This window comes from Ceratotherium simum, chromosome 27 (assembly GCF_057802395.1).
Source record: "Ceratotherium simum simum isolate JZ-2026a chromosome 27, ASM5780239v1, whole genome shotgun sequence".
NCBI lineage: Eukaryota > Metazoa > Chordata > Mammalia > Perissodactyla > Rhinocerotidae > Ceratotherium > Ceratotherium simum.
Genome location: NC_141926.1, coordinates 395857 through 964859, shown reverse-complemented (window position 1 = coordinate 964859; position 569003 = coordinate 395857). Strand labels below are relative to the sequence as shown.

The 569003-nt window shown below is 47.9% G+C and overlaps 11 protein-coding genes across 44 annotated transcripts in view; 5 read left to right on the top strand and 6 right to left on the bottom strand.

Annotated features, from left to right (window-relative positions):
• The window catches only part of COL6A2 (collagen type VI alpha 2 chain), a 34532-nt gene extending 992 nt beyond the window's left edge, over nt 1-33540 (top strand). Inside the window, exons 2-28 of one of the 2 annotated variants that reach the window (XM_004429676.3) lie at nt 14701-14840; nt 14992-15590; nt 15857-15877; nt 16645-16710; nt 18433-18486; nt 18577-18621; nt 18924-18950; nt 19185-19211; nt 19316-19360; nt 20100-20153; nt 20473-20535; nt 21217-21279; nt 21533-21622; nt 22277-22339; nt 22910-22972; nt 23175-23237; nt 23591-23653; nt 23918-23968; nt 24330-24365; nt 24661-24723; nt 24842-24904; nt 25071-25106; nt 25342-25387; nt 25642-25794; nt 26026-26478; nt 26626-26664; nt 32077-33540. In XM_004429676.3, coding sequence (XP_004429733.1) covers nt 14729-14840; nt 14992-15590; nt 15857-15877; nt 16645-16710; nt 18433-18486; nt 18577-18621; nt 18924-18950; nt 19185-19211; nt 19316-19360; nt 20100-20153; nt 20473-20535; nt 21217-21279; nt 21533-21622; nt 22277-22339; nt 22910-22972; nt 23175-23237; nt 23591-23653; nt 23918-23968; nt 24330-24365; nt 24661-24723; nt 24842-24904; nt 25071-25106; nt 25342-25387; nt 25642-25794; nt 26026-26478; nt 26626-26664; nt 32077-32675 — 3057 coding nt within the window. In that variant the 5' untranslated portion in view covers nt 14701-14728 and the 3' untranslated portion in view covers nt 32676-33540. Of the gene's footprint in view, nt 1-14700; nt 14841-14991; nt 15591-15856; nt 15878-16644; nt 16711-18432; nt 18487-18576; nt 18622-18923; nt 18951-19184; nt 19212-19315; nt 19361-20099; nt 20154-20472; nt 20536-21216; nt 21280-21532; nt 21623-22276; nt 22340-22909; nt 22973-23174; nt 23238-23590; nt 23654-23917; nt 23969-24329; nt 24366-24660; nt 24724-24841; nt 24905-25070; nt 25107-25341; nt 25388-25641; nt 25795-26025; nt 26479-26625; nt 26665-29675; nt 31508-32076 lie in introns of those variants that run through there. The other variant, XM_004429677.3, reaches the window with a different exon arrangement.
• Nucleotides 33541-41184: 7644 nt separating this feature from the next.
• Nucleotides 41185-59200, bottom strand: FTCD (formimidoyltransferase cyclodeaminase). The gene is made up of 14 exons (XM_004429678.3): nt 59147-59200; nt 58236-58419; nt 57236-57364; nt 56251-56339; nt 55932-56111; nt 54601-54738; nt 54248-54379; nt 48937-48998; nt 48314-48443; nt 47992-48153; nt 44507-44550; nt 44146-44284; nt 42660-42755; nt 41185-41477 (listed from the first exon to the last, which is right to left on the bottom strand). The coding sequence occupies exons 1-14, from the start codon at nt 59198-59200 to the stop codon at nt 41391-41393; spliced, it is 1626 nt and encodes a 541-aa protein (XP_004429735.1). The 3' UTR covers nt 41185-41390.
• A 2154-nt stretch (nt 59201-61354) lies between these two features.
• On the bottom strand, nt 61355-78673 carry SPATC1L (spermatogenesis and centriole associated 1 like). 2 transcript variants are annotated; one of them, XM_004429679.3, is made up of 4 exons: nt 78391-78607; nt 70457-70807; nt 63021-63172; nt 61355-61956 (listed from the first exon to the last, which is right to left on the bottom strand). In XM_004429679.3, exons 1-4 carry the CDS (start codon nt 78590-78592, stop codon nt 61630-61632), a joined length of 1032 nt encoding a protein of 343 aa, XP_004429736.1. In that variant the 5' UTR covers nt 78593-78607; the 3' UTR covers nt 61355-61629. The 2 variants fall into 2 exon arrangements, with proteins under 2 accessions (XP_004429736.1, XP_087274356.1); XM_087418230.1 differs by having other exon boundaries at nt 61357-61956; nt 63021-63238; nt 70439-70807; nt 78391-78673.
• A 6171-nt stretch (nt 78674-84844) lies between these two features.
• On the bottom strand, nt 84845-115972 carry LSS (lanosterol synthase). Of its 4 annotated transcripts, XM_087417896.1 has the most exons (22): nt 115887-115969; nt 115323-115491; nt 114432-114570; nt 112001-112109; nt 110877-110998; nt 109053-109149; nt 106908-107043; nt 106450-106558; nt 105659-105777; nt 104140-104237; nt 103511-103538; nt 101849-101905; nt 101137-101208; nt 100772-100822; nt 99951-100100; nt 99048-99144; nt 98130-98235; nt 90457-90522; nt 89866-89946; nt 89114-89284; nt 88013-88091; nt 84845-87360 (listed from the first exon to the last, which is right to left on the bottom strand). In XM_087417896.1, exons 1-22 carry the CDS (start codon nt 115898-115900, stop codon nt 87229-87231), a joined length of 2202 nt encoding a protein of 733 aa, XP_087274022.1. In that variant the 5' UTR covers nt 115901-115969; the 3' UTR covers nt 84845-87228. The 4 variants fall into 4 exon arrangements, with proteins under 4 accessions (XP_087274022.1, XP_087274024.1, XP_087274023.1 ...); XM_087417898.1 differs by lacking the exons at nt 112001-112109; nt 114432-114570 and having other exon boundaries at nt 115887-115972; XM_087417897.1 differs by lacking the exons at nt 110877-110998; nt 112001-112109.
• Nucleotides 115973-121355: 5383 nt separating this feature from the next.
• On the bottom strand, nt 121356-170589 carry MCM3AP (minichromosome maintenance complex component 3 associated protein). Of its 2 annotated transcripts, none has more exons than XM_087417894.1 (29): nt 170466-170589; nt 168487-169806; nt 168018-168241; nt 165104-165182; nt 164697-164841; nt 163280-163470; nt 161019-161158; nt 159396-159593; nt 158750-159018; nt 157117-157279; nt 154702-154862; nt 153612-153853; nt 153098-153309; nt 151796-151896; nt 147237-147368; nt 146729-146842; nt 145278-145430; nt 143775-143969; nt 141481-141549; nt 141265-141399; nt 139372-139525; nt 133351-133609; nt 133043-133140; nt 131848-132238; nt 130525-130782; nt 129923-130052; nt 127367-127573; nt 124872-125022; nt 121356-123532 (listed from the first exon to the last, which is right to left on the bottom strand). In XM_087417894.1, the coding sequence occupies exons 2-29, from the start codon at nt 169697-169699 to the stop codon at nt 123374-123376; spliced, it is 5943 nt and encodes a 1980-aa protein (XP_087274020.1). In that variant the 5' UTR covers nt 169700-169806; nt 170466-170589; the 3' UTR covers nt 121356-123373. The 2 variants fall into 2 exon arrangements, with proteins under 2 accessions (XP_087274020.1, XP_087274021.1); XM_087417895.1 differs by lacking the exon at nt 170466-170589 and adding an exon at nt 170220-170409.
• A 72-nt stretch (nt 170590-170661) lies between these two features.
• On the top strand, nt 170662-176183 carry YBEY (ybeY metalloendoribonuclease). Of its 3 annotated transcripts, none has more exons than XR_015548697.1 (6): nt 170662-170744; nt 171235-171489; nt 172498-172626; nt 173965-174033; nt 174719-175039; nt 175239-175319. XR_015548697.1 is itself a non-coding variant. In XM_004429728.3 (5 exons), exons 2-5 carry the CDS (start codon nt 171280-171282, stop codon nt 175323-175325), a joined length of 495 nt encoding a protein of 164 aa, XP_004429785.2. In that variant the 5' UTR covers nt 170664-170744; nt 171235-171279; the 3' UTR covers nt 175326-176183. The 3 variants fall into 3 exon arrangements, 1 of the variants encoding a protein (XP_004429785.2); XR_015548698.1 differs by lacking the exon at nt 170662-170744 and adding an exon at nt 170942-171112; XM_004429728.3 differs by lacking the exon at nt 174719-175039 and having other exon boundaries at nt 170664-170744; nt 175239-176183.
• A 5061-nt stretch (nt 176184-181244) lies between these two features.
• Nucleotides 181245-193270, bottom strand: C27H21orf58 (chromosome 27 C21orf58 homolog). The gene is made up of 8 exons (XM_087418229.1): nt 193048-193270; nt 191786-191846; nt 190333-190406; nt 189311-189475; nt 186525-186636; nt 182593-182732; nt 181961-182196; nt 181245-181516 (listed from the first exon to the last, which is right to left on the bottom strand). The coding sequence occupies exons 1-8, from the start codon at nt 193105-193107 to the stop codon at nt 181471-181473; spliced, it is 894 nt and encodes a 297-aa protein (XP_087274355.1). The 5' UTR covers nt 193108-193270; the 3' UTR covers nt 181245-181470.
• Nucleotides 193271-198838: 5568 nt separating this feature from the next.
• On the top strand, nt 198839-349879 carry PCNT (pericentrin). Of its 11 annotated transcripts, none has more exons than XM_087417884.1 (49): nt 198839-198958; nt 201625-201825; nt 210073-210168; nt 218279-218404; nt 220177-220432; nt 222478-222533; nt 223889-224063; nt 224625-224761; nt 226996-227107; nt 228837-229080; nt 229830-229917; nt 235926-236082; nt 237149-237366; nt 243083-243552; nt 245025-245586; nt 252824-252979; nt 257812-257958; nt 267322-267473; nt 269649-269809; nt 270050-270288; nt 272380-272542; nt 273119-273331; nt 280060-280289; nt 280959-281075; nt 281177-281197; nt 282020-282226; nt 285123-285293; nt 285525-285677; nt 287048-287140; nt 297393-298328; nt 299420-299611; nt 307960-308685; nt 309529-309631; nt 312944-313092; nt 317793-317963; nt 318911-319084; nt 319884-320079; nt 321494-321716; nt 322059-322209; nt 322909-323358; nt 327666-327874; nt 328759-328861; nt 329959-330132; nt 342153-342272; nt 343425-343657; nt 345329-345405; nt 346793-346928; nt 348820-348947; nt 349432-349879. In XM_087417884.1, exons 1-49 carry the CDS (start codon nt 198902-198904, stop codon nt 349473-349475), a joined length of 9873 nt encoding a protein of 3290 aa, XP_087274010.1. In that variant the 5' UTR covers nt 198839-198901; the 3' UTR covers nt 349476-349879. The 11 variants fall into 11 exon arrangements, with proteins under 11 accessions (XP_087274010.1, XP_087274017.1, XP_087274012.1 ...); XM_087417891.1 differs by having other exon boundaries at nt 252821-252979; nt 297393-298145; XM_087417886.1 differs by having other exon boundaries at nt 252821-252979; nt 297393-298298.
• A 12297-nt stretch (nt 349880-362176) lies between these two features.
• DIP2A (DIP2 acetate--CoA ligase A) lies at nt 362177-488003 on the top strand. Of its 11 annotated transcripts, XM_087417877.1 has the most exons (39): nt 362351-362453; nt 371029-371270; nt 396776-396847; nt 403310-403429; nt 408153-408272; nt 409716-409925; nt 413442-413573; nt 424079-424198; nt 425230-425427; nt 433358-433449; nt 437552-437662; nt 438941-439064; nt 439446-439555; nt 440024-440126; nt 441680-441744; nt 441992-442085; nt 443334-443453; nt 445475-445589; nt 447159-447298; nt 450325-450461; nt 450988-451068; nt 451570-451697; nt 454438-454552; nt 460896-461097; nt 462022-462131; nt 462218-462298; nt 465380-465503; nt 471942-472063; nt 472206-472317; nt 473578-473690; nt 474164-474294; nt 477038-477206; nt 477767-477937; nt 479925-479986; nt 480775-480832; nt 482771-482845; nt 484448-484622; nt 485223-485346; nt 485987-488003. In XM_087417877.1, the coding sequence occupies exons 2-39, from the start codon at nt 371216-371218 to the stop codon at nt 486237-486239; spliced, it is 4644 nt and encodes a 1547-aa protein (XP_087274003.1). In that variant the 5' UTR covers nt 362351-362453; nt 371029-371215; the 3' UTR covers nt 486240-488003. The 11 variants fall into 11 exon arrangements, with proteins under 11 accessions (XP_087274002.1, XP_087274005.1, XP_087274008.1 ...); XM_087417876.1 differs by lacking the exon at nt 371029-371270 and having other exon boundaries at nt 362177-362453; nt 437552-437644; XM_087417874.1 differs by lacking the exon at nt 371029-371270 and having other exon boundaries at nt 362178-362453; nt 413445-413573.
• Nucleotides 488004-504190: 16187 nt separating this feature from the next.
• S100B (S100 calcium binding protein B) lies at nt 504191-507146 on the bottom strand. The gene is made up of 2 exons (XM_004429682.3): nt 507009-507146; nt 504191-504331 (listed from the first exon to the last, which is right to left on the bottom strand). The coding sequence occupies exons 1-2, from the start codon at nt 507144-507146 to the stop codon at nt 504191-504193; spliced, it is 279 nt and encodes a 92-aa protein (XP_004429739.1).
• Nucleotides 507147-530144: 22998 nt separating this feature from the next.
• PRMT2 (protein arginine methyltransferase 2) lies at nt 530145-562223 on the top strand. Of its 6 annotated transcripts, XM_087417868.1 has the most exons (12): nt 530197-530293; nt 531779-531886; nt 532233-532331; nt 537000-537110; nt 538053-538235; nt 542831-542992; nt 543991-544155; nt 554611-554786; nt 557871-558000; nt 558900-559036; nt 560696-560867; nt 561605-562223. In XM_087417868.1, the coding sequence occupies exons 3-12, from the start codon at nt 532293-532295 to the stop codon at nt 561635-561637; spliced, it is 1308 nt and encodes a 435-aa protein (XP_087273994.1). In that variant the 5' UTR covers nt 530197-530293; nt 531779-531886; nt 532233-532292; the 3' UTR covers nt 561638-562223. The 6 variants fall into 6 exon arrangements, with proteins under 6 accessions (XP_004429741.1, XP_014642398.1, XP_087273996.1 ...); XM_004429684.3 differs by lacking the exon at nt 531779-531886 and having other exon boundaries at nt 530145-530293; nt 537003-537110; XM_014786912.2 differs by lacking the exon at nt 531779-531886 and having other exon boundaries at nt 530145-530293.
• Nucleotides 562224-569003: the final 6780 nt, after the last annotated feature.

Here is a 569003-nt window from a genome sequence, read left to right as displayed (position 1 = left end):
CCCACTCCTCTGAGGCTGGAGGTGCCCCACCGGACAGCTTCTCCCCAAAGTCTGCCCGGGGAGACCAAGCAGGGGGCGCAGGGAGTGAGAGGGGAGCCCAGGTTGGACATGCCTGTGGACACTCCCCTGCTGGGCCCCCCACACCGGTCCAGGATTCCTCACTGGGCAGTAGCAGAGCCCTGGGGGCCCAGCACCCTCGGTGGGGCGGGGGGGGGGGGGCGGTGGTGTCAACTGCTGAGAGGTCTCTGCTGAAACCAAACACAAAACACAAACCCGGCAGGTCAGCTGTGCCGCGGTCCCGCCCGGTGCCCACCAGAGGATCCTCCCCTGCACCCAGGCAGGAAGCCGCCGGCTCCTGCGCCCACACCCCCGGTCTCCCCCACTGTCCCCAAGGAAAGGGTCTTCACTTTTAGATGGATACCCAAAAAGGAGGCTTCAGACCCCCAGATTTTCCTGGGGTTTTTTTCCAATGAAGCAGTTCTGGCCTGGAGTCCATCTTACATTTGCTTAACAACAGAAAAGGCATTTGGGGTTTATTCCAGCCTCGTCTCACCAAGGCCAGGAGGGGGACAGGCACTGGGCTCTGAGGAGGCGAGTTGCCTGCCTGCCTTCCTTGTTCCGAGGCAGGAGCGTGGGGCCGGGAGTGGGTCTGAGCCCAAGGGCCTAGGTGACGCTGAGTCTCCTGGGCCAGACTAGAGGGGCTGGGCCACCAGGGTGCACAGCCGGGTGGGCATAGGGGCCAGCTGTGTCCCCTCGGTGGGACAAGGGTCTCTATGGGCCACCAGGCCACCCTGGCTGCTGTGAAGCTGCCACCCTGTGCTGTTGCAGGTCACCTGGGAGACTATGAAGACTGCAGCAGGTCGGGGGGGGCAGATATTGGGCACACCTGCAAGGAAGCCACTGGAAAGGCAACATCCAGGGGGAAGGTCGGGCTCATGCCAGTGGGCCACCTGGTCACGTGGAGCACAGGCCCTTGCACTGGGCAGCACACATCCATGCCCAGCAGCAACTCTGCATGGCAGGCGAGCGAGGGCAGCTCCGCTGTGGAGGACCCAGCTGAGGTCCCCTGGGTGTCATGGGGAGCCACGGGGGCAGGGACACAGCTACCTGGGATGGGCCAGGACCACTGGAGACCCTGTGTAATGGCCAGTGCCCAGGACAAGGAGCTGGGGCTGGAGGCTCTTCCTGGGGCCTCAGCAAAGGGTGGGCGTCGGGCGAGCCCATCCTCCTCTCCAGCCCCTGTTTTCTCATCCGTAGAAGGAGGTCAGGCTTAACACCATCACCCTTTTTACCTGCCAGGCTGCCAGGGGTCTCCAGGTGCACAGAGTGTAGGTAAACCATGTTTGCAGTCACAGAATGCTTTATAATGCTGGAAAATCTAGCTCTTGTGATTTTAAGAAAGACACAAGTAGTCTGCTTATTTCCTTTTAAGCACAGCCCCACGTTTCAATGGGTTGGTGCCTCCTGCGGCTTTTTTTCCCATGTTTATGCAAAGCTGGGGGGACCTGGTATGGGGCACACCTGCAAAGAAGCAGAGCTCCCTGGGGCTTGGGCCATATTATAAAGCAACATTCTCCACAGACTGTACGCAGACCCACCCAGGAGACCTAAACACATCAGCACCCGACGCCACACCACTGGTCAGCCTCACGTGATGAACTGGTGGAGGGCGGGGCTCCCAGCTGGGAGGGGCCCTGCCTTGGGGAGAGCAGAGTCTGGGTGAAGAAGTCTGAGAGGTGTTGAGGCTCTTGAGCCTGTGTCGGACACCCACCAGAGAGGAGGAGAAGGACCCTGGTGCTCTGCACAGTGGGCAGCAGCCTTGTCTTTTTTCTTGTTTCCCATTTTCGTAGATGAGGAACGGTGCCTGTTGGTGTGTCTGCATGTCCCTGGTTTACGCAGGACAACATTTTAACCACTGACCATTCGTAGTGTGGCTGTGACTTGCCTGGTTAGGATTTCCCCACGTTCCCAATGGGTACTCATTTTTTAGTGATTTGTAAGAGCTTTTTCCCCCTGAATTTTAAAAATTGTGATAAAATACACATAACATAAAATTTATCATCTCAACTATTTTTAGCTGTACAGTTCAGTGGTGTTAAGTACATTCACGTTGTACAGCCATCTCCACCAACTCTGGAATTCTTTTCATCTTACAGAACTGAAATTCTATAGCTATTAAACATTAATTCCCCATTCCCTTCTTCCCCCGACCTTTGGTAACCACCATTCTATCTTCTGTCTCTATGATTTTTGAGATACTCTAAGTATCTCATATAATTGGAATCATGTAGTATTTGTCCTTTTCTGACTGGCTTATTTCACTTAGCATAATATCTTCAAGGTTCATACATGTTGTAGAAGTGTCAGAATCTCCTTCCTTTTTAAGGCTGAATAATATTCCATTGTATGGATACACCACATTTGTTTATCCATTCATCGGTTGGTGGACACTTGGGTTGCTTCTACATTTTAGCTATTGTTAGTAATGCTACAGTGAACATGAGTGTACAAAATACTCTTTGAGATCCTGCTTTCAATTCTTTTGAGTATATACCTAGAAGTGGACTTGCTAGATCATACGGTAATTCTATCCATACAGTTTTCCACAATGGCTGCACCATTTTACAGTGTACAAACGTTCCAGTTTCTCCACATCCTCTCCAACACTTTTTACTTTATGTTTTTTTTTTTATATAGTAGCCATCCTCATGGGTGTGAGGTGGTATCTCATTGTAGTTTTGATTTGCATTTCCCTAATGATTAGTTATGTTGAGCATCTTTTCATATGCTTATTGACCATTTGTATATCTTCTTTGAAGAAATGTCTATTCAAGTCCTTTGCCCATTTTGGAATCAGGTTGTTTGGTTTTTGGTTGCTGAGTGTTAGGAGGTCTCTATATATTCTGGATATCAATCCCTTATCAAATATATGATTTGCAAATATTTTCTCCTATTCTGTATGTTGCCTTTTGACTCTGTGGATAGTGTCTTTTGATGCACAAATTTTTCAATGTTCCTGAAGCCCAATTCACGTATTTTTTTCTTTAGTTGCTTGTGCTTTTGGTGTCATATCCAAGAAATCATTGCCAAATCCAATGTCCTGAAGCTTTTGCCTTGTGTTTTATAGATCTGAGTCTTGAACTACTTTGAATTCATTTTTGTGTGTGGTGTTAAGTAAGGGTCCAACTTCATTCTTTTGCATGTGGATATCCAGTTTTCCCAACACCATTTGTTGAAAAGACTGTCTTTTCTTCCATTGAATGGTCATGACACTCTTGTTGAAAATTATTTAACTCCATGCAACGGTTTATTTCTGGACTCCCTATCCTATTCCATTGGTCTATATGTTTGTCTTTATGCCAATACGACACTCTTTTGATTCCTGTAGCTTTGTAATGAGTTTTGAAATCAGGAGGAGTGATTACTCCAGCTTTGTTCTTCTTTTGTAGGATTGTTTATACTATTCAGGGTCTCTTGAGATTCCTTATGAATTTTAGAATGAGTTTTTCTATTTCTGCAAAAGTCATCATTGGGATTTTGATAGCAATTACATTAAATCTATAAATCACTTTGGATAGTATTGACATCTTAATATTAAGTCTTTCAACTCATGAACATGAAATGTCCTTCCATTTATATCTTTTTCAATTTCTCTTGGAAATATTCTGTAGTTTTCAGTGAATAAGTCTTTCATCTCATTGTAAAGGTAATTCCTAAGTATTTTATTCTTTTTGATGCTAATGTAAATGAAATTATTTTCCTAATTTCCTTTTGGGATTGTTCCTTGTCGGTATATAGAAATGCAACTGATTTTTGTGTGTTGACTTTGTATCCTGCTGCTTTGCTGAATTCGTTTATTCTAACAGTTTCTTTTGGTGGAATCTTTAGAGTTTTCTACATATAAGATTACATCATCTGTGAACAGAGATCATTTTACTTCTTCCTTTCTAATTTAATGCCTTTTATTTCTTTTTCTTGCCTAATTGCTCTGGCTGGGACTTCCAATACTATGTTGAATAAAAGTGGTGAAAGTTGGCATCTTTGCTTTGTTCCTGATCTTAGAGGAAAAGCTTTCAGTGTCTCACCATTGAGTATGATGTTTGCTGTGGTTTTTTCATATATGGCTTTTATTATGTTGAGGTAGTTTCCTTCTATTCCTAGTTTGCTGAGTGTGTTTATTATGAAAGGGTGTTGAATATTATCAAAAGATTTTTCTACACCAATTGAGATGATCATGTGGGTTTTTTCCTTCATTCTGCTAATGTAGTGTATTACACTGATCAATTTTCTTATGTTGAACCATCCTTGCATTCCAGGAATAATAGCCACTTGGTCATGGTGTTTAATCTTTTTAATGTTCTGTTGAATTCTGTTTGCTAATATTTTGTTGAGGATTTTTGCATCGATGTTCATAAGGGATAGTGGTTTGTAGTTTTCTTTTCTTGTAGTGTCTTTGTCTGGCTTTGGTATGAGGGTAATTCTGGCCTCAGAGAATGAGTTATGGAGTGTTCCCTTCTCTTCAATTTTTAAGAAAAGTTTGAGAAGTATTGGTGTTAGTTCTTCTTTAAATGTTTGGTAGAATTCACTAGAGAAGCCATCAGGTCCAGGGCTTTTCTTTGTCAGGAGATTTTTGATTACTGATTCAATCTCCTTACTAGTTTAGGTCTATTCAGAGTTTCTATTTCTTCATGGCTTGGTCTTTGTAGGTTTCGTGTTTCTAGGGATTTGCCCATTTCTTCTAGGATATCCAATTTTTTGGCATACAATTGCTCATAGTACTCTCTTATAATCCTTTTAGTTTCTGCAGAATTGGTAGTGATGTCCCCACTTTCATTTCTGATTTTAGTAATTTGAGTCTTAGTCCATCTATCTAAAGGTTTATCAATGTTGTTGATATTTTCAAAGAACCAACTTTTGGTTTCATCGATTTTTCTCTATTGATTTTTGTATTATCTATTTCATTTATCTCTGCTCTAATCTTTTTTATTTCCCTCCTTCTGCTAGCTTTGGGTTTAATTTGTTCTTCTTTCTCTAATTCCTTAAGTTGTAAAGTTAGGTTGTTGATTTGAGATCTTTCTTTTTTCTTTTTCTTAATGTAAATGTTTATAGCTATAAATTTCCTCTTTAGCACTGCTTTCACTGTGTCACATAAGTTTTGGTATGTTGTGTTTTCATTTTCATTAGTCTCTGAGTATTTTATAATTTCCCTTGTTATTTCTTCTTTGATCTATTAGTTGTTTAAGAGTGAGTTGTTTAATTCCCAGAATTTTGTGAACTTTCCAGTCTTCCTTCTGTTATGGACTTCTAACATCATCCTATTGTAGTCAGAGGAGATACTTTGTATAATATTTTCTTTTTAAATCTATTGAGGCTGCCACTGTTGTTACACTTCCCCCCATTGTTGCAAGCTCCTCCCTCTCTGGCTGAAGTGACTTCCAGAGGATTTAAAGGAATGGCATCCACCCCCTTTCATTTTTCTTTTTTTTTCTCCTTTTGGGAGCCATACATTGAAGACTAGCACATTCAAAAGCAACTGTATATACAAAGGAAATTAAAAAGTCACTGCACATGCCCAGAGGAAGGTTCAGGCTCAGAAAAGACCTGAGAAGACCTTAAGTTTCCATCTCAGGCTGATCCTTGGCACAGAGACAGCCTACAACAATCAAAAAACAAAGAAACAAAAAAGAAAAAAAACAGCAAACCCTATAGAAAGGGAAGAATCTGATTTCCAGAGTTATCACATTATTAGATTCAAATGTCCAGTTTTCAACAAAAAAAAAAATCACAAAGCATACTAAGAAACAGGAAAGTATAGCCCATTCAAAGGAAAAAACATAAACCAAAAGAAAATGTCCTTGAGAAAGATCTGGTGGTAGATCTACTAGACAAAGACTTTAACATAACCATGTTAAAGATGCTTAAAGAACTAAAGGAAGGCATGGAGAAAGTCAAGAAAACAGTGTATGAACAACATGGAAATATCAATAAAGAGAAAACCTAAATAGAACCCAAAAAAAAATAATGGAGCTGAAAAGTACAGTAACTAAAATGAAAAATTAATTAGAGGAATTCAAAGGCAGATTTGAGCAGAGAGAAAAAAATCAGCAAAGTTGAAGATAGGACAATAGAAATTATTGAGTCTGAGGAACAGAGAGAAAAAAGATTAAAGAAAAGTGAACAGAACCTAAAGAACCTGCATACATGTTGTGGGAGTCCCAGAAGGACAAGAGAGAGAAAAAGAGCAGGGAAAATATTGGAAGAAATAATGGCTGGAAACTTCCCAAATTTGATGAATCACGTGAATATAAACATCCAAGAAGCTCAGTGAACTCCGAGTAGGATGAACTCAAAGAGACTCACACTGAGAAGCATTATAATCTGTCTATAACAAAGAGAATTTTGAAACCAGCAAGAAAGAAGTGACTCATCTTATCCAAGGAATCCTCAGTAAGATTATCTGCAGATTTCTCCTCAGAAACTTTGGAGGCCAGAGACAGTGGGATGGTATATTCAAAGTGCTAAAAGAAAAAAACTGTCACCCAAGAATCCTATACCCAGCAAAATTGTCCTCCAAAAGTGTAGACAAAGTTAAAACATTCCCAGATAAACAAAAGCTGAAAGAGCCTGTGACCACCACACCCGCCCTGCAAGATTGCTCAGGGAGTCCTGCAGGGTGAAGTGAAAGATAATCACGTGGGTAATTATAAAAGCTAGTATTATTATGACAATGATGTGTAACCCCACTTTTTTCCCTACGTGATTTAAGGGACTAATACATTAAAAATAATATTTGTTTATGTTTTTGGACACACAATGTATAAAGATGTAATTTTCTGACACCAGTAACTGAAAGGGACCAGGATGGACCTTTTAAAGGAGTAGAGTTTTAGTATATTATTGAAATACAGCTGGTATAAATTCAAATTAGAGTGTTATACCTTTAGGATGTTAAATGTAATCCCCATAGTAATCATAAAGAAAATGTCTAAAGAATATACATGAAAAGAAATGAGGAAGGGATGTAAACATTTTACTACAAAAATCAACTGAACACAAAAGAAGACAGGAATGCAGGAAATGAAGAACAAAAAAGCTGTAAAGCATACAGAAAACAAATTTTAAAATGACAGAAGTACATCTCTCTTTATCAGTAGTTACTTTAAATGTAAATGGATTAAATTATCCAATCAAAAGACTGAGGTTGGAAGAATGGATTTAAAAAAAACTGATCTAACTATATGCTGTCTACAAGACATTCATTTTAGATCCAAAGACACAAATAGTTTGAAAATGAAAAGATGGAAAAGGTTTTTCCATGCAAATAGTAACCAAAAGAGTGCAGGGGTGACTATACTATATCAGATAAAATGGAGTTTAAATCAAAAACAATTATAAGAGACAAAGAAGGACATTATATATTAATAAAAGGTTCAAGGGGCACAGCGGTTAAGTTCATGCACTCCGCCCAGGGTTTGCAGGTTCGGATCCTGGGCATAGACTGACGCACTGCTTATCAAAGCCATGCTGTGGCAGCGTCCCATATAAAGTAGAAGAAGACGGGGACAGATGTTAGCTCAGGGCCGGTCTTCCTCAGCAGAAAAGAGGAGGATTGGCAATGGATGTTAGCTCAGGGCTGACCTTCCTCAAAAAAATAAATGAATAAAATAAAAAATAAAAGGTTTAATACAGAGAAAAGATATAACAATTATGAACACTTACACAGCCGATAACAGGCCATCAAAATTTTTAAACCCTAAGAACATGAAATCTTGACCACGTGTTGGGAAGCCTGTTGCCTGGCTCTTGGTCTGTTTCTACTCTTCTCCTGTGGTTTTTCCTGTAACGATGGTCATCTGTGGGAGCCAGTTATCGAGAGTGTGGACTAGCAACCGTGCTGCCTGGGTTTGCACCTCAGCTATTAGCTGAGCACTTTGGACAAGTTACCTGTGCTTGGTCTCAGTTTCCTCATCTATGAAGGGGGATTATAACAATACCAATGCCCAAGAACTGTTGTGAATGCTAAGTGAAAAGATGTGAAGAGATGACTGGTGCAGAGTAAATCACGGAAGATATTTCGTTGTCTTATCATCCTTTCTCTTTTCTTAAAGACTTTTTGGTCCGTGTTTTGCACTCAGATACTTACTTCTCCTGGAATTTGTTCAGGTGCACTGCGTGAGGTAGGATTACCTTTAATTCCAGTCACATCGTGAGCCCTTGTCCAAGCCCCTTTCACTGCTCTGAAAGGCTACCATCTTGTTCCCTGAGTTCTTGTAGGTTGTTCTGCCCATTGCTGTGGGGTCTCTTGGCCCATTCCAGCACCAAAACCACAAATGCTTAATTGCTGTCATTTTATTGTGTCATTTTCACTTGATAGTGCAAGTTTCCCTATCACTCTTTGTTATTTTTCTCAGCTACTGTTACTTATACTTCCAGGTGAATCTTAGACTCATTTTGTCAACATTTCATTTTGTCAAGACATACCAGCAAAAAAGAAAAAATTTTTCTTGGAGATCTTAATCTACATTTTTAATCTACATTCAATTGTAGATTCAATTAGAAATAACTGATATTCTTAAATATGTTTGTCATCCAAAAACAAGGTTTGGCTCTGCAATGTGTTCCTCAGAAAGTTTTTGAGCTTTTTTCCATAAGTCCTGCACATTCTTACATTCTTACTAAGTTTATTCCTTGGACTTATGTTGTTTTTCTTGCTAGTGTAAATAGTATTTTTTCATTACATTTTCTAATTGGTTGCTGATAGAAGAAAATCAGTACCTTTTTGTATGTATTTTTCTTATAACTGTCTCACTGAATTCTCTCTCTATCTCTCTCTTTCTCTGTCTCTTCCTCCCCTAAACTTTGTTCAGTTAATTTTATTGGGATTTCTAGGTAGACAATCCCATCTTTTCTTTAATAAGGACAGTTTCATCTCTTCCTTTCCAAGATTTATACTTTGTTTCATTTTACTGCCTTATTGCATTGGCCTCCAACATAACACTGAATGACAGAGTGAGAGCAACATTCTGCCTTTTTTTTTTTTTTTTTTTTTTTGGTCTCTAATGGGCATTCATCAAGTGCAGGAGTTTTTAATCCAGGGTCAGGTGAGTAGATGGACTCCATGAATTCATGAAGGATATGATTTTTTTGTATATGAATATCTGTGCCTTTGTGTAAAGTGAAATAGTCCAGATTCTTAAAGGGGTCCATGACCCACAAAGATAAGAACCATTAGTTTAGTTTTTTGTGTAAAACATAATATTGGCTGTTGATTTGAAATTTATATCCTTTATAATGTTAATCCAACTCCTAAGTTTTTTATAAGGTTTTGCCTTGTCTATTTTGTCTGGTTTTTTTTTAAATCAGAAATGGATGTTTGGGGGCTCTATTAAAGCAGCTACAAGATTTTCTCTTTTTATGTTAATGTGACTTATGTTAATATATTTCCTAGTGTTCCATCATTGTATTTTTAACTAACTTCACCTAGTTCTGGTATAGTAGTTCTTAATATGCTACTGGATTTTATTTCCTAGTATCAAATCCTATAAGTTAGGATTTTTACAACTGTTTTCAAAAGTGGGATTTATCTATAGAGTTCCTTTTAGGGATTTCTTTTATCAAGTTTTGGTCTCAGGTTTTGCCAAGTTTAAAAGTGAATTGAGGCCGGCCCTGTGGCTTGGTGGTTAAGTGCGTGCGCTGCAATGCTGGTGGCCTGGGTTCGGATCCTGGGTGCGCATCGAGGCACCACTTCTCCGTCCATCCTGAGGCCGAGTCCCACATACAGCAACTAGAAGGATGTGCAGCTATGACATACAACTATCTACTGGGGCTTTGGGGGGAAAAAAATAAAATAAATAAAATCTTAAAAAAAAAAAAAAAAAAAGCTTTAAAAGTGAATTGAGGGGCCAGCCCCGTGGCTTAGCGGTTAAGTGCGTGCGCTCTGCTACTGGCGGCCCGGGTTCGGATCCCAAGAGCACACCGACACACTGCTTGTCCGGCCATGCTGAGGCAGCATCCCGCATATAGCAACTAGGAGGATGTGCAACTATGACATACAACTATCTACTGGGGCTTTGGAGAGAAAAAGGGAAAAAAAAAAAAAAGGAGGAGGATTGGCAATAGATGTTAGCTTAGGGCCGGTCTTCCTCAGCAAAAAGAGGAGGATTGGCATGGATGTTAGCTCAGGGCTGATCTTCCTCACACACACAAAAAAAAGTGAATTGAAAAGAAAGTTATCTCTTTATGTTCTGAACCAGGTTAAATAGCAGAGAAGTCAGTGTCCTTGAAGATGTGCAAGAGCCCACCCAAAAGCTGCCTGGGCCAGAGCCTTTGGGGGACATAGTTCCTTCGAGTGTTTCCATTCCCTCTCGGGCAGAGTCCAGCCAGTGCCTCACCCCCTCTTGGGACCTTGCCCAGAAAACAGGCTTTCACATTTAGTAGCATAGAGCAGTACTTGGTATGCTCTTAAAAGCAAACAATGACAAACTTCATCTATCCTTATAGTATTTTACTCATTCTTAAATTTGTATATTTCTATATTTCTGCTTCATCTTTTTTTTGTGTGTGTGTGAGGAAGATCAGCCCTGAACTAACATCCATGCCAATCCTCCTCTTTTTGCTGAGGAAGACCGGCTCTGAGCTAACATCTACTGCCAATCCTCCTCCTTTCTTCCCCCCCACCAAAGCCCCAGTAGATGGTTGTATGTCACAGCTGCACACCCTTCTAGTTGCTGTGTGTGGGACGCAGCCTCAGCATGGCTGTAGAAGCGGTGCCTCAGTGCGCGCCCGGGATCCGAACCCGGGCCGCCAGTAGCGGAGCACACGCACTTAACCACTAAGCCACGGGGCCGGCCCTACTTCATGTTTTATTATTCTTTATTAGACTTGCTAAAAACTTTTCTATTTTATTGGCCTCTACAAAGAACCAGCTCTTAGATATATTTACTATTCTACTCTGGGTATTTTCTTAATCAATTAGTTTATTTTTTATTATTTGCCCTCTCTTGCTTTGCTGAAATTCATTTTGTTGTTAATTTTTTTGTCCCTAGTTTCTTCAACTACATGCCTAATTTGTTACACCAGTTTCTTATTTTATAAACTAAAGCATCTAAGGCTACATATTTTCCTCTGATTATAGCTTTGGCCTTCTCATATTTTTTTTTTTATGTGCAACATTGTCATTGTCACTAATACCTACATAGTGTTTATGAGAGAGTGTTTAAATTCCCGAGTGCTGTGATTTTTTTTTCTGTGTCTTATTAGTGACGGGTTTTGCATTGTAACTCAGAGAATTTGATCTGTATAATTTCTATTTTTTTTTAATTAAAGCTTTCCTTGTGGCCTCCTCTAGGATTGAATTGTGTAAAATTTTAAAAAAGAATGTATATTCCGTATTTGTAGATTTCAAAGACACAGATATATATGTGTTTATATTTATATATATATAATATGTGTGTGTATTTTATGCACATTATCCAAATTCTTTGTTTAGAAAAACATATTTCCTACTTGTTACTGTCAAAGATTTATAAAAGGTGACATTCAGATCCTCCATTTTTTTTGTTCAGGCAATCTGTCAATGACTAAAAGAGATAAGTTAAAGTCTTCCACTATGATTGCAGTTTGTCAGTTTTCTTCGATTTTTCACAGGTTTTGCTTTTATATAATTTTACATTATGAAATTCAATACACAAAGATTTATAACTGGACTTCAGCTTTTGTTTTCATTTTGGTTCCATCCCTCATCCTCTGCCTTAAATTCTGCTTCATCTCATACAACACTGCCACTCTCTCCCGTCCATTCGCATCCACCCCTCCCCACGCCATTTCCTTTGCTCCATCTGTGATGTCCTATTTAAAATGTGACTCTCATAAACCTCATTGAATTGGGTTTCATTTTTTGACCCAATTTAGGAATGTTTGTCTTTAATAGGAGAATTTAGACCATTCACATTTATTGTCACAACTGTTCTGTGTGATATTTCTGGCATTTAATTTTATGTTTCCTGGCTCTTCTTTTTTCCTTTATTTTCTATATTTTACTGTATTTCTCAAGTTTCGTTGCCTTTTAAATTTATTTTCATTCATTTCTCTGCAGAAATTCCTTGCATAATTATTTTAGGGATGGCAGGTAGGTGGCATAGGTCTGAGTCCATTTACATCTGAGACTGTCATCCTTGTACATGGAAGATAAGTTGGCTGGGGTGACATCCTTGGGTCATTTTATTTTCTTCTCAAAATTCTGAAGTTCTTGTCTTTTTATTTCCTGTCTACAATATTATGGAGAAAAAGTTTGATGCCTCTGTTAGTTATCTATTGCTGTATAATAAATTACCTCAAAACTTAGTGATTTAAAACAGTAAGCATTTACCTTCTCATAATTTATGCAGGTCAGGAATTCAGGAGTGGCTTAGCTGGGTGGTTCTAGCTCAGGGTCCCCATGAGGTGCAGTCAAGATTTTGTCCCTGGTCACGGTCATTTGGAGACTTGACTGGGCTGGAGGATCTGCTCCAAGACGGCCCACTCACCTCTGTTGGCTGGAGGCCTCAGTTCCTTCCCACGTGGCTTCTGCAAAGACTGCTTGAGTGTCTTCATGTTGTGGGGAGCAAGCCAAGAGAGAGCCAGGGTGTCCTTTATGTCCTCATCTTGGAAGTCACACACCATCACTTCCACACTATTCTGTTGGTCATACAGGCCAGAGACGATTCAGTGTGTGAGGGGACTTCATAAGAGCATGAATACCAGGAGGCAAGAATAATTGGGGGCAGCCTTGGAGGCTGCCTACCACAATGCCAAAGTGACTCTTTCCTTTAGGTGTTTCCTGTATTTTTTTTTTTTTTACTTTTGTGTTTTTCCTCTGTGTAGATATTTTTAGAATTTTTTACTATATTTGAGAGTCAGATTTTCCACCAGGACACGTTATTTATGCAGACCTCTTTTAATTTATTGTGTGTGTGTGCGCGCGCACAGAGAGCAGTGCCAAGCTGGGCGCAGTCTCCCTGGCCCCTTGGTCCCCTCCTCTCCAACCTGGAGCAGAAAGGACAGGGTGGGACCCACGGGATCTCTCCCCCATGGGGGCAGCAGGGTGAGGGGTAGTGGAGGACAGCTATGCCCACATTCCGGTGCTCAACCCTGAGCCGCCCCACCCCAGCCCCCCAACCAAGGTTCCACTGTGGCGGACACCAGTTGTTGATGGCTCTGACAGTTACATCCCAACTCCCTATTGGCTTCTTGGCTCTGCAAGGTCCCTGGGCTGCCTCTCACCCCACCTTCTGGGCCTCCACCTCAACCGTGTGTTGCTCCCAGCCCTCCCTGAACGAGCCTTCCCTCGGCCAGGAGCTCCTCTTCCTCTGGCCAGTTCCCCCAGTCTGGGCATATCAATCACCTCTTGCAGGAAGCCATCTTGGATTCCCTGGTGCTCCCACTGGGCTTGCTTTGATCTCAGCAACTGTTGCCACCCTGCAGGGCCACGGCCTCTTGACTTGACCATGACCCCATGTTGGGGGAAGCAGTGCCAGGTGCTGTTCACCCCTAACTACGCCAGGACAAGCCCCTCTCACTTTAAACTCAGATGTAGTAACACCTGCCGCCCCAAATCCACCTCCTCTCACAATGAGAGGGTCCCACAGTGCTGATGGTCGTCAGCAGGAAAACTGCACCAAGTGCCCCCGATGCCCGCCAGGCCCACCTCTGGCCCCAGCCTGTCAGGGCCAGCCGCCAGCACTCCCCACCAGCAGGCCTCGAGTCCCCAGGGGCCGCGTCTTCCACAGGGTCTGCCCTCTGTTCTGGGGGCTGAGGGGCAGTGGGAGGTTTGTGCGAACCAGGTTGTGGGGTTGCCCCCAGAGCAGCCAGGTGACGAACTCCTTTCCCAACTTCCCACAGAGGGTCCCTCTTCTTCTCTCTCCTGGTCCCCAGAGCCTGGCCAGCCTGCCCGCCCACGCCTCACATCCTCTCCCTGTCTTCTGGTCACAGGGTGGGCCTGGGCGCAGAGGGCAGCAAGTGACCGGGAAACCTCAGACCCCATAGAGACGTGCCTGGGCACAGCGACTCGCTCTGGGGAAGGTTCCCCTCACCCTGTGCAGCTGTCCCCATGTCCCCCAACAAACTGGACCCTGGCGCCCACTGCCTGATGGCCCCCCAGGCCTGTCTGCATGGCAGCCCCCACACTCCACCCCCCAGGCCATTCCACCTACTGGGTCTGCGTGGGGTCAGTTGGAGGGCCCATCCCACCCCAGTCTGGGCCTCTCTCTCCCCTCCCCTGATGCCCCTCCTCCCAGTCACCCCCAGCTGACCCCTCTGCCCTGCTCACCCTTTTGTGGTCACCGATGCCGATCACTGGCGTTTCAGTTCCCTCGAATGCGCCGGTCTGCCTCGTGCACCCAGGCTCCGCAACCTCCGGGAACCTGCAAATCCCACCCAGAATCCAGCCCAAAGCTTGCAGTCCCTGCACCCAGGAAATGCTTGTGGCCCCCACCCAGGGCAGGGGGCGAGGGCACCTCCCTGAGCCCAGGTGCTGGCAACAACCTGGGCCACTACCCCTGCCTCATTGGGGAGTGAGGGCAGCGCCCCGCAGTCCAGCTGACTCTCTGTGCGTGCCGCCCCGCCCCCCCACTCCGTCGGGGAGGAGAGCTCCAGGGACAAGGAGAGGCACGGTCACGCGTGTGGTGGGGCGATGTCTGCAGCGGTCGCTCCTCCCTGTTGCAGGACTGGGGGGCGCACGGGTGCTGCCAAGATGCTCCGAGGCGCCTGCTCCGCCCTCCTGCTCTGGGGCCTCCTGGGGACCCTCCACGCCCAGCAGCAGGTCATCGCACCTGACAACTCGGAGAGAAACAGTAACTGCCCAGGTACTGGCGTGTGGGCTGGGGCCGGTGTGGGGAGCAGTGGGGCCAGGTGAGGTCTGGGCTGGGTGGGGCGGAGCCCAGGGCCACCCACGCGCGCGGGGCCTCGGGACGGGACTTACGGCGCAGGCGCCGTGACTGGCCCCGTGTCCCCCAGAGAAGACCGACTGCCCCATCAACGTGTACTTCGTGCTGGACACCTCGGAGAGCGTCACCATGCAGTCCCCCACGGACAGCCTGCTCTACCACATGCAGCAGTTCGTGCCGCAGTTCATCAGCCAGCTGCAGGACGAGCTCTACCTGAGCCAGGTGGCCCTGAGCTGGCGCTACGGCGGCCTGCACTTCTCCGACCAGGTGGAGGTGTTCAGCCCTCCGGGCAGCGACCGGGCCTCCTTCACCAAGAGCCTGCAGGGCATCCGCTCCTTCCGCCGCGGCACCTTCACCGACTGCGCGCTCGCCAACATGACCCAGGAGGTCCGGCAGCACGGGGGCAAGGGCGTGGTCCACTTCGCCGTGGTCATCACCGACGGCCACGTCACCGGCAGCCCCTGCGGGGGCATCAAGCTGCAGGCCGAGAGGGCCCGCGAGGAGGGCATCCGGCTCTTCGCCGTGGCCCCCAACCGGAACCTGAACGAGCCGGGCCTGCGGGAGATCGCCAGCACGCCCCTCGAGCTGTACCGCAGCAACTACGCCACCATGCGGCCCGACTCCACCGAGATCGACCAGGACACCATCAACCGCATCATCAGGGTCATGGTGAGCTCCGCGGCCGCCAGGCGGAGGCAGAGCCCCGGGCGTCGGGGATGGGGCGGTCCCGAGCCTGGGATCCGCTCACCCGCATGGCCGTGGCCAGTCCACCGCTCCAGGCCTCAGTTTACCCCACTGTGAGTGAGGCCACGGAGCGGGGAAAGCCCGGGCAGGGTCCCATCCCACTCCAGGGTGCCGCGTCCCCCCCAAACGCAGAGCTGCAATGGATCTCCAGCTCCCGGCTAACCAGGGTTTCTCTCTCTGTCTTTTTGCAGAAACACGAAGCCTATGGAGAGGTGAGGGGCACTTGCCAGCCCTGCCAGCCCTGCCCTGGTCCTACCTCTGGGCCTCAGAGGCACTGACCCAGCAAAGATGATCACATGGCGCCTCCTCAGCTCCCTGGCGCTCCCAGGGAGCAAGGGAGGGAGACCCCTCTGCCTCGTGTTGGGCCTGAGACTCTTGAGTTTGGACAAAGGGCTCCTGGCCAAAACCAGGCTGTTTAAAGCCAGGAGGTCAGCATTAGGGTCATCCGCTGAGCACACGCCAAGTAGACGAGGATGGAGGTGGAGGGTCACCCTCCAGGCTGACAGGCTCTGTCCACCTGAGCCAGGCCAGGAGGAGAAGGCAGCAGCCAGTGGGGTGCCTAGCTCGGGGACCTGTAGCTCCAGGCCCCTGACATGCACCCGTCCCTGCGCGTCCCCAGAACCAGCCCATACCCGGGAAGGGTGCACCCCACTTAGCTGGGTGCCTACATACATGCCCTTCCCTAGAACAGCCGCTCACAACACAGCTGAAGACACAGGCACTGGAGATGCTGGCCGGCAGCTGTGTGAGCCCTTCTGCCATCAGTCACTGCTCAACCCTGCCCCCTTTTCCACACCTGACTGGAGCGCTGTGTAGACCCCCGAGCCTGTGCGTGGTGGGCACCTCCTGAGTCTGCTCCTTCACCCAGCCCCACACTCAGGTGGCCCACTGCCCAGCAGGCTGCAGGCCTGCGCAGCTGCCCCCCAACCTGGGCCTTGTCGTGCTGGCCTCACGCACTGCCACCTGCTTCTCGTTTCAGTGCTACAAGGTGAGCTGTCTGGAGATCCCCGGGCCCCCTGGCCCCAAGGGCTACCGCGGACAGAAGGTAAGATGCCCAGACCACCATGGGGCCCCCACCGCTGGGATGCCCCTGACCTGTAAAGATCTGAATAGAGGGCCAACTGCATCTCGAGTGAGCTCAACACTTCCGACCCTGGAGGAGCTAAAATTCGATTTTTATCCGCTTCCTCCTACATTTTGAGAGAAGTAGGAACACTTTTTTCTATTATTGAGATTTGCCATTAAAATACTTGTGAAATAGGGGCCAGCCTGGTGGCGTAGTGGTTAAGTTCACGTGCTCTGGTTCGGCGGCCTTGGGTTCATGGGTTCAGATCCCAGGCACGGATTTACACACCGCTTATCAAGCCATGCTGTGGCAGCATCCCACATACAAAACACAGGAAGGTGGGCACAGATGTTAGCTCAGGGCCACTCTTTCTTCCTCGCCAAAAAAAAAAAAATACTTGTGAGGTAAGCAAGCTGCTCGTGTACGTAGACAAAACGTGACACGTGACTCCTGGGGTGTGACTGCAGGCCCACACAAGCACCCACTGCTGTCGCTCACCAAATAAGCGGGTTTTCAGGGTCTGGTTGGCCCTGTATTTCCCAGCAACAGAAGTGTATAAAACGGAATTCACTACCAGAGCATCGGAAACACCAGTAATTCATGTCAGAAATTACAAAGAAAGGCAGAGGAGGGGAAAGAAGCCTCTGAGGAGATGAGACACGGGGTTTGAAAGACAGTCCAGAGAAGGTCGTTACCAAGTAGGTTCGTGTTTTCTTCTTCCTAAATTTGGAAGAGAGCTGCCTAGACCAGTAGGCTCTAGACACACATCTGCCAGGCCTCTGGCCAAACGCTCCCACTGCCTCCCTGGCCTCTCCAGTTCTGGGGGCAGTGCCACGCACCACAGCCTGGGAATGAATTTGCCACTGGAGGCAGCTTTGGCCACCACAGCAGGGCGGTGACTGATGGGTCCTCATGGGGGGGGTCACTGGAAGCTGCCACAGGGATGACCGTAGTTAGCATCTGAGGGGCAGCGAGTGTGGCAGTGGACACACAGGGACCCCCAAAACAGGGCCCAGCAGTTCAGAAGCCTCTGCCCGCCACCTGCTTCCTGTGTTCTGTCTACCTTCCTTTCCTCTTCCTGGCTCTCCAACCCTCCTCTCCTTCCTCCTCTCTCCTCTGACCCCCCTCACCTCCTCCCCTCTTCTCTGCCCCTCTTTGCACTGAAATTAGAAGTATATTAATAAATAGATGCATTTACTTACTAAAGTTCTACGTTATATAGTAAAAACTTTAATTCCAAGAAGTATAACCTTTCAAGAGTTTTTTAAAGCACTGATACGTGCAGGTTAGTGAGTGGCCCCCAGGTCCAGAGGAATTGACATCAGGGTGTGAGGTGTGGGTGCGGCCCAGGCCGGGTGCTGCTGCAGGGAGGCCACTGCGGGCCTGTGTGGGCACCCCCACCCCCGGGGCTGCTCCGGCCGCATCTTGCAGGGTGGCTTCTCAGAAAGCTGTTGGTCAGGGCTCATAGAAACAGGGTCAAAACTGGCCCTGGCCTGACAGAGGCCACAATTCTCAGTGGCAGCTGACCCGACTCTGTGCCATCCCGATGTGATATCATCGCCTGGGTGGGACCAGCGACCTTGACCACGCTGCCCCCAGAACTGTCACTCTTCCACCTCCAGGAGCCAGTGACAGGGTCCCTGGAAGCCCACCCCACCCCTTTCTGCCTCGGTTTACCCTTTCTCTGTCATCTGCTTTTAGGGCGCCAAGGGCAACATGGGTGAACCTGGAGAACCTGGACAGAAGGGACGACAGGTGAGTGTTCTCCGCCCCCCCACCCCGTCCGTCGGCCCCTGTCCCCGGGTCCCCTGGGATTATACCCACGGCTGTATTCTTCTTCCACAGGGAGATCCAGGCATCGAAGGCCCCATTGGATTCCCAGGACCCAAGGCAAGTTGCTGCCCTCCCCGCCCCGTGGCTGGGGACGTGGGACTGGCCAAGGGCTGCCTGGCTTCAGGTGGACTGGCCAACGAGTCAGGATGTGTCCAGCCCAGCCCACCCTCCCCACCACTGACCCAAGGACATGAAGCGCCTCAGTATTTTGAACATCGTCCCCAAACCAAGTGTCTGGCCTGAGCCCTGGTCACACCTGTCACCTGAGACTGGCGACACCTGCTCTTCTTCCCTGGGCCCACAGGGTCCAGGTGCACACGCCCCATAGTAATGCTGCTTTTCTTCCCTCCCAATCTCAGGGTGTTCCTGGCTTCAAAGGAGAGAAGGTAAGATTCCCTCCCACGGCCACCACAGGAGCCGCGGCCCCAGGCCCCTCAGCAGCGTCATTAGCGAGCCTGTGGTCCCTGCTGGGGACACAAGACGCAGCTTGCCCCCATGGGGGCCTTGTTCTGGGCTCCTTGTGGCCCTGTGTGTGGTCTGAGGGCAGACTCGGGCGCCTGGGGCAGCAGGGTCTGTGATGCTGAGTTGCCAAGCTAACGCCTGCCTTTCCTCCTGCACAGGGTGAATTTGGAGCCGACGGGAGGAAGGTAAGCCTGGTGGGAGGGCTAGGCGGGCAGGCGCCCCCACTTCCTGCTGCTCTAAAGGGATGACCATCAGGGCTAATGGAGTCCCCTCTTCCTTCTCCCTCCAGGGCGCCCCCGGCCTGGCCGGCAAGAACGGGACAGATGGACAGAAGGTAGAGTGCCTCGGGCTCTGTCCCCGGGGCTGGACTGGGGAGCGCGTTGGCAGCAGTCCTCATGTTGAGGGAATGAGCAGAACCTCCTCAAGACTCGCAAGTCCTTCCTTGGGGCTGGCCTGTGGGCCCCACTGGCCACTGCCCTAACTTGTGGCTTGGGCAGCCCCAGTTTGCACCTGTCCAGTGGACGCAGGACAAATAAAAACATTGCGAGAGCAGGAGTGAACGTGTGCTTCTAAAAACCAAAGCCCAGCCTTGCGGGAACTTCCCAGCCTGTCCTGCAGAACCCGCAGATCTGGTCTACTGGCAGTTCACATGTCACACTTGCACACACATACACATATCACACACGCACACACGTCACACATGCACACACATCACATGTGCACACGTCATGAGTGAGTGCACATACATCACACATGCACACAGATGCACACACATCACACGTACACAGTTGCATGCGCATCACACATGCATACACACATACATCACCCATACACACGCACGTCAGGGAGGGGCACTCTGGACACTTGTGCTCCGGTCCCTGTCCTGGAACTCACTCCTGCCTCTGCAGAGCTGCCACCACACAGTCGAGCCGTTGACACATGTTCGCACAGCTGTGTCCGTTGCGTGTAGCCTGGCATGGACTGCGCCTGCCGTTTGCACCTCTGTCATCGGCATGTGGGCTGTCCTCTGAATGCCCCTCTGACGCATCTTCTGCTCCCCTCTCCTCCTTCAGGGCAAGCTGGGGCGCATTGGACCTCCTGGCTGCAAGGGAGACCCCGGGGATCGGGTAAGCGTGGCTTTGCGGTCCTCATCCACTAAACCCCGAGCTCTGGGAGACGCCGGGCGCCAGGCGGGGTGGGGGCTTCTGGGTCAGGTCGAGGGCGGCTGCTTCCCAGAGTCGTGATGGGCTCTGCATGCGGGTGGCTTGTCTGGTCGTCCTGCCCAGCTCGGTGGGTCCTGGCAGCCGAGACCCAGGTGGAGCATCCAGTCCGGAAGATGGGGCGCTGGTCTGCCTCCCCCACATCAGCCGGCCCTGGGCTTAGGGGAGAAGCCCAGGCACCGCTCTCGGCAGGAGCCCCCGACAACCCCTCGCCCTTCTCTCGCAGGGACCCGATGGGTACACAGGGGAGGCAGGCAGCCCCGGGGTGCAAGGAGATCAAGGCGCCAAGGTAGGCAGCCTGGCCAATGCAGCGGGCTGGCAGAGCAGATGGGGTCGCCACTGCCCGCAGCCATCTCTCCACAGCAGCGCCGGCCTCTGGGGGTCACCTGGGCTGAGAAGCCCAGCGGGGAGGGGCCTGTCTCTGAAAACGGGGAGAGGGCCGTGGGGGGTCCTGCCCCAGGGGGATCATGGGGTGCCCTTGCCCAGGGCTTCACCAGCTCACGTCCACCTTGGGACCGTGTGTCCCAGCTCAGGAAGCTCTGCAGTGCCCGAATGGCCACAGCGACAAGTTCACCCTGCTGCCAGCCCTCTCGGGGCCTCCCTGTGGAAGGCTCTCAGGCGCCTGTGGGGGTTCTGCCCTCTTAGGCCACCTGGCCTGTCACTTTGTCCCTGCCTGCATCCCCTCCCTTCCCCCAAGAAGCCCTGTCCTCAGACAGGGGCTGTCCCATCAATTCACCTGAGCAACTGCACGGGGGCCCTTCCCCGAGGAGCACTCGGGAGTGATGCATGCTCGGCTCACCGGCTGGTGCCAGGTCGCATCAGCAGCCGCCGCCGGCACGTGGCGTCCCGCAGGCTCTGCGGACGGGGCGGGGCGGGGGGCGGGGGGGAGCTTGTGCCCTCAGCCCCGCAGCGTCCTGCCCCCCTGTCAGCATCCGAAGGACACGAGGCTGATTTCACCAAATCCTTCCAGGGGGACCCCGGCCGCCCAGGACGCAGAGGGCCCCCGGGAGAAGACGGGGCCAAAGGAAGCAAGGTAAGTGTGCTTGCTTGCCCACCAGCAGTGCCTTCTGGGCCCACGGACGTGGGTGCCGGCCCTGTGCCCTGAGCACACCGCCCGCCTCTCCGTCCCCGCTGCCAGAAGACCAGGGCACCCCACGTGCCAAGGCGACCACAGTCCCACCAGACGACAGCAGGCCCGAGTCCAGGAGTGGCTGGGCCGTTCCCTCTGGGCCTCGTGCAGGTGTGGCCAGGCCACCTGCCGTGGCTGAACGGCTCCCTCTCTGCAGGGCTATCAAGGCAACAATGGATCTCCAGGAAGTCCCGGTGTGAAGGGAGCCAAGGGCGGGCCTGGGCCCCGAGGACCCAAAGGCGAGCCCGTGAGTCCACCCACAGCCCCCACTGCTCACACAGCCCCGGGGTCCGGGGCCCCTCCCGCAGGACCGCCCCAGCACGCGCCTCTGGGCCTCTCTGAGCCCAACATCCTCCGGCTTCTCCGAATGGGCCCCTGCGTCCCCCATGCAGCCGACACGAGGAAGGGCCACTGATGAGTGCTGGCCGGGCTCAGCCATACCCCTGCTGGAGACTCAGCACCCATGATGTGGCCCAGAGTCCCCATCTTGCCCCCCCAGCAGGTGCACACTCTGTGGGTCCCGCACGACATCCCCAGGTGTCCTGCCATGGGGGGAGGGGGCCCAGTGCCAGGGCTGATCCTCAGAGGGCACACCCCGAGGCCTGGCTTGGCCTGGAAGTGAACCAGTGACCTCGCTGACAGCCGGTCCCAGCCGGGTCCCAATCACATCAGCTGAAACGCCGCCTCGACCCCAACTTACAGGCTGACCAGGGACCCCTCCCGAGGTTTCCTAAATCCTTGGCTGGGACAAAGCCGACCCCGCAGAGGAGGGCGTCTAGGCTGAGGCCCTCTGGAGGGGCCCCCAGACCCCAGAGCCAGAGTCCTCATGGGGCTGGCAGAGCGTGGGGTCCCCGTGTGGCCCCACCATCAGGGACCCCACCCACATGCCCGTTCTCTGCAGGGACGCAGGGGAGACCCCGGAACCAAAGGCAGCCCGGGCAGCGATGGCCCCAAAGGTGAGAAGGTGAGTGTCCTCGTGGGGGAGCCGCGGGGCGCCACTAGCGTGTCTGTGTCTCCACTGGGGTCTCACCATGGTGCCAAAAGGGCCCCAGTGACAAGAGACAGCCACCACCCCCCAGGGTCCACCCAGAACAAAAGCGACCCCCAGGGCCATCAGGGGGCATTTCCTGGGAGGTTTCCTAAAGCAGGAGGCAGACAGGCCATCCCCACCCGTGTTCCCTGCTGGGGTTTCTGGGCAGAGTGTGGCCAGTTCCACGAGTGCCATGCACAGCTTTGAAGGCTGTGCACTGCTCCACCCCACAGCACCCCATCGCAGACACACATGCTCCTGTAGCTGGTGTGGGGTGCCTTTGTCTTTGTGGCAAAATCCTAGGGCTGCCAGTTCCCTGTGAGATTTGGGTGAAGGGCTCGAAGGAGGGGCTTCTTCCTGGGAGAAGTGAGGTGGTCCCTGCTGTGCTGTGCGAGGCCATGCAGCAGGGCTGTGGCTGTTCCAATGGGGTCCTCCTCCTGGGAGCTAAGTGACCCCCCCCCACCTCCCCTGGAACACACTCACTAACCAGGCCTTTCCTCACAGGGGGACCCTGGCCCTGAGGGGCCCCGGGGCCTGGCCGGAGAGGTTGGCAGCAAAGGAGCCAAGGTAAGTGGGCCAGCGGGCAGGAGGGGCTGCACCTGGGACCCCTGTCCTCCCCTGCAGACCTTGCCAGGGGCCACTGTGGTCAGGGCTGAGGACCCAGGCCAAGCCAAGGACCTCCTGGAGGGCAGCAGACCCCCGGACCCTGCTGACGCCCACAGTGATTGACAGCGGGGTCTCTGAGGTGTCTCGTCCCCTTTCTCTCCAGGGAGATCGTGGCTTGCCTGGACCCAGAGGACCCCAGGGGGCTCTCGGGGAGCCCGGGAACCAGGTCAGTGGCAGGACCCCTGGGAGAGCCCCTTGGCTCTGGGGCCCAGGCCCCTCACTGTCTTTTGACCCCACCATCCCCCCCACCCTCCCTTGCCATTTTGGTCCCCCTGTCCTCGTGCAGGATGCTGTCCCCATGCAAAGTTGGGCAGCGGGACAGGGGCAAGGGCCCTGTGCACTGAGGGGTCCAGCTTTACCAGGTGGGGGATGGCGAGGGACAGCAGGTGTGGGGCCTGGGAGCCAGTCAGTGACCATCAGGACACCGGCCCCCACAGGGCAGCAAGGGAAGGTGGTGGTCAGAGCTGGACACAGTCAGTCCCTGTCTGTGCCGACTCCCCACTTTCCCTCTGACCTCAGGGATCTCGGGGAGACCCCGGTGACGCTGGTCCCCGTGGAGACTCGGGACAGCCTGGCCCCAAGGTATGCCCCCTCCCCACCCCTGAGGCTGTCCTCGGCTCTAGAGTGAGGCTGCCTGGAGTGCCAGGCCTGGCCCTGTGGCATGGGAGGACGTCGGGGGCCAGGCGGCCCCCATGTTCCCACCCTGGGGGTGGCTTGTCCTTCCCAAGCCCGGGCCCGGCACGCAGCTCCTCCCCAGGGGCCCAGCCCCTCCGCCCTCCATCCATGCTACTGACTTGGTCTCTTCCTTTCCCACTGGACTCTCCCTGACCACTGCCCATTCTCCAGGGAGACCCCGGCAGGCCTGGATTCAGCTACCCGGGACCCCGAGGAGCACCCGTAAGTCCCGCGTGGCCAGGGACTCAGGGGAGGGGGTGGGCATTGTGGGGAGGGCCCTGAAGGTTCCCCCTTGTTCCCACGAAGGCCTCCTCCTGGGGGCAGGGCGACGGTGAGGAGGGGGCACGGGGCCAACCGTCGGGTGCTGGGGCAGGTCCCTGAGAACCGTCTCAGATGCAGCACAGGCGGCATGGTGTTGGCCGCAGCATGTGCAGCTCTGCACAGACTGTAACCACAGACACCGCCTGTGAGGGAAGGACGGGGCCGAGACAACCCAGGCCCCGGGGGAGGGAGCCCCCTGTCGGGACGGGAGTGCGGTGGCCGCACCTGAGCCCCCTGAACCCCAACCTGTGCTTGCTTCCAGGGAGACAAAGGCGAGCCCGGCCCTCCTGGCCCTGAGGTATGTAGGGGGCCCCACTCCCGCGCCCGCATGCCTGCCCTCGCCTTCCCTCCCAACCCGGGCTGAGCTCTGGGTGGGAGAGGCCGCACACTGGTCTCTCAACCTGAGATCCGTGGCTCCAGTGCCCGAGAGGGCTGCCATCTGACCCACCCGGCGGGACCACCAGACACAGGTCCTTCCTGATGGGGCCATACTCGTGTCTGGCAGAATCACCGGGAGTCTGGGGTGGGGGAGCAGCACAAAGCCCCCAAAAGACACCCCTTCCCCCGGGCTAACTTGTGTGTCTGTGTCTCAGGGGGGCAGAGGCGACTTCGGCGTGAAAGGAGCCCCGGGGATGAAAGGCCAGAAGGGCGAGCCTGTGAGTACCCTCATCACCCTGCGGTCAGGGGGCTCTGGCCTGAGAGCGGGCAGGGGGCCCAGGGCCGTGTGCAGGAGCTCGATGTCCACTGGAGCCCACCTACCTCTTCCCTCTGCAGGCAGATCCTGGTCCCCCCGGTGAGCCAGGCCCTCGGGGGCCGAGAGGAGCCCCAGGACCCGAGGTAGGTCAGTCGCCGGTCCCTTTGGCCCTCCGGCCTCAGCCCTGGGCCAGCCGGGCCGACACGCACCCCGAACCTCTGGGCTCTGCCGGTGCTGGGACACGGGGCCAATGTGCGGGGTCTGGGCCCTGACAGCGGTCGCCTCTCACTGTCATCCTTCCTCCTCCAGGGAGAGCCCGGACCCCCCGGAGACCCCGGCCTCACGGTAGGTGGTAGTCGGGGTGGAATCAGTGTCCTCCTCCCTCCTAAAGTGGAAAAGCAAGGGCAGCAGGGATGAGGTCAGCAGGGGTGAGGTCAGAGGGCAAGGTCAGCAGGGGCAAGGCCAGAGGGTGAGGTCACTGGGGTGAGGTCAGCAGGGGCCCTCAGACTCCTGCAAAAGCACCTCCTCGGCTTATCACGAGCTTGCTGTCTGGGCCGGGGCTGACCCCGCTGTGTTGCAGGAATGTGACGTCATGACCTATGTGAGGGAGACCTGTGGGTGCTGCGGTGAGTCTCAGCCCCTCGTGACCCCCATGTGGTTGGTGGTGGAGCTGGGCCACCATGGGGCCAGGACACTGTGTCCTTGGGGGCTCTTGTCCAGGGGTCAGGGTCATCATCTGGGTCCCACCCTCCCCCTCAGGGTCACTCTTTCCCACTGTGCACCTGGCTGTGCGTCCCTGGGGTCTGGGGGTGTCTCCCGGGGCCTGGGGTCAAGACACGCCCCCACTCGCCCCCACGCTGACCCCGAGCCTGGCCCACAGACTGTGAGAAGCGCTGCGGCGCCCTGGACGTGGTGTTCGTCATCGACAGCTCTGAGAGCATCGGCTACACCAACTTCACGCTGGAGAAGAACTTCGTCATCAACGTGGTTAACAGGCTGGGCGCCATCGCCAAGGACCCCAAGTCAGAGACAGGTCAGCTGCGCCCGCGGCTGGGGGGGGCCGGGGGCTGGCGTGGCAGGGAGGCGTCAGGCCCTGTTCGTGACAACAGGGGGTCGGGCAGGACACCCCAAGATCCAGCCACAGAAATTCCAGGACAGGGTCTCAGCTTTGCCAAGGTCCCCAAGGCCCCATATGAGGGTGGCGAGCCGTGTGGGGTCGTGACGGGGAGGGGCCAGGCCCTCACGACTGCTGTGGCCGGCACAGGGACCCGCGTGGGCGTCGTGCAGTACAGCCACGAGGGCACCTTCGAGGCCATCCAGCTGGACGACGAGCGCATCGACTCGCTGTCCAGTTTCAAGGAGGCCGTCAAGAACCTCGAGTGGATCGCGGGCGGGACCTGGACGCCCTCGGCCCTCAAGTTCGCCTACAACCAGCTCATTAAGGAGAGCCGGCGCCAGAAGACCCGCGTGTTCGCCGTGGTCATCACGGACGGCCGCCACGACCCCCGGGACGATGACCTCAACCTGCGGGCGCTCTGCAACCACGATGTCACGGTGACGGCCATCGGCATCGGCGATATGTTCCACGAGCGGCACGAAAGCGAGAACCTCTACTCCATCGCCTGCGACAAGCCGCAGCAGGTCCGCAACATGACGCTCTTCTCCGACCTGGTGGCCGAGAAGTTCATCGACGACATGGAAGACGTCCTGTGCCCGGGTAAGCAGCCACGCCCCCTTGCCTGCGCAGCCCTGGTCCTGGCGGTGGGGGGGGGCAGGGTGCTGGGCGTCTGAGGGCGGCTGAGGGAGCCCAGCCCTGCCCTGGCCAGCAGAGGCTGACAGGACCCCGCCTCTTCCTCTCCTCTAGACCCTCAGATCGTGTGCCCGGACCTTCCCTGCCAGACAGGTAACGCGGGCGCCACAGGCCCCCAGACTCCAGCAGCCGGGGCCAGGGGAGGAGGGGCCTGTGCAGGGGCCCAGGAAGGGGGGCCTCTCCCGAGCGACACACCCTCAGACTCCCGTCTCAGCCCAGACCAGCCAGTCTCCACCCCAGGACCCCAGCACATCTGAGGAGGGGGAGCCCTTCACTGTCCCCACCCCCCTGTCACATGTGGAGACAGGGTGCTGCCCTCTTGGCGCTGCTCTGGGCTCTCGGGCCACTGGTCTCGAATGCAGATGCTCGGCCTGGTCAGCTGAGGTGCTCGGGCCTTGTGGTCCCCACCGCCCGGGAGGGACAGACACTGGAGGGCTGCCCGACTCCCACAGGCTGGAGCCCTGGATCCAGTCAATGAAACGGCTGATTGAAAAGCGTCCGGGAGGTGAACGCCGACGGGCACACAGTAACCGGCTGACGCGCCTGCTTCTACCCCTGACGGCGCGGGCTTCTCTGGGAGCAGACCCAGCTTGCCCGGAGGGCCCATGCCTCCCGCCAGACGAGGTTGCACTTGTATGCGAGGCTGGAGCACAGGGGTGCACAGAGCCTGTCCTTGAGGGGACCCCCAGGGGCTGAGAAGGGGCAGGACGGGGTCATCCACACTCTACTGGGCAGCACAGTGACTGGGGCCATGGAGCCCACGCAAGTGCCCTGGGGGCACCAGGAGCAAGCCCCCTCGGCAAGCCTTGACCCCACCTGCCCGGGTCCTGCAGCCAGGGGACCCTCCAGCTGGGACATGGGCACCAGGTCTGTTTCCTCCCAGGAGCGTTGAGGCAGGGACCCCAGAGCTGGCTGTGGGAGGCGAGGCCGCCGTGAAGGGGGACAGGGCCCAGCTGTGTTGGCAGGTCCAACAGAGGATGCAGACAGGAAACCGTGGGCCGCGGAGCATCCACATCTGCCCGTGAAGCCAGCGTTTCCTGGGCTCACGTGTAGGCTCCTCCGGGGCATCAGGTGGGCTCCTGGGCAGGTTCAAAGGCATGAGGTGACTGAGGAGAAGAGCCGTGGGGAGTCGGGGCAGGGTCCCCACATTTGTGCTGATGGGGAACTTCCAAGGAAATGCTCGTCGAGGTTCTATCACGACCACGCTACGGCCGTCGGCGAGCTGTGGGGTTCCCATGGGAGACGGCCTGGGGTCCCCAGAGTCAGCTAGGGACTGCTGTGTGTGGTGCCCGGAGCCACTGGAAACCCAAGGTGCTGGCCTGAGAGCATCAGCCCTGGGCTGCAGCCGCCCTGCCAGGCGCGGGTCCTCCCGGGGTGGGGTCCCAGGGTCAACTGGCCCCTCAAGGGCAGGAACCAGACCAGCCCCTGGTGCCAGGGCCCAGGAGGGCCCTGTGCCCTGCCCCGTCCCTGATGTTAGCAGGAAAGTTGCGAGTCTCTCACTGCTGGGCGTGACATCAGCTGAGGCTGTTTGTGGAGGCTCCTTGTCAAGTCGGGGACCGTTCCCTCCATCCCTGGTTCATGAGAGTGATTATTGTGAGTGTGGGACCTTGTCACACGCTTTCTCTGCATCCGTTGGTGCGACCGTGTGGCGTTTCATTGTTAGCCTGTTGACGTGATGGATTCCGTTAGCTGATTTTCAGATGGGGAACCAGCCTGCAGACCCAGGATAAGTCCACTTGGTTGTGGTGTGTACGTTTTTTATGTGTTGTTGGATTCCATTTGCTAATATTTTGCTGAAGGTGTTTGCATCGATGTTCACGAGAGCCCTTGGGCTGTGGTATCTTTCTTGTGAGGCCTTGGTCTGGTTTTGGTGTTAGAGTAACGCTGGCCCCCGGGGCCCGCAGGACCCGACAGGGAAAGGGAGCAGCCCCCCTGGAGACCCTCCCCACCTTCTCCTAAATCGTCCTCCTTTAAAATGACTAGAAATTTCCCAGCAAATTAGATGCTGTGCCCAGAGGGGGAGGAAGCAGGCGTCACTATAGAAACCATCGCCTTGACATGCGTGGACCTGGCATTTCGGGGCTGCAAATAGGTCGCTGGGTGGACACTGCCAGCTCTGCTGTGGCCCTTACCTTCTGGGCCAAATGGCCCTGTCCACCCGGAGCCCCAGCCACGCCTGGGCTTGGACCAGGCCAGGGGGCGGCTCGGTTGTGCCAGAACCACAGAGCGTCAAAGAGAAACAGATCGTATGCATGGATAGGTCCTGCAGCAGGGAGGATCCGGGGTGAGCTGAGCTCGGCTTCTCCAGAGGAAGGCAGGAGACTGAAGGCCAGTGCTGAAGGGAGGGCACTGAGGGCACTGGGGGCCGTGGGGCCAGCCCCCTGGGTTGCTGACTGCACTTGCCCAGGGGAGAGAGAAGCTTCTCACCTTCAGGACAGGAGGCGGTGGTGCAGTCGGAGCACGGCGCCCACGGAGTTGGGCCCTGACCTCCCGCGTGTCCCCCAACGGGGACTGGGAGAGGGAGTGTCTATACTCAGAGTTGCTCCCAGGCCCCGGAGGAGACAGTCTGGGCGGTGGAGGAGTCGCGTCTCAAGGGCAGAGAAGAAGTGATAGTGGCAAGCTAACGTCCCTGCTCTGAGGGGTCCAGGGCCACCTGCCGACACCAGGCTTGGGCTGGAACAAACAGGAAATTCTCCTGGCAGTGCTGAGCATTTTAAGGGGCACTGGGGTCATCGCGGGCACTTGGCCATGAGCTGTCAGCAGCCGCACTGGTGTCTGGTCGATCTCACTGCGGCTGTTTGGCCATCAGTCCTGTGGTTCCCAAGGCTCATGGCGACCCACAGGCGCTTCCGCTCCCCGGCTCCTCGGCAATGCGCTCTGCCGCTGGCTCCCCCGGCCCCTGCTCAGCTCTGGCGCCCCGTGCCTTCGTTGGGGGCCGTGCTTCCCTGCCTCCTCGCCGACCCCACGCTGAGCTAATCCTCCTTCCTCGCTTTGGTCCTAACTCGCCTCCGAGGAGAGAGGCGCCTTGCTCTTGGCCGAGGAGGGCGCCGGAGGCCCGCTCACGTGGACCAAGGCCCTGATGGCCTTCTCTGGATGCCCCGCAGATGGACCGTGGCCCGGCGGCGAGTCCCCGGTCACCTTCCTCCGCACAGAAGAGGGCCCGGACAACTCCTTCCCCAAGACCATCCCCCTGATCCAACAGTTGCTAAACTCCACGGAGTTCACGCAGGACCCGGCCGCCTACTCCCGGCTGGTGGCCGTGCTGGTGTACACTGCCGAGCGGGCCAAGTTCGCCACGGGAAATGAGCGGCAGGACTGGATGGAGCTGTTCATTGACACCTTCAAGCTGGTGCACAAAGACATTGTGGGGGACCCCGAGACTGCTCTGGCGCTCTGCTGAAGCGCAGGCCGCCTGTGTGCAGAGATGGCCAGAAGTGCCCCCACCCAGCTGTGTTAGCTCCCTGGGGCTGCCCACTGTACATGGGGGGCTCAGGGCAGCATGGATCTGTCTTCTCCGTCTGGGGCCGGAAGTCCAAAGTCTAGGTGTCACAGGGCCATGCTCCGTCTGGGGCTCTGGGGAGGCTCTTCCTCCTCTCCCGGCTCCTACCTCTGCTCCGTGTCACGTGGCCTCCCCGCTCCTGTAGCCTGATGTCTCTGCCTCTCTTGTAAGGACACTTGCGGAGGCATTTAAGGCCCGCCAGGTAACCCAGGATAGTCTCCCCACGTCAAGGTCTGTGATTTGATCCCATCCGCAGAGTCCTTTTTTGCCATACAAGGTTGATTTCACAGGCTCCAGGATTAGGACGTGGTGCCTTTTGGGGGGCCCTTATTTAGCCAAAAAGGGAAAGGGAAGAGCAGAGCCTAGTAAACAACCGCACAACTCCCAACTTAACCTCCCACCTCTGTGCCCGCCGTCACTGTGCATTGTCGTCGGCCTCCCGGTGATGCATTGAGGAAAACTCCCCCAGACCAGCTGCCCCCGCGCGTCCGTCTCTGCTCCTGGGGACCTGGAAGTCCAGGGGCACCTAGAGAACTTGCGAGACGTTTTCTGCAAGTTCCAGCTGCTGAATGTAAAGCAGAAGCTGCTCTTCGTCTGCACTTCCGCCCAGATAAGCTACATCATTAATAAGCTCCTTAGAGACAAATCTCTGCCAGAAACGCCCGCTCCCTCTGCCGGCCGCCCAGCACCCGGGGAGTGTCCTTCAGATGCTGTGAGCACCTCGTAAACATTCTATAAAGGCTGAGAAACCAAGATCGTGGATGCGTTGCTCTGGTCGAGTGTGGTGCTGGGGTGACTTGCTGCTGGCTGGGGCTGGACCGTAGCCGTCGCTGCGCAGGTGGCCACCCGGAAGCCGGGTCCTGGGCTCAGGCCCTAGTTGTGGTGCTGCACCTCAGGATCTCCTTCCCAGTGGGATCCCCGCGCTCCTGGGGGTTGGCACACCTGGGCTGTGACCAGAGGCCTCTGCACCCACGTCCAGGAGTGGGGCCTGTGGGGCTGAGGAGCTGGAGACAAGCAGGGAGAGCAGCCCCATCCCTACCCATCCCCAGTGGTGATTAGAGTTGAGGTCTTGGGCAAGGCCACAAGGCAGGGCCTGGCTGTGTGGCCGTGCTGGGTGGGCTGTGTCCCAGCCCGTGGTCGCATGAGTGTGGAGAGCTGGTTTTCAGGCTGGGCCGTGGCATCCATGTTCCCCAGAGGCCCAGCCTCAGCCCTGGCTGCAGCCTCACCCCCACGCTGTCTGGCATGTTCAGGGCTGGTGACCACCAGATGGGGACAGGGGTCTCCTCAGGTGACAGGGAGTCACCTGGGCTGCCGCAGGGGTCTGGCCATACCTGTGCCACTGCCCACCAAAGCCTTGTCCAGTTGGAGTGGACGTGGGCTCCTCTTTCCGATGCTCCGAGGCCAGTGAGATGTGGCCCAGCCAGTGCTCTGGGACAGGGAAAGTGAGGGAGTCACAGCCGGAGGTGGGTCCTTGCGTCTGGGGGTCTTCAGGGCTGGGGGTCTTCATGAGGTCTTTTTACACAAGTACAAATTGATGACAGCCCCCTGCCCCTCTCTCCCAACCCCACTTCCCACAGATCGTGGCCCTTTTGGGGGTATCCAGTTCTTGGGCTTTATGGACCCCTTCCCACCCACAAGGGCCTGAGGAGGCCACTGGGCAGAGATGGTGCTTGGATGGTGGAAACGGGCCCCTCAGCCCTTGGCTTTGGGGTGGTTTCCTGCTGGGATGGTTATGTGTCTGAGGAGATGGGGTGGGATGCTGGACCCCTGCCCAGCATGGGTGATTTTGGGTGCAGACCCTCCCAAGCCCCAGTGTCCATGTGGCTCCGGTGAGCAAGGGTTGCATAAAGAGACGGAGCACAGCAAATGGCCAGAGTGGGCTTGGCCAGAGCGGAGTCTGGCCTGGGCCGTGTGTGGCCACAGAGGGGCGCGGCCAGGGAGGGGCCAGGGCAGGGCCGTGGGGGCCTCACCTGGATCGCCCCGCCCACCACCCCGTTTGCCCCCAGAGCTGTACGTGGCCCAGTGCACGCAGCGGCCGGTGGACATCGTCTTCCTGCTGGACGGCTCCGAGCGGCTGGGCGAGCAGAACTTCCACAAGGCGCGGCGCTTCGTGGAAGAGGTGTCCCGGAGGCTGACACTGGCGCGCAGGGACGACGACCCGCTCAACGCGCGCGTGGCGCTGCTGCAGTTCGGGGGCCCGGGCGAGCAGCAGGTGGCCTTCCCGCTGACCTTCAACCTGACGGCCATCCAGGAAGCGCTGGCCGGCGCGCGCTACCTCAACTCCTTCTCGCACGTGGGCTCGGGCATCGTGCACGCCATCAACTACGTGGTGCAGGGCGCGCGGGCAGGGGCGCGCCGCCACGCCGAGCTGGGCTTCGTGTTCCTCACGGACGGCGTCACGGGCAACGACAGCCTGGAGGAGGCGGTGCACTCCATGCGCAAGCAGAACGTGGTGCCCACCGTGGTGGCCGTGGGCGGCGACGTGGACGCGGACGTGCTCTCCAAGATCAGCCTGGGCGACACGGCCGCCATCTTCCGAGAGAAGGACTATGACAGCCTGGCGCAGCCCGGCTTCTTCGACAGGTTCATCCGCTGGATCTGCTAGTCCCCCGGACCCCAGACCCCGCCTCGTGCCCTCCGCCCCACCCTGGCCCTTTAGTTCCCCCGCACCCGCGGGCGCCGTCCTCCTGTCCGTGGTGCTGCTCAGACCCACCCAGAGGTCCTGCGCGCTGCGTGCGGCCTCGGTCTCTCCATGTGTGGTGTGAAGTCAGGAGGACCTCGCCCACCCCCAGCTGCTCCCAGGGATCCCGCAGCCCTGAGCCCGAGCCCACGGCCCCTCCTCTCTGTCTCCCACTCCCTGCGTTCCACGCCATTCACGGACCTCAGAAACTTCCCAGAGCCACTCCAGCGGCCAGCGCTCCAGACCTGCATCCACAGGCCCCTTGTCCCCTTGGCCTCCCTCAGCCCAGCCTCATCCCAGGACTCGCATCCACCCCTCCAGCCCCTCCAGCAGCTCTCTGAGCCTGCCCCCTCCCAGCCCTACTCTTGGGTCTCCCCTTCACCTCTGGGGTTAACCTGCCCCAGGTCAGACAGCTGTGCCAGCAGGCTCAGCATGTCCGTGTGTGCACACACCCCAATCCAATAAAGGCTTTGAACCCCCTCCTGCTCCCCAGTTCTATGTGTCTGTGCCCACCAGGGACCCCCTCAGGGCAGCCAGTGGGACGCTCAGCCCGTTCCTATGCCCACCAGGCTTCACCATACCCCCAGGGCCCCATCCCCCCCACTTGCCCTGTGCATGCAGTGGTGCCCGGCCTGGCCTCCTCTCTTAGGGGCAGGTGCTGCCTCCAGGCGCTGGCCACCCACACCATCTCCAAGTGCACAGACTGGACACCTCAAGCGTGGAATCCACCCTGTCTGGTCGGCTTTGGGCTGAAAAGGATACTGCTTGATCGATGAAGTCTCTCTCTATCCCCAAACCAGAGCCAACGTGCTTTAAGAATGTTTGTTGGTTTGTATGAAAATATTCTGTGGACAGATAGATAGATTCTTTTTTGCTCTGGCAACTTCAGTGACCTTCTGTTCAGACCCCCGGGTCTGAAGCTCGCCCTCTGGGAAGTGCCGTATTAAACCACTGGTTCCCGCAGGCAGATGCTCTGCTCCTGTTGTTACTCTGTGCTAGGGCTGCCACAGCCGAGTGGCTTGAACCACAGAGATTGCTTGTCTCGTGGTCTGGAGGCCAGAGGTCTGAGACCAGGTGTCGGCAGGCCCGGGCTCCTGTCGGAGGCTCTAGGGGAGGATCTGTTCCAGGCTCTCTCCAGCTCCTGATGGTTCCTTTGACTTCTCAGCATTACTCGATCTTCTCGAGGCGTTCTCCCTGTGCATGTCCGTGTCCACATTTCCCCTTCTTACAAGGACACCAGTCACTACAGGTTAGGGCCCACCGTACCCCAGTCTGACCTCATCTCAACTAATTCCATCTGCAAGGACTCTATTTCCAAATAAGGTCACATTCTGAGGTACTGGGGGCTAGGACTTCAACATGTGAATTTGGAGGACACAATCAGCCCAGAACATGCTGACACCTTGCTCATCCCCTTTTGGGGATGATGAACTCATTTTGCGGTATTTCCAGCTCTCTTGACATCTGCCTACACAGCCTGCAGCTGGAGGGCAGGGCTTCAAACCAGTGTTTTCTCTTCCCCTGCCTCCATTTCCCCTCGCCCCAAAGAACCTACAAAGTGCCAGCAAGAGAAAGAGAAGAGGCCTCAGACAGCAGCGCTTGCCTGTGAACTTCCTGGGGTCGGGGTGGGGGAGGCAGAGGCCCCTCCCTCCACACACCCCGAGTTCTGCCCACTGAGCCCTGCCCAGGTCCACCTCTGCAAGGGAAAGGACGTCCCTCTCTGTGACACCGGCCCCTGTGTGTTCAGCTCTGACCCTCAGGAGGCGAGAACATCTGTCCCTTTCGAAGGGACTTATGAGATGGATAAGCAGGTGGGTGGGGCTCTTTGAGGGTGGAGGCCAGCTCCGAGACCCTCAGAGTGCTCGCCACACTGGTATCCGAAGAGTTCTCTGCTGGGGGCCCCAAACTCCCCCAAGGGCAAGGGTGCCAACCCCCTCTCGGGGCTGCCCTCTGAGCCCACATGTCTGAGGTCCAGCCCCAGCAGGCCCCACCTCCCCAGCCCTCAGCTCCTCGGAGGGACCCTCAGACACACTGCCTGCCATGTGTGATGTTTGAGTTAGGATTCTGTGACGGTTTCATACAGGACCTTTCACTCCATACACACTGGACACCCTCAGAGCCTCTACCATGGCCCAGTTGGTTGGGCCCCCTGCTCTGCCTACTCATCCCCACTGGGTCCCGCTCGGACATGTTTCCTGTCCCCTGAGAGAAGTGGACATGAGTGAAGGAGACTCAGCAAAGATTAACCCAGATGGGCTTGCCTGGGGCAAAGGTCACAGAAGGAAGTCAGGGCAGACAAGGCACACAGCAGAGTGGCCACAGAACCCACCCAGGAAAGCGAGGGGTGCCAACCACGAGGCATCACCAGCATATAGTGTCCAGGAGTGGAGGTCCCAGGTCCCTGTGAGAGCCCAGGGAAGTCCCCAGGTCTCAAAAGTGTGCACAAGGCCATGGGTCCCCTTACCCAGGAACAAGACACTTACTCTGTGACCTCTGAGACACAGTGTACAAGGTGGTCCCTTGGCCTGAGTGGATGTCATGCCTGTCAGTCCCACTCCCAGCAGGAAGGACAGATCAGACCAGAGTGATCCAGGTCCTCAGAGTCTCAGTGAGGGGCGTGGACCAGCCATGCTCCCATTTCTCAGAGTGGCACAGCCCCTCACTAACGTCCCCACACTAATGTCTCCTCACCAGGGTTCCCTCACCAATGTGCCCACACCGACATCCCCTCACCAGCGTCCTCCCACTAACGTGCCCTAACTAATGTCCGTACATAACATCCCCTTACCAACGTCCCCTCACCCACACTAATGTCCCCACACTAATGCCCACATTAAATGTCCCCTCCCTAACATCCCCCAACAGCATTTCCACACAAACATCCCCTCACTGATGACCCTCACAAACGTCACCATTCTAACGTCCCCACACTAACGTCCCACATTAACCTTCCCTCATTAACATCCCATCACAAAAGTCCCCTCACCAACACCCCACACAAATGTCATCTCACCACTATGCCCTTATAAACATCCCCACACCAATATTCCCTCACTAACATCCCTCACTAACGTCCCCTCAATAACATCCTCTCACCTATGTCCCTTAGTAACAACCTGTCACCAACATCCCTCACCAATGTCCCCTCACTAAATTCTCATCACCAATATCCCCACATTAACATCCCCTCACCATTACTCCCTCACTAATGCCCCCTCAATAACATTCACTCACCAATATCCCCTCACTAATATCCCCAACTAACGTCGTCTCACTAGTATAGTCTCACTAACGTCTCTCACAAATGTCCCCTCAACAATTCCCTCACCAACATCCCCACAGCAACATGCCCACACCAACAGCCCTCACAAACATTGCTCTACCAATGCGCCCTCACAATGTCCCCCACGAACATTCTTCACCAAAGTCTCCACACCAATATCCTCTCACTGTCATTCCCTCAATAATTTTCACTGACTAATGTCCCCTCATTAACGTCTCTTCACCCATGTCCCTTCACTAAGATCACCACACTAACATCACTTCACCAACATCCCCATACTAATGTCCCCTTAACAAAATCCCCCACAATGTCCCCTCACAAACTTCTCCACACTCATGTCCCCTTCCTAACATCCCCCCAATTATGTCCCCTCAAAATCATTCCCTCAATAACGTCCATTGCCAACCTCCCTCACAAACATCACCTCACAAACTGGCCCTCACAAATGTCCCCACAATAAGGTCCCCTCACCAAAGTCCCCTCTCCTACACCCCTTCACCAACATCCCTCATACACATCCCCTCACCAACATGCTCTCACTAATAACCCAAGGCTAATGCCCACCTCCTGACCCACGAAATGGAAGGGGGAATGTAGGATACTCCCAGGCCCATCCCGTCAAAGCGGGTCCCAAATGACAGCCAGACCATCCAACTCCTCTGTGCTCCTGACGTAAGGGCCATCTCCCTTCCCCGGCCCCAGGACTCACCTCCTGGTAGCGGTGGACAACCCAGTGCTCAACACGCTGGGTCATATCCCACAGCAGGCTCCTCCAGGGAGGCCTGACACTCGGGCAGACCCCTGCCGTGCCGCCTGACAGCTATGCAGGGCCGCATGGGGGCTCCTGCTCCCTGCATCTGGGAGAGCCCATGTCCTCCGTGGTCACCGAGGAGAAGGGGGACGAGGAGGCCCCCTGGGCACACACTCAGGACCAGAGGCTCAGGGCTAGGCCGACCTTCGGCCCCACGAGCACTCCCCAAACCACTTGGACTCTGGGGAGCCAGACCCAGCTCCGCTCAGCGGCCTTCTCTGCACCTGTGTCTGCAGCCCCGACCCACGGATGGCACCCCCACAGAAAATTCCCAGGAGGAGACAAGGTGGAGAGAGCTGAGCAGGAGCTTATCCTCAGGGCAGCAGGGCCCGCAGTGAGGGGACAGCTGTGGGGCGCGTGGCCTCACAGGCCCCTCACATGCTGGGTGGTGGGGGTCAGCCGAGCTGCCAGCCCTGGAGGGCAGTTCCTCAGAAAGAGCCGGCACCGCCGGGCAGGGCACTGCCCCAGCTGAGTTTTCCTGTTGGTGGTGTGACTTGGCCTCTGCTCTCCTTTGCCCGGGTGGTTTCCCTTCCATTCAGCCTCCTTTCCTCACGCCCGTCCCTGGAGAGGCCACAGGGTCATGAGGCCACAGAGGCCACAGAGCGCCCAGCAGCTCTCCCACAGCGGCTCCCAGTCCCCACAGCCACCTGCCTCCTAGAGGCTCACCTGACCTCAAGGGCCAAAGAAGCTGCCATCCTCCCTGCCCCGAAAAGCTCACCTGCTTGCACCCCTGGACCAGGGCTGGCGGCCGGCAGGGAAGGGTCCATGGTCTTCCCAGGCCCCCGGGAGGAGATGTTACCGTAAACAATGACACCTACCCAGTCCCTGAGACCATGAGTGATGAGGGAAGGGGGCCCAGTGCTGGCCCAGCCTTGGTCACAAGGAGTGGGACAGATCCAGCTCACAGTGGCCTGGGTCCAGTGTGGGTCTCCAGAGGCACTGGGACAAGAGGAAGGAGGTGAAGACGCCAGCTGGACGCCTCCTGGGGTCGCTGAGCAGAGCCCGTAGAGCCTGTGCCAACGCTCGGGTCGCAGCCCAGCTCCGACCTGAAACCGTGCCGAGCCTCAGCCTCTCCACCCATAAAGCCCAGGGTGGGGGGCGGCTGATGGGGAGCTGAGGCCAAGCCTGTGGGATGAACCCAAGCGAGGCACATGCCCTGGATCGGGGAGGCCCTTGATTAGAGTCAGCTCCTCTAGCCAGGGTCGGCAGCACACGGTGTGTCAACTCCTCATTTCCTGAGACCCCTCTGCTCCCAGTGTGACCCCCACTGGCCTGCTCGATCAGCAGGGGCAAGGGAGACCCTGGGTGTGTTTCGTATGAAGTAGTACTCCATCATGCGTTTGTTGCCAGCAAATTCAAGCCACAAGGGAAGAAATACAGCCAAGGTACTGGTGACCCTCCCCCTGCAGACCCTCCCCCAGAGTCACCACGGCTGGGAACCCCCAGGAGCTTTCCTTGCATTTGCGCACACGCACGTACACGTGCTCACACACATGCACACGTGCATGCAGACAAGCAGACTCACCACACACGTGCACACACTGGCTCTCTCCAGGGTGCGCCAGCCTGTTCAGTTTGATTTGTAGGAGCTTTTTATGTTGGTCAATGATAACTCTTTGCCTGTTACAGGGGTTGGATTTTGTCTCCTTCCAATAGGATTCTTGTCATTTCCCTGGGTTAGGATGTCTTTTACCAGAAACAAGTGTTTAAGGTATTTGGGGTCTCCCCTTGCTTAAGAAGGATGTACTCTCGAAATTATTTTCTTTTAATATCCTATATTGTTGTCTAGTAAGTACATTCATACTTTTTGTTTTTTACGTGTAAGTAACCATCTGGAAAGAATTTGAGGGTGTGGGGCCACAGCAGGCGCAGCTGAGGCAGGAGATGCCCCCAGAAGGAGCTGGAGGCTGGTGGGTGTCAGGACTTAGTCTCGTGCTCAATAGAGACACAGGCACATGAAATGACCCCAGAAAAGGAGGTAGAGCATCAATGACGTGAAAAGACGGCCGGCCAACCTCAGAGAGAACAAAAGACGTGAAGCCACAGGACGCTCACCTTCCACCTCTCAGGGCAAAGGCCCCAATTTGACAACATGCTGTTGGGAAGCGTATCAGTCAGCGACTGCTCTGTAATGACCAGCCACACAGTCTCACGGATGGATGGACAGTTAGCATTTATTCCACTCATGGACCAACCGGGGCAGCTCCACTTAAAACTCTGGGGATCGTCTCAGTCCCGACTCACACCGTGGGGCTGTGGTCAGTGGGGAGGCTCCACGCCCTGTGCGTCCATTCTGGGGCTCAGGCCGATGGCAGCAGGCGCTCAGCAAAGGTGTTCTGGGGGTGGAGGTCAGAAGCCCCCAGAGGGGCAAGCAGAGACAAGTGAGCCTCCCACGGCAGGGCAGGCACTGCGTGCTGTCCCTTCAGCCCACATCCCATCAGCCAATGTGAGTCGTGTGGCTGAGCCCAATGTCTACAAGCCGGGGACACACTCCACCTTCAGTGCTGAGAACTGGGACGTGGGGGACATGGGGGGACATGGGGCACGCAGCAGCACAGCAGCTGGGAAGGCGACGCTGCACGACTCAGCAGTTCCAACAACCGTGTGAGCCTCACACAGGACTTCAGCAATGCCAGAACCAGACACGACCCACGCGTGCACCAGCAGGTATAAACAAAGCACTTTCCCTGCAGGGAGCACGCGGTCACCCCACACCCCAAGGAGGACGGGGACTCGCACAAGGAGGATGGGGACTCGCACAGACGGTGCTGAGGGAGGCAGCCAGACACCAGGCGGGGAGCGTGCGAGCCCTTCATTTAAAAGTCAGCTAACAGAGAACACTGAACCCTTGTGCCTGGTGGCTCTACAGGAAAGCAGGGGTGCGGTCGCCATGGGGCAGGGTTGTGGGGGTCAGAGGTCAGGAGGATTCCATGATGGGGAGATGGCCTCCTAGGACACACTTTGTCACAAATCGTTGAGCTATCAGTCACTGTTTTGAGCACCTTTCTGAATGTGTCTTATATTTCACAGTGAAACGGTTAAGAAAATACAGGGAAAAGTACAACATATGGTAAATCGGAGTCTCGAAACACTGAGACATGGGTCTCAGGCCACCTCATGCAGTAGAAATGCAATTCAGCGTATAACCTGCTCTATTTGTGGAGTGAAGGAGGAATTAAGAGTTTATATCCACACGTGTTTGTGTCACATAAACAAACACTACAGGGCACAAAAGAGGGGGTTCAGTGATTTCAGGAAGAGGGTACGACGGGGGCCTGGTGGGACCGGGTGGCGAGGCTTCTCCACAGGACTCGCTGCATTATCCTGGGCTTGTACTGCATCCCAGCATGGCCTATTTGAGAAGACGAAACGGAAACCTCCACCTGCAGCTGGTGGTGACTGGTTCCCCCACAGCAGAGCCAACCCTCGCTCACTCATGGCTCGAAGCTGGGCCTCCCCAGGTGTCCCCCACCAGGGTCGGACCACTGCAGCCCACACCCCACTGCACACCTCCTGCCCTTCTCTCCTGGGAGTCCCCATCCAGGACCCCGTGGCCCTGCCTCCGTCACGGCCATCACGCTTGGCTTGGTGGCACCTGGACCTGGGGCTGCCCGGGGCGGGGCTCGGTCTCCACTTGCTGCCCCAGCCCTGGGGCTATCACCAACACCCTCCACCCCCATCCCTCCCGCCCAGGCCCTCCAGGGGGATGTGGCAGAAGGCAGAGGGGCCGTGGCCAGGAGATAGGAGAGCCACCCCCCGGGGACCCCCATCATCAGGCCTCAGCCCCCTGAGCTTCCACTGGGAGAGAAGTCAGGGCCTGGCACACGGCACCCACCCTTCCCAAGACCCTGGGTCCAAGGCTTCACCCCCTCCCAGCCAGGACATGGGAACTTGGCCCAAGTGTCCCTGTCACCTCCCAGGAACTCTCGGCTCACCTGCTCCTCCTCATCCTCGCCTACCCCGCGAGTAACTGGGACCCGGCCACCCCCCTTCCCCACCTCCCCCAGATGCTGGCCCACCGCTTCCCTACCCATCAGGGAGTGCATCCCAGGATGTGAGGGGAGGAGCCCTGCTGTCCCCGTGGGGATTTCTGTCCCATGCATGACCCAGAGGCCACCTTGCTCCAGGCACCCTGCGCTGAGTGACCTGTGGCCAGGCTCAGGCCCTGGTGGCATCTCACACATCTGTGGGACCCTGGAGCCGGTGTGTCACCTTGCACTGCGCCCCTACTTCCTCCAACCCCGTCTCCCCACACTCACTCATCACAGGGTCCCCCATCCCTGCACACTCATCTCGGCCCTTCCCTCAACCCCAAACACACAACCAGGCACTGGCGTGTCATGACTTTACTGGAGGCCACAGGTGACAGAGGGTGACACCACCAACCCCAGATAAGCTCCCACCCAGTCCCCACACCCACCCCTCTGGGCCCCATGGGGACCGAGTTCAGAGGCTGCCCTGTCCGATCAGCGAGGCTGGACCCTATCGAGAAGGAAGAGGGGGTCGCTGAGGGGCGCAGAGTCCTGCAAGGCTGCCCGCCCAGCCGTCACTCCTGCCGGGCCTCCAGGCGGTCCAGTACCAGTGTCACCTGGGTCTTGGCTTCCTGCAGGAGGCTGGAGATGCGCTGGTGGACCTGATGGACGCAAGGGCGTGCTCATCACCCTGCACCTGCCACCAGAACCCTCTGGCCCTGCCCCCTCCCTGCACCCTCTCTGGCCATGCTCCCTGGCCTGTCCATTCTGGGGTGATCCTGAGCACCTGACCTGGGGACCCCCAGCTCCTCATGGGACCCTCAGTGGGGATGGGAGAGGCCCCTCTGTCCTGAGATGTGGGGACAGCCAGGCCCCAGGCCCTCACTCTCCTGGTCTTCCTACTTTAGCCTCGACTGCCAAGGGCAGGGCTGCGTCCCGAGGCCCAGAGGGGCTCACGTGGCCTGTCCTTTAACTCGCCCATGTGGTGTCCACGTGGTGGACAGTGACTTCCCTGGGTGGCCAAGCTCAGCCTGGCTAAAGCAGGCAGGTGGGGAGAAGGCCACGGTGCCCCCCTTTTGAGCCATGAAATCGCTTTTTAAAGATTATCACAAAATCACAGCGACCAATCGGTGACGGTGGGGCTGGGGCCAGGGGAGCGGAGGTCACTGCTAACGGGTGCAGGGTCTCCTTCGGAGTGATGAGAGTGTTCCAGAACTTGATGGAGGTGGTGGTCACACAACATCATAAATGTGTAAACGCCCTGAATTGTACACTTTAAGACGGTGAATCCTATGTTCTGTGTGAACTTTACAACAGTAACAACGATAAGGAGACTATCACGAGTGCTGAAGCTAAGACAATTTCGTGGGTGGCAACTGTTCTTTGAGGCCTGTGTTGCAGGTCCTATGGTCCAGCCCTCCTGGGGGACCCCAGCCCTGGGCAGCCCCATCGGGCAGGTGGGCGAGGTGGGCAGGCCGGGGTGGCCAGGCTGCAGCTCCATCAAGGGCACAGGGGCTCTGATCCCCACAGCTCCCCGGTCCCCAGACAGGACTGGCCCAGGCCCAGCCAGAGCCCCACGGGAGGGGAAGAGGGGGTGCCGACTGGTGCCTGGGCCACCTGCCTCCACAGAAACCCCGAGAGAGGACAACGGCCGTCCCCCAATGCCTGTGGTCCACAGGCCAGGCCTTGTCCACCCACAGGACGCAGGAGGAACGTCTCATCAGATGGACACTTCCCTCGAGGACCTGCTGGCCGGGGCCCCGGACCCACATCTGCAAACCACGGCCCTGAAGGCCATCTCCAGTCCCCTCTGCGGGCCCGGCCCCCATGCGCCTCCTGCTCACCTGGTCCTTAAACGCGTCATCGGTGATGTCCTTCAGGTTGATGAGCACGTTGAAATACGCACCAAACACGCCTGTCTCCAGGGCTTTGGCTGCCACCTGCAACAGCGCCAGGGCAAGGCTGGTCATCAGTGACTGGGCGGAGGGTGGGCTCACCCTGCCCACCCCCGGCACAGGGCCACAGCCTGGGGCCTCACGCCTCATCCCTAACGACAGCAAACCGAGCGGCCTGAGAGTCCCTATGAGGCGGCCCATCCAAGGAGGCCCTGGCCGCGCCCCACAGAGAGGAGTGGGCCCTGGCCTGATCCCACCCAGAGGCAGAGTTAACAACCACGGCCCGATTTCCTCCACGTTCAAGCTTAGAAAACAGGCCGCTCTCATCTGAGCATGGCACAGTCTGAGCGCACCAGCTTCAGGCCGGGCTGGGGACTACGCGTCTAAGTCACAGCCCAGCCTTGTGCCTGCAGGCCACAAGGGTCGGCGGGGGCAGGTCTTGGAATCTCCTGAGCCTGGCTTCCCGGGCATGAAGGTGACTGGAGACGAATTGAGGGCGGCGGCCAGTCACTCAGGCAGGGTGAGCATCTGCACGGTCGTCTGGGGCCAGGAGACCCATCACTGGACAGGAGCCTGGCCCTCCCTGGGGGGTTCTTAGGCCCCCCAGGCCATGAAGCGTCCAAAGGCCCACCCTCAGCTGACCACTCAACAGCCAGGCTTGAATCTGGCTGGCCTCGGCCTCCCTGACCCACGCTCGGAACGCAGCCTTTGTGTGGCCCTGGCCAGAGCTGGCCACAGGTGGGGTCCTGAACAATGAGTGAGCACAAGTGTATTAGACGTTCACAGGACCCCACGGGGCCAAGGAGATGGTCCAAGCACAGGCTGGGGCCCAAGGAGGAACCTGGGATGGCAGGAACCTCGGCCTTTGTGGCAGGTGGCTTCCGGAACATTCTCGACAACTCACAAATGACTGCCTCCCCAGGAAAGAAGGGGACACTTCTCTGGGGCCTCAGGACAAGACACTGAGAACAGGTGTCTTTTTTGTAAAACCCTGTCAACCGTGGGGCCTCAGGACGGGCTGCAAAGAGCAGAGCCTGCTCTGATGTTCCTGGTCCCGCGCCCTCCTCGCACGGGCTGTGGACAGGGCGATGTTGCAGGCCTGTGAGCTGCCTTCAGGGTTTTCTAGAACAAGCAGGCAATGAGAAGGGGGGAGGGAGAGGGGACAAGTCGCTAGGAGGAAGCCATGCGTAGGCGTGGACTATGGAGACACATTTGAGTCTCTGCCTCTCTGCCATGCAACCTGGAACAAGATCCTTAATTCCTCATCTTAAAACGGGCTAAACAAGCTGACCCCACTGCACGAGACTGGCCGAGACCACCCTGTGAAGTGCTCAAGTCCAGGCCTGGCTCAGTAAATGCCCAGTAAACAGCTGTGGTTGCCCAAGGACCCCCAACGTGCTTCCCCCACAGCAGGAGGCCAGGCCCCCTCTCGTACCTGCAGGTCCGACCGGCAGGCCAGGTTCCCACACAGGGCCAGCTCCTGCAGCGCCGGCCACAGAGAGGCCACCGTCTCCGCCAGAGCCAGGGGCACGGCCACCGCCCGCCTCAGCCCCTCCTGCAGGGCGGCCGAGCGCCTGAAACCGTGGGGGGTCGATGGTCAGAGCCCCAGGGCACCCAGGGATGGCCGACCCGCCGGACAGCTACTCTCTGAGCGGTTAATCAGGGGACACAATAGAGGAGACAGTCTTTCAACACGAACACTCCCCAGAGGGAGGAGTAAATGGGGCTAAGGTCCTTTCAAGGAACCAGGTGTCCACGGTTGGGGGCACCACCCCCGCGGCCACTGCTGCACTCACCTGTCCCTGTCCTCAGGGGTGTTCTTGGGCAGCTTCATGGCTTCCTGCCAGGACAAAGCACAGAAACGTGTGGGGTGAGCAGCGGGCGTCTCCCACGGCCACACGGAGAGCCTGGGCGGGGTGAGGGCCAGCCTCGTGACAGCACCCACGTCACCACCCCGGGAGCCGGCATTTCCACAGGGCACAGACGCACTTTGGGGACAGTGCTTCTGTGGGGTTCCACAGTTTAAAGTCTTTGGCATTGGGCCCCAGCAGAGGAGGGCGACCCGGTTCAGGGACCCCACATTGGGTGCTAAGAGACTGGAGAAGAGGGGGCGGTGCCCTCAGGGGCAGAGGGGTCCGTGAGTCCTCCAGCCCAGCCCTTCCTACAGCACCCACCAGTCACTGCTTGTGCATTAACACAGGCCACTGCGTGACCCCCCAGAGTCTAGGAGCAAAAGGTTCAGCCCCTCCTCCATTCCCGACCCAGTCTTCCTCCAGGAGTGGCCACGTCGGGATTTGTCCTCTCTGCACAATGAGCTCGCTCTCCTTGGATTGGCCACTGGTGGGTCCGGTCTCCCCTCGTCCGCACGCCCCTGTGCTGTGAGCACGGCCGTGTCCGGGCTCTCCTGTCACACCCAGCGTCGAGCCCTGCCCACCCGCAGGATTTCTGGATGGGTCTGAGGGCACAGCTGGGTGGGGACTGTGGCCAGTCAAGTCCTGTATATTTGGCCAAATCTCTGCTCAAAAGTTGCTACCAGTCGACCCTTCCCTCAGCCACGCATGAGAGCAAATGACCCCAGACCTGACCAGAACCAGATTCTGTCGTCCTGATAACTGTGGTCGATGCACAAAAGGTCCCAACTGTCCCTGGAGACTGGCCTGTCATCCGTCTCCACGACCACACATCGCTATCCAGGTGTCCGCCTTGGGGACCTGGATCAGGTCTCACACACGTGGACGTTAACCCCTGGCTGTCATCTGGCTGCAGGAAGCTTTGAGTAGCCAGACCTGGGTGTTTTGGAGTCTCCCCGGGGCAGAACTTTGCTGATCTCAGTCAAGTCCACCTTTCATGGCCACATCTGTGTCCAGCTGAGAGGCCTGCCCACCAGAGTTAGAGCTGTTTTCTAATTTATTGTGAGGTTTGTTTTGGGGGGAGGTACACAGCCAGCTTTTTATCCCACGTGGAAATTATTTATGTATTTGGGGCAAGGAAAGGATGTTTTCTTAATTTTTTCTCAAGTCCTTCTTCTTGCTGCTCTCAGGGAACATAACCAACACGGTACTGACCCCCTCGCGTCCACGTGCAATTGTCCACCAGGCATCCCTCACGCTCACACTGTATTCTAGGTTTTCTCTCAGCCACACATCTTTGCTGATTGCTTTCCTTTTCCTTTCATGCCTTTTGATTAGATTTCCATTTTCTACTCCCTCTCCAGTTGTTTTCTGTTTATTCATCTCATTTCTCATCTCCAGTAGGTAGCCACACTTTTTTAATATTTGTATTTAAACTGATGTTTCTCCTTAAACACCTCTCAACATCTGAAGTTCATCAGACCATAAAAGTCTAGAAAGCACCATGGGAGAAGTTCAATACGCTTGGCCTGGGGGCCATTTAACCATGACATGAAACCCAGACAAGAGCAGATGAAAGACTGAATATTCGGCAACAAAAACACAAAGCTCTTATTGTCAGAAACCAGCAAAGTCAGATGACAAAGAGCAAACTGGGGCAGTGCACAGACCGTTCCCAAGTTCACAAAAAGGTCCTGGTCAGCAGTAAGGAAAAGCCCTGAGAGTGACCTGGGAGAAAGGACACGAACCGTGTGACACGTGTGAGGACGGCCCCACCCAGCTCACAGTGGGAAGCACACGCCAGGACAGCGCCGCCGTGACCACGTCTGATGGCTGAGAGACAAGACGTGCAGATTCGCGCACGGAGGCTCCTTCCATGCAACCTCCACAGGGCCCACGTGGCGGCCTCCTTCGAAATGAGAAACGCACCCACCTCGGGCTGCAAGTCCTTCTAGGAGTCTCTCTGCAGACTGCCCACCGCATGCCCAGCGATGGACACCAGGGGTGTCCACCCTGCAGTGTCCCAAGTACAGACTGGAAATGGCCTAAATCCCCAGCCAGGCTGGTCGAAGACGCCACAACCCTGCATCCACGGAACACTGGGCAGCCAGGGCGGGGTCTCCATGCGCCAATGTAGAAAGATCCAACAGAACGTCAAGTGAAGAATGCAAGAGGCAAAACAGAATACGCCTGTCGCCATTTGTGTACGAAAGGAGAGAAAAGGAAAATCGAATGTACACAAATATCTGCAAGTATCTCAGGCAGCTCTGGAGCCCACACTGGCCGGGGCGGACTGGGGCGGGGCGCTGCGGGAGGCGGGCATTGGGACTGCTCTCGGCTGCCCTTCTGCCGGAGAGTCCTGACCCTCCTGAAGGTTTTGCCTATTTTAAAAAGCAAATGAGTGAAATTCACATTTAAAAACACAAATGGAATAAGGTGATCAGTACTTCTACCTTCCTCCTGGGGACATGAACTTTACCCAGCATTCACTTTGGGGGCACACAGCCCACACGCACGTTCCCCGGAGGTCACGTGGAAATCTGAGCCCTGGCCCCTGTCCTGAGCCCTGTCTTCACACCCAGTCTTGCCCGCAAGGCAGCCGTGTCCTGAAGCCTCTGGGGGGTGAGTCTGTGGCGCTCACACCTTCCGGGGGGTCGTCCTCACTGGCCAGCCAAGTCTGAGCTCCGTCTTTCCCGCCTCTCCTGGGTCCCCTCTGTCATGAACTGCTGTCCGACATGCTGGGGGATTCCCAACCTTGAACTCGTGGCTCTGACCCTCTCACGGGTTCTCCAGCGTTGCCCTGGGTTCTGAGCGCTGTCCCTTCCCTGTCGCCCGCCTGACGCCCGGCCCCTCTGAGATGAGCGTTCTGGAGCAAACCCGCCGTGTGATGGTGAAGACGTCCCGGCTCTCCACAGGGGCATTTTTGTCTTGTGGCTGAAATGTCTTCTCTGATCTCTCTGAGACAGTTAATCACCAGCTTCTGTTCTTTCAAGATTTCTGCTGTCTGCCCTTCCTGGGATTCGAGCTCTACTTTGGGGACCTTCCTCTGGCGATGGCAGATGTGGGTGCCAGCCCATCTCAGGGCTCAGGGGGCAGCTGGGTAGGGGGACGCTGAGCCTGGGCTGACCCCCAGAGGTGCCCTTCTCTCCCTCCCACCCCACCCCTGCCACAGCATAGATACCAGCATAGGGGCAAGCCTGTGCCAAACCCTCAAACCCGCTGGACTCAGCCTTGCCCAAGCAGGAGAGGGAGGGGCCCCCAGCGGCCAGACCACTGTCCCTCTCTCCAGCCACTGCTGGTCTCCAGACACCTGAGCTTGCAGCAGCCCCCTGCCCTCCCTGCTGGTTCTCTGTGACTCTGCCCCACCTGGTCCACTGACCCCACTCGCGCTCAGGGCCACCTCCATGGCCCTGCAGCCCCTCTGCTCTCACCAGGCAGGCCTGGAAGGCACGGGCGTCAGCGTCCACCAGCGTGGTCAGCTCAGCCAAGGCCGCATGGAAGGGTGGGATCAGGCGCCGCATGGTCGAGTCCAGGGGCTCGAACTGGCGCCGCCCATAGGTCATCAGGCCAGCCATGGAGGCCAGCGCAGCGCCCTATGGATAGAGAGGCCAGCTGCATGAGACGGGACCCCAGGCCCACATCCCTGTCCCTGTCCCCGCCCGTGTCCCTGCCCCCACTCCATCCCTGTCCTCACCCCTGTTCCTGCCCCTGTCCTCACCCCTGGCCCTCACCCAACCCCCAGTCCCCACTCACCATGGCCGCACTGGCTGCTGCCACGGAGCCACCCCCTGGGGCTGCTGAGCGGGCGCCCACCTCACGGATGAAGGTGCGCAGGGGCTTGTCCACCAGGCTCTGCTCAGGCCCGCCATCAGGGACCAAGTACCTGTGGGGAGCAGATGACTCGGTGAGGCCTGGGAGGGGAGGGGAGGGCAGGGAATGGGGGACGGGGTCCTGGGTCATGCCAAGACAGACACAAGGATTGGGGTCCTGGGTTATACCAGGATGGGGATGGGTCCTAGGTGTTTCAGGGATGGGGACGGGGTCCTAGGTCATTACTCCCAGGCTGTGAGGGTGGGGCTGGTTCAGAGCCAGGTCCCTGACTCCAGGCCACCCCCCACGCCCCACTCTCACCAACACGGGGGAGGGGACATGGTCCCAGTTTGCAGAGCAGCTGCAGCCTGGGTGGGGCTCTGGGACACCCAGGAGCCCCCGTGAGGACAGAGCGGGACCTTGTTGGGGCCTCACTGCATCCCCCCAATGAGCCCCCAGCCCCATGCCTGGCACAGGCACCCTGCTGTTTGCTGATAAATAAGTGACCAAGCAGAAGGCTCTGAAAGGACTGAGGCAGGTCTCCATGTGGAGGGGCTGCTGCTCACTCTATGATCCGCTCCTTAGGGTTAAAGGGTGACAAGGAGTCCAGGCCCAGCCGGCTGACCACCTAGAAAGGAGGGGCTGGTGAGGACAAGTCACAGGGCCCATCCCCCACACATGAGGAAGGCTACCGACTGGTCAGGGTCCTGCCTCAGCTCACGGTGGCCTCCCTGCCCTGATCCTTTGTGTGGGGAGCCAGGCAGGGTTATAGCTGACTGCACTCCCTGCCCACTACGAACCCCACTGACCCCTGGCTCCCTGTCCAAGCTGGCCCCTGTGGGAAAGCCCCCGCCCAGAGAGCAGCCTGTGCAGCCTTCCTGACACAGCTGCCCACCCGTGTTACCCCACAGGGAAACTGAGGCCCAGAGAAAGGAGGTGTCCACTGGTGATCCCTCAGTGAACTGACCCTCATTCTAAGCCACATGGGCCCTTCTCATTTGTCCCACAGGCGACACCACATGCATGAGGCCATTGCTGAAAGGGCCACAAAATCTGCCTCTTTGGACAAGATTTTAATTCCTCAGGTGTCAGTGTCTCACTGGTTCTTAAAGTCCATGAGCTGCCTGATTCACCTGAACATAAGACTTGTTATATGAGGAACAGTGAATTTTACCTAAATTCAAAATAAAGTTGGAACAATCCCCACTTAAGATTAGAATTCTTCCCACCAAAAAACATTCAAGACACTTCATGGGGCTATATGCCAGCACACAGTTTCAGCCCATTCTGAGCCAAACAGGCCAACATTTTCTACAACATATAGAAAGTGACAGGTGCTGCTCGAGACAAACAAGCCCGTGGGGCCCCGGGGTGTCGTGAGGTCTCCCCACAAACATGGAAACAGAAAGCGCCTCCTGAGAGTTGGCCTGTAGAGTCAGCAGGCAACATGGCAGAGCCCTCCTGGTGCAGAAAACCTCAGAAAGATAAACAGAATTCTTTAAATGGATTTAAATGTTTAGCTAAGCTGGTGGGAAGTAAAGGAGATCACTCAAGGTGAGAAACAACCAGAAGGTGAACCACAGAGGCCTGCCCATCCTGAAGTAGGGGAGAGCTCCAGCCCTCAACAGTGGGGTCCGACTGGAGACCCCTGAAAGAGGACATCTCCAAGGATGAATAAGAGAAGAACCACCCGCTGGAGGAAATAATTGGGATACTTCCCAGTCTCTGCCTTCCTTTGGTGAAGCAGGAAAAAAGCCTTTCCTGGGAATTCTGACCACAAGCCACCCTGATGGGGATATGGGCCACGGTTCCCATAGAACTCTCTACCTGTGTGCATCCAAAGAAGAGACTCAGTCCAACATGGTCCCACGTGGTAACACCCCCAAGCACCTGACAAAGGCCAACAAAAACTCTAAACCCAGGTGTCCAAGAATTACCACAGATAAAATGCCAAAGAATACACACACACAATCAAAACTCACACAACACAGGAAGAAGCAAGTCTCCTTGAGAAAGAGTCAGCAGACGCAACAATCTGCAAAATCAGACGCTCAAAGGCTGCTGACATCAGAACTTCCAGATAAAGAATATAAGATAATATGTTTAAAAAATAGAAAAGAGCATCAAACACTGGGAGAGGTGAAAGCGTTTTCTTACAAAGGATGAAATTAGAAAATCATCAATGGCTGCTAAAACTTGTGGCTGGAATTTCAAGAGGAATGGGGTGTTTACATATTCTTAAAGTACCTCTCCACAGAGTGCTTATTGCAAAAGGAGAAGCAGAAAGATTGCAGTGAACAACCCCAGGTGGGAGACACCTCCTTGTCAAGGGATCCATGTCACCACTCGGGGATAAACGGGCAGTGCAGGGCTCCCGACCCGACGCTCAGGACACCGCATCACTTCTGTGCTGCTCCTGCCAAAAACACCCAACCACATCTAGTCATGAGAAACGTGAGACCAGGACGCAGGGCGGGACACTGTACAAAACCAACAGCCTGCACTCAAAAAGCATGCCCAGGTCGAGGGAGGACAAGGAAGACGGGAACTGTTCCAGATCAAAGGTGATAATAGACATGACAGCTAAATGCACTGTGTCATCTGGATTGTTCCTGGATTGGAGGATATATAGCTGTAATGGAAATTATTGGGACATTGACACAATTTGATTATGGTCCATAGATTGGATCCTAGAATTGTATTAATGTTGAATTTCTTGATTTTGGTCATTGTACTGTGGTTGTGTAAGAGAATGTCCCTGTTCTTAAGAAATACACCCTAAATAAATCAGGGGCTAAAGGGCCACAAGGTCTTCGGCTACTGTCGAATGGTCCCGAAAAGAACAACGTGATGATGCACGAATACAGAGAGAATGTTCGAGCAAACGGGCAACATGCCAACACTTGGTAGATCTGGAGAGTTCCAGGTTCTCGCACTGTTCCTGCACCTCTTCTGTGAGTAGGAAACGATATCCAAACAAAAAGTTACCTAAAATTTGTAACATCTAGAAAGACAACAGTCCTGGCCATAAAGCATGTCAGTGACTTAGAAGCCAGGTTTGAGAAAACTACAGTAACTATAAGGGGAAAGAAATGGAAAGAAAGTAGAGAAAAGACAGGATATATAGAAGACACAAAATGCTACTGCAATGAAATCAGTGTCTCTAAAGTAAAAGAACCATGTAACTGGGTCAAAAATACAACAGAAGAAAATATTCCTGAAACTAAACAAGAATGGAATCTGTAAATCACAAAAGCACGACGTAGAACAATCAACACCAAGACACATACGGCAGAGTCACTGAATTTCAAGGATAAAGAAGGAATTCTTCAGGCACCATAAAGAACAAGCCACCTGGGGTGAGGGACAACCATGGGGCCTTAGACACCCCCCCCCCCGACTGTGTGACATTTATTCCAGAAGATAGTAAAGATGTTTGCAACACTCTCAGGGACAAACAAGTGACTTGGAATTCTGGCTGCCCAACTGTCTTCCAAGAATAAACTCACAGAAAGACATTCCCAAACATGCTAGAACCCACAGAATAAAGCCCCCATGACCTTTCTTTAAAAATCTGCTTGATTGTGAAATCCAGACAAACAGACCAGCAAGGAGGCTGCATGAAAGGACAGAGGCGCATAAGGGCCTCACTGACATAACGTGGAGCTAAGATAAATATCTGTGAATATATAATATATTTAATATTTGTGGATATGGTTACAAAAGGTAAATGTTATAAATTTGACAATGTAAAAATAACACCACAATTTAAACATGGAGCAGAGACGAGTGCTCACAGAAGTGCATTAATTTTCATTTTTCTTCACCAAGAGTTACAGACATTGTCTAACAGTGATAAAGAGCTAAGGGATTAAGTATATTACTTAAACTTAAAAATTTAACCACCTAGAACTCATAGATTCAGCAAGATAGCAGGATGCAAAGTCAACACACAGAAGTCAGTTGCATTTCTATATATCAACAATGAACAATCTGAAAAAGAAATTACAAAAACAATTCCATTTACAATAGCATCAAAAAGAATAAAATACTTAGGAATTAATTAACTTAACAAAGGAGGTGAAAGACCAGTACAAGGAAGCTACGAATCATTGCTGCAAGAATTTAAGGGAGACATAAATAAATGGAAACGCATCCCATGCTCATGGATTGGAAGACTTAACACTGCTGAGATGACAATACTACCCAAAGCAATCCACAGAATCAGTGCAGTCAGTGTCAGAATCCTAGTGACCATTTTTGCAGAAACAGTAAAACCCATCCTGGACGGTGCTGATGGCTGCACAACATTGTGAATGTATTTAATACCACTGAACTGTACACTATGGTTAAGATGGCAAATTTTATGTTATGTGTATTTTACCACAATAAAAAAAATGAAAAAAAATTAACCACCAAAAGAACTCCCCCTAAAAAAATACTATAACTCTAAAAAATCAGGAAATGAGAAGGAGATGATGAGAGTAAATCCTGTGTATTTATTTTCTCATTTTCATAGAAGGCAGTCAGTGTACTGATAAAAATTGATAAATCAAATTGATAAATTAGAAAATTTGGATAATTTTTAAAATAAAAAAGTAGAGGTAAATATATTAGGTTATTGATCAGAAATTTTCACATGTTGAGGTATATGGGTCAGCTATTCTGGTTTAAACCTGATCCAGCTTGAACTAAAGAAGCCTGATTTATAGCCTATCAAACATACATTGTACATCTGCTGTAACCATTAGAGTAAAGAATGCATTAAACATCATCTTAAAGTAAAAGAATGCACTCCTTGAAGACAAGGATGCATACTTCCCCTCCTAGGAGGCCAGAATCCTCAACCCCCGTTATCAGTGCTCCTAAAGATAAGTTTCCTCTCCTGCCGCCAGGGTCAGGAGGACCGGCTAATCTGCAACTGAGTATCTCTTGGAAACTTTGATGAAGATGTATCTGGGGTGTGTTTGATGTATGTTCTGTGTTCTAAGGTATAAAACTGTACTGAAAACCGTGCTTCTCCTGAGCAATTTCTTCCTTTGTGAAGGCTGCTCTCCAGGATTATAGTCCTCACCCTGGCTCATGTAAAACTCACCGTCTCTCTTCTATATATACAGTGGTTATTGGCTAATACGTCAACATTATAAAGGTAATCACCTAAATACCTAAAAACTAGACTAACTCTGCCACGTAACCAGAAGGAAACCACACCCACACCCCACATGCCTGAAAATAGGACAAAGGAAGTCTAGAGGTGTCTGCTCAGTCGGCAGATACTCAGGGATCAACTCCACACCAGAAGATGACGCTGTCAGAGAAATCCAGTCATGCGCTCATTGTCAGAAAGGCCCTCAAAACAAAATGACCCAGAGGCCAGAGCCACAGAACAGCAAAGTACATGCACCCAGAGCAGGCCTTGCAGCCCTGATGAATTCCAGGCCAAGGTGTCATGTGGGACAAATAATCATCTATCAGTAAGGGAGGTAGATTCACACACCCAAATCCAGACGTGCAAGGGGCACAGAGGGCGTGACAGGGGAGGTGCACGTCCCTCAGAGCCACATGCCCCAAGACAGACCCCAGAAGGGAAGAAGGAAGCTGTGTGTACTCTCTTCTCCACACAATTTTTACAAGATTGAACATATTTTAGGTCACAAAGAAAACCTCAATAGTGTCCCCAAAATGAAAATAGTATGATCCCATCTTCTAAGCATGGACAACAGAACAAAAAAGGAGGAGTGAGGCCTGGCCCGCAGATGGGGCTCTGGGCATGGGTGTGGGGGCCTCCAGCTGTGGGTGTGGGGGCCTGCTCCCTGGAGCATGGAGCCCGCTCCCGCCTCCCTGCCAGCCCGACTCCTCACGTGGAGCCCAGCCCACCAGCCTGATCCGGTGCTCCTCCTCCAGGACAAAGAGGTTCTCCTTCTCACAGTAGAAGGCGGCGGCATCCAGGAGGGCCTTCAGAGGCACTAGGCCCACCAGCTGCGAACCCACCACCGGAAGGCTCAGCTCCTACAGAGACCAGGCATCATTAACACCTGCGGGGGTGGGCTTGAGAACACCCTAGAGGGTGATGGGGACACCGGCCCTGCTCATCTGCACAGATCCCCACCCCAGACAGAAAGGGACACCTGCCCTCCTCACCTGGACAGTCCCCCCCAGCCAGCAGGAGACACCTACCCTTGTCATCTGGACGGACCCCCTAGCCGGCAGGGGACACCTGCCCTGCTCACCTGGGCTTCTCTGCAGGTCTCCTCATAGACCGTGTGCAGCCCCGTGACCTCAAAGTCCAAGAGGTTTGTGGATACCTGAGCCAGGTTCTTCTCATCCAGGTACCAGCCAATGCCCTGAACCTTTTTCAGGAGTCCTGGCTGCAAAGGAAAAGCCTTTCCCAGCCTGGGCCCTGCGCAGCCTGTCCTGGCACCCTGCACAGAGAGCACCTGCCCCTGCGTCCCCCCGCTGGCCTGAGGCTCCCTTCCTCCCCAGATGCCTGGAAGAGGGGGACCATAGAGGGTCAGCCAGCACGCTGGCCGGCCGTGGCCTGCAGAGTGTGTCTCTGGTGTGGCGCTCCCTGGATGGCCTGTCAGCGTGTGGCTCTCCTGCTCGCTCTCCGGCTCTCTCATCTGAGCCACTGGGGTGGGGCCCACCCACCACAGGGAAACTGAGGCCCCAAAGGGTGAGGCACCTTAATGCCCACCCCTTACAGTCACCAAGCTCAGGCCAGGCCCTGCCTCCCAGCCAGCGTCCACCCACACCCACGTCCTGGGAGCCAGCCCAGGGCCGCGCCACCCAACTCCAAACTCCTGCACTCGGTACCTTCCTCCCATCCCACCCCTCACCCCAGGGGCCGGCTCTCAGCCCCTTGCTCCTTGGGGTGACTCAGTCCGCCTGAGAAGGGACCTCTGACCTCCGACTGACTCCAGCAGGACCGTGAAGAAGGAGTGGGGGTTCGCTGTGCTTTTGTGTTGTGCTTACAGACAACTGGGTCTGCGGAGTGGGAATCAGCTACCTGGCGGGACCCAGGTCCCGGGGTGGGGGAGTGGTGCTGACAGGTGGGCAGGGCGTCGCCCGCCACCTCCTTCCCCAGGTGTCTCTCTGTCTACCTGAGTCCAATTTCGGACTTTCTGCAGGAGTGACGCTCAAACTAGGTGACAGCTGCTGTGGCAGACTTGGCGGATCAGGACTCCTGGGGATACCTGGGTGTACCTGGGAGTATGGGGGGGGACCTTGGAATAGCTGGGGGTACCTAGGGATACCTGGGGGTGTGTGGGGGCACCTGGGGGCACCTGGGGCTCAGAAGCACCTGTTTTCCCATCAGTATGAAAATGCTGCAATATTATAACAACAGGTATAGTCCTGCCTGCTTCCATGGAAATGTCCTTTAAAGACATGCTCCCCAACTTTAAACCCTGGAGCCCCGACCCTGCCCAGCCCTGCGTGGTATGGACACTGAGGCTGGACTCGTCAGCGGGTCCACGCCACGGCCCGCCCGGCCTCTGACTCTCTCCCTCCTGCCCCTGGGGATTCCGCGGGGACAGTGGGCCGCGAGCCCGGCTCCGCTCACCTGGCGCTTCCCACGGCCCTGCTCCCGCAGGTTGAGGGCGATGCGGTGCGCCTGCTCCTTGGTGCTGAGCAGGTTGATGTTGAACGCGATGAGGAACCTCCGCGCCCCTGTGACAGTGGCCCCCCAGCTGGGGACGAAGGAGCTGGGGCCAAAGTCTGGCGCCCACTCAGCCTGTTTGAGCTGTGGGGAGACTCACCCTAGGGTGGGGTGTCCCCCACGGGAGGTGGTGCCCCTGGGGCTGGGGAGGGAGAAGGAGGAGGGCACCCACCCCTGCAGGGTCCACTCCCAGACCTGCCCACCCTCTGTTGGGACACGGCACCTTCTCAGCGAGGGCCTCGTACTCCCCGGCCCGGATGGCCGGCAGGGACTGGCGACTGGCCGTCCGCGCTGCCTCGCCGTAGAGGTACACTGCAAGGGGGGATGGACTGATCAGGCCCTCGGCCGGTGTGCAGTCCAGAACCCCCATTGCCGGAGGAGAAATGAGGCAGGCCGATCTCGCCACCCTCACCCTGGGAGCAGCCCTCCCACGGCTCCCGTCTCACAGGGAGCACCCCTTTTGCTCTGCCTCGTGGGATGGGTGTGGGCGGTCACTCATGGACACTCATGATGGGCCAGGACCCCTCCTCTGCTGCTCCCCCTGCACAGAACCCCGAAAAAGCCATCACCACAATTACAAGAGTTAGGAGTGGACGTGCAGGATGGAGGGATGTTCACATTTCTTCCCACAGTGTATTTTCATTGTACGATAAATATGATCACAAATCAAGGAACACAGAGAAAAGAAAACAAAACTCCCCACAAACTTCTAACACGTCCACAACCACTGGGCACCTAGGCAGGGTCACCTCCAGTCTATGTGTGGGCCTACGCTGCGCGGGGCTGGATTTGGCGCCCGTGCTCTTGTGTCCTGTCCTGTGCTGGGCAGGCACTTTGTCTCCAGCTCATCTCCATCAGTCCCACGGCATGTTCCTGACTCGGTTAACTCCCCAAAGTGGAATTACGCTACTGGGAGGCACAGGCTTTTTCGGGCTCTCAGTCCATCTTGCTAAATCACTTTACAAAGCAATGCGTGCGAGCCCCACTGCTCCCTGACCCGGGGCGCGGCCTCGCGGTTCCTATTTGCGTTTATCTCATTGCGGACGGAGCGGATATTTCCCTGCGCATCAGTTCGCTCCTGGTAGATTTTTTGTAATAACCAGCATTTGTAAGGAGTCAAGAGCAGAGACCGTGAGGGACACCCTGCTGGTGATGGGAACTCACGTGGAGTGAGGAGGGACAGGGGCGCCCCTCCTGGGGGCACTCACCTGGCACTCCCAGCTCCTCCGCCAGCCGCTGGCCGAAGGCCTGGGCACAGAGCACACACTCGTCCATGGAGACATCCCTCACCGGGATGAAGGGGCACACGTCCAGGGCGCCCATCCGCGGGTGCTCCCCTGCAGAAAGAAGGGGGCTGAGGAAGGGGAGGCTCAGGGGTGGGCGTGGGCCCCATGGGCTCCCGCAGACCCCCGCCCTCTCCAGCCCCAACCTGCACCCCATCCACACACCCCGCTGTTCACGCTGACCACAGAGGGCCGGGGAGAGGAAGCAGGCCCCAGTGTTTTGCCATCTTTGTGGTAAAACCCTCCCTCTCCTAAAAGCCACAAAGATAACTTTCCGAGTGAGCCTGGCCAGGCTGCAAGGCCGTCTTGACCCAGCTCCAGCCGCCCAGCCCTCCCTCCCCTGGTCGCTGCGGGTCCGTGTGTCCTTCTCATAACCTGAGTCCCCCTGCTGTGGGTCAGCAGTCCCCACAAGATGGCAAGCCTCCTCCAGCCTCCCGTCTCTCCCATCCTCGGCTCCTCGCTTTGAGATAAGCCTCCTCTCTCTTCACCAGATGGGATCACTTAGAAATTTGCTCCTCGTGGACCTGGCCTCCCCCGCTGTGAGCCTGTGAGCGGCCCGAGACCCTGCCCTTTTGACGAGCTCCCTGTGTGTCCAGCAACCTTTGACCCTGCCTGTCCCAGTGAATCTGCTTGGTTTTGTGGGTTGTTGACAGGCTAGTTTCCAGCAGAGCGGTGTCTTTGCCTCCCCCTCCAGGGCCTGCTCAGAGTGTGAGCCTCACTGCCAGCGGCTCTCAAGGACCCCCTGAAACGTGGATGGGGGCCATCACGCACCTTCGCCTGGCACAGCACATTCCATGGGCTGCACCTGAGACCCCTCTGAGGACTCTAGGGTCCCCTGGGGAGAAGCCTGCTGGGCTGTCAGCCCCCACACCCTGCGCCGTGCCCTGTGGGCAGAAGGGCAGGCCCGACGCTCAGGACCCCTCACCTTTGTGCCTGCTCATGTCGATGAGCCTGGAGGCGGCTCGGGCGGCATTAAGGGCCCCCTCAACCACGTCCTCGGGCCGCCCCACAAAGGTGTAGACAGTGCGGTTGGTGGAGGGGCCAGCGTCTACGTCCAGCAGCACGCAGCCTGGGGTCTGTGCCACGGCTTGGGAGATGGCGTCGATCACCTGAGGACAAAGCCCTCCCACGCCTCAGTTTCCCCACTTGGAAGAGGGAACAGGAGCTTCAAGGGGGCCATGCCGCTCCTGTCCCCCCAAACACGGGCCTGAGGAGCTGGTGCTGAGCATTTGGGACTCCCCAAAGAGTGGGAGCCCGGGGGACCCACAGCCAGGCCACAGTTGCCAAGGAGGGGGCAACTGGAGACACCCTCCAGGGGAAACTGAGGCAGGAAGCAGACCCAGGGGGAGGGGCTGCTGGGGCTCAGACAAGGTGACCTACAGGCCAAGGTCAGAGGGTCAGGGCCCAGCCTCCCAAGCGGCCTCCAATGGGAGCTTCTGCATCGGGGAGGAGAATGAAGGGCCCAGAACCTTCTGAGGCAGCAGGATGGCCCAGGTTTGGGAGCAGGGGCTCAAGGCCCAACTGCTCGGTGGCCCTTGGTGGCCTGGCCCAACTCTCAGTCTCCTCAGGGGAGCACGGGGGTGATAACAGCTCCTGCCTCACCAGGCGCGGGGAGGGGAGGCGTAACCACGCGGGACCCTCAAACCCGGCAAGGACCCCAGCCTGACTGCCCACCCCCTGCCCCTTCCTCCCCCGGTCCGTCACCTCTAAGGCCCCCATGCCCACAAGGCACATCCCTTTTGAGAGAAGGTGACCCCCAACTGCACACCAAACAGCCCCCTTCTCCTTGCTCTGAGCCCCTTGCGCTGCCCCCAGCTGGCACCCCGGGTGCCTCACCTCCTGGTTGTTCCCCTCTGAGAAGTTGGGGACACACTCCACCAGCCGGGACATGGTCAGGACGCTCCTCTCACACGGCAGCCGAGGGAAGGAGGGACGCAGGGACGGCGCTCTCCAGTGCCCGGCGGGGCCCTCCCCTCGGCCAGGCTGCTTATTAACCACCAGTCCCTGCAGGAGGGATAGCCAAGGTCCCTGTGCAAATAGGAGCAGACCCCGGAGGGGCAGAAACAGGAGCAGACCCCGGAGGGGCAGAAACACGACCCCTGACCACGGCGGAGGGGGGCTGGCTCCACCAGCTGGGGGTGGGCTCCCCTGAGAAAGCATCTGTGACCTGGACCCTCAGTGGGGACAAGTCCTCACCAAGCTGTGGCCAGGTCAGCCTGGGATCCAATGCCAGCTGGGCCCAGGGCCACCTGATGGCCATCTGTGTGATCTTCCAGAGTGACCCTCTGAGTGACCCTGGTGTCATGGGCGAGGCCCCAGCACTGGACCTGGCTCTGGGCAGAGGTTGGCCCAGCTGGTCAGCAGGAGAGTGGTGGTGGTGTGTGCAGGTGTGTGGGATGGGGCCCACACACCTCGCCAGCTGCTGGCTGCTGCTCCCCAGGGCCGTAGGCTCCCCACGGAGGGCCGCATGCCCCAGGTCAGCAGCACAGCACACTGTGCACAGAGGGCCGGGCGCCTCTCGAAGTTCTTAATGATTTTTGAGCAGACGGGCATTTCCTATTTGCAAATACCCACCGACCTCGTCATCCCAGCAGCACATGGACACCCACAGGCCCCTCCCCAGAGCAGGCTGCACCCCATCTGTCGTCCTCCTGGACACAGGTGCCCTGCACAGCTTTTGGGGCAATCAGCATCTGAGGCTACTTCACCCCGTGGCAGTGTGGGGGTGACCACAGGGCCTGGGCAAGGAGATGCCTGGGTCTCAGATCCCAGCCATATGGCCTTGGGACCCCACCCCTCCAGCAGCCACCCCTGGGGCGGCCAGAAGAGCCACAGGCCACCAGAGGCCGGGGGCAGGCCGGTCCTCACCAGCTACGGCTCCCCTGTGTGAACACGGGGGACCGTGGGTGACAGATGTACCACCTCCGGGTCCCACGAGGGCATGCGGGAGCCTCAACAGCACTGGGCAGATGGCAAAGGCCCAGCAAGGGCAGCTCTCCAAACCCACGCCCGACGCCGAGTCTCACACAGAGAGAGCCTGCAGCCCGGGGGGCGCCAGGAAGTGCCCGCCAGCCCCCCCTCTGCTAGACAGGCCTGGTGCCGCATTTGTGCACCCCACAGAGGCCCTCGAGGTCACGGGGAGCCCCTCAGCTGGGGGTTGGTGTCCAGCGGCTGGGAGGGGGAGACCAAGTCAGTTATGGACTGAATTGTGTCCCCAAAACGTATGTTGAAGCCCTGACCCCAGCACCTCAGAATGTGACTGTATGGGGAAATAGAGTCTTTAAAGGGGTGATTAAGTAAACTGAGGTCCTAAGGGTGGACCCTAATCCAGTCTGACTGGTGTCCTTGTGAGCGGAGGAGATGAGGACACAGACACACACAGAGGGACGGCCATGAGAGGACACAGGGAGAAGACGCCGTCTACATACCAAGGAGACAGGCCTCAGCGGAGCCAACCCTCCCACACCTGGGCCCAGGGCCACCTGATGGCCCTTCCAGGTGAAGCCAAGCCCCAGAAGGTGCCAGCGCTGGGCCCTGGACCTGACCACAGGGCCCAGGAAGTCACCTGTCCTCTAGACTTCAGAAGAGGCAGGGACTGGAAGGTTCCAGTGGGCAGGGGGGTACGGTGCGTGTGTGCATTGAATCATCTCCCAGATAAACTGGCTTCCCCGGGGAACCTATACAGGGGCACGGGCCCACTCGGTCTAATGGTCTGCTGTCACCATCTTGAGATTCCTAAGTTTTGAATAAGGGCCTGCATTTTCATTTTGCACGGGGTCCTGCAGATTCTGTAGCCATCCTGTGTGCACCCAAATCCTTGCCTCAGGCTCTGCGTTTGGGGAGACCCAAACTGGGTCAGGACCTGCTGGCCCTTTCAAGGGGAGGAACTAAGACCTCAGAGGATGGTGGCGGGGAAGGTCCTCGAGGTTGGGGGTCTGTGGGCCTTGCCTGAGCCACAGCCCCTCCCCCTCCAGGCTCTGTCCAGGCTTCATCCCACAAACACCTGCGGCCCAGCAGTGACCAAGGCGCTCTCCATGCCCTCAAAGAGCCAAAGGTAAAGGCAGACAAGTCAACAGATGATTTTAATAAAGTGCGACAGTACCACACGGGTGTGGGCGCAGTGGGGCTGTGGGCACCTGCAGGTGCCCGGCCCGGTCCGTGACAGGTGCCTGCTCCAGCGCCGGGCGCCTGCCTGCGGCCCTGGGTGCTCCCTCAGGACATGGCCCTTGCCCCCGGCCGGAGGGGACGCACAGGAGGCACGGTGGCCCCCGGGTTTGGAACAAACACGTTTATTGCAGGGAGGGCGTGCGGGTGCGGGCTCACCAGGCGAAGAGCGGCCGGCTGTCCTCCTTGGAGAGTTCGCACAGGCAGTTGAGCAGCAGCAGCGAGTCACCCAGGAACTTGGGGGGCACGATGTCGATGACCAGCTTGCGCAGGGCGGCGGGGCTGCTGTGCAGCGGGTTGGCGCGCAGGTCGGGCCGCTGCTTCAGGATGCCGTAGGTGTTGATGAGGAACTCGCTGAACACGGGGTGCACCTCGCGGTTGTAGCCCAGCTTCTCCAGGCGCGCCGTCAGCGTCAGGTAGCGGTGCGTCAGCTCGCGCAGCTTCTTCTCGTCCACGGAGCCGTCCAGGGACTTGATGGACGTCTGGGGGCACAGCGCAGGGGGCAGGTGGGGCCGGGCTGCATCGCCCGGCCATGGGAGGCCGAGGCCGAGACCCGGGGCCAGGGGGGACAGTGACCAGATTTTCAGGAATGAAGCTGCGTAGATGGGAAGCTGAGGCCCAGAGCCAAGCCCCCGACCCCGACCGAGCCAAGTCTCCCAGCCCCCTCCAATGACACTGTCAGGGACAGGAGCAGGGAGCTCCATCCCTGGCACGGAGGAGGAACCTGCCTGCCAGCACCGAGCATCAAAGCGCTCTGTGCCCCAGGGGCCACTCGAGACAGTCCCAGGGCGCAAAGCAGACGGTGCGAACAGAGGTGCTCATGGCAGAGGCTCATCACACTCCACGGCACGTGTGCCTCGGACACCCCGCAGCCACACCAGGCCTACAGCTGTGAGCACCATGGGTGACAGGGGAGCGAGGGGACCCTCTCCCTGGGCAGTGGGGGGGTTCTGGGGCAGTGAGGGGACCTGGGCAGTGAGGGGTCCTGGGGCAGGGAGTGGACAGAGGACAGGGAGGGGACCTGGGGCAAGGAAGGGACTCCAGGAATGGGGGGGGACCCAGGGAAGGGAGGGGACCCCAGGGCAGGGAGAGGACTCGGGGCAGGAAGGGGGATCCTGGGGCAGGGAGGGGACCCCAGGGAAGGGACCCAGGGCAGGGAAGAGACCCCAGGCAGGGAGGGGACTCAGGGTAGGGAGGGGACCCCGGGGCAGGGAGAGGACAGAGGGCAGGGAGGGGACCTGGGGTAAGGAAGGGAGTCCAGGAATGGGGGGACCCAGGGAAGGGAGGGGACCCCAGGGCAGGGAGAGGACTCGGGGCAGGAAGGGGGATCCTGGGGCAGGGTGGGGACCCCAGGGAAGGGACTCAGGGCAGGGAAGAGACCCCAGGCAGGGAGGGGACTCAGGGTGGGGAGGGGACCTGGGGAAAGGAGGGGACTCCGGGAACAGGGGAGACTCCGGGCAAGAAGGGGATCCCGGGGCAGGGAGGGGACCCCAGGGCAGGGGAGGTGACCGGAGACAGGGAGGGGACCCCGGGCAGGGAGGCACACCTGCTTGATCTTCTCTGGGATGTTGGACACAGTGAAGCCGTAGAGCCGGGTCACCCCCGGGAACACGAAGGCCAGGATGCGCCGGTCCAGCTGAAAGGCGATCTCCCCGACGATGCGCCCGTCCTTCTCGGTGCTGGCGAAGCTCTGGATCTCTGCGGGGAGTGGGGTCGGTGAGTCAGGCCAGGGTCGGGACACGGAGGTCAAGGGCCGCCCGGCCCCTCCTGCCTGCGCTCCAGGATCCACTTTAGGGAAAGGACGACCTAAATGCGCCGCTGTGGGTTTGGGGCGAAGGCTCTGGGGCCCCTGGCAGGCCTTCCCTAAGGCCCTGGTCATGATCGAGGTGTGGGGGCACCCTTCTCCCCCGCGCCCACTGTGGGGTGAACACAAAGTTAAAAGAAAACTGCACTTTCTATTCCCAAACGGGATAGACCTTTCCTCTCCTCCCTTTTCTTAGTGTTCTCTGAGGAACCTGTGATCCTAAGTCATTTCTCTGTCCCTTTGAGATGGATGTAAACGTTGTAAAATCCTGTTTCACAGCCCAGGATTGCTTTCCTCATCCCCCTGTCAGCAGGGAGTCTGCCCAGGCACCAGGGTCAAGGTGTGACCCCCTGCTTGTCACAGAGGCCCCACCCCCACAACCAGGTGGAGTCATGTGGGCTGGGTGGGTCCCCCACCTGCAGGCAGGTACCCGTCAACCTGGGAACACGTGTGTGATGCATGTAACTGGACAGCCTGCCCAGCTACGCAGAAGGAGAGATTCTGTTGTCTTGGCAATTTCTGCATCACGGCCACTTCACGTTTACTTGATAAGAAAACTTTCTTCCCCACGATCATGGGGAGGATTGCTGGGTTGGCAGGAGATTCCATTTAACTATTTCCCCAACGTTACCCAGGCACATCGACCACCCTTCCTTCCAAAACCTGCTTCCAAATCTCCCGAGGAGCCTCTGCTGCCATCCTAGTCATTCAGGAAACAACTGTCAATACCCTCCAAAGCCGGTGTACTCTGAACCACGCTACCGACTGTGACTGTCAGAGGCACCAGAAACTGAGAGACAGCAGAGCGAGGAAAGGTGCTTGTGGCCAGGCCGCCATGCCAACCGGGATGCCCCCCGAGAGCAGGGCTCTGGGCACCCGTGTCCCGCCCCTGCAGCTCCACAGGCCCGTCACCCCCACCATCTGCTGTGTCACCCTGAGAATGCCCATTTCTAAAGCCTTCCCTAAAGCCCCTGTGACCTTTCCAGACCTGACCATGGTCCAAACCCCCCAACAGTGTCGGCCGGGTGCAGCCCTGCTCAGTCCGTCCAGCAGGCAGGCAGTGCATGAACGGGAGGGGTGCTCTGTGTGGAGAGCCGGCTCCCAGGTCCTGCTGCCCACAACACCTGTGCCCACTGACGGGGCTCAGGCCCCCGACACCCAGGACACCCCACACGTGGAAAGGTGGGCTCTGAGTCCCACCCTTGCTGGCGGTGCTCTGTGGCCTTGGGGAGTCGCCGAGCTGTCTGAGACCAGCCCAGGAGAACTCCCTGTGCGGCCATCTGTGCAGCCGTGCTCCAGAACCAGCTCTGCCTGCGACCTCGAGCAGTTGTCCACTCTCCCGTAGCCGCATCCTGTGACTGTGCCATGTAACCACTCATCCCGGTGTCCCACCCATCACTGCTGTAGGAACCTGATGGCCACTCCTAGCACATAACGGCCAGTCAGCACGGGCCTATCAAGCCCAGGTGCCAGGCCCCCTCCATTCTGGACGGGCTGCTGCGTGGACACAGGGAACAGGCCAGGTGTGCCTGTCCCTCCACATGCTCGGCCATGCCTGTGCAGGCACTGAGCGGGGAGCGTCCAGGGACGAGGTGCATTCCGGACAGTCCAGGTCTCAGGGCAGGTGGGCTCTGCAGGTGGGCTCTGCAGGAGGCAGTGGGGCAAGGGAGAGGCCGCAGGGGTGTGGACGCCCCAGGCAGGGGGCCCACCTGAGCCACATGACCCAGAACCACAAGAAGGCCATAGGGTTGCAGGGCCCTGGGGTCGCACGGTCACAGGTGGGGAAGCAGGAGATGAGCTGGGGCAGAGGGCCAGGCTTCTGAGGGCCGAGGAGAAATGCTGGGGTGGCCCGTGGAAATGGGAGCCACAGAGGGTGTCGAGAAAGTGACCTGGTGGTCGCTCAGGCAGCTGGAGCCTCAGAACAGGCGACAGCTTCCAACGAGCCTTGGGACCTCGGGGTTAAACCAGCAAGGGAGGTTCCTAGTCGGCGTGATGGGAGCTGGAGCCTCAGAGGTATCGGTGAGGCAAGCCAGCAACCGACTGCGCTGAGGTCATGCGGACCTGGCAGCGCCTGCATCTGTTTCCTCCCTCCAGGAGCATTTTCCGGTCCTTCCGTGACTTGATTCATCCTCACAATGACCCTTCGAGGGGGCATTAGACCCCACTTACGGACAAAGGAACTGAGCCTTAGGGGACACTGCTTCCTCAATCACTCCTAAATTTTTTTGTTGAGACATAATTCACATACTATAAAATTCACTCTCTTAAAGAATGCAATTTAGCAGTTTTTACTATATTCAAAGAACTGTGCAACCATCTCCACAATCTAACTCCAAAACATTTTCATCAACAAAAAGAAAAAACCTGTACCCGTTAGCAGCCACTCACAAACCCCCTCCTCCCAACCCCAGCCCCTACAACCACTAATCCCCTGTCTGTCCCTATGGATTTATCTATTCTGAACATTTCATATAAGTGGAATCATACAGTTTGTGATCTTTTGTGTCTGGCTTTCACTCAGCATATTTTCGAGGTCCATCCATATTGTAACGTGTATCAGAACTTCATTCCTATTTATGGCTGAATACTATTCCATTGCATGGATGGACTACATTCTGCTTATCCATTCACCTGCTGACAGGCATTTGGGCTGTTCCCACTTTTTGGCTGTTATGAATAATGCTGCTATGAACATTCATATAAAAATTTTTGTGTGGACAAATGTTTTCAGTTCTTTCGGATGTACACCTAGGAACGGAATTGCTGGGACACATGCTAACTCTACGTTTAACTTTCTGAGGCACGCCCAGACCGTTCCCACAGTGGCAGTGCACGCGTGTTCCACTTTCTCCACGTCCTCGCCAACATGTGTTATTGTCCATGTTTTTCATTCCAGCCACGGGTGTGAGGTGAGTCTCACTGTGGTTTTCATTTGCACTTTGCTGATGACTGATGATACTGAGCATCTTTTCACATGCTTATTGGCCCTTTGTATATTTCCCTTGGGAAAATATCTATTCAAGTTCTTCGCCCATTTTTAATTGAATTGTTTGCCTTTTTACTGTTGAGTTGTAAGAGTTCTTTATACATTCTGGATTCTATTCCCTTATCAGAGTCATGATTTACAAATATTTTCTCCCATTCTGTGGGTTGACTTTTCACCTTCTTGAAAGGCGTTCCTTTGAAATACAAAATTCTTACTTTTGATAAAGTCCAATGTTATCTGCTTTTTCTTTTGTTGCTCATGCTTTTAGTGTCACATCCAAGAATCTATTGCCAAATCCAAGGTCATAAGATTTATCTCTATGTTTTCTTCTAAGAGTTTTATGGTTTTAGCTCTTTTAGGTCTTTTAAGTCTTCAATCCATTTTGAGTTAATTTTCATATGTGGTGTAAGGTCCGACTTCATTCTCTGCAGGGGGATAGCCACTTGTCCCAGCACCATTTCTTGAAAAGACTATTCGCTTTCCATTGAATTGTCTTGGTACATTTGTCGAACACCAAACCCATAAATTCACGTGTGTATTTTGGACTCAATTCTATTTCATCGAGCTGTACATCTGTCCTAATGACTACCACACAGTCTTGATTTCTATAGCTTTATAGTAAGTTTTGAAACCGAGAAGCGTGAGTCCTCCAATCTGGTTCTCCTTTTTCAAGATTGTTTTGCCTATTCGGGGTCCCTAGCATTTCCATCTGAATTTTAGAATCAACTTGTCAATTTCTGCAAAGCAGCCAGCTGGGATTTTGATAGGTATTGTGTTGAAACTTTTAGATCTATTTGGGGAGTTTGCCATCTTAAGGATACTAAGTCTTCTAATCCATGAACACAAGATGTTTTTCCATTTATTTACGTCTTCTTTAACTTCTTTCTACAGTGTTTTGTAGTTTCCAGTGTACTCCTTCCCTAAGCACTGTGCAAGGCTACAGAAGGTACCCAGGAATTAATACACTGCACAGAAGCAAGTTAGGGCAGATGAGGGTCATGGAGCAGCAGGGTGCAAACTCCCCCTTCTATAGTAATACATTCCTCTCATCAGGGAATCAGTTTCTCTCCCCATCCCCCGCAAAGCATAAATTAGGTAGAAGAGACAAGTTCCACCTGAGATATTCTAGAAATCATTTCTAGTCCAAACTGGGCCTTCCAAGATCCAGCCAAAAACCTATTCTTCAAAGAAAAAAGTCAATAAAATTGATAAACCTCTAGCCAGACTTATTAGGGAAAAAGAGAAAGAAGACAAAAATTAACACTATCAGAAATTAGAGATGGCAGATCCTACAGACATTAAAAGGATAATAACATAATATTAGGAACAACTTTATGCCAATAAATTTGACAACTTAGATGAAATGGGCCAATTCCTTAAAAGACACAAAACTCACTTCTGTGTGTGAACTACCAAAGCTCACCCAAGAAGAAATAGATCATTTGAATAGCCTTATGTCAACTAAGGAAACAATCTTTGGCGGGGAAACATTCCTACAAAGAAAACTCAAGGCTTAGGCGGTTTCAGTGCTGAATTTTACCAAACATCTAAGGAATAAATAATACCAATTTTATACAAACTCTTCTAGATAATTAAAGACGATGGAACACTTTCTACCTCATTCACTGAAGACAACATTAACCTGATATCAAAACCAGAAAATGACATTACAAGAAAACTGTAGACTAATATCCCTCACAGACAGCAAAAATTATTAATAAAAATTTAGCAAATTAAATCCAATAATACAAAAATGTATAATACGTAATGACCAAGTAGAGTTTATCTCAGGAATGCAAGGTTGGTTTACAGTTCAAAAATAAATCAAGGTAATTTACCATATTAACAGACTACAAATGAAAACTAAATGCTCATCTTGATAGATGCAGGAAAAGCATTCAACAAAATCCAACATCCATTCATGATAACTTTAAGCAAACTAGGAATTAAAGGGAACCTCTTCAACCTAATGAAGGGCATCTACAAAAACCTTCACTAACATCATACTTAATGGTGAGAGACTGAATGCTTTCTCCCTACATCAAGAAAAGACAAGAATCCCTACTGTTACCATTTCTATTCAACATTGTTCCAGAGGTTCTAGCCAATGCAATAAGACAAGAAAAGGAAACAAAAGGCATACACATTTGAAATGAAAAAATAAAGTTGTCTCTATTCACAAATGACATGATCATCTATCCTAAGGAATCTACATACAAAGCCACTAGAACAAATAAGTGAATTGAGTAAGTTTGCCAAATGCAAGGTTGCATTTGTCAGGGTTCTCCAGAGAAACAGAAACAGAACCAATAGGGTGTGTATATGTGTGTGTGTGTGTTTATTATAAAGAACTGGCTCATGTGATTATGGAGACTGACCAGTCCCAAGATCTGCAGGGTGAGTCAGTAAGCTGGAGGCCCAAGAGAGCTGATGATGTAGTTCCACTCCTGAGTTCAAAGGTCTGAGAACCAAAAAAACCAATGTTGGGTTCCCCTCTGAGGGCTGGCAGGGTTGAGACCCAAAAACAGCTGATGTTTCAGTTGGAGTCCAAAGGCAGTCTGGCAGGAGGAATTCTCTCTTCCTCAGGAGATGGTCAGCCGTTTTGTCCTATTCAGGCCCTCAACTGATCAGATGAGGCCCACCCAAACTAAGGAGGGCAATCTGCTTTACTCAGTCTATTAATTTAAATATTAAACTCATTCAAAAGCAGCCTCAAGGAAATACCCAGAATAATGTTTGACCAAATATCTGGGCACCTCATGGCCCAGTCAAGTTGACAAACAAAATTAACCATCATAGGAGTCAATACACAAAAATAAATTGTGTTATTATACACTAGAAACAAACAATCAGAAATTGAATTGTTAAAAACAATACTATTTATTATAGCATCAAAAATATAAAATACTAAGGCGTAAATTCAACAAAATTGAGCAAGATCTATACATAGAAAACTATAAAACATTGCTAAGAGATATTTTTAAAGACCTAAATAAATGGAGAGCTATTTAAGTGTTCACAGATCTGAAGATTCAATATAGTTAAGGTGTCATTTCTCTGAAAATTGATCTAATTAAGCTGTAGAACCAGGACAACCTCACTCAAAACCCCAACAATCTTTTTTGTAGAAATGGACAAAGTTGATTCTAAAATTCATGTGGAAACGCAAAGGACCTAGAATAGCCAGAACAACCTTGAAAAGGAGAACAAAGTTGAAGAACCTCATTTGCTGCCTTGTTATAAAGCTACCATAATTGAGACAATGTGTGTGGGAATCAACACAGATGCGGATAAATAGGACAGCATGGAGAATCTAGAAGTACATTCATACATATGTGGACAATTGGTTTTTGACAAAGTGTCCAGGCAATTCAGTGGGAAAAGGATAATCTCCTCAAACACTGGCACTGGCAGAAGTGGATATCTAATGCAAACCTCATACCCTCTACAAAAATTAACCCGAAATTGATCAGAAATGTAAATGTAAAACCTAAAACTATAAAAAACTATACAACTTCTAAAGGAACACATTGGAAACAATCTTTGTGACCTTGAGTTTTGCAAAGATTTCTTAAATAGGACACAAAAAGCATAAACTATATAAAAGAAAAAATCAATAAACTAGACTTCATTACATAGTTTGCGCTTCAAAAAACACTGTTATGAAAATGGAAAAGCCACAGAATTGGAGATCATATTTGCAAAACATATAACTAAAAAAGGACTTGCATCCAGAATACATAAAGAACTCTTACAACTTGATCTTAGGAAGATAAGCAACTCAATTTTTTTTTTTTTATAATTTTATTTATTTATTTATTTTTCCCCCAAAGCCCCAGTAGACAGCTGTTTGTCATAGGTGCACATTCTTCTAGTTGCTGTATGTGGGACGCAGCCTCAGCATGGCTGGAGAAGCAGTGCGTCTGTGCGCGCCTGGGATCCGAACCCAGGCCACCTGCATCAGAGCGCACACACTTAACCGCTAAGCCACGGGGCCGGCCCTCAATTTTTTTTTTAATGGGCAACAGATTTGAACAGACACAGCCCAGGACCCTGGCCTCCCAGCCTCACTCTGCTCCCTCTGTGTGGCTGGATGGAGAAGTTCTGCCCAGCAGGGCCACCCAAACCTGCCCTCCTCTACTGCCGGCCACCCACCCCGTGCCTGCCCCAGTGCCCCTTGCCTGGCGGTTACCGTTCAGGTAGTAGCTCCTCCTGGTCCTGTCCCCGCAGGGCAGGCTGCTCTCCGAGAAGCACACCTTCTTGGGCCGTACCATCTCCCTGGGCTCCAGCAGGGCCTTGTCCACCAGCGGGTCCTGCAAGGGGCTCAGGAGCGAGGACAGCTTCCTGTCAGTGCCACGGGGTGCACGCAGCTCCGGGGGGCTGAGGAAAGCCTTGAAGGGCGCCTGGGAGGAGGTGGCACAGCCGGGGGAGGTGTCATCTTCGCTGGAGAGGGGCGCATGCGAGCACAGCAGATCCTCTAGGGAGGAGGTCTGCAGCTGGGAGGGCGCTTCAGGGACACTGGCAAACCTTCCAAAATCTGCAACTGCGACAGGGAGGAAAGGGACAAGAAGTCAGTCTGCTGTTCCTAAAACACCTCCGAGAAATGTAGAGAACACTCAAGAACACTCGCAGGCCCACCCAAGGCTCTGACACCTGCCCGCACTCCCCCCTGCTTCAGAGCCCTCCCCTTCCCCCGGAGAAGGTGATGGATGCGGGTGCAGCAGCCGTGTGCGCCATCCCCTGTTCAAGGAAGCTATCAGCCTTGGGGTTATGGGCACAGTGAGTGTGCGTCCCCGCACACACTTCCCACCCATCTGTGCATCCACGCACAATATAATCGACAGTGACTTTTATATGCTTTTTACATTTTAAATAAATGAGATCATCCTCTCCATGTTTTATTCTGCAACATACCTTTTTGCTGCAGCGTTATCTTTTTTGAGATTTACCCATGTTCATTCACTTGGTAGCTGCGTGGTTCATTTAATCATTTCTTGGCACATGTGTGCATGCATGTGCACGCACACATGCACACACAGCAATTTATTTATCCATTGCCCTATTGATGCACGTGGGGCTGTTTCCAGGTTTCCTTATAAAAGCAACGCTGTCATCGGCATCCCTTGATGCCTCCTTGCTCACAGCAGTACCTTCTGCTGTCCACACCTGGGCTCAGGTGTGTGCATGTTTAACTTTCCTTGCTTTCTACGACAGCGGTGGCAGTTCCCTGCCTGCCAGCGGCCTCCGACACCACACTCGTATCAGGCCTCAGTATTTGTAGACCAGGCTGACGACGACACATGGCTTTTCCCTAATCCCTGGGACGGCAAACGTCTTTCCCTGTGTTCATTGGCTTCTCGGGTTTCCATTCTGTGAATTACCTGTGCCTTTTCTGTGCTCATTTTTCTGGTTGGGTAGTCTTTTAAAATTATTTCTGGTAGTTCCTTTTGTATTCTGCATACAAATTCCTAGTTGATAAAATGTGTTGCTTATATTTAAATCTTTTTTATGGTGACTCTTGTCATGCAGAATTTTTAAAATTTTAATGTGAATTTAACTTATCGATTCTTTTGTGGTTTACGAAATCCTTTTCTACCCTCATGTCATGAATTTGCTTTCCTAGCAATAAGGCAAATATATATTTGAGAAAGTGTTTTTTAAGAGCTATATTGAAAAACTGTATCCTAAAATGTGCCTACTCAGGAGCCAACTTATCCCCCTCCAGCAATGCTTTCCCAGAAAAAACCTTCATGAGAAGGAGAGGCAGCACTGTGTGTCCTGCCCCACCTGCCCACATGGCCAGCACAGTCTGTTGGTGGCCCCGCTCAGGGCCTCACAGCCTCCCACCCCAGCCAACCACATGGCCCAGAAACTGTCCACAGAACACCTTTCCAGAATTCACCACACTTGAGGCATCAAAAAGCCCCCAGGGCCGGCCTGGTGGTGTAGCAGTTAAGTTCACGCGCTCTGCTTTGGCTGCCTGGGGTTCACAGGTTCGGATCCCAGGCGCAGACTGACGCACCGCTTGTCAGGCCATGCTGTGGTGGCATCCCACATAAAGTAGAGGAAGATGGGCACAAATGTTAGCCCAGGGCCAGTCTTCCTCAGCAAAAAAGAGGAGGATTAGCAGCAGATGTTAGCTCAGGGCTAATCCTCCTCACCAAAAAAAAAAAAAGGAAAAAAAATGTCCCCAGGCTTGGGTTCCTCCTCTGGCTGGCCAGAGGAGGCTGGAGCCCTGTGCTCAGGACACAAACATTCGGGGAAGGTGGCTGTCCCAGCAGCAGGGCGAGGCCGACAGCCCACGTCAGGGAGTTGGGGACCTGTCGCCTGTTTTAAAGGGGTTTTTGTGGTGGTCAGGAGGGTATGGGCTTCACTTTCAGCTTCTATTTGGTGAATTGTGATCCCCTCTGTTACCCCCAAGCCTTCAATAAAGTTGTGTTAAACATTAAAAAAAAAATTTTTAATCCTCCATCAAGTCCAAAAAGTAGGTATATTTTCAGGCCACATTATAATAAAACTATAAATGAATAACAAGAGTCAATAGAAAACCCTGTCTCCTCAGAATTAAAAGCATTCTCCTAAGTAATGATCAGATCAAGGAAGAAATAAAAATAAGAAAAAATGATTATTGAGAAATAACGAAAATCAGAACACTATATATTAAGATATCAGTACATTTAAAACTGTAGTTAGAGTGAAATTAGTAACTTAAATCCTTTAATTACTTTTTTAAAATCACCAAAAAATTAAATATTCAAATCAAGATCTGAGGAGGAACTCTTAAGGAAAGCAAAAGTTATAAAACAATGAAAATGACAGCAGAACTGGAAGGGAAACAGCTCTCTGGAAAGTCAATAAGATAGCAAAACTGGAAAGCTACATTAAAGAAACAGAAAACATCAAGGAATAAAGTTGAAAATGAGAAAAGTGATATAAGAATGACTAGGAAGGGGCCGGCCCCGTGGCACAAGCGGTTAAGTGCGTGAGCTCTGCTGCGGCGGCCCGGGGTTCGCTGGTTCAGATCCCAGGCGCGCACTGACGCACCGCTTGTCAAGCCATGCTGTGGCAGCGTCCCATATAAAGCAGAGGAAGATGGGCATGGATGTTAGTCCAGGGCCAGTCTTCCTCAGCAAAAAAAAAAGAGGAGGAAGAGGAGGATTGCCAGATGTTAGCTCAGGGCCGATCTTCCTCACACACACAAAAGAATGACTAGAAAGAACACAGTTACATTATAAAAGACTATTATATACAACCATATATTAATTGAAAATCTCAACGAAAGGAGAACTCTTCTGGGAAGTTATTTTTAAATGACTCAATAAGAAGTAGAAAATCTAAACGGACCAATAAGCAAGAAGAAAAATCCAGAAGTTAGAAAACAACTATGCTGCAAAGGACTGCAGGCCTGGGTGAGTTCTTTCAAGTTCCTGGACAATTCATAATCCCTATGTGTTGGGCCGGCCCCATGGCTTAGCAGTTAAGTGCATGTGCTCCGCTGCTGGCGGCCCGGGTTCGGATCCCGGGCGCGCACCGACGCACTGCTTCTCTGGCCATGCTGAGGCCGTGTCCCACATACAGCAACTAGAAGGATGTGCAGCTATGACATACAACTATCTACTGGGGCTTTGGGGGAAGAAAATAAATAAATAAAATCATAATCCCTATGTGACGTAAGTGAGGGTAGAACCCGGAAACCTGAGAAGATGCTTGATTAAGGTCATGAATCTGTCACAGCTCTGATATCAGATCCTTGCGATGTAACCACAGCCAGAAAACCGCAGCCCAGACTCAGCAGGAGCAGAGCCCAGAAAGCCTGGGCGAAGCCACCTCCAGAGCAGCCACAGCCCGAGCCGGAGCCACAGGGTCTCTCAGTGGAGGTGCAACAAGACCCCGAAGACCAGCCACGGAAGCAGCCGAGGTCACCTCCACCAATGCCGAAACAAGGTCACCAAAATTTAACAAAATGGGCCATTTCTCAATTTTTTTCTTCTTTAAAAGTAAGGCCTGGGCCGGCCCTGTGGCTTAGCAGTTAAATGCGCGCGCTCCGCTACTGGTGGCCCAGGTTCGGATCCCGGGCGCGCACCGACGCACAGCTTCTCCGGCCATGCCGAGGCCGCGTCCCACATACAGCAACTAGAAGGATGTGCAGCTATGACATACAACTATCTACTGGGGCTTTAGGGAAAAAAGGGGGGAGGATTGGCAATAGATGTTAGCTCAGAGCCCGTCTTCCTCAGCAAAAAGAGGAGGATTAGCACGGATGTTAGCTCAGGGCTGATCTTCCTCACAAAAAAAAAAAAAATGTAAGGCCTGGAAGGACTCTTCCTCAGCACCCAGCCTGCATGTCCCCCACCCCTGGGCAGGCAGGGCCATCACTGCCCACTGCCTACCAAGAAGACAGGGGGCAGGTGCCGAAGCCAGGGGTCTGAGAATTCTCAGGAATAAAGACGAGAGTAACAAGTACATGCACTGTCGATCTCATTTAAAACGCTCACTTGTAAACGATGCACTCGCAGACAGAAAGCATGGGAGAATACAAACGGCTTATGAAGTGGCCAGATATAGGACAGAGGATGGATATTTACAAATCAACAGCTTTCGAAACACATCAACACTGAGGGCTCTAAAATACAATGGAAAAGAAATCTCATCTGTAACTGGAACAAATAACATAAAGTGCTCCAGGAATAAACTTATTAATAAATGTGAAAGATTTATATGTGGGATAGCTAAAGAGACTTGAAGAAACTGGGAGCAAAAATAGGTTAATATAGCTGCAATGGATGTAATCATCCCCTGGGTGTAGGGAAGAATAAACAGATAAAAACACCATAGAAAAATGTAAGAAAAAGAAATAAGGCGAAAAAAAATTACAGCTGCTTTCTGAGTCAGAGATTCTACTTTTAGGAAACACATGCTAAGGAAATAACCCTAAACATAAAATTCTTTTTGCTGTGTTATTTACCTCACGGTAAGAAAGAACTGTGATTTCAAACATGAGGTGAAGAGTTCATTAAATTGTAGTTCATCTGATTTTTGGAGTATCACACAACCATTTAAAAACATATTTATAACAACACAGAAACAACCGTATCGTGATGTTCAAGGGAAAGAGGCAGAGAGTCGTCCATAGAGAAGACCAAACTCTGCTTACAACCATCGGATCCTCCACCCAGAACAACAAGGAGCCCCCAGCACTGAGGGTCCTGGTCTGTGATGCGCCCGGCGATGTGTGGGGACCAGACCATCTGCAGGGAAGTGGCAGAGAGGCCCCAGAAGGGACAGGGCCAGGAGGGCAGAAGGGGAGCCTGCTGCTCCCTCTGGTCCCTTTGAAAATACATCACATGCTCGAAAACCCAAGGGAAGGCAGCAGCCCCAGAAGACCCTGGCAGGAGGCCTCGCTCATCCTTCCGCAGGAACAGACACGGCTGTTTCCTGATGCTGGATGTTGGGAAGGTGCCAGGAGGCACCCTGCTCCACTGTTGGCAGAGTGTAGAGGCCACAGTTTTTTACGGGGCATTTGGGGTTTGGAGAACATTTACCAGTGACTGTGTAAACATTTCAACTGCACACAGCCATCGACCCAAGGATTTCCCGGCAGTCACCCTGCAGAGGTCACAGAGGCACATGTGAGGCCGTCTGTGGTCACAGAGAGAGGGAAGGGCGCTGCCTGTCGTGAGGTCCAGGCTGAAGGAGTGGTGGGGAACCCACATGGCACAGTCTGCTCTCTGCGGTAAAGCGTGTTCCGTGATCTACAGAAGAGGACCGATGGGCAACAATGGTGAGGTGGACGGTCAGGGCAGCATCAAAGTGGAGAAGACCTGCATCCCGCTTAGGTAAACCAAACAGATCCCTAGATACACACATGAACGGCCGGCCACCAGAAATTTCAGAGAGAAACCCAAGAAGATGTTGACCGTGGCTGCCTTTGGGGGTGGGGCCGGGAGCGCGGCTCAGCCTTAAATGTTATGTACTCCTGGGGCATTTGTAAGTTTACCGTGAGCACATGCTGTTGAATAAGAAAAACAGTTTTTAAAGTACATCCTGTCTTGAAGGCAGACGCTAAGGGACGGTGGGCAACGTGAGCCGTTGCTGTGCGGTGGCTCCCGTTTACAGACTTCTGCAGCTTGTGCAAGAACTCCTGCTGGTTCTCCAAACTCCAGTCCCAAGGCCAAGGCTTCACCCTCTGCAGGAGGCTGAGGGTTGGGGCCAGGCCTGAACGCAGCATCCCAGAGCCCCAGGGAAGGGGGGTGGCCCTGAGGATGGCTGGGGCCCATGCTGACCTCGGCCCACACCCTGCAGCTGGGACTCCGAGGCCTCTTGGTGGAAGGCTTGGTGGCCTTGGGCTGCAGCTCCTCCTAAGACCGATGTCCGGCAAGATCTGGGCTTGCCCACAGGCAGGGGGTGCAGACCACAATCCGGGAGACTCAGCCCCAAGTCAGACTCTGACAAGGGTCCCTCTAGGAACAGCCCAGCCTGAGCAAGGTCCACCTTTCAGACCAGGCGCAGCAGCGAGTTGAGGGAGGGCCCCGCCCTGACTCAATTCTTGGGATGAAGGACAACAAAGGAGAATAAGGCACGTGACTCTTGGCAGCTGTCACAGTGCCGTTGTCACATGCTACTTGGGGACAAGTGCCTCTTGCAGCCACTGCACAACATCCCCAGTGGCCTGAGAAGGCAGCACTGACCCTTTGCAGTATCTCACACCTGGGACACAGCACCGTGAGGCCAGGCCCTCCTCAGCAAGCATCCAGTGACAAGCGTGTGCCTTGGCCGCTGGTGGGAGCTCAGGACATGGGGCCTCCAGCTGCCCGGGTCCTGGGGACTCAGGTTTCCCTGGCTGCCCCTTCTGGCATGTCACTCTCCTCTTCCTGCCATCCCCCCATGAGGACCCCCTGCTTGTCCGAGCTCCCTCTTCAAGGTCCCCCTTGAGGTTGAAGGTGTCGAGATGACAGGAAGGACCCTGGCACCCTGGGGGCACGCTCGCTCACAGGTTTGTGCCCATGAGCTCCATGCAGGGGCTAGAGAGTGACAGCCACCTCCCACGTGTGCCTTCCACACTGGCCGTGCTTGCTCAGAGGCGGTGGCAGGCGTTCACATGGACTCTGGGAAGTGACCACACCCAACGCAGGTCCCAGCAGCCAGTCTCTGGAGCATCCCAGGCATCCCACTGGTCAATCGGCAGCAGCTTTGGAAAGAGCCTCAACAACGGAAAAACATTTCACAGCCCGGTCGAGGGGCTCCTCCTTCCAGATGGCAGGTCCGCAGGGCATTGGCGAGGGCTTCCACTCCACCACCGCGATCACACAGGCTGCCGTGTTTAGGGGCCACTGAGCTCGCTTGGTCACAGGGCTCCTCGGGCAGCACCGGAGCAGAGGTTCCATCCACTGTCCACATCCATACCACTCAAAGACCAAGGTCATGCCCATCAACTGTGCCCTAAGTCATACTTTCCAGGTATGAAAAGAGAACATTTTCACGAGAATGTTTAAAACAGAACCAACTACTTTGTAGAAAGTAGTCAAAGCCTATTTTTTCTGTAAAAAGTCATAGAATGTTGGAGTGGATACTACATGGTGAGCTGGATCACGGCTCCACGCTCACTTCTTCCCAAGGCAGGGGCCTCGGCAGGGCCGCCCACCGTGGGTGGCTGCTTGACCTACTTTGGTTGATGGCGTGTGAGCAGGTGAGACACAGCAGAGGCTCAAAGCTAGTGCCGTTGGCACATCTGCTCCCACCGGGAGACAAGCTTGCCCAGGCCAGCCCGCTGATCCCAGGAGAAGAGAGACGCGTGCAGCAGAGCAAGCTGCCCAGCCGGCCCGGCCTAGCTGGGCTGACCTGGGTGGACCTGGAGACCTGGGAGATTACGTGCGTCCTGTTTTAACCACGGTGGCAGCACCTCTGTGGCTGTCACTGATGGACACACCCACCAGCTCAAGTGGCTGACCACCCCCCCACCCCATTTTCGAGGCGTGGACTTCGAGGCCCAGAGAGAAGGGCCTTCCCTGAGGGCGCAGAGCAGAATGGGCACCTCGCTCTCGGTCTACTCAGACCCAAGGGAACGGAAGGGTGCCCGGGACCCCTGGTCTGCCAGCAGGGCCCTGCCACCCTGGCCTGCAGCCTCACCTGCACTGGTGGGGGAACAGTCCTCAGGGTAGGCGGGCGCCTTGGGGAGGAGGAGGTCGCGGCTCCCGCGGCTGCAGCTCTCCTGGCAGCTCTCGCTGAGCAGGCGCCGCAGCATCTGGTTCTCCTTCATGAGGCGCACCTGCTTCTTCAGGTCTGCGTTCTCGCTCATCAGCCTGTTCATCAGCTGGCTCCCCTCAGCCATGGCCACGTCCTCGGTGCTCACGTGTGGGCCCGTGGCCCCATGGAGGTGGAAATCCAGAGCCACGGAGGCTCCAGGAACAGCCCAAGAGCCCGGAGTTCCACGGCCTCCCGGCCTTCCGCGGCCTTGTGATGTCGCCCTTAAAGAGGCGGCGCCCTGGCCCCGCGACCCCCAGCTTCCCCACCCCACAGACGCCTCTGGGCCGCACCCACCAGGCAGATGCAGAGAAGGCGGAGAAGATGCCAAGTGTGGGTGCCGAGGGGAAGACAAGGAGGGGATGTGAGGAGTGCGGACAGTACAAATTCTAGATGGGTGCCTGAGACGCTCACGTGGAGGGCTGCCCAGCAGAGGGAACGGCACATGACAAGGCCCAAGACAGGAATGTTCCAGCACGTTCTAGGAACAGCCAGAACACTGGGCTGAAGGAGGTGTCGGCCACGCTGTGTGGAGTTGCAGGCTTAGTGGGGACTCTGCCTTTACTCTGAGCAACTCGTGGAGCTGCCCCCCGGGGTGCCATCGGCCCTCCCGCCACGAGGGAGGCTTCCCAACTCCATGGGGCCAGCAGGGCTCTCAGAGGCTGGCAGGTTGGGTCCCCCAGAACCCGGGCAGGTGTCTGGGGTGAAGACATTTATCAGGGCACGCCCCTGGCACACACACTTGAGGAAGGAGGGAGCCGTGGGGGCAGAGGGAGACAAGCTCAGGAGGGCTCCGCAGGGACTGGCAGTTAGCCGCCTGCTGAGCGCACTCCCCTCATGAAAAGGGTCCCAGCATTTCAGCGCCCCCAAACGGACTGCGAGCGCTGAGTATCTGGGACACTGACCATGCCTGGACCCAACCAAAGACCCCCTGGACCAGGGCACGAGGGCCGTCAGGACCAATCACCCACAGACCTGTGGCCCCCAGAGTCCCACCCAAGTGCGGATTTCAGTCCTCGGTCAGTGTGACCACCATGCACCCCACCCCAACTCCCCGCTCTTCCAACTGACCACTCAGCAAGGAAAACAAACTCAGTGCTGTTTCCTGGCTCTGACGGTCTTGGTTTTGCTTTTTGGCAGCCGTGAAGCAAGAGATGGGTCATCTCCTGATCCTTGTGAGAAGGGACGTAGTCCAAAACTGGAACCAGCATGTCCTTAATCCCTTTCAGCCCCAATGCCTGGGGCTACCCTACTCAGCAGCAAGGGGACCGGGGTGCAGGCGGTGGGTAGAGGTGGCTCCAGACAGAACAAAGCCTTCGCTTCCCCCAGACTGCCCAGACAGTGTAATGTCACTTCTAGGAGTCAGCTCTGACCCCGGCTCTGTGGAGAAAGAGGATTTGTAAATCCCAAACAGACCAGCGTCTGGACCCGCAGGCTCTCACATCAGACAAGGACAGCAGGAACGTGGGCAGTGCCCACTGAGGAAGGGTGTGCAGGGGCTTCCAGGACCGAGGCCAAATGCCCCCACCCCCAGACTCCTGAGGACAAGGCCAGTGGGCATGTGAGTGGCTCCCCTCCACTGGCTCCTCCCATCGCATTTAAAATGCCATTTCTTTCCCACCCCAAGAAAACCCTCTCAACATCATATCCCCTCCAGCCAATGGCCTATCAGCATTCTGCCAGTTTTCTGATCATGATGCACTGTCCTTCTAATACATCACCAGATTCAACTCGCTAATATTTTTAAGTTTTTTCTGTGTTCATGAGGGAAACTGATCTGCATCTCCTTCTCTTGTAATGTCGTGGTCTGGTTTTGCTATCAAGGTCATATTGACATTATAATATGAGTTGCAAAGTGTTCCCTCCTCTATTTTCTGGGTGTGTTTGTTAGATTGTCATTTCTTTCTTAAAATGTTTGATAAAATTCACCAGTGAAGCCATCTGGGCCTAGTTTTCTCCTGGGTAGGGTTTTTAATTTCTAATTCAGTTTCTTGGATAGATATCAGGCTATTTAAATTTTCCATTTCTTCTTGTATCCATCTAGATAACAACTGTGTCTTTCAAGGAATTTGTCCATGTCATCTCAGTTGTGCAATACTGGCATTCAGTAGTTCATGACATTTCCTTTTTAGCCCCTCTGCCTCTGAGGACAAATAGATCCAGCCAAGGCAGAAAACCAAAATGTGAAAGTGGAGAAACAGCATTAGGTTTTTGCAGCAGGATTGTAAAGCAAGCAGGGCAAGTGGGAGCAGTGTGATCTAGAGCAAGACAGTAGGCTCAGCAGGGCAGGCTGGACCATGTCTGCAGGATCTGTAGTGATGTATCCTTTTTTTATTCCTGATGGAATAAAAAAGGTTGTTTTCTCTTATCTGATCAGACTAGAGGCTGGTTAACTTTCTCAAAGCATCACCTTTTGGATTCACTGATCTTCTCTATTATTTTCTATAACATTGACATCTACTCTTGTATCTAGTATTTCCTTCCTTCTACAGACTCTGATTTTAAGATGCTTAAGGGGGACACTTAGATCACTGATTTTAACCTAATTTACAGCATTCAAATATAAGCCTGCAAACATTTCTCTAAGCACTGCTTTAGTACAATCCACAAATCTTGATATGCCATGTTTTTAGTTTCACTCAGCTTGAAATGTTTTCTAACTTCCCTTGTGCTTCCACTTTTGAACATAGATTATTTAGAAGTGCTTTGTTTCATTTCCAAACATTTGGGATTTTCTAAATCTCTTTTTGTTACTGATTTCTAATTTAATTCCATTGTGGTCAGAGAATACACTCTGCATGGTTTCAACCCTTTTGAATTTCTTGAGACTCATCTCATGAGCCAGCATGTGGTCTACCTTAGTGAATGGTCCACGAGCCCTTGGGAAAAATGTTAGGTGAAGTGTTCTATAAAAGCCAGTTACCTCGAGTTGGTTGAAGAGTTTGTGTCTACAGTTGCTGAGAAAAGTGTTGAAATCTCCCACTTGATTGTGCATTTGTCTAATTCTCTCTTCAGATCCAACCAGTTTTTGCTTCATGTATTTTGAAGCTCTGTTATTAGGTGCATGTACATTTAGGATTGCTGTTTTCTTGATGAACTGACACTCTTGTCGTTACTAAGTCCCTTTATTTCTGGTACTATTCCTTTTCCTGAAATCCACCTTGATGTTAATACAGCACTTTTGCTTTCCTATTAGTGTTTTTGTTATACATTTTTCTAAACTTTTACTTTTATCCTCTCTATATCTTTATACTTAAAATTTCTTAGGGGCCAGCCCCGTGGTGCAAGTGGTTAAGTGTGCACGCTCCACTGCAGCAGCCCAGGGTTCACCGGTTCGGATCCCGGGTGTGCACCGACGCACCACTTGTCAAACCATGCTGTGGCGGCATCCCACATAAAGTGGAGGAAGATGGGCATGGATGTTAGCCAAGGGCCAGTCTTCCTCAGCAAAAAAAAAAAAGAGAGAGAGAGAAGGATTGGGAGATGTTAGCTCAGGGCCAATCTTCCTTACAAAAAAAAAAATTTTTCTTATGGACAACATAGATGGCTCATACTTTTTCATCCAATGTGACAATCTCTGCCTTTTAACTGGAGTGCTTAGCCTTTTACAGTTAATAAGATTATTTAAATGGTTGATGTATTAGTCTTCTAGGGCTGCCATAACAAAACAGCAAAGACTGGGTAGCTTAAACAACAGAAATTTAATTTCTCACAGTTCTGGAATCTAGAAGTCCAAGATCCAAGTGTTGGCAGGGTTGCTTTCTCCTGAGGCTCTCTCCTTGGCTTACAGACGGCTGCCTTTACCCTGGGTCCTCACATGGCCTTTTCTGTGTGTGTGTGCACTCCCGATGTGTCTCTCTCCTCATAAGGACACCAGTCCTATCTGATTAGAGCCCCATCCTCATGAACTCATTTAATCTTAATTATCTTATTAAAGGCCCTATATCCAGATGCAGTCACATATGAACGTGGGGAACAAATTGCAGACCATAAGTAAGAGTTGGGTTTTAGTCTATTCTCTTATTTGTTTTCCATGTGTCCCATCTGCTCTTTGTTATTTTCCTGCCTTCTTTTGGATTATCGTACCTCCTGTATTAGTTTACTAGATATACTTCTTTTTTAATTCAGTGGTTTACTCTAGGGTTTACAATGGGTTCATTTATCACAGTCTACCTCTAGATAACATCCCACTTCATATATGAGGCAAGAACCTCACAGCAGTGAACCCCCATCCTCCAACATCCTTTCTGTTATTGTTGTCATAGCTTTTACTTCTCCTTATGTTAAAACACCATTACTATTCTTCCTTTTAAAAGTTATATTTTGAAGAAATTCCTTTAAATGAAGAATGAAAAGCCTTGAACATTTACCACATACTTACCGTTTCTGGTGCTCTTCATTCTTCGGTGAAGACCGGGGTTTCCATCTGGTATCACTTTCCTTCAATCTAAACAACTTAACATTTCTTGTAGGGCAAGGCTGCTGGAGAATTCCCCCAGCTTCAGTCTGTCTGGAAGAGGTCCACTTTGCCTTCATTTTTGTTTTCTGTGAATATGAAATTTTAAGTTGACCAGCTTTTCCTTTCAACCCTTTAAGATGCCCTTCCACTGTCTTACGGCTTGCGTTGCTCCTGAGGAGTCAGCATCATCCTTATCTTTGTTCGCCCGTTTGTAACGTGTCTGGTTTTCTGCCTGTTTTTAAGACTCTTATTGATCGTAGGTTTTCATCGGTTTGATTATGATGTGCTTTGGAGTGGGTTCTGCTTCTGGTTTTTTGGTCTGTGTGATTATTCTGCCTCTGTCTGCTGGGCCTCACAGATCTGTGGGCCCACACATTTCACATTTGGAACATTTCAACCCTGATTACGTGTTTCCGCCTCCGTCCTTCCCTTTTCTGGGGCTCCAATTATACGTGCGTTAGACCAGCCAGTAGGATCCAACAGGCCACTGAGGCTCTGTCCTTAAATCTCCTGGCGACCCACAGGCCATTTCAATACTCACCTATTCCTGGATGGACCAAGGGCAGGCCCTGCTCCTCCATCTTCCGGAGAACCACAGCGGCATCAAGAACACGGGGCCTCAGGCTCACTGCATCTCACACCCATAAAAGGCCTGGCTGTGGGGTAGCTGTCTGAGGCTGCCTAAAGCCACGTAAACTAGCTGTTCCCCACTTGTCTCGAGCTTGGGTCTCAGACACCCCCTGGGGCATCACTGTCCCCCAAGGAAGGCTGGAAATCATCTGCTATCAACAATAGTCATCATAAACTAACAGTTATTTTCACTAAAGAAAATAAGTAACTCTGAAGTTATCCATGTCACCATCATCCTCTTGAGTGTGTAAAGCGGGTCTTCAAGAAATTCCAAGTGAAAATGCCAGGCATGAAGGTCACACGTCCTTGAGAGGAGCCCAAGGTCAAGAACTGCAGCCCCAGCGCTCCCAGTAAATTTACCCAGCTCTCCAGAACCACATCCTCAGCTACCTGCGAGGGTTGTTCTCGTGGATTCTGCTGTGACCAGACACCCTGTGGAGAGGTGCTGTGAGCAACAGCCCAGACGCCCCCTTTCTTATGAGACCTAGCCCCACAATCAGTGAGACACGCATCTCCGAAGCTGCAGGGGTTTTTGTCTTACTCTGAGTGTTCCCCTCCAGCTGACTCCCAGAAAGCTGAGCACTAAATGTGGAGCCAGCAACAGCAAATTGATCGGACCCCCAGCATGTGTCTCATGTGCTGACATCCCTCCCCATCCCATCTGACTCTCCAGCCCTTATTTCCCTTTGCCTTGCGTTTCTAAATTTAATTCTTTTTTTTTTTTGTGAGGAAGATTAGCCCTGAGCTAACATCCGTGCCAATCCTCCTCTTTTTACTGAGGAAGATTGGCCCTGAGCTAACATCCATGCCAATCTTCCTCTTTTTGCTGAGGAAGATTGGACCTGAGCTAACATCCGTGCTAATCCTCCTCTTTTTGCTGAGGAAGACGGGGTCTGAGCTAACATCTATTGCCAATCCTCCTCCTTTTTTTCCCCAAAGCCCCAGTAGATAGTTGTATGTCATAGTTGCACATCTTTCTAGTTGCTGTATGTGGGACGCAGCCTCAGCATGGCCAGAGAAGCGGTGCGTTGGTGCACGCCTGGAATCCAAACCCAGGCCGCCAGTAGCGGAGCAGGTGCACTTAACCGCTAAGCCACGGAGCCAGCCACTAATTCCTTCTTGAGACAAAGTGAATTACAAATAAAAACTTACATTGCAGATGGAGGTAAAAATGAATCAAGCTGACCAATTAGCCTATAATTATTATAATAGTTGCTGAGAGATGAGAGAAAGGAAGCAACAGTAGGCGGCTTTAATTTTAAAACATTTTTAATGCCTAAATAAAATTTAAACCTATTTAGCAATATTGATTATGTTCAGTAAGGAAAAGTATTTTCTTAGAGATAAGTTTCCACTGTGAGTTAAGCATTTCCAGTTAGAGAATTCCTCAAAGGGTCAGGTCTGAAGTTCACATCATGGTGAATACAGAAAACCTAATACAGCTCCAGAGAAAATTTCTCATAATATTCAAAATCTGTTCGCAATAAGCAGAAGTAAAATAATTTCAATTTTCACCCAGGATAGGGAACGTGATTTTTAACCAGGTTGAGGCAAATATTTTCCCCTGAAATAACTAGAGATGCATCCTGCTTATCTTCAAGTAGCTACTCTAGTTCCCTGAAACTGAGGAGGTGAGGTCCAGCGTCCAACATGGTGCCCAAGTGACAGTCCCAGAAAACCCCAGATCCAAGACTGATCCCAGGATGAGACAACACAGGTGGGCCACGATTTTGCCTAACGGAATCAACCATCTGTTTACTAGGTAGCTGGTCAAATATGTGACTTCTAATGTCATTTGCAGTATAAAAGCAAATTTTCATTTCTTTTCTGGAAAATTTACGTTTTGTCCAGTGATCTGGTCATGCCTGGAGGCCTTCCAGGGGAAGTGGCCATTGCAAGGAGCAGACGTGGTAAATCACCATCTGTGCTGCTGCTGCCCCAGCTGGGGGAGCACGTGGCCAAGAGAAGTGTGAGAGCAAACCGGCAGACTTCAAAGGGATCCCAACACGGTTCCTTTAGCCAAAATAAGCCCAGTTTAAAAACGTCTGGGGAAAAGTGCTGATGTTCAACAGGTACCCACTGAACACCCGCTACATGCCACAGAGTGTGGCAGTCAGCGGAGCTGGGGGCCTGCCTGTGTGTACACGTGACCCGGCAATGCAGGGCTCAGAGCGGACGGCAGCACTACCCTGGGACAGGAGGTCAGTGGAGGAACAGCTCAGGCAAAGGCCCCGAAGCAGGCAAGCCCCAGGCAGAGTCAGGGACAGCACCCAGGAGGCCCCATGGTGCAAAGCCTCAGTGTGGGCCCTGAAGGATCTGGGCAGGGAATGACGGAGCAGAAGGGCATCAAGGCGTCCCTCTGGCTGTCTGAGGGAGGACGGTCAGCCAGGGGCTGCTGCCAGTCCAGGAGGTGACAAAGAACAGCCAACGGAGGGGGCTCCAGGGTGGGTGAGAAGCAGGGTGGGGCTCCAGGAGCAAGGCCAGGCCTGGCTTTTCTTCTCATCAAAGCTCCTGGTGACTCCTCACAGCCACACTCCCAGGGGAGCCCTGAGCATGTGAGCCACTCGTCCTTGTGGGTCAAAGGCAAATACAGAACCTGGATTTTCCCTCCTGAGCCCAAAGATCGTGCACATCAAGCCAGACAATTTTAGAAGCCAGAGGGGAATTCAGAGGTTTACCACCCAAGAGGTATCACCCCAGAAATCTGGCCCTCACTTGAGCTGATATCACAGACTAGGGCATGAGGGTCAGCGCAGCTGTGAGCGTGCCCTGGGGCGTCACACCTGCCTAGCTGGCTGCAGTGGCCAGTGAGTGACAGGCACACAGCAGTGCCCCACAGTGGTAACCACCGAACTGCTAAGGACCCCTCATCCTTTGTTATGCTTGGCCTCCCACATGCATTTCTGTCATGACAAGATGACTATAAACTCAGGAGGTAGGGATGCTGGCGCCCCACAACTGGCTGAACTGTGAGGCAGCGTGGGCAAGCTCGAGCTCTGGGGCAGGGTTGGAGTGCCATGTCTAGCTCCCCTCTGTGCAGACACAGGACAGTGAGCAAGTCTGGTCCCCGTTCCTTGCCGAGCCCTGGGTGGCCAGGTGAACAGGGAAGCCCAGCCTCTCCCCACCAGGCTGTTCAGGGAAGCTGTCATGTCGCCCAGCCCAACAGACAGAAAACACAGGAAGAGCTGGCCTGGGGGCAAGCTCAGCCCAGAACCAGCACTAGGCAGGACGCAGACGAGGCCCAACTGCTCCTCTCCCCAGAACTCAGTTACTGGTCAAGAAAGCCTTGCCAGCCCAGCGCCCACGGTGAGGACACACACACCTTCTCCAGTGTCTCTTCATCTTCTTCCTTTCCTCACCTGAGCCCAACGAGCTAGCCTCAGAATTAACCCTAAGCTGAAAATCAAGTCTAAAGCCACCAACCCCACCCCTGTCGCAGGCTGGGTCCGAGGCCTCACTCCTGTGAAAGTGGACAGTGAGGGGCACTGGACTGCTGGGTAGGGCAATGGGGAGCTCCTGTGGCCCAGCCGAGACGCCTGACCTTGCCTGGAACTTGCATGACGGCTGCCGCTCAGCAGCCCCACTGGACGCCTGTGCCTGCCACCGCCCCCAGCCAGGTGCTCACAGGTGTGCTCTCAAGGGTGGCCAGCGAGGCCACTCTCAGGGTACAGGCGAGAGAAGCGGCCAAGGACCCAGATGGGGAAGACGTTCCTGTAGCTCGTGTAGTGGATGGCACAGGACTTGTTGAAGACCCCGTTCATGTTGTCCTGAAAGCACACAGGGAAATAAACACAAAGGCTCCACCAGGCGGCTGAGGGGCTCCCTGAACCAAGACCCTGGCTGGAGGGCTGGCCGGCTAGTGAGACCTCAGGGCGGGAGAGCCTCAGCAGGCGGTCCTCCTGCCCCGCCTCAGTCACAGCGCCACCATCCCAGCCCTCAGACGTGGGCCCGCAGCAAACCCTCCAGCCTGGGTCCCCAGCCCCTCAGAGCCACATCAACCCCAGTTTTGTCCAAGGGGAGAGGGTCAGCCTCACGTGACCCTGTGCCCTCATGCCCCCATGGATAGGCGGAGGCCACCTCCCACACTTCTGTCCAGGGAGGGGCCATGAGGCAGAGCTCAAAGGCGTCCTGGCCAGTGGGCTTCTCCCCATCCAGCTCTTCCCCAGCACCACCAGCCTTGCCCCAAGCCAGTGCTTCACGTGCAAACAGCTCAGGACTTGGGGACCTGACCACCCGTCACAGATTTGCTTCCAACACAGGCCACTGGCTGGTGGTGGTTATGAATCTTGAACCCCCAAAGCTAAAACCTTGTCCACGAGCACCCCGTGAGGGACACAGGGGCAGGGTGCAGACGTGAAAACACTTGTGCAAAGGGAGGTCAGTGCTGGGCTTTATGCTCCTCAGACCCCCATGGCATACCTGGGGCCAGTCGCCGTTGGGGAGCTGTTTCCTAAGCAGACTCCTGACCCCTCTCTCCAGGGCTGCTACTCCAGGATGCCTGGGGGAAGAGGGGGCACTGAACACACCCATCACCTCTCTGGGCGAGACCACCTCTGGCTGCAGGCAAATTTGCATTCTCACCCTCACGCAGCCACACAGGAGGACACAGATGGGAAACACTGTGTGATGATGAACGAACCCAAAGTGACACGTGCTGGGAACATGAGCACACCCAGGCCCTCACTGCACATCTTCTTCCCAGACACGCTGAGAGGGGAAAATGTGGCAAGTGCAGGTGAGCAGGCCAAGTGGGCAGCCCCACGAATGTGGCTGGGTGAGGGGCCCCCCCCTGCTGAGAGCTGCCCCAGCGGCCCTGCCACAAGGTTCTGCTCTTCTGCTCCCCCCCAGAAAGAAGAGGCCAAGTCTCGTGTCCACCCAACCCACTGGTCCTCGGGGCCCTCTGAGGGTCACAAAAGCCACGCGTGCTAATCCTCAATCACTCTGGCAAGGGATGAGACACCGGAAGGATCAAGGGTTCAGGACAGAGCAGGACCAGGCTTGGCTGTGGGAGGCAGACTGGGGGCTGGTCCCTGACACCCCTACCCTGGGGGTCCCCCACAGACTCTGCTCCAGCTCACACGGACCTGCCTAGCTTTGAGGGGGTTTTAGGAAGATTCTCCAAACGGCCCCAAACCCAACAGGGCAGCACAGACTGGGACACTGTGCCCTTATGTCTGTGTCTGTCTGTGTGTGCGTGAGCTGGGGACATGCAGCTACAGGGGTGCACTGCGACCTCTGAGGCAGCTGCAGATGCTGCAACACCTCACACCATTTACCACCTCGTCTCCCTGCTGTCACTGTGGTGTCAGCCTCTTCTAAAAGGTGAGCCTCTTGGCAGCACCTGCTTGTTGAGACAGACCTCCCACCCCGCCCCAGGAACCTGTGGGTGCAGCCCTGCAGGCCTCGCCTCCTCCCACTCCTGCACTCAGAGCTCAGCTGCCCGCACCCCACCAGAGCGCCAGGCTCAGTGTCCTGTCTTCACCCGACCCCACGGCTCAGGAACTGTCTCATCGCCCCCACCTGACAGCCATCAGCCCCATTAGGGCCCAGCACGTGTTGTGGATCTGGGACTGGGCACTCTGCACATAACACCGCTGCTCACAGGATTCGAAGTCCTCCCCCCAGCCTCCGTCCTCCATCTGCTGGGACAGCAGGAAGTCGCAGGCCCGGGAGATCTCCACACAGGCAGCCCTGCAGAGACCAGGGAGACAGGAGATGCTATCACACTGGGGAGCGTCCTGGGCCCCCTGGATTCTCACCCTGGCCAGGCCTCCTTGGGGTCAAGGGGAGGGGTGCGTGGCGGGGAGCCTGTACTCCAGGCCCTCCCCACCATGTGACATGAAGGCAACAGAGACACCGGCCTCCCAGGGTGGTTGGGAAGATAAAGGAAAGATAAAGTTGTAGCTGCAGCCGGCCTCACTGAGGTGACCACCCCCCTAAACATCCAGCCAGCAATGCTAGAGCCTGGTGAGGTGGCTGGAGACGGCTCAGACCTGAGGCCTCCTCCCTTCTCTCAGCACAAGTCAGGAAGCTTCGGACAGCAGCAAGGCACCTCCTCAAGCCAAGCATCTTTAATACACTTGGGTGCTAACGGCTCACGAGCCGGGAAAAATCTTCCTTTCAACCTGGTGACTCATACGTTTTCTGGAATACTGATCTTAGCTACTGTTTAAAAACACCCCCAAATCAAACATCAAAGAAAGAAACACCCCCAGTAGAGTGTCATACTGGGAAAACCCCCACCCCACCAGGGGGCAAATGCCTGCACTCACCCATCTCGATAGGTCTGCCCCATGCAGGCAAAAGCTTCCAGCCCAAACCACGTGCCGTAGGTGAAGCACACCCCCCAGGAGCTGGAGGGAGACAGGAGGAAACAGAGCCTCAGCCATCCAGTTCTCGTCAGGACGGGCATGTACAACGCTGGGCTTGCGGGAGCACCCTCCAGCACTGGGGCGTGCTGTGGTTATGTTCAAGAAACACATCCACACGGCCTCAGCAAGCCTCACCAACTCTAGTGTCTTAGCTTTAAGGCCACATAAGACAGACCTGCCCAACCTGGCCCTCAGGGGACAGCTCCATTTGCTGGAACCACCATGCAGATAAGAACTGACCCAAACCCAGAGCAAGGAGGTGAACGAGCACAGATCCAATAATAAGGCATCGGGCACGCAGCCCTCGGCCAGACTACTTTTAGCAACATGCTGGGCAATGACCACAGGGTGAAGGCCAGCCATTCAACGAGGAACAAGCCCACCAACTCACTTCCAGAGAGTCCTGGTGTAGCAGAAGCACACAACTGAACATCACACGAGCAGAGAAACCTCCCGATCCCAACGTGTCTGCACCCACAAGAGCTCACTCACCCTTCCCAGGAGCCGTCAGCCCTCTGCTGCTGCCGACAGAACTCCAGGCCCTGCTCGAGGGTCTCCCTGCAACACGAGAGGATGGCCCCCTGAATATTCCGGCAAAACAGCCATTTACCTGTCCCAATTTTACCCATTCTGCTGTCTCACAAGAATGAGCATGGTCTCCCTTACAAAAATACGTAAAAATCAAAAGTTCAGAGAGGAGATACAAGGGTCAAAGCAGAAGCAATTACAGGACACAGGAGGGGAAAAGCACATGGGCAGCTACAGAAACGCAAGAGGAAACATCTCAGGGTGAACCACGTCAGAGGCGGTTACAAACAGGACCAATATCAGTGAACAGTGTCAGTGACACAGACTTGAGTAAATCATGTAAAACGAAATTTAAAAAAGAAATAAAAATTACAGAGAAAATGATAAATTTAGAGGACAAAGAAGATCCATAAGTGTGACTGGTACTTCTGAAGAATCCCTGTTCTCTGAACAAGCTGGAGGGAAGGTACCAACACAGCCTGGAAGGGGACCCCCAGGGCCCCTGCGCCTTCAGGTGCTCACCCGTGTCACTCTCCCCTTGAGTGAGGGCAGCGTCTGTGACTTGTTTCTAACCAACAGATGACCGCAAAGTTGACGGTGGTCACGTCTTCGACTATGTCACGTGAGAAATCTAGTTCCCCTCTTGCTAGCAGACGCCCTGCCTTGAGTCTCTCCCTTGCTGGCTTTCGTGACGCCGCCACAGAGAGAGGCCACACGGGAAGAAACTAAGGGTGGCCTCCAGCCAGCAGCACCGAGACAGGGCCCTGAGGCTGACAATCTGCAAGGAGTGGAAACCTGCCGACAACCACATGGGCTTAGAGCAGACCCTTCCTTAGCTGCTGCGCAGACGAGACCCCCGTCCTGGCCGGCATCTTGACTGCAGCCTGGTGAGATCCTGAAGCAGAGCACTCAGCTAAGCCGTGCCTGGATTCCTGACTCACAGAAACTGTGAGGCCGTCAATGTGTGCTGTTGCAAGCCACCAAGTTTATCGTAATATCATCCCTCAGCAACAGACAACTCATACCAGAGTTGAAAGGACAAGTAAGTAACATCAGCAAGAAAGAAGTGACATGACTATAGGTTCAGTGGAAATTGAAAAGTAAGAGAAAATAAGAAAACTCAGACAAAATGTACCGATTACTAAGAAAATCAACTTTTCAATACTGCCTCAAGGAGAAATAGCCTGAATAGTCCTATAACTACTAAAGATACGAGTCAAAAAATGTAACCTTTGCCAAGAAAAAGAACACCAGGCCCAGGAGTGTTATAAGCGAATTCTACTAAATTATCAAGAATAATCATTCTAATCTTACACAAACTCTTCTAGGGAATAGAGAGAGGAAGGAACACTCCACAGTTCATTCTAGGAACCCAACATAAGCTTTTCAACAAACCAGATAAAAATGACACAGGAAAGTAAAATTTTCAGGCTATTCATTAATGGACACAGATGCAAAATTCTAACTACGTGTTGAGAAACCGAGTATAGTAGAGATATACCAATACCAATACCAAGTTAAGTTTATGCCAGAAACGCAAAGGTGTTTTAACATGAGGAAAATCTACAATAATCATCTATAACATTAACAGATAAACAAGATAAATATATAATCATCTCAACAGAGGTAGGAAAATCATTTGCTAAAATACAACACTCATTCACAATGGAGGGAAAAAACAACTTCAAAAATTAGGAAGAGAAAAGAACTTGGTTAACCTAAAAAGGGTTAACTACCAAAAACCTACAGTAAATATCATTCTTAATGGAGAGATATTAGAAGCATTCCCCTTTAAAATCAGGAAATGCGACAAAGATGCCACCATCACCCCTTCTGCTAAGCAGAATACTGTAGGTCTTAGGGCAGTAAAACAAGAAAACAAACTACAGGCCTCCCTCCCAGGGGTCGAGGGAAGGGGAAGGACGCATGAGCAGGGCACGGAGCATTCCGAGAGCAGTGAACTATTCCATATGTCTTTTTTTTTTAAATTATCTGCTGTACCGGGAGGGAAACTGGAATTCTTTTTTATTTTTTTTAGCTGGGAAAGATTTTCCCTGAGCTAACATCTGTTGCCAATCTTCCTCTTTTTTTCCTCCCCAAAGCCCCAGTACATAGTTGTATCTTCTAGTTGTATGTCCTTCTAGTTCTTCTGTGTGAGCCGCCACCACAACCTGGGTACTAACAAACAAGCAGCGTGGTTCTGCACCCAGAAACCAAACCCAGACTGCCCAAGTGGAGCGTGCCGAACTTTAACTGCTAGGCCATCAGGGCTGGCTCCTATTCTGTGATAGAGGAACAACAGACACATGTCGTCATAGGTCTGTCAAAACCCCCGGGGTGTACAACACAAAGAGTGAACCTAAATGTAAACTACAGTCTTCGGGTGATAGGATTGTATCAATGCTCGCTCATCAATTGTAAAAAAACACACCAAAGTCATCAAGAAGCTAATAATAGGGTAATGGCGTGGGGGAAGGAGTGGGTAAACAGGAACTCTCTTCTCCATTTTTCTGTTAACCTAAAACTGCTCTGTAAGATAAAGTATATTAATTTTTTAAGTTTAGCAAATTGTCTAGCTATAAGATCAATATCAAAATCAATTACAGAGAATTCTGGGACAGTGGCGGAGCAGGATGCACTGGAATCCGTCTCCCCACCTGGACAACCCCACTGGCAGAATCTGTCTGATGTAACTATTTTGGAACTCCAGTCTGTTGAAGGCTTGCAACTTCCAGGCGAAGACTTGGAGGGCAAATTGCAGTCAATTTGGGTCAATTTCAGCTCTTAGCAGAGGAGTAGCTACCCAACCCCCACCCCCACCACGGACAGACAACTGTGCACGTGTTCCTGGAGCAGCCTGCACACAGCTTGCAGGACCTAGGGTGGGCAAAAGGACCCTGTCCTCCAGATACTGGGGCTCTGTACTCTGTCTACCGCTTCTGATCACAGAGGTGCAGAAAAGAGGCCAGAGGCCAAGGCTGCAGCACCTCCTTCCATTATTGCAAGCCCCTCCCCTTCCGGCTGAAGTGACTTCCAGGGAAATTTTAAATCCTGTTAATAGCAGCATTATTCACAATAGCTAAAATGTGGAAGCAACCCAAGTGTCCATCAACAGATGAATGGATAAGCAAAGTGTGGTATATACATACAATGGAATATTATTCAGCCTTAAAAAGGAAGGAAATTCTGCAATATGCTACAACATGGATGAACCTTGAGGACATTATGCTAAGTGAAATAAGCCAGTCACAAAAGGACAAACACTGTATGATTCACTTATATGAGGTGCCTAGAGGAGTCAAATTCAGAGACAGAAAGTAGATGGTGGTTGCCAGGAGCGGGAGGAGGGTAGAATGAGGAGTTAATGTTAACAGGTACAGAGTTTCAGTTTTGAAAAGAGTTATGGGGATGTGTGGTGGTGATGGTTGCACAACCATGTGAGTGTATTTAATACCACTGAACTGTACACTTAAAAATGGTTAAGATGGTAAATTTTATGTTATGCATATTTTAACACAATAAAATAGAAAAAATCAATAGCATAAGAATGCATGAGTCCACACAAATGAATAAGTAAAAGTAAATAAATAAAAAGAGGCAAAGGAAAAGCTCTCAGTAGAACACCATCTAATACATACGGAAGGACAGTTTGCAACCATCATATGAATAATTGATTCAGGCAAGAATCATCATCAGATGCTAAAACCAAGGGGCAGAAGATTGATGAGAAACAGGATATTTACATAATCCAAAACTTCCTCCCCACAAAGAAAAAAACAGTAACTTTCTAGCAGAGAAAACAACTAGTCATCACCTTAACCAAGGGACCACAGTTGACTGTGCTTTCTGACGTGATGCACGAGAGGTCCCCACCACGTCTGTGATTCTCCTGACAAACCACATCATTTCCGAACCTGACTGTAATCATGAAGAAACACCAGAAAAACACACATTGAGGGGCCAGCCCGGTGGCGCAGTGGTTAAGTTCACGTGCTCCGCTTCAGCGGCCCAGGGTTCACAGGTTCAGATCCTGGGCATGGCGCATCAAGCCATGCTGTGGTAGCATCCCATATACAAAATAGAAAAAGATGGGCACAGATGTTAGCTCAGAGCTAATCTTCCTCTTTCTCAGCAAAAAGAACAGGAGTAGCAATGGATATTAGCTCAGGACTAATCTTCCTCACTAAAAAAAAAAAAAAAAGGAAAAAAAAAAACCCACACATTGAGGACATTCTACAAAATAACTTGTCATATGCTTCAAAAATGTCAGTTATCAAACACAAGGAAAGACTAAAGAATTGTTTCAGGTTAAAAAAGACTAACACATGACAATTAAATGCAATGACCCTGGATTAGATCTTGAGGAAAAATTTTGCTATAAAAGACATCATTGGGACAACGAGGACAATTTAAATAAGGTTCGCAGATTAAATAATGGTATTATATCAATGTTAATACTGTGACTCATATTTATATAAGAAAATATCTTTGTTAAGAAATACTAAAGTATTTCGGGATTAAGGTACATCACATTTGCAACTTACTCTCATGTGGTTCAAGAAAAAATATATATGGAAAGGAATATGATGAAGCAAATACAGTAAAATGTTAACAACGGAAGAATCTAGGTAACAGGTGAACAGGAGTGCTTTTAACTACTTTTGTAACTTTCCTGTTAAGTTTGAAATTAAGGGAGAATTTCAAGTCAATGTAGTAAAAATGGAATATTCCATATACACAGTGTTAGAGTAACTGGCTACCTCAAACTATATCTCAAAAACTTTCCTAGATAAATTAAAATTTTTAACATAATAAATTAGACTACTTTATTTAAAAATTAAAAACTTATGTTCAAACTCTCTAAAGAGATAAAAAAGCAAAGTAATTGGGCAAAAATATCTGTAACATAAGATACAGAACTATTACTGTGCTTAAATACGTAAGTCAAAAAGAAAAATCATCCTAGCAACAAAATTGGAAAGGGTATGAATGCAAATTCATATATGAAAGAAACAGAAACGACCTATAAACACCTAGAAAGAATACTGTAGCTCAGCAGTCTCCAAAGAGATGCAAATGAGTTAAGTCCACCAGGAAACTATCATTATTCAGCTTCCAAAGCAGTGATTCTCACATGATAACAACAGTTACTCTGTGCTCATCACGTGCCACACACTCTCCCCATGCTTTTGTGGTCTTGACCCTCCCAGCTCCACAGGGCCATCTAGGCCCCCATTCAGCAGGGGAAGACCCCCAGAGAGGTGAAGTGACTGGGCCAGGATCACACAGCCAGGAAGGGGCAGAATCAGGGGGGTCCACCCAGACAGGCTGAACCCAAGCCCATGTGGCTCTCCGGGAATAATAATGGTCCCGAACAAAGATTTGACAACAGGATACTGGTTAAGGTTAAAACGGGGAAAAGCTGGAAATAACAATGAAAATTTAGAAATAACCAAAAGGCTACTGGGTAAGTAAAATGATGAAATTCCGGCAACCATCACAACTCATGTTGGAGAATGCTAAATGACACGGGAAGTTACCTGCTTGCAGAAACCTCACCAGTTATGTAAAAGACACAGCCCAGGAACAGTCGCAGCAGAGTGATCACACGGTAACAACACACTCTCCTTAGGGGTTACAGGGGATGACTTGCTTTCTTCTTTGCACTTTTCTGTGTTTTCCAAGTCTCCTTCAAAGAGCATGCTTTACTTTTATTATAATTCTTAAAAAGATGATGTATTAAGAAGAAAGGTCAATTTTGTGAGGGTCTCACTAAGGACAAGTTGTGCCCAGAAGAAAGGACTACAGATCAACTACAGCACAGCACGTGGCCGGGGGCCGGCCAGGCCTGGGTAACAAAAGGAAGACTCGACACAGTGCCCCCTTGTGGCTGCACCACCTGCTAGAACAGAAGGAAACCAGCAAAAACACAACTAGAAAATCCTCCAATTCTTTTGGAAATAAAACAACATACTCCTAAATAACTCATGGGCCAGAAAAGAATTCACAATAGAACTGGAAAATAATTTAATTCAATGATATATCAAAACTTATTTATAGATTTAAGTGCACATTTAGAAAGAAAGCCTGAAAATCATTTACGTAGGTATCCACTTAAGTTAGAAAAAGAAATAAAGTAGAAAAAAATCAAGAGCAAAAATAGATGAAACAAAAAATAAACACATTAAAAAAGCAAATAAACGTATACCAGATAGAATCAAAGACTAAAAGATGGTTTCTTCAAAAAGATTACTAAGACTGATGAACTACGAGTGGGGAACAGACTCAAGTCGCCACTGTCAGGAAGGAAAATGAAGACAGACGCACAGCCATTCAAGATGACACTGAACAGCTCTGTGCCAATCAATACAAAATAGAGTTGAAATGGAAAAATCCCCAAAACTGACACAAAAAGAAATAGAAGAAAATCTACAGTCGTGTAACTAGTAAAGAAATTGAACTCCTGATTAAAAATTAAAAACTTTTCTTCAAAGAACACTCCAGGCGCAGCTGGATTCTCCAGTGAATTTTCCTAAGCACTTAAGGCAGAAATAGCATAAATCTCACAAACTCTTCTAGAGAATACAAAAAGAAAATATTTCCAACTCATCTCATGAGTCCAGCATGACCTTCCACAGGAGACCTTGATAAGGACGTTATAAGAAAGGAAAGTTACAAACCGGTTTCTCTTATAACCACAGTTGTAAAAATCCTCAACAAAATACTTCTCAAATTGAATCCAATGATATACAAAAAGGGACATACATCATGACCAAGCTGAGTCTATACCAGGTTTACCACGAAACAAGGGAATCACACCAGGATGAAGGAGAATCTACGAAAACTGCACAGGAGTACACCCCATAACACAGCAAACCCACTCCTAAGTCCACATCCCACAAGAAATCGGTACCTCTGTGCCCCAAAAGACAAGCACATGAGTGTTCACAGCAGGACGATTCACAAGAGCCCACTGAGAGGCCCCCCAGGACACACAACAAGTGTGTAGATACAGTGTGGCAGCTGCATCCACAGACGGGCTGACAGCATCGAGAGTGAAGTGCCTCCACCAGCTGCCTGCTCAGCCTCACGAGCACGAGGTCAGCCTCAAGAGCACGAGGTCGAGCGACGGAGGTCACACCCATGAGGTCCACTGTGGGATTCCACTTGTGCAGGATCCAAGCGGCCCCCGGAGAACCAGGAGGCGAGCTTCTGGTAACATGTGTTTGCCTGACAAGGTCACAGAGGTGTGTCCACGTCATGCCGCCTCATCCAGTGCCACGCACAGGATGTGTGCACTTCTCTGTGCGAGCACCAGACGTCAACAGGAAAGGTTTCTTTAACAACTACTGTTTATCTGGACACAGGTGGGGTTGGGGGTATATGTCTTATTTTTAACATTAAGATGTGAAAAATTATTTGATTTTGTGTTACAACTGTGCTACCTGAGCCCCAGTACACATATTTGATACACCTCAGGGATTCAAGAGCATAAGTGAGTTTTACTCCAAGAGTCCCCTTGTTGCGAGGGACCTCCCACCCCAGCACCCTAAGTTAGAGAACAACCTGCTCTGGACCACGGTTGGCAGCGTCTGAGCTCAGGACCCTGAGCTGGTGGCCCCCTTTGCCATCCCTACCTGATCTCCTCGGGCCTGTGGTCCGGAAAGTGCTTGTGGAAAACTTTCAGCGCCTGCATCACGGCCGAGGTGCACTCCACATACGTGTAGTCGATCATGATGTCCCCTGGGAAAGGGAAGGAAGGATCGAGGTGCGTGAGCTTCACCTTGGCTGCCACATTTGGCAATTCAGGCCAAACAGTGATGAACAAGAGAGCCGGAACGTGCAGAGGCTATATGACAGATTGAGAGCCTGACCATCTTCCAGAGGAAGCCAGGAAGGCACCACTAGCACTGGCCCAGGCAACACGGCCACCAGGTGGGAGGGCGGCACTGACGTGGGTGACCTGCAGACCCATCTGTGCCATGGGACAGCAAGGCCACAGCTGGGAGGTGAGGGGCGCACAGCAGAGCTGCACCCCACCCCAAAAAGCCCTCCACTGGAACATGTTTGACAGCTATAGGAGCAAGATAAATGGAGACCCAGAAGAAGGGGTCCAAGGGCATGCAAAGGTAGACCAGGGTAAAGAACCTGCCCTTGCAGACCAAAGCACGACACAGCGCAGAGGACACATGGCCAGTAGGTCCCCCTGACACCTCCCTGCGAGGTGCCCTAGGCTCCGTGAGGAGCGCTCAGAAGACAGGGCGGCCCCCACAGAGGACAGAGCAGGAGCCAGCCCAGGCCCAGGCCCGAGAGCTGGGTGTTACTCCCACCGAATCCTCCACCAACTGCAGCTTTTCCATCCACAACCAGGAAACACTACACCACTCTTGGAGGTTGAGGAGGACAGAACACTCCTTAAAGGATCTGCCATCAGCAGCCAGGGCCTTTGTTGGCACTGCCCCCGCCAGGGGAAAGAACTCAGGGCTCTGGTTGGCAAATCTACCTCAGGGCACACAGGCCCTGGGTTTGTCCGCCACACACTGCGGACTACTCACCGAAGACCTCCGAGGGGTTCAGCAGCTCCAGCAAGCGCCCCCCACGCTTGGTCTCGTAGGTGGCAAACCCTCCATCGGGATTTCTCATGTTCAGCAACTAAAACCAAAGACAGAACATCCAGAGAAGTGAGCATGTGTGGGACCCCACAGGCTGTGGAGCTTTCCAGAAGCACCCCAAGGCTAAGAATCAATGGGGCAGGAATGGGGAACAGGGAGCTGGTTTTTACATTAAGCCAAGACCCTCAGGGGCTCAGAATAGTGGGCTGCAACCTTTATCGATCGGTACTCCATGAGTGACCATCTGGTAACACACCCCACAAGTGCGTGCTTACCCATTTATAAATCATCTAAGTACTGTCGAACTATATGATCTCCGTTATAAAACAGTCACAAAAACTGGAAGTGCTAAAAGGATGTTGCACAAAAACAAACCGAAATTCTCATCTTTTCTTCAGGCAGCCAGTGAAGACTGCCAGATCTCCCTGGGGAGGCCCGTGGAGAGCGACTGCATCTGTGAGCCTTCAGAACCGGAGAGAAAACTCGGGGCTGCAGCAGCCACCCCTTGGTCAGGGTCTATCCAGGGCCCCCCCGACCCCTGGGGCTGGGCCCAGGACGCCAGCTTGCACACCCATCAGGGGAGCACAGGGCTGTGCACACACCCAGAAAGGGGCCCCTGCTGGCCCAGCACAGTTCACAGTTCTCCAAACAGGTGCCATCAGAGGATGGGCCCCCTCCGCCCGGCTTGGAATGTTTGCCCAGACAGAACCCTTGGGCAGTGGAGGCAAGTGCACACCTCCCATGCAGCACTAATGGGACCTGAGGGTTTGTGGTGGGGTGGCTGGGATTTCTGCATGACAGCACCCTCAGCACCCAGGACCAGAGCCCCATGCCCAGCAGCCTCACCACAGCAACAGCATCAAAGAGCTGCTCTCGTGGGACATGCTTGGTGACAAAGGAACACTCTTCCTGCAGGAGAAGGATGGACTTCAAGGCCTCAGCTGTGCAGTCAGCAACGATCCAGCCACAATCCACCGTGCTGAAGGGGAAGCCACCCTGGAAGATGCGGGAGCTGTGACTGCCAGGGCTGAGGGCCAAGCCCATACCCTAGTCTTCGGGTCCACCCGAGGCCACGGCACCTTCCTCACTCGTGCAGAGCCACAGCTCAGGCAGAGGCCCATCCACCATGACGGTATGGCCGCAGCCCCAAGCCACACACATACGGACAGGCCTCCAGTTTCCAGCACAAGGACCCCCACAGGACTACAGCCTCTACCCATCACTGCCTTCAGACTCCACTGTAGGGCGGGCACCAGAAACATCCGCAGGCCCCCTCCCAACCCACCGTGAGAATGCAGCCACAGCTGTGTCCACGCCCTCACACACAACGGAGGAGAAACTGCCATTTCCTCCCTCTGCCCGCCCCTGACATTCTAGTTCACATTCTGATAGCTAATTCAACACCTGTACGTGCTGCTGTCTGACAGTGTCTCTGAGGCACGGACACCTTTGTGCACACAGCGTGTGATGTGGTGGCACGCAGAAACCCCATATGCCTCAGCTACCCCATTTGTACACAATTCCTTGGTCAGGGATATCTTAAGGGTGTTGGTGGGATCCCACACCGTGTGTCTATCAGAGCAGAGAGCCCCAAGAAGCTGAGGGAAGAGCCCCCCTCGAAGGCAAGGCCCAGCCAACCAGGGGTGGGTGGGGTCAGCCCGTGGTACCTTGTTCATCTGGCGGTAGTACTTCTGGTAGTTGGGCGGGCTGTCTGGGATCTGGGCAGCATCCAAGGGGCACATGTGGAAAGTAAGAGAAGGGAATACGTCACCACTGTACACAGACACCAGCGCAGGGAAGGACCAGCACAGCAGGACGGGGGCACCCAGTGCTGCTACCCTCTTGCCCACCATCAGTGCCAGAAGGGACCCTCGAGGCATCACCCACACAGCTCACCACCCAGAGCCTCCACCCACTGCGAGGGAAACACTACCAGGGCTCACCCTGAGCTGGAGAGGGCAGGGCGAGGGGGCAGCCCTGCCAGTAGGAGGGCTCCCCACGGCCCCCAGGCACAGGCCAGACTCAGCCTCACCTGTGAGATACGGAGAAACTCATGTGCCTTCTGCAGGCAGGACAAAAACTCGGGCCGATGTTGTGCACCTGCCTGAAAGAGAGAACAGAGGCTGAGCCGCTCACTGGCACAAGCCTACACGGGGGAACTGGTTCCCAGACTATCCTGGCTACGTCTTGCCACCACTGGGAACCAGGAGCAAACCCACCCAAGTCTCGGGGTGCTTGGGTTTCTGCCCACAAGTCCGAAAGACATGATGGAGAAATGAAGCGAGCAGAAGACCGCACCACACCTGCCCCAACCAGCACCCAGAGGTACCCGCCCGTCTAAGGCAGGCACTCATGGAACCCAGACCCCTTTCCAGGGCTCTCCAGAATTCCAGCAACCCCATTCTCACCAGCATACAAACATGCTCCTGTTTCTCTCTAGTATGCGCTCAGAAGTATTTGTAACAAGCAGTTGAGAAGAGCCTGGAGCCCACTCCCACTTCTAGAAACCCCCACTGCCATGTCTCCTCAGGAACAGCCCTCATGAGGCTTCCTGCTCCTGAAGCCTTCAAGCCAGCCCACCACCCAGAGCTGCTGGTGGGACCACTGCCTTGGTGGGACCATCGCCAGAGGCCTCAGGTAAGCACAGAGTCAGGGTCAGCAGTGCCAAGTCTGTGCTGGGTGCAGGGGTGAACACACCGGAAGGTCTGCTGGAGGCTGAAGAACCAGGAGACAGAGCCACGTACCTCCAGCATCGCCTGGATGGCAAATGCCGTGTCCCAGACCTGGGAGCCGTTGGTGCCCTGCATGGAAAGGATGAGCCATTACAGAAGCTGCTGCAGCGTCCTCCCACCCACCCACCGCCTCCTGGGATCTGACAGGAGCCTGGGGCACCGAGGAGGGGTTAAGGGGCTCCCTCCAGCTCCTGAAAAGAGGTGGGAGCCCAGGTGACTCCTGACCCCAGGCTCTGGGCTCTGTGCACTCCTCAAAGCCTGCGAGGGCCTGAGAAGGGCTGGTCCTACAGATGGACACAGGTCAGAGAGTCCCACCTGCCTGCACTGGGCCACCAGCCAGGACAGGACTCTCTCAGGGCACATCTAGGATTTGGATGACCACCACCTGTGGCCTCCACTGGCCCACCCACCCGATGACAGCCTCACGCCCCACAGTGGTGACCACCCCCAACTTCCGAGGATGCCCAGAGGTGGTGGGGCCTGGCTGAGGCCTTGACAGGGCTGGGAAGGCCCCCCTCAAATCCCACCCTGGGAGCCTGGTTCACTGGTCGACACTCTGGTCGCACCAGAAGCCAAACCCCAGTGAGGCAGAGCTGGACAGTGACAGACACGCAGATAGTGGGGATGGGGCCCAGACCACCCAGCAGCACTAAGGGGCACCAGACATCACGGCCTTGCGGGACCACGTGTGGGAAGAACACACTGCACAAAGACAGCCACCCGGCCAAAAGAAACCTGAAACGGATCAAGTCTCAGGGTCTAACCACCAGTTTGCAGAAAATACGGGGCGCAAAAGAAGCAGCTAGGTCAGGTCCAGGCGGACACTTGAGGGAAGGAAGGGTGCTCAGTATCCCACTGGGCCTGCCCCAAAGGGCCCAGTTGCCTGTGTGACCCAAGGACATTGCTGGAGGCTCTGCATTTCCACACTGAGCCAGGCGGGTGACAGCAGACAAACCCCCGTGGGGTGGCCCTACGGCTTCCAGGCTCACTGCCCCCAGGGCCCCTGCAGCCAGGAATGCCCTGTGATCTGGCACCCCCACCCCCAGGTTCATGCACAGGAAATAAGCCGGGGTGGGGGGTGACAGTGCCAGAACATCATCTCCAATATCAGAACGCTGGGAATCAGCCAAACAGTGCAAAGTCGTGGAGAAGGAGCACGTGGGACTGCGTCTCAGAACCAGCGGATGCCAGTCACAGGCCCTTACAGGCGGGAGGCCCTGCACGTGCTCAGCTGGAGGGCCACAAGGGCACACGTTCTCCCCCTACCCGAAGCCTCCTGCTCCCCTGCTCTCTGCTAGACAGACGCGGTGTGCGAGCCCCGCGGTCAACCGTCCTGCAGCAGAACTGGGCTGGCCCACTGAGAACTGCGTGTGACACTTGTCCCCTCCTGACCTGCAGCTCTGAACTGCTTTGGTTTACAGACTGCTCTGCTCCCACAGGGTAGCTACAGACCCTCAGCTCTCCCACGACCCCTTGGGGGCTTCTCGGCATCCCGGCCAGATGGCACACACCCAGGAAATGCCCAAGGGTATCCCCTCAGGTGCAGGACTGAGGGGACTTGCAGCCACCCACCACACACAGCCAGAACTCATCAGGAGTGATCTTTGAATCTTAAATCCAAAAGGCAGGAATGGTAGTAATGGAAGCAAGCACCTGTGGCCCTGCTGCACTTACCTGCATTTTCATACCATCAAGGCCCAGCCTGTGAGGATGAGAAAAGCCCAGGTCAGGGAGCAATGGGCAAGGAGCTGTAAGTCAGGCGGCCCTCCACAGCCCACACCCAAGACAGCAGCCTGCTCACTGCCATGGGTGCATCGCATGGCTTCCCTGAGCTCACATTCGACAGGGGTGACACAAGGAGGCTCCACCGCGGCTACCAGAGGGAAGAGGGCCTCCCTCAAACACAGGACTCCCTGCCGTGGGCCACACTGGGCCACACCTGCCCTCCGTGGTCCCTGTGTAACAGGAGCCCCACTTCTGGGGCACAATCCATGACTTACCAGCTCTCTTTGTCAACAGGCCTTCCTGACATTCACCTGAACCTGCCCCCGTCCACCCACAGGCTTCCTAGTTGTACCTTCCGGAACCACCCGAAGTTTCTGCTAGGTGGCAAATCTTTTAATTCAAAGCAACCTTCATCAGCTTCCAGAAACCCTAAAACTCCTGGTTCTAAGCATTACTCAAGACACCACGGCACCCTCGCCAAGAGAGGCCCCCATGCGTGTCTGCACTCAGCTCTCAGCCACGTCTGTTAGGGACCATGCTTGACGCCAACCAGCCAGGCCCTTCCCTGTTGCACTCACCAGAGGTAATCACAAATCCTAGAGACGTGCTCCTGAAAAACAGGGGAGGCTGGCCCGTCCACATACCAGCGCACGAGCATGTTGATGGTTTTTGAGATCTGCAGGAGACACGGGCCTGTCAGGGCTCTGCCCAGACCTGCAGCACCCTCTCAGGTGGGAGGGCTGCAGCTCGACCCCACTGAGGCCCCAGTACCGCCTTGCTCCGGGCCAGATGCCTTCTGCTCTAACCCGCATTTCCCGAGCACTCACTGCTTCCAGGCCCCGAGAGCAAGAGACCTAGCCACAGTCAAGCCCCAGGAAACAGTCTCTCTCTGAGGGAGGCAGGAGGGGGCCAAGGCGCCTGCACACAAGGAGAAGGCGGGGCGGTCCACAAGAGGCAACGTGACCTGAGCCAGCTGGTAACCGAGCAGAACCGCCATGAGGGTCATGGGCACGGCTGGAGGCCCCCGGGGGGCATGTGGAGTGTGGCACGTCCTGAACTGCCTTAGCTAACTCTGGGGTCTGAGGGGATAGGACCATCTGAGGAACCCAGGAGAGATGTGGGGACAAGCCCTGTGTGGCAGGGACTGCTACTCAGAGCAGAAGGCACTAAAAGCCTATATCTTCTATTTTGAGATCTCTGAAGTCAAGATCCAAAAACCGCATTTCTAACAAGTCAGACATGCTTTATGAAGCGTTAAGTTGAAGTCCCCACGGAACCATGTTGCTGCTAAAAAGAAAACAACTGGCTACTCCGTGAGACATCAGGGTTTACCACTCACTGGGTCATGAGACCCAGAAAACACCAAGAGGCACGGCTGGGAGTGGGGCTCGGTGACACTGCGCCAACTGGGTTCACCCAAAGAACCTGTGGGCTGATCCAGCATGGCACGGAGGCTGTGGTCATGGCCCACTCGGGGGCTTACGATAACTCTGCCTCCTGCATAGTGGCACCACAGCTATGAGCCGGCCTCCCCCACCCTGCGCCAGTCAGTGTGTGTCTGGCCACTGGGACACACTGCCCTGCATGTGTGTCCACCCCTGGCCTCTGCTGGGCCTCATGGCCCCACAAGGCAAAGCCAAGTCAGGAGTCCAGAAGCTCAGAAGTGAGAGTTCCCAGTCACCAGACTTGCAGGAACCAGAAATGGAACCCATGCACCCCTGGCACTCTAACCCCAATAAGAGAAGGACAGATGGTGGGTTACGAGGGGTCGGGAAGGGGAGAGCATCCAGGCAGGAAAAGCACCCCTCCCCACTGGGGAAAGGTCTCGGGAAGTGGTCTCAAGGAGCAGCCTCCAGACATACCAGGTGATGGGGGTGGGAGGAGGGATAAGCACGGGGCAGGGATGAGATCGGGGGGCCACATCCCAAATAAAGGTCTGCCAGGCTCTGGTGGGAGACCCCGCCTCTGGAGAGACCCCTACTCCCAGCTCCACGGAGACTGGCCTCCGGGCCTCCCATCCGGGTCCTCGCTCCACCCAGGAGCTGCAGGAGGGTGCCCACCCCGGACCCAGACACCCAGTGGGCAGCGGGCACTGACCGGGCCAATGCTGATGCACTTGGTGAAGCGGTCGTCAGCCGCAATGTGCTCGTACAGCTTCTGGACGGCCCGCTGCCGCAGGCTGGCACTGTGGTGGCACTCGTACAGGTTGAGGATCACTGCAGGGTCAAGGGTGTCAGGGGCGTGAGGCACAGACAGCAGGTCCTGGCATGAGCTCGGCCCAAGCACGGACCTGATGGCAAGGCGCCCCGCACAGTATCTGGGCCCTTCCTCCCTCCGTCCTCCATCGCCCCTCACTGCACCCATGCAGCCTGCTCCTCCCCAACATCCTGGTGTGCTATCCTGCCCTGGCCCTGCAGTGGTGTTCAGGGTGGTCTCCAGGGAGTGGAAACCCAGCCTGGTTGCTTCTCATCATTGACCAGGGCAGGGACCCAGCTCCCACCCGAGGGCCCGGCACAGAGGTGCCCAGTGCCCATCTGTGGAATGAGTGAGTGAACGAACGAACAAATGAGTGAGGGATCACAGCTGCTTCCACACACGGCACCCTGTGCTGGCCTCAAAGGGGAGGCTGCACAGCTCTGAGCAGCCATGGTTCCCACAGGGAGACAGGCGTGGACTGGGCCTCATGGGGTCCTTCCCCTTCCCTCCCCCACGGAAGGAATGACGGGCCCCTCCAAGGCCCTGAGCTCAGAATCCTCTTGTCTGGGAGCCCAAGCCCCAGGCTTACCCAAAGGGCAAGGACAGGGCAGGTCGCTGGACATGAGGCGTGCACGGCCAGCCCTCCCTGGTCACCACAGGACCCAAATGACAGGCCCTCAGGAAGCACCCACCATACACCACGCGGAGCAGCCAGCTGTGCGGCGTGTACAGCTCGTCAGGGGCCACGCTGTTCCTGTGTGCCGGCCAGTCGATGCTGGCATAGTCCTCCACGTAGAGCTCCTGCAGGGCAGCAGTGCCTCAGCCCGGTCTGCCTACAGCTGGTCTCCTCCCTCTGCCTCTCCTCCTTCCCAAGGGCATGCCCGAATGAACATCCTGCACCCCAACCCCATCTCAGGGCCTGCTTCCTGGGGACACACTGTGGGCCAGGACTCTGCTCACTGGTGCCCTGCGTCCCTCAAAGACACTGGAAGATAGCCGCAGCTCATCCTGCCGCACAAGCCCCCCTGCAGTGACGGGACAGAGCAGTGGAGACTCCACCCTAACTCCAGGGGGCTCAGCTCTGCGGGTCCCAGGCGTGCAGGCCTGTGCAGTCGGACTGAAGGGTGACTCGAGGCCCAGGGTTGCTCACCTGGCGGAGGCTCTGGACCAGCGGGTCCTCCTCAGCGCTCAGCCGGATGGCATAGCAGTAGCTCATGGGCAGGTAAACCTGCCGACAGTGGCACCAGAGCGTGGAGGGATGTGCAGGTGCCCAGTCAGGAAACAGCCTAGGGGGACAGCATATCAGGAGGCAACCCCCAGCATCTGCATTGCCACCACTGCAGCTCCAGGCCCTTCTAAGCACGGATACAGGGTGGACGGCTATCCCTGGACCAAGTCGGCACAGATACCAGCACTTCACAGCCGTGCTCCCGTGGGGTGCGGTCAAACCCTCCCAGGGGCACTCCGCGGAGAGCCGACAACTCCTCCTCCTGATTCAGCCAGACGCGTCCCAAAACCAGGAGACCTAGCTCCTAAACGTTCAGGAATGTCTGTGGGTTTCTCAGTTGTGACACACAGACCGCAGTAACATAAAATGTTAATAACGGGGAAACGGGGCAGGGGTCTACAGGAACGCTCTGGATGATCTTTGCAACTTTCTGGAAAAGGTAAATTATTCCAGAATAAAGTTTATCTAAAAACCTTTAGGACTGTTGCATCTTCCCAAGACCTGAGTCTTTGATCGCTCCAACTTCCCGGTCGGTGCACCTGGGGTCTTATCTCCACCCTATCCCTTTAGCCTCCTGTTCTCATGTATGAGGGCACAGGGAAGCTGCAGAGAGCTGACTGCACATTCCCTGCTCCCAACTGTGAGAGTCGGGCAGGTGTCCACCAGCCCCCACCACCCCTGGCCACTTCCCTCACTGTCCTGAGGGCTCCCCCACTTACTTTAAAGGGTATTTTTTACATTTTAGGTAATATTTCCAGCTTTTCTCCAGCTGGAGTGGTTCAGGGTCTGCTTCTCCATCCTACACACCTGCCCTTCACCCTCTAGCTCACCCCCCCTCCAAAACTACTCCAGCAAAGATCAGCAGTGCTCTAGTTACCTCGAAACCCAGCACCGACTGCCAGGGCCCCACCACGGGGGTGGCACGGACAACACAGTCCTCCTCGACACCAGACATCGGCCTGACACACACACCCCTCCTAGCACCCGCTCAGTGCCTTCCTCTGCCCGCCCCTTACACATGGGCAGGTCCACGGTCCAGCCGACAAGCCTGCCAGTAAGAAATGCTGGAACGGTCCCAGAACACCTCCCGCCTCTTCCCCAGGGGTCAGCCTTGGGTAACAGCACCCTGCCTCCCCACCTCACCTCGCCATCCCTCTGCCTCCATCACTACCTCGTGGCTGTGGAGGCTAGGCCCTTGGCCCCTTCATCAGGACCCTGCTATCATCTCCTGACTGGCTCCTTCACCCCGCACCACCTTTCCTCCATCAAAGTCACCTTGTAACACAAGAGTCCCCCAACCTCCCTGACAGCTACCTGGGGGAACCCTGACCCTCTGACACTGCTGCAGGGGCAGGCAGGGGCTCTGCTGAGCTCCACCATGGTTCCAGGGGTCTCCTCTCCTGAAGGTGACACTGGGGTACTTATACATGAATGAATGTTTTCTGGGGAGGATGTCCAAAGCTTCCCTTAGATATTCACAAAATGTTAACAGATGCTGGTTACAGGTAACAGACAATAAGGTATTAGTGTTCATTTTGCTCAGCATTTAAACAGTATCGTGGTTCTGTTAAAGATTATCTTTTAAAGATACACAAGGAAGTGTTCACAGGTGAAGTATGATGTCTGGGATTCACTTTAACAAGGGGAAGGTGAGAGAGCACAGCACACCCCAACTGCTGTGCTGCTGAGGGTGCGCCAGCTCGGTACCTTCTCTTCTCTGCTTCTAGAGATGCTCAAGAGGTCCGTAATAACAAGATGCAATCACGTCGTCTATGCACCCACTTCCCACACCAGTGGTTCTGCAATCAGCCCCACAGGGCCCCACCCGCCTGCCACATGGCCCAACCCCACAGCACCTCCCCCTCTCCTGCCCAACTGGGAACCCCTTCTGTCCATCTGTAGGATTCAGCCAAGCAGGGCCTCCGCCAGGAGCCTAACACCACCCCACTCCACAGAATGGACTGTCTCTCGTCTGTGTAACAGGCAAGTGACCCAGGGCCCCATCGCTCCACTCAGTGAGGCAGTGGCGACTCAGCCACCAAATCAACCATAGAGGGGCAAGCATACCACATCTCTGGGAACAGGGTGTTGAGGCCTTCCCAGCTGTAAACGTTCAGAACAGCCAGCCAGAACTTCCCCCAGGATGGCACACCCACAGCACCACCTGCAGAGAGAGAACAGGCCCATAACATCTGCCTCTAACTGCAAAGACTAACCCCTCAGGAATCCTGTGCGCCCCTTCTTTCATGAACTGAAGGCAACATGCTAAGGATCCTCCAACCCCCGTGAGAAGCAGGTTCCAGAGGAGCTCAGGACTGCCCAACACCACAGCCGCTGCTGGAGGAACCAGTGGCTTCCCCAGAATGAGTGTGTCCAGCCCCAGGAGAGGCATTCGCAGCCCCTACTGCCCGGGGAGAAGCACACAATGGCAGCTACCTGGGAAAGTGAGGGGCCCAGACGTACACAGCAGCCCATGTCCACATGGGCCTGGAGAAAGTGATGAGGGGAAGTGAGCACGCACACTTGGCCTTCTCCCTCTCAGGGCCACGCCTAGCTGCCCCTGACCTGTGTATCCCCACTCAGCAGATGGTCTGGACTCCAATATGGCTGTTGACAACACTTGTGGCCCCACGATGAAGCTACCCCCAACAGCACCAGTCGCAGGCACAGAAACACTGTCCTAGACATGCTTCACAAGGAGGCCTCACCCCAAACCCATGCGTGTGGAAGTCAAAGACCCAGGAAGCTACTAGGGAAGCATGGCCCAAAAACAATCCTTCACAGGCAAGGAACCAGAAAGCAGCCTTGAGAAGTCAGGCCGATGAGACTAGAGGCTAATGATGAATTCATTATAAGAGTAAAACATATGAAGAAGAATGCAGGGTCGTGTTAGAATGAGCACCAGGAGGCTTAATCTAGCCTGGGAGGTCAGGAAGGGCTCCCGAGGAAGTGACATCGAAGGTGCCAGGTAAAGGCTAAGTAGGAGTTCCCAAGGCAGCGGGGTGGGGGGGTCGGAAGGTGGGATGTCCCAGGCAGACGGAAGCAGCACATGCAGAGCCCTGAGGTGGGAAGGGGCTTTGAGGAGCTGACAGGATGGAAGACGGGTGGATCGAGGAATGTCCATAAGGCAGGCGGGTGAGAAAGCTCTCGGAGCAGCGGGAGCCATGGAGCCTCCCCAAGGCTGTAATTAATCGCCTTCAGAGCCCACAGGTGAGGGGAGAGGTGCCACCCGCTAGAAGCCCCACAGAACACACAGGAAGGTGACTGTGGAGGGGGCGACTGTGGAGGATGCGAGCAGAGTTCCACTGGCTCCTGCTACTCTTCTGTGGCCAGGCTGCCCTCCAGAAAGGTCACACCAGGAATACTCCCTCAGGCAACGTAGTAGCTTGTTGTTTGTAAGTTTTTGCCAATTTGTGAAACACACTGAATTATACAGCTATCTTAATTTGCTTTTTAACAAAATTACGGGTAAGGGGCCAGCCCGGTGGCGTAGTGGTTAAGTTCATGCGCTCCACTTCAGCGGCCCAGGGTTCACAGGTTTGGATCCCCGGCGCAGACCCATACACCACTTATCAAGCCATGCTGTGGCAGCGTCCCATATACAAAATGGAGGAAGATGGGCACAGATGTTAGCTCAGAGCTAATCTTTCTCATCAAGAAGAGGAGGATTGGCAATGGATGTTAGCTCAGAGCCAGTCTTCCTCACAAAAAAAAAAAAATTACTGGTCAAGTTAGGCAGTTTCCATCTATTTCTGCTTTGATGAATTCCCGGCTCATGTGTCTTGCCCAGGGTTTAAGTGGAGGGGCATCTTTTTATTTCTCATTTTCAAGAGCCTGTGATGCTGAGGGGACATGGACCTTTTTATCCAGCACACACTGTGCAGGGTATACCTTTCTTATGAAGAATGTTCCGGGCTCGTACCAAGTCAGGATCATCAGGCCCAACACCCAGAATCCTCAGAGACACATAGTTGAGCGCAGTCCCAAACACTGTGGACTTGTCCTCAACGTGCCTACGGGAATGGAGACAGAGTGAGAAAATGACATCTTTCCCTACTTCTAAGAAATTAAGCAATGCTTTCAGTGAAATTTCCTCAGAAAATCAAGAATGCTAAAACATCCTACACTGACATAACATGACAACACAAGAAACATTCAAAACAGCCATTCTCCATGGGAGTTCACGCACCTCCCATGACAGCTGCGCAATTCCAAAACTGCCTGTGCAGGACCTGCCTGCCTCCTCTGCACACTTCCATACCTGAATCCACACAACCAGTCCCAGGGCAGCTACCCAACTAAGTAAGGCTCATTCATCACTACAGCACCACAGAGGAAACCCCACAGGCAACATGTCAGGGCAGGCAAGACCCTGGGCCCATCCGAAGGCATGGGTGAGATCTCAAGTCTGCCATAACATGCCGGGACCCAGAGGCCAGAGAGCTGAGGCCTCAAGTTCAAGAGGCCCACCCATCAAGGAAGCGAGCACAGGCTTAGCCGTCCTCTGGTGTGGATTTAGCGCACCCAGGAGGGGGCCCACCCTGGGTGTAGGACAAGAAGCACCAGAGCCCAAACGAGGGAGGGGCAGGCAGTTGACCACCCTTGGGGAGGGCCCTGCTCCCAGGGTGAGCTATACCACCGAAGGGCGGGCTGAGACCTGGGGAGGGCTGCCTGGCCCCAGCTCCACCTGCTGCCACCCAAGTCGAGAACAATTTCTTTCTGCCTTAGTGATAACAGCCAGATGGTTTTCACTGTGGTGTGTGCGTCTCAAGAGTCTCTCAACCAGTCATGAAACCCATTTACAACACAAACTGTGAAACTGAGGCCCAGAAAGTGAGCAGCCGCCTGTTCTGAGACCCCCCAGGGAAACCAAGGCCCAGCCTACACAGAGCCTCCAGCTCACTTCCCTTCTGCCAGGCTCTCTCCCTACTCCTCAACAGGTGCATCTCCTACATAACAACACATGTGCACATGCATTCACACATGTGCAGTGACATGGGGTCAGGCAGACTCACAGGCCCCAGCCGCCGTCAGGGAGCTGTACCGACCGCAGGTACCGTACCATCTCTTCTCTATATCCAGCCGGCAGATGGATGCGCGCCACATGGCATGCGATCAGGAGGCCTATATGGCAAAAAAGATGTTCCCTGCTGGGAGCAGGCACTCAACACTGCTAAGCCCAGGCCCCTTTCCTCTTGAGGAGGACTCCACCTGACAGAGAGCTGTCCCAGGGGGCCTCCTTCCATGGAAACAAGCCTGGAAAGGATATTCCTCCCAGCCCCATCAGAGACTTTGGGAACAGGACCCCAGGGAAGGGCAGCAACAGCACACGTAACACTCCCCACATGGGGTGGGTGGAGCCCATCCAGCCATTCCAGGGTCCCACAATATTGTCACATCTGCTAGGAAAGAAACGCCATCCAGGGGTGACATTTACTTGTTTATATTTATATTTTTCTGTTTTATAAATTTTTTAATGGCATATGTCAGTTTACAAATGGGAGAGATGGACAACAATAAATATTATCCAATATTACAACATAAAAATAAATATTAGAACTTTCCATTCCCAGCCAGGCCCTCCTGAGCATGGTGCTCACAGGCTGCCCCTCTACCCCTGCACTCCACCCTACACCCCTCGTCAGCTCCATCAGCCACATGCCCACGGCACCCAGCACAGGGGTGTCTCAGGGCAGGCCCTGGCCACAACACACCATAGAACAGATGCCTTACTCCAGCTCAGAGACATCAGAAGCCCCAACAGACATACCCACACACAGACACACCCGCACACAGACAGGCCCTGGAAGAAGGGCAGCTAGATGCAGAGATGCTGCAGAGGTTCACAGAAAACAAGCCATCCCAAAACAAGCCTATCTCCTTTCAAAACAGTTATGATGCTGTCAAGACAGGGAAACACACACACAGGCAGGAAGCAGAGCCAGTGTCTTCCCCATTTTACAGGCGAGGTAACAAGCACAGCCCCTAAGTGGTGGGACCCCAGAGTCGGTGCTCATCATAGTGATGCATATATGTGCACATATGACTGAACTCAATTCTCATCATCCCCATGTCATAGATGAGGTGGTCAAGGCACGGTGAAGTCCTGTCACCCTGCCCACGGTCAGAGCAGGCCAATGCTGTGTCACTGCCTCCCCATGAAGACCTCTACGAATAGTCAATGCCACACGGGCCACGCTCAAATGGGAACCGTCTTCACAGATTCATGGCCCCCAACAGCATTTTCTGAATTAAAGCAGGAAAAAAGACTAATCAAATCTCAGCCAGCCATGGAAGAACCCTGGTATGGCACCCCAAACAGGCCACTGTCAACCTGAGAAATACAGTCTGTCCAGAGTCCAGAAAGGGGAGAGGAAAAGCCCCAATGTGCAGTTGCACAGGGGAGGGACCCGACAGGCCAGGCCCAGAGCTGCAGCAGCAAGCACAAAACAGTGCAGCCGGCCCAATGACCACATGCCACTGCGTGTCTGGTGCTGCGCACATATGACCGAACCTGATTCTCATCACCCCCATGTCACAGATGAGGCAGCTGAGGCATGGCGAAATCCTGTCACCTTACCCAGGGTCAGAGCAGGCCAATGCCATGTCACTGCCTCCCTAAGAAGACCCCTGAGAAGAGTCTCAACAGGCTCCAGGTGGGGCCAAGAGAAGAAAGAGCCCCTTGACTTGTCCCCAAGGATAGGCCCATGGGTCCCTGGACAGGAAGACACAATGTTGTACAGTACAGCAGGCAGCAAGGCTTGGAGTCAAAGCAGAGACAGAAGCTTGACGGATTCCCAGTGCTTCTCCCACTAGGGGAAACGGTTCTTTGGCATAATCTCACAGGAGAGAATTTCCTGTTACAAGGCTGAGTATTTCTTTAGAGAAACAGTCCCAGGATGCAAAACAGTCTTGTCTAGCCAAACCAGCTCAGTACCCAGGGGGCCCAACTGCAATCCTCCTACAACTCACCAACCTGAAGCTACAGGACCCGGCCTGAGCTCCCTCAGCAGTACCCCTTCAGGGTGAGTGCACAGGCCAAGCTGCCTGGCCTCTCCCCAACCTGCCCACAGAGGACTTAAAGATCCCCACCACCACCCTGCCCACCTCCAGCACCTTTGCATCGCCTAGGCCCTGCACCTGGAGTGCCCCTCTTCTGCGCTGGGATTCAAGAGCCACTCCTCCTCTGCTCCCTGGAGCACCCCTTGCTTCCCCTATCAGAACACTGGGCCAGCTGTGCCTTCACTCCATCCCCCAGCACCAACGTCAGGAGAGCTCAGGCACAAGGCAACCCTCCCCAGCAGTCTTGCCCGTGAGCTCCTAGGTTTTCACCTGCTCGCTCATTCACACCACAGACATTCACCAATGGCCTGAACCAGGTCAGGCAAGGACCCCAAGGAGGCCCTGGGGTGGCCTCGCCCACAGGGCAGGGCAGCACCCTCCTACCTGGCAGGAGGAAAAGCGGGCCACCGTAATCACCCGCCCAGTGCCCGTCCTCGGCCTGCAGCCCCATGTAAAACGTCATCCCATTCAGAGCCCCCTCGAAGGCCGTGTGGGCTTTGGGCAAATCCTTAAAGTAACTCCCCTGCAAAGCAGAAAAGAGATGAGAGCTGAGGGGGTCTACAGCCAAACCAGAGGAGCCGTCATTACTCACAGCCCAAGTCAAAATATGCATCTGAATTACCTTAAAAGTTTCACCCGTATCAATCAAAAGTCTCAAACTCTTTGATGACGGTATTAGCATCTCAGCAAAACAAAAGGACGGTTCCACATTCTCACAGTATTGCTTTCCAGTCACATATTTGCAAATTTTTTCACAACTTCTCCAAGACATCTTAAATGTATAAACCAGGCACCCAAGAGTCTGGGGTGGGGCACTGAAGCCCCAGGCCTGGAACTCAGGCCTCTCTCTGGAAGGGGTCAAGGGACAGCACAGCAAATAGCGCCAGGGCTCAACCGCGAGACCCCACTTACACTGCATACTCTGGGACTAGCTGACTTTCTTGTATGAAATGCACTGGATCAAAAACCTTTTCCTGAACAAAAACAAAACTAGACCAGTTTCCTACACACAGCTTAGCGATAAAAGGACTGAAGCAACTCGATTCATGCTCTGTCCTCCACTCAACAGATTTCTGGAGGACCCAGCTTTGGCGACTTGTGGCAACGGGCCACACATCACACACCTCTTCTTTTTTAACAGGGGAAAAACCCCCCTTCTCAGCTATCTTTTTAAAGCCTCTATTGGCTGTTGGGTGCTGCTGGCTACGGAAAGGGACGCCGCAGGTTTCTGGTGGCGCCCCGAACACTGTGTGACAAGCAGAGATGACCACTTACGGTGTCCAGTCCCAGTAAATGCGCTTCCAGCCCAGTCTGCTCTCGTCCAGGGTTTTCCTCTTCTTGAAAATACGTCCACACCTGCCTCCCCTTCTCATTGCTGAGCCGCCAGCGGCGGAGGTCGGTGGCGGGCTCTGTCTTACAGGGTCCCCCTCGACGCCGCAGACACCTGCAAACGACGTGCAAGCGAGGAGCCGTCTCGCCGGTCCCTCGGCAGGGCAGGGCCCAGCGGGGCCCGCCTGCCCCCCTCCGACAGCCTGGGGCAGGCCACTGCCGCTCTCTCCTCGCACAACGAAGCCCCTCGGCGCCGCTTCTGCCTCTGGCCACCGCCCGTCACCCTCCCGCAGAGGGGAGACACCCGCCAGCCGGACCTCCGCCCTCTGCCGCTACCGCCGGACCCCGACCCGCACCCCAGCCGGCTCCGCTCGGCCCCGCCCCCGCCAGGCGCCGCAGAGCCGCCCCTCGCCGCCCCTCCCGGGCCCCGCGCCGCCCGTCTCCACAGACGGCCCCTCCGCGGCGCCCCCGCCCGCCTCGCCCGCGGGGTCCCGGGGCGCCGGGACTCACGTGCCCTCCGTCATGACGGCCGCCGCGCTCCCCGCCGCCTGCGCCCCACGGCCGCGACTCCACAGCCGCCCGGCCGAGCGCACCGCGTAGGCCCGCCCCCGGCCGACAGGAGGAGCGCGGTGGGCCGATGCCCGCGCAGCCAATGGGAACGCCGCGGGGGTGGGCCCAGCGCGCGCCCGGCCGCCGCAGTGGTGGAGCGCGGCGCCCCGGCGCGGCGTGGGCGGGGCCTGGGGCGGCGCCGCCAGTCTCGCCGCGAGCCCGCGAGCGCCCAGGGGGCGCGAGGTGCGAGGCCAAGCGCGCAGGCGGGGCGGGGCGGGGGAGCGCGCTGAGGCGGGGCCGCGTGAGGAGGGTCCGCCGAGGCCGGAGGGCGGGGAGCGAGGCTCGGGCAGACGTGGCGGCGAGGGCAGAGGCCCGGAGCGGGGAAGAGCTTGCGCCCCTGAGGAAGGGCCGGGAGGCCGGCTGGCTGGCGCTGAGTGAGGAGAGATGGAAGGCGGGAGGTCCGGCGCGGGCGGCGGGCCCCCCTGACCGCAGCGAAGGGTTCTCGGAGAGGCGGTGAGGGGACGGTAGGCTCCCCCCCATGGGGATGGGGCTAGTGAGGGAGGCCCCCAAGGCCTAACTGGCCCACAGGCGCCAAGAGCCTCCCAGCCCAGGGGAGGGAGAGGGCCAAGCAAGGGCGTCAGGAGACGCACCCAGAGCCTCAACCACTCAGAGGGGTCCTTGGAATTTTGGGGTACCCAGAATAAGTTAAAAGTGAAAGCCCTTGACAATAGAGGGAAGAGAGAGAGATGTTACTGCACAAAGGGCAGGATCTGCTGGCTGTGAGACAGAAGCCACTCGTCAAGAGGCAAGATGGTGGAAAAGAAAGGCAGTTTATTACAGCTTGCTAGCAAGAGGGAAGATGGCCGACTCGTGTCCAAAAGAACCATCGTAAGGGGGCAGGAAATCTTACAGCAGTTATAAAGGCCAGTGGGTTATAGGGGAGGGGTTAGGAATGTTGACCTTCTGGTGTTACAGACTGGGAGTGCTACACCAGATCTTTTAGTTTTCATTGATGATGGCTATCAGCATTGACTCTCTGTTCAGGGGTCATCACATTCCTAAGGAACTCAAAAGAACAAAGTTATCTTATTGCAGCTGGGAGGTATGTGTACAAACAGGGGTCATAAAATCTACAGAGCAGGTAGATCTCCTGGAGGGTGCAGATCCAGCTGGGTTGGTTAGTCAGAGGTCATTCAGAGTTAAAATAGGGCTGCTTTTCCACAATATGGCTTCCCTTATGTCAACCTTGTCTTGAGCTGGAATCAGAAAGGAGGCAGAGCAAGTGACCAAGCTTGAAAGGGACAGCTGGGGGTGGGGGTAGGGGTAGGGGGCAGAGGGGCCTGCAGGCGTGTACAGCAGAAACCAAGGACGGAGGGGAAACTTGAGAGCATCTAACTAGAGGAAACAGTGCCGACATGGAGGAGAAGAAGGCCCAAAGGCGTTTCTCCAGGAGCCCACAGATGGCCCCAGCATCTCCTCATCTACCCCTCAGAAGACTTGACATCACGTTACAACTACCCCGGCCCAGTGAGCGTTTCTGTACCTATCCCTTGAGTCCTACCCCATGCCCATGAACCACAGCAAGGCAGAGGGGAAAGTCGGGGGGCTTGCAAAAGAAAAAACACATACGCACTCCTTCCTCCTAATGGAGTATCGGGGTTTTAGATAGTCAGTTAAGGACCCTTGCCTCTTCCCATCCCAGTTCAGAAACGAGTGAAGAAGACACATCAATAAGATGAGTGAATATCGATATACCAGCCTTGCCCCAGATAAAAGGCTAGTTTAGAGGATGTGGCTTAGATCTGCCACCAAGACAGCTAGCTACTGATCCACCCCTAAATCAGACTAACATACCTCCCAGCCTCTGGGGCAGCTGGACCACTGCAGCCTCTGGGCTACAGAGCTGCCCCCCCGAAACACCAGGCAGCTAAGTGCCGATGAGAAGATGCCCATCAGCCTACATAGTCCACAAAGTGTACCCAGAGGAGCCTGAGCACACTTGACCCTATCTGTTCTCCCAAATTCACCAATTCACACTTCCCCTGGGAGTAGAAAAGAGGCTGGAAATTTTTTCCAGGAAAGTCCCTCCATGTGGAAACACAAAGAGTGGGAATAAGGGTTTCAGCCTACATGGACATCTCAAACCCTGAGTCTTACCAAGCTAAAGGAGGGAAGAGGTTTCAACTGGAGCAGAGTTTGAGTTTTGATATTTTACTGGACTGGAATTTTTATGAGAAAAATAATAATCGTCTCTTTTTTAATATCTAAGAAGAAAGGAAAAAAACTATAAATCAAACTAAGAATTCATAGATAAGAGTTTCTAAAAACAGTCATGAGACAAGACAATCCTTCCCTCTGCTTGCACCCTACCAATTCCACCTTGTTCAATAAACTGGATACAGAAGGTGTCCAGGTTTTTGGCATGGACAACTGAGGATGTGATGGCGTCATTTACTAAAATAGGGAAGGTTTGGGGGAAAATTTCAGCTTAGATTGGGGACATGTTAAGACAAAGATGCCCATTAGGCATTCAAGTGGATATGTTGAGTAGGCTGGTGTTCAGGGAGAAAGGACAAGGCTAGAGAGGAATTTGTTTTCAGGTAATGTTTGAAAACCATCTGTTTTCAGGTAATGTTTGAAAACATAAAGTTAGATGAGATCAACTAAGGAATGACTTTTCCAGAGAGAAGAGTTTCCAGGATGAGCCCTGGGGCATCAACTGTTTCCAATATAGAGGAGAAGTCATGCCCAGAGAGAGGAGAAAAATCAAGGGAATGTGGAATCAAGGGAGCCAAGTGAAGACATGGTGATTTGTGCAGAGGTTTTATAGGGATTGTAAAATGAGGTCTGAGAATTTATTAGATGTGACAATTTATTGGTGACTGACAAGAGCAGTAACAGGAGACGTGAGGAAAAAAGCCCAGTGATAGAGTTTTGTTTTGTTTTGTTTTAAAAAAGGGAAATTTCCAGTTAAACATGTCAGACAGCACAGGCATTGACTTCTATTTCCCACTCAAACCCTACTCACATAAATTAATAAAAGAGATAAAAACTCACAGAGAAAGAATGGGAGAGAAGGCAGCAGTAAACAAGAGAGATCAACAAAATTATAGAGGCTGGGAATGTAAAGGGGAATGATAACTGACTTAGCAAGCCAGAGAAAGCTGAAATCTGTGTGTGGGGGTGAAACCATCAAGAAAAAAGACCATTCTTGCCAACGAACCCCAGGAAGGCATAGAAGTTGGGAGAACTGGTGGAAAGTTTGAATAAGGAGCAGCGTGACAATAGATCCCTCCCCCAACCTGGGTAGAAGCCTGCAGCAGTTGAGTCAGCCGTTGTGAACTCAGGCACAAGGCATAGCTGAGGGCCACTGAAAGCAGGAGGCTTGAGTGAAAGTTTATACTCATGCAAGAGCCCAGTCCCACTTCTCCCACTCAGCCATATAGCTTCAGGCAGTAGGAGGAGGAGTTCTCTAAAGCAAAAGACCCCCAAAAGACATGCAAACATTGGCCAACTTGGACCCAGTGGAAAAGCAGAGAAGCTGGCAGGCTGTATCCGTTGACATAGAGCTTCCAACAAGCTCCTTAGAGCCCCACTGTCAACATGAGCCAGACATTTAAGGAAAACCTCTACCACGAAAGACAGCAAAACACAGAAAAAGGAAATTTTGAGAAATGGAGATGATGAAGGTGTGGAAGAGGACTTTGACAAAAACATGTCCTCACAGAAATAGGGTGTTGCACCCATGAAACAAGAACCATCCAACACACTCTTGCCCTCCCTGCCTTATTTTTCTCCATGTTTATCACCAACTAGCATACCAAATGTTTTGCATATTTATCTTGTTTATTGCCTGTCTGAAAGAGAAGCCCCATGAGGGCTGAAATTTGTTTTGTTTGTTGCCGTATCCCCAGCACCTGGAATAATGCCTGAGATATCGTAAACACTCAAAAATGATATGTTGAATAAATGAATGAGCAGGAGTCTCTAAATAGGAAATATTAAGAAAAACCACTCTCAGAAATGAAAAATATGGCAGACTTTAAAAGTCACTAGAATAGGAAGATAAAATAGAGAAATTTTAGGATGGTAGAATAAAAAGATAAGGATGTAAAAAATTGAAGGGAAAAGAAAATTAGAGAATCAATCCAGGTGGTCAGACATAGGAATATTAGGAGTTCCAGAGGAAAATAATGGAGGGGAAGAACATATTAAATAATTCCAAAAAATTCCCAGAATTGGTGGATAATTTTCCAAATTGAAAAAGCATGGCAGGGGCCGGCCCGGTGGCGCAGGCAGTTAAGTGCACGCACTCCTGGGCACGCAGCGACGCACTGCTTGGCAAGCCATGCTGTGGCGGCGTCCCATATAAAATGGAGGCAGATGGGCACGGATGTTAGCCCAGGGCCAGTCTTCCTCAGCAAAAAAAACAGGAGGAGTGGTAGATGTTAGCTCAGGGCTGATCTCCTCACAAAAAAAATGAAAAGAAAAAGAAAAAGCATGGCAGATTGTTTTCCAAAGATGCCTGCAACACTTCCCATCTCACATGCTCCTCTACAATGTGGTCTTAACCCTCATCCCCATTGAGAAATGGGATCTATGTCCCATCCCCTGAATCTGTGAACTGCTTGTGACCAATACAATGCAATGGAAGTGATCCTGCACTAGTTCCAAAGCTGGGCTTGCGTTTTGCTCCCTAGGACACTTGCATTTGGAGCCCTGAGATTCCACATAAGAAGTATGACACCCGAGGCCATCTTGCTGTGAGAAAGCCAAGCCACGTGGAGAGATCACATATAGCTACTCAGGTTGAAAGTCCCAGATGAGGGCCAGCCCGTGGCTTAGCGGTTAAGTGCGCGCGCTCCGCTGCTGGTGGCCCAGGTTCGGATCCCGGGCGCACACCGACGCACCGCTTCTCCGGCCATGCTGAGGCCGCGTCCCCCATACAGCAACTAGAAGGATGTGCAACTATGACATACAGCTATCTACTGGGGCTTTGGGGGGGAAAAAAATTAAAAAAAAAAAAAAAAGGAAGTCCCAGATGAGCCCCCAGCCAACAGTGCAATATCACCTGACAGCCATATGAGTGAACTATCTCAGACATCCAGCCGAGTCAAGCCCTCAGATGACTGCAGCCCCAGGGAATACTTGACTGCAATTGCATGAGATCCCGAGAAAGCTGCCCAGCTGAATCCTTCCCAGATTTAAGCTACTATTGGGAGTAGTTTGGGTTTGGGGGTAGTTTGTTACACAGCAATAACTACTGGAAAAAAGCATTACTAAGTGCCCAGCACAATAAATTGGGCAAGCAGGAGAGTAAGGGAGGGAAACCAACACATCAAGCATGTTGTTGAGAAATCTGAGAACATCAGGGATAGAGATGATCTTAAAAACTTCCAGCAACAAAAAACAAACAAAAACACTGGGGAATGATTTCCAACCTAGAATTCTATTTCCATTCAAACAATGAATCAAATATACGGGTAGAAATAAAGACATTTCAGACAGGCAAGCTCAGAAGGCTGCTAGACGATGGGCTCCATCAAAATGAGAAAGCAGACCAGGGAAGAGGAATACATATGACTCAGAAGACAGGAAATGTCCAAGCCGTGGCAGAAAAACAGGGGTTACCCAGAGGGTCATCTCCAAAAGAAAGGAACTAGCACATGACAGAATTAGGAGCTTTACACCTAGAATGGAGAGTTTTGGGTGAAGTAGTGATAGGAACACAGAAAACCAAGCAAATGGAAAAACAAGGCAATTCATGCCGGGAAAAACTGAAAGTTGTACCTAAAGGAAATGTAATCATAAACCAATACAGGGTTCAAGAGCAAACAGTATTAATACAGTCCACATGAGTGCAGATTCCAGTCAACATTATATTAAGCTGTTTTGGGAGACTAGTAGGAGAGGAAATGTAGATATATGTGTGTGTGATATACATTGCAGAGAGGATGGTATAAGAGAGCTAACTCCTCTTCCAGTGCAGGAAATCAACAATGTCTAAAATCAAGACTAAGAAATAGCGTTATTTAAGTCTTCATTGATAAACATGAAGTTAATCACTGAAGAGATCCCTAAAAGACTTGAATAGTGTTTGTTTTGGGGAAGCAGGGATCAGCTAGTCGATTTGGTGGTGGGATAAAGAAGTTCTGTTCCTAGTGCTTCTATTTTCTCAGCGAAATAAGCAGCAAGGTCATTATCTAAGAATGTGGGAGTTTTGAAGAGAATGAGAAGTTCTGCAACAGTCTTCTCAGAGTCTAGGGGATATAGGATTACAGCAGAGAGGTGCCGACTGCCAATTTAAAATTGGTCATACTCAGTGTCATCAAGTCTATTAATACCTCTTTCTGTATATGGCTCAAATTTATCCCTTCTTTCCACACCAACTGCTAGCAAACAAACTCAGGATTATACCCTTCCTCTTTCACCTGGACGGCTATAGCACCTCCCTCTCAAGATTCCTGCCTTGTCTTGCTGACCTTCCCCATATGCTATCTGAAAAAGAAAATGTGACCCAGTCACTTCTCTGCCTAATATTCTCCAACAGCTGATTCCCATAGCACTCAGAATAAGGCAGCAAGGGCTCTGTGGTCTGGTCTATCCCCTCACTTGGCAACACTACCAAACTGTACCCAAAAGGATGTGATGAAAACCTGGAGGTGCCACTCTTCCCCAGTACACCCCTGCACTCCTCTCCAGTAATTCTGCTCTCTCCTCAATCCCCTTGTCTCCCTCTGCTTCCAATCCAGGCACATACCTGTGCACATGCTCAGAGAGCTACGTACATATACAGTTGACTCAGTACCTCTGTTCGCTCTCTCAGATGTGAGCTGAGTGGGCCTGGTGGGCAGGCTTCCTGCGCCTCATTCATCCCCTGCATCATTGGTACCTGGCACATCAGGGACTGCAACTTTGCTGAGACAATGAATGACAACTTGTTACACACAGAAGTGTGAGCTACAGATTCCCTCAGAGCATATGTTGGTGAGTAACAGTCTGAGGATACGGTGAAAACAGGTAAGAATAACAAAGATGTTACACAGGAGGAAATAGCCTTTCATTCTGAAAACTGGGTAAGACCTTATTAGACATTCAAATAGTTTATGTGCATGATTTTTATTTTCTTTAATAATTTTATTTATTTTTCCCCCCAAAGCCCCAGTAGATAGTTGTATGTCATAGCTGCACATCCTTCTAGTTGCTGTATGTGGGACACGGCCTCAGCATGGCCGGAGAAGCGGCGCGTCGGTGCGCGCCTGGGATCCAAACCCCGGGCAGCCAGCATCGGAGCGCGAGCACTTAACCGCTAAGCCACGGGCCGGGCCAATTTTTGCATGATTTATAATCACATTTCCAACAATGCATCAAGCATCTGGGAATAACATCATTTTGAGTAAAAGCAGAAAATATTCCAGAGAGACCTTCCCTCTCTCAGGCCCAGCAGCTCAAATGTCCACCATGTCCAGCAGTGCAGAGAGATGGAGCTCAGAGGCAACTTCCTCTTCCTTTGAACTCCGGATCAGCCTTTCCAGGTGCTTCAGCCGTTCAGTCAGAGATGTGTCTGTTGCCTCTGACAGCTGCAGTTGCTCCCCTGTCCTTTTATTCTATTTGAATAAAAAAGAAACTAAAAACAGTTTTGATATATTCATAAACCAAGATCTATTCTCTGTAAAAGCACTAGATCTGGCTCATGTTAGAAACCTTGTCTGGGGCCTGTGAGGCTCAACAAACCCCCTCCTGGCAATGCATCATACATCCTTCCAGCCTCTTCCAGTACAGACACATACAGCTGGTATCATCTGCACATGGAATGTTTCTCTCCTGATTCTATCATTAACCAACCTCCAGTGTCAGTCATTTTTGAAATATCATTGTCTGGGCCAGCTCCGGTGGCCTAGTGGTTAAGTTCGGCACACTCCGCTTTGGCGGCCCAGGACCGGTTCCCAGGCACAGACCTATACCACTCGTCTCAGTGGCCATGCTATGGCGGCAGCCCACATACAAAGTGGAGGAAGATTGGCAACAGAAGTTAGCTTAAGGCAAATCTTCCTCAGCAAAAAAATATATATATATCATTGTTAAGGGCTACGAACTATTGCATCATATGTATTGTAATTGCTTAACCAGACTCCCATCTTTAGATATTTAGTTTGTTTCCACTCTTATGCAGTATAAGTAAAGCTACAGTGAACAAAAATACATTATTTTTTGTAATATATAGTAATTTCTTTAGGCCAGAATTGTTCAAGTCAAAAGTACAAATATTTTTAAGGTGTCTGCCAAAGTGATGAAACAGTATGTCATCTTAATTCCCTTTTCTCGAGACCCTATTGAAGGGCTTCCTAAAGCCAGTTCAGGAGCATACTTTTTACCTATCTAGCATTATACATCAATGATTAAAACTCCGTTTTTGCTTCTTTTACCACTGAAGGAAGGATGGTAAGGTAGAAAGACCTTGAGCTTTGGAGCCAGTCATGTCTGGCTTTGAAAAGCACCTCTGCCACTGACCAGAACACTCTTGGGTAAGGCCCTTGACTTCTGTGAGCTTACCCTCCTCATTCATTCATTTTCCTCAGGGAAAGTTAATCCCAGAACGGGATATCTGGGTGTTGCCAAGGCTTAGACAGTATGTGCTCTATAAACAGAAGCCACTATCATCAGCGTTCTTATTCTCCTCAATGCCCTTACTGTGTGTCAGCACACGGTTATGGGTCTTGTTCAGTTCTTAAGCATGTTTCAATTCCATTCTTCATTTCACAAGCAGAAACTCAGAATCAGTTGGGCCTCTCTGACACTGACAGATGAAGTTTAAGAAAAGATCTAATTTAAACTAATAACTTATTGGTCATCATACATCACATGATGGATCAAGATGTTACTTTTTCCCTGCCGTTTTCTCAGTCTTTAATTTCAATAAAAATGCCAAATGTACTCTCTTCTCACCTGAGGGCTAACAGCTGTAGATGTTTTCAGCACAGGTTTGATAGTCTGAGGCAGAGACAGGAGAGTTTGAGGAAGGTAGAGGGGTAGGGAAGTTGAATCTGTAAATGCTCCTGAGTCTTCAGACAACCACTGCTGAAGTTGATCTTCAAACCTGAAACATTTGAGCATTAGGAAGCAAAAATTTAACTATCATTCACTTTTCTCCTATATATACTTTAAATTTTTTAAAGCTTTGCTTTTTACTAAGGATAGGACTATTATGACATCAACTGAGCAGAAATTTTACCTTCTTAAAAAATTTAATATCTTCCCTTTAATTTATAAACCCAATTTACATTTTATGAGAAAGGTGGCATTAATCCAAAAACAACTGCTTTTACATGTTACTTAACATTACTTATAATTCTCTCATTTGGTTTATTTTCTGTTTGGCTTATTTTGGTTTTATGTGTCTATAATTAATTCTTATCTCTTGACGTATTGTCCAAATGTATGGACTGCTGCTTATAGTTTAAAATTAACTCAAAATAATATCCTACTGCCACCTAACACACCCCAGAGCTGTCCACTCCATACACTTGTCTTTTCAAGAAAAACAATCTGATCCAAACTGGTTAAATGATACAGACCTAGGAAAATCTACTTTTAGAAATCATGACACATTCATTCACACTTCCAATACATATTTATCAAGCCCTACAAAATGCTAGGCACCATTCTAGGTCCCAGAGACACAGCACTGAAACAAAACAGACAAGGCCCAGCTGTAAGCAGCTTATACTTTAGTGAAGGGAGATGGACAAGGAACACATGACAAGAAGAGAAAGACAAAGCAGAGACATGGAGACTGGGAGGGTTCGGGGCAGGCAAGGAGGGCCTCATGAGAAGTAGATACTTGAGCAGCAAATGCAAAGGCCTGGCTGACCACGGCCTGGCACGTTGGAGGGAGGAGCAGAGGTCAGAAAGGACATAGAAGGCAGATCACGCAGGGCCTTGCCCACCTCATAAGGAGTTTGCCTTTGATTCAGGGTGAAAGAGAAAGCCACTGGAAGGTTGTGAGCAAAGGACTAACATGACCTCTGCCTCACACCTGAAAGGCTCACAGGATCTGCCGAGACTAGACTACAGCCTACTGCAAAAATGGTCTCTGAATATATTCTGAATAGAGCCAATAGGATTTGCGGATGGACTGGATGTGGAGGGATGATTCCAAGGCATTTGGCCTAGGCTGCTAGAAGGATGGGGCTGCCGTCAACTGAGAAGACCACCGTAGGGGGAGCTGGTTGGGGGAAAATCGGGAATTGGATTTTGGGTATGTTAGCTTTGAGATGCCTATCAGATGGCTAGTGAAGATTTCAAGGAAGCAGTAGTATATTCAAATCTGGAGCTCAGAGGACTCAGGATTTGAGATATAACTTTGGAGTTGTCAGAATACTGATGTTCTTGTAAAATCTGTGAAACTTGATGAAATCACTGGGAAGTGGGTGCAGATGACACAGAGGAGCGGTTCAGAGAGTGATCCTTGCTAATCCAGAGGAGGCAGTTGGGAGAAAAACCAGCAGGGGGGCCTTAGGGGGAATGGCTAGCAGGGCAAGAGAGAGACTAAGGGTATCCTGGGAGCCAGGAGGGAAGGAGCAAAGGTGTGGAACAGTGCTGGGGACTGGGGTTCGTGATCAGTTCAGCGTGTGCCGGCTGCAGTGACCCGGACCGGAGCAGACATGGCGGGTGGGAGGGGCTGAGGAGAGACAGGGAAAGAGGACTGGGGAAGTGAGAATCACACTGCTTTTAAGGAGTTTACTGTTAAGGGAGCAGAAGCATGGGGGTGGTGACTAGGAGGGAAACGGGGCCAAGTTAGGGAGAAACGCCAGCTTGCTTTCATGTTTGTACGCTGGTGGGAAGGTGATGGTGCACGAGAGTGACTGTCACTGGACGAGTGTCCTTGTGTGGGTGGGAGATGAGACCTCAGCCAAGGGAGAGTTCATCCCCAGCAACAAGAGGGGACAGGCTGGATGCAGGGAGGCTGCTGAAGGCGGGGCAGGGCAGGGGGAGGCATGAGCACGATCCATGTGAACCCCCTTCTTCCTGGTCCTCTGTCTCAGTAAAACCATAAACAAGGGTGGTGGGAGACGCAGAGGGCCTGCTCTGGCTGCCTACCCGCGTGCAGTGTGGGATGCTGCACCAATACTCTCAGGCTCCCAGAGGGCAGAGAGCGGGGGTCAGCCACACGTTCAGCACTGATGGTCCAGTCAGACCTGGTTAGCCAGCCACACTTACTTCTCACTAGCAAACTTAAGACTGACTTTCAATAATAAACAATAAATGAAATTGATTTCAAATAATAAAACAGTTTAAGACATTCTATCTAGGGCACTGCCTCTGCCTGGTACACCTTTGACTCGCCTTCTTTTTAAAACAAAGTCATGTTACTGTGATCCTTGCTAATCCAGCATGAAGCAGCCTGAAGGGCACAATGAACTACAGGGACAGGGCTTCACCTCTTGCTCTCCTCCTTCTCCAGCAGCAGACTGCTGGACAGACACTGGGCCAGGCGCTCGTGGGCAGAGGCTCCGCGCATCAGATCCTCCGTGCTGGGAATCCGCCCCTCTCGGCCGCACTCCACACTCCTCCTCCCTTTGCAGTGCACGTGAAGGAACGGAGTAGGAAACTTGTTTGCAGAGGGATGAAAAGATTTTATCCCCAAACTGTAAGTACATGTTTTGAAATGCTTATGGTCAGGAAAGAGAGGGAGAAAGAGTTCCTCCAGGTTAGGTAGAGTGGGTACAGACACAGAGCCTCAGACCTGCCCCTGCCTGCTCCTCAGGAGGGAAGCAGACGGAGCGCAGCCTCTGCCTTACGGGAGCTTCCACTCTCCTGGGCAGCTGGGCTCTCAGAGCTTCTCTATTCTGAGTTTTGCTTCCCATTCCAGGGTTATCAGTAGGTTCCCTATATTCCCCGATATTTGCGAAGTTCTTATTTTTACATTTAGCTCTCACATCCATCTGGAACTAATGTTTACAAACAGTGGGTGATATGGGCTCTAATGTTTTTCCTAAACAGATACCAATGTCTGTCATTTCCCCACTAATTTTGCTAATTTGGCATGGTACTTTTGTCACAGATGGTTCTATTTCTGGACTTTCCATTCTGATCTTTCTATTCTATTCTGATTCTATCTGATTCTATTCTGATCTTTCTATCTGATAGAAGTTTCGATTCTATCATAACTTTACGATATGTTTTGATATCAGGCAGAGAAGACCTTCCTTTTTTAATTTATTTTTTTTTATTTTTTTTGTTTTGTGAGGAAGATCAGCCCTAAGCTAACATCCATGGCAATCCTCCTCTTTTGGCTGAGGAAGACTGGCCCTGGGCTAACATCTGTGCTCATCTTCCTCCACTTTAGATGGGACACCGCCACAGCATGGCCTGACAAGCGGTGCATCGGTGTGCGCCCAGGCTCCGAACCCAGGCCGCCAGCAGCGGACCACGCACACTTAACTGCTACGCCATGGGACCAGCCCCAAGACCTTCCTTGTTATTCAAAATTTTTTCAGCGATTGCTGCAAATTTTCTCAACCTGATGAATTTTAGAATTAACTCATCAAGACCAGGAGGAAAAATCTCTTTGGGTTTTTGATTAGAAATGCCCTGGGGCAGGCCCCGTGGCTTAGTGGTTAAGTGAGCGCACTACGCTACTGGCAGCCTGGCTTCAGATCCCGGGCACGCACCCATGCACGCACCCATGCACCACTTGTCTGGCCATGTTGAGGCGGCATCCCACATACAGCAACTAGAAGGATGTACAACTATGACATACAACTCTCTACTGGGGCTTTTGAGGAGAAAAAGGGGAAAAAAAGGAGGAGGACTGGCAATAGATGTTAGCTCAGGGCCAGTCTTCCTCAGCAAAAAGAGGAGGATTGGCAGGCATGTTAGCTCAGGGCTGATCTTCCTCACAAAAAAAAAAAAAAAAAAAAAGAAAGAAAAAAGAAATGCCCTGACTTGATACTTTGAGAACTGACATCTTTACAGCATTGCATCATCCTGTCAACATAGTCAGCCTGCCCCTCATTTATCCAGCTTTTCTTTGCACCTTCAGGGCCTGCGAGTCCCCTTCACAGAGTTCAGCACCTCTCCTGGTCACTTTATGTCCCTCTGTTATGAGTTTGTTGCTGCTGTGATGAGAATTTTTGTACACTGTACATTGATCTGTCCCATCACCTTGGTGAATTCTGTATAAAGTTCTAAGGGCATGATTGTTTATTATCTTGAATTGATAGTTGTACTGTCTGGAAATGACAGTTTCCTCTTCCTTTCAATATTTATGCCATCATACCTGTGTCCTTGCATGGGCAGGATTTCCAGGACAACAGTGAGCAGCAGTGACATGAGAGGCAGCTCAGGCTGGTTCTGACTTCACTGTTTCCAATGTTGTACCAAGAAGCATGATTTTTTTTGTGTGGTAGTTTTATGGCAGATAGCCTTATAAAGCTAAGGAATCTTTTTACCCAAGTATGTTAAGTAATTTTATCAGGAATGGGTATAAATTTTGGGGAGGGAGCGGGCAGGAATGGGTATAAATTTTAAGAAAAGCATTAAAACCTACTGAAATGATCACTTATTTTTCTGTTATGGCAGCAAATTACACAAATAGATTTCTATTACTGTTTATCGTAGGATAAAGCCTACTTTTCACTTTTTTATGTACTACAAGATTGTATATGTTAACATTTTATTTAGTATTTCTGAACCAGGTTTGTAAGTGAGATGAGAGATGTCAGCTTTCTTTTGTCTGCACGCTCCTGGTTATGTGATGATTTCAGGGTCAGGTTCGTCTGATAAATGAAGTGAGATTTGCTTCTGTCTGCTCTGGAACAGTTTCTACTACGTGGGAATGATCTGTTCCTCGAGTATTTGTCAGAACCTGCTCACTATGGGCTGGATTCTGTGTATAGGATATTAATCTCTGTCTTCTACTTTGGAAGAGAACAATATGGTTCACTCTCTTGGCTGTAGTGACGACAGAAACACACACTGAACACAGATCTCACCGCCCCTGACTCAGCTGTAGCTCCTTCTGCGTCTGCATTCTGGCTTGTTCCCACAGCAAAGGAACATCATATTTTTTCAAATGGTTTTTAAAAAAATATACACATATCTGACCGTCTTCACTCAGCGCCTCTGAGAAAACAATACAAAAACAAATAAGAAGAGAATCAGAAGAGCAACAGGTGACCACTTGACATTTGCTTAAATTCACTGATTTAAGGACAAGTCCTTCTGATAATTAAAGTCACATAATTACATGACTCCCATGTTTGAGCCAAATATGCTCCAAGTGTCTGTGGGTCATTCAAGGTCCAGACAGGCTCATGTCCAGACTATGGCATAGCCAGTATGATTCCTCAGAGCTACAGAATTCTAACTTAGAGCCAGCGTAGGGGCCCATTTCAGGGAGGAGGTAAGTCTAGGCTCTCCTGGAACCTTCTTAACTCTCCCCAATGTTTACAGGTCACCTGGAAGTCACTGGCTTGAAGAGGGAGTCTGACGGAAAGGAAGGGCAGGAACCCACAGGAAAAGAAACAAACATCCAGTAAACATCCTTAAACAAGTCTCATGAGGAGCTGGCCCCACAGCACCGAGTGCTAACTACCTGGCGTGACGGGAAGCTTGGGGGGCGTCCAGTCCCTCAGCCTGTGGTTGACACACAAGGCAATGATGTCGTCCCACGGGATCTCCGCAGCCGAGGGCCCTGCGCCCCGGCCCAGGCGGGGGCTCCCGCTCCTCCACCTGCAGTACGTCCTGCGGAGCAGCCTCTCCACTTCGGACTGGAGGACGGGCTGCGTCTGCCGAGAGCTGGGAATCTGCGAGGCATACTGGATGACCATAGAGTACATGGGGAGCCAGGGAGCTGGAGAGAAAGCACCTCTTGAGTTACAAGATTTGGCCAAAGTCTATGTAAACTGTTCTTAAGACAAGGCAACTGTATAGTTGAGAAGTCTGCTTTTGAATCTGAATACGATAGAACCACAGCTGCAGAAGAAAGAGCATCTCCCTCTCCCTGTCCTGGTAAGAGATGCAGACAGGCACCCTGGACAACATTCACAACGAAGGGTCCACCCTAGAGGCTCTGATTGCACAGGCCTGTGGTTGTGCCCAGAAATCTGTATTTTAACAAGCACAGGAGAGTCTGGTATGGGAGGTCTTGGCTTCTCTTGGGGAACCCTAACCTAGCTCACAGTACAAAGGATTTGTGCTGTGTGCTTTGCTTCCCTTCGAGTTCCTTCTGTAACAAGGAGCTACTGAAGACCACATCGTGACATTTAGAAGGGCCACTGAGGCCTCTGTTCCATGTGGCCCTGGCAAGGAGAGTGGCCTGGCAAGACCACACACTGCACCACATAAGCAGCAAACGGCAACGTCAGCAAGGGAAGGGGCAGCCTCCACACTCAGTGCACAAGACCCATACATCGAAACAGCCCAAAGGCCTCACCTGGGCACAGCCTGGGCCACAGAACAGAGGCTGCTTTGACAAACAAGGAACACTGGCATTAAATCAGCACTGAGTACCATGGCCCCAGCAGAGCCCAAGTGTGGAGACGGGGCTGCAGTCCCCACGTTCTTTGCCCCACACCCCGTGGGCACAGGCAGGACAGGATCTGCTGTCGTAGGCCTTGAGGTAGTGCTCCTCCTGACACTGCTCGCCACCGTCCTCCCAGGGCTGAGCAGACACCCACAGACTGCTCTGTTGGTGGTGACGGGTTAAAAGCCCCACTCCACAAAACCCTGCTCATTCTGACCCCTGAACCCAAAGGTGGCCAGGGGCAGTGTGGGGATGCGGGGCGCACAGTGGAGGAGGACGTACGAACCTCACACTAGTGCCTAAACCTGCCAGACCGTCACTACAGTAAGAAAGCAATCGGGCTTGGCCGCCTCACGCTCCTCCCCAGCCGCAGCCCTCAGCTTCAGCACGCACCCCCTGGCGGCGGAAGGTCCATCTGCGGAAGCTGGAAGCCCAGCACTGCCTGCTTCAGCCAGGCCAGGTGCTCCGGGGTGTTCCAGTGCAGGTGAGGAAGCAGCCGGCTGCCCCCAGTCTCGGCAAACTCGGTGACGGGCCAGGACAGGTCGCAGAGCTGCTCAGAGGACACTGCACAGGCCAGGAAGTGCAGCACACTGTTGAACAGCTCGATGATGGCGCTGGGCTCCTGCGAGGCCAGGCCGCCCAGCCGCCTCTCTCTTCTGTCACGGAAAAACCGGCCGCTAAACTCACGGCCAACCCCATCTTCCACATACTGAACGAGGGTCTGGCAGCAAAGGTCAAGGGCACAGGGGCAGCGGGAGACCAGCCACTGCACAGCCTGTGAAACCTGAGAAGCAAAGACAGTCAGGAGAGGCTTGGTTAAATAACTCATGCTGTTTTTTGAAGGAGCTTCCTGAAGGTGCCTCCTCCCGCAGCTGCCACAGCAGGTGCCCGAGAGCACAAGCTTCTCAACCACACCAGGAAGGGGAGCAGAAGCTTCTGCTGCAGTTGTTTGGCCTCCTAGAGCCCTGGAGACCCACACAGCGGGGCCCCAGAGAGGGGCTCTGAGTCCCACTCCACCCTGGAGGAGTGCGGCCTGTAGGGTCACCCCCCAGAAGTGCTTAGGCCTAAGGGAAACCACCCCTGCGTCCTTTTCACCACGCACAGAAATGAGGCCACATCTTCCCGCTCTTAGAACGACTAACAGCTTCGCTGCACGCCAGGAAGCTTTCACATTCTGCAGTTATCTTTCTTCCTGTAGTTACTTTTATTTCCCAGCACTTCTTCCCCTAAATGTAATTGTCAGCACAGACCTCCTTCTTTAAAGGAGACCTCTGATAACATTATTTCTTCATAAAGTCCAAGGACAACCACCCTACAAAAACAATTTATATATCTGACCCTCAGATACAAGACATGGTCATACTTAAAAAAAAACACTAAAAGAATTTATATGAACAATTTAATTTGTTGCAGATAGCAGGACTGAGCAAATTTTCTTTTATTTTGATTTCTGCTTATATTTTTAGAAAGTTACCTATCAAAACATAAAATTCAAAATGTAAGCAGTGGTGTACACTAAATTCAAGATAAAGAAAAAGGGGAAAAACTGACATATCTTGTTGGCCCTTTAAAAAGGATGACACCTTACCTTACTTGTGGCTTGTAATTCATTAATGGAATCAGGGATCTCAACAACGGTGTAATCTGAAATCAGCTTAGCCGAAACCAAATCCTGCAGCATCAGACCTTTGAGAGAAACAGATGGAGGTCACCTGCCTCCTGCTCTCAGCCTGCAGCGGAGCTTACGTCTCATGCGCCGACGCCCAGCCCTGCCCCCAGTCACCACCGCAGCTGCTGTACTGTGACTCCCAACACCACACTGCAAGCTTCCCTCAGACCCAGGGCTGACCCACTCATTCAACATGCCAGTTCACAAACAAGACTGTCTTCACAAACCATCTTCCACTTCCTTCTCCACAGGGCCCCCTCCGGGGCCAGGCGCAAGAACCAGCAGCGGCAGTGCAGGCTGGAAGGGCTTGGCCTGCAGGAGCTGCTTGAGCTGCAGCAACGCCGACAACCAGTACACGTCCTCCTCCGCCACGTCCTCGCTCTTCACTTTGGGGGGAAGCAGCAGCATGAGCCCGCTGGCCCCCAGCAGCTCCTTCTGCGTCTCCACGGCATCGAGAGCACAGTCACTGAGCGCGCCATGGGCCACCTGAAACAGCGCCCCAACCATCAGGACAGACACACAAGGGGACAAATCAGCAGTGAACGTTGGCCCCACAGTGAGCGCAGCCAGATGCTCGCTGGACCGGCCTCCCTCCATGAGGCCATGAATTAGTGCGAGAAACAGCCAGGTCAGCAGATAATTCAGCTTCCAGTGTTTGAGCACGTTACTTTAATCTTAACAACTATCCTTAAACAGGAGTAAAAACAGGTAAGCCCAAGGACCGGCCCAGTGACATTGTGGTTACGTTCGTGCACTCTGCTTCACCGGCCTAGGGTTTGCGGGTTCAGGTCCCAGGTGCAGACCTACGCACCATTCATCAAGCCGTGCTGTGGTGGCGTCCCACATAAAAAATGGAGGAGGATTGGCACAGATTTTAGCTCAGAGACAATCTTCTTCAAGCAAAAAGAGGAAGACTGGCAACAGATGTTAGCTCAGGCCCAATATTCCTCACCAAAAAAAAACAACAACAGGTAAACCCATAATGACAAAAAAGGTGAAAGGCAAGCCAGCAGCAGACAAGGGATTCTGATCCACTTCTAGAAAGCAGCACAGAGATGGGAACAACCATGGGTTAAGGAAGCAGAGGAAGCCACACCTGAAGGGCTGCAGACGTGGTATGAAAGGAACCAGGCAGCTGAGCCTGCAAAAGCCCTGAGCTCCCAGGCCTTGTGGCACCAAGAGCCAGAACTGAAGTTAGGAGCACAGAGGGACAAGTCACACACAGAACAGTGGCCTGACAGGTCATCCACCCACCCTGCAGGCAACCTCTAAGCACAGCCTGTCCCGTTATCCTCCTGGGCAGGATCCAGACACAGGGGCATCACCCAGCAGTGGAGGGGACCTTACCTTAGAGCACCAGCAGCTGCCCAAGGAGGAGATGAGATGAGTCCTTTTCCAGGGAAGCCCAGGGAATAGATATCCTGACATTTTGGGGGTCCCCCCAAAAAAGGCTGGCTTGCTATTCAGTTACCCTCTACCCCACGTTAAGCACAGCTTGTGCCCAGCCTTTTAGAGCCTCACTCAGGTATGGGGGATAGCCTCAGATAAGGTGTCTGAGGAGAGCCTCCAACATGAGAGAGACTAGAATAACAGAGAAAAAGAAACAGATAAAGCAGGGAACATGTGAAAACTTAGAAAGACCTCAAAAATCCTAATTTCCTCAGAGAGATAAGATGATGCACCCAATAACAGTCATAAGATGATATGAGAAAGACAAATAAGGCTAAGAAAAAGGAAATGAATAATATATATGGAATAAAAAATTCAGTACAACATTTGAAATATAAAGTGAAGGAAATCTCCCAGAACACAATATAAAAAACAAGATAGAAAATAGGCTAGAAAGGATGAGAGGCTCAGAGGATCAACTGCAGAGATCCAGCATCTGTCTAACAGGTTCAAGAGAGAACAGGAAAAAAGAGAGGGAAAGCAGGTGTCACCAAGACACAAAAACATCCCAAAAGTGAAACAAGGGTCTCCAGCCTGCAAGGACCTGCTAGGCCTAGCACAATGAGTGAAGGATACTGGCACCAGGCAAACCAAAGTGGGTTTTCAGAACCTCAGGGACAGAGAGAGCAGGCTTCCAAAGAGAAACAAAACCAGGCCACAGAGAAAGGAACAGGAATAGTCACAGACATCTCAACAGCAATGCTGGATGCAAGGTGACAGTGCAGCAAAACTGGAAGGAAAACAACTTTCAACCCATCATCCTACAACTAGCTACGCTATGAAGCAATTGTGAGTATAAACACATTTTCAGACAGGCCAGGACTCAGCAAATTCTCCTCCCATGCATCCTTTCTTTGGAAGAAACTGGAAGTCATTCTCCATCCAACAAGAGACTAAACCAAGAAAAAATACTGCTGCTGCTGTGAACAGCAGCACTGCACAAGCACTTGGTGTGTGTCAGGCACGGCTCTGAGAACTCATTTGTATAACTCACTTCATCCCAGGGGCACCTGTATGCAGCACCACCACGAGTAGCTCTATGGCATGAGGCAATCTATTTTAACTTCTCTGAGCCTCCGTTTCCTCATGGGTAAAACAGGGATATTGAGTAAGAGTACATCCACAGGCAGCACAGGGGCATGAGGAGCGTGCCCAAGGTCACAGAGTTGCCAGGTGGAGGAGCAGGACAGCGACTGGTATGGAGGGCCCAGTGGCATCCACACCCTGGGACATGCTATCAGCCAGACAGGAGCAGAGGATGGCACTTTCTCAGAGGGAGGGATAAGGTGAAGTCACAGAGCACTTGGAAAACTCTATTAAGATGTATACAGCCCCTCTGCTGGCACTCTTGGGTAAAAATTAATGAGAGATACAGACAAAACTACGTAAGTGAGAAAATAAGGCAACTATTTCTCGCAGAAAAAATAAAGAAATGTAGTCATAGAACACTCGCCAGTTCTGGGGCAAATAGCGGTCACACAGACATCAAAACATAACCCCACTTACTGAGATAATATAAAGTGACAATGTAGCCATCCTGGGAAGGTGGGGAAAGCTGAGTGAGACTGTGGTGTAAGAGTTCACTCCTCACCTAGCATGGCACGCAGCCGCCAAGATGGCCCCCACGATCCCACTCCTAGTGTTCATGCCGTTGCACAATCCCCTGCCCTGAGTGTGGGCTGGGCCTGGCGACTCACTTCTAACAGACAGAATCAGACAAAAAGTGACAGATGTCACTTCTAAGATTAGGTTACAAAGAGACTCTGCCATCTTACTCAGCTGATGGAAGCTGGCTGCCACGGTGCAATCTGCCTTATGGAGAGGCCCACATGGCAAGGAACTGAGGCCTCTGGTCATAGTCTGTAAAGAAGTGAATCCTGCCCACAACCACGTGAGCTTGGAAGTGAAGTTCCCTCAGTCGAGCTCTCAGATGAGACCAGAGCTTGGCCTACATCTTGATTTTCACCTTGTGCGAAACCCTGAACCAGAGGATCCAGCTAAGCCATACCTGGACCACTGACCCACAGAAACTGTGAGGTAACAAATGTTTGTTATTTTAAGCTGCTAAATTTGGGTATAACTTATTACGTAGCAATAAATAACTAATAGACCTATTTTTTTTGTGAGGAAGAGCAGCCCTGAGCTAACATCCATGCCAATCCTCCTCTTTTTGCTGAGGAAGACAGGCCCTGAGCTAACATCTATTGCCAATCCTCTTCCTTTTTCTCTCCAAAGCCCCAGTACATAGTTGTATGTCATAGTTGCACATCTTTCTAGTTGCTGTATGTGGGAGGCCACCTCAGCATGGCCAGATGAGTGGTGCATCGGTGCGCGCCTGGGATCTGAACCCAGGCCGCCAGTAGCAGAGTGCGCACACTTAACCACTAAGCCACGGGGCCAGCCCCACTAATACACCTACTTTAATGGGAAGTCAGCAGAGAATATCTAAAGTGGATAAACTGAGAAATAGCAGTGTAAGCATACGATTTGGAAACACGAAGAAATCAAGCTCTGTGGCAGAAGGCTAGGAGAGGGGGCAGGAGCTGCTGTTCCTCATTGTAAATCATGTGGTACTGGGGCCGGCCCTGTGGCATAGCGGTTAAGTGCTCACGCTCCGCTGCTGGCTGCCTGGGTTCGGATCCTGGTCACTCACCGATGCACCGCTTGTCAGGCCATGCTGTGGCAGCATCCCATATAAAGTAAAGGAAGATGGGCACGGATGTTAGCCCAGGGCCAATCTTCCTCAGCAAAAAGAGGAGGATGGGCAATGGATGTTAGCTCAGGGCTGATCTTCCTCACAAAAAAATAATAAATAAATAAATAAATCATGTGGTACTGACTTTATTTTTTTTTAAGTTTTTATTTATCTATTTTTGTGTGTGTGAGAGATCAGCCCTGTGCTAACATCTGCCAATCTCCTCTTTTTTGCTGAGGAAGACTGGCCCTAGGCTAACATCCGTGCCCATCTTCCTCCACTTTACATGGGACGCCGCCACAGCATGGCTTACCAAGCAGTGCATCAGTGCGTGTCTGGGATCCAAACCAGTGAACCCTGGGCCACCGCAGCGGAGCACGTGCACATAACCTCTTGCACCACCGGGCTGGCCCCTGACTTTTTAATTACATGCAAATATTACTTTGATCAAAAACTTAAAGAATAAAGGCAAGAGCTGGGGCCGGCTCGGTGGCATAGCAGTTAAGTTCATGCGTTTCGCTACGGCGGCCCGGGGTTCGCCAGTTCAGATCCTAGGCACAGACCTACTCACTGCTCATCAAGCCATGCTGAGGTGGTGTCCCATACAGAAGAGCTACAACTCTACAACTATGATACACAACTATGTGCTGGGGCTTTGGGGAGAAAAAAAAAAAGGAAGATTGGCAACACATGTTAGCACAGGGCCAATCTTCCTCAAAAAAAAAAAAAGAATAAGGGCAAGAGGAACAACAATCGCTGTCTAGCGGGTGAAGTCTGACTCTGTACTCATAGGAAGAAAGGGAAGAAGACGCATCGAGACATTACTAACTGTCGCCTCTGAATGGTGAAAGCACGGATGGCTCTAGTCATCTTTATACTTCCACATTTCCTTATATTTTTAAAGTTTTATACATGTATTACTTTTACATTTAGAAAATACAATAAATAGTATTAAAATGGAGAAACAAAAACTCTATAACCAAACTACAATTTGAAGACGTTCCAAGGACAGAGGGAATACAGACTGCAGCGTCAAATGCAGATGACCAGGGCGTGCCATGAAGGTGACATGGTTAGGAAGAGGAGTGGCCTGAGCAGTGTCAGCCTTCAAGTCAGGACATGGGGGAGGGCGCTGACTTTCACTGAACCCTCCTCCAAGCATGCAGCCCAGCTACCCTCACAAGACGCTGGTGCAGCGGGCTGTGATCACCACACTATGGAAGGTACCGCGCCCAGGCTCAGAGAGCTGACCACGGCAGCAGCAGTCAACACCACGTCTACTAAACACTGAAGCCCACACTTCCTGCTGTGCACTGCTATTTTCCAAGTAAATAAAATATACATCCGATTTTATTTCTGAACACATAGACTGAAACCTAAAATTCACTTAGGCAGGTTTGAATCTAATGAGGAAACAGGTTCTCATTAAACAAAACTCTCTCAGGGAACCAAGTAAGGTCAGTATTGTACAAATACCTATAAAGAACAAAAATTAGAACTTATAATAGAAAACCAAGGACAACATGAATGTAAAACCAAAACAACTAATCTGAAATGTCCAATATTGAACCCATATAGTAGCTGGGATCAAGTTTAGTGAAAACTGCACAGGATTAAAAACCATTAGTCTTTTGGTAAGACCTAAAGTATCAGGAGGCTATTTTAACAAAGATGTCAGCCGTTGGCAAACCACGTGTGATGTAACAGTCGCTGCATTTTTGTAGAGTGCTCTGTCTCTTATCCCTCTTGGGTTAATTACCAGAGGCCCATGGAGGAGTTCAGGACTTCTGAATTATGTGCAGAACAGCATAAGTGCATCTCTGCCTTTTCAGGATGGTTCTGAGTTTTCACCAAGTTCTCAAAGAGGTCTGTGACCCAAGACAGTTAAGTATCACTACACTCCTGAGAACCTAGCCTGGTATCTCACTCCAAAAAGTGACCATGGGACGTCAAGATTCAGGAGGAACAGACATGACACTTGCTTCTGAGCCTCCCACATTCTTTCAAAACCACTTCAGGGCATTTATGTGATTCCAATGATGTCTGGGAGTGAGTGAAAATAAGAAAATCATAGAAGCAAATACACAAAGTGTCTGTGACTCACCTTTATACACACATTGACAGAAACTGTCTGACTCTCTTTGCTCCTGAGCGCATTAAACAGTGCAAGTGTCTGAATCCCACAAGCGTCACTGCATGTGTCATCCACCAAGCCATCGTCTCCCATGAACTTGACTTTTAACCAATTTGCTAGGATTCTGTGAATAAAAGAAAAGAACACTTGAAGAAGAATCTAATTCTAAATTTGAACTACAGAGATTTTCAGGAAAATAAGTTAGAAATATCACACAGATACAGGTCCACAGACACCAAACCTTACTGTGAAATGGATCTACACAAAACAGGCTGTGATTTTAAAATGGTGCTAGGAACTCTACTGGGTTATTTATTTGGGTAAGAGGAGAGGTTATTCATGAAACTGGGTCATTCTAATGTGATTTAAGATTCTGAAGCACTAAGAGAAGATTTTGAGCAGTAGAAAAGGTCCTTAGAGTTTGAAATATAAATGTTTTACAAAATCAAATTTCTCATGCCTGAGACCTTAAGAATTTTTATGACATGTTTCCTTATGAACTTAGCAAATCAGAAGACAGCTGTTTCATTTTAAGAAATGAATCATCATTTAAATATTTTTAAAATACCACAACTCTCTTCTTTGCTCAGATGTCTCATGAGACAATCTTCTTTGCTCAGATGTCTCATGAGATAAGCTTTACGACTTGCTTTTTCCTTAGCATGCATGTGTTCCAACAGCAGTTACTACTGGTAACTAAAAGTAATATATTTAGAGAACTTAATACCCTCATACATTGCTAATAGGAATGTAAAGGGTGCAGCTACTGTGGAAAACAGTCTGGCAATTCTTCAAAGACTTAAACATGGGTTACCATACAACCTAACAGCAATTCCATTCCTAAGTATATACCCAAGAGAATTGCAAACGTATGTCCACACAAACACTTATATATGAATGTTCACAGCAGCATTATTCATAATAACCAAAAAGGGGAAACAACCCAAATGCCCATCAACTGATGAACAGATAAATACCATGTGGTATATGCATACAATGGAATATTATTCAGCCACAAAAAAAGAATGAAGGACTAATATATGCTATAACATGGATGAACCTAGAAAACATTATATAAATGAAAGATACCAGTCATAACAGACCACATATTGTATGATTCCATTTATATAGGATGTCCAGAATAGGCAAATGCCTAAAGACAGAGAACAGATTAGTGGTTGCCAGGGGCTGAGGGCAGGGAGGAATGGAGAGTGACTGCTAATAAATATGGGGTTTCTTTTCACACGAAAGAAGTATTCTGGAATTAGATAGTGGTGATGATTGTACAACTCTGTGAATATACTAAAAACCAGGGAAATGTACAGTTTAAGTAGGTGAAATTGATGATATGTGAATTCCATCTCAATAAAGCTGTGAAAAAAGAAAAATAACATGTTCTGTAGTTGCTTTAAAAGTATGGTTTCTGGAAGCGATTTGGTTACAGGAAATAATGCCATGTCAATTTTTTGGATTTCTTTTTAAAAATGCTAAAAGTTTTTTTCCGAAGGAAACAAAGAGAACTGTAGCAAACTGTAAACTGTCTTCCCCAAGAGTCTAAAATGAAGAAGGCTCTAATCAATATACCTCAGCATAGCTTTAAATAATAAACTCTGAAATGCTTTTGGACAAAGACTATTGCCAAGTTTACAAAATGAAAATTTAAATAATCTCAAGTGTCAACTTCAAATCACAAACAAAACAGACCTCACGTCTCAGCATCAAAACATAAAAACACACGTCGGGGTGCCCACAGTGCATGGGAGGAATACACTGCGCTCACACCCCAACGCTCTCGGAGGAGCTGTTCCACCCACCCAGGCCGAGGTCTCAGGATCAACCCCACAGAGGGAAACTCTCCCTGACCTGCCAGGACTCCCTGGGGACTGCTCTTCTCCAGCAGGCAACACCAGCACCAGCTTCCAGAACACGCGCTCCTGCCTCCCAGGGAGGTGCTCGGCCACAAGGGATGGCAGGTCCAGGGGCGCCCAGGCCACATCACTGGAAGCAACAGAGCACTGAGGGTGAGCCAGTGCTCAAGCCCCGGGCAGGAGCAGCACGCACCACAGGGGCACAACAGACCTCAGCAGCTGCTGGTGGAAGTGCTGGACCTTCAGCTGGTGCACCGTCTTGTTTCTGAGCCACCTTAACCTGCGGAGAAAGGGAGAAGGACAGAGTGGCTACACAGCCAGCTCAGTGCCTGTGGCAGGAACTCGGTAAGTATTTACTGATGTTCTGAGTGAAAAGTAATTGGTTAGTGAGTGTCTCCTGGTAGAAAACACCCTAGGAGACCAAGAAAACTTTCTCTCTCTCTCTTTTTTTTTTTGGTGAGGAAGATTAGCCCTGAGCTAACATCTGTTGCCAATCCTCCTCTTTTTCCTGAGGAAGATCGGTCCTGAACTAACAGCTGTGCCCATCTCCCTCTATTTTATATGTGGGGCACCTGCCACCGCGTGGCTTGATAAGCAGTGCATAGGTCCATGCTCAGGATCCAAAGCTGCGAACCCTGGGCTGCCGAAGCAGAGCGCATGAACTTAACCACTACGCCACTGGGCTGGCCCCAATAAAACTTTTTCTGATAAAGAAATAGGTTAGTCAGAGGACTCATTCATTCCACAAACATCATGCAATGATCTACTGTATGCCAGCCATGGAGGATCAACAGTACACAGACAAGAATCCTGCCCTTCTAGAACACGTGCTCTCACAGCGAGAAGAGCCTCTGTGAGTGGACGGCATGGCTGATGCTGTGGTCTTACACAGGGTGCTCAGAGAAGGGGATATGTAAGCACACCTGATGGAAATAAGGGCACCCAGTGTGACAAGCTCTCGGGGTAGACAGGCAGAGAAGATGGCCATGCCGAGGCAGGAGCAGGCCTGGCACATACTCAGAATGAGCAAAGAGAGAGTAGTGGGGGATGGTAGAGGGGGGCGGTGGCTGCCGTACAAGGACTTGGGGAGCAGCACAGGGATGTCAACTAGAGACCTGAGGTGACCTGACTCGGCCGTGGTGCTGAGCACACCAGGGTGTAGGGTCAAGGATGGAAGCCAGTAGACAGACAGGCAGCTCTGTGAGAAGGACTGGCAGCAGAGGTGGTGAGGGTAGAGCTGAAGGATGGTGGGTCCGAGTCCAAGTGCGTGACCTCACGCCAGAGACAACAGGCTGGCGTCCTGGGAGCAGGGAAGGCCTCGAGTGGGGCAGGCTGGGTGAACATTAGGTTACGTGTTGAGTTGGGAATTGTATACAGAAGTCTGGGATGCAGGGAAGAGGCCTCGGCTGGAGATGCACGAGGGGAGTTGTCAGCGGGAAGGATGGAAAGAAATTACCAAGGGAGGGGGCAGAAGGGAAGAACAGAGGACAGGGAGCTGTGCTGAGAGGGAGGGGGCGGGGGAGACACAAGAGAGAGGGCTGTCCTGACGCAGGCAAAGCAGCCATGACTCCAAGAGGAAGCCAGGCCAGTGCCAACGCTGCCGTGGGTCAGAGAGAACCCTGAACACCCCGACCACACAGTGCATCCGAGACAGGTCAGCACTATCATCCACCCCACTCAGAGGTGCAGAAAAGGGACCCCAGGGATCTAGGCAACTGCAAAAAGTTTGTTGGACCCAAATGAAACCCAAGGAGACGGTTTTTGGAGAGAACACCCCATAACACCCCAGGGAGGATGAGGTGCACCAGAAGACCTCGGCACAGTACGCTGCTGCAGCCCCTCCATATCCCCTTCCCCCGGGGTCCCCACTGGGAGGCCCCTCTCAAGAGGTGATACAGCCCTGCATCGCCAGGATTGGAAAGCCTAAGCAAGGACCTGAGCAGGGCCCCGAGGAGCCAGACGTGCTTGGGGTAACCGGAAGGAGCAGAGGCAAGGGCATGCCCAAGGGCCACAAGGAGGGAGCCTGTGAGAGGAGACTGGAGGGCGGGAGGTGGAGTCACTAAAACGCTGCTGCAGAAGACAGAGGGTGGCGGTGTGAGCGAGGCAGCAGCAGGAATGACAGGGAAGCAGAAGGATCTGGACACAGAGGAAACAGGTGGGGGTGGGAGTGAGGCCAGTGTGGACCTCTAGCTCCACCAGTGAGAATGGACGTGGTACGTCCTTAAACCATGAAGACCAGAAGGAAAAAGGTGATTCCAAACAAAAGTCGATTACCGGGACACTGAGTGTCTCAAGGAGAAAAGGCGTGTGAAATCAGAGCATGTAGAGTAAGTCACACCCAGAACTGGAGGGACAGATGACCTTCAAAAACACAATCCTGCATTTGTCTTCACTTTCTCTGATTCCACCCATTTCCCTCCAAATACACACGTGAATCCACACTCTTTCTAAAGCCAGGTGGGGCGGGGGGCACTTAGGAGGCCGTGCAGCAGGCCAAGCACTGACCTGGTACAGGAGATGCCCACTTTCCCTGCATGGCCCAGGTCCAGGAGGCCCTTGGCCAGGTTCTCCTCAGTGATGGGGCACTCTGCGCTGGGCGCCAGTGCCCTCAGCCGGTCATTCACGTCCACACAGGGCGCCGCAGGGAAGGCCCGCATCTGGCGCCTCAGTTTCTTCCGGGCTGTGACAGCCTCCCTCCACCTGGAGGACACATCAACATATCATCACTGGGTGTTTTAAAGGTTCACCACAGGGACAAATGCAAAGACAAGCTCCAGCACCCTCACACGGAGAAACACATTTTTGGCAATATGTTTAGGTCTTTTTCAGCAATAATCCTCAAACTGAGAAATGAATCAGAATTAAAACTCAGGCATGGGGAAGGCCTGTATCAAATGAGTGGTGAGGAGCAACGAAACTACTCAACTTAAGAATGAATGCTAAATGATCTTTGGAGGCCAACTTGGCAACAAATACAAGATACATATACCCTTTGAACTAGCCAACACCACTGACAGGAATTTATCTCTAGACACGTGTGAAATATTTGTACAGAGACACTCACTACAGCACTCTCTGTCATGGCTAAAGAGAGAGAGCCAGGTGAAAGTCCATCACCAGGGGACCAGCAAGGTCCTTCATGGTGCATTCTTGCAGTGATCCTCCTCAATGCCACTGCAACGAGCAGGAGAGCCCAACATGCTGCCATGGTCAGGCCCTGCCTCATATCAAATGGAGTAAAGAAAGGCTTAGCACAGAGGAGGGAACATGCTTCCATCTGTGTTAACAACCACAAAAAAGGACAGAAGGTTTCTGGATGGGTACACAAGCAGCTGCTGCTCCTGAGGAGGACGACGAGGTCTCTCATGGAACGGAGACTCACTGCTCACTGAATTCCCTTTTATCTGGTTGCAACTGCCAAGAACACTATGACTTATCTTAAATTTTGCTATGAAATGAATCACCATACAACATTCATAACATAAACCTAATACTGACATCCTCCTGCCCAGTTGAGAAGCAGTGGCTGTGACCAGCACTGCAATGCCCACGGGCCCTGCTCAGTCACACGCCCTCTTGCTTCCAAAGGTAACCATGATGCTGAGTTTATGTTCCTTATTAGCCTTCTTTTCTTTAGGATTATACTACTATATATAAATCCAAAACAGTCTATTTAGTTTGAATATACATTGCTTAAATGTTGTATACATTTCCCTAAGAAGTGCTTTTTTTCACTATAAATTATGTTTTGGAAATTCATCCATGTGGGTGAATATGGCTATAATTTGTTTGGCTTGTTCACGGCCATCTCTCTGTGTCTAGCACAGTGGGTAAACGACTATAAATACTTGTCAAAATACAGAACTGGTCCCCCCGCACCGCTCCAATCTAATTCCTTACTTACCCAGTTTAGACCCTTGAGTAAAGAACATGTTACATGTGTGTATAATCGACTGTTTCTGAAAGTATAATCTTTGTAAGACACTCTCCCTGTGGGCATGGACTCACCGCTGGAGATACTTGCAGAAGCACTGAAGTTCCTGGAGGGTCTCCTTTGCCATCTGGAAAATTTCCTCCCCGAGAAACAAATCCACCAGGTGGGCACAGACATCCTCACAACAACGGGCCCTGCGGAGCCTCTGGTCTGTCTCCACTGCACTCCTAGGGAAGAGGGCAATCAGCATGGGAGACACTGCACCCAGGGCCCCACATACCGAGGGCTTGCCTTAAAAGCACAAGAGTCCACGTCCTTAATACTGAAATATAGTTACTTTTTTGCTGCAAGAGAAGCTCTAAAATTTTCATTTTACTTAATGTACAGACACTTGGAATGATAGAGAAAACAGAACAAAAGTGGTACAGGGTACTAGATCATAGGTCCAACAGGGCCCTTGTAAATGATCAAGAATAAACCTTTATCTTAATAAAATACTTAAAATTTTTAACTTTTAAATAACCATTAAGACAACTGCAACAGCTTCTCATCAGCAATATCTGATGCTTGCAATTAGAAGTGTCACAAGTACGTCAGAGCTAGCAGCCTGTGGTCATGTGGTGGTGGCCTCAGATAAACCAGTATCTAAGAGAGAGCTTTTTACAACAAAATTCTATTAACCGAGGGAGCAAAGAGGACTTTATCAGATATATTTAGTGGCAAAATCAAAGGTGCTTAAACAAGCCAGACCCGTTTCCAACAGCCATCCTCTGTGACGGATGGAGACAGCCCTGGGGGTGAGCTGCCGTCCAAGTCTCCCAGGACTGTGGAGAACAGCACTTTCCCCATACATCAATGAGTCCTAGGTTTTACTTATCTCCTAACACCCTGCCTGGGATTAAGAACAGAAATACATCCATCATCTGTCAGGTCTCTTGCTTACAGTAAACAGGGACATAGACTCCCAATTAACAGAGAAAGAAAGAAACATGAATTAAACAATACACTTCTGCCTCCCGGCTGTGTCCCCATCTGCACGGGAAGCTGCAATCTGTACTAACGTCCATCACCTTCAGGGCCATGTCAGGGGAGTTTAAGTACAAAGACAGACTTCCCTGCACAATTGAACCTTTTTCTCCCCGAAGCTTGGCATTAAAATTAATAAAGTTCGTAAGTGAGAAAGCTCAAAGAAATCTTTTAACACATGAAACAAGGGACAGAATCTTCTAGGTGAGAAAAACTACGTAAGTAAGCTGGCATGGAGACTACCAATGAATTCTTTTGCCGACAGACACATCCCTGCACCCAAGGCAGGGCCCACAATGAGGATGAGACTGAAAGTGAGGCCCTCTCTGGAAGCAACACACACACAAGTACAGGGATGGCATTTCAGTTTTGGTATCCAAAAGATATGCTCTTGTCAAAAACAAACCCAGCTAGCTTGAACTGCACCAGCCTGGCCACAGGGCCTTAGTCACCCTGCACCTCACCCGCACCCCGCACTGCAGGACAGTGCTTCTCTTACTTCAACTCCTGGGAGCAGGTTTCCCTCACGCATTCCACCACCACGAGTTCCGTCAGCTCTGCAGCCAGGCCCTGGCTCAGTTCACTCAACACCAGTTCTCTCTCTTGTTTCAACCTAGGAGTAAAACAAAAAAAAGCACAAGGGTAATGCTGAAGAATAAAAACAAGTGTCATCACGCTCTGTGACCTTCCAAGTAGGGATCTGAGATGTGCTGCCTGAGTCGGCAGGCCCGACCCCTCTGATCCCATCAGACAGCCACAGAGCCGCCCCCACTCCAGCTCTTCTGACCTCCACCCTGTCCGCCACGTCAGCTAGGGAGGACTGCTGCTCACAAGGTGGGTGCAGCCTTGAGACCCGCACCCACTCCCTGGGCACAGGGCACTGGGTGTGCCATGGTCTGATCCTAGTACAGGGGACAACAGCAAGAGCGTCCTAGGCCAGGGCGGGTTCTCTCCTGTGTCCACATGCTCTGACCCCCATGTGCACTGCAGGGAGGAGACACACTCACCTCTTCTCTTCAGCCTGCCGCCTCTCCTCCTCCTTTCGTTCTCTTTCCTTAGTCACTTCTTCAGCTGCAATGTGCCTCAAAATGCCTGTGGTTGCAGCTGTTAACAGCTCCTCCATAGCAGCATTGGAAACACTAGACAGAGCAAAGTGGATACCGTTCTAAATAAATAAATAAATAAAAGCCAAGCAAACCACATAACTAAACTTCTAACACTGGCAAGGAAAAAAAAATACTTAATTGGCTTTTAGCATAAAAATTTAGCCCATGGTTGAAAACACAGACTCTATCAAAACTGACTCATGAAGAAATAGAAATCTGAATAGACCTATAACTAGTAAGGAGATTGACTCAGTATTCAAAAACCCCTCCCAACAAAGAGAAGCCCAGCACCAGATGGCTTTACTAGTAAATTCTACCAAACTTGAAGAATTAACTTAAAGAAGAACTAACACCAATCCTTCTCAAACTCTTCTAAAAATCTGAAGAAGAAAGATGTGCTAAACTTCCTAACAGTTCTATGAAGCCAGCATCGCTCTGATCTGATATCAAAGCCAGGCAAGGACACTACAAGAAAACTAAAAAGTAACATCCCTTATGGATATTGATGCAAAAATCCTCAGCAAAATACTAGCAAACCAAAATTAAGCAATACATTTAAAGGATTATACAACTTTATCAAGTGGGATTTATTCCTAGAATGCAAAGATGATGCGACAAATGAAAATCAATCAATGTAATACAACCACATTAATAGAATGAAAGAAAAAGAACCCACATGGTCATCTCAACTGATGCAGAAAGAGCATCTGACAAAATTCAACACCGTTTCATGATTAAAATACTCAGTAAAGAATAGAAGGGAACTTCCTCCACGTGATAAAGGCCATATAAAAAACAACCACAGGGGCCGGCCTGGTGGCGCAAGTGGTTAAGTGCGCGAGCTCCGCTGCGGCAGCCCGGGGTTCGCCGGTGCGGATCCTGGGCACGCACAGATGCACTGCTTGGCAAGCCATGCTGTGGCGGCGTCCCATATAAAGTAGAGGAAGATGGGCACGGATGTTAGCCCAGGGACAGTCTTCTTCAGCAAAAAAAAAAGAGGAGGATTGGCAGATGTTAGCACAGGGCTGATCCTCCTCACAAAAACAAACAAACAAACAAACAAACCAAACAAAAACACAACAGCCACAGCTAACATCACATTCAGTGGTGAAAGACTGGAAAGCTTTTCCTCTAGGACCAGGAATGAGACAAGGGTGCCCACTTTTGCCATTTCATTCAATACCATATTGGAAGTTATAGCCAGAGAAATTAGACAAGAAAAGTAAAAAACATTCAAACTGGAGAGGAAGAAGAAAACTTTGTTCACAGATGATATGAACTTGTATATAGAAAATCCTAAGGAATCCACTCAAAACCTATCAGAACTAATAAACAAGTTCAGCAAGGTTGGAATACAAGGATCAAACACAAAATCAATGGTATTTCTACACACTAGCAATGAACATTCTAAAAATGAAATTAAGAAAATTCCAGGGCCGGGCCCGTGGCTTAGCGGTTAGGTGCGTGCGCTCCGCTGCTGGCGGCCCGGGTTCGGATCCTGGGCGTGCACCGACGCACCGCTTCTCCAGCCATGCTGAGGCCGCATCCCACATACAGCAACTGGAAGGCTGTGCAGCTATGACATACAACTATCTACTGGGGCTTTGGGGGAAAATAAATAAACTACACTGGTCTTTAAAAAAAAAAAAAGAAAATTCCATTTACAACAGCAACAAAAAGAGTAAAATAATTAGGGGCCAGCCCCATGGCATAGCAGTTAAGTGCGCGTGCTCCACTGCTGGCAGCCCGGGTTCGAATCCCGGGTGTGCATGACGCATCGCTTGTCAAGCCATGCTGTGGTGGCATCCCACATAAAGTGGAGGAAGATGGGCACAGATGTTAGCCCAGGGCCAGTCTTCCTCAGCAAAAAGAGGAGGATTGGTATGGATGTTAGCTCAGGGCTGATCTTCCTCACAAAAAAAAAAAAAAAAAAAGAATAAAATAATTAGGAATAAATTTAACCAAGGAGATGCAAGACTTAAATGAAAACTACAAAACATTGCTGAAGGAAATTAAGGATGACCTAAACAAAGGGAAAAACATCCCATGTTCATGGATTGGAAGACTTAATATTGTTAGGATGTCAATATTACCCAAAGCAATCTACAGATTCAATGCACTCACTGTCAAAATCCCAAGAGCATTTTTTGCAGAAATAAGCCCATTCTAAAATTCATATGGAATTTCAAGGGACTCCAAATAGCAAAACAATCTTGAAAAAGAGAAACAAAACTGAAGGACTCACACTTTGTGCTTCAAACCTTACTACAACTTACTACAAAGCTACAGTAATCAAAACAGTGGTACTAGAATAAAAACAGACATAGACCAACCGAAGAGAGTAGAGAGCCCAGAAAGAAATCCTCACATACCTGGTCAATTGATTTCAAACAAGGGTCCCAAGACCATTCAATGAGGAAAGGACAGTCTTTTCAACAATTGGTGTTGGGAAAACTGGATACCCACATACAAAAGAATGATGTTAGATCCTTATGTTACACCACATATAAAAGTGAAATAAAAACAGATCAAAGACCTAAACTCAAGAGCTAAAACTATAAAACTCTTAGAAGAAAACACAGGGAGAAATCTTCATAACACTGGATTTAGCAATGATGTCTTGAATGACACCAAAAGCAGAGGCAACAAGAGAAAAAATATATAAATTGGACTACATAAAAATTTAAAACTTTTGTGGATCAAAGGACACTATCGAGAGAGTGAAAAGACAGTCCACAGAATGGGAAAAATTACTTGCAAATCATATACCTGATAAAAGATTAATCTCCAGAATATAAAAGAACTCCTACAACTCAACAATAAAAAAAAAAATTCAAAAATGAGCAAAGGACTTGAATAGACATTTCTGCAAAGATGATACACAAATAGCCAATAAGCACATGAAAAAGATACTCAACATCATCAGTCATTAGGGAAACGCAAATCAAAACGACAATGAGACACCACTTCACACCCATTATGATGGTTATTATTTAAAAAAAAAATGGAAGACAGCATGTATCGGCAAGAACGTAGAGAAACTGGAACCCTTGTGCACTGCTGATGGGAATGTAAAATTGTGCAGACACTGTGGAAGACAGTTTGGCAGTTTCTCTAAAAACAGATCATCTGAGCCAGCAATTCCACTGCTAGGCATATATCCATAAGAACTGAAAACAAGGACTCAAACAGTTATTTGTACACCAATGTTCACTGCAGCATTATTCACAATAGCCAAAAGGTGAAAATAACCCAAATGTCCATCAACAGATGAATACACACACAGTGCTGTACATATACATGTATATGTGTCTGTATATATTTAATGGAGTATTATTCAGCCATTAAAAAAACTGAAATGCTTATACATGCTACAACATAGATGAACCTTGAAGATATTTTTATGTCTGAAAAAAGCCAGACACAAAAAGACATTACTGTTACAGTTCTACCTATATGAGGTAGCTAAAAGAGGCAAATTCATAACGAGAAAAGCAGAATACGAGTTACCAGGGGCTGGGGAAGGAGGACAATGGGAAATTACGGTTTAATGGGTATTGTTTAATCTGTATAAGTTTCTGATGAAAAAATTCTGGAAATAGATAGTGGTGATGGGTACACGCCATTGTTAATGAACTTAACATTAATGGCATTAATGCCATTGAATTGTACACTTAAAAACAATTAAAATGGTAAATTTTATGTATATTTTACCACATTAAAAAATTAAGCCCATGGAAATCATACTTATTTTTAGTTCCATCAAATAGAAAGTATGTATACAACTCCAGTATAAAAAAAATGAATCAAATTTATCAACTGATCCTTTTGTGTAATCTCCATTCATATAGGTGAAATATCTTTTCTTATCATTGTGTCACTTTATGTGTACTAGGATTTTTACAAGATGTTTGAAATCCTTAAGAAAGTCTGATTTACTAAATTTATTAATTTTAATTAGATTTACAAAAGTTTCTTAAGAGCTTACAAAGATTTTGATTATTAAATTTATTGTCTAAGGAAGTTTCATCGTGGTATAAAACACAAATGGTATAAAATGTTTAAAGGGATTTAATCTGTCAAATTTATAAACTGAGACTTAATCCAAGATCAAGTAAAGTGAGTGTTTTTAATTTTTAATAGAGAATTTTTTACTAGATTTTTAAGTCGTTTAAAACTTAAAGAAAAATAAGTTTTTAATTTACAACTTTAAAATAAGCCTGATATTGCTGAAAAAGCACACACGAACAGACGCTACATGTCAATGACAAACAGAAGGTCAGGAACATGAGAAATTACACCCGCCGAGAGAACAGGACCAATATTTAAGCCCACACAAATGGGTAGCTGCGATCTCTTGTTGAAGACTGAGAGCAGCTTCATGACAGAAAATATCTGGAGGGACAGGGTGTGGCCCGAGCGAGTGCAGACCGCCTGAGCAGGAGGAGCGCCACACTTACCCCAGAGCTGTGGCTGCGAAGGCCGCCCCCGCAGCGCCAACCTCCTCGCAGTCCCTCTGAAGAACCTCCTGGATGAGCTCATCCACCACCTGCGCCAGGTCCTAAGGAGGGGCCAGGCAGGGGTCAGGCGTGCCGTGCGGGCACTGAGAGACACTGCCTCAACCAGACCCCGCTGATAACCAAATGGTCTCACGCTACAGCCTTAGGGTACTGAAGGTCCTCCCAGAACCTCAGAGAGGGAGACCAGACGACCTTCTCCTGGAACAGCTCACCCAGGGCAGAAATCCCTTCCAGAGCTTGTTTGAAGGCGCCCAATGACCCTCGCACAGGGGTTGGGTACACTGCTTCTGGAAAAGTTTCCTGCTAATGAATGAAAGCAGCCTTCTGGAGAGGACGCGGCAAGCCTGCTGCCTGCTGGACAACGGCCATGCAGGCGGCCCTGATGCCACCTCACATCAAACACCCTCAGTTTCTGTGGCCATTATCCTGCTCTTCTCAGGCCTCCTTGATCCCTCAGCGGGCACAGTGCCCAGCGCCTGCCCAAGCAACAGGGTGGCAAGATTCAGTCCCACAACCTGTGTGGTGGACAGGCCCTACTTGACCAGAGGGGCACCCCTGTCAGAGGGCACGTGCACCCCAGGGACACGCCTGTCAGCGGGCATGGGGACCCCAGGGACACACCTGTCAGCGGGCACGGGGACTCCAGGGACACGCCTAACAGCAGGCACACAGGCCCCAGGAACAGGCCTGTCAGCGGGCACGCGGGCCCCAGGGACACGCCTGTTAGCGGTCCCACACGTCCCTAGTCCACGTGTCCACTGACTGTCTTGAATGAGCAGGTGTTGAGCATCACGTCGAGCAGACACCCTGCATAAGAGTGCAGGGTGGCGTAGGGTGGTGCAAGGATAGAAAGAACACGGACAGGCGTGTCTGCGGAGCCCCCAGCAAAGAAAGCACTCAGTGCAGGACAACACTTATTGTACCAACAGCATTAGGTCCATAAAACCCTCCAGTTCATTCTCTAAAGTTTCAACTGTAACCTTTCAAAGAGAAACGCAGGCAGCAAGCTGGGGAGCCGCATGTAGTCCCTGCTCTCGGGGCCGCAGGCTCCTCATCTGAAAGACAGGCTCCAGCCTGAGGGCCAGGGTCCTGAGACCCACCATGGCTGGAACCTTCCTGAGCCACACATGCCACCACCTCAGCAGGTTCAGTCTACAGATGACGGTCAGACTAGACACTAGACACTGCTAGACATCTGTGCACAGCGGGTTCCTCAGAGCCCTGGTCTGCAAGACTCCTTACCGTGTCAGAGTACACAGGCGCAGGCTTTGGTGGAAGAAGCTCAGGCTGCACAGGGGGCTGGAAGGGGCTGGGCGCCACGCTCGGGGCTGGTGCCAGTGCCGGCAGGTGAGGCAGAGAGACCGGTGCAGGTGGTGGGGCAGGAAGAGGCTGTGGGAGGAGAGCGGGCGCGGGCACGTCTGCCTCTGCACCACTCTCCTCTCCTCTCTCCCCACCTGGAAGGGAACAGACAAACATGGGCACTAAGGACGACCCCTGGGCCACCCACAGTGACCACTAGGGACTGGCCACCTTCCCTGAGCAGACCACACGTCATGGGGGACAGTGGGTGCTTCACCCAGGGGAACCAAGCCCCATGACGTCAAGGAGCCATTCAGGCGGCTCTCGGGAGGAAACATCTAAGCACTGAGCAGACACCCACATCCCAGCCCCCAGAAGAAGACACTGCTTCTAGCTCATGAGAGGCTTCCTAGGGGGAAACACAGCGAGTTCCCTCCCGCAACTGCAGCTCACTCACCTGCTGCGTCCAAGCCAGGTCTCTGAGTGCCCACGGGCAGCTCGGCGGCCAGGCTCTCCCCAACATACTTGTTCTGGGAGTTGAAGCTGCACACAGGTGTGTGACGAGGGACGGGGGGCAACAGCCCTCCATTCACGATTTCCCCAACCGACACGGTCAGCTTCCTGGTAATAAACACCGACTTCCTGGCCTTGGATAACCCCTCTGGTTCCAGGAACGAGGACCGGTTCAGCTCGACACAGCTACCCAAACCACAAGGAACCCAGAGAGGTGTCACAGAGGTGAGAAGCCAGCCTTCACCTTCTCAGTGCCTGGCAGCATGTTAGAAGCCTCACCCCGCCACTGTGTCACCACATGGCCACATGGAAACAAGGAGGGAAGGTGGCAAAGGCTGGTCTGCCGGCTAGGCCCACAGCGCCCACCACTGCCAGCCCTGGCGTTTCTTTCTGACATGGGAGCGCCTGGCCTAGTTGTTAACAGCCAGGTGTGAAGCAACGCACACCTACATACTCCTGGCTCATTCCAAAGCCGCCACATTTCTGTGAGGACAGGACTGCAGGTAGCAGGCAAACGGGGGCCAGCGGTAAGGAGCCAAAGGAGGGAGGGGCTGGGGAAACACCAACTCAGGACACGAATGTTGTGTGTCATGGTGCCATTTTCTGGGAGGGGAACCATGAGTTACATCAGGCTCTCAAAACACTCTGCTCCACAGCAAAGGAGAAGCCCCTGGCCTAGCCCACCAGCGCCTGTGTAGACTGTCAGAGAGGGATCAGCAAATGCCATCATCACACGACAGAAGAAGAAAGGCCCTAACCTTTACCTTTAGGTTCTTTACTAATTTGTGAAAAGCACTGATTTTTGGAGTCACAAGTAACTGGGTCTGAGCCCCAATCTGCTGATGAACAGTGTGTGACCTGGGGATGTTCCCAGCCATTCTGAGCCCCATGTGTTCACCTGTTCCCAGGGAGGCAGCACATGGAACGTGCCTTCTCTAGGGCCTGGCACGTGGCTAGTGTGGCCCAGCTGGTTATCAGGGATTTACTAAAAGAGAAAAAGGAGAGAGGCCCACAGTTCCACTCTCAGCTCTTACCCCTCAGAGACGGCGAGCCCGTGGTAGTTGAGGAAGTCTGTGGCCTCTTCGCAATCTCTGAACAACAGCATGCGCACCACGCCGTCCAGGGGAAAGGTGGTGGACCTCTGCGTGCTCACCGTGTATGCAATGTTGAGCGCTCGGAGAGCATCCTTGCGAATCTAAAAGGAGAAGCCAAATGACTGCAGTCTCAAGGGTCACGGTCACCCCACCGCCACGGAAATGCCACATGGGGCAGGGGTCCTGCTATCGCTCAGTCCCCTGGAAAACACAGGGGCACCACAGGTCCCAGACTTAAGGATCATCAGGCCATGTGCTCAGTGGAAGATGCCCAGGAATGCGTGCAAAGAAAACAGTTTCACACAAAGGAAAAGTTAAGCCAAGAAGGCTTTATTTACAAGAAAAACCAGGAAACAAACCACCCGGAAACAGGGCATGGAAAGTAAACTGAGCAGCATCCACTCAACGGAAAGCTGTGCAGCTGCTAAAAATTATCACGGCGACAATGCAGTGGCGTGGAAAAACACGTAACATGAAATTCAGAGAAAGACTCAGTGACAAAATTCTTTCACAGTATTATAAGAAGTGCTTTAAGAAAAGAAGACAGAGCAAGCCCTCGCAGTCTAGGGGTTAAGATTCGGCACTCTCATTGCCACAGCCTGGTTAGTTTCTGTCGTGGAACCACACCACCAGTCTGTCGGCTGTCATACTGTGCCAGCAACTCACGTAGAGAACTAAAAAGCTAACAACTAGGATATATAACCATGCACTCAAGCTTTAAAAAAAAAAAAAAAAAGACAAAGGAAAAACATGAAAATGCTAACAAAATCATGTTTGGGTGCCAGGAGTCTGGGTGACTTTTGCTACTCCTCCTCCAGCGTTCTGTAACCAATTCAACCAGTATTTATCAAGGGTTTCCTATGCACCTGGTATTGTTACTGCCGAGATACAGCAGTGAACAGAACAAGACGCCTGTCTCCATGGCCCACATGTCAGGGAGAGACCAACACTGAACAAATGGATACATAAATAGCAGAGTACACCTAATGCTGATAGCGCGACAGAGAGAACAGACAGAAGAGGAGGACAGGGAGCAGATAGGGGGGGTGGTCAGGGTGGGCCCTGCCGAGAAGGTGGCAGCCAAGCCAAGATCTAGAGGAGGTGAGCACTGTATGGCTCTCTGAGGAGAAAGAACAGCAAGTGTAAAGGCCCTGAGGCAGGTGAGTGCTGGGGCTGGAAGTGCAGGAAGGCATCGGTGCAGGTGGAACGGAGCAAGGGGGGGAGCAGGAGAGGAGGTCCAGGAGACAATGGGACCGTGTGGGCCACTGCTAGTGAAACACTTCGTTTTTCTAAAGAAAAGGCACTCAGATTTCCTTTTCATTTAAAGTTATTGAAATGGGCACAAATGGTCAATGGTTTAACAACATTAAATAATCATTTTAAAAATATTAACTATGATTTATTTATCAACTGTACTGAGTTCCCCAACTGGCACATTGTTAGAAATCTTTTCATTTGTTCCAGAATTTCAGTTCTGTTGAACTGTCAGATCTGACAATGAGCAAGCTTACGGAAGATCTTTGCCTGGGATGTGACCATGGGTTTAGGCACTGTTTACAGGAAGACCTGGTGTGTGACCAAAGAGGGAAAGTGCCCAGAGTCACAGACCCAGCTGGGCAGGGCCCTGAGATCCACCAGGCAGGCTCCTCCCCACCAAGTGGACCCCAGGCAGGCAGCCAGGCAGGCAGCATGTCCTCACACCCCTGCAAGGGGCAGGGGTAGCACAGCACAAGCAAGGCGAGGGGGCATGCTCCCTGAGGTAGGTGGGGGCTGCTGTATTATCATCCCCAAGTGTTCTCAGGGGCTGGGGCCGAAGACCTGACTTGGAAAATTCCAAGACCAGGAGTTTACACTCTATGCGAAGCCCCAGGTAAGAGATGGTCTTCCCCCTCCTTTGTAACCCCAGTGTACAGCACAGGACGCAACAAAGAGCAGGCACTTAAGATATTTATTGAAATGAATTTAGCATCATCAGGCTCAGTCCAAAAATTTAGATTAATAACACTAAGAATTTCTAAGTCAGGGATTTTGTGTGTGCAAGTTTTGCTTTTTGGTTTCTTTGTTTCCATGGAAGATGATAGTGCTGAACTCAAGTTATATCTTTCTAAAGAGACTTCTCTTATGTGAACCATAAGAATAGTATTTTCCATTGCATGGCCTTTTCCATTGGTGATCAATGGTGCCAACCCCTGTAAAACGGGGTAACACCAGTAACCCCCTCGGGGGGCTGCCACAAGGGTTGCACAAGAGTTAGCCCAGGACCTGTTGAAATGTTCTTGGAATAGAGAAGCACCTAAATATCACAAGTAACAGCCCACTTTCTTCCAATTCTGCAAGTACAGCGATGTTACTCACCTGGTTAAAGTAACAATGCAAAAGACAAGCGTTTAGGTAAGAAGCCGACTGGACCAGTTTGAAAAATCTCACAAAATTATTACTGTTCAACGCAGCAAAAGCCTGAACAGCAAACTTCACCTCAGAGGAGTTTCTAACAGCAGGATGGAACTGTTGTACTTCTCTGTTAATTAAAGGAGAGAAAAGGGGTTACAATTTTATTTTTAACTAGGCAAAATTTCCATGAAAATAGATCTGATTAAAAAACTAGATTTCAATCATTCCGAGAAAGAGGGTCTTAATAGTGACATGTGCCATTATACTCATAATTTATTAACTTCAAAGCTGCCACTCTTGGGCTGGGCTGGTAACAAAAGTTTTCTTTAAAAAGATGATGAATAAAGTAAATAATTTCAAGCAACAATTTAAGAACTGATTATCAAAGAGTTACTTTAACTCTTTAAAAGACAATTGACTGCCGACTGTGTTTGATGACAATGTCTAATAAACAGAAGTTAACTGTATTTCGTTTAGAAATAAACTGATTTGACTGAATTATTCAAGATAGGAGACAAATACCTATCATATATGAAAAGACCACATAGCCATTTCCCATAACTAGTTTATCTCCAAGGCTTAATTTTAAAACTTAAAATCAATCACACATCTACATACACTGCAACAAGGTTCTTGGGGAAAACACTAAGCTAATAAAAACTTCTGGCATAAATAAGAGAATCTTGGAACTAAAGGGGACACTGGCTGTCATGAAGTCCAATTTACCAATGAAAGGAACAGAGGCCCAGTGGACTCTGCCATGTTTTTCATATAAATGTCTACATATATATCAGACCAGGGTTTAAAATTCATTCTTTCTTAGGCCGGCCCCATGGCTTGGCGGTTGGGTGCGAGCACTCCACTGCTGGCGGCCCAGGTTCGGATCCTGGGCGCGCACCAACGCACCGCTTCTCTGTCCATGCTGAGGCCGCGTCCCACATACAGCAACCAGAAGGATGTGCAACTATGACATACAACTATCTACCAGGGCTTTGGGGGAAAAAAGGAGGAAGATTGGCAACAGATGTTAGCTCAGAGCCGGTCTTCTTCAGCAAAGAGGAGGATTAGCGTGGATGTTAGCTCAGGGCTGATCTTCACACACACACAAAAAAAAATCACTCTTTCTTAACATCCCATCTTTAGCATTTTTGTTTCACACAATGTTTTCCTCTCCTATTACTTAGATCTTTGACGAGGTGTGTGTACAAACGTGTTAAAAGAAACACACCTGAGACAGCAAATTGCTAACAGCTCTGATAGGGCGCCCTGGGGTTCCCTGTCCTGTTCACTCCCATGTCTTGCTCATCAGGCCAATTCCTTCCTCCTCCTCTCTCGCTGACAAGGAGAAACTGTTCTCAGAAAGGACTGGGGGCCGACTTCAGATGTGCTGGTGTCAGTCTGCGTCCCCATCCTTCTGCTCCTGGCAGCTCAGCTCAATAGACTGTACAGCCCAGCCCAGGTTTCTTACTATCATCCCAGCTTTTAATACCAGAGAAAACTCAGCACTATCAGCTACTGCTAATCCTAACAACTCTTTCCCTCTTTAAACCTTGCCTTTCCATACATCTTAGGCTAGCTTCCAAATTTGAAAATTCACCTTAGGATATCCCCCTTGTTGAGATTGAGCAGAACATTGTAGCCCTGGAACTCTGCTTCACTGGCACAGAATACGCCCTTGTTTCTCAGGTCCTGGTACATCTCCTTCAGACTCTGAAGGCACTTGGTCATGTTCTCATTGTTGATCTTGGCATCAAAGGATGACATGGGCTCCTCACACATGAAGTGAGCACAGTGGATGTGAAACCGGGTGCATTTCTCGATCAGGGACACTGTCACAGGGTCACACAGGTGCTGCTGCGTGATGTCCTGGCCACAAGCGAGGGGAAATATTACACATACACACACGTTTGATACACACATGGACCTCATACACAGCCAGGTGACCTGGTACGCACACACACACCTTATATGCACATGGGTCTCATATACACACAGATTTCATGCACATATTCCCATGCACAGAGAATCAACTATTAGAAAAATCATGCTTATTACCCAAGTTTCTCATATTTCAATTTGAAACAAAGCCCATGCAGCACATTTTAATAGAACACTGTAATGATTTTAAATTAGTGTATTTTTTCTTACAGATGAACTATAACTGAGTGAAATGAAAAGAACTCTCACATTCACTTTGGAATTTACATGCACTTTCTAGCCTCCTGACGGGAAGCGGCCGATACCTTCCGTATGCCCCGTGTGCGGTTCCACACGAAGTCATACCAGTCCCGCAGGCTGCCCTCCTTCTGGTCCATGATCTGGGTCACCAGGTAGTCCATGGTCCTGCTGAGCACTGCCGAGGGCCGCAGCTCGTGCGGCAGGGGCTCCTCCTGATCCGCGGAGGAGCGGCTATACTCCTTCACAGCCGCCGCGTGGTCCACCTAAGGACAGGGAGTGGGGACAAGCTGCTGGCGGGCAGGTGCTGGGCCAGCCTCCCAGCAGCGGTGCCTTAAAACAAGGAGGGAAATCACCCACACTCATACAAGATCAACACTGCAGAATACCACTGTAAAATATAAAACTTCTGTTTGACGGTGATAATTAAATTCAAAGACAAAATAAACCCATAAACTTGTTTTTGGCAAATACGACAAGGAGGGAAGATGTGAGGCCATCACCTCAAGAAGCAGACGGAATGTAAGTGAAGGCATACCTGCTTGGCTCCAAGCACAAAGGTGTGACAGGTAAAGGACTTTAAGACATTTTAAAGGTCTCAGCCCCGCTCAGACATCAGATTAAGCCTACATGGACCAGAAACAAAACGGAGACCTCAGTGAGGACTGAGGGGGCATAGCAGCAGCAGGGGCTGGGTGGGGCTGGGACCAGCTGCCTGCAAGAGGCCTGGAGTCACATCTTCCACCTTCAGAAAGAGGCTGAAGACATGTGGCTGAGGGCAGAAACAGAGACGTCCACAGGACTGCGCCCTGGGCATCCGCTACAAGCTATCGTCACTGTCTCCTGCGGCAGGAGCCCTGGGCCTCTGCCGTGACTGCTGCTGCCCAGCTGGGGACTCCACATGGGCAAAGGCAGCTATAAAACCACCAGCCGGGAGAAGAGGAGAAGCCCATAAGCAAAATTAACAGAGAGTAAAAGGATCTAAAATGACGTAGATTTCTGGGGAAACAATTTGGGAACATGAACTGACACGTTCAGGAACCTTAAGAAAGGTCGTACCCTCTGATACAGTACCTTAATTCTTAAGGTGTATCCAAAGGATATAATCTAAACGCCTTAGAAGCATTACACACAACATGTCCAACAGAATTATTAATAAAATTGAAAAATCAGAAACAGCATATCTAATGATTGCAAAATGGGGAGTTTTGACAGAGCTACATAATCAAATAATATGCTGTCATTTAAAAATGCTTATAAAGAGTTTATTATAACAGAAGAAAATGCTGATAATTTTAAATGAAAAAGAGTCAAACAAAACTCTATCTCGAGCATAATCCCAAATGTCAAAGTACAAACACAGGAAAGGACAGGAATAAAGTTGTGAAAAGAAAGAAGAAATGACAATTTTTAATCCAGGAAGCAAATCTGCATCTATACCCACACCTTAGGGTGCCATGTGGCCCAGCCACCGCCCATGAGGTAGCTCAGCACACATCTCACAACACAAAGGATCTGACGGGACTGCTCACGGCACATCCCCACCATCCCATACAGACCCGAATCAAGTATCAATTTGTACAGAAATTACGGAGAACAAGCCTCTCCTCCCCTGCCCACCCCACCTCCACCCGATGATTAAACACGGGCAGCGGCCTGGAGAGGAACCCCAGGGGAACAGGGGGCTCCACCTGGTCAGTCCCCGGGACCACTTCAAACACGCTCAGCTGGCTCCGGGTCTCCCGCATGTACCGCTCCTTCTCGGGACACATGTCCGGGCACGTCCCAACAAAAGTCCTCGCTTTGTCCAGGTCGGTTCTTTTCACCCGAGCTAAATGACATCAGATAAAAAGTTAAGAGTGTACCACAGTTACCAGGAACCAGAGAAGTGCATTTTCATAGTGATAAAAGGAAAAATAAAAATAAAAACAAACATCACACACAAATTACAAAAGAAAAGGCAGAAATATTTTTGAATTTAACAATCACTGGGCCTTAGAGAAAGAAAGTGCAGCCTATCACTCGGGGGACAGGGCAGGCAGGCCCACGAAGACCTCAGGCCTTCCCTCCCCAGCACTCAGGTCCTCACTGCACACCACAGGCAGGGGCTCCTGTAACCAACTCAATGACAATCACGCTGCAGTATGTTTTAAAAGAATGAATTTAAAAAGTAAACATTCAAGATATACCAGTATTTTAACACTGTCAGTACTTCATTGTTTTTAATATAACAAGAATCACATAAAGGAAGTTACCTGGGTCCTGACCTGAACAAACCACTATTATTACCCACAGAATTAAACAGTTACAAAAGCATCTTTTAAATGAAACAGAATGCAACAACTTCACAACTCCAAATATACATATCTAATTTTTAGGTGGCGTAGCAGTGAGGAGCACGCGCTCTGCTTTGGCAGCCCAGGGTTCGTAGGTTAGAATCCCGGGCACCCACCAACACACCGCTTGTCACACCATGCTGTGGCAGCATCCCATATAAAAGAGAGGAAGGTGAGCATGGATGTTAGCCCAGGGCCAGTCTTCCTCAGCAAAAAGAGGGGGATTGGCATCGGATGTTAGCTCAGGGCTAATCTTCCTCAGGGGAAAAAAAAAAATTCCAATACCTGGTAATAATTTTATTTGGAATATAAAAATCACCGTGTCAATGATATAATATACCATGGTAGCTTTTATTACCACGTTAAGGAGGTGCTGTGATTATTCCACTTATTCACAGCTTTTAAAAGGAGGAAAATCCTACAGCTAAAATTTAATTTTAAAAAAACTTTGCAAAGAAGAGCACAAGCGCTTTTTCCTTTTATTTTTGGTCACTGTACATATTTTTCAATGTTAATAGAATATTTACTTTTTGAATAGGTAATACATTCACAAAGTTCAACAATCCAAAGGTAAAAAAATGTCCAAAATGGAACACCCACCCCCACCTTGCTCTGCTCTCTCCTGACAATCAGAGTGAGCAGACCCTTTCGCATCTCCCATAACTATTTTATGCACACGTAAGCAAGTATACTTACATATACATGGTAAGCATATGACTGACTCTCACACACACACACACACACACACTCTTCCCCCGTTTTTGTACACAAATGGTAGCACACTAGGTACTTCCTGCATTTCACTTTTTCACAACAAACCTTGATGACGTTTCCATCAGGAAACCCCAGTCGTCTTTCAGACTGTTTAGAATCCCACTGTGTGGACAACCAGTTTACAATCTCTGTCATCACAAACCACCTTGTGCAAAATCACACACACGTGCACTATGTTTGTGAGGTACGCCCCTAGACATGGAATGCTAGGTCAAAGGCACGAGTTTTCTTAAGTCTCAAAGATACTGCCAACTTGTGCTCCTCCACAGGAGTGCAGCCCCCCAGCCCAACCTGTGGGGTGTAATCTACATCTCCCACTGTGTGACAGCCAACTCACGACACTTCCTTTTCTTGCAGACCCCTTAGTCCTTTCCCACTACATTTGGTCTTTTTCATACTAACTTCTACAATACTTTCTGTATCAGAGAAATCAGCCCTTCATCTGTGATATGAGTTACAGATTTCTTCCCCTAGATTGATATTTCTTTTTGAGTTTTATTTGTGGTGACTTCTGTCAAACAGAAAATTTTGGTTTTTTTTACGTTTTCTGAATGTCTAAAAATTGTCCTTTAAATTGTTTAATTTAGCATGGATCAATGGTTTGTAGACTTCCTTGCAAAATAAAATAAAATTAAAAACATATCTGCATTATGTCCATGCCTACATTCACGCCTCAGGAGACTAGCAAACAAGAAAGACCATATGTGGCACATCAGAGGCCCAGGACTCGACGATAGTGGAGCCGCACAGACGGGTCATTCCTGCTCTCAGAACTCTGAGGAGATGACCTTGTCATGACCTTAGCAGGGTCTCTGGACCTCTGCCAAGAAGACCCAACATACCTTGCCGCATAATTCTGTCCCTCTGGTCAAGTACGCGGTACTTCTCCTCAGACGTCTCAGCCACGGTGCCTATCAGGGTACTAAGGGAGGACACACACGGCCCGAGACCCTCAGAGCCCTCGGAGGCCTCATCAAAAGGGTCTCCTTCCAACTGGTGGGCCTTCAGAAGACTTGGCTTCTTCACTGGAGAGCTACAAAGAACACAACACATTAAGGGCCTGTATCTATCAAGCATTTGTATCATTTCCACTTCCAAACACTTCTCTTATCTTTCAAGGTTTTCTGCTCCTCTAAAGCCGACAAACTTACAAGCATTGAAGTGCAATGAACCTTGATAATGCTGGTGATGTGCACAAAGGTGTTAGTTATATTAGTCTGTGTTAGTTACCATGATTTTAGAATTTTGAAATATTTTATACTTTTTAAAAATGAGATGAGCCCATTTAAACAGCTGAAATGAATATTTGTAGATTTCTATTTCAAAGAAATGAAATTCAGCCTGAAAAAGAACACACTTTAACACCATGAGGAAATATCATGCCTACGTGTTTTCACACATAAACACGTATCATTTCAGCAGAAAGATGTACTAAAAAGAAGTGGGCGTTCTCACTCAGCTTCCTATTTTCTAGCAGGCTTTCAACATTCTGTGAACTCGAATGCTGAAGGTATGACTGGTTGAGTGAGACAGGAAAAGCACAAAAAAATCAGCAAATAAACTGCTAATTACAAAATGGAAAGTGACAGAAACGACACACTGGCTAAAATATGTGAGGAAGGATATTATAGAAGACCTGTTGCAACAGCCTGATGTGAAGAGGAAGTTGGGATCACGCAGGGAGGGGAGGGCGACAGAGATTCCCACACAGAGAGGCCGTGTGAAGCGCACAACCAAGCGCCAGCCTGACCCGAGGGCCACACACACGGCTCCCCAATTATAACGTAGCTGCAAGGGAGGGCGCCTCACTGTAAGGAAGCTGGACCTACAGAGTCACGTTGGAAATTGCTAGAAGTGGTTACTAGGAACACACTGGCTATCACAGCCAGTTAGACAATTTAAGGGAAAACGTTACTGCTTCTACATTTATACATCGGGTGGAACCGTATGACAGCAACGGCATGGGACACGGGACCAAGTGAGAAGAGCGAGGAGCACCACAGGCTCTTCTCAGCCCTGGCAAGTGACTCCTACGGTTACCCCTCTTGTGTGCCCCCAGTCCTCCTGCCCCCGGGTCCCCTCCCTCACCATGTCCTCCTCTCCCCCTCCCCGTCATCAGTCAGTCCCTTCTCATGTTGTCAGCGTACCACCCCACTTCCCATGCACGACGGCTGTGAAGTCCCCCCTGTTTACAGACATCAGAAGTCAAAGCACCCACACGGCGTGTAACATACAGTCATCAAGAAGGAGTGGCCACACCTCTTATTCAGCAGGCTGCCGGCTGCAGCCCTCCCCACAGGCCTGCCCAGAGAGGCGTGCTGGAAGGGGGCGTCCTCCGTGCCCTGGCCAGCCTCACCATCACCCGGTGTCTTCTCCGTGAGGGAAAGGAGTTTCTTGTTGGGACCTGAGGACGCCAAGAGTCAGAACAGAGGTTATAATAGCATAAGTCATTTGACACTGGACTTTTTCACTTGTTTTTTGAAAAAGTAAAATTCTTGTAATTGTTACAGAAGGTTACAAAGGAGCCCCAGGAAACACCGTGAGACAGGAGGATCCACGTGGAGCCGGCCCTCCATGGCAGTGGAGAAGGGGCTCACACTCAAAGCTCCAAGGGCCTTGCACACACAGAGCATTAGAGACTGTGCAAATAATAACTGAAAACTCACTTATTTTCTTCTTGTGCCAAAAGATAGCCATGTCTTCATGCAAACCTTTCCCCTTCTTCCTAGCCAGGGCTGCAGATGCCTGGAAAACAGTCCACAACACAAAGTATGAGGACCTCAGGAGACCAAAGTAACTGAGATTAAACACTCAAGTGCAACGTGCAGAACTCTGTACAACAGCGCAACGCTCCACTCACACATGTTCTGACCACGCCGCCTGCCTCCGGCCACGGCAGCCACGGTCCTCGCCTCCCTTTCCTGTCTCACAAGCACGTACTTGCTCTTCTCCCTTTTGAAGTTAATGACTTGACTGTGAATAGAACCCAGAGGCTTGGCCTCGCTGCCATTTGGTAAGACGACTCTCACCATCTGATTACACAAACAGCAATGGAAAGACTGCCAAGTCACACTTAAACACAAAAGGGAGCTGCAAAATGATACACATGCAATACAATTTATCACAAAACACAACAACACAAAACCAACTACATGTTAGTATACCCACAGATATACCTATGGAAATGTCTAGAAATACGTACACCACTCTAGGAAACTGTGCTTGCTCCTAGGTAACAGGAGAGATGGGGTGATCAGGGGACCTCAGCTTTGTATGCATTCACGAATTGCTTACAATGACAATGTATTTATATACTATATTATACATTTATTATATAAATATTTTTTAGGGTTCCGCCAGAAGAATAAGCACATTGCAATAGCCAAAAAATAACTTTTAAAAAAAAGGATTGGGGCCAGCCCCATGGCGTAGTGGTTACGTTGGGCGTGTTCCACTTCGGAGGCCCAGGGTTCATGGGTTCGGATCCCAGGAGCAGACCTACGCCACTCATCAGCCATGCTGTGGCAGTGACCCACATACGAAACAGAGGAAGACTGGCACAGACGTTAGCTCAGGGCGAATCTTCCTCAAGCAAAAAGAGGAAGATTGGTAACAGATGCTAGCTAAGGACAAATCTTTTTTCCTTTTTTCTCCCCAGAGCCCCAGTACATAGTTGTGTATCACAGTTGTAGAGTTGTAACTCTTCTACGTGGGACGCTGCCTCAGCATGGCCTGATGAGCGGTGAGTAGGTCCGCGCCCAGGATCCGAACCATTCAACCCTGGGCCTCTGAAGCGGAACATGCAAACTTAACTGCTAAGCCACCAGGCCAGCCCCTCAGGGGGAATCTTCCTCAACAACAAAAAATTAGGATTACCATATAACCCAACAATTCCACCCCTAAGTATATACCCAACAGAATTGAAAGCAGGGTCTTGAAAAGATATTTGCAAACCCTGTTCATGGCAGCATTATGGGAGATGGAAACAACCCGTGTCCATCGACAAATGTATAAACAAACAAAATGTGGTACATTCATATAATGGAATATTATTCAGCCATATAAAGGAATGAAGTAAAACCACATGGACAAACCTCGAAAACATTACGCTAATTAAAATATGTCAGGCACAAAGGACAAATATTAAATGATTCTACTTGTATGAAATATTTAGAATAGGCAAATTCATAGAGATAGTGAACTAGAGGTCACCAGGTGCCAGGGGAAGGCGGGAATGGGGAGTTATTGCTAAATGGTTACAGCCTCTGTGTGGGATGACGAAAAGTTCTGGATATAAATAATGAGGATGGTTGCACAACACTGTGAATGTAATTAATGCCACTGAACTGAAAAAAAATTCCATAGAAAGGAATAAATAGCAAAAGCCCTAAAGCTGTGCATATGTTTTGGCACAGAACTTCCACTTTCAGGAATTTAAACAAAGAATATGAACTAATCAGAAGCATATGCACAAACACATCCACAAATAGAAAACTGGCCAAGTAAGTAAACAGGATAGAACGCCATGGAGCATTTAACAATCCCACTCTAAGCTAGACTGTTTCAGTTCAGAAAATACTACAGATTGCTACATGAAGAGGTTACCAAACAGTATATGCAGTGTGATCCCATTTGTGTAAAAACAATGTGACTCTTTAGTCTTTCTGGTTTTCTTCCTTAAGTTGACAGGCAATATTTCTATCATTTTTTTTTTTAACTATTTTTTTTTTAGGCAGTTGGATGCCATTTATTTATTTATTTTTTCCCCCAAAGCCCCAGTAGATAGTTGTATGTCGTAGTTGCACATCCTTCTAGTTGCTGTATGTGGGACTCGGCCTCAGCATGGCCGGAGAAGCAGTGCGTCGGTGCACGCCCGGGATCCGAGCCCAGGCCGCCAGTATCGGAGCGTGTGCACTCAACCGCTAAGCCACCGGGCCGGCCCCATATTTCTATCATTTAACAAAGTATAGAAACATGTTTTCTACTTTATAAATTCCTACAGAACCTAATTTTTCCACACAGGAATACTCAGAAAAAAATAATAAAGCTATAAAGCTACATAATGTGAGTAGTCTGTGTACGCATACACTCTACAACCAATGTGTTATGCATGTATGTGCTTATACACATATTGAAAGTCAAGGTATAAACCAAAAGATTAACAGCAGTTATCTCTGTAGGATGGGATTACAAGGGGATTTTACTTTTTCTGTATTGTTTGAATGTTCACAGTGATCATATACTATGATCAAATAAAACAAAATGAAAAACAAAACAAGAAAACTCACATTTGAAAAAGCGTTGTGTAATCGGTGACAGAGCCACTCCCATGCATTTCAGAGGAATCTGACTTGGTGGGAATCATTCACCCAGCATTTCTAGAATGCTGCCTTCAGTAGGGACTGAAAGCTTTTCACAAATGACTCCAAGTTATGAAATAAATAGTGCATTCCAGCCTCTCCAAGTTAAGAATAATATATTCTAGTATTTCCCTACATTCTAGCAAGCAAATAACTAATAAATGAAAAAAATAGGTTTTAAAGTGACAAAGTTCAAGTGACCTCTGTCTGGAGTACTCACATGATCAAAAAAATACACCACTGCAAGCTTCTTGCTGCGCCTGGTGTAGATGCGCTGCACTTTAGCAATTTTACCGAAGTGCTTCTCCAGAATGGTTCTGTTGTTGAGACAGTCGGGGATGTTCTTGCACTGGATTGCCGTGACTTCAGCAGGAGACAAGCCCCCAAGACTGTCTGTGCTCTCGCTTCTTTTACTCTGACGCCCAGGAGTTCCTCGGAGAGAATCTAGGGGATCAGAGAACAGGCACGGAAACTTACTAGATGGAACGTTTTCACACAACAGGAGGCTCTAATTATGTACCAGCAAAGGAAATCTTCATGGGTGTAAGACCTGCTCCGAGATCCAATGGTATGTTAGGATCCCTAATGTTTACAGGGGATTTTCCAGAAAAATCAAGCATACATCCAGGGAAATTTACCAAGAACTTGTAAGCAAGATTTACTGAATGTTGTAGATTTTTAGAGCTCACCTTCTTTTTTATCTCTACTTTCGGTTTCTTCCTCTTTATTCACACCTGGAAGCCGGGAAGGTGCAAGGACAGATTGACTCCCTCCTGGGATGGCGAAGTGGTCATTATCCCCAGACTCGGCACAGCCAATTTCCTTTTTAGATTCCTTGTTGCCCAGGCGACCTACTTCTTTATTGCTTTTGAAGACATCCTGTATCGTCCGACCAAACAAAGTGCCTCCCCGGGGTCGACTGAGACGGACAGGTCGTTTATCTGGGGGATGATCGCCCCTTGACAGAGGGTCCAAGTCTTCTGCCCCATCATGGCCATGTCTCCTTGGGGAGCGATCCTGGTCCTCCTTCCTTTTCAGTCCTTTCATGAGGCTGGGAAGTGGCTCCATTTGGGAAACAGCTTCTTCACATCCTTGTCTGACACCTGTTTTGCTGACTGAGAAGGGTTCACCCAAAGACCCTGAAGATGTGGGGAAGCTGGTGAAGCTACTACCAGAACTTCCGAACAGTGATTTAGGGCCTCTCTTCTCTTCCTCTACATTTTGGTTTGACAAAGCAGGAATAAAGGCAGATGACGAATTATTACTATTAACTGGTTTTGAAAAAGTAAAATTTGAATTGGTAGCTGAACTACTTGTCATCTGAGAAAAAGAAAATGGGGTCAGTCCCCCAGGTCCACTACTAATTGGGTGGGAAAACGTGAAAAATCCAGAAGTAATTTGGCTCTGAGTTTTCTCTGGCTCTGATTCAGTCCCCAATATTCGTCTGAACACTGAATTTTCGAGAGGTTTAAAGCTGAATTCGGTTTTCCCCAAACCAGAACTTGCTATTTCTCCAGTGTCTGGTCCAAAAGTAGAAGTACTTGGAAAAGCCTCAAGGTTGGGTGATTTAAAACTAAATCCCGGGTTTCCAGGCACACATGAACTTGAAGGCCCAGAAGTAGCTACAAAAGCCGGAGTGTGTTCAAGTCCAGAAAAGAGTCCAACATTCGAGGTCTGGGAGAATCCTGTCTGCGCTGAAGAAGAATGACTTACTCCAGAAGATGCTGGAAAGCTAGATACCTGTGAAAATCCTGAGCTTTTCCCAGGTAATGTACTGTTTTGTCCAAAAAGAGAAGGCTGACCAAATCGAAACGCTGGCCTAGCCTGAAACGTTCCTATGGAACTACTAGATGTTGGAAAAACACTAGGCTGCTGCCCACTGAAAGGATTAGTTGGGTTCATTTTCTGATCCAATTATTGGAAGGTAATAAAAACTGTGTGTACAGAAGTAGTCCTCTTCTTTAAACAGTCTGTTGAACTAGAGAGCTCCTCTTCGTCTTCACGATAAGCTGAAAGAAAAATTCAGATCATTACAGCTATGTCCTATTATAAGACTAAGAAAAGAATTTTTAATCACACGTCACACTCTAAGGATAATTATTTAAAAGGCGAGCAAAGCTAAGGGCTGAATATTCTTATTTTCTGAGAGCCAGCGGATTCCTTTTTTTGGACCGCGGAGTGGAGAGAGGGATACAAATACATTACTTTGTTACGGAGGTTTAAAGCGTGATCCTCTAAGACTAAAAGAAAAAAAATTCAAGTCATTTTCCTAAATTGGTGAATTCACGAGAAACCTCAAATGGTAATAAGAAAATGAACGCCGTTCTCAACTTCAAGACGCGTTCCTGCTGACTTCCTCAACCTCCGCAGCCAGAGAATTATAATGTAACACCGCCAGAACCCCGGTGTTGTTTCCTCCCACCTCATCGTTCTCCGCGTCACCAGAGCACCAGCCTCTCCCCAGACACGGGAATAACTGCGTCTTCACACTGGGGCGACCCCCGCCCCCCTAGGCGCGGGCTCAAAGGCCCCGAGCGCTCAGGCGGGGGCGCCCCAGACCGGGAGGGCCCGGGGGGTGCGGCCGCGCTCGACCACCGCTGGCGGCCGCGCTCGGGCCCGCCGTGTCCGCCCCGGCCGCTCCGTTACCGCGGGCACGGCGGCCGCTCACCGTCCGGCTTGGGGACGCCGCCGCCCGCCTCCCGCCGCCGCCGCCGCCGCCCCGGGGCCCCTCGGCGCCCGGCTGGACGCGCAGAATCGGACCCCGGCCGCCGGAGACAGCCTTCGCTGCGCGCCGCGGACGGGAATGCCGGCGGACCGACTTCCGGTCCGTCAAGCCGGTCCAGCTCCACCTGCGCCCCGCCGCGCTTGGGTTCCGCTTTCCGGGCTGGGCGGCGGCGGGGTTTCCGGTGCGCTGTGTCCAAGCCCGGGCTCCCCGGCTTCGGCCGGGGTATGTGCGCTGGCGGCTTCCCCTGTCCCAACGGGGCCGTGGTACACGCCCCGCATGCTGCCGGGGCCTGCGCACCCCACCCAACTCCGGCACCTCATACCCCCCGCTTCCCCACCTCCTCGACCCCGTACCACCCCCCTCCAACTCCCCCACCCCCGCTCCCCCACCTCCCCACCCCACGCACCCCGCTCCCCCACTACCCCCTCCCTCCGTCCCTCCCTCCACCGTCGCACCCTGCCGCCCACAGCCCACCTCCTCTCTTTTTATGGCGCTTCCCCTCCACCGGCCTTAATTGGCTACTGGCTGTTGTTATCCCTTCTGACTTCGTTTCATATCCCCTCATGTTTCTATCTTCCTTATGATAAAATGTAAATTCCCTTACATTTTTCAATGAATTCCACCAAATAAAGTGATTTGTGTGTGCACGTGTGTGTTTACAGAATTATGACTTCCTAGTACTGATTTGTCTTCTCTTAAAATGTAACCACAGGTTCCTTCACCAGCATTTTTAAAGGGCCGGGTTGTTTTTCCTGAAATGAGTTTGGTGCTTAGAAATCTGCAGCGAGCCATCCCCCTCAGGAGAGCGCCACTCCGCAAGAAGATGGAGATAGTAAGGAATATTTTAGGAGTGCAGAAGTTCGACCTGGGGATCATCTGTGTTGACAACAAGAATATTCAGCACATTAATAGAGTCTACAGAGAGAGAAATATCCCAACCGACGTGCTTTCTTTTCCATTTCATGAGGTAAAAAGTATTTTCCTCGTCACCTTGTCTAGACTACTATCCAGTGTAAATTTCCTGTGTTAATTATACAATGGGTGTGATTTTTAAGTTTTATTTTGAAAACTTTCGAGTATACACAAAAGTAGATATCAACCCCTATTGATTGATGCCCATCATGGAGGTAAAAAGGCAATTGGACTCCTCCAACTCCCCCTCCCCGTCCCTCTTAATGCTGTCAGCGAATTAAGAGGTCTTCTACAATTGTAAGTGTGATTAGATAATGAATATGTATAGATTGAAAAATTTAAATAACACTGAAAATAAAAGAACAGATGGGTAAATATTTTCAACAAATATGTGAAATATAAACAAATATGCTGTGAGGTCACTACCTCCGTGAAGTAAATACCTCATTCAAGGCTTCACACATTGTTAGTAGCAACATAAATTGGAGCGACCCTCTTGGAAAGCAGTTTGTCCGTATACTTTAGGAGCGTTTAAAACATATATGTACTCTTAATCCGCTAGTGTCACACTTAAGAAAATAAATCAAAGAAGGGAAAAGATAAAATGTTAAATATATAATATTAAAATGTTTTCTCCCTAATAGGAAGAAAAAACATTAACACCCTAAATATTCATGTATAGGTGACTAGCTTAGTGTGAACAGTCCTCAACTGAACGGACTGATCTTTAAGGTGTTTATGTGGGAAAATGTGAAAGACTTTAAGACAAAATTCCAAGCAGAAAGAACAGAAATATAAAATTGTATCGATGTGGTGGTTTAACTCCGTAGAAGTTGTGGATCTGTGTGATTTTGCGCTGGGAAGGATGAAAGAAATGGAAAGGAACTCATCTGACAAGGTGGAAACATCTTAAGTCGCTTGTGTGTGGTGGCTCTGCTGAGCACCACCCCCCACCTGCCTTGGGACTAGTGAGAGGGGTCTTCCAGAGGGAAATCTGTAGGCCTGCGGTCGAGGTCGTGTTCCTGAGGTCATGTTCTCCACACCTGTATTTCCTCATTTGCAGAATCTGAAAGCAGGTGAAATTCCCCAGCCAGATTTTCCAGATGACTATAACTTGGGAGACATTTTCCTAGGAGTGGAGTATATCTTCCAGCAGTGCAAGGAAAATGAAGATTACTATGACATCCTGACTGTAAGTGGAATGCTGAACTGACAGATCCCGGTAGCGAGATAAACACCGATGTCCTTCATCCAGGCTGTGTAAAGAGGTTGTGAATGCGACACCTGCATCCACACTATCATCCACGCATAGGACGGGGGTTATTGGGGGAGACCTACAAGCAGGGACACGCCTCTCTCCCACAGAGAGAGAGGAGAGCCTAGGCCCTGGGTCTGCAGGCCCAGGGCAGTGTTGGGTGGGGAAGAGGACAGGGAACATCTATGTAACTGGGAAAACGGAAGCTCCCAGAAGTGGCCTTGTTTTAGCTTTTATCTCTGGAGATCAGCAGGCTGTGTTTAGCTAACTCAGACGTGCTGAATAACTGAACTGCCCAAAGTAGGCAGGACTCTAGCCTCCGGAACCTTCTAGATCTGTCTCTCCTCAACTTGATGCAAAAAAAAAAGGGAGTGGGGGGGATTGTTCTGAAAAACGATGTGTGTAATTGAATCATGTTTTAACTTCCCCATGGATTCAATTGAGGTGCCTTCCTTTGGCGGAACAGCTGCACCCTGAATTACCTTTGGGGGATCCTAGTGCTTCTGTGGGACTTGAAGCAGAGCTTCCAGGCCAGACCCAGTGTGAGCAGGCATTGGGGGCCTGACTGCTTCCTCGGGTGAGGGTGGGTGAGGGTGGGTGAGGGCGGGACTTCCCCGGGGGAGGAGGCTGTGCTTTCTTCCTGAGAGTGACAGGAGCCCCAGCATAGGCAGGACTGGTTGGCATGGGGTTCAGCTCTGGGACATCTGGCAGCAGCTGTGCACCCCCAGGGTCCTGCGGGGGGCAGTCTTGGACGTCTGCTTCCACTCCCCCACACCTCCTGAATATTCTGTTACCCACACTGGAGGACCAGCCCTGCTCCTAGGACCCTCATCCCCCGGCACCCGGCCAGGCCAGGCCACTCTCCTCCCCGCTGGCTCCCAGCTGCGCGTAGGCTCCTTCCAACAGCCTGGGTGCCGTCTACCTAGCCCCGCTTATCCTCCATGTCTCCACAGCCCCCACCTTGCCGCCCCTCCCCCTGCCCCCTCCTCCCCCCCCAGGGGAGACCCTGATCTACCCACCCGTAACGGGGCCCTGGCCTACCTGCTGCTCCCTGAACTGCACCCCTCTGTCCTCACAGCCCCGCTGTGTCCTTTCTGCCCGCCCTCGCCCTCGGTGCTGCTGCCACCTGCTCCCACAGCCCCGCCTGGGCCCAGAGGCAGGTTCCTAACCTCCTCTGAGAGGTGTGGGCTACTGTCTTCCTGCCTCCTCCTCCCTTTCCCGAGCTCACGGTGTGGTCGTCTTAGCCCCTGAGGCGGCTTTTAATTGTTCTGACAGGTGACTGCCACCCATGGGCTCTGTCACCTGCTGGGCTTCACACACAGCACAGAGGCCGAGTGGCAGAAGGTAAGACCATCCCTGTCCATCAGCATGCGCAAGGGTGTGCCCTGCCGTGTGCACCAGGCACCCCCAGAAACAGGGCCACCCAACCCGTCCCTTATAGTCAAGGATGAAAACCAAAATTGGAAAAAACAGTAAAATAAGGAATTTTATAAATGCCTGCTTTATAAAAAAGACTCACAATGTTTGTTTTAAATATTGGGCTCCCCAAATGCTGTTAACTGTGCTATTTATTAACTACTGAAAGGAAAGTCTCAGCAGAGAGACTGAATTCTATAAATTCTATAAAATTCTAATGGCTTAAAGTTAAAAAATCTTTATAAAAGAAATTGTGATGATATTTATGAGTTGGAAACAGGATTTAGGACATGCAGGCGTCCGATAGGGACTATTGGGTAAAGTTATTTACCAATTTGTTTTCTCAAAGGGCCAACATTTACCCTGTTTATAAAAGTCTGCGTGGGTATATGCACCATATTGTGTTTAATAAACTCAAATTATATTTGTAATCTAACAGTCGGGTTCTCTGAAAGGCATAGAAAAACTTTTTTCATTAACAAAAAAAGTCCTTGATGCCGTTGGCCTCCCAGGGGCCCATCCTAGGCTGGGTCCACACCCTGGCTCGGCCCTGTTCCCAGTGGGATGCTGACCCCGCTGTGGCCCCTCGCTCCTCTCCTCCCTGCACTCACAGACCAGGAGAGCCTTCGATGACGTCACCTCCAGCAGGCCTGTCTTCCAGGGACTCAGCCCTCCTGGGGCCTCCCTGCCCACCCGCCCAATCCCCCCGGGAGGGAGTATCCTCACGCACCCACCCCTGTGTGTCCTGGGCCTGGCTGACCGGCGTCCCATCCTCCTGAGCCGCCCATCTGGCTCGTTCTGCAACCCGAGGCACGTTCTCCTCTCTCCTGCCTGAGACCACCACCTCAGCCCCTGCCCTCAGCCCCTCCTGCTGGCTCCGTCCTTCACCCTGAGTGACGTGTTGGCCCCCCACCGTGTGCAGGCGCTGGTGACGGTGAGCAGAACCAGACCTGCCCTTCGGCCTGTGTGGGAGGCCATGCAGCCAAGGCTCCCTCACACCACAGCCGTGAACGCGGGCCTTTGGTCGGGGCTTCCAGCAAGGGGATCCCTGGGCCGAGCCAGGGACTCTCCAGGCCTGAGTAGGCCAGGCCAGCTGGGCGAGTCCCCAATCGTTCTCCGTTCCTTTCTTTCAGATGTACCAGAAGGAGAAGCAGGTTCTCGAGGAGCTGAGCTGGCGGACCGGTACCAGGCTCCAGCCCCTGAGCAGGGGCCTCTTCTGAGGATCGAGGCCCAGGACGGCACCCTGGTATCGCAGGGTGCTCCAGAACACAGGGACACAGTGGCTGGAAGACAGACCCCTCCCTTTGGGCTCTGAGGATCAGGGACTGCCCCAAACTGAGGGCCCTGCTGGTCACTGCTGTCCTGTGGGGCTGCAGAAGTGCCAGCCCACGCTGGGGCTAAATTTCCCGAGTGGAACCTGACCAAGTACAAGAGAAATTTCCATTCATTATTTAGAACACAGCAGACGTGTTCTTTCAGTATTGTAAATAAAATAGTTCTAAACTCTCAGAATGGAGAGATGGAGCACATGAACCCCCCGCCCCCTTGGGGTGCTGCGTTTGGTACAGAGGCCCTTCCCTCTCCCCGCTCTGCAGCCCACTCTAATACGCAGCCCAGGCTGGACATTCCCCTCACCCTCCTTCCTGCTGGAGTCCCAGTGGATTTGGTTCCCGCCCAACCCTCAGGAGCACTGTAACCTGGAGCCTTCACTTGGCACCTCTATGACAGGAGGGACAAGGCTCACCCTTGGGGTGGCTGCAAGGCCAGGATGACCCCAGCCAGGTGACCCACAGTGGACGTCTCCCATCTGTGGTGTCTCCCGAGATGGGCATGGCCCCTGGTCAGGGCATTTGCCTGTAGACTGTACCTGAGTCCTCCACTGTGGCAGGGGCGTGGCCAGAGCTCTGGGGCCCCAGCTCCCCCTTACTGCCCACTGAGCTGTGTTAAGTGTCTTCTGGCTCAAGGGAGGCACCTGAGCTCCAACAGCCGCATCACATCCTCCCAGAGGAAAGCGTCCCTCCTGTCAGTATTTCCTGCCTTGTCTTCTGGGTGTTAAAATAAACCCAGGAGTCATCACAGAGCTTTGTCCAGAGCTACTCATGAGCGTGGGGTGTCATGGGTGGGAGCGGATCGTGGAGGGGCGCTGAGCCGACCCAGGGCCTCCATCACGGGGGCCTCCCAGGTCCACACACCAACCGCAGCGCAGCACAGTGCATCCCTCCAAGGAGCCCTGAAGAGGGTGCAGCAAGGAAACACGGCCTCTCAGAGGCCCTTTTTTGGCCCTAAAACCCAGGGGTGCTACGATTCTGAGAATTTGTTTCTCCCATGAATCAATTTTAGAAACAAGAAAACACATTTCCCGCTGGATTTGTGTCCTGTCTCAGCCAGGACTTTCCCTGGGCTCTCGGGGACCTGGAGTTGGGCCAGTCGTCGTCCTGAGTCACTGTTGGCCATGCACGGCCTGCTTTTGGTCAGTTAGTTAAGCTTGTTATCAGTTTAAAGTCTGACACAGCGAAGACCAAAGATAACCCCCCAAAGCTCCTGGCTCTGCAGTCCTTTCTAAGACTGAAGGGGTCCTGAGACCTATGGGTCCCATCGGTGGGTATTTCGGAGGCTCCTCCGTCTGCCGTCAGAGCCGACCCTGGTGAACCTCTGGCCACATCCAGGGCACAGGCGGGGTCCTGGGGATGGGCCTCACAGCGGAACTGCTGGGGGCCGGGGTGGGAGGTCCAGCTTTACCAGGCAACGCCTAATCCTGAAGGGCCAGCTCACCTGTCCCCCAGCAGCCTGATGCAGTGACCCCGGGGTCCAGACCCCAACTGTGCACACCCTGACCCCTCCACGTGGATGGGTGTCTGTGTGTACACTGTGGCCGTCCTGTGTCCTGTCACCAGTGACCCTCTTCATTGGCATTGCCTCCACTGTGAGGTGACTGCTCAGCCCTTAGGCCCATTTTTCTACTAGTTCTTCTTTTTTCTTACTGATTCAGAGGTGTTTTCATATATCACTGAAAACAATAGAGACTGAGCAAGTGTCCCTCTGACCTTCGGAATCTGAGAAAAGGCCGCCCACTGTCCAGTCAATGGCTGTGTCACCTGCCACCTGGCTGTGGAGCTCCGTCCTGGCTATTTCATTCCACTGGTCACTTTTGCCCACCCCTGACCTGGCCCACACTGCCCTGGCTCTGGAGCTTCCTGCAAAGCCAGTGTCTGCCAGGGCAGACCCAGTACCTTGGGCTCCTCGGCCTTCTACTCTCCTGCCTGTATTCTGGACTCAGCTCCTGAGCCGTGACGACCTGGAATCTTGGTGAGAGTTACATTAAATCTGTAGGTCAGCTGAGGATCTTAAGGCTCCAGGCCAGGCTGGCGCAGCATCTCTTGCTTCGTGGGTCTTCAATGTTTTTCAGTGAGTGTCAACGTCTTAGCACCGGTGGGCACGATGTGCCTGTAGGAGCCCCACCAGCATGGGGGCATGGCCATTAAAAGAAAACTGTTTGCTCACAACAGGAGTTAGTGCAGACCCCACAAGTTAAGGGCTCAGTCCCAAAAGACTGCTCCCCACTTCAGACCAGGGTACCCACACTTCTGTTCAACTTCAATACAAATCAGGGTTTCCACACCCCCTCCATCTGGTTCAGTAATTTGCTAGAATGGCTCACAGAATTGTGGGAAAAACTGGTTTATTATAAAGGCTACTATACAGGATACATATGAACAGCCAGATGAAGAGACACATAGGGTGAGGTTGTAACCACGGGCCCTCCAGAACCAATTCAAGTGACCCCATCTTTTATCAACAGAGTGATTAAGAATTACCTTTCAGGGGCCGGCCCAGTGGTGTAGCAGTTAAGTTCGTCTGCTCCACTGCGGCTGCCCAGGTTCAGATCCTGGGCGTGGACCAACGCACCACTTGTCAAGCCATGCTGTGGAGGCATCCCATATAAAGGAGAGGAAGATGGGCACAGGTGTTAGCCCAGGGCCAGTCTTCCTCGGCAAAAAGAGAAGGATTGGCAACAGATGTTAGCTCAGGGCTAATCTTCCTCAAAAAAAAAAAAAAGAATTGCCTTTTAGAAAATGTGCACAGTCACGTAGCCAGAGCATGTGCAGAAGAAATCTTGAACTGAAATGACCACAGAACCAAAGACCCTCCTCCTCATGGAATCCAAGGACCAGTCTGGACACAACCAGAACTTGAATGTCAGACTCTTATCAGAAGCAAGGCGTCCCTCATTCAGGAAGATCTGGTGTTAAAATTCTTTCCTCACCTCATCATAAATGTTTAGAACCCTATCATAAAAGTTGAGAACCTTATCATAAATATTTAAAACCTTACCACAAATGCTTGAAGCCCACCAATCAAAACCTGTCCCATGGGCTGGCCCCGTGGCTTAGCGGTTAAGTGCGCGCACTCCGCTGCTGGCGGCCCGGGTTCGGACCCGGGCGCGCACCGATGCACTGCTTCTCCGGCCATGCTGAGGCCGCGTCCCACATACAGCAACTAGAAGGATGTGCAGCTATGACATACAACTGTCTACTGGGGCTATGGGGGGAAAAATAAATAAATAAATAAAATTATTAAAAAAAAAAAAAAAAAAAAAAACAAAAAACCTGTCCCACCAGCATTTCCACATGGCAGCCTACTCTCTCTAACCTCTTAAATTTTGCCCCAAATCCTGAATCGGAGACAGATCTGAGGTCACACACCCCCTGTTCACCCTGCAGATAGATCTCACGGAATAAAGCTGATCTCTTTCCCCAAAGGCTGATGCCATAATTAATCGGCTATTTATGCAGATCAGGCAAGAGAACCCCAATTTTGTGTGGTAACAAGGTCTGGGAGGGTCCCGAGCACAGGAGCTCTGTCACCATGGAGTTTGGGGTGCGTCACCCTCCCATCTTTTTGGGTTTTTGTGGAGATTCCATTCCATAGGCAGGATTGATTCAATCCTTGGCCGTTGGGGATTAACTCAATCTCCAGCCCCTCTCCCCTCCCTGAGGTTGGGGGTGGGGCTGAAAGTTCTGACCCTCTAATCCCATCTAATCACGTGGTTGCTTCCTCTGGTGACCAGCCCCCTTGCTGAAGCTCTGGGGGGCCCACAGATTCACCTCATTTGCATAATCTCAGGTGTGGTTGAAAGGGGTTTATTATGAATAACAAAAGACACTCCTCTTACCCCTCTCACAGTTTTAAGAGCTTCTACGCCAGGAACCGGGGATGAAGATCAAATATGTATTTCTTATTATATCACAATATTACGCCATGCAAAGCCCCAACCACCAAACTCTAGGCCCCTGGACCCCAGAACCGGCCTCCCAAGCAGCTCAGCCCCCCTTCCAGGGCTGCTCAGACCTCTTCAGCTCCCGAAGGTTGGCCCAAGAGGGACCAAGGGGGCCACGTATGGGGATGCCTTGACCCCTGGTGATCCACCCCTACTGCAGGCCCTCCCACTAGTGCCTTGTCCTGGGGTCACAGCACAGGGACACTCCTGTGCAGGAACACGTTTCCTCCATCCCTGCTGACCTGGCACGGCCAGGTGTGAGAGCGTAGAAGATATATCCATCAGTCTCTGCCTCCAGTTCCCGGCACAGAGCTCCTGAATCTCTTGTGATTTCCTGGGTGATAGGAGCATCTTTTGTCCTAATAAGGTGGGGGCTGGTCACCAGAAGGAGCAAGCCATGATCAGAAGCCTGGAACTTTCAGCCCCACCTCCCATCCTCCAGAGAGGGGAGAGAGGCTTAATGATTGATCATGCCTGCATGATGAAGCTTCCATAAAATCCCAATAGCATGGGGTTCAGGGAGCTTCCAGGCTGGTGAACAGGTGCACGTACCAGGAGGGTGACGCACCCCAACTCCATGGGGACAGAAGCTTCTGCACTCGGGACCCTCCCAGACCTTGCCCTGTATGTCTCTTCATCTCACTGTTCATCTGTATCCTTCATCATATCCTTTAATAAACTAGTCAATTTAAGTGTTTCTTGAGTTCTGTGAGCTTCTAGTAAATTAATCAAACCTGAGGAGGGGATCATGGGAATCCTGATTTATATCTGGTTGGCCGGAGCACAGGTGACAACCTGGACTTGTGATTGCTGACTGAAGCGTGCTGGGAGGGACGTCTCATGGGACTGAGCCCTTACACTGTGGGGTCTGACGCCATCTCCGGGCAGATGGTGTCAGAATTGAGTTAAGTTGTCGGATCCCCAGCTGGTGTCGCAGAGAATCGCTTGGTGTAGGGAAAAACCCAGACATTTGGTGACCGGAAGTGAAGTGTTCTGTGTGAGTGTAAAGAGACTCATGGGGAAGAAAGACACAGGAGGAAGACCTGGGTTTTCCCTACTTAGGAGATAAACAAAACTGAGTTTTTCCAATTTACCAGGCCATCCAAAGACAATCAACTTCTATCAAATTTCCTCTCTCTGTTGAATTAATAATTATGTTGAGAAATAAAACCAAAGAGAAAAGCCATGTTAGAAAAAGTCAACGTGAAAATAGGAAATTGGGTCAGACCTTTAACTGGTGCATTTAACAAGAGACTAGATGCCCCACTCGCTGTGCTCGGGCCACCCCTCCCCTGTGGGCACACGTCACCCTCACCGCTCCGAAACCGGGCTGGCTCAGCCCAGAGCGAGCCTGCGTTCCGCCAAACGGCAACTCAAACGCCCTCTCGCTTCCTCTGACCAGCGCTCTGGAGAACGTGTGAGTGTCCAAGGATGCAAAGGGGAGACAGGGCTCCTGCTTGTGCAGAACTTAGAGAAAGAGATAATTTATCCCAAAAGGGGCCAATGAAAACATCCATAATACTTAAAAATGACATTTACGTGAAAATAATATTAAAATAGCAAGGGACCATAATTCCACCAAGAAAATAAAGTAACAATAAGTACAGAAAGTCTCAAGTTTATGTATTCGTGTCAGAAACCCAACCACCGGAGGGAACAAGTGGGACTGAGGAAGCCCCCCCTCAGCCTTTCTTCAAAAGGAACGTGTGCAGCTTCTTGTGTTTTATTTCTAGGAAGAAAAGCTATGTAAACCCACTTGCAGATCTATCCACGTACATCAACAGAGGTCACATCGTGCACGTCCTGCAGCTTCCTCCACGTTAACAGGAGACTCTCCCTCTGCCACGCCGTGGCAGACACATCTCCCAGTTATCATGCTATTTGACTGTGTTTATGGTATTTTTCCCACTGGAAGGCTTAAGATTTTATGTGGCTAAATCCATTGGTCTTTCTCCTATGGCTCCTGAGCTGTCTTTCCTGATGAAAGCCCCATTTCCTTGTGATCCTGAGTCCAGCATCCAGGGCCCACGACTGCCCCTAGCGGGAAAGCGAGGACCCTGCTGCTTGCCGGAGCCCAATCGTGGGGCTCACAGGCCCGGAGCATGTGTGGGCAGGACGCCATCGGACGCCATCCTAAAGGAAAGGCAAGATGTCTCCGGTGTCTGCCCTGGTCTGGCTCACAGACGCAGACACATCATGCTGCCAGGGCTTGGGCGGGGGGCTCTCGCAGCTGTGTTTACACTAGACATTCCCAGGGCCACCCCTACTGGGCAGGACAAATGACCTAAGCTGCAGGCAGCTTCCCTGGGAGGTTGGCCGGGGGTCCACACTCGGCCGGCTGTGGCGGCCAGGGGCTGAGTCGGCCAGGGGCTGAGGCTGCCGTGGTCCCACCCTCGTCCCTCTGGGAGACGGCAGGGCCTGCCAGGCTCCTTTCCAAATTCCCTGCTGCAGCCTGTGGACCTGACGCAGATGGGGTGTCCACTGGTTCTCAGCAAGAATGAGAAGGGGTGACTCGGCCCTGGGATCCTCCCACTCCCCAGACCCAGGAAGCTGGCCTTAAGCCCGGCCAGGACTTACGCGCTAAGGGCAGCCGCTGAGGGGCCGGCCACGTGGAGCACAGTGGGCAGGAAGCCGGCGGTAGGTGGGAGGGCAGTGGCCGAGACCACTGAGGGCCACAGGGAGTAACCCACTGGGGAGCCAGCTGCAGGGACGGCCTGCAGTGGGGCTGGGGGCGTGTAGTGGTGGTGGTGATGCACGGCTGGCGGCTTCTGCCTCTCAGTTCGCAGGATGGCGCGGTGCGCCTGCTGGGGGTCCTGGGTACAGCACACACACTGGTCCATTTCAACGGGACCCTGGGCCGCTCTCAGCCACCCCCTTTCCCTCCGCCTGGTTCCTGACTTAGGGTGGGATTGGAGCCCTGGATGGGCAGCTATGGGCAGGGGGGCCAGGAGGGGAGGGCGAGGCTCCAGCAGGGCTCATCTGGCTTAAGGAAGCAGCTTTCTGGGCCCCGAACTGCACAATCCACTCTTCATCTGGGGTGGGACAGGGGACCACTGCGGGGCTGCACAGACGGGTCACAGACCCAGAGCCAGAAATGTGCTTTTCAGAGTTAGGCAGGTGTGCAATTTCCAGAGAAAAGCCACCCCAGGTCCCCTGGTTTTGATTTGGGCGTTGCCTTTGCCTTGATGTCTGCTCCCGGCTGAGCCTACCTGCAGCGTGGGGTGCCGGGGGGCGGCCTGCGGTCCTCCAGAGGGCATGAGCGCTGAGGGGGGCAAGGCTTTGAGCATCAGGTTTTGCATGATGATCTGGTGCATCTGTGCATTCTGCATCAGCATCAGCTCCACCATGTCTGAAAGGAGAGGCCAGGAGGGGCTCGGTCATTCTAGGACGGCGGCCGATTAGCGGGCCTCTCCTGAGAACAAAGCTTCCGAGTCTCCTATTTGTTGAAATAGACGTAGTGCATTACAAGCAACGGAGACCCTTCCGCACAGGTATCCAATGTGCAGGTCTGTGGGGGCACGTCCTGGGATGTGAAACGCCTAGGTCAGAGAGTGTGCGCTTCAAAGTGCTGGTGACGGTGTCCAGCTGGGCTCCCAGGAGGCTGCTCTGCTTTGCCTTCCTGCTACAGGATTCCACAAGTCCACCTGGGCTGCATGGTGACCCCCCAAAAGTGTCTACCTCCTAGTCCCCAAGATCCCTGACTGTGACCTTAATTGGAAGAAGGGTCTTTGCAGATCTAATTAAGGATCTTGAGATGAGATCATCCTAGATTATCCAGGGGGCCCTAAATCCAAGGACAAGTGTCTTTATAAGGCAGAGGCAGAGGGAGATTTGAGACAGACAGAAGAGGAGACACAGACAGAGGAGAAGCCACATGGAGACGGGGCAGAGACAGAAGCGATGTGGCCACACGCCCAGGAACACCTGGAGCGGCCGCTGGAAGAGGCAGGAAGGATCCTCCCCAGAGCCTCTGTAGGGAGGGTAGCCCTGTGACACCTTGACTTCGGACTTCTGGCCTCCAGAATTGAGAGAGTACATCTGTGTTGTTGTAGGCCCCCCAGCTCGTGGTGCTTTGTTAAGGCAGCCCCGGGGAAATTAATATATTCACCAACCCTGGATACTATGAAATGTAAATTTGTGTCAGTGTGAGAGGTAAACACGGATTCTTTCCACAGCAACTAGGCCCTGGAAATACGGCAGCCCTTGAAGGTCCCCAGGATCTCTCTCACTCCCACTCAAACAATCTGAAGCCTGGAGGCCACGGGTGCTCCCACAGGCGCAGCCAGGAGCCAGGGTGCTGGCAGGGGTGCCGATGCCCTTCCACTCAAACCGCAACTCTTTCTGGGGTCTCCCGCCTGCCGGCCCACCCCGCAGATTTTGGACTAGCTAAGCCTTCTTGACCACATGGGCCAATTCCTTAAAAGACATCTTTCTCTCTCTCTATGCATATCCTGTTGGCTCTGTTTCTCTGGAGAGCCCTGACTAACGCAGATTTTGCCACAGGTGCCACGGGGGGCGGGAGGACAGAGCCTGGGTCTTGCAGCAACACAGCTGTGGGAACTCTTACCTACAAGATAAGACAGTGGGGAGGTTGATCCTGGCATTCTGGGCCAAGACCCTGGAGGAGACTACGTGGGCCTGGGCCTGGGGCAGCCCCGTCCAGCAGCAGCAGCAAGCCCTCTGAGGGGAAGGTCCCCCAATGGGGTCTGCAGGATCCCCACTTGTAGACTAAAGTGTGAGAAGATTAGACAGCAGGAGGGTGCAGACACAGACCCACGCCCGCTGCTGCCTCATGACAAAGGTCGGTGCAGTGGGGAGACAGGGTTGAATTGACATCCATGGCAAAACCCATGATGACCCCTAACTCGAAGCACACACAAAAATCTACTCCAGACAGATTGAAAATCTGAGTGTAAAAGATAAACAAAGCCACAGGAGAAAATAAAGAAGGGCATTCATGACCTCGAGTGGGCCAGGTCTCTCTCTGCGAGAGAGGGAACGCTGAGGTGCTGCCGGGGGCTTATGAAGGATCATCTCACGATGATAGAAATGATTTGAATTTACCTAATAGGTAAATTCAAACAGTATTTTGTGTATGAAATTGCACTAGTGTCTACTTTTGTGAAGCTCTTCTCAGAGGTGGAGCTGAAAGGGAGCAGGACTGGGTCAGGCCAGAGAAGCAAGGGAGCCAAGGGTCCCAAGTTCCTTTTGTTACAGGGGAGGAGGTGGCTCAAGATAGTGTGTGTTTAATTTTATATGAAACAGCCCAAGAGTTCTCCAAAGTGGTTGTTACAGTACTTTTGAGATTTTGTATTTTTACCTTTAAATATTTGATTCAGTCAGGACTTGTTTGGTATAAGGAGTGGGGTAAGGAGTTTGACTTTACTTTTTCTAAGTAGCTAGCTACTTACTGAATATTTCATTCTTTGCCACTGATTTTAAACACCACTTTTTCTCTTTTAGGCACACAAGCATTTGCACACACATACGGCACACGTGCACGCACACAAACACAGATCACCACACGCATGGTTTGCTCGGTTTGCCTCTGGACCCTAACAGGCTGTCACTAAAGTTCGCCGGGAAGAACCAGCAGTGAGTCATGAGGAGAGACGCAGATGCCCCTGGGAGTGCACACGCTGTGTCTCTGCAGCTCCAGGGGCACCTGTGTGGGTCACAGTGTGAACAGGCCCCGCGTGGGCTGTGTGGCCACCTTGGACCAGGCCTGTGTATTAACAGCACACGGTGGAGCCACAGTAACTAAACAGGCTGGTACTGGTCACTGGGATGGAACTGAGAACACTGCTCAGAAGACTGATTCCACACACGGGTCTGCCCCTAGACTCCTAATCCATCAGTCTTTAGGGAAATGCAAATTAAAACTACAGTGAACTACCACTAGCCTGCTATTAAAATGGCTGAGATTAAAAAGACTGACCAGACCAAGTGCTGGTGAGGATGTGAAGGAAGTGGAACTCTCATACGTGGCTGGTGGGAGCGTAAAATGGTGCAGACACTATGGAAACAGTTTGGCCATTTTTTGAAAAGGTAAACACACACCTGCCATATCATTCAGCCATTATTCCACTCCTAGGTAATTACTCAAGAGAAATGAAAACCTATGTCCGCGGGAAGACTCAGACATGAATGTCCATGGAGCTTTTGTGGTGCTAACAGAAAACTGGAAAGAACCCAAAGGTCCATCAACAGGTGAAAGGAGATGTAGACGGGCCCATCCACACAGTGGAGTGTTACTCAGCAATGGCAAGAGTCATGGTTTGATGCACCCAACTAGAGTGATGAGATTAAAACCATTCTGCTGAGTGAAAGAAGGCACATAAAAAAGAGTACGTACTGTGTGATTCCATTTATATAAAAATCTAGAAAATGCTAACTAACACAGCATGGCGAAAGCTGACCAGCAGTTGCTTGTGGGGGGCAAGAAGGAGGGAGTAAGCAGGGCCATGGAAAACTTGCAGGGTGATGGATGTGTTCACATCCTTGATTTAGTGATGGGTTCACAGGTATTTACATATGTCAAAACTTATGAAATTGTACACTTTGTGCAATTTATTCTATGTCATCTCAATAAAGCTGTTTTAAAGTCAAATATTTAAAGGTTATTTAAAAAGCAGCAGCGGGCTGGCTCCGTGGCTTGGCGGTTAAGTGCGCGCGCTCTGATGCTGGCGGCCCGGGTTCGGATCCCGGGGGCGCCCCGAGGCACCACTTCTCCGTCCAACGTGAGGCCGGGTCCCATGTACAGCAACTGGAAGGATGTGAACCTATGACATACGGCTATCTACTGGGGCTTTGGGGGGAAAAAACTGAATAAATAAAATCTTAAAAAGCAGCAGCAAATTAACCAAGGTTTTGGTAGAGCTAATAATTGGATGAGTTGGGACTGGAGCCCAATTCCTTCAATCCTAGTCTAGGCCTCTTTCTTTTACCTCTTACTTTCTTCCCTCAGATTGTCCACCATATAAGGATTTTTCAAAGTTAAAATTATTTTCATCTTTCATGTAAATACATAGCTTCAGTTGAGTAGACAACAGCTGACCCTATGTAACTATCCTGATTAGAAAATATTTTTTGTTTCAGTTGAGAATTTCATAAACTCATAACAATTTAATGGAACACTTACCTTCCTTAATACTTCCTGACCTTTGAGTGGGGAAGGCCTGGGGAGGGGGAATCTGTGCTATGAGTGGCTGCTGAGGCAGCTGCTGAATGATGGTGGCAGGAGGCTGGGGGACCTAGGAAAAGCCAGATGGAAAGTTACCTGAAAGTGCCCTTGGAGAGAGTGTTCTACAGCATCCACCCATGCACCCATCTACCCATCTGTCTACCAACCCACTCACCCACCCACTCACTCACTCAACCACCCACTCACTCACTCAACCACCCATCCATCCACCCGCCCACCCACCCATCTAGCCACCTGTCTGCCAGCCCACCCACCCACCCACCCACCCACTCACTCACCCATCCATCCACCCACCCACTCATCTACCCATCTATCTACCAACCCACTCACCCACCCACTCACTCACCCATCCATCCACCCACCCACCCATCTACCCATCTGTCTACCAGTCCACCCACCCACCCACTCACTCACCCATCCATCCACCCACCCACCCACCCACACATCTATCTGGTCATCCATCTATCCACCCATCCATCCAAGGGGAAATTTAAAGGATTAACCCTAGAGGTTAAATAGATGGCTGCATAGATAGATATTTGAGTCTGGGTATCACTTAGGACATGGTATATTATGGACTGAATGTTTGTGTCCCCACTAAATTCATATGTTGAAGCCCCAATCTCCAATATGACTGTATTTGGAGACAGGGCCTGTGAGAAAGTGATAAAGGTTAAATGAGGTCATAAGGGTGGTTCCCTAATAATAATAAGAAGAGACACCAGAGCTCTCTCTGCCATGTGAGGACACAGCAAGAAGGCAGAAATCTACAAGTCAGGAAGAGAGCTCTCACCATGAACCGGATTGGCCGGCATCTTGACCTGGGACGTCCTGCCTCCAGAACTGGGAGAAAATAAGTTTCTATTGTTTAAGCTGCCCAGTCTGTGGTATTTGTTATGGCAGCCCAAGCTGACTGAGACATGGTATTTTTAGTGTTTGCCACATTTCCTGTATTCAGCAGGCTAAGTCAATCCCTCATTTCATTAATTCTGCTTTAGTAGAGGCATCCACGGAATCTGTCATGAAATAACCTGCACTTCTCTCCTGAGTTAAAAACACGCAACAATCCAGCATGCACTGGGTGAGCCTGCACCAGAGAGACCACTTACGTTAATCCTTCCTGGAGGTACGGGCCCTGACCTTGTCCCTTCTTCCTCAGCTCACAGAAAGGGTGGCCGGCAAAGGAGGTCGGCACTCTCTCTCTGTGGAGGCCTAGACAGTAAGTCATCTGGGCTTTGGGGGCCACGCAGCCTCAGTTGCAGCTACTCTACTCTGTCGTTCTAGGTTGAGAGTGGCCACAGGCGTGGCAGCAAATGAGGCTGGTCCAATGAAACTTTATTTATGAACACAGATTGGCATTTCCTATCATTGTAATGTGTTACAGATTATCCTCCTTCTTTTGATTTTTCCCCAAACATTTAGAAGTGTAAAACCATTCTTAGCTTGCAGGTGGTACAGAAACAGATGGCAGGCCAGGCTCGGCCCATAGCCATAGTTTGCTACCCCAGCACAGCCCGAAGAGCCATTCTCAGAGCGGCTGTGCCTATCTTGGCTGATGGGACCTGCTACCTAGGGGTCTCCGAGTCCAGCTTCTAGGAAATTCATTGTAATGACCAAGCGTCCTGCCTGCCCGCCCTCGGTGTCTTGGGGCCGAGACTGAAATGTGCAAGCATGCCTGGGCCCTGATGGAGTGCAGTGTGTAAACATGTTTGGGCTTGGGGACAGCCTCCTGTAGCTACACCCCCACTACTCCCACCCTTTCTGGAAGGAGGTTCCAGGTGTTGGAAGACGGGAACATGCAGGCTGGGGATACCTGGCACCTGGACACAGACAGCCCAGGGGCAAAGGGGGCTGTGCGGGCTCTGTTAGCATGGGTCCCTCTGAGACAGCCCCTTCCCACTCCATTCCCCCCACCATATGTTGCCAGCGTCCTCTCCCAAAGGACAAATGCCCTCCAGGTCATGGAGGGAGACTGCCGGCACCATCAGTCTCCCTGGCCAGTCAGTCCAGAACCTTCTTAACTGGACCCTGCCCACCTCCTTGGCCTCTCTTCTCCCTGGTCACATTGAACTTCTCCTGAGGCTTCGAGGTGCCAGGTCCTGGCTTCCGTCCCTCCTCTGGGCACCCAGCGGCCCTCCAATACACTCCCTTTCGCTTAAGAAAGTAGGAGTTGTTTTCCGTTGCTTGTACCTAGGATGCTGAATGAAGGTGTGAGGACCCCAAAATTGGAACACTCTTTTACCTTTTTAAATTCTGCCCTTGAAATTAGGGTCTTAAGCTTCCCCTGGTCATTATGAAGTTTCGAAAAAGAGTTGACACCCTTCTTCCCCAAATTCAGGGCCCTCCTGGTGCTGAATCCCCCTGATCCTTCTGCTCCTGGTGAAAAGTTAGGACTGGGGCTAGAGCCCGGAAGGCCAAGCTGGGAGCCCAGCCCCTCATCTGTAATGAGGGGACAAGACCACCTCCTCCCCAAAGGCAGTCTCAGGGTGCCTGCGAGGACTGACAGAGATGAGCCACCGAAGTCCCTGTACAGTGCTCGGGACACAGTAAATGCAGCCACTGTTGGCTCTGAGCCACTGAGCACCTTCAGAGCACTTTTGTGATGCTGCTGAGGTTGGCCGAGAGGTGTGGGAGAGGAGCCGCCATCTCTGCTCAGATGAGAGGTCTCTGTGCCACCTCACCCACCTTGGTTCTGCCCTGGGTTCACCATGACGAAGACTTACGGAGTGTTGGATGATCCGTGGCGACTCCAGGGCCGGTGGGGGTGGGGAGGCTGCGGGGTAGATTCCCATGGGGGGCACTTCTGGGGGCAGCCCTGACCCCTGGGCTCCTCTGTTCACCCCCCTCCAGGCGTGGGCGCGGGAGAGCTCTTCCAGGAGGTGATGTTCCTGCAACGCCAATGCAGAGCCTGCTGCACCGAGCGGGGAGCCACAAACGCTCAGTGAGGAGGCCCGGGGAGGAGGCCCGGTGGGGAAGTGGCGTGTTCTGGGCTTGTCCTCCGCCTGCACGGCAGCGCCAACGTACAGACGTGTGCCCTCTGCGTGGGCGGCCTTCGGACTGGCCGTCACTAGTCTCCACTGGGCTCTCCTCCCGCCCCCACTCAAGGCGCGAGTGCAGTCCCTCTGGAATCAGAGCCCTGGAAAGCAAAGCCTGAAGGCCCCGCACGCGGGGCACAGGTGAGCATAACGCTTCTTTCCAAATTCACCAAATAACATGAACTAGCTCTGGGTGTTCTTTTTTTCCAGACAGCAGAGTATATTGTCTCCTTCCGACTTCCACATCTACTTTACTGCAAAGCACACGTTTCCATAACCATCCGTCTGGAATCACATGCATCGCGCACGGGCATTCCCTGCTGCTGGTGAGTTGAGTTCAGATGGAGCCCCTGAGCATTTCAGAATCCCACTTTCTGGGGGAACGGGGCCCTTTGCACAGCATTTCCACCTTGGATAATGTGCAACCAAAGCAGGTTTTTAGCTAGTAACACCCCTGCTAGAGCCCAGACTGCAGAAAGTGTGTGTGCCTGTTTGACTTTCCCCGTGAGGTCTGTGATCTGGGTGTGAGGCCTCGTAGCTGCTCACGATTCATGAATTATCCATCCACAAGTCACAAACATCAGAGAGCCAGCGCTGAGTCCAGAAAGACCCCCCCCACACACACTGTGCCTCCTGTCTGAGCGCAGTGGCCAGTAGTTTCAGCCACAGAGATCTCGGGCCTAGGCTTGCTGTGACCCTGGGGCGCCTACCCAGAGTCTCTGCAGAAGGTCCTTCCTCCTCAGCAGAGCACTCTGCAGGGCTGCGGCCGGCCTGTCCTCGTCTCCTGGAGGGAAGCACGCAGTGAGGAACACTTCAAGTCTCATCACCGCAGACCCCATCAGAACGCCCCGACCTCACCCGCCCCGGCGCCAGGGGTGACCTGGGCTCAGGCTTCCTGTGAACCCCTGTCCCGGAGAAGGAGGGACAGTGCCTGGGGGGAGCGAGATCAGGGGCCACCCCATCGGGGGTTATGTGGGCCACAGGCGGGCACTCAGGGAGCCCCATCTTTGAGTTGGGGCCTGTCCAGTGGATCATCTTATTCCTGGAAAGGAGCTGGAAGTCACACAGCACAGATTCCTATCCGGGGCCCAGGTACCCCTTGCTCCTGCAGCACCCGTGGTAGAAAGCCCCTCAGGCTCTGCTGGATGCCAATGAAAGGAAGGAGGCCCTCACAGGGCTTGGTGGTGACCACAACCAGGTGGTGAGCCCAGTGGCCCCAAGCTGCCTGGAGGCTGGCGTGGTCTGCCAAGCCGCAGGTGATGCCATCTGCAGCATCCTTAGGTCCATGCCTCTCCGAGGAACGGGACCCCATTCGAGAGAAGGCTCTAGAAGGCGTCTGGCTCTGGCCTCCTTTCCTCTGGGCACAACAGGCCTGCCCCCCTCCACTGGGGGGTGCCCAGAGCAGCCTCACCTTGGAGGGTCCCCAGGAACACCTGCCCCCAGCCCACTTGCACTGCTCTGTGGTTCTGCTCACGCCTCTTGGGCAGGTGACCTGGTTTGGGATTTTCTATCTGGATTTGGGCCCAGGGCTCTGCCTGCTGCCCTCAGGAGCTGCCTGGAGCCCCCACAGCCCTAGGGGCTATCCCACATATTAAAGAACAAGCAATGCTCTGCAGGCCTCCCCAGCACCTTGCCCAGATGTCCCCGAATCCAGACCCTGTCACCGGGGAAAAGGGTCCCCTCTCCTGGTCCTATGGCCTGAGCATCTGACCACAGGCCAGGGTCAGCGGACGCACGGGGGTGTCTGGTCTGGACACCTGAAGATGGATGGAACGGGATGAGTCCCCCACATGCCCTCACCCCAGAGCAGGCTCAGGGCAACATGAGTCTAATCTGGATGTGGCCACTTCTGAGCTGGGCAACCTGGGGCAGATTATCAGACCTCTCTGTGCCTCCACTGTCTCATCTGCAAAGTGGGAATGAAGAATGTACTCCCTCTTGGGGTTTGCAGACTAAAGGTGACAAAGTATGAGGTGTGCCTAGCGGAGCACCTGGTGTGTGTGGGTGTGTGTGTGTGTTAAAGATGAAAACAACAGCCTTTCAGCTCTGAATGAAAAGAAGAGTCTTAAGGACAGTCTTGCTGTGACAGGAGGCAGGGAGGGACCTGAGCTGACGGGAGTGTCGTGCCTGCCTATAGGGCTCCATGCAGCCCGGGGCTCTTACCTGGCACGAGGCGAGGGTCCTCAGACTCCCCCTCCACGTTCTCACGCTCTTGCTCCAGTTTCTGTGAGGAAAAGAGGCCATGACGGGGACACGCACTCAGACACAGGCTCAGTGTGAGCGACTGGCTCAGAGGGTTCCGAGGGTTCTGAAGGGACCAGCGCCCCAGACAGAGGGGACTGGGAGCAGGAAGTGCTATGTGACGGAGGTCTGCGACAGGTGGCAAGGGTCACATACTCTCTTAGGGACCATGTGAGTCACGCTGTCCGTGCAACGCCCATACGTTGCACCTTGAAATCAAAGGCAGATGCTCTGAAGTGTATGGCCCCCTTCAGGCAGCTTTCTGAAGAGCTTGACTCAGTCCAGTTCTGTGGCCCTGACCACCCGGACCACCCTGACCACCCCTTCTGAGCCCTGGGCTGAGGAGCCATAGTCTGGGCCCAACCTGGGGTGACCCCTGCTGCCCCCTCCACGGGGAGCTTGGGGCTGCGGGGCATCAGAAGAGGAATAGAGCAGGCGCAGGGACATGGAGGAGCTGCTGCACTGGGTGGCTGTGAGGACGTCCGGTCCTGGGCCATGAAGACCCTCAGAGAAAGATAAGAAAACTGGTGTGGAAGGGCCAGCCCGGTGGTGCAGCGGTTAAGTGCGCGCGCTCCGCTTCGGGGGCCCAAGGTTCGCAGGTTCAGATCCCGGGCGCGCACGGATGCACGGCTTGTCAAGCCATGCTGTGGCGGCGTCCCATATAAAGTGGGGGAAGATGGGCACAGATGTTAGCCCAGGGCCAATCTTCCTCAGCAGAAAAAAAAAAAACTGGAGGATTGGCATTGGATGTTAGCTCAGGGCTGATCTTCCTCACCAAAAAAAACAAAACATAACAAAAACAAAAACAAAAGAAGACTGGTGTGGGGACGGGTCCATCAGGCCCAGCCTGCAAGGCTGTGGGCCCGGCACTGGGCAGGGTTCCCATCTTCCCTTAAACACTGAAGCCGCGTGGCTCTATGGTGGAGCTTCACGGGGCCCTGGGTCTGCTCTAGCCCCTGGGTGCGTGCCTGCCTCCTGGCTATAGAAACTGTGGGAAGAATCTACTGGGTTCTATGTAAATGCAGAGAAGAAAAGCCAAGAAACCACTGTCCTTCATTACAAGGCTAAAAACCACCACAAAGGTTTTGCTTTGGAAGCAGCAGTGTACTCACAGGTATAACATCTCACTTTTTGAAGCTGCACTCCCTAAACAAGTTAAAAACACAATTGCCCTGCTATCTTACCTTCTCCAAGAGTTTCAGCGTCAGTCGAGTCATCTGATCTGCCAGTGAGGAGTCCAGCATCCCAGGACCACAGGAGAGGGGATGCCCAAGCCCACCTCCCTCCCTGGTTCTCAGTGATCTGCAGGAAAGACCCGCTCAGCTACAAGGAGCAGCCCCAGCCCTGGTGTCATTGGAGGATTTCCACCCCTGGCTTGGTTCACCTCCTGGAGACTGGCCTCTGTGGGAGGGTTGCTACATCCCTCTGGACTGCAGAGCCTCTGCAGCCCACAAGTCATCACCTTGGCAGTTGCCAGGCGCCGCGGACACAGGGAGGCCCCAGGTTGCCAGGTTTCCACTGAGAGTCCTTCCTATGCCCCGCCTGCTCTCCAAAGGGGTTACCTGTAAACACTGCTGACTCCCAGGTATGCCAGGGGCTCACCAGGAAGGCAAAAGTGGCAGCAGCTGGTGCCAGAGGGCAGTGCGTGGCCCTGGGGAGGGGGGGACAGTCCAGACCCCTCATACACCACCCCACCCTCAGGACAGAGCCCAGAAGAGTGTGGGGTTGGAGGACAGGGCAGCTGCATCCATCCCCCATGTACTGCAGGGGCCTGCTGCCCCCTTACCCATTACCACCTCCGGGAGGCCATCAAGCCCCTCCCTAGGACCCTCAGAGCCAGATAGGAGTGAAGCCCGGACACCAAGGGGACAGGGTAGGAGCACCACCTCCCTGTGGATTTCAGGAAATTCTGTGCGGCAGCAGAGGTGGCGCCAAGGAGCTGGCCAATGTCTCGCCTAGGGACTTCTGGGTGGGGGTCACAGTGGCCCCCCACACAGGCACCTATCTGGCACCTCACAGGACACAGGGCCACCCGGGGCCACCACCCCTCCAGGAGGGGATGTGACTCCAGCGTTGGTACTGCCCTGCGGGGACCCCAGCCCCAGGGTGGGGATCCTGGTGGCCGAGGGACGGGGGCACCTGGGGGCGGGACCTCCAGCCAGGTCAGCACTCTGTCATGACCCACCTGAGGCCAGGGCTTGTCTGCAGGGCTGCAAGTAGGGAGGGGTGCGCCCAGCAAGGGAAGCCTTTTATAATTGGTGCTTCACACAGAGGCCAGGGCACAAACAGATAAAGGTCGCCCTTCATTTGCATGGGCTCTCCATTCCAGATTTACAAATCAGTCAGCCTGACTAATGAAGCGGATACAGCAGATTTGAAATTGGAACCCGTGCCTGCTGGTGGAGGTTGTGGGAGGAGCAGGGCAACAGCAGCTTACAGTCCCCTCCTCAATGCAACTGACCTAGAAACTTGCATCCAATGGCCCAAACCGGGCTAAAAGTCCCTTAAAGTGCCCATACACTTTAGTATTTATGGTTTTATTTGTATCATAATCCTAACATTCAAACAGGAGGTCTGAATGTGCACAAAAACTGGTTAGCTTAGCTAGGCAACTCAAGGTATCTAGGAGGTAATCCCAGTGGTAAACATAACACATCCCAGTGGGTATGAGTTTGTTAGAAAATTTTTTTTAAAAATTATTTTTTAGAACAGTTTTAGATTTACAGAACAATTGAGAAGATAGCACAGAGAATTCCCACACATGGCTTTGCCTATTATTAACATCTTGTATCAGTATGATACATTTGTTACAGTTGATGAGCCTATATTGATACATTATAATTAAAGTCCATACTTTATTTGATTTCCTTATTTTTTTTGCCTAATGTCCGTTTTCTGTTCCAGGAACCCATCCAGGACACTGTGTGACATTGAGTCATCATGTCTCCTTTGGATCCTCTAGCTTTTGATGACCTTGACAGTCTTAAGGAGGACTTGTCAGGTATTTTGTAGGGTGTCCCTCTACTATTGGGACTCATGATGGTTTCTCATGGCTGGACTGGAGTCGTGGGTGGTGGGAGGAAGACCACAGAGGTGAGGTGCTCTTCTCACCACATCACACCCAGGGTGCGTGCCGTCCACATGACCTGTCACTGTGGGTGTGGACGTGACCCCTGGTGGAGGGGTGTCTGTTAGGTGTCTCCACTCAGTGTCACTCTGTCCCTCCCCACACTATCCTCTGTGGAAGGGGGGTGCCATGCACAGCTTGTACTTAAGGAGTGGGGGGCTATGTTTCCCTCCTTGAGGATGAGTATCTACATAAATTTATTTGGACAGCTTTTTAGTTACTAAAAACAAATTAAGATGGGGCCAGCCCCACAACCTAGTTGTTGGGTTTGGTGCACTCTGCTTCAGTGGCCCGGGTTCAGTTCCCGTGCTCTGACCTACACCACTTGTCAGCCATGCTGTGGTGGCATCCCACACACAAAATGGAGGAAGATTGGCACAGACGTTAGCTCAGAGTGAATCTTCCTCAGCAAAAAATAAAATAAAATAAAATAAAAATAAATAAATAAATAAATAAAGACTCAGATCCAACATGTACAGAACCTGTCTAGAATGGCCATGGAAATGATTCTAAGGTTCTGAGGAATAGTTGGAAAACCACCGACCCAACCAGTGTAGGCAAACTGTGCACATGGGCCCCCAAGGAGTTTTAAATGTATTGCAACATGAAAAGGTTGAGAGATCTAGGCACAGATCTGGGTCTCTGACTGCTCTTGGAAAGTCTGGTCCTGTGGTCTGCAGGTGTTGCCTGCCTGACCCCTTGTCTTATGAGCCTCATGTTTGCTCAAACCACTCAATTCTGCCGGCCAAGACTGGAAACTCTACTCCCCACACAAACGGCTGTGGTCTGACTCTGGAGGAGGAGTGCTTTCTGGTGGAGGCAAGCTTCCAGCTCCCTGAAGGAGGTTTGTGTACACTGCGGTTGATTAGAATCACAGTTTCTCACTGAGGTTGAAAGATGAGCTTGTGTCGGCATGGTGTCACTATGGCTTGTTAATGGAAGGGCATCATCGCTGCCATTATTCAATCTCAGAGCACATGGCCTGCACACAAACCCTGTTCAGGGAGAGGCCCAGGAGTAGTGAATGGAAGAGAAGGAAACCCAGAAACCACGGAGCGTTTGCTTCGATGAGCCCTGCACAATCACGCTTTTTATGCTGCCTTCTCTCCAGCTGCAGGGTACCTGAAGTGCTGCCATCCTGCCCAGCTCTCCAACGTCCCAGACTGTAGAGGGCCAAGTTTCAGGGGTGTTGACACTTCTCACACAGGGAAATCGAGGCACAGCTGTTCAGGGGTTTCCCGGGTCTCTTCCCGTGTTTGCGGATCCCACCTGTCCTTGGCATCTGCCTGGACTCTGATTTCCTAATTCCGCAACTGAAATGTGGTGCTATTCCATTTACAGACTCGAACCTGGGGGTTTTACTTTTGTTGGGGAAGAGGGAGAATCCCCCTCCATCCTTTCCCTTAAGGTTCTTATGGCTGGCCAAATAATTAAAAGACAGGTTAGCAAGAGAAAATAATACCAAGTTTAATAATATTTATACAAGGGAGAAACCAGGGAAACTGAGTTTCTCAACAAAATGGCAGAGATTCTCATCTTAAATACTGTCTTCAGCGAAAGACAAAGGAGGATGTTGGGGGAGGGGGGAGTCAGTTATGGGAGATTACCAGAAAAGCACAGTAAACAAGAGTAAGGTTATTACCCAGATTTAAGGTCTCACCTTCCACATTGATAAGTTTCTAGAGATAAGGTCATCTCCCCTCTTCCCAGTACAGAGAGGGAAATACCTTTACAAACAGAGATTTCCCTTATAAACGTTAATGTTTGTCTGGCAACTCTTTTCAGGGCCACCTAGAGAATGCGGCCAGGAAGAGACAGAATTTTTGATAAGAGGGTCTTGGTGCCTTTCCTATTGTAACATCTATTTTGCATTATATTACAGCCATCATATGACAGTGGCTCCTTCCTGAAACAGGTCTTCTATGTTAAATTCTTTAGGCAGTTTGGGGAAGGTCAAATGTCCGTCAGAGAAAATAATCAAGGTAAGGAGACACATTTAAGGGTGGCCAATTTTGATCTCCCACACTTTCATTTTCCTTTTGATGGTAAATGGGATGCTACCAACAGTGATGAGAAAAGGTAAAATGAGACCAAGAATGTTAAGCACATTTAGGTAAACAAGATCAACATTTGGTGAGAGCATCATGGCCCCCCCAGGTGCCCACCTGTAACCCAGATACAGTTACACTAGAGTCACAAAAGGTGCAGGCAGGACGCTTGGGTTAACGTCAATTAGTCAGAGCTTATCAGCTTCCAATGAGCTTGGTTACACAGAAAGCATTTGATTGTTAACCTAAACCAACTGTAGGCTAGGAAAAAACTCAGCACTGTTTCCTTATCTGGACAAACAGGTTCAAGTGAAGTTTGAAGCTAAGCAACAAACAATGATTTCATGAGACTTCAGATTCCCACACAGACCATGAATTTATAACCAAAGTCACATTTAAAAAAAAAAAATTTTCAAGACTGTATTTTTTAGAGCAGTTTTAGGTTCACAGCAAAATTGAGCAGCAAGTACAGCACATTCCTTTTTAATAACTATTTACAATATATTTGGAATGATTTAGTCAAACATTTCAAAACCTTAATCCTTTTCCACTTGAGAACAGACTGTTTCTGCCTTTCCCTGAACCAGCTCTCTCCCCCTGGTGATTTAGAACTGGGTACAACTACTGCGACGTTTAAAACGGCATCCTCCCTGAATTTTGCTCCTTGAGGAGACCACAGGCCTTGGCAAGGAGGCCCTCTGGAGCCCCTTCCATCCTGGGCTTCCAGAGACTGTGCTGGCGGGAGCAGACGGCATCCCAGGAGTGGGTCTGCCCGTTGGCCTGCCCTTCTCCCCAAGCTCCCCACCGGCTCGTCTCCCAGCGGACACGCTGACTGGGGGCTCCTTTATGGCAGAGTCGGGTGGGCCAACTGTGGGGCCCTCTGCTGAGTCTGGTCTCGCCCTTCTTAGAAGTCCTGGTCTGATTCTGCACCGCCTGGAAGCTGCAGCCGCGGGCAGCCGCGTTACACCGGAGACCCCGACCCGGCGCGTGTCCCCAGGAGGAGCGCACGGGCCCGGGATGGCACGGCCGCCCGTCCCGCGACTCCGGGCTCCGAGGGCCGAGGTCCCGGCCCGAGTGCACTGAACGGACGACTCTGGGCCACGAGGCTTGGGCTCCTGGGGCCGGCGCCCGCGGGCTCGGGCAGCGGAGTCACAGCCGGAGGGCGCACGGGACTGGTCCGGATGACTGCCGGCCTCCGCGACGGCGAGGGGGACAAATGCCGCGGCCGGGCAGGCGGGGCGGGACCGGGGCTCACACCCCTGAGGACAAGGTGCCTTGGGTCCCGGGGCACTCCCGAAGGGGCCCCGGAGGACAGGGCGTAGACTCAGCGGGCCCCCGCGCGTCCGTGGCCGCCTCAGCCCCCAGGCTCACGGCTAACGACCGACGGACCGGTCGGGGACAAAGGCCGACGGCCACACCCGCTCCGGTCCCGCGTTCGCGGGACAGCCTGGAGCCCCCGCCGCGTCCCGGGAAACACTGCCTGCCGCGCGCGCAGACGGCAGGCCCCTCGGTCCCTTTAAAACCGACCAACCACAGCCAGTTCCGCGGCGCCGCGCCTGCTCATTGGTCCTGCCCGGAGGGAGGTGGGAGCGTCAGCACACCAATCGGGGGCGGGCGGCCGGCAGGGGCGGAGCTCTGCTTAGCCCGCCCCCCGAGCGCGCGTGCGCGCGCTCAAGAACACGGCCCCCTGATTGGCGGCGGGAGCAGGGGCGGGGCCGGGCGCGAGGCGGACCCACGTCTGCGTGACAGTTGTCGCGGGGAGGGGAGGGCGAGCTAGGCGAGGGGGAGGGAGCGTAAATAGAGCGAAGGCGGCGCGGCGGCCCTGCCACCTCCGGGGCCACCCGCGAGGAGGCCCGCAGGGAGATGGAAGAAGATGAGCAAGAGCAGCGGCGCAGGAAGGTGGAGGCCGGGAGAGCGAAGGTAAACGGCAGCGCCGCCTCCTCCTGCTGCCTCGGCGTGGACTCCTGAGGGCGGGCTCCGGCGCCCGCCACCGCCCCTGTCGGGAGCCGATGTAGTCAGGCGGGCCCCGCCGCAGTCTTGCCCTGGCCACCGGCTCGGCTGGAAGCCGCCTCCTGGCCGCCGCCATCTTGAATCCGCCGCCCTCCGCCGGGCCCGCCCCCTCCGTGGCCTCAGCCAATCAGCGGCTGGGAACGCGCGGCGCCGCTTGGGGAGGCGGGGTGCGGGGCACGCCGGGACTTGCGGGGCTGCGCCTGCGCGCTGGAGGGCGGGGCGGGGCAAGGGTCTCGGCCGTGCGCTGTCACTGTCGCCCAGGGACCCCTCTACCCCGCCGTCTTCCCGCGCGTCCAGGGGTGCTGGCCGCCCTTCACCGAGGCGCGCTAACGGACGCGCTGGCTTAGAAACGCGCCGTCCCTGCCCGCCCGCCACATCCGACCCCGGAGAGAGTGAAGGGCTGGGCGCAGTCACCGCACCGCGCGTCCTGGTTCTCGGCCGGCCGGCGCGCGCCTGCGCGCACCTGCTCGCCTCATCCGAGCTCGGGTTCCTGGAGGACTCCCTGCAGTCCTGGGCTACACAGGCGCTCTCCCGAGGGCTCATCTCCGCTTCTATCGCTTTAGAACTACATGTAGAGTTTTGTTTTGTTTGCAATTCTGCCATTTTTTAAATATAAAAAAGTCTCCGAATGATGTTCCAGGAACACGTGAGTTGTTTACACTGCAGAACACCTCCCGCTGACGAACCGCTTCATATTCCCGGGGTCCAGAAGCTCCTGTTCTCTCCTAGTTGGCCTTAGGGCCCATGCGGACCGTCTTGAGCAGGGGAGGGTGGAGGAGCTCTGCCGGGGTTCCTGGGGAAGCTCCAGACGCCCGGACCGAGCTCCCGGGGTGTGTGTTACATCCCTGGGTTGTGGACGCCCCAGTGAACTCGGTGTGGTCCTGGAGTCACATGTCTCCAAGGATGCTTTTATTATCTCTTTTCTGCCGCAGTTTTCACGGAAACACCTTCTGTCACTCACTGTTTTGGGGGCATGTCGTGGGGATTAAAGCATATGCCGAATAGATCTGGGCTCTAAAGGCGGAGTGGAGCAAGCACCAGCCCCACCCCGTCTGGCTGTGGGAAGTCACTGCTCTGTCTAGGAATGAGTGAGAGCCTTTACAGTGCTGGTGGAGTATTAGGTAGAGCCAGGTGAAGTTGCTGTGTTTGAGGTCAGACGTCGTCAAACATGGGAATTTCCCATGGGTCAGCTAGTACGAGGGTATTCAGTGCCAGTTCTTCCCTGGAGGAAACCACAGGGCCACTGCACTAAAGAGACCATTCAGAGCACAGTGAGTGGTGTGAGGCAGTGACAGGGATAGCAGCATCCTATGGTAGAGTGACAGGCAGAGGACAGTGGCCTTGTTCAGGCTTCCTGTGAAGGTGAAACTTCTGACTGGGGTTTGAGGAGGGAGGCTGTGGCGGGCTTTTTTCTTCCTTTGCGTGTGTCTGGCACACAAACCTGTGTAGAGACGAAAATGAACTGGAGTTGAATACTTGCTGTGTGTGTTCTCCAAGCTTGGCTTGGTGTGTAAACGTAAGTAAATGTGCTTTCAAGGAGCGTTGAGGATGATGAGGAAGATTAACCTCGTTGCTAGAAGAAACAAGACGCCTCTTGTTGGGTGACCACAGGCCAGAGATGAGGACTGTGGTGCAGGAAGGGCACTCACAGGTGGTTAGATTGGCTGGAATGGGGCTGGTTTTGAAGGCAGTGTCTGTCCTTGAGAGACAGTTTTTCTCAAGTGGCCTTGTGTGTTTTTCCTGTGTCTGTGAAATTTGTGCATTTCTGTTATCATTTACACGAACGTTTGTTCAATGCATTTGCTTTTATGACCACAGTTGTCATTTGAAGGAACTGATATCCCCCTGTGAAAAGCTGATGTTAGATATCATACGTTTTGAGTAAGGTGTTAGTGGGAGATGTGTGTGAACAGAGTCTAAAACCCTCGGGTCTGAGGGACTGAACAGAGCTAGGTTGTGCCTTCTGATGGGCGACATTCTGTGGAGGTCCCTGGTGCTTTGGTGAGCTGTGTCATGAAAAATAGAACAGCTGATTCCATAAAGGAGGATGTTAGATTGACCTGGCTTAATTAATTTTTTGCTATTTCTGTACCTTGTCTCAGAATCTATGGCTAGGAAGTTTTGGCCAGGCTATATATTTCCTTGATTGGGGGAAATGGGGGCAAAAAGGGAGAGATTTAGCTTTTATGTAGTTTTAAACCTTAATCATGCTTTGATTAAGCTGTCTTTTAAAAAGTGTATTTTCTAAAATTTTATTTTCTAGCCAGGGACTAGAAAAGCTGTTCTGCTAATAGACTGTATTGCTTTCTTTTGTTTGTTTGTAAACGTAATTAACAGTCCTCATTATTAGACTCTTTGGGTGTAATTCTGAACTTAATTCCTAGCGTCAGAGATATTAATGAAGGCAGTATTTTTGGGCAGGGGTCTATTGGCTGACGTGAGTCTGGCCAGGTGTGGCTGAGTGGGCTGGGCCAGCCCTGGAGCCTCATGTGCCCCACGGGCTCGTTGACTTTGTGGTCCTGTTACTGTTTTCTCACTTATCTTTGCCTTTACTATTTCTCTACGTTTTTGCGCAGCTTGCTCACTTCCGACAGAGAAAAACAAAAGGTGACTGTGTGCATTCGAAGAAAAAGACGGCGAAGAGGAAGGGCTCGGCTGTCGATGCGCCTGTCCAGAAGGAGAGTCCGGTAGCTGCCGAGGGTGGACTCCAGGGAGGAGGGGATGTTTGCAAAAGCACATCGTGGGGTGGCACCCCTAATGGGGCAAGAGTGGTTCAGGTACATTTACTCAGTATTGTGTTTTCACATTTTGTTTATCTTCTAGTTATTGCTAGCGTAATTTACTAAGAGTGGTCTTTGGTCTGTTTTTGCCTATCAAAAGTGGGGAAAGAGGGTTTTATTCTGGTTTACAAGAGGAGAGTCTGTTTCTGTGGTTTTACTCCTAAGAAGTGTTTTATCTTTGTTACGTGGTGTTGAGAACTTTTGGGTTGACTGTTTGAGGGCGAGCATCAGTGTCGGTGCTTTGGCAGTGTGAGCTTTACAGGTGTGAGTTCCCTGGGTGTGGCTGTGTGCATCAGCTCTTCTGACAGGTGTTTCTTTGGACACTTAAAATATTCTTTCACCCGCTCTCAAATCCACTTGCTTGTCATTCTGTGTCCTTCACCTTCTTTCTGAACGTGGGACGAGGAGGGAACGTGTTGCAGAAATGGTGTCTTGCTGGAGGAGATGCCACCGTCTGCTGCTTGAGGCCTGCGAGCTGCTGGGGGCAGGTGTGGCAGGTGAAGTGGGCATGGGGAGTGCTGAGGGTGCTTGCCCTGCATGGCCTCCCTGGGGCCTCCGATTGCCCGTGGGTGGGCTCTCCTTGGGGCCTCTTCTTGTGTGCCTTATCAGTGAGGGGCCTTGAATTGTGAGTGTCTCTTGCTGTGTGCAACAGGGTAGGTGGAGGTTTAGGTGTTTGCTAGAATGAGCTGGAAAACTAGTGGCTGAGGGCAGTATTTGACTCAAAATCATGTGTCTGGCCTGCCTTATTGAAAAAGATGGAATCATTGCCAGTATGTAGGTTATGATATTCTACCTACAAATCTGGAATTTTGCTTCTTTTGAAAAATTGGAAGACCTAACCACAGTGCTCCCATGTTGCCTGGGGAGCAGCTGGCCAGAACTCTGGTGGCCGAGCCTTTGGACCAGCCTCTGTCCAGTTCACTCTCCCTTCACTCCTGCCACCTTGCAGGCCTGAGGTCGGATGTCAGTGCTGTTCATCGTGGTTATCGTCCTCTTGTTGTTTCTCCTGGGTAGAGCCCCAGTTCTCAGCAGCCATGTCTGCATCACAGCTGAGGAGATGAAAGCTACGTCGAGAGGCGAGTTTTACACCCAGTGGCTTTTCTCTGTATGTTTCCTGCCTAGCCTCTTGGAGGAGAAAAGCTCATATTGTATAATGAATATTTATTAATTTTTTATTTTTACTATAAAATTGGAGGTCTTTTTTAAATTAAAAGCTTTATATTTTTTAGCTTTTCACTTTGAAGTAATGTCAGACTTATAATAAAAAATTTGCGAAAATAGCACCGAGTTCCTGGATACCCTTCACTTAGCTTCCTGAAACGTTAACATCTTGTGTGATCATAGTGTAGTTATGGCGATCAGTTTCAGTTAACATTGAAACAGTGCTGTGAGCCAATCAGTAGCGCTTCTTCACATTTTCCCTATTGTCCCACCAAGGCCCTTTTTCTGGTCCAGGATTCTGTGTTGCATTTCAGTGCCATGTCACCTTAGTCTCCTCCAACCTGGGTCAGTTTGTCAGTCTTCTTTGTCTTGTATAAGTTTGACACTTTTGAAGAGTACTCGCTAGCTGTTTTGTAGAATACCTGCCAGTTGGGGTTTGTTCGATGCTTCCTCCTGATTGAAGTCAGGTCTTGCGTTCTGGCCAGAACACTGTGGCAGTGATGCACCCGCCTAGTGTGTGAGGTGTTGCTCTTTGATGCGTCTCACTGCTCGTGGTGCTGACTTGGATCGCTTGATTAAGGTGGGCTGCCGGATTCCTCTTGACAGAGAAGTTGCCAATGTTCCCTTTGTATTAATAGGTATATATATATATATTTTTTGTGTGTGTGAGAAAGATTGGCCCTAAGCTAACATCTGCCAATCCTCCTCTTTTTGCTGAGGAAGACTGGCCATGGGCTAACTAACATCCGTGCGCATCTTCCTCCACTTTATATGGGACGCCGCCACAGCATGGCTTGACAAGCGGTGTGTCAGTGCGTGCCCGGAATCCGAACCATCGAACCCCGGGCCACCACAGCGGAGCGCGCACTTAACCGCTTGCGCCACCGGGCCGGCCCCTTTTTTTTTTTTTTTTTAAAGATTTTATTTATTTATTTTTTCCCCCAAAGCCCCAGTAGATAGTCGTATGTCATAGCTGCACATCCTTCTAGTTGCTGTATGTGGGACTCAGCCTCAGGATGGAGGGAGAAGTGGTGCCTTGGTGTGCGCCCGGGATCCGAACCCGGGCCGCCAGCATCGGAGCGCGCGCACTTAACCACCAAGCCACGGGGCCGGCCCAGGCCCCTTAATATGTATATTGTGTGGAGATGTTTAGAGACCCTGCACATATCCTATTTCTTGTCCTACTTTCTTTCATTAATTTTAGCTTCCGTTGGTGATTCTTGCCTACCACAGTTATTACGGTGGTGTTGGCCAAATGATGACTTTCTGTCCTCATGATTCTGTCTACATGTTAATTGGCATTCTACTCTAAGGAGGAACTGTTGTTCTTCCCAGTTTATTTGTTTAGTCAATTACTTATATCAGTGTGGACTCACAGATGGTTATTCTATGGGTTTTTTGTTTTTGTGTGTGTGTGTGAGGAAGAGCAGTCCTGAGCTAACATCCATGCCAATCCTCTTTTTGCTGAGGAAGACTGGCCCTGGGCATCTATGCCCATCTTTCTCCACTTTATATGGGACGCTGCCACAGCATGGCTTGCCAGGCAGTGCATCAGTGCACTCCCAGGATCCAAACTGGCGAACCCCGGGCCGCTGCAGCAGAGCGTGCACACCCAACTCCTTGTGCCACCGGGCTGGCCCCTTTATGGGTTTGAATCCATCATATCAACCATATCAGTGTTTATGTTGTTGCTGAAATACACAGATTTGGCCACTGGGAGCACCTCTGAATTGGCGTCTGTGTCCTTTCAACATGTCCTCATCATTTTCTGGCACCTTACTTTCTGGCACCAAGGTTTTCCAGGCTTATTTTGTCCTTTCCCTGTCACAGCCCTGTAACCAGCCATTTCTTCAAGGAGCCCTGGTTCCTTTTAGTGAGAATGGTAATTAGAAACCAAGATCTGGGTGCTAGGTGTGCTTATTGCTAGTGGGATGTCATTGCTTCTAGGCTATTTCAACAGAGAGCTAGGAAATATATGTATATTTACACATCTGTATCTATTTTTTTGTCTGTTTATATGTATAATAAAAACCATGAGTTCACATGAATACCTTCAGTTCCAGTCCAACACCACAGAATTCATTCTAGCTTTTCCCTCTCCTTATTTTTAATTCCTTTTTCGAATAGTGAGAAACCTGGCTTCCTTATCTACAATATATTGGCTTATTTGGTCCATCTTAAAATACACACAAATTAGTTTTAGAATTGCTAACCCTCACCCCTGTGAAAAACAAATTTACTAACTAGAGTAGAATACTTGCATATAGTTCTTTTTGTCTTTATCATTCCAAAGTTTATTGTTTAGTGTTCCCAAGTTATTAGGTTAGTCCTTGCCTCTTCATTGTGGTCATTTTATTCATTTGTAACACAGTTTATTGTTTTATTGTTTGTATTCTGTTTTGGTTCTTCTCACATCCAGGCTGATTTTAGTTCATTATTTTTGAGTAAGTGAAACATTAATTACTGAGGTTCTGAGAATCAGAGCTGTACGCTGAGAATGTCGCTTCCTCCTCTTGCCACAACCTGTTCCCATTTCTCCCTTCTTCCCACTCCACTCACCCACCCCGTACATGAACAGTCTGTCTAGTTTTTGGTTTATCCTTCTGGTATTACTTTTCGCACAGAGGAGTAAATTCATGTTTGTTTTCTTATATCCCGTTTTTATATGAGAAGGAGCATGCTATGGATAATCTTTTGCACTTGGCTGTTTTCCTGCAACAGTGAACCTTGGAATCACTCCCTGTCAGTTCACAGAGATCTTGCTCCTTCATTTTTTGTGGCTGCATAGCACGTCAATTGGGTGGAGGCACTGTAGCATATTCAGTTGTGCCCCCTGAATGGGCATTCAGACTGTTTCCAGTAGTTTGCTTCACAAATGGTGCTGTGGTGAATGACCTTGTTCATATGTCTTTTTATATCATAGGAAGTATATTCTCAGGTTAAGTTCCTAGAAGTAGTCAAAAGGTGAGTGTATCTGTAGTTTTGTTGGCTGTTGCTAAGTCTACTCCATAAGGGACCTATTCATTTGCATTTCCATTAGCATAGTGTGATATTGCCTGCTCCCTGACAGCCTTGCCAACACAATGTCTTGTCATACTTTGAAATTTTTGGCATTCTGACCTATGGTTTCATTTCTCTTGGATCAATACCTAGGAGTGGTGTGGTTGGATCCTATGGTAGGTGTGTGTTTAACCTTTTAAAAATCTGCCAAAAATGTTTTCCAAAGTGGATGTAGCATTTTGGATCCCCACCAGCAGTACAAATTCAGCAATAAAAAGGAATGAGCATTCAAGACATACAAAGACATGGATGAACCTTAAATGCATACTGCTGAGTTGAAAGATGCCGGTCTGAAAGGCTACGTACCGTGTCATTCTGTTTATATAACATTCTGGAAAATGAAACTATAGAGACAGTCAACAGATCAGTAGTTGCCAGAGGTTGGTGGAGGGGAGGGTCGAATAAGGTAAAGCTTGGGATTTTTTAGGGCAATGAAACTGTTCTGTATGATGTAAATTTTAAAAAATCAAATTAAAAAATATTTGTATGCAAATTTAAAAAGATCGTTCAGGAGATTGGGGGATCCCAGAGTGGAATGCAGTCTGTAACAAAAGACCCTAACTGTTTTACAGATGTATAAAGCAACCTCACTGGAGGGGTTGAGGGGAAGGGGGCTGACCTGAGTAACTTTGGAATGAGTGGAGTTTGTAAGACTGAAGGCAAAGGGAACTGTGTATGAACACTGTACTCTAGTTGGGAAAGTTGTGTCCCAGGGGGTCAGGGTTAACAGTTCTGATACTGCTGTACATGTACACTGGAATTGAATAGTTAAGAGACGGATGGTAGGTGGTGGGAGCTAGGTTTCTACTGTCTGATGACGTGCTCATGCAGCTCTGCCTTGGCTGGCATTTGGGTTGAACTAAAGTTGAGAGTGTCTAAGGTGAGGGCCGTTGGGGGTCTGGGCTGTATGGGGAAGGCAGTAGGGAGAAGGTCAGCTGGAAGAAAGGGAGAGAGAAGATCGGGGGAGATTTAAAGGCAGTGTCTTAAGCTGCTCAAGCTGCCATAACAGAATACCACACAGACTGGGTGGCTTAAATAAGAGACATTTATTTTCTCTCAGTTCTGGAGGCTGGACGTCTGAGATCAAGGTGCTGTCAGGGTTGGTTTCTGGTGAGAGCTTTCTTCATGACTTGTAGATGCTGCCTTCTTGCTGTGTTCTCGCGTGGCCTCTTCTCTGTGTGTGCAGAGAGAGAGAGAGCTCTGGTGTCTTTTCCTTTTGTTATAAGGACGCTAGTTCTGTCAGATTAGAGTCCCACCCTATGCCCTCATTTAACCTTAATTACCATCTTCAGGACCTATCTTCAAATATAGTCACATGGGGGTTAGGGCTTCAACATATTAATTTCAAGGGACATAGTTCAGTCCATAATATTTTGCCCTCTGGCCCCCCAAATTCATGTCCTTGCATGCAAAATACATTCAGCCCACCCCAACAGCCCTAAAGGTCTTACCTCATTCCAGCATTTATTCCAAGTCCAAAGTCTCGTCTAAATATCATCTAATCAGAGATGGGTGAGACTTGAGGTAGGACTCATCCTGAGGCCAAATTCCTCTCCAGCTGTGAAGTTGTGAAGCCAAAATTATGTGCTTCCGAAATACTGCGGTAGGACAGGCATAGGATACACAATCCCATTTCAAAAGGGAGAAATGGAAAAGAAGAAAGGGATGACAGGTCCCTGGCAAGTCCAGAACCTAGTAGACAAAATCTGTTTGATTTTAAGGCTCAAGAATACTCGTCTTTGGCTGGATGCTCTGCCCTCTGGGCCCATGAGGCCGCAGCATCACCCCCCTGGCCCTGGGCTGAGGCATTCTGGCGTGCTGAAATTGAGGAGGGGACCCCACCCTCTGACACTGAGGAGGAAACAGCCTTGTCCCCTGGGCCTGTGGTGGGAGTGGCAGCCTGATGACCTCTGGTCATTCTTCCCTTTTCTTGAAGGATAACACACGTTCATGGCCAAATAGCTCTATTGTCCTGTCCTGTGGAGTCTCAGAAGTCCGAAAGCCTTTCTTTATTTCATCCTGTCTCTGTTCCCTTTGGTGCAGACTGGTGGTGTCTCTGCTGATGTAATCCCATCTCCATTACTGGATCTGCTGAGATGGCTGATTAACTCCATGAGTGATGTCTTTGAAACGACTGTCCAGCCACACCCCTGGTGTTCTCTCCAGAACAAGCTTTCACCTTTTTTGCATTATGGATAGGCCAAGAATTTTCGAAATCTTCAAATTCTGGTTTCTTTTTTGCTTAACAATTCCTTTAATGTATCTCTTTTCTCTCACATTTTACTATATGCAGGGAGGAGAAGCAGGCTGCACCATCAACACTTTGGCTAGAAATTGCAGCTAGATAGTCAGTTTCATTGCTCTCAAGTTCTGCCTTCCACAAAACACTAGAACACAATTCAGCCAAGCTCTTTGCCGCGTTATTACACAGATTGCGTTTCCTCCAGCTTCCAATAGCATGTTCCTTGTTTACATCTGAGGCCTCACTAGAATCAGCTTTAACATTCATATTTTTGCTGATCATCCCTTCGTGGAAATCTTTTTTAATATGCACCTCAAAACGCTTCCAGCCTGTACCCATCATCCGGTTGCAAAGCTGTTTCCACGTTTTTAGGTATTTATTACAGCAGCACCCCACTCTCGGTACCCAAATCTGTGTTAGTCTGCTTGACTGCCATAACAGAGTACCTCAGACTGCGTGGCTCTTTTCTCGTGCTTCTGGAGGCTGGACGTCTGAGATCAAGGTGCTGGCAGGGTTGGTTTCTGGTGCGAGCTCTTTTCCTGGCTTGCACACGGCCGCTGTCTCAGTGTGTCCCCACGTGAGAGAGAGAGTGCCCTGGTGTCTCTTCCTCTTCTTGTAATGCCACGGTCCTATTGTATCAGGTCCCACCCTTAGGGCTTCATTTAACCTTAATCTTCTCCTTGAAGGCCCTGTCTCCGAGTGCAGGGGGTGGTGTGTGGGGGGTGTTAGGGCTTCAACGTGGGTACTTTGGAGTCACAATTTGACCATAACAGGCACCCAGTAGGAGGGAAGATGGGATCCATCTGACGGTTGTTTTTAGAGAAAGGCTGTTGAAGTTCGATTTGACAGGTGGCAGGATGGAGTGGACGGGCCTCCCAAGTTCAGAGAGTGTAAGCGAAATAATTACCTTTACCTTTTGAAAGGACAGGATGTATTTGCTCGTAGATCAGAATCAGCTTGAAATTCAGAAGGCTTAGGCTAGAATAACTGAACTGGAGGAAGAGCTTCTGAGCAAGCCGGATGCCATTGGCAGACTTAGTTTGAAGGTGGAGGCACCTCGGGCTCGGCTGGTTTGGTGCCCTGGCGTTCCCTGTCAGCAGGTTCATTGTTAACTTGCCAACATCTTGTTTATTTCAAAGGAAATGTCGTGTTTAATGTAAAGTTCCAAGGCTAGGCCTTACCTTGTAAATCATGGATTCATTTTGATGTATCTGAGCTGATGCCTTTCCTTCGTCTGGCTGGGGAGCGATTTATGTGCCTGTTTTAAAGCCTGGGGTGAGATAAGGGTACCTGCTGGAGCGGGTGGATCAGAAAAGAAGGATTTGAGGGTGGAGCGTTGAGAAGAGACCCAGCAGCAATACTGGTTGGGCTTCCTTGGCTGTCTAGATGTGCAGGCCGTCGGTCCTGGAGGCTCCTGTGTGCTGAGGGAGTTCAGCCGGGGAGGGCTGGGTAGAGCGTGGGTTGTGGTGTTTGCTGGGTAGTCTTGCCAGTGCCAGCCATGCTCCCATGGTGGCAGTGACACCTGGTGAAGGACCCTGTGCCACTCAGAGTCCTCTGCCTATAGCTTCATTTCATTTTTGGTGGAGACAATGATTGCTATGATCTAGTTTTCTCAAATTAGGGAAGTTCAGTTAATTCTGAGTTATTTAAACTGTTTCAGGGGCTGGAGGGGAGCAGTGGTGCAGAGTTGGTGTGGGGAGGCAGGAAGGGGGCCGGGAGGGCCCGAGGCTATAGTTCTGGATGTTGCTATAAATGCTCTTCTCTGGCCCTTCCCCTCTTAGCTGGAAGACCCCGATGGAGAGAGGACAGGGGACATGGAGCAGCCGCAGCGGGCACTGGATGGTGACGGTCTGGAACAGCCTGGGGTCATCACAAAGGTATTCTTCTTCCAGGTTCTTTGTTAAGGTGTGTTCCTTGTCAGAGGATTTCTTCCTGTTGTGGTAGAAATCCAAACCAGAGAGAAGACTCAGTCTCTGAAGGGCCCTCTCTCCTTAAAAGTGGAAACCAGGAGTAAAGAAGGCTGGAGGCAGAACTTACCCGGCAGGCCTCACTTCCTTAGTGCCCCTGCATGGAAGGTCTCTCTTCAGACCCCTCTGACTGAGCCCAAATCTGCCTTCCTGTGACCTTTGATCTTTTCTCCTGCATGTTGCAGAGAGAAGGTTGCCCTCCGTGCGTTGAGGATAGCTGTCGTGTGACTTTCTCCTGTCAAGTGATTGCCCTCGTCCCTCACGTGGTCATGTGTGGTGGGTTCCAGCCTGGAGCTGTAACATGGAGGGCAGGCTTGGGGTCAGTCTTAATGTCCCAGTTGCTGCCACAATGCCCGGTATGAAGTCCATGTGTGTTGAATTGATTACTTTTATTTAATCGATTTGGTTTTTGTTAGCATTTGGAAGGAAATTTATTAGATATTGAATTGACTAATTTCAAAGTGTTAGAAGTCTATATTTTAGACATTTGATTCTAGCTGGACTCAGGTCACACTGCTTTAGGCAGTGAGCAAGTTTGGTCTTTAATCTGAGTTATTGCAGGAGAGATCTATATCATAGGCAGGGCCTGGAAAAATGGTCTCTGGTGGGGTCCATAAAACCTTATTATACTTGTTATAAACGACTGTGACGTGTGGCATATGTATAGAAAAGTGCAAAGTACGTAAAACTTACATACAGCCTAACAAATGAGCACACAGTAAACACCACTTGATCCCTTTGCAGGTAAGAAACAGTACCATGCTGGACCTGGATTCTTCCTCTTGCTCTCCTTCCCCCACCCCCCAGCCTCAAAGTCAACACTGTCCTGATTTCTGTGGCGTTTATGCTTTGGAAGTTTGTGTGAATAGATCAGACATGATTCTGGTCTTTTTCTATCTTTTACCTTCCAATATCTTTGCATCTTATGTTTTAGATATATATCTGGTAAACAGCATAGAGTTGGTTTTTTTTTTTTTTTTTGTGAGGAAGATCGGCCCCAAGCTAGCATCCATGCCAATCCTCCTCTTTTTGCTGAGGAAGACTGGCCCTGGGCTAACATCTGTGCCCATCTTCCTCCACTTTATATGGGACGCCGCCAAAGCATGGCCTGACAAGCAGTGCATCAGTGTGCGCCTGGGATCTGAACCCGGGCCGTCAGCAGTAGAGCGCGTGCACTTAACTGCTATGCCACGGGGCCAGCCCAAGAGTTGATTTTTTAAAATTATTCGGACGGTCTTTGTCTTTTTAGTAGATAATCTAGTTCATTTACATTTCATGTAATCACTGATGTATTTGAGCTTACATCTATCATTTAATTTGGGCTTTCTGTTTGTCCCACTGTTTTGTTTCTTTTTTCCTCCTTTTTACCTTCTTTGGATTATTTTTTGTAGGAGATTTTTTAAAATTCTCTCTTTACCCATTTTGAAGTTATAATAGACTCAGTTTCCATTCTTTTAGCAGTGAGCTTATTAAATCCTACATTTACGCTTAAATTACGTAAGTCTAAATTTAATCAGCACCTTCACTTTCCTCTTGGATAGTACAAGGACTGTAGAATGCTTAAACTCTGTTTATACCTCCATGTACGTTTTTGTCATGGTTTTTAAAAATTTTAAAATACAGTTAACATAAGATTTACCATCTTAATAATTATTATTTTTTTGGTGAGGAAGATTGGCCCTGAGCTAACATCTGTGCCAGTCTTCCTCTGTTTTGTATGTGGGTCACCAGTACAGCATGGCTTGATGAGCGGTGCATAGGTCTGCGCCTGGGATCTGAACCTGTGAACCCCAGGCCGCTGAAGTGGAGTGCGTGAACTTAACCAATATGCCACTAGGCTGGCCCCATCTTAACTATTTTTAAGTGCACAGTTCAGTTGTATTAAATACATTCATAATGTTGTGCGACCATCACCACCGTCCATCTCCATAGCTCTTTTCATCTTGTAAAACTGACACTCTGTATCCTTTAAACAGTAACTCCCCATTCCCCCCTTCTCCCAGCCCCTGGCACCCACCATTGCACTTTTTGTCTCTGATTTTGACTATTCTAAGTACCTCATATTAGTGGAATCATATAATTGTCTTTTTTTTTTTTTTTTTTGGTGAGGAGATCAGCCTTGTGCTAACATCTGCCAATCCTCCTGTTTTTTTTTTTTTTTTTGCCAAGGCAGACTGGCCCTGGGTTAACATCCGTGCCTATCTTCCTCCACTTTATATGGGACACCGCCACAGCATGGCTTGCCAAGCAGTGCATCAGTGCGTGCCCGGGATCCGAACCGGCAAACCCCAGGCCACCGCAGCGGAGCACACGCACCTGACCGCTTGTGCCACCGGACAGGCCCCTAGTTGTCTTTTTTTGACTGACTTATTTGACTTAGCATAGGGTCCTCAAAGTTTACTCATGTTGTAGCATATGTCAGAATTTCCTTCCTGTTTAAGGCTGAATAATATTCCATTGTATGGATAGACCACATTTTGTGTATTCATTGATCTGTCGATGTACACTTGGTTTGCTTCCACATTTTAGCTATTGTGAGTATTGCTGCTGTGAACATGGGTGAACATGGGTGTACAAATATCTCTTTGAGTCCCTGCTTTCAGTTCTTTTGGGTATATATCCAGAAGTGGAATTACTGGATCATATGGTAATTCTATTAATTTTTTGAGGAACTGCCACGCTGTTTTCCACAGTGGCTGCACCATTTTACATTCCCACCAACAGTGCACAAGGGTTCCAGTTTCTCCGCATCCTTGCTAACACTTGTTGTTTTCTGTTTTTTTTTCAGTAGCCATCCTAATGAGTGTAAAGTGGTTGTTTTATTTTTGTTTTTAAATAATTTTTAACTCTACAGTCCATCCATCTATACAGCTATTTGTTTATTGCTTTAAATAAACTTAATTTTGGACTAATTTAGAAAAGTTGCAGAGATAGTTCAGACAGTTCTGTATGCCCCTCACTCCACTTTCCTACTGTTAACATCTTGTATACCACAGCACTTTTGTCAAAGCATATTTGGATTTTACCAGCCTTTCCTCTAATTGCTTTTTTTTTGAGGAAGATTTGTCCCGAGCTAACGTCCGCTGCCAGTCTTCCTCTCTTTTGTATGTGGATCGCCACCACAGCATGGCCGCTGACAAGTGGCATAGGTCTGCGTCTGGGATGTGAACCCAGGCCCCAAAGTGGGGTGCGCTGAGCTTACCCACTGGGTCACGGGGCTGGCCCTGGTCTGCTTTTTCTATCTGGGATCCCATCCAAGATTCCATGTTGCATTTCATGATCTTGTCTCCTTACCCTCCTCAGGTCTTTGATGGTTTCTCCCTTTTCCTTATTTTTGGATGACCATGACAGTTTTGAACAGTACTGGTCAGTTATAGACCTTCCCTCAGTTTGGGTTTGTCTGATGTTTTCTCATTATTAGACTCAGGTTAGGGATTTCTGGGAATGACACCACGGAGGGATGTGCCCTTTTTATCACGTCGTATCAGGTAGTGTCTGCCAGTTTCACCTGTCAAAGTACAGTTTTCTCCCTTTGCAGACTCTGTTCTTTGGAAGCGAGTCACTAAGCCCAGCCCACACTCAAGGGAGGGAGATGAAGGGCCGCCTCCTTGGGGGAGCAGTAGCCACACGTTGTATGTGGACTTCTTCTGTAAGGAAGATTTCTCCCTTCTCCCCCATTAATTAGTTTATTAACTATGCGTTTATGTTGGTATGGACTCATGTCTATTTATGTTATACTTTGAGTTATAGCCCCAAACTGCCTTATTTATGCTGTTGCTCAAGTGTTGCAGCTCTGCCACTGGGAGCTCTTTCAGGTGGGCTCCCCTGTCCCGTTGACACACCTGTCCTTTGTTTTGTAAGCACATCCTGGCTTTCTGGCACTACGCGGTCCCCCAGGCTCATTTTGTACTTTCCCTGCCTCAGTTCTAGAATCATCCATTTCCCCAAGGAGCCCTGGTATCTTTTGTTGGGTGGTGGTATTTAGAAACCAAGATCTGGGCACTGGGTGTGCTTGCTGCTTCTAGGCCCCAGTGGACAGAGCCGGGGAAGCCGTGTACGGATGCTCGTTCACGTGCCGGCATCTGTCTGTACTTACTTCTGCATGCGTCTGTCTGTATACACGTGTTAAAATAACCTTGAGTGCAGACTGATGTCTCAGACTCTAAGCCAGCACTCAGGGGTCATTACCGAGCAGTCCCACTCCCCCACGCCCCCCCGTGTGTCCATTTTGCAGTCAGCCTCTCCTGCTTCCCCAGCCTCTGCTGACGTGTGTTCCATGGTTTTGCCTTTTCCAGAATGTGGTACAGATGGAATCTTGGAGTACATAGCCCTTTCGGGTCTGACTTTTTGAGTCACATAGCAAAGCGAATGTAGGATTCACGTGAGTTGTTTCCTGCTCAGCCCTCGCCCTGTCACTGTGCCATTGCGTGGGTGCCAGTTTGTCGATCACTCGCCTGCTGAAGGACAGCTTCCTTGCTTCCAGGTTTTTTGTGCTTATGAGTACGGGGTTTGGTTTTTAGTGGTCAATTTTTCTTGTTTAGGTTTAGTGTTGTATTTCCCATCTTCTTTGTCCTTTATTCCTTTTCAGATTTTTCATGTGGGGCCACCTTTCTTCTGCTTCAAGAACACGCTTTAGTGTTTCCTGTAGCAAGACCCTTCTTCTGCCAAGTGTTCCCGGTTTTTATTTTCCTGGCTGTATTTTTGTTTTCATTTCCCCTTCGTTCTTGAAAGAGAGTCTTACTGGTGTAGACGTTCAGATTGGCGTTTGTATCTCGCGTGCTGGGAGTCTCATCCTGCTCTTCTCTGGCTTCGTGCTGGCTGCTGGTCCGCCGTTCTTTGGCCTGGCTGCTTTGAGGACTTTCCATGCTTGGTGTTCTACAGTTGTACTTCACTGTGTCTAGGTGTGGATTCCATGATTTCATTAATCCTACTTGGGATCATGGTGTTTTTGAATCTGTGGTTGATGCCTTTCACCTCCCTTGCTTCTAGAAAGTCTGCCGGCAGTGTCTCCCTGTGTAGCTCCTGCCTGTTCTCTCTCTCTCAGCCTGAAATTCCAATTACGTTTTTTTAGACCTCCTCTCGTATACACATTTCTCATGCTGTCTTCTGTGCTTTCCTTCTTTTCACCTTTCTCCTGCATCCTGGATGATTTCATTTGGGTTACCCTTTGTTATACCAACTTTGGTTATCTATACAGAATCTTCTATTAAATCTGTCTGCTGAGCTGTTGAGTTGGTCTTTGTTGTTTTTATTTCAAGACATTCTTTTTGGATTTCTTAAAATCAGTTATGTTATTCTGTGTAATTTCATGTTTCCTAGAGATATTTTCAAGCTGCTTTTGTTTTGAGCATAACTGTCCTTTCTTTTTTATGAGTAAATTGGTCTGAGCTTTGCCTTGTGTTTGGAGGTGTGACCAACTATTCACTTTACATTAAATCTGTGGCTGGGGATTATTTGGGTCACTTTGGTTTTTGGTTTTTTGGTCTGCAAACTTATGGGTGCGGCTTCTCAAGATCTTTCGTTTTAGTGCTTTGTTTTCCATGTCTCTGTTATTCTTCCTGGAGTAGCTGTTGTGTGGCTCTTCTCTAGTGCATGTTTGTGTGGTTTCTGTGAGAACGGCTGTGTCCTGGCTTGCAGGAGCCCCTGCAGATGGTGCCAGGTCTGCACCTCATCAGTGTCCCACAGGTAACCCTTTGCTGGGACTTATTTTTATGTCAGTTTCTTTGCTTGGGGATTCCTGCCCCCGATGGTATGTATACATTGTAAACAAGTGTCAGGGGCAGGCCTCTCCCCATCCCGCTCTGTTGGAGGCGGGTACGCTTCCTGGCCTCCTACCCACGGGAGCAGGTATGTCTGTCCTGTCCTGTGGCGCAGCCTTCCGGGGGACCTGGCTTTGTTCAGATGTTGCGTTCCTAACCACCCTCTTGGCAGAGCCTCCGATTCTGGGAGGAGGCGCTATTGTAACTCGTCCTTGTCTCCCCAGATTGTGATAGTTTTCAGGTCCCTCCTGTCTACATGTGGGGTGTTCCCTCTCTTAAGAGCCTTTAAAGTCACTTTTGTTATGTTTTATCCAGAAATTCTAGGTGTTGGTAGCAAGAAGGTTTTAAGATCATGCCTTTTATGTTTAAAACTGGATATTTCTACGTTACCTTTTCAAGAGGGAAGGAGAAACTTAATTTGAAAGAGGGTCCGTAATTGACTCTGACACTCCCGTTTTTGGACAGTTGTTCCCCTTGTTGCTGTCATGGATAGAGGAACGCTTGCACGGCCATTTTCACCAACACTTTGTCTCCTGGGTGCCACTGCGGTTCCGGGCATCTCAGACATGCGTGTAGAGAGCAGCAGGAGTCTCTGCGGGGCTGGGGGGCCGGGGTTGATGTGGTTGCAGAGGACAGGCAGGTGCCCAGAGGAACTAGAGAGAGGAGAGGCACAGCCGTGTGGGAGTCGAGCGCCATGTGGGACGGCAGGCAAGGGCTGCACCGTGTGGGAGTTTAATCTAGGGGCCGCGGACGCACTGAGGAGTTTAAGGGAGAGTGTGACAAGATTAGATTTGTTTTCTGAGAGCGTCTGCAGTCTCCAAGCCAATGATAGCACGGGAGGCCAGTCAGCTGTGCTCATGGGAATGGAAGGATGCCGGGACTGACCCTGATGTGGCCATGGAGTGGCTGTGAGGGGGAGGCAGGAACATGAGGACTGTGCGGGTTTGGGGTGCGGTTAACTGAGGTAGAGAACTTGGAAGAGCCCTGGGTTGGGCAGGAAAATTCAGTTCAGTTTTGGTCATTTTGAGTCTGAGGTAGACAAGTGTGTGGTCTGGGGGCCCCACAGAGAGGTCTGGCTGCACGAGGGGAAAGCTGGGAGGCCCCAGTAGCGGGTTCCAGGCGGAGCGAAGGGCTGGCCTTCAGGGGTGTGGAGGGGAGTGGATCATGGTGGGGAGGGGGGACTGTGGTGCCGTGCTGGTATACAGGCCTATGGTCTTTCCTCTCCCTTTGGGTTGTTGATGCTGAAAGCGTTCCCAGAGGTAGGAGTGTTCAGACAGAAACCTTTTCTGTGGCTCTTGACACTTGTTGTCAAAGTAGCTCTTAGGAAAAAAGCCACACCAACTTATTCTGTCTTTGACCGCTTTTGGTTAATTTGCTTCTCCGTGACCTTGGTGACATTGAGGATCAGTATCATCATCACCAGCTTTTGCTGACTTAGTGGCTGTAAAGTGATCTTTAATATGTACATCTTCAGGTTCGTGTGGTTCTGTTGGCTCTGCCCCAGCTGGGTGTTTCATGTACATTTTCTCTGCTGTAAGCTTCGCTTCCCTCCTCTGCCTGAGGGGCAATAGCCGGGAGGCCGCGCTGCTCGTCCGTGTCAGCACCCATGGCCTCCCTTTCTGGGGTTTCCAGCTTTACCCTAAGACACTTAAAACAGGTTGAATATTCTTTCATAGTTGTTATTTTTATTGAGATATAATTCACATAACATAAAATTCACCATTTTTAAATATGTACTTCAGTGGCTTTTAGTACATTCATTATGTTGTGCAACCATCACAGCTATCTAATTCCAAAACATGTTCATCACCCCAACAGGAACCCCGTCCCCGTTAGCAGTCACCCCCATTCCTCCCTCCCCCAGCCCCTCGCGACCTCCATTCTGCATTCTCTCCGTGGATGTGCCTTTTTCGGACGTTTCCTTTGATGGACCCGTAACCATACAGTGTGTGTCTGGCTTCTCTCACTGAGTACAGCATCTCGACGTTCTTCGTGTTGTCATGTGTGTCAGTACGTTGTTCCTTTTTATGGCTGAGTGATAGCCCGTTGTATGGACACACCACATTTTGCTGATCCGTTCACTCGTCGATGGACACTGGGGTTGCTTCCTCCTTTTGGCGATTGTGGCTGGTGCCACTGTGACGTTCATGGACAAGTCTCGTGTGGAGCTGTGTTGTTGGTTCTCTCTGGTGTCCTCTTCTTCAGCAGCGTGTTTTCTCCTGTGAATTCTCTGAGTCACGTGCTTTGCTTTCCTGCTCCAGGAATGTGGACGAGAATGTAAACGTGAAATTGCTGAACTGATAAGCGGACAACAAGAGGAGACTGGTGGACAGCAGCGGGCAACGGTGGAGCCTCAGCAGCCGGCAGAGACGCAGCTGCAGAGCCAGGTGACCCTGGGGCGCTCAGGCCCCAGTCCAGGGGCTCAGGGGCACAGCCAATTCCTGCGCACTCGCTCTGTCACTTACACCAGGACACAGTGGGTTTTGGGATCTGGGAGGGTTGCAGGTAGGAGAGATTTGTCACAAGTGGACGGCTGTATGCTGCAGGCTTGCTGTCTCTGCTTTGTTTTGTTTTCACGTCTGTGTGTGGGGCCGTTGAAAGCACACTTGGAGGGACACATGTGGACACCTGTGGCAGCGAGTCTGGCCAGGTGCCAGGCTGCATGGGGGACACTCGCTGCAGGCCGGCGTTTCCCTGTCAGCTGCTGAGTCCACTCTTTAAACACCAGCAGTGCTGTAGTGGAGAGGGATCCTGAGGGAGCAGAAGCCGCGGGAGTGGAGCCGCGTGTGAGGCCATCCTGGAGGTGCGTCCGGCTCCCCTGGGTGGCTGCTGCTCCCTGGGCCTCAGGGTCAGGGCCAACCCCTCGAAGCAAAGGGAGCGCTGGACACCTCTAGCTGTGGGACAGCCGGCTGGTGCCCCTGCTCCTCGCTGTGTCCTCTCCCCCCTCGGGAGGTCCCTGCTGGACTCCTGGGGACATGTGTTCTCTTCCTCTGTTTTCTGCCTGTTCCTCTCCTTTATTCATTTTTCTCTTCCTGCTTTTCTGTGGGTCCCTTCAGTCCCGTTCCAAACATGTTTTTCTGTTTTTTGTGTTAATTGGGAATCAGGTGTTGGACGCCTGGAACCCTAGCCTTCCTCCATTTCCCCTGAGGCAGTGGAAGGAGAAGCTGATCCCTCACATCTCAGGCACAGAAGCTCTCTTCTTTTCCCCTCTGTCTACGTTCGAGAGCAGTCAAGCGCAGAGCTTGCCTGTCTCTGGTTTGGAATGTGGGCTTCCTGTGGGTGCTGTTAGCTCAGTGGTCGCTGGTCACTGTTTGGCCTCAGTTACTCCCTTGTTGGCACCGACCTGCTGTCAGTATTCTGGTGTCATCCCACATTTCTTTATTTTTTTTTTTTAATTTATTTTTTTGCGTGGAAGATTGGCCCTGAGCTAACATCCGTTACCAATCCTCCTCTTTTTGCTGAGGAAGGTTGGCCCTGGGCTAAAATCCGTGCCCATCTTCCTCTACTTTATATGTGGGATGCCTGCCACAGCACAGCATGATGAGCAGTACGTAGGTCCGCACCTGGGATCTGAACCTGCAAACCCCAGGCTGCCGGAGTGGAGGGTGCGAACTTAACCACTATGCCACCAGGCTGGCCCTCATCCCATGTTTCTTAACGTGGGTTTTGCAGTATCTGGAAGACCTGCTCGCCTGTCCCCAGCCAGGACAGGCCTCCAGGCTGTGGACTCTGTCCAGAGGAAGGTGGGGAGCCGTCTGCATGGCCCTGGTCTGTGTGTGGCCCACGTCTTTGAGGAGGAATGAAGAGGCAGTGATTATGGCTCCTGCCCTCCAGGGAGCCTTGGTTTAGTTGGAGAAAGAGGGCACGTGGCTGGAGGGGCCTCCAGAGTGGGTCGAGTGGGCTGCTTTAGGTGGTCGGGGAGTTGCCGGGCTGTGCCGGGCACCTGAGGGCAGCGGAGGTGGACCATGGAGGGAGCTGAGGTGCCGTCCCTTGAGCGTGTGGCTTGTGAGGAGCAAGCAGGAACAGCAGGGAGAGGGTGCCGCGACAGCGTCTCAGCAGGAACAGTGTCTGTAAAGAAGTAAACCGCGGCCCCTGAAAGACAGGGCCACACTGGGTCGTACCCTCCCCACGCCCCTCCATAAACGCCTCTCTCCCCCAGCCGGTCCCCTCCCTGGAGCTGGAGGCGCTGCGCCTGAGCCTGAGCCACATGCACACGGCGCAGCTGGAACTGACGCAGGCCAACCTCCAGAAGGAGAAGGAGACGGCGCTGACGGAGCTGCGGGAGATGCTCAACGGCCGGCATGCGCAGGAGCTGGCCCTGCTGCAGAGCAGGCAGCAGCTGGAGCTGCAGCTTGTCAGGGAGCAGCACGCCCGCGAGCTGGAGGAGGTGGCGCTGCGCTGCAGCCAGGAGACAGGTGTGCGCGGGCGGGGTGGGCGTGGGCTTCCACGGGCCTGTCTGAAGCTCAAGTCCCTGCCCCTGGTCTCGGGAAGCCAGTGGTCCATCCGGGGCGCCTCCCGGGGAAGGCGTTCACATACAGGTCTCTGTGCCCCCAGGAAGTGAGCCCCCAGGAAGTGTGGGCGTGGCAGTGCTCTGGGTGGTTGTCTTCTCCGGGTGGTGTGGGGTGTGTCCTGCGCTGCTGTCCCCTTGTCTTCCGTCTGGTTTTCCAATGGGCTTGTCTTAATTTTTGAAACGATGTCATTGGAGGCAATTTGCTCACGTGCTGGGAGTTTCTGTGTCCGCATCTCTGACGGAACTCTGACTGGGACCGAGTTTTGTCCAGCCCGACCCAGACGCCCTGGGACGCAGACCCCCCGCCCCGCAGGCTCCTCCTGGTGGGTGCCCAGGTGCCTCTTCATCTGGCCTAGACTGAGCTCTTTGTGTCTAACATGCACTTTTACCTTTTCACTTTAATGTTTTTTGGTACATTTTTTGTTAATGTAGTCACCAGTTTTTGTAAACATCTGTTTTTTACGTAATCGCTCTATTTCCTGTAGTTCACATACCACACAACTCACCCATTTACAGTGTACACTTCAGTGGCTTTTAGCCTGTTCACAGAGTTGTGCAAACTGCCACAATCTGAGTTCAGAGCATTCGTCACTCAGAAGGAAACCCTGTGCTTTCAGCAGTCCCTCCGTTTCCCGCTGGCGAGAGTGCCTGCTGTCTGCCTGCTTGGTAGGTTTTCATTTGAAAAATAAAAGACCGTGCCCGGCTATGGTGTGTTGGGAAGTCTTCCTCTCCTGGCCCCCACCCCGAGAGCGGGCCAATCTTCTCAGGTTCTTGTGCTGCTGTCCTGTGTTTCTTCACATGGATGCAAGCAAACGCAAACACGTAGTTTTACGTCCCCCTTGTTTTGTTTATTTTTTTTTTGGAAAGGAAGATTAGCCCCGAGCTAACATCCAATGCCAGTCCTCCTCTTTTTGCTGAGGAAGATTGGCCCTGGGCTAACATCCGTGCCCATCTTCCTCTACTTTATATGTAGGCCACTGCCACAGCATGGCTTGATAAGCAGTGCGCAGGTCCATGCCCGATCTGAACCTACGAACCCCAGACCACCAAAGGAGAACGTGTGAACTTAACCACTACATCACCAGGCTGGCCCCTGTTTATTTTTTAAAATACAGAACATACTTTGCCTTAGGCCCCTTCCTGTGCTGTTTTGTCCTTGCGCACCCCTGGGAACGGGTCCATGGAGAGGCCCACGCCTGCCCTCTGCTCCATGAGGCTCTGCTGTGGGCTGGGCCCCTATGGATAGGGCTGGTGTCTGGCCCTTTGCCTGAATTCTGGACTTGCTCAGGCCACCCTCACGTGCCTGTGTGGTGTCGCCTGGTACCCTCTCCCCAGCTCCACCTCACTCTTTCCTGAAGCCCCTGCCATCTCTGCCGGGCGCCCAGATCTCCAGGTGTGCACCTGGCTCTCAGCCCTTGCCCGGCCATACCCACTGGTCCAGCGTCATCTCCCTCCTCCTCCCCTCAGCACCTGGTCTCTTTTCTTGTGCTTCTTCCCTCTTGGGTTTGGGAGCGTTGTGTCCTAGAACGTCTCTACCTGTCTTGATTTACCTGTCTTCTAGCACCTAGCCTGGCATCTGGCATGGAGGGAGCCTGGGTGCTTGGGGGTCCCCGTGTGGAGCAGACAGGCTGAGGACCAGAAGGATGACGTGGGTTTAGGGTGCTCAGTGACCTGTGCAGCCCCAGAGCCAGCCTTGCTGCGCTCATCCTGAATTGTCACACTGGCTGGAAATCTCCCTGTCCTTGGTTTGGGCACGAATATAATTTGTTGATTAGACCAGACACCATCACGTTCTTGTTCCCTCACAGACATGTCCTGTTGTCCCATTCACGTTGGCGAGTGTTTTGTGGAGCAGCCAGTGGGCACTGGGAGCCGTCTCATCTCCCGGGCAATCAGGTTGTGGAAAAGTCTGAGATCAGTGATCCAAGCTACTTTTTGTTTTTCTTGCAGCTGAGCTGAAGGAGAAGTTGCAAATAGAAGTGGAGAAAAATGTCCAGATGATGGAGGTACATATGATTGGAAACTTATTATTCTGTGTGTGCAGTATTCTCTTTTTCTCCCCATCCCTCCAACTTGTCCCTTGCCCCGGAACTCCCCACAGAAAAGCCCCTCACTTGACTCAAACAAGATCCAATCAAAGCTTTAATTGAATGCGCTGGTAGAAAGTGTATTGTGTTTTCCTTTGGAGGTAAAACATGGTTTTAGTTGTACAATTTGAATTTGTCAGAACGGCTTGTTTTGGGGTTTCATGTTGACTTGTGTAACATGAGGCTGCATCCCGAGTCTGGTTTCTGAGTGGCCCCTGGGGCCTGGCCCTCGCTGTGCTCTGGACACAGACTCTGGTCCTCACAGATAGACGTGCCAGCACAGGGCGGCGCTGACTGTGGTGATGAAGTGAGATGCGTGGGGCACAGATGCTGGGACGCCTCAGGGAGCCACAGGGGGAAGAGGTGTGGGGAGTAGGGTGCAGGGCATGCCCGTGGGTGGAGCAGCCAGGCCGGGAGTGTCCACACTGGTGTGGCCGATGCTGGGCGATGCCTGCGCGAGGGCCACTGTTGGCTCCGGTGGCTGTGCTGACCCCTCTGGCTTGACCTGTAATTGTCCTGCTGCTGTCACCCCACACCCCCTTTTTGGGGGAAAGAGTTGTATTTTAGGATGTAACAGAACGAGCTCTTTTCTAAGGAAATCTGTCACTGGAACTTTTGATCCTCGTGAGCAGTGCCTTTCTCAAGGTTAGGTTTGTAGAAGGGCTGTTAGTGCAGGTGATGGCAGAGGAAGTGGGTGACATCAGGGGACATGGGTGGTGAGGGCGGGGGACCTGGGTGGTGTTGGGGGGCATGTATGACGTCAGGGCATGTGAGCATTTATGTCCTGGCCGCTCTGGTTGGTCAGTTGGTAGAGGATGGCCGTCAGTCCTGGGTTGGGGGCTTGTGCCCCAGCCCCCTGCCCCTCTGAGCTGGACAGTGGGGACTTGTTTCTTAGGGCATTTGGGACAGAGCCCGGCTCCCGGCAGAGGTCGGCGACATCACTGTAGACGCCCAGGTCTTGTGTGGGGGACGGAGGCGTGAGTCATCGAGAGTGACCGCAAGCCTAGGCTTTGTGTTCAGAGACCGGTTCTGTGCTGGGCAGGCGGTCCTTCTTCTCTTTTCCTTGGCTGTTGGCCTTGTGGGTGCTGCCGTCCTGTCCCTTTTAGCGGTAGTGGACAGACCGACTGGACGTCCGGAGCCAGTTTCCTGTAGTGCCAGTCTGGTCTGGGTCGGGGTGACTGCTCACTCCAGGTTTTTGAATGTGCAATTAAAATTTTTTTAACCACAGATAATCAACTATTGGCCATAATCTCCTTTTTCCTTATTTAAATCAGACCCTGAAGCAAGACTGGGAATCTGAGAGAGATTTATGCTTAGAAAACCTATGCAAAGAATTATCTGGAAAGCATCAGTTGGAATTGGAGAATTTACAAAACCAGTTTAAGAAAGAATTGGCGGAACAGAAAGCTGAGTTGGAGAAGATGTTTCAGGCCAAAAATGAGGCTGAATGTGAGTATCTAATTAAAATGAGCACGTTTTTAAGGGGGACTAAGTTTTCCTATGTAATACTAGAATAAATATCATGTGCTCTGTCAGATTCATGATTGAACACTGATCCCCTATGTGTTCAAACCCCAGATAACTGAGTGCATGTGACACCCATGGGGATGGAGGTGTGGGGCTGGCTTCCCGGGGCACAGTCAGCCTTGGGGCCTCCCCCCGTTGATCACAGGTTTCTCAAGGTCGCTGAATCTTCCTGAAACCTTTGATTTTTGCATGCTCCATTATTAAATTGCTACCAAAAGAGTAATATTGTGTCTGTTCACTTTTTATCCGGGTTGCCTGTTACACGGCGATGCCCACTGCTCAGGAGGGCTTGCCTGCGTCTCCCCCCTCCTCCAGGGGAGCAGGGGTGCTGAGAACGGGGTCTGGAAGGAGCCCGGGGGACCCGCTGTGTGCAGGGCGGTGCTCTTCGGTGCTGTCGTGACTGACTGCAGCGTGCTGGTTAGCGTCATGTTGAGAAGGGAGACCGTGGCGTATGCGCTGAGTGAGGTCTTTGCTGCTCTCCAGCTTCCCTTAAGACTCTGGAGGCTCAACATGAAGCAGCCTTGAGAAGGCTACACGAGGACCTGCGGTCTGAGCGCTGCCAGTACTTAGAAGACTTGGAACTGAAATTCAAAGAAAAGGAAAAAGAAAAACAGCTAGAGGTAGGCAAGAGCTTATTTATTTTAATTACTTGGTGGAGGAGGAGAGTCTTAGAAGATTGTGGATTGGGCTCATTTCACATTCTTTTGTTCGCAAGAACTTAAGTACTAAAGCTAAAGAGGCTTGCCATATTTGGCAGAGCTGGTAGATGAAGAAGTGGCTATGTCGTGTCTGTGCAGTTGATTTCACAGTTAGGCTCAGTCTGAGGCACAGAGAGTTGGTCTTCTTTACCAGAGCCCCTGAGATGGTTAGAGACCCCAGACACTGGGGCATTAGGCCACAATCTCTGTAATTCAACAAACAAGAAGTTCCTTTGAAAAGTTAACCAGAAACATTTCTACTGCCTGTGTGTTCAAAACTGTTTTCCAATGAAACACTACATGTCAAAATGTAGGAGGTGTGGCCGGATCTTTCTCAGAGAGCTGAATGCTTCTATCACCAAACCCAAGAACCAAGCAATGCCCCAAGCAGAGGTTCAAGAAATGACAAAGGAAGTCAGCAGGGCACGGAGTTAGTCGTGGCCTGTGCACGGGTTTACAGAGGAGGGGAGGAAAGTCGTTGGAGCCCAGGAGGAGCTTATGTCTCAGGCCCTGCAGCTCTCGCTCCTGCTCCCACCCCCTCTCCTCCCAACGGAGGCAGGACTGGCCAAGTGTGAGAGTAGGACTGGCCAAGTGTGAGAGTAGGGGTTCCTAGTGGGGCAGAGCTAGGGCAAGGCTGGTCACCGAGCACTGGGCTCGCTCTGCTCGCCACGATATGAGCCAGTTAACGACAATGAGTTAGGGATCGAGAAAGGAAGCTTGAATTCGATTAGCTGACACAGTTGGGAAGATGGCAGACTAATGTCTCAAAAGAACTACCTTCAAGGATTACAGAATCTTGAGGCAGTTATATAGGGAAAATGGGTAATAAGGAGGGGGTCCAGGGATGTTGGTCTATGACGGGCTCCAGGCATCACATTGTTCCATTCTTCTGTCAGCTGTGATGGATACTTTGTAGATACGTTTCTAGCCTGTGGTCAGCCTGTTCCTGGAGGGAAACTCATATAACAAAGCTTTAATTTATCAAGCTATTGGGGAGTACATACGTAAGTAGAGGCCATAGATCAGGAGAGCATGTGACTTGTTTGGAGTACGTGCAGAGCAGCGAGTAGTCACACACAGGAGGGGCTGGGGCCACTTAGCGTAACAAGATGGCCTCACTTATGATCACTTACAAGGCTGGGGCACACATCATCTCCCTGCTGGCTCTCCCTTACTGATGGGAAAGAGATGACAGAAGGGCACCTTCTTCCTGTGCCCTGGATGAGAAAAGGCTGCAGGCACCAGACCAACCTCAGGGCCAGCACTGCCCATGCTGCAGCCGGAGCTCCCATGTTCCCTCAGACAGGACTAGCCCTTTGGCCTTCGGCCCTGCGCTCGTGGCTCCCAGCTTAGTGACCAGCCTGACCCTGAGCCCCCGTGAAGGCAGGTGGGAGCTGCTCTCAGCTCTGTTGGTGCAGGGTGGGCTGGCACGCAGCACGTGCTCGTTGTGCTAGCTCCATTCACCCCTGAAAGAAACCGCTACCCAAGAGGTTGACCAAGAAATGCGGAGAAAACCCAAACATACCACACGAGGGATGAGGGCAGCTGTGACCACATGAGGAGGAAGTGCCCCTGAGGTCAGTGACGTAATCTTGGGGTGGGACGGAACTTGTGGCCTCCTGGGAGACTGAGGGGTGCTGGTCGGTGCTGACTGACGGCCTGGGAGGGAGCACAGTCTGCCCACCTCGGGGGGCCCGGGGCCTGCTCCGAGCCTCTCCCACGGACTCTGCTGGGCAAGTTAGAAGGACGTGTGTTTAGGACAACAGAGAAAGTTCCTGCCCTTGCTCATTGAGAAAAAAATGGATCTATGGAGGGAACAGGGCCAGGGGCTGAGCAGGTAGTCCGTAAGAGAAGAAACGTGGGTCACCGAGAGGACCGTGGTCGGGGAGCGGGTAGTCCGTAGAGAAGAAATGCAGGTCACCAAGAGGACCACGGTTGGGGAGCGGGCAGTCTGTGAGAGAAGAAACGCGGGTCACCGAGAGGACCATGGTCGGGTAAGCGCACGTCTGACAACCGTGTGGCTGCTGCTGCTGGTTTTCTCAAGGCCGTGGGTTTTGAATTGGAGCTTTTACTCCCATTTCATGCCCATCAGATGCTGGGCACAGACGGCATGTCAGTGTGAGTCAGTGTCTCACGTTGCTGCCTTCCTTTTCCAGTTAGAGACTCTTCAAGCGTCGTATGAAGAGCTGAAGGCTCAGTCGCAGGAAGATATCAGGCGCCTGTGGTCCCAGCTTGAGTCTGTGAGAACCAACACACGGGAGCCGGGTGGTAAGGAATTGCCTGTTGAAAATTCAGATCCTCAGAAGCTAAAGCTGTGTGTTTTTAATTGTTGAAACCCCAAACTAGAATTTAACAATTGTAGCAAGCAGAAAAAAGTGATTTTGTAAACTTCCTTGAAGACTGAGTTGTGTAGTTTTAAGGTGGAAATTTGTTTGTTGGAGAGCCTGGGTTTCACCATTAAGCAAGTTACTGAGTAACCACAGGTCATGCATCTTTTCTCATGTTACCATGAGGCACTGTTCAAGGGTGAGGTTAATGAAGCTAACCAGTGGTGCTTGCTTTGACCCAGAAGCTGTGCTTGAGTGCTGTAGAAACGCGGTTCTTAGCCCGCATTTGGGGTCGCAGGTGTGCCTTGCACACACCGCCTTGTGGACCCCATGAGCTCACCAGGGATGAGTGTTGTCAGGCTTCTGTGGTCCCGAGCTCTGGTTTTGGAGGGTGATGCCCACGTCCATGCCCCAGCAAGTGTGGCCCGTTTGACTGAGGGAAGGTCATCTGGGCCCCCCTTATAAGACCCTGTGTCAGAGCCATCGTGCTCGAGGGCGGTGCCTTCAGCAGGGGGAGGTCAGGAGACACGGGGAGTAAAACAGACAGATGTGAGCTTTTCTGCTGCTAATCTCCAGACAGAGTCTTTTAAAGCCAGTAATTGCCCTTGCTTGGTAAATCTTATTTGGCACAAAGAACAGAGTTATGAGAAAAGACCAGAAGTAATGCCTGTCTGCTGCATGTGGTGGTGAATATTGGTGAACACGGCCTCGTGTCCGCCTCCCTGCCCCGCACCGTCAGCGCACTGCCTGGTCTTTCTCTGGAGTCTGTCTGATGCTGGTGGAGGCTGCAGGTGTTGCTGGTGGACTTACCTGTAGGGGGCTGTCGTGCTTTCACATGTGTGTTTCAGCTCTCGCGTGTTCCGCTGGGAATCTTCTCCCTTGCATGAGGACCCTTATGGGAACTTTGAGTTGAAACATCTGGGATAATGACCAGTTTACATCCACATTATTTGAAAGCTAATTAATTATCAATTATCATAGACCAGCTGGCAGCATTCTCTTGATCAAAATAGCGATGGTGACAAGTTCTCTTAGAATCTGTGTTACTGTTTTGTTATGTGTACAAAATGTCACAGACTTACAGTTTAAGAGCACACACGTTTACGGCTTGCAGATATGTAGGTCAGAAGTCTGGGATGGCACGCCTGCATCTTCTCCGCAGGGTCTCCCACAGCCAGATCCAGGGTCTTGGGCTGCGCCTTGACCTGGCTCACTCAGGTGATGGCAGAATCAGTCCCTGTGGTTGTAGGACTGAGGTCCCGTTTCCTTGCTGTCAGCAGGGGCTGCTCTTGGCTCCTAGAGGTGCCACGTTCCTTGCATGCAGCCCCTCCATCTTCAGAGTCCCCAGCGGCACGTGGAGTGCTGCTCACGCTTCCCATCTCTCTGACTTCTTCTACCACTAGCCTGAAAAAGCTTTCTGCTTCCAGGGGGCTTGTGGGATTTGCTGAGGCCGTCTGGGTCGTCTCCCTGTGTAAGGCCTCGTGTGCCACATAGCATGAGCCACGTGCAGTGCCCACGTCACATCACAGGTTCTGGGATTGGGGCCCTTTTTAGAATTCTGCCCTCTACAGCACACTACAGATATATCCGTAAATATCTTAAGTCTTAAATATCTCATTTTTTCTGAGTGCTTCATTTTAAGATGATTGTGTAATTTCATCCTATAAAAGAGTTAAATGAGCAGCCCCTGGCTCGAGCATCTCACCTGAAAGAATTAGAACACCTAAAGCGAGCCGTTGAGGAGCAGCAGCAGCGAGAGAGAACGGAGCATGAATCCGAACTAGAACAATTGAGAATTTATTTTGAAAAGAAATTAAGGAATGCTGAAAAAAATTACCAAGAAGACCTGACTTTATTACAGCAACGGCTGCAGAAGGTGAAGGAAGACTCTCTTCTGGAGTCTGCGGAAATCAGGTAAATAAAGCAATTTTCATCTCAAATATGTTTTTGAAATATGGGAACCTTGAGCTGAACTGAAATCTTGCGCTGTTTGTGATTTCGTTCCAGTGGAGACTATAATAGCCTTGTATTTTGGAAACATTTTATGTTTGGGCCTTGAAACATTAGACGTTAGAGCTAGGAGCTGAATCTGACCCGCAGGACAGGTTCGGACGACGACCTGCAGCATGGTGGTTGGGCAGGCTGTCGGGATCCCGCGTCGCCCACCACATCCCTGCTGCTGCCACACGCGGCTGAGTTGAGTTCGGAACTGGCTCCCGTCGCTGCCACAGATGCAGCTCACTCAATTGTGGTCATCCTGTCCCCAACACAGGAGTAGGATTGCCTTGGAAGGAGTAGGAAGGGCTTTCTCCTTTCATGCAGTCGGATCCCAGGGACAGAGCGGAGTTCAAATGGAAAAGTGCTGTATGTGGGGCCGGCCCGGTGGCACAAGCAGTTAAGTGCACGCACTCTGCTGCCACAGCCCGGGGTTCACTGGTTCGGATCCCGGGTGTGCACCGACGCACTGCTTGGCAGGCCATGCTGTGGCGGCATCCCATATAAAGTGGAGAAAGATGGGCATGGATGTTAGCCCAGGGCCAGTCTTCCTCAACAAAAAAAAAAAAAAAAGAGGACAATGGGCAGATGTTAGCACAGGGCTGATCTTCTCACACACAAAAAAAAGTGCTGTATGTCAAGTTTTTATAAAATGTTTTCTCTTTTAGTTCATCCAGTGCATTTTTAGAAGAGCCATCTGAAAAAGACAGAAGAGACCAACTTGATCAACTCGGCCTTCAACTGGAACAACATGAGGTGAAGGCCAGTTTTTTTCTGATTGAGATGTAATTGACATATAACATCAGTTTCAGGTGTACAACGTAGAGATTCAGTATATTTATCTGTTGTGAAATGATCACCACAGAAAGTCTAGTTAACATCCATCAACACACTAGTTACCAATTTTTTTCTTGTGATGAGAACTTTTAAGACCTACTCTCTTAGCAACTTTTAAATATACAGTACAGTGTTATTAGCTGTAGTCACCATGCTGTACCTTACATCCCCAGGACTTACTTATAACTGAAAGTTTGTATTTTTTGACCCCCTTTACCCATTTTGCCCCCCCCGCCCCCGCCTTTGGAACCACCAATCTGTTCTCTGTATCTGTGACTTTAGGTTATTTTTAGATTCCACATATAAGTGAGATCATACAGTATTTGTCTTTTCTTTATCTGACTTATTTCACTTAGCATAATGCCCTCAAGGTCCATTCATGTTGTTGCAAATGGCAAGATTTCCTTTTTTATGGCTGAATAATATTCCTTGGTATATATTTAACACACATTCTTTATCCATTCATCCATTGGTGGTCACTTAGGTTGATTCCATATCTTGGTTATTGTAAATAATACTGCAGTGAACATAGGGGTGTAGATATCTTTTCGATTTAGTGTTTTGTTTTCTTCAAATAAATACCAAGAAGTGGAATTGCTGGATCATATGGTAATTCTATTTTTAATTTTTTGAGGAACCTCTATGCTGTTTTCCATAGTGGCTGCAACAGTTTACATTCCCACCAGCAGTATACAGGGGTCCCTTTTCTCCACATCCTTGCCACACACTTGTTAGTCTTGTCTTTCTGATAATAGCCATTCTGCCAGGTGTGAGGTGATATTTCAGTGTGGTTTTGAGTTGCATTTCCCTGATGATTAGTGATATCACGCCTCTTTTTCATGTACCTGTTGGCCATCTGTATGTCTTCTTTGGAGAAATGTTGATTCAGATCCTCTGCCCCTTTTTTAATTGGATTGTTTTTTGCTGTTGAGTTGGATGAGCAATTTATTTTGTCATTGAGAAAGATTGTGTTTTATTAATCTTTAATTGAGAAATGGACTGTCTTTCATGTTACAAAATCTGAATTTCCATCCTCACAAATGCCTTCTGTGACACACATCACGTAAAGGAATGCTTGCTTTTGTGTTTTGTGAATGAGTGTGTCTGGCGACTGAACACACTGCATTGTGGTCTGTTTACAACAACAAACGTGGTTGGGTTGAAGGGCATAAATCCGAGACGGCTTTCTACGACAGCCTGCTGTCCTTCTTTGGGCCTGCCCAGGCTCCTGTCACACCTGCTGCCGTGAGCGGGGCTTCCTCCTTCTCCTTGAGCTCCTTGAACTGCCTGTTGTCCCACGTTCCGAGAATTGGCAGAGTGTAATTGTGCATTTTTTGCTTTGAGTTGCATGTTAAGCATCTTTTCCTTGGCCTTTACGTTCTTCCTTGGATTGCCTCCGTGCGTTTGTTTCTGTCATTTTGAACCTTATAGCACTGTCCAGAGAGAATTTTCTGTGACGATGGGAATGTTCTGTATCTGTGCTGCCGGTGTGGTGCCACCAACACACGTGGCTGGTGTGACTGAGGAACCGAGGTTTCCTTTTGTTTGCTGGTGGTTACTTCATGCGTCTGAGCCCCTGGTCTCCTGGCCACTGTCCCGGGTGAGCAGCACTCACACGTGGTGGAGTGGCCTTGCCCCTATGCGGTGTGCTCTGCCCTGGGTGAGCACCGGCTTTAGTCTGAATGTCTGTTGTTCTCGGTCGTTTAGCTTGTGCCATAACAAATAGCACAGACGGCAGCTTAGACAACAGACGTTTGTCATCTCAGAGCTGGAGGCTGGGGCTCTGAGCTCAAGGTGCCAGCAGGGCTGGTTTCTCCTGAGGCCTCTCTGCTTGGCTTGCAGGCAGCCGCCCTCTTTCTGCCTCTTCCCATGCTCATCCCCCTGTGCATGTGCACCCCTGGTGTCTCTGTCTGCAAATGCAGTCACGTTCTGAGGTGCTGGGGGTTAGGACTTCAGCATAGGAATTTTGGGGGACACCCCACTTGCTTCTTCCTGTCACAGATTGCTTCCAGTTTTGCATGTTAACGTCCTTTTGTATAAATATCTGCGTACATGTGCTGATTTCCTAGGGGCAGGAGTGTGGTGGACGGCACTGCCCTTCCTTTCACTTCTCCCCCCGCCACCTTCCCAGTGGGCGTGGTGCCGGGTGCTGCAGCGAAGCCTCCTGGTCCTCATGGGTCCGTCTCTGTGTCCACTGCTCTCTACTGCCCTGTAGTGTCCTGCCCTGCCCTCTGGGTCTCCTGCTCACTGCTGTCCTGGGATGGCCCTGCTCTCCCGTTCCCCTGGTCCTTCCCCTCTGGCCGGCCCCACGCCCTGTGCTACCGGGGGAGCAGGTGTGCATCAGTCTGCGTTTACTCCCTTTCTTTGCTGCACCTGTTCCCTTAGCAGAGTGTAAAAGGGCGTGTGGGGGGCACAACCTGGGCCTCGCACGTCTGAGAGCTTGTTTCGTTCTCACGTGTGTTTGACGGGATGTTGCGTTTGGAAGGTGGTTCTCCGTCGTCTCTCCCCGTGATTTTCCATTCCTGTGCTGCTTGTGCTTCCAGCAGCTCTCGGGGCCCCTCTTTGTTCTCTGGAGTTCTGAGACGGCTGTTTGTCTGTCTGTGTGTGTCCGTTTCTCGTGCTAGAAACAAGGAGGTGCCGTGAATCTGAGACTCCTCCTTCGCTTCTGGGAAGTCTCGTGCTATTCTATTTATTTTGATAACTTTTCCTCCATGTTCTTTGAAACTCCTGTGAGCTTCATGCTTGACCTCAAGAATGAAGCCACCAGTTTTCTTAAATTTTCATTTCTCATCTTATGTTGCTTTTGGTTCTACTTTGTGAGTAGGAGATGTTTCTATCCTTACTCTTCTAATTCTTCAGTTGAATTTCTTATTTCCATTATCATTTTTAATTTCTAGGGGCTTTGCTTTCTTCATCTGTGTTCTTTTATACGTCCTCCTGTTCAGCGTCGTAGTTGGAATGTTTTGCTCACCCCTCTGAAGACAACAATTAGTGTAAAAGGTTTCTTGTGCCTCCTGTGTGTCCCTGCTGTCCATCTGTTTGTCTGTGTCAGTCTCTGTGTTGTGTTGGATGTAGGCGTTCCCTGTGTCGGTGACCCATGGCCATTCCTTCACGGGAGGTATGAGGCACCATCAGGTCTTGGGGTGCCCTCTGACCAATGTCAGAGCTCTACTTTGGGGGGCTGCATGTTGGGCTCCCCTCCCGGGGCCATTTGGTCTTCCTCAGCCTCCTGCTGGGGTACCTGTGGAGAGGGACCCCTGAGGAGAGGGGCCCGGGGGCTGTGCTACATCCCACCTTAGTCAGCCAGGTCCTCACCACTTCCTGCACGCCCAGTCTCCCTGGTCCACAGCCCCTGGGGGTGGGCTGCAGTCGCCCCCATCGCCCCTGCTCCTGCCTCCCGGCCTCCTGGGCATCTGGGCAGCTCACATGTGGCTCTTCTCCTTCTCTTCTGTAAGCCAGGAAAGTTCAGCATCCAGTGATTTCTGTCTTCCAAGTTGGTCAACTTTGATTCGTTTCTTCCCAAAGGTTTATAAACTAAATTGTTTCCTCTTGAGCCAGCCCTGATGACCTAGTGGTTAAAGTTTGGTGCTCACTGCTCCAGCAGCCCTGGTTCGTTTTCCGGGTGCGGAACCACAGCTCTTGTCTCTTGGTGGCCATACTGTGGCAGTGGCTCACATAGAAGAACTAGAAGGACTCACAACTAGAATAAACAGCCATGCACTGAGGCTTTGGGGAGGGCAAAAAAAAGATTGGCAACAGATGTTAGCTCAGGGCAGATCTTTAAAAAAAAAAAATTTTTTTTCCTCTCATTTTAGTCATATTTCAGGAAGGGGGGAAAATAAAGTGATGGAGTGTGTGTCTGTTTAACCAAAAATCCAGTGTGTATGTATGCAGTGTGTGTGCGTGCAGTGTGTGCGCGTGCGTGTGCGTATTTACAGTTTTGACCTGCCGGTGGCTTGTTCCCCCTGAGGGAGCCTGGCTGAACGTCCCAACATGGTGTGGGAGCCCCTGCTTACCCCCCGCCCCGCTGGACGTGGCCACAGCTTGTGAGGTCCTCACCTGATCGCTGTCTCATTTCAGCTTGCGCTGCCTTAGTTAAGATGGAGGTTGACTCGGCACTTACTCATTGACTGTTCCGTCTGTTTTATGCTTTGGCTTCTGCACCTTTGCTGTTGTATGTGCCCTTTTCTCTGGTTCAAGTCCCCACTCTGCTCATGTTTGGACTTAGCTGTGCATATTTTCACACTTGCTGCTGGGCCCACGTCTGCAGTGGGAGTCCTTCCCCTTGCCCTCGGCTCTTTGTCCCCATTCTCAGAGCGTCACAGTATTTTCCTGTGTTTTCGTCTGGTTCTTTTAAAGTCTTTAATTTTAGTTTTCATTCATCTGGAACTTAGCTGTTGTCTGGCGGGAGGTGTCGGCTCTAAGTTTATTTCCTTTTCCTTTCTTTTGTTTTTTTTTTGGTGAGGGAGATCAGCCCTGAGCTAACATCCATGCCAATCCTCCTCTTTTTGCTGAGGAAGACTGGCCCTGGGCTAACATCTGTGCTCATCTTCCTCCACTTTATATGGGACGCCGCCACAGCATGGCCTGGTAAGCGGTGCATCGGTGCGTGCCCGGGATCTGAACCCGGGCCGCCAGCAGCGGAGCATGTGCACTTAACCGCTATGCCACGGGGCCGGCCCCTGTTTTCTTTTTCTAAAACGTGAGTCGCTCTTTCAGGCCTGACTCGTTGAATTTTTTCTTCCAGTTTGAAACATGACCTTTTTGTGTACTTAGTTGTCACAGGGACATGAGTCTGTTTCTGGACTCAATTCTTCTCATCTGTCAAGTTTTTTATTCCTGTAACAATATAAGAATTTAAGTTATGACTTAAAAGATAATTTGAGCTCATTGGGAGCTTGAAGTTTAGGTTAATGTGACTTTTCTGTGAGTTTTCAGGAAAATGGATTTACTGGTTGCATTTTAAAGGAAACAGGAAATGTTGAAGCTTGCACTGAGCACTCCATCCCTCCTTCCTCCCCCCTTCCTCCTTCCTCTCCCCTCCCTCCCTCCCACTTTCCTCCCTCCCTCCTTCCCTCCTTCTTCCCTCCCTCTTTGCTTCCTCCCTGCCTCCCTCCTTCCCCTTCCCTCCCTGCCTCTTTCCTCCTCCCTCCTTCTTCCTTCCTTCCTTCCTTCTTTCTCTCCTCCCTTCTTTCCTTTCTCCTTCCTTCCTCCCTCCCTTCCCACCTCCCGCATGAGGATGCTGGGCAGGCCCTGTTATCAGGGCTGGTTGCAGCAGCCATCAGAGACCCTGCCCTGGGGGAGCTCCTTCCTCATGGGGGTGGGCCCCAGGTCATGAGCAGGCCCAGCATTAGCTCTGGAAGGGGAAGTACAGGGGAGGGTGATGCGGAGGAGGGAGTGAGGGGGCTCAGGAGTGAGCTGAGTGGAGAGACCTGGGAGCCCCCACAGGGGAGCAGGGTGCCTCTGGCTGAGGCCCTGGCCTGTGTAGCTGGTCACAGAGGCCATGTGGCCTGTGAAGGACAAAAGGGAGTAAGCCAGAGCCTGACCCTAGGAAAGGGAGGGCGAGGGACGAGGGTCCATTGGGCAGGGTCTGCTTGCAGCTCAGCTCCAGAAAAGTTCTGGTCAGGCTCCTGGGAACAGCCTGCCTGGCGTTCCTGTGTCCAGTGCTCAGTGTTGGCCACGGCGAGTGTAGCGAGGGTGTGAGGAGGATTCATCGACTCCGTGGCCTGTGAGCTGCAGTAGAGGGTGCCCTCCTTCTCTGGGCTGCTGGCAGCATTTCCATGAGGTAGTCCTTCTGGAGGTGAGGTGTTGGGGCAGGGAGAGACAGCGTGAACTGCGCGGCCTAGTGAGGGTTACCTGGTTGGCAGGGAGTAAGTAACAAGGCACGGAGGCTGTTAACACGTTTCCTCTGTGTGATTTCCCCACAGGAGAGCCTGTGTCTGGACACACCATTAGAAGAAGACCACCGGGGCCGAGTCACAGCAGTGAAGTCCTCTCCAGAAGTCCAGCAGGAGGCGGAACTCACAGGGGCCCGGGTGTTGGAAAGGGAGCAGCATGCAGGGCTCTCGGAAGAGTCTGGCCAAGGTGTGTGCCCTGTGGTGCTGCCCTCGTTGGCAGGCGTCTGGCCTGCGGCAACGTTTGGTGGGAATGTCGGGCACCTCGGCCATGATTGACTCCACGTGAGTGGTGATGTGGGTACGCTGGCCCTTTACTCTGCAGTGCTGGTGCTGGAGGCCTCCCCGGGGGGTGTCCTTACGTGGGCGGCTCAGAGTATGTCAGGAGAGGGCCCAACTGGGCGCAGCACTGGGGTTGTGGGAGACTGGGGCGGCCAGGAGGTGGCTGATGGAGAAGCTGTGGTCATCCCATGGGTGCGGCAGATGGGGACGGGCAGTGGCCTTGCTGCTGAGGAGAGCAGGTGTAAGGCCAGCCCCGGATGCCGATTCCAGGAGAGACACCCAGACACCTGATTTCCTAGCTCTGTCCCCCTGGGGGTGAGCGCTGTTGCCGTCCCTCGTAGAGCTGAGGAGGGAGGCAGAGGGTCCCGCTGTGAGGGCGTGGCAGGGTCACGGTCCATGCCGGGGTGTCTTGGTTGGGCTCCCTCAGAGCTGGGCAGGGCAGGCCGAGAGGAGGACCGTGCCCCCGAGAGCCGAGGTCACGCTACGCTTGTCTGCCCCTCACTGTTCACCTTTCTGCGTGAGAAGTGCCCCATGGCCATCACGTGATGTGCTACCTCACTGGGCACCGGTGCCCGTGTACTCACCCTCGGCTTGCTCTCGCACCCAGGAAGGTGGCAAGCCCTGGAATAGTTCGGAAGGGCCTGGCCCAGAACTGTGCGTCCCCCGTGGCTGGTAACAGTCACCTGATACACAAAGTAAAGGAGCACACTGGGTGGCGGGTTGGTGTGGATGACTCAGGACGGGTTTGTGAGGGGCCAGCCGCAGGGCGTGTCATCTGGGGGTGGGGCACAGTGACCTCTGGGCCGACAGTTGGTGTGTGGTGTCCACTTCTGACACTGCACTCACCGGGAATTTTCAGAATCTAAGTGTCTGTGTTGTCTAAGGCGTTTGAAGGAAAGTGTCCTGTCCATGTTGTGTGGGTGTCCTCGAGGGTCGTGCCTGACTGTCCTCCCTGCTTCCTTGTCCCCTCGCAGAGCGTGCTCGGGTCTGTCTCAGGTATGCGCAGGACACAGCCTTGGAGGTGGAGACGGAGGTGGCAGCCAGAGTCTTGAGTTTGGAAACCGAGCACAAGGTTAAACTCTCACTTCTTCAAACAGAGCTCAAGGAAGAAATTGACCTCTTAAAAATAGAAAATAGAAATTTGCAGGAGAAGTTGCAGTATGAAACTCGCCTGAAAGAGGACTTGGAGAAAGTAAGTTGTGACTCCTCAGAGCGAGGCGCTCCTGCCCACTTCCATGTGCGGCTCATGGGCCTCCTGTGAACAGGCGGCCTGTGCCAGCCGGGTGGTTAGGATGTCGGTCCACACAGTCCTTGAGCTCCATCCGTCCCACCACCAGGAGCAGTGTTTGGTTAGTGCCTTCCTCAGTCGGGAAAGGATTCCACTCTGAGCCGAGGCCAGAGTTTTGACTCCTTGTTCTTGCTCTTTCCACCTGCCTCCAGGGGTAGGGGAACTGGCCGGGCATCCTCAGAGGGGCTCCAGGAAGAGGCTTGAGCCGGGGGGTTGGCGCATGGCCACCTGCAGGCCTTGTCCACCTCAGTGTCTCCAGTGGCGTCCCGAACCCCCGGGCTCTTCCTGCTGACTGTTGGTCATGCAGCCACAGAGAGCGCACAGCGCGAGTGCACGCTGAGAAATACGTTATAGCACATAAACCTTCACTAAGTTATTCATGAGCTTCATTATACAGCAGTGCAGGCAGGGCATGGATTTATCACTATGTTGGAATAATAGAATTAAAGTGACTATAATTCTTTTGATTTTTTTCATGTGTTCTAAGCTGTATTCCCTCCACTTGGTGCTTGTGCCCGATCTTCTCACCCATGTTCTTCCTTGTGAGGGTCTTCTTGGATTTTCACTCTCCATCAAAACAAAGTTTCATAGGAAGCTGTTGTTACCTGCAAGTTTGATCACACGTTATTCCCAAAACTAAGGCATTGTGAGAACTTGGAGCAAAGTAGAGTGAAGGAAGGAGCTTTGTGGAGGCTGCGAGGGCTGGCCATGTCGGGGCTGCCATGGGGGCTGCAGTGCGTTTGCTGGTGGTCTGCCTGCTGTGTCAGCACTAGCCTCAGGCACTGCTTATCGAAGGACAGACTTGATGTTCAGGTGTGTGTATATGTGGTTCCTGGACCACCGTTTTATCAACCTATATCAATTATTGAGAGAGGGGTGTGGAACTGTTTCTCTCTCCCTTTAGTTCTGTCAATTTGTTTTTTTTGTGTGTGAGGAAGATTGTCCCTGAGCTAACATCCGTGCCCATCTTCCTCTACTTTGTATGTGGGACACCACCGCAGCATGGCTTGACAAGTGGTGTGTCGGTCTGCGCCCAGGATCTGAACCTGTGAACCCCGGGCTGCCGAAGCGGAACACACGAACTTCGCCACCCTAGTTCTGTCAATTTTTACTCTAAGTATTTTGAAGCTCTGTTGTTTCACACATACACATTTATGATTGTTATGTCTTCCTGAAAAACGTACTCTTTCATCATTCATGAAATATCCCTTTTCTCTCCTGTAGTGTCTTTGTATTGAAATCTACTTTCTTGTGTATGACTGTAGTCATTCTAGCCTTTCTTTGCGCTTTGTTTGCAAGGGGTACCTTGTTCCTGTCCATTTTACTTTTGATCTGTTGAGAGTAGCTGCCCGGAGCTCGTGTCAGACCCTGCAGGTTAAGGGCTCAGCCTCGTGAGACTGCACCGCTTCTGTCTGACGTGGCTACAAAGTCAGAACGTTCCATGCTCCCCAGGTTTAATCATTTGCTAGAATGGCTCACAGAACTCTGGGAGATAGTTTACTTCCATTTATCAGTTTACTTCCATTTATCAGTTTGTTGTAAAGGCTGTAAACAGGAACAGCCAAATGGAAGAGATGCACAGGGCAGGGTGTGGGGGCACGCAGCTTCTGCGCCCTCTTTGTGCATGCTGCTGTCCCAGCACCTCTAGGTATTCACCAACTTGGAAGCTCTCCGAACCCCATCATTGAGGGTTTTTGTGGAGGTTCCGTTACGTTGGCATGATTGAATAAATCATCGGCCATTAGTGACTGAACTCAATCTTCAGCCCCTTTCCCTACCCTGGAGGTTGGGGGTGGGCTAGAAGGTCCAACGCTCTGCTCAGGTGGTGGTCTTTCTGGGGACCAGCTCCTGCCTGAAGCTGTCTAGTCATCTCATTAGCATACAAGAGACCCTCTTATCACTCCAGAGACTTCAACGGTTTTAGCAGCTGTGTGCCAGGAACTGGGAACAAGACCAAACATTTATTTTTTTATTATGTTACACATATGGACAGCATATAGTTGGGTACTTCTTTTTAATCCATTCTGACAAACTCTACCTTTTAATTGGAGTGCCTAGTCTGTTAACATTTTGTGTCATAATTGATATGGTTGGACTTAGGTCTGCCATTTTACTATTAGTTTTCTACGTGTTTCATCTGTTTTTCTTGGTTTTTTTTCTTTTTTTTGTTCCTCTGTTCCTTCTTTCTTGCCTTTTTGATTATTTGAATATTTTTTAGAATTGATTTTAATGTTTCTCGACTTCTAAGTTATACTCTTTGCATTATGCTTTTAATAGCTGTTCTGGGGGCTAGAATATAGATTCTTTTCACAGTCTGCTTAGGGCTAATGTTGTGGCATTTCATGTGAGCTTTAAGAGTCCTATGATGGTGTGGGTGCGTTTGTCATCTCCTCTTTGTCTTTTATGCTCTAATTTTCATGTGTATTACATCTCCTGTTGTAAACTCTACAATATGATAAGTTTTGCTCTGAACAGTCGTATGTACTTGAAAGAAATTAAGAGGAAAAACAGTCTTACATTTACCATTCACAGTGCTCTTCATTTCTTCCGGGAGATCTGAGTTTACATCTGGTGTCACTTCCCTTCAGCCTGAAGAATTTCCTTTATTTAGCATTTCTTGTTTTGCAGATCTGCTGTACAAGTTTTCTTTTAGCTGAAAAGTCTTTATTTCACCATCATTCTTTTTTTTTTTGTGAGGAACATCAGCCCTGAGCTAACATCCATGCTAATCCTCCTCTTTTTGCTGAGGAAGATTGGCTCTGAGCTAACATCTATTGCCAATCCTCCTCTTTTTTTTTTCCCCAAAGCCCCAGTAGATAGTTGTATGTCACAGTTGCATATCCTTCTAGTTGTTGTATGTGGGACGCGGCCTCAGCATGGCTGGAGGAGCGGTATGTCGGTGTGTGCCTGGGATCCGAACCCCGGCCGCCAGTAGCCGAGCGCGCGCACTTAACCGCCAAGCCATGGGGCCGGCCCAACCATCATTCTTTTTTTTTTTTTTTTAATTTTATTTATTTATTTTTCCCCCAAAGTCCCAGTAGATAGCTGTACGTCATAGCTGCACATCCTTCTAGTTGCTGTATGTGGGACGCGGCCTCAGCATGGCCAGAGAAGCGGTGCGTCGGTGTGCGCCCGGGATCCGAACACGGGCCACCAGCATCAGAGCACGCGCACTTAACCGCTAAGCCACGGGGCCGGCCCTCAACCATCGTTCTTGAAGAATATTTTTGGTACATGTAGAAGTCTGGGGTGACAGTTGTTGTTCAGGATTTAGAGATATTGTTCCTTCTAACCTCCTTGTTTCTGATGAGAAGTCAGTGATCATTCAGTCTGTATTTCCCTGAGTGTAATGTGTCATTTTCTTTTGGCTCCTTCAAAGATTTTTCTCTTGATCTTTGGTTTGCAGTCATTTTGCTATGATATGCTAGGTGTGATTTTCTTTGACATTTTTTCTCATGAAATTCTTAAAAATTAGTACATAAAATTGTGAATATTTGAGAAAAGGAAACAGGGATCCTAAGAAACATAGTTAACTAAAAAACAAAAATTTAGAGCTGGCCTGGTGGCATAGTGGTTAAGTTCATGCACTCTGCTTTGGCTGGCTGGGGTTCGCAGGTTTGGATCCTGGGCACGGACCTATGCACTGCTCGTCAAGCCAGCCTGTGGTGGCGTCCCACATACGAAATAGAGGAGATGGGCAGAGATGCTAGCTTAGGGTCAGTCTTCCTCATAAAAAAAAATTTATACTAGATCTTATCTTTTCTTATTTATTAATGGTATTATTGAAATGGTGGTCTGTTTTAATAACTTAAAAAACATTCTCTACATTTATGTCTTTCACCAAATTTGGGAAATTTTCATTAAGTATTTTCTTCAGTTTTTTCTTTCTGCCTCATTCTTTCCTTGCTTTTTGGAATTCTATTTACATGGATGTTATATCTTTTGATTCCTGAAGTTTTGTTCATTTTATTGTTTCTAATCTTTTTCCCTTCCTGTTGGTTAAATTCTTTTGATCTTCAAGTTTACTGACTCTTTTCTTTTGTCATCTCTAATCTGCTTTTAATTCCATCCAGTGAATTTTTAAATTTCAGATATTGTGTTTTTCAATTCTACAATTTTGATTTGGTTCTTGTTAATAGTTTCTATATTTTTGCTGGGATTTTCTATCCTTTCATTCATTATGAGCATGGTTCCCTTTATGTCCATAAATGTAGTTGTGATAGCTGCTTTAAAATGTTTGTGTCACCTTGGGGTTGTTCTCCATTGGTTGTGTTTTCTCTTTAGTGTGGGTCATATTTCCTGTTTATTTGTATATCAACTAATTTTGGATTGTATCCTGGACATTGTGAACGACACATTGTGGAGACTCTGGATGCTGTTATGTTCCTCTGAAGAGTATTGATTCTTTGTTTCAGCGGGCAGTTAACTAGGCTGGATTCAGATTCTGCGCTCCGTCTTCTTTGTGTTGGGCTGCAGTGTAATGTTCAGTTCTTTTAGCCTTAGCTGGCCTGCCCTTGGAGTCTGCCCACACATGTATGGATGAGGGATCAGCCTGAGGTTTTGGCTAGGTTTGTTCACAGATTTTGCAGCTTTCGCTCCCTGCTTCTGTCCCAATGGGATTTCCCCTTTCACTTTCCAGCTTCTCTGTTCAAAAAAGTGAGATTATGGGATTTCTGTGTGCATGGCACAGACAGATAAATCACTTAGTGCCATTTTTTCTTCTGGGTGTCAAACCCCTCTCCATGATCTGCCTGCTTTTGGATGCTCTCCTGGGCCTTCATGTAGTTTCTTATATTTTTATCCAGAATTTATAACTGTTATCTCTAGGAGGGTTGGTCTGATTAGAGCTTCTCAGGCGTCACCAGAAGCAGGGCCTAAACTTTATTTTTAATAACTTAGTTTTTCAATGAAGAGTTGAGGTCAATCTTACATACCTTTTTTGGTTTTGTTTTTTTTGATGATGTTCAGTACTTGATTGACCTACTTTCTTTCCTTTATGAAAATCAGGATATTTCCTTGCGTTCAGCTTTCTGATTCATCTCCCTTTTCATAAGGTACCTTTAAAAGTGTTAATTTTAGCTCACCAGCCTCTTGCTCAAGTTCCTTGTATATCCTGGAATATAAATTGTGCAAGCCCAGAGACATGAACTCATTACACTGCTTGCTGTTCTTGCTCAGACTTCTAATCTCCTTGCTGATGGTGGTTCCGCTCTGTCTGGGGCAGTTGGCCTGTCCCTTGACAGAAGACCCATGACGTGTCTGATTTTCCCCTGTTGCCGGTCCTGGCACAACAAAGGCCTCCAGCCCCACCTTTGTGTGCTGTATTCCTGTGTGTATGTGTTCAGTTCAGGTGGTTTTGGGGCCAGCTCCAGAGATAAGGAACAGTTGGTTCTAGGTGCCAGGATGTGGACACATTTTACTTAAGCAGAGAGTTATAAATTTGTTCATTTTAGGTTCCTTGTATTCCCATCAACATAAGAAACATTCCTATTGCTCTGATCAGCATAATGCCTGTATGTTGTGGAAGTTTCGCTGTCTTTAGAGGTGGATTTGGGTCATTGCTGCCAGTAATCTTTTCATTGAATTTTTTCCTTCTTAATCAAAACTATGTTATCTGTAGGTAAAGCATAATTTAGTTGAAGATCACCAGGAAGAACTGAAGAAAGCTAAGGAGAAGATTCAGCTAATGCAACAAGAATTCAAAGAAAGAGAAGCAGAGTGGAAAGTTACAAATGAGGACCTAAAGAGAAAAGCTGAAGAGAAGTTAACACTGATGCTCCTTGACCTGAGAGAACAGGCGGAGTCTGAGAAGCGGTCACTAATAAACAAGTTTGAGCTTCGAGAAATCACAATGAGACAACTTCAGGACCAGCAGGCGGCCCAGATCCTGGGCCTGGAGGGGTCCCTGATGGAGCAGCAGGGCCGCCTGCGGCAGCTGGAGCTCGGGCTTGCAGGGGACGAGTCTCTGCAGTGCAGCCAGTGCGGCCGGGAGCCAGGCGGTGGTCTAGCCCCCACAGACCAGGACCGGGAGCTCGCCACGCTCCGCCTGAAAGAGGACTGTGCCTTCCAGCTAATGTTGGCCCAGAACAGGTGGGTGATGTTCTTGTAGCAGTGTGTTAAGTTGGGAGCCATCTGCCAGGTCCCCATGTGAGACCTGATCCCGAGACACCCAGCAGAGAGCAAGAGGCAGGTTCCCTGGGAAGACGTGCTGTTGTCTCTCAGTAGGGCGAGAAGGTCTGCAGAGAGGTGGAGCAGAGTGTGGGCGTCCTGAGTGCTGGACACTTGGTGTTCAGGACAGAGCTACGGGTCCCGTAACTGAGACGTGCTGGCCAAAACAGCGTCCAGATTCTTCCTTTGGAGTCCTTGTCTCCTTGATGGACACTACTGTGCATGCATGTTTCACATCATTTTTGTTCTTTGCAGAACTTCAAACATCATTTATCACAAGGACATGCAGTTTATCCACACAAGTTTTTTGTGTTTTTTAAACTCAAATAGATATTTAAAAAAAAATTTTTTTTTTTCTAAAATATATACATACTTCCCTAAAGTTTTAAATAGACTTAGGACATGATTTCATCCTTTGCCTCTGTTGGTGCTGACACTTTTTGCAGACTTGGGGCGTAATGGCCAGGGGTGTTTGTGAGTCTTGGGGTCATCAGACCTGCTCTTGGTTCTGCTGCTGCTTGTGTGTCAGCTGCTCCCCAGCATCATGAGGTGCAACAGCTTCTGCAGTGGGGTCTGAGAACTCGAGTTCGCATCCTGGCCCCCACTACATCTGAGCTGGATGGACATGGGCACAATGCTCAACCTCACGAGACCTTAGGGCACTCCCTGTGCAGTAAAGGTTAAATGGGGTAGTTTATGGAAACGCTTTCATGGTATCTGGTGCACAGTTAGCACATAAAAATCATCGCAGCCCGTTATCTGTGTGAACTTACCAAGGCACGTCACCAATGTATCATGTGTGCCTGGTAGAGATGCCAGGCTCTTCCCAGTTCCTAGTGGGATTCTGGGTGCCGTAATTAGAAGTGAGTCTTCCTGCCGGCCTCCGTTTTTGCCAGGCAGCACCACTTATGGCTGTTTTTAATTTATGTCCCTTAATTCACAACTGAAGAGTTTTCTTAGGTCTTTTGAATGCTCTTTGCGGCCCCGTGGGCTCCCGTAAGCCGTGTGCCGCCCCTTCCCTGTTGAGGTCCTTCTCACCGTGAGTGAACAGTCATGCCTGCTTTGCCATGGTGTCTGTCGGAAATGTGTATGTGGTTTCTTGGTGTAGATCCTGTGTCTTTCACTTCAGTCTATGGCCGGGGATGCCTGGGCTCTGGCCTCAGAGCTCCTCTGGCCTCATGTGGCCCCTTTACTCTCCACTTACTTCTGGTGGTGGTGCTCAGACCACATGTGGCGGAGGGAGAAGGAGTCACAATAGTTAAATCCAGGAGTGATAATCTTCCCAGCAGACGTAGTGTTTCCTATAGGAAATGTGAACAGGTATTTCAAAGTGAGGTTGGTGCTTTTATGACTGCATATTTTGCTGTTTGTGTTCACTTTGCATGTCATCCCAGGTTTTTAGAAGAACGTAAAGAAATCACAGAGAAATTCACTGCGGAACAAGATGCCGTCCTGCAGGAGGCCCAAGAGAAGCATGCTAGCGAGCTCCAGCTCCTCCAGGAGAGACACCAGCAGCACGTTCTGTCCTTGACGACGGAGCTCCAGACCAAACACCAGTCTGAGATTGATGAACTGAAGGCTTCATTCGAGAATGAACGGTGGGCTCTTTCAGAAGCTCGTGTAGCTGAATTGCAGACAAAACATGCTGCTGAAATCAGTACTTTGGAGATGAGACATTTGTCAAATCTGGATTCTTTGGAATCTTGTTACCTGTCTGAAATTCAGGCCATACGGGATGAGCATAGGCGGGCCCTAGAGCTGTTGCGAGTCGACCTTGAGGGACAACTGCAGAAAAAGGATTCTTCTCACCAAATGATTTTGGCTCAGGAGTTAGAGAAACTTAAACTGAAACATGCCGAAGAGCTTCAGTCTGCCAAGGACAGCCTGAGAATTGAAATGAGCACTCAACATGTGGAAAGTCGGAAAGCCCTGGCCGCTGAGCTTCAGGGGGCACAGGTGAGGCGTCGGGGTTGCTTTGCTCTTTCTCAGGACAGGTCTCTTCCTTGCCTGTGTGTTTCAGCTGCATGTTTGTGTGTGTCTGTGCAAGTGTGTCTCTGCACGCGTGTGTCTGCATGTCTCCTGCACTGCACTGTCAGTGCTAACTTTGGGTTTCCTCAGGTGGGTGTAGGACAGTGAGTTCTAAGGGTTTTCTTGGAGGCTCTTTGGTGAAGGCTTTGGATCTCTGGTCCTATAAAGATGTGCGTATGTGTGTGTGCACAGAATTCTGTGTACGATTTCGTTGGTTAGAGTGCTGCTCAAGGCTAGCCCCTGATCCCTGTGGTAAGACTTGGTTTCAGGGGCCTTGGCTCCAATTTTCCTGTTGTGCATATGGAGCTTCTGTTCTCCTTGATGGATGCTTCGTGAAAGTAAACCCTTCTGTCGTGTTTCAAGAGCAGTGACTGTCCCTTGGCGCAGGTACTGTAAGTTTTAGTATGAAAGGGAATTTCTGGAGAAGGCCCTGTTGTCCTGGGCTGGCACCTACCTTTCCTCATCTGCAGACCTGCAGCCCCTGTGTCTCAGGAATTTGGATGTGTTTATTTGGCCTAAAACTGTCTTGCCGCGTAGACTGAAGTCGCTGTGGGGTCTCATCTCCTCACAGTGCTTGGGGCTGCTCTGTCCGGTGCGGGCGCAGTGGGCGTGCCAGCCCGGGGGCAGACGGTGTCAGGTGCCGCCACATGCGGGGCGGGATGTGCACCTTTTTCCTAGGGTGGCAGTGGAATGATCTACAGCTGATGATGCAATTAAAAATTGCTATTCTGAAAAATTAGTACTTTGTCAAATATTTAAGAAGTAGATATTCCAAATTACAAAATAGGAAATCTAAGGCTTGTGTGAACACAAATACCAAGTGGAAATTGTTCACTGCCCAATTCAGACAAGCTTGATGAGACGTTCCCCAGAGGGTTTCGTGCTTCACTCCTTGTCAAGCAGCTCCAAAAGTTAGTTTATTGTTAGCCTCCATTCAGCTCTGTGTAAGATAGAAGGGAAAAGGTAACCTTGATTAATAGGTGTGATGGCTTCATTTTATGTTGCAGCTCTGCCTGTTGTGTGTAGTCTGAGGGTGTGCTCTTGAGAGAACTCCTAGAAAGCAGGGCACATTCAGGCTCCCTCTCCTGGTCACGGGCGTGGGCAGAGGGACGGTTGCCCATCGTGAGCCTCTGGTCTGTCCTTGCATTCAGACCTCAGGGCAGGTGTTGGGGCAGTCCCAGCCATAGGCTTCTCCTTTGGAGTGGATAGAGCCGCAGTGTCCTTTTGGTCTGAATTTAGAGAACTGTCTGATGATGCTGGGTGGTGCCCCTAGGCCGGCCGGCCCTCTCCAGCCGCAGGCCCTCAGATGTCAGTTTCAGTTTCCTACTATGCAGCCAGATCTGTAGATTTAAATTAGATTTTCTTGATTTATTTGGTTTGAAGAAAATGAAGTTCTAAAAGAATATTCAAGAGGGAGAAACATGTATATGTTTACATGTGAACACTAAGTGTTTTAAACACTGGCTTACTGTTATTATAGGTGGCAACGTTTGATTGTAGGAAGCCTGTGGAATGTTTATCACCTTGCAGAGAGGTGTGTGTGGGTGGTCAGGGGGCGTGCGGAAGCATGTGGGTGGTGGGATGGAGGCATGTGTGGGTGGTCGGGGAGGCGTGTGGAGGCGTGTGAATGGTGGGATGGAGGCATGTGTGGGTGGTTACACACAGCACATACACAGACACATGCATATCATGTGATTTTGCATACCATCCTCGCAGGCTTGTGCAACTCCAGGAGTCCATCTGAGGACCCTGGCTGGACATCCCGGAGGCCCTTCTGCTTCTGTGCTCTTAGATTTGAAATACTCATATTTCCCATGTCTTCTGGTCTTTCTGGGGGTGAGAGGATGAGAATCTATGTACATAGTGCTTCACTAATAATTGGTATTGTATGTGAAGCATCATGTACAAATTTATTGAGATTATAAATTTTTGTAAGTACTATTTCTATGGGGCTTTTTAAAAAGGACATGCTAATATCTCATTTTTAACCATAAAATAAAGCCCTAGCCTTTGCTCGGGTTTCCCAGGTTGGTTATCAGTGCTCTTAGGGGTGTGTATACATATCAGTTGATTTCTGAAATTAGTATTTAAACTGTTTTTTCACATGAAAGTTCCCAGAATGAGAATTAGAGGAGATTACAAAAATAAATGGAAACATAAAAACGAGCTTTATCCTCCTTTGTTTGGTTGAAAAGTCTGGCAGTTGGCATTTTTCTTGAGATTTGTTCTTTGGACTCTAAGTTGCCCTGAATCTGGCCGCTCTGAGTGAGTTTCCCATGTTTGAATGGATAAGAGGACAAAGGAGGAATCCATACACAGAAAGCTTGCACCCTCAAGATGGCTTAGAGAAACACACATGGCAAGACCCCAGCTAAGAACCAGAAAATACAGCTGGTCGTTGATTACATCACGTAAATACTCTTCTCTTCACAATGACGTCTTACTCAGATTTCATTAAAAGAAGATGAAGCCCCCTCAGTGTCTCTTCAGCCCCCTCAATGTCCCTTCAGCCTCCTAAGTGTCACATCAGCCCCCTTAGTGTCCCTTCAGCCCCCTTAGTGTCCCCTCAGTCCCCTCAGTGTCCCCTCAGCATCCCTTCAGCCCTCGCAATGTCCTGTCAGTTTCCCCTCAGTGTCCCTTCAACCTCCTCAGTGTCACCTCAGCCCCTTAGTGTCCCCTTAATGTCCCCTTGATATCGAACCCGGAGTGAGTTTGCTCACCTGTCATACAGCAAGCCAGTCTGTGACACTGGGTGTAGTGGAAGAAAATAGGAATTTTATTGCAAAGCACTGAGCAAGGAGAACGGGCAGCTAACGCTGTAATCCCAAACTCCCCGAAAAGCTATAAGCAAGGGTTTTTATTTGGGGTTTTATGTAGGGGAGGGGGAGCATGTGGCCTTGGGGGCTGAAGTTCTAAGAGTCCTCCGCACAGGTGTGACTGTGTTCTGTGTGTTGCATGCGGTGGATTTTTAGTCTTTGACATCTAAAGTTTACAGTCAGTCATTTTAGCTTCTCAGTGTTCCTGCAAGATGCTTAGTCAGGCAGCGGGCTGTCAGCAAGTTCCTGTCTTATCAGTGGTCCTCCCGCCTTCTGCAAGGCAAGCTCAAACTGGTTATTTTGTTTCCCACGTTAACTTTGTGGGTACAAAGCACAGTTTCACCCTAATCCAGGGAAATTGTAACTCCTTCATCCTCAGTGTCCACTCAGCCCCCTCAGTGTCCCCCAGCCCCATCATGTTGATGTCCTGAGGGGCCATCACAGAGGGTTCCAGTGGCCGCCAGGAAGACGCTGAGGTGCAGTGGAGGCTATGAGATGGACAAGCAGTCATCCTATCAGCACCTTCCTCATTCACAGTCATCCTTGTGAAAGGCATGTAATGCTGGGTGCTGGCAAGTTCCATGTGCCTGGCCCCCTGGGAGTCCTGTAAGAAGGATTCTTAAGACAGCCCCTCTTGAGTTGGGCACTCTTCCATGTGTCCGAGAGGCTGGAATTTACCTGTGGGGCAGACACCTGTGGCCCTGCTGTGCTGCTGTGGCTTGCAGATTGGGATTTGGTCGGAGCATCTCTGGATGACTTAGTGATCCCTGAGAGTGGACAGCTGTCCCCCTTCTCTCCTGAGATGCTCCCTTGAGACGTGCTGACATGCTGAGGGTGTTTACGTTTCATTCTCTATCTTCTCTGAAAAAATCAGATTCTGTCATTTGCCTTTTCCTAGTACTCACTGACTTACAGCCCTCCCTCTAAAGAAACTCTGTCCAATCACGGATTCATTTCTCCTGCCCATTTTATTTGTTGGTAACAAAAAGAGCCATACGCTTTTTGAAACTGTGTGTCATTTATGTTTTTTGTCTTAGCCTTTTTGTACTTCTGTGTTGACTATTGTCTGAATGCTCCTAGGGCATTTTGGAAGTATTTTTCTAGTTGTGGTACAAGTTTATTCAAGTAAGTTGTCCCTTTACTTTGCTGCTAAGGATGTGAGTGTTAGATACTCTTTAAGTTACCGTTTTTGTCTGACTGATTTCACAGAAAAAAAAATTTGGCTTATGGGAAGGTGGGATATGCTGTTTCTGCCCCTGTTTTATTTTAACTTTTTATTGGAGAAAATTTCAATATATACAGCAGTAGAGAGAATAGTTCAGTAAAACTCCATATCCAGCTACCCGGTGGGGTACTTGCCAATCTTAGTGCTCCCTCCACCCCCTGACTATTTTGAAGCAAATCCCAGACATCATGTGTTTTCATCTATAAATACTTAAGTATCTGTCTCTACCAAGTAAAGTCTTTTTTTCCCCTTAATATATCATAACTGATATATTATCTCCCCATAATCTGTTCTAGCCCAAAAAGTTAACAGTAATTCCCTAATTTCATCACATATCCAGCCCAAGTTCCATTCTCTTTCTGTGGTTGTTCAAATCAGGATCCACACAGGGCCTCATTTGCACTAGACCTGTTTTTATTGCTTCCTGTGATGTTGGTTAACATTTCTCCCTTATTCCTGGTAAACCTGTTGGTAGGTCTGTACCTGTGATCAGATTTAGGTCCCTGTCTTGGTGAGAATACTTCTAGGTGGTGGCTGTTCCTTCTGTGGTCTTCTCTCAGGCTTTACCTTGCAAACAGAACCTTGCTGGGTGTTTCCTGGGATTTCAGGGTCATTGTCCCCAAAATAGCAGGGACATGCTGTTCTTCCTCTGTGAATAGGTTTTATTTGGGCCACAAATATCTTTGCACCTGTTTGAAAAGCAGTGTCACTTATCAGAAGAGTTATTTAACATGCGTTTGTGAGGTGATTGGATTACTTTCCAGGTTACCGCCCTTTGGAGTTTGGTTGTGAGAAAAGTTCTCTGAAAACGTAAGCTTGATTTCTTTTTCTTAGAGATATGCTTCCCACGTTGGTAACATCCTTATCCTTATCCTCGTGTTGGTAACACTAAGCAGAGTTCTGGAATGCGGAAGTAATCTGCAGTATGACCAGTATTGATTCCTTAAGGCAATTTTATCTTTTCTTGGTTAAAAAAAAAAAAACTCAAATCTATTCATATGATAATTTTTGAAAATATTAAGAGAACCTGTGGATGGTTTAGATATAGTTTGAATGTCTTTAATTCATTATCAATTGAGTTTATTTTTATTACTACATTGGTATTTGTGCAGTACTACTTATTTTTTTCTTCTTTAGGCGTATCTATTATGTTTTCTTAATGATTAAAATATATGTATGACAGTTTCCCTATAATTCTGTGGAGTTTTAGAAAAACCTGAAAATAACTTTTTAAAAACATCTTTTTCTTATATTGACCGTACCATTTAGAACATGACAAGTTAAACAGAGTTTTACTCAAGGCTGGAAATAGAAGTGATCGTCTGTAAGGAGGTGTGTGGGTGGGGGAGTTGCATGAGTAAAGCCTCCTTTGAGCCTGTCCAGTCAGGTCGAGCAGTGGCCTGAGGGTGTGCATCCCGCCAGACGTCCGCCCCAGAGGTACTGGGCCCTCGAGGTGGAATGGCCAGATGCTGCCTACACCCTTACCTGAGTGCATACTGGCCGCCCTCCTGCCAGGGCTGCCCGCCCTTGAAGGTGCCTTGCCTGGCTCCTGAGTGTCTGGGTGATGCCGCCACGTTGGGCCTTTGCCTCTGTCAGGGTGCACGTCTGCAAAGTCCCACTCCAGGCCTGGGGGCACGCTGGGCAGGACAGGCATGCAGTGGCCCCGCTGCCCCTGCAGGTGCAAAGGTAGGATATTTCCTCATGCCCACAGTGCACATGGGACAGGTGTTTTGTGTTTCCTGTTCTCCTGCCTACCTTTAGCTATCTTGTTATACTTTGTGTGTCTCTGAAAACTGCCTTAAAATCCTTCCTGAAACAAAATGAAAGTTAAGAAATAAGTGATATGCTTCGCTTCCAGCTACCTTCACAAGTGCAGCTCTGTGTTGGAGGACCATGGTGCCTCATTGGGGCAGATGAGAAGGGGGCTTGTCATCAGTGGGGCTGGCTCTTTGATTGCCTTTCCCAGCCACGGTACCATATAGAATCCACCCTCCACCCTCTCTGTTGGTAGGCAGTGACACTGAGGCCCGGAAGGACCACACGGCCAGAGAGAGGCGGGCAGCGCCTGCTGGTCAGTGCTGCTATGTGTGCGGTGCAGAGCACAGGCGCCCTGGGACTCAGGGGTGGGGTTCCACAAGGGCCTGTTGGGCATTGGGTGCTCTTGGACTCCTACTCTGACCTCAAACGGACATTTGCATCTGTGCAAGACTTTTGCCTGAAGAAAGTGACCTGTGGCTCAGAGAAGTTTCCCAGACCACGTGTTTAAGCCCTCTACCTCTTCACCAGAGCATTTAGCAGGCGTAGTGAGCGTACGAGGTGTGCCCTCAGGACCCCTCGCTGAAGGTGCTGAGAGGGAGGTACGCTGTGCCCACATTGCTGGTCTGCTGTGATCTAGTTTCCAGCTTGGCTGGTGATCATGATTTATCATGTTTCTTGGGGGGTTTGCCTTTTCTCAGGTATTGATGTTTTCTTATTTTTCCCAGTGTTCTTCACTGTGTAGAAATATTTCATATGGGAGCTCTTTTGGGAGAAAGAGAGTGTGGCTCCTGTCCCTTGGCCTTGGCTCTGTGGTGCCTGTTGGCATTTTAGTTTTCTTGTTTTCACTGTGTTTTGTGGTTGGCAACCCACAGAACCAGCATCCTGGTCAAACCTGATTACTCTCAGGCTGCAGCTTCCTTCCTAGCTGTGAATGGTTCAGATCAACCCCATTCTTCCCCTCTAAGGTAGTTGTCTGGTATAAATGACATAATTAAAGCACTTTGGAAACTTTGCAATGTATCATAACTCAGAAGTTGCCCTTGAATGCTTCCTTTTAAAGGATTGAAATTAAATCTATTTCAGGAGAAAAAGTTTATGAGAATGATCTGTGTTAATTCAGAAATGGTCTCTAAAACTTGAAAATATAATTTTAGCGTTGTGTACCACACAAGCCCTGTTTTCTGATTATCACGGTTGAGGTGAGAATGCAGAGCCTACCAAGTGGCTCAGAGTTCTCTGTGAGCTCTGACCCGACCCTGTGTGTTACCACAGCGAACATATGTAGAAGAGTGAGCTCCGGTATCCATACCTGTCTGTGTGTAGGGTCGGGGCTCAGTGTTGGCTCTCCTCCTCCTCGTTCCAGCAGAGTGCCCTGCTTCCCGCAGAGCTCGAGGCCCAGTGCCCCGCTCTCCTGGCCCAGCTGGAGGAGGACAAGCAGCAGCAGCTCCCCTCTCAGGCAGAGACTGAGCTGCGGACGTGCCCGTCGGAAGCGTCACTTGAGCAGAAGACCGCACAGCTAAAGGTACTGGGGTTAAGAGTGATCTGTGTCATTGCTTGCCAGCCCTGGCAGTCTAGTGGTTAAGACTCGGTGCTCTCACCACGGCAGCCTGGGTTCGTTTCTGGTCAGGGAACCACACCACCCGTCTGTGGATTGTCACAGTGTGGTGACTTGCATGTTGCTGTGATACTGAAAGCTATGTCACCAGGATCTCAAATACCAGCAGATCACCCGTGGTGGACAGGTTTCAGTGGAGCTTCCAGACTCAGACTAGGAAGGAGGACCCGGCCATCTACTTGTGAAAAAATTGGCCACGAAAACCCTATGAGTAGCAGCAGAGCATTGTCTGATACAGTGCCGGAAGGTGAGAGGATGGCGCAGAAAGACTGGGCAGGCTTCCGCTCTGCTGTGCACAGGGTCGCCAGGAGTCGGAATCGACTCAGCAGCACTAACAACAGTTTTATTGCTGTCCTTTCTCATCTGCGAGGTAAATAAGAAAAGTTTATTCTAAATTAATTTTGATGAGCAAAATTAAAACAAAATAGTTGCATTTTTTTTGTGTGTGAGAAAGATCATCCCTGTGCTAACATCTGCCAATCCTCTTTTTTTTTTTTTTTTTTTTGCTGAAGAAGACTGGCCCTGGGCTAACATCCGTGCCCATCTTCCTCCCCTTTATATGGGATGCTGCCACAGCATGGCTTGCCAAGCAGTGCGTCAGTGCGCGCCTGGGGTCTCAACCAGCGAACCCCGGGCCGCCGCAGCGGAGCGTGCGCACTTAACTGCTTGTGCCACTGGGCTGGCCCCAAGTTTCATCGTTTTTGAAACTGAGATTTTTCTAGGCAACTTTTTTCATTTTTATATTTATTTATTTCATTTTTATATTTAAATTGGCTGGTCAGCATAGCTTTTCTGCTAAGCATTGTCATAAAATATTCCAACTGAGAAAGTTGGAGCCGTGTGCCTGGCTCTGGTGACTCAGCAACCACGTCAGGGCTCTTCTGGCTTTAATGATCCCGCTTTCACAGAAGGATGTCTGCAGGATGAATGGATACCTTCACTTCTCATGATAGTTGTTCTCGTAGGTTTGTTTTGTTTTTTGTTTTTTTATTTATTTATTATTTTTTTTTTTCCCCTAAAGCCCCAGTAGATAGTTGTATGTCATAGCTGCACATCCTTCTAGTTGCTGTATGGGGGACGCGGCCTCAGCATGGCCGGAGAAGCAGTGCCTCAGTGCGCGCCCGGGATCCGAACCCAGGCCACCAGCAGCGGAGCGCGCGCACTTAACTGCCAAGCCACAGGGCCGGCCCTGTTTTGTTTTTTAATGACAGCTTTATTGAGATATAATTCACACGCCATAAAAATCAGTCTTTTAAAATATACATTTCAGTGGTTTTTAGTTTATTCACAAAGTTGTGCAACTATCACTGCTGTCTAATGCCAGAACATTTGCATCCCCATGAAAAGAAACCCCTGCACATTAGCATTCTCTCCTCTCTGTCTGCCCCTGGCAACCAGTGATCTACTTTCTGTGGATTTGCCTTTTCTGGACATTTATAGAAATAGAATCATACAATATGTGCCATTTTGTGTTTGGTTTCTTTCATGGAGCATGGCGTTTTCTAGGCCCACATATGTGGTAGCGTGTATTAGTACTTGCTGTTTGCTTTCCATGTATCTTATGTCTCTTTTGTTCCTCTAATCCTCCATTATTGCCTTTTTTTCATTTTAATTTCCTTGATGTTTATTTTTCTATATCTTTTTTCGAGTTATTTTCTCATTGTTTACCGGGGATTACAATGAACACCTTACAACAATCTAGTTCAGTTAATGCCAACTTAGTTTTAGTAGTTTACAAAACTGTACTCTCACATAGCTTCATTTCCTCCTCCCTCCTTTGTGCTACTATTGTCATACAAAGTGCATCTGTTTATATTTTTTGCTCATTGCTATATGCAGTTGTCTTTTAAATCAAATAGGAGGAAAAAAGAATTACAAATGAAAACTCCATTTATTTTGTCTTTTATAATTACCTGTATGGTTACCTTTACCAATATTCTTTGTTTCTTCCTGTGGACTCAAGTTAATGTCTAGTGTTCTTTAATTTTAGCCTGAAGGATTCCCTTTAGTATTTCTTCAGGGCAGGTCTGTTAGTGACAAATTCTCCCAGTTTTTATCTGGAAATGTCTTAATTTCTCACTGATTTTGGGTAGTTTCCTGGATATAGAATTCTTGGTTGACAGTCTTTTTCTTTCAGCACTTTGAGTATCTCGTCCTGCTGCCTTTTGGTCTCTGTGGTGTCTTACGAGAAGAAAGCTGGCTCTTAGTCTTATTGGGGATCCCTTGTGTTGAGTCGCTTCTCTCTTGCTGCTCTCAAGATTCTTTCTATTTCTTTGTCTTTCAGCCATTTGATTATGAAGTGTCTAGGTGTGGATCTCTTTGAGTTTATCCAATCTGGAGTTCATTGAGCTTCTTGTATGTGTAGACTAACATTTTTTCATCAAATTTGTAAAAGTTGTGGCCCTTGTGTCGTCAGGTATTCTTTCTGCCCTGTTCCCTTTCTCCTTTCCTCTGGGACTCCCATTATGTGTTTGTTGGTCTTTGAGGGTGTCCCACAGACCTTTAAGGCTCTACTTAAAGAGCCTCTACTTTTCCTCATTCTTTTTTCTTTCTGCTCCCCGGACTGAATAATCTCATTTGACCTATCTTCATGTTTGCTGATTCTTCTGCCCACTTGAATCTGCTGTTGAGCCCTCTAGTGAGTTTTTCATTTCAGTAGTTGCACTTTTCAGCTCCAGAATATCTATTTGGTTCCATTTGATACCTCTGTGTCTTTACTGAGTGGCTCTGGTTGGGGTGTGCTGTCAGTGCTCTTGCAGGCAGTTTACAGCTCTGACTTACCTTTCACTTCCTGCTTGTGCAGAGCTGCAGGATCAGTGAAGTGAGAGAGGTTGGAGCTGTGGGGGAAGAGAGAGAATCCCCCTCTGCCCTTTCCCTTAAGGTTCTTATGGCTGGCCAAATAATTAACCAGACAGGTTAGTGGGAGAAAATAATACCAAGTTTAATAACATGTATACATGGGAAAAACCAGGGACACTGCATTTCTCAACACAATAGCAGAGATTCTCGTCTTAAATACCATCTTCAGCTAAAGACAAAGAAGGATGTTGGGGGTCGGGGGAGTCAGTTACAGGAGATTACCACTAAAGCACAGTAAACAAGAGTAAGGTTATTATGCAGATTTAAGGCCTCACCTTCCACATTGATAAGTTTCTAGAAATGAGGTCATCCCCCCTCTTCCCAATACAGAGAGGGAGATACCTTTACAAATGGAGATTTCCCTTATAAATGTAAATGTTTGTCTGGCAACTCCTTGCAGGGCCATCTAGAGAATGTGGCCAGAGAGACAGAATTTTTGATAAGATGGGCTTGTTGGTGCCTTTCCTATTGTAACATCTGTTTTACATTATATTACAGCCATCAGATAGGAACTCCTTCCTGGAACAGATCTTCTATGTCAAATTCTTTAGGCAGTTAGTGGGGGAAGTCAAATGTCCATCAGAGAAAACAGTCACGGTAAAGAGAGATATTTCAGGATGGCCAAATCTTGATCTCCCACAGAGCCTTCTCAGGTCTTTCTGGGCACGTGCACAGCCGGATACATGCCCATGCCTTCTAAATTCCCAGGAATATGTTAGAGCTTTTCAAAGCCCCCTGTTGACATCTCATTCTTGACTGTTGCCTTTTAAGTTTTTCTGATCTGCCTGTTATTAACTATTATCACAGCCTCAGGCCACTGTGATGTTAAACAGTTGCTGTTGATCGGTTTGACAAATGGCCTGGGGATAGGATCTTTGACCTAGAGTGAGCTCTGCATCAGATCCAGCATTGAGAATGAAGCTTTTCAGTGAGCTGCCAGACAGGTCAGTTGGTGGCAGTTGGTAGGGTGGTGCTTTTGGGGAGCTCCAAACTCATTCTGTCATCCCCTCGGCCCCTGGCTGCCGGGCTGCTGTTTTCAGAGCTGTCCCAGGGATTGATGGGATGGGGGCAGGTTCAAACACCCCAAAGCTTGCTGTTCTGTTGGAGACTCAGCCTTTGTTTTCAACTCTCTGGATTATTGCAAACCTTTCTTAAATTCCAGAGCTCTGAAAAAGTTTTCAGTTTTTGCCAGTGTTCTTAGTGCATTTATAGAGGAGCGGATTTTTAGAGGTCCTTATTCTGCCATTCTGGAAGTGCTGCCTCTGTAGTTTCTTTTTAAAAAATAAGCTTATTTTGTTAATATAGTTTAACTTATTACATAAACCTTATTAAAAATGTCTTTTATTATTTAAGAAGAAACAGCGTTTATCTTTTAAAACCAAAGGAACTTAGGTTTCTAAATATCTTGATTTTGATGGTCATAATACACAGATGATCTGTTTATTTTGTGTTCTATACGATAAGCACATTTGAATGCATGTTCACTGTGGGTTGCAGCCTTGGCCTTTTTTTTTTTTTTTAAGATGTTTATTTATTTATTTTTCCCCCCCAAAGCCCCAGTGGATAGTTGTATGTCATAGTTGCACATCCTTCCAGTTGCTGTATGTGGGATGCAGCCTCAGCATGGCTGGAGAAGCGGTGCGTCGGTGCGCGCCCGGGATCCGAACCCGGGCCGCCAGCAGCGGAGCGTGCGCACTTAACCGCTAAGCCACGGGGCCGGCCCAGCCTTGGCCTTTTTGATCACTGCTCTTGACACACAGTACGGACTCAATAAATATTTGTGGGATGAACTAAATTCTAGCAAACAAAAGAGAAATGGAACAAGTGTAATTTTATAGCTTAATGGCTTTTTTTTTGGTTATTAATGTACTTTTGTACAGGGTGAATTTGAAAGTGAAAAGAAAGCTGCTTTGCATGAAAAAGAGGAGATACACAGACTTGAGTGTGAGCAAGCTCAGCGTTTCTACCAAAAGGAGAAAGAGTCTTTGTCTCTTCAGCTTCAGGAGAAGAGTAACCAGATCCTGCAGGTGTGTCAAATGCGTCTTTTGTTGGTTACTACTTTTTTATGTGTGGTAAAATATGCATAACATAAAATTCACCATTTTGACCATTTTTAAGTGTACAATTCAGTGGCATTATCCACATTCACAGTGCTATGCAACCATCACAGCTATCCATTTCCAGAACTTCTTCAAGATCCCAAGCAGAAACTCTATGCCCATTAAACAACAGCTCCCCATTTCCCCTCCCTCCAGCCCTTGTACCCACCATTTGCCTTTCTGTCTCTATGAATTTGACTACTCTAGGGATCATATAATTGGAATCATACAACATTTGTCCTTTTGTGTCTGGCTTATTTCACTTGGCATAATATCCTGAAGGTCCGTCCATTTGTGGCATTGTCAACTGAGGAAAAAGCCACTGCAATTTAAACAGCAGATATTTACTTAGGCAATTGGAATTGTAATTCGGGAGACACAGATTCAGGTAGAAACCCAAAATGTGCTTCAAGGAAGACAAGACAAAGGTTTATAAAGGCTAAAAGAGATAAATTACAGAGGTTGTTTTGCAAGAGTTGTGATTGGCGCCGACGACAACTGTTACTTCTTGGCTACACGTGATTGGTTGCTAAGGCCATCTCTGAGGCAGAAAGTTCTTATCTATGGGAGTAAGCATATTCCTTGGAAGACGGTCAGGATGACAGCAGTGAAGCACAGTTCAAAGGTTACATTCCATCTGGGTGGAGACGTCAGAAGCCCCACTTCTCTAATGGCTTACCAGCTCCATTTAATTTAATTTAATTTAATTTTATATTTTATTTTATCGTATTTATTTTATTTATTTTTATTTATTTTATTTTTTTATTTTATTTTTTATTTCATTTCATTTTATTTATTTTATTTATTTATTTTATTAAATTTTTTAATTTAATTTTTTAATTTATTTTATTTTATTTATTTCATTTTTTGTGTGTGAGGAAGACCAGCCCTGAGCTAACATCCGTGCCCCCTCTTCCTCCACTTTATATGGGACGCCGCCACAGCATGGCCTGACAAGCGGTGTGTCGGTGTGTGCCCGGATCCGACCCAGTGAACCCCGGGCCATGGAAGCAGAGCCGCGCACTTAACTGCTGCGCCACTGGGCCGGCCCTCCCAGCTCCATTTTAGGAGCCTTGACATATGTCACTTCTTTCTGTTATCCTGTCCACAGCATATTCAAAATGTTTTGGCTTTTTATGGCCAAATAATACTCTATTGTTTGTAGATACTACATTTTATTTATCTGTTCATCTATTGATGGTTGTTTCTGCCTTTTGGCTATTGTGAATAATGTTGCTATGAACGTTGGTATACCAGCATCTATTTCAGTCCCTGCTTGCAGTTTTTTGGGGCTATATATCTAGGAACAGAATTATTGGGTCATAGGATAATTCTATATTTAACTTTTAGAGGAACTGCCAAAGTGCTTTCCACAGTGGCTGTAGCATTTTACATTTCCACCAACAGTGCAAAAGAGTTTCAGTTTCTCCACATCCTTGCCAACACTTATTTTCCATTCTTTTGATAGTAGCCGTCCTGCTGGGTGTGAGGTATTATCTCATGGTTTTGATTTGCATTTCCCTGTTAGTGATGTTGAACATCTTTTCGTGGGCTTATTGGCCATTTGGATGTCTTCTTCGGAGAAATATCTGTTCAAGTGCTTTGACAGTTTTTGAATTGGGTTGTTTTTTGTTGTTGTTGAGTTGTTTTTCATTATTACTTTTGAAAGTGTAAATGTGTATTTGTACTATTTTTTGAGATAGTCCCACTGTGTAGATCTTTCAGAGTTGTAATAGTAGTGTTTACTTTCCTTCTCTGACTTCATCATTGTTTTGTTCTGGTCTCAGCCTATCAATAACAGAGAGAGAAAGCTCATGGGCCTGGGGTTCGTCTTTTATTGGGGTTGAGGGTGGGGGCCTAGGGTTTCATAGGCTTACTCTTTATTGGTGAATTTAAAACATAAGATCGGGAATTTAAAGCATGAGAAGAGAAAAAACAAGTGACCCAAATGGTCAGTTCTTGAAATCAACCAAGATCTCCAAAACAAAGGAGCCTCAGTGGGGGGAGGCGGCCTGGCTCTTTATCCAGTCATGTGGCTGGCAATGTGTTTATTTGTGCTAGCCCTCTTTGAAGTGGATGCTTGGACAGTTAAAGGTTAAGTCAGGCAGTTGCATTACAAAAAGAAAAAAAAAAAACCAACTGTTAGGGTTGTCAACTTAAAAAGCAAATTTGCCTGCTATTTTATTTCAAAATGAGTTTGTTCAGGATGAGCCAAAAGAATTGCAATTCAGGATATGCATGATATGGCAAACCATAGGAAAATCTGGAAAAAAAGGATGGGAGATGCTTTTATGGAGAAAAAGGGGGAGAGGGAGGGGCTGTTCTAAAGGAAAGTCCATTGGGGGAAGTAACAGTTTAGGGCGGCAATGGCTTCTCATTGGCTGAGCTGTGGCGTTTCTCATTGGGGGAGCTGTAGCATTTCTCATTGGCTGGTCTGTAGCGTCTCTGATTGGCTGGGCTGTTGTCAGGTGGGGAGAGAAGTCTTCCTTCGTGGTAAAGTAGTTGTACTTCCTGTGGGAGAGGCAAGCTTCTGTGTCTTCCTGTTTGGTGTCATTGAGGATGTGTGACCAGGGGTGAGAGGTCCTCTGGCAGGCCTACCAGACTCTGGTTTTGTTGAGGTTTCTCTTATTAATTTCCGCAGGGTTTATACTACAGTCATCATGCAGGGTCGCTGGGTTGGAACTTCTTAATAGATTGGAGGCAGAGTTTACTTGTGAATGTGTGCCGGGCACTGTGCTAAGCATATTACAGAATTTTCTCATTTCTGTACAGTTCTCTCCCACTCATTGTACAGATGCTTCGTGTCACGGAGGCCCAGGAAAGGTTCCATTAATTTGCTAAAAGTCCAGTGGCTGCCAAGTGGCAGAGCCAGGCCTGTCTGACTTGAAACACTGCACGTTTTGGGAGGACATAAAAATGACTCTCAACCAGAGGTCAGTGCAGCGGAGGTCAGTGATCAGCAGCAGGTCGAGAGGCACGTTCCCGGCTGCAGCAGCCCCTCCCGTGCTGGGAGCCCAGCCACAGAAAGGCAGGAGGGGGCAGTGTGCAGTGGAGCAAGATGGCTGAGGTGGGAAGGGGATTCCATGAGGAAGAAGGGCCTTTCAAAGTGTTTCTTAAACTTTTTCTTCAAGTACCAGGCATTTCTGCTGTGATGCAATATATGTATTCCTGAAAAACTTCTCCTTCTTTAAAAAAAATACTAAATATAATGCAGCTCGTGAGCAAAAGAGAGTTGAAGATATACCATTCAAAACTTATGCAATTTTATAACTCAAGTACCGACACAAACAGTGGGGATCCTAATAAAAGTATTAACACAGTTAAAAAGAAAGGTTAAATTCTGAAATAAGAAAGAAATTGTAGGGGCTGGCCCCGTGGCTTAGCAGTTAAGTGTGCACGCTCTGCTATTGGTGGCCCGGGTTCCGATCCCAGGCGCGCACCGACGCACCGCTTCTCTGGCCATGCTAAGGCCATGTCCCACATACAGAAACTAGAAGGCTGTGCAACTATGACATACAACTATCTACTGGGGCTTTGGGGGAAAAGAGGAGGATTGGCAATGGTTGTTAGCTCAGGGCCGGTCTTCCTCAGCAAAAAGAGGAGGATTGGCATGAATGTTAGCTCAGGGCTGATCTTCCTCACAAAAAAAAAGAAAGAAAGAAATTGTAAAGCAGATAGAGCGATTAAAACGGGGATGATAGCTTGATGGAAGGGAGTGTGGGAGTTGAGGAAGAGAGAGTGAAAGGCGTCAGAGTGGTGACACTAGGGGACAGACCGCCCAGAGACCCTTGTGGGTGAGTGGCTGGGGGCAGCGCACGCCAGTGCAGCTGTTGCATTCGGGGGGCTGTGCTTCCTGCTGGTGTTCCTTGCTGCCCCTGTCATGAGCGAGCCAGGAGGAGCTCACGTGCTTGTTTGTTGTGGCCAGGCAGTATCCCCAGTCAGAGAAGAATAAATGGTGCTTTAGGCAAACCAGACTCTTCCAAGAAGTTGTTTTCATTGTGAACTAATCCTTCCAGTGTCTTTAAAATGTAATTACTCAGTTAGAATAGTGCTGTGAAGTAAGGAATTGTGTCACCCAGGTTAAATACCTAAGAAGTCCAGTCTTGTTGCTCTTGGAGCTCCTAAGCTCTCCCTTCCTGCCCTCTCCCATGCCTCCTTCCCCACCAGAGTAACCACTCTCCTGATTTTTATAGGTTTGTCACTTACTGGTGTGTTCTTGAACAATATGTTGCTTAGTTTTAGCTGTTTTTGACCTTCGTACAGGGAGGTCTATAATTGCCTGTCTCATGCAGTGTTGATTGTGGGATCCATTGATGGCGATGTGTGGAGCTGTGATCACTCATCTTCATTGCAGAGTAGTATTCCATTGCATATCGCCATTTATTCATCAATGGACTTCGGCTTTTTTCTAGTTTTCTGCTATTAAGGGTAGAGCTGCCATGAGTCTTCTTATACATGTCTCTTAATACAAATGTGCAGGAATTTCTCAAGATTATATACCTAGAAGTGACATTGCTAGATTGTAGGGTTCTGCACATGTTCAACTTGGTCAGGTAATACCAGACTATTGTCTAAAGTGGTTGCACCAGTTTACGTTCCACCAAAAGTGAATGCAAGTTCCTGTTACTGCACGTCCTTGCCTATACCTAGAATGTTCCTACTTTTTAAATTTTTTAAAAATTATTTTATTGAGGTTATATTGGCTTATAACAGTATGTAATTTTAGGTGTACATTATTATGTATGAGTTTCTGTATAGACTGCATCGTGTTCACCACCAACAGTCCAGTTTTTATCTGTCACCATATGTATGTGTCCCTTTACCCCTTTCGCCCTCTTCCCACCCCCTTCTCTGGTAACCACTAATCTGTTCTCCCCATCTATGTGTTTGTTTATCTTCCACATATGAGTGAAATCATATGGCATTTGTCTTTCTCTGTCTCATTTATTTCACTTAGCATAATACCCTCAAGGTTGATCCATGTTGTTGCAAATGGCACAGATTTGTCTTTTTTTATGACTGAGTAGTATTCCATTGTGTGTGTGTGTGTGTGTGTGTGTGTGTATGTGTATACCACATCTTCTTTATCCATTCATCTGTTGATGGGCACTTGGGTTGCTTCCATGTCTTGGCTATTGTGAATAATGCTGCGATGAATGCTGCATATATCTTTTTGAATTATTGATTTCATGTTCTTTGGAAAAATACTCAGTAGTGGAATAGCTGGATCATATGGTAGTTCTATTTTTAATTTTTTGAGAAATCGCCATAGTGTTTTCCATAGTGGCTGCAGCAGTTTGCATTCCCACCAGCAATGTATGAGGCTTCCCTTTTCTTGACATCCTCTGCAACGCTTGTTTTTTCTTGTCTTGTTAATTATAGCCATTCCCACGGGTATGAGATGATATCTCTACATCATGATTTTGATTTGCATTTCCCTAATGATTAGTGATGCTGAATATCTTCTCATGTGCCTGTTGCCTGTCTGTATATCTTCTTTGGAAAAACGTCTATTCATATCCTCTGCCCATTTTTTGATTGGGTTGTTTGTTTTTTGTTGCTGAGTTATATGAGTTCTTTGTATATTTTGGAGATTCACCCCTTGTTGGATATATCATTTGCAAATATTTTCTCCCAGTTGGTGGGTTGTCTTTTCGTTTTGTTCGTGGTTTCCTTTGCCGTGGAGAAGCTTTTTAGTCTGATGTAGTCCCATTTGTTTATTTTTTGCTTTGTTTCCCTCACCTGTGTAGACATGGTATTTGAAAAGATGCCACTAAGTCCTATGTCAAAGAGTGTACTGCCTATATTTTCTTCTAGGAGTTTTATGATTTCAGGTCTTACGTTCAAGTCTTTAATCCATTTTGAGTTAATTTTTGTGTGGGGTGTAAGGTAATGGCTACTTCATCCTTCTGCATGTGTCTGTCCAGTTTTCCTAACACCATTTATTGAAGAGACTTTCCTTTCTCCATTGTATGTTCTTGGCTCCTTTGTTGAAGATGAGCTGTCTGTAGATGTGTGGTTTTATTTCTGGGCTTTCAATTCTGTTCCATTGATCTGTGTGTCTGTTTTTGTGCTGGTACCATGCTGTTTTGATTACTACTGCTTTGTAGTGTATTTTGAGTCAGTCTTTTATTGTTCCATATAAATTTTAGGATTCTTTGTTCTATTTCCATGGAGAATGTCATTGGGATTCTGATTGGGACTGCATAGAATCTGTGGATTGCTTTAAGTAGCATGGACATTTTAACTATGTTTATTCTTCCAATCCATGAACATGGAATATCTTCCCATTTCTTTATGTCTTCTCTTTCTTTCAACAATGTCTTAGAGGTTTCAGTGTATAGGCCTACTTTTTAATTTTTGCCAGTTTTGTGGCTATGAAGTGTAGTTGCGTGGTGGTCTTAATTTGCATTTCCTTATTTTCTAATAAGATTGTGTATCTGTTAATATGTTTATGGCCCATTTGTGTTTCCCCTTCTGTGAAATGCCTGTTTGTATCTTTTTCCATTTTTCTATTTTGAAATAATTGTTTATCTTTTTCTTACTGACTCAGGGAAGTTCTTTGTGTATTCTAGATTTCTTCTAATTTGTGTTTTTTTCCTTCTCTCTGTTATCTTTTGATGAACAAAGTTCTTGACTGATGAATTAACTTTATTACCTTTTTTCCTTTTCGAGCTTGTGCTTTCTCTGCCTTAAGAAATCCTTTCCTATTTCATGCAAATATTCTCCAAGATTATCTTATAATTTAACTTTTAATCCACATGGAAGGATATGAAGTAGGGGAATGAATTTTTTCCGTGAGGATTACCTAAGACCTGTGTATGGCATCCATCGCTGCTGCTCTCACATACACGTGGGAGGTCTGTGGCCCCTCTCTTAGGCTCCTGTGGTGACCCTGTGCAAATGCGGCACAGTTCTAGTGGCTGTAGCACCTGGCATGGCGGGCTCCAGCTCTGTTTCTCTTCAGGAATATCTCTGCTGTTGCCTTTTACTCCTTCATGTGAGCACCAGGATCTGCCTGTTCAGTTCCTCAAAAATCTCCTGCTGGGATTGTGGTTGAAATTGTATTGAATCTGTACATTCTTGTAGGGAGAATTGACATCTTTATGTTATAGGGGCATTCTGTCTAAGATTCTGGAGTATCTCTCTATTTGGTTTTGTTAATTTCTCTCTCTGAACTGTGTAATTTTCTCCATGGAGGTCTTGCATATCTTTTGTTAGATTTGCAGTTTGATACTTGAGAATAGGTACTTTAAAACCAACGGTTGTCAAGTGTAGCAATGCAGCTGGCTGTTGTACTGAGCTTAACGGGGATGCTTGCACTCTTAATTTTTAAGAATAATGTTTGCTGTAGCTGTTTGTAGATGGTTTTTTTCAGGTTAGGGAGGTGATGGATTTTTATGTGACTGGATATTAAATTTGCTTTTTCTGCATTTATTAATATAAAATTATTTTTCTCATTTAATCTGTTAATGTGGTAAATCACATTAATGATTTTCTAATATTAAACCAACATATCTGTGTGATAAACTAGTTTATACATAATTTTCAGGTATTGCTAGATTTTGTTTTCTAGTATTCTTTTTAAACCTTTTGAATCTGTTTTCATTTTGACTGATCTGTAATTTCTCCTCCTTTCATGACAGTCTCATAAAATAAGCGAGGATTATGCTCCCCCACCCTTTCTACTCTCTGGACGAGTTTGTGTAAGATTGGAATTATCTTTTCCTTAAATGTTTGGTAAAATCATTTAAGGGGAAAACTGAGCTTAAAATTTTCTTTGTGGGAAGATATATAGGACTATTTCTATTTTCTGTTGCTTTTCAGTCAGTTTTGTTGAGATGTTTATTTGCACTTCTCGTTTTCTTGATTAGTGTTGCTGGAGGTTCACCTGTTAGATTTTTTTCCCCAGTTGCTGTGTCCTTTTGGCAGTAGGAGGGAGCAGGGCCGGCAGAAGGAAAGGTCTGCTGTCCATAGGCTCTCAGTGGAACCAGCCCTTGTGGTGGCCTGCTGGCCTGTGCTGGCTGGCCATCAGCCATGGGTGTGGCCACCCTGAAAGGCCGACCTTGGGTGTGGAGCTCTATGCTGCGAGGCCTGCAGGGGTCTGCCATCCGTTGACCGCCGTCCACTGTCAGCACTCTGGCTGCTCGGGCCGCAGCCGGCTCGGAGCAGTCTGGGCACCGCAGTTCCAAGTGAAACTTGCAATTCACTTTTTTATTTATTCCATTCTCTTTAATTTTTCCAGCTACCTGTGCATCTTAGTCTGATGTAACCAGTTTATAGAATCCATATTTTTTCTGATTTCCCTCCAAGCACAACATTGAAACTGTCTTTACAGTTTGCTTTTGTTCCCGGCAGTAAATTGGTTTCACAGTTGCCCTCTTCTTTTCCTCTGCCTGTGTTTTCTCACACCGTCTTCAGGGCCGCATGCTGGTGTCCCTTATCCGTCTTCTCCCCCCACAAACCTGCTCTTCCTGCTGCTAGATACAGAGACGGCTGTGCCAGCGTGGTGCTGCCCCAGCCCGGCTTCTCCACCTGGACTCCACTTGGCTCACCACGCATCACTGCCCTGCCACCGCCAACCATCCTTGACGGAGGGGTCGGACTGGTGCACTCTGCCCAACAGCCCCACCGAGTGTGCACGGCCATGCTCTGTGGTGTCCCCTGTTCTTCTGTCTTTGTGCGGAGGACGCCCAGATTCTCATCAGTGAACTGGCCAGTCATGAGAAGTCTCTGCCGTTGGTGACTTGCTCAGGGGAGAGGCTCTTAGGTGACGGGGCTCAGGTCGCTCTGTTGCTGGGAAGATACACTTGTCACTTTTTAAGCTATGCAGTAAAACCCCCGTGGTCCGTGGCCACTGCTTGGGGAGCCCACAGTAGCCGTGCACACCCAAGGTGGCTGGTGCCACTCACTCACCCAGCCCACTGAGACACCACGGTTGTTGACTCTTTTTGTTTTTAGAGAGAAATATGTAAGATAGATCTTGGCTGCCTGGCAACTAATTTTTATTCTGAATGACCGGAAAAGGGATGTTGTTTTGAATTATTATTTGTGAGAATAACCTCTGGTGAATTTGCCCCTTCCCCCTGATGGCTAGGGCAGGCTGGGTTGTTTATTGTATTTTTGTAGGCGATGAATAATGGAGGAAAACCATATTAATAATTTTCACCTTTAATCACCCCTTGTTCATCTTATGCCATTTTTTTTTAAATGGGATGATAAAAATGTCTTACAGAAATTTATTTATAACGAAATTGTTTTAACTAAAGCTTTAACAATTTTCCTCAACAGCTGAGAGACCAAATTTTAACCCTAAGCCGTGAGATAGAAGAGCACCGTTCTGCCCTGGCACAGTTACAGCAACGGCGCGAGAGGGAGAACCAGGAGGGCACGCGCCTCATCTCCATGCTCAAGTCCGACATCGACCTGGCACACACGGAAAGGTCAGCGGCGCCCCGTCTGCTGCTGCTGCCCCAGCACCTTCTCCGCCCGCGGGAGTGCACGTTGATAGCAGGCGGCTGGGACCCTGAGCCACGTTATTCTTGTCGTTCAAAGAGGTTTTAAACATGGAGAAAAGTACTGAGTAATGTAACAGACACCTACATACCTACCACCTTGCTTTGCCAAATCTTCACATTTTGCCAAATTAGAAAATTTGATGCTATAACGCAGGCACAGTTAGTGATCTGTCCCTTTGTCTTGGTTGCTTGGGAGTCTTATTTAAGAAATAGTTTCCTACTCTGACACCATTCAGATTTTTTCCCGTATGTTGTGTCAGCTTTAGTTTTCTTTTCATGCAGGAATAGAACGTGCCTGGAGCTGTTCAGTTATTTGTTTATTTGCATCTGAGATCAGGAAAGTCGCTCATTTTTTCTGCCAGTCTGAGCAGTTGGCTCAGGGCCATGCATTGGAAAGTGTAGCTTGTGGGGTGGCCCTTTCTCTGGGCCCCTTTCTGCTGTGTCCCGTCCACTTGTCTCTGCCCGGTATCTTATAGTCCTGTGGCTCAGTACTGAAGTCGGGACCTGGCCGGTCCCGCCACCCCTGGCCCTTTGTCCTCAGTGTACACCTTCAAGGGTCGAGAGAAACCAGGCCAGGCGGGCGGGCTTTGTTTAGTCCTGAGCTCGATGTGCAGAGAATGGCATCTTTCTCGCACTGGTGCGGGGTCTGTGTTGAGGTTTCCTCTGATTCTCTTCATAGTTTTCTAATTCTCCATGGAGACCTTGCCTGCTTTTTCTAGCACTTGTTTGTAGCTGCCTTGTGTCTTGATGCTGACCCCTCAGTTGCCCTGAATCACTATGGTGAGTGCAGGGTGGAGTGTGACGGGCTTGGCGGTCACCAGCTCCGCACACTGGAGGGACATGGCAGAGAGAAAAGGACCCCCAGGTTTTTGGGGAGTGTGCCTGGCTGGGCAAGCAGCAGCTGCAGACTCCCTGACACCCACAAATGTTTGGCATTTTTGAGCATCATCACGGGACCAGGGGTCAGCGTGGCCTGGACAGGGTGCAAAGAGGAAGTGGGGGCAGGCTTTGAGGGCGTCTTCTGGCATTTTCTCTCAGAGCAGAGCTGACCTGCCCTCCCTGACCCACTGTCTGTGTGGTCGTTCTCATGCCTACCCCCACACGCTTCCACCGCAGGGCCTTTGCATGTGCTGTGCCCGTCTTGCTTGTTCTCATAACCTCGGTAGCCACCTGCAGGGCCTGGGAAGCAGCAGGGAGCTGTCTGCGGCCTCCCCCAGCTGTTTGTGTGCTCAGGGCAGTCTGCCCCACTGCCTCCTTCCCGCCTCACCTCGCAGTTCCCGCGCCCCGATCTCACTGTCTGTCTCTCACCCGGAATGTCAGCTTGCAAGGGGCGGCTCTTGGTGTGTTGTGTTCAGTGTTTCCCTGTGTTGGGGGCAGTGCCTGTGCTGGGCCTGTGATAGGGCTGTGAGTGTGTGAAGGGATGGGGTGGGCAAGCCTCTTTCCTGCCTACTTCAGCCCTGACGTCTGACGGGTGTGGGAGCTCGTGTTGGCCTGTCTGGCTGGCATATTTGCTACAGCGCTTTGCCCATAGCTATGTCCTGAGCGGGGTCACGATGCCACAGACAGATGAGGCCCAGCTGGCAGGGCTGGTCTAAAAGGATGCAGCTCAGACACGGGTGCAGGCTGGTTTCTGGTCCTATGAAGAACAAAACAGTCCAAGCTTTGGGGTTTGTGTGGCCCCAGAGAGAGGCATGGGAGAGCCACGACTTCCCATGCACGTGGGCGGTGGGTCAGGTGTGACTTCTGATTTTTGAACAGATATTTTGTAAAAGGGAAGAACCCTGAGGCCATGTTTGTACCCAGCTCTGCTCCTGAGGGTCAGAGAGCCTGTGACGTGGGGACTGGTGGGGTTTGTGTGCTCCCTGCCCGAGGGGAGAGCAGGTGGGTGGAGGCTTCTAGACGAAGCTGGTGTGCTCTGGCTCGGGGGCTTTGCTCCACGCTTCAAGTAACAACAGTACAACACCTTTTACAAGTCAAGAGCAGCAACAGAAAGATCTGCTCACATCATCAGAGCCGCCCCCCGGCCGTGCTGCTGTTGTCCCAGTCAGACAGGGCTGGGTCTGGGCCGACGGCCGCTGTCTGGTGTGCTTCCCTCCTCAGGAGAGCTCTGCGGGATGCCCTGAGGAGGCTGCTGGGTTTGTTTGGAGAGACGCTGAAGGCTGCCATCTCCCTGAGGAGCCGGATCGGTGAGCGCGTGGGGCTCTGTCTCGAAGACGAGAGCCCACCCGACATGCAGCTGGTGGGCCAGGCCCCATCTGCAGGTGAGTGCCAGGCCCAGGGCGCTGAGGGCCTCCTGGGGCCGCTGTGCTGGGAGCACCGCCCTCCCCCTTCCCTCCCACCACTGTGCTTAAAGACAGCCAAGCACTGGGCCCCGGGAACCTGCTTCTTATGTTAATATGGGTGTCGTTGTTAGCAGTGCAGGCATGCTGGTCCTTTGCTGCTGCTGGTCGGGTGTGCGGCCATGCGGTGTGTGTAGGCTGCTGTATTTGCTCGCATTGTAGCACCAGCACTTGATGAGACGTGGCCTGGGTCTGATGCGGCCCTGCCAGAACTGGACGGAACTTTGCCAGAATGCGCTGAGATGTCTTCAGTGGCTGAAATTAGCAGTCACGTCTGTGAAAGCTTTTTTATGAGCCCAGAAAGTACGCTGGAATGTGAGCAGCCAATTAGGAGAATCTACCGGAGCCTTGGCCTGGCAGTGGACGGCCTCCTGGAAATGGCCCTGAACTCCAGCAGGCAGGTGAGACGTGGCCCCACTCGGCACCATCCTCACTGCCCGTTCTCTGTTCTGTGGCCCCATTTTGGCCCCTACTGCTGATTCTCTTTTTCAGAGAAGGATAAGGGATTGAATAAGTGAATAGACTGAGTCATTGATGATATTACAGCTCCCAGGTGCTCTGTGGGCGCCGTTCATATGGCTTTTGTGATTCTCAACCAAACCCTGCAGGATGAGAGGGATGTTTCCACTTTCCAGGCAGATCTGGCTTCTCTCTCCATTCTCTCCTCCACTGGGTGTGGAGAAACTCTCGATTCTGGGGGGCTAATTTGCTTCTCTTGTGTCATTTTACCTTCTGTCACTACCAACGACATTCTTCTACGTGTTCTTCTTTAAGAAGGAGTCTTTTCTGAGGAAGTAGGCTTGCTCTGAAGGAAAAATAAAACCTCAGTGTACTTAGTTTAGACCTTATATAATCCGCCCCTTTCTTTTACTATATTTACTTCATGTACTATTTTAATTCCACATTGAATATATTTAGAGATTATCACTGAAAAAGGGCATTATTCTTGTTAACCCTTTTAGAACATTTTAATCAATCAGGAAAGATGTTAAATAGGAATATATGGAAAGCAATAAAAATTCTTTTTTCCAGAGTCAGACCAGTTAAAAAAATGAGGCTTTTTATGCAAAGCATTGCTGTTCAGATCTCAGAATAGCTGCAGAAATTTCCTCCTGCTGAAGGTGCGGAGAGCAACAGTATCGAAACCTGGTTTTTCTTTCTGGCTCCTCCCAGCTGCTGTTTTCTTCCCTTTGTGCCCTCCTATCTTCTCTCAAAAAGAGGACAGATTTGGGCAGCATCTGACGAGTAATCAGGTGTTTTTGATTGTCCCTCCAGTGTCATAAAAGGAAAACAGACAGTCACATGTGAGCATCTCGTGGGTGGGCACTGTGTCTGCAAGTGTAACCCGGCCTGTGGCCCTGGCGTCATGTCCGAGCAAGTGCACCAGTCTCTTGTGGGCTCACGTGTGCTCTCAGTGTGTCCCATTCCTTAGAAGTCCTACTGCATGGACTGTGTTCTGCAGGGCACCCGGTCCTGCAGCCGGGAGGAACATGGGGCCTGTGGGAGAGAAAGCAGGGCAGGTTTTGGGGGGAGGCAGGGTGAGCAGAGCGGAGTCCTATGGGAAGTGGAAAGTCAGCGCAGGGCAGCAGGAGGGTTGTGAGGGGCCCTGATCAGTCGGGGTCAGGGGTGGGGTGGCAGGAAGGGTGGGCAGTGGCTAGTTGGCTGGAGGAGGTGTCATGAGAGGTTGGAGGCTGGGGGAGGTGACCCCAGGTGAGGCATGAGGAGTGGCGGCCTCAGGGGCTGCTTTCAAGGTAAAATCAACAGATTTCCGTAGAGTCTGGGTCTGGAGAAGGCCGGAGCTGCATGAAGTACATGAGGAGGCCGAGGGAGGCCTAGGCCAGGTGCTCAGTTGTCTGTCAGGACAGCGCGGTATATGGGCGTTTTGGATTCAGACATTAACCCAGACCCCCCAGCCTGGGGATGGCCTGGGAGCCTCAGACTGGACATGCCCGTCAGGGGAGTGCGGGGAGGAGGGGAAGGTTAGGGCCTGGGGCTGAGCCTCGAGAGGGGCCTCGTGGCATCTGGGTCAGGGAGGGAGGGTCTGCAGGCAGTGGGGACGTGTAGGTCTCCTGCCCAGTGTGGTGACTGGCCCATGGTGCCCTTCCTCCCGCACCTCTCCTGTCATTTCTCCACCTGCCGAGACCAGGTGGCCTGTCCCTGCCCAGGGCCAGGTTCTCGATGTCGGCTTCCTGCCACGTGTGTCCTTGGAAGTGCACCTTCGCCTCAACACACGTGGTGTCAGCACTTCACAAATGCACGAGTGTTCTGTGCCGTTTGTCTGTGTCTGTGTGCAGAATTTTTCTTGGTTGAAAATTTGTTGAATTACCAGGTGTAATTATTTAGTGATTGATATAACGTTGAACGTCGAAATTGTTTCATGTGGAATATTTATCATTTCACCAGGATTCTATGCCAGTAGGCTTCTATTGGTATTAATAAAAGTTTTGATGATTTTTGATACACAGTTCCAGTTTTCAAATGTGTTTCAACAGCTAGAGGAAGCACGTCAGATTCATTCTCGTTTTGAGAAGGAATTTAGCTGTAAGAATGAGGAGACACTACAGGTCGTTAGAAAGCACCAGGAGTTACTGGAGCGCCTGGAGGAGGAAAATGCGGCCAAGACGCGGCTGATGCTGGAGCTGCACAAGGCGGAGGGTAAGCGGCGGGCCGCGGCAGAGGCACCCGTGACTTTCCTCAGAGAAACGAGTCGCGTTGGAGGCCCTGGGAGCTCTGGGGAGTCCGTGTTGCAGCAGACAGGCCCCGGGGGGCGTCCGTCCTTGGTACTTAACTACCACTCCTCTTTGAGCTGACCACCTCGGTGTCCCATCGTGTGGCGAGATGGGAACCTTCATCCTCCCATCACAGCGATGGGCAGTGGGTGCCCCAAGAAGTCACATCTTCGACTGCCCCCGACTCTACGCTGCTGTGTCTGGTGCTCACAGTGGCCTTATGTGCTGGGCACTTGGCCTGAGGGGGTGTGCGTAGGCGTAGTGTGGAGGCGTCTTGCATGTGGCTGCTCACAGATGCATCGTCTTGTCTGGTGGCTCCCGCATCTCACTGGGTCGGCCGGCCCTGTGCTGTCCATCTGGGACCAGGATGCAGGTGTGACCACTCAGCTCTCACGCCCCATGGCTGATGTCTCACTGGCGCCTGGGACACCCTTGTCGTCCGACTGCTCCTTTCGCTCTTTCATTGGGGCCTCAGCAGCCATGTCTCTCCCTGTCTCCTCAGGCGTCATCGAGGGGTTCAAGGTGGAGAAGGCCAGCCTGCAGGAGGCGCTGGGCCGGAAGGAGGCATCCGAGCAGGGGCTCGTTGTCGAGCTGGAGAGCCTGAAACAGCAGCTCCAGCGGGTAACCCAGCAGCAGGCAGAGCTGAAGGAGGAAAACTCCACCCTGTGGAGCCAAAAGGAGGCCTTGGCTGCAGGAGCTGAAGAGAGAGAAGCTGGTAAGAAATGCCAGTTCCAGGAGGGGAGACGGAGCTGCAGAGGGCGGGAGTGTGGGCAGCAGCCACAGGCTGTTCTGGAAGTTCAGCGTTTCCAGAGGGTAGAAAGGACAGAAGACGAGAGCACTCTCAGAGGGAGGCTTGATGTGTGTGGCTCCGGGAAGGTGTGAGAGGTTCCATGGAGTGTCCACCTGTGTTTGCTGCTCCTAGAAGAGGCTGGTTATCCTGGTGAGCGTGGTGACTCGAGTGTTCTTACGTTTCCGTGGGGTCAGCTCACCTCTGCCAAACAGGAGATGGCTGAGATGTTGCCAGGCTGTTTGAGATAAACAGCCAAGACTGTGAAAAGATGAGGCTACTTAAAAATTTTACTTAAAGTTAACATTAGGCACATTTTTTTAATTTTAACTAGAAAACATAGAGTTTTAACAAAAGGAGTTCATTATAGTTCAGATTCTGAGATATTTTAGATTTAAATATATTTAAAATAAAAGTCTAAATAGAAGCAGCTTCACACGTTGAGCTGCAGGTGGTGTCCTCCGCGGCAGGTCTGTAGGAGACTGTTGTGCATGAGGTCAGGCTTTGCCAGAATGGGTGTCACGCCCTCGCCTCAGGTCTGCCACCTGTGGGGCGCTCGCCTCCTCCCGCTGCTCTCTGCTGGACCCTGGGGGCCGTCCACACGCTCAGAAGGCTGCGCTTTGTGTCAGAACCTTGGCCGCTGTTTACCACCCTAACTGATTCAGAAAACTCATTTTTCTTCCCCCAAATTCTTTCTTCTTTTTAATGTTTCTCATTGGTAAACAGCTAGCTTTTGGTGTTGCTCATTGATTCCATCTTCTTGTCCTGAGTTATGCCCATCTTTGCTCTTTCTGGCTATCGTAGTTCTTCAGTCACGCTAACATGAGGCTCCTGGGTCACATTCGGCTCCGAGGGGCCTGCCATTTCTTTAAGTAAAGGGTGGTCTGTTGCTTGGTTTCTTGGTGCCATCCGTGGGGGCCCTCTGAGCTGTCTGCTTGTCGTCGTTTCCAGACTTGATCTCTTGCTCAGCTATTTGTGACATATATGATGTCCCTCTGTCCTTTACCTATTTTTTTTTTTTTTTGCAGGGGAAGATTCACCCTACACTAACATTTGTTGTCCATCTTTCTCCTTTTTTTCCTCCTCCCCCCTCACCCCTGTGTATAGTTGTGTATAATTGTAAATTCTTCGAGGTCTTCTGTGTGAGCCGCTGCCACAGCATGGCTACTGACAGACGAGTGGTGTGGTTCCGAGCCTGGGAACTGAACCCAGGCCACCGAAGTGGAGCATGCTGAACTTTAACTGCTATGCCATCAGGACTGACTGTCCTTTTTCTTTTCCTTTTTTTTTTTTTTTTGGTGAGGAAGATTGGCCCTAAGCTAACATCTGTGCCTGTCCTCCTCTATTTTGCATGTGGGTCACCACCACAGGATGGCTTGATGAGCAGTGCATAGGTCCGTGCCCAGGATCCAAACCTGCAAACCCCAGGCTGCCGAAGCAGAGCTTCAAACTTAACTGCTATGCTACTGGCCTGGTCCCCCTTTTCCTTTTTTTTTTTTTTTTTTAATTTGCGAGGAAGATCAGCCCTGAGCCAACATCCTATGCCAGTCCTCCTCTTTTTGCTGAGGAAGATTGGCCCTGGGCCACCATCTGTGCCCATCTTCCTCTACTTTATATGGGACGCCGCCACAGCATGGCTTGACAAGTGGTGCGTCAGTGTGCACCCGGGATCCGAACCTGTGAACCCCGGCTGCCACAGCAGAGTGCTCACACTTAACCGCTATGCCACCGGGCCAGCCCCGCCTTTTCCATTTTTTTGATGTAAGTTCCTGATATTAGAAATACTAACCTGGGCCCGCCCTGTGGCTTAGCGGTTAAGTGCATGCGATCCGCTGCTGGTGGCCCGGGTTCAGATCCTGGGCACACCCCAAGGCACTGCTTGTCAAGCCATGCTGTGGCGGCGTCCCATATAAAGTGGAGGAAGATGGGCACGGATGTTACCCCAGGGCCAGTCTTCCTCAGCAAAAAAAGAGGGGGATTGGCAGATGTTAGCTCAGGGCTGATCTTCCTCACAAAAAAGAGAAAAAAAAAGAAATACTAACCTGGCTTTCTTTCTTCACCCCTTTATTTTTAGTTTTTCTTAATGTTTTTCTTTGTGACTCTTATGGGTATTAATGACGTGTGTGTGTGTGTGTGTGTGTGTGTGTGTGTGAGGAAGGTTGTCGCTAAGCTAACATCTGTGCCTATCTTCCTCTATTTTGCATATGGGATACCTCCACAGCATGGCCTCATGAGCTGTGCATAGGTCCGTGCCTGGGATCTGAACCTGTGAACCCCAGGCCGCTGAAGTGGAGCATGCTAACTTAACTACTATGCCACCAGGCCAGCCCCTATTGATGACTTTTTAAAAAGCTGATTTAGGCAGCTTCTTTTGTTCCGTTAGCCAAGTTTTATTTGCCGAGCCCATAGCTGCTTGGGTGTGTCCTGCTTTCTTCCGGTGTTTCCTTCTCCGTGCTTCCCAGGACCTGCTCTCTCCTCTCAGAGAGGGACTTTCCTCTGCCTTGTACAGCTGTGCATTCAGTTGTTCTTCTGTGCCTGCTCCTCCCTCACTCAGGCCACTGTCCTCCGATCACTGACCTAAACCTGCCCTGTGCTCTCTGACTCCTTCCCATCTCTGCTCGTCCCAGCCCAGCTGGGGTCAGGCGAGGCTGTCGTCCATGTTTGTGTGGAGGTGTGTGAGCAAGTGTGTGAGAACACATAGACGTGAGCATGTGTGAGAGCTCGCGTGAGTGTGCATGAGCATGTGTGAGAGAGCCCGCGTGAGTGTGCGTGAGCACGCTTGTGAGAGCGTGCGTGCGCTGTGTCCCGTGTCACATGTGAATCGCCACCCAAATGGCAGTGAGCTGTGGGTGTTTTCTCCCTGCATCCTTGCTTTCAGAGGGCTGTGGGGACTTGCTCAGACCTTGAGTGTCTGAAATTTCCTTATTTTACCCTCATCCTTAAATGACGTTGTAGCTGAAAGATACAATTCTAGATTTGATTTCTTTTCCTTTAATACTTCGAGGCCATAAACTGTCGTTTGCTTACATCCAGTGTTTCTGCAGAGATGTCTTGTTTCTTGGCGGGTGTTCTTAGGAATCTCTCTTTGCTCTGATGTTCTTACCTGTCCCTGTGATGTGTCCAAGGCGGTTTTCCCACGCTATCCTGTTCTGATTGGGGATTTCTCAGCCACTGCTGCTTCTGTCCCCACGCCTTCCTGTCCTCCGGAGCTCCCGGTGGGGTGGACCTTCCTTGTGCAGGGCCCTTTCGCCCTGTCCTCAAGGACAACGCCCCCGCCCGTGGGTCCATGTGACCGCCCATGTTCCTCCACAGGGTGGCTGGGCCCACACCCTGTCCGTCGAGACTGGTATTTACTCCCGTGAGCACTCTCATTTTCAGCCCTTTCTTCTCTTCCTGGGTATTGGGACTGTAGAGTGGGGACCCAGTGGGAGACACACAGCGGTGGGACCAGCTGAGTGTGCCATGGAACAGCCTCGTCTTAGCTGCCCAAGGGCCGAGTGGCTCTGCCTTAGCTGGGCCTGGATCCGGTGGCCCTTGGTCCAGTCTCCCGTGGCGGTGTCTGTGTCCGTCCCCTGGGGCTCTGCCTCAGCTGGGCCGGGCTCCTCCTCTGCCTCTTCCTGAGGCCGTGACCGCCCCTCCGCTTCTGTGTCTCTGGTTCGGCCTGCGAGAGGCCTGGCTCCCTTGTGTGGCTGGAGCCCCCGGAGCGCCTCCGCAGACGTGGGAGCTGGGCCAGGGAGGGGCAGACAGACCCATGGAGCCCTTCCCGACCCAGGCTGGTCTTTCCTCCTTCGCTTCGTTTTGTCACCAGGAAATTCTTGGCTTTCTCTGGGGTCCTCTCGGGTTGCTTTCATTTTTGCATTGTTATCCCCACCTTAATTTCTCGCTCTGACCTCTGTTCCTCCCCTTCACCCTGCCGCACGATTCTGTGCTCCCATTTAGGGTCTCACGTGTGCACTGCCACACTAAGGTGCTCCTGGGTAAGCTGTCTGAGAAGCTGCCCGCTAGCACACCTGATCTTCCCTGACCACAGCCCCCCTGGGTGGGGTCCAGGAGGCGGCCACTTGGTTCTCATTCTGCTTTGGGTCCTTGTGAACATGGGCCAACTTGTCAAGAGTTTTGGGAAGTCCCGGCACCTCGTGGGGAAATTCAGCCTTCCTTGCCCGTCTGTGTGGCTCCTCTTCAGCTGTGCGGCGTGTCTCATGGCCACCTTCAGGGCGATGCCGTCTGTCCTGTGTGTTTTCCTTTGTCTCCTTTAAAAGTCAACACGAAAGCCCCTGGGAGCCGGGACCTGCTGTGACACGAGGACAGACACTGGCTGTAGTAGTCCATCTGAGCTGCTGTAACAGAATTCCACAGATTGGGTGTCAACGACAGATATTTATTGCTCATAGTCCTGGAGGCTGGAGGTCCAAGGTCAAGGCGCCGGCACGGTCGCCTCCTGGTGAGGGCTGCTTCCTGGGTCACACGGCGTCTTCTTGCTATGTCCTCACATGCAGAAGGGGCAGGAGCCCTCTGCAGTCTCGTCTAGAAGGGTGCTAATCCCCTCGTGAGGCTCCTGAGCACCTCCTATGGGCCCCACCTCCTAACCATCATGTCTGGGGTTAAGTTCACCTGTGAATTTGGGGGGACACAGACATTCAGACCATGGCGGTGGCATTATGGAAACACACGAGTGTCAGGGGTTGTCCGAGGCCGGAAACGTTCCTGGAGTCCTGCGCCGACACTCGCTTCGCTTATTTCTGACTGTCATGTTCTAGGTCACACATTCTTCTGTTTCCATCTCTGAAAAGGCTGTGTGTTTTCATTTATAGGCATTCCTGTTACTCTAGCACATAAGGATTCAGGTCTGTAAAAACAGACGAATGATTTCTGTGTGATATGCTGTATGTTTGCACCAGATTTTACAACATTTTACTAAAGAGGAAAAATACTTCAGCGCTTTTGAGGCCAACTATTAAATAACATGGTGACTGTGACCTTCAGTACTCGTATGTAGAGCAGTGAGGTCTCTGGCAAGGCTCACCGCAGTTGCGGAGCCACGGCGCGTGCTGCTTTGCAGTAGCCCATCTCACGGTGGCTGCAGTGTCCTTGGGCTGGCGGCCCTGGGGGCCCAGAAGGTCTCGAGGGAGGGGCTCGGGGCCCAGGGGGCTCCTGTACTGGTCCGACCTCACAGTTGTCCCTCAGCATGGCCTGAATAGCCACACCGACGCTTTCCCCTCTGTCCTGCCTGCACGCAGGCGCCTGTGATGTCAGCCAGGTGCCTTTCCTCCATCTCGTGGCCCCATTGCGTGTGGCCCTGAAGGTGGTGTTGTCTGGGTGGGCACCTGGGGAGCGCTGACCGTCGCAGCAATGGTACACAAGCCCCCGACTCATGTCTCTGAGGGCTGTGAATGACGTTCTGACTGCATGTTTAAAGCTAATTTACCTTAATTGCTGACTTATTAGCATGAAAATTTATTGAGAATGTTATATTAGTGGTGATGATAGTTTGTCGTAAAAGATTGACAGATTTTTATAAACCGAGAAATTAAGATTTGAAAGCTGGTGAAATGTAAATAAAAACTTACGAACTTAACATTTCAGTTTTCGGGTAGTTTGAGCACTTCGAGACTTGTCAGAGGCAAAATGCTTATCAGTTTGTAGTTTCCACTTGGGTTGTGGCTCCTCACCCGGTTAACTTTAGACTGACTTTTTTTTTTTTTTTTTTTTTAAAGATTTTATTTATTTATTTTTTCCCCCCAAAGGCCCAGTAGATAGTTGTGTGTCATAGCTGCACATCCTTCTAGTTGCTGTATGTGGGACGCGGCCTCAGCATGGCCGGAGAAGCAGCGCGTCGGTGCGAGCCCGGGATCCGAACCCGGGTCGCCAGCAGTGGAGCGCGCTCACTTAACCACCAAGCCACGGGGCCGGCCCCTAGACTGACTTTTGATTTGCTGATAGCGTGACGCCTTTGCTCCAGCACAGCCCCAGCCCCGGGCACGTGGTGAGCACCTTTACTGTCCGTGGACCCGCTGGGGAGCCTCCTCATCAGGGCTTGTGCTCCCTCGGAGGGAGGTTCTAAGTTACATTTTATGTTTCCATATTGGAGAATCCAGTGAAGTTGTCATTCCTAGAAAATTACCTGACGTGTCATTTGGGAATAACAAGTTTTCTTGGCCTTAAAATTTTTTTATCCAATTTTCATTTAAAAGATGTGATTTTTTTTTTCTTTTGTTAACAGTACTTGACTTTATTTTCAGTGGCTACTTGGCTAACTTGTGGCTGTGTTAGTTAGGATGTGGGCTCAGCGTCTGACAGGACACGGACTCACCTGGCTTGCTGGGCGCATGTTTCCTCTGCTCGAGGCAGCTGTGGGGCCTTGGCCGTGTCACATCCCTGTGGGAGGAGAAGGAACGGAAAGGGAAGAGCCATGCCCTTCTCTGTGGGGCGGGGTCTGGAAGTCTCAGGGAACCTGTTCTCCAGTCCCCCGGCCAGGACTTGGTCCCAGAATACCAGGGAGGCTGGACATGGTGTCTGCTTCTTCCCGGGCGGCCGTGTGCTGTGTCTGCTGTGGAAACGTCGCTACTGGGAAATGCACGTTTTGTGTTTCTGCTGTAACACAAGCGCCTTGCCCTGAGCTGTGGGGACTTTCCTCATCTGTTTTCTTTGATCTTTAGCTCTTCGGAGGGAAGTGGAATATCTAGCCAAGGAGCAGTCGGAGACCAGGAAACAGTCTGAAAAAGACCGCTCAGCTCTGCTGTCCCAGATGAAGGTGTTAGAGGCTGAACTGGAGGAGCAGCTCTCTCGGCATCAGGCGTGCGCCGGGCAGGCCGCGGAGCTCTCCGCCCTGCGGCAGCAGATGGAGTCTCTGGACAAGCACTTGCGTAGCCAGCGGCAGTTCATGGATGTAAGAATTTTGGAGAATAAGTTTTATTTGTATCACTGGCAGTCATCTTTATCACATGAACTTCTTTCCAGGTCATTAAATGAGCTTCTGCACCACGGCAGTAGATACCTGTGCAGATGGACCGTCACTTTTCCACTGTCTCTCGGTGGCCTTTCGGCTGTTGTCGGCATTTTGTGGTGTGTGACTCTTAGGGAACACCCTTCTGAGCCCCTCGCCACGCGCTCCTCTCTGGTCTGGGAGAAGTCTCTAACGGCCGACTGCTGGTCCTGTGTGCCCCGCGCCGGGCGCCGTCCGGGAGGTGCCTGCAGCCTCCTGCTGCTTCCCCTGGACTGTGCTGTCTGCTCTTTCTGTGTCTTGTCTTCCTGTCAACGTCCAAGAGCCTCCCCTGCGTTACACCTAAAGGGCCATTCCTCTTCCTTCACCCTGTCTACAAAGTGGCCGCAATGAGGGAGCCCGCCTACTGGGCAGTGGACGCGTGTGTGAAGTGGAAGCCCTGGCCGCAGCGTGAAAGGCGTAGTGGGCAGTCAGCGCCAGGCCAGGCCCTTTCCTCTCTCGACCGCACACCTTTCACTTGCCCCTCCTGGTGCCACAGGAGATGTGCTGTGTCTCAGTGAGCACTTCTGAGCAGTCTCAGAGGAAACGATGCAAACAGACTGCCTCTCATGACAGGAGCAGGCCGTCGAGAGGGAGCAGGAGCGCGAGGACTTCCAACAGGAGATTCAGAGGCTGGAGGAGCAGCTCCGACAGGCGGCCAGGCCGCAGCCCTGGGGCCCCCGCGACAGCCATGTAAGTCAGCCTGCTGTGCCGCGCGTGGGGTGGCTGTTGTCTGTGGCATTTTTAAACTTTATTTTTTGAAACTTTTTCCTTCCATGTACGTGGAACAACAGCGGGCACAGCTGGATGAGGAGGTAGGGGTGCGCTGTCTGCTGTCCGTCGAGTGGTCCGTGCTGCCTCCTTGCCCGCCCTCTGCATGGCCATGGGGGGCGTTGGGCACCTGGTCCTGTTTCTTGCTTGTTTTTCTTGCTTCCTTCCGCTTGGGGCTGGAATGATCTGCTTCCCCCTGTCTGAGGTAGCTGTGGTTGATTTGCTTGTTCTTTTTTAAAATTAAATTTGTTTTGAGATGATTGTGGATTGACTTGCAGTTGTGAGAAATAAGACCCAGAGAGATTCCGTGTCCCCTTCACCCAGTTCCCCCTGTGGTGACATCCTGCAGAGCTCTGCCCCAGATTACCGCCTGATGTGGACGTGCAGACAGACGAGATGGGTTCCCTCCCCGCGGGCCCCTCAGGCTGCCTTCCCTCCCCCCCACTAACCTGTCCTCTGCTTGGTGGTTTTATTATTTCCATGCTATTAAACAAATAGACCTTACGTTGTGTAACCTTTTAGAACTGACTTTTTTCACTCAACCTAATTCTCTAGATTCATCCAGGTTGTTGCTGTGTCTGTAGTTAATTCTTTTTTATTGCTGAGTAGCTCTCCGTTCCTTACTGTCAAAATTAATCTTATTTTACTAACACATATTGTGTTATATTATTATTTTTATATGTCATCTTATTGAGAGCATGGCCTTGTTAATCCAGTTTTATCATATTCTTTCACTAGGCTTCATTGTGCAGCCTAGGTCTAAACCATGTAGATCTGTTTTCTCTCAGTTGTAGTGTGTACTTTATTTAGAAGGTAGTTTTGTTTTTTTAAATATTGTATTTCTCAAGCATTTTTTGTTGTTTTAGGTTGAATTGTTACAAGAAAAATTGAGAGAAAAGTCAGATGGACTTAATGAATTGGTTATAAAGAAAGAACTGGCAGATAGACAAGTATTGATCCAGGAAGAGGAAATTAAACATCTCGAGGAAATGAATGCCAACACCAGAAGGAAAGTGATCCAGCTCCAAGAAGAACTGGAAAAGCAGAGAAAAACTGTGAAAGAGTTACAGCAAGTAAACACCCTTTGTCCAGTTGGAGTTCCGTCAGGGTCTCTGGTTAACGGTGGCACTTGCTGGTGCATTGCCCCAAGCTCTCTGAGCCGCTGGGGGGTGGGGGGTGGGGCCTTTCTTTCTTGCTTTCACTTGTGCCGTTGGCTGCACCAGAAAGACCACGTGGGAGCAAGGACCCCAGACCGATGGGCAACAGAGTTCTCTCTGAGCTCTGCTTTTATTAACTCTAAGGAACAATGCTCTGCGTGTCTCTGTGCTGTCAGCCCTCTGCTGCAGCGCCACCTCACTTCACTCCTGACACTTCTGGTCACTAAATGTGGGAGGGGGGTCCCCACACCAAGCCGTTCTCCAGTTCCCAGCAGACCCCAGCTGCGGGTCCTACAACTTCACTCAATTCTGACACCATCTACCTAGAGATGGCATCACATCCCACAGGGTAAGAGCTCAGTCCTACAAGATTCCCTCCCCCAGATGTCAATCACAAGTCCAAGATGAATAAATCGGAGGTTCCCACAACCCCTTCCTCAGGTTCGATTTATTTGCAAAAGCAGCTCACAGAACACAGAGAAACATTTTACTTACTAGATCACTGGTTTACTGTCAAAGGACATAACTCAGGAACAGCCAGGTGGAAGAGACGCGTAGGGTAAGGGATGAGAAGGGAAACAGAGCTTCATGTTCTCTGGGAGCAGCACCCTCCCAGCACCTCCATGTGTTCGCCAACCCAAAAACTCTCTGAACCCGTCCTGTTGGGTTTCTATGGAGGTTCCATGACATAGGCACGACTGATTAAATCATTGACCACTGGTGACCGATTCAACCTCCAGTTCCTCTCCTTTCCTGGAGGTCGGGGTGGGGGTGGGGGTGGGGCGGGGGGAACTGAAAGTGCCAACCCTCCAATCACATGGTGGGTTTCCCTGGCGACCAGCCCCCAGCCTTAGGTGTTTGCCCAGAGTCTCCTCATTCACATAAACTCAGATGTGGTTGAAAGGGGTTATTATGAATATCAAGACACCTTTATCACTCTCATCACTCAGGAAGTTCCAAGGGTTTTAGGAGCTGTGAGCCAGGAATCAGACGAAGACCAAATATGTGCAGTCACGTACCACATAATGATGTCTCGGTCAGCAACAGACTGCACATATGACGGTGGTCCCATAGATTAGCACCATGTAGTCTGGGTGTGTAGTGGGCTCTACCATCTAGGTTTGTGTAAGTACACTCTGTGATGTTCACACAACGACAGAATTGCCTAACGATGCATTTCTCAGAACATGTCTCTGTCAAAATGTGACACATGACGTGTTTCTTGTTATAAATCACAATATCACGTTTAGTATAATAGCATTTTGTACCAATTTTTACAGTACTCCTTTATTTCTCAAGCACTCTGAACTTATCCTTAGTAATTTCATAAAGTACATGTTCAACCTTTTATGTTGAAAAAACTTATTTCATTAGGTACTTTACTTAGAGCTAGTTATAATCATTTAAATTTTTGTGTTCAGGAATTTACATCAACTCCCCAGGGGAAATACTTCAGTGATAGTTTTTCATATTGTAGTTTGGAATTATGCACCTGTGATGTACAGGAGTGTTTTTGTATCTGCAAGTTTCAGCCGAGGTGGGAAAGCCAAGTGTGATTGGGGTCATCTGATTGCCATGTGCTCCAGTCTTTCCTGGCAGCACTTGTTCCCTCCTTGTGATCCTTCAGTCAAAAGGAATTCAACTTCTGATGTTTCATTTCATGTCACTGGGGTTAAAAATTACTTGAAAAGTGAGTCTCAATGAGAAATTTTATTTTAGAATCCTAAGTTTGACCTTAAGACAAATCCTCTTCAAGAAGGAGAGTTTTGGGCTGGCCCCGTGGCTTAGCTGTTAAGTGCGTGCGCTCCGCTGCTGGCGGCCCGGGTTCGGATCCTGGGCGCGCACTGACTCACCACTTCTCTGGCCATGCTGAGGCCGTGTCCCACGTACAGCAACTGGGAGGATGTGCAGCTGTGACATACAACTATCTACTGGGGCTTTGGGGGAAAAATAAATAAATTTAAAAAAAAAAAAAAAAAAAAGAGTTTTTATCATGTGTGTTTGGTTCTTGAAAATGCTGATGAGAACCATTGAATGAAGTCAGAGCTCTTTCTTGCAGACAGGTTCACTCTCTCGGGAAGGACGCCCAGCACAGGCCCAGGCGCTGTGTCACCTGGTTCCTGGAGGGAGTCGTGCCCCTGGTCCAGCCACTTCCTGGGCCTGTGTGGGGACAGCTCAGTTTGGGGCTGCCTTGTCTGTCCCTCCCTCCCTCACTTCTTACTTCCTTCCCTCTCTCCTTCCCTTCTTATTTTCCCCCTCCCTCCCTCCCTTCCTTCCCTCAGCAAACATTTACTGAGCTTATTAGGTGCTAGGGATGTAGAAAATGCCTTTTTTCCCTCCACAAAGTTGGACCATATATACAACTTTGTATGCCTATTTCTTCCCCACTTAATATGTTGTTACCATTTTATCCATGTTAAATGTTGTTTGAAGACTTTTTAATGTTTACAAATATTCGTCATATGGAGGTATCATCAGCCATTGCCGCATTCTTTGGCAAGTTGTTTCCAATTTTTGTTAAATTGCTAGCGGTCTAGAGACTGTTTTTGTACCTTTTTGAATAATTACTAAGGATAAATTCCTCACGGTGGAATCACGGGCACAGGCTATGGCTCTCTGTTGGGACTGCATCCTTCACTAGGCAGACCTCTGCTCAGCGTGGCCAGGTCTGTGGATCGTGTGTCTGGTACATGCAGATGTGTGCAGGTGTGCTCCAGGCAGAGCAAAGGACGGTTTACACTCTGACAAACAGCATTTTGAGGCCCCTGATTCCTGAAATACTTGCCTAAAATCTCCTTTTTTTCTTAAATAGGATAAAGAGGCATTACAGGAACAGCAGATGAGTAACTTGCTTCTGGTGTCCACACTGCAGTCTAAACTAGATGAGGGCAAATGCCCCGTGCCTCCTGTGGACAGCCGTCCCAAGGGCCCAGAAGTCCAGTTAGAGGCGGTGCAGAGGGCACTCCTGCAGCGTGAGAGCGAGGTACGTGGGGGGCGGGGCAGACAGGCGGTTTCCTTCGGCTCAGGGTCTGCTGGTGGCATCCACTGCACTTCAAATGATACAGTCACTGTATATTGTTTATAGTTTTAATGTGGGTTATAGGATAGTAATAACTTTTTTGGCATGTATTTTTAAATCTTTCAAAGTGATTTTAATAATTATTAAATCAATTGCAATATTTTTAATACCTGCCTTCTTTTGTTTTAATGAAAGATTCTGAACTTAAAAGAACAATTAGAAAAGATTAAAGATGACTTAGTAAGTAAAAACGAAGAAGTACTACATCTGACCTTAAAATTAGATATGCAGAACAACCATAGTGCCGTCAGTGTCAGAGAACTTCAGGAGGAGAATGCCAGTTTGAAGGTAAACGACAAGGACCCACCTTGACCCCTAAGTTTATGTTGATTATATAACAGCTGTGGCTGGCCAGCTGTGGGGACTGCCTGAGCCTCGGGCCTTTGCAGACGCGTGTGAGCCTTCTTCCTGAAGACAGGAGGAGGGCCCTGCTCTGGCGGGTGACACCAGGAGGTGCCTGACTTCTGCACTGAGCTTGGCAGCTGGGGCTGCGCCGGGAAGTGTTTGGGGGAAGCAGCTTTCCAGGAGTCAGGAGCGGAACACCAGTCACCTTGACTGGGAAGCTCCTCTGCGTTCACCTCCTGCACCATGCTCTCCTTCCTGCTTGCAACACCAATAGTCAGGCCTTTCAAAGGATGCTTATTGGGTCACAGTGCAGGAAAGGCACTTCCCTAGTGACAGAAACTGTGAGAGGAAAAAAATCATAGATTTGGAGCGATGTGACCTGCTTTTGGCCATTACAGGGGAACCCCATTCTAGAAGAAGTGGTTGCTAGTAAATGGTCGCTCATTGTCATCCTTCCTACCAGTAGGATGGTAAAAAATCTGTTTTTAAATCTTCTCTACTATCTTAATGTAATTGTGCTTTTGAAGCAAAAAGAAAAACAACCTCTGTATAGTGGAGATGATAATCCAAGTTGTAAAGAAATCAGAACCTTAAAAGGTGGCTGTGAGATACGTGAGTTTAGAATCAGTGTCTGCGCTGCTGACCCGGCAGTTGCTGGATGAGTGAACTAATAGCAGTGAAAGAAATTCAGGGGGTTGTGTCGTTTATGCCCGATCCTCACCAAGGTTGCAGCTGTACAATTTTAAAATGTCTTCAGTGAAAATAGAGTTTTAAGGCAATCTTAGTCATTAGTTGTCCTTTTGGTGGGAATTTGTCCTTAATTAATAGACGAGAAGCAGATAAGAGCACACTTTACTTACTCTTTGGTGATTGCTTTTAAATAAATTGCCTGGGGCCGGCTCCGTGGCTTAGCGGTTAAGTGCGCGCGCTCTGATGCTGGCGGCCCGGGTTCGGATCCCGGGCGCGCCCCGAGGCACCGCTTCTCCGTCCAACGCGAGGCCGAGTCCCACGTACAGCAACTAGAAGGATGTGAACCTATGACATGCAACTATCTACTGGGGCTTTGGGGGGAAAAAAAATGAATAAATAAAATCTTTAAATAAATTGCCTGGAGAACTGCAGTGATTAATTTTTGCAAGTCAAGCTCTAATATGTCATTTTAAAAAGAAAGCACTTTAATAGAAAAATATTTTCAAATGAAATGTTGGTATTTAAAACTATAGGCGTATTCAATGAGGATATTTCACTTCTGCAGGATCAGGGGACTGTTTCCCATAGTAATGGTGGCTTTATTATTATTATCATTTCCACAGGCATTTCTGCAGAACAAAGAAAGGGAGATAAAGTGTGTGAGTGAGCAGCTCGAGGCGCAGCTGGCTGGGATGGGAAGCAGCGCTCTCAGTGAGGTAGGCCTGCCCTGACGCTGGACGCGCTGGACACAGTCCAGGCTTGTGCCTTTGGCCGTAACAGTGTCTTGCGCATTATGTTTTTGGTAGTTTGTAGCTGTGATCTGGGGATCAACAGGGGCCTCTGGGATGACAGTAGTCTGTGTCTTTATATGAAGTTGAGAGTGGTGTTTTTCATTAATTTTGGAGGTAAGGATGGTGGGAGGTTGGTGGGGTAAAAAGAAGTTTTATCTGTAGTTTTTCATGTCTCCAAATTTTGCAGTGACAGAGGCTATTGGGATATTAATGATCTGTGTTGGTATCTTATATATTTGGCAAAATTTAAAGATATCATTTTGTGTTACTTTGAGAAATGCCTTTAAAACTGGTGACTAATTGTTTAAAGGAGATTGTATCTGTTATTACTCCTTAGTGCTCCAGAATTGGCCATGTGAGTATAATTTTACATACTAAAATATATACATATTAAAGAGAGTTTATGTGATAAGGGAAATATTTTAGTTCCATTAAGAATAGAAAGCTTTGTAAAGACAATCCCAAATATTTTCTTTTGAGATTTTTGTTCATTTCTAGATTTGCAAATCTGTACATCCTTTGTTTTCTGTAATTCTACTTTGAATTTTTTGTAAAGGTATGGATAGTATCTTTGCTTCAATATAACAAATAAAACTAAAATTTCATTTTTTTTTTTGTTTTTTTTGTTTTTTTTGTTTATTGCAGTAACATTGGTTTATAACATTGTAAAAATTTCAGGTGTACATCATTATACTTCTATTTCTGCATGGACTACATCACGTTCACCACCAAAATACTAATTACAACCCATCACATGTACTGAATTATCCCTTTCACCCCCCTCCCTCCTCCCTTCCCCTCTGGTAACCACCAATCCAATCTCTGTCCCTATGTGTTTGTTTATTGTTGTTATTATCTACTACTTAATGAAGGAAATCATACAGTATTTGACCTCCCTCTGACTTATTTCACTTTGCATTATACCCTCAATGTCCATCCATGTTGTCACAAATGCCTGGATTTCATCGTTTCTTATGGCTGAGTAGTATTCCATTGTGTATATATACCACATCTTCTTTATCCATTCGTCCCTTGATGGGCACTTAGGTTGCTTCCAAGTCTTGGCTATTGTGAATAACGCTGCAATGAACACAGGGGTGCACGTACCTTTGCAAATTGGTGTTTTCAAGTTCTTTGGATAAATACCCAACAGTGGAATAGCTGGATCATATGGTAGTTCTATCTTTGATTTTTTGAGGAATCTCCATACTGTTTTCCATAGTGGCTGCACCAGTTTGCACTCCCACCAGCAGTGTATGAGAGTTCCCTTTTCTCCACATCCTCTCCAACACATATTGTTTCCTGTCTTGTTAATTATAGCCATTCTGACGGGCGTGAGGTGATATCTCATTGTAGTTTTGATTTGCATTTCCCTAATAGTTAGTGATTTTGAACATCTTTTCATGTGTCTGTTGGCCATCTGTATATCTTCTTTGGAGAAATGTCTGTTCAGGTCTTTTGCCCATTTTTAATTGGGTTGGTAGTTTTTGTTGTTGAGATGCATGAGTTCTTTATATATTTTGGAGATTAAGCCCTTATCAGATGTATGGTTTGCAAATATCTTCTCCCAATTGTTAGGTTGTCTTTTCGTTTTGTTGATGGTTTCCTTTGCTGTGCAGAAGCTTTTTAGTTTGATGTAGTCCCATTTGTTTATTTTTTCTATTGTTTCTCTTGCCCGGTCAGATGTGGTGTTTGAAAAGATGTTGCTAAGACCAATGTGGAAGAGCGTACTGCCTATGTTTTCTTCTAGAAGTTTCATAGTTTCAGGTCTTACATTCAAGTCTTTAATCCATTTGGAGTTGATTTTTGTGCATGGTGTAAGGTAAGGGTCTACTTTCATTTCTTTGCATGTGGCTATCCAGTTTTCCCAACACCATTTGTTGAAGAGACTTTCTTTTCCCCATTGTATGTTCTTGGCTCCCTTGTTGAAAACTACCTGTCCATAGATGTGTGGGTTTATTTCCAGGCTCTCTATTCTGTTCTATTGATCTGTGTGTCTGTTTTTGTGCCAGTACCATGCTGTTTTGCTCTGTAGATTAGTTTGAAATCAGGGAGTGTGATACCTCCAGCTCTGTTCTTTTTTTTCAGGATTACTTTGGTTATTCGGGGGTCTTTTGTTGTTCCAGATAAATTTTAGGATTCTTTGTTCGATTTCTGTGAAAAATGTTGTTGGAACTTTGATAGGGATTGCATTGAATCTGTAGATGGCTTTAGGAAGTATGGACGTTTTGACTATGTTAATTCTTCCAATCCAAGGGCTCAGAATATCTTCCCATTTTTTTGTGTCTTCTATTTCTTTCAACAATGTTTTATAGTTTTCAGTGTACAGGTCTTTCACCTCTTTGGTTAAGTTTATTCCTAGGTATATTTTATTCTTTTTATTGCAATTGTAAATGGGATTATATTCTTAATTTCTCTTTCTGCTACTTCATTGTTAGTGTATAGAAAAGCAACTGAGTTTTGTATGTTGATTTTGTATCCTGCAACTTTACTGTATTCATTTATTATTTTTGAAAGTTTTTGTTGGATTCTTTAGGGTTTTATATGTATAAAATCATGTCATCTGCAAAGAGTGACAGTTTCACTTCTTCTTTTCCAATTTGGGTCTCTTTTTTTCTTTTTGTTGCCTGATTGCTCTGGCTAGGACATCCAATACTATGTTAAATAAGAGTGGTGAAAGTGGACATCCATGTTCCTGTTCTTAAAGGGATAGCTTTCAGTTTTTCTCCATTGAGAATGATATTAGCTGTGGTTTTGTCATATATGGCTTTTATTATGTTGAGGTACTTTCCTTTTATACCCATTTTATTGAGAATTTTTATCATAAATGGAGACTGTACTTTATCAAATGCTTTCTCTGCATGTATTGAGATACTCATGTGATTTTTATTCTTAATTTTGTTAATGTGGTATATTACGTCGATTGATTTGCGGATGTTGAACCATCCTTCCATCCCTGGAATAAATCCCACTTGGTCGTGGTGTATGATCTTTTAAATGTATTGTTGTATTGCATTTGCTAGTATTTTGTTGAGGATTTTTGCGTCGATGTTCATCAGTGATGTTGGCCTGTAATTTTCTTTTTTTTGTGTTGTCCTTGTCTGGTTTTGGTATCAGGGTAATGTTCGCTTTGTAAAATGAGTTAGGCAGCTTCCCCTGCTCTTCAATTTTTTGGAAGAGTTTGAGAAGGATAGGTATTAAGTCTTCTTTGAGTGTTTGGTAGAATTCACCAGGGAAGCCGTCTGGTTCTGGAATTTAACTGTTTTGATCTCCTTACTGGTGATTGGTCTATACAGATTCTCTATTTCTTCTTGATTCAGTTTTGAAAGGTTGTAAGAGTCTAAGAATTTATCCGTTTCTTCTAGATTACCCAATTTGTTGCTGTATATCTTTTCGTAGTATTCTCTTAAAATCTTTTGTATTTCTGAGGTGTCCATTGTAGTTTCTCCTCTTTCATTTCTGATTTTATTTTATTTATTTATTTATTTTGTGAGGAAGATCAGCCCTGAGCTAACATCTGTTGCCACTCCTCCTCTTTTTTCTGAGGAAGAATGGCCCTGGGCAAACATCCGTGCCCATCTTCCTCTGCTTTATATGGGACGCCACAACAGCATGGCTTGACAAGTGGTGCGTCAGTCCATGCCCGGGATCCGAACCTGTGAACCCTGGGCTGCCAAAATGGAGCGCTCGAACTTAACCGCTGTGCTCCTGGGCTGGCCCCCATTTCTGATTTTATTTATTTGAGCCTTCTCTGTTTTTTTCTTGGTGAGTCTAGCTAAAGGCTTGTCAATTTTGTTTATCTTTTCAAAGAGCCAGTTCTTAGTGTCATTGATTTTTTTTTTTTTTTTTTTAGTCTCTATTTCATTTATTTCTGCCCTGATTTTTATTATTTCCTTCCTTCTACTGATTTTGGGCTTTGTTTGTTCTTCTTTTTCCACTTCTTTTAGGTACATTGTTAGATTGCTTATTTGAGATTTTTCTTGTTTGTTGAGGTAGGCTTGTATTGCTGTAAACTTCCCTCTTAGAACCGCTTTTGCTGTATGCCATAAATTTTGGCATGTTGTAGTTCCATTTGCATTTGTCTTCAGGTATTTTTTGATTTCTTCGTTGACCCAGTGGTTGTTCAGTAGCATTTTGTTTCATCTTCACGTATTTGTGGCTTTTCTGATTTTCTTTCTGTAGTTGATTTCTATTTTCATACCATTTTGGTCAGAAAAGATGCTTGGTATTATTTCAGTTTCTTAAATTTATTGAGACTTATTTGTTGCCTAATATGTGATCTATCCTGGAGAATGTTCCATGTGCATTTGAAAAGAATGTGTATTCTGTAGTTTTTGGATGGAATGTTCTATATATATCTACTAAGTCCATCTGGTCTAATGTGTCACTTAAAGGCTAATGTTTCCTTATTGATCTTCTGTTTGGATGATGTATCCACTCGTGTAACTATTATTGTGTTGTTTATTTCTCCTTTTATGTCTGTTAATAATTGCTGTATATATTTAGGCGCTCCTATGTTGGGTGCATAGATATTTACAAATGTCTTATCCTCTTGTTGGATTGTTCCCTTTATCATTATGTATTGTTCTTCTTTGTCTCTTGTTAGTTTTTGTTTTAAAGTCTGTTTTGTCTGATATGAGTATTGCTACCCCAGCTTTCTTTTCATTGCCATTTGCATGGAGTTTCTTTTTCCATCCCTTTGCTTTCAGTTTGTGAGTGTCTTTAGGTCTAAAGTGTGTCTCTTGTATGCAACATATATATGGGTCTTGTTTTTTTATCCAGTCGGCCACCCTATGCCTTTTGATTGGAGCATTTAGTCCATTGACATTTAAAGTAGCCATTGGTAAGAATGTACTTATTGCCATTTTGTTACTTTTCTTTTGGGTGTTTTAGTAGTTCTTTGTTCCTTCCTTCTTCTCTCGCTGTCTTCCCTTGTGGTTTGATGGCTTTCTTTAGAATTATGTTTGGCTTCTTTTTTCTTAATTCTTTTGTATTTATTATAGGTTTGTGGTTTTTGGTTACCATGAGGTTCATATATAATAATCTATGTATATAACAATCTATTTGAAGTTGATGGTCTCTTTAGTTTGACTTCTTGCCAGAAGCTCTACTCTCTTACTCCCCTCCTCCCACATTTTATGTTTTTGTTATCATATCTAACCTTTTTTTTTTTGAGGAAGATTAGCTCTGAGCTAACATCTGTTGCCAATCTTCCTCTCTTTTGCTGAGGAAGACTGGCCCTGAGCTAACATCTATGCCCATCTTCCTCTACTTTATATGGGACGCTGCCACAGCATGGCTTAAGAAGTGGTGCGTCAGTGTGCGCCCGGGATCTGAACCTGCAAACCCCGGGCCACCGCAGTGGAGCACACGCACTTAACCGCTATGCCACTGAGCCAGCCCCCATTCTTTCAGCACTTCAGATATATCATGCGACTCCCTTCTAGCCTGTAAGTTTTCTGCTGAGAAGTCAGCTATATAGCCTTATGGGGTTTTCTTTGTATGTTACTTGTTGCCTTTCTCTTGCGGCTTTTAGGATTCTCTATCTTTAATTCTTGACATTTCAACTATGATGTGTCTTGGTGTGGGCTTCTTTCAGTTTATCTTTTATGGTGCTCTCTGTGCTTCCTGTACCTGGATGTCTGTTTCCTTCCTTAGGTTAGGAAAGTTTTCAGCTATTATTTCTTCAAATAGGTTCTCTGCCCCTTCGTCTTGCTCGTCTCCTTCTGGGACACCTATAACACGAATTTTAGTGTACTTGATGTTTTCCCAGAAGTCCCTAGAGTGTCCTGGTTCTTTTTAATTCTTTTTTCTTTTATCTGTTCAGCCTGGGTGATTTCCTCTAGTCTTTCGTCCAGCTTACTGATCTGTTCTTCTGTAACATCTATCCTGCTATTGAGTCCCTCTAGTGAACTTTTCATTTCCAGTATTGTATTCTTCATTTCTGATTGGTTCTTTTTTATATTTTCCAATGTTTTGTTGACGTTCTCACTGCGTTCATCCATTCTTCTCCCAAGATCAGTAAGCATCCCTATGACTTTTTGTTTGTAGTCTTTGTCAGCTAGATTGTTTATCTCTTTTTTGTTTTGTTTTTTCTGGGGTTTTGTCCTGTTCCCTTACCTGGAATGTATTCCTCTGTCTCCTCATTTTGCCTCTTTCTCTGTGCTTATATCTACGTATTAGGTAGGTCAGCTATGTCTCCCGATCTTGGAGAGGTGGCCTTATGTAAGACATGCCTTATGAGGCCCAGCAGTGTGCTTCCCTTTCGTCACCAGTTCCAAAATGTTCCAGGAGTGCCCCTTGTATGTGCTACATGTGTCCTTCTGTTGTGGCAGGGTCGCTCTTGCTGCAGGTGCCCAGGGAGGCTACGTTGTCCCCCTGGCCGGCTGGTTGTAATGCTCAGCTGCATGTGGCTGCTACAGTCCCTTCAGTTACTTTTTCGGGCATGGGGACCCCCAGCACAGTAGGCTGCAAGGTCTAATGGCACATTCCTGCTGCAGTTTTTCTGTTAAGTGAGTAGACCCCCAGCGTGGCTGGTTGCTAGGCTCAGGGGCTTACAATTGCTGCAGGCCTCTGGCCTGATTGGCTGTTGTCAGCTCTCAGGCTTGCAGCTGGGTGGGGCTGGCCCCAGGCATGGGAGCACCCAGTTGTTTCACGCTTTGGAAGGTGGGCCCGATCCTCTATCTGGCTGTTTGAGAAGCACAAGTCTGCTACAGCTGACAGGCCCCATTGCCTGCATGACCACACACCCTGTCTACAAAGTCCTGTCCCATGTGTGCTCCCTGACCCACTGATGTGGGCCCAGTCACCCCACTACAGAGTCCCCACAAACTCCCCAATGCAGGCCCGCCCCTCATGCACACCCTGCCCCACAGAGGCCAACCTACTCACCTGGCTGCAGAGGTTCCAGGCACCCCGCCTATGCGGGCCCACAAGTTGCCCAAGGGCTTGCTACTGGATGGGGCCAGTCCCATCCAGTTTTCCCTAGGGTGGGCTGCCTGCCCTTGCTGAGCTGGATTAAATCAGTGCTTTAGTGGGTGGGGCAGACCTTGGGCAGAGAGGCCGAGGGAAGAACTCCAAAGACATCTGCCAGCGTCTGTGTTGGCATGCCTGTACTAGGTCACAACAATGTCTGATGCCCGTGTCTCAGTCCCTGGGGAGGTGGTCCCAGCCTGGGGAGGTCTCACCTGTCTCCAGGATGCACCCAGAGCCTATCACGTGAGTCTCTTTTCACCATAGGACTGTGCTCCTTTCTTTCTGGTGATTTTAGGTTGCTTTTTGAAACGGGTGAATTTGTGTGTGGGCCCTTTAAGAGCAGGCTTTTTTTCCCCTTATGTTTGATAGCTTTTCTGGGGATGTTCCCCGTGGTTGTGAAGAGCCAGCAACGCCAGGTGTTATGACAGTCGTCTCAGTTGTGCTGAGTCCAAAAGCTGCTTATTGTGGTAACACTCCCCCCCTCAGATCCCCCGCTCCTCCAGGGGAGGCTTCGTACCTTAAGGTTGCTCCCGGCTTGCCATGAAGCGCAGTTGCTCGAAGGTGGCTTTTTAATCTCTCCAGAAAGGAATTTCTGCCTCTTCTACCTCTGTCAGGATTGTTCCTTGTTGTGGGGGTTCTTTTTATCCAGTGTGCAGTTCTCTCTCAGGGGTAGTTGTTCCAAGAGTAGTTGTCAATTTGTTGTGTCTGTGGGAGGAGGTGAGTTCAGAGCCACCTATGCCGCCATCTTGAAACTGTCTCTTGGTTTCGTTTTTGTTTCTTTTTATCGTTTCCTTTCCTCTGCCAAGATTTCCTATCTTTTTGTTTATCGTGAACTACTTATCTATATGTCCTTCCACACAGCTGTGACATCTGCTTTAACATCCTTGTTTGCTCATTCCAGCATTTTTGTCATCTCAGGATTGGTTGCCATTGGTTGTCTTTTTTCTTAAGAATTGGTCACATGTTGCTGATTTTTTTTCCTGTGTAGATAATTTTCATTTGCATTCTTGATATTCTGCAAATTATGTCGTGGGGACTCTTGCTTCTGAGAGTGCTGAGTTTTTGTTTCCGTGGTAGTCCTCTTGGTCAGACTCAAGTGTGCACTCTGTCTTGCCTGCAGAGATCGTGCACAGATCAGCCCAGGACGTGGGTGGAGTTGACACACGGAGTTTGGGGTTTTCCTTCCCTACTTCTCTGTCTCTTCTCTGTTGTTCTCCACAGCTTTGGCTGCGCTGGTTCCTTCTTCTGTCCTCATCTTGCTGCGCTGCCCCAGGGCACAGCCTGAGAGCTGGAAACTCCCCCACCTGGTGGCCTCTGCCATGTCCAAGTCCCCTGCACAATGTCCTGGGCCCACAGGCAGGTGGGGTGTGGCCTGTCAGGTTTACACGAGGTTGGTTCTAAGGAGTGTCCGTCTGCACGCCTTTTCATGGAGCTCCACGGCCCCTTCTGGCTGCTGGTGTGTGTCTTCAGCCACACCTCATGTTGCCCCACAGAATCACACTCGCCAAGGGAGAAACACCCCTCCGAGACACCACTTCTGGGTCGGGTGGGCTGTCTTAGCTGCCTTGGGGGTGGGGGGCACTCAGGCCTGGTCCCCTCTGCACCGTCCCATGTCTAAAGGGCTCTGCACACGCTCAGGGAGACGCCGTCATATCTGCTGTTCTCAGGTCCCCGACCTGCAGTTGCCATCTTCCTTCTCTTGGTGCCATAACCTGTGGTTGCCCATCTGCTTCCTTGTCTGCTCCTATTGCGCTGTATCTCAGAGGACTTATTGTAGATTTTAGTGTTTCACGTTTTAAAGCCCGCTTCATGTTCTGGCTTGAATAGTTTATAATATTCATGTTGTGATTGTGGCTATTTTGTAATGTAGACCTTTTCATCTCAGTGTACTTAGTGCATTAAGTGAATAAGCACAAATTCTATACAATCATAATTATTCCTAAAACTTCCTCCCTTCACTTGTCTGTGAGCAGGGAGACATGGGTCTGTGCACGCACAGCACAAGGGTGTGAACTAGAGCTAAGTGTGACCGTCTCGCCTCACATCGAGAAATTCTCTTTTTCTAACTATATAATATGGCATTCAGATATGGTAAATGTGTGTGTGAGACGTGTAGCCGATATCATCCAAACCAAACCGAAAAGTTAATTAGTTTTCTTGTTTTCGTTTTCATTACAGGCCAGATTTGAATGTCAAAGTAATTGTTAAGTAGTACTGAAACCAAGAATTGTTATGAAGCCCTCAATTTTTAGATAGCAAAACATTAGACTATAACAAATTGGTTGAATGTTGTTAACTAAAACACAAACTGGTTAGAATTTTTTATTTTTTGGTCACTATCAGTGATGTGATCTTAAGAGAATGGAGTTTGGAGCCACATTGACATAGATTTCAGTCCTACATAGATTTCAGTCCTAATTTTCCATTTACTATCTTTGTGGTCTTGGCAAGATATTTAATATCTATGTTTTAATTTCTCTGTCTTTAATGTAGGAATAATAACATTTCTTACCTTAAAATTGTTGCAGATTGGATTAAATAGCACAGGTAGAAGCGTTCTTGGACGCCTGGTGTGGCACAGTCCTCAGGATGGGGTGGCTGAGGTAGCAGGATGGAAGCCCCACGTCCCCTGCAGACAGCATGGGAATGTGCTCAGTCACGCTCCTCATTAATGCACATTCCCTAACCCAATTTTCTCACTTTTATTCTTATTCTAGTGTTAGAATGACACCTAAAATCTAAATGTTCCCTTTAGGAAAATCAAACAAATCAAAGTTGTTTAGACAGTAACAAAGTACACATTTAGAAGGTGGTAAAAGATAAGTACATAGGTGTCGTTGATTGAGAAGTGGCCAGGTTAGAGCCTCCTCTGGGTTTTGATGGCCGAGGGTTGAGGTCCTAGTGGTGGTGGCACGGAGCCGTAACTGAAGTGTCAGAACGAGTGGCAAAGCAGCGACGGGAGGTCGTCCTGTTTGACTAGACCGATGTACTTGAAGTCGCTGGAGTGCAGCATTTTGGGTGTTTTTCCAATATTAAATGTCCTTTGGTGACTTTGTTAGTTTGCTCCCACAGCTGTTTTGTTTTTCAAGCTGTGAAGTCTCTCCACTTCTGTAAGAATGAATTTAGGCTGAACTGTGAATTAAAAGAGGGAAATTATGAAGTTGATACAATTAATTTGCCTCTGAAATGTGCTTTTTTTCAGGTTATGGATAACAGAAGTTCTGAAATCGAGGAGCTGAAATCCATTATTGAGAACCTGCAGGAGAATCAAGAACGATTGCAGAAGGATAAAGCAGAAGAAATTGAACAACTCCATGAAGTCATTGAGAAGCTGCAGAGCGAGCTCTCCCTTGGGGGCCCCGTGGCGCGTGAAGTCAGTGACTGTCACGCTGAAGACCTGCAGAGTGAGCTGGATCGCGGGCTGCGCTGCCTCCAGGCGGAGGGAGCGGGGGCCCACGCAGCTCTGGAGGGCGAGCTCCAAGCTGCACTCGCTGCCAAGGAGGCCCTGAGCCAGCTGCTTGCTGAGCAGGAGTGCAGGCATGGCCAGGCCCTGGAGGCGCTGCAGCAGCACCTGCGGGGTGCGGAGGAGGCTGCCGCAAGGCAGCTGGCAGAGCTGAGGCACAGCACGGCCCTCAGGGAGGCCGAGGTCCAGACCATGGCCTCCCAGATCCAAGAGTTTGAAGCTGCTCTCAAAGCAAAGGAAGTGAAGATTGCAGAGAGAGATTTGGAAATTGAGGCCATGAACAGACAGAAATCTACCTACTCCACCGAGCTGGAGACCATCCTGTCGGCCTTCACCCGCTTTCGCTGCGCCCTGGAGCAGCAGCCCCTGGCTGCCGCGGGCGAGCCCCCTGAGCTGCAGCGGCTCCGAGCCCAGTGTGTCCGCCTCAGCCGCCAGCTGCACGCACTGAACCAGCGGTTCCTGAGGTGCCAGAAGGAGCTGGACAAGCAGCAGGTGCACGGGGCGCTCCTGCACCCTCGTGTGGAGGGCTGCTCCCAGGGACGGGGCCCCTGGAGTGAAGAGGCCTCCTGTGATGAAGAGTCAAAAGAGGATGTGGGCAGCAGGCAGCTGACCACAGCCCCCCAGGTCCATGGCGGTGACCCACAGGTTGGCCTCGATTCGCCTGCAGGCCCACAGGTGGTGTAGCCTCTGTGCACAGAGAGCTGGGGTGTGCTGCGGGAGCTGGGCGCCCTCGGGGAGCTGGGGGAGCTGGGGTGTCCTCGGGTAGCTGGGGGGAGCTGGCGTGCACTGAGGGAGCTGGGGGAGCTGGGGCACGCTTGGGGAGCTGGGGGAGCTGGGGTGTGCTCGGGGAGCTGGGGTGCACCTGGGGAGCTGGGGGTGCTCCGGGTCTGAGGAGGCTCTCAGCCAGACAGTGAGTGGCCAAGCACTGGGGCTGGACCAGAGGGAGTTGGATGTTCTCTGAAGTAGACTGAGTTTCTTTTCTTTTTCTTCTGTTCTTTTAGTTTTAATGATTTTCCTTCTTTCTCTGCTGGGTGGGGGGGATGCAGTTTCCGTTGGGTGGCTCGTGACGTGAAATGAGTCTGAAGCTCATGCTGGCCTGGGGCCCATTTAGGATCCATAGAACTTCAAGTCAGAGCACATGTACACAGGGAAATCGGCTGGGGTTTCACTGTTTTGTACAATTTTAAACTTACTATAAGTTACTTAAGCTTTTGTAGCACTTCTCTCATACGGTAGGGAACGTCAGTGATGTGGTGAGCACCTGGAGTTAGGTCTCTTAATTCCTCTCTGGGTTCTCATCAGATGGTTTGTCTTTTAGCGCGATTTCCCATGTAGAACGTTTTATGCTCCTTTGATTTTGCAACATGCTCCAGTTTGTTTTTGAGTAGAACTCAGGATTCACTGCTGCCGCCCCACACCAGCTTGGCATCCTGTGTCGCATGGCTCCCGTCCCGCGTGCTTTGTGGGGTCACCCCCAGCTGGTGCCTGTGCCTTTGGAGCCCTCAGCCTCGAGCACAGCTTGACCTGCTGTGGGTGGCGGGCCTGCAGCTCTGGTCTCATGCTCTCCGTGTGTGCTTTTGGAGACAGGGACTTGCTGGTCACCACCTGTGGACTTCCCCTCGGGGCCCTGCTGGCTGACATGCCGGCTCCAGGGCTCCCTTGAGGCTGAAGCAGCCCAGCAACTGGCCTCCCTTGCACATCTGACTTTCCAGTGTGTTGAGCTTTATCTTCGTAAGCATCGTAACTATTTTCTCTGCTTATTGTAGAGTCCAGTTAAGGATGATTTGCAGCCTGCTAAAGCCCTGGAGATGTTAAACCACACAGGTCTCCACAAACAAGACAGCGTGGTGTCGGTGCTCACGGCCTGCCAGAGGCAGCTGGAGTCTGAGCTGCTCTTGGTGAAGAAGGAAATGCGCTTGCGTGCGGGGGACCATGGCACAGTGTCGGGAAGAGCGAAGGTACAGGGCTGGTTCTGGGAGAGGCTGGGCACAGATCCCGTGGAGGTGACGGTGGGCGGAGGTCCACTCTGGCTCTCCTGCTGAGGTGACACACATGTTACGTAGACTGCAGACATGCCGTGGTCTCTGAATCCGTTGTACTCTCGTAGCAGTGCTGGCAGATCTGTTTTGAAATTTCCTACATGTTTTATTTAAACACTCTCTAGCAGCACACATGTCCTGTGGTCTAATCAGCTTGCAAAAAACGAGCAGTTACTTCTCTTTGTGATTCGTACAAGCAGGCTTGACCTGGGCTCCAGGGCTTGTCTCCAGGATTGTGGTGTGACGACAGTTGCCCGCACAGCTGTACCGTGGCTCACAGCCTTCGTCGCCAGCATCTGTTTTACTTTGAAAGACATCACATATATTTTTTGAACCTCAGTTTTTGTTCCCTACATATTTTTAGTTGTGCTCCCAGCAAAGCAGAGCAGAGAGTAATCTAGAAATCAACAGTTTTAAAATTCTGATCACTAGGACAGAAGCTACAAGAAAATTGACATTTCTTTTCCTGGGGTGGGGAGGTTGCACATCAGCAACATCAAACTGTTGCAGGGTTGAGATGTTCCGAAAACCAAAAGTGGTCGGCTGGTTTGGAGGTTTGCCAAAGTGTCCTTGGGTCTGCAGCCTGCTTAGACCCGGGCTTTCTTGAGCCCCGTAACCCCGCTGGTGTGGACATTGTACTCTTTGCTGAGATATTCAGCCCTCAGCTCCTGGGAACACTGCTGTGAGACCACCTGCCCCTTTAGGATAGGAGAGCCTGAAGATTCTGCATTCCACGGCACACCAGCCCGGGGTCTCAGAGCAGGATCACAGGGCCATGCCTGCGGTTCTGGTAGAAGACGCCTGGATCTGATGTCATTCGTTCATCAGATCCCTCGGGAAATGTATTCTGTTTGGGGAGAACCTTTTCACCAAGTCTGTGTAGCAAACTTGTCTCCGTGCCCTCATGATAGGAACGTGTGTTTGAATGATTAAGAGAAAGCTCAGCCCTGCAATGTCGTGAGCTGGTCGACAAGTTCTTAGAAGTCGCACACCGACGGAAATCCCATGTTCGTTCCAGAGCACGATTTTATTTTTTTCAATGTTTGCACATAGAACTTGCCAGGACTTTTTTTCCTTAAAAAAAAAAATGCTCATGTCCCCGGTAAATCACCACAGAAATAGGTTATGACAGTTGCCTCTGGGTGTGTGTGTGTGTGTGTGTGTGTGTGTCTGTGTGTGTGTGGTAAAATACACATAACGTAAGATTTACAGCTTAACTGTTTCTAAATGTACGGTTCCGTGGCATTAAATACCTTCACAGCGTTGTGTGACCATCCATCTCCATGGCTCTTTTCATCGTGTAAAACTGAAACTCTGTCCCTATCGAACAGTAACTACCAATTCCCCTCTTCTCAGCCTCTGGCAACCACCGTTCTCCTTCCTATCTCTATGAATTTGGCTCCTCTAGGGGCCTCGTATAAGCGGATCATACAGTATCTGTCTTTTGTGATTAGCTTACTTCACGTAATGTTCTCAGGGTTCATCCATATTAGCATGTGTCAGAATTTCTTTTTTAAGGCTGAATAATAATTCTGTTATATATACCATCTTTTGTTTATCCATTCGTGCATTGGTGGACGCTTGGTTTGCTTTCACATTTTGGCTATAGTAAGTAATGCTGCCACGAACATGGGTGTACAGATATCTCTTAGAGACCCTGCGTTCAGTTCTTTTGGGTATACACCCAGCGGTGGAATTGCTGGATCATACGGTAATTCTATGTTTAATTTTTTGAGGAACGGCCATAGTGTTTTCCATGGTGATTGTACCTTTTGACATGCCCATCAAGAGTGCACAAAGTTTCTAAGTTCTCCACATCCTTGCCAACACTCGTTATTTTCTGTTTTTTTGATAGTAGCCATCCTCATGTGTGAGATGGTATCTTGCAGCAGTTTTAATTTACATTTCCCTAATGAGTAGTGATTTTGGGTATCTTTTCATGTGATTATTGGCCATTTGTATAACTTCTTTGGAGAAATGTCTATTCAGTACCTTTGCTGGTTTTCAAATCAGGTTGTTTCTGTTGAGTTTTAGGAGTTCTCTATATATTCTGGATATTAGTCCTTATCAGATATATGACTTGCAAATGTTTTCTCCCATTTTGTGGATTGCCTTTCTACTATGTGGGTAGTATCTTTTTTTAATTGATGTCATAATAGTTTATAACATTGTGAACTTTTAGTTGTACGTTATCGTTTGTCAGTCAGCATATAAATGCGCCCCTTCACCCCTTGTGCCCACACCCCAACCCCTTCCTCCTGGTAACCACCAAACTGATCTCTCTGTCCGTGTGTTAGTTTATCTTGCACTTATGAGTAAAATCATGCGGTGTTTTTCTTTCTCTGGCTTATTTCGCTTAACATAATACCCTCTAGGTCTATCCATGTTGTTGCAAATGGGACGATTTTGTCTTTTTTTAGGGCTGAGTGGTATTCCATTGTATATATATTGGGTAGTGTCTGGTTTTTTTTTCTTTTTTGTGAGGAAGATTAGCCCTGAGCTAACATCCGATGCCAATCCTCCCCTTTTTTCTTGAGGAAGACTGGCCCTGGGCTAACATTCATGCCCATCTTCCTCTACTTTTTATGGGACGCCACCACAGCATGGCTTGACAAACGGTGTGTCAGAGCACGCCCAGGATCCAAACCCATGAACCCCAGGGCACCGCAGCGGAGTGCACACACTTAACCGCTGCGCCACTGGGCAGGCCCCAAGGGTGGGGTCTTTTGATGCACAAATTTTTAAAATTTCGTGAAGTCCAATTTCTCTCTCTTTCCTTTTGTTGCCTGTGCCTTTGGTGTCATAACCAAGAAATCATTGTCAAATCCAATGTCATGAAGCTTTTGCCCTATGTTTTCTTCTCACAGTTTTATACTTTTAGGTCTTTGATCTGTTTTGGGTCGATTTTTGTATATAGTGTTACGTAAGGGTCCAACTTCATTCTTTTGCATGTGAAGATCCAGTTTTTCCAGCACCATTTTCTGAAAAGAGTGTCTTTTCCCTACTGAATGGTCTTAGCACCCTTGTCAAAGTCATTGACCACGTATGTGAGGATTTGCTTCTGGGCTTTCTATTCTATTCCATTGGTCTCTATGTTTTTATGCCATTACGACAGTGGGGTTTTTTTGTTTTTTGTTTTTTTTGCTGAGGAAAATTCGCCCTGAGCTAGCATCTGATGCCAGTTTTCCTCTACTTTGCATGTGGGCCGCCGCCGCAGCATGGCTGCTGACGAATGGTGTAGGTCTGTGCCCGGGAACCAAACCCAGGCCGCCGGAGCAGAGCGTGCCAAACTTAACCCCTAGGCCACGGGGCTGGCTCCACTACCACAGTGTTTTGATTACTGTAGCTTTGTCATAAGTTTTGAAATCAGAAAGTATAAGTCCTCCAAATTTGTTTTTCTTTTTTAAGCTTGTTTTGGCTCTTTGGGGTCCTTTAAGATTCCATATCAATTTCAGGATGGGTTTTTCTATTTGCAAAAAATGTCATTGGAATGTTGATAGAGATTGCATTGTATCTCTAGATCGCTTTGGTAGTATTGACATCTTAACAATATTAAGTCTTTCAATCCATAAACATAAGATGTATTTCCATTTATTTATGTCTTCCTTAATTTCTTTCAGCAATGTTTTCTAATTTGATTGTATAAGTCTTTCACCTCCTTGGTTAAGTTAATTCTTAATTATATTCTAATTTTTTGTTGCTATTGTAAATGGAATTGTTAATTTCCTTTTCAGATTGTTTATTGTTCGTGTATAGAAATTCAACTCATTTTTGTATGTTGACTTTGTATCCTGTGATTTTGCTGAATTCATTTATTAATCCTAACGTTTTTTTGTGGAATCTTTAGATTTCTACATATAAGATCATATCATCTGTGAATATAGATATTTTTACTTCTTCCTTTCCAATTTGGATGCCTTTTATTTCTTTTTCTTGACTCATTGCTCTGCCTGTAATTCCCAACACTGTGTTGAAGAGAAATGGTGAAAGCAGGCCCCTGCCCTGTTCCCGATCTTAGAGGAAAAGCTTTTACTCTATCACATTGAGTGTGATGTCCACTGTGTTTTTCTCATGTATGGCTTTTATTATGCTGGGTAGTTTCCTTCTATTGCTACTATGTTGAATGTTTTTTATCGTGAAAGGGTGTTGAATTTTTTCAAAGGCTTTTTCTTTCTTTCTTTCTTTGTTTTGTGAGGAAGATTGGCCCTGAGCTAACATCTCTTCCTGTCTTCTCTATTTTGTATGTGGGATGCTGCCACAGCATGGCTTGATGAGTGGTGCATAGGTCTGTGCCTGGTATCTGAACCCCAGGCCACTGAAGTGGAGTGCATGAACTTAACCACTATGCCACTGGGCTGGCCCCTCAAATGCTTTTTCTACATCGAGATGATCATGTGATTTTTTTTTTCCCCTTCATTTTGTTAATGTGGTGTATTACATTGATTTTCCTATGTTGAACTGTCCTTGCATTCCAGGAGTAAACACCACTTGATTGTGGTGTATAATCCTTTTAATATGCTATTAAATTTGATGTACTAGTATTTTGTTGAGGATTTTTACATCATTGTTCACAAGGGATATTGGTTTGCAGTTTTCATTTCTTGTAATGTCTTTGTTTGGCTTTAGTATCAAGCCAAATAGGCCTCATAGAATAAGTTAGAAGACATCCCCTCTGCTTCTATCCTATAAAAAAGACGTAGAGAATTGGCATAATGTTTTCCTTAAATATCTGGTAGAATTCACCAGTAAAGCCGTCAGGTCCAGGACTTGGTTCTGTTGGGAGATTTTTGATTACCGATTAAATCTCCTTTGTCTCTTGTAACCTTTCTTGGTTTAAATTTATTTTGTCTGATATTAATATAGCCACCCCTATTCTCTTTTGGTTAATACTTGCCTGGAGTATCGTTTTCCATTCTTTCAATTTCAACCTGTTTGTGTCTTTGTGTCTAAAGTAAGCTTTTTGTAGACAGCATATAGTTGGATCATGTTTTTATCTATTCTGCCAATCTTTGTCTTTTATTGGAGAGCTTAATCCATTTACATTTTAAAGTAATTACTGATAAGGAGGCATTTTGTCATTTTGCTATTTGTTTGCTATATGCCTTATAGCTTTTTTTGGTCCCTCATTTCCCTGCATTACTGTCTTCTCTTGTGTTTAGTTGATTTTTTATAGTCAAATGTTTAAATTCCTTCTCATTTCTCTTTGTGTATATTCTGTAGCTGTTTTCTTTGTGGTTGCCATGGGGATTACATTCAGCATCCTAAAGTGATCACACTCTGATTTGAATTTATAGCAGCTTACTTCCAATAACATATAAAACTGCTCCTTTACAGCTCTGTCCCCAGCCCATTCAGTTGTTGATGTCACAGAATTCCATCTTTATACTTGTATGTCCCAGACCATAACGAATAATTCTTTTAAATGCTTTAATCTTGGGGCCAGCCCAGTGGCGTAGTGGTTAAGTGCACGCCCTCCACTTTAGCTGCCTAGGGTTCGCAGGTTTGGATCCCGGTGCACACTGACGCACTGCTTGTGAAGCCATGCTGTGGTGGCATCCCATATAAAGTAGAGGAAGATGGGCACAGATGTTAGCCCAGGGCCAGTCTTCCTCAGCAAAAAGAGGAGGATTGGCATTGAATGTTAGCTCAGGGCTAATCTTCCTCACACACACACAAAAAAGCTTTAATCTCTTAAATTATGTAGAAAACAACATGTGAGGTTACAAACTAAAGTTACAATAATACTAACTTTTAGACTAATAATTTCTTTAAAATTATATTAGTCTTTTAAGTCATGATGAAAACAAAATGTGGAGTTACACACCATTGTTACATAAAACTGGCTTTTAAAATGGCCAATGTATTTACCTTATTGAGGTCTTTATTTCTCCGTGTGGCTTTGAAGTACAGCCTAGTGTCCTTTTGTTTCCTGCTGCAGGTGAAGGTGCACCTCTCTTGACCATTTCCTGCAGGGCAGGTCTGGTGGTAACAAACTCCCTCAACTTTTGTTTATCTGGGAATGTCTTAATTTCTTCCTCTTTTTTTTTTTCTCTTTTTGTTGAGGAAGATTGGCCCTGAGCTAACATCTGTGCTAACCTTCCTCTATTTTTTTGTAAATAGGACACCACCACAGCATGGCTTGATGAGCGAGCAGTGTGTAGGTCCGCTCCCGGCATCCGAACCTGTGAACCCCAGGCCAGCGAAGCGGAGCACGCGAACTTAAACACTACACCACCAGACCAGCCCCTCTTCCTCACTTTTTTTTATTTTTTTAATAAAGACATCTTTATTTTTAATTTTCCGCGCCGCCCCCCCCCCCCGAAAGCCCCAGCAGATAGTTGTATGTCATAGTTGCACATCCTTCTAGTTGCTGTATATGGGACGCGGCCTCAGCATGGCCGGAGAAGTGGTGCGTCGGTGCACGCCCGGGATCCAAACTTGGGCCTCCAGTAGCGGAGTGCGTGCACTTAACCACTAAGCCACGGGGCCGGTCCTCTTCCTCACTTTGAGGGACAGTTTTATCAGATATAGGATTCTTAGTCGAAAGTTTTTTTTTTCTTTTAGCACTTTGAATATCTTGACATACTGTCCTTTGGTCTCCAAAGTTTTTGATGAGGAATCTGTTGATAATCGTATTGAGGATTCCTTGTATGTGACAAGTCACTTCTCTCTTGCTGCTTTCAAGATTTGCTTTGTCTTTGGCTTTTGTAAGTTTGATTATAACGTGCCTGAGTTCATCTTACTTGAAGTTGGTTGAGTTTCTTGGATGTTTATATTCAAATTTTCCATCAGATCTGGGAAGTTTTCAGTCATCATGTTCTCAGATATTCTCTCTTTTCTCCTTCTGGGACTCCCATGGTGCATGCTTGACGGTGTCCCGCAAGTCCGTTCGGCTCTATTCGCTTTTCTCAATTTTTTTTCTTTCTGTTCCTCAGATTCTGTAATTTCCATTGTTCTATCTTCAAGTTCACCAATTCTTTCTTCTGCCTCCTTAAATCTGCCTTTGAATTCCTCTAAGGAATTTTTTATTTCAGTTATTGTATTTTTCGTATTCAGAATTTCTTTTTCATTTGTTTTTAGATTTTCTCTCTCTTTATTGATGTTTCTATTTTGTTCATACATCATTTTCATTTTCTTGATTTTCTCCACATCTTCCTTTAGTTCTTTGAGCATCTTTAAGATAGTTGTTTTAAAGTCCTTTTCTAGTAGATCTGCCATCAGGTTTTTTTCAGGGACAGTTTCTGTTGGTTTATTTTTTTCCTTTGAATGGGACATACTTTCCTGTTTCTTTGTGTGCTTTGTGATCTTTGTTGTTGTTGAACACTGAACATTTGAATCTAATAGTGTGGTGAATCTGGAAATCAGAATCTCCCTCTTCCTCAGGGGCCATGTTTCTTATTGTGTGTGTTTTTCTGATTGTTGAAGGGTGTCTCTATGCTAAGGATCAGCCTGAGGTGTAAAATTAAGGTTTTCTCAGGGCTTTTCTCAGCCTATGCCCTTCCCTGGGCACACACAGTCACTTTCTAATTTTCTCTCTGCATGCAGTTGTTTTTGAATGTCCTAGTTTTTAATTTCTCCCCAGAAGGAAAAAAGAGAAAAAGGCAGTGGTGGAAAAAAAGGGCACCAGCCCTTTAAATCTGGAAGTCACTTCAGCCAGAGCAGGAGGGGTCTGCAACCTCAGCCTCAGGCCTCTCATCTGCACCTCTGTGATGGGAAGCCACAGTCGGAGCACAGAGCCCCAGTATCTGGAGGACAGGGTCCTTTTGCCCACCCTAGGTCCTGCAAGCTGTGTGCAGGCTGCTCCAGGAACACGTGCACAGCTGCCTGTCTGGGTGGGGGTGGAGGGTGGGTAGCTACTCCTCTGCTAAGAGCTGAAATTGACTCCAGTTGACCCTCCAAGTTTTCCCCTGGAAGTTGCAAGCCTTTAACAGACTCCAGAGTTCCAAAATAGTTACATCAGACGGATTCTGCCAGTGTGATTGTCCAGGTGGGGAGACGGATTCCAGTGCATCCTGCTCTGCCGCCATCCCTGAATCCTCTCCACCAATTGCCTTTTAGGCAAAGATCATTGAGCCTGGATTCTCTCTTTCATGGAATTAAAAAAAAATTGAAATCTTAAGAGTCTAGAGGGACCAAAGGGCTTGTCATAGAATATCATCTTTAATTGCTTAGACAGTCTCTGAAATTGGCTCAAAAATACTAGACAGACGAATGTGACACCATGTAGTTCAATTATTTTACTGTAAGCGTGTTCTTTTTACCTACAGGATAAGAAAAAACTACTGGAAGGATGTCAGCTGCAGCGAGTTGATCTCATAACTCAGGTGAAGCAACTTCAAGAAAAATTGAACCGTCTGGTACATTCTATGCACTTCCCAAACATCGAGGCAGAGGACTTTAAATCTCAACAGCCATTGGCATTTTCACATGTTCTTGAAAATAGTTCAAGTGATAGTTCCAAAAACAGTGAAGAAACTGACAAATCGCCTCCTATTGATGCATTGAATATTGATAAAACCACATGGGATCTAATTGACGTTATTGGAAATCAAGATTCCTTGCTAAGAAATGAATTGCCAGATGTTCCCTTGGAAGATAAGGGTGATTTGCAGGATGGGTCACTTTCTTTACAAGCGAGCTTGCACAGTAGCTCACGTGACCTAACCCACACCGAGGGGGCGGAGCCCTTGAAGAACGTGCTCAGTGCGATGGACCTGTCCTCCTGGAGCTCCCCTGAGGTCATCAGGAAGGACTCGACCCTCGAGCCCCCACCTAGCCTTCCCCTGACGCCCTGCTCCGATGCCCTGAGCCGGCTCAGCCTGGATGCCTCCCTGCGGGACAGGACAAGCGCCTCACTGCTCCAGGCTGACCAGTCAGGGCTGCTTTGTTACCCGGGCAGGTCAGCAGCAGGAAAGGCTCCTAGGTGGGCAGAGTCTCCATTGACTACGGACAGGGCTCCCTCCCCTGACCACCAAGTGCAGCGGATGGCTGTGGTAAGTTGTCTCCCATGGGTGCTATGCTGGTTTGGTGTCCGTGGGATGCCCAAGGCCCCAGTGTGTCCCCGTGGAAATGTGTCTCTGTGGCCTGGGGTATCACAGCTGTCGCCATTGTTAGTTCATCTCCTGACAGGGCCTGTGGGCCGGACGTGGGTGAGCACTGACAGTGCCCTGGTCAGCTGTGTGTGGGATGGTCAGCTTTCTGCAGGACTAACCCGAGTCCGTTGTAATGTGCATATCTAGAGTACTTTCGTTATTTTTAAAAATATGTGAGATGCATGAGTCCTACTCAGCAATTCACCCCAGACCTCAGTTTCTTCACTAATGCTGACATTGAGAAGTACAGTCATAAGCCCGTCTTCATGTGTAGTTTGCATTTGGGTTCTTTATCTGGAATACGTTTTTTAGATTTATTTTCACTTGTATTTCACATTTAACAGGTTCCACACATAATGCTCATTAATTTCAAGAGCACTTCAATTTATTATTTTTGAGTTATATTTTATAATTTTGAGAGTTTGTTTATATTGGGTTAAAGTAAAAAGTAAATTAGAGATATGTGTGATTTGAGGTATCATATACCACCATTTCATGCAGAATTTTTTTAATCTAAAATACTTGCTAGTGACTTCTTTAAAATATTCCTGGAGAACTGTGGATGAATTTGATTAACTTATTAGAAGCATATGACCTCGGTGTGTCCACAGGCTGTGAGTACTTTTGTTTGGGTTTGGGAAGACGGTAGTTCAGGCCTTGGAAAGTTTCTGGTTGGCCAGTTCAACTCCATGGTGTAATAAGTTGTTATTTTATGACCATTTAACAATCTACTTATTTGAGCAGGAGAAAGATGTTGAAGACTTTATCATAACGTCTCTTGATGCTCAAGAAAAGTCCAGATCATCTCCTCTTGGATTAGAAGGAAGAAGCGATGGAAGTGAGAACAGTGAGTCAGTCATCTTTGTTTAAACTTCTTCTTACTTTTACAGTTTCAGATAGAGAATAGCACGAGAATTCCTGCCTACCCTCACACAGACTCCCCCTGTGGTAACATTCACCACGCTTGCTTGCGTGTGCTCTCGCTGTCTGTGTCTGTCTTTGTTTCTCCCTGTCTCTCTCTCTGTCTCTCTCTGGGTTTGCACCCTGAGTGTTACTTGCAGACCTGGTGTCATCTTACTCCTGGAAATGTCATTGTGTCTTTCATGAAGTCCAGTTCACGACACTGTGCCCGACACCAGGACGTGCACACTGACCCGAGGCAGCGTCTGGTCTACAGATGTTACTTAGATTTTGCTAGTTGTTCCATTAGCGCCCTTTATAGAAAAGGACACTCAGCTGGTATGATGCATTCAGCTGTCTTTGCAGGGCAGAGGCTGGTGAGAGGCAGGCCAGGCACCTGGGCACAACATTTTGGGCCGGGACACCGTGCCATGTGGACCCCGCGAGGGGTGCCTCTTTACGTTTCAAGCAGTTCCAAGACATCCTTTCTTTGGGTGTCTGTAGCAGGGTTGTCAGCATGTGTGTATCTCACGTGTCCTTGTGAGTGCACGTGGCAGTGCCATGTTCTTCCTAGAGCATCACAGTGTGAGGCGTGTGGTGTCAGCTGGGACTCGGGGCAGTGGTGTCTGCAAGGTTTTAGTCTCATTTTTTTCCTTTTTAATGGCTCTGTGTCCTGGGGGAGGTACTTGGAGACCATGTAAATGTTCTCCTGTTTCTCAAGCCCGGACCCACTAGCTTTAGCCTCTGTGGAAGGTTCTTGCCTGTGTCGTCATCATGATGTCAAACTGGTTTCTAACTTCCTAATTTCTTCTGTAATTGTTGACTTTTTACAAGTTAGTCACCTCTGGAGGTGTTTTGACTTTTTTGAAAAAAATCATCATTGGCTCATTCAGTGCTTTTGAGAACAAGGCCGTAGTAAACCATAGTTCATTGGCAGTTTCGGCATTTGCAGAATAGGGCCAGCAACTTTTTAATTTTAGTTTTTATCTACTCCGGGTAGTAAGCGTGTGGGTTAAGAATTTGAGTGGTTCTGCAGGGTGCATTCTGGGGGCAGCCTTTTGTCTGGTCTCTTCCCTCTGAATTGCCATTCCCTGAGGACATCCACATCTAACTTTTAGAAATTTCTTCTAGTATTTATTTTCAAATCACATTTGTCAGTTGAAATAACATGTTTAAACTTCCTAGAGGCAAACTCTGCACGTCCCTTCCCCGTCTTTACTTTCTGTCCTATCATCGCTGAGCATTTGTATTCTGTCTGAATTCTTGAGGAGCTGCTGGGGGTGCACAACCTCTCTCACACAACTTTCCTTTTCCTTTCTCTTGGCCTCCTCCCTGGTCTCTTTCACTGGCCCTCCGCCGCTGTGCAAGCATGGGGGTGCACCATCCTTGCTTTCCAGGTGGGACCCCTCTCCCTCTCTGATGGCCCTTATTTTTATGAAGCATGTTCTCTAGAAGCTTCTGTAGGAAAAACATGCATAAGGTGCTTTTTTGTGTGTGTGTGTGTGTGGAGGATTAGCCCTGAGCTAACATCTGTTGCAAATCCTCCTCCTTTTGCTGAGGAAGACTGGCCTTGGGCTAACATCCGTGCCCAGCATCCTCTACTTTATATGGGACGCTGCTACTGCATGGCTTGACAAGCGGTGTGTTGTCAAGCCCTGCAAATCCTGGGCCGCCGAAGAAGAGCGCGCGCACTTAACCACTGCGCTACCGGGCTAGCCCCATGAAGTGTTTTTTTTTGAGAACTTTTGGGTCTTCCTGATGTTTGTTGGTAGTTTTGGCTTGATGCAGACTCCTGGATGAGAAGTCGTGTTCCCTCAGAGCACTGAGCGCCTGCCCGCTGTCCTGACCCTGGTGTCTCGAGAGCCCATGGCGCCACCATGGACACAGCCCTGCTGGGCACCTGGAGTGTCCTTCTGCCTGGAGAGATTCCTCGTTACTCCTGTGGTCATTCTCCTGTGGTTTTGACTTGTCTTTCTGCAATTCTTGTCAGTCACATGTTGGACCTCCTGGACTAATTTTCTCATTTTCCACTTCTTTGTATTTTTGTTCTCATTTCTAAGAGATTTTTTACAATTTTACTTCTTAAGCTTTGTGTCGAATGTTTTTGTTTCTGCTCTGTTTTAATTTCTAGGAGCTCTTGGTCTTTTCTGCCTGCTTCTTTCTCTTACATCTCCCCTTCCTTGGTTTGTGGATGATGCTCTTGTGCTTATTTCTTGGAAGATCTTATAGTTTTTCTCAAGTTTCTTCTGTTTGCTGCCTTTACTCCATTTCTGCTAGCTGTCTCTCTTGTGTGTGAACACTCCTCGGCACGTTTGAGAACTTAGACCACTTTGCAGGGCAGTCACAAACAGCTCGCTGGATGTTCTGTGCCTAGAGGGGCCTTGCCGACGGTCCCCCAAGTCCTCCTTCCCTTTCCTGAGCTGGTGTGGGTGGGGAGAAGCAGCTGGAAGGTCTGATCCTGCGTTTCCTGGGGCACATCCCTCTGTTTCCAGAGCATGTGCTCACAGGCCTTCCTGGACTGGCTGTGGGCTGCAGGGCTTAGGAACGGATCGGGGACCTAGGCACCGCTGAGAGGTTTGAATTCTGGTTTGAGGCCCCCTCCTGTCAGACAGAGGTTCCTGGAGTCTCATGCTCTCGCCTCATTCAGGGTCCGCAGCCCAGGCCTCAGGGCTTTTCTGCTCCCACTCCCAAATCAGGCACGTTCCCTTTCCCTGACCAGCCGTTTACCGCTGGTCCAGCTGCTCCCAGCCTGTCCTCGTGGTCGGCATCTTCCACGGCCCGTCCCCTCTGCCTGCTCCTCTATCCTTGTGGGTCAGGCCGTCTTCGTCGCTTCCCTGGGTGTGGAGAGTGCAGGCCCTGTGCACGTGCATCGGCTGCGGCACTCGCTCTGCAGTCCCGTCTTTGGGAGGATGCACGTCCGTGTCTGTGTAAGAGGGAACTGAGGTTTGTGGGTTTATGTTCCAGTCACGGACGTTAACATATTAAACATGCAGAGTATTCGTTTTCTTACTTAATGTGTGTAGTTCTCATCTTACATTTTCATAAAAATATTTTTGCCATCTTTGGTGGTTCACTGATGTTTTCTTCTGTGAGAGGAGCCACAGCCGTAGCTCTTCTGGGTATTTCGGGGCCCGACCTTGCCTGGCACAGGGAAGCAGGGGGTCTGACCGCCCCCCGCCCTGCACTTTGCAGAGCGTCCCCTGAGGAATGCCACCAGGGAATTGCAGTTTTGGGCTCTGACTTTGTGCTGTGTTTTTAGGTGATGGCTCAGGGTTTGGCGAGATACTAAACCAAGGTTTGGGAAGACTCAAAACTCCCACTACTAGTCCTGCAGCTCCTCCTCTCACCTCTAGAAGGTTCCGACGGCCCCTGGAAGCCATGAAGGAAGTCCACCCAAAGCAAGTGAAGGTAACGGCCAGTGAGAGCAGGGTGTGCTGTGTCGATGGGCTTCCGTCTTTGGCCTGCTCTATGACCGCGCCCTGGGTGGGGTTGTGTTGCACGATAATCACGCTCTGCTCACACAGCTCCATACGCTTCAGCTCTGTGCTAACTCTGTGCCTCGGGTGTTTCTGGAAGGAGGTAAGCTGATCTTGGAGCGTAGGGACAGGTGTCCAGGTGAGAACCTGGCACAGCAGGCCTGTGAGGGGCCGCGGGAGCCTGGGGCGCTGTGGCCCCGGCGAGGGTGACCAGCTCTTGTTGTGGCACTGTCAGGGCACAGTGCACAGTGGTCTGCAGGTACAGGTGTTGTAAAGAATCACGAGAGACAAAACTAGGATTAGCCTTCCCGAATTGAGTTTAGGTGTCAGAACTCATGACCCCCTTGTGGGACGTGATTGTGGTTTTATGTTTGTTCTGGAGATTGATCTCTGGCTTTTCCTGAGACAACTCAGGGGTGTGCTCAGGACCGGGACTGCCCTGCCAGGCACCCATGTGCGAGCAAGCGACAACCTCGAATGTCGAGTTGCCACCTACAGAGCGCGGAGAGCATTGCGTGTCAAGGTGGCAGGGTCACCACTCTGCAGGCGCCTGCCTGTGGGGCCACATTGGAGACCCACGCCCAGCTTTGCTGTTGGAGCATGCTGCTCGAGAAGGTGCGTTTTCATCCTTTCCAGAGTCTGTTTAGCAGATTGCTCTGGTTTCTTGCTCTTTACGTTTCCTCAAGTTGGCCCTTGAGGAGGAAGATGGTCTTTCTTTGCTTGTACAGCAGCGTGGGTGTTTTTGATGGGTAGTCTCAGCCCTGACCCGGCCAGGTCAAACAGGACACAATGTTTATTATTGCACATCACCGAAAGTTTCTGGGTGGAGTGGCTCCAGGTGCACACCCGGAGACGGCAGCAGCGTACTCATGCTCGCTCACTCCCTCCCTCCCTTCTGCCATCAGCCAGCTGTCCTCAGGGTGGCAGGAAGGCTATGGCATCTCTCGGTGTCTGACGGGGACGGGGCCCGATGCTTCCTCTGAGCCTCTTTTCCAGAAGCACCTCCTCTGGCCCCCCCCAAGAGGACATTCCCTCCCTTCATTGGCAGACGCGGTCACCTGCCCGCCAGACCACTCGTCCCCAGCCCTTGTGATGGGCTGGGCTCATCCTGACCCACCGCTGATGGGACGCCGATGGCCTACGTTCGGGAGGCTCATGCTGCTCTCCTGGGTCGTTGTTTGGCCTCTCACGGCTGCACTCCAGGGAAGAGCTGAGGTTCTGGGATTGGGGGCTGGCTTCTCTTCAGACGAGGAAGGAGGAAGCCACACTCAGCATCCTGAGATTTAACTTGGAAGGCAGAATTAAAAAAAAATTTTCCCAGCTTTAACTGACTTATGACATTGCCTAAGTTTAAAGTGCGTGTCGTGATTACTGATACACGTATATATTGCAAGATGCTCACCACAATACGGTTGGTTAACACCTCCATCCCCCGGAAGGCAGAGTTTTCTGTGGAACTTTGTATAGGTTTTCTTTTCTCTTCCCACTTCAGCAAATCATTTTATGGCAAAACCATTGACGTAAACTTGGCCGAATAAGTAAATGGTATAATGCCACTATCGTGTCTTATTCAAATAGTAAAAGTATTCCCAAATAATTTTGATAAGTAAAACTTTCTCTGAAATTGTGTTCAGAATAAAACTTTATCTTACTCCTTTAAGAATTGAAATTGAAGTAATTTTTTTGTAACTTAATTTCTTTTTGTATTTCTCAATTTTTTACATGACATAAAACATCAAAGCCATGTTTCAGTTAGCATTTCCAATCTAAGCAACCTAATATCAGAATTCCTAATTTTAAGAAATAAATTTGGTTGTTAATGATGATAATTTATACTTAGGTTTTGATGTTTAATGCTGAGTGATTAAAAAAGAAAAAAAAAGGGGGCCGGCCCGGTGGCGCAAGCGGTTAAGTGCGTGCACTCCGCTGTGGCAGCCCAGGGTTCGCTGGTTCGGATCCTGGGCGCACACCGATACACCGCTTGTCACACCATGCTGTGGCGGCGTCCCATATAAAGTGGAGGAAGATGGGCACGGATGTTAGCTCAGGGCTGGTCCTCCTCACAGAAAGAAAAAAAAGAACCCAGTAAGGGTCCTGAGCCCTCTGAGGAAGCGGCTGAGCGAGCTGTTGGCGATGGAGGCAGAGCTGATGTGGACGTGGGCCTCACTGCGTGGTGGAAGAGTGAGTCAGGGAGCTGTTCCCTGGAGCGCAGTTTGTTCACCTCAGTCAGAACCTGCACTTCAGTATTCCCTACGTCCAGTTCAAAGTAGCAAAAAGGTATTTTCGAATAGGTTTCTCAGACTGTTTGAAACTTATTTTCCTTGATTGTTTTAAATTCCTACACTGTTTCTGGACCGTGGAGCCACAGCGCGCACTGCGAGAGAGGGCAGCCTGAAGAGGACTCCTGCACTCCGTTGGAGAGCTTGCCCCATGAGGTGCCCTTCTCAGTGGAGCACAGGAACGACATGCTTCTCAACGTGTCAGCCACGACACAGAGCGTGCCGGCAGGGGCTGTGTCTCAGGAGCATTGTGCAGCCACGATTCTGGTTGCCCCTGAGCTGGGAGTGCTGGTGGAAGTTTGGGTGTGTGCCAAGCGAGGTCCCTGGGCAGGGCTGTGGTCCCCGCCAGACCCAGACACCTCTGGGACCGTGTTGGAAACGAGCCAATGAGCGGGGGTGGACAAGTGACCGTGGTGCAGCCACGTGGGAAGCGTTGCGCATTGGCTGGAGCAAACGAGGGTGCCTGAAGCCCCCAGCACCTGAGTGACCAGCTGGTGTGGGGGCCACGTGCTGAGGGATGGGCGAGGTTGCACGTGGGGACGGTGGCCACGAAGTGCAGGGTCCTCAGCAGAATGTGGCAGTCCTGAGAGCAGGACTCCAGAGCCTTCTCAGCCCCGGTGATGGTGTCCATGGCACCAGAGGTCGGAACCCCCTGCAGGTCTCCACGCCCCGAGCAGCGTCAGACCAGGGGTCCTGCTCCATGTTGATTCTCACGGCAACCGTAGAAAGCCCAGCTCTGCAGAGATTGGACGTCACTGAACGGATGCTGTGGCCTCAGGCAGCTGTGGTCACGGCTGGCACAGGCACAGAACCTCACTCTTCACATGTGTTGTTTTTGAGAGATGGTTCCCCACCCCCCCGAGGAGGATTGGCCCTGAGCCAACATCTGTGCCAGTCTTTCTCTGTTTTGTGTGTGGGTCACCACCACAGCATGGCTGATGAGTGGTGTAGGTCCAGGCCCTGGATCCGAACCCGTGAACCTGGGCCGCCGAAGTGGAGCGCACTGAACTTAACCACTGTGCCACAACTATGGCTGGCCCCATTGAGAGATGTTTTTTAAAATGCATTTCTCCTCATTATAAGATCCGGGAAAGTATTTAAAGACCGTAACGTGGCTGTTCATTGCAGCCAGGGCGTTTCTGCTGCCACTTGCTCTTCTCGTCTGCCCTCTCTGGACAGACAGAAGACGGACAGCAGGTGCGGGGGGGCGATGGGGCCTGTGGTCTCAGGCGCCCTGCTCCTGTCTGCCTCGCCTGGTCACCGTTCCTCCAGACCTGCAGGGGCTGCGATTTGCATCCATTTTATTTCAAATAAGTTGTTTTTAAAGTGAAATTGTTTTAGATTGTTAGAGATAATTAAACATATATAGTTGGGTTTCTAGTACTTTTATCTTAATATTTCGCTTACATTGGTCACATCATTAGAATTATAGCAAAACCTATTTCTAGTTAACTGATTAGACTCCGTCATAGGTCTCCTCATTGCTATTTTTACATTTCCCTGTTTGGGCCGTTTATTAGTTTCTTTTTTCCCAGAGTTTTAAGCTTAACATGCCCCTTGCGTGAGTCTTTCCACGTGGAGTGAGGATCATTGGGGTTCCTTGGGATTCTGTGTTGGTCCTAACACCAGCTTCCCCCTGAGGACGCTTGGGGGAAACTGCCATCTTCCTCACTCGGCCTCCTTGGGCAGGACACAGATGGCCGGCGTGCACGTCCTGTTTCCGTCGCTCTGTAACTAGCACTCCGAGTCTCAGTGGTGCGAAGGACGCCAGGGGCAGGGACTCCCACAGGGTGCCTTGGCCACCATTTCTCTGCTGCCTGTGTCTGGGCCCCACTGGGACCACTGGAGGGCTGGAGTGGTCAGTAGCCGGCCTGGTGCTGCCTGAGGGCGCCATCTCCCCAAGGCCTCACCTGTCGGCCGGGACATGTGCACAGGCCTCCCGTGCGGCTCCTTGGGGCTTCCTCATAGCACGGCAGCTGCGGGCCCAGGAGAGCCAGGGTAGTGCACGGCGTCTTCGTGACCTGGCTGCTGAAGGAGGCCCGAGGACCTGCCCTGAGCTTCGCCCAGGCTGAGGGGAGGGAGTGTCCACCGTGAGGGAGTGAGTGGGGGCCATCCTTGGAGTAGCTTACGCAGAAGTTCACTCCTTCAAAACTGGTTTCCTGGTGGTCTGATGGTTATGAGGGAGGAACGTCTGAAAACCTCACGTCACAGCAGCACTCTCTGCTCTTTGATGCAAAGGCGGTGCGGGTGCCATGCGGGCGGCCCCGGAGAGCCTTGATGGGTGCAGCGGGTCAGTGAGTGGTGAGTGGGTCAAGCTGCTGCTGCTGCTTTCTGAAATGCTGTCCCCTTGCAGGCCTTGCTGCAGAGGGTGTGTGATGAGAGCTACCACATACTGGCCTTGTCTGAGTACCGCGGACCCCCCAGCACCCCCCTCGAGCACTTCCCAGGGGAAGGCCAGGGCCAGTTGGAGGCAGTGCCAGCTCTGAGGGGGCATCCGACGCCAGCACCCCAAAAGCGAGAAAAGGTACAGAGGCATTCTGTGTGAAAGAAAAGGAGGAGTGGGCATGGACCAATGTGAGGGAATTGCTCGGCCAAATAAGTGAGAATAAGGGAACAAGAGGTGGGTCAGCGGTGGGCGGGGAGGCTGTGCTTCTCTCAGCCACCCTCTCTTGCATTCGCTGGGCACCATCCATATGCCGGCATATTCCAGGCCCTGTCAGGGCAGGAGGGGCACGGCGGAGCTCTGCTGGGTGGCACACGAGGGGGAGGTGGATGTGGGGGCTGAGCCTGAGCCCACAGGGTCTCGGCCTCTACTCTGTGGCTAAGGAGCCAGGGCAGCCAAGAGAGAGGCAGTGCGGAGGCGAGGGCCACATGCTAAACTGTGTGTCTGGGAACCAGCTGGCCACAGGGCGTGGAGGAAGCAGTGGGCAAGACCCTGAGGCTGGCCTGGGAACTGTAAGGGAAGGAGTTGGGTGGGTCAGAGTGGGTGGCCAGAGAGCAGCCAGCACCGTGCAGGCACACACCCCGGCACCACTTACAGCCTCGGGCCTTCCCTAGACCCGGGGCCTCGTGCAGCAGTGAGTGCCGACATTGCTCGATCTTAATTTTATTTATTTTTTATTTTTTTATCCCCCCCCCCGCCAAAGCCCCAGTAGATAGTTGTATGTCATAGCTGTACGTGGGACGCGGCCTCAGCATGGCCGGAGAAGCGGTGCTTCAGTGTGTGCCCGGGATCCGAACCCGGGCCGCCAGCAGCGGAGCGCGCGCACTTAACCGCTATGCCACGGGGCCGGCCCTGCTCGATCTTATTTTACCGTCTCCTTCAGTCGTTTCTTCTCCGCCTGTGATGGCAGCATTGGCTCTACTTGCCCCTGGACGGTCATGGGTGTGTCTCCTCTCTGTCAGGTGATTGCTGTTTAACCTGCAGAATGCATTTGTAAGAACACCGAGCTCCTTGTTCCAATATTTTAGGAACCTCCCGACGTGTGCCTCGACTGGAGAGGAGAATTTCTGCAGGTTGTCCAGGAGGCCTTTGAAAAAGAACGGAAGATGCTGAAGGTTGAACTGCAGCCCCAACCCTGTGGCTCTGACCCCAGCGACTACAGCTCCCTATTGGAGAGGCTGGAGAGGGTGGTCCAAGAGCAGGTGAGTTGCCTCCATTCACCTTCTGGAGCCCACCCTGGTGGAGAGGGTGACGGAACGTGGTTCTTACATGAATTTTGGGTCCCACGTTTCACTCCACCTCGGAACGTGGCAGTGACTGAGGAGGAAATGCTGCTTCAGCCCAAGTATAGCACTGCATTTTTATGCGCGAATTCCACGAAGTGGAAAATTCTATGCGTTTATCTTCCTTTACAATCTCACTCTGTTGTGGAAGTAACTAGCCTTTCTTTGAAAGCAAAAGAGCAATTCTAAGCAGCCCTGCTGAGGTTCTGAGCACTGAGCCCAGGGTCAGAGGGTCCGAGGGTGTCAGCACTGTGCAGGCCCTGGGAGTCTTGTTTCCACCAGTTCCCTCATAAGTCCAGACACAGGGTCCACAGCAGGTCAGAGTGGCCCCTGGGCATAGGCCAGGCCCAGAAAGCAAGACGGAGGTGCCTGGGAGCAGAGGTGTGTGGGATCTGAGGGTCCCCAGGAGCAGCTGTGCTCGTGTCCCATGCCACATGTTTGTCACAGCTTTCCTGCGAGTACGTTCTTAGCCCCAGTCGGGGACTAGACTCAGATTCACCAAGTTTGTACCAGTGAAGCTGGAAGCGTGGGCTGCTTGTGCCTGGAGCCACCAGCACCCTGGCCAGGCCTGGCCTCCCCCAGCCCTTGGGGCATGCTGTCTTCTCATCCCGTTTTCCCATTTGGGTGGGCAGCCGCTCACCAGCAGAGCCCTCCGAGCACCCTGTCTGTGAAGTCCTGTCTGACTCCCCTCTTCCTCCTTCACCCGCCCTGCCTCCAGGAAGACCTGCAGGAGAAGTCCCTGGAGCACCTTCGCCTGTCCGACAGGAGCAGCTTGCTGTCGGAGATCCAGGCTCTGCGCGCCCAGCTGCGCATGACGCACCTGCAGAACCAGGAGAAGCTGCAGCAGCTGTGCGCGGCACTAACCAGCGCGGAGGCCCGCGGGAGCCGCCAGGAGCACCAGCTGCGCAGACAGGGTGGGTGCTGCCCTTCCTGCCCAGCCCCGAGAAACCTGCCCTCCTGCCCTCCACCTTTTCGGTAAGGCGGCACACAGGTTCCTGGAGCCCCCTGGGCCGCCCAGTGCTGGGTCTGGTGGCAGGAGTGGTGTCCTGGTTTCTCCAGCTCCCCAAGTGCAAGGACCACTGGCCTCGGCATCAGAACACCGTGGCCAGGTTCATAGAACTCGAGGTAAAAACGAGTCTGAGAGACCAGTCAGGGCGGAGGCCTGGCCAAGGGCCCCGGTAGGTGTGCTGGGCGCCAGCAGGACCACGTCTGGGAGAGTCTGGAGCTCACACCAGGCTTCAGCAGCCTGTGGTAGGTTTCTACACTTAAGTTAGATTTTGGAGATTTTCTGTAGACACTCATGTCATCTGTGCATAAGAAATGTATGCTTTCCTTTCCCATCTGCCTCCTCTTCTTGCTGATCGCACTGGTTCGGCCCTTGAGCATGAGGGTGACTGGAGCCCGCGGCAGATGTCCAGCCTGCTCCGGCCGTGGGGGACGCACTCCATCTCTTCCGCTTCAGTGTGGCATCTTCACAGATGCCCCCTGTCGCTCTAGCAAGTCCTCTCTTCCCAGTCTGGGTGCTGAAGCATGGGCCGATTGTGTCCAGTGAGCAACCTTGTGTTTGGGCAGGACCTCCGTGGTGCGTTGCCCTGTGCATGTCTGGACCAGACGTTTTGTGTCTGTGTTCATGAGGGATACTGGTCTGCAGTTTTCTGCTGGTTTTGGTTTGGAGTAATGCCAGCCTCATGGAGGATTGGCACGTGTCTCCTCCCCTTCTGCTTTCCAGAGGAGCTTGTATAAAACCGGGGTTATTTCTTCCGTGAGTGTGGGAGAATTCTCCAGTGAGGCCGTCTGGGCTGGAGCGGTCTCTGTCGGGTGGTGTTGAGTGTAGGAGCAGCGGGTGGGCTGACCTTTTAGGATGACTCCGGGGATGGTCACTCCTGGTGTCTGTGCACCAGGCAGGGAGGGCTCTGAGCGGCCTTGCACACACAGGTCCATCTCGGCCCAGCTTTGAACTCTGCCTCCAGGGAGACCACAAGCTGAGCAGCTACCCCTGGGGAGCTGTGTTGCGGCCTGCAGCCTGTGTGGCCCTTGTGGGTCGTGCAGGCTCTCTGCCCGTGTGTCTCTGGGTGCTCCCCAGCCAAGACGGCAAGGCCTGGTATGGTGCACGATGGAGAAGCTGGCGCTGAGCCAGTGAAGGAACGTGTCCCCGAGTGTCCTGGCTCCGTCAGAAACGGCGGCTTCTAGGTCCTAGGAACTTCATTTCCCCCAAAATGAATACATCCCCACTCCCTTATTAGTTTGCTTTTAGTTTGTTGAATCACCCGTGCACTCACTTTGGGCTCACGAATAATGCTGGTTTATGTTCCTTAATCTCTTTCTTAGTTGAGTTACTGGCGTATAAGGTGGAGCAGGAGAAATGTATAGCAAGCGACCTACAGAAAACCCTGAACGAAGAGCAGGACAAAGCAAACGCTGTTCGGAAGCTCCTGGTGGTGGAACAGAATGCCGTCAGAGATTTGAAATCTGAGCTATGTGAGTGTAAGCAGGACAACGAGCGGCTATTAGCATCCCTCAATGATGTGCAGAAGGAGGTCCTGCAGCTGAGGTAGGGGACACAGCCTGTCACCAGTGTTCGTCCCCTTCCCCCCGCGCGCTGTCACCAACTTTCTGTTGAATAATAAGTGGAAGTTACCTAGTTCTTGCCGTGTTTTTCTTGGCGTTGTGGTAAAAGGGAACCTCTGGTGTGCCAGGTGTCCTAATGGGCATTAGAGCAGACACCTGCTTTCGTGGGTCTGTAGCATGGGAAGGAGGGATTGAACACTTGTGCAGGTCACGAGGAGGCGACAGGGCTCTGCCCTCTGCATCCTGGGAGTGCCCGGCCCCCGGTGCTGGCCTCCCTTTCAGAGCGTTCTGTGACATGGGCATGACGGCCTGTCTGCCCATGCAGGTCCGTGCTGGACAGTAAGGAGAATGACCTGAAGGCCGCACTCCAGGAGCTGGAGAGCGAGCGCGTGAAGGAGCGCGCCCTGCAGAGCCAGCTGGAGGAGGAGCAGCTGCAGCACCTGCAGAGGGAGGGCCAGAGCTCCAAGACCCTGGAGGTAACTGGGCAGCAGTGCTGGGGCTCCGGGTCACACATACCGGCCAGTGGCGACTGGAACCAGGAAGCAGTTCTCCTCTTCAGTGCCCCTTATTCTTGTCTGTGACAGTGTGCCAGGTGACAGAGTTTGAGGCAGTGAGGAAGGCTGTGAAGCAGGTAAAATAGCATCTTTGTAGTGACAGACAGCGTGATGGCCGCCCGCAGTCCTCACTGTCTCTGAGCATTTGATTCTGTAAGGTGGACACAGCCTCCTGGCCAGCCCTCCTGCACAAAGGGCAGCCTCACATTTACCCTGTGTCTCACGGGATAAATGACCCGTGTGACCTGGCTTCAGTCTAGGTGGAGGCTGTGCTGTGACTGTGTGTCCAGCAGAGGGTTTTGTAGTCCTGAACAAACTGACCGTCAGTTCCATGGTGAGGGTGAAGCTGTCTTCAACAGCAGAGACCGTGGTTCAGCACAGGATGTGTATGTCATCAAGTGTCCTAGGTGTTGTGGTTCTGAGGAAGGAGAATGAACCCAGGATGTGTGTGTGCATTTACTCAGTGCTGCTTTCAAAAAAGTATTTCATCCATGAGTAAAAAATAATTATCATACTTCTTTTACCCATAGGACAAATTTCAAAAGGTGTAATTGCTAGGAAGTTTGGGCGGGAAAACTATTTAGGTACTTTTCCTCTTGATTTTAATTTTCTCCGATATAGGAGTTAAGAATATCTTTGGAGAAGCAGTATGCTCAGAGTAATCGACTGTGTGTCGCATTAAAACACGAGCAAACAGCAAAGGACAATCTTCAGAAGGAGCTGCAGATCGAGTCCTCACGCTGTGAGGCGCTGCTGGCGCAGGAGCGGAGCCAGCTCTCTGAGCTGCAGAAGAGCCTGGAGGCTGAGAAGGGACGCTCGCTGGAGCTGTCTGAGGCCTTACACCACGAGCGCCTCCTGACGGAGCAGCTGAGCCGGAGGACGCAGGAGGCCTGTGCTCACCAGGAGACACGGGTGCACCACGCTTTGCTGCGGAAGCTGAAGGACGAGAAGTCCCGTGTGGGGGAGTTGCAGGCCACGCTGGAGAAGGTGCAGCAGCAAGCTGTGCGCTCTCAGCGACAACTGGAGGCCGAGGTTCAGAAGCGCTGTGAGGAGCTCAAGAAAGAGAAGGAGGTAAGTGCCACGCTGAAGTCCACCGTGGAGGCCCTGCAGACCCCAAACCCAGAGCTGAGACCTTACCTGGAGAGAGAGGGGGAGCAGCCCGCATGGCTACAGACAGAGTTAGAGCAGTTACACACGGGACTGGCAGAGCAAGAAGGACATGAGGACACAAGGAGAGCGGAGACGAGGCAGAGCCGAGCAGACGTGGAGAAGTGGAAGAAGTGGCAGAGAGACAAGGAGAAACTGGTGAGAGCCGACCGGCGGCCAGATGTCAGCACTGAGCAGTCGCAGTCTTCTTAGGGTTAGAGCAGTTCCCGTGGTGACGTGAGGGCTGTGCAGGCTCCATTCTGTCCCGCTGGCCTGTATGTCTGTCTTTATGCTGGCACCACACTGATTACTGCAGCTTTGTAGCAAGTTTCAAAATCAGGAAGTGCGTGTCCTCCAACGTTGATCTTTTCCAAGATTGTTTTGGATATTTGGGGCCCCTTGCAATTCCATATGCCTTTGAGGATTGGCTTTTCCGTTTCTGCACAACAGCCGTTTGGATTTTGATAGGGATTGCACTGAATCTGTAGATTGTTTGGGGGAGTATTGTCACCTTAACAATGTTAAGTCTTCCCATCCATGAAATTGGAAGATCTCTCCATTTATTTAGAGCTGCTTTAATTTCTTTCAACAATGTTTTGTTGCTTTCAGATGATAAGCTTTGCACTTCTTTTGTTAAATCTATTCCTAAATATTATTTTTTGATGCTATTGTAAATGGAGTTCTTTTCTTTTCTTTTTTTTTTCGAGGAGGACTAGCCCTGAGCTAACATCTGATGCCAATCCTCCCCTTTTTTCTTGAGGAAGATTGGCCCTGGGCTAACATCCATGCCCGTCTTCCTCTACTTTATGTGGGACGCCGCCACAGCACGGCTTAACAAGCGGTGTGTCAGTGCGCACCCGGGATGCAAACCTGCGAACCCCGGGCCGCCGCAGCAGAGTGTGCGCACTTAACCGCTGCGCCACCAGGCCACCTCCGGGAGTTTTTTTCTTAATTTCATTTTAAGATTCTTCATTGCTAGTGTGTGGCAATACAGTTGATTTTTATATGTTGATCCTGTATCCTACAGCCTTGCTGAACTTGTTTATTAGTTTCAATATTTTTTTAATGGATTCTTTGGGATGTTCTGTATACAAGATCACGCCATCTGCAAATAGACATAGTTTTACTTCTTCCTTCCCCGCCTGGATGCCTTTTATTTCCTCTTCTTGCCTGACTGCCATGGCTGGAACTTAGAGTGCCGTGCTGAATGGAAGTGGTGAGGGGACATGCTGGCCTTGTTCCTGATTTGGGGGGAAGCTTCCTGTCTTTCACAGTTAAGCATGATGGTAGCTGTGGGATTTTTGTAGATGCCCTTTATCCGAGGAAATTCTCTTCTATTCCTGGTTGATTGAACTTGTTTTGTCTTTACTCATGAGAGAGTGTTGCAGTGTCTTTGGAGATCTGTGGTTTTCTCCTTTGTACTATACTGAGTGATTTTCATACACGGAGCCATCCTTGCATTCTTGGGATGAATCTCTGCTGGTTTTGGTGTATACATTCTTTTTTACATAGTGCTAGATTCAGTCTGCTAGTATTTTGTTAAGGATTTTGTGTCTATATTCATAAGGGATATTGGTCTGTAGTTTTCGTTTCTTGTGGCGTCTTTGGTTTTGATATTGGGATGAATTTGGCGTCACAGGATGGATTGGGAAGTGTTCCCTTTTTTGTGTTTCGGATGAGCCTTAATTTTAGATACATTTTATGTCAACCAAAAAGCCTTTGATTCTGAGAAAATTACGTCCTGTGTCTTCTCATACATTTACATTTTGCCCTTTTTAAAAATGTTTTTAAAAAACTTAAAATACCCTCACTCTTTCTGTTTTGTATTTTGTGAAATTATCAAAAGTTTTTTAAGATGCACAAGGAAAACAAATGGCCTGATCATTGTAGTGGTTAGCATGCCATGAAATCATTGTGAAATGTGTATGTGTTTCTAAGAATAAAGCTCCAGGTTTCTAAAGGTTACAAGGATAAATCAGATTTTAAAATGCTATAAAATTAGTTTTGTAAGTTTATATGAGGGATGTGATTAATATTTTTTAACAGCTGTATGGAGATACAATTCGTATACCATTGAGTTCACCAATTGATTGATTGATTGATTGATTTTGTGAGGAAGATTGGCCCTGAGCTAACATCTGCCAATCCTCCTCTTTTTGCTGAGGAAGACTGGCCCTGGGCTAACATCCATGCCCATCTTCCTCCACTTTATATGGGACGCCACCACAGCATGGTTTCAAGTGGTGCCTCAGTGTGCGCCCAGGATCCAAACCGGCGAACCCCAGGCCGCCGCAGTGGAGTGTGTGCACTTAACCACTTGCGCCACCGGGCTGGCGCTGAGTTCACCAATTTAAATTGCACAATTCCTTGATTTTTAGTATATTCAAAGAGTTGTGCAATGATCACTATAGCAATTTTAGAACATGTTCATCACCCCAAAATGGGACCCCAAAGCCCCCCATTTCCCTCTTCAGCTCCTGGCCACCACTGATCTACCTTCTGTCTCTGGATTTGCCTATTCCGGACATTTCATAAACGGAGCTATACAATGTGGGGCCTTTTGTGTCTGGCTTCTTTCATGATGTTTTCAAGGTTCATCTACTTGTAGCATGTGTCAGTAATTCATATTTTTTGCTGTGTTAAACAACCTTCAAACTAGTTGTAGTGTTCTATCACCAGAAATCTTGGAAAGTGGAGGAATAGTTTGTAGGTGTGACAGAGTGGGCAGAATGTGGCCAGGAGGGGTCCCAAGTCATTTTGTGAAGGAGATGAGCGGAGTAAAGCTCCTGGGCGGGCCTTGGTTATTCAGGACCCCCAGAATGGGTTCAAGATTGTGTGTGTGTGTTGGCCTTTTTTCCTTTGGGAAGAGGGGTCTATAGCCTTCATGTTCTTCCCAAAGGACTTCCTCATATCATATTGAAAGTTTTGTCAAACCCTTTTATTTAATTTTGATTTTTTTTTTGTAAAAATGAATGGTAACTTTGTTTCTTAAAAAACATAAATACAAAGAAAATGTTTTCTAAGTTAATAACTATTCTTCGTGATGCACCTTGATATGTATTTTTAAGTGATATAGCCCTTTTGGTGTTATTTTTACTGTAGATGGTTAATTTGTTCTGGATTCTAGAATCTTTTTCTAGCCATAGCAGCTGAGGCCTCCCAAGGTAGTCATTTCACCGCCAATTGCATCTTTTTTAAACAAAATAAACTTGTCAGTCCCTTGGTATCTTACTTACTTCATCTGGAAAATAGATAAATAGTCCCTGTTTCCTCATGAAGCTGAGCATTAATTGAGATGGTGCCAGGAAGGGGTGAATGTGTAAACTGCACACCTGATGGCCCACGAGGAGGCACTCGGCCAGAAAGAACACGTGGTCCGCGTTGGGCAGGGGCTGCTGAGCTGGAGGCTCAGGCTGGGTTCTGGGCTTCTGAGGTTCTCTCTCTAACACGGCAGAGCCTTGTCTGCATGACTCCAGTCATGGGGACTCTTCTTGCCTGTTCCATCTTCGTTTCCCCGGGGGGAGTCCCCTCACTTGTGGGAGTCTACCACGTGCTCTCCTCGCCCCTGCTGCTCTCATCACACTTATCACTGGTTGGTGATTTCTCCCAGGCACTGCCATCCTGAAGGGCATTTTACATGTGGGGAGGTTTCCACTTGGTGAGGCCTTCCATGACTTGGGCTCCCCAAGCTTCGTGGTGCGCCTGCTTTCACATGACTGTGTGTTTGTGTGTGGGAGCGTGTTGCTGTGTGCTTGTGTGTGTCCATGTGTCAGCATGTGTGTTTGTGCATTTTTGTGAGTGCACGTGTATTGGTGCACACACGCGTGTGTGTTGAGGGTGGGGACCGGAACTTGGGCCTGTGAAGCTTTATCCTGTCTGTTTCAGCATCACAGGCCCCTCTCTTTTTACCCTCGTGCCGACCTTGGGCCTGCTGAAAGCCTAATAGTTTTCAAAAATAAACATAAAACCGTTACCACTGAAACTCGGGAGTGATTCTGCTTGTCTCTGAGGCAGGGGCTGTCCTGACTCCATGTTACACCCAGAACACCCCATGTGGAGGGTGTTGGGTGAGTTAATTCGAGGGGCCAGATGGAGGGCAGTGTGCAGAGCAGCCCCCGCCCCCAGGGACCTGGTGCCGGGGAGGGGCCGCCGCTGTGCACTGCTGGGCTGTTGGTCTTTTGCCTCTGGAACGCATGTGAACGTCTTTTCTGTGGTTTTGCCCTTGACAACAGCGAGAACTAGAGTTACAGCGCCAGCGGGATGAGCACAAGATCATGCAGCTGCAGCAGACGGTCAGGGAGCTGGAGGTGAAGGAGGCGGCGCACCTCTGCCCCGAGTCCCAGCGTCTGCGAGAGCAGCAGCAGGGCCTGGAGAAGGTTCGGCGGCAGCTGCTCTGGGCTGCTGGGCTTCTGACCAGCTTCCTCAGCCAGACCGTGGACAGGTGAGGTCCTCAGAACTGGCTAGTGCCATGTGATCATGCGCCTTCTGTGGTAAGAAAAATCCTGAAGTCTTTGAATTCAGGTCTGTGTTTTAATGAAGCTGACTCTTTCTTGTCCCGTGTTTGGATGAATTAGTTGGCAGCTCTCTCCAGAAGGGTGTTGACAAAATTGTATTTTTTGCATTCTAATATGAGAGTAAAATCCAGGTTTGTTTTAGATCAGTTCTCCCCATGTCCCTTTGTAATTGTTCACCACCCAGAGGGTTCGCTGGGGTGGGGCCGACGGTCTGTGCTGTGCCTGCCTCTCCCACGGCCCCAGAAGCACCGCTCACATGACCAGCATGCGTCTGCATGGTTGAGGAGCCGAGACTGTGGTGTTTTGTATGAATAGAAAAATTAATGTTTCCCCTTTTCAGCAAATACAGGTCTGCTGTCTATGCAGTAATTGGATTTAATTTATAGAGCAGTATGATCTCTAAGCAAAGTTTTGTTTAGCACAGTATTTTAGTAACCAACACAGAATCCCAGCAGAAAGCAACAGTAGGAGGCCTAAGCACTGAGGGAGCCTTGGTGGTCACTGGTCAGTGGCTGGAGGTTTCTGGCCTTCACAGACTGTCTACCCCAGGGCTGCACCACCTCATGCCTGCCACCATCATTAGAGGGACTCCCAGCCCCCACCTCTGAGGACAGAACACAGGTCGATGCAGTCCTTCACAAGCGTGTTCACAGTGGTCTATGCACAGTCCTCCTGGAACCCTGGGTGGTGCCTCAGTCTCCCTGGGGGCTGCACAGCCCCGTCTTCTCATCTCTTCAGCACAGAGTTCCTGCGTGGCTTTGGATAACTGTCAGTTGGGATCCGTCTGAACTTTTTAAATGTCATTTTACAGGACAATTAATGATTGGACGGCATCAAATGAGAAAGCAGTGACATCTTTATTGCGTACGTTAGATGAACTCAAGTCCGAATTGAGCACGTCCAGCTCCTCCCAGGTGAGAGACGGCGCAGCCGCTATCCCGCTCCCCCAAGCCTGCCCTGCTGCAGAGTTCCTCCCTCAACTCCTTCTCTGTTTTAAAGTTTGCCATGTGGGTGAATGAGTGGGTGGCTCCCATGTGATGTGTGTGGGCGGGCAGCTCTGTGTCGCCCCCAGAAGGCTGCGTGACTTTGCTGGCTCCCCTTCTCCTCCATGGGTGTTGGGGGCTCACGCGCACTTGGCCACCGGCCTGGCGTGCCCTCAGGTGGGTGCTGGTCTGTTCTGCTCGGAGGGCAGATGCCCCGGGGCTCCTCTGGCCCAGCCTGTTCCTCCTACACTCATGTTGAGAGCCTGAGCCAGAAATTCCCGAGGCCTCCTGTGGGGTTCTGAGCCCCTGGCAGCCGCATCTGTAAGTGTTTAGAAGTCCTGGTTGCTGATACAAATTCTTGGTAAATGTTCTGTGACAGTCATGAAATCACGAGGTTTATTGTGAAAGCAGTATGCATGTTAGGCAGCAGAAGAGCCGACCACTTGCTCACTGACCCCACTCTCAACTCTGACCCCACTTTCTCTCTGACCACGCTCTTGACTCTGACCCCGCTCGCTGAGCGTAATCAGTTGTTGTGGTGCGTCCTGCCTGCTTGTCGTTTGGGCACCACACTACTGCCTTCCTCAGTGTCCTGTACCCGCTGTGGACTGAATGTTACTCAGATTATGGAAATAACAACTCTGTTTTAAGGGGCTTATTCATTGGAGCCTCAGGGATGAACACACGATATCCCCGGGCCACCTCTTATGTGCTGCCTCTGTTTGCGGTGCTATTAGAACAGTCAGAGAGGTCTGAGTTCTGTTACTGGCTTACTTTGTTCATGCAGCCCAGTTTTGTGCAAAGTCTATTTCGTAGAGGGTTGAAGAGAAATGTGACTTGATGACTTTTTTTATTTCCTGTCCCATAGGTGGACAGCTCTGCCCAGCCCCACAAGCTTCCCACTCAACCCCAAATACATGTAAAATTATAATCTCTGAGAATAGTCAACAATAAAAAACACAAATAACCTGCATGCCTTTTAACAGAAAAAATTCTTATACATTTATTTTCGTTTTCTCCTTTTTAAGAAAAAAATGACAGCAGAGCTACAGATCCAACTGGTGGACGTCTTGCTGAAAGACAACGACTCCCTTACGAAAGCTCTCGGTGCAGTGACGCAGGAGAAGGCGGAGCTGTGCAGGGCTGTGTCCCAGCTGGAAAAGACCCTGAAGCACCACCTGCTGAAGGGCTGTGCGCTGAGGGTGGGTGTTCCCGCTTCTCCATCTCGGGTTCGGCTCCTGCCCGCTAGCCTGGGGGTGAAGTGAGCCGGGTTTCCTTCACGGCCGTGGGCGCCAGTGTCAGTTCTTCCTGGCTAGCCGTGGTGGGCGCTGTCCTCCCTCAAGGCCACAATATCTTATTTAACATTTTAGCGAATTTTCTGCTCTATTTGCAGACGCAGACACACACACGCACCCACGTGCTGTCACATGTGATCCTTGCCACGAGATGATGTTTAATACAAGTTCGTGAAAGGAAATTTTGACTAAGAATATAATAATCTGATGAAATAAGGGTTTTATTTGACTTTCATCCAATTAGAATGATTTATAATTTTTTTTTTTTAATAATTTTATTTATTTATTTTTCCCCCCAAAGCCCCAGTAGATAGTTGTATGTCATAGCTGCACATCCTTCTAGTTGCTGTATGTGGGACTCGGCCCCAGCGTGGCCGGAGAAGTGGTGTGTCGGTGCGCGGCCGGGATCCGAACCCGGGCCGCCAGTAGCGGAGCGCGTGCACTTAACCGCTAAGCCACGGGGCTGGCCCCTGATTTATAATTTTCTTGACTGTGTAGTTTGATGGAATTTTTTCCTAAAATGTCTAATTTTTTTCTTCTTTAGATTGTTTTTTGTTTGGGATTTGCTTTACGTTTTTTACAATGAAAACTTTTTAAAACTTATTTTTTAATTACATATGGTAGAATCTGCCCATTGTTGGTGTGGTGTCATTTGACTTTACACACGTGTAGATTCTTGTGCTTGACATCACCACCACCGTTGAGAGTACACAGCAATTCGGCCGCACCCTGTACCCTCACCCTGTCCCCCCGGCACACTGTCCCCCCCACACTGTGTCCCCCCAGCATCCTGTCCCCCCTACACGCTGTCCCCCCAGCATCCTGTCCCTCTGCACCCTATTCCTGGCTGCCGCAGCCTCTGACTTGGGCTCTTCCCTGTCGTGTCTTATCCCGAATGTCATATCTGTGGGATCACACAGTGATCACACAGTGTGTAACCTTTTGAAGGGCTCTTCACTTCTTTGGTAATGCATTTGAGTCCTGGCTATCAATGTGTCAATAGCTTATTCCTTTTTATTGCTGAGCAGCATTCCATTTGCCTGCTGGAGGATATCTGGGCTGTTTCCAGTTTTTGACTGTTATGAATAATGCACCTATAAACATCTGTGTGCAGGGTTTTGTGTGGATGTAAGTCTCACTTCTCGGGTATAAATGCCCAGGAGTGGGACTCTAGGCCCTTTGTACGTCCATATTTAACACTGCCAAAGTGTTTTCCAGAATGGCTGCACCGTTTTGCTTTCCCTCCAACAAAACGTGCAAGTTCCATTTACTCTGCATCTTCGCGTTTGGTGTCATCAGTACTTTTCATTTTAGCGTTCTGATAGATGTGAAGTGGTATCTGTGTATCTTCTTTGATGAAGTGTCTGTTAGTCTTCTGCCCATTTTAAATTGGATTGTTTGTTTTCTTATTGTTTTGAGAGTTGAATCCAGTTCATATTCTGGATTCAAGTCCTTTGTCACACATGTTATTTGCAAATGTTTTCTCCCAGTGTGTGCTACCTCTCTGTCTAGTATCCTTTACAAAACAAAAGTTTTTAATTTTGATGAATTCCTATGTATTGATTTTTTCTTTAGTGGAGCATGCCAAGAGTTTTGTAGTTTACTTTTCACATTTAGGTCTATGATCCGTTTTGAGTTAATTTTTGTTTATAGTCTGAGGGATAGGTCGAGGATTATCTTTATGCATGTTGATACCCAGTTATTCTGGCACACTTTGTTGAAAAGATTGTCCTTTCTCCTTGAACTGTCTTTGTATCTGTGTCAAAAATCAGCCAGCAATCTTGGTGTGTATGTCTCTGGATGCTCTATTCTGCTTCACTGTTCTACATGTCTTTCCTTTACCAGCTGCCTGATCGATACAGTTTTATGTTACATCTTCATATCCAGTAGTGGGAATACTCCACTTTTTTCTTCTTTTTCAAATTGTTTGGCTATTCTGGTTCCTCTATCCTTTAATATAAATTTTAGGACCCTTGCTGGTCATTTTGATTGAGATTGTGTTAAATCTATAGATCAAGGTGGGAAGAATTGAGAAGGTAGAATGGTGCAGCCGCTTTGGAAAACAGTCTGGCAGTTCCTCAAAATGTTAAACACAGAGCTGCTGTCTTCCCCAGCAATTCCACTCCTAGTTATTTACACAGAGAAATGAAAATATATGTCCACATCAAAACTGGTACACAGATTTTTCCGATCACCATTATGCATCATAGCCCTAAAGTAGAAATAACCTAGATGTCCATTAATTGACTGATGGATAAATAAAATATGGTATGTCTGTAAACAGAGTATTATTCGGCACTAAAAAGGAATGAAGGACTGTTGCATGCAACAGTGTGGATGGGCCTGAAAAACGTTATAAGTGAAAGAAGCCAGTCACAAAAGACCATATATTGTGTGATTCCATTTATATGAAATGCGCAGAACAGGGAAATCCATTGAGACAGAAAATAGATGAGTGGTTGTCAGGGGCTGGGGGAGGGTAATGGAGAGTGACTGCTAATGGGGACAGGTTTTGGTGGTGATGAAAATGTTCTTGACTTAGATAGTGCTGATGGTTGCACAACCCTGTTAATATACTAAAAATCAATTTTACTGTATACTCTAAAAGGATAAATTTTGGGGCTGGCCCGGTGGCACAAGCAGTCAAGTGCACACACTCCGCTGCAGCGGCCCGGGGTTCGCCGGTTCAGATCCCAGGCGCACACTGACGTACTGCTTGTCAGGCCATTCTGTGGCGGCGTCCCATATAAAGTGGAGGAAGATGGGCACAGATGTTAGCCCAGGGCCAATCTTCCTCAGCAAAAAGAGGAGGATTGGCAGATGTTAGCTCAGGGCTGATCTTCCTCACAAAAAAAAATAATAATAAAAGGATAAATTTTATGGTATGTGCATTATAATCTCAGTAAAGCTATTTACTGAGATTTTTTACTCAGTAAAAAAATCGGGGCAAGAATTGACATCTTAACTATATTTTGAACTTAATTGAATCTTCCCATCCATGAACTTGGCATGTCTCTCCACATATGTAGATCTTTTAAAATTTCTTTCTTCGATGTATTGTAGCTGTCAGCATTCAGATCCTATAAACCTTTTGTTATATTTATACCTAAATATTTCATTTTTCAGGGGGCTGTTGTAAATGGTACTTTTCAAAACATTTTGTCCTCCAGTTGTTCATGGCTGATGTACAGACATGTGATTGATGTTTGTAGGTTGACCTTATGTCCTACGGCCTTGCTAGCCTCACTTTTTAGCCCCATGAGCCTTTTTCTAGGATTTTCTACGTAGACAATTAATGTCATCTGTGAATAGGGAGTTTTATTTCCTTCTTTCCAATTTGAATACCTTTGATTTCTTTTTCTTGCCTGTTGCACGGTTGGATTTCCAGAACATTGTTGGGCAGGCATGGTGAAGAGCACACTCTCATCTTGCTCCCTGTCACAGGGTTGGAACTTCAACTCTCACCGCGAAGGATGAGGCAGGTGCTTTTGTGAAGGCTCCTTATCTGTTTGAAGACGTTCCCTTCTGTTCCTAGTTTTCTGAGACTTGTAATGATGAATGGATGTTGAAATTTGTCATGCTTTTTCTGCCTCCATTGATACGATGATGTGGGTTTTCTTTTTTATTAATATGGTGGATTACATTAATTTTTGAATGCCGACTCTATTTACCTTGTAGTCCCAGGAAAAACCCCAGTTGGTCATGCTGTGTTTTTTTATATGTTGCTGCATTCAATGTGCTAACATTTTTTGAGCGCTTTTGTGTCTGGGTTCCTGAGGGATGTTAATGTGGAGTTTTTTTGTATTTTCTTTGTCTAATTTTGGTCTCATAAATGAGGGGATGTGTTCCTTCCTCTTCTGTTTTCTGGAAGAGATTCTGTAGCGCTGGTAATATTTTTTCCTTAAATATTTGTTAAAATTCATCAGTGGAAACCATCTGGGCCTAGTGTTTCCTTTCTTGGAAGGTTTTTTGTTTGTTTGTTTTTTTATTGATGTCATAATAGTTTATAACATTGTGAACTTTTGGTTGTACATTATTGTTTGTCAGTCACCGTAGAAATGCGTCCCTTCGCCCCTTGTGTCTACCCCCCAAACACCCTTCCCCTGGTAATCACCAAACTGTTCTCTCTGTCCGTATGTTAGTTTATCTTCTACATATGACTGAAATCTTGTGGTGTTTGTCTTTGTCCGGCTGGCTTATTTCATTTAACATAATACCCTCCAGGTCCATCCATGTTGTTGCAAATGGGATGATTTTCTTTTTTTTATGACTGAGTAGTATTCCATTGTATATATATACCACATCTTCTTTATCCGATCATCAGTCGAGGGACACTTGGGTTGCTTCCACTTCTTGGCTATAGTGAATAATGCTGCAGTGAACATAGGGGTGCATAAACCTCTTTGGATTGTTGATTTTAGGTTCTTTGGATAGATACCCAGTAATAGGATAGCTGAGTCATAAGGTATTTCTATTTTTAATTCTTTGAGGAATCTCCATACTGTTTTCCATAGAGGCTGCACCAGTTTGCATTCCTAGCAGCAGTGAATGAGGGTTCCCTTTTCTCCACATCCTCTCTAACATTTGTTATTTTTTGTCTTGGTGATTATAGCTGTTCTAACAGGTGTAAGGTGATATCTTAGCGTAGTTTTGATTTGCATTTTCCTGATTATTAGTGATGTTTAACATCTTTTCATGTGCCTATTGGCCATCTGTATATCCTCCTTGGAAAAATGTGTGTTCATATCGTTTGCCCATTTTTTGATCAGGTTATTCGTGTTTTTATTGTTCAGTTGTGTGAGTTCTTTATATGTTATGGAGATTAATCCATTGTCAGATATGTGATGTACAAATATTTTCTCCCAGCTGGTGGGTTGTCCTTTCATTTTGATCCTGGTTTCATTTGCCTTGCAGAAGCTCTTTAGTCTGTTGAAGTCCCACTTATTTATTTTTGCTTTTGTTTCTCGTCCAAATAGACATGGAATTTGAAAAGATCCCTCTATGACCGATATCAAAGAGTATACTGCCTATATTTTCTTCTAGGAGTTTTATAGTTTCAGGTCTAACTTTCAAGTCTTTGATCCATTTTGAGTTAATTTTTGTGTATGGCGAAAGAAAATGGTCTACTTTCATTCTTTGCATGTGGCTGTCTAGTTTTCCCAACACCATTTATTGAAGAGACTTTCCTTTCTCCATTGTATGTTCTTGGACCCTTTGTTGAAGATTAGCTTCCGTAGATGTGTAGTTTTATTTCTGGGCTTTCAGTTCTGTTCCATTGATCTGTGTGTCTGTTTTTGTACCAGTACCATGCTGTTTTGATTACTATAGCTTTGTGGTATATTTTGAAGTCAGGGATTGTGATGCCTCCAGCTTTGTTCTTTTTTCTCAGGATTACTTTAGCTATTTGGGGTCTTTTGTTGCCGCATATGAATTTTAGTATTCTTTGTTCTCTTTTCGTGAAGAATGTCATTGGGATTCTGATTGGGATTGCATTGAATCTGTAGATTGCTTTAGGTAGTATGGACATTTTAACTACGTTTATTCTTCTATGTGCGTGGGATATCTTTCCATTTCTTTATGTCATCATCGATTTCTTTCAATAATGTCTTACAGTTTTCAGTGTATAGGTCTTTAACCTCCTTGGTTAAATTTATTCCTAGATTTTATTCTTTTTGTTGAGATTGTAAATGGGATTATATTCTTGAGTTCTCTTCTGGTAGTTCATTATTAGAGTATAGAAATGCAACTGATTTTTGTAAGTTGATTTTGTACCCTGCAGCTTTGCTGTAGTTGATTATTTCTGATAGTTTTCCGATGGATTCTTTAGGGTTTTCTATATATAAAATCATGTTGTCTGCAAACAGCAAGAGTTTCACTTCTTTGTTGCCTGTTTGGATTCCTTTTTCTTGCCTAATTGCTCTGGCCAAAACATCCAGTACTATGTTGAATAAGAGTGGCAAGAGTGGGCACCCTTGTCTTGTTCCTGTTCTCAGAGGAATGGCTTTTAGTTTTTCCCTGTTGAGTATGATATTGACTGCGGGTTTGTCATAAATAGCCTTTATCATGTTGAGGTACTTTTCTTGTATACCCATTTTGTTGACAGTTTTTATCATAAATGGATATTGGAGCTTGTCAAATGCTTTCTCTGCATCTATTGAGATGATCACATGGTTTTCATTCCTCATTTTGTTAATGTGGTGTATCACATTGATTGATTTGCAGATGTTGAACCATCCCTTTGTCCCTGGTATAAATCCCACTTGATCATGGTGTATGATCTTTCTAATGTATTGCTGTATTCAGTTTGCCAATATTTTGTTGAGGATTTTTGCATCTATGTTCATCAGTGATATTGGCCTGTAATTTTCCTTCTTTGTATTGTCCTTGTCTGGCTTTGGTATCAGGGTGATGTTGGCCTCATAGAATGTGTTAGGAAGTGTTCCATCTTCCTCTATTTTTGGAATAGTTTGAGAAGGATGGATATTAAATCTTCTTTGATTGTTTGGTAAAATTCCCCAGAGAAGCCGTCTGATCCTGGACTTTTGTTTTGGGGACGGTTTTTGATTACTGTTTCAATCTCTTTACTTGTGATTGGTCTTTTCAGATTCTCTATGTCTTCTTCATTCAGTTTTGGGTGGTTGTATGAGTCTAAATTTATCCATTTCTTCTAGGTTATCCAATTTGTTGGCATATAGTTTTTCATAGTATTCTCTTATAATTTTTTGTATTTCTGTGGTATCTGGTGTAATTTCTCCTCTTTCAGTTCTAATTTTATTTATTTGAGCCTTCTCTCCTTTTTTCTTAGTGAGTCTGGCTAAGGGTTTGTCAGTTTTGTTTATCTTCACAAAGAACCAGCTCTTTGTTTCATTGATCCTTTTACTGTTTTCTTGGTTTCAATTTCATTTATTTCTGCTCTAACTTTTATTATTTCTCTCCTTCTGCTGACTTTGGGCTTTGTCTGTTCTTCTTTTTCTAATTCTGTAAGGTGTAGTTTAATGTTGGTTATTTGGGATTTTTCTTGTTTGTTAAGGTGGGCATGTATAGCTATGAGTTTCCCTCTCAGGATTGCGTTAGCTGCGTCCCATATGAGTTGGTATGGTGTATTTTCATTTTCATTTGTCTCCAGATATTTTTTGATGTCTCCTTTAATTTCTTCAGCGATCCATTGGTTGTTCGGTAGCATGTTGTTTAGTCTCCAGATCTTTGTCACTTTCCCAGTTTTTTCTTGTAGTTGATTTTTAGTTTCATAACATTATGGTTGGAGAAGATGCTTGTTATAATTTTAGTCTTCTTAAATTTTTAGAGGCTTGCCTTATTTCCCAACATATGGTCTCTCTTTGAAAATGTTCCATGTGTACTTGAGAAGAATTGTTTGGATGGAGTGCTCTATATGTATCTATTAAGTCCATCTCATCTAGTTTTTTGCTTAAGTCCACTATTTCCTTATTGACTTTCTGTCTGGATGATCTATCCATTGATGTAAGTTGGGTGTTAATGTTCCCTACTATTACTGTGTTGTTGTTGATATCTCCTTTTAAGTTTGTTAATAATTCCCCTATGTATTTTGGTGCTCCTGTGTTGGGTGCAAATATAAGTGTTATGTGTTCTTGGTGGGGTGTCCCTTTTATCATTATCTATTGCCCTTCTTTGTATCTCATTACCTGTTTTATCTTCAAGTCTGCTTTGTCTGATATAAGTATGGCAACACCTGCTTTCTTTTGTTTGCCATTAGCTTGGAGTGTTGTCTTCCATCCTTTCACTCTGAGCCTGTGTTTGTCTTTAGTGCTAAGATGTGTTTCCTGAAGGCAGCATATTGTTGGGTCTTGTTTTTTAATCCATCCCACCACTGTGTCTTTTGACTGGAGAATTCAATCCATTTAACTTTACAGTAATTATTGATATATGAGGCCTTAATGTTGCTATTGTATTGCTCATTTTCTGGTTCTTCTGCATTTCCTTTGTTTCTCATCCCGTGTGTTTCAGACAACCAATTCAGTTGGTAGTTCTGTATGATGGTTTTTTTAGTTTTCTCTTTATTTATCATATGTGTCTCTATTCTGATTGTTTTTTTAGTGGTTACCATGACGTTTGTATAAAACATCTCATGGATGAGATAGTCCATTTTCTGATGGTCTCTTATTTCCTTAGACTAAGTTGATTCCCTCCCTTTCCTCTTCCCCTTCTAAGTTACCATCGTCACAACTTATTCCATCTTGTGTTGTGAGCTTGTGTTTAAAGTGATGAGGTTATATTTATTATTGGTGTTTTCCTTCCCTTTATCTTTGGTATTATAATTAAGTGTTTGGTAACCTATTCTGATAGAGAGCTGCAATTTTTCTGATTTTGTCTACCTATTTTTCTCCTTGCTCTAGGCTTTGTATCCCCTTACTCTTTTTTTTGGGGGGGGTGAGGGCCTTCTTGAGCATTTCTTGTAGTGGGCATCTTGTGGCAATGAAATACCTTAGTTTTCGTTTATCTGGGAAAGTTATTATTTCTCCATCATATCTGAAGGATATTTTTGCTGGATAGAGTATTCTTGGCTGAAACTTTTTGTGTTTCAGAATTTTGAATATATCATTCCTCTCTCTCCTAGCCTGCAAAGTTTCTGCTGAGAAATCCACTGAGAACCTGATAGGAATTCCTTTGTACGTTATCTTTTTTGTCTTGCTTCCCTTAATATTTTTTCTTTGTCATTGACTTTTGCCCGCTTTACTACTATATGCTTTGGAGAGGGTCTTTTCATGTTGATATATTTACAAGATCTGTTGACTTTATTCACTTGTCTTTCCAGCTCCTTCCCCAATTTGGGAAGTTCTCAGCTATTATTTCTTTGGACTAACTCTCTGCTCCTTTTTCCCTGTCTTCTCTCTCTGGAATACCTATAATCCTTATGTTGCATTTCCTAATTGAGTCGGATATTTCTTGGAGAATTTCTTTGTTACTTTTTAGTCTTAGTTCTCTCTCCTCCTCCATCTAGAGAATTTCTGCATTCCTATCTTCTATTTTGCTAATTCTTTCCTCCATATTGTCAGCTCTGTTCTTTAAAGATTCCAGATTTTTCTTTATCTCCTCCATTGTTTTTCACCTCCAACATTTCTGATTGCTTTTTCTTTATAGTTTCAGTATCTTTTGTGAAGAATTTCCTGATTTCATTGAACTATCTATCTGTATTGTCTTTTAACTTGTTGAGCTTTCTTATGACAGCTACTTTGAATTCTCCATCATTTTGATTATAAATTTCTGTTCCTTCAGGATTGATTTCTGGGTTCTTGTCCTTTTCCTTCTGGTCTGGAGAACATATTTTTGCATACTGTTTGAGGGTCTGGGTTTGTTTTTCCTCATATTGATAATATCTGGTCGTAGCTTCCACCTGCCGCCACTGAGTGGGGTCAAGAGCTGTGTGTTTTGAGCCCGCAGGCGCTCTGGGCGACCAGCTGAGCTGAAGTGCCAGGTCGGGGGTGGGGCGCTTTCTTTCGCCTGCCAAATCCTGGGGGTTTCTTGCTTTTCCCTCACTGTCGGCTCTCCTGGAGTGGTAGCTAGGTGAAGACACCCCTACAACAGTTCAGTCCTTTCCGTGTGTGAGTTTCTCACGGGCTGTGGGGGAACTTGGAGAGCAACGGTTTTCCCGTGGAGGGCCGTCCCCCCCCCCCCCCCCGCTCCCTGAGAGCTGCATGGACCTGGAGTCGCTGTCACTGGGGAAGGAGAGGAGTTCTTCTTACCTCCTTCCACTTCCTTCGGGGATTCCAGCACCTCCACCTTCAGATGTAAGGCTGCTTGGGTCTCCCAGACATCTTTTGTGTTGTGTGAATGTTCTCTGTTGGTATGTGGATGTCCTTTTTGTTGTACCTTGGCGAAGAGTCTAAGGGGAAAGCTCACTCTGCCTTGATGCTGACGTCACTGTCTTGGAAGGTTTTTAGTGATGAGTTTGAAGTTTGTGCTGTTGGTGGGTGTGTCCTACAGAAGTCCATTGGATCCGGTTCTCCAGTGACCTTGCCCAGCCTCTTCCTGCTTGTGCTGTCAGTTACTGGGAGGGGAGTGTGGATGTCTCTGAAGAGGACTGTGGATTTGTCTGTTTCTTCTTTCAGTTCTACCCAGTTCTGCTTTGTTTGAACTCTGTTGGTAGGTGAGGTAAAGGGACAAGCAGATCCACGACTTCCATTCTTTGATGTGAGAAGTTTTAAAGGCTCCACGTTCTAACCCTGACAAGAGCTGCCATTAGTGTCAGTTCGCAGCCCTGTCTGCTTCTCTGGAACTTGCTCAGAAAGTGTGTTGGCAGTCCCTGTTGAGAGTGTCCCCTTGGGCCTCTGTGGACTAAAGCACAGTCACCAGTAGAATGCTGTTATTCTTTTTGTTTTGATGAGGAAGATTAGCTCTGAGCTAATATCTGTTGCCAGTCTTCCTCTACTTTACATGCAGGACGCCTGCCATAGCATGCCTTGATGAGCGGTGTGTAGGTCCACACCCGGGATCCAAACCTGCAAACCCTGGGCCACCGAAGCGGAGCGTGCAAACTTAACCACTATGTCACTGGGCCGGCCCCAGAATGCGTTTTATTCTTTATGTGAAAGTTAACAAGGAAATCAGGAAGAAAATATTTTTAATGTGTAAATCAAAGGTAGGCTGAGAGTGAACTGCTGGAGTATTTTCTGCTTCATGTCCAAGATGACTTCTATTCCTTGAGCATTTCTTTCCAGAAATGACCAAGCTGTGTTTTAGAACCAGGGTAACATCAGTCTTTTCCTTCTGCCTCATCAGGGAGGTCACGTGAGAGCTGTTCGATAGGATCGCCATACCCCCGGCTCCAGCTTCCTCCTTCCTCAGCCTTGCCCTGGACTTGTGGGTTGGCACGACCAGGCTGCCTTTGATTTCTGTTCCAAACTGCTGGACAGAGGCCACTGACCACATGGCCCCAGCAAGTGCTTTGAGCTTCTTTCGGCTTCGGGAACAGGCGGGTCCTGGTCATCAGTTGTGGGTGGCACCTTTGTTCCCCTCACTATGGGACCCTTCTCCCTCTATTAATGTATTCCCCACTGGAGCTCTGGGCTCCTCTGCATGCTGTCGTGTCCCGGCCGTACTGTGTACGTTCAGACAGTTGCCTGGTCACGATGTCCTCTCTGCATGGTGCCCATCCCTTGGCATGAAGGGCTCCTGTGTGGGGCCCTCACTAAGGTTGGCGTGTGATTTGATGATGCTAGAGCAGAGCCAGGAGTTAGCATTTCTAGGACCAGGGAATATGAAGGTGTTTAATAGGAGTAAAACTTTGAATTCAGGGTTATTTCACAAATACTTGTTTTTTTGTTTTTAATAAAAATGCACCTTTTGTGCAATCATACTTGAGTAAATGGTGTGTAATAATCACCACATAAGTGTTAATTATCTTCTCACTAGTATCATGGAACAATTTGGGTACCACAGAAAAGATGCTGAGGATGGACATAGGCATGGCCGTGTCCTGGCATTCGGACCATAGGCATTCGGCCATGTCCATGCACCCAGCCTGCTGAGAGCCCCCAGCGCCCTCTCCCACCCATGGGGCCTCACACGGGAAAGGGCCTGGGGGAACAACCATGGAAGGAACGAGGTGTTTGAACATGACCTTCTCCCTGGGGTTGGGGTTGGGAGCAGTCGTCCACTCTCCTCTACTCTTAGCCCTTCTTCCCAAGATGTTCTTGTGTAAGAACAACTCTAGATTGGTGGTCACCAGAGGGCAGGGGGTGGGGGAGGGTGAAAGGGGCAAAGGGAACACATGTACGAGGAGGCACTGGCAACTAGACTCTTGGTGGGGAGCACAAAGCAGTTTCTACAGAAGGAGAGATACAATGATGCACACCTGAAGTGTATACAGTGTTACAGACCAGTGTGACCTCGGTAAAAAATGAGGAAATAAAAGACCTCTCTGTAGATGGTGCTGTCTGTGTTTGTTTCAGAGGTCAGACAGGTCAGCATGGAAGCAAGACAGGATGGTCCTGCAGAGCTCACCACAACACCCAGACCCAGGACTGCCCACGCCGGCTGCAAGCGAGGAAGCAAAAGTCTCCAACATCAAAGTAAGGCCAAGCTGAGGGCCGTGTCAGGTGTACAGAGCATGGTCTAGTTGGTGCTCGTTATTTAAGACTTTATATTTTTAGAGCAGTTTTACCTTTACAGCAAAATTAAGGGGAAGGTACAGAGATTTCCCATAGACCCCCGGCCCCACACATGCACAGCCTCCCCCACTGTCAGCATCTCCCCGGAGTGGTGTACCTGTTAAAGTCAGTGAACCTCCATCAACACGTCATCATCACCCAGAGTCCACAGTTTACATTAGGTTCACTCTGGGTGTTGTGCGTTCTATGAGTTTGAACAAATGTGTAATGACGTGTCCACCATTATACTATCATACAGAGTGGTTTGTCCTAAAAATCCACTGTGCTCCTCCTACTCATCCCTCCGCCCATACCCCCTAATTGACGCTTTTTAAAATCCTGGGTTTGTTCATTGTAGCAGGCCAAAGCATTGTCATGACTGTGAGGTTCTCCTTTCCTGGACATAGTTGCCAACACATGTATCAAACATGTGCCTGTTAACAGTAAGAAGACATGCTGATTCTAGTTGTCAAGTCATTTCAGATAAGGGAAGTTGAAGAAAATAAACTTTCATTTGAAACTTGGTGTAGTTGTATACAAATACATTTCTGTGCTCATGTTGAGTCATCAGATAATAGTCTCTGCAGCCTGAAAAAATCCTAGACCAGCATTTCACTAGTCATCATTTTTGACAATGATATATAAGCCGTGGGCCCTCTCTTGAGGGAAAATTGCCTGTTAGGATATGGATACCAACCTCTGGGTACAATTGAGGGGGTTCCCACAGCCCTCCTCTCACCCCCGTGATGTTCATGGAAGCTGTGATGAGACCCCCCACCCCACCCCCAGTTAGACCTTACTTAGTGTCAAATTCATGGTCCTTTGTGGGGGCCCCTTCAATGCTGTGGAAAGAACGTCTGTGGTCTACATTTTGTCTGATAAACAAGATCGAACTCTTAACAGCAGGGTTGTCTCTGGTTACAGATGTCATGCAGGGCTGATTTCTGTGGTAATTTGCTGAGGAAGAAAGTAGTCTGGTTCTTTGTAAAGCACATTGGTGCACATGTGCATACAAGATTTGTCAGCAAGGTGTCTTAGCTCTGTGATTAAGTTTTACTTTTTTTTTTCTTTCAGATGGAAAAATTGTACTTGCATTATTTGAGAGCAGAGAGCTTTAGAAAAGCTCTGATTTATCAAAAGAAGTATCTTTTACTGTTGATTGGTGGATTCCAGGACTCTGAACAAGAAACACTCTCCATGATTGCTCATTTGGGAGTATTTCCTTCCAAAGCAGATAAGAAAGTTACTGCATCCCGTCCTTTTACAAAGTTTCGAACTGCGGTCAGGGTGGTGATTGCAATATTCAGGTAACATTGAGGCATGTGCTGCCGCCGTCTTCGTGAATAGGAGGCGCGTTGTGGTGGTTTTAGTCTTTGAAACTCTACCATTGTATTCTATTTTAAGATGAATGACATTTGATGTTTTAAAGAAGATATAGATAACACTTGTCTTTAAGAAATCATGTGCAAAATTATCTCCTTCTAGAACGAAAAGATTTAAGAATGCCTTTTTATCACAAGACAACACTGTGCCCCTTAATGGGTATAATGGGTCTCTTGCCAGGACAGGCACATCTGATCAAGTTTAAAACTGCATTTCACCTCTTCATATTTCAGTTTCTTATAGTTTAGTCAAATTCGTGTTACGTAAAAGGTGTTAGGTGTATAAGAATACATGCGCCACCTGGTGGTGGCTGTGGCGCAGGGGCTTTCCAGTCTTGGCCCTCTGACCCCTGCTCTGGGGGGAGGGGAGGAGCAGCCCGCTGCAGGGCGCAAGGGGGGGGCCTCCATCTCCACCTTCGATGCTGACCCGGCTCTGCCCACCCGCCCCATCCAAAGGCATTGCTCGTTCTCAGCCGTTATTTGCACAGTGTCAGTTTTGGAACAAAGATGTGACTCCCTGGTGTGATTGGGAATTTTGACCATTTCAAAATTAACAGTGATGAAAATCCATTTTATAGTCTAATTTTACAATATGCTGAATTTCTAAAACTGTTTTTCCCACTACGAATTGTGCGGCCGTGTCTGTTCCGTGATGCCCGTGGAGGTGCCTCCTCCAGGTCACGCTTACCTTTGTCCGCGGGAACGGGCACAGCAGGGTGGACTGTGCTACAGAGAGTGGGTGGGAATCCTGTTCCTCGCAGAGACCCAGCACCGTGCCCACCAGCGCGGCCCGCTGGGGGAAGCCAGCCGCCTGCTGGGAGCCCTGGTGGGGTGGGGAGGCCCTCTCAGCTTCAGGGCACTTAGTCCCCTCACCCCTGCATTCTCCTGACCACACTACCCACCCACATGTCTGTTTCTATCTGTCTGTCCATCCGATATCCTTGGAGAGAATGCCCAGAGGAGGACAGATGAACAGACCACACCCTGCCTCCCATCTTCCTCTCAAGCGAGGAAGATCATTCCAGTGCAGCAGTAATTTTAACACCAAGGAGAAAATGCCTTCCAGGAAGGCCTCTGGGGCTCACAGAGGCAGTAGGGCCTACAAGGGGCTGCCCAGGAGGCCTCCTCCGGAGGGGCCTTATCTGGAGAATCCGTGATGTCCGCCAAGCCAAGGAGGAGGGAAGTTGCAGACGTGAGGGGCCGTCCTAGGAGAGGGACCATCCTGGGAAGGGGTCTAGGAGCCCCCACACTGTTCCCCTCCCGTCACCCGACGTGGCACTCCTCACCCTAACATCCCTGCTCCCCGTCTGAGGGAAAACGCGTGAGGGCGAGGGCCTCTGTTTGCTGCTGTCTGTCCGGGTGTTGCAGACTGATTTTGAACTGGAGTCTGACAGACCCTAGCTGGTGGGGGTCAGGAGGGGTCACGGCGGGAAAGGTGCTGGGGCGCAGACATCAGGTCGTCAGGTCGCTGCCCTGGGTGAGTTGGCCGTGACGAGGCAGAGCCCACCCACCTTCTAATTCCAGTTGTTGGTCACGTTGGACTTTCACTCTTGTTTTGCTCTAGTTTTCAATGTTTTGTCTCCTCTTTTTTTGTAGGTTACGTTTTTTGGTTAAGAAATGGCAAGAAGTAGATCGGAAGGGAGCTCTGGTGCGAGGCAGAGCGCCCCAGCCAGGTGGGACTGGTGGGACTGCGGCCGCTCCCTTAACTGACCGCGTGCGTAAACGCCGCCTCCAGGCGTATCGTCGCCCTGACACGCTGGCCCTTCTCAGTGCTCACGGGGACGTAATGAAGAACAGTGAGAAATCAGTAAATTCAGTCTGGGCAGTTGTCCAAGGGGCAGGAGATGGGTTTTGAAGGAAAATGGTGTTTATGTTGGGAACAAGCACAAATAAAAACACAGTTTATACAGTTAATGTCAGTGAATGAAAATAGTTCAAAGGAGCAAATGAGATTGAAAAAGATAAAAATCTTAAATATATTGACTAATAACTTATTTTTAATAAAACGTCTTTTTTATTCTCCAAAATCAAGTGAAGTTTTACTTCATGCTGCCACATCTCTCCTTTGAGAGCATCATTGCTTACTTTTGGCTCAATCACATCTTGTCTCTGTGGTTCTCTGCTGCTGCCCCCACACAGAATGGGCGCTGGCGCCGAGAGCAGGCCTCTGGGTGGGTTACTGCCCCGCGTGTAAACGCACGCAGAGAACTTCCCACCCAGCAAAGGGACGTGGCCCCTGGTCCTGTGGGGCCCTGGCCACCTGGAGGGGAGGCTGCATTTGGGCAGCGCCCTGGAGCTCTGCCGACCATCATGGTGACTGGGCTTCCCTGGCAGTGAATTGATTTGCACACCTTCATTGTTACTTCTTGACATCGGAATGCTTTGTTAGCCTTTAGTCCTTTAAGGAAGTTTGTCCCCGCTGGGGTGCATCGGGTGCGTGGTCTCCAGGGTTTCTGCCCCTCCCTCTCCTGAGCCCACTCCTCAGAGCTGGGTGGAGGAGACCCCACCCCAGGCTCACCTGGCACCCTGCTGCCTCCATCAGGGCCCTGAGCCCTCTTCCAGGGCACTGCCTGTACGGAGGCTGGGGCTCAGGGTCAGCCTTGCCAGGAGTAAAGTATAGGTGATCAAAACTCAGGTTTCTTCTAGAGCTTTTTAAAATCTAACTTTTATAACTTTAGTACTTTAAAAATGTTTTCAGATTGCCACGCAGACTCTTTTTTTGGGGGGGGGGTGGAGGAAGATCAGGCCTGAGCTAACATCCATGCCAATCCTCCTCTTTTTTTTTTTCTTGCTGAGGAAGATTGGCCCTGAGCTAACATCCGTGCCCATCTTCCTCCACTTTATGTGGGATGCCGCCACAGCATGGCCTGACAAGCGGTGCGTTGGTGCACGCCCAGGATCCGAACCCGGGCCGCCAGCAGTGGAGCGCACGTACTTAACTGCTACACCATGGGGCCGGCCCCAGGCAGACTCTTGAAAGCTTATAAATTTAAAATTTTGGTAGATGGGCCTTCCTGCTAAGATGCATTCATCTCTTTTCTTGATCCCTTTGTTGTTCAGTGATTCTGGGGGAAGGATTCCTGGGGTCACAGCAGCAGCAGTCTCCACCTGAAACCAGTGAATCCCCAACCCGGGACATGTCTTCCAGCCACGCCAAGGACCCTGTGCCAAAAGCCTCACCTCGCAGGAGGGAAAGGTGAGTTGTGGGGCTTTCAGCCGCTTTTCCGTGTCAGAGTAGATGGGACCTGGTTTGTAGCCATCAGTAGGAGCCCAGGCTGCAGTGACAAGCTGCCGCGCGTGGAGGTGTCCTTGGGCAGATTAGTGTGGGTGCCTAGGCCTGCCTCTAATGGAAGGGGGCCCCCAGCCACAAATAACACCCCCTACACAGACACACAAGGCCTTGGTTGGCCTTACTTAATCTGTTTTCTGTGGGATTTCAGTTTTTTACACACGGGCATTGAGATGTTACAGCAAAAATCTTAAACAGCTGTAAGTTATTTGGGAGAAAAACCTTTTCAATTAAAAAAACAATTAAGAAGACTTGTGGTTAGATTGCAGAAGGTAATTTTGTTTAAATATTAAAGTGAAAGAAGGTTTCCTCAGTGACTATGTGTAATCTGAGGCCCATGTGGAGATTGGACGTAATGTGTTGTGGCCTGTCAGGAGCAGTGTGGTGAACCTTAGTTATCTTCATCACAGGTTACACCCCATTTTCCTGACCATGAGCTTTCTCTTCTGAGTGTTACTTATGAAAGATGTGATTTCCATTTCCATCTCTCCAGGTTGAACCATGTAAATAATCCTGTTCAAATGCTGGAATGAGGAATTCTAGATTATGAGTCATTTATTTAATTCTTTCAGTTATGAATTTTCCAGTATTTGGAACGTACCCTTAAAGTGTACAGAAAAGTTCAGTTTGTGTCTTTGTGGCTATTTGTACTGCACACGTTAAGAATCATGTAGGTGTGTCATCTCTTTTTCCTCTGTGTGCTTTCCTAGTATTCTAAAGTGAGCGTTCTCCACTCTCACGGGAGCAAAGCAGATCATCCCCATCTGCCGTCAGACTAGCAGGGCATGAAATGCTAGCATTTGCTCTTTCACTCCATGGCCTCTGGTTGATGATGACACCTCCATGCGAACTGCATTTTTGAGTGTAACCATCTGTGGTGTCGCTACTCTGATGGAGAAACAATGCGCACCAGTGTCAGTGGCACCACGTGCCACGTGGCAGCTCAGGCACCAATGAGTCTCTTCTCTGAGCAGCTGAGCGTTGCAGCTCACTAGACATCTAATTATGCTGCTGATTATGTCCCACCAGCGTATGTGACTCCTCAAAGAAATGTCTTTTGAAAGTTTTGGCTTTGGCCCGGCCCCAGAGCAAGGCAGGGAATGCACCAGTGTGAGTCCGTGAGGGCCTGGAAGCCCAGTTCTGTTTGGGGAGGACAGAGATTCTCTGTCTGGGGGCTGTGGCACCCCCGGTACCTGGATTGGTAACATTTATGGAAAGAGTAAATGGTGGCCGAGGCCTCTTTTATGTGGATGGCACGAGGACAGGTAAGACACGTTCCCTACCCTGCAGAGAAAGTAAAGAATGACACAGATGGTGGGCCCCGGGCCCGGCGGGAGACCAGGAGGAAGGGCGGCTGACGGGGGCACTGGATGGGGGCAGGTGAAACCGGAAGTGAGGGGGATATTTGCGACGGTCAGGGAGGGGCACCTCCCTCAGGGCCCAGAGTGTGGGTTTGAGGGACTCTGGTGCATAATCCACTGGAGGTAATAGATTCATACATGGAGATTTAGTGAATAAGGTAACATACAATCATTCTTACTCACTTTAACTCTGAGACGGTACATAGAGGTTGGTTTTTAAAGCACTGTGCAACACTCTTTTGAAGCCTTACTTTTTTCTTTTGTGGTAAAGAAAGGATGGGAAGGAAACAACCATCTGGGTTTACCCATTTCCACAGCCTGTCTGGTCAGCAAGACCCAGCACCACTTCCTGTCTGGTGTTCACCGTGTTCACCGTCTGTTGACTTCAACTCTCATTTTCTTTGTTTCTTGGTGTGTGGTGGTTTGTTTGTTTGAAGATCCAACCTATCTCCAAATTCAAGATCAGAAAGATCCCTGACTGCTTCTGAAGATCCGGAACATTCCTTGACGGAATATATTCACCATTTAGAAATGATCCAGCAAAGGCTAGGGGGGATACCACCAGGTAATAAAAGTCCTTCTCTAACTATTTTTTAAGATAATATAACTGTACCCTAGGAATGTAAAATAATATAGAAAAAAGACTTCTGGAATTCAGCTTAGTAATTGTTGTTAGTTTTGGTCTTAATAATCAACTGTCATTAATAGTATTAGAAGAAAGGTTGTATGTGAGGACACCCCAGAATTGTGTGAGCAGCACTGTACTTGGCAATGGGTGTCGGGAGCAGTTTGACTGAATGACTAGCTGGGCCTTTTGGTCCTTTCTCTTACACTCATAGGAAACATAAAGACTATGTTTCAGCCAGGATATAATTTGTCCAGTGTTTCCTAACCGTCATAATTTAAACCACTCTGTATTTTAATTATAATTCTTATTTCTACCAAAAATAAGATTGATGCAGTGGTGGTGTTTTGAAATTGTGCAATTCTTCTTAAGAGACCTGTGAAGCCTTCTAACAAATTGCTACGTCATTTTTATTTATATTTAGATTCCACTTCAAAGAAATCCTGCCGCCAGAAGATTAAACAATGAATAAAATCCTCGTGGCTCTTACCTGTGACAATTCTATTTGAGGAAAAGATTTGTTTTTCCTGTTGCTAAGAAAAGCTTGTTGTGTGGCATGGTGTTCTGAGCGATGCCCAGTCCCCTCATGTGCCTGAGATGCCAGCCCCTGAATGCCATTAATTGCATTGCTGCAAAGCCAAATGGAGTCTTTTCTATGTAATTTCAGTACATTTTAGCTCCTTACCTTCATGAGGTGGCGTGTGTGCTCCAGAGTGTCAGGCATCTGTGCATGTTGGCAGAGCCACCTGTCTGCCTCCAAGAGAGGTAAGCAGAGAATGGCTTCTTGTGGTTTATTTTCTGAAATTGTACAGATGGAAACTTGGTTTAAAAACAAAAAGAATGAAATTAAAGTACTGTTTTATTTGTGAACAGCCCTTGTGTTGTTTTTTAGTTTGAGTTTGCTTTTATTACTGGCAAAACAAATAAAACATAGAATTTATGTTAAACAGGAGTAAGTCAGAATCTTTCAGTGGAACTCAAAGTGCTCTTCGCCTGGTAAAGACGGCCGCTTGCCTTTGCTGGACCTCACGTGGCTGCTTGTTGTATTTCTGTAAGATGCTTCCACTGTGTATCTACTCTCACGACTATGATCTTTTCACGTTTTATGCATACTCACTTGTACCATGTAGTAATATCTTGCCAAGTGTCCTTTGCCCAAAAACCTACTATACAGGTATATTTATGAGTATCTCAGTGTCTTTTTAGGACCTTTGAACATGACATTTATTCCTTTGGTTTAGGTTTTAATATAAAACAACTTTTTCTAAATTGCTGCTTACTTATTTCAGTGATGGATTTTTCTTTCAACTTACAACCCTGGTACGTGTCTGCATTTTCTGCATATTAGCCAACGCTACATTAAGGTCACTGGTTTACAACCTTCTCACCTTTTCCACCGAGTTCTGCATCCTTCTGCTTGATGCTGCTGAAGCTGAAATCTTAGTTAGCCCCAGCAGCAGGAACCCAAGAAATGTCTCTTTGGTTTCAGCATCCAGAAGAAGAATGATTGAAGTTGATTATCAACTACTGATAAATAAGTATCCGTGTGCACCAGTATTAAGCTGACAAGGGAGGGAGGGCTCATTTAAAGCCAGCAGTGGAAGCGAGCATCACACAACTCATTACCAGGGGAGATGATAATTAAAGAGAAAGAGGCATTCACCCTGCCTTTCATCCTTGACGAGGGAACATTCTTTACCGAAAAGTGCCAGCTAATTAATACGGAGGGAATGGATACAATTAGAGAACCACCATTCTGCAACCCCCAGCGAAATAATCAGTTCAGGTTAGATTCATCAACAGGTCCTAAAACTAAGGTGAAATTCCACTTTTACAGCTCCAAGATTGATAGTCTCCACTTTACTCACAGCTCACTGTGGATGGCCTGGCACAGTGTCGTGTGCATCTCCCGTGGCATGCTCCCAATTTATAGATGGAGGAACAAATGACATGAAACCATGAGGAAAAAGACAAACATGGAATATTCTATAGGTGATTGGCTTAGTTTCATCAAATAGACAATGTTAGTGGGAAAACAAAAGTGAGGGGTCTGTTTTAGATTAAAAGAAACTAAGGGGACATAACCAAATGCAATGTGTGAAACTTAATTAGTTTCTAAATTGGGGGAGGAAACAGCTTATAAAGATATATTTGGGGTTAATTGGGTAAATTCGAATCTGTCCTGGATAGTAGTTTTGAGGGGAATTGTTAATTTTCTTAGGTGTAATAATGTCTATATAAGAGAATACTTCTCAGGAGTTGTATGCTGAATTATTTAAGAGTAGAAGCCGTAACATATGCAACTTACTTTGAAATGGTTCTCTTAGGGAAAAAACACACACATGTATATGGATTAAGTAAACATGGCAAAATCTTTTTAAAATATTTAATCTGGTTAGTGAGTATATGGTTATTTATGGTTTAAAAATTTTCATAATAAAAGATGAAAAAATACATCAGGACCGACTGCAATCTGGCCCAGGATGCCTTAACCTAATACAGGACACTGTATTAGAGCCAAGCGGGGAAACAGAAACCACCCTATGTTTTCAAAGCAAGGGAATTTAGTACAAGGATTTGATGACTCTGATGATGGAGGAGCTAAGACAGGCAGCGTGGTGAGGCGACCTAGAGACAGCCACAGCCAGAAGCTGCTGTGACTCTGGGGCTGGAGGGTCAGTGGAATTACTACTGGGACTCAGGAACAGGGCCTCTCTGGCAGGAGCCATCCCCACAGAGGAGATGCGTCAGCTGCCAGAGGTGCTGCCTGCAGCAAGTGAGAGGGAGAGAAATGCCTGTCTTTGCCCTGCTGCCTTCTGTTCACGAGAGCTAGATGAGGGGCCTGCCCTGTGCAGGGCAGACAGGTGAGACCTGGTCTGGAAGCACAGCAGCAGGTGACCAGCACAGTCCACCGCTGTGACTGCTCAGTGTTTGTGTCTCACCCTTGCACCCACATGTAATGACTGAAGTGTCATCTAATGCCCCTACCCAATGTAAGGCAAGTGTTCTTCATAAGGAAGAAGATGCTCTAATTTTCTGTCCAAGGCCCACGAGGTGTCATAGCTCAATAGTGCAGACCATCCAGATAATGCACAGACTTCTTCAGTCCTGAGTCGGCCCGTTTACTATTGTGCACAGGGAATGCACCCCAGCACGTCATACAAAATGGGGAAGTGAATGCATTAAAGTGAAAAATGCTCTGTCCTGGTCTCTATAAGTAGTCATGAGGCACTATTTGATATTTATCACCTCTTCCCTCTATCACCTAGTCCTTGTTTTCTGGCCCTCAGCCAGTACCTTGGCTGGTTGGGACCTAACTTCCCTTCCTGAAAGATTTGAGACCTTAATAGTCTTCTTTTTAGAGGACTTCCTTTTTTCTTGTTTGTTACAGTTGAACCTGAAAGCAGTAAGTACCAAGAGGTGCCCAGTGAAGACAGATTAGAGATTTTCCTGTCTTCACTGTGTGCCAGCCACCCAATTTCCCCCCAGTAATTGGGGTCCATTGCACCAGCTAATAACGGTAACCCCTATCCCTGCTTGCTGGTTCAGATGACAGTCTCAACTGCTCGTTCAGTGGTACCGTTGTCATATCTGGTGGAAGCAGTCCTCCCTTGGGATAGCAGAGCCCAAAGTCGTAGGATGGGAAGCAAAAATTCCTTCAGGCATTATCTGGCATAACAATAAGAGGGGCCATTCCTGTCTTCCCCCATTGGGTTCCCAGGCTGATGTATTCTGGCTGTTCAGAAATGGCACCGTAAGTGAGTCTTCAGTAGGTAGGCCTTTCCACCACCCATTAGGTAAGCTACTTCTGGGTGATGGGAGTTTATGGTAACATTAGGGAATTCATGGTCTTAAGCCTAGTGCTACACTTTTGCTGTGAGAAGTTTTCAGGTCAGAAGCAGTGATGATGAGTAAGTAATTTGGGAAGTCCACAAATTACTTGTTTGTGAGTTTGGGGGAGGAAAAGCAAATTCATATCCAGAATAGGTGGACAGAGGCATAGGGACAACTCAGCAGGAGAAATTTAATGTGAACCTGAGCCACCTCTTCATGCAATTTACTTTTGCCTACTTGACCTGCTTGAGTCATCTCATGTCATTTTTCAAGACCAGTTCTCCAACACCAACTGAGTGTCCTACAATTCAGTTCAATTCTGATGCTACCTGGAGTTAGCACAGACCCCATAGGTTAAGGACTCAGTCCCACAAGACTGCCCCTACTTTAGACACCAGCCGTAAGTGAGGTCCCCAGGCTACCCACACTCTGCTTGGCCAACTACAAATTGAGGGGTTTTCATAACCCCTCAGGTTTGGTAATTTGCTAGAATGACTCAGAACTCAAGAAAGTGCTATACTTACGATTACTAGTTTATTATAAAGAATATAACTCAAGAATGGGCAAATGGAAGAGATGCCTAGGTCAGGTATGGGGGCAGGGGCGCAGAGCTTCTGTGCCCTCTCTGGGCCTGCTACCCTCTTAGCACATCAATGTGTTCACCAACCTGGATGATCCCCCAAACCTTGTTCAGGAGTTTTTGTCAAGGCTGCATGATGTAGTCATGATTATTTGCCATGTGATTGAACTCAATCTCCAGCCCCTTCCCTCTGGCAACCAGCCCCCATCCTGAAGCTATCTAGAAGTGGCACCGTGAGTCATCTCATTAGCAAAAAACTCAGGTATGATCAAAAGGGGCTCGTTGCAACAGAAGGAGAGTCCTGTCACTCAGGAAACTCCAAGGGTTTTAGGAGCCAGGAACTAAGGGCAAAGGCCAAATATATATATTTTTTATTATACCGGACATAAATAGCAGTTCCATGTGATAATAGGTTACTACTACTTTATGGTTACTACTGCAGTTGCTTATCTTGACAGCTTGATGATCAGCCAGCACCCAATACACAATTGGCAGTTTGAGTGGCATATTGCTTGGTATCCCATGGGCAGGAGTTTGGTCTCTGCCAAGACCCAGGAGTAAGTCAAAGGTTTCTCAAATGGAGAATGAGTTAGCAGAAGGCAAAGCTTCGCTTCAAGACCCTAGAGGTCTGCTGTAGTGAGGCTTTATAGTGGAGCACCATTTGGCATCCTTAGTTGCAAAGGCACTTTAAGCATCGTTGAAACTTATAGGTCATAAGGCCTGAGTAGCAGAACAGCTTGCATCAAAGCTGTAGTTTTTTATTGTCCATGTCTCTCTTGAAACTAACAGCCTATGGCTTCCTCAGTCAGTAGACTGGAGCAGCACACCCAATATGGTTGTATCCAAAATCCAAACAAGCCAAACCTTGTGCCTTTCTTAGTTGTAGGCAGTGCAAGGTGTAGCCACTTGTCTTTCACTTTAGAAGGGATACTGTGATATTCCGTAGACTGCTTGACCCCTAGAAGCTTTGCCAAAGTGGCAGGCCCCTGATTTTTCATGGTATTTATCTCTCACCGTCCAGCACATATCTTACTAAGACATCTAGGGCACTTACTACTTCTGTTCACTAGGACCAATGAATACAATGTCTTTAATGTGATGGATCAAAATGATACCATGTCTAAACAATTAAAGACCCTAAGATAAGATAATGAAGGTATACTGCTGTCTCTGCCAGCTGAAACTGAACTGATCACCTTTTCTAATGAATTTTGAGAAAAAAGCAATAAGGGAGCCTGGATATAAACCTTTTATGTTTGCACCTGGGATAGATGCCATTGCTTCTGGACCCATATCAAGAGTTTGATCCCAAAATAGCCTAGAAAAGTACAAGGCCTGCTATGGGAGGAGATACTCTATACAATAAATCGTAAAAGTAGATGTAAACAGCAGCATTCCATTGAAAACTGGAAATAGTATTGTCTTAGGTTGGGCTACTATAACAAAATACCATTAACTGGGTGGCTTATAAACAACAAAATTTTATTTCTCACAGCTCTGGAGGCTGGAGGTCCAAGAGCAGAGTGCCAGCATGGTGGGGTTCTGGTGAGGGCCCTCTTCTGGGTTGCAGGTGGCTGACTTCTGTATCTTCACATGGGGGAGAACAGAGAGGGAAAGCAAGCTCGCATAGCACTCTTACAAGGGCATTAATCCCATTCATGAGGGCTCCACCCTCATGACCTCATCTAACCTCAGTTACCTCCCAAAGCTCCCATCTTCTAATACCATCACATTGGGGGTTAGGATTTCAACATATGACTTTGGGGGGACACATTCAGCCCATACCAAGTATATACAAAACTGGGCCTGAACAGATCCAGAAGGCATAATAAGTAAATTACCCAAGTGAGTGGTCAAACTTGTGGTGCTGAATTTTCTACTATCTCCCCCTCAGTCCACATCTGTGGTCTCATGCGAAGTTCCCTACGACCAGTTGACAGAACAGAAAAAAATCATAGGTTTGTTCTGCAAATGGATCTGCATAGCATGGTGGCATCAGCCAGAAGTAAACAGTTGCTACAGTACAATCCAGCTTAGGGGTGGATTTTGGAAGATTTCCAGTTGGCAAAACATAGGGTGGTGCATCTGGTGGACCATTTCATGTGGAAAGAGGACTGACCTGAGTTACTGATCTATAAGCATTCATATGCAGTGGGTAATCAATTGTCTATCTGGTCAATAACTTGACAGAGGAAAGATTGCAAAGGGTGGTATCAAGGAAGTCCACGGGACAGGTATGTAAATAGACCTCCTCCGCCTACCAGAGGACATCACTGTGGAAATGTAATCAGGTGGACAAGGTGACTTGTCTGTGGACGTCACTCAGCTCCTTTCTTTGGCCAACATGGTGCTTTCTGGATGAACTCATAAAAAGTGACCACAGTGTCAGGAAAGGAGACTTAACGTTGGTTCAGCAATGTAGACTTCCTCTCATCAAGGCTTCCCTGGCTTCTGCCACTTCTGAGTGCCTGAATTTCCAATGGCAGAAGCCAATGCTGAGACCTTGATATGGTGACCTGGTTCCTTCCATTAGAGAGGAGACAGTGATTTGTCCTCCCAGGAATAGACACATTCCAGGTATAAATTTGGCTTCCCTGTTGGCACTGCATCTGCTGACACCACCATTCATGGACTTATAGAATGTCTTATCCATTGCTGTAGTTCTCTACAACACTGCCTCTTAGCAGCAGGCATATTTTAAAGCAATAAAAGTGCAGGAATGAGCTCATACTCATAGAATTCACTGGTCTTACCATGTGTTGAAGGAGGTCATCAATAGGGCGTGACCGCCGGTTGAACTGTGAGCTGGACCCAGGCAATCAGAGGATCCTCACCCCCTCCCCTGTCCTTGGAATGTGTGTCCTGCTTGCCTTCCTCGCCTTAGAAGCTGCCCCAAGGACACAGCCTTGAGAGAGTAAGGTGTTGTTGAGAGTATCTGGATGGTATACATGACTGAACCCAGTCAAGGCCTCTATATAAACTTTTAAGATTCTGGTGGCCGGGTGTGGAGATCTACTTGTCTTGTGGTTCCCCAAGACAAACCTTGTAAGTTCCCTTGTTTATTCAACCTGCCACCTACCAATCTAGAGTTGTCTGCCTCTTTCTTCTTGCACTCCGTGTACAGGGGCTAATTTACGAACCAACACCATGTATCACATCAGCTGGAAGCAATTGCCTTGACCAAAGAGTGGAGTGGACAGCTGAAGGCTCTCTTTCAACACTAGCTTGGAAATCACATCTTACAAGTTTGCGGTAATGTCTCAAACTGGTGTATGCCTTAAACCAGTAGCACATCTATCATGCTACCTTCTTTACAGCCAAACTCCAGGGGTCTGGGAATCAAGAGGGAGACTCTTCCACTCTGTGTGCAAGTTGGATTCTCTAGTTTCTTAATCATAGTTGAGCAAAGGAGTACCAAGACACACCCACATCTGGGTTCCACACATATTCTTCCCCATTGTGTAATGAACATAATAACAGCCCTACCTTCTCCACTGCCAAGATTCTTTCTGCCTGCTGATTCCTAGATGCAAGAACCCCAAGGTTCCCAGACATCCATAGTCTGCAATCCAATGGAACATTTGGTGTGTTCCCTGGTGAGTGTCCCTTTTGGGGACCAGGGCCTCTAACCCTGCAGAGTCTAAACTTGGGAGGACAGGAAGCACAAGGTTCCCCAGTGGATACTTAGGACTGATGGTAAGTGGGGCCACTCCTGTTTCCACTCCTTGGGTTTCAGACTCATGTATCCTTCCTATTGGGAAAACAGTGCCATATAAATGTCTTGAATGACATTCCATCTTTGCAGAATACTACTTCCAACCTGGCACTTAAGTTGTGCCTTTAGCTGGCAGTCCCAGTGCTCTATGAGGCAGTGAATCCCATGGTCACTGCACTTTCTGCTGTGTAAAATGCACTCTTGCATTTCATTTGCTATAAAATGAATCCTCTGTTTGATATGATGCCATATGGGATCCTGTGCCAGTGGAACAAACACTCCTGAAGCCCTTGCTAGCTGACACTTGTGGGCAGGAAAGGCAAACCTATATATGGAATATGAACCTATTCCTGTGAAAATGAACTGCTGGCCCTTCCAGGATGGAAGAGTTCCAATATAGTAAACCTGGCTCGTTGAGCTTCTTGATGAAAGGAGCCATATTGGGAGCTCAGCATTGTTCTCTTTTGTTGGCAGGTTAGACATTCAATGGCAGCTAGTAGCTAGATCAGCTTTGGTCAGAGAGCCCACACTGTTGGGCCCATGAATAGTCTCAAACTCCACCACCTTGGCCACTTTGTCCTTGTGCCCATCATGCCAGTATTGAGGGTGCCAATGAGAGATGCTTCCTATTGTCAATTGGCCAAGTCATTCTGTCTACTTGGTTGTTTAATACTTCTTTCATGGATGCTCTCTGGTGGGTATTAATATTTATACAAAGATCATCCCACTTGGTGCGTATGTGCTTATTCCAATACATCTACCCACATGCTTCTCCACTGGCTTCCTTGTCCTCAACTTCCAATTGTTTTCCTTCCAGGCACCTAACCAGTCACCCAGGTCATCCAATACTGCCCATGAGTCCATATATATTCTCACTTTGGGTCAGTTTTTACACAAAAAATGTGAATGACTAGGAGCTCTGCCTGTTGGGAGGATATGCCCTTACTACTATCTTTCAAGGCCACCCCTGAGTAAGGCTGTAATGTAGCTACTGTCCATTTTCATTTTGAACTCACATACCAAGCCAACCCAGCTATGAACCAAGCTCAAGATTTTTCCTCCTCTGTCAACTGGTCATAAAGGCTGCCCATATGGTCATATATGTGAAATGACAGAAAGGCTCTGATAAAACAGCAGTGGATGCCACGTGAGTCTGGGCAACCTATTCTGTACTCACTTGTGACCTCTGTCTATTCTCACACTCAATCTTGAATGTACTACTTCCATCTTACGATGGCTTGTAGGTGGGCCCAACTGACCTTATGACTTGGTGAGTTTGACAGAACCAACCTCATAATGGGCAGTTTCAGCTGCATGGTCACTTGGTGTGCCAAGGTCAGGTGTTCCATCTCTATCAGAGCACAGTAGCACACCAGGATATTTTTCCCCCCAAAGGCATATAATTTTTTGCTCCAAATGGCATGGCAGAACCTAAGAGTCCTGCATTCTGAATCATCTACTGGGATGTGCCAGAAACTCCACATTGCATTATTCCCCACCACCGATAACCACCGATACCACCTATTAGATTGTATGGCCCAGGCAGCAGAGCTATTTGCATCACAGCCTTGACTTATTACAGAAACTATTCCTGTTCTGGACTCTTCTCAAAGCTGGCAGTTCTCCAAATCATCCAATATTTGGGCCAGAGCTGTATTCCTAGGTGTGGAATATGCTGCTTTCAGAACCTGAAGAGGCCCAACAATATCATCCTTTCTAATGGTTGAAGGTGCAAGATGCAATAATTATCTTTTACTTTTGGAAGGGATGCCCTAGGGCATCGCTGACCACTGGACCCCTAAAAATGTTATGGATGTAGGTCTCCGAATCTTCATAGAGTTTATTGCCCACTCTCTGGAGCACCTGTGTCTTATCAAGGTCTCCAACATCTTCTCCGCCTCTTGCTCTTCTGGCTAATCAACATGTTATTGATGTAATGAAACAACATAATATTCTCCAGGATGTCCAGGTGGTCCTGATCTCTTTGGACTACGACAGAAGGCAACAGAGGTAACATAACCACCATGCAAAACTATATCTTCATTCTATGTGAATGTGAAATGTTTCCGATCCTCTTTTCTTATAGGGACAGAAAAGAACCCACTCACCAAATCAATAGCCACCTAGCACATCTGGTACAGAGGATGTTATCAGGGCTACTACTTGGTTTTTTATTGTAATGTACTGTCATCTTCCAGGATCCTTCTGATTTCCACAGGAGTCATGCTGGTGAATTACAGATTTTGAGTACCACCACTCTGCATTCTTTAGATCCTTAAAAGGGATGCCAATCGCTGCCATTCCCACTTCTGGATGTGATATTGTTTTATGATCTTGATAGGGATGGGGCAGTTTCAGAGGTTTCCGCTTGGCCTTTCCTATTGTGATAGCTCTAACCCAAAACCCAATGGACTTACTGTAAGCTGGACCCTGAGCAAGACTCATTACCTGGCCACCATATGCAGCCACTCTAACAAAGGTGCGATGATTATGATCCAGCTATCTAGGTATCAGTCAATTCAGACCCTGTGTGCATCAGTTTTCAAAATGTTTGGAAACTTTTCCCCAGGGTGTAGTTATCAAAGGAAATGGCTATTGGACCCTTTGGAAAAGGACTTAAGGATTCAATTCTCTTTTTTTGTGAGGAAGATCAGCCCTGAGCTAACATCCATGCCAATCATCCTCTTTTTGCTGAGGAAGACTGGCCCTGAGCTAACATCTATTGCCAATCTTTCTCCTTTTTTTTTTTTTTTTACCTTTTTCTCCCCAAAGCCCCAGTAGACAGTTGTATGTCATAGTTGCACCTCCCCCAGTTGCTGTACGTGGGACGCCGCCACAGCATGGCCGGACAAGCGGTGCTTTGGTGTGCGGCCGGGATCCGAATCCGGACTGCTAGTAGCGGAGCGCGCGCACTTAACCGCTAAGCCACGGGGCCGGCCCCACGGATTCAATTCTGTGTGTATCTGTGGTATATTGCAGGGTCCTTCTCAGTACTGGCCACCTCTTCAGTAAATGTGTTTCATGTCTGAAAAGTGGCTCAAGTCCAGAAACTGGTGAATTTTTTGGGGGGCAACGATCTTGATTTTCCTAGTCATCCATCCTTGACGTTTTTCTGCTGGTAGTATCCTCAGCTGCCCATTTATTTTGCTTCCAGGGATGCCATGTTTTATTAACCATTTCTGTGACTCTATAGGTCAGTCTCCCTTGGCTACCATTCAGATCTTGCTGGCCATTATAATTGCTATACTCTGACTTCTGTTGGTTAAGTGCTGCCTCTTGTTTTAGGGTCCTATAATGTCCTTTGCACCCAGCCAAGTTCTGGTGCAGCCTTCCTACTGTCAGCTCTTGCCTACAGAGGTGAGCCATCACTGAACATTTCTGCTCCATCAGTGCCTCTTTCATCACCCTCTTTGGACGTTTGTTATTTGTGCCTCTATGTGGAATATAATCATCTACCGGGACTTCAGGAAGCACAGGGTATATAAATTTCCATTATTCTTCCTTATAGCTATTATATGTAAAAGGTCTAATGTATCACCCACTAGTGTATTCCATTTCACTTCACTGGTTCACCCTCCTACTTCAACGCAGGTGCAGATTTAACAATTAGATCACCACTTTGTGCCAGAGGCTGTGAGTGCTCCACCCACCACAGTGGTGAGTGATTCAGCTTCAAACCCCATCTTATCACCTCTTTCTCAGACTACTCCTGGTACCAAGTGTTGCAGGATGGTTTCTCCACAAGCAGAGGCTGCAATGGAGTTTGGGGTACAAGATGTTTATCTGGTATCAGCAACTGTGAAAGGAAGCAGGATTCGGCAGAGAAGGAGACGTGCACGCAGCCCCAGCAAAGCTTTGGCCAGTCAGGTGCGCTCTGGAGCAAGTACTGCTCATCAGGGGTGTACTGTCAGGCCCAAATGGCCAGATCTTCATACTCCCGCCTCATTCAGTCACCAGATGTGGACTGCCCCAGGAAGGATATGACCTTAGGAAGGCTGGCTCTCTGTGGATGGACGTGCGTCTTCACGTCCACTACAGTCCACTCCTGTACCACGCAGATACACTTCCCCGTAGGTACTTGGGGAAAAGCTCCTTCGAGATTCCTGCGGGTCTCAGTTCAGCACCACCACGCCCCCAGGCTCCAAACGTCTTGTTGTTCCCCTATGCCTGTCCTCTCATTGTCCAAGGTCACCTCATGGTCTGACACGGCTGCTGGAGTTCCTTCCTTCCTGGTCAATACTATACCTTCTAAGGCTGTTTTGAAAAGCAAGTAAGTTAACACACATACAGGCCTAAAAAACAGCCTGGCCCACACCACAGTTCGTGTAGGTATCTTAACAGCCCAGCAGGAACGCAAAGCCAGGGCGTTAAAAGTGTGCCGAGGGGGTCCCGGCAAGGCTGCTGAGAACCAGCGAAAAGCCTCAAGAGTGAAGCGGGCCCCTGTTGGGAAGGAAAGTGTGTGGACAAGAGTCACCAGACCCGCAGAGCCGAGCGTGTCCAGCACACCCGCGGGGGGGGATGCCTCAGCGTCCACGTCAGAACCCTCGGCAGTGCCTCGGGGTCAGCGTGCGACACCGAGACCAGTGCCGACAGCTGCCGCGCAGGGTCTGCCGGGTGGCCGGCCGAGTGGCTGTGCTCGCCGCCGCGGCACACGTCGCCCAGGCCGAAAGCTCAGCTTGGCGGCCCCGCCGCAGGCCCGAGGCCCCAACGCCGGCAGGCGTCTCCGCCTGAGGCCCAAGACCCTAACAGCTGAAGTAGCCCATCGGGCGTTCAGACCACGCGGCGATCCGGGCCCCCGGCGCAGAGCCTCCCGGGAGTGACGCTCTCCCGCCTCTCCCAATGGGAGCCCGGAGCGACCTCGCCGCGTCCTCAGGGCCAATGGGAGCGAGCGTTTGGTGTTGCTGGGCGGGCCGTGGGCTCCCAGCCCAGCCTGCAACCCGCCGCGCAAGCGCGTTCCCCTCCCGCCCGTCCTGCTGCGCACGCGCGCTCCGTCTAGGGCCGGCCCGGCGCTCTTGCCCGCGCTCGTGCTCGTACCCGCGCCGGTGCGGAGCCGCTCGGGCCGCGCCCCTTCCCTGCCGCCTGCGCTCCCGCCGGGCAGATGCGGGTTGCCCGGCTGAGGGGAGCGAGGTAGCCGCCGCCCGGCCGGACCCCGATTCGTGCCCCGGCAACGGCCACACCCGGGCGCGAGCCGGCCTGGCTGTCCGCGGGGCGCGGCCACAGCGGGCCATGGCCGACCGCGAGTGCCCGCTGGAGGCGGTGCCGCTGCCTGCCGAGGTGCGGGAGAGCCTGGCCGAGCTGGAGCTGGAGCTGTCGGAAGGTGAGCGGCCCGAACCCGGACCCGGACCCCCGCGCGGCCCTGACCCCGGACCCGGACCCCCGCGCGGCCCTCGCCCCGGACCCCCGCGCGGCCCTGACCCCGAACCCCCGCGCGGCCCTCGCGCCGGACCCGGACCCCCGCGCGGCCCTCGCCCCCGGACCCGGGCCTCCGCCCTCACTTGGCGATCTGGAGACCCCTCTCCCACCTCCTCAGCCGGGACCCTTTACATCTGAGACCCCCGTCATGCTCCTCGCACCTGGGACCCACAGGCCCCTGCCTGGCGTCTCGTAATGGGATCCCTGACCCTTTGGCCTTTGGGCGCCCGGTGGGACCCTGCGCTTTGCCCTTTGACTGGATGGTTTGGCCTGAGGCGCGTAAATCTTGATAGGAATGACTATTTTTGTTCAAGCAGTAAGCAGTGAATGTCCGAGCCCAAGGCTGCAAGTCTTCACAAGAGTGCTATGTGGTGTGCACCTGTGAGCCCAGCCTTAGCCCTGTGTGCCTCAGTTTCCTCCCCTGTAAAACGGGGTTATAACAGCAGCTGCCTCTCCGGTTTGTGATAAGGCTAAAATACCTTAACATATGCAAAGCACTTAACACTTAGAAGGAAAATTGTTAGCCGCTTTTACGGAATTTTTAAAAATTAAAAAAATATGTTCCATAAATGTATGTTTGTTAAAAATAGACTGGAGTAATTCAGCTTTAGAGGTGGTGGGTGGCTTTCCCCGTCTAGATGTTCTCTCTCCCCGAGGCGTGTGTACTTAAATGCATTTTCATCTTTTAAAATCTATTTTTTCATAGTCTTATTGTTCTTATTTTATGTTTCAGGTTGATATGTTTGGCTCAGGTTGGGGTAGTGAATTCTTGAAACAACCAACTAATAAATATGTACTGGCTTGTACTAATTCATTTAATTCTCACCAAGGTTAGGGAGGTAGGTGCTGTTGTTATCTTTGTTCTACAGATATGACAACATCTACTTACAAGTGTTTTGAATTCAACATTCGAATTTTTAAAAGTTCTGTGATATGTAGCACAGTTTTTTAGTGGAAGTACAATAAGAAATGGGTGGATTTGAGAATTCTTGGTGACTAGATGCTCTTGGGAAGATTGAAAAACTCAAGTTAGGAGTGGTTCTGACAGGAACTACTGTCCTGAATTTGTTATAGTGCTTCATCCAGGGAAAATCATGTAGATGCAGTTTAGATTTTACACATTTGAAATATGTTTTTGCAGATTGCACCTAATTTCTGCTCCAGTGGATTTTGTATTCTCTCAATTCCTTGTTTTGTGTTTGTGTTTGAGTGCTTTCTAGTTGACTGTTAGATAAGATTAGATCCTTTCCTCCAAGAACTTCGTAATTTATACGACAACGTGCATGAAGACAAGTACTTCAGTGAAAGAAATGCTTTTTATGCATTGAATCCATTTATGCTGTTGTCATTTTAGACATATGTAGGGGATATATAGATAAAATATAAAATTACATGGAAGTGGAGAGGAACCTGGAAATGTAGCTTAAGTTGAGGAAGGGGATGAACAAAATGTTAAAGGGAAGGGACAGCAGAGTGCAGCGGCAGCCAAGGAGGCAGGAGCCCTGGCTTCTGTCCCAGCTCCTAGACTGGCCTGACACCATTCTTTTGGCCCAAATAGGTCAGTGATTACTCAGGCACAGTCATGCTTGGCCCTCCTCCCAGGGTGCTTGCACACCTTTGATGCCGGCTTCTTCAGTTTGTGTTGTGATTGTTGTTGACACGAGGCCTCCCCATTGGACTTGGAGATGCTTTTTGATAGGGACTGTGTCTTAGGTAGAGTTTTGACATCTTCACACAGTGTCTAGCATCTGGTAAGTGTCCATGAATCTCCACTGTCCATGAATCCCCACTGAATTATAACATCTCTGAAGTTGGGTTTGGTCAGCTGTAAAAGAAGATGAACACCAGCCTTACTAACGTCCACAGTTCTTGTGAAGATTCAGTCAGAGGGTATATGTGAAAGTGTGTTGAAACTGGTAAGGTATTTTATTTATATAATTAAAGGAAGGTATTATTAATGAAGCATAGTTCTAAAGCAACTGAAGTTAGTTTCACTGTCATTATTATTTTGGTATTTTGATGAAGTAGAAATAGAAAGTGGAACCCTCTTTGTCCTGTGCTTTCTCCCCCTACATTTGCGGGGGAGATAAAATTATAATTCAGAATAAAGTAATGTCAAAATAGGATGACTTCACAGCACTCACATTTGTCCAAATGAGAAATTGCTTACAACTTAGAGTCAACACTGCTGGGCAGGTTGGAGGGAAGAAGAAATAACAGACAAAATGCTGTCTTTGTGGAGACTGTTAGTGAGTGATAGATACCTGGATAATCTGGAAAATCCTGCATGACTTCCCCTCAGCCTATACACAAGCAGTGATTAGTTGAAAGTATGCCTGGCCTTTATTCATAACTCACATGTGGTGGTGTTCTTCAACATCCTCGCTGGATTCTCCCATTGTAATTGGGATTGGCCCTCAGGGAAAGTTCTGGTCTTAGAATGCACTGATTTCTTCCCAGAGAGCAGGTTTGCTTATTACTTTCTGTTATGGAGTCCCAAAAGGGAAATAAGGCACAGCTGTGATCTTGCTCTCTAAATTTCCTGGCTGTTTTGTCCTCTTTGATTTAGGATCTCCCTTCAAATTAAGATGAGGAGCACGCTTTTCTTAGACTCCCCCCACCAAGAACACACTTAGAAGAATTCACACCTATGGCTCCTCAAAGTGTATCAGAATGTCCATGGTTGAAAATGAGGTTATTAGAGGTATAACCTTGATTTTTAATAAAAGAATTAATTCCCAAACACGTGTGCTTTGTCTAGTATTGTATCAAATTACCTTTGATAGGCCTCACAACTGATTTTGGTACTGAACAGTATCTTGGGGCTATTCTGCTGAACCGCTTTAAAATGTGGATGATGGTGTAAGGTTTGTCCTTCGTCTTAGTGACCTGCAGTGGCTTAGAGAGGAAATTCCTACACAATAGGCTACATTTGTCCCACTCCTGTTTCTTTATTCTGGATAATAGGTCTATTCTGTAGCTTTAACTGTAGTCTGTTTCTTGTTTTTGTGCATTCTGATAAAGCAGGGGCCTCAGCCTGGATGGAATAGGGGAAAAGCTCTGTTTGTGGGTGTAGAGGAAGGGACTTCTTCACAAAGCTTTTTTCCTCTTTAAAAGTCTTTAATTTCTAAAATTTGTGGTATAATTCTTAGTTTTCAAAATGACAGTCTGACATTGCCTTCACATCAGTAGACATTTGTTGTGCTTCCTAAAGATTTTGTGGTATATTAAAGTTCTCATGTCCAAATTCTATTTACCTGTCAAAGCCCAGCCCAAATGCCTTCTTGTTTTGATCCTTTCCTGATCATCTCTGATGTGGCTACTTTCTTGGTGTTCTCATCACACTTGCCCCATCTTTTGGAGTTCTTGCTACTTTTTGTTTTTTGCATTGTTATTGTATATATTCATTCAGTAATTATTGAGTGCCCACTGGGTGCTAGCTAATGTTTCAGCTGACAAAGGTTAGGTTTAGCCCTGTTTCTTCGTTGATCATAAGGCTTTGCATAATGTTGTATTAAAAGATAATGCAGATACACATGGCAGAGAAATGAAACAGTTCGAAGGAAATGTGGGGTAAAGTGAGCCTCACTCCTAACCCCCCACCTCTCCCCAGAGGTGGGCTCTGGTATCCATTTCCTGGGTTTCCTTCCAGAAGTAATCTTGCAGTCATTCCCAAACCGTGGTTCACAGACTCTGGGGGTCTCCGAGACTCTTTCTGGGGGCCTATGAGGGAAGACTGTTTTTATGATAATACTAAGCTGTCGTTTCTATTTTCCCTGGTGTTTGCACTGATGGTGCAAAAGCAGTGCTGGGTAAGACTGCTGGTGCTTTAGTGCAAATCGAGGCAAGGGCCCCGAGTCAAACTAACAATCCTTGCGTTCTCCACCACTTCCTCACTTGCAGTAAAAACAAAGTGCCACTTTCACTTAAACATATCCTTCCTTGATGAAGAAGTCAAAATTAATTTTCTGAAATCTCGACTCTTCAGTACTCGTTTTTTTAATAGTCTACTTGAGGAAATGGGAAGTGCACATAAAGCACTTCTGCTGCACAAAGAGGTAAGGGCCTGTTTTGAGGAGCAGCAGTTGTGCAGTTTGAGTTGCAAAATGAGCTAGCCGCTTTTGTTGTGGAATGCCATTTTTACTTGAAAAAATGGGTGACAGACAAGCTATAATTATTCAGACTTGGGTATTTGATAGACATTTTCTGGAAAATAAATAAAAGAGAACTGTCAGAATTTATGGCCAGTGATAATATTTGTGCTTTCAAAGAAAAATTTAAATTTAAAAAAACTTATCTGCTACCATGAGCTTGACAGCTTCCCAGTACTTAAAGACTTTTTTTGATGAGATCAGTGGCAATATTAATGAATGTGGGTTTTTGGTGTTATATAATGAAATGTGTCAACATTTGGTAGATCTGCATAAGTCTATGAATCAGTATTTTCTAAATGATCAATGCATCATATTACGAATCCGTGCATGGGTAAAAGATCCATTCAAAAGATAGACCAGTGGATTGTAATGTAATAGTACGAAAAATTCATTGTTATCGTTTTAGATTCTACATAGCAATTATTCTTTAAGTAACTAACACTTGCCTAGTTTTGATGTGGTATCAAAGAAGAATGTCCACAATAATCTGAAAAGACTACTGAAATACTCCTCCCTTTTCCAACACATGTCTGTGAGAGACTAAATTTGTTTCATAGACTCAACCAAAGCCACATATTGCAGCAGATGGAATGCTGAAGCAGATGTGAGAATCCACTTGTCTTCTGTGAAGCCAGATATTAAAGAAACTTGTAAAAGTAAAACAATTCCTGTACTCACTAAATGTTTTTGGCTTCGTAAATCTATTATTTTTTTATAAAAAATATTATTTATGTTAACATGATAGGTTTATTATAAAAAAATTTAAGTGAATTAAATATTTTTAAAGTTTCACAGTTTTAATTTCTAATATGGTAAACATTGATAGGTATAACCCACACAAACAAAAGCTCTTCGGGGTCCTCAGTAATTTTTAAGAGTGTAAGGGAGTCCTGAGTCTAAAACCTTTGAGAACTGCTAGTCCATGAGACTCTAACAGAACTTTTAAGGAAATATCTAGATGTCATCGTGTATTTATTTATACTTTTTATAATATATTTTTTAGCTAATGCCTGGTATAATAAGGATTTCTTTATATATGTAAGGACAATCAGATGTTTCAATTTATAATATTATAATTTAAAATGTTATAATTATAACTTTAAAATATATCGTTATAATTTAAAAATTATACTGTTGGTTGTGTGCCACTTTAGCAAAATCCGTTATTCATGATTCAGGAATATTCCCTTTAGAGTTCTTTCTTTTCATAGTGTATCATCCTAGTGCAGTTGTCTCTTTACAGAATTTTTATTTATAAGTTTTTAAAAGAATATTAATACTATGATTTCAACTTTAATATCCTAAAACGTTGCATATACTGTCCATTGCCAACTATTCTGTACCTGTTGAATTCCTGCCTTTAAGACTTGTTTAGGGCCAGCCCCGTGGCTTAGCGGTTAAGTACACGCACTCCGCTGCTGGCGGCCTGGGTTCGGATCCCGAGCGCGCACCGAGGCACCGCTTCTCCGGCCATGCTGAGGCCGCGTGCCACATACAGCAACTAGAAGGCTGTGCAGCTATGACATACAACTACCTACTGGGGCTTTGGGGGAAAAAATAAATTAAAAAAAAAAAAAAAGACTTGTTTAAGCTTTGCTTTCTGTTTGAAGCTCTGCCTTCCTCTAGGAACCACCCCCCCCCATCAGATGCTTGCTGTTCTGTGTCCCTTTAGCACTCATTGTATCACTCTAGTAGGGTTTATCACAATATTGTATTTATTTGCTTGTCTTTTCTTTGCCACTTCGCAGGGAGCACTTCAAGAGGAAGTTTTGATCTGTTCATCTTTATGTCCTCAACAATTAGTACATTTTAGTGAATGTTTGTTGAATTAATAAAAGAGTGAAAACTACACATAGTGTTTTCAGTTTTAAATCAAGAATCCTCTGTAATTGGTTGAATACTTAGCTTTTTGATAACAGTTTTTCAAATTCAGTGGAGCCATCAGCAGGACAGACCTGTGCCTCAGGGAGCCATTGAACCAGCATGTGGTCTTTGTTGCTCTAAACTACCAGGAAGAAAAAAGTGAGGCTGAGTGTGCTCTGGAGTCCCAGCTTGAGCTGGAGAGACCCCCCCTGGTGTAAAGCTTGCAGACTCGAGTCTAATCTAGCAGGTTGTTCCAGGCCCTGCGGTGGCCATGATCCACCTATGGCCTCACCTGCTGGGCTTGGGGTCCACACTGCCTTCACGCTGAGGCCACACTTCCCATTGTAGGAATACAGAAGCAGGCTCATTCCTGGGAGGCTGTGACTCCTGATGGGGACTCAAGGACTCCACATTGGCCTGAAACTTTCTTAGAGCTGCGTGGAGTCTAAGGCTTTTTCTGCCCAACCCGCCCTTTTTTCCTCTCACTTCCTCAAGGATCCACCTGCATCACATCTGACAGCTCTCCAGCCTCCTCTGGCTCCCTCCTCATTTTCCCTCACAGGGGTTTTCCCACATAAGTCTCTTGCATGTCTAATCTTGTTATAGCATCTGCTTCTCAGAGACCCTGAACTGCCTTATGGGGTCGCTGGTTTAGACCCATGTTGGTAGGGCTGGTTTATCTGGTGGTGTTGGTTAAAGTATCTGTCTCCCTTATCGATGGTCTATTCTTTGAGGTTGTATCTGGCACATAGTTGTTGCTCAACACGTATTGAATTGAATTATTCGCTCTTCTCAGGACCCTTGCCTGTGCCTGTGGCGGACTCTGGTTTAGTCCTCCATTGTGACACTTCATGAGAGCAGGGGCCAAGCCTGCCTTGCTCTCCTCTGTGTCCCAGGTACCAGAGCCGGCTGGTGTGTTGTCTGTGTCCACTGACCTGTTATGTACATTTCCAGACTCTGCTGTAAAGAAAGGCACCGTTTGCTCTATCCATGTGCCTTCTTTTAACAACTGGTAGAGGGAGGGAAGTTGGGACTAGGAGGGGTGACTTTAGACTGGTGGTCAGAAAATACCTCTGAGCAGGCGAATTGAGTGACAAGAGGAGCCGTCCGTGTGACTGGGGAGAGAGCATCCCAGGCAGATGGTTTAGTTGGGCCATGGCCACAGGAAGAATGAGCCTGGTGAGTCATGTGATGAGAGAGGGTGGGTGTGTTGTAGGAGACAGGCCAGGAAGGCAGCCTGAGGCTGGGCCGAGCCTGGTGGATCTTTGGTTTCATTCTAAGTGTGATGAGGAGCCACTGGAGTTTTGCTGCTTTGACCATTTATGTCCTTAAAGACTCACTAGTTGTTGTGTCAAGAATGGATTGGAGGGAGGCAAGAGTGAATCCAGAGAGAGACAATTGAGGAGGCAGGGGCTGCTGGGTGAGAAATGGTAGCTTGGATCTAGGGCAGTGGCTGTGGTGGGAGGTGAGAAGTGATGGGATCTGAGGTTCATTCTGAAGGTGGAACTGAGGGGATTTGCTGATGGCCTGGATGCTTTGGGAGGAAGTCAGCGGGGAATCAAGAATTGAATACTAGGTTTTAGGTTTGAGATGCTGCATATACATTGGTGAGAGGAGGGGGAAGGAAATGACTGGATTTGAGGGAAAATGTAGTAGTTCGTTTATTCAGGGAAGAACTCATCTAAACACGTTAACTGTGCGACGTGTGTGAGGGAGCCATGTGGGGACGTTGAGTCTGCAATATGATATGCAAGTCTGGACATCAGGGGAAAGGTTCAAGCTGGAGATGGACATTTATTCATCATCGCTTTCAAATATGTGTTGAGGAATTATAGCAGTACGCAAAATAGAAATTTCTACTCTCACAGACATGCATTCTAGTGGGATAAGAAGATCATAATATCAATAAAAATATATGCAATATTAGATTGTGATATACATATCACAGTTGAGAAAAATAAGGAAGAGGGATAGGGAGCATGCATTTGTATATTTGGGATGAGGAGGCTGCAGTTTTCACTAGGATGGACAAGAAAGTCCTCTCTGAGGAGGGGCAGTTGAGTCAAGATGAGAAACTATAGATTTCTGGGAGATTTGTCTGTATAGAGGGCTCTGCAGGTGGAGAGGCCCCAAGGCAGATGAGGACCTGTTCTATACAAGGAGCCCCATAGAGGTCCGTATGTGTGGAGCAGAGGGGACAAAGCGGGGAGTGGGGGAGATCCCATAGGGCCCTACATGCCTCCCCAGAATTGGCGTTTATTCTGTGGAGGAAAGCCATCACCTGACAGGGTCTCTGTCCCCATAATGAGATTGGTTGAATAGGACAAGGCTGGAGACATAGAGTGAGGTGATGAGCGAGGATGGTGATGCTAGCTAGTCAGCTGGATCATTTCACTGTTTCGGGATGACTTTGTTTTTTTTTTTTTTCTTATAATTTTTATTTATTTATTTTTTTCCCCAAAGCGCCAGTAGATAGTTGCATGTCATAGCTGCACATCCTTCCAGTCGCTGCATGTGGGACGCGACCTCAGCATGGCAGGAGAAGTGGTGCGTCGGTGCACGCCCGGGATCCGAACCCGGGCCGCCAGCAGCAGAGCGCACGCACTTAACCGCTAAGCCACGGGGCCGGCCCTCGGGATGACTTTGAAGAATGCATTCACTGCTGTGTCCATTGAATGTTTATTTAATGCTTCATGGAGTAACAGGTACCATGAACATCACAAATTTGCTATCCTAATGCTATATCACTTTCCTTGTTAGTTTATTAGGCATTTGAGGCCTAACTTGACTCCTGACTGCTAATTGTAAAGCTATTTCTATTGAAGTGGTACTGAAAAAGTGACCACCAACCCCCGCCCCCTCACCGCAGCTTGGCTGGGTCTCCCTCATGTCACTTACAGCACCATCTACTGTTCTTTAGGAGCACTTATAAGGAGGTACTTTCAGAGAATCCTGTCTCGTGTTGGTCTCCCCTTCTCAGTAGTCATAAGGACCCTAAAGAGAGTGGCATTGCCATCCTGCTCAGTGCTGGCCATGGGCCCCTTCCTTGGCTGCCCAGCTGGCTGCTATAAACCACCTTGATTTCTCACACAAGGCACTTGTTGGCAGGGTGGAAGCAGTGTTTTGTCTCAAGGGCACCCTTCTTGAGGGAGAGCCACCTGGCCCTCCTCTCCAGGGGCAGGCCCTCAGGCGAGGTGTGTGGGGTGTGTGGGTCAGAGTCATGCCCTCTGAGGCAGCCTCTACTGGTCGTTTAGTTCCCATCTCTACTTTGACCTTCAGTCTCACAAAGTGGGGTAAATATATATCCAGGACTTAGAAGTTTGAAAAGAGACTCAGGGCTGGGGGTACTGGTCTGCTAGAGTGTAGAGTCTCTGTCTGATGAAGTGTCCTCATGGAAATATGAGCCTGGGGAAGTGGAGTCACCCCCACAGCCCATGCCCGGCACGCACACCTCATGTGGTGTACCTTCAGTGAGTGTTCACTGATGTGTTGTTGCTGTGGCCTTTCTCATCATCAGGGTCTAGGATGAATGTTCTATCTTTTTTGTTGAAAAGTACTAAAGAGTTGTAATTTTTGAAAAAACATTTTTTATATTATCTTTTAATGTGTTCTTTTCCTTTATGTGACATACAACCTTTATTTAGTATAAAAATGAATTCATACAAAGTATTTGGTCACTTTATGTGATATAGGGTTAAGTTAATGGGAAAACTTACTTTATTCTGCTTTGCCAGTTAGTCTTTTAAAACTAATTCTTGCTGTAGCATTTTCTTTGTAATGAGCTTGCTTCTGAGTAAGACTAATGTAATCCTTGTCGATCAATCTTTATACGCTTAAATTATCTACCATTTCTGGTATTCTATTTGTGTATTAAAAAGACTAGGAAGTTACATACTACTCGGCAAAGAAAACCTGTATAGTTAGTGAAAGACATAACACCTAAAAATTGTTACGTCTGTTGTTTATTGATAAAGAATCGCTTGAAGTGATGCACCCATCCCTGTTTCACACAGGAAATGAGTGTCCTCTGTTTTAAGATTTCCTGGATTCTTGAGGCGGCACCTCAGATAATCGCTGGGGACAATAATCATGCAAAGGTTTCCTTTCAGACTGGCTTTGTGTTGTTCAGCTTGAAGGAAGGAATAGAAATCCTGTTCCTTCAGTCTACATGGACTATTCCAGGGTTAAAAGTACTATTTTGGAAATACCAGAGAAAGAACTTTTATTCCCTTTCAGATTTCAGAACAACTTTTTCTTCAGGGTCTTTGGTAAAGAATCTTTAAATTGAGTACCTGAAACTTAAAAGGACACACTCATCCTTGTTGAAAGTATGTAAGTAACTCAAAAGAACATGTCATAGTAAGTTCCTACATAACTCCTGGGCTTTGTTTCCTTAGCTTATCTCTGAAGATGAAGGAGGTTAAGGATTAGCCTTTTCAGGATACAACCAGGAAACACTAAAATTAGGATTGTTTTGAGATAAAGTTTAAAGAAATGAGAGATTCTAGCCTAATTATTAGATAATCTTGGTGTTATGGATTGAATTGTGTCCACCTCCCAAATTTATATGTTGAAGCCCTAACCCCCAGTGTGACTGTATTTGGAGATAGGTCTTTTAAGGAGGTGATTAAGGTTAAATGAGGTCCTAAGGGTGGGCCCTAATCCAGCAGGACTGGTGTCCTGTGAGAAGAGGAAGGGACACCAGGAGTGGATGCACACAGAGAAAAGGCCATGTGAGGACACAGTAAGAAGGAGAGCCAAGCAGAGAGGCCTTAGGAGAAACCAAACCTGCTGATACCTTGATCTCAGACATCCAGCCTCCAGAACTGTGATAAAATAAATTTTTGTTGTTTAAACCACCCAGTCTGTGGTATTATTGTTATGGCAGCCCGAGCAGACTAAGATACTCAGTGTGTCATCCTGTTGTTCAACAATATTCAACAGATGAGTGCCAAGAGGCTCATGGCCTAGTGAAGGCTGAAAGACACATAAATAGTGGCAGTATTGTGAAATGTGTGTAGGACCCAGTTGGCCCAAGAAGGGGAGTGATCATCGGTACTGGGTGAGCGGGGTCAGTAGAGGAAATAAAGTTTCTTCCAGCTTTGTTTTGAAAGCACGTATGATGGGGGTGGAGTAGGAGAGCAGGGAAGAACATGCTAGACGAAGGAAGATGAACCAAAGTTCAGTGGGCTGGGAGATTTCCCGACAGTGCTCCCCAGGCAGATGGGTGGAGAGAACAGGTTGGGAGGGGTAGGGGCTAGCTCATGGGAGGATTTATGCATCCTAGTAAGGCATTTGGACTGGACTCTATGTAGTCTAGACCAGTGTTGGAACAAACTCAAATGCCTCCTGCAGCCAGGTGGGGGTTGTGGATGTGTGAGGTGACTGGGAGTAGGACAGGTACCTGTCAGCTCTAGAGCAGCACAGTAGAACTCTCTGTGGTGATGGAAATGTTTTCTGCTGTCCAATATGGTAGCCACTAGCCATGGCTGTTAAACACTTGAAATGTGGCTAGTGGGACTGGGGAACTGAATAGTCAATTTAATTTACTTTTAATTAGAATTCAAATAGCTGTATATGGCTAGTGGCTACTGTATTGGACAACACAGCAAAGTGTAGGCTCTGCTTAAAGGCATTCTATTTAAGAAGAGTAATACCAGCAAAGTGTATCTTATGCAGTTTTCTACCCCTGCTCTTGACAATGGGGAGAAAATGGGAAAGATTAAAATATGTATGTGTGTTCAAGAACCCATGAAATCTTGAAAATAGAGATGGCCGATTTTCTATTTTTTAAAAAGGGCTAAGGGGGTGGTCATTCTTGAGTGCTTTATTTTAAATAAGTCTTCCTTAATAAATGATGGGGCTGGGCCTGGTGGCACAGTGGTTGAGTCTGTGCTTTCCGCTTCGGCGACACAGGGTTTGCTTCCTGGGTGCTGACCTACTCACTGCTCATCCAGCCGTGCTGAGGCAGCGTCCCACATAGAAGAACTAGAAGGACCTATAACTAGGATATACAACTATGTAGTGGGGGCTTTTGGGGAGAAAAAAGAAAAAAAACTGTGGAAGATTGGCGACAGATGTTAGCTCAGGGCCAGTCTTCCTCGAATAAATGAATGAGTGAATGATGAAGCCAGCAGTTACTTTTTTTTTTTTAAGGTACTAAGCAGCAATTGAAATATTCCTGTGTGATCTCTCTTTGTCTCTGTCGATCTCTGTCTCTCTCCTTTTCTCTCCTCTCTCGCTCTGTGATATAGGACAGTTTTTCTGGCAGCATGCAGAGAGTGGATTGGAGGAGTCTGAAATTGGGAGCAGAAAAATTAAAGAACCCATTGCAGTAACCTAGGGCAAGAGATTGTAGTGGCCTGGACAGAGGCTGCGCCACTGAGATGGAGACAGTGGTCTGAGATAGAATCAGCAGGCTTTAGTGTAAAGAAGTGGACGTTGAAGGAGGGTCTAAGATGACTCCCGAATTTCTCAGATGAGTGACTGGAAGATGATGGGGCTGTTCACGAAGATGTGGAACACAGAAAGAACATCTGTTTTGTACCTGTTGAATGTGAGGTGTCTCTAGGAGATCTGAGTGGTGGTGTCCAGGGGCATTTGGATATGTGGGACTGGTACTTTCTAGAAAGGGCTAGTCTAGAAGTAGAAATTTGGAAGTCCTTGGCACATAAATTGTAATTGAAGTGAATATGATCACTCCATAGGGAGAAGTGAATAATGCAAAGAGGCCCTAGGACAAAACCACAGGGAACCCAAACCCGTAAGAGAAAGGCAGAGAAGGGAGGCCACGGGGAAGACTGAAGCAGGTGCCACAGCAGGAGCAGGTGAAACAGGAGTGTGGGTGTCTGTGCAGCTGAGGCAGAAGAGGGTTTCAGGAGAAGTGTCTGTGGGAGTGGAGGGTTTTCTGGGCCCATGTTCATGACCAACTGTCAGGTGAAGATGACGCTCCTTCCCCACATCTCATTGAAATGGTAGAAGTTTTAAAAATTAAAAAGAAATTCATAGCAGTTTAGATTCTGGGAAGTCAGAAAGGTGGATCAGAACAGCAAGCACTATCTAGGTAGGGAAGACAGGAGTGGGGCAGATCAGTAAGGGACAGTGCATCCTTCGAACTAAGTTGGGAGGGATAGGAGTGGGAGGTGTTGGTGAGGAGAGGATGTAGTTTTCTCTGGTTTTCCAGTCTGCCATACCACTCCCTTAGGAGGAGCCAACAGTTGTATGGGGAAGGGGATGATCAGAGGGCAGGCCCCACCTCTGCCTCAGCCAGAGTGACTTCTCCACTTAACACTCCTCAGAAGTGTTCACTTGGTTGGAAGGTATGCAGCTGAAAAGCTGGAAAAACACGGGAGTGGATGATATTTAAGTTCTCCTTCCAGTTGCAAGAGTATTTTAAGTTCTAATCACGAGTGTCCAGTAAGAATCATACTACAGTGTGGCTGTATCTCACCAAGTGATGTTTAAAAGCATTCTTTCATTAAATGTCTGCTATTTTTAAAAGGTTTATTATCTATTTGCACATTTATGTAATACAAACTTGTTAGCCAAGAGGGATATTTTTATGGAAGAATCTCGTTATCCTTCTCTGTGATATTGCTGTCTGTCTATTTGTATGTCCTAACTGCACGTGCATGGTCTTACTTAGTTCAATGGGAAAACTTAAATAAGCTCATGAGGACTGTAGAAAATATGGCAGACATTCTCATTGAGCAAGGACTCTCTGGTCCTTGGGAAGTGCGGCCTACCCGACTGCAGAATTCAGTTTGAAACTCTTTTAAGAATTAGAAACTGCTGAATGTGGATGACTGCTTCTTGTTTAATTTTTTTTCTCATTGTGAAATATTTCAAACATACAGAAAACTTGTGAGAATCATGGTAAAAAGACACAGGCACCTGCCATTGACTTAAAAAAATTAAGATTTTGCCACATTAGTTTCAGATCTTTTTTCAGATAACTGTTCCAGAGAGAGTGGAAGCCACACTCACTCTGATTCCATTCCCTTTCCCCTAACTTCTCTCCTGAACTTGGTATTTTATCATTTTATTGCATTTCCATATAACTTTAAACAATCTTAGTGCTGTTTTGCATGTTTTAAAACTTTACATAAATGATCTACTATATGACTCCTCCTGAAACTTGCCTTTTATCTCAACATTATGTTTTTAAAATTATGATAATGGTTATGTTAATACATGTAGCTCTAGCTCATTCTAGCTACTGCTTTGTGGTATTGTCTTACATGATTATACCATGGTATATTAGTTTTTTTCTCCCAAGTGTGTATATATTTTTAAATTAATAAGCTATTTTTAGAGCAATTTTAGGTTCATAGCAGAAGTGACTGGAAAGTACAGAGAGTTCCCATATAATTCCTTGTTCTCACACATGTACAACCTCCCCCACTATTGACAACCCCCACCAAAGTGATACATTTGTTACATCAATGAACCTACGTTGACACATCACCACTTGGGTCTATAGTTTGCCTTATGGTGGTGTATATTCAATGGATTTTGATATATGTATAATGACATATATCCTCCATTTGTCATACGGTCTCAAGTGTATTTTTTGAAACAAATGGAGGATGAGCAATCTGCATAGTTGCACCGGCATCGCTCCACAGTCCATTTGGAGAAGAGTGCCCTGGGGGAGGCATCAGGGCCTCAGCCCAGGAGCTCAGACACAAACCAGCGTGGAAAGAGCTCAAGAAAAGAGGAGAATGGAGAGAGCCTTCAGACTGGACCAGGCCCAAATGCTGGCTCATGGTGGGAAGTACAGGAGTCAAAGTGGACTCAACACTAGAGGAAGCAGATCCAGGGTGGGTCAAGGCAGGTTTGGGATGAATCTCACTAAAAACATATTCTGGCCACAGCTTCTCTTTTATTCTGTAGGTTGACCTGCTCCTGCTAGACCACGGGCATGTAAAAACAGTCATTCAGTTTATCTGTGTAGCCACTTTGTTAGGGTAGATCTGGCATTGTTGACCTAGAGATGTTTGCCTTTCCTAGGGTAACTCAAGGAAGCACATGTTCTTTTTCCTAAATTGCATGGCAATTTAAAAAATCTACATATTTTTTTTATTGGTCACCCACTGTATAGTGCACTCATTGGTAGCCCCAAAGAAATCAGGTCCTAATCCCTGGAACCTGTGAATGTTACCTTATTTGAAAAAAGGGTCCTTGCAAATGTGATTAATTTAAGGATCTTGAGATGAGTTACCAGGATTTTTTGGGTGGACCTTATATGCCATCACAAGTGTCTTTATAAAAGAGGCAGAGGGAGATTATTCACACACAAAAGAGGGAGGAGAGGCAGTGTGAGCACCAAGGCAGAGATTGGAGTGATGCGGCCGCAAGTCAAGGAATGTCGGCAATCACGAGAAGCTGGAAGAGTCAAGGAATGGACTCTCCTACAGTCTTCAGAGGTAGTGTGGTCCTCCTGTCCCCTTGGTTTTGGCCCAGTGAAACTGATTTTAGACTTCTGGCCTCCAGAACTGTGAGAGAATAAATTTCTCTTGTTTTAAGCCACTAAGTTTGTGGTAGTTTGTTATAGCAGTCACAGGAAACTAATCACACCCATTTTAAGGTCTGTGACATACTTAGTGGAGAAGGTATTTTCTTTTCGTTACTTGTTCTTTATTACCTCTTTGTGAATTATATTGGAGGTCTGAAATATTTTTGTTTTTTCCTTTATGGTTAGTGATCTTTGTGTCCTGTTTAAGAGGTCTGTCTCTACCTCATGGTCATGAAGATATTCTCCTATATTATTTTTTTTAAAGTTTTATTGCTCCGTCTTTCACATTTAGATGCATAATCCACATAGAGTTGAATTTTGTGCATGATGTGAGGAAAAAGTCATTGCATTTCTATTCCATATGGATATTCAGTTAGTTGACCCAGCACATTTACGGAAAAGGCCATCCTCTCCCCCACTGCTCTGGACTGATTTCTGCTCCATTGCTCTACTTGTCTATCTTAGCACCTACCTCACTCTGTGCTGTAGCTTAACTGTAAGTCTCAGTATCTGGTAGAGTAAGTCTGTCCTTTTTATTTTTCAAGTTTCGCTTAGCTAATCTTGGCCCTTTGTATTTCCATATACATTTTAGAATCAGCTTGTCTATTTCTACACAAAAAACCTGCAAGAATTTTGATTGGAATTACTCAGAGTCTAAAGATCCATTTGGAGAGAAATTATGTCTTTACAATATTGAGTGTTCAGATTCATGAACATGCTATATCCCTTCATTTCTTTAGGTCTTTTAAAGTTTGTCTCAGTAATGTTTTTAGTTTCTGTTTAGTGGTCTTACAAACATTTCCTTAAATTTATTCCCGGATTTGAGATACAGTATTTTTCAGATCTAGAACGTATTTTAAAAAAAAAATTCACAATCCCAGTTTTTAATTCCTTCATTATATTGATCGTGGTTTTTTTAAAGTTCCGTTATGTGGATTCCCTTTGTGTATCTTTCTATTATCTATTGTTTTTCATGGGTTTTAGTTATAGCTTCCCTTTGCCTATAGGCCAGACACTGTAGATGTAGCAGTGGTTTGTGATTCTAGATGATCCTATGTTTCTCCATAAAGGATTTACTTGTGCTTCTGTCAGGGGCTCATACAATCCAAGATCACCTTAATCCACCTACGGAGAGAGTGATTTGAAACCAGCTCTAGTCCCTGTGAGGGCTGCTCTATTTCCAGTTCATACCCAAGGTGTGGTCCCTCCAGATCTCAACAGACAACCTAGGGTGTTTTCCAGGCCCCCTCCTCCTTGGTGAGTTCTCAGCCCTGAGGATCTGTCAGAGCTCTGCTCAGCTCAGCTACTTGGTTATTACTTTTCAACTTCTCAGATCCCTCCAGGGGAAAAACTGGCCCCCAATTCTTCACTTCTTTGTTAGTTCTCTGATATCTTCAAACAGATTTTAAAAAAATGTTTTTTAAATGCAGTCTTTCTAGTTGTTTTCATTGGGAAAGTTGGTCTGAGCCCCCAGTCAGCTGTTGCCATTAATGGAATTCCTGTGTGTATGTGTGTAGAAATATAAGTATATAAATATATATGTTTTTTGAGTTTAATCAACGTATTTTCCCTAGTTTATTAAAAACTTTAAGGAGATAAAAGAAAATAATATCTATTAAACAACACCTAGAAAGTCTGCTTTTTTTTTTGGTGAGGAAGATCAGCCCTGAGCTAACATCCGATGCCAGTCCTCCTCTTTTTGCTGAGGAAGATTGGCCCTGGGCTAACATCTGTGCCCATCTTCCTCTACTTTATATGGGACGCTGCCACAGCATGGCTCGACAAGCGGTGCGTCAGTGCACGCCTGGGATGTGAACCTGTAAACCCTGGCCCACCAAAGTGGAGCGCACGCACTTAACTGTGTGCCACTGAGCTGGCCCCTTAGAAAGTCTGCTTTTAATCACAAATGAGACATTAGACATTTAAACCCTACTATGGAGGCATATTTAATGAATGCTCTTCAATGTTGAGTATAAATAATTTAAAGCCTGCAGTCAGGTTCTGCTTTTGTGCATTAGATCTGTATATTTAAGACCTTTGTGTTGGGAAACTTTAAGACTTGGAAAGTGAAATTCTCGCCTGCTCATACTGAGTTCAAGAACCACTATTACCAACACATGGTACCACCAGGCAAAATATTAATCCTCACAGATTTTCTCCACCTTTTGTCCTGTGCCACAGGCTCACAGCCTGCCTGATGTTCTTTATGGTGGTCTGGCTTGAGGTTTTACAGTAGTCAGTCAGGTGTGGAGCCCCATTTGCCTCCCAGTTCTCTTTTTCTTGATTCCTCCTCTTCCTCCTTTTGGGTACCTCCAGCAGGTCCTGTCCAGTCCAGCAGCCTGTGGACATGCACAGCTGTGATAACACAGAGACCCTGCCTTAGGAACCTGGGTAGGCATGTGTGGCCCAGATTGGGACCCAGTAGACTCTTGGACCCCTTCTCTGGGGACAGAGTGGGGGCCAACACCCTTTCTAAAGGAATGAACACGGGTAGCCATGTCCTGCTCATTTCGGTTCAAAGTCTCTAGTAAGCATCTGATCTCTGGCTGTTGCTGAATTTGAAGTGGTCAAGGTGACCTACTCAAGGGCTAACTGGACCAGATTGGATCCTGCCTGGGCCCCTGGGGCTTGTACCCACCGTGCCTTGCCCTGTGGAGATGCCCCTTCTTAGGCCACACTTGATCTTTGTTGGATCACCCAGCTGCTGCCTGCCTGAAGTACTTCTTTATGTCAGACGTTCTTCTCAGGCTCGGGGGTTTTGATTTGCAACAAGTGACTTCTCTATTTGCCTACCCTATGTGCAGGTAGGTGCCTGAGGAAGGTTCTGATGGGAGTACCCACCTGCCTTTCTTGTCATCTCTGCCTCTCTTGCCCCTCCCTAGGGCTGCTGTCCTTCATCCATTCTTACCATCCCTGCAGCCTCTCCTATGGTACACATGTATTTTTTTTATTTTTTATGTTAATTATCATACAGTCAAATAGATTTTTTTCTTTTGATGCACAGTTCTGTGAATCTTAATGTGTAGATTCATGTAACCACTACCATAATCAGGATACAGAACAGCTCCATCACCCCAGAATACTCCTCATCATATCCGTTTCAGTCATCCCTTCCTACCCTTAATGCCTGGTAACCACTAATCTGTTCTTCATCCCTATGGTTTTGTCTTTTCAAGAATGTCATACAGTATGTAACTTTTTGAGACTGGCTTCTTTCACTCAGCATAATGTCTTTGGGATTCATCCACATTTTTCTGTGTATCAATAATTTGTTCTTTTTTATTGCTGAGTAGTATTCTATGGTGTGGTTGTACAGTCCATTTATCCATTCACTTGACACCTGGCTGTTTCCAGTTTTTGGTGATTATAAATAAAGCTGCATAAACGTGTGTGTACAGGTTTTTGTGTGAATATAAGTTTTTTATTTCTCTAGGGTAGATAGCCAAGAGTGGAATGGCTGAGTGTGTATGTTTAACTTTAGAAAAAACTTCCAAACTCTTCTCCAGAGTAGCTGTCCCATTTTATATTCCCACCAGCAATACGTGAGTTCCTGTTGCTCCACATCCTTGTTAGCACTTAATTCAGTATTCTTTTATTTTAGCCACTCTAATAGACATGTAGTGGTATCTCCTCATGGTTTTAGTTTGTATTTCCTTAACAGAAGGAAAATAATAAGAGCAAAAATCAATGAAATTGATTTTCTCTATTGTTTTTCTGTTTTCAATGAAACCAAAACCTTGTTCTTTAAAAAGATGATAAGTTGATAAACCTCCAAGAAGACTGACACAGAAAAAATAGAGAAGACACAAATTATCAATATCAAGAATTAAAGAGAGGATATTAATATAGACCCCACAGACATTAAAAGGATAATAAGGAAATACTATGAACAACTCTATCCACATACATTCAGCACCTTAGATGAAATGTAGCAATTCCTTGAAAACCACAAACTACCAAAACTCATCCAAGATGAAGCAAATAACCTGAATAGTCCTATAACTATTAACAAATTGAATTCATAGTTTAAAAACCTTCCAAAGGACCTCTGATTTCTTAACTTTGTATGTAAGGAGCTCGGAAGTTGCCACTCAGTCCTAACAACAAGTAAAAAGCTGAACAGATTGAAAAATCAGCAACTCTTCTTGGATCTGTAAGAGAGGAGACAGAGGGCAAACCACTGCCCCCAAGATTGGCGAGACAGGCAGGTGAATATAAGGAGTCACAGCTTACTAGAGCAGAGACTCATGAGCAGAAACCATTGTGGGAACCAGTGCTGGGGTAGGAAAACCTGAACTGTAATTGAGGACCCCTCCTACAAGAGATGATCAAGAATGCCCTCATACCTGAAACTAAAAGGAAAAAGTTTACAAAGCCTTGAGCAAGGAGATAATAGACAAAATCAGAAAATTGCAGCTCTCTATCAGAATAGGTTAGCAAACAATTATAACGTTAAAGATAAAGAGAAGAAAGCATCAAAAATAACTATAAACACTTCGTTTTAATCACGAACTCACAACACAAAATGGAATAACTTGTGACGACAATAACTTAGGGAAGAGCAAAGCGATGGAACCTGATTAGGCTAATGGTAATAAGAGGTTCTCAGAAAATGAACTGTCTCATCTATGAGATATTTTATACAAACCTCATGGTAACTGCTAAACAAAAAATCAGAACAGAGACTCAAATGATGAATAAAGAGAAAATTGAGAAAACCATCATAGAAAATTACCAAACTGAAATGGCAGTCAGAAATACAAAGGAAGAGGAACAAGGAAAATATAGAACAACTGGAAAACAAGAGATAAAATGGCAGTATTAAGCCCTCATATGTCGATAATCACTCTAATTGTAAATGGAATGAATTCTCCAATCAAAAGACACAGAGTGGTTGGATGGATTATAAAACAAGACAGAACAATATGCTGCCTCCAGGAAACACATCTCAGCTCTAAAGAGAAACAAATGCTCAGAGTGAAGGGATGGAAGACAAAACTCCAAGCTAATGGCAAACAAAAGAAAGCAGGTGTTGCCATACTTATATCAAAGTAGACTTCAAGATTAAAAAGATAACAAGAGGCAAAGAGGGGCAGTATTTAATGATAAAAGGGATGTTCCACCAAGAGGACATAACACTGATGAATATATATGCACCTAACACGGGAGCACCAAAGTACATAAAGAAACTATTAACAGACCTAAACGGAGAAGTTAACAGCAACACAATAATAGTAGGGGACCTCAACACCCCACTTACATCAATGGATAGATCATCTAGACAGAAAGTCAACAAGGAAATAATGGAATTAAATGAAAAACTAGACCAGATGGACTTAACGGATATATATAGAACATTCCATCTAAAAACAGCAGAATACACATTCTTCTCAAGTACACATGAAACAATCTCAAAGATAGACCATATGTTGGGAAACAAGGCAAGCTTCAGTGAATTTAAGAAGACTGAAATCATGTCAAGCATCTTTTCCAACCATAATGCTATGAAACTAGAAATCAACTACAAGAAAAAAACTGGGAAAGTCACAAATGTGCAGAGACTAAACAACATGTTACTGAACAACCAATGGATCAATGGAGAAATTAAAGGAGAAATCAAAAAATATCTGGAGACAAATGAAAATGACAATACATCATACCAACTCTTAGGGGATGCAGCAAAAGTGGTCCTAAGAGGGAAATTCATAGCAGTAAAGGCCCACCACAGCAAAGAAGAAAAATGTCAGGTAAGTAATCTTGAACTACACCTAATAGAACTAGAAAAGAAGAACAAACAAAGCCAAAAGTCACCAGAAGGAGGGAAATAATAAAAATTAGAGCAGAAATAAATGAAATTGAAACCAAGAAAACAGTAGAAAGGATCAGTGAAACTAAGAGCTGGTTCTTTGAGAAGATAAAATTGAAAACCCTTAGCCAGACTCGCTAAGAGAAAAGGAGGAGGCTCAACTAAATAAAATTAGAAATGAAAGAGGAGAAATTACAATGGATACTGCAGAAATACAAAGGATTATAAGAGAATATTATGAAAAACTATATGCCAACAAATTGGATAACCTAGAAGAAATGGATACATTCTTAGACTCATACAACCTCCTAAAACAGAATCAAGAAGAAATAGAGAATCTGAATAGATCAATCACAAGTAAAGAGATTGAAACAGTAATCAAAAACCTCCTGAAAAATGAAAGTCCAGGACCAGATAGCTTCTCTGGAGAATTCTACCATTCAAAGAAGATTTAATACCTATCCTTCTCAAACTACTCCAAAAAATTGAAGAAGATGGAACACTTCCTAACTTATTCTATGAGGCCAACATCACCCTGATGCCAAAACCAGACAAGGACAACACAAAGAAGGAAAATTACAGGCCAATAAATCCTCAACAAAATATTGGCAAACCGAATACAGCAATACATTAAAAAGATCATACACTTGCGATCAAGTGGGATTTATACCAGAGACACAGGGATGGATCAATATCCACAAATCAATCAATGTGATACACCACGTTAACAAAATGGGGAATAAAAATCACATGATCATCTCAGTAGATGCAGAGAAAACATTTGACAAGATCCAACATCCATTTATGATAGAAACTCTCAATAAAATGGGTATACAAGGAAAGTACCTCAACGTAATAAAGACCATATATGACAAACCCATGGCCAACATCGTACTTAATGGTGAAAAACTAAAAGCCATTCCTCTGAGAACAGGAACAAGACAAGGGTGGCCACTGTCTCCACTCATATTCAGCATAGTACTGGAGGTTTTGGCTGGAGCAATTAGGCAATAAAAATAAATAAAAGTATCCAAATTGGAAAGGAAGAAGTAAAACTCTTGCTGTTTCCAGATGACATGATTCTAAATGTAGAAAACCCTGAAGAATCCATCACAGAAAACTATCAGAAATAATCAACTACAGCAGAGTTGCAGGGTATAAAATCAACTTACAATAATCAGTTGCATTTCTGTACTCTAATAACGAAGTAGCAGAAAGAGAGCTCAAGGATATAATCTCATTTATGATCGCAACAAAAAGAAGAAAATACCTAGGAGTAAATTTTTTTTTTTCTTGTGAGGAAGATCAGCCCTGTGCTAACATCTGCCAATCCTCCTCTTTTTTTGCTGAGGGAGACTGGCCCTGGGCTAACATCCGTGCACATCTTCCTCCACTTTATATGGGACACCGCCACAGCATGGCTTGCCAAGCGGTGTGTTGGTGCGCACCTGGGATCCGAACTGGCGAACCCCGGGCCGCCACAGCAGAGCACGCACACTTAACCGCTTGCGCCGCCACGCTGGCCCCCCCAGCAATAAATTTAACTAAGGAGGTCAAAGACCTATACCCTGAAAACTATAAGACATTACTGAAAGAAATCAAAGATGACATAAAGAAATGGAAAGATATTCCATGCACATGGATTGGAAGAATAAACATAGTTAAAATGTCTGTATTACCTAAAGATTCAGTGCACTCCCAATCAGAATCCCAATGACGTTCTTCATGGAAGTAGAATAAAGAAGCCTAAAACTTATGTGGAACAACAAAAGATCCTGAATAGCAAAGGCAATCTTGAGAAAAAAGAGTGAAGCTGGGAGGCATCACAATCCCTGACTTCAAAATATACTACAAGGCTATAGTCATCAAAACAGCGTGGTACTAGCACAAAAACAGACACACAGATCAACGGGACAGAATTGAAAGCCCAGAAATAAAACCACACATCTGTGCACAGCTAATCTTCGCCAGAGGAGCCAAGAACATACAATGTAGAAAGGAAAGTCTCTTCAGTAAATGGTGTTGGGAAAACTAGACAGCCACATGCAAAGGACTGAAAGTAGACCACAACCTTACACCATACAGAAAAATTAACTAAAAATGGATTAAAGACTTGAACGTAAGACCTGAAACCATAAAACTCCTAGAAGAAAATATAGGCAGTGCAATCTTTGACATCAGTCTTTGAAGGATCTTTTCGGATACCATGTCTACTCAGGCATGGGAAACGCAAGAGAAAAATAAATGGGCTACATGAGATTAAAGAGCTTCTGCAAGACAAAGGGAACCATGAACAAAACGAAAATACAACCCACCAACTGGGAGAAAATATTTGCAAACCATATCTCTGACAAGAAGTTAATCTCCAGACTATATAAAGAACTCATACTACTCAATGGGGAAAAAAAAAAAAAAGCCTGATCAAAAAATGGGCAGAGTATATGAACAAACAGTTTTCCAAAGAAGATATTCTGAATGTCAGCAGGCACATGAAAAGATGTTCAACATCACTAATTATTAGGGAAATGTAAATCAAAAGTACAATGAGTTACCACCTTACACCTGTCAGAATGGCTATAATTACCAAGACAAAAAATAAATGTTGGAGAGGATGTGGAGTGAATGGCAGCCTCATACGCTGCTGGTGGAAATGCAGCCTGGTGCAGCCACTGTGGAAAACAGTATGGAGATTTAGCAAAAAAATTAAAAATAGATAGGGCTGGCCTGGTGGCGTAGTGGTTAAGTTCGCATGCTCTGCTTTGGTGGCCCAGGGTTCGCAGGTTCGGATCCAGGGCATGGACCTACGCACTGCTTAACAAGCCATGCTGTGGCAGGTGTCCTGCATATAAAGTAGAGGAAGATGGGCATGGATGTTAGCCCAGGGCCAATTTTCCTCAGCCAAAAGAGGAGGATTGGCAGCTGATATTAGCTCAGGGCTAATCTTCCTCTTCATAAAATCAATCAATCAATAAAAATAAAAATAGAAATACCATACAGTCCAGCTATCCCAGTACTGGATATTTACCCAAAGAACTTGAAATCAACAATTCAGAGACTTATGCACCCTTATATTCATTGCATCATTATTCACAAAAGCCAAAAATGTGGAAGCAACGCAAGGGCCCATCAACTGATGAATAGATAAAGAAGATGTGGTGTGTATGTGTGGGTATATATACACACACATACACACACAGGAAATACTACTCAGCCATAAAAAAAGACAAAATCGGGGGCCGGCTTGGTGCTGCAGTTGTTAAGTGCACGTGCTCTGCTTCGTCGGCCTGAGGGTTTGCAGGTTCAGATCCCAGGTGCGCACTGACGCACAGCTTGTCAAGCCGTGCTATGGCAGCGTCCCGTATAAAGTAGAGGAAGATGGGCACGGATGTTAGACCAGGGCCAATCTTCCCCAGCAAAAAGAGGAGGATTTGCAACAGATGTTAGCTCAGGGGTAATCTTCCTCACAAAGAAAAATAAAAAAGACGTCCCATTTGCAACAACATGGATGGACCTTGAGAGTATTATGTTAAGGAAAATAAGCCAGACCGAGAAAGACAAACACCTCATGATTTCACTCATATGTGGAAATTAAACAAACACATGGATAAAGAGAACAGATTAGTGGTTATCAGAGGGGAAGGGGGTCGGGGGGTGGGTGAAAGGAGTAAAGGGGCACATATATATGGTTATGGATAAAAATTAGACTTGATGGTGAGCATGATGCAGTCTATACAGAATACTGATAATAATGTATACCAGAAATTTCACAATGTTACAAACCATTATGACCTCAATAAAATAATAAAAAAAGAGGAAAAAATCCTGAAAGAAACAAGAGGAAAAAAGAACACCTTACCTACAGAGGGACAAAGATAAGAATTACATTTGACTTCTCAGAAGCCACGCAGGCAAGAAGAGAGTGGAGTGAAATGTTGAAAGTTTGGAGAGAAAAAACCACCAACCTAGAATTCTGTATCCTGCGAAATTATTCATCAAAAGTGAAGGAGGAAATAAAGACTTTCTCAGACAAACAAAAATTGAGAGACTTTGTTGTCAGGAATGTTAAAGTTCTTTAGAGAGAAAGAAAATAATATAGGTCAGAAACTTGCTTTTACATAAAGAAGGAAGGGCATTGAAGAAGGAAATAGTGGAGATAAAATAAGAACTTTTATTTTTCTTATTCTCAATTGATCTAACAGATAACAGTTCAAAATAGTAATACAATGATATATTCAATTATGTATGCTTAAGTCACATGTATGCATGTGTATATGCTTATGTATGTTTAAATATAAGTGAAATGAATGACAGCAATGATATAAGGGATGGGAGGGTAGAATTAAGATTATTTTGTTATCATGAGGTACTAACACTTCCCATGAAGTATTAGAGTGTTATTTGAAAGTGGACTTGGATTAGCTGTAAGTTTGCAAACTCTAGAATAACCACTTAAAAAAATTAAAAAAGAAGTGTTAACTGGTATGCTAACAAGGAAGAGAAAATGGAATCATATAAAATGCTCAGTTAAAATCATGAAAGGCAGAAAAAGAGTAAAGACAAAAACAGGAACAAAGAACAACAGCTACAAATAGAAAATAGTAATGAACATGGTAGATATTAATCCAACAATATCAATAATCACTTCGAATGCCAATGATCTAAATGCACCAATTAAAAGACAGAGATTGTCAGAGTGGATCAGAAAACAAGAACCAACTATATGTTGTCTATAAGACACCCACTTTAAAGATACATATAGATTAAAAGTAAATGGATGGAGGAAAATATACCATCCTAACACTAATCAAAAGAAAGCAGGAGTAGCTGTGTTAATTTCAGACAGAGCAGACCTCAAAGCAAGGAAAGTTATCAGGGATAAAGGGGTTACGTTGTGATAAAGGGGTGAATTATCCAAGAAAACATAACAATCCTTATTGTGTATGTGCCTAACAGTGGAGCATCAGACTATGTGAGGCAAAAACTAATAGAACTGCAAAGAGAAATAGATGAATCCAGTATCCTAGTTGGAGACTTCAACAACCCCCCTCTCAGAAAAGGACAGATCTAGCAGGCAGAAAATCAGTAAGGACATAGTTGAACTCTACAACACCATCTATCAACTGGATATAATGGACATTCATAGACTGTTTCATCCAGCAGTAGCAGAATACACGTTTTTCTCAAGCCCATAGAAAGCAGTCACCAAGATAGACCACATTCTGGGCCATAAAACACATCTTCACAGATTTAAAAGAACAGAATCATACAATGTCTGCTCTCAGACCACAATGGAATTAAACTGGAAATCAATAACAGAAAGATAATTGGAGAATTTCAGAATATGTGGAGATTAAAAACACTTCTAAATAACACATGTATCAAAGAAGAAATGCAAGAGAATTTTTAAAATATTTTGAAATAAAATAAAAACAACAAATTCTGTGGGATTCAGTGAAAATAGTACTTAAAGGGACATTTATAGCCTTGACTGCATATATAAGAAAAGAAGAAAGATCAAAAATCAATAACCTGGATGGACCTTGAGGGCATAATACTAAGTGAAATAAGTCAGACAGAGAAAGATGAATACCATATGATTTCATTTATATGTGGAATCTTAAAAAAAACCCAAACAAACAAAAAACGAACTCATAGATACAGAGAACAGATCGGTGGTTGCCAGAGGTAGGGTAGGGGGATGGGTAAAATGGGCGAAGCCAGTCAAAAGGTGCAAACTTCCAGTTATAAAATTAATAAGTCATGGGATGTAATGTACATCATGGTGACTATAGTTAATAATACTATATTGTATATTTGAAAGTTGCTGAGAGAGTAGATCTTAAAAGTTCTCATCACAAGAAAAAAAATTCTGTGTGGTGATGGATGTTAACTAGACTTATTGTGGTGATCATTTCATAATATATACAAATATCAAATCATTATGTTGTACACCTGAAACTAACATAATATGTCAATTTTATCTCAATTTAAAAAATCAATAACTTAATTTTCCACCTTAGGAAACTAGAAAAGAAAGAGCAAATTAAATCTAAAGTAAGTAGAATGAACGAAATAATAAGAATTAGAACAGAAATCAGTGAAATTGAAAACCAATAGAAAAATCAGTGAAACCAAAAGCTGGTTCTTTGAAAAGATCAATAACATTGATAGGTCTCTACCCAGGCTAACTAAGAAAAAAAGAGAGAGGACACAAATTACTAATATCAGAAATGAACGAGGGGAAATCATACAGATCCTTTGAACGTTAAAAGGATAATAAAGTAATACTATGAACAACTGTATGCCCCAAAATTTGTTAACCTGGATGAAATGGACTAATTCCTTAAAAGACACAATTTGCCAAAACTCACACAAAAAGAAATAGACAATCTGAATAGGCCTATATGTAATAAAGAAATTGAATCAATAATTAATTACCTTCCAAAACAGAAAGCACCAAGCCAAGATGAATTCACTGGTAAATTCTACCAAACATTTAAAGAAGAAATTGTACCAATTCTCTACAGTCTCTTTCATAGGATAGAAGCAGAGGGAATGCCTTGTGATGAGGGAATGCGTCATTCTATGAGGCCTGCATTACCCTAATACCAAAACTAGACAAAGACATTATAAAAAAAAAACTACAGACCAATATCTCTCGTGAACCTAGATGTAAAAATCCTCAACAAAATATTAGCAAATTGAATCCAACAGTGTATAAAAAGAATTATACACTACAACCAAGTGGGGATATATCACAGGTCTGCAAGGCTGGTTCAGTGTTCAAAAATCAATTAATATAATCTATCACATCAACAGGCTAAGAAAGGAAAATCACATGATCATACTAATAGATACAGAAAAAGCATTTGACAAAATCCAACACCTATTTATGATAAAAACTCTCAGTAAACTAGGAATAGAGGAGATCTTCCTCAAGGCGATAAAGAATATCTACAAAAATTCCACAACTAATATTATAGTTAATGGTGAGAAACTCAAAGTTTTTCTATTAAAACCAGATATAAGGCAAGGATATCCCCTATCACCACTCCTTTACAACATTGTACTGGAAGTTCTAACTAATACAATAGGATAAGAAAAGGAAATAAATGGTATATAGATTGGGAAGAAAGAAAGAAAACTGGGACCAGCCCAGTGGCGTAGCGGTTAAGTGCCTGTGCTCCGCTTCGGCGGCCCGAGGGTTCGCACGTTCCGATCCTGGGCGCACACCGACGCACTGCTTGTCAAGCCATACTGTGGTGGTGCCCCATATAAAGTAAAGGAAGATGGGCAGGGATGTTAGCCCAGAGCCAATCTTCCTTAGCAAAAAGAGGAGGATTGGCATCAGATGTTAGCTCAGGGCTGGTCTTCCTCACAAAAAAAAAAAACAAAAACAAAGAAAAAGAAATGGTTCACAGATAACATGATCATCTATTTAGAAAATCCAAAAAATTTGAGAAATAAAACTGCAACTAATAAGCAGTTATAGCAAGGTTACAGGATACAAGGTTAATATACAGAAGTCAATCACTTTGGTATATGCCAGCAGTGAACAAGTGGAATTTGAAATTAAAAACAATACCATTTACATTAGCAGCCCCCAAAATTAAATACTTAGGTATAAATCAAATAAAATATATGCAAGATATATATGAGGAAAACTACAAAACACTGATGAAAGAAATCAAAGAACTAAATAAATGGAGAAATATTCTGTGTTCATGAATAGGGAGACTCAAGATTGTCAAAATGTCAGTTCTTCCCAACTTGATCTATAGATTTAATGCAATCCAAATCAAAATCTCAGCAAGTTGTTTTGTAGATATCAACAAACTGATTCTAAAGTTTAGGAGTAGAGGCAAAAGACCCAGAATAGCCAACACGGTATTGAAAGAGAAGAACAGAGGTGGAAGACTGACACTACCTGACTTCAAGACTTACTATAAAGCTATAGTAATCAAGACAGTGTGGTATTGGCAAAAGAATAGACAAGCAGGTTAATGTAACAGAATAGAAACCCTCATAAATATAGTCAACTGATCTTTGACAAAGAAGCAAAGGCAATACAATGGAGCAAAGATGGTCTTTCCAACAAATGGTGTTGGAAAAACTGACATCTACATTCAAAAAAATGAACCTAAATGCAGACCTTACACCTTTCACAAAAATTAACTCAAAATGGATCACAAGCCTAAATGTAAAAATGCAAAACTATAAAAGTCCTAGAAGATAACATAAGAGAAAACCCAGATGACCTTGGGTTTGGCGATGACTTTTTAGATACAACACCAAAAGCGTGATCCATGAAAGAAATAATTGATAAGCTAGACTTCATTAAAATTAAAAACTTCTGCTCCATGAAAGAAAATGTTGAAAGAAAGAGAAGGCAAGCAACTGACTGGGAGAAAATATTTGCAAAAGACAAATCTGATAAAGGACTGTTACCCATAATATACAAAGAACTCTTAAAACTCAACAGTAAGAAAACGAACATTTTGATGGGCCAAAAACCTTAACAGATACCTCACCAAAGAAGACATACAGATGGCGAATAAGCATATGAAAAGATGCTCCACATCATATGTCATCGAGGAAATGCAAATTAAAACCAACAATGAGATATCACTGTTCACCTATTAGAATACCCAAAATTAAGAACACTGATAACACCAAATACTGGCGAGGATGTGGAGCAACAGGGACTCTCATTCATTGCTGGTGGAAATGCAAAATGGTGCAGCCACTTTGGAAGATAGTTTGGTGATTTCTTACAAAACTAAATATACTCTTACCATACAATCCAGCAATCACAGTCCTTGGTATTTACCCAAAGGAGGTAAAAACATATGTCCACACAAAAACCTGCACACAGATATTTATAAGAACTTTATTCATAATTGCCAAAACTTGGAAGCAACCAAGATGTCCTTCAGTAGTTGAGTGGTCCATCCAGACAATGGAATATTATTCAGCACTAAAAAGAAATGAGTTATCAAGCCAAGAAAGAACATGGAGGAATCTTAAATACTTATTACTAGGTGAAATAAGTCAATCTGAAAAGGCTACTGTATGATTCCAACTATATGACATTCTGGAAAACTATTATACAGTAAAAACATCAGTGGTTGCCAGAGATTGGGGAATGGAGGGAAGGATGAATAGGCAGAGCACAGAGGATTTTTAGGGCAGTGAAAATACTCTGTATGATATCATAGTGATGGATATATGTCATTATACATTTGTCCAAACCTATAGAATGTACAACACCAAGAGTGAAACATAACTGAACTATAGACTTGGGGTAATTATGATGTCAGTGTAATTCATGAGTTGTAACAAATGTATCACTCTGGTGGTAAATGTTGACAATGGGGGAGGCTGTGCATGTGTGGGGCTAGAGAATATATGGGAACTCTCTGTACCTTGCCCTCAATTTTGCCCCAACCTTAAACCCCTCTAAAATAAATAAATAAATAAAGTCTTAATTAAAAAAGTAGAATACAGCAAAAGATAGAAGAAAAAAATCCAGGCTTCTGGAAAATAAATCTGCAAGCCCAGATGGTTTCACTGACAAATTTTATCAAACACTTAAAAAAGAAATAACACCAATTTTATATAGTCTCTCCCATATTTTTTTTTAACTTTATTTTGAAATAATTTTGGTCTCATAAGAAGTTGCAAAAATAGTACATAGAATTCATTCAGTTTCCTGCAATAACATCTTATATAACCATAGTACATTATCAAGCCATCTTCTATATATCCTTAATTACAAAGGATTATATGATTATTGTGCTAAAAAACTTAAAATGTTCAAAAGTATATGAAGTAAAAAATGAAATCTATCTTAACACCCACCCCAAGCTGAATAAATAAATCACTATTAATAATTTGTTGGGTATCCCTCCAGACATTTTCTGCAGACACAGAAATGTACACACCTACATGCATGTAAATATAGTTTTATTTATCTATTTTTACCAAAATTAGATCATTCTGTATATCCGTGGGTTTTCAGCTTAACTCTCTTTACTCAAAAGGATATCCTGAATCCATGTAGGTCATACACCCCTTGCCCCCGCCTCCCAAATACCAGGGTGTTTTTTTAGGACCAACAGTATTCTGTAGTAATAATGTATGGCAGCGTATTTACTTCTTTCTTTTTTTTGTTGATGGAAAATTAGCTTGTCTCCCGTTATTTGCTGTTATACATAATGTGTACTGCCTATCCTTGTTCCTGTGACCTTAGGGAGTTGCTGAGTGTTTTGTGAATAGGTTTGTAGAAATTATGTTGCTGAGTTAGGGACTTGGAGATGTCATTTGGGATTTTGCATCTATAAGCCCAAGAGACTTTGGTTTGCGGCACTGGAAGTCAACCACAGGTCATACCCCTACCCTGGAGGGCTGGTAAGAACAGCTGCTAGCTCACCGACCACCAGAGAATCATGTGGTGAGTAGAGGCCCTGATGTTTTTCCAAAGTCCCCCAGGTGCCTGGGTGCTCAGCCAGGGGAGAGCTCCACCCTATCTGCGACTCCTTTGGCTGTCAGGTCAGGGTTAACCCAGGTCTGTGTGGTGGATTGGGGAGCCTGGCTCTGCTGTTTGTCTCTTTAGTATTTACTGAGCTTGGGGTCAGGAAACTTGGATTTGAGTCCCTTTTCTATTAGCTTCTTAGTTTTGTATCTGGATTCTATTTTGGAATTCTACCTTGCTCTCTGTGCGGGTGGAAGCTTTGCATCCGACGGCGTATTGGGTTAGTGTCTTAAGTTGGATACGTGAAAATGTGGTAACTGGTTACACATGAAAATGTGTAGCTGGTTATGTTCAATTGGTTCAGTAAAACAAATGAAACATCTTTTGGGATATCATGAGCATCAAGCAGGAAGTTGGTTTGTCTCATTTCTGAATGCCCTTTTGGTACCTTCACATATCAATGTTCATTTGAAATGGGAACATAAGAAGGAACTGTTTCTAGGAAATAAATACTTGATTTTTAAATATCCTGGAAATGCTCTGCTTTTAAAAATAAGGGTTTATCACTTTTAGTTCAGTGTAGCAATATTTAATTTTCATTTAAATTTGTCTTAATTATGTATTTTCATATATTCCAGAGGAAATATACTTTTTTTAGTAGATATTGCTTTAAAAAATACATGTGTTTTAAAGTTGTTCACAAGTTGAAACTTAATAAGTGAAATTATACAATCATATCCTAGATCTGATCAGGGTGTGTGAGTGTCGGTAAGATGAGGACGATGCACCTCAATGGCCGCTGCAGTCAGCAGTGGATTAGGTATGCTCACTACATTGCGGATGGGTTGATCTTAAAAATTCAGTGCTTGGTGAAAAAAATAGACAATAGAGTGAGATTTATAATATAATGCTATTCAGGTAAAGTAAAAATACATGGACACAAAGCAGTGTACATTCTGCAGAACATATTCAAATTAAAAGTCACTAAATACAATAGAATAGTGTCCTGTGGGGGTGGCGGGGGAATGAGGTGGGGACAGAGGGATAAAGGAAAGGATAGATGAGACTGAACAAGCGAGGCTCTGCGGGGAGTGGCTTGGCTGAACCAGCTGCTGTGAAAGCAGAGGCTCTGTGCAGAGGGCGGGGCGCTTCAGGGCTCTGGAGCTGTGTGGTAGCCTGGCCTGGACCCAGAGCAACTCCTGCTTGGCGGGCAGGATGGCCCGCTGCTTCCCTGACCTGAGACTCCTCTTCTGTAGGGTGACGTATTAATGCCTACCCAGAGGCTTTCAGTGAGGCTTAACTTAGATGTTAGACATTCAAAGGTGTCGGCTTTTTGACACAACAAATCCTGCAGTCAAGAGTTTATCTAAAGGAAATACTTGGTGAAGCACTCAACAAGTGATAGCAGTCTGTATCTTCTGATTCCCAGCAGCCTGACCACTTTGCTTATTTGGAGAGAGGGGGATGGCAGAGTGGGAGGCGGGGTTCAAAGAGGGCTTGCAAAATGCTGAAAGCTTTCTGTGGAAGACAGTTCACCCAAAGAGCAAGCTACTAGTGGGAACTGTAATATATGTTTTCAGTCTAAATAAAGTATCCAAAACATGACAGATCCACTCTGAGCACTCCGAGCTCTGGCTGGGAAACCAAATGATGTGCTTAGATTGAGAAGTGTTTCCATTAAGACACGTTTCCTGTCTTGTTCCTAGGTGGTTTAATTTGTTTTTATGCTGTTCTTTATGGTAATTGATCAGAACACCAGTCCTTTGTCCTGAGTCCTTGCCCAGGGACACCCCTTGGCCTGCTAGGGCTCTTTTTCTGTGAGTCCCTTACCCCATGCTTCCACAACCTGGCTCTGTGCAGGAATCATGTGATCTTGGTGAAGGGCAGATTCAGCTTCTGTCAGTCTGGAGGACGGCCTGAGTCTGCATTCCTCACAAGCTCCTCAGGGATGCTGATCACAGGTTTTCAACACTGAAGTATCATTTCCATACAGTAAAATGCACCCTTTCTGGTGTGCGGTTCTTTAAGTTTTTAACAAATGTGTACAATCATGGAACACCACTGCAATCAAAACATAGAACAACTTCATCACCCCCAAAAATTCCCTTGTACCCTTTTGTAATCAGCCTTCCCTCACTCCCATTTTGAGGAGGCTCGCTAGCCTTTTGAGCCTGGCTTCTTGTACTTAGTAATATGCGTATCAGATCTATCCAAATTGTTGTGTAGGTCAATAGTTTGTTCCTTTTTACTGCTGAATAGTATTCCATTGTATGGATGCATCATACTTTGTGTATCCAGTCACCAGTTGAAGGACATTAGTGTTTCCAGTTTTTCCATTATGAATTAATTTTTAATTCAAAAAATTTTGGAACATTAGAATAAATATAATTCTCTTTTTCCATTGTTGTTTTAGGTGACATCACTCAAAAAGGATATGAAAAGAAAAGGGCAAAGCTGCTTGCACGTTATATACCACTTATTCAAGGTAAGGTCAACACACTCATGGCCGGCCCGGTGGCTTAGCGGTTAAGTGCACATGCTCCGCTACTGGCAACCCCGGTTCAGATCCCGGGTGCGCACCGACGCACCGCTTCTCCAGCCACGCTGAGGCGGCGTCCCACATATAGCAACTAGAAGGGTGTGCAACTATGACATACAATTATCTACTGGGGCTTTGGGGAAAAAAAGGAGGAGGATTGGCAATAAATGTTAGCTCAGAGCCAGTCGTCCTCAGCAAAAAGAGGAGGATTAGCATGGATGTTAGCTCAGGGCTGATCTTCCTCACACACACACACAAAAAAAACCACACTCAAGTGTTTTGTAACAATTATATTGTCTCATAAAACTTGACTGAAAATTGATTTTAGAGTTTAACATTGGTATGTTTCATATTTTATTAAGAAGGATTGGGCAAATAATATGTCTAATGTTAAATAATAAAATCCAAAGGCATAGATTATAATTTACAGCTCTGGTTTGGTATAGATCTCATTCCCAAATAGGATTTATTTTATTTTTTTTTTTTTTTTTTTTTTTTTTTTTTTAAAGATTTTTATTTATTTTATTTTTTGCCCCCAAAGCCCCAGTAGATAGTTGTATGTCATAGCTGCACACCCTTCTAGCTGCTGTATGTGGGACTCGGCCCCAGGATGGACAGAGAAGTGGTGCCTCGATGCACACCCGGGGTCCGAACCCGGGCCGCCAGCATCGCAGCGCACGCACTTAACCACCAAGCCACAGGGCCGGCCCGATTTATTTTATTTTTATGATTATAGAGCATGATTGTTTTTATGATTATAGTAAGGAACATTTCCTTGCTTAGGTTTAGAACAAATATTGTAAAGATGTCAGTTCTTCCTATCTTAGATTGATCTATAGAGTCAGCACATTCATCATTTCAACAGATTTTTTATGGGTATAATTTGACAAGCTCATTCTAAAGTTTATATACAAGTTTAAAGGGCCAAGGGACTCAAAATATGCTCAAAAGAAGAACGAGGATTTGCCCTACCAGGATATGAGGAATTAATATCAAGCTATTGTCATTAAGACAGCATGGTTTGGGGCAAGAGTAGACAGCTAGATTAGCAGAGAACATGGAGCCCAGACACAGATGTGCACAGATGTGGAGACATGCCTTGTGGTAGAGGCGACATTACAGGTCATGGAGCTGGCATAGTTCCTTATCCATATGTAAGACACACGACATTGGACACAGAAACCTGTCCTAGGTGTATTAAAGGCCTAAATGTGAAAGGCAAAAACTATAGCACCTTGAGAAGATCGTCGAGGAAAACTGTCACCATCTCAAGATAGGAAGGATTTCTTAAGTCACTAAAGTACCAAGCTGCAACCATAAAGAAGAAGATTGATTAATTGGACTACGTTAAAATTAAGAATTTCTTTGTATCAAAAGTCACCATAAAGAGATTAAAGTGAAGCCACACAATGGGAGAAGATAACTGTAACAGAGAAGTGGAAAAGAACTGGTATCCAGAACATAGAAAGCAGCACCATCCAGGAAAACTTCCTGTGATAATGGTGATGTTCTGTAGCTCCGTTGTCCAGTGTAGTAACCACTAGCCACATATGGCTTTTGAGCACTTTAAATATGGCGAATGTGACTGAGAGATGGAATTTTTAATTTAATTTTAATTAATTTAAACTTAAATAGCCAGAAAGTTCTCAACATGATTAAAAAAACAGTCCATTAGAAAATGGGCTAAGACTTGAATAAGTATTTCGTAAGAGGAAATCCTGATAGCCAACAACCAAACACAAAGATGCTTCAGCTCAGTAGTAATTAGAGAAATGCAAATTAAAGCCATAACCTACCTTGGGGTGTTGGAGAGGATCCAGACAGTGGGGATGCGGACAGCTGGTACAGTTGAAGAGGTGCAGAGATGCAGCAGTTCAGGTACACACACGCCCTCAAGAAACTCCATATGTTTGCACTTCGTACCTCCTCTGTGCACAGGAATGTTTGTTATATCCCTAAACTGCCAAGAACTGAAACGTCCATCAACAGAATCCATACAGTGGAAATCCGTACATGGAAATCTGTATAGGGGAATCCATGCAGGGGAATCTGTACAATGGAAACCCATACAGTGGAAGTGCAAACATGGAAATCCGTACAGTGAAAATCTGTACAGTGGATATGTACAGTGAAAATCCATACACAGAAATCTGTACAGTGGAAATCCATATGTGGAAATCCGTACAGTGGAAATCCATACAGTGGAAGTCTGTACAATGGAAATCTGTACCGTGGAAATCCATACACAGAAATCCGTACAGTGGAAATGCATACACGGAAATCCATACAGTGGAAATCCATACAGTGGAACTCCATACAGTGGAAATCCATATAGGAAGATTTATACAGTGGAGATCCATACAGTGGAAATCCATACAGTTGAAAGCTAAAGACCAACATATGCCAGCAAGGACAAATCTCATAAACATCATGGGGAGTGAAAGAAACAATTAGAAACAAATGTAGCCAGGTTAAGTTAAAAAACACGCCAAACTGTACTGTTTAGGAACCCATATGTAGTTGGTGAAGAAAGACAAGGAGATGGTTTTCATGGAAGTCAGCATGCTGTTTTCTTGTGGAGTAAGATTAGAGGGCCTGTGGGGCTCCTAAGGCACTTCAGTGTTCACTGCTTAACATTGATTCTTTTCTTTTTTTTTTTTTTAATTTTTATTTATTTATTTTTTCCCCCAAAGCCCCAGTAGATAGTTGTATGTCATAGCTGCACATCCTTCTTAGTTGCTGTTTGTGGGACACGGCCTCAGCATGGCCGGAGAAGCGGTGTGTCGGTGCGCGCCCGGGATCCGAACCCGGGCCGCCAGCAGCGAAGCGCATGCACTTAACCGCTAAGCTACAGGGCCGGCCCACATTGATTCTTTTCTGTATAATAATTCTTAAACTGCATACATGCTTTATACTGCCTGTATCAATATGATATATTTTATAATAAATCAACAAAAAATATTGAGAAGACTCTTTATATACTGACATTCATTCATCCAGAATAAAACAAAAACAAACTCTGAGTAAAATTGGAATTGAAGGAAACTATTAAGACATCTTAAAGCCTGTTTGCCAAACATGAACAGCAACCATCAACCTAAGCGATCCCTTGCTCTATAGCATTTCTCTTCCAAGGTGGTGAGACAGGAGTCCTTGCTGTGCCCACTCCTGCGCCACTTAATTCTGGCGGCCGCTGCCAATGCAATGAGATGGGAGAACAAGGCAGGCTGAATAGTAGAATAAAAGACAGTCGTCTTCACTTATGGAAGGTATTATTTTATACCTTGAAAACTCAGGTGACTGCTTACTTAACTATTAGAATTAGTAAGAGTTTTTGGTTTATAGAAGACAAATATGCAAGAAATATGCAAGCTTTTCTCTGGCAATATTTCTGTTAGTGAAAAAACTCACATTCACAATGATAATAAACTGTCAAATGCTTATAAATACATTTAGCAAGAAAGGCACAGAACCTATATTAGGATCATAAAATCTTTTTTTTTTTTTTTTGTGAGGAAGATCAGCCCTGTGCTAACATCTGCCAATCCTCCTCTTTTTTTGCTGAGGAAGACTGGCCCTGGGCTAACATGTGTGCCCATCTTCCTCCACTTTATATGGGATGCTGCCACAGCATGGCTTGCCAAGCAGTGCGTTGGTGCGCGCCCGGGATCCGAACTGGCAAAGCCCGGGCCACCGCAGCGGAGCGCGCACACTTACCCACTTGCGCCACTGGGCCAGCCCCGATCATAAAATCTTTTTGAAAGAAATAACTAAGACCCTAAAATATGCAGAAACATACCACTTTCCTAAATGAAAAAACTTAATGTTATGAAACTGTCAGTTTCCACATTAATGTGTGAACATAATATAGTCCAATCTGAATACCTGTGGTTGATTTTTTTTCCCAAACCTGGGATTGGAAATAGTAACCCATTTGAAGGAGAAGAGTTCTGAGAGTAGCCGATACATTTTTGAAAAAGAATACAAGTGAGAAAATAAACCTGATTGCATAAACTTCATAGTCACCGCAGGAGGGTGTTGGTGTATGGGGTAGAAGACCCAATTAGTGGAAGGGAAGGGGGTCTAGAAATGATTCAGGAGAATGCAAAGGTGGGAGGATTTATTTAGTAACTGATGCCATCCCTCTGGAGGCAACAAAGCTGAGACCCTCTTCCTCTCCACCATTAGTGAACATAAACTGCAGAAGGGTTAAAGCTCTAAATAGGTTTATAATTATAAAATATTATTAAATTCAGGAGAATATTTGAATAACCTTTGAGTGGGGGTTACAAGATAGGAGACTTAGAAGTTAGAATGGAAAAGAAAAGCAGATATGATTGGCTCTGTAGAAATGACCACATTTCAGAATGACTGAGCTGCCACTAGCTGGGCCACAGCTCTGGGAGGCATGCACAGTCCAGGGTAGTGTCCCCTGCAGACCAGGGCTTCCTGCAGGTCTTTAGGGGTCTCATTAGCTGGGTATAACGAATAGAAATTCAAAGAAGTGGAAATGCAGATGGGCAATAATCATTAAATTATATTCGACCCCACTAGTAGATATGGAAATAGAAATTAAAGTGGACCATTTTTCTCCTGTCAGATTGGCAAAATTCTACAACTTTTTATAACACCCACGCTAACAAGGATGTGGGGAAGTGACACTCCCATACGTCGCTTGTGGGAGTGCGAATCGTTGTGGCCTTTTCGGAATGTTATCTCTTGATATCAGTTAAAACTAAAAATATACCTACTCTTTTATCCAATAATTTCACATTGGGTTATGTATCTTTGTTGAATAAATGAATCTATCTCAAAGAATAAAGGCACCCATATTTTGGAAATTAAGTATAAGGATGTCCATATGCATATATATCACTTTGCAACGTGCCTGTTTATAATCCACAATGCATAAGATTCTATGTATTCTGCATATGAACTTTAAAGTAGTTTTATCCAGTCACAAGAAACAAAAAGCCAATAGCAATATTGATCAGTATTGCTCTAAGTATCCATATGTATATGTGCGTATATATGTATGCATATATGCTCAAATTTTGAAGAGCTAAACATTGATTTCCAGAGGGAGTGTTCCCATTCTCTAGCACTTGAACTAACCATCCCAACATGTAGTACTGCAAACAACAGCGACATTGTCTCTTCTGCTCACAAACCTGCAATTTGGCCAGGCACAGTGGGTAGCTCCTCCCTGTCTGTGGAGCCACAGCCCGTGTCCTGTGAGGGCTCCTCAATCAGTTGTGGCGTTGGTGCTGGGAAACTCAGGCAGCCTAGTGCTGGGCTCTGCACCGCCTCTGTCCCCTCTGTCTTCTCATGTGTTCTCAGTGTCTTGTCGCAGAGAACAAGGTGGGAGCTGTGTCGCCTTTCATGACCAGCCTTGGAAGTCACACAGCGTCACTTCTGCCACACTGTGTCTGCCGACGGTCACTGACCCACCTGAGTTTGAGGCAGGGGTGGACTGCCTCTTTTCAGGGGGTGACAGGGGCTGGAGGAGCCAGTGGGGCTGGAATCCCTGCTGGCCATTTTTATGAGACATCTTGAAACAAAGGCTAAAATTAAACAGATTGTTTTGATGAAGCACAATGGAAGGCTTTGCTTTGTGCTGTTCTCATATGTCAGCAAATTAGGACTCAAAACAACACCAGAGATTCTCTTTGATGACCCTGCATGCTTGTATCCCATTCCTTACTTACTACCCTGTCCTGAGGGCCTGTGTGGTCGGGGCCATGGATGTGAGAGCCTGTGGCCTGGAGATGGAGTGTGGAGAGCCGTCCACAGGTGGGTTTGGAGACAGCACTCCGGCATGCAGGCTGAAGCAGTGGGGCCTGGTCTCTGAGCACTCTGCGCTCTATAGTCCTTGTTATCAACACTTCTCACTTCTTTTTCTCCACCGTTCACTGTTCCCCTTCTTTTCTGTCTGTGTCTAAGGGTGACTGGTGACCCCCCTAGTGATTGCTTGTGGGCTGTTTCTCACTGAGTTGGCTGACGCCGTGGACAGTGCCAGGAAAAGGGGCACGGGCCGTTTCCGATTTAGGAATACACTTTCAAAGGACCTTCCCTGGAGAGTCTGCCCCGAGCAGCTGCGTGTTGTGCTGACGGGGCTCAGGGATGGCTGTGTGATGGTCACTCTTCTTGCGGACTTGTGGATGGTGGGCTGGGCACTGTGGGGAGAGAGAGCTGTAAGTGCATTCACAGCTCTATCCCTGACCTCAAGACTCAGGGGTCTTCTGGGCTTTGAGGGCCACCGCAGGGTGCGTGTGCTTGGATCATTGTTTTTGGTACCTGTGTGCTGTGTAGCAACATATGAGATGTGTGGGCTGTTCTAAATGGATTTTCTCATAATTGGAAAAGCAAGTTGTTTAAACAAGATATTTCTATAAAATTGTGTTTCAGGAGTAGATCCATCCCTACAAGCCGAGAATAGGATCCCGGGGCCCTCACAAACCACGACCGCAGCACCCAAACAGCAGAAGCTGCGGCCCACCAACTCACGGGATGAGCGTTTCCGGTCAGGTAGGGACCAGAGAGGGGGCAGGCCTTGACTTTCGGACTCTTAAGTCTTTCGGTTATTTTTTCTTTGCTGAAAATGTCGGGCTGGTCTGGTTGCGTAGTGGTTAAGTGTGCACGCTCTGCTTCGGCAGCCTGGGGTTTGTGAGTTCAGATCCCAGGTGTGGACCTACACACTGCTCATCAAGCCATGATGTGGTGGCGACCCACATACAAAATAGAGGAAGATTGGCACGGATGTTACCTCAGGGCCAATCTTCCTCACCAAAAATAAAAAAAAAATCTATTGAAGAAATTATTTTCACTTGAACAATAATGTACTACATCATCATATTCTTCAAGAAAAAATTTAACCTTCATATAACCACAGTATGTTTTAATGTAACCTGTAGTGTAAGTGCTCTGTTCTTAGGGGATGCTTATAAAAATCTCTGGAGACATCTTCCTTCTCCCTGATTAGAATAATTTCTTTAAACATTTTTGTCCATTTTTTTGCCTAGAACTGTGGGGTTTGTATAAGTAGCTTTTGTATATTATGGAGCAGCTTTACTACTGTAGGTGTTTTAGTATTTTTTTCTTTTTCTAATTTTGATAATTTCCTTCTAATTAGATTTCTACCACTCTGTCAGTGCTTTTATGAATATTTAAATTTGTCTTGGATATTTTATTTGAATTATCAGAACATCCATGGAAAAAATTCATGTTTTCAATTATAGGTTACATATTAGCAACTTTGGAGCACTCTATTTCACCTGTTTAATAACATTTCACCATTGTGTGATTGTATATTTCCTTCATATTTAAGCTCTTTTGATAAGCCTTTTTTTATAAAGAAAAACTTTCAACAGAGAAAGAAATGGCGATTTTGTTTTCTTTTTATTTATAATTTTATTTATTTATTTATTTTTCCCCCAAAGCCCCAGTAGATAGTTGTATGTCATAGCTGCACATCCTTCCACTTGCTGTATGTGGGACGCGGCCTCAGCATGGCTGGAGAAGCGGTGCATCAGTGCGTGCCTGGGATCCGAACCCTGGCCGCCAGCAGCGGAGCGTGCGCACTTAACCGCTAAGCCACGGGGCCGGCCCTCATTTTGTTTTAATAATATCCGAAAAGAACGTTAAGATTTTAAATGTTATGTCAACATGGGAATGTGATGAAGTGATTTGAGAAATTTTTGATCAGATAATTTCTTACCAATTTTAATACACGTTTAAGAAAACTTGGTGACACTGATAATAGTTTCTTTTCTGATGATATAAATAATACATGTAACATAAAGTATTACTCCAAGTTTAAGGACAAAAGTGAAAATCACCTGAGCTCTCTGAATCCTGAGACAGCCGCCATCAGCATCTCACTGCGCAGTGTCGTCTTTAGCCCTGGGTGCAGAAACACACATGTGCACGTGCGTGTTCACGGAAAAGGTCTCCTTCCCCTCCCTCCCTGTCTTCCTCTTTTCCCTCTTCCCCATCCTCCCCACATCCATTGCCACGTAAGCCGTGTTAACAAACTGCTTCTGCCCTTGTGAACTTTATTGTAGTTTTAATGCTTTATGTTGTGAACACAAAACCTGTATCATAAATATGATTTGCTAATATTTTCTCCTAGGCTTTGTCTTCTCTTTGCATTCTCTTAAAGTGGCTTTGGAAGAACAGAAGTTTTAATTTTAATGAAGTCCAACTTATCAATTTTTTTTAATGCATAGTGCTTTTGTTCTTGTTTCTGAGAAATCTTTCCCTAACCCAAGGTCACAAAGATTCTCACCTGTGTTTTCTTCCAGAAGTTTTATAGTTTTAGATTTTACCTTTAGATCTATGATCCATATTTTAGTATGAGCTCAAGGTATGGATCAAAGCTTATTTTTTTGCATATGGATGTCCGGTTGTCCTCCACCATTTATGAGGAATACATGGCCTTTGCTCCTTTGTCTGAAAGCAGTTGCACGTGTATGTGTGATTCTATTTCTGGACTCTTATTCTCATCTATTGATGTATTCGTTTATCTTTATGGCAAAACTATGCTCTCTCAATGTTTGTAGCTTAATAATAATTGTTGAAATCAGTTGTGTTATTCCTCCAAGTTTGTTTCTTATCACTGTTCCCTTGTATGTAATGTGTCTTTTTTCCCTCTGGCACTTTTAAGATTTTTCTTTTTCTTTTTATAACTGGTTAAGAGTGATTTGATTATGATGAGCCTTGGTGTGGTTCTCTTTATATTTCTTATGCTTGGGGTTTGTTGAGCTTCTTGGATCTCTTGGTTTATATCCCTTTTGTGTTGATATTGTCTACATTTTTAGTTCTGTGCTGTTTTGTGTATAGGTTTTTGTTTCTAAGACAGCAGTAAAGTTTAAAGTGTGTGCTCACAGTCACTGCTGTATCTGTTGCAGGCCCTCCTGGATTTGTCTCTCTCTCTCGAGCACCTTCTTCCATGAGTGTTTTCACTTGTGTGTCTGGGATTATTTTTATTAGACCCTCATGTTCAAATGATAATTTGGCTGGATATAAAATTCTAGGTTCAACACCTTTTTTTCCAACTATGTTGCCTTATTGCACCTAGTGGTACCATTGAGTAAGGTTGGTCTGTTTCTTGATCCTTCAAGATGATTTACTCTTTCTCTCTGGAAGCTTTTAGAATTGTCTTGTTATCTTTGATGTTGGCAAATTTTATTTTAATATGTCTAAGTGTGAATTTTTCATCTTTCCTGATTAGCACGCTATGAGCCATTTCACTGTAAGGTTTCTAAATGTTTTAAAAACATTTTGTTGGAGAAAAATTGAAACATGCGCAAAAGTAGTCTTAATAATGTAATAACCCCCTTGGACTCATTGTCCACAGCTCCCAGGCATGCTCAGTCTTGGACTCATTCATCGTCACCCACCTATTTCCTTTCTTCCTGTGTGATTTTGAAGCAAATCGCAGAGATTATGTTATTTCATTTAGGTGTCATAATATTCCTGGTCTCTGTATCTGAAAAGAATGTATGTTCTTCTAAAAAATAATGGCATTATCACAAAATAATTAACAATACTTCCTTAATATCAAATATCCAAATGTTCATATGGCTTTTTTAAAACAGTTTATTTGGACCCAGGATCCAAAAAAGATCTACATATCACAAATGGTTGATATGTGTGTGTTTTCAGTCTTTCTTAATTCATGGATTCCCTCGCTCCACTCTATGGAAGAAGCTGGGCTATGTGTCTGATGGCTCCTCTGTGACATAGTCCTCTGCTCCTTAGCTCCGTAGGCTCCATGAGGGTCAGGTGAGGATTTTCAGTTGTTCATAAGACTTTTTCAGAGACGAAGCTGTGTTCTTCCATCAAGAGACACAGCATGCCTGATTCTCTCTCTTCCTTGGAGTGCTGGCAACCAGTGACACTCAGTTCCTAGATCCATTAATTCATTAAGGTTGCAAGATGGTGAAACAGATTCTGTCATCCTTCCTCATTCAAAGGCTGGAATACTGCTGTAAAGAGAAACTTCTCCTCACTTACCAAGGAGAGCCAGGATAGATGTTTAATTCTTTTCATTTATTTACTCCTTTTCAAAATAATGGGTTGGGGCCGGCCCCGGGGGCCTAGTGGTTAAGTTCAGTGTGCTCTGCTTTGGCAGCCTGGGTTTGGTTCCTGGGTGCGGACCTACATCACTCTTCTCTCAGTGGCCATGCTGTGGCAGCGGCTCACATACAAAAGAGAGGAAGATTGGCAACGAATGTTAGCTCAGGGCGAATCTTCCTCAGCAAAAACAATAAAAATAATATAAAATAAATGGGTTAAGTCACTGGCATCCTCCAAGGGCAACCAGTTAATTTTGCTTCCTCTTCTCCTTTCTTTCTTTTCTTTTATCTTGTTTTTTAGTATTGAATTTGATACTCCATCCATTCTAGCAGTTATCCTTGTTGAGATTCAAAACCTTAGCCATTGGGAATGTCTTCCAGTCGGCTCCAGGGCCTGTGAGTGGTTTGATCATGTCCTGGTTCTTAGGGTGAGATGCTCCAAGCTCATCTGTGCATCTCACGACCCGGCCCTAGAATCTGCCATTTCTCAGGGCGCTTTTAGTAAGGATGGTATGCTAGGGATACCCCTTGCCATTGGGCTGGCCATTGTTTCTAGACATTTTCCGTGGAGAGAGGTAAGACATTCTGTTTAAAGACAAACTACCACATGTGTCCATACTGATATTGTCCATTCAGGTTCCAGACTGCGGAGTTTTTCTCACTTTTGTCTTTGTAGCTCTTCTCTCCCTCAGGAATGTCTGGGTTCCCAGGGACGATAGAATCAGACTATCACATGACTCTTCATTTGTGCTACAAACATCACAGTGTGACAGTGCCCTCACTACCACCAGCAAACAGTGTGACTGCGGAAAAGAGTTGAAATTTCTTATGCAGTTCTTTTTGTCCTGAGTAGATATCTCTAGAGGAACAGGTTAAACAGTCTAACTGCAGTGTTTTAAGTCATTTGGGATAGTTCATGCCAACAACTGGAGAAACATTTAGGTTCATTTGTTTCATTTTATTTTCAATTTTGGGGATTTCTTTTTTATTTAGTTTTGATTTATAACTGTGAAAATATTTACATGGTGCCAAAGTCAAATCTACCAACAAAGGAATATTTAAAGAAATGTTCCTTTCACACTCAATGAAAACAAATAAAAAGATGAAGCTCAATTTTGTTACTTTGTAACCAACCTTGTAAAAAGTATCTTACTGCTCTTATTTTGGTGTAGATGTCCACACGGAAGCCGTGCAGGCAGCTTTGGCCAAGTACAAAGAGAGGAAGATGCCTATGCCTTCAAAAAGACGTTCTGTTCTCGTGCATTCGTCTGTGGAAACCTATACCCCTCCAGGTATTGATATACAGTGTCAGGAATGGCTTATATGGGTGTTTCACAAGCCTGATGTCTTAACATTTGTTTCCCATTGAGTTGGAATATCCTTCTGACCTGTAGTGATGATTTGGAAAAATTGGAGATTAAAGCTGTTTGTATAATATTCCTTACCTGAAAATCTGTGGTCTACATGGTATGACTCTTGCCCACACAGATACTTGCTTTCTGCAGGACTTTTTGTGTAGATTTTAATTTTTTATTGAGATGCTATTTGCATCTTTTAGTAAAGAGAAGAACCTAAAATAAGTGCCTAGTGGAATGCTAAAGTTCCCTGAATTAAGAATTTTAAAATTGTTCTCATCTTATTAACTATTATTTACTGTGTTGTTACCAGGCCTTAAACGGGAGAGTATAAGGCTATTTGGAGGGTTCTTTGTTATTTTGTTATTGTTTTGTTGTTGTTACCATTAGAAATGAAGGCTTTTGTACGGAGTTTCTCTTCAGCAGTAATGTGTTTTAATAAACTATACAAGGTGTTTATAGTGTTTAGCGACTGCGTTATCTGTGCACTTAACTGCTGTTGCCCATCTTGTTATTTAAGTCACAAAACTGGCGACATTAGTTTTTGGTTTGATGACACAGTAAAAGCCAAACACACCAGATTCACAAGATAGTTTAGTGGTTTGGGTAATGCTTCCTTGCTACAGAAAATGTTTATATTGTTGAAAAAAATCTCAGAAATGGCTGTTAAATTATTGTTTTTATGAAATATAACTATAGATACTATCTAGTTTTAAAAAGACTTTTAAATAATTGTGAAACCCATAATAAAATCACAGTTGTGCTGACTTGATAGAACCTTAATTCACAGTTAATTTTATTGACTGAAGCAGTTGTCTTAGGAAGGAATTCTTTTCAGAGCTCATTCCTGCTTCCCCTAAGAGGATGCAGGTGGACCAGGTGAGGCCTGGAGGCAGGTCTGGGCTGCAGCCCCAACAGCCACCACGCTGGCCCAGGAGGTATAGCTTGGCCCTGCCTGGGGGCTGTCCAGCCATGTGTGGAGGTGGTATGGGGATCGGAGTGGACACTCAGTAGTAACACCGAGTGTTCACTGAGCACTCAACACTTGGGGTCTCCTTTGGTACTGGAGACCCCACTGAGGAATGTGCTGAAGCCAGTTAGGAGTTGGGGCTGTCTTCACTGCCAGGGTGTGGTGCCCCTGAGGCTCCATTTTCTGGGGAAGCTGGGGTTGTGAAGCCAGTGTCCAGAGTAGGGCCCTTGGATCTTACAGCCGGTCAGATGCAGGCCCTGCTAGATGGAGGGCGACCACATCTGGGTGCAGCTGTGCAGGCGCACAAAGCATGTCCAGCACAGGCCTGGGTGGCCCAGGTGCCAGTGTGGGAACCGCGCCCTCGTGGACTTGTCCCTACATCATGCCTGTCGTCGTTATTTTAACCACAGACACGTCGTCTGCCTCAGAAGATGAGGGCTCTTTACGGCGACCCGGGCGACTTGCCTCCACTCCGCTCCAGAGCCATTCCAACGTCGAGCCCTGGCTCGACCGGGTCATTCAGGGCTCGTCCACCTCATCCTCCGCATCCTCCACCTCATCTCACCCGGGAGGGAGACCCGCCGGCACGCTCGCAGGCCCTGCGGCCCACGCCCATATAGGTCAGTAACAGCTGCCAGGCCCCTCCAGGACAGGGGTGCCTCTGCGCTCATCAAGACCCAACTTCTCTTTTTCATCTGGCAAATGTCTTTTTGATAACAAAAGTAGTTCTTGATTCTTCTGTGGTTTGGCAATCCCAGACCCTGTGGCCCTCCCTGTGGACCCCGAGAAGTGCACGGAGTTTCTTGATGTCGTGTCTCCTGCTCTGGAGGGGTGGGCTGTTGCAGGTGGCAGGTGCAGGGTGGATGGTCAGTTGGCCGTGACCGCGGTTGCTCCTGCGAGTCACCCTTGGCCTGTGGCCTCTCCATTGTCTCCCTTTGCTCATTGCTTTGTCTGCACAGTTGTGGAGCCATCAGTTGTGCCTGCGTCTGGGTGGTCCCAAGGCAGAGGGCTGGGGCTGCAGCCATGGTCTGGCCTTTCTTCTTCCACACACCAGGTTAAACAACCCTTCGACCTGAAAAGAGATGTCAGTGAAAGCCAAATCATAAAGATGCATAGATCTTTTTCGAATCATCCAATCCTTTAAATTACATTAAACTTAGAAAGAAAATAATTGTAGACGTTTCATCATTTGAAATCATATTTTTTAAACAAAAATAGTAGCATAGTGAGTTAGCTGTATGTGGCTGACGTGAAGCCCGCATACATTCTTGCACTAGTCCCTTAAAAAAAGTGTACTCCTCAGATCGTGCAATCAGTATTGTCTAAGCCTCATCTTCACCCCCTCTTTTTTCTAGATGTGGAGGGAAGACAAAACGTCGAGCTGATTGTAACTTGCCTGAGATCCCACAGCTGGCTTAGTGGCAAAGCCAGGGCTGAGACACAGTTTTCTCAATTCTTGCTCATTTTCTTTGCTGTTAGTTGCTTTCTGCTAAAACTGAAACGGTGCATCAGCAGTGCACCCAGGAAGGCTGGTGTTTGCAGTGGGGTCCCAGTGGGTGAAACAACCCCCAGTCAGACACTGGACTAATGTGCTGAGCTGTTTTTGTGTAAAATCTCGGTCATTTGGCTGAACTGGGAGTAAATCGGGTGTTTAAGTAGCCAACAGCTTGTGTCTCAGCGTCCTCTGTGAGCACATCACTGATGCTCTTCATTTTTTATTTGTTGAGTCAATATACAAAGTCTGCGCATTTCTACTGAGCATGTGTCTTCTACTGTGATATAAGTCTTAGATGAGAACTCACGACTCCTCACTCTGCTTCTAGCACACAGAGAAGCCTCCAGGACCCCTAGGGAGCATGAGAAGCTGGAGGATGGGCCATCAGGGCTGTGCCAGGCAGCGTGTTTTATGAGAAAAGGACCCTTTGGAAAACAGATTGTTTTCCACCAGATTGTTTTGGTAGCTTTCCTGGGTGTCCTATGAATGGCTAGTGGTTGCTGCCCACCTTTCCTCAAGGAGTTTACAGTGGATAGCTTGAAAAACAGCTTTTGTACTGTTATATTTTTTCTCTGTTTGTGATGGTGATTTGACTTATTGGAAATACAGGTGTATTTCCGATGTGAGAAAAACAGTAGTTTTTGCATGTTCTGTTACCTTATTTCTGCTTCCTGAAGCTCTGTTCCAGGTGAGACATTGTAGGAAAGTAAAGCAGAGCATTTATAGTTTGAGTATATTAGCCATTGATGAGCTGTTGTCAACGCTGCTTCCGGGTGGGTTAGAAATAAAAACATATTCAGCATGAAAGAGTGGCCACAGTTCAAAATGTTTAACCAGACAGCTCTCGACTTTCCAGTGGTTCTTCCAGTGGTTCTGGGGCCTTTAACAAAGCACTTAGCTGTAAGGTGTGTTTGAGTCAGGTGTTCTCATTCTCTGAAAGGCTCTGGCTATGGAGATTTATAAGGTGGGTTTTCACCTCCGAGGGTGGAGGTCTCCCGACTTCTGCAGGTGTGGTGTGGCCATCTCCTCTCCGTCCGCTTGGTCGGCCTCACACACCTTGTGTGATGAACTGTGGGAAATTCCCACAGTCTTCACTTGGGCTCTATTCAATACCTTACTGTGGATTGTAGACTTCATATGCTAGATGTTTGCTGATGTAGTTGACGTGAATTTCTAAATCTGAAAATACTCAATTTCTTTCTCTGTATTATAAAATCATTCTGGAGAATTATTCAATTTGGGCTAAGGAAGAAATATAGAAAGAAGAAGAATATATTGGGTAAAAAAATTTGAGGTAGAATGTATTAGGTAAAGGTAATTTAAAAAATATATCATTTTTAATTTTGGATTAAGGAAATCAAATACCTAAAACATTTGGACACAAATATAAGTACCTATATTTAAAAGAAGTACTTTTAGTTATAGTAGTTCATTTTTATTTTCATGTAGTTTGTTTATTTTTAATGCAGCTATTTTAAAAACTACTTGTAGTTAAGATTACTATTTATGCCTTTTTTCATGAATACTGTTAAAATCATTTATTCTTTTTGCTGGATTTGGAAAGGTGGTGAGATTTCTTTTTCAACTGAAAGAACTTCATGATAGGCAGATTTTAAAATGCTAATTTCATCAACATCAAGCTTTTTAAAGGTTTATGAAAACACTGTGTCTAAAGTTAGATTTTTCCAAATGGTGTATTTTGCTATGTAAATATTGAGCTTGTGTTTTGCTTCTATATAATTTCATCTCTCTACATAAAAAATTCTTAGTTTGCCTTCTGCCTAGGTTATAAAATGATAGGTAAATTATTGGAATTTAAAAATTAAAGTGTTAGAGTGCCATCTGTGATGGCAGGAACATTCATTAGAAGATTAAGCAGATTACAGATCTCCACCGACATTGGCTCATGTTGGTTCTCACAAGCGGACAGGTGTCTGCAGTCACTGTTGTGGTGGGGCACAGGAACCATGCCTTCCCAGTGGTAGACTCAGTTATAATGATAATGCTGTAGCGACTTACAGTCAGCCAGTGCTCCCAAGAGATAAATGCACTGTACACTGAAAATTAAACACAAAGTGGAAGGAGGGACTTGAAACATTTTCTGTATCTAACATAGTTTGTCTTTAAATGTGACATTAATATGTTCTGCTCCAAGAACTTGATTATAGTCTCTTAATAAGTGAGATGTGTTGAACAGGCAGTGGGGGTAGTTTTTATCTCTGTCAGTTTATTCTTTGAAGCCAGCAAAGGTCTTTTGTCTTTGTGACATCCAACATACTTTTTTAGGGAGTGTGGGGTAGTTTATAGAAGCCTGGCTATTTTTTTCATAACATAACAAAAAATGGTCCAATAACAATTGATTTTAAATGTGTCTCTATGCTGTAGTTGGTGGTTCTGGTCTAGATCCCTTTGAGAACTGAACAGCCCACATGCAGACATATTTCTACATGCCATGTCTGGGAGTTCAGAGTTCACAGGGTCCCAGTGTGCTTTGGTCAACCAGAAAAACAAAATCAATCAGAATACTGCATTCCTTGCTTAGAGCTCGGCTAGTGAGGCTTTAGTTGAATGAGGTTTAAATAGCAACTTAATACTCTCTTGAATTAACAGCTGCTTTTATTTTGGGTTTGTTTTTCAAAAGCAGATCTGCACCCTGCCCCTCCTGATGTCACCACAGGCCTTGTGGAGCATTTGCACTGTGAGCGTCCACAGCTGGCTTCCGTGAGAGGTGTCCCTCGGGGGTACAGCGGAAGCGTCCTGGAAACGGCAGGTGGTGAGCATGCCTCTCTGTCTCCTTTTGAAATAGCAGAGCACAGGTTCTCTCTTCAGGTATTGAGCATCACTTTAGTGGCTTTGCTGTAGCAAACCTGAGCCAGTCATCAGTTATAATGCTCAGCGCGTGTAAACTGAGACTGGTGTGTGCACTGAATGTTATTACAGAGCGCATCATGTGGAGAAATAATCAGGAATATCCATGGAATTGGTCAAGTGGGGAACATGGAGAGTAGGGAGGAGAAAGCCTCCAAATTTAAATTGAATGCAAAGGAGTTTGGATCTCTAATATTGTAGGAAAATGAGAAGCTGTGGGAAGTTTCTTAGTCTGGACTCAGTGTGGCTGCACAGAGCAGGTGCGGGTGTGCATGCAGCCCTGCCTGCGACACATCAGTGCCCGCGCTCTCCGTCCTCAGCAGCCTGTGAGACCGGCACAACAGCCGTCACAGCTTCCCGTGTGCAGCCCAGAGATGTCAGCCTGATTTTTATCGTGTCCTCGTTTATACCATTTTGTTTTGAAATAGTTTCCAGTGTCTTTTATCAAAATTCTTTGAAGTTTTCTTTCCAGTGTACCAGATTTGAATTGCAGAAAAATCCACAGGGTCTCAGATCTAAGACTTGAACATGTATTTTGATACTCCTAAGCAGTAGGTCAAATATTGTCAAGGTCTTTCAGCTCCTTGTCCAGATACAAAAGGAAAACACTGAGTCAGCATGAAGCAGGTTTTCCAGTGGTTAGATAGATTTTTAAAATCTGTTTTATTACTCTTTATATTAAGAAAGAATTAGGGCCGGCCCCGTGGCTTAGTGGTTAAGTACGCACGCTCCGCTACTGGCGGCCCGGGTTCGGATCCCAGGCGCACACCGACGCACCACTTGTCCAGCCATGCTGAGGCCGCGTCCCACATACAGCAACTAGAAGGATGTGCACCTATGACATACAACTATCTACTGGGGCTTTGGTGAAAAAAAGGAGGAGGATTGGCAATAGATGTTAGCTCAGAGCTGGTCTTCCTCAGCAAAAAGAGGAGGATTAGCATGGATGTTAGCTCAGGGCTGATCTTCCTCACAAAAAAAGAAAAGAAAAAGTTAAGAGCTTAGTTGAGGTATAGTTGATATGTAATCAACTGCACATATTTAAAGTGTGCAATTTTATAAATTTAAGATATGTATACACCTGTGAAACCACCCCTACAATCAAGATGGTGAACACACCCAGCACTCCTAAAAGATCCCATCTGCCCTTTTTGGCTTCTTCTCAGGCAGCCACTGATTTCTTTCCTGACACTATAGGTTAGTTTGTACTTTCTACAATTTTATATAAATAGAATCGTATAGTATTTACTCTTTATTGTCTGGCTTCTGCCACTCTGCATAATTATTTTGATATTCATTCGTGTTCATTCCTCTTATTGATGAGCAGTATTTCATTCTTTGGGTGCACCACTGTCTGTTTATCTGTTTACCTATTGATGTATATTTTGGTTGTTTCCAGTTTTTGGCTATTACACATAAAGCTGCTATGAATATTCTTATGCAAGCCTTTGTGTGGATGTATACTTGCATTTTTTGGGGGGTCAGTATTAGGAATAGAATGGCTGGATTGTATAGTAAGTTTATGTTTAACTTTTTTTTTTTTTTTTTTTTTAAAGATTTTATTTATTTTACTTTTTCCCCCCAAAGCCCCAGTAGATAGTTGTATGTCATAGCTGCACATCCTTCTAGTTGCTGTATGCGGGACTCGGCCTCAGGATGGACGGAGAAGTGGTGCCTCGATGCGCACCCGGGATCCGAACCCGGGCCACCAGCATTGCAGCGCGCGCACTTAACCACCAAGCCACAGGGCCGGCCCACTATGTTTAACTTTTTAAGAAATTGCCAAATTGATTGCCAAAGTGGTTGTACCATTTCATATTCCCCACCATTAGTGATGAGAGTTCCAGTTCCTCCACATCCTTTCCAACAGTTGGTATTGTCGGTTGTTTAATTTTAACCATCCTAATAGATGTGTAGAGGTATCTCATCATAGTTTTAATTTGCATCTCCTCTTTTCATTGCTTATATGCCATCTGTATGTCTTTTTAGAAGAGTCTGTTCAAATCTTTTGCTTAGGGCCGGCCCCATGGCTTAGCGGTTAAGTGCGCGCGCTCTGCTACTGGCGGCCTGGGTTCGGATCCCGGGCGCGCACGACACACCGCTTCTCCGGCCATGCTGAGGTGGCGTCCCACGTACAACAACTAGAAGGATGTGCAACTATGACATACAACTATCTACTGGGGCTTTGGGGGGAAAAAAAAAAGGAGGAGGATTGGCAATAGATGTTAGCTCAGAGCCGGTCTTCCTCAGCAAAAAGAGGAGGATTAGCATGGATGTTAGCTCAGGGCTGATCCTCCTCACCAAAAAAAAAAAAAAAAAAAAATCTTTTGCTTATGTTTTTAATGTGTTGTTTGTTTTCTTATTAAGTTTTGAGAGTTCTTTATATATTCTGGATACAAGTTCTTTATCAGGTTTATAATTTGCATTTTCTCCCAGTCTGTGGCTTGTGTTGTCATTCTCTTAAAGGTGCCTTTCAAAGAGCAAAAGTTTTTAATTTTGAAGAAGTCGAGTTTACCAATTTTTTCCTTTATGGATCCTACTTTTGTGTCATATCTACGATATATTTTCCTAACCCAAAGTCATAAAGTCTTTCTCCTAGAATTTTATAGTTTTAAAGGGTTTTATGTTTAGGTATATGATCCATTTTGAGTTAATTTTAGCATCAGTGCAAGGTATGAATCAAAGTTCACTTTTTTGTATCTGGACATGTAGTTGTTCCAGCATCATTTGTGGTAAAGACCATTCTTTCTCCACTGAGTTTCTTTGGCATCTTCCATGAAAATCTGTAGAGTGTATGAAAGGAGCCTACTTCTGGGCTCTGTGTGCTGCTCCATTGCTCTCTTTGTCCATCCTAATACCAATACCACACTGTCATGACTACTGTGGTTTTATAATAAATCTTAAAAGTCATGTAGTTTGTCTTCAGCTCTGCTTTTCATTTAAAAAATTGCCTTGGCTATTCCTTTGCATTTAAATATATATTTTAAAATCAGTTGTTAATTTCTAACAAAATTCCTGCCAGAAATTTGATTGGCATTTCATTGACTCTCTAAATCAGTTTGGAGAGAATTGACATCTTAACAATATTGTATATTTCAATTGATAAATATGGTATACCTCTCTGTTTATTTAGCTCTTATAAAAATTTTTTCAGCACTGTTTTGTAGCTTGCAGTGTACTGGTATTATATATATTTTGATAAAATTATCGCAAAATATGTTATATTTTTGATGCTGTTTTAAATGGCATTTAAAATTTTTTCCTATTATTTTTTGCTAGTCTATAGAAATACAGTTGATTTTTGTATATTAACCTTGTATTAGTTCTAGTAACTTTTTTGGTAGATTCCTTAAGATTTTCTACACGCATGATCATATTGTCTATGAACACAGTTTTACTTTTCTTTCCAAATTGTTTGCCTATAGGAATACTTATTTTTCTGGCTTTATTGCAGTGTCTAGGACTTCCAGGATGTGAATCAGAAATGCTGAGAGTGGACATAACTTGCCTTGTTTCCAAGTGTAGGGGAAAGCATCCACTTTTCCTGTTTTTAATTGTGATGTTAGCTGTGGGTTTTTCATAGATGCCTTTCATCAGGTTGAGCAAGTTCACTTTTTGTCCTAATTTCCTGAAAACTTTTTTTGTGATTTTTGTTAAATGATTTTTTAAAATGATCTATTAAATTCATCATATGGTTTTTCTTTTGTAGTTTGTTAGTAGAGTAAATTTCATTGTTTGATTTTTGAATGGTAAGCCAAAGTTATATTCTCAGGATAAACCACACTTGGTTAGGATGCGTTATCTTTTTTATGTATTGTGCATTTTATTTGCTAATATTTTTTGTTAAGGATTTCTTGTCTGTGTTTGAGATACATATTGGTCTATAGTTTTCTTGTAATATCTTTGTCTAGTTTTAGTATCAGGATAATGCTAGTCTCAAAATGAATTGGGAAGTGTTCTTTCCTATTCTATATTCTAGTCAGAAAAAACTGATTTTTCTATTCTTGAGTCAGTTTTGTGTCTTTGAAGGAATTTATTCATTTCATCTATGCTTTCCAATTTATGGGCATAAAGTTGTTCATGATGTTCCCTTATTATCCTCTGATGTATGTAGGATCAGTGGAGCTGTCCTCTCTTTTATTCTTGATATTAGTAATTAGTGTAGTCTCTCTTTTCATTCTAGCTAGAGAGTTAATTGAATTTTATTTATCTTTCAAAGAACCAGTTTGGGTTTAATTGATTTTCTCTACTCTTTATCTTTTTTCTATTGTCTTTTTTCTACTCTTATATTTATTACTTCCTTCCTTTTACTTACTTTTGAGTTTACTTTGGTCTTCTTTTTCCAGCTTCTGAAAACTTTTTCCAGTTTCTTAGTGGAATCTTAGATCATTGAGTTTAGACCTTTCTTGTTTCCTAATATAAGTATTTAAAGCTATAAATATTCTTCTAAGTGCTGTTTTATTTAGCATCCCACATATTTTGATATGTTGACTTTTCATTTTCAATATTCAATTCTAGATATTTTCTAATTTCCCTCATGCTTTCAGTTTGACCCATGATTTATTTAAAACTATGTTGTTTAATTTCAACAGATTTCCAAATATTTCAGATATATTTCTCTTATATATGTAATTTAACTCCTTCTACATATATTGAAACTTTTTAATGGCCCAGCACTTGGTCTATTTTGATGAGTGTTCTACTTGAAATAATGTTGTTTGATAGATTTTTCTGTAAATGAGTTATATCCAGTTGGTTGATATGTTTGAGTCTTCCCTATCCTTATTGATTTTCTGTCTACTTGTTCTATAACTTGCTGAGAGGGGGGTATTGAATTTCCAACTATAATTGTAGGTTTGTCTGTTTGTTTAGATCTGTCAGTTTTTGTTTTGTGTATTTTTAAGGTCTGTCATTAGGTGCATGCATATTTAAAATTGTTGTTTCTTGATGAATTGGCCCCTCCATCTTTATAAAATTTTCTTTGGTGATAGTTCTGAAATCTCTTTTATTTGATATTATTATAGCTACCTTGAGCTATTTTGTGGTTAGTGTTTACATAGCAAATATTTTTATCCTTTTACTTTTACCCTACCTGTGTCTTCATAATTAAAATGTGTTTCTCATATTTAGTATTTTATTCATTCTTGCTTTTTGTTTAAGCAGACAATCACTGCCTTTTCATTGAAGTGTTTGGATCATTTATAGTCAATGTAACTGGCAGTTTGGTTGGGTTTAAATCTATGATCCTGCTGCGTTTTCTCTATTTTACCCATCGTGTTAATTTCACCCCTTTCCTGCCTTCTTTTGGTTTATATTCTATCTTATCTCCACCTTTGTTTTTTCAGTGGTTACTGTACGATTTACTATATGCATCTTTACCTATTGCTGTGTGCCTTCAAATAATATTTTTCTACCTCAGTGTGGCAGAGATGGTCTTTTTAATAAATGCTATCGGTACCACTGGAAAGCTTTTTGGAAAAAGTTAAAATTAGATCCTTTCCCCACACCACTGAAAAGGAAAAACTCCAGATGAAGCAGATATCTAAAATGTAAGAAATGAAGAATGAAAGGAAGAAATTAGTGAATTTCTCATTAACCTGGTTATAAGTAAAAGCTTTCTAAATTTAACTAAAACTACGTGCAATAAAAGTAAAGATACATGAATTTGACTACATGAAAGTAAAAAAAATCCTTTACATGGCAAAATAATTCCATAGAGTCAAAGGAAAATTTGACAAACTAGCAGAAAATATTTACAACATGTGTGATAGATAGTTCCAATACAAAAAGGACTTTTAAAAATCAAGGGGAAAATACCCAAAATCGTATGGATGAGGGGTCAGCAAACTAGGGCTTATGGACCAGTGTCCTGCGTTTGTCAGTCAAGTTTTGTTGGAACAGGGCGGTGCCTGCCCTTCCCGTGTCACCTGTGCTGCTTCCCACCACAGTGACAGAGTAGGGTAGTTGTGACAGAGACTGTGCCTGCTGGGCAGAATGTTTACCGTTTAGCCCTTTAAGGAAAAGTTTGCCAACTCCCAGTGCAGGAAAATGGGCAAAAATATAAAGAAACAGTTCACAAAAACAGATATAAAAATAGGTCTTAAAAATGATCTTTAGCCTTTTTCATAATTAGAGAAATACACGTTGTTGGTGGGAATGCAAAATAGTTCAACCTCTTCGGAAGGGAAATTGGTAAAATCTATATAAAGACTTACATTTGGACCTAGCAATGCCAATGCAGGAATTTACCCTGTACACACGCCTCCAAAAATAAGGAAATACATGTGCACGATGTCATTCATTGCAGTACTGTTTATAATTGCCAAATATTGGAAACTGCCTAGCTATCCAAGCCTCACAAATTGGTTGAATAAACCTAGTACATTCGCATTGTGGAGTACTATGCAGCTGTTAAAAATAATGAGAATGTGGGGGCCGGCTTGGTGGCGTAGTGGTTAAGTTTGCATGCTCCGCTTCAGCAGCTCAGGGTTCGCAGGTTCAGATCCTGGGTGTGGACCTACGTACCACTTATTAAGCCATGCTGTGGCAGGCGTCCCACATATAAAGTAGTGGAAGATGGGCACGGATGTTAAGCCCAGGGCCAATCTTCCTCAGCAAAAAGAGGAGGATTTGCAACAGATGTTAGCTCAGGGCTAATCTTCCTCACCAAAAAAAAAAAAAAAAAAGAAAGAGAGAGAGAATGGATCTTTATGACTTGAAATGAGGTGATTTTCCAGGAGATGTTAAGTGAGAAAACAAAGTAAAATAACATTATAGTACACCACCTTTGTGTGAGAAACAAAGGAAAGTAACAAACCATGACATATCTGCTGATCTTTATAGAAGGAAACACTGAAGGATAAACCAGAAAGCAATGAAGTTGACCACCCCTGAAGGTGGGATAGGATGGGTGGAAGGAGTTCAGGAGGGAGTGATATTTCTTTGAGTTTATCTTTTTATATAGTTTTGACTTTTAGAAGTTTGTTAATGTTCTACATATTCAAAACATAAACTTAGAGGATGGGTAGAGGGAAAAAACCCCTAAAATTGAAAGCAAGCAGAAATAAACCTGATTGTATTTCCAAGAAATACCATAGCCACACTAAGGGAGTGACAGCAAGAGCTAATACAGGTAAATCACGGACATGGTGTCTGACCGTGCGCCTCAGTCTTAGATGGGGTTGGGTGTGAAGAGCAGCAAATAAATCCTGAACTCTGGTTAGGAGGTTTGTTTTTTGTAGTGGTGTGGGTTAAGCAATTTGGAAATGACTTTATGTACATGATAATATTGAGTGAAGGCGTCGATGTTGTTGGGAGCCAGGGTTCTCACTCTGGAGGAATGGACATCTAAGTATGAATGGGAAAAGGCAAGAAAAAACCCTATGGGGAAGACTGGAATTGGATGTACTGGCGTGGACTCATGATTTCCAAGATATAAATGTATAGGTTTATGCTTGTCTGTGCACACATGTATATTGTACATGTAGTTGTGTATGTATGTCCATGAATACATACATGTGTCTACACATAGTATTCTTTTTTAACTCTGTGTCCTTAAAGAAGCGAAGACACTGCAGTAGCACTGAGCACATGAGTGACCAGATGTTGGTTTTTAATACCGTTCTCACTCAGAAGAACCAGGGCTTCTTGGAGAAATGGGTGATTCCAGGGCTGGGGCAAGGTAGCATGAAATGTCTCTGAAATATCTTATGACAGAACGTAAGGCAGTGCTCAAAATACTGATGGGGGCCTGTCACAAATCAATTTGCACGGGATCCTCCTGGCTAAAAATGGGACAGTTTGTGCATCAAAATAGTTACGAACCATAATGATTTATAACAGTTGAGAAAATAGCAATCCATGAGTCTTTCCTCATGATTGGTTGATAGATAGATAGGTGACAGACAGACAGAAAGGTGAGTGCTGACTAGTAAATGTAAATAAAGAGCTAAAGTTGGAAAATAATTTCGCAACCATTGCAGTAAAAATTGCTTCTGGCAAGAATGATCCAATGTCTGTTAAATGTAGGAAGAAAGTTCAGTGAGGATCAGGATATTCATATGGTCTTCAAGTGTCCCCTCACACATTGCTTATCAGTTGCATAAGAAAAAATAGTAACGATGTAGTGGAGAACCCAGACAGCGCTCTGGGTTATGAAAATCAACATCTCCATGAGGGTAGGTGGATGACTCATATATCTGGATGTGATATTTGGGTAGTATTTCATCCAGGAGTACAGCACCTGAATTGAATCATGAGAAGACCTTGAGCAAACTCAAAATGAGGTATGTTCTAGTTAATAAAAAGAAAGAACTATAGTCTTTCAAAAAGAAGTGAATGTTGTAAATGACAAAGAAATGTTCCAGATTAAAGGAGACTATAGAGTTGTGACAGGTAAATACAGTTCTTGATTCTAGGCCGGCTCCGCTACTGGAGGAGGGAAAATGCTATAGAAGGGCATTATGGTGTCGGCTGCCACACTTACAATTGGGTGGTGGACCAGCTAAATGTTTCCACCCTTGGGTGGGGGTGCCTGGGGCTCAGGGGGCCTTGTTTACTCCTCCTGCACATGTGCTCTTGGTCGTCTGCCCACATATGTTTTCCTTAGAGCCCTCATCAGCCATGTCAAGAGTTTTTGTTTATTTGCATGTGTACATATTTTGCTTCTTTTCACGTAGCAGGTGGTGAGCTGGTTGAGGGCAGAATCTTGTCTGTCTTTTTGCTGACTTTATAGCTCCCAGAACAGCATTTCTTTCTTTTTTTTTTTTTTTTAATGGTTATTTCAGATACTCTTCTTTTTTTAGGAGATTGATGCCTACAGTGAATTTTTTTTTATTGATGTTTTAATAGTTTATAACATTGTGAAATTTTGGGTTGTACATTTTTGTTTGTCCATCGCCATATATATGTCTCCCTTCACCCCTTGTGCCCACCCCCCACCCCCATTGCCCCTGGTCACCACAATACAGTTTTCTCTGTCCATGTGTTGGTTTATAGTCCACATATGAGTGAGATCATACAGTGTTTGTCTTTCTCTTTCTGGCTTACTTCACTTAACATAATACCCTCCAGGTCCATCCATGTTGTTGCAAATGGGATGATTTTGTCTTTTTTTATGGCTGAGTAGTATTCCATTGTATATATATACCACATCTTCTTGATCCAATCGTCAGTTAATGGACACTTGGGTTGCTTCCACTTCTTGGCTATAGTGAATAATGCTGCAATGAACATAGGGGTGCGTAAGCCACTTTGGATTGTTGGTTTCAGGTTCCTTGGATACATTCCCAGTAGTGGGATAGCTAGATCGTAGGGGATCTCTATTTTTAATTCTTTGAGGAATCTCCATACCGTTTTCCATAGAGGCTGCACCAGATTGCATTCCCACCAGCTGTGTATGAGAGTTCCTGTTTCTCCACATCCTCTCCAATATTTGTTGTTTTTTGTCTTGGTGATTATAGCCATTCTAACGGGCGTGAGATAATATCTTAGTGTTGTTTTGATTGGCATTTCCCTGATGATTAGTGATGTTGAACATCTTTTCATGTGCCTATTGGCCATCTGTATATCTTCTTTGGACAAGTGTCTCTTCATTTCCTCTGCCCATTTTTTGATCGGGTTGTTTGTTTTTTTGTTGTTCAGTTGTGTGAGTTCTTTATGTATTATGGAGTTTAACTCCTTGTCAGATATATGTTTTGCAAATATTCTCTCGCAGCTGGGGGGTTGTCAGCATTTCTTAATAATTATTGAGGACATCAAAGAGCTTTTAGTTTGTGTGGATTGTATCTCTTGATATTTCCCATATTAGAAATTAAAACTAAAGACTTAAATTTTATTAGTTCATTTAAAAATAACAATAATAAACTCATTACATCTTAACATAAATAGCACATATTTATGAAAAAATTTCAAAACAATAAAAATTTAGTGAGAAGAATGAGCTTGTTTTTTGTCCATCTCTCCCATGACTGGCATAATAAAAGCATCTGGGCTCTTATGTCTCGTCTCCACTTGGTCTGTTGTAATATCACATGTTGTGAGGCCTCTGGGGATACTCCACTGTGTGCTCGTGAGAGGAGGAGAGTGAAAATGGGGAAATGACGTCTTAATATGACTATGGAAGTAGTTTTGACCTCATGAACCCCCTGAAAGGGTCTCTGGCATCCCCGGGGTCCCTGGACCACTTTGAAAACCGCTAACTTAGGACAAGTTCTAGTTCCTGAAATGCATTTGGTAAATATTTGTTAAGTGAATTAATAAATTCCCAAATGGCTATTTGATGGGGCCAGCTCTTGGTGGGATTTATAAGTTCCAATCTATTCATGTAGTTGGTCACTGGACCCATTTCCATGTCCTGTTCCCCAGAGGATTTGGTGTGTACTAGCCTCAGTGCTCCTCTTCCCGTAACAGGTGTCCCTGTGAACAGCAGAGTGTCCTCCAAAATCCAGCAGCTTCTAAACACCCTGAAGAGGCCAAAGCGCCCTCCGCTGAAAGAGTTCTTCGTGGATGATTTTGAGGAGTTGCTGGAAGGTGAGATTGCCCTGACTTTGGCTCTTGAGCTTATGTGAACCGGGTGGCTGTTATGTCTGGAGACGTAAGCTAATGTTCATCATATGTGGGTTGTTGCTATGATGTTATAACACAGTAAAGTGGCATTCTCTGTGTTCCCAGACTCTGTGGTCACTGTCTGTGATGGTGAATTTAGCATCACATTTGACTGCCAGCTTTATTTGAGGAGGTAGAAAATTCATTGCTCACAATTAAGAGAATTAACATTTCTCTATGCCTCTTTTTATTTATTTATTTTTAAAAAGAAAATTACCAAGAAATGGGAAGAAGTGTAAACCTGTAGAAAGGGAACAGAAATAAAGCCCAATACAAGATTCAAGCGTGTGAATGTGTTGTTAGAGCCTCAGGGACACATGGCCTGCCCACCCTTCAGCTCCTGGCTCCTTTTCTGTGTAGTGTTGCCACCCCACAGATCAGCTCCAGGTGTCTCCTCCATATGTGAGGATTAGACACAGCTTTTCGGGCATTGTTTCCCCTTTATAATCAGATAACGCCTTTCAAATTCAGAGTTCAATGGTATGAATGCTTTTTAGGGCAGTCTTTCTTACACTTGGGCAAATCTGGGTTACATATCCACTGGAAATATAATTGATTGTACTTTATTTTTTTCTCTCAACATGGTGATGGTTGTTTTGAATGCTCACACTAGTCATTTGCATCCTATACGAGTGGGACTAGTGCCTGCTTCTGAGGCGTCATCAGGGTCGGCCATAACCCCGTGAAAGCCTGGCCATCACTGCCACCGTTCTGGGGATTGTCGTGTGGGGTTATGGTAACCAGGATCCATCATTATCCATGACTGAATTTCCACCCATCCTTTGGTCAATTGGTCTATGACTATTATAAAGGGAAGGAAATCTAAACAAATTATTGCAACCTTTTTATAATTGGTACTTTTTTAAACAGAAAATTATAAAATATGAATGCTTAAAAAGAGAATGTGTGCATGGTACTATGAAATGTTGATTTTTAAATTTCAATTTTGCTTGTAGTTCAGCAACCAGATCCAAATCAACCAAAGCCTGAGGGAAGCCAGATGGTAGTGCTGAAAGGGGAACCTCTGGCCCTGGGGACTCCCTGGCCACCATCACTGCTGGCCGCCTTGCAGCGGTGGGGCACAACGCAGCCCAAAGCCCCCTGTCTGACTGCCTTGGACACAACTGGGAAGGCCATCTACACCCTCACCTATGGCAAGTGTCAACAGAAAGCAATTGGGCTTGGTTTAGGTGTAAAATATTACATGTGTCATACGGCACAGACATATAGCTTGTGAACATGATAGAACAAATTCCTGAGAAACTAACACAACTGTCAGATAAATAGAACATTGCCTCACTCCACTGTCCCTTCCAGACCACTGCCCCTTCCTCCCACCAGAGGGGACCACTCAGTGACTGATGGTGACCGGCCACTGCTTTGGTTTTGAGTGTTCACATAACTATATATGCATTCCTGAACAGTGGAGTTTAGTTTCTTCTAATTTTGAACTTTGTATAAGTGGAATCACACAGTTACACAAATCATAAGCATATAGCTTGATGCGTTTTCACAGAGAAAATACACTCCCGTAACTAGCACCCAGCTCAGAAGCATTTCCAGGTCCCCAGGCCCTTGTGTCCCTTCTAGCACTCACATCCTCCGACATACAGAGTTGACCTGTCATGCTGACTGCTGACACCTCTGGCTTTACCTGTCTCAAAGTTTTATGTAAATGGGGTTTATGAACAGTGCCTGTGCCTGCATTCTTTTGCTCAGCATTGTTTGGGAGACTCATCCGTGATATGGTGTGAAGTTGTAGTTAGTTTATTCTCATTGATGGATGTTATTTTATTGTATGAAAATGCCAAAATTTACTCATGCACTTTATGGTAGATTTCCACTTTGGGGCTATTGTGTATAGTGCTGCTATGAACATTCTCATATGAGTCTATTGGTGAACGTATATAGGCATGCTGGATATAAACGTAGGTGTAGCATTGCTCAGCTTTAGGACACACTGCCAAACAGTTTTCCAAAGTGGCTGTGGCAACCTTAATTCCCACCAGCAGTGTGTGAAGACTTCCAGTTGCTCCACACCCTCTCCAACACTTGATAATGTCATTTATTTCATTTTAGCCTTTCTTATAGGTGCATTGAGGTGTCAGGTTATGGTGCTGGTCTGCATTTCCCTAATGGCTAATGATGCTTTTCATATGCTTATTGGCTATTTGAATATCCTCTTTTATGAGCTATCCAAAATTTTGTCTCATTTTTCTGTTCGATTGCTAATGTTTTCTTCTTTATGTGTTTCAGATACACATCTTTTGTCAGAAACATGTTTTGAAAATATCTTCTTCTACTCTTTGGACTGCCTTTTAGCGCTTTTAATTGTGGCTTTAGATAGATGAGAAGTCTTAACCTAATGTGGTCTAGTTTATCTGTTTTTTTTCCTTTATTATAGTACTTTTTTGTCCTGTTTAGGAAGTCTTTGCCAAACCTAAGATCCCAAAGGTATTCTCCTACCTTTTCTTCTAAAAACTTGTTTTATTTTTCACATTTAAATGTTACAATCCATCTAGAAATGAGTAGAAAAAATTTTTTCAGTCATTCCGTTACAATAGGAATAAATCTTATGAAAGATGCTCAAGAATTCTGTACTTCTGTTGTGACTTTGTATCTAGTAATCTTGTTAACTTATTCTTTTTTGTATATTAATTAGTAGTTCGTCCGTATATCTTTGGATATCCTGTGTGCAGAGTCATGTCATGTGTGAACACGGACAGTGTTATTTTGACCTTTCTAATTCTTACATCTTTTATCTCTTTTTCTTGCCTTGCTGCATGAGCTACAACCTCCAGTACAATGTTGACTAGTGGGCATTCTTGCCTCCTTCTCCATCTTAGGTGGAAAGCTTTCAGTCATGAGGTATGATGTTTGCTGTAGTTTTTTGCTTGTTTTATAGTAGAAATTCTTTGTCAGATTAAGGGAGTTCCCTTCTGTTCCTAGTTTGCTGAGTTTTTTATCATGGATTGGCATTGAATTTTATCCAGTGTTTTTTCTGCTCTGTCAAGACTATCATATGGTTTCTCTCCCCTCCCCCATTAGTTTGATGAATTGTGTTGATTAATTTTCAAATGTTAAGCAGCCCTTGCATTCCTAGAGTAAATCTCACTTGCCATGATATCTTTTTAATAAATGTCTGGATTTGATTTGCCAATATGTTGTTTAGGATCTTTGCATCTGTGTTTGTTAGAGAGATTGGTCTGTAATTCTGTGGAAGGGAACTCACTGCCTGCTTGGGAGGGAGGAGTGTGGTTTGCTGACAGCCTCCACCTGTGGAATTCAGCTTTCAGGTCTAGGTTATGCTGTACCTGGGGCAGCCCCTGGCCAATGACTGAGCAAGGTGGTAGACAGGGCCTTGTGTTTCTGCTCAGCACGACTTTCCTTGTGAGCAGTCTGCTCGATCCCCCCGTTGGGGTTGCAGAGACTTTATCACAGCTGCACTGTGGTCTGACAGCACCTCCCGCCCATTTCACTGTTTCCCTTCACAAGTTTTACTCCCCAGGAATCCTTTTTCCTGCCTAGCTCTGTCTCAGTGTCTGCTTCTTGAAGAACCCAACCTGTAACACACCTTCTCTCCTTTTGCGTTCTCCTTGCGTTTTAAATATATATTCATTTATACTTGTAAGACATTACTACTGCTGTGTTTTTTTTTTTTGCTGAGGAAGGTTCATCCTGAGCTAACATCTGTTGCCAATCCGCCTCTTTTTGCTTGAGGAAGCTTCACCCTGAGCTAACATCTGTGCCCATCTTCCTCTGTTTTGTATGTGGGTTGCTGCCACAGCATGGCCGCTGACAAGTGATGTAGGTCCGTGCCTGGGAACTGAACCCAGGCTGCCAAAGTGGAGCACACTGAACTGAACCGCTGTGCCACCAGGCCGGCCCCACTACTGTTGTTTTTTAAGTCAGTGCTCATAACTATTGATTCTTTCCTGTAGTCCTGTGTGTCCCGCTGTAACCTCTCCTTGTGGCTGGCAGAACTCCCTCTGTATTCATTTTACTGTAGGATTGCTGGTGACGAAGTTTCTCGGTATATGTCTGACAACAATTTATTTCATCTTCATTTTTGAAGGCCATATTTGATGGTGGTCATTTATCTCCTTTGAACGCTCTAAAGACATTGTTACTGTCTTTCCAGAAGTAAGGTGCCAGACTATTGTTGTTCTTTTGATGATAATGTGTCTTTTTTCCCTCTGACTGCTTTTTAAAACTTATATAGATATATTTAGATATGGTGTTTTTTGAAATTTTTTGGGGGGGTCCACAGGGCTTCTTGAATCTGTGGAATGGTATCTTTAATCAGTTTTGGAAAAATTATAGATGTAATCTCTTGATATGTTGCTTCTCCCGCATTTTCTCTTTCCTCTCTGAGACTCTGATTACACTTATATGAAACCTTTCCTGCGTCCCACATGCCTTTAATGGTCTTTTTTATGTTTTACGTTCTTTTTTGTGTATACTTCAGTTTGGAGATTTTCTATTTTCCTTTATTCAAATTCTTTCATTCCGTCTTCTGAAATTTCTAGTCTAACGTGAAACTCCTAATCAGTTCTTATTTTTAGATACAGGCATATCTTAGAGATACTGTGAGTTCAGTTCCAGACCACTGCAATAAAGCAAGTATCACAATAGAGCGAGTATCACGATAGAGCCAGCGTCGCACTAGTGTGAGCATCGCAATGGAGTGAGCATCACAGTAGAGTGAGCATCACCATAGAGCATCACAATAGAGCGAGCATCACACTAGAACGAGCATCACAATAGAGTGAGCATCACAATAGAGTGAGCATCACAATAGGGCGTCACAATAGAGCGAGCATCACGATAGAGCGAGCATCACAATACAGTGAGCATCACACTAGAGCATCACGATAGAGTGAGCATCACACTAGAGTGAGCATCACAATAGAGCGAGTTGTGTGCATTTTTGGTTTCCTAGTACATATAAAAGTTATGTTTACACTGTATTGTCGTCTATTAAGTGTGCAATAGCATTATGTCTAAAAAAACAATGTACAAACCTTAATTAAAAAATACTTTATTGCTAAAAAATGCTAACCATCATCTGAGCCTTCAGTGAGTCATACCTAATCTTTTTTGCTGGTGGAGGGTCTTGCAAAAAATGCAGTGTCTGCAAAGCACAATAAAACTAGATATGCCTGTATTGTCTTTTTAGTTTAGAATTTTCATATCTTTATTCTAATTCCTGTTCTAATTCTCTGAAAAGATTCTTTATCATTCCATGCGTTTTCCTCATCTTTTCCTCTGTTGCCTGGAACACATGCTCCTGTAGTAACTGAAAGTCTCTGTCGCTCTGTCTGTCAGGTCGCCTCTGGTTCTGTTGCTGTTGTCTGTGCGTTCTCTTGGTTTTGGTCTGGGGAACCTGTCTTTCGGGGTGCCTGGTGCTTTTCTGGGTGAGTGTTGGTTGTTGTGTACTAGAGGCTCCAGGTGATGTCGCTTCCTCAGGAGAAGTCCCCCTTGCCTCCTCTAGGCAGGTGGTATAGTAGCTGGTCACTGCAGTCCAGTCAAGGCCAGTTCAGGCCCCATCTTCTCCCCCACTGGCCCCCCCCCGGCACTTCGGTATGCCTGGTATGTTCTCTGTGTCCCTTTCCTCCTGGGGGGGTCTCCAGCCATGGCTTTTATCTCATCTGACTACTTAAGGACTCCACCTTGCTTTTCAGAGGTTTTCCATGTGGATTTTTAGTCTCCTGCTACACACAGACCCAAGATTCAGCAGATTTCCTGGGAGGAAGCTGGCTGTGCTCTCGAGGCTCCCAGTCTCTGCTGAAATCGCTGCTTTCTCCGTGCCTCAGCAGCAGCGCTCTATGGGCACGAGGTGGTGAGATAGATGCTCAGTCTCCTGTGGGTGCCAGGACCCTAAAGACCCCCAGCTTTTGTAAAAGCAACTGCAGAGCACAGCTCCCCTCCACAAGGGTTTTCCCTCTGGAGTCTTAACTCTTCTAGTTATCTTTGCTGCCTCCCACAGATGTTTTCTGCATTTTATCCAGTTTTTAAAATCATTTTAGGCGGGAGTGCCGGTCTGCCACCAGTACTCTCTCCTATTTGGAAGCAGAGTCCCTTACCGTTATGCTTTTAAGATTCATCCTTATTATTGTCTATAGTTGTAGCTCATTCATTTCAGTTGAGGAATGAATATATCAGAATTTACGCATCCATTGTACTGTTGATGGACATTTAGGTCATTTTCAGTTTTGGCTATTATATACAATGCTGCTAAGAACATTCCGGTGTGTGCCACCTGGTACATTAGCATGCATTTTTGTAGGGTACATACTTAGGAGTGGAAGTGCTAGGTCTGGGATTATGCATATCTTCACATTTATCAGATAATGCCAAACTTTTCCAGTTTACACCTACAGCCCATCAGTGTGAGTCCCACCTGCTCCCTAACATTGTCAGGCTTATTTTAATTAGTCTGGCGAGAATATGGTAGTATTTCTTTGTGGAGTTAATTTGCATTTTCCTGATGACTAAGCAGGTTGAGATCTTTTCCTGTTTTTTCAATCACTTGGGTTTTCTCTTTTGCTAAGTACTGTTGAATCTTTTGCACATTTTTTTATATAGGGCTGTTTGTGGGAATTTTTTATGTGTCCTGGATACCAGTCCTTGTCAGTGACACGTGCTGCAAGTGTCTCCTACTCTGTGCCTTGGCCCGCTCACTCCTGAATGGCAGCTTAGTGAACAGAAGTTCCGTCCAACTTCACCTTCTTTTCTTTTATGGCTTGTGCTTTGCATGTTCTCTTTAAGGACTCTTTCCCTAGGCTGAGATCATGAAGCAATTCTATTATGTTGGGAAAGCACTGTCATTTTGGCATCCACATTTAGATCTACCATCCACCGGGAATGAGCTTTTGTGTATGTGTGGGGATGGGGCCCACAGTCAGTTTTTTAAGAGAGAGAGCCATTCTTGTTCCCACAGTGCCACCATTCTTCTGCAGTGCCACCTGGGCCATAAATGGAGTTGTCCACACATGGATGGGTCTTTTTGGGGTTCTTTGTTTTATCCCATTGATTATTCTGTCTTTATGCCAATATCACACTCTCTTAATTACTGTAGCTTTATAGTAAGTCTTGTCATCCGTGGAGGAAGTCTTGCCATCTTGTTTCCTTCTTCAAAAGTGTCTTGGCTAGTCTTGCCCTGTATATTTCAGAGTCAGTTTTAGAATCAGCTTCTCGGGTACCACAAACATACCTGTTGAGATTTTTATTATCATTGCTTTGAACAGTTTGAGAATTAATACCTTTCTATTATTGAGTCTTCCAGCACATGGACGTAATATATCCCTCCATTCATTCTAATCTTTTTCACTTTATCTCAATAATATTGTATAATTTTCTGTGAGGAGACTTTGCATATTTTTGTAATACTTATTCTTAGGTATTTGGCATGTTTATTTTAATCTTACTGTAAGTAGTATCGTTAAAATTTTTTATTTACTGTTTTTGCTGGTTATATAGAAATCAAATGGTGTTTGGATATTGTTTTTCTATCTGGCAGCTTTTCTAATTTCACTTATAAAAGATTTGTAATGTACATAGTCATGTTATCTGCAAATAGTGACAGTTTTTATTTGTTTTACCTCCCCCCCCCCCCATTGCTTTGTCTGAGACTTTCAGTAAAAAGGCAGATGTCCTTGACTTGCGTCTGCTCTCAGAAAGAAGCTTTCAGTATCTGACTATTAATGATGACATCTCCTATAGGATTTTTAAAGATGGGCTTTATCACGTTAAGAAAGTTCCTTTTCATTCCGAATTAAGAGGGATTTTTAAAATCATTTAAAATCCTGAATGATTGTTAAAGCGTTTTACTATTTTTCACCTTTATTCTGTTAATATGGCAAATTATGTTGATTTTCTGTTAAACCTCTTTGCATTCTTGAGATAAAACTAACTTGGTCACGATGCATTATTCTTTTTTATATATAGCTGGATTCTGTTTGGGAATCTGTATGTATTATGATTATTAACATTTTGAATTGACCTTTTTACATAGGCAAAGACAACGTTTTGAGTTGAATATTTTTTCTCATTTATTTCTCAGGTCCCACAGTTCACTTATTTCACAATGTTGCAACTGAGTTGAGAGTTACTTACAATGAAATTTGAGCATTTATTTGGAAGGCATGGCTGCTGAAACTGCATGTGGTTGTGCCACAGGAATTTGAGAGGGGCTAAATTACAACTTCTGTGGTACACTGCATAGGGTAAACGTTAGGGCTGCTTCGGGTGTTGAGAGTGGACTCAGGTTTTTCTATATTCCTACCCCATTATCACCCCTGCCTCTGTCTACCTCCTCAAACACCTTCAAGTCTTCTTCACTTTTCCTTTGTCTCCCATCTTCCTCAGTGAAGCTCTCCCTTGCTAAGCATTCACCAGCGCTGGACGCTGCACATTGAGACTGCGTGCCAGGAGGGGAAATGTGGTGTGCAGAACCTCACAGGACTAAGGGCTGAATCCTGGGGGTCCAAATGTACCACTCCAGCAGTTGATGGCTCTGGGCAGGTTACTTAACATCTCCCTGTCTAATCTTGAGTGAAAAGTGGAGATGAAAATATGACCCACCCCATGAATTGTTTTAACAGTTAAATGAATTGTATGCCACTCTTATAAGGGATGTAATTGAGACATATTTAATGACATGAAATGCATTTACAATGCAATGTTGATTGAAGAAAGCAGGGTGAAGTATGATCCTATTTCTTGAAAATTACGCACATACATGTATGTGTGTGTGTGCATGTGTGTGTGTGTGTGTATACATATGTACCTACATAACAGAAAGAATGCTAACTTTTTTCTGCTGGCTTTTCTATATTCTATATTTTCTATAATAAAATCCTGTTTTACTTATGTGTTAAGAAAAATAAATCTATAAGTTGTTTTTAAGAGAAAACTGTGATGTTCATTACAGCATTGTGCAAAATGGTTATCATTTGGAAACTACCTGAACTTCTAGTAATAGAGTGATGGTACATTATAAGATATTATGATTGCTACATTAAAAGGTTAATTATTAGTTTCTTAAATTTTACTTTGCTTAGTATTTTTATTTTATTTTAGGCAAACTTTGGAGTCGGAGTTTAAAACTGGCTTATACTCTACTTAATAAACTGACTAGTAAGAATGAGCCACTACTTAAACCTGGAGACAGAGTAAGTAACTAGAACGTAACTTTATTGGAGTGAGCAAAAACAGAGACCTAAAAATCTGTTTCATTCAAGTCAGTATTCTATCAGTTGGTTAGACTTAGAGCATTAATAGAAGGGATTTAAAGTCAATGAAAAATAGGAAAAAATATTAAATTTGGAAAACGTTTGTGATGATGTAGATAAATTGATTGCTTTTTATTCTCCCTCATTGCCCATCCACTGATTCTTCTTTCTTTCTCTTTGACTTCATATATGTTGATGCTAATAAATATATTAATATCAGAGATTAATAAATGTTAAATTTCCAAAGCTTAAGTTTTACGAGGGAACGCTGAACTTACTTTGAAATTCTTTGTACTTTATATTCATCTCCTTTGCTATCCATGTGGCCAGGCAACCCCCTCTGCCCTACCTGCCCAAATAGAATGTGGAGGAGGCAGAGGCTTAGTTCTTCATCCTACACTGCCCAGCATAGTTGGCAGTAGCCACATGGAGCTATTTAAATTAACCAAAACTAAATAAAATTAAAAATTCAGTTCCTCAGCCACATGAGCCACATTTCAGGGGCTCAGTAGCCACCTGTGGCTAATAGCTGCCATGTTTGATAGCTTGGAGGCAGAACATTTCCGTCATCGTAGAAAGTTCTCTTGGGCAGCGCTGCTCTAGGCAAGCTGAACCAGACTGGAGGAACCCAGGCATACCAGAAAGTCCAGGATGGAAAACAGGAGAATATGGTTAAAATCAACATACTTACCAGTGAAATCCCCTAGTGAAGAAGTTTGCCTATGGTCAGATCACCCAACAATGGTAAGTTGATGACAAGCTGACACAGAGTTTCAGGCAACTCTTTGAGTGTCTCACTCTCTAATATGAACCAATAGCCAAGGACATTTAAAGAGAGAAACTTCAATGTGAAGGAAAACAACCAAAAGGCAAAGAGAAGAATAGAAAAGGGGGAGAGAGGGAGAGAGAGAGGGAAGAGAGGAGGAGGGAGAGAGGGGGAGGGAGAGAGGAGGAGAGGGGGATGGAGGGGAGGGAGGGGGAAAGAGAGGGAGGGAGGAGCGGGAGGGAAAGGGGGAGAGGGAGGGGGAAAGAGAAGGAAGGAGGAAGGGGAGAGAGAGGGAAAGAGAGGGTGGGAGGGAGGGAGAGGGAGAGGGAAGGAGGGGAAGAGAGAGGATGGGGGAGAGGGAGACAGGAGGAGAGAGGTATGGAGGGGGAGGGAGGGAGGGGTGAGCTGGGAAAGAGGAAACAAACAAGCTTGGAAGAAAGCTAGATACAGAAAATGCATTTAAAAAGATTAGTATTAATATCCCTGGCGATTGAAGATGAAGATATTGCTCCATAAATCAAGAAAAAGATGCTACTAGGGAAGCCCAAGAGATAGAAAGTAGAAAGGAAAAATAGTGCAAAAATTAGACTTGATCAAAAAGGCCCAACATCTGACTAATAGGAGTTCCAGGAAGAGAAAGGAGAACAGAGAGTAGACAATATTAAAGGATAATAATGAGGCGAGACAGTATTTTAGAGCTGGAGAGCATGTTTCAGAGTGAAAGGACCTGCAGGGAAGGCAGTGGACCCACACAGAGCACATCACCAGGGATGTTGCTGCTTCAGACCAGGGAGGTAGACAAGAGCCTCCGAGCTCCTGGGGAGACGTGGCATGTCTACAAAGGGTCAGCCGTCATGGTGGCTTTGGGACTGGTCAGGAGTCATACTGGAAGAGGCCAGAGTGATGCATCAAAGTGCAGAGGGAGTATGATTTTAACCCACAGTTCTGTTTCTAGTGATTCAGCAAATGTGAGGGTGGGGTAATCATTTTCAGACATGTAGGACTCAGAAAAAAATTGGACTCCCAAGCACTTTTTCTTGGGAAGTTCCCAGAGGATGTGCTTTAGCCAAATAAGTGAGTGGGGTCCAAAGAGAAGAGCCACAGTCCCAGGATGACCGCTAGAGCCCAGCAGGACTAAGAGGATACAGGCCCCAGGGGGAGTGTGGGGCTGGTCAGCAGCTGGTGAAATTTACGGGTTTACTTGATTGGTTGGTTATTTGGAAAATACTATTGATGATTCTTTGACACATCGGGTGGAGCATTTTATTTTATTTTTATTTTATTTTATTTTATTTTATTTTTTGTGAGGAAGATCAGCCCTGAGCTAACATCCATGCTAATCCTCCTCTTTTTGCTGAGGGAGACTGGCCCTGAGCTAACATCTATTGCCAATCCTCCTCGTTTTTTGCCCTTTTTTTCCCCAAAGCTCCAGTAGATAGTTGTTATGTTGTAGTTGCACATCCTGCTAGTTGCTGTATGTAGGACGCGGCCTCAGCATGGCCGGACAAGCGGTGCATTGGTGCACGCCCGGGATCCGAACCCGGGCCGCCAGCAGCGGAGCACGCACACTTAACCGCTAAGCCATGGGACCAGCCCCAGGTGGAGCATTTTAGAACAAATTGGCCAGTGCATACATAGAAAGCAAAGCAAGTAAAAATGGTAGCTATTACCATCAGAAAGAGAAGAAATGTGTATTTGGCTGTACAAATGTAAACAGTACGAGAATGATACTTTATGATGTGTTGTGCTTTAAAATGAATCTAAGAATCACTAATTTATTTTTATTAAAAAAATTCTTCCATTGACAAAGACTTCCAGATACTTTCTTGACTTGCAAGAGAATTCACGTAGTTAGGTTAATTATAAGAGGTTTGACAAGATTATGGTGAATGAGTTAATGATCAGAGATGGGTGGCAAAACCATCCTCCTGTGGTAGTATACTTTATGAAAATGAAAAAATGCAACTCTTAAACAAATTCTCTAAAAACGTATTTTCTGTATCAGACATCTAGTCTCAAGGCTATAGGTCACAGTTCTGGGGCAACCACTATTAACATCAACTTTTGAAGGAGAGCTTTCTCCTTTTCGACAAACAAGCTTGTTAGAAACTTGATTTGCAGACCTCAAGTACAGAACAAATAAAGATATAGCTTAAATTTTGTCTTATGAGTTGGAGGATTAGTAGTTATCCATTGCTGTGTGTTCTCAAGGGCCCTGTGTTAACAGTCTGCTCACATACTATTCTGACCAGTCACTCATGGTTTCAGGCACGCCTGTTACAATATTTGGGGCTTACAAAAATCTTATTCCATGAGTAGCTTTTAATTTAGCCAGATATGATAAGAAATGGAAATTGGGATGATGGGAGAAGAGAAAGGGAGAGGAATGCAGAGGTCTAGATACTCATTACAATAACAGGAAATAATATTGGTACCCAAATATTTTCAAAAAATAAAACATAACAATATAAGCATAATATTTTAAAATGTGAGAGTAACGAGCAAAAGGAAGATGTAAAATATTTTAAAAGTGGTTGACTTGGGGAGGGGAGAAGGATGGAGCATGGGGGTGTTTTTCGTTAGTCCTTTTTGTCATTTAGAATTCTGTGTTTAAAAAAAATTTTTGATAAAAATGTAAGATAAATAAAATACAACATAATTTAAACAGTGGCAGCGTGGTGACCAGGTGGGAACAGGGTGTGGGCCACCTTCAGGACTCAGAGCAGCTGTGGGGGTCTCACGTGAGATGTTCTGTGCCCACCACCCTTCCCTGTTAAGTCTTGAGTGCAGATCTGTTCACTTAAACCTTTGGTGCTAGAACTTTTTTCTGTTGGAAGATACTTGAGATGTGATTTGATTCCGTGTCCACTTTTTGTGTTGGCACAGGTGTTTTTCCTGTGGGCTCATTGGTGGTGGGTGATGGTCCCTCACTTCCCATCCCGTTGCTGCTGCCCAGATGGTCAGAGTGGATGGGAGCAGGATCTCGATCCCACTGCCAGACCTGTGCTGGACTGCCTTTAAACCCAGAAATTTAAAATTATTTTGTTGCATGTGGAGTAAAGACCTCAACCTAAAAACTATTTGTTAAAAGTTATGTAGTTGAGGAAATTTAGGGAACAAGAATTAACCCCCAAATTACATTTCCTGAACTAAATTTGAAAAACTATAAGATAATCTAAAATGTCTAAATTCCATCTAATTAGCAGATATTCTAAAAGTTGAGATGACTGAATCATTCACAAGTAGATCTCATGATTTTTCTCTGTACTGTTGTAGGTGGCGCTGGTGTTTCCAAATAGTGACCCTGTGATGTTCATGGTTGCGTTTTATGGGTGTCTCCTGGCAGAGCTGGTTCCTGTCCCCATAGAGGTGCCATTAACAAGAAAGGTAGCCCGCTGGGTCCAGGTGGGGCTCAGGTTCCCTGAGGTGCATTCTGAAGTTGACACGTCGGTTTGCTGGTGTCTTCTCTCTCCTCTGTTCTAAGGAGCAGTCTGGCAGATAGGCGACTGTTTGACAGAGGAGAGGAGCACAGGCGGGCCAGGACTTCAGAGAGATGTTAGGTGCAGTTTTGTCTACAAATCCTCTTTTTTATGTGTCTTGTTGATGAGAGGGGCACTTAGAACAGCTATAGATGGAGATGTTATATCACCTATTTGAATTTCCCAACAGAAACAATGAGCATTTTTTCCTCTAATGAATAGAATTTGGGATTTGATAAGATTTTGTTAAACTTTTTCTCAAAACCATGTTTATTGATGATAATTTTCATTTCTTGGGGATAAATAAATGCTATAGTGATGTATTATAGCTCACTTCTCAGTGATAGTTTTGGATACATGAGATGGAAATCCTCTGGTGTTTCTGTTTGCTTACCGGCAGTTTTTATTACTGACAAATGATTAATTTGGGGACTTGCTGATGTTCTAGGAGCTATTACATTTTAGGTATACATATCAGTAATCTGATTATTGAAAGAAATACCATTTTTGGAGTAGACTAGGCATGTATTTTAGAAAATAAGAGTTTTCTATTGTATCCCAGGGTTCAGGCATTTGTTAACATGAGCACTGTCAGCAACAAATATTCAAGAATCCCAAAATAAAGTTTGCAAATAAAACCAGTATATCTCAAAGGATAACATACAGTGAACAGGTATTTAAGTACAGGGATTCTTAGGAAAAAACTAGAGATTTGTCAAACTTACAAGAAGAAAATGATAAAACTTTACTGAGGGACGTATATAAGAAGACTTGACTAAAAGGAAATGTGCATTTCTGTGTGGAAATAATTAATATTGTTAAAGGTCAGGCCTCCCCAGATTAATCTGTAAATTTCGAACACAAATCAAGTGGAAATTTCACTGCCGTTATTTTTGGAGTTTACTAAAATGCTGCTAAATGTCATTTGCAAGAAAAAACTTTGAGAAATTAGCCCATTATCCAGAACTTTATATTTCACTGCAAAAATATATCTTTTAAATTTAAAAGCAATTATATTTTATTTTTGTGAAAATATAGTATATACCTTTATAGAGTTGAATTGTTCTAGAAATTTTATGAGGGGTGAAAAAAAGAGCTCTACTTTTGGTGCATGGGCCTGTGCAATAAAGGGTCCTTGTGGCGGCGCCCTGGAGGCCTCACTCCTGCCTCGCTCTCTTCTCCGCAGGACGCTGGCAGCCAGCAGGTTGGGTTTCTGCTGGGCAGCTGTGGTGTCACCCTGGCCCTGACCACGGACGCTTGTCAGAAAGGCCTGCCCAAAGCACAGACCGGAGAGGTGGCGACTTTCAAAGGTGGGCCCCAAGGGCAAGGGGAGTCAGCATGGCTCTGTGTTCTTCATTAACCTGGGCCCTCTGGGCGCACCTTTCTAGCAAGTAAACTTTGTTTATGGAGGCTGAAGGGTCTTCAGCAAAAGTGAAGTCTCTGTTTGAGGCCTTGGTGAATCTTGCTTCTCACCTGGTTCAGTCTAGACCTGTACTGTCCAGTACGGTAGCCACCGGCCAGAGGCACCTATTAGATTCAATATAAGTTAATAGAAATCAAATGAGACTGAGGCTCTGCTCCTCAGGCGCTCAGCAGCTAGTGCTGCATGTGAGACGGTGAGGCCCTGAGTGTGGGGAGCAGAGGCCCTCTGACCGCCTGCCTGTCCTATGTTCCCTGTCTGCGCCTCACAGGTTGGCCCCCCCTCGCCTGGCTGGTGATTGACGGGAAGCATCTGACTAAGCCCCCCAAGGACTGGCACCCATTGGCCCAGGATGTGGGGGCTGGGACCGCCTACATCGAGGTAGTGACCACTCCTAACTCAGAGCACGCTAAAACCCAGGGGCTTAGGTCTTGATTTTCATAAGAGTGTAAGCTGCTGTTTTTTTTTTCTTTTTAGATTACAGGCTAAAACTTCTCCTTATGTTCTGTCTTCACCCTATAAATATAAAGTGGCATAGGGAAACTTACTGGGATCCTTTCAGGTGTCACTCTTACCTAATTCTCCCCTCACTGGCTCCCCTGGGGGTGTGGACAGTCATAAGGGAGCCTGCACACACTGTTGCACCGAGGTGCCTGCCCCAGGATGAGCCCCAACTTCAAGGGTTTGGCCTCAAGGGTCAGGGCGTAAAGTGGGCCCTGGTCTAAGGGGATGGTTGGTGAAGGAGAGACGACCGACAGCTTCTGCTTTCTAAAATGCCATCAGCTTCCATTCTGTGTGCTGTGGCCTCCAGAAACATCACATAATAGACTTTTTCTTGAAATTTTTCAGTATAAAACCAGCAAAGAAGGCAGCACAGTGGGGGTCACGGTGTCCCACGCGTCCCTGCTGGCGCAATGCCAGGCTCTGACCCAGGCGTGCGGCTACTCAGAAGGTAAGGGCGTGTGGGGTGGCTCTTCCAGCTGTGCACAAGGCACCTGGAAACTGTCACCGTATGTGTCAGATCCAGCCCTGCCTGGGGCCTCCCTTTCGTCCAGGCTTTAATCCAGGTCGTGTGAGGGGCTGGGGCTCTCTGTGCCCCTGCTGACATGTGGGTGTTAGGTCGCCCGGGCAGCCCCTTTCAGGGTTCTTTGCCATAAATTCATGTGCATGTTGATTATATGGAGTGTGAAATCCATATTCTACCAAGTCGTCTATGCCCAATGGGCTGGTTCAGTCTGTGATGCAGCTGTGGGGTGGTGCATTTTACATTTAAAAAAAGGGGAAAATTGTCTTACTGAGACACACTTTCCTATGACTGCGATTTTTGTCTTAAGTTGCTGTGCATGCAGATATACAAATGCAATCTTTGTGGTCATAGCCTATCTCTTGGTAACATTTGGTAGCCCCTCACTTACTGTTAAATATCAAATATTTAACTTAGGGAACTATTATTTAAAAAATTATAAAAACAGATACATGCTAAATGGTAGTTTTCTTACCATTACAATACTGGAATTGAACAAAACTAGAAAGTAAATTGAATGATATGTTTAAATATCTAAAATATGGGTGTTTAAAAGCAAGAGGTGGCTTGAGGGCACAGCTGAAGGTATCAGTGGAGGTTTGGAAAAGGATTTTAGATATGTTCAAGGGCCTGAATAATTTTTAAAAAATTAGATCTATCATGTCAAGTCCTGTGGTTTTCTTTTTCTTCAGGTCTAGTGCTAACCCTACATGGATCACCTGTAATTTGGGCTCTTTAGCTAACAAAGGAGCATGTGCACGGTATTCTTATTCAGAATGCAGCAGCATTTCTTGGCAGACAGACCAGACTTCTCCTTAATCCCCATTGGGTGTTTCTGCTGTGGGTGCACCTGGGGGTTGCTGTGGCCTTTGGTGGGGGACCAGATTTGTTCACAGTCCCAGGCTCTGTCCTCTGCCCGGTGGCTTCTGCCTGGCCTGGAGCCAGGCCCTGCGAGGATGTGGCCAGGAGCTCTGAGCACAGGGCCGTGCTGGGAGCCCCAGGACTCCCATAAACTCCTGTTCTCTAAGACGCATCAGTAACACCTGTTGGAGGAGAAAAGGGGCAGCTTTCTGAAGGGAAGTGATGTTTCCCGAAGGTGTAGGATGACAGGCTTGGGTGTGGGAAATGGGGAATCTGGATGTAAAATTGAGAAAGAAGAGTATCCACCACAGTCCTCATCTCTGGCTGAGACGTGTGTAGCCTCGTACAGGCTTCTGAGTACATGCTGTTCCTTATGTTTTCAGATTAGTGATCAGCACGGTTCTGTTTTAATCCAAAATTGTATGACCTACGTTTATGTTTTTCTGGTAATTTGAATAGATAACAAAGATTATTGATTAATTGGTGCACGGTATTTGGAAATCCTATATATGTTTCCTAAAACTCTTATATGTCGATGATGTACTCAGAGTTTCTCTAAAAATGCATGTGACTTGTGAAGAGTGTCACTCAGCGGTTTAACCATCTTTATCCGCTTTCAGCTGAAACATTAACAAACGTGCTGGATTTCAAAAGGGATGCTGGTCTTTGGCATGGCGTGTTAACAGTGAGTGTCGTATGCTAAGTGATCTAATGGTTGGAATGAGGGATTTCTAATGTTTCATATCAAACCCTGTTTTTTAGGTGATGTAATTAATCTTTAACTGCTGATTGACTTGAATGGTATATCTGAACTGAAATGTCACTGTTGGAGGAGCACTGATGTTATCTTTCCCGTTTTGGCGGGGTGTAGTACTCTGTGGTCTGGACACCATGTAAGGCCCGCTCCCTGAGCACCCTTGTTTCCTTCACAGAGCGTCATGAACAGGATGCACGTGATCAGCATCCCATATGCGCTGATGAAGGTGAATCCCCTCTCCTGGATTCAGAAAGTGTGTTCCTATAAAGGTAACAGCAAGTAGCATCATCACTGGATTCATCCTTCATTAAAGAAGTCTCTTTGAATTAATCTTTGGTGATTAAGAAAAAGATAAAGTCAACATGCAGAACTGCAGATGTGGGCTGAAGAGCCCTGACGACCAGCCTGTGCCGTGGCGAGGTCTGGACTCGTGGGCGCTGGCTGCAGGCTGTCGTGTGGCCTGACCTGCATGTGCAAGGCCTGGGTGTGGGCAAGGCCTGGGTGTGGGCAAGGCCTGGGTGGCCCCTTGTGGAGGACTGCTCAGTGACAGCTCTTTTCTGCAAGGACCATAGGCTTCTAATTTTATTCTCTTGAAATTTCCTTTACAATCACGTCAGTGCTTCTGATTCTTGGTATTTGAGATGGTTTTAATTTGAAATTAGGGCTTTTCAAGCCACCAGTAGCAAAATTGTTTATTCAAATGAAGAAGTCTAGACACAGCAATGGGGCTGCCCATGGGGCCTTGCCCCACCCTGCCCCCACCTTCAGGCAGTTAGTGCTTCCCAAGCAGGGCCACATCTGATCAGTCTGGACTTCCCTCTGGCTCTGCTCTGGTGGAGCTCAAGGGCACCTTCACTGACCCCTGAGGCTGGGCCTGGGGTCTGTCTTTGCACTAACTCGTTCTGGGTACCATGTTTACTTGTCTACCTATGCTGACCATAGTGCCACTTACTGAATGCGGATGTGGGATATGCTCAAGGTGGTAGCTGTCTCTGTTTATCCTATCCTACGGAGGAAAACTGAAGCCTAGTGGGAGGATTTGACGGGTGCTGCCCACTAGTCAGGGCACAGCCAGGACTGAGGGCCAAGTCAGTCTGTTTACATTTTGGGATCCTCCCAGCACACCCCCACATGTCCCGAGGCTTCCAGTACACCGCCGACTCGGCCACACGGCTGTGTGAGTTAGCAGCTCAGGGTGGGACAGCATGAGACGGAAGAGGCAGATACAGAAAGAACAAGATAGAGCTTCTGAGAGAAAATTAAAGTTGAAGGCAGATCTGAGTTCACTGTATCTAAATCGGACCTCAGAGTTGATGTTTAAGTGAAACGGATTAGGGTGGGTTAAACTGCCTGTGAGACGTGGCTGCAGAGAACGTGTGGCCTGCAGTGTCCATCTGTGTGTCTTTGCTCTTGCATGCGCACCTGTGTGTGGGGTGAAGCACTGCCTGTGTGTCTGTAAGACTCGAGGGTGCTAACTTCCCATGACGCAGGGCGCGTCTGTGCCCCCTCCTCTGCAGCCCGTGCCGCGCTGGTGAAGTCCCGAGACATGCACTGGTCTCTCCTAGCTCAGCGAGGTCAGAGGGACGTCAGCCTCAGCTCGCTGCGCATGCTGATCGTGGCCGACGGCGCTAACCCGTGTGAGTAAGCCCAGGATGAAGGGTTGGCCCTCGCAGCATCCCCTCCTGCAGACCTGAACTCGCCGGAGGGATGAGGCTGAACTAGAGCATGTTGAGAGACAGCACTGCAGTGTTGTGCAAATATAAATGTCCTATAGTGTTCTATAACATATAACCTCTTGTTGGTGACTCATTGGTGTATCTCGCGCATGTTTATTAGGGCACTCAATTGAAAAGCCATTTTAATACAGTTGACAGAAGGTACATGCCTGAATGAGTCATCTTTCTTAAGAAATGACCAGAATGTAGATACAGACTGGGAGCCTCCTCTGAGCTTTGCGCCCTTTGACCTTGTGCCCCCACTGCGTTTGCTTAACTTCTTTGTATGCCTGGTCCCCCTCGTCCTCCCGGCCAGAGCTCCCCTGGTGTGCTGCTGTGCACCCTGGGCTCTGTGCGGGGATCTGAGCATAGCTGCTTATTGGGGGCTGTCCAGGGCTGCCAGAGGTGTCCTCTGGGCAGCCTCGGTTGACCTTTGTTGGGGGTTTCCATGCAGCATAAAGCTATTGCCCAGGTAGGTGGGAGTTTTCTCGTTGGTTTAACAGCTGTGTTTTGCTGTTTTGCATTGAAACTGCCCTGGACCAGAGGCTGGCCTTTGATCTAATCCCCTGTCCAGTGTCCCCTGTGCTCCTGGGTACTCCGTCGCTCGGGAGAGCACCCCACTTTCCAGCACACCAGAGCCTCTCATTCCCTCCATCCACACTTGAGCCCACAGGGCCTCTACGTCCTGCATCCGAAGCACTGCAGTGCTGCTCACATCTGCGTCTCCACCCACGCCCTCAGCCCTGCTCTATCACTCCTGTCTGAACCCATTCAAGTAGCCCAGTCAGTGCAGGATGCTCCCCTGCAGGGCCTTCACCCTCTCAGCCACTGGGCTTTCCCACCAGGGAGCCCCTCCCCAGGCCGGCCCCCCGCAGACCTCAGATCCCTGCCCCTCTGAGGGCCCATGGGTTCTCTGTAGCACTGACCCATCTGGATTATCTTGTTTGTCCTCTGCTGTCACCCGATGCTAGCAGGAGTCTGGACGCAAGGGCACCTGAGAACAGGTCCCTTCCTTTCCTTGGGCCTCACTGTGGCAGAGGGCTGGAAGTTTGTGCTACAGCCCTGGGGTCCCGACAGTTGCAGCCCCAAGCAGGCAGCACCCAGCCTCCTGGGAGCTGAGTTTTCACATCTGTGACACCTCAGACTGTGGCCAGGGTGATGCTGGGGGAGAAGCAGGGGCAGCCTGGGGGCAGGCAGTATAGGCCACCCCTGCAGGGGGAGGCGTGGCGAGGTCACTTGACAGACTGCAGCTCCGTGGCACTTCTAGGAGCGAGGCGCTCACGTGTTCATGGGGCCTTGTGACATGGAAGGTTCAGCTCCATAAACGCTCCTCGGTCACCTCCCACTTGGCAGACCTGCGAGGAGATGGGACGAGGCTGCATGTGGTGGGGCGGGCAGGGCTGGCCATGAGTTAGACCTCAGAAACAGCATCGGGGTTAAAAATAGGCTTTCTGGGGGCCGGCCCGGTGGCGTAGTGGTTAAGTTTGTGCGCTCTGCTTCGGCGGCCTGGGGTTTGCGGGTTCAGATACCGGGCCCCAACCAATGCACCGCCTATCAAGCCATGCTGTGGCGGCATCCCACATAAAGTAGAGGAAGATAGACACGGATGTTAGCCCAGGACCAGTTTTCCTCAAAAAAAAAAAAAAAAAAAAAGGCTTTCAGTGGGAAATTTCTGACTCTTCCTTGCTGGTGATTTGAAAATGCATAATGTTTTTCATGGTAACAGCCCACTGCCTCCCCATAAGACTTCTACCTCCTTGTATTGTGACAGGATCTTACATCATGACGGTTTAAATGCGAAATGGAGGGAGGGTCAGCATGTGCGGCCGCCAGGCTTATCACTGCGGCGTCCTCCCGGAGCCGTGTGCCCAGCACGTTGGCAGTTGAGGGCTGACCCCGCTGGCCTTCCAGTTACCTCTTGTATCCCACTCTGTTGCACACAGGGTCCATATCCTCCTGTGATGCGTTCCTCAACGTCTTCCAGTCCAGAGGTCTGAGGCCAGAGGTCATCTGTCCTTGTGCCAGTTCTCCTGAGGCGCTGACGGTTGCCATCCGCAGGTAACTTAAGGACTTGCTATGTCTTGTAAACACTTAATTCTTACTCATACAGCTATTCCTGTGGCACCAACTGTGGTTAATTTGTTTCTAAGCAGTGGAAATCATGAAGCAATGCCCGATCCTGTGCCAGTTTCCCAGTGTTTGCATGGTGACAGGGCGGCCCCCTGTGTTGGCTGCACGACCCGCCTTAGCCTGGATTCGTGATGGGAGTTGGGTATGGGCTCCCTGGGCCATAATGTCTGGATTCTTGCAGTATGCGGGCTTGTTTTCCCCAAGTGCTGCCTCTCACGTCAGGAAGGCCTTGCCGCCTTGCTCTTAGCCACAGTAAACTTGTCAGCCCTGGTGCTCCTCCCTGTTCTGGGGTTGGGTGAGCAGCCTCCACAGTGCCCATCAGCCATAGACTGGGGTCCGTACCTGCGGGACCATTGTCTTCCTGGAGAAGCCCCCCGTACCCCGCTCTGTGGCTGCCTTCTCTTTGTGCTCATCTACTGCAACTTAGAGGGCGAGGCTGGGAGGCCTCAGAGACTACAGGCTCATGTTCTTCCTGTGCTTCTTCCACACCCACGTCGCTCCCCAGGCCACCGCAGGTGTGCCCCTTGGTTCGCTGTTCCTGCCCGGATCTGCTCTCGCCTGCCCTAGGGCTCGTGTCCATAGCCGCCCCCAGCACCATCCTGGGGCAGAGGGCAATGGGCTTTCAGTTGAGAGTCTTCTGTGTTAATTTTCTACTCCACTCACTTGTTAGAAAATCAGTCTCAGTTGTGAACTTGTAGTGTGTTCGTATATTCATAAATAGTATGTGCTTTCATATGGGCAAGGATTAAGTCATCCTAACATTTTAATAATGACTTAGCATTAAAAATCACACCTTTATCCTTTACAAATCATAAAATATTCTTCATTCCTTTGTTCATGGTGACTCCTTTTGCTCAACAGTATAATTTCTTCTCACTGGAAAAGATGCTGACCTTCGTTTCTCAGTGTTCCAGTCACTACTGCTGTGTAACAAATCATTCCCACACTGGGCAGCTTAAAGCAGAAACAGGCATGTTATTATTTCTCGTGCTTCCTGCGGTCAGGAGTTTGGGAAGGTCTCCTCTGGGCACTTCTGGCTTGCAGGCAGATGGTCTCCGGACTGGAGCGGGATCAGGGGGCTTCCAGATATTTCTTCCTGTGTGCAGGCTCAGGGCCTCTTCCTCTGGTCTCTTGGAGTTCCTCCCAGCATGTTATCTGCTTACCTGGCTGCCCAGGGCTGCAGGTTGGTGTCCCAAGATAACCAGCATCACTTCCACTGTTGTCGCAGGCCATCAGATGAAGGGAGGGGACACAGGCCCCACCTTCCCATGGAAGGAGCGTCAAGGTCCCACCGCAGAGGAGTGCATGGGATGGAGACGTCGTCGAGGTGGCTTTAGGACTGCAGTCTGCCACACACAGTTCTGCAGCCAGTGTCCTCACAGTCTGTGATGCAGAGACGGGGCTTGGTGCAGCACTGCACTGCAGGCACGGTGGGGCGTGGGTCCCATCTCCCGCGGACTCTTTCTCCTTGTCAGTTAATCTGGTTTTGTTTTCTAGGCCACCTGACCTGGGAGGACCTCCTCCAAGAAAAGCTGTGCTGTCCATGAACGGTCTCAGTTATGGTGTGATCAGAGTTGATACTGAAGAAAAGCTGTCCGTCCTTACTGTTCAGGATGTTGGTCAGGTGATGCCTGGAGGTGAGGGATGCAGGAGTGTGTCAGGTCCTGTGACCGATGACAAACAGAGTCGTAACCACTCCAGGCTTTGTAGGAGTGCTCGGGAAGCACACAAGTAAAAGATTTCTTTTTTTCCATAGAAATTGGGATTTAATTTATGCCATATTTTTTCAGTTTTTTGCCTACCTTTGTGTTAAGTTTAAAGCTGAGCTAAAATCCAAGGGAGCGTTTATGGCTGTGAACCTGACTTCTGGTTCTCCAGTGTTGGGGAAGATGGTGACAACACCACGTTCTGGAGTGCTCTCCTTATGCCAGGCTCGGTCTTCATACTTCACACACGTTGAGGCATCGACTCCACAGTGCCTATGATGGCTATAAATAACTTGGTAATTAGATTATCTCAGGGAGTCGTAACTAGTGTGTGTTATCTTAGGAACATGACTTTAAAGGTCCCAGAAATCCCCGTGGGTTCCAGAAAGGCCCATGTGAGCCATCCTGCACATGGGGCCTGGTGGGCCTGAATGTCACATGAGTCGGTGGGAGCTTTCCTGCTGCCCGGGGCAGGGCAGCGGGAAGAAGTTGACAGAGCAGCCTCCCTGCAGCTCTCCTATGGGCACGTCCACACGGGGTGACGCTGTGGCAGGGTTCCACAGAGGAAAAGTAAGAATAGAGCCTGCCCAGGAGGCCCTCGGTGACAGCTGTGAGTGGGGGAACGCTCTGTTTATGCTGCTCTGAGGTCACCCCTCTTTGTCTCAACCCTGCAGCTGCTCCAGCTCCCCTCCTTACCACACCAGCCCTTCTGGGGTTCATGTATAACTGTCTTGACCCACCCTGGTGTCTTCCAGAGGCAAGTTTCCGTCTCTCAGTTAGTCACCCCATTCCTACTGCTTGCAGGACTGCATTTGAGGTCACAGGGCCTGCGGGCGACCCTTGTGTCCGCAGTGCTGCCTCCCACAGGTGGCCCTGTTGACAGGACGTGAGCCACTCAGGCGTTCCAGAGGGAGAGCCTGCGGGCAGGGGCTGCCCGACCCTGTGCCTCTGTGCCAGAAGTTGGGACTCCTGGAACAAGACTGGAAATTCAAATTTTATTTCTAGTTTCCACAATTTTATTGATATGAATTGTATTTTTTTCTTCCTATAATTCTTTCAAAAATATGGAATCATTGGTCCTGTAGTATGTTTGAACATGAGGATAAAACATTTTACAAAGAGCAGAGAGCAGTAGTCTTATTTGTTTTAGTTGTTATGAGGCAAGCACAAGTAATTCTTCAAGAGATTGGCAAAAAAAAAAATGTGATTTTCTTGAATGAAAGTATGAGAGACTTGCATAGTAGTGCTTATTTTCTTTTATTAGTAATATGTGGACGAGGGTGGACTGTGTGTGTGTGCAGTGTTCCCCTAGGTGTGTGTGCACAGAGTTCCCCTAGGTGTGTGTGCACAGAGCTCCCCTAGGCCGGTGTGTGCACAGTGCCCCCCTAGGCGTGTGTGTGCACAGTGCTCCCCTAGGCCCATGTGTGCACAGTGCCCCCCCAGGCCCGTATGTGCACAGTGCCTCCCTAGGCCTGTGTGTACACAGTGCTCCCCTAGGTGTGTGCACGGTGCTCCCCTCGGTCCGTGTGTGTACAGAGCTCCCCTGGGCCCATGTGTGTACAGTGCTCCCCTTGGTGTGTGCACAGTGCTCCCCCAGGCCCATGTGCGCACGGTGCTCCCTAGGTGTGTGTGTGTGCACAGTGCTCCCCTAGGTGTGTGCACAGAGCCCCCCCACATGTGTGTGTGCATAGTGCTTCCCTAGGTGAGCATCTGTCAGCCGGGATTGCTGCAGAACTGATCAACTTGTTGAAGGCTGATGATGTCTTGTCTTCAGCACATGTACAACCTCCCACTGTGTTAGCCCCACGGGCTTTGTGTGTACCACAATACGAAGTGAATTTGTGGCCTTCTGTGCCTTAAGTTAGGGTCCCTGCCATCATGGTGTGTGCGTGGATGTGAGAGTAGCTGGCTGTGAGCTCAGGGCCGCCTGCACAGTGAGGTGCACGTGCGCCCCACACTTCGCTTCAGCTGAGCACTTCCAGCGTTCTCTCTGTGGCGTCTTTGATCTGATTTGTTAGCAAACAGAAATAAACGACTGATTGCCCCTCCTTTCTACTCTCCTTGCTTACTGTCTTTGGAGCTGAGAATATATTAGAAAAAACTCGAGAAGAGGTGAGAGGACAATGCCTAGGTGACTGCAGGTTATTTAATTCATCACTGAGTGACCGAGTTTCATTTAATTGACTGCTGCACATTGTGGTGTGTGTTTTGCTCTCTTGTTGGAGGCTATTTCTGGGTGCCTGCTCTGTGGCAGGGCTGGGTGGCCTAGAGCTTCATTGACAAGACAGGGAAGGTCCCCAATGCCAAGGGGCAGGCAGCAGGCAGGAGTGTCAGGGATGGTGACCACCAGCAGCCAGGTCAGCCAGCATCTCACACGGGTGCAGGAGGGCGATGCAAGAAGAGTGAATACAGAGTCTGCGTGTCTGAGTGAAGACCCTGTCAGTCTTGGCTTCTTACATGAGGGTGCATGGGACCTTTTCATCCCCTCACATTGGTTATATGCCATACATAAAAGATAAAGACTTCAGGGGCCGGCCCAGTGGCATAGCGGTTAAGTTTGCGTGCTGCGCTTCGGCAGCCCAGGGTTCACAGGTTCGGATCCCTGGCGTGGACGGATGCACCGCTTGTCAGGCCATGCTGTGACGGCGTCCCATATAAAGTGGAGGAAGATGGGCACGGATGTTAGCCCAGGGCCAGTCTTCCTCAGCAAAAAGAGGAGGATTAGCAACAGATGTTAGCTCAGGGCTGATCTTCCTCACACACAAAAATATATATATATAAAGACTTCAACTAGAGGGAGTATATGTTATACATGTCAGAAAACTCATTAGAAGAACATACGGTATATATAATGTTTTGTTTGTTTATATATTGCAAATATAGCAGCAAGTAGATCTTTGGGAATGATCCATTTAAATGTATACTTGATGATTTTGAGGGTTTTTTTCTCTTTTTAGCTAATGTATGTGTTGTGAAGGTAGAAGGTACCCCTTATCTTTGTAAAACTGATGAAGTTGGAGAAATATGTGTGAATTCCAGCGCAACTGGTACAGCATACTATGGACTGCTTGGAATCACAAAGAATGTCTTTGAGGTTTGTACTTTTCCTGACCTTTAGTTGAAAGTAAGTTCCACAAGCATCGGTGGAGTGGCAGTGGGCAAAATGTGCCTGGAGAGCAAAACCCTTGGGCAGGCTGCCTTCTGGGCGCCTGTGCTGCCGGGTCGGCAGCCCTGACAGGCGTCGAGGTGGGCCCAGGGAAGCCAGCACTCTGCATGCTGGCATTGTTGGGTTGTCAGAAGATTCCAGTGAGCGCCCACTCCTCTGGGCCAGGCGCTGGAAACACGGAGATAAGGAGCTAGAAGGAGAAGCACAGGCCTGTGGAGGCCGTGCTGGGAGCGGGAGCCCAAGGAGGGACTTGTCAGCCGGCAGAGACTCTGGCCCTGGGGCAGCCTCTTCCCCTCCAGGGAAGCACCGGTGACAGCCCCATCTGAGGAAGCACACTCTGGCCGGCAGGCAGTGCGCATGCTGAGCTCTCCTGCCTGCCTACTGGGTGTTCTTGGCTGGTTGGTTGATAATCTGTGGACCACAGTCTGACCGGTTCCCTCTCTGCTTTGTGCAGACTGTCCCGGTTACTGCAGGAGGAGTGCCTGTCTCTGATAGGCCTTTCACCAGGACAGGGCTGCTGGGCTTCATTGGGCCTGTGAGTATGTCCCACTATCAGAACCTGGGCTTCCAGACGGGTCACAACTCGGGGGAGGAGATGCTGCTGGCATCCAGTGGGTGGGTATCTAGAGGCCAGAGATGCTGCACCACATCCCACAATGCACAGGACCTCACCCACGACAGAGTCCTGTCAGCCCAGAACGTCACTGGTGCTGAGTTTGGGAACCCTGCCCACAGCCCAGTAGCATTCACAGTCCTTTACAAACTTCACCTACAGTGTATCCCCACCTCTGACTGTTTTCGTGTTGACTCCCTCCCTGGATGCCCCCTCGCCCCCACCCCAGACCACCAGGCTGTAGGACCCCTTCATCCCACGCTTGCCCCCTGCCCCGGTTTTGCCTGTCACCATGAGCGTGGGGTGTGTTGCCCCTGTGTCTGAGTTACTTGGCTTCCATGTGCTATCAGCTCCTTGTAGCAGGGCCTGACCCACAGGGCCTGCCGGCGTGTCCTGAGTCCCAACCAGTGTCCTTGCCTGCAGGATAACCTGGTCTTCGTTGTGGGCAAGCTGGACGGGCTGATGGTGGTCGGAGTTCGCAGACACAATGCGGACGACATCGTGGCCACTGCGCTGGCCGTGGAGCCCATGAAGTTTGTCTACAGAGGCAGGTGATGCGCTGCGGGTCCCTGTGCTGTGGCTTTAGATCCCTTCTCTACTTGAAGTTGGAGAAGTCTGTCTGCAGTAGAAGGGAAGCCCAGGGATTTGAATACACAAAACCCAAAATTTCCTGTTCATCAGAAAACTTCACAAAGACAAGGATGGTGCTTGCAGCAAGGATGCCAGGGTCAGTGTCCTCTCTGTCCACAGAGCTCATGCGGTTGTTTTTTTTTTTTGAGGAAGATTGACCCTGAGCTAACATCTGTTGCCAATCTTCCTCTTTTTCTTTTTTCTCCCCAAAGCCCAAGTACGTAGTTGTATATCCTAGTTGTAGGTCCTTCTAGTTCTATGTGGGATGCCACCTCAGCATGGCTTGATGAGCGGTGAGCAGGTCTGCACCCGGGATCCGAACCAGTGAACCCTGGGCCACCAAAGCAGAACGTGCGAACTTAACTGCTACGCCACCGGGCCGGCCCCTCATGCAGTTCTTTAAGAGAGTGAGATCCAAATATATAATTGGGCAAAGGGGCTGGGGACACACAACCACAGAGGGTGAGTGACAGCAAAGGGGCACCTGGGCCAGCTTCCTAATAGCCTCAGACATGCAAATTCAAACAGTAAGGTACCATTTTTTCTGAAGTCTCCAAAAGCCAATTCTCTTTTCTACTGAAGTTTAGCAAGACACGTAGAGTGCTCTACCTTGGCCCTGGGATAAGAATCAATTCACCTTTTCTGGATGTCTTGGGCATGCACTTTAAAAATTCTCATTTCCATTGAGAGGTAAATGGACCTCTGGCCCAGGCCTTGGGTGTCTCTGGCCGAGGAGGGGACACCCTGTCCAGCTCTGTTCAGCTCCCAAGCTCTCCGTCCTAGAGGAAGCAGCCCCTTCTAATTGGTCCACTCAGCTATCTGCATTTCTTAATTTTATTCTTCTCAAGGGGGTGCTTTTGTTATTCAGACTAGAGTGCCTGTGAGCCTGGCCAGACCCTGCCTTTGAATATACCTTAAAGAAATCCTTAGGGAATTCTGCCAAATGATTGGTCAGTATGGGCTGCTGGCCCTTTCCCCAGGTCAGGATGATGGGTGTAGGACAGCCGCCCAGGAGAAACTAGCAGGGCAGCCCTGTGTGGGTGTGTGCCTGGAGCATGGGTGCCCAGGACATCATGACCTGCCCTCACAGCAGAAACTGGGGACACTGTTGGTGTAGGTGTCCACATGGTAATATCAGGGTAGCCCACACCTGCTTCTGAGGTGGATTAGGGACACCACCTCCTTACATGGCCATCAGAACCTGATGGTGCCTAGAGGTGAAAGCCCCATCTGATGAGGCGATGCCAGCCCCAGTGATTAGCTGGGGTGTGGGGTGATTGCACCTGCAATTGGACGGGGTGGCCTGCCAGTCCGCACCAGGGAGGAGCTCAGGGACTACAACCACCTCAAAAGAGAACCACAGTCGATTGAGTGTGAGTGCCACTGGAAGCAGAACATCCAGGAATATTAGCAACATGTAACGAGATCAGGAAATCATAACAACATTTGTTTAAACAGTTTAAAGAACACAATAGATGGAATAAATAGGATAGATACAGCTGGAGAATGAATTGATAAGCTGGAAAGTCAGATTGAGGAACTACTCCAGAAGTAAAGAAATAAAAAGTTAGAAGAAAAGTTAAGAAAGATGAGAGGAAGAAGGGCTGGCATTCAGACAGCAGACTTGGAGATGTGCATGGCGGAGGGTGGTGTCTGAGTAGTGGGAGGCTGGAGTTCTCTAGATGCAAGAAGGGCCCTCAGAGTGGGTTTGGTGATGAAACCCAGAAGAACACATCAGACTTCCCATTGGTGGGGCTGCTGCAAGAGCATGACAGGGCAGTAATGTTTTTAAGTTCTTAAAAGAAACTTTTATTCTAGACTTTATGTTCCTGCAAATTGTCGCTTAATTGTGCAGTAATGAGTAATAAAAATATTCTTGAGTATATAAGTTTCAGAAGTTTTGTCACAAAAAGACCCTTATTGTGAAAACACTTTCAGATGAGGTAGTAAGAAACAAATACAGGAAATGCTATAAGATGTATGAAAATAAGGAAAATTTAATACTGGGTAAAGTTTGTTTTATAAAAGAGTGTGTGTGCACCAGGCTAAGGAGAGGACAAGAGAAGGTACATCCATAACGGCCCAGAATTAGAACAGTAGACTTGCTAGCATGATGGGTTTGATGGGGAGACCAGCTTCTTGTCTTATAAGGAAAAAGACAGCAATATCAAGTCGAAGTCTAAAAGAGGAAAAAGGCAATAGAGAAAGAAGTAGAACGTGTCGCAATTCTTAAGTAAGAGAGAGTCCAAATATATCAATCACAATAAGCATGAATAGATGAACTCTGCAAGAGTAGTGAAAGAGAGATTTAATTAGTTGGATTTAAAAATAAATTAATAGAATGTTTAGATAAAGATTTTTGCACAGAGGGAAATGTATCACATGTATTAACGTTACAATTAAGGAAAATTTTTTAAAAAATGTGTGCCTAGTTGTTTTGCTTTGCACCGAAGTCTTCTCTGTTTTAGTGAATTGAAACTTATTTCAGCCATAGTTGAGGAGGTTGACTGCTTACTTTTTAAATTCTCAACAAGCAGCCCATTGTTAGATTGGCTTTTCAACATCAGCACTTCCGCATCTTCCGTTTCAAGTGAGAGGAGGCTCTGCATCCCATCTGGCGTCCTCTGCTGAGTGGTCATCTTTGTCCTCATCCTCCTCCAGGATCGCGGTGTTCTCTGTGACGGTGCTGCATGACGACCGGATTGTCCTCGTGGCAGAGCAGCGGCCCGACGCCTCCGAGGAGGACAGCTTCCAGTGGATGAGCCGAGTGCTGCAGGTGGGTGCCAGGTCACGCTCCTTTTCTGGCCTCTGTCAGTGTGCGGTTCAGAGGAGTCCAGCTGCTCGGGGTGTTCCCCATTCCATTCCTTCAGATTGCAGGCGGTGAGCCCCACCTGCCCAATCATGTCTCCAGCTCGGTTTTTCAAACACTGTCACCTTGTTGTAACCATGCTGAGCGGGCCAGATGTCCAGTGGCCCCATGCTTGATTACGGGGTTGACTCGTTGATGCTCATGGCTTCCAGGACCCCTCCTCCACCCTGCACATAGTAGGCACTAAATAAACAGTGCTTTGTAAGGATGAGGGAACAGCATTTTGAAACTATGTAATGCTGTAATGTTAGTGTGTCCTTGTTACCTAAAGAACAGTCCCATTGAGCTGCTGTCACTTAGGGTGATTTAAAATGAAAATATCACTTAGATTCAGAGTAGGCCAACACCCAGGGGTGGACTGGTGAGAAATGAGAACTTGTACACCTCTGTACCAGTTATTTTTTCATTTTATTATGAAAATGTTCCAACATACAGCAAAGCTGAAAGAATTGTGCAGTGACCTCCTAATGCCCACTCTGTGGGTTCTACAGTGGCCAGCGTGTTGTGCCACTTGCTTGTCACACATCTGTCCCTCTGTCCGCTCCTCAGGGTGCGCTATGTTGTGACACATCGCAGTGTCACCTTCTCCTCTGTGCTTCCGTGTTCATTTCTTTAAGTACTGAACTAGAGTTCAACATATTCTTTTGTGGAGAGGAGGTAAAATTTACATCCAGTAAGGTGCACAAATCTTAACTGTACCATTCAGTGAGGGGTTTTTTAGTCAACTTTATTGAATGTAATTTACATGTAGAATGAGCCTTTTTGTTGTTGTTGTTAGGAAGCTCAGCCCTGAGCTAACATCTGTTGTCAGTCCTCCTGTCTTTGCTGAGGAAGACTGGCCCTGGGCTAACATCCGTGCCCATCTTCCTCCACTTTATATGTGGGATGCCTGCCACAGCATGGCTTGATGAGCAGTGGGTAGGTCTGCACGCAGGAGCCGAACCTGCGAACCCCGGGCCGCTGAAGCGGAGCACGCAAACTTAACCACTACGCCACAGGGCCGGCCCGAGAATGAGCCCATTTTTAAGTGTACAGGTTGATGAGTTTTGACAGATGTATGCACCCAGGTAACCACTGCACACGATAATTAAAATACAGAGCATTTGCATCACTCCAGTGGGTTCTCCCGTGTCCCTTTGCGGTCAATACCAGCCCAGAGAACCACTGCTCTGCTTGATGTGACTGCTGATGAGTGTTTCTTTCTTGCCGCAGATGTCCTGTGTAGACCGCCCCACAGCGTGTGCTGCTCCTGTCTGGCCACTCTCCCTCAGCAGTGTTGTGAGAGGATCAGTGGTTCACTCCTTTGTATTGCTGACTTGTGTTCCTTTGCTTACCTAGACACATCTTGATGAACGTTTGGGTTGTTAATTTTTGGTTATTCTGAATATAGCTGCTATGGACAATAGAGATTTTGGGTTCTGGCAGCTTTTCAGAGTAGCTGTCTGGTGTCCTGACATCTCCAGGTTGGTTGTCTGAAGTTGTGCACAGCCCCACAACCACCTGACAAAGGAAATGGGCCTCAGAGTACTGTTTCTTCCACAAATTTTTAGTGTTTTTTGTGGAATATTTCTAATACACCAAACATAAAAAGAACTGTATAGCACCCACGTGTTCCCATCGCCCTGCTTCAGTGATGACATCCAGGTCCTGTCTGCACCTCCAGCTTTCCTCCCCCTTCTCCCTCAGGAGTGTTCGGAAGCAAATCCCAGACATCACGTCATTTTATCTGTAAAGATTTTAGTATTTCTTTCTTTTTTTTTTTCGTGAGGAAGATTAGCCCTGAGCTAACATTCGATGCCAATCCTCCTCTTTTTGCTGAGGAAGATGGGCCCTGGGCTAACATCTGTGCCCATCTTCCTCCACTTTAGTATGGGACGCCGCCACAGCATGGCTTGACAAGCGCTGCATCAGTGTGCGCCCAGGATCTGAACCTGCAAACTGCAGGCCACCAAAGTGGAGCGCGTGCACTTAACCACTGCGCCACCGGGCCGGCCCCTAGTATTTATTTCTTTAAAAAAGAAATACCATTATCACATGTTAAAAATTAACAATAATTTACTTTTTTATTGAGATATAATTGACATATAACATTATATAGTTTCAGGTGTATAATGTAATGAATTGATATTTGTATATATCATGAAATGATCACCATGCTAAGTCTAGTTAACATCTATCAACACACAGTGATAAAATTTTTTTTCTTGTGATGAGAACTTATAAGATCTACTCTCTTAGCAACTTTTAAATATACAATACAGTATATTAACTATAGTCACCATGCTGTACATTACATCCCCAGGACTTAGTTTTCTTATAACTGGAAGTTTGTACCTTTTGACCCCCTTCACCCATTTCACCCACCCTCCACCCCCTGCCTCTGGAACCACCAATCTGTTTTCTCTATCTATGTGTTCAGTTTTTTTTTTTTAAGATTCCGCATATAAGTGAGATCATACAGTATTTGTCGTTCTCTTTCTGACTTCTTTCAGTTAGCATAATGCCCTCAAGGTCCATCCATGTTGTTGCAAATGGCAAGATTTCCTTCTTTTTTATGGCTGAATAGTATTCCATTGTGTGTGTGTGTGTGTGTGTGTGTGTGTGTGTGTGTGTGTATACACCACATTTTCTTTATCCATTCATCCAGTATGGTAAATAATACTGCAACAAACGTGAGGTGCACATATCTTTCTGAATTAGTGTTTTCGTTTTCTTCAGATATATACCCAGAAGTGGAGTTGCTGGGTCATGTGGTAGTTCTCTTTTTAATTTTTTGAGGACCCTCTATATTGTTTTCCATAGTGGTTGCACCAGTCTACATTCCCACCAACAGTGTATGGGGGTCCCTTTTCTCCACATCCTCGCCAACACTTGTTATTTCTTGACTTTTTGATAATAGCCATTCTACCAGGTGTGAGGTGATATCTCCTTGTGGTTTTCATTTGCACTTCCCTGGTGCAATGATGGTTAATGATGTTGAGCATCTTTTCATGTACCTGTTGGTTGTGTGTATGTCTTCTTTGGAGAAATATCTATTCAGAGCCTCTGCCCATTTTTTAATTGGATTTTTTTTTTGCTGTTGAGTTATATGAGTTCTTCGTATATTTTGGAATATACGTATATTTGGAATATATTTGGAACCCCTTCTCAGATATATGGTTTCTCTCATTTGGTAGGTTGCCTTTTTATTTTATTGATGGTTTCCTTTGCTGTGCAGAAGATTTTTAGTTTGATGTGGTCCCATTTGTTTATTTTTGCTTTTGTGGCCTTTGGTGTCAAATCCAAAAAATCATTGCCAAGATTGATGCCAAGGAACTTACTGCCTGTGTTTTCTTCTAGAAGTTTTATGGTTTCAGGTCTTACATTCAAGCCTTTAATCCATTTTGAGTTAACTTTTTGTGTGGTGTATGATAGTGGTCCAGTTTTATTCTTTTACATGTGGCTGTCCAGTTTCCCCAACACCATTTATTGAGAAGATTGTCTTTTCCCCATTGTATGTTCTTGGCTCCTTTGTCATAAACTAACTGACCATATATGCGTGGGTTTATTTCTCTTCCATTCTCTTCTCTTGCATTTCTGTTCCACTGATCTGTGTGTCTGTTTCCATGATAATACCACACTGTTTTGATTAGTGTAGCTTTGTAATATAATTTGAAATCAAGAAGTGTGATGCCTCCAGCTTTGTTCTTCTTTCTCAGAGTTGCTTTGGCTATTCAGGGCCTTTTGTGGTTCCATACAAATTTTAGGATTGTTTGTTCTATTTCTGTGAAAAATGCCATTGGGATTTTGATAGGAATTGCATTGAGTCTATAGATTGCTTTGGATAGTATGGCTATCTTAACAGTATTAATTCTTTCAATCCACTAACACAGAATATCTTTCCATTTCTTTGTGTCTTCTTTAGTTTCTTTCATCAGTGTCTTATAGTTTTCAGTGTATAGGTCCCTCACCTCTCTGGTTAAATTTATTCCTAGGTATTTTATTCTTTTTTATGCAATGGCACATTGGATTGTTTTCTTAATTTCTGTTTCTGATAGTTTGTTGTTAGTGTATGGAAATGCAACTGACTTTTGTACATTGATTTTGTATCCTGCAACTTTACTGAATTCGTTTATTAGTTCTAACAGTTTTTTGGTGGAGTCTTTAGCGTTTTCTATATATAATATCATGTCATCTGCAAATAGTGACAGTTTTATTTCTTCCTTTCTAATTTGGATGCCTTTTATTTCTTTTTCTTGCCTAATTACTTGGTTAGGACTGCTAATACTATGTTGAATAAAAGTGATGAGAGTGGGCATCCTTATCTTGTTCCTATTGTTAGAGGAATAGCTTTCAGCTTTTCACTGTTGAGTATGATGTTGGCTTTGGGCTTCTCATATATGGCCTTTACTATGTCAATGTACATTCCCTCTATATCCACTTTGTTGAGAGTTTTTATCATAACAACAATTTCTGATGTAATTAAATATCTAGTCACTATTCAGATTTCCCTGATTATTTAATTTTAGTTTGTTTGTTAGATTCAAGATCAAAATGAGGTAAAAAATGTTGCACTTGGTGGAGACTGGTTTTTAAGTCTTTTTTAATCTATGGACTCTTTCTCTGTCATATTTTTCTTGCAATTTTATTGACAAAAACAGGTTGTTTGTCCAGTATGTTTCCCTAGCCTGAATTCTGATGACTGTGCCTCTGTGGTGTCATGTAATGTAGTCCTCTGTCCCCTGTGGTTCCTGCACGTTGCTGGTTAGATCTAGAGGTTTGATCAGACTCAGAATGTTTGTTGCCAGAATGTTTGTTCTGGCAAACATTCTTCATAGAAGGGGGCATACGCTGTCTGGTCATCTCTCTGTTGTTCAGCACTCCTATGTCCACTGATTTGTTAGGACTTCACGGTGCCCCTCCTGTGATTCTGTCATTCCTTCTTCATCATTGGCTGGAGCAGCTTTAGAAGTTTCCTCCACAGAGAGTGCACGTCCTCTTCTGTCACCGGGGACCTAGAGGGCAGGTTATGCAGGAAAACAAGGTCAAGGATTGATGTCAGAGTAATGAGCAGTTTCCCAGAATCCCCTAAAAGTGACCAATGAGTTTTGTTTTGTTTATTTGATTCATTATGAACTAGTGGATTTAAACATATTGGACGTGTTTCAATCTGCTGTAGTTATTATCTTCATTTTTCAGTGGTCAGTGGGAGTGTCTTCAGGGTGGCTCTTAAGTCCTTTTGAGACCCCCTGGGACTCTCTGAGGCCACAACAGAGAACAGGAAGATCAGACGCTTGGGGCAGGTGGGGCATTTCGTGTCCTCGACCTGTCATGGCTTGGACCCCAGGGGCCTTGCTGCCTCCCGGGGGAAGTGGAATTGGGACCACCATCTGGGCACTTGACATTAGTGGCTTAGTCACTGTTTCTGGGCTTTTTTCAGGGGACAGAGTAGGAAGTGATGTCTGTCTGTTTGTAAGATTACCTACATCATGAGTTTATACTGCTGGTTCCAACTCATGTTTAGGACCATGGGGTTCTTACTGAACTCGTTGATCTCCTTTCTCCTACAGGGGAAAGTTGCAGCTGTCGCCGATTGCAGCAGGACTGCTCACTTACCTCAGGCCTCTACACACACTGCAGCATCAGAATAACCCTCGCTATACTACCTTTACAACGTGAGCTTTCTGAGAGCAGCTTGCCCATATGGCATATCCCATGAGGGGTGGACTAGTCAAACAAGTGTTTAAAGTCACTTTAAGTAGATTCTGTCTATGTGGCTGTGCCACCAACCTGACTCCAGCTCGGTTGAGTTCATTTGTTTTATTTTACTTTCAGTTGTTAGGAATTGCTTTTTAAAATTTTAAGTTTTTTGTATGTAAAATATATACATGATTCCAAAGTCAAACCTGAAAGAGAAGTCTAGCTTCTGCCCCTGCTTGTTCGCTCCTTCTCCCACAGGAAGTCATCTAACACTGCTTTTATGGCATATCTAACCTTCCGTTGTTTGATGTAAGCAGCTACAGGTTTATGTACGTGTGTACACATGCACAGTGTGTGTGTGTGCATGTGTGTGTTCAATGACAGAGAAGGTACACACATCTCTCGCTGTTTTCTCATTTTATAAGTTGTCCCAGAGATCACTGTCTCCTTGACTTCTGGATTTGAATGTTCTCCCAAGAGCAGTTACCTGCCTTCCAGCTTCTTACTAGCCTCGAGTTGGTCAGCATGTGCTCAAACGCAGTTCCTCCTATCTCGTGTCCTTCCCTTCCAGGCCATCGACAGCATCCACCAGGTGGGCGTGTACTGTCTGGCCCTGGTTCCTGCCAACACCTTGCCCAAGGCTCCTCTTGGGGGGATTCACATTTCTGAAACCAAGCAGCGCTTTCTGGAGGGGATGCTGCACCCGTGTAATGTGCTAATGTGCCCTCACACCTGTGTTACCAACCTTCCCAAACCGCGCCAGAAACAACCAGGTTAGTTGTACATAACAGTATGTGTCTATTCCGTCTTAAAATTGGTAGCAGCTATACCTGTGGTTAAACGTGCAGCCCCATTGGACCCTACATCTCTGGGGTGGGGGTTAAGAGCCAGAGTGAGTGACACACGAGGTCGGTCACTACCTCCTGCCTCCTGAGCCACAGATGAGAGAACTTTACCACGTCACCAGGGGTGTTTTCCACCTGCCTGTTAGAATCCATCTCCACGACTAAATTCAAGCGTGGCATCTTAGCTTTGGAAGCCTGGGTGATGGCTCCTGGGAGTAGAAATGATGTCCAAGAGCAGACTTGGATCTTGGGGATCTACAGAGCCACTGTTGGCCACTGCTGTGCCGTGGGGCAGCCAGCCAGGCTGAGGCCTGGGGTTCGTGCTGCTCCCCTTCGCCCTGTAATCTGCCACAGCCATGGGGTTGATGGCACCTGGGAGGTCTCAACAAATGGTCAATTTCCCTTCCCTGGTTTAACTATTATATACAGTTTTTCATTCCTTTGGTTATGTAAATTTTTAGTAAATGCTAACTTTTCTTTTGTTGATTATTGAACACGTAAAATATCATTAAATAAAATACATTTAATCAGGAAGATTTAATTTTCTGATTTATACATAAAATACAATAAAACAATGAAATATATTAAAAGTTTAGCTGTGGCTGAGGTCAAATCGTATCCCCCCAGCTAATGCCATATGATAAATTTTTCAATCTGGCATTGTTTATATTTAAGAGAGAGATTCTCTTTGTCACTTAGCATAAACCTTGTAGCTGGTTTCCTGAACAGCTGTATCTTAGTGAAGAGTCACATGCCTAATTCAAACAAAAAGTGCGATAGAAAGAAAGTCACGTGATGATTATATATCTGGAGTCATCAGCTTCTCATTCAGAACCCCCCCTTGTTTCCTAGAGGTTGGACCAGCCTCCATGATTGTTGGCAATCTGGTTGCTGGGAAGAGAATCGCACAGGCCTCAGGGAGGGAGCTGGCTCACCTGGAGGACAGCGACCAGGCGAGGAAGGTAACAGCCCAGGGCCTGGGAGGGTGAGGAGGCCCTGCTCCCTCCTGTGTGAGGATGCAAGAGACTGAGCTGGCCTCTCTGCGCAGTTCCTGTTCCTGCCAGACGTGCTGCAGTGGCGGGCCCACACCACTCCCGACCACCCGCTGTTTCTGCTGCTCAACGCCAAGGTGAGGGCAGGGCCTGTGCCCCATGTGTGGGTGAGTGGAGCCCACCAGTTCTCCAACACTCCACACTCTATCCTCATGATTTCATGTTCAAGATCAGGCCTTCACTGGCTGGCTCTCTCTGCCTACCCTTTTCTATGTAGAGCCCTCGGCTTTCACACAGTTCACACAGTAACGTTTCTGTTAATTTTGTATTTAACAGGAAAATTCTCATTAGCTTGCTTTTCAATAAGAACAGTATGCATGTAAATACTCCTAAGTAAGCTAAAAGGAAATGTTTATTTTGTAAAAATTAGAATTTAGACTTAATGTATTTGTTTATAGCTTTAACATGACAAACACTGCTTATTGTCCTGATCCTGCTACAGATTCAGAAATTCACTCTTGTGAATTTTGGATACTTTTAAATGTGTACTATACTGTACTAGGAGCTTTTAGGATATAAAGAAGGAGAAGCTGTAATCCTCACATCCAAGTTGTGGGCAAGTAGACCAAATATAAAGACATGAAAAGTTAAATCTATAAAAACCCCGCGTGACTGTTAGATGTGTCCTACAGACCGTAAGTATGCTTGCGCTTTGACACAGCAAGGGGCCCATCACTGTGGTCTTAGAAAACGCTAGTCCAGCTTTCATTGCTGCTCTTTACTGGTCACTGTTTCTTCATTCAAAAGACATTTATTGATGCCTACTCTATACACAGTGTTAAATAAGATAAAAAGGCCCCCGTTTTCAGGATGCTTAGAGTAAGTCTTCCCTGCTAGAAAACTAGTCCATAGGAGAGATTTATGTTCCTTGTTCACTGTATCCACGGATCTAGAAAAGTCTTCAGTAAACATTTGTTTTACAACTGATTGAGTTCTAAAGCATGGAGACAGCCAGTAATTAACAGTTGACCACGATAAAATCTGCTCATGATGAGAACTTGAAGATCAGCACGCGGGGATGTGACTGAGTGCAGGGGCTCTGAGGCAGGCAAGGCCCAGGCGCTGGGTTCCACCCCAAGGGAGTGGCAAGAAGCCCTGGATGGGGCTGAGCCATGAGAGGCATGATGCGGTTCAGGATTCTGGGCGACTCCTCTGGGTTGTAGGAGAGTAAATGTGGGAGCCAGGGTCCTGGAGGCCATGGTCCAGACATGAGAGGGCAGATCAGAGAAGAGGAGAGCAGTGGAGACATGGACAAGTGTGAGATGTGGTCAGAGGCAGGGCCTGCAGGACCTGAGAGTGTCCTGAGTGTGGGCATGAAGATTTGGCTCTGGGTTGTTGGCTGAGTGCCTGAACAGATGGAGCAGACGGAGCGCTTCTCAAGGGAGGAGGGAGCCATGGGTGGGGGTCTCACAGACATGCTTACCAGCCCTGCATGTGGAGAGGTTGAGCTCGGTGGAGCGGTCAGCCCACAAGAGCCCAAGGTCATCTTTAAAGCTAGGAGACAGCTCAGGAGGAGCCAACAGAAGACAACCTGGGCTTCTCCAAATCCATTCCAGGTTTTTCTCAAAGTTACTCGTAAGTTTTTGCATTTCTTTTGGTTTCAGCCTTCTCCAGGTTTGAGTTGTCCTTAGGTCCCTGAGGATGGGCTGGTCTTTGACCTGGGAGGAGGCCTGTGGCCATGGCACAGGGTGGCCCATGGGCCTTGGGGTCTCCAAGTCACCTGAGGGAGCTGGCAGGGCTCAGAGCATCTGGGCTCCCAGTGAGCCCAGTAGTGATGTTCTGCGTCTCAGCGTGGGTTGTGAAAGCGAGTCTAGTTGGCTTGTGCAAAGCGTTGAGGGCCTCTGGGCCTGGCTCGACATATAAGCCCATTGGCCTGTGCAGCGGAAGCATCAATCGAGGAAAAGTGAGGGGTTTTGACGTTACGCTGATCTGTCCTGGAGTAATATGATGATTAGACCAAGTTGCACTTTTAGAGGCCTCCCTGACTCGGGTCAGCAGAGGGAGGGAGGCCTTTACTGGGAACTGGTCCCCAGCCCAGATGTCCTCACAGACATGAGGTGAATGGATGAGCTGGTCCAGGTGTAGAGAGGAGCCCTGCAAGTCAGCCCAGGCACTCTGAGAAAGCAACTTGCAGAATGACGTGCTGACTTGGTGGATGTGAAGTTGAAACATGCATAAGCTGGGGCCAGCCCAGTGGTCTGGTGGTTAAGTTCACGTACTCTGCTTCAGCGGCCCAGGGTTTGCGGGTTCAGAACCCGGGCCTGGACCTATACATGGCTCATCAAGCCATGCTGTGGCAGCATGCCACATACAAAATAGAGGAAGACTGGCACAGATGTTAGCTCAGGGACAATCTTCCTCACCAAAAAAAATAAATAAACAAACGTGCATAGTCTTATAGTTTAGGGATGCTTGTTTATTTATTGTTTATTATTTATTTATGTCTTGTTTATATTCAGGATGGTGGTTGCTTCTGGGGAGGAAGGGGATAGAATTGGGAGGTGTATGCAGAGTGGTCATGATTTATTTTAAAAAAGAGAAATTGGGGCTGGCACGGTGGCATACTGGTTAAGTCTGCACATTCCACTTCAGCAGCCCGGGGTTTGCGGGTTCAGATCCCAGGTGTGGACCTACACACCACTCATCAAGCCATGCTGTGGCAGCGTCCCACATACAAAATAGAGAAAAATTGGCACAGATGTTAGCTCAGGGACAATCTTCCTCACCAAAAAAAAAAGAGAAATTGAAACAATGTGGCAGAATATTATTAGGCAATGAGAACCTGGATATTTATGATGTTATTCTTTATAAAATTGTTATATTTAAAATATTTTATCAAAAAGTCCAAAAGCGTTTTCTTTAATCGCAGTCTCTGACTGTCCCAGACGGGTGGAGCACCCACTGCGACGGGCTCTCAGGAGACGCTTGATGGCTTGTCCATTCACTGCTGGCACAAGAGCCACCGTTGGGAATGGTAGTTGAGATCCAGGTGACTAGAAAGGATAGCAGATGTGTCTCTAGGCCCAGCACCTTGTCCTGGTTCCTTGTCCTAGCACTGGGAGTTCAGAGTACAGGATATGCCCAGTGTGCACACAGGAACCCAAGGAGCAAGCATTCTGTGCCCCACCAGCTCAGTGGTGACTCAATTGCTTTCCTAGGGGACGGTCACGAGCACAGCAACCTGCGTCCAGCTGCACAAAAAGGCAGAGAGGGTAGCCGCTGCCCTGATGGAGAAGGCAAGAGTGAATGCTGGGGACCATGTGGCTTTGGTCTATCCCCCAGGTAAGCACACCAGGCGGTCCTCAGCCCTCCTCTCTGCACCCGCCCACCTCTCTTGGCTCTTCCCTCACCGGACAGTCCCTGGGGGTGCCAGTGTCATGGCCACCTTTCCCAGACTGCTGTTGCAGTGGCTTCTGGTAGGCTCCCGGGCTGCAGTCCTGCACCCCTGCAGCCAAAGCAGTGCAGCTTCTGAAACTTAACTGTGGGTTTTACTATTTACAGTTAACTTCTTTACACATCTGTGCCCCTGTTGTGATTATGACCCGATTGTGATTGTCCACGTGCCTTATAGCACAGCTTATACTGTACTTCTGCTTTGTTCCTCTGCTTGTCTTTCCCCGTCTCTCCCCAACTTTCTTTGTGAGGAAGATCAGCCCTGAGCTAACATCTGCCAGTCCTCCTCTTTTTGCTGAGGAAGACTGGCCCTGAGCTAACATCCATGCCGATTTTCCTCCACTTTATGTGGGACGCCGCCACAGCATGGCCTGACAAGCAGTGTGTCAGTGTGCGCCCGGGATCTGAACCCAGGCCGCCAGCAGCGGAACGCACGCACTTAACCGCTACGCATGGGGCCAGGCCTTCCCCGACATTTTATTATTATAAAAGCAGACACCCTTGTGACCACCAGCCAGGTCAAGAAATAGACCTTTGCCAGGCACCCAGAAGTCCCTTTGCACTCCTGTCCCAACCACAACCTCCCACTTTTCCCAGAAGTAGGCTCTATCCTGACTTCCAAAGTCATCATTTCCTCCATTTCGTTATGTTTCGATCACCCCGATGAGCATCCCTACACATCATAGTTTTGTCTGCCAATTTTCTTTAGATTTGATATATTTTTAATGTCTCCTTTAATATGCAGGCTCCCCCTTCCCTCTCCTCCTTAAAGTTTATCTACTAAAGACCTGGTTTGATCCTGTAGAGCTTCCCACAGCCTGGAAGTTGCTGAGTGCATGCTCGGGGTGCGAGTCAACATGTGCTTTGGTCCCTCTGTTTCCTGCAGGTTGGCAGCTAGATCCAAACACTGGGTCAGACTTGGGTTCAATTCCCTTGCCAAGACTATGTGTGGTATTGAGTTATTTCATCAGAAGCAACATGCTGGGTTGTCTCCTTTTGCAGTATTAGCAGCCATTGATGCTCAATGTTCTACATTCATTAATTCATTAGGGGTCACAAAACAGTGATATTCTAGCATTTCTTTTTCATTTATTAGCCATAAAACTAATAAATAGACACTTCCCCTCATCTAGTATTTGGTCACCCAGTGGTAGGATTCATAAAGGAAGGGCAGGATAAGTGTTGATTCTTTCCTTCTCTTGGTTTTCAGTAAAATGGATTTTGTTCCTTGTCATACTCCAAAGGTGACCAATCAATGGATTTAAAAATATATATATATATGTATATATATCATGATATAGCATAGATTTATGATATATCATAGATTTAAACCTATTTGTTGGGTTTCAATCCTTTGCAATTATTTTCTTTATTGAAGCCCAGATGGCACTTTGGCCAACAGGAACCTCTCTGACTGGCTCCTGAGTCCTTAGGACACGACCTCTGGTCCCTGATGGCTTCACTGCTGTCTGGTGTGACAAGGTGCTCCAGGCTCATCTTGTGCCTGTCCTACCCCAGACCTGGAATCAGCTGTCTCTCCAGGGACCCCCAGTCCTGCTGTTCCCACAACAAAGTCTGGGCATGAGGGATGCTCATTTCTCCTGGGTTGGCTGCTATTTGTTAGCCTTTTCAGTGAGCAGAGCTAGGAATTATAAATAAATATAATTATATCTCTTAGAGAGGCACTACCTCATGAGTTTGTACTGTTATATCCAATTCAAATTCAACATTATAGGATTTTTATTAAACCTCTGCTACATGGTATCTATATCTCCTTTTTTCCATACCAAGAATCCTGATTCTGCAGGACAGAAGAGATGATAGAATTTGAATACCCTGTAATTACTCACTTAACTTTATCCCACATCACACACAGCATTCCCAAAATAACAAATACCATGACCGCCTATGTGATTTTTGAAAACAGTTTAAAATTTTTTGCACATGCTTTCTCCATCCCCATCTTCTTCTTATAGTGGTGTGATGTCAGTGTTGTCAGAGGGACAGCCTTGACAAATCCAGCCTTGCTGTTTTCACCCTCGTTTGGTTCCAGTTCCACCGGTGACCGTATTTCACGCTCACCTTCAGTCTGCGTGTCTGTGTCTTTCTGGTCAGGCTGGTTTTCTGAAGCCCATTCTCTAAGTGATTTCTCAGGAGGGCTTCATGGGAACAATACCCCTGGGTTCTTGCTTGATAACAATTTGTACACTTTGTAATTGAAAGTCATTTTTGCTAGATAAAAAATCCTTGACTCACATTTCTTTCCTTGAGTATCTTAGTTGCTCCATTTTCTCCTGGTATAAAGCATCAACAAGCCTGATGATAATCTAATTTTCTTTCTCTCTGAGTCCCTTGCTGTTTTTGCCTAGATGCCCAAAGGATATTTTTCCTTTTCTTGAAGTCCAGTACATAGTCTTGATGTTGGTTGTTATGGGTTAACATTCTCGTGTATAAGGTGTCTTTAAATATGTAGCTTCACAACTTTTTTTTCTAATTTCAAGGAAGTTTTCTAGAATCATAGTTTTCTCTGCGTTCTGTGCCCTTGCTGGATTTTCTTCACGCACTCCTCCTTATGTCATCTGTGTGTTAGATCTGTTTTGTCTTCAGTAGTTGTCATTTTTTCTTGACGTGTTTCTGTTTCTTACTAAATTTCTTTTTGAGTTTTAAAAGTTCCTTTCTTTTCATCTGTTTTCTTAAGGCTTTATCTGTTGTCTTTATTTGCTCTTGTGTTCCTTCTGGTTTCATCTTCATTTGTGAAATGATTTTTTATAATTTCTAGTTCTTTCCTCATTTCTGACTTTTTTCTAATTCTGATTTCTGTTATTCTTTTGTATCATTTTCTTAATGTCTTTTAGCACATTTTGAAGTAGACAATTACAGTTTTTATTTGCTGTCTTTGTATGGACAGATGATATTCTGTTTTTGATTCTTTTTTCTTATAACTTTGTGTGGGATTTCAGCTTGTGCAGTGGCCTCCCAGCCGGCTCTGTCCCCTTCCCCATGCTTCCTGTGGCCTCTCCCTCTTGTTTCTTGTCTCTACACTGCTCCACGTGTGTTCCACTTCCAGAAACACTCTCTTCAGTGTGGGGCCCTGCCCCCTGTTGGGGTGAATTGCTGTTTTCAAATGCTCACAGGTGTTAATTGTCACCAATGACTGGATGAATGGTTTTCTTTCCTCTCCCTGCTCTCTGATCAGACCACAATTTTGGAAACAAGAAGGTGGTGATCTCCCCAGTCAAGAACAACTATGTCTCCCACCGGGCACTCCATGTCCTTCCTGCTCCCTCCCTGACCTCAGAAACTTCTAGAAATCTTCACTTGTCCCTCCCCTTCCCTCCTTTCTTCATCCCCAACTCATCACTTTGTTGAGGGCATTTGGTTCTTAGGAGAATTTCCTCACTTGTTTCAGTGCATACCCCAGACGGTGTGTCCTTCCCGTTAGACTGGATCTCGCCCCCTCCTCTCCTCCCTACCCGCTCTATTCTATCCTACCCCTTTCTTCAGGTCTCAGTTCTGTGAGTCTGTTGTTTGGCTATTAGCAGGTTGTTTTTCTTCCAGATCTGGGCGTGGGCCATACGCACTTAGAATGTCTTTCTCTTGCACTGGCGACTCATGCCTCAGCTGGAACGGAATCCAGGTCTCTCTGTTTCTCTTGGTTTTGTATGTGCTTCTACAGGGGTGTGGGTGATAATGCCACTCTCTGTTTTCCCTTTGTGAGTTGTCGTTGTCCTAGAATCTTGTTAGTTTTCCTTCTCACCTCCGAGTTCAGGAATTTTACTGGGGTGTGCCCAGGTGTGGGTCCTTTCTCTTTTTCTTGTTCATTTAATCTTCGGACTCTCATCTTCATCTCAGGAAAATGTCCTTTTTCATTACTGCCTTATTTCCTTCTTTTTCTGCTTCCGGAACCCCTCTGACTCATGTTTGCATTTGCCCTCCATGTCTCGGATCTGCTCCGTGGTGACGTCCCCTGTGTGTTTGCTCTGTGCTGACCTCTTGCTCACCTGATCTCCAGGCCACTTGTCCAGGCCCCAGCAGTGACCGTCTGTTTTCAGCTTATCTGGTGGGACCCCGGGTGCACTCGGCACTTTCTCTGTGCTGGGACTCCTCCCGCCAGTGGGAGCTGGGCAGCCTCTTCCTCGGGGGGCTGCCGTGGAGTGTAGAAGTCCCTGTGACCATCTGCCCACCTGCTCCCCTGCCTGGGAGCCAGGGTGAGGTGGCAGCCTGGTTTACTTCTTGACACAGGTGCTTGGTAATTTGAATACTCCAGAACTTCCACTGGCATTTCAATTCCTTCTACTTTTTCCAGTCCCTGGAATGCAAGGCTGTTTTTCCCAGGGGTGATTGTAATTCCCACTCTTCAAGTACCCCCTGGGTTCCAGGTGCTTTCTGCAGCACCTTCGTTTAAGGTGAGCATCACCCTGACTGAGAGGAGGTGGAGACACAGCCCTGCTGGAGCACTCCCTCACCCGCCGTCAGTGCCACACCATGCTGAGAGCCTGGGAGGACGAGGGCATTTCCTGAGCTCAGGGCTGGGGCTGCAGGCCTAACAGTGAGTGGGAAGGCATGCTCAGGGAGGGGCAGGGCTGAAGTCACAGGGTGTGTGGGAACTGCCTTCAATGCTTCAATACAGGAAAGAAGAAGAACAGAGAGGTGGCAAACACGGTGCCATCTTGATAATTGAGAATCTGAATGATGAAGGTGGGAGCCTGATGCTCTTCTCTATCTTGGCGTACGTTTGACACTACTCATAAAAAAATTTTAATGAAAAAAATAAAATGCATGGTGAAGTTCTAAATTTACATTTTAAAAACTTAGCAGCAGGTGGAGAGTATAATAGGTGGAGGGCAGAGCCGTGGCCCTGTTGGAAGGCCTGGAACCTCCTGAGGGTGCGGGTGGTCTGCAGATGCACACAAGCGTGTGCCTTGTGCATTTTGGGGGGTGAAGGGAGAGTCCAAGACTTTCTTGCAATTCTCAAAGGGGTGTGTGACCCGAGGGATTACGAGCTGATGCTGCAGAAGGGTGGGGTGCTCACTGGGTGATGCCAGGGCCAAGAGAGAAGATGCACATGCAGGGAACAGCGGGAGCCTCATACGCTCAAAGTCATACCTTTCTCTGTTTAGTTTGACTTGTTTGTGGTGCATGGGGCGGAGTGGCCATGCACAGTATAAGACTGTCAGTGCACTGACCTCAGCATGGCCCCCATTCAGTCCTCCTAGCTACCCGCACGCACAGAGCAGATGGGTGTCCCCCTGGCAGTAGTACTGGTGGAGCCAGCCTGGCCGAGTGGGTGGGCTCAGGCCCCTGCTAATGACCAGCTAAGCTGCCCTGGTCCCAGCGGTCACATTCCCAGTTACTGATGGAGCACTGGGAACTTGTAATCTGGTGAGACCCATAGCCAGGTTAAATGTTGCACATTTATTTTGACTCTGGAATCGAAACAATCTGAGGCTGGTGTCTTGGTGTCTTGTAGCCTGAAGATGCCAGGCAAGGCCTCATGTGATTTGAGGCCAGCATCTGGAGGTGCCTCCAGGGTGTGGGGTGCGGGCGTTCTCAAGTCAGACTGAATTCAAAATGGGAAAATAGGCTTTAAGCGTGGTACGATTCCCCCCAAGTTTTAAATATGAGGAATTTTAAATATATAGAAAAGTTGCAGGAACAGTGCATTGGCCCCGCAGTGCGTCATGTGGTTGAGAGCGAGGTGGAGCATCCTGGCCTGTCCCTAGGGCCGTAGGCCTCCCTGTACACTGTCCAGCGCCTTGCCCAGGAGAAGCGCCTGGGCTGCAGCCCCCAGCCCCGTCGGGGCGCGGACGCATGGCCAGGAGGTGCGGAGCCTCGACCGGGCAGCCCCTGCATCCTTGGGTCCTGTCCGCGTCTGTCCTCAGGTCTCCTCCATGTCCATGTCTGTGTCCATGGTGGACGGTGCCGCCCCTGCATTCTTCCGTCTCCTCCACTGTGGACAAACAGTTCGGCCCTCAAAGGTTTCCTTGCTGCCCTCACTCACCCGCCCCACCGTCCACCCTGGCGCACAGGGATGGCAGGCAGAGCTCGCTGCACCACGAGGCCCCGGGCCGCCGCCCTTGGTGGCCTCCTCTGTGCCGTGGCCATGCCCCCTCCCCTCTCCCCGGCCTCCCAGGGGGACCACCTGCAGTGGGGACAGCTTTCTGTCCATGCCTAACAGCCTGTGTTTGATAAATACCCTATTCGTTTGGAGGAGTGGTGGTTTTATCCAAGTAAAGACCCCTCATCTTTTTCGCCATACCGTGGCACTAGACACCGGGAGCCGTGCTCGGCTCCGCACTGACTGTCTCTGCCCATGCGTCTCCCCAGGGGTCGACCTCATCGCCGCCTTCTACGGCTGCCTGTACTGCGGCTGTGTGCCCGTCACCGTCCGGCCCCCGCACCCCCAGAACCTCGCCACCACTCTTCCCACCGTCAAGATGATCGTGGAGGTACGTGTGTCCTCGGGCAGCGTGCGGGTCGGACTGAGGTCTCCACTCCTCCCGGCGTGCGGTCAGTTCTCTAGGGCTGAGCAGGTGGGTTTCCTCCCTGGTGCCGCATCTCACTCGCACCTTCAATCCCTGTGCTCCACAGGTAAGCAAGTCTGCGTGCGTCCTCACCACGCAGGCGATCATGCGGCTGCTCAAGTCCAAGGAAGCAGCGGCTGCCGTGGACGTCAGAACCTGGCCACCCATTCTGGATACAGGTGCATGCTCAGCGCTGTTGGTGTGGGCGCGAGCCCCGCGTCGGCGAACTCCCTGTCCTTCCCTTGTAGGGACTGCATTGTTGCCCCCGAAAAATAAGTTAGGTAAGAGCAGCTGAAGTAAATAGTGAGGAGGTGCTAAAAGGAGCCTCCAGCTGGATGCCTGGCAGGAGCTGGGCTGGGTGCTCAGAAAGGAGAGAACCATCAAGTTGGGTTCACTCATGGCACGGTTGCTTTGGCCAGTGGTGGTCCAAGGCCAGTGTGCCTGCAGACCGCAGCTCCTCTCGCTGCCTCTCATGCCCACCCATTGGCTGGCACTTGTGAGCACACAGACAGTTTCCACAGTGCACACGCATACACCCATATGTTGTCTCCATCATTGGTGAATGCTGCCACACGCCATGAAAGGCTTGTGGGCCAACCCAGAAGGGCTGAAAAACCTCGCCCCCACCCCCCATCCCCCCTCCCGCCCTGGCTCATGGGTTCAGCCTGGGACTGAGAGTGCTTTGCCCCTCCCCATCAAGACACCCCAAACCAGCACCCTGCAGGCTCCAACGGTGAGTCGTGGTACACGGACGGCCAGGTGGGCGCCGGCCAACAAGCAGACAGGAGTCTCTCCTTCCCCATGGTGCTTGCACTCCAGGGCGCCACCTGTGAGAGGAGGTCGGGGATAGTGTCGTCTGTAGCCACCTGCCTGATACCCAGCGACAGGTGTGGGGAGCGGCTCCAGGGCAGCTGGTGTGGGCCAGGGGTGGGCTTGGGAGCAGACTGGCTCCAGAGAGTCCCATCGCCTCACTGGCTCGCTGCGAGGTGGGCGGGCTCCTGCCCTTGCCTCACCTGTCCCCCCCTCATGGTCTTACAGGAACTTGATGAAGCACTGAGAGCCCCAGGAGCCCGTCCACGGCACTCTCACCGTGGTTGGAGTGCTTGTTATCCTGGCTCCGCCGTAGGCGCTGCAATTTTTGGCGATTGCCTGCTCCTCTGACCTTTCCCACACAGTTCTCATGGCCCGTCTCCTCCCCTGCATGTCCACCTCGGCACTGTCCCTGTCACCACATGCTGAGCACAGTCATGGGGGGCTGCTCTGTGTGACATTCACTTCCAGGTTGAAATTAGCTTCCCCAGCTGCACACACGGCCTGCTATCTCATAGCCCCACTTCCATCTGAGCTCACTCGCCTCGGGACTCCAGGGACGAATCATGTCTTATCTCTCCCTGCAAGAGCCTGAAGCAGCATTAACATCACTGGTCTCTCCTGCCCAGCAGATGACATACCGAAGAAGAAGATAGCCAGCATTTTCAGGCCCCCCTCCCCAGACGTGCTTGCGTATTTGGACTTCAGCGTGTCGACTACCGGAATACTAGCCGGCGTGAAGGTGAGTCCTCTGATCTTAGCTCCTGTTTGCTTCAGTCCTTGACACTGGGGTGGGCAGAAAGGATGTTGGATGCAGTTTATGCAGGCCCTTCCTTTTATCCAGAGCTTGAAGCAGCAATATTGTTCCTTACAGTTTGTGTTAAATACCAATAAACTGAAAAATTAGATTAGCCCGAGAGTAACCATATTTTGATGTTTTATGGTAATGTCTAAACTTTCTGATTACGACTGGCCTCTAGGAGCAGGTGGCTTTGATGAGTCTATCTCCTTATCAGGAGCCAAGAGCTGCATTTAAAATGCTTTATTATTCTCATTTAGAAGATTTTTGGTGTGCTATCTCCTGGGTATTGTTTTGCTTATACGGGGATTTGAGGCAGCAATCCTTTAAGGAAGTAAATATATGTGGACCTCAGCAATGTTGTTAGCCCTCTCTTCCTTCACATCACTGAACAGAACTTTTATTTGACTCTTTAGATGTCACATGCAGCCACAAGTGCCTTGTGCCGGTCCATAAAGCTGCAGTGTGAGCTGTATCCCTCAAGGCAGATTGCCATCTGCCTTGACCCCTACTGTGGCCTCGGCTTTGCCCTGTGGTGTCTGTGCAGGTGAGTGCTGCAGGTAGAATGTGCAGGTAAGAGGAGGAAGAGTTTGTAGGTAGAGTGTGCAGGTGAGTGGAGGCAGAGCGTACAGTTGAGAGTGCAGGTGAGTGGAGGCAGAGTGTACAGTTGAATGTGCAGGTGAGTGGAGGCAGAGCGTACAATTGAGAGTGCAGGTGAGTGGAGGCAGAGCGTACAGTTGAGAGTGCAGGTGAGTGGAGGCCGAGCGTACAGTTGAATGTGCAGGTGAGTGGAGGCAGAGCGTACAATTGAGAGTGCAGGTGAGTGGAGGCAGAGCGTACAGTTGAGAGTGCAGGTGAGTGGAGGCAGAGTGTACAGTTGAATGTGCAGGTGAGTGGAGGCAGAGCGTACAATTGAGAGTGCAGGTGAGTGGAGGCAGAGCGTACAATTGAGAGTGCAGGTGAGTGGAGGCAGAGCGTACAGTTGAGAGTGCAGGTGAGTGGAGGCAGAGCGTACAGTTGAATGTGCAGGTGAGTGGAGGCAGAGCGTACAGTTGAGAGTGCAGGTGAGTGGAGGGAGAGTGTACAATTGAGAGTGCAGGTGAGTGGAGGCAGAGCGTACAGTTGAGAGTGCAGGTGAGTGGAGGCAGAGCGTACAGTTGAATGTGCAGGTGAGTGGAGGCAGAGCGTACAATTGAGAGTGCAGGTGAGTGGAGGCAGAGCGTACAATTGAGAGTGCAGGTGAGTGGAGGCAGAGCGTACAGTTGAGAGTGCAGGTGAGTGGAGGCAGAGCGTACAGTTGAGAGTGCAGGTGAGTGGAGGCAGAGTGTACAGTTGAATGTGCAGGTGAGTGGAGGCAGAGCGTACAATTGAGAGTGCAGGTGAGTGGAGGCAGAGCGTACAATTGAGAGTGCAGGTGAGTGGAGGCAGAGCGTACAATTGAGAGTGCAGGTGAGTGGAGGCAGAGCGTACAGTTGAGAGTGCAGGTGAGTGGAGGCAGAGTGTACAGTTGAATGTGCAGGTGAGTGGAGGCAGAGCGTACAATTGAGAGTGCAGGTGAGTGGAGGCAGAGCGTACAATTGAGAGTGCAGGTGAGTGGAGGCAGAGCGTACAGTTGAGAGTGCAGGTGAGTGGAGGCAGAGCGTACAGTTGAGAGTGCAGGTGAGTGGAGGCAGAGCGTACAGTTGAATGTGCAGGTGAGTGGAGGCAGAGCGTACAATTGAGAGTGCAGGTGAGTGGAGGCAGAGCGTACAGTTGAGAGTGCAGGTGAGTGGAGGCAGAGTGTACAGTTGAATGTGCAGGTGAGTGGAGGCAGAGCGTACAATTGAGAGTGCAGGTGAGTGGAGGCAGAGCGTACAGTTGAGAGTGCAGGTGAGTGGAGGCAGAGTGTACAGTTGAATGTGCAGGTGAGTGGAGGCAGAGCGTACAGTTGAATGTGCAGGTGAGTGGAGGCAGAGCGTACAATTGAGAGTGCAGGTGAGTGGAGGCAGAGCGTACAATTGAGAGTGCAGGTGAGTGGAGGCAGAGCGTACAGTTGAGAGTGCAGGTGAGTGGAGGCAGAGTGTACAGTTGAATGTGCAGGTGAGTGGAGGCAGAGCGTACAATTGAGAGTGCAGGTGAGTGGAGGCAGAGCGTACAATTGAGAGTGCAGGTGAGTGGAGGCAGAGCGTACAATTGAGAGTGCAGGTGAGTGGAGGCAGAGCGTACAATTGAGAGTGCAGGTGAGTGGAGGCAGAGCGTACAATTGAGAGTGCAGGTGAGTGGAGGCAGAGCGTACAATTGAGAGTGCAGGTGAGTGGAGGCAGAGCGTACAGTTGAATGTGCAGGTGAGTGGAGGGAGAATGTGCAGGTGAGAGTGCAAGTGAGTGGAGGAGGAGTGTGCGGGTGAGAGTGCAGGTGAGTGGAGGCAGAGTGTGCGGGTGAGAGTGCAGGTGAGTGGAGGGAGAGTGTACAATTGAGAGTGCAGGTGAGTGGAGGCAGAGTGTACAATTGAGAGTGCAGGTGAGTGGAGGAGGAGTGTACAATTGAGAGTGCAGGTGAGTGGAGGCAGAGCGTACAATTGAGAGTACAGGTGAGTGGAGGCAGAGTGTGCAGGTGAGAGTGCAGGTGAGTGGAGGCAGAGTGTGTGGGTGAGAGTGCAGGTGAGTGGAGGAGGAGTGTGCAGGTGAGTGGAGGCAGAGTGTGCAGGTGAGAGTGCAGGTGAGTGGAGGCAGAATGTGTGGGTGAGAGTGCAGGTGAGTGGAGGAGGAGTGTGCAGGTGAGTGGAGGCAGAGTGTGCAGGTGCCTGTATTGCTGCTCCCACCTGCTAGGTTGGAATTGCTCTTGTAGTTGTTTAGAACCTTAACATTCTAAGATGCATTTTTGATGCTCAGGAAGCCGAAGATACACATGTGAGTGGGTTTGTTTGGGGGTGATGTGGTTCGGAGTCTGGGTCTAAAATTGAGTAAGAGAGTAAAAACATGCTTCTCATTAAATACAAACACTGTCCATTACTAGTAACTGAGAAGAGACTTCTTAATCCCATCATTACTAGGAAGTAGCAACAGATCTTTAGGACACCGAGCCCCCAACCAGCAGGCCCTGTCCCTAACTGTGACCCGGCTCCTTCTGAAGTGCTTCGAGGGAGACCAGGAACCCCTGTGTCACACCCCCGCCCCCAGTGTGTTTTTCTACTGAAACTCCCACTTGACATGAGGGCAGAATTGTGCCCCTGTTTTGGCTAGAAAAGTGTCCTTGAAGAAGGAAAGAGGTGGCCTCACCCTGGGGCTGTGCTAACCTCCGCGGCCTTGCAGCGTCTACTCTGGACACCAGTCTGTGCTGGTGCCCCCGCTGGAGCTGGAGAGCAACGTGTCCCTGTGGCTGTCGGCCGTCAGCCAGTACAAGGCCCGCGTCACCTTCTGCTCCTACTCAGTGATGGAGATGTGCACCAAGGGCCTGGGCGCGCAGACCGGTGTCCTCAGAGTGAGTGCGTGGCCATCCTGAGGCTGCCTGCCCCAGCTTTCCCTCATCTCTCCTCAGGAAGGGCCCAAAGTGGGCCCCTGGGAACCTTAAAAAAAAGACTCCCAAGACCTGTCCAAGCAGTTTTTGGAAACAGAAAAAACCCTTGCCGTGTGCTGAGCACGCTTACTGTGTGTCCCCCTCCTGGCGCCCACCTGGCTGTGCCCCCGCGGCAGGAGGGGGGACTGGGGGGTGGGCTGCGGACTCCTGCTCTGAGCACATTGCTGGGTCCTTGAGGCCTCAGGGTGTGGAAAGGCCTGGGGCTGGAGCCGAGGGAGCCGTGGAGGCGTGCACCGGCCAGGAGGGCGGCTGTGGAGGCGGAGCAGATGCGTACTCTTTAGTGCTTCCTTCCATTCTTAGAATTTTGAGGAACCGAGACCCTGGTGGAGGAGGCGGGGTCTCTGTTCAGCTCGGCCTTTGTGTGCCTTTGTGCATTCGGACCTGGGGCCAAACGATGCGTGGGTCCCTCAGAAACTCCCACGGACAGCGCTCAGGGCCCAGGTCTCGCCCCGCCCCTCCCGCAGATGAAGGGGGTGAACCTGTCGTGCGTGCGGACGTGCATGGTGGTGGCCGAGGAGCGGCCCCGGATCGCGCTGACGCAGTCCTTCTCCAAGCTGTTCAAGGACCTGGGCCTGCCTGCGCGCGCCGTGAGCACCACGTTCGGGTGCAGGGTCAACGTGGCCATCTGCCTCCAGGTAAGGCGCCGGCGGGCCTGGGAAGCTTCCTGCTGTGCTCGGACGAGGGTTCCTGAATCGTTGACGTGCGTCATTGTACCTGCTGCGTCCATTTCTTGTCCTCCGAGACTCAGATCTTTTATTTACAAATAGCAGTTTAGTTTTGGGAGCAATGAGGATTTTATTTTAAAAGACTTCTATTCTCATTGATGAACAAAGTCTTATTTGGAAAAAATATAAATTGTTCTTGAACAGTGACTATTATCTTACCTGGAAGAATCTCTGAGTTAGATAACAATATGCAGCTAATTTTTTAAAGCAAGAATAAATTTATTTTTTAAAGCTATCTAGCTTTAAAGTTTTAAGTTGAAACATTAATTGATGTGATAATCTGTATTGCCTCGAATGCATTTTTAAAACCAGCTATTTCACTTATTAAAAGGAAACACAAAGTTTCAGAAGTGGAGCAGCTATTTTCCAGATTTTGTACTAGTATCGCCATTTCAGTTGTTCTAAAAGCATATTGAATGCCTTCCTCACCCACACAGACAAGAATTGTTGGGAGGGGAGGCATCCAGGGAAGCAGAGCAGGGCGGGGTGTAGGGCTGCTGCTCAGCCCCCAGGGCCTTTGCCTGGTTGTGGCCCTCTTCTCGAAGTGCTCTGTCCTGGGTCAACTTGTGCCAGGCACAGGGCAGGTCTCGACTACAGAGACCATCATCCTGGTTTCCTGGCGTTTCTGCTCATGTCCTCTCAACCGTGAAAAGACTCTGCTGACCACTCTGAGCCTCAGACCCTGCCATGTGGCAGGAGGAGGGTGGTGGGGTGGAAAGTAAGACTGATCATCTGTTGGCAAGTAGTTAGTGGCTGTAAGTGAAGACTTCACTGCTCAGCATCTAAAAGCCCGTGTCCTCCTTACTCCATATTTGAAGGTATCTGTTCTGTTTGTCAGCATGTGGGGTGCCACGTGTGATGGCACAAATGTTAATGGGGTGTTCACCTGCTTGCTTTGAGATGCAGTGACACATTTTACTCTCTCTAACTGTGTTTCTCACGTGGCCTGTTGCTTTCTGTTTGTCTCCTGTGGCTGTCTCCTCCCTGTCTCGCTCTGCTGGCCTCTTTTGCCTCTGTCAGCCCAACAGGCTGGGAAAGCTGGCTGAGCAGGTACGACCTTGACCTCGGCCTCAAGGCGCCTCTGTGTATCCCCCATGAGTTCATGTGGCCTTCTTATGAATTCCAGACAAATATGTGTTTCTTTTGCTGTCTAACTTTGCTCACAGTGGATATATTTGACGTAGTACAAAAGCTCCTTTGTAACTAAACTTAAGAGCAAAACTATTTTTACAAGATTTTAACATTCATAGCATTGCCTGTGGAGGAAGAGCTGTGTTTAGTCTCAATGAAGAAGTTTTTGTTTTAATTGTACAGCAGACACAGGTCATGTGGTTTGGGATCTTCAGAGAGTAATGTTGAGCAGACTATCTGTTGAATTTGATGTTCCTTATCTAATAAACAGAACATAATGTTCTTCCATCAGGGTCAGCGTCAGGGGTCAGATGAGAGGAGAGAGAAGGGACGATGTCATTCGGGCTGATCTCTGAGGGAGCCTCTGCTGTGCTCAGCCCTCAGGAGAATTAGGTCAGCTGGTGGGAGGCCAGGCCCAAGCCGACGGCTTGATGGAGACACCCCGCAAAACCCGTAGTGGTGTTTTCACCATAGCATAGAGAATAGAAATCTGTTAGAACTGAAATGTAAAGTTGTAGGATTTGACGTTTTTATTCAGTGTTATTGGATGTTTCACTCGTTGTTGTCAAGCCATGTAGGTGTGTGAATGGAAGGCATCAGGGCCCCTGGGCAGACTCCCTGCTGGGAGCAGAGCTGCTCCCTTCCCAGGCATCCCCGCTGGCAGGAGCTGTCACGCAGCTGTGCCTGTGTAGACGCAGATACGCTCCTGAAAGCGAGATGAGCCTGAGAATCCTGAACGGAAGTTCCTCTGCTGCTCTCCTTCCAGGGCACAGCCGGCCCGGACCCCACGACTGTCTACGTGGACATGAGAGCACTGCGCCATGACAGGTAACGGCCTGTCCACACCCACTGGTGAAGTTCTGCAGGCTGGGTCTGCCCTGATTGGACCACCGGGCACCAGATGTTAGCAGATGGCTGGCTGAGTCAGCAGCTGTGGGCTCTGCTCGGACGTGCTTCACTGGGGGGAGCCTGGGCTTCCTTCTCTGCATCCCTGTGTCCTCGAGGCTCAGTCCGTGTCCCTTTATCTGTCATTCCATGACCAGGAAGGACACAAGAGTGACCGAAAGGTTGACATTTAGCTTTTTATGGGGTAGAAGACAAGTAAACCAACTAATGGCAAGGACTCTTTTACATGATACTATTTTAAGGCAAGATATAGTTTTTACATCAGTAAACTCGTGCTGGGGGCCACAGTGTGTGCCTGCCAGTCTGAGTCCCTCCCAGCTTTGAAGTTCCGATCCTGGTTCTGGATCCTCAAACGTGTCCACGCTGCAGCTTGAGGTAAACCCGGGTGGAGCTTACTGGGGGCTGGGACCAGCTGGTGGGGAGGGCTCCAAAGAGACCTGGAACAAGCTCCTGCCCTGAGCATTGCCAGGTGAGCTGGGCAGGTAGTGCCGGCACACGGAGCAGGTAGAAGGCAAGTCTCCTGTAACACCTGAGGTCACTACTCCAAGGTCACAGCAAGATAATGATCAAAAGCCTAAAAGCTTGGCTGTTGTCAACAGACTGACTGGCACAGTGGTAGTCAATTTTTGATTATCTTTGAGTTGCTGTCTTAGAGATTGTTATCTGTGTAGTAAGTTTTATTCTGAAATTTTTTCCTTGTTAATTTTTAGGGTACGTTTGGTAGAACGGGGCTCTCCGCACAGTCTGCCGTTGACGGAGTCGGGAAAGGTAGTGGAAGCTTCAACTTATGCCTCTGCCCCGTGTCCGAGTTCTTTCTGTCGTACGTCAGTTCTGGAAGGTGCTGGGAGCTGCAGGTCTCCTGATGAACACAGATCGACTGTGGTCGGGGCTGGGCGGGGCTGGTGCAGCAAGCCTCCTCTGCTCCTCACTACAAACCCACACAGGTCTTAGGCTGAGTCCTTAAATACACATCTGAGCTCAAAACCGAGAAAGGGAGGACTTCGGGTGCAGAAACCCGGAAGCAACTCCCACTGCTGGGGCTTGAGGCTGTAGGGCCCCTCAAGTCAGGGTCCGATGCCATCACCGTGGTCCTGGAGCGAGGGCCGGCATAGGTACACATTTGGAGCATGTGGCAGCCCTGGCCCTGGACTGGGGCCTGGAAGAACTCAGCCCCTGGCCCAGGTGACAGCCAGGAAGTGGTCCCCACCGGGGTCTTGGGCAGCAGGTGAAGTCCTAGACCCTGCGTTGGCCATTTACCATTAAAGCTGGTCCAGGCTTGCTGAGGCCCTGGGAGCCCACATGGGGTTTGATGAGGGGTGGGGCCCAGGTAAAAACTGAGCTGCCATGACCGGGGTGGGAGGTGGTGGGCAGCAGATGTAGACCCAGGAGACCAGGCGTCCTCAGAACTGGGGAAGGTTGGAAGGAAGGAGGAGAACTCACACGGCCCGATCTGGCACTGTGGTGAAGGGGGCAGCCTGGGTGGTGTGACTGAGCAGCGGCCGTGTGCCTCAGCTGGGTGCCAGGAGACAGCAGGATAGTGGGCAGGGCCGTGTGCCCATCATGGCCAGGAATACATAGCCCCCAATCTCAGGGCCTCGCTCGGCTCCTGCTGCGTGTCCCTGGTGGCTTGAGGGTACAGGCAGGGGTCCATGCGTCTCTGTGCCTGCACAATCCCAGAGGCAAGAAATAGAGCTTGGTGCAGCCCATGCCGCCCGCAAGGGCCACCCCAACTCTGCTCACACACTCCCAAGCCACAGCTGCCTTTAGGGAGGCAGGGAGGTGCCCGGAGTGGGACAGGGCAGTGGGGACAGCAACAGGACAAGGCTGTGGTGGACGTGCTGGGAATGAGTGAGGAGCGGGCATGTGGGAGCCGTGTGCCTGCGCAGGGTGGCAGGGGTGTGGCGACAGCTGGAGGAGAGGAGGGCCTGGTGCTGACTGTGGGCGACAGCCTGCACTCACACCTTGCTGTGACCCCTCGTCCCTTCCTCCCACCTGCGTGGGGGTCCCCACTGTCATCTCCCATTTTATACATGGGGAAACTGAGGACACAGAACAGGTGTCCAGGCCCAGACAGCCAGATGGTCTGACCTGAGCCCAGTGAGGGCCCCCTGGACCAGGTGTGGGGGTCCTTCCCCAAGACACTCTCCCCTGGAACGTTCTCCATGGTTCCTGGATAAGAGCCGGTGCCTCCATTTGTCGTGAGTCAGCAATTGGACTGACTCCAAGTCACAGGACAGGAAGGGCTTCTTCACACTTAGGTTCCAGGTCCAGAACTAGGAGGCTCCACGGAGCCCACGGACAAAGCCTTTGCAGGGCTGGGCTTCGGCGCAGCCGAGCTGTAGTGCCTGGATGGCCCTCTGCACTTGTGTGCCCCCATGAGCATCATGGTCTCTTCGTGTGGCCTTGGTGAAAGGCCCCAGGGAGAGCACATGCTTATGTGGACCCTTTCTGCCCTTCTTGACCTCAAAATAGGGTCTGTTCTTAGGAACTCGGGTAATTTTGCTGAGCTTCACAATTTAATTTTGTCTGTTAAAGTCTCTTATTTCGGTTAAAATTCAAAGTTAAATTTAGGTTGGCTTCTAAATCTCCTGATCACTCACATGTGCACGTCATGTCGTTTGGACCAGCTTCTGAGAACATTACTTTTAATGCAGTTGAATCAGGAGTCCGTATTGTCTTTGACACGTGGCATCGTTCTCCTTCCAGATCCTCCCTGGGGTGAAGGTCATCATCGCGCACACCGAGACCAAAGGGCCCCTTGGAGACTCACACCTGGGAGAGGTAAGGCTGGGGGGCTTTGGCCCCAGGGGGACATGTGCTCTGGAGCCTCACACACCCCTTTCTGCCCCAGATTCAGGAATTCTGGACTCTTTAGCGTCACACGTGCTTTTGGGAATCTGTCACAAGCTGTTCAGTGCTTCCTCCCAAAGCACGTTCTTTCTCCCAGACTCAGTCCTTGGGTAGGATTTTGGGATCCCGAGGATGAGCCCCCCCAAGAATTCCCCCAGCAGCAAAGGGAAACCTCGAGTTTTGTAGGCACTGGGAGAAAGGAGCCACCCAGGAACCAGCAGCAGCAGACAAAGCAGCTGCCCCTTAAAAAGCAGTTCCTGTACCAAGCCAGGAACGGCAGCCCCAAGGGAGGGGCTAGCATGGGGCAGACACTGAGGCTGGGAGGGAGGAGTCCTCTGCATCCTGAGGACACAGGTTAGAGGAGTCCCTGTCCTTCCAGGACACAGGCTGTGCAGGAATCGTTGTGTTGATGTACTTGCATTTATGCACGTGTCTAGAGTAACTTGAGGCAGGTAGGACCTCTCACCTGGAGACCAGGATGGCAGGTAGAGTGCAAGTCGAGGCCTAAGTGCCCAGGTTGGTCTGTTATGGGAATGGTCTCATGCTCCCAGTTCCAAGCTCTGGGGATGTGCTGTGGAACCAGTGTCCTAGCACTAGGTGGGCATAAGGACCATTGTGGTCTCTGCTGCAGACAGCTTCCGGGGTCCCAGCAGGTAGTGCTGAGGGGTATTCACACAGATGCTGCCCAGTCTCTGTCAGAGGGGGATGATGATGTCCATGAGCCTGGGGGCCTCTCTGGCCACTCCACATCCTAAGGGGAAGATGTCCAGTCCCAGGGCTGGGTGTGGTCGGTGTGGGGCCTCCCCCTCAGCCATCCCGTTCCTGGCCAGCTGGACCCAGGCCTGTTAGGGCAACAGTGTGCCCCCGAGATGGTCACGGGGGGTCTTTGCCAGGCTGAAAACACACCTCGCGGCAGAATCCCCTGTGGGCTGCCCCGTCTCCTCTTTTGGATGGTACCTTGTGGGGATGTCTAGGAGCCAGGCACTCAGTCTCGGGAATCGGCTGTGGGTGCTGGACGGGACCCGTGTTTAGAAGGACGTCCCAGGGGGCCCATGACACTCTGGGTACTGTTAGCACGCGTGTGGCCGACGAGGGTGTGTGGATGTATGTAAACTTACGCACATCTGCGGGGCGAGTCTAGTGGCAGTCATTCTCCACTCTGAGCCCTTGCTCATTTCACTTGCCCTGTTGGAAGTGCAGATTGCTCCCAGTCCTTTCTTATTGTGAACAGTAGTTTGATGTGAGGAACGGGAAGGTACCTCTGTGAGCTCATCCACATCGCAGAGTCCCACAGACGTCATTCCTGGCCAAAGGGGAGGAAAGATTCATTGAAAGGAGAGGAAGGTTATTCGTTTGCTTTCCCTGCCTGCAGTTTTGACTTAGTTCACAAGATAAGACACCCTGAAAACAACCGCTTGCCCCCTGCCTTTGCTCGGTTTTTCTTAAGCACTCTTGACTAGCAGATGTCTCCTGCCAGAGTCTGTGTTCAGCGTTTGTGACGCGCCAACATTCTTGTCCTCTGGGCCCCACCAGATCTGGGTGAGCAGTCCCCACAACGCCACCGGGTACTATACCGTCTACGGGGAGGAGTCGCTTCACGCCGACCACTTCAGTGCCCGGCTGAGTTTTGGAGACACTCAGACTGTTTGGGCAAGGACTGGCTACCTCGGCTTCCTCAGAAGAACAGAGCTCACGGATGCCAGTGGAGGTGAGGGGTTAGGTGAACCCCTTGCATGAACCCGTGTCTTTAGATATGGGGTCAAGGACATGCTCTGATAGTGCTTTTCTCTGACAATGACTGTTTTCCCCTGTGGCTGTCCATCACTGTCCTTGGTCCTCGGCCTCTGCTGAGGATGTAGGGGTTAGCGATGAGGCCATCAGGTCCTCCCCAGAGCCACCAGCACATCTCGCCAGCTGTGTGTGGTGCCCTCCCCACACATGACTACTCAAAGTTGCAGAGTCCCTTGGGCCACAGCAGGCTGGCCAAAGTCAGAACTTTCAGTAGCCCCTTAGATGTTGTTTGGTTTCCAGAGATAGTACAAATTATTTTTAAATATATATTCAGACATTGACACAACTTTTCTGAGGTGGTTACTGGCTACAGAGATGTAATCACAGAATCAAGTGTTGGACAGTGCGTCGGGGCCAGCTGCACATCTCACCTGGCAGGGGGCTCGGTTATCACATGGCATTGAGTAGCCAGCGGCCTGTCCTGGAGAATGCTGACTCGGGGCTGACACAGACATGCAGAGGGCGCCCGGATTTCACCGTGTGCCTTTCTGAGGTGTGTGAACTGTGCCATTCACAGAGCGACACGACGCACTGTATGTTGTGGGGTCTCTGGATGAAACGCTCGAACTGAGGGGCATGCGGTACCATCCCATCGACATTGAGACCTCCGTGATCCGAGCACACAGGAGCATTGCCGAGTGGTAAGAGCCCAGAGGAGGGCGAGTCCCACCCTGTCCGCCCATCCTCTCTGGGGCAGAGCCAGGAATGGTGGGCTTCTTGCCGGTCTCCTTGGTCCTGGCAGACCCTCTCCACCAGGGACGTGCCTGAAGCTGCCTGCTCCCTCTCGCAGGTTCTTATCCCTCCAGATACACGCTGAGAAACACGCCAGACACTCCTTGCTGCCCTTTGCTTGGGTTTTGCTTGGTTTTTCCTGTTTTCCTAATCAGTTTTCAACCAAGAGTCTGTCCCTGAATGCACAGGCAACACGTGAGATCTCCGCAGTTACCTGAAGTGTTTCTGCTTTTAATATGAATTTTCTAGTTTAAATGGTTGTGACTCATAATTTCTTTACTTTGTGGGGAGCTTGCATTGACACAGGTACAGCGTGCAACATAAAATAATACTCTTGGTTCTTAGCAGGAAGGTTAATTAGAATAGATATTCCTCTAAGACACGTTTAGCCTGACCTTTAAATTGTAACTGATGTTAAGCAATAGTGTGAAGTCAATGAATTACTTGGGTTTTCTCATTATTCTCTATTGGGCACCGTGTCTCACATGTCCAGTGGCCCCAGAAGCCTGTGCCCATCCCCATGTGACACCGTCTGTCTGCTCCCTGCAGCGCTGTGTTCACCTGGACCAACCTGCTGGTGGTGGTGGTGGAGCTGGACGGGCTGGAGCAGGATGCACTGGACCTGGTGGCCCTGGTGACGAATGTGGTGCTGGAGGAACATCACCTGGTCGTGGGCGTGGTGGTCATCGTGGACCCAGGTGTGATCCCCATCAACTCTCGGGGCGAGAAGCAGCGCATGCATCTGCGTGATGGCTTCCTGGCCGACCAGCTGGACCCCATCTACGTGGCCTACAACATGTGAGCACAGTTCACCAGCCCCCTGTCCCGAGATGGGCATGATCCAGGCTTCCCAGCGCTGGAACCCACTGAGGGTGCCGGAACGTGTGAAAACACTGCAGGTCTGCGCCACTGGGAGAGAGGACTCCAGTCTCACAGAGCACTGTGCCCCTTCCTCTGCTTTTCCAGATCCATCTCAAGGTTGTCCAAATCTCATTTTAGAAACACTTCTTGAATTATTTGAAGAAAGCTTTTAATCTTCAAGGACATTTATAAAAAAACAAATGTCAGTGTTTTACAGGCGGGGTGACTGGGAAAAGGAAGGCCTGGCACGGGCATCACAAGGAATTGCAGGCACATAGTTGCTCTCTGCCGTATTGCGAGTTAGCACTTTTTTGGCTAAAAATATAGTTCTTGATTTTAAAAATTCAATTATTTATTCCCACTTCAAATGACAAGTTCACATATAGAATTTACGCCAGAAGGAACGTGAAGCCCCAGTACAGCTGCTTCACTTCCGTTTCACAGGGAGGAGCAGGGCCCAGAATAGCGGGTGGAAAGGGGCGCGTCCCAGCCTGCCTTTCCTGCTCAGACCCCACACCAGGCGCTTCCTCTCTGTCGATTCTTTTATTGAAACAGGCGTGCCCCACTGTCTTCCTGTGTTGTCAGTAATACTCAGTAAGTGCCATTGGGGCTGTCAAGTTAGATGCTCTGTTTTAGAAAGATAAACCAGCATTTAGTTTTAAACCTCTTTCCTAGGTTTGTAACTTTATGCTGTTCAGTTGAAGTGCTTGTTTTTATAACATCACAATATAAATTCTTTTCAATACATGGAAATGTACTGAATTATTTTTATTCCAAGTCAGTGGATTTGGAAGCATTGGTGGCAGCATCTGAGGTTTCACGTCCTCAGTGCTGTTTGCTGAGCACCTGTGGTGCAGTCGAGGAGCCGTGGGGAGAGCCTTGCCCCACGACGGCTTTCACATTTTGAGTTGTGTGCTTATAAAATTTGGCCAAACCATATTCAATTATTTTATTCAAACTTGACTAAACCTGGTCATCTAATATGGTAAACCTAAATCAAAGAAGAGAATGTAAAATCCTTTAGATACTTCTAAGAATTTGAAGTGAAGCTCAAATCTAAGACATAGATTATTTTTATATAGCTAATAAAGAGTGTGTTATAAAGTTGTTGGGTTTTGGTGGGATTGAGGGTGGAAAGTTTATGAATCATGCATGCTTCATAGAAACAACCAGGTTTTTCGGGAATTAGCCTGGATCAGTGCCTAACAAAGCTGTTAATTCTCTACCATTTTAAATTCTCCACCAAATGGGTCTGGCTAACTGGGCCGACTCACATCTTACTCTTATTTGGCTACAAATAGCACATGCATAGTAGCTCTGTTGGCCTGTGGTGATGGACTGCGGTGTGGTGTGTTACAACATACTGGAATTCTAATAATCCTACTGTAATTATGTACATAGTCTGTGTAATTTATTGTTTGACATACAGAAGTTCCAGCAGTGGACTAATGGACATTCCTTATAATAGAATGACCAGCAGGGGAAAGAACTACCTAACCCTAATCTTAATATTGTAGTTTTATAGCAAATAAATATTGTAAAATCTTTGTATTGAAAGGTCAGTGGCAGTAAGACAAGGTGTCTTGTAAATTAAGATTTTAAGAAGTGCATTAAAATATTTTAAAGTTACTCTCTGGGAATTCTGTATATCACACTAAAATTGTTTTATATCATTATGTTAATAAAAGTTATTGACTATTTGTAATTCTGCATTTTGAAATGTGTGAAAAGGTTTTTAAAGTTACCCCAAATAGGATGTATTTTATTATGCATTCCTTTTTCTGAATATAAAAGCATTTATGCTTACAGCATAAATCTACGAAGTACATTAAATTATAAAAAAGAAAATAAAAAGCTCCTATAATCCTACCTTTGAGTAATAGCAGCATTAGTATGTGACATAAATCCTTTCAGGAATTTATTTTTTCCTCTTTAAGATTTTTGCAAAATTAGATCATATACTTTTATAATCAGCTTTTGTACTTAATAAATGACAGACTTTTTAATCTATAACCAATATTCTTCTGCATGTCTCAACAACTGTGTCATGCAGGTGTGCCCTGACAACGGTAGCTTTCACTCCTGCTGTACGTCAGCGTTGTTTCAACAGTGCTGCAGCGGACCTCCTCCTGGATGTGTGTGCTCACTTGTGCGATTACAATCACTGCCTCAGGCTCAGTTCCTACAGGTGGAGTGAATGGGTCAGAGTTCATGCCAGGTTTGAAGCTTTGCGTGTGCACTGCCCTCCAGAAGGGCAGTGTGGGAGTTTCCTCTTTCTAGCAGCCTGACAGGGCTGGCAATGGACTTTTGCTCAAGATTAAAATAAATCCTTGCCAATTTGATAGTCAAGTAAGTGTCATGTCACCATAGAAATACAAAGGATTATGAGAGAATACTACAAAAAGGTCTATGCCAACAAATTGGATAATCTAGAAGAAATGGATAAATTCTTAGAATCATACAACCTTCCAAAACTGAATCAAGAAGAAATAGACAATTTGAGTAGACTGATCACTAGTAAGGAGATCGAGACAGTAATCAGAAACCTTCCAAAAAACACAAGTCCAGGGCCAGATGGCCTCCCCAGTGAATTCTACCAAACATTCAAAGAAGACATTACCTATACTTCTCAAACTCTTCCAAAAAGTGGAACAGGACAGGATGCTTCCCAACTTATTCTACAAGGCCAACATTACCCTGATACCAAACCAGACAAGGACAACACAAAAAAAATTACTGATGCTGTGCAATATCACTGATGAACATAGATTCAAAAATCCTCAACAAAATACTAGAAAATCAAATACGACAATACATTAAAAAGATCATATACTGTGATCAAGTGGGATTTATTCCAGGGATGCAAGGATGGTTCAACATCTGCAAATCAATCAACATACTACACCACATTAACAGAATGAAGAATAAAAATGACATGATCATCTCAACATGCAGAGAAAGCATTTGACAAGATACACCATCCATTTATGATAAAAATGGAATAAAATGGGTATGGAAGGAAAGTATCTCAACATAAATAAAGGCCACATATGACAAACACACAGCTAACATCATATTCTAATGGTGAAAAACTGAAAGCTATCCCTTTAAGAACAGGAACAAGACAAGGATGCCCACTCTCACCACTCCTATTTAATATAGTGTTGGAAGTCCTAGCCAGAGCAATGAGGCAAAAAAAAGAAATAAAAGGGATCCAAATTGGAAAGGAAGAAGTAAAATTGTCACCATTTGCAGATGGCATGATTTTATATATAGAAAACTCTAAGGAATCCACCAAAAAACTAATAGAAATAGTAAATGAATACAGAAAAGTTGCAGGGTACAAAATCAAAATAGAAAAATCAGTTATGTTTTTATACACTAACAACAAACTAGCAGAAAGAATACAATCTCATTTACAATCAGAACAAAAAGAATAAAATACCTAGGAATAAATTTAACCAAAGAGGTGAAAGACCTATACATGGAAAACTATAAAACATTGTTGAAAGAAATTGAAGAAGACACAAAGAAATGGAAAGATATTCTGTGCTCATGGATTGGAAGAATTAACATAGTTAAAATGTCCATACTTCCTAAAGCAATCTACAGATTCAATGCAATCCCCACCCCACGAAGAAAGTCCCAATGACATTTTTCGTGGAAATAGAACAAAGAATCCTAAAATTTATATGAAACAACAAAAGACCCTGAATAGCTAAAGCAATCCTGAGAAAAAAGAACAAAGCTGGTGGCATCACAATCCCTGACTTCAAAATACACTACAAAGCTACAGAAATCAAAACAGCATGGTACTGGCACAAAAACAGACACACAGATCAATGGAACAGCATCAAGAGCCCAGAAATAAACCCACACATCTGTGGACAGCTAATTTTCGACAAGCAAGCCAAGAACATACAATGGAGAAAGGAAAGTCTTTTCAGTAAATAGTGTTGGGAAAACTGGACAGCCACGTGTAAAAGAATGAAAGTAGACAATTTTCTTACACCATACAGAAAAATTAACTCAAAATGGCTTAAAGACTTGAATGTAAGACCTGAAACCATAAAACTCCTAGAAGAAAACATAGGCAGTATCTTTTCGAATACCATGTCTCATCAGGCAAGAGAAACAAAAAAAAAGAAAAAACAAAAAACAAATGGGACTACATCAAACTAAAAAGCTTCTGCACAGCAAAGGAAGCCATCAACAAAACAAAGAAACAACCTAACAATTGGGAGAAGATATTTGCAAATCATACATCTGATAAGGAGTTAATATCTAAAGTATATAAAGAACTCATACAACTCAACAAAAAAAATAACCCAATTAAAAAATGGGCAAAGGATCTGAACAGACTTTTTCCAAAGAAGATATACAGATGGCCAACAGGCACATGAAAAGATGTTCGACATCATTGATTATTAGGGAAAGGCAGGTCAAAACTACAATGAGATATCACCTCATGCTCATCAGAATGGCTATAATTAACAAGACAAGAAATAACAAGTGTTAGAGATGAGGTGGAGAAAAGGGAACCCTCATACACTGCTGGTGGGAATGTAAACTGGTGCAGCCACTATGGAAAATGGTATAAGGTTCCTCAAAAAATTAAAAATAGACTTACCACATGATCCAGCCATTCCACTTCCGGGTATTTATCCAAAGAACACAAAAACACTAAGTCATAAAGGTATTTGCACCCCTATGTTCACTGCAGCATTATTCACAATAGCCAAGACTTGGAGACCACCCAAGTGCCCATCAATGGATGAATGGATAAAGAAGATGTGGTATATATGCACAATGGAATACTACTCAGCCACAGAAAAAGATGAAATCTTGCTGTTTGCGACAACATGGATGACCTTGAGGGTATTATGCTAAGTGGAATAAGTCAGATAGAGAAAGTCAAATACCATATGATTTCACTCGTATGTGGAAGATAAAAACAACAACAACAACAAACAAACACACACGTGGATACAGAGATTAGATAGGTGGTTCCCTAGATGGGAAGGGGAGACTGAGGAGGGTGAAAAGGGTAATAGGGCACATGTGTGGTGATGGATGGTAATTAGTCTTTGGGTGGTGACCATGATGTAGTCTACACAGATATCAAAATATGATGATGTACACCTGAAATGTATATAATGTTATAAACCAATGTTACTGCAATTAAAAAAAACAGCTTTGGAAGAAGAAGAAAAACAATGTGTCATGTCTAGTTATGTTGAATATGTTTTCACGTGTTTATGGTCATTTTTATTTCTCATTTGATGCACTCAATTCAGATTTGGCAGTTCTTATTGTGTCCAAGGTTTTTTTTTAATTTATTGATTTGTAGGAGCCATTTTATACTAAGAATCATAATCTCCATATAGTCCATACTTTTTATAGTGGGTCATTTGTATCTTGATTCTCTTTGTTTTAATTCAGATTGTTTTTGAAATGTTCTAATTATTTTATGCAAACTATGGTTACTTCTACTTAATTTCAGATTATGAATATAGCTAATTTGTTTCAAAGCGATTCTACTAGGACGGTCAGCATAACTCCCCCATAACCTATGGAGAAGTACCTGGTAGAGAAATAACTTACCTCCAGTGTTTGCTCAATTCCTGCCAGAATCTGCTTTCAGACCTTCCAAGCTGTTCTAAAGAAAGGGCAGAAAGACCTGCTGGTGCCTCTGCGTCTCGCTGACAGTATATATGGTCATTGAATCATGCATACTTACTTGCTGTGTACAAAAGGAGAAAGCAGCATTCTCTTTCTATCTGAGGCCATTTTACATAAGTTTTGGGTTTTAATGGCTTAAGGAAGAAACATTTTTTTCTTTAAATTGGATGTAGTAACGGTGTTATAACATCATGTATAGTATTCATCCTCTTTTGTATGATGTTCAGTTTCAGTAATGGAGAACTCTTTTAAAAAGTAACAAAATGCAAAATTTCAAAACCAATTGGTTTTAGATTTTTTTGCTTCTTAGTTCATAATTTGTGTTAGAGAGGAATGTATCCATGCAGGTGGCTGGGCTGTCTTCCCTCCTTCCTGTGGGTGGTCTGGAACGCTGCAGCCTCACCCCAGTTGAGCTCACTCCCTTTCTTACCCTGATCCTCCTCCTGGTCTCCCTGAATCCAGCTCTGCTGTTGGAGGTTTAATGAGGGAAATGTTTTACATGAGCCCGTGAAATATTTTGGAAGGATCATTGTGGAGTTTGCCAAGGGTGGTGGAAGAAGAGAAATTGAGAGATTATTATTAGTTTCAAGTGCCAACTGAGTGTAGTGTACCTACCTTATTCCCCAGACTCTCAAAGTGACTGAAAGGCCAGATATCATGGATGTTCATTACAGATGCTACTTAAAAGCCAATAATTGAAAAAGGACCACGAGGGGCCAGATGAAGCTCTGAGGGAAAGAGGGAGTGCAGATGCATGGTCACCTGTCGCCACTCGCAGCAATAGTGAGCTGGACTCCAGGTGGGAGCACCCAGCTGCTGCAGGAGACTCCAGATGGAGAGCAGCAGAATGCAGGCCACCTGTAGGCTGCTGTGCTCTGATGGAGTGGAATATGTTCAAAACCAAGCAATGTTTAGCATTCACTTTACATTAAAAGGTAGGGAAGGAAGATTGACTCCTGGCATGACAGCCTGAGAAGCTCTGTGGACATGCTAGCCATGTGAAATTATTTTTTAAAATTTTTTAAAATTATTTTTTAAAAAACCAACCATTTAAAGCCTTTGGAAATGATCCTAAGGGCATACAGCAAATGATGAAACATCTTTGTGCAAGTTTAGTAAGAAAAGCAAGAGTCTATTATTTGAACCAATACTGCTCCTTCCCTCCCATCTCCCAGCTGAGCCAGGCAGAAACTCCACTTCAAACTGGTGCAGCCAAGAAGACAGGGTCCTGCCCCCAGTTACCTATTGAGGAGGCTAAGTTCTGAGTGAGTGCATCTGAGAGGTGGGAGATCTCTTCTTCTATCCAGCCTCCACTCATGGAATGGAGCCTCTACCTTGGGTGAAGTGCCACTGGGAATACAGGGGCCCCAGTTGCCTTTGCCCAGCTTGTAAGATGGTGGTTCCTTGCCAGGAGAGTCAAGCTGAGAAGACTTCAGGCTACTGCCCCCCACTTCACTGAGCACTCAGCTCCTAAAGTAGGGGTGTCACTCAGAGAGAAGTGTGCCATTGTTCCCACTCTGGGTCCAGAACCCTGGCTCAGAGATTTTACCTGCTGGGAGAAGGAAGCTATAAAACAAATAGCTCCTCATCTCCCAAAGGAACTGACTTCATTTGCAACCAGACCATGGAGAAGTTCAATCATAAGGGCACTCTCAAAAACAGTAGAAGTTTGGTGAAAGGCAATGGGGAGGAGATTCATAGATTCAATGAGGGTACAGGCTAAACTGTAGGCCAGCTATTTTGCAGGAGAACCAGGGAAAGAGACAGCTAGGAAGAGCCCTCCTGGGGTTAGAACAAATCTCAGACACTGACCTTGAGAACTATTCCTTCAGTGAACCCTGAATTGGATCAAGTTAGGCTGTAGAGCAATTTATGTCCCTAGACCATTGTTGAAAACCACAGAGCAATCAGCTGGCAGTTGGTGGAGCTTAACAGCTGGGTGTGGTCAGGGAAAGAGACCAGAGAGCCCTGCCAAAACCCCTGTCATCCCAGGGTGACCGTGGGCATACCCAAAGCCGCACCTCCCTGAGGAGCACCACCAGAAGTTTAACACGGGGAAGGGGAGAGGGGGACAGACTTTACTGAAGTGATCCAGCCAGTCACTAAACAAATGAAACAACAATAACAAGCCCTGGGTGGAGGAGAGAGTGGCAAGAACCCAGAGTTGCTACAATGTATTATTTAAAATGTCCAGTTTACAAAAAAAATTATTAAACATGTAAAGAAACAGAAAAGTATGACCATACACCAGGAAAAACGAAGACAACAGAAACTGCCTGTGAGAACAACCAGATGTCAGATTTAACGGCCTTAAAAGTAGCCATTTAAAATATGTCACAGACTTAAAAGGAACCATGATTAAAGAAGTAAAGGAAGGTATGATGACAATGTCACATCAAATAGAGAATATCAACAAAGAGATTAAAATAAAATATAAAATATCATAATATTTTATAGATTTATTATATAGATATTACATAATACATATTAAAAATGTAAATTATAAATATATAATATATCTACTGTAAAATATGTAATATATGTAACAAATTTATATATATATAAAAGGACCAAATGGAAATTTTTGGAGTTGGGAAAGTACAATAACGGATGTTAAAAATTCACTAGAGGGGCTTAACAGTAGTTCTGAATTGGTAGAAGAAAGAATTAGCAAACTTGAAGATAGATGGATAAAGATTATGCAATCCAAAGAAGAGAGAGGGAGAAAAGAATGAAGAAAAATGAACAGAGCCTCAGAGAAATATGGGACACCACTAAGCTCAACAACATATGTGTAAGGGGAGTATCAGAAGCAGAGGAGAGAGACAGAGAAAAGAGCAGGAAAAAGACCTGAAGAAATAATGGCTGAAAACTCCCCCCAATATATTGAAAAGCACTAACCTACATATCAGGGAGCTCAAGAAACTCCACTTTGGATAAACATCAAGAGATCCACAGACATATATAGTAAAAATACTGAAAATCAAAGGGGAAATCTTGAAATCAGCAAGAGAGAAACCACTTGTCACTTACAAAGGAACTGCAATAAGATTGACAGCTGAATTCTCAGAAGCAATAATGGAGGCCAGAAGACAGTGGGATAACATACTTAAAGAGCCAAAAGAAAAAACTGTCAACCAAGAATTGTATATCCAGCAAAGCTATCTTTCAAAAGTGGAGGCAAAATAAAGACACTCCCAGATAAACAAAAACTGAGTGAATTTGTTAGCAGCTGACCTGCATTACTGGAAATACTAAAGAAAGTCATTCAGGCTGAAAGCAAGTGACCCCAGATGGTAATTTCAATTCACATGAAAAAACAAAGAGCACTGGTAAAGATAATTATGTAATTATAAAAGACTATGCAAATGCATATTTTTTTCTCCTTAACTGATTTAAAAAGCAATTGCATAAAATAATATGTACATAATGTTATACATATAGAAATGTAACATATGTGTGATATTTTTGTCAATAACAGCACAAAAGTAGTGGATGGAAGCAAAGCTATTGGGCTACTTTACAGATGGTGAAGTAATAATTACAACAATGTATTTTTGGGTTTTTAACATTAATAGATGTAATATGTATAACAATAATACCACACAAAGGAGGGAAATAAAATAGATATCTAGGAGTAATGTTTCTATATCTCACTGGAATTAAGCTAGTATAAATCTGAAGCTGATTCTGATAAGATGTATATGGTAAGCCCTAAAGCAACCACTGAAAAAATGGCTCAAAAACGTAAAATGGCAGAGGTAAATCCAACTATATCAATAACAACATTAAATGTGAATGGATTAAACAATTCATACAAAAGGCAGAGATTATCAGACTGTGCATATATAAAAAAGACCCAACCATATGCTATTGACAAGAGATATGCTTTAGATTCAAAGATACAAATAGATTGAAAATAAAAGAATAGAAAAAGATACTTCATGCAAATAGCAACCACAAAAAATCTGGAGTGGATATACTAATATCAGATAAAACAGACTTTAAACCAAAAAAAAAGTTACCAGAAGAGATAAAGAGGAACACTTTATAATGATAAAAGGATCAATCCATCAGGAAGACCTAATATATATGTACCTAACAATACAGCACCAAAACACATGGAGCATAAACTGACAGAAATGAAGGGATGATAGTTGGAGACTTCAATACCCCACTTGCTATAAGGGATAAAATAACTAGGCAGAAGATCAACAAGGAAATAGAGGACTTGAACAACACCATAAACCAACTAGACCTAACAGACACCTGTAAAACACTCCACCCAAGAACAATGTACAAGCAGGTACAAGAATGTACATAGGGCATTCTCTAGGCTAGACCATATGCTAGGCCATAAAACAAACCTCAATAAATTTTTAAAAGATAAAAATAATACAGGGCCGGCTCCGTGGCTTAGCGGTTAAGTGTGCGCGCTCTGATGCTGGCGGCCCGGGTTCGGATCCCGGGAGCGCCCCGAGGCACCACTTCTCCGTCCAACGTGAGGCCGAGTCCCACGTACAGCAACTAGAAGGATGTGAACCTATGACATGCAACTATCTACTGGGGCTTTGGGGGGAAAAACTGAATAAATAAAATCTTTAAAAAAAAAAAAAAAAAAAAAAAAAAAAAAAAAATAATACAAAGTATGTTCTTCAACCACAATGGAATGAAATTAAGAATCAACAGAAAAAAATTTGAGAAACTGACAAACATGTGAAAACTGAGCAACACACTCCTAAATAACCAATGGATCAAAGAAGAAATCAAAAGGGAAATCAGAAAATACTTTGAGATGAATGAAAATGAAACATATAAAAACTTATGGGATGTAGCTAAAGCAGTGCTTAGAGGTAAATTTATAGCTGTAAATGTGTATATTAAGAATGAAAATCTCAAATCAATAACCTAACTTTCCACCTAAAGATACTTTTGGAAAAAGAAGAGCAAACTAAACCTGAAGAAAGAAAATAATAAGAGTGGAAGGAAATTAATTAACTAGATAATAGAAAAGCAATAGAGAAAATCAATGAAACAAAAAACTGGTTCTTTGAAAAGATCAACAAACTTTTAGCTAGACTAACCAAGAAAAAAAGAGAAGACTCACATTACTAGAATCAGAATGAAAGAGAAGACATTACTACCAACCTTACAGAAATAAAAAATATTATAAAGAAATACTATGAATAATTGTATGCCAATAAATTAGATAACTTAGACGAAATGGACAAATTTCTAGAAAGACGTAAACTACAAAATCTGACTCAAGAAGAAACAGACAATGTGAATAGACCTATAGCAAATGAAAATATTGAATAATCAAAAAACTACCCACCCAGGTGGCTTCACCACTGAATTCTACCAGACATCTAAAGACAATATCAATTCTTCACAAACCATTCCTAAAAATACAAGATGGAACACTCATTTTATGAGGCCAATATTACCTGATACCAAAACCAGACAAAGACATTACAAGAACAGAAAACTACAGACCAATATCTCTTACAAATATGGACACAAAAATCCTCAACAGAATACTAGCAAACCAAATCCATCAACATACAAAAAGAATTATACACCATAACCAAGTGGGATTTATCCCAGGAATGCAGGGTTGATTTAACATCTGAGAATCAATTAAGGTAATATACCATATTAATAGAATAAAAAGCAAAACCACATGATCGTCCTCAATAAGCGTAGAAAAGGCATGTGACAAAATTCAACACCCTAGGAAAAGGAAGTTACTTAACCTGATAAAGGACATCTACAAAAAACCCACAGCTAACATCACACCTAATGGTGAAAGACCGGATGCTTTCCCCACTAAGATCAGGAAGACTTAGGGGGGTCACACAAGGTGTGACCACCAGGAGGAGGGGATGAGGGGCACCTTAGGCATGTCCGCACCCCACCCAACCTTCCTGAACGAGGAAGCTGCAGTCCAGGGGGGCCCAGCTGGGTGAGCCCGGCCAAGGACTGTGGTCTCCCTGCTCAGGGGTCCTCAAATGTTGAGGATGGTGAGGCGTCTCCTACCCTCTGCCTTGCACACACTCTGCTCTTGAGAGAGAGGCTCGCTGTACAGGCAGGGCGGGCACAATTCCTCTAGAAGGATCATCTAGGCGGACAGTGCTGCCTTACTAACCTGGTGTTTCCTAACTTCCTTGAGGATGAGAATCACCTGAGGTCTTGTCAAAACAGTCCTACAGCCAGACAGGGCCCCATCCCAGATATGGGAGGCCTGGTGCCTGGGGTGTTTAACAAGTTCCCCATGGAGATTCCTGTGCAGGGAGCTGTGGCACCTGCAGGACCCAGAGCACCCTCCCCAGCGTCCACACCCAACCCCTCACAGAGGGGAAAATTATGGGAGTGGCCTCCACAGTGTGAGAGGTACTCCAGGGATCTGCATGTTAAACTAAGGATACTGGGCTGCGGGGTCTTCAGAAAAGCCTGGGGGCATCGGGCTTTGTTCTTGAGGTTGCCAGCCTCAGTCTTGGCTCTGCTCCACATCTAACCCCGTGCCCAAACCTCCCTGCTTGGCCTCCTGCCAACTTGCTTCAATGATGTGTATTTTTCACACTCCTTTAGGGAGAGGCCAGTTCTTTTCTCCCCAAACGCAGTGAAGGGACGATGTGAGAGGATCTTACCTGGCCAGATTGCTAGTGGACGTGGCCACGAGGGTCATAATCAAAGAGGCACAGGAACCCTCTCTCTGCCTTCAGGATGAGAGACTGGGTAGTCCCTGTCCGTGCCCCCCTGGGCCCCAAGGCAGCCCAGCCGTCAGCACAGGAGTGGCGCCAGGCACTGTCTGGGCTCTCTTGGGCTGGGGGTGAAGGGCAAGTGGAAGCTTACCCTGATCCGTCTCCTGGTGCCCAGACATTCCCATCTATCTGCAAGTACAAGAATGCAAGTTGCATCTGGGCCAGAGAGGGATGGAATCCCCAAATTTAAACACCCTGATCAAGAAAATCTCAATACTACGCAACCAATAACAAACTGCATATATAAATTGGCTGCTGAGGCACATACAAGATAATTGTCATCTAAGCCCCTAATTTTAATTTTTGGTATTCATCAAAACAGACTTGTTTTTCATTGAATTTGCATAAATATGATAAATTTGAACTATAAATAAATAAATAAAAATAAAACCCCCAAAACAACAGCAAAAAAACCCAGCAGCCTCATGGGACAGAGATGTGGGCCTTTTCATCACTTCCCAGGAAGACTTGCCAAACTCTCTCCAGGGCCTCAGCTGGGGGCTGGTGGGCGAAGGCTGAAGGGCCTCCCTTGCCTTGGAGACCAGGGTGGGGTCCTGAAGGAGGGAGCTGTAGGGAGAAGCTCACAGGCTCATGGAGCTAACAGGGGTGTCAAGCTGTGAAGACAAACTACCCATAAGGGAGACACCCATAACGGGGCCCCAGTTGACTGGGGAAAACTCACTTTCCTTGGCAGCTGCCGGAGAGCAGGTTCTGCTTGGGACACGGCCAGTCCTGGGGAGGGGAAGGTCTAGAAAGGTGGGTGAGAGCGAAGGACTGACTTCAGGGCCAGAGAAGCTGGGAGGGCAGGCAGAGCCCAGGCCTACCAAACCCCACACCTCACTACTCCCTGTTCCCTTGGCAGCGCCAGGGCTAAGGAGGGAACGTGGCCCTGGGCTCAAGAATCCACTGGCCCTCTGGCAGTCCCTGTGCCTGCTGGCAAGTGAGGACGGGGTGTGGCTGGACTCTGCGTGAGGGCCCGAGGCTTTGTTCCTGCTCCCCTCCTCGATGATCATGAGACCAGGATGAGCATTCCGCCTTTCGGTGGCAGGAAAGTCTGGTGATTATGTGGCCTGGCCTGTGGACAGGGACAGCAGCCCCTGCTGGGGTGGTCCTGGCGGTCCAGAGCGGGGAGGATGGGCCCCCAGCAGGCCCCAGGCTCTTCCACAGCCGTTGTCACTACAGGGCCAACAAATGGGACCCTCAGCTTGGCCCCAGGATCTCTGCCCTGAGACTCAATGCTGCTGTCAGGGACAGATTCTCTGGGTGACTGTGGCCCAGTCTTGTGGACCAAACTGATAAACTGACTGGCATAGGAAGTTCTGCGTGGCAGAACTAGGCCATGGGAAAGGCAACAGGAGACAAGAGAGTTCTCTTAAATGCAGAGATCCCATTGTCCTGTCCTTGAGGCCTGAGTGAAGTGCATTTACTCCTAGATAAAGTTAGGACCTGATTTTCTCTGGGGATGCCTAAGACAGCTTATTCCCCCCAGACCCCATGCCTTGCTCCACGCACCCTCCTGCCCACCTGGGGATGCCTGAGGCTGCTCTGAGGCAGGTCAGACGAGGGTGGGGGGGGGGCTGTGTGGGGACCAACACCGCCCATTCATGGAAATATATAGTGCTTCTAGGTGAGGGCAGGTCACGTTCCGCTGAGGACAGGTCAGAGGAAGAGGACGTTTTACCACCTGGAGCTAAGGGTAGTTGGTGTGAGAAAGCCCCCAAGGATGGCTGTGGAGATGTGCTGAGGAACAGCTTCCCTCCCTGAGGTAAAGGAGTACATATCCCCTGGATGTGAGGTCAGGGGGCACACTCGGCGGCTGCCCTAGGCAGGCTCCTAAAGGGCTGGTACACTCCAGTTCTTTCCAGTCTGGTTTGGAAGGAGGGTGGACATCTGGGGACTGTCATCTTGGGATTCTTGGATCAGTGGGGGCAAGGGAGGTACCAGCAGGGACCTACTCAACTTCTGGCTACAGCAGCAGGGTTGTCCTCTGGTGTTGGAGTGTGGAGGCGAGGTCTGGAGAGGTACATACAGGGCAGGCACCACAGTCCAGAGCCAGGGATCCAGTGCACAGGGCTACGCTAGCCTCCGGGCTGAGGCAGGCAGACATGGTGTACCCTCCGGGCCTCCCAAGCCTGCTCCTCCTCCTGTGTTCCCCACCCCAGCGTGTCTCCAGCTTTGCCCAGTGCCCGGGATGGGCTGCATAACCTGCAGGGCCCAGCGCACAATGAAAATGCCGGGGCTCTTGTCCGAAAGTTACCAAGAATTTCTTGACAGCAACAGCAGAGTGCTGAAGTGAGGGGAGGTCCCGTGGACTCCCCATGCCGACCCGCGCGAAGCGGTGGATGGTGCCCCAGATGTCAGCTCACACCACTGAACAGACACGTCTCTCCAGACGTGGCCCCCATCTCTGCTGCCCCCATCTCTCCAGAGACCCCTGTGTTGTCCCCACCTCTGCTCAAGCCCCTGCCTTGCACTACCAGAGCTCTTCCTCAGGTCAGTCACGGCGTGGACAGGCCCGGCCGAAACCCCTGGAGCGTCCCCTGCCCTGGGGATAAGGCCCAGAGCCCCCCCTGTGCCCCGGCTCCTGCGGCCCCTCACACTCAGCAGTCACCCAGCTCCTGGGGGCCCCACTCCCTGCGTTCCTCCCCGGCCCTGCCCTGGCCTACTGGGCTGCTCCTGCATACCTCGGCTGGCCATCCTGCCCGGGGCACCTCCACTCACGCCCCGCCCCCGGACAGGCAGCGCAGGGGCTTCCCCACCCGGAGGGTGTGAGCCGTCTCGCGGGGTGTCGGTGCTGCGTATCCTGTGCTCGCACTGCAGGATCCCACAGGCCAGCCCCACACGCCGCGGCTGCGCTGGGGCTCTTCCGGACAGGGAGGCTCAGGGCGGCCCAGGGCGCGAGCCTGCGCTGCCCTGTTAGAGACACGTGGGCAACGAACACCCAAGGGACTGTTGAGACGGAAACAGGGCCTGTGAAGCCAGGGCCGCGGGTCGAGCAAGCGCCACTGACCACGTGGGGAACAGACCCGCCACAGTAGAAGCCCCCCCGTCCATGCGCCGCCTCCGCCCAGCGCTGTCTCCTCAGCGCCCTAACTCCCGGGGAGCCACTTCCGGTCTCGGATTCGCTCCAGCATCCCGAGGTGGACATGTGACTGTCTGGACCAATCCAGATGCCCTCCCTGGCGATTGGTTCACAGAAGGCCACGTGATACCATCCAGGCAGGAAGTTCCCGGGAGGATCGTCCCCCCCACGCTCCGCTCCGTCCTCAGCCGCCCGTCACACCCGGTCCTTCTGCACCCCTCTGCGCCCCATCCCTTCACGGCGTTGGGCACCCTACCTCTCACACCCCGCCCCTTCACACCTCGCCCCTTCTCGCCCCTCCACACCCGCCCCTCCACACCCGCCTTCACACCTCGGCCCTCCTCACCCTCCCTCCACACCCGCCTTCATGCCTCGGCCCTCCTCATCCTTCCCTCCACACCCGCCTTCACATCTTGCCCCTCCTCACCCGCCCCTCCACACCCGCCTTCACGCCTCGGCCCCCTCACCCTTCCCTCCACACCCGCCTTCACATCTTGCCCCTCCTCACCCGCCCCTCCACACCCGCCTTCACACCTCGGCCCTCCTCACCCTCCCCTCCACACCCGCCTTCATGCCTCGGCCCTCCTCACCCTTCCCTCCACACCCGCCTTCACATCTTGCCCCTCCTCACCCGCCCCTCCACACCCGCCTTCACATCTTGCCCTCCTCACCCTCCCTCCACACCCGCCTCCACGCCTCGGCCCTCCTCACCCTTCCCTCCACACCCGCCTTCACATCTTGCCCCTCCTCACCCGCCCCTCCACACCCGCCTTCACGCCTCGGCCCTCCTCACCCTTCCCTCCACACCGGCCTTCACATCTTGCCCCTCCTCACCCGCCCCTCCACACCCGCCTTCACATCTTGCCCCTTCACACCTCGCCCCTCCTCACGCACCCTCCACACCCGCCTTCATGCCTCGCCCCTCCTCACCCGCCCCTCCACACCCCACCTTCACGCCTCGCCCCTCCTCACCCGCCCCTCCACACCCCGCCTTCACACCTCGCTCCTCCACTCCTCGCCCCTCCTCACCCCTCCATGCCCCACCCCTTCATGCCGGGCCCCATCCAAGTGTCCCGCCTCCTGCCCCCGCCCTGACGTTGTGGAATGCAGCATCTGCTGCCATGATGACGCCAGCCCGTGTTGACTTCGCTCGTCTCTCTAGTGTTGCAGGTGTTTCGCTTTTATTCCATGTGGAGCGGCTACGGAGACTTGTTACAGTGCTCGTTTTATTTAATGCAAGTACAAGCGATCAGTTGGTTTATGAGTTTCCAAGTCTGTGGCCTTAAAAAATAAAACAGGAAAAGGGTTGGATAAGATTAATTTGAATTTCCCTGGAAGTGATTTTTAGTATTTATAACTTGTGTATTTGAATTATTTGAAATGATTTATTTGAATTCGTGGGTACAAAAGCACAAGTTCAGGTTTCCACTGACGCTGACTTCACCAATAGCCGGGAGCAGACCCTGACTCAGCACAAACGAGTGAAGCACGACATCCACGGACAGACCAGGCGCTTCATTAGGAACCCATCATTTTACAGACAGAGGAGGCCAGGGAGACGAAATTACTTGCAGTACACTGATCTCCAGAGTGTCAGAGCTGAAACTCTGGTCCTGAGCCCGGGCCGTGCTCCTGCTGCTGCACACAGGTCCCACGGATCCAGCAAACTGTGATCTTATCTGAAGAATTACACTGAATGTAGAATTTTGATTCTCAGTTCTGCTTAGAGTTAAAATATCAGTATTTGTTGGTTTATGAGACATATTTTTCCATTTAGAACTGTTAGCATTAAATATTTACTCGGTAATCACAGCTCACTGTAGGCAAAGGGATCTAAACGTGACCATGCTCTATAGGTAGGTGGGGCAGCACTGTCAGATCACCTAACTACTGTGGGTTTCATCTACACTGATGATGAACAGATTTGAGGCAGGGCAGCCTTTTCAAAGGGCGGTGGACAAAGCTTTGTATTTTTAAATGTAGTGGAGACAAGGAAACTACAAATGTCCGGGGTCATTTTTGGTGGTTTGTTTTTTCTGGGTTAGGATTCTACACAGCCACAGCAGCCAGTAGAGCACATGCTTTATGACTGAGAATTGACTTTCCTAAATGATTATTACCAGGAGTCCCTGGGACCAGCCAGCTAACACATATGCCTAATATAGCAGAAATAATGATGGGGGCCATTAAAAACAGCCCTTGGAAAGAGATTTTCAATTTTTCATTCACAAAGCAAATCAAGCTTCCTAATTAGCTACAATGCGCTGGAAAGCTCGGCTCCTACTAGCCTGCAAGCCCTTGCTCTCTGCTTCCTTTCGTGACCTTCAACTCTGTTACAGGAACAGCTTGGCTGCTTTCTTTAGTTCACTCGTGTTCAAAGAACTCGTGGCAGGCAGTGGTAACCATGGCGACGAAGGCCATAAATTCCTGGAAGTCACATTCACCATCTCCATCGTTGTCCAATGTTTCCATGACTTTGTCGACAACCTCCTGCTCTTTGATTTCCTGAGAGATAAGAGAAATTGCCCAGCTTATTTTTAAAGGAAATTTAAGGCCATCAAAACATGATTAAAAGTTGGCTGGCTTTCATAATTTGTATCAGAAACAATCCAAGATGTACAATACAAAATGCCAGAAAAGATTTCTCCTGTGACCAGGGACTGTTGGCCAGGCAGAACCCTCTGGGGGGTCTGGGCTATTTAAAAAGACTGTATGGAACAACCAAGACCTGAAAAACTGCAGGTTGTTATCGCTGTACTTTAAACAAAACACCCGGAAAAGAAGACTACAGTCTAGATCCGCACGAGCATATTATATGCAAATGTCTTGAAAGAAAAAATGAACTTTTGGCCCCCCTAAGGTTTTCATTGTTTCTGTGTGTGGAAGTTCCTATAGTGAAGGCTTCCAGTGGATTTTCATGTTTTGAAAGTGTTTTTTGGCTGAAATAACTCTTGGGAACATGTCCTAAATTTGTTAACTCCTTGTGTTCTTTTTGCCTGTTGAGTTACCTTCTAGGTCATGGAACTTTTCCTGACAGTTCTCTTGTCCAACAGCGAAGCCAAGAGAATGGTGTCACAAAGGCTCAGAGGAGCAAACACAGTGCAGGGCTACAAACGTGGTGGAAAGAATGTGGCACTGAACACTGAAGAAGAGCATAAATGCAGATTGCTCAGAATAACTAATCCCTAGGGCAGGAGATCTTGGCCCAAAGAAGTCAAGTAAAATGTACAATTGCTGCCTTGAGTATAAAACATATGAAAGATTGAGATTCCAGTGGGGGTTGCGCTGGGCCCTATAAACATCTGCTGAACGGTGGTTGGGAGCAGTGCATTAATTTCAGTACATTATAGATTTGCCTCCAAACCGAAATTACCTTGATAAAATGAGGCCAACAAATGTTCATGATATCTTGATACACTGACCATGAATTCTTCCTCTTTTATAAATTGTGGTTCCCACATGCTAAGCTTTTTTTATGTTTTAAAATCAATAGTTAATAATAGTAGCTACTACTTGTTATGCTTTCACTATATGTTAAGCATTTAACAAACACTGTCTTGTTTCATCCTTACAAAAATCCTTTTTACAGAAGAAACTGGAACTTTTTTTTTGATGAGGAAGATTCTCCCTGAGCTAACATCTGTGCCAATCTCCCTCTGTTTTGTATATGGGACACCGCCACAGCATGGTTTGATGAGTGGTGTGTAGGTCCACGACTGGGATCCAGGCCCTCGAACCCCAGGCCACCAAAGTGGAGTGTGCAAACTTAACCACTATGCCACCAGGCCGGCCCCAGAAACTGGAACTTTTTGGTTGTTAAGTGGAAGGCAGAATTGTTGGGACTAGATAACTGAATGTGCGAGTGGGGCAGCTGCCACTCTGAAATTGGATGCCTGAGAAAACCAGTCTCAGAATCAAACTAGAGGACACCAACCCCTTTCAAGCCTCCAGGCTGCTTCCTCTGCTCTGGCAGTGCCATTGACAGCAACGGAGTGTTTGGGTGGGAGTAGGGACAGGAGAACCCCAGCCAGCCTTGCAGACGACGGGTGCTGCCTTGCTGCTGGAACCTGGGGCTTGTCCTGTGCAGAGAGGCTCAGCTAGGTCAGCAGGGCAGCTCCCCATCAATGTGCAGCAGGGCCCTGCCTGGTGCTCTGGTATCTTCCCCAGAAGTAGCTCTTGGTCAGACACTAGTGCACTGGTTCATTGTCTGTCCATTTCCCCTGTGTATGATTGGTCCCTTCAATGACCTTGGTTCTGGGCACTAAGGGAAGGTCAGGTACCAGGTGGACTGCAGTTCTTTGCCTCAAAGGCACAAGACTGGTATGCAGTAGGGATGCTGGGTGGCTGATCTGAGGACAGTGGAGACGGTGGGTAGGGAAGAGAGTCCTCCATGAGGTGTCTGGACGTACTCCCACCACAGGCCAGAGCAGGAACTGCCTGGAGAGTGACAGGGCTCATCGGGGGCCCTCATGCAGCTTCCTAAGTTAGGGTCTCAAACTGAAGACGACTCCTCTCCAACGTCCTCACTCCAGGGAGCCCCCTGCAAGGCCTCAGGGCCCCCAAAGGATGCAGGGGCCTCTCTCGTGCCCTCAGTCAAGTAGGTTGTGGCCGTTCACTGATGTGCCTGGCTGGGTGCCCCAGAAGCAGAGGCCGTGGCTTCAGGTCTGTGTCTCTCCCAGTATTGAACATAGTGAGTGCTCAGTAAACTTTGGCTGAGTGAATGGCATCTTCTATCAGTATGGTGCATGCTAAACATCTAGCCAAAATGGTCCTTTTCCCAAAAACAAAAGCTTATTTATAACAACTTGCTTATATGTTCACTATGGCCCTTGATAAGTCATGAAAATATATTTTCCATCCCATTCTGCCATCATTATTGCTGTAAATCCTCAGATTTCTTTTTTCAGAGAAAAGTCAGCATTATTTGGAACTTTTGAGACAGCAGTTTTTCCTTGATGCTTCTACTATACACAAAACAGATGAAAATGAAAACAGTGGGGCCCATCTAAGCTAGTCTCCATAATGAGGGTTCAGTTGTGAAAACAACTTTTCAGAAGAAACCTAGTAGTCCTGAAATGGAACTGGAATCACCTCAGGGCAGCTCAGAAGAGAAAGTGTACAGGTGGTTTTATAAGTGGAGAGGAGAATGGCTAGACTGTTGATTTTAAAAAGCAAGGCTCACCTCTAAAAAATGGGAAAGCTCATTGTTGATGAGCTCCTTGAGTTCAGATTTCTTCAGCTTGTGCTTGTCGCCCTCCCTTCCGGAATATTGATGGAAAACATCAATGAGGGCCACCATGGCCTTCTCCAGCTCAGACATCCTAGGGGGCCACAGAGGAAAAATGTCTTCTCATGCTTCTGCCTTGTTTGTATATAGAACAGTTAAAGTGTTATCTAAACAGACCTCAACCCAGAGGAGGGGGCTAGACCGGCCTTGGCTCATCCTCTTTCAGGCTTAGAGAAGGGCACTCTGGGAGCTTGCACAGTTGTCACAATTCTCCCGTCTGCCTCTTAGACCCACTCTCCCACCCTCTCCTCTCTTCTCTGTCCCTGTGGACCCCACTGATAAGTTCCCATGCCCTCTGGCTTCTAGTTGGGTTTGGCCAATGGGAAACTTCAGCAAAAATACAGAGGCAGAACAGTGAGGGAGTTCAGGGCTAGAGTCCTCCTTCTTCCCCAGTAGGCGACCTTCTGCCCTTGCAGGGCTCCAAGATGAGTGACAGAGCACGGTTGAGCAAAGCGTCGACTGCAAGCCGTTAGAATTAATGAGAAAGAAGGTGACTAGGAGCCAAATGAGAATACAAAAATCAATAGTATTCCTATATTCTATCAGTAAACAACTAGAAAACATAGTAGAAAAATCCTATTCATATAGCAACACACATATCACTTAAGAATAAGTTTAGCAAGAAAAGTGCAGGTCCTTCAAAAAGATTCTAAGGATCATAAAATGTAGGAACTTGCTTTCCTTTGAATTAATATATAAATTTAGCTCATTTTTAATAAAAATATTTATGGGATTTTTTTTGATGGGTGAGGAACATGACCACAAAGCAGCTGTAAAATTCAGCTGGAAAAATAAATATAGCAGAATTGCCACACATTCTTTTGAAAAAGAAGATCAATGAAAGGTACCTTGACCTACTGGAAACAAAAATGTGTCATCAGGTGATACGATCAAGCTGGTTCTGAGGCAGAATAGACAAACGCGGCAGGAAGATGAGCCACAGGCGGGTGTTTAGTATTCATGCAAGAGCTGCCTCTGGTGCACAAGGGGAGTGTCGCCTGTTCACTGATGTGGCCGCACAAATGCTGGAATAAGTGTTTCTTTGCAGTTGCCAACGTAAGAAACTTCCTACTTCCCTCACAGCATGTATCTTATACCATAGCCTGCAAACTGAGGAAATATCTGTTTAATCCTGGGAATTAGGCACATCTTAGACAGGATGGCTTGTCAGTTGTCTCTTAAAACTGAGAGACTCAGCCAGAGAAATTTACCAACTTTTGGCCTTGAGTTCTAATCATTAAAGAATCTTTGCACTGCCATAGTTAAAAATAATAAAAAAAATTACATCTGATTGTTGAAAAATCATTCCCATGTTGAATATGTCACATCTTAAAAATAAACTGGAATAAAATATTTAAAATTTTACTTATTTCTGATTTCCTAAAGGAAAAACGATTGAGAATGTTTGTCTTGGCCTGATCTTTGCTAAATTTACTCTATTAGTAATCAGTATTGCTCTCAAGTCCCTAAAAATCAGATATATCACTTGTAGATACAACAATTCAGATGGATTAAAATCTTTAATATGTCATACCTTCTTATCCTTTGCACTCAAGTTTTCAATTATTGATTTTTTTGTTTTTAAGTAACAAAACAAAAAACCCGAGAAACTTTTGTATCATCCTGATGCTTCTCAAAGTCTGTGATGATTTGGGGAAGGGGAGGTTAAACTAATTTTTCATGAAGAATGCCTACTGGGATTTTTTTAAAGGCAAGGCATAAAACATATAGTCTATATGTTCGAAAACTCCATAAAATGTGATTTTCTTCATAACCACACTACAAGTTAATTAGAAAATTTTTTTCCTATTAGATTCTCCCCTTTGAGAAACAATTGATGGTTTAAAGCTTATCTTGTAAGAAAAATATAAATCAAATATCCATGTTTCCTTTTCACTTCATTCTGTGAATATTCTGCATTAATCTTTTTATATGAAAAACAAGAGAACTTTTGGGCTTTAACTCCTTAGAGGGACACATCACACATGATGTGAGGGTCCCCTCTAAGGAAAGGGTCCTACTTCCCTGAGAAATTGTAAGACTAAGGAAAGTTAAACTCACCATAAACCCCAATTTCTTTGACCCATTTTGTAATTTACTTTTAAATAGTAAATTTACGTGTAAATTTACCTGTACAGTTGTCATGTAATTTCTGAGCGGTGTCCAGGGGGACCCTGACATTTCCCATTGAGGGAAACTGGAAAACCGAGAAGCAGGTATATACCAAGGGCCGGGGCAGAAGCCACGAGAAGAGAAAACATTGCTTTATGTTGCTTTATGAGATAGGGCTAAACTAGCATCAGGTTGCCCGTCATTCTCAGCCCCCGGGAGAAGCAAAAACCCTGCTCTTCAAGGGGCAAAGATTGCAAAATATTTCTAAGAAGCACTATTTGTAGTACTTCTGGAGAAATGTCAGCAGTCACCTCTGAGCCACCAGACCTGAGGTTTCTCCGATTTATAGGAATAAAAACATAGGCAAATGAATCTCTAGCTACCTAGAGTTGAGGTGATCATGCCCACAAAACAGTAATAAGATCCACACTTTTGAAACGCTGCCATTTACCCTAAGGGGGCTTTTTAAACTACTGCCCCATTCCCAATCCCACCCTCTTGATCCCCTGCCCCCAAAAGAAAAGAATAGGTTTTCCTGAGTGTCCTCACGTCAGTGGCTGTTGGTTGCTGCTCCTCGTCACCTCTGGCTGCAGAGTCTGGAGTGGCAAGAGTGATGGGCAGAGGCAGCCTCTTATTCCTTGCTCCCTGGGCGGTTGGAGCGTAGGCCGGTGCAGTCCCACTGCAGGCCGAGGCAGCCAATGGGGGCCGAGGGTGGGGGTGGGGGCGGCTGGGGCGGCCAGGCCTGCACACAGGGCTGCATTGACCAACTGCCACGGCCACCCAGGGACTCGCTGGGGAGCCGGGACTGCACATGGGGCAGGAAGTGGGGAGTCAGCTTTTTGTGCCATTTTTAAATTTATACACGAATATTGATGTTCCTCTAAAGGCAAGGTTGGAGGTGGGGAGAGGAGAGAGACGGATTAATTGATTCAGACAAAGCAAATGTGCGGCCAAGAACATGAAGCTTCCAAGTACAGGCTGAACGCAGAGGATTAAACTCTGAATACAGAGTTTCCAATGGAGAAGCCCTGAGCTTCTCTCCCCTGGTCTGGCCCCCACCCTCGGACGGGTCGCCCTGCGGACATCAGTACTCTGAGCTAAGCAGGGTTGCCTTGAGAAGCCGCTGACCCCAACATCTGCAGGAACTGAAATGTGTGGCAAAGTAGGAACTTGATGCTTTTAGGGAAAAATCCTTATTTAATATGATGGAGGCACGTGCCAGGTGCACCCCAAGGCCTCCTTCACCCCAGGGTGAACAGTCACAGACTGTCAGACCTAGACAGTGCCCCAGACATGTCCTGTCCAAATGCTGTGTGTTATAGACAGGTACAGGCGGTGAGCCCCTCTCTGAGGCCCCACAACCAGCCACAGGAAAGCCAAGTACAGACTTCCCACTGCCCGTCTTCAGTGGTACCCTACCCAAGCTATTTCCAAGCAGAAACTCAAATGGTAGGCATTCCTCTAGACTCATTATACAAAAAGCATTTGCCCCAAACTCATCAAAGGACGTCTAAACCAGAATCAGGGCCCTTGTGCTGACTCAGGTCACAGTGGCCACGGAACGATCAAAACACAAAGATGTCTGTGGACACAGTTGTTTTGTCGTCATCTGTTTTACCAGGAAATTCATGACTGTTCAACACCCAGAAATGTCCCCCGGAAATAGCATGGGGGCTGTGAGCCTCGGGGCTTGAGTCGTCCTCACCTGGACCCCAAGCCTGTCCCCACACCCCCGTGAGTGGGACCTGAGCGATGTGGTTTGGCTGTATTTCCTCAGCTGCCCCACAGGCTGCGGTCTCGTGAAGGGTCAGACACCTGCTTGCTCTGTGAAGCGCAGAACTTCCCACATCTGAGGAAGGAGCAACCGTGTGCTGGGTGCCCAGGCACTGTGTCTGAGGGAGCGCTGCTCCTGCACACCCTAACCACTCCCCCGCGCGGCAGCCTGGGCTCTGGGTTTGCCCTTCAGGGTTCACAAAAAAGCTTCAGCCTGCTCACGCAGTTTGGAATCCACTCATCTGACCACTGGATGCCTGAGCATGGGGACTGCCATCTGGACACAAACCTCACAGGCTCCTGGGACAGCCAAGAGTGGTGCCCTGTGCCCACCCTGTTCCAGCGTCTGTGGGAGCAGGCGGGAGAGGACGTTCTTCAGAGAAGTGAGAGAGTGGTGTCAGGGCTCACAGGCTGCGAGAGAAACAGCCCATCTGGAGGAGAGGGGCTTTCACGTGCTGTGGGGCCCCCAGGGTGGCATCCTCCCCCACTCCCCAGGAGCTCACAGACACAAGTTCTTCATGTAACTTTAGAAGAACATGGGAAAGACATCTGTGACCTCACCAAGTTTCCACAGACTCACAACTCGAGGCTGAGTTTCGGCGCCATCGCTTGACAAAAGTGTGACTTGGGACAAATTAGAACTGTTCTGCGAGGCGGGTGATCAGACCCCTCACCTCACAGGGTTGTCTGGGGCCAGAAGTCCTTCCTTGACCTTCACACTTCCAGAGGACCCTGCTTCCCTTTCCTGACACCCTAGTTTTGAGTCTCATCTCATTAGACTAGAACCCCTGGTCTAGTCATGTGTGACTTGCACATTCACTGCCTCCCCCCAACTGTTTTCCACAGGAGGACCCTGTACTAAAGCACCTAGAAATACGTTATTGAGTGGGACACCCGTGAAGCTCTTTGCTTGTGGTCTGCGTATGACCATATGGGATGCCGTCATCGAAATAGTCTCCCCTGTTTCAGTGGGGATGGTGGGATTTCAGAGTAGCAGAGCTGAATGACCTCACTCAACCATCAGATAGGGTGGGTGTGTCTGCTGTAAAGGGGAGAGGGACAGACCAGTAATCAGAATGCCTTGGTCCCCGGAGCTCTTTGGCAGTGGCTTACTGATCACAGTGTCCCTAGCAATGAGACAGATGGATGGCCTACTTGAGTAGTCCTTAACCCACACAACAGGAAAACTCTAGGTCTGGTAGCCAAAGCCTGACTTGAATCACCACAGTGGAGAATCACATCCTCTCTCCAAGTTGCCAGACCGAAGTCGGGTTGGACCAGAGCCTCTTGATTGAAGGAGAGGCAGGTCCCCTTGAGAGAGACCCTGCACTACTGCCAGTGTACGTGTGTGAGTGTTCTCCACACCTTCCCCACCTGCACTGCAGACACTTACTAATGCGACCGTGTAGTAGGGAGAAGGAAATACCCAGATCTCTTCAGGGATTATTAGATATAGGCTCTGCATTGATGCTAAGTCCTGGGGCCACAAAACGGACCTGTGGCCCACTGGTCAAAGTAGGGATTTCAGGTGACAGTCTTAACTCTACCAACTCACATTGGGCCCAGGTCATGCACAGATTTTCTCTGTAGGTATTTCTTCAGCTCCTGAATGTATAATCAAAACAGACATACTTGGTCATTAGCAGAATCCCCTTGTTGGCTCTCTTACATAACGAGGTGAGGCTCATTATGATAGGAAAAGCTAGGCGAACATCCCTAGAAATTTTCTTCTTATCATGACAGTGATAAGTAAACCAGAAGCAATACTGCAGCCCTTGGGAGAATTTCAGAGATCAATGCCACCATCAAAGAGCTGACATAAGCAGGGGTGGTGTTACTTATCACAAGCCCATTTAACTTGCCAATTTGGCCCGTGCAGAAGTCCGGTGGATTATGGAGAATGACTGTGGACTGTCATAGATATATCAGCTGGTGACTTAAATTGCAGTTGCTGTGCCAGATGAGGTATCGCCACTGGAGAAAATCAACATAGCCCCTGGCACTTGGTACACAGCTACTGATCTAACTAATACCGTTTTCTCCAAACCAATTTTCAAAGACCACCAGAAGCACTTTTTTACCTGGCAGGGCCAAAGGCATACCCTCATAGTGTCCCCTGAGGCACATGTCAGCTCTCCTGCTCCTCGCCATAATATTATCTGCAGAGGTCTTGATCATCTGGGCAGTCCACAGAGCATCACACTGGTCACTCTACTGATGACAGTGTGCTGATTGGGTGTGATGAGAAGGAAGTGGCAAGTACTACAGATGCCTTAGTAAGCCACATGCAAACTAGCGAGTGGGAGATAAGCTCCACAATTTCGAGGCCCACCACCACAGTGAGGTTTCCGGGAGTTCAGTGGTCTGGAACATGTTGAAATGTCCCCTTCAAGTGAGAGACAAAGTGCTGCACCTTGTACCACCTGCCAGGAAAAGAAGCACAGCATTTAGTCAGAGTTTGGGGATTTTAGATACGAATGTGCTACACTTGCCTGCGCTACTTCAACCTGTGAGGCTGGCAGTTTCAAGTGGGGAACAGAGCAGGTTTAGGCTGCAGTACAAGCTGCTTTCCCCTTGGTCCTTCAGATCCAGTAGATCCGATGGTATTCACAGTGTCTGTGGCACACCGGGATGTGGTACAGACCCTCTGACAAGCACCAGTAGGAGAATCCCAGCTCAGACCTCTAGGATTTTAGAGCAAGTCTGTGTCCTCTTTGGCAGCTAAGGATTCTCATTTTGAGAACAGCTTCTGGCTTGCTACTGGGGCTTAGCAGAGACTGAACACCTAACCCTGGGACATCAGGAGACCATGCAGCCCTAGTGTTGTCTGACCCACCAAGCCATAAGGTTGGTGTGTGTACCAGCAGTGTATCATCAAATGGAAATGTCTAGGAAATGAGTAGGTGGCTCAGACTCCTTGGACACCAACTCCTGTTGCATCACCTCCCCTCTCTCAATCCATGCCTGTGTCCTCCTGGGGTATTTCTTATAACCAGCTGACTGTGGAAGAAAACACTTGAGCCTGGTTTATAGGTGGGTCTGCATGATACGCTAGTATCACCCTGAAGGGGACAGATAGAGCACAACAGCCTCACTCAAGGGTTACCCTGAAGGATGGTGGTGAAGGGAAGTCCTCTCATGGACAGAGGTTTGAGCAGCACATTTGGTTGTCCAGTATGTCTGGAGTGAGAAGTGGCCAGGGTATGGATCTTGGTTAATTCATGGGTTGTTGCTGATGAGTTGGTTGGTCAGCAAGTTGGAAGGAACAGGATTGGAAAATTGGTGACAAGGAAGGCTCTGGAAGAGGCATGTGATGGACCTCCCTGAATGAGCACAGTTTATGAATACATTTGTGTTCTGAGTGAATGCTCACCAGTGGGCATGCACTGCAGAGGAAGCTCTTAATAATCAGCTGGAAAATGATCGACCCTGTGGGTGTCAGCCAGGTATTACTGCAGCCACTTCAGGGCTCGCTTAATGTGTTCATGAACAAAGTGGCCACGTGGCAAGAATGGAGGCATGCATGTGCTCAATGACATGGACTTCCCCTCACCAAGGCTGACCCAGCTACTGCTGCTGCGGCTAGGCCACTAGCCAAGATCAACAGTGAGTCCTGTGGTGACCAGCCAGACACATGGTGGCAGGTTGATTACATTGGACCTCTTCTGTCATAGAAGGGGCAGAAATCTGTCCTCACTGGAATAGACATATATTCTGAATATGGATTTGATTTCCCTGTCTGTACTGCTTCTGCCAACACAACATCCACGACCTCACAAAAGCCTTATCCACTGTAATGGCATTCTGGACAGCATTGCATCTGATCAAGGAACTCATTTCACAGCAAAGGAAGTGTAGCAATGGGCTCACGCCCATTAAATTAACTGGTCTTATCACACATCCCATAACTCAGAAGTGGCTGACCCAGTTGAAAGGTGGAATAGCTTCCTGAAGAGTCAGTTATGGTGCCAGTTAGGAGACAAGATACCGAAAGGATGGGGTTCTTTATTACAGGATACAATATATACTTTGAATCAGGAACCATTATATGGTGCTGTGTCCTCCACAGCCAGAATGCATGGGTCTGGGAATCAAGAATTGGAAGTACTAGTGCTCCTCTCATTAGTACACTTAATAATGTAGTTGCAGAATTTTTGTTTCTTGTCCTGGCAACTTTGAGATAGTTTGGAGATCTTAGTCTCCAGAGGGGAACGCTTCCACCAGGGGTCATAGCACTGGTCCCACTGAATTGAAAGCTGAGACTGCCACCTGGCTACTTTGGGCTCCTTAGGCCCCTGAACCAACAGGCAAAAAAAGGGTTAATCTACTTCCTTGTGTGATTGATCCCAGTTACCAAGGGGGAAGTTGCGTTACTGCTCCACGATGGAAGCAAGGAGGACTATGGAACACGCTGCTTCTCTGGGGCTTCTCTTAATGCTTCCATGAGCAGTGGTAAAGGTTAACCAAAAACTATAGCAACCAAAAAAGTAAAAATAAAAATAAAGCAGGACTATTGAGGACTCAGGCCCTTCAGGAATGAAGGTTTGGGTCACTCTACCCAATAAGGGACACAGAGCAGGTTCTTGCTGAGGGCGAGGGAGCTATGGAATGGAGACTTGAAGAAGGAAGCCACAGATGTGTCAGCTACAACCTCAGGACCAGTTACGTAAATGAGGATCGTAGCAGCTTTGTATATTTTTTGCTTGTTATATGCATGTGTTTATTTACTAACCAACTATTTTCTTCTCTCTCCTTCCCAGTTTTTATTTTATAAACAAGTTGTTGAGGGTTAGCATTTCAGTTTAATCTTTAGGTAACTGAGTTTTCAGTGGAACCATAACTGAATTTGAGGATAATTAATATAGCCAGCGATGGGTACAATGACTGTGGGGACTGTGCATCTTCTCATGTGGAGAAGGGTCGGCACTAGTTCACTTATAACAAAGAGAGCTGTGCCTTTTTAGGTAGAAATATAGAATGATTTAGTTGTAAGGGAGCCCAAATGTGTGTGGAATGTTGCTAAGTAGCCAAATTTGTGGACTGTGCCTGTTATCCATTTATTGCCTCTCAGGTCTGATTCTCTACTTCAGTTCTTGTGCCACATCCATGGACTAGACTCTCTGATCACGCCTCCTTACGGTGCGTGTGATGTTCAGTTTGTAGCGAGGGATGGTGTTAACACCCTTGGAGGGTGTTAGAGGGCACTGCAGGAGGAAGGGACTTCTCTTCCTGCTTCTGGTGGAGCAGGTCTTGCTTTGTCTCGCTCCTGCGTCACAGTCCTTCACAGCATCTGATGGTGCTCTGCTTCAGCCACCATGTCCCGAGAGGGCAGCCCTTGGTGACCTTGCAGCCTGGCGTGGGCCTGGTGGCCACTTGGCCCTGTTTTCCTGACGTGGACACTGCACACTCCAGAACTTGCGTTCACAGCAGTCCCCACTCCCTCTGCTCGTGCACCCACTGGCCTCACCCTGCTTGTGCCCTGGAGGTTGTATCTCGTGACCTTCCTGGTGCGGTCACCGCACAGCCTGGGCTCATACCCACAGCGGCACCCCCACACCCTCTGTGCACCTGCCGACCAGCCTCGGCTCGCCTGTGCTCCCTCGGTGTCAAGAACTGTGAAGCGCTGCGATTTTACACTGCTTGCGAGCTGACAAGTTAGCACGTTATTGTTTCGTAGACGCTGGCAGAAGGCATGAGGTTCCTGGCTCAGAGATTACTCACAGAAAAATCAGTAGCGAGAGCCTCATGTTCCTGCTGGCTCCCCCGCCCCCGAGTCCACAGATGGGCCTAGATGAGGACGTGCACGTGTGGGTTGCGTTTCAGGAGGGCACACTGAGCGCGGGACTCACTGCTTTCATGCCGGTGGTGATGAGACTGCCCTTCCTCCAGGTTGCTCCCCGCAGCACGGCCCTGAGCGATGGCCTGGTAAAGAGTGGCCAGGGCCTTGCATTCTCGGCACGCCCAGCAGTAACGCGCAAGGGACGCTCAGGGCTGCGGCGGTTTCCTGTCCCCACAGGTGTTCCTGCTGGCCGACCCTGTGGATCAGCTCTGGCCTGGGCAGCCAGCAGACTTCTCCAGCGTGGTGTGAACCCCAGCTAGGGGAGGTGTCCTTCTTCTGTCTGTCCATCCTTGGTTACTGTCCCTCACCACTGGGATGCCCTTTAGAGTTCTCTGTGTAGTTAGGGTCCTGTGGTAGTTTCATAGTCTTGATGTTAAACTTGCACTGTTTAAGTTACCATCTGGTTTCTGTCTCTTGATAGGACCCAGACTGATACACTAGGTAATGAGAAAAATAAAAGAGTTTATTAATTGTTCATTATGCTTTTGTTAGTCTAAAATGATTTCAAGATAATTTTTAAAAGATACTATATGGGAAGAGTAAACTCAGCAGAAAGGACAAATGGTGACTGAAATCAGCGGTTTTCTTTGAACATATAACATCCCCAACTAGTGTGCTATAATCTATTTTTTACCCACAGAACATTCCTGACACCAAATGTGTGGGTTTTTCCCCCACATCAACCAATTCTCTGACACCAGCTGGGCGTCCTACAATTCAATTCAATTCTGACACCATCTACCTGGAGTTAGCGTCAGACCCCACAGGTTAGGGGCTCAGTCCCACAGGACCCCCCTTTAACCATAATCACAAGTCCTGGGTCACATGTACTTCTGACTGACCACCTATAAATTGGGGGTTCCCATGACCTCTTCCTTAGGTTCAATAATTTGCTAAAACAGCTCACAGAACTCAGAAAAACAGTTAACTTACTATTATGGGTTTATTATAAAGGATGCAATTCAGGAAGAGCTGGATGGAAGAGATGCATGGGGCAAGCTTGGAGCTTCTATGCCCTCTCTGAGTGCACCACCCCCTCCAGCACCTCTACGTGTTCACCAACCTGGAAGTTCTCTGAACTCCATCTTTTTGGGTTTACGTGGAGGTTCCATTACACAGGCATGATTGATTAAATCTTCGGCCATGGGTGATTAACTTAATCTCCAGCCCCTCTCCCCTCCCTGAGGTTGGGGGTGAGGCTGAAAGTTCCAATCCCGTGGTTGGTTCCTCTGGCTACCAGCCCCCTTCCTGAAGCTCTCTAGGGGCCCATAGATTCACCTTATTAGCGTAATCTCAGGCGTGGCCAAAAGGGGTTTGTTATGAATAACAAAATATGCTCCCCTCACGCCCCTTCCTCAGGAAATTACACAGGTTTTAGAGCTCTATGCCAGGAACTGGAGATGAAGACCAAATATGTATTTCTTGTTGTATCACAATATCACATGATGTAATAAGACATTGTAAATATAAATAGCCAAACTGTAAAAGGAATGGGTACTACTGCCCAAGTAATACAAAAGCTTAGGGAGACAGAGTCCCAACAAGGTGCTGGTTGTTGGGTGGCAATCACTACAGGTGTTTTCCAGGAAGCTGAGACCAAGGGACTGCTGAGTGTGACGCCGGGAAGAAAGGTGTCTGCTGTGAATAACACTGAAGCGACTCCTCTGGTTTTGCTGTCTTTATAGCCAAGAGCCATCTGCTAGGTTAGTGGTCATGGTATTGTTGACAAATGCCAAAGATTTCAATCTGCAAAACTTTAGGGATAAGTGGGAGGGCGTGAGGAGGCTCAGACCCTATTGCATCTAGTCCACAGCACCTCTCGGTGCCAAAGGCACCTTGTGTCACCCAATGGTGAGGGTCTGCTGGCTGAGGGAGGTAGGCTGCAAGAGTGGAGGTTCCAGCATTGGTCATGGTAGGGAAGAGGTCCACATCCCAGGCAAGAGTGCCTTCTCCACCCAGGTGGTAGATGGAGATGCTGGTGGATCAACAGGCACCTCTTTTAGGTGCACAAAGGTTCTGCCACGGTCTTCTTCCATCACCTAGATGCTCCTTCCCCCTTCAGCCCACCCTTCATCCACTTAGCAAACACTTAGCACCAATTAATTCGTAACCAGATTCAAGCTTAGCTGAGTCTGCTCAGGGGTCAGGAAGAGTCATTCTGGCTTGAGTTTTCCAGGAGGAAAGGCCTTGGGCAGTGACATTGTTCTCTCCCACAGAGGACAGTGCCATCCGCCACCAAGCTGCTCACGAGGTTGGTTACAGTGACCCGTGTCCATAGGGAGAAAAGGACGCCTGTGTTCTAGAGGGACGTGGGAGAAGGGACAAAAGGCTTCTGTTTTAGGGAATGCAAGTGTCAAGGCGATGAGAATTAATGGCCTTTCCTAGTATAAAGAATGCTACCACCAGCCAGCAGGCGGCCATGGGGAGAGAGGCTGGAGTCTTGGAGCTGGGTTCAAATCCTGACCCTGTGGAGAGACCTTCATCAAATGACTTACCCTTTCTCATCCTCAGTAAAAGAGGGGAAAAGCGGTACCCCCTCAGAGGATTGTTGGAGGAGTAAATGAAATTTTGCACATACACACACACATGCGCACATGTATATATAATGTGAAGTGCCTAATGCACTCAATTAATGCTCATTATTATTGTCATAAAAATTAATATTCTTGTCTTTCAAAAGAACCTGAAACTGTCAGGTGAACTCCTGGTACAGAAGGCAGACAAAGCAAAGCAAAGAACAGAGGACAGGGATTTCTCTCTGAGCCAGTACATTAGGGTCCAAAAGTGCAGAATGAACTCGTCGGCTAATTTAGAATACTTTGAGTCCAGGAGGCTCCCAATGTGGCAAATTGTGATAGAGTATCTGTCTTTCATGGGTATCACATTTTATTATTTTTATACCCCATCAAATTCCATGAATCCATTTGGTTTCTAGCCAGTCATTCCAGAGTGGGTGCTCCCTTGCAGAAGGGCAGGCCCAGTGTGAGCAGAGCTGGCATCCGCCCTGGTGCTGGGGTTTGCTTTGGATCCATGGCAACGTTCGGGGCCAGTTCAAACAACAGGGCTTTTGTTTTTGTTTTTGTTTTTCAACTTTCCTTTTTAATTTTGAGAAGGAGCTGGAGGCTGGAGCAGAGTGCGCACACCCCACGGAGAGCTGCTTTCCTCAGCCGGCTTTGTGCGTGTGAGGTTTGTTGCCCAGGGACTGGTCTCAGTGAGATGTGAGATGAAGTGCTGAAGAGGTGCCAGGGAAAGGCACCAACAGGAAAGTCGAGAGTTTTCCCCTGGGGAGAACTCTGCCACATATATTCATTGGATTATACTTTTTATAACTTTTAAGGACTCCTGGAAATTTGCCATAAAATCATGTCAGGTTTAAAGTTAAAAAAATCACTAAATTAGCCCATTGGTTTTTCACTCAGTGGGAACATTTTCTTAATTTAACTATTCTGTAAGCATCACACATTTGTGTGGCTTTGTCCCGTTGTGGGCCCAGAACAGCACACAGTATTCAACCACATTAGGACGAATGAACAACAACGAAAATCAGTTGACTGTTAAAATTGTTTAACTCATGAGGATTCATACACCACTATTTAAAAAATGCCTCTGTGGAACTGACCCATCTTCAACAAGAATGATGCAGGGCGTGGGATGAGTTAACTAATTTAGAGATTTAAATAAAGAATGTACGAAACAAAATAGAGAATATGAAAGATAAGGAGGTGTAAATTGGAAGCCTAATTCCTAGTAGTTTTTCTGCTGCAGGACAATAGTATTTTTTGCTTTTTAAAAACAAACTTTAAGTTAAAGACACTGTAAAGGGTTGGCACTATATTTAAAATTTTAGTATCACTGAAGTATATCCATAGGTATATTTATTACCTAATAGTTCAACTGAGTGCTAATATAATAACAATGTAAAGGATGCTTAGATAAAATCGTAGGAAGGATGAACTATTTTTGGAAATTAAAACTTAGAGTAGCCTCCATAATAAAATTGAATAAGTTGATATAATTCTTATAATGTGTGTATTAACATTGTTTAACATCTAAAATCATTTTTTCTTAGACTTCTAAATGTCTTCTGTAATATTTTTATATCACTAGTTCAGCTGATGCATTCTTAATGTATTGAAACTTTTTTCAAGATTTCTTGAGGAGGCTCTCGCACAACGCTTCTGGATGCAACCTCGGGGTCCCTGGAATTGCTTTGGCCTACCCATCGGGGCTTGAGAAGGCCCTGGAGACTCTGTTTGTCTGACCTGCATGCTTGCTTCCTCCTATTCCCCAGCAAGAGGCCCACCCCTGCTGCTGGGACCACGGGACGCAGAGGCAGACGAGGACAGCGTTAGGCAATATCACAGTTTCTAAAATGAAAACCCAGGCGCCGGGGGTGGGGGGGTGAGGGGGGGGGTGCAGGAGCTTGCAGCAGTGTTGAGCTGCCTCCAGGTGGCCTGCTGACTTGGTTGCCGCCTGGAACTAGAAGAAGGAGGAGGAGCCGGGTTCCTGAGTGTGTGCTGGGCCAGGAGGCTCAGCGTTCTCAAGGCAGGACCTGGAGCAGGGCCTCACGGTGGCTCTCGCCGGGACAACTCGCACCTGGAGTGACAATAGTGAGTTGTGTGCCCCGACGTTCTCCACTGGGCAGAGCGCTCAGCAGGGCTCAGACTTGAGTGTGCCCTGGTTGCCCCGGGAGCTGGTTAAGAGTGCAGAGTATGGAGAGGCGCATGCACAAGGTCCACAGAAGGCCTTTGTCCATCTGGACGGGTCTGTGAGGCACCGATTAAACTCTGCTGGAGTCTGAACAGACGGTCTTACAGTCCCACCCTCAGCACTTTCACTCTGGGACCATTTTCCCAACAGTGCCGTGGGTTCCATTTTCACCCCGTGCTCTTTCTTTGAGAATCTTCTGCTGGGAGAGACTGGGGATGAAAAATAGTTTCATTTTTCAGTCCAGCCAATCCTGGCTCCTTTATAGTTCTTTTAAGTTCTGTTTGAAAATTGAATACTTCCTTCTTTAGCTCCTCTCTCTCTCCCAGTTGTGCAGCTGTGAGACGCCGGTTGACACTTTTGACTCTCTGCCTGGAAATCTCCTGACCAGCTCTATCAGTTAATGGGGATGGTTTCTGCTTTTACTCCCGTGCAGGCAACCATGGTGCCAGGCTTCCCACCACTGAATAACAAGAGGCTTCCAATAACATTCCCTTTCTTTTCTCTGGGCCTTTGCTGGCAGCCTCCTCAGGCCTGTCTCCCACTAACACGGTCTGAAAGGCCCTTCCAGCCTCTACTTGTTGCCCAGGTGTAAGCTAATGCCGCAGGTGGTGGGCTTTGGTTATGGCAGCATCCTGATTCGAAGCACCAAATTCTGTTCCATAAGAAGCCACCAGCTAACAGCATAACAACCTCAATACTTTCTTATTCTCACCGGCACAGTGGGTCAGGGCATGGGGGGGGGGTGCTGCTTGGCTGGGCTCCATAATGTCTGGGCCTCAGCTGGGAAGACTGGAACAGCCAGAATGGCTCCAGTGATGGGGGTGGGGTCATTGAAGGCCTCCCCGGTCATACGTCTGGCGCCTAGTCAGAGGTGACTTGAAGGCTGGGCTCAGCTGGGACTGATGTCTGGAGTGCTCGGTGTGGTGTCCCAGGTGGCCTGGGCTTTCACAGTGGCTGGGTTCTGAGAAGGGGTGTCCTGAGAGTGAGCATTCTGGGAGACCCAGAGGAAGCTGCATGGCCTCTTGTGAGCTTGCCTTGGAAGTCTCTACTGGTCTCGCATTCTGTTGGTTAAAGCAGATACACACCCACCTAGATACAGGGAGAGGGAACTTGGGTCCTATTCCCTGATGGGAAGGAAGTCAAAGAATTTACAGCCATTTAAAAAAACCACCACAGTTCACCCCAACCACAAATGATTTACCAACAGTAGAGGGCCCAAACCATTTTAAAGATATAGAACATTCCAGGATCCCAGAAGACTCCTTCATGCCTATTCCCTCCCTATGAACCTTCCTTGTACTTGTCTTTTGAAGGACATATGCAATCTTTTTTGGAAGGGCTAGGGTACGCACCTATGAGTGGAAATGTTGAATTACGGGATAGGCGTGTTAACTTTGCTAGAAACTGACACATGGTTTTCTAACAGAATTATACCAGCAACGTAAGAGAACTCTGATTGTTCAAGATACTCACCAACACTAAGTGTTTTTGGTCTTTTAACATTTATCCCTTCTGATGGGTGTGTGGTGGCATCTCACTGTGCTTTTAATTAGTGTTCCTGGGTGTATCGATTAGCTTTTGCTGCATATCAAACTGTCCCAAAATTTAGTGTTTTAAAACAACAATCACTTATTTAGCTCACGATTCTGCGCTTTGACTATTTGGGATTTATTCAGCTGGGCAGTTCTCATACTGGCCTCATCGGGACTCACTCACGTGTCTATAGTTACTACTGATCAGCTATGTGGCTCTGCTTCTCGAGGTGGCTGGTTGTTGTGTCTATGTGTGTGTGATGGGTATGTGTGTGTGTGTTTGTGTGTTTATGTGGATGTACAAGTATTTGTGTGTCTGGGAGTATATGTGCATGTATGTATGTGTGTTTGTGTGTGTCTGTGTGTTCATGTGCATGTGTGTGTATCTTTCTGTATGTGCAAGTGCATGTGTGTATGTGTGTGACTTAGCCATATGTCTGTCATCATCCAGTAGGTTCACCTAGGCCTTTTCACCCTGTGGTGCAGGTTTCAAGAACATGAGAATGAAAACTGAATGGCCTCTTGAATCCTAAACACAGAAATTGCCCATGACCACTTCTGCTACTTCTGTAGGTACACTACAAGCCCAGATTCAAGGGGTCCACCTCTTGCCGGGAAAAACTGTAGAGTATTATGGCCATTTTTGCAATCTCCCACTCTTAGTGCTCTGGCCACAGCATATTTACATTCCTCAAACACAAAAATCACCCCAAAAGTCCATCCAATTATGGCATCAGGCTTAAAGCTCAGGATCTCATGGTTGAAGTCAGATCTAGAAGCAGCTGAGATTTCATAGGTACATCTCTTCTTGTTCCAGAGTCTTGTGAACTAAGCATAGCATGTGCTGGTGAGACAGGGGAAGATCACACAATAGATACTTTCATTCAGAGAGGGGCAGAATATAAAGCACATAGTCATTACTGGTTCACCACAATCCTGAAATCTCGCAGGGCAATGTTCCCAGGTTCTCCTAGACCAGGGCAGGACAAGTGTTCAGTTTAGAGCCCGGTTCCACTCCCCACAGTGGTTCACCAGTCCACTGTTCTCCACCGCTCCCTTGGGAGTGGCACCATAGTCCACTGTTTTCAGGGTGCTGGTCTCTGCCCATGAAATGTCCTTCCTCTTCCATAAGGAATGGCCCATATTTGCCACTGAGTGGCTTCCTCAGCATGATTGTCGCCCATAGAAAGTTGGGGGTCCACAGGCAGAGGCCTTGTTTCATTTTGAACCATCTCCATCCCCCTTAGTCCAAGCTGGTAGTGCTTTTGCCAGCATAAATTTCCTAAGTGGTGTTCCACTGTATGAATATACCACAATTTGTATATCCATTCTCCCATTGACTGACATTTGGAACGGTACCAACTTTTTTGCTATTGTAAATGAAGTGCTATGAATATTCTTGGACAAGGCATTTTTTGGACATAGGTTTTTACTTCTCTTGGACAAATGCCTTGGAGTTCTTCTGGGCCACAGGATAGCTATATGTGTTAGGGACTGAATTGTGACCCTCAATATTCATATGTTGAAGCTCCAACCCCCAGTGTGACTATATTTGGAGATAGGGCCCTGAGGAAGGTAATTAAGGTTAAATGAGGGACCCTAAGGTTAAAAGGTGGGACCCTAATCCAATAGGACTGGTGTCCTTATAAGAAGAGGAAGAGACATCAGAGCTCTCTCTCTCTGTCTCTGTTATGTGAGGACGCAGTGAGAAGGTGGCAATCCACAAGCCAGCAAGAGAGCTCTCACCAGAAACCGAATTTGCTGGCACCTTGTTCAGGGACTTCTAGCCTCCAGAACTGTGAGAAGATAAATGCCTGTTGTTTAAGCCATCCAGTCTGTGGTATTTCGTCATGGCAGCCCGAGGAGACTTAATCAATATGTTTAACTTTATAAGAAACAGCCAAACATTTTTCCTTGGTGGAAGTAATATTTTATACTCACTCAGCAATGTATAATAATTCTGGTTGCTCCATATCCGTGTCAGCATTTGAGTGTAGTCTTTTTAATTTGAGCCATTCCATGTAAAGGTATCTCATTGGTGTTTTAATTTTCATTTCACCAATGATTACTGATGTCAAGGAATTTTTTCATGTACTTTTTATTCGTATATCTTTTTTCATGAAGTGTCTGTTCAAGTCATTTGCCCATTTCTATTTATTTATTTGTTTGTTTATTAATTTAGTTGTTGAGTTTTAGGAGTTTTATATATTTGGTATACAAATCTTTTGATAAGCAATGTTTTGCAAATACTTTTTCCCAGTCTATGGTTCGCCTATTTGTTTTCTTTTCTTTTTTTTTGCAAGGGAAGGTTCACCCTAAGCTAACATTTGTTGCCAATCTTCCTCCTTTTTTTTTCTTCCTCATTCCCCCCAAAGCCCCAGTGCATAGTGGTGTGTAGTTGCAAGTTCTTCTGGTTCTTCTATGTGAGCCGCCGCCACAGCACGGCTACTGACAGACGCGTGGTGTAGTTCTGCGCCCGGAAACTGAAACCTGGGCTGCCGAAGCCGATTGCACCAAACTTTAGCTGCTAGGCCATCAGGGCTGGCTCTCACCTATTTGTTTTCTTAATTGTGTCTTTTGATGAGCAGAGTTTTAAGTTTTGATAGTCTAATACAGTGGTCAGCAAACTGGGTTTTTAAATACAAGTTGTATTGAAACACAGCTGCATCCATTCATTCACATGGCTGTGTTCATGACACAACTGCAGAGTTGAGTAGTTCTGATTGAGACTGCCTGCAAAGCTTAAAATATTTACTATCTGGTCCTTTACAGAAAATGTTTGCTGACCCCACTCTAATTTACCAATTTCTAATTTTATTGTTAGTACTTTTTACATCGAAGGAAACCCCCTGCCTCTAGCTTTAAAGTTTTAGCTTTTATATGTATGTCTATGATCCATCCCAAATAAGCTTGTATGTAGGGTGTAAGGTGGGCACTAGGTTCATTGTTTCTAAACAAATATCCACTTCTTGCATTCCATCTTTTGAAAAGACTTTCCTCACTGCCATCAAATTGCTTGGGCACCTTTGTTGGAAATCAATGACTGTAAAAGTGTGGGTCTACTTCTGGACTTTCTTTTCTGTTCCGTTGATCTCTTTGCCTATCATTTTGACAATATCACATTGTCCTGATTACTGTATCTTTATAATAATTCTTGAAGTCAGAGAGTATATATCTTATGATATTGTTGTTCTCTTTTAAGATTGTTCTGCCATTCTAGGTCCTTTGCATTGCTCTATAAATTTTGGAATCAGTTTGTCAGTTTCTAGAAAAAAATCCTATTGGCATTATGATTGGGATTTTGTTGTATGTATCAATCAAGTTGTGGAGAATTGACTTCTTAAATATATTGTTTCCAATATGTGAACATGGAATCTCTCGCCATTTATTTATCTTTTAAAATTTCTCTCAGCATTTAAAAAATTTTTTTTTATTTTTTTATTTTTTTTTTTTTATTTTTACATTTTTTTTTTAATTTTTTGTTTATTGCAGTAATAAAAAATAGTTTTAGTGTAAAAGTCTTGCACATATTTTTGTTAAACTTATTCCTGAGTATTTTATGTTGATACTTGTTCCAGGTCTGTCTCAGTCTATTGATAGTGATGCTATCCACTAGAAATGCCTGGGGGCACTCACCTGGGCTCCTACTATTTGTGGGGACCCCCCACAGACATTTCCAATGTTGTGGCTCGACTGGCCCTCATGGTTCTTATTACGATTGCAAGACGCACCTCAGCAACAACCATTATGGAACTTTGAAAAGACAAGGTTTATTATTCACAAGTCCTGGAAGGTACACGCATGCCCCGGGGCCACACAGCGAGGTCGCAGGCAGAGAGAGAGAGAGAGAGAGAGAGAGAGCGCACACATCAGTGAGGGCTTGGGCTTCTGCCTTTACTGGGGTGGAGGGAGGGTGCCTAGAGTTTTGTGGGTTCACTCTTTTTTTGTGTGTGTGAGGAAGATTGGCCCTGGGCTAACATCCATGCCCACCTCTCTCTATTTTATATGGGACACCACCACAGTATGGCTTGACAAGTGGTGCATGGGTGTGCGCCCAGCATCCGAACCTGTGAACCCGGGGCCACCTAAGCGGAGTGCACGCACTTAAGCGATATGCCACCGGGCTGGCCCCTGTGGGTCCACTTTTTATTGGTGAATTTAAAACATAAGAACAGTGATTAAAGTGCAGGAAGGGGAAAACAAGTGGTCAAAAAGTCAGTTATCTAGGTCACCCAGGGCTTTTCTAAAAAAGGGAACTTCCTGGGTAGGGTGGCCTGGCTCTTTAGCTAGTTGTGTAGCTGGCAATGTGTTTATTCATTTATTGAAGTGGATACCTCAGCAATCAAAAGCTTTACGTCAGGCACTTATAATCAAAAAAGCTAACGGTCAGCTACTTACCCTACAATGCTATTATAAATGGGTTTTAAAAAAAGTTCATTTTCAATGTTTTGCTTCTAATAGAAACACACTTTTTTCTCTATGTTGATCTTGTATCCCACAATCTTGCTAAATTCACTTATTTGTTCTAGTAGTTGTTTTGTAGGTTCCTTAGGCTATTCTATGCGAACAATCTAATCTTTTGTGAATATACATAATTTTATTTCTTCCTAATAGTTATTCTTTTTATTTACTTGTTGCTTTACTTGCCTTATTGTGCTGGCCAGGATTTCCTACAAAATATTGAATAGAAGTGGTGAAAGTGGATACATTTGCCTTGTTTCTAATAAAAACTTTCAATATAACATCATTAAGTATGACTTTAGTGATAGAGTTTTTATTTTTATTTTTTGGTTGAGGAAGATTGGCCCTGGGCTAACATCTGTTGCCAATTTTCCTCTTTTTGCTTGAGGAAGACTGTCATTGAGCTAACATCTGTGCCAGTCCTCCTCTACTTTTATGTGGGAAGCTGCCACAACACATCACAGCTTGATGAGTGGTGTGTATGTCTGCACCCGGGATCTGAACCCGTGAGCCCTGGGCTGCTGAAGCAGAGCATTCGAACTTAACCACTGTGCCACTGGGCCGGCCCCAGTGATGGAGTTTTTGATAGATGCCTTTTTACAGACAGATGTTCTATTTTTGCTGATATTTAAAAAAATCACGATTGGGTATTATTTTGTCAAATCCTTTTAAAAAATTTACTGAAATGATCATATGATTTTTTTTCCCTTTATTCTGTTAAAATGGTGAATTACATTGATTTTTAAGAGTTAGACCAATTTTACATTACTGGCATAAACTCCACATGGCCATAATGTATAACCCTCTGTACATATTGTTGGGTTGGACTTGCTAATATTTTGTTAAGGATTTTTGCACATATTTTTATGAAGGATTTTGGTCTGTAATTTTCTTTTCTTGTATTTCTCAGGTGTTTGTATCAGAGTTATGTTTGCCTCATAAAACAAATTGGGAAGCGTCCATCCCCTATTTTCTTTAAATTTTGTTAATATTGGTGTTATTTCTTCTGTAGGGGAGGAAGAGAATTCCTCCACCCTCTAGGTCCTTCTGGCTGGTCTTAGAATTAAATTACATGAGACAGAATAACAGGAGAAAATCAAAGTTTAGTAATATGTACACATGGGGAAAACCCAGAAAAACTGAGTAACTTGTTAGAATGGCCAAAGCTGCCACCTTTTCAGCTAAAGACAGAGGAGGATGTTGGGGGTAGTGGTTTGGGGCTTCAAAGGGGAGGAAGGCAATTTACATGGAGATGGAAAAGGAAATGTTGTTAAACAAGGGTTTGCTGGGCCATCTATGACAACGGGATCCCAAGACAGGACTTTGATAAGAATGGGCTTAGCAAGGACGCTCCCAGTCTACTGACACCCAGAGTTATCTATGGTGATGGCCTGTCCTGGGGCCAGGGCATCTATCTTAAATTCTTTCAGGCCATTAGGGGGAAGGTCAATGTTTCTATAAGAGATATGGAACTACACAGATTTTCTAAATATACTTGTTCAGTTTTGGTAAGTTATGTTTTTCAAGGAATTTGCCCAATTTATCTAATTTGTCAAACTTTTTTTGACATAAAGCTTCATAATACCAGTTTATTATCTTTTACAAAAACCTATAATCTGTACTGAATTTTTCATTCCTCATATTGGTAATTTGTGTTCTTGCTTTTTTTATTGCAGTAAAATATACATAACATAAAATTTATCACCTTAACCATTTATAAGTGTACAGTTCAGTGGTATTAAATACATTCACATTGTTGTGCAGCCATAACCAACACCCATCTCCAGAACTCTTCATCGTGTAAAGCTGAAACTCTACAAGGATAACATGATCTCCCTCTTCTCCCTCCCCAGCCCCTGGCAACCACCATTCCACTTTCCGTCTCTAAGATTTGACGACCACGCCCTGCCTTTCCCAGACCACAGCGCCGCCACCTGCCGACCCTGCGGAGCCACCGCACGGTAACCCGCACTGACGTTGTCCTGTTTTCCTTTTAATCCCTGACTTCCTCTTCATGGAGTAAAAACTTCATCACCATGCTTCCACTTGTCAGGTGGAAACAATACCACGCCGTTCACACCTTGCAGCCGGAGATGGGAAGGTTAATTGAATTATTACCAAAACAGCAGGAGGACGGGGGTCCTGTTGCAGAAACCTCAGCGTTTCCGTCGCCCATAGCAGGCTTCCGACCCCCCCCCCACCAGGCCCAAATGGGCCCCGGCCCCCACTCCCCTTCCCCGGGTCGGCCCGGCCTCCCCCAGCCCCGCCTGCGCCCCGCCCCCTGGCCCCCACTCTCCCTCCCCGGGTCCGCCCGGCCTCCCCCAGCTCCACCTGCGCCCCGCCCCCCGGCCCCCACTCCCCTTCCCCGGGTCGGGCCGGCCTCCCCCAACCCCACCTGCGCCCCGCCCCCGGGGCCCCACCCCCCACACCAGCGGCGCTGCTCCCCTGCTCGCGCGACGACGGGAGGCGGGACCTGTGAAGTGCGCCTGCGCGGGGCGCTCGGCCCAGGCCCGAGTACTCCACGAAGGGCCTGAGCGCACTGCGCCTGCGCAAGCCCAAAGCGGTGACGCCACTTGTCGTGACGGCGGGGACTGCGCAAGCGCGGGGCGCCGAGCCCAGGGCGGGGTCCTCTCCGCGGACGCGCGCACCGCGCCTGCGCGGGCCGAGGGCGGCGGCTCGGCTCCCCGTAGGCATCGTCTGCCCGTGCGCGCCGCCAGTGAGCACGCGGGATTCAGCGGAGAAACGCGGCTGAGGTAGGTTTCCCGTACGCTGCCCGGGCGGCTGGACCGCGCGTGAGGCAGGACACGCCAGGTGACCGGTCCGCGCCCGACGTCAGCTAGCGGGCAGAGGCCTCCGCCCCTTCCCAGACCGCCGGGTGCCTTCCCCTCCTCTGCTCCGTGCCCCGGGCTGACCATAGCTCGGCGCCCCTCCCCGCGGGCCACGCCCCGAGCCACGCCCTTGCGGAGGCTTCCCCGGCGCCACGCCCCCCCAGGCCACGCCCACTACCGTCCGCGCCTTGGGATTCCGGCCGCCCCACACGCTGCGGGTCACCTCACACTCCCTGTCCCCCTCCTCTCCGGCTCCTGCATCTACGGCGCCTTCTCCCCACCCCTCGTTGGCCACCTGCCCCTCAGGATCCTCGGCCCTCTCCCGGACAGCGCCCGGAGCCAGCGTCCTTGTGCCCCGCCCGGGTCCGCCCTCCGGCCGCGCACCGTCCCGCCCCATCCCGTGCCATCCTGGCCCCGCCCCATCCCAGCTCATCCCGCCTCATCCCGGCCCTATCCTGGCTCCGCCCCATCCCAGCTTATCTCGCCTCATCCCGGCCCTATCCTGGCCCCGCCCCATCCCGGCCTCGCCCCATCAATCAGCCCCAATTGGGCCCATGCCGGCCCCGCCCCTCCCCAGCCCCATGCCGGCCCCGCCCCTCCCCAGCCCCATGCCGGCCCTGCCCCTCCCCAGCCCCATGCCGGCCCTGCCCTCCCCAGCCCCATGCCGGCCCCGCCCCCCCCCAGCCCCATGCCGGCCCCGCCCCTCCCCAGCCCCATGCCGGCCCCGCCCCTCCCCAGCCCCATGCCGGCCCTGCCCTCCCCAGCCCCATGCCGGCCCGCCCTCCCCAGCCCCATGCCGGCCCTGCCTCCCCAGCCCCATGCCGGCCCTGCCCTCCCCAGCCCCATGCCGGCCCCGCCCCTCCCCAGCCCCATGCCGGCCCCGCCCCTCCCCAGCCCCATGCCGGCCCCGCCCCATCAATCAGGCCCATCCCGGCCCCGCCCCATCAATCAGGCCCCAACTCACCGCATCCCGGCCCTATCCTGGCCCCTCCCCATCCTGGTCCCATCCCGCTCCATCCAGGCCCCGCCCCATCTCGGCGGTATCCTGCCCCGGCCCGGTCCTGCCCCGGCCCGGTCCTGCCCCGTCCCGCCGCATCCTGGCCCCGCACCATTCTGCTCCTGTCCCTCGCCATCTTGGCCGCATCCTGCCCCATCCTTCTCCGCCCCATCCTTCCCGGCCCCATCCTTGCCCTTCACGCCCCGTTCCTTCCGGCCCCCGCCCTATCGACCGGGCCTGTCCTGGCCCCGCCCCACCCTGGCCGTCTAGCAGTGTTTTCCAATGAAAATGCAATGTATGTATTTTAGTATTTGTGATGACAGATGTCACAAAAATAAGTATTAGATCTTGATAAGTGAAGCACGCATTTTAAAGAAAGAATTGCTGTGTAATTTAAAAACCGTTCATCTCAGAGCATAGTACGGATTACACTGTCACTGGAAAAATGGGAATTGAGAATGAGAAGGAAAAGCCTCTGAAGATGCAGAGTTCCTGTTAGTGGAAACACTTTAAAGCCCCAGGTAGGGAGTTTTAATTGGAATTAAAGGTATCAGGGTTCCAAGAACAAATGTGACATCTATTTGTTGTTTTAAATCAACCCAGTGATCTAAGAGAAACCAACAAGCTTCCCTAATGAATAAGATTGACGCTTTGCAGACTCCTCAAGAAAACACACGCTCTTTGAAGTTTATAAATTTTAAATGCTTTCAGTTGTTTTTGTAAAAAGTTGCGTTTATGAACTTCATTTTTATTTCATTCTTTAGACATACATGTTTTGCTTCGGTTCTGTAGAGGAACTTTATCGTGGACCTTAGACCTTAAGTGACGGAACAAGCCTTTTCTCATTCTCTCTCTTTTTAAAAGTAGGAATGGAGGGGAGAATGAAACAGTAAAAGCGGCAGCTATGCGGCAGATGCTAAGAGAACTATGGCAACACCGGGTGACGGCCCCAGCAGTGAGTTGCAGGTAATTTCGGTTCTGGTGTGTAAACCTGTATTTAAAGGCTGTGAACGTCACTGACTCAGCCCAGGGTGGTGGCGCTGTCCTTGGACCTTTGAAGGTGGCCGCTGACGGTGGGGTGCTTAAATAGGGGAAGTGCAGTGTTTGCACGGGTCACAGATGGCGTGCTGAGTTGGGCGTTGTAAACACCGCCCAGGGCTCTGGGGTTCCGTTTTTGGTACTGAAGCTGGTGAAGCAAGCACATTTTCTGTTGTTTGATGAAGTCCCAGGCATAATGTGTTAAAGGCAGGTGGGACGCATTAGAAAAGATTTATGTATTCATACTGCTTTTCTACCTGGGATACACGTATAGTTTCATTCAAGTTACCAGTAAAAAAAAAAAAGTCACCTTAAATTTCAAGGAATGTTGATTATGTAAAATTAAAACCAAATGAATAATAAATAATGTTTTAAAAAAATCAAACATTTTCATGTTTATGATGTCAATTTTAACATTTTTTTCTTTTCCTTCTAATGGTTGCTCAAATTTCATTTGGGTTTTTATATATAAGAATTTTATTTATAGTGGGTCATTTCATTAATCTGTCAAAATTAATTATAAAATGTTTTAATTCCGTGGATGTCTTATTTTTCTTTTGAGAAATTTAAAAATATTGGAACAGTTACAGAATAATATTGCTTACATATTACACAGAAGTGAAAACTTGTTAACATTTTGTCATATTTGCTTAAGAATATATATATAAATATATGTAAATAACAAGACCATAGATAACAGTTTGTTCTCCAACCTCAGAACCCCAGTCCCATTCTTCCTCCTCTGTCTCCAAAGGCAAACACTACTATGAATTATGAATTGATCTTTGTGCTTCTGAACCATTTTTTATACTTTAATACTTTATATAGGCATCCTTGAGCAATATATGATGTTTGTGCTTTTTACAGTTTATCTAAGTGGTGTCATATTCTCTGTGTCATCTGCAGCTTGCCTTTTTCACTAACGTTACTTTTGGGGGGTTTGTCGTTGGTGTGTGTGTAGCTATGGGATGCTGCTGTAGCATGTTCCTTATATGAATGTATCACGTTCACACATAATGTATATAGGTCTGTTGCAGTCTTACTATTATGCAGTGCATGTACACCACATTTTATTTATTTCCCTTTTGTTGGACACTTAACGTTTGCATTTTTTCTCTATTTCAAGCAGTGCTGCAGTGAACATCCTTCTGCAGGTCTCCTTGTGCACATGTACCCTGGGGTATATTCCCAGTAATGGCATTGCAGGGTGCAAGGGATTGCGTGTTTTCAGTTTTACTAAATAGTGATCAGTTGTTCTCCCAAGTGGCTTTACCAGTTCACAGGTCTGCCAGTAGCCCACGTAGTGCTTGCTAACACTTGAGACCATCAGATTTTTACATTTTGGTCAGTCTGATGGGTTAGAAATGGTATCTTGTTATTTTTGTGTTCCTGATTACTTGTGAGTCCTGGTAGTGTTTCACTAATATTTGTGTTCCTCCTCTTTTTTGGGGCGGGGTAAGGAAGATTTGCCCTGAGCTAACATCTGCTGCCAATCCTGCTTCTTTTTTGCTTGAGGAAGATTAGCCCTGAGCTAACATCTGTGCCAGTCTTCCTCTATTTTGTACGTGGGATGCCTCCACAGCATGGCTGATGAGTGGAGTAGGTCCGTGCCTGGGATCCCAACCTGTGAACCTAGGCCGCCAAAGCGGAGCACCGTGGAACTTAACCACTCAGCCACAGGGCCGGCCCTGTGTTCATCCTCTTAATAGCACCCTCCGTTACAGAAGAGATGCCTTATGGTCACAGTTTGTGTTTTATCTTTTTTCCCCCTTGATCAGTCTTTTTCGGGTTTTATTGATTTTATGTTTTCAAAGAAGCAGTTTTGTGTTTGTTGACTTTCTCTTTGTTCATCTATTTTCTATTTCATTAATTTCTGCTTTTATCTCTATTTTATTCAATTCTATTTGGGTTTAATTTTCTCTTTTTATAGCATCTTGAGATGGAAGCTTGGATCACTGATTGTAATGTGATCTACTATGTCTTATAATAATTTTGCTGTACCAGCTTTCTTATGGTTAGTGCTTGTGTGGTACACACATGCACACACACCCATATCTTTTCAACCTAGGTCCTTATGTTTAAAGTGTTTCTCTTGTAAAGAGCCTATAGTTGTGTCATTTTTTTTCCGTCAGATAATTTCTGCACTTTAATTGAAGTATTTAGTCCATTAGCATTTAACATAATGACTGATATGGTTAAGTCTAACGTCTTGCTTCTGTGTGTCACATTTCTTCTTTGTACCTTTTTCCATTCTTGCTTTCTTTTGGATTAATAAAGTACTGCCTGTAATTCCACATTATCTCCTCTGGTGGCTTTTTAGCTGTGCCTTGTTGTGTTATTTTAGTGGTTACTCAAGAGATTGTGACGTGTATCCTTAACCTGTTCCAGTCTTTTTTTTTGACCATTTCGCGATGTAAGAATCCTCCAGATTAGTTCCGTTTATCAGCTCCCATTTTTTGTGCTGTTACTGTAACAATTTTACTTCTATGTTATAAACCCCACAATAAATTATTGTTTCTTTATGCTATCAAAAGTCTTTTTTATGAAGTATAAGAAATAATCTGTTTCTCCGCAGTTTTTCCTTTTCTGGATTCTTTACACATATCACTGGCAAAAATTAAAGACAGTGATAGTGGCTGTTGCTGCTGAGTATTCAGGCTGAAGGTACTCCGTGCGTTGCTGGTGAAGTGTGAGGGGCTACACCCTTATGGAAAGAGTCTGACAAATGTTTGGATGAAAACTGTTATTTGTTTATCCCTGGCAGTCTATCCCATAGAAATAAAATGTCATCACATAAGGAAAACTGTGCACAGACGTTTGTGGCAGCATTGTTTATGGTGGTAGAAAATTAGACACAGGAGAAAGTCCATCGATTGGCGATGACGGAAGAATGAGGCAGAATTCCTGCTGTAGAATATTATATAGCCATTGGAAATTATAAGTTAGAGTTCTAACAGTTGGGGAGTTTTTCACAAGGTGTTGTGTGAGTAAAAGAAGCAAAATTAAAACAGAAGGTCTGTGATAGCCTTTACAAAAAACGACGTCAAAAGAAAAAATAAACCGTGTGTGTGTTTGTATATCACATGAGCATGGAGAAACTCTGGGAGGGTGTACACCAGGGGACTAATACAGACTTCGGATGGTGGTGAGAGGGGGATGATGTGGGTGAGCAGGGACGGGATGGAGACAAGCTACAAAGAACGTGATACTGTGCCCAAACTAATCATGTCCCTCTAACAGGAAAATGTGCAGAGGATACACATGGGCAATTAGCTAAATAAAAAAGAGGACCAGTGAGTACCTAAAACACATGTTTGACTCCATGATAATCAGAGAAAGGCAAATGGAGGTAACAAAGACAGGTAATTTCTCCCCATCAGATCGGCAGAGATTAGAGTGATGAGTCAGTCACCTGCCCTCCCAGAGCTAGGTCCTGATCTCTGTAGGGGTCTAAGGAGCCGCCTTTCTGGAGGGCGTTTGGGGGTGAGGTTGGAAGTCAGGCAGGTATGCGTCCTCTTGATCCACTAATTTCACATCCAGGAATTCATCTTAAGAACATTGTCAGGGCCAGACAAGATGATTTATGTCTAAGAAAGTTCATCTTAACATAATTCATAATCGTAAAAACTGAAAACAGTCTGTGTGTCCAAAACTAGGAGACTAGATAAACATGTTATAATAATTCATAGAATGGAATACTATCAGGTATTAAAAATGTGTTTAGAAGTATATTTCATAATGAAAAATGTTCAGAATTTAATAAGTGGAAAACATCACAAGGCAGAATTGTATGATCCCAATCAACACCCTTATGCACATGTTATATGTACACTTTAAAAAAAAGCCGGGAAGGATATAAATGTTAACGTGTTGACCGTCATTATCTCTGGCCAGTGAGCAAGATTACAGATGCTTTCACACATTTTCTAAAATGAACATGAATTACATCTGTCTTTAAAGAAAATTTGTTTAAAATGTATATATTGGGAGGGGGTTGCCACAGTGAACTGGAACACATGATAGGAGGTTCTGCCACCTCCTGTGGCTGTCTTCCAGGCAAGCCTGTTCTGAAGAAAAGTGGTGGTGGAGCCCTCAGGTCCAGGGGCCTCTCAGGGTCCTGAGCAGCAGGTCAGCAGCAATGCAGTGTGATTGAGGCCGGCTGCTTGCCCCAGGTCGCTGGCACCTTCCATAGGCTCTCATCGAGGCCCGCCCAGCTCTGTCCTGTCTGACGAGGTCTCCAAGTGTAATTCCCTGGAGACAGGGCTGCTTCCTCCTGGGCCGGTTGTCACTCTTAGGGAGCGCTGCTGGTGATCAGGTCTCAGTCACCAAAGACACTAAACGTGCCTCTTCTTGTTCTTTCTGTGACGTTCTCTTGAGGAGGATGCAAATCCTCTTGTACTAGAGACGTGGAGTAAAGGTGGAGTGAGGGTGAGATTGCTTGGTTCTGCTTGTGAAGGTGACCCAAGTTGTTTGCATGATAAAAACCTGGCCACATGAATCTTCATTTGAAACCCTCCTGATAATCTGGAGCCAAAAAAAAGAGAGAGAAAGAAAAAGAAGCCCACAGTCATTCCTTGTTCTGTCTTTGGCTTGAAGCAGGAGGGACGAGAGCCTGTTGGGCATGGTGAAGAAGAGCGCCTCCAGGAGGGTGTGCACCCTGAGGAGTTCGTGGCCATCGCGGATTATTCTGCCACCGATGACACGCAGGTCTGTGTGCGCTTGCTCACATGCAGGGGTCGTGTGCACCAGCTCCGGGTTGTATGCATTCAGCACATTCAGTGACAGAATTAGATGTAAATTTTGCAGAAGTCATGCCAAATTTAAATAAAGAAGTATTCAGATGTTTAGAGCTGCGTGAGACCTGTGAGTGACCCTGCTCTTCCTAGCCTAGGAAATTCTGACCCCAAGCCTGAATGTGAAAGACACCTGGGTAAGGAATGGGGGAGGAAGCACCCGTTCCAGTGTTTGCTTGGAAACCTTGATTTAGAACCTATTCTAGTTAATGAAAGATGAGGCTATAAAATAAAAACATCTACTTGAATGTAGCTTTCTTTACTTTGTAACAGGAATTTCTTAATGTAATCCTCCAGTAACTGAATCAGCTACCAAATAGCTGAGTTACTGGGAAGAGGCTTTTGAGAAATTCTGTCCTAAGCCATTTGAAAATGTTTAATCTTTCTTTTTGGTGAGGAAGATTGGCCCTGAGCTAACATCTGTTGCCAGCCTTCCTCTTTTTGCTTGAGGAAGATTGTCTCTGAACTAACACCGGCACCAGTCTCCCACTATTTCTATGTGGGATGCCACCACAGCATGGCTTGACGAATGGTGTGCAGGTCCATGCCCGGGATCTGAACCTGCAGACCCACAAAGTGCGTACCCAGCCACTACACCACCGGGCCGGCCCCTGTTTAATCTTTCTTTTAAAAAGCGTCAGTTAAGCTGTGCTCTTCTTTCCTGTAGATGTCCCGCACGAGTGTCTAAATCCTGATATCATTTTCATAAATTGTCAGTTGGTGCAATTACCATCGACTCCTTTTTGAAATGGCCGTGATTGGGGCCCTAGTGATGGGGGGTGTATCACTAAGCCCTGGTTGAAATGCCAACTACAGGGTTTTCTTGAATTTTCACTTCCGTATATTTTTTTTCCAGCTCAGTTTTTTGAGAGGAGAAAAACTTCTCATCCTGAGACAAACCACTGCTGATTGGTGGTGGGGTGAGCGTGCAGGCTGCTGCGGGTACATCCCAGCCAACCACCTGGGGAAGCACCTGGAGGAGTGCGACCCCGAGGACACGTGGCAGGATGAAGAGTATTTCGGCAGCTACGGAACCCTGGTATTGCTTTCTGCACTCCCTGTTCACCGCCTGGAGGCTGGTTTCTTCTCTCTAGTTTTAGGTTCTAACTTTAAAAAAAAATATCTGAGCTGCTTCTACTCGTTGTTTAGAGCAGGGCTCGCAGACTTTTTCTCCTGATTAGCAGGCTGTGCGGTCTGGGTCACGGCTTCTCGGCTCTGCCGTCATAGTGCAGAAGCAGCCATGAAAACACAAAGTGGGCATGGCTGTGTTCCAATAAAACTTTATCCATGGTCGTTGAAATTTGAATTTCATATAATTTTCATGTGTCATATTGTTCTTTTGATTTTTAAAAGCCATTTAAAAATATAAAACCCATTTTTAGCTTTTAGGCCATAGAAAAGCAGGTGGTGGGCTGAAACTTTTCTCAGTATTTAAAAAAAGGTGATAAATTTTACTGTAAAAATAAAGTACAAAAAAGTCATATAAATCAACAGTAATACTTCTAAATAACTAGCTTATTAGTTTGTTTTTTTCCGATATGGGTAAAGACCCATAATCCTATGGTCCAGATAACCCCTGTTTATATTGTAAAACAAGATAAAAACAGATACTTGCAGGATAAACGTTGCAAACACAATGTTGAGTGAAAGAAGCCAGATATCAAAGAACATCCAACATTTGATTCAATCGTATAAGGTTAAAAGGCACCATGAAAAGATAGTGTTTATGAATGATGTGTAAGTGGTGAGACTCTGAAGGCGATCAGGGACCCGGTTCCCCTGAGATCAGGGTGGAGGTGACCGGTGAGGGAGGGCCGTGAGTGCAGGGCCACGTGGCGGGGTGCTGGCAGAGTTCTCCTGCTGGTCGTGGGAGTGTTTGCTGGATAACTGTTTGATACACTGTAAGGCACTCTTTAAGGTACTTTTTTGTAGGTATGTCATATTTCACAATTAAAAACGTTAAAATAAATGAAAAACCAGTGATGTACATACATGGTTAGAGCTGTCAGCCTATTAGGAAAAACAGAATGAAAATCCGTAGTCTGTCTCCTCACTCTGCCGCCCCTACCCCGAGAGCCCCACTGCTCCCTGAGGTTTCTTTCAGCAACTGTGTTAATGCTTCTACCAAGTCTAAGCTACATCTGTTTTATTATTTTAAATTTACAGAAAAGGAATAGTTCCACACACACAGTTTTCACCTCATCTTTTCACGCAGCTGTATTGTTTTGAAGGTTTGTTCTTTACAACAGCTGCAGAGTATTATGTTGATTTTAAAAGGACCATGTTGGTGGGTTGCTTATTCAACAGCTTTTTATCATGACTAGCAATGCTGTAGTGGATGTCCTCCTACACAAATCCTGCTAAACTTTTTTTTTTTTTTTTTTTTTTTAAAGATTTTATTTATTCATTTTTTTCCCCCCAAAGCCCCAGCAGATAGTTGTATGTCATAGGTTCACATCCTTCTAGTTGCTGTACGTGGGACTCGGCCTCGCGCTGGACGGAGAAGTGGTGCCTTGGGGCGCGCCCGGGATCCGAACCCAGGCCGCCAGCATCAGAGCGCGCGCACTTAACCGCTAAGCCACAGAGCCGGCCCAACCTGCTAAACTTTTGCTAGAATTCCCATTGGGTGAATTTGTAGGGTGTGTGTATGTGTTTTTTGCTTTGGTGGGTTGTGCCAATTTGCTCTCCAGAGAGATTTGCTGATTATACACCTACCAAGGGTGTGTGAACACTTATGTCACCACCACAAATCATCAAAGTGAAAAAAGATTTCCAGTCGTAAAGGTGAAATATGGTATCTCTTGATTTTGATTTTCAGTTTTTTATTATTTTTTTATCTTTTTATTTTTTGCTGAGGAAGATTCACCCTGAGCTGACGTCTGTTGCCAATCTTCCTCTTTTTGCTGAGGAAAATTTGCCCTGAGCTCATATCTCTTGCCAGTCTTCCTCTGTTTTGTATGTGGGCTGCTGCTACAGCATGACCACTGACGAACGGGTGGTGTAGGTCCGTGCTGGGAACCAAACCCAGGCCACCAAAGCAGAGCACCCTGAAACCAGGCTGCCAGGGCTGGGCCTGGTTTCCTTTTTTTAAAGTGAGATTGATCATCTTTCATATTTATTGGCCTTTCGTATTTTTTCTTCTTTTTGGTAAACTTTCATGCAATTTTCCCATTTTTCTTTTGATTTCTGTCAATTTGTGTGTTAACTAAGCAGCTTAGCCTGTGTGTGTGATGCGTGTCACACTTAGCACTTGCCACTCTTTTCTTCCGTGGTCCTCTTTATCTGGTCTAACTGGTCCTTTTGTTGTGGCTTCTGGGTTTTGTGTTCTACTTTGAGGCCTTCTTCACTCCAAGATTATAAGTATCCATGCTTTCTCGTAGAACTTTTATGATCTTATTTTTAACAATGAAATGTCTAAATCACTCTGGAATTTACTTGCAAACAATGAGGTACAATTCTGCCAGTTTCTCCCCACACACCGTCTGTTGCCGTGTCAGTTTCTGGGTAATCCTCCTTTTCCTGCTGATGTGAGATGCACGTTTATCACGTGTTCGATTTCTAGGGTCTGTTTCTGGAATCTCTCTTCTGTTTCATTCGTCTGTTTATTTCTTCTGCAGTTCCAGGTGCTTCTTATTATTGTAGCTTTTGAACGTCTGGGAGAGCTTGGCCTCTTACCAGTTCTGTTTTTTAGCATTTTCATGGCTAGCCTTGGCTGTGTATTTTTTTGAAACTAAATTTATTATCATTTTGTTGTGCTCCCTCCATACCAAATTGGTTAGCATTTTAGTTGGTATTGTATGCAAAGTGTGCATTAATTTAGGGAGAAGTGACATCTTTTGTAACATCACGCTGACTGTCCCATTTCTTAAGCCTTGTTGTTCTATGTCTCTCAGAGTTTTGAAGTTTGATCATACAGGGTTGTGTACCTTTCTTGTTAAATCTGTTCCTAGATATTTTTGTGTATTATTATTGTAAATGGTTGGGTAAAGTGTTCTGTGAATACCAACGAGATTAAGTTGGTTGATAGTGTTGTTCAAGTCTGTGTCCTTACTGATTTTCTGTCTACTTCTGTCAATTACTGAGAGAAGAGTGTTGAAGTCTCTGACCACGATTGTGAATTTGTCTATTTCTTGTGGCATTTCTGTTGGTTTTTGCTTTGTGTATTTTGAAGCTCTGTTATTAGGTACAAAATATTTAGAATTATTATGTCTTTTTTTTTTTTTTTGTGAGGAAGATTAGCCCTGAGCTAACATCCAACGCCAATCCTCCTCTTTTTCTGAGGAAGACTGGCCCTGGGCTGATATCCGTGCCCATCTTCCTCTACTTTATATGGGACACTGCCACAGCATGGCTTGACAAGCGGTGCTTTGGTCCGCACTGGGGATCCGAACCTGCAAACCCCGGGCCACCGAAGCAGAGCACGTGCACTTAACCACTACGTCACCGGGCCGGCCCCTAGAATTATGATGTCCTTTTTCTGCAGTGAGTCCTGTGTTGTTCTGAATTGACCCTCTTCCTCCTTGGGAGTAGTCTTTGCTCTGAAATGTGTTTGGTCTGATGTTAACATGGTTGCTCCAGTTTCCTTCCTCTGGCGTCACGGGACCTTTGCATCCTCGTTCTGACTTTCTGTTAGGTGATTGCTGCAGGCAGGATGCCTGGGTCTTGACTCGTCCACTCCGACAGCCTCCCTCTGTCCTCGCGTTTGTTTTTCGGTCAGCGCTGTCTTTGTGAGGAGCCAAGATGGGCTCGTGGAGGCCCTGTCCAGACCTCTTGTCTGTGCTGACACGGTCTGGGTGGTCTGGCTGTCTGTCTCCTTCTAAGTGGTGCCATTTCTAGGCTGGATTTTCTGCAGCTCAGACATGAGGACTGGGGCGCGGGGGACGGGTGCTGGTGCAGCCTCGCCGGCAGGGGGGATCTGACCACTTCCTGGCTTCGTGAACTGTCTGGAGGAGCCTTCCTCTGCCTCCCTGGGGGTTGGCCCGATTCCCATGGGCTGTGTCCTCGGGTTTCAGATGTTGTCCTTCGTCTGGACGCGGCTGGGGGCCTCACGCTCATCCCCGAGGGTCAGGTCGGTGGGGTGTCATCCCTCTCCACAGCTACCGTTTCTGCACTCCCCAAGCAAATGAAGGGCAGATTTATGTGTGAGAGTAACTGGGCCCTTCTGGGTGGAGCCCGTGTGCCTCTGCTGGCGTCTCTCCTGGTGGCTTGTCCGTGTTCTCTCTTGGGAGACACTTGTCAAGTTGTGTCTGGTCGGGAATGCAGTGGTTCCTCCCGTCTCCAGTGGAAACAGTGGTCAGGAGGGTGACGTCTGCGCCGCCTCTCGAGTGCTCCGTCCACACCCGCTTCTCTGCTTACCTGGCTCTTGGGGAGGTTCAGGGAGCAGCTGCAGGCAGCACCACACTGAGCTGGAAGGATTCTGGAAATTTCCATTTCCTTCCTTCACTGTCTACTCTTATTTTTATCCATTGACATATTTTGGTCTTTTGATTTTTTTAGAACTCTTTGTTGCTCATGTTTTTAGGTGTAGGGTGGTGGAGTCAAGGGAGTGGGCTCAGGCTCTGATCTTCCATCGTAAACCAGGGATCAGCAAAGCTCTGATCACAGGCCATGATTCTTCATGTCTGTTTCCTCTAGAAACTTCACTTGGAGATGTTGGCAGACCAACCACGAACAACTAAATACCACAGCGTCATCCTGCAGAATAAAGAATCTCTGAAAGATAAAGTGATTCTGGATGTTGGCTGCGGCACCGGGATCATCAGCCTCTTCTGTGCGCATTACGCGCAGCCCAGAGCAGTAAGTAGGAACAGCTGTCCCTTCAGCGCCTTCTGAGCCGGGTCCCGGTGAGGTGTCCTCTGTGTGTGCGAGGTACTGTGTCGGTGAGACGGGCAGTGTGTGCTTGGAGGCTGAGCCGTCAGAGGCCGTGACATGGGTTTAATGAGTCACAAACAGCACAGAGTGGAATAGGACAGAAAATAAAACATCTGAATGAGCTGCATGTAGTGGGATATTTTTTTGTGAAATGTTTATTTAAGTTAAATATAGAAGCACGTGTGTCCACATGTCTGGGCTGGGCCACTTGGGCAGATCACCATCCAGGTGTCGTCTCTGCATGACTGCCTGGCAGGGACAGGACGGACCATGCTCTGTGATGCGTGCTGGACGCCCTTCGTCCTCTTCCCTATAAAGCATGTCTGGGCTGTGCAGAGTTGCAGCCTCGTGAAGGCCCTGACACAGGTAGATGGAATTCCTAGTGTACAGGTGAGACTGCAGTGCAGTGACTGCCTGGGTCCAGATCCCGCCAGCATCAGGATGTAAAGCTCAGGACCTTCCTCTAGGAACCTGGATTTGAAATTGTCTCAGAAGCCACTGATATCCTGAAAGTCCAGCTGTTCTCAGTTGAGTGCCAGGAACTTCCTGGGTCAGTTATGGACTGTGTTGCTGTGCGTCTGGGGGCCGGGCCGCTGGGCCTTATCCAGGAGGGCCCCTGGGGCGGGCTGCCCTGTGAGTGTGCGGAGCCTCTACCCACCTGCGGCCCTGTGTCTGCATCTTAGGCAGAAGACAGAGTTAGAATTAGTGGCAGCTCCCTTCCAAGGACTCTCTCTGGTGGAGATGACACACCATGGCCTGGCTACTGTCACTGCTGCCACACCTGCTTCCTTCTGTCACTGCCGTTTGCTGTTTTCTCTTATGCTGGTTCTGACTTGCCAAGGCGACTTAGGCTCGGGGAGAGTAGATGACAGGCCGCTGTGCGGGGCTGGGACAGGCACTGATGGTGCTTCTGCCACGTGCAGGTGTATGCAGTGGAGGCCAGCGAGATGGCCCAGCACACGGGCCAGCTGGTCATGCAGAATGGCTTTGCCGACATCATCACCGTGTTCCAGCAGAAGGTGGAGGATGTGGTACTGCCGGAGAAGGTGGATGTGCTGGTGTCCGAGTGGATGGGGACCTGCCTGCTGGTAAGGAACTGCTGGGGTGGGGTGGGGTGGGTGGTTGGGCTGGTGTCTGGAATCTTAACAAATCGTGATTAATTTTGACTTTTTTCCTAAGGTGATATGTTATTGATTTCTTAGCTCAGTGTCTTGAATTTTTAACTGATTAAAAAAATGCCTTTATGAGAAATCTAAGTCAAAGTTAATGTAACTTTCTCATGAGTGATTTGCATAAAGTCTGTTCTCTTGGGGAACCTGTGACTATCCAATACTTACTGTCTTGGGCTGTTTTTTTAATACCAGCAGAGTCTTTGTCTCTTTTCCCCAGCCTGGGTCTCCCCTCTCCCTGCAGCTCCCTAATTAGCATAAAGGAGACCCAGCCTGGAGTTCAGGCTCCCCCGAGTCACTCTCCCCCAGGCTCACACAGATGGGAGTGGACAGTTTTCTGGTTCTTCTCCCACTCTCCCTGTTCAATGCTTTGTGTGCTCACAAACTCTGAGCTTAGAAGGCAGGTGAGAGGTGAGTGGGAGCCAGGCCTTCAGGTCTGCAGCTCCTCCCACCTCTGCCTATCCCTCTCCTGGGCTCAACATCTCGGGACCTAACATGTTAAAGTGAAACATCCCAATCTGAAATTTATTCTGTAAAAATCCAGAAAAATAACATCTGAGAAGAATACGGCTGATGTTTCCAGGAATAGATCCATTTAAATAATAAGCAGACAGCTGTCGAATGTTGCCGCAGCTCCTTATAGATTGCAGAGATTGAGGGAGATGACAGCAAATGACCTTGGGCCTTTAACCCTGTTGAAATTATGTTGTCTGAAGATAAAGTGTACGTAGAGTCAACATCCATGATAATTTGGCTTGTTAATAACCCCTGTGGATTTATAAGATGATACACAGGGTAAAAAGGAACCAGCTACACCATTAATCCATGAAGTGGGCATTGGCCTTTGCCCCCCAAACACCAGCATTCATTCAATAAATGTGTATTGAGCCTCGTGGCCATGGGGAAATGGGGAGCCAGCCTGCGGTGGAGATGTGTCCCCATGCCCAGGGCAGTTGGGGGCAGCCTGGGTGCCAAAGGTCCAGCTCTGCTCCTGGCCGGGTGGGAGGGATGTGGGAGGCAAAGAGGAGGGTGGGGGGAAGAGGGAGGAGGAGGACGGTGAGAAGGGGGGTTGAGATGGTGGGGGGGGGGCAGGGAGGAGAGGGGGATGGGGGCAGCATCCAGCCTGCGGGGGCTGCAGCCTGGATTTGGGTGTGCTGGGCTTCGTCCAGTGGGGCAGGCCAGTTTAGGCTCTCTGTGTCCCTAGGACTTTGCCATGTCTTAGGCCACCAGGAGCTTTTAAGGGGTGGAGTAGAGATCAGCTTGTGTGTGGGAGACCACACTTGGTATGCATGGGCTGTAGACTGCAGGGCAGGGGGAGGGGGCGAGAGTGGGTGGGGAGGATAGCGGGGACCCCTGGGGGAGGGCGGGCGGGGCCTTGGGGGCAGCCCACTGGACTTGGGAAGGGTGGCTGGGTGCAGACTCTGGCCGGTGGGTTGGGTGGGTTTGCTGTGTTGGAGGCAGAGGACAGGCCTGGTGGGGGGGGACTTGCTGATGGGGGTGTGGACATAGCGGGCCTTGAACTTGAGGGGGTGGCGAGGTCTATTCCACATGCAGGTGCAGGTGTGGGTTTGACAGAGGGGAGTGGATGGTCCGGAGGGGCAGCCTGAGCCGAGCACCTGGAGGAGAGCCGTGGCTATCATGTTAAAGCAAAACCACCTGGCGCTTTTCCTGGTGCTGACCTGCCCGGTGCTGACCTGCCTGGTGTTGACTTGCTCGGTGCTGACCCACCTGGTGCAGGGCAGTGGTGAGGACAAATGAGGGGGTGGCAGCAAGTCACTCAGGATGTGGAGCGGAAGCAGATGGAGAGGCTGGAGGCCGGGTTGCTTCGTGCAGATGCCCAGGGACGTCCTGTGGTAACTGTTGATGACCCGGCCCCCTGCGGCTGCCCCTCTTCCCCTGTGCTTCTGACCTCCTGGATTCCACTCGACCTGTTGGTTATCTGCAACATTTGTTTATTTATTTATTTATTTTGTGGGGAAGAGTAGCCCTGAGCTAACATTTGTCACGAATCCTCCTCTTTTTTTTGCTGAGGAAGATCGGTCCTGGGCTAACATCCGTGCCCATCTTCCTCTACTTTATGTGGGATGCTGCCACAGCATGGCCTGACAAGCGGTGTGTAGGTCCATGCCCAGGATCCGAACCTGCCAACCCCAGGCTGCTGAAGCAGAACAGGCACCTTAACCACTACGCCACTGGGCCGGCCCGTATCCACACCATTTATTGAAGAGACTCTCCTTTCCCCATTGAGTATTCTTGGCTCTGTTGTCACATGTTAGTTGACCATGTATGCAGTGTGTACGTTTGTTTTTGGGATCTCTATTCTGTTCTGTTGGTCTATGTCTATTTTTGGGCCAGTACCACACTGCTTTGATTACTATAGCTTTGTAGTATAGTGTGAGATACCTCCAGCTTTGTTCTTCATTTTCAGGATTGCTTTGGTTATTTGGGGGTCATTTAAATTTTGGGATTTTTTTTCTATTTCTATAAAGAATGCCATTGGAATTTTGATAGAGATTGCTTTGAATCTTTTAGATTGCTTTGGGTAATAGGGACATGTAAACAATATTAATTTTTCCTATCCAAGAACACAGGGTATCTTTACATTTCTTTGTGTCTTCAGTTTCTTTCATCAATATTTTATAGTTTTCAGTAAACAGGTCTTTCACCTCCTTGGTTAAATTTATTCCTAGGTATTTTATTCTTTTTGATGCAATTGTGAATGGGATTGTTTTCTTAATGTCTCTTTCTGATAGTTCGTTAGTGTATAGAGATGCAACTAATTTTTGTATATTGATTTTGTATCCTGCATCTTTATTGAATTTATTAATTCTAATAGTTTTTTGGTGGAGTATTTAGGGTTTTCTGTGTATAATATCATGTTATCTGCAAATAGAGACAGTTTTACTTCTTTTCCAATTTGGATGCTGTTTATTTCTTTTTCTTGCCTGATTGCTTTGGCTAGGACTTCCAATATTATGTTAAATAAAAGTGATGAGAGTGGGCATCTTTGTCTTGTTTCTGATCTTAGAGGAAAAGCTTTCAGCTTTTCATTGTTGAGTATGATGTTGAGTATGATGCCATGGGTTTGTTGTATGTGACCTTTATTATGTTGTGGTATGTTCCCCAGTACCTATTTATTACCATGGAATGTAGTTGAGTTTTATCAAATGCTCTTCCTGCATCTGTTGAGCTGATCATATGATTTTTACCCTGCATTTGGTTACTGTGGTGTATCACATTTAGTGATTTGCTATGTTGATCTATCCTTTTGCCTCCCAGGAATAAATGCCACTTGATCATGGTGTATGGTCTTTTTAACATACAGATCTTCCTTGACTTACAATGGGGTTACATGCCAATAAACCCATCATAAGTTGAAAATGTTGTAATTAGAAAATGTGTTTAATACACCTAACCTACCGAACATCATAGCGTAGCCTAGCCTACCTTAAATGTACTCAGAAAACTTACTTTAGCCTACAGCTGAGCAAAATAATCTAACATAAAGCCTGTTTTATAATAAAGTATTGAGTATCTCATGTAATTTATTGACTACTTTACTGAGAGTGAAAAGCAGAATGGTTGTTGGGTACAGAATGGTTGTAAGTGTGTTGGTTGTTTGTCCTCGTGATTGCACGGCTGACTGGGAGCTTCGGCTCAATGCCACTGCCCAGCATCATGGGAGAGTATTGTACCGCATATCGCTAGCCCGGGAAAAGATCAAAATTCAAAATGTGAAGCACAGTGTCTACTGAATGTGTATGGCTTTCACATCATGGTAAAGACAAAAAATAGTAAGTCAAACCATCGTAAGTTGGGGACCACCTGTACTGTGAAATTCAGTTTGCTAATATTTTAAGGATTTTTCCTTCTCTGTCCATCAGAGATATTGGCCTGTAATTTTCTTTTCTTGTAGCATCCTTGTGTGGCTTTGCTATCGGGTAATGCTGGCACTGTAAAATGACTTTGGAAGTGTTCCTTCCTCTTCAATTCTTTGGAAGAGTTTGAGAATGTTTGGTATTAATTCTTCTTTAACTGTTTGGTGGAATTCACCATTGAAGCCACCTGGTCATGGACTTTTGTTCGTTGGGAGGTTTTGGTTACTGATTCAATCTCCTTACTAGTAATTGGTCTGTTCAGATTTTGTATTCATGATTCAGTCTTGGTAGGTTGTATGTTTCTAGAAATTTATCCATTTCTTCTAGGTTGTTCAATTTATTGGCATATAATTGTTCGTAGTAGTCTCTTATGATCCTTTGTATTTGTGTAATATCAGTTGTAATGTCTCTGCTTTCAGTTGTAATTTTATGTATTTCAGTCCTTCTCTTTTTTTCTTGGTGAGTCTAGCTAAAGATTTGTCTATTTTGTTTATCTTTTCAAAAAACCAGCTCTTGGTTTCATTGATCTCTTCTAATGTCTTTTTAGTCTCTATTTTATTTATTTCCATTCTAACCTTTGTTATTTCCTTCCTTCTAATAACTTTGGGCTAGTTTGTTCTTCTTTTACTATTCCTTGAGGTGCAAAGTTAGGTTGTTTATTTGAGATCTTTGTTTTTTCTTACTGTAGGCGTTTATTGCTATAAACTTTGCTCTTAAAACTGCCTTTGCTGCATCCCATAAGTTTTAGTATGTTGTGTTTCCCTTTTTGTTTGTCTGAAGGTATTTTTTTATTTCTCTTTTGAATTCTTTGTTGACCCATTGGTTGTTCAGGAGTAGGTTGTTTAATCTCCACATATTTGTGAATTTTCCAATTTTCTTCTTGTTTTGGATTTCTAGTTTCATAGCGTTGTGGTGAGAAAAGATGCTTGATATGATTTCAGTCTTCTTAAATTTATTAAGACTTGTTTTGTGACCTAACATATGATCTATCCTGGAGAATGTTCCATGTGTGCTTGAGAAGAATGTGTGTTGTGCTGATGCTGGATGGAATGTTGGATGGGATGTTAGTCCATCTGGTCTAACATATAGTTTAAGTCCAGTGTTTCCTTATGATTTTCTTTCTGGATGATCAATCCCTTGTTGAAAGTCCCCTACTGTTACTGTATTGCTGTCTATTTCTCCCTTCAGATCTGTTAGTATTTGCCTTATATCTTTAGGTGTTCTGCGTTTTGAGGTTTTAATTGAGATTTTACATGACTCTATTTTCTCTCCTTTCTTAGCATATGTCATACTCTTTTTTCTTTTTTAAGTGGTTTCCCTTCATTTTGCAGTATACATTTACAACTCATCCAAGTCCACTTTCACATAATGCTATACCACTTCATGGGTAGTGCGAGTACCTTATGATTATAAAATAATCCTAATTTCCCCCTCCTGTCCCTTGTATAATCATTGTCATTCATCTCACCTATATATGAGCATCCATAAACATATATATACATACGTACATAAGCATACATGGACATGGTCAATTACTGTGTTGCTGTTATTTTGAACAAATCGTTAGATCAATTAAGAAGAAGAAAAATAAAAGTTTTACTTTCACTTGTTCTTTATTCACTGCTTTTATTTCTTTATGTAGATCCAAGTTTCTGATCTATATCATTTTCCTTCTCTCTAAAGAACTTCTTCTAACATTTCTTGCAAGGCAGGTCTACTGGCAACAAATTCCCTCAATTTTTGTTTGAGAAAATCTTTGTTTCTCCTTCACTTTCGAAGGATAATTTGGCAGAGTACAGAATGCTAGATTAGTGTGTTTTTCCTCTCTACACTTTAAATATTTCACTCCACTCTCTTCTTGCCTGCATGGTTTCTGAGGAGAAGTCAGATGTAATTTTCTTTGTACTCCTGTAGGTAAGGTGTTTTTTATCTCTGGCTTCTTTAAGGACTTTATCTTAGAGTTTCCGTAGTTTGAAAATGCTATGCCTGGGTGTGCATTTTTTAGTATTTATCCTACTTGGTGTGCTCTGAGCTTCCTGGATCTGTGGGTTGGTGTCTGACATTAATTTGGGGGAAATTCTCATTCATTATTGTTTCAAATATTTCTTCTGTTCCTTTCTCTCTTTCTTCTCCTGTATTCTCACTACATATATGTTACACATTTTGTGGTTGTCCCATGATCCTTGGATATTTTGTTTTTCCAGCCTTTGTTCTCTTTGCTTTTATGTTTTTGAGGATTCTATTGTCATATCCTCTAGCTCAGAGATTCTTTCCTCTGCTGTGTCCTGTCCACTAATAAGCCCGTCAAAGGCATTCTTCATTTCTGTTACAGTGTTTTTGATCTCGACCATTTCTTTTTGTTTTTTCCTTGGGATTTCCACCTCTCTTTTTGCATTGCCCATCTGTTCTTCTCTGCTGTCTACTTTATCCTTTAGATATCCTTAGCATATAAATCATAGTTGTGTTAAATTCCCAGCCTGATAATTCCAACATCCCTGCCATATCTCAGTCTGGTTCTGATGCCTGCTGTGTCTCTTCCAACTGTATTTTTTTGCCTTTTGGTATGCCTGGTAATTTTTTCTTGATAGTCAGACATGATGTACTGGGTAAAAGGATCTGTGTAAATAGGCCTTTAGTGATGTGGTGTGAGGTGTGGGGAAGGGGAAGTGTTCTATGGTCCTGTCAAAGGTCTCAGTGTTTCAGTGAGCCTGTGCCTCTGGACTGTGAACTTCACAAGGTTCCTCAGTTTTTTCTCCCCCTTAGGTGGGACAGGATGTCTAAAAGGGGCTGGAGTTGGGTATTTCTCCTTCCCCAGCTCAGTTAGGGCTCTGGTAAAACGCTCGCAGGTAGGCTCTGGTTAACTAGTTTCTCCTGAGGGCAGACCCTGTTGAGAAGAACAGAATACTCTGGCATATTTCAAAGTGATTCCTTTTCTCCTGCCCTGTCAGAAGCATGAGGGGATTTTCTCCAGTATTTACTGTAGGACCCTGGTGGAGGTCCAGGAGGTAAAACTCACAAAAGTGTAGGGTCCCCCAGTGACTGAGCCCCCCTGGAGCTTTTAACTCTCAGTTGTCCATGCTGAGCCTCCAGCAACTCGTCACCTGCAGGTCAGGTTTCCTGCCTCAGCACTGGTGTCTGGGGAGGCTTCTGCTCTGGTGAGTTGTGGTTCCCTATGTTGGCCTGTCGATTTCTCCAATTTTGGAGGCAGCCGATTGCTCTGTGACCTCATTTCTCTTACAGATCTAAGAATAGTTGTTGGTTTTTCAGTTTGCTCAGCTGTTTACTTGTGAGGACAGGGTGGCAGAATAAAAAGCTGCCAAGCTTTTTATAGGCTGGGCTGGAAAATTTGGCAAAATTCAACTTTAGTTCATGATTAAATTTTCAACAAGCTAGGAATAGAAGGGAATTCAGTCAACCTGGTAAAGGGCATCTACAAAAAACCTGCACCTGCTTAATGGTGAAAGGATCACTGCCTTCCCCCAAGAGCAGGAATGGGGCAGGACCACTCTGCCATTCCCATGCAGCATTGTTCTGGAAAACCTAACCAGTGCAAAAGAGAAAGGAGAAATAAAAGGACACGGACTGAAAACAAAGAAAGAAACCATCCCCTTCTCAGACAACGTGATTGTCTTTGTAGAAAATCCCAAGGAATCTCCAAGACATTTCTTAGAACTAATAGGCAGGTTTAAGATCACAGAGTGCAAAGTCAGCACACAAAAATTGGTCATATTTTTATATACTAGCAGTGTACAATACCATTTACAGTTGTCTTTACATCACAAAATACTTAGAAATCCAATAAAACATGCACAGGTTCTGTATGCTGAAACTGTGAGATGCTGTGAAAGAAGTCACAGAAGACCTAAATAAGTGGAGAGATGTACGGTGCTCATGGACTGGAAGACACTCTGGTAAAGATGTCTCTTCTCAAGTTAATCTATAGATTTAATACAATTCCAATAAAAATCCAAGCAGGATTTTTTTTGTAGATACAGACAAGCTCATTTGTAAAAATAAAATGTGGAATGTAAAGAAGCTAGAATAGCTGATAGAATTTTTAAAAGAAGAATAAAATTGGAAGAACTATACTACCTGACTTTAAAACTTAGTATAAAACTACAGTAGTCAGCACAGTGTGCTGTTGGTAGAGGGACAGACACATAAGTCAATGGAACAGAGTAAAAAAATAGACTCCTACAAATATGGTCAATTGATTTTAACAGAGGAGCAAAATCCGTTTAATGGAGAAAAGATAGTCTTTTCAATGAATGATGTTGGAACAGTTGGCCATCCATATGCAAAAAAAACCACTTCAACTTTAAGCCTCATACTTCATACAAAAAAATTAACTCGTAATTGATTATAGATCTAATTGCATAGAATATAATACTTATATTATTATAAGTATTATAACTTTCAGAAGAAATCATAGGAGAAAATCTTCATGGGTTAGGCAAAGAGTTTTTAGGTGTGACTCCCAAAGCATGATCTATTAAAGAAAAAGTTGATAAACTGGACTTCATCAAAACTAAAAATATCTGCTCTGTAAAAGATAATGTTAAGAGAATGAAAAAACATGCCAAGATTAGCAGAAAATATTTGCAAATCACGTATCCATTGTGTATCTTGAATATACAAAGAACTCTCAAAATTCAACAGGAAGAAAAAAACCTAATTGAAAAATGGGCAAAAGACTTGAACAGATGCTTCACCAAGTGGATATATGGATGACAAATAAGCACATGAAAAGACAGTCAACATTATTAGCCATCAGGGAAATACAAATTAAAACCATAATGAGATATAACTACACACCTATTGAAATGGCTAAAACTTTTAAAAATACAATATTGCCAAGTGCTGGCAGGGATGTGGGTCAACTAAAACTCGTAATGGTGGGAATATGTAATCATGTAGCCATTCTGGAAAACAGTCAGGCTATTTTTTATAAAGTTAGAGGTACACTTACCATATGAGCCAACAGTTATACTCCTGGGTATTTACACTGGAGAAATGCAGGCTATGTTCACACAGAAATCTGTACGTAAATTTTATACTAGCTCTAATTATAATTGCCAAAAAACTGAAACCACCCAACTGTCCTTCAACAGGTGATAAACAACTATGGATAAACAACTGTGGTACGTCCACATGATGGAAGACTAGTGAGCAACAAAGCGGAATGAACTCTTGCTACATGGATGACATGGACAAACCCCAAAAACGTTATACTGGAGTAATTAAAATTATATAGAGTAGTTAAAAAGTGTGATATTGTTACAAGAAAAGATAGATGAACAGGATAGAAAGCACAGAACAGAACTTTTTAGTATACGAAAAAGTTGGTATTGTGAGTGAAAGAAGCCAGTCTCAAAAGATTATGTACCGTATGATTCCATTTATATGACATTCTCAAAAAGACAAAACCGCAGGGATGGAGACCAGATCGAGGATGTGACGACAAAAGGATAGCATGAGGAGTGTTTTCGGGTAGCAGAGCTGTTCTGTATCCTGATTGTGGTTGTGGTTACACAGATCTATGTAAGTGTTAAAATTCATAGACTGTAACCAATTTACTGTATGATAATTTAAGAAATAACATGAAGAATTATACGTACATAGTTTTCACGTGTGTAGATTTGTGTGTGTGTAAAGAAAAATCCTTGAAGATAAACTGCCGAGTGATGACAGTGGTTCCTTCTGGGTGCTAGGTTTACTCATGGTTTTTATTTTTGTTTGTGCTTTTCTAAATTTTTCCATACTGAACATGTATTACTTCTGTAATAAAACCTGCCTGAGGTTATTTAAGAAAAACAAAACCCGTCTGTGGCTTCCCATCAGCTACAGGATGCAGGGCCTCTGGCCTCCGCCCTGCTGCCTGGCACGCCTTCTGGTTCAGACACACAGCCTGGCCTCTCGGGGCTGTTAACGTCCCATGTCCTCAGTCCTAGAGGGCACGTGCCCCCTGTGCTGGGGTGTTCTGAGCACCGTGGGGGGCGTCGGCCGCTCTTCTGACTTAATGGACGTGAACCTCCGTGGCCCTCCTGATTTGATGTTTCATGTTTGTAGGAAGTGATTTCAGTCAACTTAAAGGGTTGTGAAAATTTGGAGAATACCCCAGAACAAATTGATCTTGTTTGACAGTTAAAACCGTGTAGCACTTAAGGGCTCTTAAAAATGTATTAGCAACTAACTCCTGAGTGACCGAGGTGGGGGCGAGACTCAAGGTTTCTCCCGACCTTCAGCCATGTGCCAATTCTGAATTATAACGTGACTTGCTGTGACATAAATCCAGGCTGACAGGAATCGGTGACCCCTGATATGTGGGTACAAGGTGAATCCTCCAGGACGTTGGCTGGGCAGCGCTTACCCTGGCTGGTAATACTCTTGAGGGTGACACTTAGAAAGATCCCAGACTGTCTGAATGCAGCCAGGGAGGTCTTCGCAGACTCGGGCCTCAGTCACCGTGTCTCCTGTGTGTCTCCCTCCCGTGCAGTTTGAGTTCATGATTGAGTCCATCTTGTACGCCCGGGACGTGTGGCTGAAGGAGGATGGGGTCATCTGGCCGACCACGGCCGCGCTGCACCTGGTGCCCTGCAGTGCGGACAGAGACTACAGCAGCAAGGTCCTCTTCTGGGACAACGCCTATGAGTTCAACCTCGGCGCCCTCAAGTGAGTGGCTGCGGTTGGGGCGCATCCAGGCACTGCATGGGGCTCCGGGCGTGCGGACTGCAGGCTTTCTAAGACACAGAACCACTGTACTCTTGCAGAGCATGCCACAAATAATCTAAGTTGACTCACATGCCTGAGAATTTTGCACATTGCCTTTAACGCCTTCAAACTGGCAACAGATGTGATGGGAATTGGAATTTTTTTTGCAGTGTGAGTTCCCCAATATAATGGGAAAAATAAGGTCATGTTTCAAAATGAGGCTGGTGTAAATGTGCGGGCTGTTAAAACACAAATGTGCGTTCCCACTAAAAGCTCTAAATTTTTAATAAGCATCAGAAAATGTATTAGTGAAGTCATTCCTTGCATTTTGCAAAGAAAGCAATTCTCCAAAGTAGTTGATTTCCTGATTTTTAACATGCAGACACACTTGTTGAGTTAAGCTTCAGGTTCTAACATAAAATGATTTCCTGATAAGGCCTTTACATTTCTAATGTTGCCTTTTCTGAAAAGAATGGTGACATAAGTGGGCTGCTTCCTCTTCTGAGGGTACCGTGAGAATTAGGCAGAGACCCAGCATCTGCCCTGGAAGGTAGGGAAGGGCCTCTGTTTGTCAGAAGCTGCAAGAAACTTCGGTTCGTGCAGTGAGGACCAGATGAGCCTGGACGCCTGTGAGACACCCTGATGGGGAGTCAGCTGTGGGACGGGGCCTCTGGGCCTTTTTGTTTTTTATTGAAAAGTTTTAAAAAAGAGAAAATAGTAACATAAAGGTATGAAAGTTCCCCAGTTAATGTGTTGTCATGGTATCCTCCACCCAAATCCCTGAGGGGGGTGGGGTGAAGATCCCTGACAGAGCTGTCCTGTAGTTCATCCAGGAAACAGTGGGTAGGAACGGCTGGGAAGGTTCTGAGAAGAGCAGTGAGGAGGTTCTCATGCTGCCAGGCATCAGCGTCCCCAGTAGTCAGAGTGATTGAAGCCACGTGGTCCTGTGACCAGAAAAGAGAGCAGAATAGGCCTGGAGGCAGTAGCAGGCGTCGTGCTGTGTGGAAGAGGTGGGAGTGAGGGCCAGGGCAGCAGATTATTCTGGGACAGTTGTTTAGCCCCTTGGAGAAAGTTCTTTTCTTCTCTCACATCATACATTATTAAAATTTAATTCCACGTGGATTTAAGAGTTTTGTGTTAAAAGATCTGCATCAACTACAGGAGTCTTTGGGGGCCTGTGTGTCAGGTTCTCGACGGAAAGAAAGTCAACACAAACAGAGAGGCGCTGGACTTCATTTTATAAAGATGGACAGAATCTATGTGTCAGAAAACAGCAAAAATGTAATTAAAAAAGGCAATGACTACATACTTAGAGAAAGTTACTAGCTGACAGATCTTAAGAGTCAATTAGAGGGGGCCGGCCCCTTGGTTTAGCGGTTCACTGCACACACTCCGCTACTGGTGGCTCAGGTTCCGATCCCGGGCGCGCACCGACGCACCGCTTCTCTGGCCATGCTGTGGCGGCGTCCCACATACAGCAACTAGAAGGATGTGCAACTGTGACATACAACTATCTACTGGGGCTTTGGAGAAAAAAAGGAGGAGGATTGGCAATAGATGTTAGCTCAGAGCCGGTCTTCCTCAGCCAAAAACAAAAAAGAGGAGAATTGGCGTGGATATTGGCTCAGGGCTGATCTGCCTCTCACACACACACAAAAAAGTCAATTCGAAAAAGATGAATACCCAAATGAAATTATAGCCAAGTCACAGAACAGGCGAGTCACGAAAACTAAATAAAATTACCAATAAATATTTGAAAAAAATTGCAACATCATTAATAATTAAAATGAATGCCATTTTTGCCCACTAGATGAGTGAAGATTAAATTAAAATAGAGTCCGTGCTGCATGAGCTGCGGGTGAATAGGACAGAACACTGTCTGCCCAGAGCTGTGGGTGTGGGGACTTTGTAGGGCAGGTCCACCCCACCACCATCAGAGCCTCTGGCTGAGAATGTGCATCACAGGGTCATGGCCTGGCTGGACCATGGCTCTCCATAGAAGCCTGGTTAAAATGCTGTATATCCGTCTGATAGAGTATTGTGCCACTGTTTAAAAAAAAAACCGAGTGTTTTTAAGAATATCTAATGATATTAGTGTTAAGAGAGAGCAAAACAGGGAAGACACACACCATTTATACAGAATGACTCCTGTTTTGCACAAATATGTGTACATGTACATATGTCTGTGGGGAGAAAAGTCAGTACATCAAAATGCTACTGCAGGAGTGTGGCGGATTTAAATTTTTTCTTTATACTTTTCTATATTTTCCAAATTCTTTATAAATGCATAATTATTTTTATCATCAAAAAATATTAAAAATATGTACATACAGTGGAATCTTTATTAAAACGTTTACTTTTATTTGCTATTTCTGAAGTTACTGCCGTGCTTAATTTTTGAAACATTTCTGTGGTAAATAATGGATTACCTTCTGGCAAGCACGGGGTTCAGCCGGTGAAATGGGGGGCTGACAGGCAAAGCGCCCCTGCAAGAGGCCCCACGTCTGTCTCTGTGTTTAATTTATGTCGAGACAGCACAAGGGTTTCTCCTGAGGGTCGAGCTCAGGTGGGCACCTTCAGTCCTGCTGATTTACTACGTTTACTTATTACAGAGTGACTCACGCAGGAATATCTTTTTTATTTGCTGTGTAATAGAAGATCCCTGAGAGATATTTTGAAATGAAATAGATTCTAAAACCGAGAACACACTGCGGCTCCCTTGTCTTCTAGGTACATGGAGCACGTTGGTTTCTATGTGTTCAGACCCCATGAATAGGACAAAGGGAGGTGCCCTGTTGCTCACACCTCCGGCAAAGGCTCCGGAAGGCTGTGTGGAGCCCAGGCTGGCAGCAGGGAGGAGGGACACAGGGCCCTGGGGCCGTCAGGGTTGGGCCCTCGGCAGCCCTGCCTCTGCCCTCAGGCCGTAGACAGTGATTTAGAATTCCTGCTGATACAGAAGTGAGAAAGCACAATGTCACGCATGTGTGTGTCAAACCTGAGATGTTGGTAAACGCATTTGAGCAATTACTTTGACCTTTTCCCCAGATCCTTAGCAATTAAGGAGTTTTTTTCGAAGCCCAAGTATAACCACATTTTGAAACCAGAAGACTGTCTCTCTGAGCCGTGCACTATATTACAGCTGGACATGCGAACTGTGCAGATTGCTGATCTAGAGGTGAGAAAAGATGACTGCTTCCTTCTCACATTAAATAATTGCTGCATGCATGCGAGAAGCTTGTCATACAAATGTGCAAATTTGCTAACTTTTTGCTGTGGATTTTCCCAGTATTTTTTTTTAATGTTCTAATTTTATCTTTTATGTTTTTACGTTATTTTCTCCATAGTTAACCTCTTTAACATCTTGAATTATTTTTAGATTTATGTTTAATATTCTCAGAATCTTCATATTCGCATAAATTATATCTAATTTCATCATGGAATTTGAATCAAAAAATTTTTAAAGTTTTTTTGGCTATCGATGACAAAATTCTTAAAATTCTTTCTTTTATTTACCTCTTTTGCCACGAGGTGGCGTGTGTGGATTCAGGATGTGACCATTTTAAGGGTGGCCCTGAGGCAGAGGAGCAGGTCCCTGAACCCCCTTCTGGAACTTAGATGGGCAGGACTACCTGAGAACAGAGCTTTTGAAGCTTGAGTCAGTTTTGGCGTTGAGAAGACCCAGCCTGCAACTATTTATGCGATGAATTGAGAAGAGCAAGTTTTCTGCTTGAATTTGGGGGTAGAAAATTAGGAAGATGAGGCCCACATTGCTTGAAACCTTTTCTGATTATCTGCAGCCTTTGAATTCACGATGCAAGTTTTAATATTTACTTTCCCCAGGAGGAATTTCATGTGGTTTTTAATGTATTCAGCTAAACTAGCAAGTTATAGAGTTGTTTCATAGTTACTGAAATAGATGGTATGCTGCTTCGTTCAGCGTAGTGTTGTGGGATTTGTGAAATGTGGCCCGCAGAGGACAGAGTTGCTCATTCTCACTCACCGAGAGCCGAGGCGGCCTCGTGTCGCGTGCCTGTGGAACCCACCGGGTTTTCTTATTTGTTTGCTTGAACACAGACAATGAAGGGCGAACTGTGCTTTGATATCCAGAAAGCTGGCACTCTGCACGGGTTCACAGCCTGGTTCAGTGTTTGGTTTCAGAACCTGGAGGAGGACGAGCCGCAGCTGGTGCTGAGCACGGGACCCTTCCATCCGTGAGTGCTGCTCCCCTCCCTCGGTGGGTGGTCGTGCGAACACAGTGGCTCTCGGAGGAGTGTGAACGATTTGCCTTAAGTTGTTGGTCTGACAGAAAGCATGACAGAGTCCTGAAATGAAGATCCAGTAATGTCAAAAGTTGACCTAAAATCTCCAGACCAGGCTGACCCCTGGGTGGGGAGCTGCGGCCTGGAGCCAGGGTGTGTGGGTGGTGGGTGGGCGCTGGGACACGCTTGTGTGCAGGTGAGTCTGGGGTGTGCGCCCCCACTCACCCCTGTATCGGGCTTCCGGGGGCTGCTCCCGGACCCCCTGGATGACAGACACAGGGCTGCGGGAGGAGCAGGCTTCGTCTTTTCTCAGTTGCCCTAAAGGCTGCCACAGCCTTTTATAGTCTCACACCAAAACAGTCAACAGAACCCTAGGGGCTTTTGCTCAGACTCTTTGGGGAAGGCAAATGTTTCTTGAGACAGTTTTTGTGTGGTAACGTTTTGTGGTTGTGTGCTTGCTCACGTGCGGGGGGAGCTGACGTTTCTGTGGTGCGGGACCAGCAGCCCTGTGGAGACACCGCCTTCATTTAGGGGCTCTCATTGCCCTTCTCAGCACCTGCCCTCGAGACGCTCCTCAGACATGGCAGTCGGGGGAAGTGAGCAGGGCACGGGGGAGGGGGTGGCAGACACGCCTGGGCTAGGTGCTGGCTGTGGCATCTGGGCCTGGAAGGACCCCAGCGGTCCCTTTGTGAAAGGAGAGCAGGCCGAGGGGCTGTTTGCCCAGAGCGTCCTGTGGAGACGGCTGCGCTGGGACTCCGGCCAGTCGCCCTTCCAGAGCCAGCGGCACAGATGTGAGCTGCCCCCAGACGAGGGCAGGAGCCCTAGAAACCAGCAGTGAACAGTGGTGTGCCTGGGTGGGTTTTCCACTTGAGCGTCTGCTGTGGGGTCGTGTCTGGGGTGGTGGGTGGGGAGCAGACGGGGTGCAGAGCCCGAGGACACGCTCAGTGAGGGGCCGTGGCGGTTGAGGAGGAGTGGCCTTGAGTCGGGGAGGATGTGAGAGACGCGGAGGGGGAGGCGGCCGCGCCTCGCTGCTGGGCGTGACCATGGGGCCCACGCCAGGTGCACTGGGTGGAGGAGAGTGTGGGCACCTCTGGGCGTCAGAGCTTGCAGAGCTTCAGGAATCCTAGAGGGTAACTGTTTGCCCCAAATGTCACAGTTCTCTTGCCCACATTCATCCTAACTTTCAGAGAAGAAGGACTTTTTGGGACATGATTTCATCAGTGTAATTCCTGCTTTAACTGCAGGAACCAGAACCTTGGGCATCAGTGGCTTAGAGAAGGGGGCAGGCTGGCTCGGGGTGGATGCCCACTGTGCGAGGATGCGGAGGCTGGGTTGACTGTGTGAGGGACCTGGGGAATGGGCACCACATGGGGACCCTGTGTCTGGCCATGCGCCCTCCGGGCCACCAGGGTGAGCTGCCCTCGCCCTGTCTGGAGCCTGAGAAGGGTCCAGGAGCCGCGTCCTCACTGGGCTGTCTGGAGTTGGCCTTGTTGTGACGACTCCGCCATCCCATCTGGCTCACAGGACTGGGGTGCGTCCAAGGTGAACCTGAGAAGTCGGGCTCCCGGAGAGGAGCCAGCGCCAGGTAACGCCGCGCTCCCTGTCTTGCAGCACCACCCACTGGAAGCAGGTGCTGTTCATGATGGATGAGCCCGTCTCCGTCCACAGGGGAGACGTGGTCACAGGCTCCGTTGTGTTGCAGAGAAACCCAGTGTGGAGGAGACACATGTCTGTTGCTCTGAGCTGGTCCGTCACTTCCAGACAAGACCCCACGTCACAGAAGGTAAGATATTTAGCTGTAAAGTCATATGCAGTGGTGCTGGTCCTGGGAGACAGGTTTGTGGTGACGCAGTGGTGGACACTCGTTCCCACCCCAGCCAGACCCCTCGGCCACATCTCATCGGCGTCATTTTTCTAATCCTTGGGCTGGGGAGTGGGTGCTGTTTTTTATAGAGCAGGAAAGAGGTGCAGGAAGGTAAGTCATGTCCTCTGACACAGCTAGTCAGTGAGAGCAGAGACCCACACCAGCCAGGGGGCCGCCCCTTCTGCACGTCCAGGGGCCCCAGGTGGAGGGAAGGGGCGGAGGGCTGAGCCACTGCTCAGCCTTCCACGCGCCGTGGTGCCTTCAGCAGTGTGTCGTGTAGGTGTGTGGTTTGGGAGTCAGGTTCTCACTGGAGCAGTGATTTGAGGACAGAAGAGCTGTCGTTCCCATGAGGAAACAGTGCATCCAGGTGGGGGCCTGAGGCTGCTGAGAAATGGATTCCCTTCTTCAAGACTCAGGGTTAATGTAGGAGAGAAGAGAAAACAGTCAGTGGTTTCCCTTGTTTTTTAATACCTGTTTTGTGCTTTACTTTATGATAATTTTATGTTAAAAGTTTAAATGTTTGTCATTTAAAAAAAGATTCTGCACCTGAATGCCATTCTCTTGTCCAATAGTAAATTATTGTTAGGAAATACTGCATGTTAATCAAACCGAAACAATTTCTTATTTGATTGATTTGTTTTCTTTGTCCTTTTCAGGTTGGAGAAAAAGTCTTTCCAATCTGGAGATGACAGCTGATGTTCTCTGGGAAGCAGTGCATGTATTGGAGGAGTGAACATGAGTGAATGAAGACGCACCTGATGTGAATGAACATTCCTGTGAAAGCTCGTGAACTCTCGCTCGCCTGGAAGGTTGTAACACCCTTACCTGTGGGCTCCAGGCCATCGTCAGGGTCCCCCACAGACAGATGTGCGTGGGCTCAGCGAGAACTGCCCTCGCCACTGTCCCTGCCCGTGTCTGTCCTCTAGAAGGAGGCTGTGTTTCCAGGTGTCCACCAGTGGTGTCCACAGTGCTGACCTGTGGGTGAGTTGGTGGCATGGTGTTCCTGAGCTAGTCTAGTTCTCAACTCGTAGGACACACACATCAGCCTTGTACCCCTGTGAAGTGACTGTTGATGCGTCCTGTGTTAATGGTTCCTTCCTGCCCTTGCTTCATCCACTCAGCATGCAGAGCGTGGGGTCGCACAAAGCCGTGCAGGACGTGGAGGTGGCGATGCATGCGATGGGGCTCTGCATGGGATAGTACAGTTGTAGCGATGTCTTCCAGGTAAATTACGTGTTGGATATAGTACATGCTCAATAAATATTTTTAAATGAATGTTGGTGTATATCCTATTTCTATGCATATACATTAGTTTTTACAAGCAGAACTCATACTATATGCATTACGTTGTAACCTTTCTCATCTATTATGAAGAAACTTCTGTGCTGTCTACTTTTTTGTGTGTGTATTGTTTTGATTTTTAGTTAGCTTTCTATTGAAATATAAAGTATATACTCCAAACAGCGTAAGTCATGAGTATACAGATGGATGAAATTTCACCAAGTGGACACACATGTAACCAGTGCTCTGACAAGACCTTTCAACACCCGGCAGGCCCCAAGTACCCCTTCCACTCAGTACCGCTCCTGAAGGTGATGCCTGACTTCTGACACTATAGATTGCTTTTGCCTGGTGCTGAACATTGTATGAATGGAGTTATACATTGTGTGTTTGCTATGGACTGAATGTTTGTGTCCTCCCAAAATTCATATGTTGGAACCTAATTCCCAAGGTGATGGTGTTAGGAGGTGGGGCATTTGGGAGGAGGTTAGTTCATGAGATGGAGCCCCTGTGAATAGGAGTAGTGCCCTCATAAAAGAGACCCCAGCGAGTGTCCTGCCCCTTCTGCCACTAGAGGACACAGCAAGAGTGGCTGTCTGTGAACCAGGAAGTGGGCTCGAAGCAGACACCGCGTGGGCCGGGGCCTTGGTGTTGGCCTTCCAGTCTCCAGGCTGTGAGAAATAAACTTCTGTTGTTTGAGCTGCCCAGTGTCTGGTGCTCTGTCTGGCAGTCCATAGGGTCTAAGTGCTCTCACGTCTGCCTTCTTCAGTGCACGTATGTTTGGGAGCTTCATCCGTGAGTTGTGTAGTGTGTTGCCTTCTCATTGCTGGGTAGTCCACTGTTTGAATGTTGCACAATTTATGTGTCTTATTCCACTGTTGGTGAAGTTGGGTTGTTTCCAGGGTCCAGCTGTTTTGATTGGTGTGAATGTGAACATTTCTGTATGTGTGTTTTCATTCACATAGGTATGTACACATTTCTGTTGGGTATATACCGAGGAGTCAGCATTATTAGAAATGACCAGACAGTTTTTCAAGTTGAAGAACCTTCTGTCGCTTCCAGCAGTGCGTGAGGTCGCAGTGCTTCACATCCTCATCATCAGCGCTGCACACCCACTGTCGTCTGTGTTTTCATTCTACCCTTCTGGTGGGCGTATGGATTCTGTGCCTTTCCCTGGTGGCTGACGCAGCTTCCTGTGTTCCCTGGTCATTGGCTGGCCTGCTTTGGGAGTGCTTCTTCAAGTTTTGTGCCCATTTTGCTATTAAGGTTGTTTGTCTGTTTCTAATTAATCTTGCAGGGATTCTTGATATAATCTGGCTAGGAGTCCTTTAACATTCATTTATTTTGTGTGTGTCTTCTAACCTGTAGCTTGTTTTTCACTCTCTGTAGAGTAGTTTGATAAACAGAAATTCTTAAGTTTTATGTTGTCCAATTTGACATCATTTTTCTTTCAGGATTAGCATTTTTTGTGTCCTATTTAAGAAACTGTGCCTATTCCAAGATGATAAAGATATTCTACTATATTCTCTTTTACAGCTTATATTGTTTTATCTTTTGCACTTAGATCAGTACTCCCCCTGGAATTGATTTTGTCATTGATGGGAGGGAGGGGTTGAGATTTCTTTTCCCCAAGGAGTAGAAGCTTAGATCATCGATTTCCAAGCTTTTTCCTTTTCTAATATGTGAATCAAAACTGAATTTTCCTCTAGAGCTGCTGTAGCTGCAACAACATATTTTGATGTATTTTCAGTATCACGCAGTTGCACATATTTTCTAATTTCTGTTGTGATTTCTTCTCTTGTGCCATGGATTATTTAGAAGTGTGTGGCTTACTTTCAAAAAGTGGGATTTTCTAGTAATCTATTCCTGTTGATCTCGAGCTTAATTTCACTCTTGTCAGAGAACAAACTGAGTGATTTCAAGCCTTTTAAATCTCTTGATCTTGTTTGTGACTCAGCATGTGTCAGTTGTATGCGTATGTACTTGAAAAGAATTTGTATTCTACTCTGAGTGCAGAGCTCTAAATATATCATTTAGGTCAAGTTTGTTAATTGTGTTATTCGGGTAGTTGGATCTTGACTGATATTTTTGTCTGCTTATTCTATCAGCTACTAAGAGGGAGGGTTAAAAGTCTCTGTCTTAGTCTGGTCAGGCTGCCCTAACAAAATACCATAGGCTGGGTGGCTTAAACAATAGGAATTTATTTCTCAGGAATGTTATTTGCAGGAATTTAGTTCTGGAGGCTGGGAAGTCCAAGATCAAGGTGCCAGTGAATTTGGTGCCTGGTGAGGGCCCTCTTCCTGACTTGCAGAGGGCTGCCTTCTCGATGTGTCCTCCCATGGTGGGGACAGAGGGAGCTCTCTGGCGTGTCGTCTTGCAAGGACACTAATCCTATTGGATCAGGGCTCTACCTTTATGACCTCATTTAACCTTAATTACTTCCTGAAAGCCCGTATCTCCAAATACAGTCACATTGGGGGTTAGGGCTTTGCTATACAGTCATTCGTTGCTTAATGATGGGGACGTGTTCTGAGAAATGTGTCATTAGGTGATTTCGTAGTTGTGTGAATATCATACAAATCTAGATAGTACAGCCCACTACACACCTGGGCTCTATGGTACTAATCTCATGGGACCACTGTCATATATGTGGTCCATTGTTGACTGAAAGGTCATTATGCAGTGCACAACTGTACACTGTTTGTGTCCCTGCAAAAGTCGTATGTTGAAACCTAATCCCCAATGTAATGGTATTTGGAGGTGGGGGCTTTGGGAGGTGATTAGGTCATGAGGGTGGAACCCTCATGAATGGGATTAGTGCCCTTATAACAGAGGCCCCAGAGAGCTCCCTCATCCCTTCTACCATGTGGTGACACAGTGAGAAGATGGCCATCTATGAACCAGAAAGTGGGCCCTCACCAGACATCAAATCTACTAGTGCCTTGATGTTCGACTTCCCAGTCTCCAGACTGTGAGAGAGAAATTTCTGTTGTTTATAAGCTACCTAGTCTGTAATATTCTGTTATAGCAGCCCAAACAGACTAAGACAGAACTCAACCAATGAATTTTGGTGGGACACAGTTCAGTCCATAACATTCTGTCTTGCATGCAAAATACATTCACTCCATCTCAACAGTCCTGGAAGTCCTAACTCACTCCAGCATCAACTCTAAAGTCCAAAGTCTCATTGAAATATCATCTAAACCAGACATATGTGAGACTTGGGGTAGGATTCATCCCGAGGCAAATTCCTCTCCAGGTGTGAGGCTGTGGCACCAGACAAGCTGTGTGCTTCTAAAATGCAATGATAGGACAGGTGTAGGGTAGACATCCCCATTCCAAAAGGAGAGAATAAAAGGGTTACAGGGTCCCAAGCCTGTCTAGAACCTAGCAAGACAAATCCCGTTAGCTCTTGAGGATGGACAGTAATCCTCCTTGGTCTGGTGCTCTGCCTGCCAGGCCCCCGCCCGTATGGCTCTTGGTCACCACAGTTTTCTTGTCTTCCCAGCTGGTGACTGTAGATGGTTTACTTGTTTGCTGCCTTTTTCTTCTCTAAATGTAGGTCCCACAAGGCAGGTGTTTTGTCTCTCTTGTCCCGTTCTATTTTCCCAAGCACCTGCCTCCTGGCACATGCTCGAGGAATGTTTGTTAAGTGAAGGAATTGTGTTTGTTACAGGAGGAGCAGAGAACAATGTGAGCACAGAGGGAAGTGTTTAGTGCGTTTCTAAACCTAGGCCAGGTCAGGTAGCCAAAAAGCTAAACAAAACAAAACAAAAGCAGCAAATAAGAACACCTTCTCCTAAATTACTCTTAGGTCAGAGAGGAAATAAAGACTACAGTTACAGACGCGTGGATAGAAATAAAGGCAGTATCGGTTGCACAATAGTGACTTAAGGCATCAGTCAAACTTGTATTTAAGCAAAATTTGTGAATGTTTCACATCTGCTTTCTAAAAGTAGCTTTTTTTGAGATTTAATTTACATATCATACATTTCACTCATTTAAAGTGTACAATTCAAGTGGTTTGTACTATATTCACAGAGTGGTGCAACCATCACTACAATCTAATTTTAGAACATTTCATTAGAAACCCCGTACCCATTAGCAAACACGCCAATCTTTCCCAACCTCCCCACTCCCAGCCCTAGGCAACTGCTAATCTACTTCTGTCTGTATGGATTTGCCTATTTGGGACATTTCATATAAATGAAATCCTATAATATGTGATAGTTTTTGACTGGTTTTTTTCAGCATTTAGCATAATGTTTTCAAGGTCACATTGTAGCATGGATCAGAACTTCATTCCTTTTCATGGAAGAATGATATTTCACATTTTGTTCATTCATCTGTTGATGAACATTGGGGTTGTTTCCATTTTTTGGCTATTGTGAACAATGCTGTTATAATTGTTCCTGTACAAGTTTTTGTGTGGACATATGTTTTCATTTCTCTTGGGTCTATACCTAGGAGTGGAATTGCTGGGTGATATGGTAACTCTGTGTTTAACTTTTTGAGAAACTGTCAAACTATTTTCGAAAGTGGCTGTGCCATTTTACATTGCCATCAGCAAGATATGAGGATTCCAATTTCTCCACATCCTTGCCAGCACTTGTTTTGTCTTTAAAAAAAATTATTATTATAGCCATCTCAGCAGATATGACATGATACCTCATTGTGGTTTTAACTTGCATTTCCCTAATGCCTTACGATGTTAAACATCTTTTCATGTGCTTCTAGTCCATTTCTACATCTTCTTTGGAGGAATGTCCATTCAGATCCTTTGCCCATTTATTTATCTTATTGTTATTGAGTTGTAAGAGTTCTTCATATATCCTGAATACAAGTCCCTTATCAGATATGTGATTTACAAATATTTTCCCCATTCTCTGGGTCCATTTTTCACTTTGCAGCACAGATGTTTTTAATTTTGAAGATATCCAATTCATTTTTTTCTTTTGTCACTTTTTTTTTTTGAGGAAGATTGGCCCCGTGCTAACATCTGTTGCCAATCTTCCTCTTTTTCTTTTTTCTCCCCAAAGTCCCAGTACATAGTTATGTATCATGGTTGTAGAGCTGTAGCTCTTCTGTGTGGGACGCCACCTCAGCATGGCTTGTTGAGTGGTGAGTAGGTCCGCGTCCAGGATCCGAATCGGTGAACCCTGGGCCACTGAAGTAGAATGCACGAACTTAACCACTGCGCCACCAGGCCAGCCTCTGTCACTTGTTTTTTTGGTGTCATGTCTAAGAAACCATTGCCTAACCCAAGGTCATGAAGATTTACTCCTGTGTTTTCTTCTAAGAGTTTATACTTTGAGTTCTTGCATTCAAGTCCTGGACCCATTTTGAGTTAATTTTTGTGTATGGTGGAAGGAAGGTGTACAACTTCATTCTTTTGTATGTGGATGACCAGTTGTCCCAGCACTACTTGTTGAAAAGACTGTTCTTTCCCCCATTTAATTATCTTGGTGCCCTTGTAGAAAATCAGTCAATCTCACATAAAATGAAAGAGAATGATAAGAAAAAATGATAAAAGAGAATGAAAATAAACGAAGCAAATATCAGCTTATGATAAAACAAAAGAGAATAAAGGTAAATGAAGCAACCATCAATTGAAGCTTAAAAAATAAGCAAATCGGGATGAAGCACACATAAAAGTGAAAGCAGAAATTAGAAAGACAACAGAAAGATCTCTGAAAATGCTCTAATATTTGGAAAGTAGAAAACATTCTAAGTAATCCATTGCTCGTAGAATGCGAAATTAGAATTTTGAACTGAAAGAAAATGAAAAAAACAGCAAAATTTTTGGGATGCTGCTAAAGTAATACTTAAGGGAAATTCATACCATTAAAAGTCTGTATTACATACTTAATGCCCCTGAACCATACACTTAAAAATGGTTAAAATGGTGTATTTTAATGTTATGTACATTTTCCCACAATAAAAAAGTCTATGTCAGAAAAGAAGAAAGATCTCAAATTAAGGATCTCAGCCTCTACCTGAAGAAAGTGAAAGACAAGAGTAGACTAAACACAAAGTAAGTGGAATAAAGTAAGTAATAAATATCAAAGGAGAAATCAGTGAAATAGAAAACAGTAAAATAATGAGACCACTGCTGGTTCTCTGAGATTAACAAAATAGATAAACCTCTAGCCACAAGTGGGGAACAGGGATTCAGCTGTCCCTTTAGACCGTTACCACACTGCCTGCTGTTGGAGCCTGTCCGTGCCCTGCCCCAGGAGGCTGATAGGCAGCCCCTTGCCCCTGTGGTCCCTGCCCAGGGGATGTGCGACCGTCGTAATTTGTAGAACAAGTGAGTTGATGTGGAAAGGATGGTCGTGACTTTTTACTTTGTAACTACTTGGGGCACAAATGCTCAGCTGGGTACCAACTGTATTCTATGTCCGGGTCTAAAGACCGTGACAGTGGTGAGAAATATTTCTGGAGGGTACTGTGTGTCCCTGCTCTGGGCTGAGTCTGGGCAGGTTCTCGTGAAGGCTGGAGAGTGTGAGTGTGTGTGTGTGCGCGCGCTCCTGGCCCCGGGCGTGGGAAGCAGCCCCTCATGGGCATCCTCCCACCTGCTGTGGTGACACCTTTCATACCTCCCTGGCTCTGCACAGCCCTGGCCCCAGTGAGCTCCTGGCAGCAAATCTTTAGTCACCAATCTGCAAAGGACAGCATTTATGGTGCAGTTTTTTTTTTTTTTTTTTAAGGCAGATTGGCCCTGAGCTGACATCTGTTGCCAATCTTCCTCTTTTTCTTTTTTCTCCCCAAAGC

What these genes read in the sequence shown, in the direction of transcription:
- DIP2A (XM_087417872.1), top strand. Translation starts at nt 362,363, where the DNA reads ATGGCCGACCGCGAGTGCCCGCTGGAGGCGGTGCCGCTGCCTGCCGAG. An exon ending in TGGTCAGGTGATGCCTGGAG is followed by an intron (nt 447,299 to 450,324) that starts GTGAGGGATGCA and finishes TTCTCTTTTTAG; the next exon opens with CTAATGTATGTGTTGTGAAG. An exon ending in ACAGCGACCAGGCGAGGAAG is followed by an intron (nt 462,132 to 462,217) that starts GTAACAGCCCAG and finishes CTCTCTGCGCAG; the next exon opens with TTCCTGTTCCTGCCAGACGT.
- PRMT2 (XM_014786912.2), top strand. Translation starts at nt 532,293, where the DNA reads ATGGCAACACCGGGTGACGGCCCCAGCAGTGAGTTGCAG. An exon ending in TCGGCAGCTACGGAACCCTG is followed by an intron (nt 538,236 to 542,830) that starts GTATTGCTTTCT and finishes TGTTTCCTCTAG; the next exon opens with AAACTTCACTTGGAGATGTT. An exon ending in TTCAACCTCGGCGCCCTCAA is followed by an intron (nt 554,787 to 557,870) that starts GTGAGTGGCTGC and finishes CCTTTTCCCCAG; the next exon opens with ATCCTTAGCAATTAAGGAGT.
- LSS (XM_087417896.1), bottom strand. An exon ending in ACTACCGCCAGATGAACAAG is followed by an intron (nt 100,101 to 100,771) that starts GTACCACGGGCT and finishes CGCATCTTCCAG; the next exon opens with GGTGGCTTCCCCTTCAGCAC. An exon ending in GCTGACGGCTCCTGGGAAGG is followed by an intron (nt 89,947 to 90,456) that starts GTGAGTGAGCTC and finishes GTCTCCCTCCAG; the next exon opens with CTCCTGGGGGGTGTGCTTCA.
- FTCD (XM_004429678.3), bottom strand. Translation starts at nt 59,200, where the DNA reads ATGTCCCGGCTGGTGGAGTGTGTCCCCAACTTCTCAGAGGGGAACAAC. An exon ending in CAGCAGCCAGTGCGGCCATG is followed by an intron (nt 48,154 to 48,313) that starts GTGAGTGGGGAC and finishes CTCTATCCATAG; the next exon opens with GGCGCTGCGCTGGCCTCCAT. An exon ending in CCTGCCGGTCGGACCTGCAG is followed by an intron (nt 42,756 to 44,145) that starts GTACGAGAGGGG and finishes GCGCTGTTGCAG; the next exon opens with GTGGCAGCCAAAGCCCTGGA.
- PCNT (XM_087417883.1), top strand. Translation starts at nt 198,902, where the DNA reads ATGGAAGAAGATGAGCAAGAGCAGCGGCGCAGGAAGGTGGAGGCCGGG. An exon ending in CCCTGAACTCCAGCAGGCAG is followed by an intron (nt 270,289 to 272,379) that starts GTGAGACGTGGC and finishes GTGTTTCAACAG; the next exon opens with CTAGAGGAAGCACGTCAGAT. An exon ending in CTCAGCCAGACCGTGGACAG is followed by an intron (nt 327,875 to 328,758) that starts GTGAGGTCCTCA and finishes GTCATTTTACAG; the next exon opens with GACAATTAATGATTGGACGG.
- SPATC1L (XM_087418230.1), bottom strand. Translation starts at nt 78,592, where the DNA reads ATGGCTGAGGGGAGCCAGCTGATGAACAGGCTGATGAGCGAGAACGCA. An exon ending in CTGTTCCCCCACCAGTGCAG is followed by an intron (nt 70,808 to 78,390) that starts GTGAGGCTGCAG and finishes TCCCTGTCGCAG; the next exon opens with TTGCAGATTTTGGAAGGTTT. An exon ending in TCCCAGAGAAGATCAAGCAG is followed by an intron (nt 61,957 to 63,020) that starts GTGTGCCTCCCT and finishes CTGTGCCCCCAG; the next exon opens with ACGTCCATCAAGTCCCTGGA.
- YBEY (XM_004429728.3), top strand. Translation starts at nt 171,280, where the DNA reads ATGAGTTTGGTGCTTAGAAATCTGCAGCGAGCCATCCCCCTCAGGAGA. An exon ending in TTTCTTTTCCATTTCATGAG is followed by an intron (nt 171,490 to 172,497) that starts GTAAAAAGTATT and finishes CCTCATTTGCAG; the next exon opens with AATCTGAAAGCAGGTGAAAT. An exon ending in CAGAGGCCGAGTGGCAGAAG is followed by an intron (nt 174,034 to 175,238) that starts GTAAGACCATCC and finishes CCTTTCTTTCAG; the next exon opens with ATGTACCAGAAGGAGAAGCA.
- MCM3AP (XM_087417894.1), bottom strand. Translation starts at nt 169,699, where the DNA reads ATGAACCCAACTAATCCTTTCAGTGGGCAGCAGCCTAGTGTTTTTCCA. An exon ending in GTGGGCATCTCCTGTACCAG is followed by an intron (nt 141,550 to 143,774) that starts GTCAGTGCTTGG and finishes CTTTCTCCGCAG; the next exon opens with GTTAAGGTGGCTCAGAAACA. An exon ending in CTACAGCTGTTAGCCCTCAG is followed by an intron (nt 123,533 to 124,871) that starts GTGAGAAGAGAG and finishes TTATTCAAATAG; the next exon opens with AATAAAAGGACAGGGGAGCA.
- C27H21orf58 (XM_087418229.1), bottom strand. Translation starts at nt 193,107, where the DNA reads ATGCTGGACTCCTCACTGGCAGATCAGATGACTCGACTGACGCTGAAA. An exon ending in GGACCCTCGCCTCGTGCCAG is followed by an intron (nt 190,407 to 191,785) that starts GTAAGAGCCCCG and finishes GCTTCCCTCCAG; the next exon opens with GAGACGAGGACAGGCCGGCC. An exon ending in GTCAGGAAGTATTAAGGAAG is followed by an intron (nt 182,733 to 186,524) that starts GTAAGTGTTCCA and finishes CTCTCCTTTCAG; the next exon opens with ACATGGTGGAGCTGATGCTG.
- S100B (XM_004429682.3), bottom strand. Translation starts at nt 507,146, where the DNA reads ATGTCTGAGCTGGAGAAGGCCATGGTGGCCCTCATTGATGTTTTCCAT. An exon ending in AGCTTTCCCATTTTTTAGAG is followed by an intron (nt 504,332 to 507,008) that starts GTGAGCCTTGCT and finishes CTTATCTCTCAG; the next exon opens with GAAATCAAAGAGCAGGAGGT.